The 576716-nt window shown below is 46.6% G+C and overlaps 4 protein-coding genes, 1 long non-coding RNA gene and 3 other non-coding genes across 14 annotated transcripts; 5 read left to right on the plus strand and 3 right to left on the minus strand.

Moving 5' to 3' along the window:
* Positions 1–74487: 74487 nt before the first annotated feature.
* On the plus strand, positions 74488–401504 carry dlg1 (MAGUK family member discs large 1). 5 transcript variants are annotated; one of them, XM_075891144.1, is made up of 24 exons: positions 74488–76816; positions 123699–123761; positions 190972–191007; positions 226295–226351; positions 242435–242491; positions 243071–243195; positions 245950–246052; positions 247288–247524; positions 251129–251306; positions 261502–261580; positions 352539–352695; positions 353737–353839; positions 376699–376798; positions 380085–380261; positions 382541–382613; positions 382756–382855; positions 383181–383201; positions 384142–384189; positions 384822–384872; positions 391126–391227; positions 392277–392449; positions 393908–394017; positions 395997–396088; positions 397771–401504. In XM_075891144.1, the coding sequence occupies exons 1-24, from the start codon at positions 76643–76645 to the stop codon at positions 397875–397877; spliced, it is 2523 nt and encodes an 840-aa protein (XP_075747259.1). In that variant the 5' UTR covers positions 74488–76642; the 3' UTR covers positions 397878–401504. The 5 variants fall into 5 exon arrangements, with proteins under 5 accessions (XP_075747259.1, XP_075747257.1, XP_075747258.1 ...); XM_075891142.1 differs by lacking the exon at positions 74488–76816 and having other exon boundaries at positions 123513–123761; XM_075891143.1 differs by lacking the exon at positions 74488–76816 and having other exon boundaries at positions 123513–123761; positions 242435–242485.
* TRNAT-CGU (transfer RNA threonine (anticodon CGU)) lies at positions 243911–243983 on the plus strand. The gene has a single exon. It is a non-coding gene; the product is annotated as a tRNA-Thr (tRNA).
* On the plus strand, positions 244366–244438 carry TRNAT-CGU (transfer RNA threonine (anticodon CGU)). The gene has a single exon. It is a non-coding gene; the product is annotated as a tRNA-Thr (tRNA).
* Positions 401505–402767: 1263 nt separating the features above from the next.
* LOC142804870 (folate receptor gamma-like) lies at positions 402768–420054 on the minus strand. The gene is made up of 6 exons (XM_075891147.1): positions 419799–420054; positions 419514–419656; positions 407024–407221; positions 406466–406601; positions 405587–405666; positions 402768–403527 (listed from the first exon to the last, which is right to left on the minus strand). Exons 2-6 carry the CDS (start codon positions 419652–419654, stop codon positions 403270–403272), a joined length of 813 nt encoding a protein of 270 aa, XP_075747262.1. The 5' UTR covers positions 419655–419656; positions 419799–420054; the 3' UTR covers positions 402768–403269.
* Positions 420055–420290: 236 nt separating this feature from the next.
* Sec23 (transport protein Sec23) lies at positions 420291–429591 on the plus strand. The gene is made up of 3 exons (XM_075891152.1): positions 420291–422220; positions 423566–423871; positions 428418–429591. Exons 1-3 carry the CDS (start codon positions 420397–420399, stop codon positions 428640–428642), a joined length of 2355 nt encoding a protein of 784 aa, XP_075747267.1. The 5' UTR covers positions 420291–420396; the 3' UTR covers positions 428643–429591.
* Positions 429592–432226: 2635 nt separating this feature from the next.
* On the minus strand, positions 432227–433047 carry LOC142804941 (uncharacterized). The gene is made up of 2 exons (XR_012894627.1): positions 432673–433047; positions 432227–432420 (listed from the first exon to the last, which is right to left on the minus strand). It is a non-coding gene; the product is annotated as an uncharacterized LOC142804941 (long non-coding RNA).
* Positions 433048–438777: 5730 nt separating this feature from the next.
* LOC142804982 (peroxisomal ATPase PEX1-like) lies at positions 438778–531555 on the plus strand. Of its 3 annotated transcripts, none has more exons than XM_075891155.1 (22): positions 438778–438914; positions 441213–441356; positions 443037–443120; positions 450352–450466; positions 453351–454117; positions 454663–454783; positions 458903–459149; positions 461974–462203; positions 463090–463260; positions 465953–466107; positions 467740–467929; positions 475028–475206; positions 476040–476174; positions 477340–477404; positions 479207–479266; positions 481258–481340; positions 481993–482096; positions 513988–514156; positions 515206–515360; positions 518625–518800; positions 519327–519435; positions 529684–531555. In XM_075891155.1, the coding sequence occupies exons 1-21, from the start codon at positions 438906–438908 to the stop codon at positions 519400–519402; spliced, it is 3435 nt and encodes a 1144-aa protein (XP_075747270.1). In that variant the 5' UTR covers positions 438778–438905; the 3' UTR covers positions 519403–519435; positions 529684–531555. The 3 variants fall into 3 exon arrangements, with proteins under 3 accessions (XP_075747270.1, XP_075747268.1, XP_075747269.1); XM_075891153.1 differs by having other exon boundaries at positions 438822–439299; XM_075891154.1 differs by lacking the exons at positions 438778–438914; positions 441213–441356; positions 443037–443120 and adding an exon at positions 446504–447209.
* LOC142771533 (U4 spliceosomal RNA) lies at positions 446811–446951 on the minus strand. The gene has a single exon (XR_012885974.1). It is a non-coding gene; the product is annotated as a U4 spliceosomal RNA (small nuclear RNA).
* Positions 531556–576716: the final 45161 nt, after the last annotated feature.

A 576716-nucleotide genomic window follows, 5' to 3' on the forward strand; every position in this document is an offset into this window, starting at 1 on the left:
TAGCGCCTTTTATTTCTTGACGTGTGTGTCGTCTTTTTCTTTTTCTTTCCTTTTCATGTGTGCTGCGTTAATACAAGCTAAGTTCTGAAGCTTGTTTTTTGAGTGTGCGGGTGCTTTTGGAGAGAGCTTTTTGAACAATTATGTAAGTAGAGTTTATGTTAAAAGACCTGACGAAAAAAATTGTGGTGTCGTAACAACTTTCGTTGTTTCTTCTTGATGTATGCCACTACGAGTGAAGGCCCAGTTAAGGTTCTTCGCTTTTTATTTTTTTGTGCTATGTGTGCAGCCTGCTTCTGGAGACCGCGTCAGAAGTTTAAACGACCCAAGGTAGAGAAAGTTTTGCGTGAGATGATCTTTTAACGCATTTGCTATGGGTACATGAGGGTAAGAGTATACTGTCATCAAATTTTGTGATCGTGGCGTGGAAAGCTTACCGTGCGGTGTAATAACCGCGGTGTGCAATAAGGTGTTCATCTTGGAGGGTTTTCGCGGCTGTAGCCAGCGGAGGCCTAGATTGTTTACATTCCAGTCACTTCATGGCACTTTAAGAACAGCGCAAAGAATACAGGGCAAACAAATGGAGGTTACAAACGGCTGCATCGTTTCTGTTCTGTTTTTTAGGTACGGCGTGTCTTCTTTCTTGGGCTGTTGTTCAAAGTACTATGATTTTAAACCAACTCGCGTAGTCTGTCACCCCCCCCCCTCTTTTTTTTTTTGCATGTGCCTGTTTTTCTGACACCGCCGGATAGCTGAATGTCCGATAGTTTGTACCAAGAAGTTCATAAATGTTTTCATTTTCTACTATCATATGGAAAAAAAGAAAACGCTTTTTTGTTCCTCCATTTTTACTTTAGATTTGGAGGGTAAAGCTTTCGTAATGAAATTCTCTCGCCTATTGACGGTCCTCCCGCGCGGGTTCTCACGCTGTTATGTGCCTCTGTTAGCCTCAGCCATGTAGGGTGTCTTTCACAACAAGTGCGTCTTTCCAACGAGGTTTTGGCAGCGTGCTTTTTGACAGCAGAGCATATCAATTTTCTTATTTTTCTATATCTTTTTTAAAGACGATAGTTTTTAAGGGACCTTCGACGCAAAAATTTCTGTCTGTCTGTCTGTCTGTCTGTCTGTCTGTCTGTCTGTCTGTCTGTCTGTCCGTCCGTCCGTCCATTTGGCTGCTTGTCCGCCCTTAAGCGTACCCTAAAAAGCACCAGACGGTACTCCAAACGGCCGACCCCATCCGCAGCGCCCATCAATATCGCTCAAGATTCAGCGTTCATATTGTGTGATTGTCAAATAAAAGCAATTATTGCGCGTATCTTAGGCACCATAACAACACGTCAATATTCTTCATGTGTGTCTCTAACTAGAAAAGGCATGCATACATAGCTCTAACGACCGTAATAGCGTTCATCACGCTGCGCTGACCATGCAACGCTTGCACGAAAAGGCAAGTGTTTCCAACGCTTTGCTAAGACGACACGGTCAACATAAGTAATTCTAAGGACCGTAATAGCGTTTATCACGCTGCGCTGACCATGCAACGCTTGCACGAAAAGGCAAGTGTTTCCAACGCTTTGCCAAGACGACACGGTGATGGCACCTACCCGTCGCCTTGCCTTTTACACCTTATCGCCTGCGAGACGGGCGCGCACGCCGCGCGCTTCATTTTCGAAAATAACTGCCAGATAGCGCTCATGTCTCACGTGTGATGTGACTTGATGCGCTCGTTCCCTTCCACTGCACTCTCGAGGCACTCAGACACAGCGCCTCCAGAGTACCATTCACCGATTTTCTTGCGCAGAATATGAAATAAACGTTTTGTTCACTCTCTTCGGACGCAAGACTCATTTTTCGACGACATTTGCAGTGTAACATGCAGATACGGGACCAATTTTTTTCTCCTTCTTTTGTCCTTCCGCGAGTGATCCGCATTTACTGGAGTCGCCAAACTATGACTGCAGGAGTTGGAGCGTTCAGAAGCTGGTGTGGTCTTGACGTGTTCAGGAAGCTCCGCTCCTATGGTGGCGCAAAAGACACTTGAAAGCAATTAAGATACAAGGGATTTGAACTTATGCAGCTGCTGGTAAACGCACTTTGAATTAAACAACACACTGCCAGTACGCTGTTACTTGCGCTCCTTCGTAACGTGTTTGGCCGGTTGGGAGGGGGGGGGGAGGGTTAGTGTCTAGCATTTTTTGGTTGTAGCTTTTGAATTACGCTTCTTCAGGAGCACGTTATTTATGTTCACGTAGTACACTTGTTGCGATGTCTTGCGCAATCGATACTCCCTTACTTCTTCCCTCTTTTCTTGTACTTATTTTAATCCTGACAGCTGAGAAGAGTAATTTTCGGCGATGTTGTCCGCTGTTAGGTGTTGTAATGCTAGCAATATGCGCCTGTTGAGAGTATGTGGAATGATGATTGCCAAAAACAGAGTGTCTGTGAACGTGGCACAGTACGCGATTCAATTTGTGTTGAAAAAAAAAAAAACATTGATTGATATGTGGGGTTTAACGTCCCAAAACCACCATATGATTATGAGAGACGCCGTAGTGGAGGGCTCCGGAAATGCTGACCACCTGGGATTCTTTAACGTGCGCCCAAATCTGAGCACACGGGCCTACAACTATTCCGCCTCCATCGGAAATGCAGCCGCCGCAGCCGGGATTTGATCCCGCGACCTGCGGGTCAGCAGCCGAGTACCTTAGCCACCGACCACCGCGACGGGGCGAAAAAAAAAAAAAAGAATCTTTACGTTCAGTGAAAGTGCACTCCATCTTATAGCAATAATAACTGGAATAATCGTAAGCTTAAGGTAATTTGGTCGTTGTTTTTCAAATCCTTCCTTAAACTTCTGTCGGGCTGTGCCCTGAGCTGCTGCGCGTGTATCTCAACTCGGCGTTTCTTTGCAGTAATGAAAATGTTCATTAGGTTGCTAAAACTTAAGTTGCGTGAAACTTGAAAAAAAAAAACGTAAAAACAATGATGCACTAAACACTGCGGCCGTGTTGCGTATAACATTGTTTGTTTGTGTGCACGTCATGTTATATCTCGCGCTTCTCTACTCCGGACGCGTATACGGTGTCCCTAACGATTGATATTTTTTGTACGGTTTAATGAGATTTGGTCAGATTGTGCGTGACAGGCGTGAAGTCTAGCCGTTGATGAGGCATTGACATTCCTGTCCGTGGCGCGCAACCTACCGCTCAATGCGAAAAGCGTGCTTTAGTGCACTCAGCAGTAATTTGAAAGGAACGGCGCTACAGTGAATTCTCGTTCTCCTCCCGTTTCCGCGGATGACCGTTGTCGGCGTTTTCCCGATCCCTTTGTCCTTCCTCTTCGGCGTCTCGGTCCTTTAGGGGTCGCTAATGCGTGCAGCCTCCATTGACGTCACTGGATTAAGGGAGTGCGAAGAATCCATTAAACCGATGCGGAAGTCTTCGATGCGTTCACTGTGTTTGTTATGCTTCTTTGCTCACGATTTTGCGGCTTTCCGTAGGAGGCTTTTAGGTTCCGGCTATCGGTCCGCGTCTCAGTTGATTCCTTTTTTTTTCTCGCCATTTGTTTTCACTTGGCTCTTAATGAGAAGTTGATTTTTCGCTCTTCTCGCGACACCCGTTTTTATATATCTTCTTTCCGTGGTTTTTTTTTCTTGTCCTTTTATCGCAGAGAGGTTATTTCGCGAAGCTGTTCGCACTGAAGTGTAAACAACGTTCGCAGGGCCTTCAGTACAAGTTGAGTGTTTGAATGTTTTTTATGTATTTGTTTAGAACAGAACTTCACATAAGGGAGTTTGAAACGAAAAACGAAACGACGTTAACTGGAATAGCTGGCTATAGCTTTTTGTTTTTTTGCGGCTGTAGACATTTTATGAAAAAAAAAAGGTTATTGAATCATTCAAACAGCGAGGTAATACATACACACAGTCGCTATAGCATTAGATATCAGCATTCAGTGCTCTAAATATATACTTTAAAATTAGGCGTGATATGCAATTGTTTAATCAGTTCATTGAGCTTAATTTTGTGGTATGGTGCGATACCAGTGCGTTATCATGAGCCTGGCGGACAACTACTGACGTCGCTCGAGCACCGCGAGGCAGCCAGTCTGGAATCACTTTTGGTTTATTCGTTCATTTACCCTGTTTCTAACTATGTGATGCTTTGTTCTCCGCTCCAGAGGTTATACATCTGCTTCAAGTGTATTTTCCTTGCGTCAGTGGCCGAAGCACCTTTACGCACTCCGGTTTCCGTGTCAGTCACCGTGGTTGTGTCAGTCGAACAGTCGCACGCATCTTTTGAATTGGTGTATATCGCGTAAGTGCATTTATCTGTCTACATCTCTTTCTTCATAAGTAAACGCGGCAGCGCTTGAAATGTCAAACGATTTTGGAACAAGAGTGCCCGATTTCCGTAATGCGTTAAGGAGAGCGGTCGTTATTACGAGAAAATTTAGCCTTTATATGCCTATACCTTGCACAGCTAACCGATTCGCGTGCAGAGGGAGAGAGTGAAAGAGAGGAAGATAAATAATACGAATCAAGGGGAAATTCGCCTTCTCTTCCGCGCAAGATGGGTGACATTTTCAGTAGACGTAACCAATTTTCAAAACACAGCTTGCAAAGTTCTAGCGTGGTAAGAGAGCCGATAACTATTGAAGACATTAATTATACATTGACAATTCTCACGACAAGCTAAGGTGTAGACTTCAAGCTTGCCTATTAAACGCGTTCAGACCGCGATTTAGGGCGTTCGCATCGAAATTCTCAGTGACAGAGACAGAGAGGGAGAGCACGTGTCTTGACTATTTATACCACTTTCGTACGGGATGCGAGAAAACTCGGAACCGAATCAGACATGCGAGGCGTCAGGCCAGGCTTTGGTGCGTGAACCTTAATGCGCGGCAGCAGCCGTCGGGTTTCCCATGTGAGCTGCGGTTACGGCTAAACGCCACCGCAGGTGGCCAAGTCTCGCCGCCCGAGCTGCACTCTTGGTTTGCCGCATGGTGTGGCCGCGGTGGGCGAGCGTGTGAGAGAGCGTACAGCTGGAAGGGAAGAGGCCGCGGGTTCTTTAATTAGTCCGCGATAAATCGTTGCGCCAGGCGCAGCCGTTCGTCGTCAATGCGCTGCCGGGCGGCCGCCACCGAGTTCGGCTTAACGATGGAGTCCCTGGGACCGCCCATCTTTCAGCAGTGTTTCCCTGCACTGCTGTGTGTGTGTGTGTGTGCTTTTGCGGTATTGTTCCGCAGTGGCCTCCATTTAGTGGCTCTTCCTTTACTTCTTCTTACTAAGCTTCCATGCGTGCAAAGCCACACTTTTGTGCAGCTGCTCCGAGACTCGGATTTCGCGGCTTTTCTAAGACCGCAGTCAAGGGGAGATAGAGGCAGTTGTAACCTTAGTATGGCGCTGAGGTCTAAGAGGTGGTGTGGTCAAGAGCGCGGTGTGCGCTGCTCAGTCACAGGTGACGCGGTTGCACTTTCCTTTGTCCCTGCGTTCCACCTGCCATCCGCAGTAGCTCTGTATACCTCATGTTCATATGTCCACTATAGGGAAGGTGTCGGTGGCGTCCGTTGTTTTCGTTTGGGTGTTCTTGCCAGCTAGCTCGGCGCTTACTTTGTAGGATGGTTTGGTGCCGTGTGGCTAGTTTTTCTCAGCTTTCCCACGAAAGATCGAGACAGGGAGCAACTTTTGCAGCCAGTACAAGTGGATTTTCGAAGTTCTCATTATTTCTTTATGGTGCTTCACGTTTTTGCTTTGGCGCGTCGGTGATTTAGCGCTTCCCGTTCCTTTTGTTTTCGTAGTGGCAGTTTGTTCCGGCTCAGTTAAACGACATAGCTTTTATTTGTGCTGCTATTGTTCGTGTTTCTTTACCATATAGTGTGTCTCGTTCGGGCTTTCTTTTTATCTAGCTTGTTTTGTTTTACATTTGTGCAGAACGGCCATGAGCCTCAAGAGAGGCAGTGGAACAGTCGAAGTTTTCTTGCCTGTACTGAAACAGTTCGCGATTACGTCCAGTTGACTCGAACTGGGAATCTTGACATATTCTCGGTCCTTGGCAATGCAGCACCTGTGCGTTACGCGCAACAAAAGCGCTGTTGACTTTTTTGCCGGGCCACGAGGCTGCATGAATGAAATAGTGTAGTCTACGTCTGTATGGCTGTAGGGGTTATCTGTTTATTGTTTATCATTGTATATATTATAATCACCTCCTAGAACCCCGAAGTAGCATGTTAGGCGAAAGGCCAGGCAGCAACCGTTTCCAGCACTTCTGTAATATATATATATATATATATATATATATATATATATATATATATATATATATATATATATATATATATATATATATATATATATATATATATATATATATATATATATATATATTTCTTACAACGAAACGTATATTTGCGGATATTTGCGATGTTCACACGCGACGACAATGACTGGCACACTCGCGGGCTGGCGCCAGTCTCTAGCCACCTCGTAGTCTTCTTTTCCAGGCAGAGACCCTCTACCGATTTATGCCCAAGACCCACTACTGCCTTGTGGCAATATCATGACACCCGTGTGGTGGCACTGCCACCACTTTCCTCTGGCTAAAACGCTCTCTTTGTTGCACCTTATTTGAAGGTGTATTGCGAGCTTGAACGAGAAGATAATGTCGATGCGCGAGCTTTATTAGCGCTCTCCTTTGCATGTGACGATGAATCTGAGAGACGACGTCATACTAATCTACCCTGCACTGCAATCTTTCAGGCTGTCTGATCCGATTTCCCTGGTATGATTTCAGTCTTTCTTGCTAAACGATTGTCAACGCTTCTGCTCGGGAACCCGTATGCTTCTTCGTCGTTCTGTGGACGACGTACACCCCTCGCGATGTGTATCAGATAAACCTCTTCGTGAACTTTATCCTTCACCATCGCTTAGCCTCATCTTTTCGCGGCTCTATCGCGCGATCACGGTAACACGTCTCGATCGTACTTCGTTCGCGGTCTATTTGAAATTCCGAGTGTATAGCTGTTTCCCAATGGAGAACCGGCCTCACTCTGCCCGTCTCGTGTGTCTCTCTGGAAATTTAAGTGAGTCCCTTTGACGAACGGGGTTCTCGTTTTCGGGGGAGCCGATATTAAGAACCTCATATAAAGCCTGGCTAGGGCCGTTACCGTTAAGGGCTGCTGTCGGTTCCAGGCGCGTGCAGTATAATATACGCGATGCCACTACTGTCATTTCGTTTGCGGTGCCACGCGTGACGCGTTTTTTCGTGGCTCGCTGCGCCGGTCGCGAAATGAAGGTGCGCGCGTGATTTTGTGTCTCGCATTTGGCCCATGTTTCGCTGTTCTTCGTCGTTTGTGACTCGAAAACGTTACTATCAGCTTCAAGAAGTTCCGAGGAACGCCTGGGCACCACTCAAGAGGATTTCTTGCCACTTGGAGGTGCCAAAGGACTTCAGAAAGCTCGTCACCCCTAGGACGCTCACCAAACGCTGACCTGGGGAGCCGCCGGCAGCTGCACCGACGCTGGGGACGCCCGCGTCGGAGCTTCATCCAGCTATGGCTCTCAACGCGGCGACCGACCAACAATACCACCTCCTAGACCAGGATGGTACAGCAGACGACCAAATGGATCAACTCCAGGGCGACCACGATACGGTGAGCCGAGACGCTATCGGCGCTCAATCGCATGCAGAAGAGGACGCTAGCTGGCAGGCAGCGAAATCCACCAAAAAACGCAAGCAAGAGGCACTGGAGCGGAGGCGCGGCAGCGCAGGGCTCCAGGACCAAGTTAAGACAGGCACGCCAACATTCAAGAAATTGCCAAAGCTACCGCCGTTGCCGAAGGACGATTACAAGATCGTCATTCGTCCAAACCAGGGCCTCCCGCTGAGAAACATTCTGACTCCTACGCTTGCGCAAGCAATCATCGAGGCATGCCAAGCTGGCATCAGAGATGACCATTTCATCCTTAGAATCAACCCAGGGTCAAACATAGCGATTCTGTCGACCAAATATGAGGAAGTGGTGGACAAAGTGCGTCTGATACGCGCCCTTGTGCTTAACGGCAGGGCTCACGCTGTCCGTGCCTACGCCGCAAATGGGGACGATACTCTGAGAGGGGTGATTCACGGCGTACCGATGAACACCTCAACCGAAACTCTCATGGCGCACCTACGTGTCAGAACGCACGGTGTGGAGATCATCACTGCCAGAATGATAGGCACAACGAAAAGCGCAGCCATTACATTTTTCGGTCCAACGCTACCTCGTACCGTCTACTATTACGGGGGTGAACTCCGCTGCTACCCCTTCCGACCTACGATTCAAGTCTGCAAGGTCTGCCGAGAAAAAGGACACCGCGCGGACGTTTGCCCGCATCCGGATCGCCCCATTTGCCGGCTGTGCGGACTGACTAATCCAACGGATGGACATCCGTGTTCTATTAGTTGCGCCTCGTGCGGGGAGGCTCACCCCACAGGAGATCCAACTTGCAAAAAAAGACTTAAGCCGCCGAAGCCTAAACAGCCGCAAGTACAAGCAGGCTACAGTGATAAGCTTCAACAGGGCACTAGCAACGACCCGCCGAGGACCAAGAATCTCCGCTGGTTCTCCTCCGAAGAGGAAGAAAACGCCTACAAGTCAGCCGATGACAAGCACAGTTCCCGGTCGCATTCACGGTCCCCGGGCAGAAAGCCGCACTCGCCATCCAAGAAGAGCGCGCCAGCACCGACTCAGCAGAACCTCCACCGCGGTCCTCCAGGAGGGGGAGCCAAAGGCAACGGCGGGGATCAAGGATGCACCCAACAGGCATCATCACTTCCGGTAAGCTGGGCGGAAGCCGTGGCTCCCAAGTCTGCATGTACTCCCCCCATCACACAAAACGTACACTATCAAGCAGTAATCGCTGAAAACAAACAGCTTAAGCAACGCCTTGACAAATACGAGAACAAAATAATGTGGCTCGAAAAACAGCTGGCCCAATTAATGGGAGCCACCCCGAAAACTACAGTCCAGGCCTCTCAAAATCTAACTAGCCACCCAAGCGAAAAGCTACGGGACAATGGGCACATCCAACCGCAATCGACACCACCACGAGATCCTGTAGCCAATATAGGAACAGAACAAACAGCGACAAACCTCACTTTACAACAACAACTGCAGCTAATGCAACAGCACATACTGCAGCAAACAGAAGCCCAAATGAAACAGTTCTTTGTCGAATTTCAAGACCTGAAGCGGTACGTTCATGAAAGCCTCGACAAAGAAACGAAGCGTCGACGTAAGCAGAGCCAACCGCGGTCCCAGGAGTCCGACGCCAAAAGCATGCTTACCTCGGACGCTGAAAGCACACCCACCTCCTCGCATCATGGCAATTAACCGACGCATAGCAAACGAGAATCTCACTATATGGTCCTGGAACTGTCGTTCCCTGCACAACAAGCACGCTACACTCACTCTATACATAAAGGCGGCGCTGGTTCCTCCTGACGTAATCTGCTTGCAAGAGGTGGGAGCCAGGCCTAAAACAGTTTCTGGCTACAAACTGTACATGGATCCAAATACACCTAAGATTGCGACACTCGTCCGGAAAGAATTGGCAGCTACATGCATAACGGCACCGAACGAAGAGACGCAACACCTTATCGTAACGCTCTGGCCAGCGAAGAAAGGACGCCCGAGGCAGGTTATATGTAACATATACAGTCCCCCACAAGACAGAAAAGCAGAATTCAGCAATATCTTCCACTATTTGAACAACAAGCTTCAACCACGCGACCGCTTGATCATCACTGGGGACTTCAACGCTTGGCACACCACATGGGGTTATAGCGCAGACAGACCCAAAGGTACGCGACTTTTAGAAGCGATACAGCGCTACGACTACACACTCCTCACGACACCGGGCATACCGACTCGTATAGGAAACAGTGTCAACAGGGACACCACTCCCGACCTTACCGTAACCAACAATGCCGCGACCATGCGCTGGAGTGTGCTGGACGACAATCTGGGCAGCGATCACAATATTGTGCAAATAACATATGAAACAGCTCGACTGCGACGCCCGCTCGGAAAAGCCAGACTGACTAACTGGACTAAATATAGAGAGCAACAGGAAGTAGACGGGCCCAAGCCAACAACTATAGCCCAATGGACACCGTACATTAAGGGTCTCTATGACAAGAACACCAAGATATATCAAACAACTACCGACGCACCTGCCATTGACACCCACTTGACACATCTTTGGGAAGCTCGTCGAGGCCTCACGAAACGGTGGCGCCGACAAAAGCTAAATAAGAAACTCAGACTCCGTATAGCGAAAATCACAGAGGAAGTAAACGCATACTCAAAGGAACTTTACAACAACAACTGGCGCACCTTCTGCGATTCCTTAAAAGGCACATTAAGCACGAAAAAGACGTGGAACATTCTACGGAGTCTTTTGGATCCCTCTGCAACAAGAACCGAAACAAACGCTACCCTTCAACGGCTAGCTGGGGAATTTCAAGGTGATCCGGATCAGTTAATAGAAGAGCTGAAACAACGCTACACAGGAGAACGCAAGCGAAACGTTAGCCCAACACCCAGTCAAGAATACAATGGAGAACCCAACACTGAGCTCGACGCCCCCATAACCTTTGCTGAGGTTTATGCAGCGGCTCAAAGCTTCAAAAGAAATACAGCGCCCGGATTGGATGGCATTACAAATGCCATGGTACGGAACCTCAGCGATGAAGCATTACAAGCCATCACAGACCACTTTAATCAGGAAGTCTGGACACCGAGTGGAAAGATACCTGCAGAATGGACACTGGCACAGGTTGTACTCATACCTAAACCAGGCAAACGGCGAAGCCTTGATCAGCTACGACCAATTTCTTTAACGTCATGCATTGGCAAGCTCTTCGAAAAAGTTATACTCACTCGCCTTGAGCAATACACAGAAGAACGGGGGCTTCTACCAACATCTATGTACGGATTTAGGCGAGGAGTGTCTACCCAGGATATCTTCTTACTGCTCAAAGAGGAAGTGCTTAACCCAGCGCCAGGTAGTCTCAACAATCTACTCGTTGCACTCGACATCGAAAAAGCATTTGATAATATTGCGCACTCTACCATACTAGACGGTCTTGCAGCCATAGGATGCGGACAACGCATATTCAACTATGCCTCTGATTTTCTTGGAAATCGCAAGGCGCAGATTGGCATAGCTGGTACCAAATCATCACCATACGACCTCCCACTGAAAGGCACACCTCAGGGCTCCATCTTGTCTCCATTTTTATTCAATATCGGCCTCCGGAAACTAGTCCTCCAGCTGGAGACTGTACCAAACCTGGGCTGTGCCTTTTACGCGGACGATATTACGCTATGGGCAACAAAGGGCTCCTATGGAGAACGACAAGATGTACTGCAAACCGCTATAGACATGATTCAAGGCTACCTCACTGCTGCAGGCATGTCGTGCGCACCTAGCAAATCGGAATATTTGCAAATAAGACCCCCACGAACTCGGTCCAACCGTGCACCCGCGCTGCAGCTAGAAATTGCCGGACAGATCATCAACAGGACCCCAGTAGCTCGAATATTAGGCATGCACGTGCAAGAAAACAACAGCGTAAAGACTGCAATAGGCAAACTCAAACACACCGTAAAGAGTATTGCATCCCTTATAGCTAGAATTGCGCGAAGTAATGATGGGATGACAGAGGCCGACACGGTACGCCTTGTACAGGCCTTCGTTCTCAGCCGTGTCACGTTCGCTCTTCCCTTTCAATCAACACGCAAGCCCGAAATAGAGCAGATTGACAGACTCATCAGAATTGCGTACAAAGCAGCATTGCGACTTCCGAACAGCACAAGCACAGAAAAACTCATGGGACTCGGCATGCATAATACGTATGAGGAATTGGCCGCCGCCACGCTAATCGCACAGCGAGAACGACTCACCACTACGCTCCAGGGAAGAACACTGCTACAGAGGCTGGGATACCCTCTCACCCCTCAATACTGTGGCGATGAGACAGTCATTGTAGCCAAGCAAATACGTGATCAAATAATCGTGGAACCAGTTCCAAAAAACATGCACCCGCTCTACAACAAAAAGCGCCGTCAAGCGCGAGCACGAAAACTCCTGCAGAAAAGTAGCGATCCAGACGCTTACTTTACCGACGTCAGTCTTTATCCCGCGCCACCACAAGGCTCCAGAAAACAAGCATATGCATTGGCAGTGACTAACCAAAGCAAAGTCGTGGCCTGCGCGTCCCTACGCACCAGATCAAGTGCCACCGCAGAGGCAGCAGCCATAGCCTTGGCAATCAGAGAAGCCGAAAGAAGGGGGCGCTCAGCGTATATTTTGACAGACTCACAAGCTGCATGTCGCTTATACCTTAGAGGCACACTTCCAAGGTGCGTCGCTGATATTTTGGGGTCCATTTTGATGGAGGCACATGGCATCACTTGGTGCCCAGGGCATGACGGCCTGGGGGGGAACGAGGAGGCAAACTGCGTAGCTCGCGGACTTACTGGCCGAGACGCAGGACTCTCCTCAGGACACCTCATAGGGCATCATGAAGAGCAAAGTGTAACAAGCAGGCAGATATTGGAAAACCAACGCCTTACAAGACGCACGTACGCCCCTCCACATCCGAACTTAAGCAGCCAACAAGCCCGGGATTGGCGCCGCCTCCAAACGAACACATACCCCCACATATCAAAACTACACGCAATTTTTCCACAGATATACACAACAGGGGTATGCCCATGGTGTAGTAACCACACAGCCACACTTACACACATAACCTACCAATGTACCGAGCGGCCAGCCAATGCAGTATCTAGGTTGGTGCGCTCACTACAAACACTCACAACGTGGTCTTGGGAGGCACGGCTTTCCGAGCTGGCACTGGGGAGCCAACTGGTGACCCTAGACCAGGCCCGGCGAGCCGCTGTGGCCAGTGGGGCTCTACAAGAGGGCTCCACCCGGGATTAGTCACGTAATTTTAATTCTTCAATAAAGTTTATTCTCTCTCTCTCTCGTCGTTTGTGGATCGGCGTATACGGAGACGCTCTCGCCTGCGTCGTATTTTCTTACCTCGTTATACTTCTTTTTATACACCGTTCGTGATGCGTTTGATTTGCGTTAGCGTGGCTCCCTGGAACAGCGCGTCGATGCTGGACGCCAGTTCCGGGCCCCTAGCTCCCTCATCTCCCCTTATCGCGACTATCGGGCTGCGTCGGCGTTCTCCGTATTTCCGGGTCTCTTTATGAATACGGTCTGACGTGCGCGGCGGAAGACGTCGATGCGGCCGGCTATACCCGTCTAAATTGGCTTTTGCCAACGCCCTGCCGCTTTATACCTCGTGTAGACCTCCTTCCCGCTGCTCCCTAAGCTCTCGGCACGCATCCTGGCGGCGCGCTGCCGCAATTTCCGTGACGGCGGGAGGGCTGTGCGCGAGCTCGCTCTCGCGTTTGCGTGTGCGTTCTCAGCTGCGCGTTCGGCCCGGGCGAACTCATTATAGCGCACGCGGGGCTTTCCTAACCGTAGTTTGTTCATTACTCGCTCGGTTTGTGGGGCCTTTTCATCCTCCTCCGGTCCCTGTTGTTAGGGGGGGATTCGGTCGTCTCATCGCGTCGCGAGCTTTTCGCCTCGGTCGGCAATTAAGCGCGGTCGGCCTCTGTACGACAGGGCGCGCCTCTACCGACTGTCTGCGTCGTTCGTTTGCGACGAGTCGCTCCGCCCAGTGTTTCGTGCCCCATTCGGTCGGCGAGCGCGGCCGACTCGTCGGCGGCCGCATTTATATCCCCCGTCGCGCGCTCACGTCTTCTTAGCGTTGCGTAGAAACGCGCTTCGTCCGGAAGGCGCCTCTAATGAAACTCTTCACGCTGCAGCCTCGCGCATTCCGAAACAATGAGCGCGGCAGCCGTCGTGGCAGCGCGCCCTCTGCACCCTCCCGCCTCCCTCTCTCATTTGCCAAAGTCGTCCGCCCCAGGTGTCCTCGCGTTCACCTGGCTTCCCTGCGCGGCGCGTGCTTGACTTCGGGCGTGGAGCACGACACGAACGCCGTCTGACTGGCATGCGCGAAATTCCCTCAAGTCTTCGAAGGGCCCGTCTCGCGATGAAGTGTTTAAGCCGGGTTTCGTGGTATAACGCCGCGGGTGCTTAATTCATCGTCCCTTACTCGGAGCCGCTAGTGTCTTCTCGTGTGCCTCTCCCTGCGCACTTTTCGCGTGCACGCATGCGCGTACGTTTGGACGCACGCGTAAGCGAGCATTGTTCTCCGGCTTCTGCGCATTTCTCAAGTTTCCCGCTCGGTCAAATATCTGCTTCTTCTCCTTTGTTTTGTGAATCGGTGACGTCGCTGTTCTTGCATTTTTGGTTGTGGCCCACGTATTTTGATTAATATTTCCCTTTCTGGAAACGTTCTGCAGCGAAGCGAAGTTTGTTTGGCTCCATTGAAAATTATAATAGTGTATACAAGAATAGGAAATGGGACGAACCGAACTGTTCCTTCCCGTGCCATATTTTTTGTGTGCGCTATTAGTAGCTCCTGATATGTAGGGCCAGGCGAGACCAAAATCGCCCTTTTTATGTACTCAACTACTACTTTGTACCACAAATGTTTGGCAAGTCCCGCTGTAGGCCTACTAAAAATGGTTCCTTAGTTCTTGCTTTTGTTCACCTCTTCGTTTTACTCGTAACCACTGTGGGGAATCGGCCAAGAATTGAATGGTCGCATGAAATATTATAGTACTTTTAGAGTAATGGAGGTTATAAACTAAAGACATTACAATTATTCTATGAAATTTTGATTCTCACTCATACGTACAAAACCTTATGCTTTCTAATCAGTAATAGATAACAAATAAAATGGACACCCTATTTAAAAAAGTTAATATAAATGTTATGCATGAATCGACACAGAAGTATAATATTATAGGTTAGTTTGTTACTAGTTTAGTTTCATCCAGCTAGTTCCATATAGCCAAGCAAGCTTTCGCACTTCTGAACCCAGAAATAGAGGCTCCAAGAGGCAAAAGTCTCATTATGCCTCCCTCTTTCTTTCCCGTTTTCGCTGCGAGGAGCTAGAAATCGGCTCTCCAGGCTGGCCTCCTCCTCGTTCCTCTCATGAAACATCTTCTTCTTCATCAAAGTGCGGCGTGAGGGCAAAAATAGTTAACGGGAAAGACACAGAGACGCACCATTGGTTGCGCCGTCAGTGACTTCGTTCTCCGACTAAGAAACACATAGAATTTAATGAACTGTCGGGATTAACCGAGCGATAAATACTGGAGTCGCCCTTTTCAGCGTCGCCGCTTAGTTAACCATTTCTACGAAGTGTTTATGAGGGTGATTTCTTATCCCGAGACTGCCTGAAATGGGGTGCCGTCTTGAGTTATTTTCGTCTAAACTTCCATTGAAGTTCGTCGCTGTATATAGGCTGTTAAGACCGGTGCTTTTTTAGCCTCGTGCTAGCGTTTAATATAAATGGCACAATTCGCTTATAAGTGCCACGTTGGAAGTTTTTAGATTGCTCTGGGATTTCGGATTTGTTCTCAGACACACATATTGAGACGAAAAATTTTCGATTCAATATATAATCTTGGTGTCGATTTGTGGCGCGCCTCCGTATCGTATTTTCATAAAAGAAATATCGATAGGAATTCTTAACATTTTAAGCATATTGCTGCAGGAAAACTGAACAAAACTTTCTCCGTCTTGACTTTTAGCCCCAATAAAAGCTTGAGTGCTAAAATTGTTCGACAGAGCTTTGTTTGCAGAGAGAAACTACCTTGAAAATGGTATTGTTTTCTGCAAACTACCGCGCCTTGAGGCCGAGTTCTCTTTTCAAAAAAAAGTCAATTATATTCTGTGAAAAGCGACGCGCCGACACAGTGCACTGACTTTTTTTTTTTTTTGGGGGGGGGGGGTCCTGACTTGCCATGTATATTACTATATTTTTTTAGAGACACGATAAATGTTTTTGAAGGTCACCATACTCTCGTCGAAAGCCGGGGACTCTATAAGCCCATATGGAAGAGTAGGTGGCCTCTTTTGGCCGAACAAGAGTGTTACTGCTAAACATGACAAGTACAACGTCATTTTCCTACGATTTGCGGTTGTGGCTATTGCACCCTCGCGGCCACTCGTTGCAGCAGCAATACGTCATCACCCATGAAACACTCCGCACGCGTGGCCGCATCAGCAGCGGGGCCTGTTCACTGCTGTCGGCGCTACTCGCTTGGAGCTGTGGTCCGTCTGAAACGTTCGGTGAAACGTATCGCTTTGTATGACACATGCCTTTCTGGCGGTTGGTCTTCGTTTTTGAAGCGTTCGTTGCGGAAGAAGGAAAAAGATCACAGCATATCTGCGAGGTGAATGATGACGAGTGGAGCGAAGCGGACGGACGGATGGACGCATGGAAGGACGCGGGGATGGGCTGACACTCGGACGGATGCATGGATGGACGGATGGATGGATGGACGGATGCATGGATGGACGGATGAACGCTTCGCCCCACTCATCATCACCCACTCCGTGGATACACCGTGACACCGTTTTTATTGACATGCAATGCAATGCAACTGGCTACTACGACGACTGCGATGATACGGAACAATCGGCTCACGGCGGAAGGAGCTTCGCCCCTAAAACCTGACCACTACTGCTCTGAAGCTCTCATAGTAGCATCGTCGGCCGCAACGCACCGCCGCGTGCGTTTCCTACAGCTGACAAGTGGCGTAGATTTTGATACGCACTGCCGCTAAGCCATTAGGCCAAGCCATCTCGACACATCGAAAAGTTTAGTTGATTTTCTATTGCTCAGAACACTTCGTCGTTTCACTTAGATGCTTCTGAAGAAAAGAAAAACAAGAAAAAGCATGGGACGTTTGTGCCATTTAGCTGTGATATGCGCGAACGAGGCTTGCTTGCGAATATTCCGCACTCTCTATCGTGACGAAAACAATCAAATTCGATTGCATCAACTTGTAAAGGCCTTGTGCTATAGGGTGTGACAATAGCTGCCGTATGCAGAGCGCCATATAAAGCGGCTGAGAAATTCCACGCATTCGGTGTCTGATCGTACAAAAACTGAGCAGTGGTCGACGACATATTAAAAGCAACGCGACGGACCACCTTGCCTTGATTAAGCCATAATAACTACCCTTCTGCCTCAGCGAAGCTGATGTAACAACACATTCTGCATCCTCCGCTAAATCAAGCTTATCTCCTGCTGGTACTGCACGTTGGTTCATGTTGCTGGCCCAGTCTCTCTGGCTCGTCCGCGGCCTCCTGCTCTTCTTCCTTTGGCAATGGAGGCTCGTAACCGCAAGCAGTTATATTTCTCGGGAAGTTGAAATGGTCGGCAGCATTACATGTGAATTCATAGCTGGTTGAGTGACCACCACATCAATTCATATTGCGCATCAGTGTGATGGCAAGTGTGCTTCGAATGATGGCGGCTGGCCGGCTCGGCCGGGCTGGCTGTCGAACAGTGGTGTGAGGATGATTTCGCATGGGCCCATGGGCTTGGCGCATGCGCAGAAAATTGTGGAAAATAACACTACCCGCTGAAAAGTTCGATAAGTGACCACCTCTTGTCTATGCCATTGCGCACCGAGAATTCATTTTCAGCAGTTCCGAAAGATTATCACAATTCGCTTCGGTATTCCTTTAGTAAGAGTCATATGTGCGGCGAGTGAGAACATGCCCCCCCCCCCCCCCATCTCCCTCTTTCCCCTCTTCCAAGAATGTGTGGGCAAAGGCTGGCGTCCTGCCTTTGTTGCCACCGCTGCCTGCTCTGTTTTATGTCAGGTTTCATTGCTTATGTTTCTCTCAGTAGCCGAATGCAATTTTCCTTGCAATGGCTCATGAACTACCATGCGAATCGGGGGCAGTAGCCTTACAATCTTGCATTAGGAAGAGCTTCCTAAGTTTATTGTGTTTCGTCGCTAAATTGTGTTCCGTACTAGCTACCTAGTATTTTTTCTTATATGGTCTGTACTTTCCAGTTTACGGTGTTCTCTATTTTGTTCGCCCACGTCCAACCTATCAGTGGTTGATGGTTAAGTTCCGAGCACACTTGTCCCTGAGTTGTAATGTGCGTGTGGTGAAACTCAAAATTTTAACTTTTTCTTTAAATGCAGCTGGTGGCGTTTGTTTGGGTCTAGAAGGGTGATATAGCACAGAGGCATTAGCGTTCAAGTACCTATACTCTATGTATTCTACAAAGCTCAGTCTCGCCTGCGAGAACGCTACTTTCAAGAATGAGTTTCGTGATTTAAATGGGCATTGTTGTGCTATATAGATCTTCTGCACTACATAACTGTCGGTTAATTCGCCTTCAGTTCTCTCGCTCACGATGCCTTCAAGAATGAACAATAACAACCTTGTACGCCATCACTTTTTGCAAAGGAGCCCTTAAATATACTTTCGTTGCCTTTCTTCTACTGTAGAATGGAACTCTTTGCAAATGTGTACTATGGTTGATACTTCTTAGCATTTTCTACTTGAGCAGTGACCCTCTTTTACTTTGGACAATTTAAGATGCCTCTAGCGTGTGTAAATAATCAAAAATTAGTAAGTAACGAAACATGTGGTTTGTATCCGTCATGTGTTGGCGAATAAATGGGTCCTAAACAGGTCGCGTGTTGGATCCCGGCCGCGGTGGTTTCATTTCGGTGGAAGGTAAATGTTAGAGGCCCGTGTACTGTGCAATGTCGGTGCACATTAAAGAACACCGGATGGTCGAAATTTCCGCAGCCCTCCGCTATACGGCGTCTCTCATAACCATATCTTGGTTTTTGGACGTGAAACCCCAATGTTGTTAACATTATTATCATTAGATGGGCCCTGAACAACAAGTTATTTTTTTTTTTGAAATCGTCAGGAATGCTATTTAATTGGCAAAGTTTATCCCTAAATTGTATTATGGAAATACTAACAAAAGAAAGAACCGGTTACATATTACGGATACTGCGATTTTACACTCCAGCTTTTCCTCCGTTCCAAGGAAGAGGGATGATACCAGTAGCAGCTGTCTTTAGGGATCATTGATGCGGTGGCGAATGGTGGCTTAGAGATGCGATTGGGAAAGGGTAGCACGCAATGCAAAAAAAAAAAAAAAAAGGGACACGCATCTGCCTGCTGATGTCAGATGACAACCGATGGCGGCTGCTTCATGTCCTGGTCGTATAGAGAGTGTTTTAGCATTACGGCGCACATGTGAACTCCAAAGGTCGCGAACGGCTACAAAACTTTATTGAATGTCACGACTACACGTTCTGTCCATGGAAGGTTTTTTTTTTTTTCAAATCACGACTAGTGTTTTAGGATTTATTTAATACTTCACCTTGCATATACGTTTTATTTACTTGGGCATGGGAGGGGGGTTCATATATCAAAACCATCATGTCTTTAAGAGAGTCGCCGTAGTGGAGGACTCGAAAAAAATTGGCTATCCGAGGTTCTTTAACATGCCCATAAATCTAAGCACACGTGCCTCAAGCATTTTCGTCTCCATTGAAAATGCGGCTGCCATGCGGGGATTCGATCCCGTGACCTGCGGGTCAGCAGTGAGTCGAGTGCCACCAACAATGTACCACTGCGGGTGGGTCCGACGTTTTCTCATTGTACCGCTGTTTGGTTTGTGTAAAATGTATTCTTTTATGTGCTATAGATATTTGGTTCTTGTTCATCCTGCTATTTCTTCTGATGGCAGTAGTATTCTTTTTTTTTCACGCGAACACAACCGTCGTTTTCGGTGAAACGCAATTTTTATGTTGACGTTCGACGTGAAGTACCACACCGAACGTTTCGCTTTGAAATGCACTGAATGGTGGCGCTCTAATTTTCTGGCGTCACATTTTCGCACGCCGCGTCGTTGCCCCCTCGTGTCGCTGTTGCAAACATAACTTCATTTACAACAGTCACATGTGAGAAAGAGAGAAATAGTGAGAGCCATGCAAGCTGTAGGTGAGGAGATGCTGTGCCGAAGTTGCTCCTCCTATTTCCTCTCGTCGTGGGTAGGTGGCGGAACTATCGAGCGCTCCGTGGTGTTCACCGTTTTTGGTTCGCTGCGATAGATGTCGCGGTCGTCTCGAAGGCGGCCGTCTAAAAAGCAGGCGGTTGCGCATATGTTACGTTGGCTCTACGCTTTTACTTGTTCCGTTTTCGTTTATGTTTTCCTTATCTTGCGTCTCTCTTTGAGGCTCGATCGATGACGGTTGCGTAACTCTTCGAAGGATGGCGCTAGTGTGGCGCGCTCCTTGTATGGTGGGTGTTTCGACGACCTCGTTCAATTTTCCCGCTCTTCGAGTTTCACTGCACTTGCTTATTTACTTCTGCGACAATGGAAAATGAGTTTAAGCATTTACTGAAATTTCTTTCATTGTTATACTTCATTGCGGGCTTACTATCCCCCCCCCCCCCAATGAACGGAATATTTTATCTAGGTTTCTCAAGATTTATGTTTGGCATGTGGTAGAATGAAAAATACTTTTCATCCGCAGCTCGTTAGAAATAGTTCTAAGGCATGTCAACAAACTTTGGAAAACAGAGCCTGTTTAAAGTTAGCTTTTCCGCATTTGTACTGGTGGTGGGGCAGAGTACCCTTTACAGGGAACATAAATAAATTGCGTTTCGCCGCATCGTGTGCTTTCGGGGCGCGTGTGTGTCTTTTTTGGGGTGAAACTCCTCTTAGTCTAACATTGTCATGCGTCACGCGTAACCGAAAGAAGAAGAGACAAGAAAGAAAAGAAGGCAGTATCTCCCGAACACTATAATAGACGGCGCTATCTCATAGCAGTACATGCAAACAACAGTTGAGTGAGAATATTCGAGATGGTGCTGTACCGCTACTCTCCGATTGGCTGCTGCGCGGGCTATGCCTGGGTTTGCGAAGAAGGAGTGCCTCTTTGTCGCCTGGATAGTCGCCGTACGTGACGGATCGTTGGCGGGGCGTAGACAAAGCATAGCGGCGGGCTCGTTGAAGACGCTCGCGCCCGGCTTCCTTGACTCGCGTCTCGTCGGTGTTACCCACGTGCCGTCTGCACGCATTCTCGAACGCGATCGGCGCATGGACGCATGCATGGACGGACAGACACATGGACTGATGGGCGGACGAACGCTTCGCCCTACTCATCTTCATTCACTCCGTGGATATGCTGTGATTTCGCCCGCTCATTTCTTTCTATCCTTACTATCCAATCATTTGGCTGTTAACCTCACTCTTGCATCTTCCTCGGGATGGCACTCCGACATCACTGTTCTCAAAGTCGTCTTCCATGTTTTGTGAAGATGTTGCACAAATAGCCGTTCCTCTTCTGCGTGCTCTCTTTTGCTCTCCTGATCCTTTTTTGATGGCTCTGCGTTCATGAATATTCTACAGATAGGTCCCGCGCATTATCGTAAAACTTGTTTACGTGGCAACGCGTGTCGCCTCTGAGTTGCTTGTGCGTGTCTGTGCACAGTGAGTAGTTTGTAAATGTGCATGCGTTCCGCGCTTTGTGGGTCGAGTCAGTGACTGTGGCCATTTGGTTTGTTTTCTTTAAGCCGTTGAACGATGCTATGTTTTGTTACACACTCTATCGTGTGGCATAGCATGCGCTCTCTCTTTCCACCTTTCGTAACTTGCTTCGCGCTTCACCTTTCTCGTCAGCGTGCAACCGCACTTCCTCCATAGGCGGCTTAGAGCTCCACTTAGCGTTCGTCCTGTCTTTATTTTTTGGCAGAGTTAATGCGCTCTCCCAGTTCGGTCGACGTCGAGAGTTCGACCGCCGTAATACTGTTTGCGTTCCTCCTTTTGTTTTGTCTCATCTTTGCCGTCTTTTGTATATTTTGACGCAGCATCTTACGTAGTGACAGTGCTTTTACGATGCGAGCTAAGCGTAAGGCCGCGGTCACCTTTCTTCTGTTTCGTTTTTTTTTTGTTTGCGCTTTAGGTGGCTTCACCAGTCATTGGGATGTGCGTGGGCCAAACTAGTTGGCGGGTCCGCCATGTATAATAGATGAAGGCGCCGAAGGCGCTCTTTACGCCGTCTCTTCGACAAAGACGAGGTGGATAGACGAACCAGCCCTACTCGAGGCTGCTTCGGCTCGTCACCACCCATGGAGCTCTTTCCGGCGTCTACCGCATCGCGTTCGGTGCTGCGTTGTTGCCCGTTGCCCGCCGGGTGCTGTGGGCGCAACTTCGTAGCGGGTGTGATCTGGTTTAAGCCTCTGTAGCTTGGAGACATTCAATGCCCTCGAGTAGTTTGGTACAGGACTTTGCTTTTGAGTCCAGAAGATGAAAATCTGAAATGCATAGGTATTTTTCTTTTCGCAGTTTGTAGTGCGTACAAATTTAAGTTTCGTGGCGTTAGGTGAACGAGTACCCGAGGCGGTCTTGTTGACCGTTCGCGTTTGTCACGTCCTATAGTATTATTCTGCGTGGCACGCGTGCTGTCATTTTCTGAAGTTTTGCTTCTTTCGGGCTTCTTTTTCGAAAGCGAATGCGGTAGTATTAGCTTTTATTTTGTTAGACGCATTTCTCGAAAATGTCGGGGTTCGAGAAGCTGGACACTTGAAGGAAGCGCCCTATTTCGTAACGCCCGCTTGTATAAAAAATGTGGTCTTCGGAAGCTTTTAAGCGCCCGTTTTATGTTTCGGTATTTTCAGGATGCCTTTGTGTTGCTTGGCAACAGTATTGAAAGCCAAACATGTGTGGGTGGGTCTACATTTTCGTACTCGTAGGCGTTGCGCCTGGACGGACATGTTCAGCCTTGCTGGATCCGATTTGTTTGTTTCACTATATCTTAGATTCATTATTCGCGTGTTCGCATGCGGAATTAAAAAATGCTGACGAGACTGAACACTCATGGGCAGTGGCAAACTTACTTCAGTGTGTCGTTCGTATTGTTACACGACATCGGTAACGAGAGAGCACCAGGTGGATGATAAGCAGGACGAATGTGATCGCGCTCGTGTTGTTCTTGTTCCGCGATCTTGGCTGCAGCTGCTTCTGACTCTCCCTGTATATTTTATAAATATATTTCTTCAATTCAAGCTCTCACCCCGTGACATTCGGTGGTGGGTAAAACACGATATAACGGAGCACCGCAGCGGCCCACGTTTCCATTCTTCGACCATAGCAAGCCAGGGGCCGGTTCCCGCCGAGGTGACCGCTAGAAAAACTGTTGTGCTTCCGCAGGTAAAAGATCCTGGCACGTTCTGTGGGACGGATAATGTCGACACCGAAACATGGTTGCCGTTAAACGAATGTATAAGTAAGAATTACCGCTGGAATGAAACTATTATGTTGGCCAACATCCTGTGCTACTTGAAAGGAACAGCAAAAGTGTGGTTCGGGAGCCACGAAGAAGAAATTGGAAGCTGGGATGCGTGCAAGGAAAAAGAGCGTGCCCATATCGGCAAGATATAAAAGAGGCAGGTGCAGCCAAGATGGCGGATGGCCTGCCTGATGCTCTCTCGTTCCCGATGTCTTGTAACAATAGGAACAATGAGTACTCTTCGCGTGTGTGCACATATGGATATTTTGGAAGGTAAACATATTTGACAGACATGTCTGGCTGAATAAAAATCATGCAAGTAAATCAAGTACTCTAGCCAGCCACTTTTAGTGTGATATTTTATAATAAAATTAAGAATAAATAAAAATGAGAAGGGTCGAAATAAAAACCTTAATTTTAACATTAAATGTCTTAAACTAAATGTGGCTGGAGAGTTTGTTTTATTCGTAGAATTGGATGTTTTGCCACGCTGTTTCTACACGCTCATGCAGTGACTTTTTGGATGGGGTTCTAAAAGGAGAGTCCTCAGACCGCTGTGCATGTTTCCGGCTGCTTGTGACCCCATTTCGAAGTTAGTTTGATGCTCTTGCTCTTTTATGTAGTGCTTTTGCGCGCAGATTATAAAGAACACGAGTTGGTCAAGGATGGTTTGGCGCATCGAATCAAAGCGTCCCTAGAGAGCCGTTTTGCAGATTCAAGACGAACAACAGATACAAAGTCTAATCAGGCTAGGAATGTACTTTCTTCTCGTCTTTTGCTTGACGCTCGCGTAACATATAACACTCCAGGTACAAGTAGTTGTCCCAGAGCTTCCTTGTGGCATTGGGGTAGTATAAGTTAATCACTGTGAAAGCTGACGTTGCTTAATAACGTTAGAGTAGTCTCGTGAAAGCAAAATTACATCGAAAACCTTGCCTGCAACAGTTCGTTATCGTCGTCGGCGTCTTTTGAAATGAGACGCCACAGGGAAGATTCGGCAATCCAACTAGGACGAATGCTTGAAATTCTAATCGTCACTTCGTCACGATCCTAAGCATGAAAAGAAATAAATGTATGAGATATTTGTGTAGTGTTGGTGCTTAATAAAAGCGACCGCTGCTTTTACTTCTTAACAAGTCGCGGTTCTGCGAAAATGAGATAAGTAGCTTTTTATTTTTTAATTTCTTACTTTCTCTTTGTTACACATTTAGGAGCGTCATTGAGAAGCACGAGTAGGAAAAGAAATCACTGTCAGGCCTTGTTGCCTGAGAAAGGAACGGGTACAAAATGGAGGGGTTTGACGGAGGCAAAAAAAAAAATGGCGAAAAATGCATGAAGAGGCGCCTCTCTCGGAGACGCTTCGTGAAATTATGGCAGCTGCTGCGGAGGCGGATATAGTGTTACCTGCTTGCTTTGTCGCGCACGCTGATGCGTGTTGAATTTCGGCCGACGGGCGTTATCAGGGTGCCGCCCCGGCAGCAGACGCGCGCTGCTGCTGCTGCTGCTGCTTTTAGTGGCTGCATCTTCGGTTTCGGTGCGGGCGGATTTACTCTCTAAGCCCTAATTTTCGAGTTTCCTTTCCAAAACTTTTATTGGTGTTTCTTCGGTGCCTTGCCTCCTTTTCAAGAAAGGCGGAATTTCTTCATTCGTTGTAATTTTTTTTCTCCTTCTTCCCTAGTTTCATTCACTATTTCGTTTTATTTTTTTCCCTTCTCCCTGGCTGTGGAAGTGTATTGGAATATCATTAGTGGTGACTGCCATGTTTTCATTGGCAACGCAGGAACAGTTTTTTTGCTGTTCTATTCGCTGGCGACACATTTATGCGACTAGAATATACGCTCTGCTTCACTCGTGGGCTGGTATGGGCCACATCCTTCTGGCGTGAACTTCATATAGCCTTCGCGCCAGGGGGGTCTCCCTTATTCCTGTCCTTTTTTTTTTTGCTTACATATAGTAGCTTTATGGGCAAAACTCGTGGTAGGCGCGCGTAATGCTTCACTCTATCGTCGGGTTATAATCGGTGGCTGCTGTTCCTTCTAGCGCTCTTCTAAAATTTAAAATAGTTTCTTTTCCCTTCGTTCTCATGACCAAAGCTTGGTATGTTTAACCTCTCCTTTTTAATTTGCTGGAGATGTCACTTCTTTTTTCCCTTTTCTATCCTGCTGGGATGGCAAGGAGTGTAGCCGTTGGGAATTCACTCATGATTAGGCTTCATTCTTCTTTCTTCCGCGCTGTCTTTTTGCGTTTTAAAGGGAGAATTTGAAATTAGTTTGGTGTATATTGATTACTTTTCTCTATCTCTGTCTTTGTGATTGCGTGTGTGTGTTTTACATTTTACTGGTGCAAATTAGCGTAGAGAGCGTGCCTCTCCCTTGTTTAAGCGGTAACTGTTCATGACAAGCATGTATGCTTCTAGAAGGTCATATTTTACCTGAAACCCCTGTGTGCGTTGCTGACTGGAAACAAATTGAAAATCAAAGCCCGCTCATTCACTCGCCTCTTTTCTTTCTTTCTTTCTTTCTTTCTTTCTTTCTTTCTTTCTTTCTTTCTTTCTTTCTTTCTTTCTTTTTTTTTCTTTCTTTCTTTCCTTGTCCGCCTTTATTTTCTTTCTCAGGGAAAATAAGCGATAATGGGGCGGTCTAAAAAGCTATTTTTAAGTTTGAAGTTGCAAGTGCACTGTTGGATTTTGCACAAATATTTACGCGCATTTATTACACCGCGTAGTGTTATTACCAGCGGCTGAAGAAACGAATTTTAAAAAAAAAAGGGCGAATCTATTTGGCTATTTATCATTTTGTTATCACCGGGTGTTGTACTATTCGTGTTACAGCTGAAATATTTTCAGCTTACTTTATGACGAGAGAGAGAGAGAGAGAGAGAGAGAGAGAGATGGATGGTATGAAGAAAGGCAGGGAGGTTAACGAAAAAGCAAGTGTCTGGTTTGCTACCTGCACTTGGGAAGGTGAAATGGCAGACAGAAAAGTAAGAAAAAGGAAATGAGACAAAGAGAGTGGGACGGAAGCGAAAACACACAAACACCCTAAAATATGAGGAGAAACGGTTGTGTCACATTGTGGGAGTTTCGTATTATTGCCCAAATTCGCTTTACGTCAGTCGTCTCTGCATTTCCTCTGGTTCAGAGCCGTCGTTCTTCGAAGGCGATACAGGTCAGTTTCAATCATTTCGTCTACTCATACCTTGTGTGTGGTTTGTGAGGCCACACTAACTTTTGACTGCTAATTGCTCGAATGTAATATGCTCTTTAGTGTTCATTTTGTTCTTTTTCTCTCCTTTGCTTGCGGTTACAGTTATCGACTCGTTCAGTGCGGAGTACTCATTTTAAAAACTTGTCTTGTTGTGTCGCGATATGTCTAGCCGTGTGACGTCCCGCTTATAGTTTTGTTTTCTTGCATTGCTTTATCTCTCTCCCCTTTCTCTTTTTTCACGCTGACGACTCGCATATATATCGTACACATTACATGTTAGTTATGACACTACGTACCCATTTAGTGCGTTATCAACTCCTTCATAATGCAATTTTGAATGGAATGGCTGTCTTGCCTAGGCTCAAGGCTATTACAGCCTAGTCCTTCGCCTGACCGTTGATTCGCGTTTGTATAAGCGTTTGTATATGCTTTGCGCAGAATTTATTTTTCGGTTTCTTCTCTTCGCCTTATATTTCGTTCTTTTCTCACTTACCGGGAGCTTACATGTAGAGTCTTCATTAATAAGTGCATGCGGAGAATGCATGTCTTGGCCGGTAATTATCCATCGCAACATGGAAAATAACAGCGTACAGAGCGATAATCATGCACAGGGAAGGAAGTCCTTGGTATCTTGTTTTCTTTCGCTTCATTTTTTTCTGCATAGCTTTTAGTAAAGTTCTGTTATAAATTAACATTATTCTCTTTCCATCCTGCGAAAATGAATATTATTTATTTTCGTTCGAACACAAGGCGTTCCTTCACGTTGAAAGCGGATTAAAACGAAGTCATAACTTCCAGAGGCTGAGATGAAGTGCAAGACGGAGTTGACGTGTCTAAGCCACGCGGAGTGATTGATAGCGTCTCCTCTTTGTCGCTCCCTTTTTTTTTTCTCGTACACTGAAGGGCGGGAGTGCTTGAAAGGACAACGGATACTCCGCGTTAACATCAACGAAAGCGTTGACTAAATGGGGCAGGACGTGATGTTGATCACTTTACTTATCATTCGCGCAGTGCAGTTTCTAATGACAGATGCAAAAGCAAAAGCGACTTTTTGGGGATGTAGCAAAAGCTTCATTGACATGAGTAAGAACTTGGTATGGGCTGGTTGGTTTGTTGATAATAGAACAGATTGTAAAACATCGCGACGTGATCAAGGACTTCCGGATCGAATGTAGCAGTTGAAGTAGCAGCCGTCACAAACCTGTGTCACACGTGGCAACTTCCGTGCACTTTGAACGAGTGTACTTACGCTCACGAAGGGTCATCTTGGCAGTTTGCTGCTACACGAGCAAGTGAAGTGTACTTTGGAAATTATGGCATTGGCAGTTCAAAGATTTGTAGCATAACGTATATTGACTATTTCTGCGCCTGTTTCTAATCGTCGGACCTCGTTGTTTTGATTGATTGATATGTGGGGTTTAACGTCCCAAAACCACCATATGATTATGAGAGACGCCGTAGTGGAGGGCTCCGGAAATTTCGACCACCTGGGGTTCTTTAACGTGCACCCAAATCTGAGCACACGGGCCTACAACATTTCCGCCTCCATCGGAAATGCAGCCGCCGCAGCCGGGATTCGAACCCGCGACCGGCGGGTCAGCAGCCGAGTACCTTAGCCACTAGACCGCCGCGGCGGGGCACCACGTTGTTTTCGTTGAAGTAGCACCTGTGGCACACGTCATCTTGAATGACTAGAAAACAACTTGCCTGCATAAGTGTACCTGAAGGGAAACAACGCGACGGACGCAGCCATTGCACGGCTTACGCTACCGCGTCCCCCTAGGACGCGGCCGTAAACTGCCTGACGGTGAGAGTAGGGGTGTTTTTTCTTTTATTTTCTCACTGGTTTTAATACATATCAGTATTCTTCATAACAAAAAAATGCCCGCAGCTTCCCTCGGGGGAACACTGAGGAGGATGCGGACCATATAATTGGTTAACGGGGTGTTAAAGTGCGACTTACTTGGGTCGATGGCTAAATTGGTTAACGTGGTTGTGAAATGGGGTGTTAAATTGCGACTTACTTGGGTCGATGGCTAAATTGGTTAACGTGGTTGTAGGAGGGGGTGTTAAATGAGTGAACACGTACACACGTATGCGAAAGGGCGGCGCTGGTCGAAGGGACGTCGATCATTGTGTTTGTGGATTCGTTGGAATTCATTTCACCGCGACCTTGGACGTCGACGCGCCGTACAAACCAACCGACGAGCGGCAACTGAGCGAGCGAGCGCCGACCTTGAGTATATATACAGCACGACGGCGCATGCACTGTCAGCTGTTGAATGTTCTCGAAGCGCGACGCCACATGCGCGTTCACTGGAGAATCAGGAGAATTGTAGATGTCGAACGCGGTGTGTAGAGGAGGAAGGGTGCACAGATGGTGGAGGAGTGAAGCGCGCGCGGTGTGTAGAGGAGGAAGGGATGCACAGATGGTGGAAGAGTGGGCGACGGCGCGACGGCGCATGCGCGCGCGTCAGCTGTCGAATGTTCGAGAAGCGGTGCGGACGGCGCACTACAAGACGCGAGTATAAGATGCTCCGCATCTAAAACAATGGTTTAATAATGTTATGAGTGCCGCCTTGAGCAACAGTGTATTTCTGTACAAGCCATTGATACCGAGGCTACACACTTCATCGCAGCCGTCGCAGCGAAGTAGGTTGGCGAATACACTTGGCGGCAATTGTGCTTTGCAGCGAGTTACACTAAACCCTCTCGTGGGATAGTGCGCAAATGTCACTCGCGGCGAAGTGTACTCGCTCAATGTGCACTCAACTTGCGACGTGTGACGGGTACTAATTCGACCTCTGTTGACCATGTCGAAGAGATGTAAACTTTTCGAAAACAAAAAGAAAGAGATTGTGACCGTCTTTAGTAGCTGTGAGTAATGTACGCACGTTTACATTAAAAATCGATCAAAGGCTGGCTGTCTTGCAATGTACCTTCAGTTGGCAGCCAGTGCTTGTTTTGTGGTATTCGTTCCTTTTGCGGGCTTGTTTTTGTCGCGTTCTTTCATCCTCTGCTTCATTGATACTTCGAAGAGGGATTATGGTGGTTTTGAGAGGTCATTGTGGGTAGTAATTAATAAAATAAACTGCACTTGCTTCAATGCCTTGATTACTGTTTGCCATGCTTCAATGCTATGATTATCGTTTGCCTTGATGACACGACTTGTCAGCATCGCACACAGTTTTGGTGCGTCTCTTTCTCTGTCTCTGTGTGCGCGTTTCTTTCGCGGTGTGTGTGTGTGTGTGTGTGTGTGTGTGTGTGTGTGTGTGTGTGTGTGTGTGTGTGTGTGTGTGCGTGCGTGCGTGCGTGCGTGCGCGAGCGCGCGCGTTTCAGAGAGGAAGCGATTATAGACTTTAAATTCAAAGTGTGCAATTTTTGGATGACTCAGCCTATTTTTCGATTTGTGCATAATATCATTGATTTAAACATTACTAATACCATCATGATATCATCAATTATGTGCGAATAGTTATTGTGACCACTCTGTAAATGCACCCAGCGTGTGTCCTGTTTTGTCTGGACGTTTTACTTGATTGAAATAATTACCTTTTCTGCATTTTCTGTGCGTATTGCCTACCTCTGTTGGAATCGATCAGCCTTTTCAACTCATTTTCTAGAATCTTGTTTAGAGGTTGAACGTTCTCTCCTACAAATAGTCTGTCTCTACTTCCTGTGACGACTTCACGGTTCTTTCTCTCTTTCTTTCTTTCTTTCTTTCTTTCTTTATTTATTTATTTATTTATTTATTTCTTTATTTATTTATTTATTTATTTCTTTATTTATTTCTTTCTTTCTTTTCTGGTGCCGTACTTCTTTCTTTGTGAAGTGGTCCAGCGGGAGCACCTATAGCATCGCGTTTCGTGCAGTGAATATTTTAGCAGCACGCTGTTCCCAACTTCTGCTCGAATACCGCCAGCTCTTTGTACACACCGTGGAGCCTTAGCGGTTTCCTGAAGCGATCGAGTCACTTCCGTGCGCATTGTCTCGCGCCGGCCATTCGTTGCGATCGAACGGAAATCTGAACGCTCGCCATAAATACCTCCCTCTCTCCACAAGGCAGAGATACACTAAAGTTTCGTGCATTTTGTTCGCTGCTATTTTACCGCTGCAGTTTTGCGTGAGAGCCGCGCAGCTTTTGATTTTCATTTTAGCTTTGAAGCTCCTTAGGCCGTGGGTCGTTTCCTCCTCCTCTTCCGTAGTAGTAGTATGTAGCCAACTCTAGTTTATGAGTTTCTCAATTGATGGCGTTGTGTGTGTGTCCGTGGGAATAATGTAACCAGATGGCGTTAGTGATTTTCACAGCACATCCGCCGAATAAATCATGATTAGTGAGGTGAAGCGTCCGTCTGTCCTGCCGTCCTTGTGTCCATCCGTCCGCCCATTCGTCCGTGCTTCCGTCCGTCCATTCTTGCGTCCGTGCTCTTGTCCGTGCGTCAGGCCGTGTATGCTTCGTGCGTCTGTCTGTGCTTCCGTTCGTCCGTCCGTGAGTCTGCCTGTCTGTCTGTCCGTCCATCCATGCTTCCGTCCGTCTGTCCGAGCGTCCGCGCTTTATTCGTCCTTCCGTCGAAGCACCAACGGATATACAGACGAGTGAACGGACGGACACGTGGATGGACAGACGCTTCGCCCCACTCATCATCATTTACTCCGTGAATATGTTGCGATGCATCTTGGGTGCCTTCCCGACCCTCGGAATGGCGGTGAGAAGCCTGTTTTTTGAAGAATGGAGATGCCATGTCACAAGTTGGTCATTTATTTATTTATTTATTTATTTATTTATTTATTTATTTATTTATTTATTTATTTATTTATTTATTATTGAGACTCTCAGCCGTACACAGGGCTGCTACAGCAGTGCAAAACAAGAACATAAAGACAAAATCATTCTGGAATCATAACAAAATTAACATGTATAATTGGAACTTAGTAAGGATCAATATGAAGCAGAACTCACGAAGGGCAGACGGATAAAAGTAAACGCTAAAGGTCTTATACAGACAAAATAAAGCTTAGTTAGCTGCAAATGAGAATATGAGTAATGTGTTTCAAGAATGAATCTACGGATGAGCATGAAACGGCATCATTGGTCAAGTAATTCCATTCGTTGATAGCTCTTGGGAAGAAGATGTATTTATAACGACCAGTGAAAACAGCAGGGGCACGAATGAACACTAAATGACGATGTCTAGAAGTTTCCCCACGAAAAAAAATATCAAAATAGTCAGCATACGTTATATGGACATGGTGACTAATAATCAAGTAAAGATATTTAAGTATTTCGTAATTAGTTCAAGCCCGAGTCATCTGCCTCTGCACACAGTTGAGATGCTGAATCCGTCCACCTATATTTATATACTATAAACTGGACTGCTAGACGCTGAATTTTTACAATTTTCGAGATGTTTGTAACAGAAAAAAGATTCCAGACGATTTTAGCGCATTTTGTGATTGATATAAGTGTTTTTCATGCTAAACATTTCGTTTCTTGTGTTGAAAATGGCAAATGGCGCCTAAGACACCAGAGAGGCTCGTTGGCCTTTGCACACACATAATCTATGTACTGATCCTTGCGAGGATCACTAATAAATATCAGGTCAAGGTACTTATGTTGCTCATGTCTGCTAAGTTCATGACTATTAATAAAATACGTAAATTTAAAGCACTGTTTCATTCCAGAGACCATCATTAGTGCTGTTTTTACCGGGTTAGGACCATTTGTAATTCTGCACTTATTTATTTTCTGAAAATTTTTTTGCACTTTTACCTGATCATCCACAGTGTCTATTTTATTGTATATGATGCCATCGTCTGCAAAGAGCCTGACAGAAGCGTCAATTTCGTTCGGAAGGCCATTTATAAATAGCAGGAACAGAAGTGGGCCCAGAATACTACCGTGAGGCGCTCCGGACTTAAAGGGACACTAAAGTCAAATAACGATTTACGCCAGAGTGAAAGCTCAATGTATGACAACATTTAAAACAAGAATGTTATCAACAACAGTGCCCTATTTACCGAGAAATTAAAGTAAATGCACAAGAACACAGGCGCCGCAGAAGGACATCTTCAAAATGATCCCGATAACATCAGATGGACCGCCTACAGTTTATCACCAGTAATCGATCTAACTGCACTAAATAAAGAGCCTTCCGTGCATCAAGAGACGCAAAAAAATGTTGCTTGTTCGTTTCTCTTTGATTCGTGGAAAAAAAAAACGCTGGATGTTACTACGGGGAATGGAGAGAGTGGTTCAAAAATTCAATTTTCGCGTAGTTACGTAGGACAGGTGGTGCCATCTAGTGGGGCGCAGTTGAAACAAAAAAAAAATGTCTGCAATCTCGAAGCCAAAGGCGGGAAATTGATCAATGGCCTTTGTTCCTGCTGTGGCTCCCGCTGCTTTTGGTCTGCTGCTACTAGCGCAGTAAAGCTGAGGAACGTTGTGCATGGCAACAGTGACGTAGGTCGGTCAGGTTAGCCCGCTTCTTGGGGGGGGGGGGGGGGGTATTTGAAGTGCGCTAACCCGATGTGGACCACTAAAACGTGATTTTATTTCAGAATAGGCTCTTCTCTGGCACAAAAGTAACACTACGAGGTTTCTGGACTGCCATTTCAACAATCAACGTTGACTTAATAGATGCCTTTAGTATCCTTTTAAGAGCTGAAAGTGAAGACTTGATGTCACTAATTTGATATGCTGCTAAGAAAATAAGATGAAAACCAGTTTGTAATGGTCGGAGTTTGAAACGTAAGAATAATTTTTTTTTGTAATTTACAGTGAGACACTTTATGAAAAGCTATCGCGAAGTCCATGAAAATCATATCCATCTGTGCACAAGAGTTAATAGTTTTCGAAAGATCGTGGGCTAATTCAATTAGTGGAGATGTTGTAGATAAGCCTTGTTGAAAACCGTGTTGACATTTGGATAACAAACGATGTACATTTATGTAACCTAATAGATGTTTCGAAACTATGTTCAAGTAGCTTAGAACTAGTTCTAGTAATTGAAACAGACCGATAGTTTGAGTCAGTGCGACCACTTTTAGGAGTGGAAATAACTTTAGCTTTTTTCCCCTCCTTGGATAATGAACCATCGAGAAGCGAAGACGTGAAAATAATGCGAGGCATTTTGAATTTCATTCATCGTATTGGTATACAGAAACTCATTTGTTCTGCCATGGGGCCCTGTGCTTTTCTTTGTGTTCATATCTAGCGAAAGGTTCAAGCTACCCAGTTCAGAAATGTTGACGTTAGTCGTAGGCGTTCTGTGTAATGGTGATTCAATGATCGGTAAAATGTTTTCGTTGATGGATTAACGTATCTCCAAAACTTATCGGGGGCCTTCCCTATAATATTGTGTAGAGATGTAGAGATGTACAGGTGTTGAGGTGTGTGGGGGTGTAAATCTGCAGTTACGAGTAGTTACGCTACAATGGGTCGTTGAGGTAAGCATGTGCCAACTTCGACGTCATGTGCCTGCCTCTGTGATTGAATCGCATGAGTCAGAATGGTCTAACACGGAGGCCGTTCGGTATTCAACGACCCTAATAACGACCTCGTTTTAATGATAGTTGTTTTGTCCTGTGAGAGCCCAAGATAGCTGCAATGTACAGGATATACGAAAATTTACCTAACTATCAAATCTCGTGCAGGGTTATGAAACCGCCCTAAGATCTGTTAAGAGTAGCTAATAACATTTTTTTTAGAGGACGTTGTTTAACTTAAACGTCATATCGAGCGAGGTTATTATTTTTACACTTTTACATAATTTATTTTCTCGTACTGACGCTATAACCAGTTAGGGTGTGGATTAATTAGTTTGTGGCTGTGAAGCTCGCAGCCATCATCAACAACAAAAAGCTTTTGTTGCTTTCGCGATTCTCTGCGTCTTGCTTCGGAGTGTTCTCATATACTGGAGTGGCCGCGCTGCGGTCTCCCTGTGTGGTCGGTGCTCAGCTGCTGACCCGAAAAACGCGGGTTCCACCCTGCCGCGGCGAGGTCTCTCTTTTGACGGAGGCGAAGTGCAACACGGACCCGTTTTAAGTGCGATAGCAGTGCGCGTCGAAGAACTCAAGTGAGGAAAAATATATGGAACGCCATCTCCCCTGGCTCTTAGGGATATTAACCCCCATCAAACAAGGGTTTTCTATACTTGAGAGCATATGCAGCTTTTACTGTGTACTTTAGTGTGACGCTAATATGCTTTCTTCAATGCGAGCCGTCGTGGGGCAGTGTAAACATCCTCGAAACATTCCAAGATAAACATCACTTTCCTCTATAATACAAACCTAACTTCACTTGCCTCCCCGCCGCGGTGGTCTATATAGTGGCCAAGGTACTCGGCTGCTGACCCGCAGGTCGCGGGATCGAATCCCGGCTGCACCGGCTGCATTTCCGATGGAGGCGGAAATGTTGTAGGCCCGTGTGCTCAGATTTGGGTGCACGTTAAAGAACCCCAGGTTGTCAAAATTTTCCGAGCCCTCCACTACGGCGTCTCCCATAATCATATCGTGGTTTTGGGACGTTAAACCCCACAAATCAAATCAATCAATTAACATCACTTGCAGATGAACATGAGACGGGCTCTAGTGGACGTCGTGTAAATCTGTGGCGCCTGAGCAAGCAAGGGCGGGAAACATTAGAACGACGTCGTGATATTCCGTTTTTGCGCCGGTTCGGACGAAACACTGACAGGCGCGAACTTTCAACTGAAAACGATGTATACGTATACGCAAGTACGACGAACTAAAACACTAATGTCACAGGTGGGACAACTTGCCTAGATCGAACCCATGGCTCTTAGAACGCATACTTTCGCCCTAAAAATAATGAAAGAATAAGAATAAAAGAAAAATAGGATGGTTAACCATGGCTAGCCGGGAGGGCTGCCCTGCACTAGAGAATGTGGGAGTCGATTGGAAACTTATGCAGTAGGATAGAATAGTCACTACTTCAGAAGAAGTGACAGTTCCACGTTCGATGTCGCTGTCGGTGATCAGTCTGGTAGCCATATGAAAACACAGCAGATCGCAGCTCTTTGCGCTGCAATTTGTATTGTCAATCGGGATCAACCGCAACGATGGCCAATTTTTCGTGACTCCAAAGCAGCCTTACGATCTATGTTATTAGCCCTGTGGCGGGGACCATACGAACAACTGGTATTCGGTATAAGACAGCTCATTCATACGTCATTTGAGAAGGGGCACCAAGTGACATTTCAATGGTAACCAAGTCACTGTGGCGTGATGGGCAACGAACATGTCAATAATACTGCCAGGTTAGCTTTACAAGGGGACAAGGTAGAGGCTGAACCATTTTCAAGGTTTTATGCTGCTCCCGTATCTCAAAGAATCACAAAGAATATTTCGCACTCAGCACTGACTACACTAAGAAGCGAAAACTATCGGCCACACCACCAAAATGCGTTGCGGGGGTTTCAAATGCCAACTGGACTCCGCCGAAGAGAGGCCACTCTGCTATGCTGCTTGTGGCTAAGAGTGGCTTTCACGATGTCCTAGGGATGGCTGGCGACGCTCTTTGCGACGCCTGCGGCACCGAGGAGACCTTGTAGCCTATATTCTGCGACTTTCCTCGCTACGCTGTGCAGAGACGATCCCTGTGATGCGCTCTCGCTCGTCTTCACAACAGAACGATGACACTAGAGGCTGTTCTCCAATGTTATTTCGAAAAGTAATCGAGAATTCAAACGACGAAGGCACTCCTGAAATTCAGAATGACAACAGACTTACACGAGCGGCTGCCGACTCCTGATGCTGCATACCGCACAAGACTGCCGCTCTTTCTTATGTGGTCCTTAAAGAGAAAAGAAGAGAAAAGTGAGCCTCGTAACTGTCTGCATCAGGTGCGACACCTGAACAGTAGCTCACAAGGGATGGAGCTAAGGAAAGATGAAAAGGATAGGATTAAAAGGTATATATATAGTAGAGAGAGAGAGGAAAGAGAGCGAGGCGCAGGGACAGTGGGCGATGGAAGTAAAGAGAAGATAGGAAAGATGAACACGGTCGCAGAAGTCTGAGGACGGGCCACCACTCGACGAGAACTCTTGTCGGCGTCAGGAGATGGCGTAGGGCGAATCCAGTCGGTCAGAGCTGCACTGTCGTCGGAGATCGCGAGGGCACAACCGGTCGGCACGGAATCCAGCCAGCGAGTCGCTCTGCGCGGTGACGTTATGTGTGTGCATGTGTGCTTCCTCCCTCTTTCTCTCCTGTTTCACGCTTCTTTCAGTCTCTCTTCCCCGCTGTGCATTGTAGTAAACCAGTTATGCCAGACTGCTTTACATCCTTGCTTTTCCTCTCTATGGTTTTCCTTCCTTCCTAAATAACTGAACCACCCGAATTTATGTTTTGTCGATAATAATAGTGTAACTAACAAGCTCTGGAGGTTATGTGCGCTCGCCTACGCCGATAGCATCTCGCAGTTAAGCTCGAGAGGAGCAAACCCGCTTGAATGTTGCACGCGTAAGCAGCGTTCACGGTACGCCCGCGCTTGTTTTCGCCCGTGTAAGTGCAGAATACGCCGGCGGCGGGGTTCGGGCGCGTACGTCGCGGAAGTACACCACCAGCGCAGGTCTCACGGGGGGGGGCGCTTGGTTCTCTCGTCGCGGGCTGGGAATGGAGACCCGCGGGGCCTCGCCTTATCGCGAGTGCACAGTCGCTGGGTTTGGGCGCATCGTCGCCCAAGCCTGCCCTGCTCGTCCCCCGGCCGCGCGGGTGAGCCGCTCTTCCCATCCTCCTTGACCGCTGCCGGTTTTGCGGCGCCGCCGCCACCACGTTAGCGCTATACGTGTCAGCGGTCGCTTCCAGGTCACACCTTCCCGCCCTTGCAGCGAAGGTGGCTTCCCGGTTTTACGCCGGAGCGCGAAAGCGTGCGCGCCAGGTTTGGCGGTCCGGTGCGCGATCGGGCGCTCAACGTGCCTGCAGGCCGCAAGCCGAGCCCGGCGAGCCGTTTTTCATAACTTCTAACGTTTCTTAAAGCCACGACGTTAAACGCCCCCGTCGGCGGCGTTTAACGTCGTGGCTTTTCGCGCCTCTCGGGTACTTTCGTGTGTAGCGTGCGCCGGTGCGGCTTATTATTGCTGGCCAATGACTTTTATTGCGTTGCTGGGCAGCTTCCTATTTATGCTCTGAGCATCCGGCAAACCCGTTACGGCTTTGTTCCTGCTTCTCCAAGATGACCCTGTGACGCTGCTGATGGCTTCGCACACCTTACCCTCGTGGGCTATAAACTACTAGCGATGTTCATCTGTGTCTCGTTGGAAAATATTAAGCGGTGGTGGTTATATCATTATCGGGGATCGAAATGACCATCTGCCTACCGTATTTAATCGCTTGTACGCGTGTATCTGGGTTAATTGTGAGGTAGTGTTTTCCCCCATAACCACTACCGTCATCATCATCATCACCATTATCATCAAAGGGTTAGCCCATTTCAGTTTAACTATCATCCAGTTTAATTGTCACAAACCATTGCCCGGCAATGCAGTGATACAACGCTTTGACCGTCGTATACCCGCTGCGTGTACGTCTTCAATGAGGGAACGACTTACGTTACGATCGCTCTACGGGGATTTTGTTGTCTGGGACGGTGGTTACTAATAATTCCATGCCACCCGCTAGTGAATATATGCACTCGCGTTATCTAGGAGGAGAGACGCCCACACTCGGAGCCGCCTCACTGCTTTTTTCCAAGAGGAGCCATTATTTTTGTGTTTCGCATTAAGGGCTTCCTTGGCGCAGTCGTCCGGAAGGAAGCTTGTCGCTAATATTATGCAGGGCAGTCTCGTGCAGAGACTGCTATCGCATACGCGCCGTCGGCGTCGCGCTATTGCAAATGCGTTGGTGCGTATTGACAGCCGCTGCCGTTGGATACAATAAGAAGCCGTCTCTCTCTCTCTCTCTCTCTCTCTCTCTCTCTCTCTATATATATATATATATATATATATATATATATATATATATATATATATATATATATATATATATACACACGCCACGCTCTTGCTCGGATGGTGGTATTCCTTCGTCGTGGCGTGCACAGCGTATCTACACACTCAATATCCTTTTTGATAAGCTCTGTATGCCCGGTCTCATCTCTCTCTCTCTCTCTCTCTTTCAGTCTCCTTTGACAAGCTTGGAGACTGCATGGTTGAGCCATTTCTTATTGGGCTCTAGTGGAGCTGGAACACGAGAAAAAAAGAAAAAAAATTACTCCGGTGCTGAAAGAGTTACTCTGAAACTCCTTGGATATTCGGACTGAATCCTTCCCCTTCCTAGCTTCGTTTCATGTTCCAGAAGCAAACACGAGGCAAACAAAGTAAACTTGGCATACAGATTTCTTTACTTGTCCCCGGCTGTTCTGGTCGGTATAGCGAGAAAGAAAGAAAAAAGTGTCTCGGCGAGTTTTAGCTGCTGCTTGCGCATATCTCCATTTGCATAAGCAGATGCGTTGTAAGGATGCCATAAGCATATTTAATCTCGGTCGCTCTATAGTCGTCCAGTCTGCGAGGGCCGCTGGAATTACACGACGGCAAAAGCGGGCTTTTCGCGTTCGCCGCGGCTTCTTCGCTCGGCCCGCCTCCGTGCGGATGCATACTGTGCGAGTTGAAAATCTTATAGGAAATTCTGGAATCCACCGCTCGCTCACGGCCCACGTGCCGTATATACGTTTCGAAAGCAAGTCAGCTGGCAGCCTGCGACTCCGTTTGTTGAAAAGTGGGTCATTGGGATATTGTAATCTGCTACGGTCTTTCAATGACAAATGGTGGCCGAGCGACCAGATCTACTGGTTTGTGTTTTAGGGGTGAAACTCCTTAGGGCGTGGGTCTGTCGCTCCTCCGTATGTATGTAGTCGTATGTAGCCACCGGTAGCACATACCCTCTCCGGAGCGGGTATGTACCACAGGGGTTGCGAGATTGGAGATGGTGGTACCCGGAGTGTTCACTAGATGGACGCATGGACGGACGTATGGGCGGATAGACAGACAGACTAGCTGATGGACTGACGGACGTGTGGACGTACGGACGAATGGACGGACTCACGGACGGACGCACGGATGGTCGCGTGGATGGTCGCGCGGGTGGATGGAAGCAAGAATGAACGGACGGACGGAAGCACGGACGGGCTGACGGACGCTTCGCCCCACTCATCATTATTCACTGCATGGATATGCTGTCATATATTGAGATTCATTTTTTTAAAGGCCCTTCTACTGCAAACTGTGTTGTGAAAATCATCGAGGAGAACGAGTCATTGATTTGAATCGTACGCGCCCGCCTTTATGGCGCAGTGGTTATGGGCTCGGGTGCGCACCCGAAAGTCGCAGGTTCAATTCCTGGCAGAGGTCCGTGTGAAAAAGTGAGCTTGCCAACACGAACCCAAGGTTTGAAGTCAGGGCACCACCGACACCGCAGTGTCTTCACACTTCTCTCTTCTGTTCGTGTTTGCGCCTGCATGCAGCCTTCTTAACATGAATGCGTATCATCTAGCTTAGTTCTCGTATTATTCTAGGCCCATGTAGTGTGCGATGTGAATGCACGTTTAAGAACCCCAGGTGGTCAAAATTTCTGGAACCCTGTGTTATGGCGTGTCTCATACTTATATGGCTGTTTTCGCCCATAAATGCCCAAATATAAGTGTTGATTGACTTGTACATGGTTCAGAGCTTTTGAAGCATATTATGAGGGGGAAGGAAAGAGTGATTTTAAAGGAGTGTAATGAAGAATATCAGCGCTGTTCTGAAAGGCAGCGGGTACCACTCCCAGGCAGATAGACGACGACGTCCGTTGTTGGTGCAATTTTACCGTGTTTTCCACCATCCACTTATGTAATGGCTGTGTGGTTTCGCATAGGCCTATCATTATGGAAAGCTTTGCAGATACATCACTCACAAACTCCACGTAATATCAGCATTTATTATATCCCTGGCGCCGATAATTTTGTGAAACACGTAAACTGGAAGTCGCAATTACGAGGCTGCGCTGTAGGGTGCCGAAACTAAATTTCTACCAACACAGGTCTGTTCAGGTGCTTCCTCCGATGTGCACTTTCTGTGGAGAGCCAGAAACTATGCATCATTTCTTTTTGACCTGTAGGGGATTTGCTACAGCTTGTAGATCCAAGTTATAAAGTCATTTACGTACTATTGGAATGAATTTATCCATGCCCGGGTTTCTGTCTCTTGGAGCCTCTATTTCTGGGTTTGCCAGTGTGAAAGTTTGCATTACTGTGTGGAATTATCTGAATGAAACCAAAGGCTAACAAACTAATCTATATTGTTATCGTTCTGTGTCGATATATGCATACATTTTCTTTTTTTTTTTAAAGTTGGGTTTTCAATGTAAGTTATCTATTACTAGTAAAAAAGCTTTATAGTTGGTACATTTGTGTCAGCATCACAACTTCGTTTTAAAGTTTGTACCACTTTCATTTTATAACCTGAATTACTCTCAAACATGAATAAGAGTTTATAAGACCACTCATTTATTGGCCAATTGCCCAACAGCGGGCGTGAGCCACAAAAGAAGTTCAACGTGAACAAGAAGAAGTGCATCGCAACGCTTACGCCTGCTCGACTGTTCCTCACCGACCTACTGCGACGAACCATACGGCTTATTGAATGAGTGCAGCGCCGAAACGCCTTATTTTAGGAGGAAAAAAAAATGAAAAGAAATGGGAACCCCGCAACTGTCTGCAGCAACGTGAAACTACTCGCTCGCTGGATTCCGTGCCAAAACCGGTTGTGCCCCCGCGATTTCGGACGACAGCGCAGCTCTGGCCGACTGGGTTGGTCCTACGCCTCCTCTTGACGCCGCTCCCCGACGACGACGACGGCGTAGCTCTCTGGCCGTTTGGATTAGCCCTACGCCATCTCCTGTCGCCGACAAGAGCTCTCGCCAGTGGTGCCCCGTCCTCGGACTCCTGCGACCATCTCCATCTTTCCCGTCTTCTCCCTACTTCCGTCGCTCCCTGTCCCTGTGCCTCGCTCTCTCCTTCCTCTCTCTCTAACTTTCTACATTTTAATCATATCACTTCATTCCCTTCTCTATCCCCATCCCTCGTGAGCTACTGTTGAGGTGTCCTCCCCCTGAGAGACAGTTACGGGGCTCACTTTTCTCTTTTTTTCATTTAAGATTACCCCCTCCCCAGCAGTGGTTCACAGAGAAAGAGATAAGGAAGGACTAACTCTTTCTTTACCGCGCTAGAATGGTTGTTTTTCATACGTCTGGGGAATATCGTTTTTGCCTGTTTGAGAAGTACTGAAGCACGCATTGCAGCACACCAAATATTGCGGAATGAAATGCTATTTCCGAAAAAAAAAAGTTTAGGTTGTAGAGGAACAAAAATATTTTAGAATGAATAACAAGTGTGAAATTTTGGTACACATTGGAAAAAAAAAACTCTATATATGCAAAATTATTAAAACGAAAGAAAATTTCGAATATACATTTTGTAGATAAATGACCCAGGAACAGTTTAAAAATAATTAATGTTTTACAAAATGTTTCTATTCACATAGACAAATAAAATAAGAACCGAGGTGCTGCTTCATTGCTGATGCTATGCAGTGAAACATTGCATGGTTTTTCGTGAGACACGGGAGTACTCGTACACTCTTCTCAGTAAATTCTCCTTGCCTTGCGATAAGATTCTCTAGGTATTCCATTATATATGGATACCGGTGATGTGAATAATCCCTTTATAAATGAGCTGTCCAATGAACTTCGCTATTTCACTTAGCGTCACCTCTTTCCATGAGCCACCTCACTCCGCATAGGTTGGCGTTCCAATATACGCATCCAAGCATATTCCTTTGCATCTTTGTGCGTATCGTAATAAAAAAGAGCAATATCGCGCGCAGTTCTAAAATGTCTCGCACTGCTCTGTTGTCAGGTCCAAGATGTACTCCGGGGGCCTTCTTGCCGTTAGCAGAAGCTCTGCAGCCAGCGCCACCACAACGCGCCCTAGCGAAGCGTGGACTACGCACGTAACCTGAGTAACTGTAGGATTGTGCACAAAGGTCAGAAGCTAGCTATACGCACTTGCGGCGGAGGAGACAACTTGAGGATGTAAACGAAACAAATCCATGAACGGCTACGGATGTCTCAGGCTGACGGAAAACATCGTCCCCATAAAATTTGAAGCTGGGGTGCTGTCATCCACGAAATCTCAGCTAGTTCTCACTCAATTCAGGTGGTGTCGCAAGACAGTTTCAAGCGGCGCGTGTGTTTTGCACCGCTGATGAGCACACATGCGCGCGTCACGACCGTGTCGTAAGAGTGACTAGCGACACTAAATGTGACCCCGTGTCTGATATAACGACACAAGCAAAACCAAAGTGGCTGGAAACTGGCTGTGAGAGCCACCTGCACACTTTATACATGCGGCGGACCTTGTGAAATATCTTTTGTAAAATTAATTTTCCCTGACTTCTAGCAACAGATTTTTATTGATTAGCTGGTATTAATTTCCTACAATTATTACTGTTCAACTCAGTCAAATTGCGAAACTAACTCATCGATTTGATATTTGGCTTGCAGAATTCCTTTTCATTGCAGAACTTCGATGTTATTGTAGCATAACCACGAGGGGCATGCACTTCAGTCAAGTTTGCCAACCTAGTGCATTTTTCCAACTACACACGCCCATTGGTTCGCGCAAGTATCTAAAAAATCGCTATGTTTCCCATGTCAGCAAATTAAAAAAAAAAAGTCTGAAAGATCAGAAGCTGAACTAACTACTAGAAATGGCTGGGTGCATGAGAAATAAATTTAACATGCAAAAATTGATGACTGAAAAGCGTCTATCACCGGTGATCGATTTGAATAGGCGTGGCAGCGAAAGAGTTAAAAGAGATATAGAGAGAAGTAAAGATTGAGAAGAAAATGAACGGTTCGAGAAGTCTGTGGACGGGGCCCCGATCGGTGAACGGTCGTCGAAGAGAGGACATTGAGGACGGGACAATGGTCAGCCACGAAATACACCGAGTGTGTCCTGTATGTTAAGATTGCAGTGGTGAAAACGTTGTGCAGGTATACATATTTCTTTTACGCCGTTCCTTGGAAGATAGGAATGCTAATCTGTAAATGTGCGGGTGTTTTTTGAGCGTAGGTGCAACAACGTGTCGCGCCGAATCGCCAATTAAGTCGTTAAGTACATAGTCAACAGGTTCTTGGGCAACTGTCGTTTTCGGGCCGTTTAATAGCTCTAGATTTACGTGAAAAAGTCCGCGCGAGGCCATTTGTATGCTGCTCGGTTTCCGCTCTTCTGTACACCATGTGGCTATACGAATTACAAAGTTGGCTATATCTTCACGTTTTGCCTTTCGTCACCCCTCGGTGGCTCCACTTTCAGTTGTAGGAAAATGGTTGCGCATATGACTGTGAGCTCAAAAACGTTTATTAGTGTGCCTAACGAGAAAGTTTCTCGCTTATGAATTTAGCCGGGCTAGCTGGTGTTGACCTCGATGAAGGCACAATACTAGCGAACAAACGCTTACGAGCGCACAGAACATCACAGCCCAACGTCGAGTAGACTTCACTCTGCTTTAATTGGCGAGGAATACTCGGAACGTAAATGTGTGCAGTCGAATGTGTTTTTACGTCAGCTAAGGTTCCGTTGAAGTCTGGTGGCTGTCCCTTGTCATTCAGTGTAGCCTTTAGTGTTGATTGGTTCGGTAGTGTTACGCACTCATCGTTGCTCGTTTTGTCATCGGAGTTCCATGCTTTACAGCCACGCTCTGCGCCTAGCACGTTCGGTAGATCGTTGCTTCGCTGATGTGTCTGCCATTAGCTGAGCTTCAGTGGTCGTTCCAGCGCTCTTTCCAGCCCGTATCGAGAGTTGAGCGCGAGGATATGAAGCAGCCGACGCTAATAAGCAGCGTACTACAGCAGCCGCGCGCGCAGGCTCCGTCGTTGGTCGGGAGAAAGCCGCGTGCCTAGGCGGCTCCGACGGAGCTCATCGCGCGGAGCCCAATATCGCCGTGGCAGGTGCCGTCGGCCGCTGTCAACTAACCGAGTCCGCCCGTCTCGGGGGCTGTCACCGCTCCTCAAGGAATGTGTGGTGCCGAGCTTCAGTATGGCTTCTCGGAAGGCCCCGGATGTTTCATAAGTCGCCGAGCTCGTGCCGCTTCGTCTTTTTTTTTTGCTCGTCCGAGATATTGTTTTCCCGCAAATGCCTTCCTTGTAAGTGGTGAAGATGCTCTCTGTACTCCATCCGTTTTTTTTTTCTTCGAAAAGAATGCACTTCTTATCGATTTCGCGACACCAGATTTGCAGATTTATAAAGGTATGGGGGTAGACCTAGTGGTGGTCTGGATGGGAGAGCAGATGCATTAGGCACCAATGAATTGTTCATTCGCAAATATATATAGACACTAAAAAAGAACATTGTCTAACTTCATGCAGTTCCTGTCTACTTCCGGTGACTCGATGAGTGTGACACTGAGACCGCTTTAATGGAAGTTCTTAAAGCCCGCTTGACGCTCTTCGGTATATTCTGAAATACGCTAACGTGATTGTTCATTTACGATAAGAGGATGAGCAACCCTTGCAGCGCTAGACTGGGGTAACAGTTGCGGAGAAGGAGGCAGGAGATCAAATGGGTGTATTAGGAAGGGAAGATCTTCAGAACCTTTTCCTTGGTGTTTTTTTTTTGTGCGTATTCAATTAAATATTGTAACGAATAAAGCATGAAGAAAACAACAACGACAACAATGAAAATACTCATCACAATGTGTGCTATAGTTTCAGTTGTTTGTGAATAGTTGTCTAAACAATAGAAAAACAGCGTGAGGTGCGATTTCCGACTTATTGGTCATTACGCCGATCAATACCGCTTACTATACCAAATGGATAGCTTTTGCGACCTATTTTAGCCGAAGTAACTTGTTTGAGTCACTGCTATCCTTGGGAGATAAAACAACGCTCAAATATTTGATGAACTAAGAAAAAAGATCGTGCTGTAAATTCGTAATTGGTCGATGAATGTTGTCGCGCTTTGAGATCCCGTGTTTAGTTATGATTAGGTCGTCCCCTGATTGTTTTCAAAGCCTATGCACGGTGTTAGAAACTGAGTCACATGCTTTATTATTTTCTTTAACCGCCCACTCTTGCTCCCAAAAGCGTCTTAGCAACGCACGGTGTGCAGGATGGGGTGTGTCGTCTCGTCAATCGCCGTTTAATGAATTTTATTTCAACATGATCGATATGTAGGCATATGACGTAAAAGAGGCATGCGTCGCCGTCGGTGGGCGCCCACCTCGTAATTTTGAACTCATTTTGAACGCAGATAACGGGCGCTTTTCCTTATCCTGTCAGCGGGACTTTATAAAATGTCAGGAATTTTGGGAGCCCCTTGATGGATGGATAGTTGGTGTTCGTACTGTGCTGAATGATAGGCCAACTTTTGTTGCGCTCTCAGAGGACTTGGGTGCTACCTTTTTCTAATTGAGGTACTTCATTCAATGGTAGTGTTTTAAATCTTCGAACTTACCGAAAGTAAGTGGCATACTTTTATACTTCGGTAAGTGACTATGATGAAGGAAGGAGGGTGGGGGAGGGAAGAGGGGTGTAGACAGCATAACGAAGGAAAGTGTACGCAGGGATTCCCAAATTCTCGGCCGCATATGTAGATATGTAAAGTGCTGCGTAATGTTATGTTGTAACGAAACAATGTAGATACGATACAAAAACAGAGGGGGGGGGGGGGCTCGTGAGATCGATAACGAGCACCGTTTAGGGATTTTAATAGTTATTGTTCCATGTAGTGCAACAGAATGTCTGCGGTTGATTTGAGTTTCGGGTCAATCGATTAATGGTGGAGAGCCGGCATCACTCATTTTTACTGTGGAGCTTGCACGCAACCTCCGATTACTGACCTACTTGAACGCGATCTCTTGCGCTGCTGTCTCCGTGAAACGTATTGCGTAACTAGAGTGAAATTCCTGAAATATACCAGCATCAATTGGCAGTCATTGTGCCAGGTAGCACAGTTCCCTCGTAATTGTCGACAAGTGATGTAGCGTTGATGTGTCCAGTGTTCTTTGATTTGTTGCTTGTATCGCTATTGAACGACTGAATAGAGGTGACTGGTTGCGGCTACACATCTGCTAATGGTGTTAATAATAATAATAATAATAATAATAATAATAATAATAATAATAATAATAATAATAATAATAATCAGTGTTTAGCCTCAGAAAAACACCTTATGAATATCACAGACGCCGCAGTGGAAGGCTCCGGAAATTTCGTCCACCTAGGGTTCTTTAACGAGCACCTAAATTTAAGCACACGGGCTTCAAGCATTTTTGGCTCCATCGAAAATGCGGCCGCCGCGGCCGGGATTTGGTCCCGCGACCTGTGGGTCAGCTGCTCATGGTGTTGGGGTAATCTATCTATCTATCTATCTATCTATCTATCTATCTATCTATCTATCTATCTATCTATCTATCTATCTATCTATCTATCTATCTATCTATCTATCTATCTATCTATCTATCTATCTATCTATCTATCTATCTATCTATCTATCTATCTATCTATCTATCTATCTATCTATCTATCTATCTATCTATCTATATTGCTTTATTACTTTCTTGTTCACTTTCACTATTTTTGTGCTTTCTTTCTTTCTTCCAGGTCAGTCGCGACTACGTCATTGCATGATGAATGTACAGTATGGTCCGCTCTTGGAGGGAACGCTGCAACGCGTGGCTGGCGGCCCTCGTGGCGCGAACTGGCGGCGAGATTTGTAAACACTGCGCATGCGCGTAGGCGCGAAAGGGTGGGGCTTGCCGCGTTTCGTGTGCTACTTTCCACTCCGGCGCTTGCAGTGCGCTGGATAGCGCGTTCGCGTTTCTGCGATGCGATTCATGTCCCCTCCACTCTCCCTGCTCCTCCCCGGGTAATCAACGCGTAGAAAAAAGTTCCGTTCGTTTACTGTTGTGCTTTCTCGGCAGCTTTCGTGCGATTCCATTCATGGCCACAACATCCGATTTCAGAATACAGGCGAAATGCAAAAAAAAAAAAACGCTATGTGCATATAGTATTTAGGAAATGGTTAAGAAAACGCGTGTTTGAAAATACTTTAATGTATCCCACTACGGCGGGACACAAAATTACATAATTATTGTGGATCGCAATACCCAGCAAATATTAGTTATAACTCGCGTTACAGTTAGTTTTTTTTTGTTGAAGTTAAAACACTAGAAGCTCCTTCTTTGGAATATGCGATAGCGTTCACTTTTCTGAAAATCATTATGTTTCACCAATACGCGCGCTGAAAAACGGCCTACGTAGAACACTACGGAGTAAAGAAAGAAAAAAATGTATTTCTAAAAACTTTGTGACAGACAGGTCGAGTAAGGTCAGATCTGTAGCCTCGAAACATTTGAATAGTGCAAAGGTAATGAAACAGATGTGTGCCCTGCGAAACACAAAATAAAATGCAGATCTGTGTTAGCAAAATAGGACTACGCGTGAGAGAACTAGGCTCTGCAAAAATTACATTCGTAATGCTGATTATTACGTTCGTAATGAGAAAGTGGCGTTTTTGCGATGGCAGTGACAGAACGCTGGCTCTATTCTTTTGTGTGCAGCTCGACTACACGAAGCCTTTCGTCCTCAGGTACTATAGCCATGCCGCTCCTAAGAACTAGCTCTGCCGAAAATGCGATCAGCGAGTAAATACGCCCCAGGTTGTGGAATTCTGTGAAAGTGATAATAAAGCCCATCACTCGCGTAGCCTGGTGTTTGTGCTAACCAAAAATGTAATTGTAAGCTTTCCAAACGCTGTTCGAATCAGCCAGCCGCTTTTGATAACAGACATCGATAAAGAGAGCAAGAAAGAGAAGTTTATTCACTTCCAACCAAGGATAAAGTACATGACAAAAACATCGAGCTTTACGACCACAAAGGGTGCATGTACAATCAGGAAAACACCACTACCGAGGTACAATGTATGTGGGGGAATGTACCCCTCTACTGTACCGATGGTCACAGCAAGCTTGTCGCTAGCGTGCGCCGAGCCTAAGGCGGGCAAGTAGCAGGTGACGCGGGCAAGTACCGGCTTTGCGATTCAGCGCGCACGCTCCGCATTTCCATATCTCGCCAGCAGTTGGCGCCACACGGACCACCGGCCACGCGCTCGCGTGTTCCCCCTAACAATGGACCGTACTGTACATACACCGCGCCAAGATGCTTGCCGTTTCCAGCCGCTACATGTTTTTCGCTCGATAGCGCTCTGTTTTTCCCGTTGCTCTGGTAGCGCGACTTGTCCTCGTCAACGCAGGCGCTTACTGGTGGTCCCGACGTCTCTCTTTTTTTTCTCTCTTTCTTTTTTTATCTGCGGCTTACGCTAAGCGGAGAGACTAGCGTACAGCACCCGGTACCGCGTTCCACCGCGATTTTCGGTAGCAGGAAAGGCGCTGCTTCTTCTCTAGACCAGCGGCTCGTGTGTCCGTTTTCATGCTATGCTGACCTGCTGCTGCAGGAGCAGCTGCTGCTGTGTCACTCAGCGATCGACCAGCACTCGAGAGTCGACGTGCGTTGACGGCGCGTGTAGTACATACAGCGGATCGACAGCCGTTCTGATATATCGCTGGCTGCATTCTTCGCACGCCTAGCCGAATCGTCAAAAGATTGGTTATCGCAGCGCTGGACACGATTTTTGTTTTTTTGCGTTACCCAGCAGCGGACGCATTCCTTCGTGACTAGTTAGTACGGGTATAAATCTGCCAAGCAAAGAAACACACCCAGCCGAATGTGAAGCCAGCGAGGTGAAGTGGCAATACTTTTCAGGTGGAGCCTCGGATTTTCGCGGGAAAAGAACGTTTCGTTCGATACGCCCAGTTGAAGTTACTGTTGACGAAATTTGTGGAATGAAAACTGTTCGCTTCTTTTGGCGAGTGTGGTGTGTTATGCGCTGCCTTTCTAATGCTTAGGGTGGACGTCCTTTTGTGTTAGTTTCGCCGACATATATTGACGCCGATAGAATCATGAATGGACCGATGGGGTAGTGGGCTCGCCGTTCGTACTGCGAATACTTGGTAAGGAAGCATCTGAGTCGTGCAGAGACAGCATGCCATAATTCAATGTTGTTCACTTTCTTTCTTTTAATGAATATACTGGATACATTTTCTGGATTACATGCTGTCTTGTGTGCTCTTTCTAAGCTCTATAATGCAGCAATACTTCCTTGTAGCCGATCTGGTTCAGTCTAGCTGGCTCTTGACGTGCTGCACACGCAGAATAGCAGAATAAAGGAAATGGAAGACAGTATATATAGCTGGAGTGCCGTTAGCATATTGTAAATCCAAGGAGAGGGGGAGAGGGGTGCGAGTGTGTGCTGGGAGGCGGGGAGCTTGTGCGCTGTTTTTCGATGTGTTTGCTTTTAAGGAGGGGAGGGCGGGGGATTGGCTCCCTTTTTGTGGCGCCCCCTGGATAGAGCTGTAAAAGGAAGACAGGGATAGTGCGCACGCTACCAAAAACAGTTGGTAGCGTATGTCCTATTGATTATTCCTGATTTCCCTTGTCTAAGCGTGTGCAGTACGTTAAGAGCGCTCTATGGTGTTCTGCACAGATGTGTAGTGACGGATGATGTTCTTAGCGCCAAGTCACTGATTTTCTTTTCCATGCATTCTTTTCTTTCTTGCAGGTAAGCACAGTTCGTTCATCTTGGCCGCCTTGTTTGTACTTGTCACTGCGCTGCTCTCTTGGCCAAGTGAAGCTACCGTGTCGTTTCCGAGGTCGCAACTGTGAGTTTGAGTGCACAAGAAGCACTGTTTGCGGGACGCTAGAGTTTTTGGTGTATAGAGAGATTAGCTTCAAAGCAGTTTGGCTCGTATTGTTTCGTGCCGCTTCAAAGAAGCCCGAAGTTTCGCAGATGTCTGGTGTTTCTAGTGCTCTAGCACTGGTCGAACTTGAACGAAGTAACCTTAGAACCTCGAAACGGGACTGTTCTACGGCTGCCCTGTAAATAACTAAGGTTAACTGCCGCATCATCCATCCGCGAGGTCGTTTGCGTGCGATGAGCCAACACAGGCATCTAGTCTGACGACTGCCGCCAGTAACCGGTCGACCGTGCGGGTACGAAAGAGGAAAGCAAAAAGGACGTGCGTCGGCCGTACTTAGCTGCATTCCCTCCTACTCATGCTTGCCTGTCCCTGGGTTGTATGTCTTTCTTTTGTGAATTTTGGCGTTAGGGGCCGTAACGTGTCGTGGGTCTGAACCACGGTGCGAGAATACTTTAGGTGAGCGAACACCGCGAAGCGAGGGCTTGGTGAGGTGGGACCGATTATGGTCCCGTTTGCGGCATGTCGATAGATGGCTCGCTGGACTGAAGGCCGTGGCAGGCTGCCGGCAAATTGATGATGATATGTGGGGTTTAACGTCCCAAAAGCACCATATGATTATGAGAGATGCCGCAGTGGAGGGTTCCGAAAATTTCGACGACCTGGGGTTCTTTAACGTGCACCCAAATCTGAGCACACGGGCCTACAACATTTCCGCCTCCATCGGAAATGCAACCGCCGGAGCCGGGATTCGATCCCGCGACCTGCGGGTCAGCAGCCGAGTACCTTTGCCACTAGACCACCGCGGCGGGGCTGCCGGCTAATTCCTCAAAGCACACCCGACGCGTGGGCGACGGTTTCCAAATCTGAGAAAACCGGTTATCGCGCGAAATCAACCGCGCGAAATCAACCACGCGACACGCGAAGAGCGGCGCCGCGAAGAAGGGGGTGAAAAGGGAGGATGTTGACGGTGCGGGGCGAGAGGGTTGTGGCGACGATAAATGAGCGCTGCTACTTTCCTATACCGAGAGGGGGGGAGGGGGGTAGCCGGGGCATAGAGTTACTGTATATGCTACCTTTAGGTAGATAAAGGTAGCATATACAGTAGCTAAAGGTAGCATAAACAGTAACTCCACCGGGGGGGGGGGGGGGGGCTGCAGCGCCATCTCTCGGGCTCCTTTCGAAGCAGGACATTATCGGGCAGCGGATATTCCCGGCGTTCGCTCACGTAAAGTATTATTGCACCGTGGTCTGAACCGATCCTCCATGCTTTCAACAGCCGCGATTGCCATAAATGTATATCGTAGCGTATTGCCTACGTAGGAACGAGCAAAATTATTAATGCGAGCGTAACAATGGCAAAGATTCTCGCCCAAATACCTCCACTTTTTTCCCCTTACATTCCTAGATGCGTCTTCGCAAACACTTTAACGAGCCCGCATGTAGCGTTTTTTTTTACTGCTGTTGCAGGTAATTACGGTGGTAGTGAGACTAATATGTATGCATATTAAGATCAGACAAAGGTAGCGCCTCGTGTTGTTCCTTGCTCTTTTCTTTTTCTTTCTTCGTGCTTTTGATGTATATTTGATTTCCCTGGTGCGATTTGATGCGGGTATCGAGGGTATGTATACTTCTTTTTGTTTCTGCTCTATAAAGAAAGTGTAAGTAAAATAATTATTCATTTAACGCTGGAAGGGGCGTGAGACAATTAAATACTGGCACCGCTTTTGTTCGCTGGCCCCTCCCTGTTATTGCAACGTTAATAATAATGATAATAATGTGCATGTAGCCAAAGTGGACTCTTATGGCATCTATACTTGTTGCTTGGGCTATTACAGGTTATTCGCAGATGTTTAGGATGGTGTGATTCACTGTTTCTCCACATGTGTGCTTTCTTGCTGTTTTGTTAATGAAAGCATTTTATTGTTTATTTTTTGCCTCTACTAAGCTGCAACCCGCTGGATAGTCGTTGGAATTGTTCTTTCGTTGTTGATTACATCGTGTTTAGAAGGTATCGCGCTTTTATGCAGCTCATATAAGAGAAATTCGGGAGCAGCGAGAAATAATAATGAGAATCAACATTCAAAAAAGTGTATATGATTTTATGGAAAATAATTGTGATTTATATGTGAATAAATAAACGTGGACGGACAGATAACTTGTCCCCGACAGGGAGCGAACCTACGACCTTTCAATAAAGCGTCAGATGTTCTACCACTGAGCTACGGCGGCGTAATCCCGTGGTCCACTGTACTATTCCATAACATTCTCTTTAGTGTTCTTGGCACCATTGTCTGCTAGTAAACATGAAAAAAAGGAAGAAAGCATGGCTGATCTCCCTATAATCTCCCTATATAGGAATCGGTATAACGCGAAAGTGAAACGTGTTTTTACGGGGGTAGTTGAGTGTTTATTTTGCATTCTTTCAGCAACGGAAACTAATGGCCAAGTCACGGTAAGAACGGCAAGCAGGTCGAAACGTGCAGCGCGCTTCTCAAATACAAAGCACGCACAAAATTTGCATACACGGGACGAGTGCGGAGTAAGAATTGTCACAGCTTGACACATAACGCGCTCTGTTTGAACTGAAAGAAAGACGCACGAAACATAGCGCAAAAGTATACTCAGGAAAAGGACGTGAACAACTGTCACAAGTCTTCCTGCGTCGTGTCAGTGTCACAATTATTCCTGTGTCAGCAGCGCGCTTTCTCGTAAATGGGGACGCGCAGCGTGCGAAATGACCTTCGTCCTCGACAGAACTACGAGTCTGATAAGCGCGCGCGCAGGAGAGACCGCGCTCCGTGGAGCCGGCGCTTCGTGGAGGCGACGACAGCGCGCCCGGCGCGAGCCCGTCGCGCCATGTCGGCCCTGATAACGAAAACGTGCCAAAGTTGCGAAGCTCTGTGGACTGCCAAACGGTGTATGGTGTGTATTTCGTCAAACGGTGTATGGTGTATGGCTTGCCGTTAGCCCTCCCGACAACGTACGCTCCGTGGTGTTGTTGTTAGCGCCGCGCTGTGAGAGTTTAAGAGGTTGCTGGTGCGATTGCGCACGACACTTGCTTGCCTTCTGTTTTTTTTTAATATTTCAGTATATATTTTTGAACGTCACTTCTGTGACGGAATTACGTCACCAGAGCCGTGGTGGACCCTGGCATAAAACAATTTTGTGTTATAAAAATTATTCAGTAGTCTCCTACACTTTCCTTCGCGTGTTGGCATTTTATTTTGCGTGAATTTTTGTTAATATTGTGTCTTACGAAGTGAGTGAGCCTTTTACTTTATAGGAGTGAAAAAAAAAGTCGCGTACAAGAGCACCTGTAAGCCTCGTGCAAGTCACTGAATTCGTACTTTACCTTTTCTTATATGCTGTTGCCGTAACATCGCCGTAGAGCCGCGAAGCTCTTGTATTGAATTACGCGGATCTTGCCATGCATTCCAGTCAAGGTCAGAACTCTCGGACATCCCTCTCCCCTCTTTTTTTTTTCTTCTCAAATTCGGCACTTTCACTTTGCTGTAGTTTGTACTCGTGCGAGCGTGTGTTGGCCATCGGTGTATTATCGTTTTCGTTAATACAGGTGAGGTAGCTTCTGCTATATCCCATCAGATTTTATGCGCTTACCGCGCATAGGTTCGCGCACTTCGTGAGATGGCTGTCGTAATTTCGCGCACAAAGTTTGTGACTCGATCGCGCAACTCGACGCGCAGGGGTCGAGCGACGTGCGCCTGTCGTACGTGCGCGCACTTCTGGGTGCCGAAGATCTCGCTGGCGTTGGCTGATGAGCAGGCGGTTTTACGCCTCTGTATAACTCGACGGCTTGATGGGTCGAAACACCACCGACGTTCGTTCTCTTGGATGCATGGTCAAAAAAAAGAGAGAGAGAGAGAGAGATAGGGAGGGAGGGAGGAAGGAAGGGAAGAGGCCTGCTTGCTCGTGTGCTCAGTCTCGGTCTCGCCCTCCTCTCTCGCTTTCTCGCCGTCTGCGATATGTCCGTTTCTACAGCTCTGACGGGCGCTGCTTCCATCGCCGTCGCCGCTGCAGTATAGCGTCGGTACCACTGTAACGACTTAGATCTTGTGTAATGACGACCAGAAGTGACTGTTTTTCTCTCATTCGCTCTATCTGCGTGCGTTTACAGCGCCTTTGGATATGCAGAGAGGCGTCTGCCCCGCAAAAGACGTGACTCAACTTCCAAATGGTCCTCGCTGCTGCGGTTGGTGCGTGTGTGTGTGTTTGACAGAGAGAGAGCACGTTCACATCTCATGGTGCTGGCTTTACTTGGCGAAAGGAGACAGACGATCTGTGGTTGGGGAACGGAATGAGAGCGAGAGAAAGAAAGATGTGACGTCGTCTCGCCGGTTGGCAGACCCGAATTTAGTTTTTTTTTTTTAGTGTGCCTCCGTGAAAGTGTAGAAAATAAGGTATACCGTTGAGCATTACGTGCAGTCCTGCACGTACGTGCAGTACGTGCAGTTATCACTGCTGCCGTGTCTCGATTTCGTTTCATTTAAGTAATAGGTTTCATTTCGTGAAAACAAAAAGTGAAATTGTGACACAAACCTGCGCTTTAGCCGGTACCTAGATTTGAGCTGGGGGATGCAGACAGCTGTGTTGCGCATTATTTCCGAGACTACGCTCTCGTGCTACGCAAACGTATGACCTTTAAATTCTAATAACCGTGACGATGGGGGTATTATTTTCGCTCTTTCACGTGCTCTTGCAATTTTTAAATGACTTTTCTGGTACCCCTTGTATAAGTTATTCGTGGACTTACGATAACCCCTTCGTTTCCTGTTGCGTTTTTTTTTATCGTGACTTGTGGAGATGAAGTAACGACTTTAGCATCAGCAGTAACTAGCCGGAACTTCGATGTCTTCTGTTTGCCCCGCCGCTGTAGTCTGTAGTGTCTAAGGTACTCGGCTGCTGACCTGCAGGTCGCGGTATCGAATTCGGCTGTGCTGGCTGCATTTTCGATGAAGGCGAAAATGCTGTAGGCCCGTGTGCTCGGATTTGGGTGCACCGTATCTTAAAGGATCGCAGGCGGTCGAAATTTTTGGAACGCTCTAGTACGGCGCCTCTCATAATCATATGGTAATTTTGGGACGTTAAACTCCACATATCAATCATGTTTTCTGTTTGCGCGTCGCGGACGCGCATGCCCATTGTGAAATGTGAGAGGTTTCTTGTTTTGAGGTGGTTGACGCTTTTTCAATATTGCAGTGGGTATAGGGAACCGACGCTCAAGTTTGCGGAGCGACGACAACGCCGCGCCTCGCCCTGGCGTCAAGTTCAGGAAATTTTTAGGAGAGACGCGGGAGAGCGGAAACGGGAGCGCGTGTGACACGCGTTCCCGTTTAGGGTAGGAAGGTCTCGATGGCAGGTACGGCGGGTTTCTCTTTAGGGTAGCTGGCTTCCCGCCGTCGTCCGCATAGCCGATCTTCGCCAGTGAGGAGTCGCGTTAAGAGAGGTAGAACGAAACATTTATTTACAATATTGCAAAAAGATAGGAACTCTACAGGGATCGAGAGGATCCCGCATTATGCACAACACACGTTCAGCTCACATGATTAAGCACACATTTACAAAAATGCTTCGGCTTTTATAGCCGGCCGTCACCGCCGTCCGAAGGAGGCGCTGATCACTCTTTCCACAAAGCAGGGGACAAAGTCTTTGTGGTCCACCCATCAGAAAGGGCGCAGATGTTGCACCACTCGGATGGGCGAAACGGTCCAAATGCTAACAGGGACGCACCACACAAACAGCACTTGGACCACGCCTTGAAAGTACCGCAGGGCGAGGAGGTAGAGTCCGGAGAGGGAAAGTTGAGCTCCTCCGGTAAGATGGCCGCTAACTGGACCGACAGAAGCGGTCCACGCTGCTTTCAGCATCAGGCAGTCCAATCGCTCGATTTCGGTGAACGCCTTTCGGGCTGTCGGTGCGCTGAGATGGCCTCGCGTAGATGACAAAAACCGAGTCTTAAGGAGGCCCGCCACAGTGGCGCCATTCCCCCGCTGTACGAGCCCTGTTAGGTTTGGCCTGGAGATTCGTCTCTCAATCCCTTCGGCGCCCAGTCTGCCAGACGCTGTCGAAGATTTGAGCAATTATCCAGACCATGCGACAAGCAAAGGCGAGTTCCCGGCTTTCAAATGCGGACCCGTTTGTCGTCTCTTCGAGCAGAAGCGGTGACTAATGGCCTCGGCGACTCATCGGGTGACGGGGGAAGCTGGCGTGACCAATGCCAGAGCTGACAGGAGAGTGGTGCTCCTTTTAATCCCCAATCAAGTAGATGACCGGCCGGCTGCCTGTGCCCGCCAGGCATTGTCCCTGCTAGCCGGAGGATGAGACGTCGTGTAGCCACGACGAGAGAGGAGAGCAAAGAAAGCGTCTTTCTGGAAAAGACCGCGGCGGCCACCGAAGATCGCCCCGCTAATGGGGCGAGCTGTGCGGCGGACCCTTTGAAGTATGCTGCTAGGATCGTGGGAACTCTCGACTAGCGGCACACACACGACGAGGAAGAGCCCTGCTGGCGCCACCACAGTGCAGTGTTCACGTGGACCGTGCATGCTCGCCCCCCTCACCTGTGTGCGTGTGTGATTGGTGTTCCACTCGGAGAGGAGGAGCCCAACAGGGCTTAAAACGACGCCGCAGAGTGCTGGACGTCGCTCTGAACTATGTGACGTTCAACCACCACGCTCGTGGTTTGGGAAACCACTATCCCTTCTTTTCTGTAAATATGTGTAAATAATGTCATAAACCTTGTTTTGTTTTCGTATCAGCAGCGACCGTCCTTCCTTCCGCAACCTTTGCAACTGGTGGCAGCGGTGGGATGCCATCAGCGACCTCCCTTCAACCATTACAGCCCATTCAACAAAAGGCTTGCATCGCGAAGCTTTCGTTGGGACCCGACTGGTTCCCGGAACGTCTACCAGACAGCGTCTTGCAGACTGGGCGCCGATGGGGTTGAAAGCCTCCCCAGTTGACCGGCTTACGCACAATGGCGTCTGCCAAACGTAACAGCGCGCAACGCGTTATGCAGTCGGCGCGGGGAACTTGCGCCATCTCGTAAGATCGGCGCGCTAGAACGAGACGCTCGCTGGGCGAAGTTGCCTTTCCGCGATGGAAGAAGTGGCCCCACGGGAGCGTCGGGGACGGTCCGGAGTATTGTTGTATTGTGGGCTGCCACAGCAATGCAGTCAACACCAAGGGACGCTCTCCACGTGTAAAGCTGCATCAGTTTCTCAGCAAGTCACAGCCGGTGAACACAGCCGCGTTCGCGAAAGATAGAGCAAGCATAACACGAGAGCTGGAAAAAGAAAAAAAAAAACGAGGCGAGCGTTTAGACTTGACTCGCTGTGGTTAAACTTCAGTTTGCTGCTTCACGGTGACGTCAGCGGGTCATGCGCCCACGACACAGAGGACGTGACTTTGAAACTTCTCGGACATTTTAATGCCACGGCCGTATAACTTCGTGTTTATTTATTTTTCAGCACGCCGCAAACATTTGCACATGACAGTACACGGCTGCTACTTCTAGATACCACATCAAAACAACAATTATATGGTTTCCATAAACGTCAACACAGCACATCGATAGAGTACGCGGCTTGATGTCGGCAGAATGGGACTTAGCTCGAGGCACACGTCGTACATGGTATGATCACGGAGGACTTGAGAAATGCATTTCGCAGTGTCTCGGGCGTCCTCATCATCTGTCGTGTGCTCCACATCATAAACTTGGCTAACGAGCTTTACTACTGTTGTTCGATTCGCTTCTCAGAAGTGCTTGTCCAGCTCAGAGATCTTTGTGAAGGCGCACTGCAAGCGGAACATTCTGAGGTGACTCAAAGGCAGCGCGCGCTCTCTGCACGAGCACGTAAGCGAGCGACAGCGCATCGGAGGGAACTGTAAACGCGCGATATACATCCCCTATTTCTACTTTTCTAGCAAAGATGGCGCTGTCTGTCCAGAGTTGCAAAGTACGAATCCTCAACCTCACTATTTAAAGGAAAAAAAAAGATAAATCTAATAATTAGTTCATAAGTAATACGGCTAGGTGGCGTTAACCGCCGTCCGATCTAAAGGGTACAGCCACATCCATCCATGCAGTGCCACCATGCGTTGCTTTGGCTTCCTATAGGTTGCCTTACTCTTTCGGCAGCGGTTTGATGCGCATCTTCATGCGCACGTGCTGGAAACGTAAAGGCTTCTTGATTGGTGGTTGTCGGAAAGCTGGGAGAGGAAGAGAGCGTGAAACTATTCGCGCCAAAGGGATAGCAAGGTTACGCTTGGAAACGGGAAAAGCTGTGTTGAACCTGCTTTTTTTGTTGTTGTTTTTTTTTTAATTTGCGCGAAGCTACATGCGTGACGGGCGAGGCGTCGCCGCCGTAAAGTGGCTGCGTCCGATCAGGCGCCGTCGGCCGGGACATTTATTAGGACTGATCGGGTGCTTCGCAGTACGGTTTATCGCGTGCGCGCAGGAGGTCCCCGCTCGGCCGGCGAGTTCCGCTCGCCGATAAGTTTTTCCCGCGGGACGAAATTGCGCCACTTTGTGCGTGTCGCGCAGGATGGGGTCGCGAGCGCAGCAGTAAACTCGGCGATGCGCTACGCATCCCAGGGAGTACGTAATAAGAAAAACTTCCCAAGGCCGCCGCCGCCGTACTCGTGTTATTTCGCGCGTGCTCGGCCTATAAATACTCCTCATCGACGCCATCGTGGTCTGTGGCCCGCCGGAAAATGCGAAGGAAGGCCGTCGGAGCGGGGTACACGTAGAGCGGCTCGACTGCTTGCGTACAGATCTTAATCTTGCCCGCAGTGTCTAATTGCCGACCCGTACGGTCTCATGCGAAATCGAGCTGCACTTGCCATTTTGATGCTCTCATTTTCACTATAAATGCGTGCTCGGCTTGGCAAGATGAAGCTGGTCGTGGTTCGACGCCTAAGCGGCTGCTACTTTTCTGGGGTGCTCCTCTTCGGGCTGTTCGCAATTCCGCTTGCGGAAATTCAGAGCACGTGTGCATGTTTCTTTGTGTCTGTTTTTTTTTTACAGTGACCGACGCTGGTAGAACCTTTCAACGAGACCTCCGATTACTTTATGACTGACATCGTCGTCGCTCTTGTTTAACGTGAATGTTATACTGCGGGTATACGGGATATTTACAGATTCATGACGCATTGCCCATCTTGTCACCCGCTCATCTTCTCGCCTTTCTCACCTGTATAGTTGATTGCGGGATACTGGGGCAAGAGGGGGGGGGGGGGGGCACTGGACGGCTGTGACACCGTCAGCGGGTGAGCAACGTGCGCCTAACTGTGCACGTTTTTGTAAAGCGTAGCTCTTGGCCGCGCGTACCAGCGTTGAGCGTCATAACCGATGGAGTGAACCACACCTATTCTTCCTCCTAAACTGGAGGGATGTGGCTCCTCCTTTTAAGCGAGAGCGCTTGCTTGTGTTCGCCCAAGCGTTCGCTTATTGGTGGCCGTGGTTCACGGATGTACATGTCCTCGCGGTGGTGCCTGAATACTCTGCATGCTATGCGATTCCTCGTCGAAAACGCACCCGTCCGGCAGGCCTCACCACGTTATACGTTACGTTGACGAGAGAACCGAGCGTTCTGAACTCGCGCCGTGCATCGTTGCAAGAAGCATGCCTGCGTTGGTCAACTATAATCGCAAAATTAAGGCACTTATAAACAGATTCGCTCAGTACTCGCATCAGGCAGTGGTCGGTGAGTTTTTTTTTGTTCTTTTTGTTGTTTACTTGCTATATTCTTGTTTGCCATATATATATATATATATATATATATATATATATATATATATATATATATATATATATATATATATATATATATATATATATAGCGCCTCGAGAATTGAACCTGCGCATTTTCTCTCTCTATCGGCACATTGCGTTAACCGCTAGGCAGCTCGGCGGAAACGTGAAGTAAGTTTAAAGCTTTATCAATGGAGCTTTTCTCAAAACTTCACCACTGCAAACGTTGATGTAAAGATAACCATATATTTTTGCTATAATCCGCTTAATTTCCTTCCGATATGTGTTCTGTAGAATAGGTATTCATATACTCTCCAAACGAATGAGTCGATTGAAAAGGCCTGCTTCGTGAGATCCGTTTTTCTTCTTCCCTTTCTCTTTTCTGATATAAGAAAGCCATTTGCCTGACGGTGTTACGTTTATTCACGGAGACTCTTGTTAACCCGAGAACGTGAATCCTGTATGCAGGGCAATAAGTCTATGCAGTTGCAGTGGCCAGTCGGGGCTTTTACGTTCAGTGTTCAGGACATACCGAGGAATCAAAACGATCAATTTTGCCTTAATGTTGAGCGCATTTCGGCTGCCGTCCGCCATTTGGCTATATTGATATGCAGTCGTTCAAGTATGTAGATGAAGACCTTCGGTATGTATTCATTACCGTCTACAGGCCTCGATCCCTCGTCTCGCCGCTGCTTTTTAAAAGAACGAATCAAAAGCGACATATTATCATTGTTAAATTGCTCGTAAAAGCGTGGCTGCGATCACCAAGGAACTCTGGCGTAAGTATGCTACATCTTCCGAGAGCGATTGCTCGCAAGCTCGCCCACAGAACTCACGCTCCTCCTCTCTTTATACAAACTGCGTATGCTAAAAATGATATAGCTTGCCAGCGATGATTGTTATGTCGCGGGGTGTGACCTCTCGCCTTCAAAGTTCATTGTCCCGTCGGCGAAGCGCTCGCTTTTTTTTTTCACGCTCTGCCGTAATAACGGGTCGTAATGTGAAATTTTTTAAGACACCGAGGAACTGGGAGCGAGTACTTGGCTGGCTTACATAAGTCGTCAACGTATTAAAACGAGACCCTTAGGCATATTTCTATTTTTTTCTCTCTCTCTCTCTCTCTATCCTTGATTTGTCGGAGAGGAGTAAAATGTTGGACCTTATTGCTAGTGTGCAAATGAGCGCTTCCTGTCTGCCTTTTTTCAAACTTTATTTTTCCTGTTGTCTTTTTTTTTGCCTCTGGCTATATATATCTCTTGCCCTCGAAGTGATGTCGAAATTACTCCCGCTGATGACTCTACACGAGCTGGTCAATGTGTGCTGCTGCGAGGTTATAACCATTATCATTTGTCAATTTAAACTGCTCCTTCTTATAGCTAGTGCTCCGTCCCCAGTAATGTTCTGTGAGACATTCTTAAGTGTAATCTCGCACGTCTTTATCAATTCATATTCCTCCTCCCCTTTTCCCATCCTGTCTGTCTGTGCCGGCCGCGCTCCCACCTATAGCTTGGCGTAGACCACTGACGCTCCCTTGTTGAAGCTCGCAATGAACTCTTTTTTTCTTTCATTCGGACTTCGCCGCGTGAAGCCGTGAAGAAAATGAAAGGAATCTCTCCCTCGTTTCGATTTCAATCGTGTGAATTGAATCGCAGTGGTGAAGCGATTATAGTTGCTTTTCCGACCGTGACTTGACTTAATTTATTGCTTTTGTAAAAGCTTTTTTTTTTGCTCAGAATTTTACTAGCGTATTTGCAAGGACCGTTTTTTGTCGGAGTGCAAATGGATTCATTTATTGTTCTCACCTTCGGTTAAAAAGAAAGGAAGCAAGCCTGTTTGGGATGAAAACCCTGCGTCGAAAATGTAATCAACCCTTTGTTTTTTTGACTAGGGTGAATCATTTGCTGATTCGCCCGGGTACCTGGCCCCTTTGTGTATTCTGGAAATCGTTAGCTCTAACAGAGCGTTTCGTAAGGTTAAGGACAATAATGCTGTTCAGAAACTTTCATAGTTTCGGTTTCTCGTCTGCAAGTTGTCTTTTAATTAGGTTTTGAAGGCTTCGTTGTCGTTCGTCGCCAGGTTTGCTTGCGCTGTGAAACTTGAGGTTTAGTTCTTGTCTTATCCACAACTAAGATATGATATTTGTGCGTCGCGTAGCGCCTGGATGAATCGTCACCGCATGTGGGAATGTATTGACGGGTGCCTAAATCTTATCACACGGGCGGTTTTTCCACTTAGCCCAGGTCCTGTATTGCTGGGAATGGAGCTCGTGCTCTTTTGATGACGAGTGCGACGTCATCGAAGAAGTTAAAACGAAAAAAAATATCTAAAAATTGAAGGTCTCGTCATGACTTGCCAGCAAAAAAAAAAAAGGCAGCATATCTACGGAGCGAAGGATGGGGAGTGGGGCGAAGCATCCGTCCGTCCATTCGTTTATGTAGGGGGAGGCTGGCGTACATAGATTTTTTATTGGTTTGTTATTTTGGTCCCTGATTTGGTCTTATCGTTTGCGCCATGACACTGTTTCATCTGTCAGTATATATTTCATAGTTTTCTGAATAAACTTTCAGTTGGTAGTAAGCGCTTGTCCCTGTCATTCTGTCCGCGTCTATAAGTAGTGTGCTCTCATTTCAAAACAGTGGACATGGAGGCTGGGCCTGGCCGGTGAGCCTTTTAAGCATTTCTTATTCTAGCTAACACATGCGCTACACACCGCATAAAACCACGCAACACAAATGCCAGTTCTTCGTGCTAGCGTGTGTTTCTGCAAACCTTCCTGTATTTCTGTCTTCGTCTTTATTCGTCTTCGTGGTTTAGTCTTGTCTATGGTGGGTGTTCGCAGTAATGTAATGAGCCAGTGACACCTGCATCAGTTAAAAGCATTCGTGATCCTTTATTTGTTTTAGGAGCGAAGTTCCTCTTAGTCTAACCTCTTCCCGCGTCATGCGTAACCGGTATAGTATCTTTTGAACGGTATTATTGGTGGTGCTGTCTCAAAAAAGTACATACAAGGTGTAGTTGAGGGAAGATATTTTAGATGGTGCTGTACCGCTACTTTCCGATTGGCTGCTGCGCGGGCTGTGCTTGAGTGCGCTAAGATTGAGTGCCTCTCTCAGTCTCCCGGATTGTCGCCGTACGAACATACATATGTACAGACAGACGGATGAAAGCATGGACGGATGGACGGACGGACGGAGGCATGGACGAACGCACGAACGAACGGATGCACGGTTGGACGCTTCACTCCACTCATCATCATTTACTCCGTGGATATGCTGTGCATTTTTTCCATTCTCCAGTGGCCTTGCTTAGCTGCCGGCTAGATTGAGCGCATACGCGCCCCGCACCACCATACCACAGAACTAATCTGCAGTGGATGGTAAAATAAACTCAGATGGCTCTTCGGTAGAGGACTTGATCGTCGCTATGTAACCGTTCGTCTGCTGCTAAAGATCGCGTAATTAGATGTTTTGAACGCGCGTTGATTCTTTGCTGCTGATGCTATAATTTCGTGACGTCAGCGTGCAGTATCAGTTCGCGTTCATCGGTTAAGTATTTCTGGAGTTTCCCTGTGCGCGCTAGAGAGCGAACTTGTTAGTTTAATTAATAAAAGTGCGTTTACTGCAATTTGAGAGACTGCTAAAGCTACGAACCTTCTTTCACGTTGCGTTTCAGTGCTTTCTCTATCAGTGCGTCCTCTTTCTCGCGAAGCAACCTTTTTTCCCTCTTGTTGTCTTTTAATTGTATATATGTGGGCCTCCCTGCCGTTCGTTGTTGTGCCAAGTCGGTCGTATCACAGGAAACTTTCTCAAACATTCAGTTGTACGTTATTTTTCATGTTTCTTGTTGTTGTTACTTTTTGACAAGCAGGACATTGCCCTTGTATGTTTTGGCCAGCCTCACGGGTGAAAAAGTGTGTGAGAACTGCATGCGAACGGAGTGGGATAACTATAATAGAACAGGCGCTCTGATTAGGCACATGGTGATCTCCCTCTCTCGACGTGCGGGCCAGACGTTGCGCGGTCCATTGCACGGCGCGCTGCCGTTGTGTGATCCAATTAGCGGAGTGCCCATCCTGCGGGCAGCTTTGCCTCGAACTGCGGTAGGCGCAGTGGCCCACAGAGGTGGAGAAAGGCGTCTGCGTTGAAGGATGCGCTTGGAAGGTGCCTCGCTCGATAATGAGGCTGATCTGGTGATATGAGGGCTCTGGCACACTTCCGTATCGCGTTTTTCGTTCGCTCCGAAACGGTTGCGCTACTAAATTTCCGTTAACTTTTCCAAGTCCCGGGGATATCTTCCCGTCATCGTCCCTTACGCACAAGCGTCCGCGACTTTTGTGCGAAATCATTGGCGTCGCGGAATGTGTCCGCTCAAAGCAGAGCCATCTAGAGTCGAAGAGGAGAATGAGAAAAAGGACAAAGAAGACCAAGTGTCGTGGAGGTCGTGCGTTTGAACCAAAAGTAGCAGCGTGGATTGGCGAAGAAAGCATTTTTGTGGGGAATAAATTAACCATCATTGTATATTATTGCCTAGGAGAACACGAGAATATCTAAAATTTTCCATCACTCTTTGGATAATCTTCGCGCAGGTATGAAATTATGTGGTGAAAGCTGCCGACTCGCACCTTTCCTTCCCCTTACTCGCCACACTGCAATCAGTTACCCGCCTTCATCTTGTACAATCTGCGCTTTTTTCACGGGAGACTTAACCCACATCATAAGGGGGGAAAAGGGGGAGGGGTGGGGCAGCGCTGTCCCCTAAGTGACCTCCTTCCCCTTTTGTTGAAACACCAAATTTTTAGTGAGGAGCACTGGGCGACTGCCTTGCGCAGCTCGAAGTCCGACTTTTGAGACGGCATCCTTGAGGTAGCTTAGAGGTGTAGTGGAGGCTGTTTCAACTTTTCTTTTTCCCCAATATCCATCCAAATGTGTCCTACCTTCCAACGAAGGATAAATAATGTTACTCATTCATTCTCTCCACCAATTCAAGCATTCGCTCTCACAATGCATTGAAAAAAAAACGTAAAAAAAAAGAAAAGAACCATACACCCGTTTTCAGGCTCACTATCAACCAAATTTACCGGGACGTTTCACTTCATGGAATTGGGATGATTTATTAATTGTTTTTGAAAGGAGGGTGTGGTCGTGGCGGTAACAGATATGGTTGCTTCTATTGTTAACGTTGATATAGGACACGGGGTTTCGGCGGCATGGAAGCCTGGATGCCCTGGTGTTATGCGATATATGTATACATGTGTTCTTCTGAGACAGAGTGTTCAGAGGTTCTCGAAATTACGTTGCACGTGGTCTCATCGGTGCACATATGGGACTTATCTACCCCGAGGGTCATCCGGTGTATTTCTTATTTTACCACCGCCGGCTCCGCTCTGCGCCCCCCTGCGCCCATTCCTCTATCGCAGATAAGGTATAGAGGTTCACGCGAAGAAGACGGATTCTTGTAACGGATGAAAAATTCTTGGGACATGGGTTATCGCTGGAGCCTACGTATCGACGTGCGAACGTTTCTTGAAGCATGAATATAGGCTCATACCCACCTGCGACTAGTACCGATAGCGCGAATCTCTTGCGACCGGTGACCAGAAAGCAGCTGAAGGCGATGCTCACACCTTGCATGTGACTGTGACTTAGGCTTTATGCGTCGCCTCTCAGAATTCACATCTGCTGGCATTGCCATTTCCCCGTAAGATAAGCTGACGTTCTGTGTGAGACAGCAGGTGAAAAGGAGCAGTGAGCGACAGAGTTAAAGCGGTCGCTTTGCGACCAAAGCGGCCATATGAGACTAACTTGGCCGCGCGACCAACGTATACAAATGAATGAACCTTAAAGTTCCGCTTGTCGAAACGTTGGCTCGAGGGACATACCGTGCTAAAACGACTCTTCTTCTCTGTCTAGCTGTCTGTTGGGAGGCGCAACTCTCGAATTACTCCGCTTGTGATCAGCCGTAACGAGTTGAAATGAAGCGCACTGGCGCTCAATCGTTTTGTCTCTGTCCTGTGGTTCGTCACCTGAATGACATCACAATCGCGTATCTGGGTTCTCCTCCCTATCGACTGATAGCGGCGCAATGACTCGATCGCGCCTGTGACGTTGCTTTGTGGATGAGCGTTCGAGCTCTTTTTTTGGAGGACGAGGCTGCGAGACATCGCCTTTTCTATCTTTGCCGTCTCCACGGAAAAAGATGACGAAGAAGCTATACAGGCCCGCTTACTACGTATGCTGCGCCGGCGGCGACAAGGACAAGCGCGCGCAGCCTATATGGAAGACCCTCCCGTGTTTCGCTTCAACCGACGTGCAGGCCCCGAGAGGCGGTGAGCGATGATGCGTCTCCGCCAGACGGCGGTGGTATATTCGCCGCGCGGCGACCGCCTCGGGCTGCCCCGACTCCCTCGCGGCCAGCGTGGCGCGCACGCGCTGAGATGGCTCTGTGGATTTTCCTTACACGCTTTTCACGCTTTGATTCGGCTCGATAGTCGCACTTTTTGTTTCTTTCGTCTAGCTAACCAGCGAACCTGTTTTCCGGTCAGTGCTCGCAGATTCCATTCTCTCTACCCGCACTGTAGCGTTGCGGCGATAGCGGTTTTGTATCGCACGGGAGAATAACGGAAGAAACGCGAGAAGTAATTGCGGCTAACTATGCGTGCGCACCGCCGGCGGCTGGCATATAACGAGGAACGAGAATAATGGATTGCAGTCAGAGGGGTATGCGTGGTCCGGAGAGAAGCCTTAATTTTTTTTTTTCTGAACAAGAAAGAAGGGAATTTGGGCGACCCATCATTAATCGCTTTGCGCAATGCATGGAGATCGCCTTGGCATAATTTGCGTTTCCTTCAATATGCCCAACATAACGGTTGATATGTGGATGCCTGTTTGGCAAGTGTTGAATGGGATAGCAAACTTGTCGCGCTCTTAAAGCGCGGAGGTCACGAAGAAGAACTTGACGTCGTTGCCTCGGGATTTTTCAGTAATATGACTTCGCGCTGAACGTAACACGCTTGCAGTGTACTCCCAAACAGTTTTCTAACGTGCAGCGTAATTGAATAGAAGCGTTCAACATAATTTGTGACCATGCCTTCCAGACGATATCATCTCAAGCCCCCCGTCAGGGGGCCTTGTCAGTAACGCTTCAGGATCGATTAAACTTCATTGTTTGTCTGTCTGTCTGTCTGTCTATCTGTCTGTCTGTCTGAAACACGCACACACACACACACACACACACGCACACACACACACACACCAGCGTACTCGTGGGTGTGTTGAAGCGACGTAAACGCACGCCTGCGGCCTCCCAGAACCAATTCCTGCCTCGCTTTACGCGTTCTGAGACTGTTTACACCGCCACCGCCCTTTCCTCGGAAGTTTTGGTTATGCCTATATTCTATAGTTCCCTTGCCTTTGATAAGGACAACATATATAGTACGCCAGGTTTCTTACAACAGGTGACCTCGTTGCGTATGTATATTGCACCGATCTTACAAAATCGCTGCTCGCACCTGTAGCTGTTGGCGTGCAGTCTCGCTCTGTGGAGCCTCCTCTCACCGCATGTCGTCTTCACTGTATAGCAGTTCCGGCATAGTCGCGCACAAATCCTTTCTCTCGAAATATTCGATCGACTCTTCGGTCGAACAGTACGAAAGCTTCGTTATACTTCATTAGTACACCACCACGCGCATGGCGCACGATACATCGCAGCGTATAGGTTAGCGGTGTCTACTCATAATGTGTGACATAGCGGATGACTTATCATAGCTGCAGCAGTGCAGGGCGATACATGGCGGCGCGGTATCGCAGTGCTTTCCGCGCTCAGAAATGTTATCTTTTGGCGGAGAGGAAGGACGCATGGCTTGTCGCTCGGAAAGGAACGCGCAAGCGTTTTCCATACCTTCCGGAATATGTATCGTTAGAGAAGGGGAGAGAAGAAAGAAAGGAGGTGAGAAGAGGGGGCGTTGCTCGCCACTGGGATCGAGGCGCAGGGAATATAGAGGGGTGTATTATAAGTTATAACGAGCCATGTATACCTAACTGTTTGTTGCCAGCTTGTGCGAACGGAGTCCGCTTGCCTGTCCCGTGGGCAGGTCGCGCGCACTCTCTCGGTAATCGTATAGCATAGCTAGGCTGTAATTTGTCATCCAACCCTCCTGGCCATTCGTGCGTGCTCTGTGCGCCAACTCCACACACCGCTCCCTTCTCTTCACTTTTTTGTTTATCCCGCAAGGCAAATAGAAATCGATATGTTGGCGTTTCTGTCTGAGTAATGATTGCGAAAGCTCGCTCTCGCGCGAAATCGAGATGTTTTGTGTTTACGCTATAGGCAGTGTTTGTATGTAATGCTTGACGTTTACGCGTAATGCTTGACGTGTAAATGAAAGCATCGATGTTGAAAGCTGGAGATGTTCGGAGTGGCTGAGTCAATGGAACATTCTTACGTGTTTCATAGTGGCCCTCGAGAATGTATAGGCTGTTACATTCCCAGTTTGGTGTTGCTCATATTGCTTGTGTTCCGAGAATTTCTGTGTAACGCTGCCGGTGTGATTAGCTCTCGTTGGCTTCGTTCCGAGCAGTTGGCACCAGCTGACGCCCTATCGCGGCACGTCAGAAGGTGTGGTTTCAATTGTATTGAATTTGGCCACTACTGCAAGAAAGCGATATTGAGAAAGACTGCGTTGAAAGGAAACGTCAGGAGGCAAAGAGTGTGTACAAAATATGAAGCGAACACGCCAAATCCCAACAGAAATGGGTGGAATAACTTACTGATGGGCTTTCTTATGGAGTGCAAGCTAACACCGCCATCAAGTTTCTCAAGAGTTTCGAGCGCGTCATCATGAGCACGTCGCATAGAAGCAGTCATTTCTGAACGTGCAATTATAGCAATGTGATCGGAGTAAGGTGATTGGAATCTTAATGAGATCGGAACGCGCCCTGCCATAAGATTGCGTGGGATAGTTGCATGCGAACTTTATCCCCCCCCCCCCCCCCCGGGCGTCCCGTGCTTGTATGGTTCTAAATTCAGATAGCGCATGGCTTGCACGGGCATGTTTTCCTGTACGTATTGCGAGATTCCATTGAACTCTTCGTATACTTTAACGCTGCAATGTCTGTATTTCCTACGTTTCTTTTTCACGATGTTGATTTCTTGCCAGAAACTTCTGCGTGTTGCAAAACTTAAGCATCTGCTCGCCTATGCATTTCTCTCACTGTAACGAACGCGCATTCTAAATTTCTCAACCAGTTATACCAAGCTGAGGATCCGTTCTATAGACGTCACGTCAAGCGCATGTGCGCACGCGCTTATATTTTTCGTCTACGATATCCTTCCTGCCTCATCTACCTTCTAATATTTGCTATCTTGATCTCGTCGTTTTCTGTCCGTTTAAATTGTATACTTCTCGTTTGCTGTGTTCGGACCGCTGTTGGTCACTCGCAGAACAGGCTTACATCTGAAAGATGAGGTTGCTCGTTTTCACCTTTTTTTGTTCGTGTTTTAGACCTGTCACGAGGCCTCTTTCACATTCCCAACCGTCCCCCACCTCAACTTCTAATTAGTCTAGGATTACTTGGACAGGCTGTCGCTGAAATAAACGAACTCTACAAAAGCTCCCGGTAATAAAACTCTTCTCTGCTAGGCACACGTACCGCATGGAGCTTCCCGCTCTTATAGACAGCGTGGCAAGCTCTGCAAGAACGAGACGCGGGCGCCGGAATTCTTTTTCCAGAAGAACGTTAAAAAAGATTTGAGGCGTCAATTTATACTGGCTGTACATTAGAGGTCCGCCTCTCTGACGTATGAACGTTTGGCTTGTCGTTTATTGTTATGACTTGTTTTTCTTTTTTGAGAAGTGAGAATGAAATTGGGCACTTACTATCGTGACCGGTACGACCACCGTCGTTACCCCTGGTTTTTCTTCTTCGCCTTTATTTTTTTTTTTGCTCCTCCCATTCTTATTTGGAAGGTTTAAGAACATTCAGAGACTGTCGAGAACGTTGAGTTCTTTTGATGCTCAAGGCAGAAAAAGAGAAAAAAGAAAGACAGAAGGATCGATTGTTAAGTTGGAACCCAACGAGACGGCTGTGTAAGTGATGGAATAAAATCTGCGTTAAACCGGGAGCGGCACTGAACTTGACGGCTAGTCGGTGGCCGGTCGTGTTCTTGGTCGAAAACATGGTCGGAGGAAAAGACAAGACGACGCTATAGCTGCTCGTCGTATTTTTTTTCTTTTTTATTTTCTCTTTTTTATCTGGCACCATGTATCTTAAAGTAAAGGAAGGTAATAGACATTGGCAATATACCCTGCAACGGTGTCTAGGTATGCTTTGAATCATGTTTGTTATACTATAAAAATTTGGTATATATATATATATATATATATATATATATATATATATATATATATATATATATATATATATATATATATATATATATATACAATCATCTTGTTTTCTTGTATACGTATTAAAATACTTGGGAATGTTTTCTTTTCATTAGTTTTTCTACAGCTGGATATTGCGGGTTAGGAGAGAGAGAACGTGCCGCTTTTCTGCCTGTGAATTTCTGTTATCGTTTTGTTGAAGTGGGGAGTAGCTTTTAAAAATCATCGTTAGTTTTCGCGTGCTCTGTATGGAAGCAATGCAGTCGCACCCAGTTCCCTTGACCGTTGACCGTACCTAACGGGACCGGCTACGCTGAATTCGCACGTGCCTGACATGTCTTAGAGGGCTTCTTACAGGCCTTTCCAAGCAGCCGTGGCCAGTTACACGTGATGCAGTGGCCTTGCTCCGGTATTATGGTCTTTGTGCATGTGAGGTCCTTGTCGCCTTATTTCAATTCCTAAAGCTCACATCAGTCATACTGGTCTTATAGATCTGTTTCCGATTTTTCTGTATGCATTTGGAATTTGATTTGGCTTGTAATTTATTTTTCTCGCGTCGCTATCTATTGCTATTAAAAAAATGCTAAAAGCGCCCATCAAATACTGCTACAAGCACGTAATGTTCGGTTGTTGTTTTCCATATATCTCTCTCACAAGCACACTTTCTCGTTGGCGCTCTTTTTCAACTGCAGATGGTAACAGAATGGACGCTACGTAAAGAAGGATCTGTAGCGAGAATGTTCGCATGCACTGACACTAGATTGCGCTTCATCTCACCTACGATATTACCTCGCGTAACATGGGTAGAGAAAATTTTTTCAAGCGATAGATCGTAGCTAGTTTGCCTCGTTCTCTGATCGCCCCACATACTTTTCTTTTTTTTTTTTAGCACTATAAGCGCAGTCCGTGTATTTCAGGCTGCCCTCCACTTTGAGAGCGCGAGGGGGCCAAGGTACGTGTTTCTGCTGCTTTGTATCCGCGGTCTCTCGCTGGAATCAAACGGGGCTTTGGGTGCGGTGCGTCGTCGGCGGCGGCCAAGTGCTCTCTGTAGGGATGGTCTCCGGGCCCAGATCCCGGCTTTCAGGGGAACAGGAAGAGCGGGCATGCACGTCGGCCGTTATACGCGGTCGCCGCCGAAGCAGTCGCCATCGCGCTTCTCCTATCGGTGAAGTCTTGTATATGGCTAGTCATTCTGCCTGTTTGTTTGTTTTTCCCCCACGCTGGCGGCACGGCTCAGCACTTTGGCTTCTTTATACTGAGTGTCGTTGGCTCGCCTTTACGACCGTCTACCGGCGAACCCCGTGGATTTAGGTTGTGCTGGCTCGGTGTTGTCTCCCTAGTGCCTTCCCTTCTTTATGCATCCCTTTCAGCTAACAGGAACGGCGCGGTGACGCATACGGAAAAAGGGCAAATCGCATCTTACTTTAGGCGTCTTGTTCTATTGGGCGTCTCCCTGCCCTTTGCATTCGCGGGTTGCGTTTTTCCGCCCTCGCAACGGCGTACTCAAGGTGGAGGAAACATAGTGGAGTATGATGCAGGAGTATACTATATATAATCAGTTCCGCGCATAGGTCGGCAAAAATAAATTGAATTTAGCCAGACTCCGTCAATAAATATATATTGCGCTTTGGACTCACTCGAATTCAGACTCGCCAAAAATTTTCCTGAGCCGGACTCACTCAGACTCCCACTCAACCAAAATTTTCTTTAAGCGGATTCGGACCCAGACTTAGCAAAATGTTACTCACTCATACTCAGAGTCACGGCTTGTTGTGAGTCTGAATGGGTCCGTGTGAGTGAACTCGGGAGTGAGTTCGCCGAACTATGGATCCACGTCGGGAAAACCGTTGGGTGGCAAAAGCTGCAAGTGTGCGACTGTACGTGAGGACCTACTAACGAACAGTCTCATTTCGAACATCGCCTTCATCGTCATCACCATCATAACTTTGCGTCATAATCACCTCAACCACTTCGCTTTATTGATTCCTTTATTCACTCCACCAGTCTGTTCACGTGACTTGCTTGACAATTGCTTCTTCTAAGAACTACTCATTTTTTATTAAGGCATTCGAAATTGGTCAAGAATTGAATAAACAGCCTCTGTCCTGCATGCACGCTGCGTTGCTGAAGTCATGCGCTCACGTTGTGACGAAAAGTGTACAGGTGCAGTTGAGTAGGCTCATCGCTTGTGCTTGCTTATCCGTTACCGGTAATTGCAGTAACCTGTGAAAATATAGTCAAGAACTTTCACAGAAACGGCGCATGGTCACCCCGGCATCTCGTCCACGGAGATGGAGCACATGCATTGATCTCAGGCCAACGCAAGGTGACGCATAATTTGAAAAGCGTAGCGCAGCGCTATGGCATGAACGTGGTATTTACAGCACCTTGGTAAATATTGCGATTCTGTGCTATGGTAGTGGCTTCCACTCATTTCGTTTGCCATGTTGAACATAGGTCATGGTTGATGATCTATGTTTATGGCCTGAGCCTGCGCAGTGGGTTATGAATTTCCCTTTCTCTTTTGAGTGGATGTACGTGAGATGAACGAGCAGGTGTGCGAATATTCGAATAATACGGCATCTTAAGAATCGCTCTACAGCTCTTGGCACGCGTCTGCTGCATACGGATAGGGAGTGTAACGTAGGTTGCAATGACACGTGGTAACCGCTTATGAAAACCAAAATTTTTTATCGTCACAGGGATCGGTGTTCCTATAGAGCTCTTCGAAGCATTCAAGTATAATGATGTTCAATATAAATATTCTAGATATGCGTTTAAGACGTGTCTTAACCAATTGGCCCGACTTGGTGGCTCACTACTATCACTACTACTACTACTACTACTACTACTACTTCTACTACTACTACTACTACTACTACTACTACCACTACTACTACTACTACTAGTGCTGCAACTTCCACTGCTACTTTTGTATGAATGCTTGTAATAAATTGCCAAAAAGGAACGCGTTACGTGTTCATGCATGCGTTCGCTCGTTCCGTAGTTTCTGAGAGCTATCCGAACCGCGCACGTTTAATATTCTTCATTCTAAGGAGTAATTTGTCATGTTAGTATGCTTATCGTAGGTCTGAATTTACGGTCAGGAGACGCGCCGCGTTCGTGCTTTACAGATCCCGGCTTTCTCTGGAAATACAACTTTCCCTCGCTGTTTCCACAATAGAGCAGGCAAAGAGTTCTTTACCTGAATAGCTTCGCCGTCATTTATCTAAATAAAGACAGGAACACAGTGAGGAGTAAAACAGTGAATATGTATACTTAAGATGGGCGGTAACCGCGGAGCCGAACCAAGAGAGTGAAATAACTAGAAGAATAAGGATATAGTGGAGCACATTTGGCAAGCATTCTAAAATTTTGAATGGTAGCCTACCACTATCCCTCAAGAAGAAGGTATATAACAGCTGAATTATGCCGGTACTTACCAGCGTAGCAGAAACCAGGAGGTTTACAAAGAGAGTTCAGCTTAAAATGGAGGATGAGGCAGCGAGTGATGGAAAGGAAAAATAATAGGTCTAACCTTGAGAGACAACAAGGGAGCAGAATAGGTCGGAGAACAAACCGGGCTTAAAAACTTCATTGTTGAAGTCAAGAAAAATAAATACACACAGCCGGTCACGAAGCATGTAGGCAGTATAACCGCTGGTCATTGAGGGTAACTGCACTGGATTCCAAAAGAAGCCAAACGGATGAAGTGGAGACAGCGTTAGGTGGGCAGATTATATCGAAAACTTTGCAGCTATAACGTGGCAACAAAAAGCACGATACCGGGTTAATTGGCAGAACATGTCACAGGCCATTGCCCTGCAGTGGGCGTATACTCAGGACGATGGAGATGATGAAGAGAGCGCAAACTTTTCTTGTCGTACAAAGCAAACGAAGAACAAACCTGCTCGCCTGCAATGTTTATGTCGTTAAAAATACGTCATTTTGTTATGTATACTTGAATATATTAAGTCATCTCTCTGAGTGATGTATTTCGTCAAGAACTCTAGCTGTACGATATCCAAACATGCGCGCCTCTTTTATGAGTATCTAAGCTCTTTGCGTGGTGAGATGGGAGCCATAGTCAGCTGAGAAACGTCGAAAAGCATCGCGCGTCTAAGCTGCCCATACACGTACTCTGTTGAATGATTGTTGTTCGCTTTTCTCTCTCTGCGCGGCAAACTTTATGGTACGGCTTCGACCGAACACCGTCCGCGCTCCCACTCGGTTTGAGTGTGGGTCCGGGCTCGGGTCTCGCGGTCCGAGCTCCTCCCGGTGCCACCACCCCTGGCGCTGTCGGCGCCGCTGGTGGGCGCGGCGTCACGTGGCTACACGTCGGCCGCTCGTCGGAGAAGCGGCCCTGCCCGTCTGTTGTTCGCGTGCCGTGTCGGGAGTGGGTCGCGCCCAGTGTTGTGTTGAGGATAACTTTTTCCCACTCGCGCACCTTCGAAGTTTTTGCCTGCATTGGTTCGCTTTTCGTGCGCCCGCTTGATACACGCGTTTTCTGCGACTAGACGGGACCTTCTTGGAATCGTCACAGTCTGCGGCGTCGAGCTCGCTTGTGGCTGCCTGTGTTGACGTGTGTTTGTCCACTCGGTTTGGTGATTTCGCTGCCTACGTCTCCATAGTTTCTATAAGTGTTCAAGTACTACTGTGTGCTTCGAAAAGCGCACCTGTCTTCCTACTCTCCCTTCTCATTTCTTTCCTTTCTTAACTGCTGCTTTTTGTCAGGTGATGAACTTACGACTCGGAGCAGAATCGGAGCCTTAAGTGAAGTGTGGGAAGCATCCGTCACTGGTTCGCTCGAGACACTACGTAACAGACCTCGGCCGTTTGACCAGGATTGTTGGTCTGCTTCGCCCTGAAATCGCTGCAAGAGAAGAAGCAATCGGTGATGAGCTGCTCGTGAACCAGCCTTCGGATGCGCCGGCTGTCTCCTCTAAGTCATCTCAGAAGGCTGTTTAGATTCTTACTCAAGGATTCGCGCCGAGCGCGCTGCGACAGCAGAACAGTGGGTGAGAAGTTTGGCTACACCCGTTTCGCGGACAGTTCGCCTGGACGTCATCGCTCTCCCGTGTCGTCGGCTAACCGAGGTGCATCCGGGTACATCTTGCTTCGGGACTGGCGCGGCTGAAGGCAGTTCAAGTGTCGCGCTAGCCTTCCAGGAGAGCGTTCCTTTATTCGTGGCATCGTAGAAATGGTTTAAATTTCTTTCCTTTCCTTTCAGCCGTAAAGTTGAGATCATTTGTGACATTCTGCGGATGCGAAAGTGACAGTTTCAACTCTGCCCCTCTCTGTGTATGTTACTGTAGTCAAACTATTTGTGTATTTTGTGCACTGACACTCACTGTTGCTTGCTGTCGTTCACGCAAACGCCTTTGCAAAACGTGTTTCTTAATTTGTGAGTGATTCGACAAAGAGCGGGAACAGTGTCGGCACGCATCAGAATTCTCGGCACTTTCCTCGACGTAGTCGTACGCGGAGAACCATTCGTCACCGCTCTGATCTGAGAGGGAAAGTCCAAGTACAGTTTCGGAGCATCCAGGCTGTGACAGCACACGGCCTCGTCTCTTCTTCGAAATCTTTCACTAAGGAAGTGGTACATCGAGACACGCGGGCCCTGTATTGTTGCAAGATACAACAGCGGAGATTGCAAGATACAACAGCGGGCGCGTTCGAGGCAAGACCTCTGGCGAGGTACTCTTCGACAGAACTGTCGCGGCACAACGTTGGTCCGTATTGGTGTTGCTTACATTGTAGATATAGCAGTGAACCGCACATGGGTGCATGAGTAACATTTGTAGACAAGGTGGATGCCCTACACCGATGCGCAGTTTCTTGTGCGGTGCCCTGTTCTTCACTAGTTTGATGCGTATGATTTGAACGGAACCTTCGAGCCTCTCGCGAGCAGCAGCGTATCTTCCGGAGCCCCTTACGAACCCGTGTCGTCGCGGCGGCGAAGAGTCGCCAAGTGAAGCGGAGTAGACAAGCCCTGTGCTGCGTCGACAGCCCGAAGATTGGTCTGCGTCGAGGCAGCGTGGTGGGCCGTGCCTCGGCTGCGGCCGGCGGCCGGCACCCGCAGGAGGAGCAGCGCCCGTGCTGCGCCGAGGCCGTCGAGAGCGTCGAGCTTCTCGTGCTGTGGGAGCCGTCTCGCGATGCCTCGGTGGTCGCCCTGAGGCGCACCCGCCATGGGGATCAGGCGATGTGCTCACTCTGCCCGAGGCTTTCTCGCCGCAAGCCGCTCAAGGCGGTGCGCTTCGACTCGTTCGTGGATACCATCTCGTACTGCGACGACCTCGCCGCCGCTGCGGCTGCCGCTGCGGCTGCGGCCACCACCACTGCGGCGTCTGTGTGCGCCGGGGCGCCTGCGCTTAAGGTGAGCGGGCGTCGCTGGCGCTTTGTCCTCTGGGATCGCACGCTGATCCACGTTTCATGACCCCCTACACATATAAACCGTCGCACCTCTGCGCGTGTGGTGGATACAGGGTGCAAATGTTTTTCATGCTGACCCGCAGTGTGGCCTGCTCGCTCAGTGGTTATAGTTCAGAAGTAATTGACGTAGGATGCAGATATCTCGGCTTGTGCGATGGAATTGCTATGCCGAATCGCCCGGTACTTTACTTTCTTTCCTCTTCTGTTTCGTTCGCTTATCGTGAGCGAGCACTGACATCCTGTCGACGGGCACTATTGGACTTACATGACGATGTGTGAAGGAACAAGTTGCGTTAAACTGCTGTATTGTGTTCATTACGTGCTGTCCTTCTGGCTGCTGGATAGGCATACTCATACGCGCTGATGTGCTGAAAGAACAATAGTTTAGTACGAGCAAGAACGAAATATTCACGCATAACTCCCATAAAGCCGAACACCATTGGTCCTGATGTGCTTAGATTTCACCACTGACCGGTGCTTCGAAACGCCGGGCGCGCCGCAGGCACCCAGTAGTTACAGCTGGTAGAATAAGACAACCGTGAACCAGATCCTGGGAATGTGTCGTGCCTTATCACACTTGCGTAATGTTGTCGCTTCCGACGCTCGCTACGGAGCACCTGCTATCGAAGCATATCTCATAAGTGCGACTAACGTCCATCCCTCGAGCGCATAGTGTCATAGAAACATGCCGTGTCAAGCACTGACACTTTTCTGCGGAGGAGGACGGACGCGTTATCAACTTCCCTCACTGTTGACTGGTTATAATGCGCTAACCTCCACTGTTCCTTTCTTGTTTCTTTTTTTTTTCAGTGAAGTCCAGAACAATGGAAAGACGTACTGCTTTTATCTTCAGCGTGCGAATCTGAGCATAGTTTGTGGAGGATACTTTATAAATATTCGCTTGATCTATAATTATGTTCCTCTTGCACTTACTGATTTCATCTGTCGCAGTCGCGTTCCCGCCGAACCAAGAATTGCGACTTAGATCAAATTGAAGGAATCAGATCGAGTTGTCGATATGTGAGACGCCCTGATGTGTTATTTGGTAACTAGTGTATGTGCGAAAATTGTGATAAGTTTTTCCAGTCTACTCCGTTTTTCTTGTTTGTGCAGAAATTATAAATTAAAAATGAGTGATAATGAATGTATTCTACTCACGTAACGGTGCGTGTAACACGAAACTATATTTTCCGCGCTGATAAACTATTCCCGGATCTACCTTGGAGTGTTGTCTCTGCATAAGTTTGCCGCTTATTCATTCACCTCTGCGTTTATGTGCGTTTCTCGTAAATGTGAACCTTAAACGAGGAACGACATGCATACTGTTTAATTTAGAGGTTATTAATGTGCAGGCCAGGCCAGCACGATATTTGTCAATTTAGTAGCTACATTTGTACATCCTTAAAACACACACACACACACACACACACACACACACACACACACACACACACACACACACACACACATTAACGAAAACATTGATTTGGTTGACATATGGGTTTAACGTCCCAAAACACCATGATTGATTGATATGTGGGGTTTAACGTCCCAAAACCACCATACGATTATGAGAGACGCCGTAGTGAAGCGCTCCGGAAATTTCGACCACCTTGGGTTCTTTAACGTGCACCCAAATCTGAGCACACGGGCCTACAACATTTCCGCCTCCATCGGAAATGCAGCCGCTGCAGCCGGGATTCGAGCCCGCGACCTGCGGGTCAGCAGCCGAGTACCTTAGCCTCTAGACCATCGCGGCGGGGCGTTAACGAAAACATTTACTTACATGTACGGTGATAAAACACTCCAAAGTGTGCGATACCTACTATTTATTTATTTATTTATTTATTTATTTATTTATTTATTTATTTATTTATTTATTTATTTATTTATTGATACTGCAATCCACTGGAGGGACTTTAGCAGGTGGATACAAAAGACGTAAATATCAGCATAACACCAGGCAAACAGATGGAACAGCCTATCCCATTTCGCATAGTGTCCATATAACACAAAGCAAACAAATAACTATGACTTGCGTTTTACAACGTAAACTAACGTAACAAAAATTAACCGATGACACATCACTCTCTATTGAAGAAAAGAAAACAAAACTAGCACACACGTAAAATTATTTTCTCTGTTTTTCCAGACTAGCGGCAAAGGATGTTAAAGACTGTGTTGTGACTTCATGGTTATTTAAACTATTTCAATCCTGCACAGTTCTGGGGAAAAAGAATATTTGAAGCAGTTATTGTGGGTACGGAAGGGAGTTATTGTACGATCATGGCGTTGTCTAGTGGCATAACCTGTACAAGATGAAAAATTTTTTCCAATATCTATCTTGTAATGCCCGATAATTATTTGATATAAATATTTTAATCAGGATATGTTTCTCTCTGAAGGTTAAGGTAAGTTAGCTCTTACTAACAGTCCATTTAACGAGGTTCGTCCATAACTGTTATATATGAAGCGAACGGTTCTTCTTGGTTTTTTTAGTTTCGAGTTTATGAATGTTAGTTTGAGTAAATGGATCCCAGATCACCGCAGCCTAATCAAGTATGGGGAGGACTATCGATTTGTAAGCAAGAACACGGACAGATGGAGGGGAAAGTTTCAAAGTCCTTCGTAAAAAGAACAGTTTCTGATTAGCCTTGGAAATCACCATGTCACTGTGTTTTGTCCAGTTAAGATTATTTTTTATCCATAACCCAAGATACTTGTAAAATTAAACCCCAGAAAGAATGGCATTGTTTGTAAAATATTGATAAGTCAATTTGTTTTTCTTATGAGAAATGGACCATAGGCTTAAAGTTCCATTAAGAGCTTCCTTGTTGATGTGCTCTTCCGTGCGTGAGGAATAGAACATCTGTGTGAACAGTGTTTTCCTATATACTCATCCTCATTCTAACGGCCCTGCTCCAAGCGTGATTAATGTATGAAAAGTCCCAGTCGGGGCGCGAGCCCAATTCGGCCAGCTGTGCTACGGTGATTGGGCCAAAAACCCTGCGCTCGTGCGTTTTGATTGCTGCATGCGGGGCAGCCTGCGTAGTGCCGTACCTACATATTTACCGTTCCATCCTGTTTTATTCAGTCGTGTTGATGCACCGGAGCATGTTTCGCTGCTGCTTTGGACAGCGCTTACTCGGCTTGTAGAGGTATAGGTGCCACTGGCGTCGAGCAAGTGTTTGTTACCTTCTTCTCATATTAAACACGCATACCTTAAGAATATGCGTGTTTTCCTGTGATATCTTCCAGGTCCCAATATTGACAGCCGAAGCTGCTTTCGAGTGCTTGCAGAACATATTTCTAGAACCGCTGTTTCTGCGATGCGGCAGCCGCCCGTGTTTGTCTTTCGGCTGGCCCAATGCGCAGCTGAATTTACGAAGCTTCGTTAACGCTATTAACCACTGCCCGGTTGCCTTCGGTTATACCACACGTCTTTATGTGATAGTGGGACAGTTCCCTTGAGAACGATTTTGGCGAAATAGTAGTTTTGTGAATATGGCATTTATATACGATCATCATTGGAAAACATTACAAAAAGGGGTCCGTTGCACAGAACTCTACTCAGCTAAGTAACAAAACGTGGAATAAAATATCAATACATGTCGAAGAAACTTAATCTTAATTGAATCAGAACACAAACATACCCATATTCGTACATCTAGCAAAAAAAAAAAATGTCCATACGACGTTAGCCACACTACTTTCATGATGACTGTTGATTTGCGACGTCGACGAGAGATGTGGGAAGACAATTTCATTTGTTACGCGGAAGATAAAGAGATGCCAACTTTCCGGAGAAGCTCGGTTCTTTCATTTATGTGGTGTTTGGGAAGCGAGATACTTCAAGGCGAGGTTCTAGTTAATTACTGATCGAAACAATATTCAAGACTAATTAGCTGAATAAAATGCGTGGTTTCATTAATACTACAGTAACTCGGTCGTTGTAAATTGACAAGATGATTCAGTGAAACTATTGTCATTGTTGTTGAGTCGGCTCTGCCGAAGTTCGAGGGCGCTGATTCTATAGATTCTCGCGGTCACAGCTGCTGGATCTCGATGGCGGTGAAATGAAACAACACTCATATTTAATTCCATGATATTAAATCTTAATCTAGATAAGAATTAATCTGGTGAGCGACACCAGGTGACACCAGGTGTCACACGATGTAAAATTAACACCAGGCGCCACACAGTATGAACTGTGTAACAAGTGGGCGGTTTAAAGCTAGCGATCCATCAGAAAAGTCTGGGGCATATTTTTCTCATTAACGTCGGCTAAATCATTACTAAAACGCGCAGTTGTAAAAAGGTGCGCATATATAACCTTACAGGCCCGTATTGGATGCCAGGTACTTCGCGAAACAAAGAATTGTGGCGCAGATACTTGCTCCCATGCTTCGCAAAATTATCATGATCATAGCGGGTACTTCGCAACTGCAGTGTACTTGCAGCAGTCGGCCTTGGAGAGTTTGCTTCGAGCTCTAAAAATGCATCTATTCCAGCTGACGTTGAGACTGTGATGCGTGTTCCGCGCCGGCCTATCGTTTTCTGCACTGATGTGGACACGTGATTGACCCGAAAAGAATAAGAACAAAAAAAGGATATTTGCCATTGGGCTTCTCTCGACCTTTTCGCACTTCTGGTGCATGGCTCGGCGTATTTCGGTTGCCGTCGCTGGGGAAACAAGCCAGTATTCGTTGAGGGCTTGCCGGGTAGACTGCCACACCGATTTGCGCGGCTCAGTTCTGGCTCGCAAATTGTGGTGTTCATTTCGTTGTTGATTTACACTTCGTTACTTTTATTCATGTGTTTTTATTTAGTCCTCTTCTCCCCCCTTTTATTTTTTTTGCATGTTGAAGTTTGAAGTTTATTCACGATCGAAAACATGCAACATTCATTTATTAAGGTGTTGAATGAGAAGGTGTCATGAAAATGCAACTGAATGCCTGACAAAGCACCTACCCCTGTCCTGGCCACAATAATGCACAACTCTGAGTAATTACGTATACGTATATGTATAGCATAAATAAGTAAAGTATAAATGCACAAGTACAATATACTGGGAAAATACAATGAACACATCAAATGGAAACATAAATACACAATTTCAATACTGTGGAAATACAATAAGTGTAGTTTTACAGTTAAAGGGGAAAAGAAAAGATCGAGAAGAAATAATTGAACACTCGTAAAAACAGAGACAAAAAACATTCAGAACTAAAAAAAACGCTGCTATGAACTCCAGTGAAACATGTTGGGAGTAATATCTTCACTGCTAATAACTCAGGTGGTCTCTGCTCGTGCGGCTTTGTATTGCAGTCACTTATGAGTCCGGAAGTCTGGGCAGCGAAGCAAGCGATCAACTCTTGAAGCTTTCAACGAAGTATGTATGTTTACTGCCCACATCAACAAACCTCTTTGTGCAATCTCGAGGGGGCGAAAGAAAAGTGAAATTAAGACAAACGGGGGGAGTTTAGCCAGTCCTTCGTATCGGGTTATAAGCTTCGTTTAAGTTGGGGGCGGGGGAACTATAACACATTGAATTGGCACCAACAAAACTATCCTCCAATACATTTCCTATTCTCGGCGTCGTATGCACTTTTCGGTGCTGCTGCGAATTGGTTGCGTTTAATTAAACACTACTTGCAACTTCTGAAGATCATCGCGGTTGCTTTTCGAATCCTCTAACCTCGCCTATTATTGCGCAGCGATTCTATCGAATAATGAATGGCTTTTTTTCTTCTACGTATACGTTACGCGCGGGTCATTATGAATTTAGAGTAAGTGACTGCCGTATATGTACTTCTCAGAAAGGTTTGAATAACTTGACGCAACCCTACTTTTTTTTTCTTTAGTGCAGTGACGTAGCAGGGGCCTGGTGCAGCGTCACAGAGCAATGAATACTTACTTAGTGGGTCATCATACAGCACACACATTTTAGGTTTTTCTTATGCAACGAAGGGAAAGAGTTGCATTTCGCTCCCTTTTTATTTTTGGGTTCGAGCTTTACCGGGTTTGCAATCAAGCATACAGAATCTCAACCTAAACCAATATTATAAATGTACAGGTGTTTGGACTGAAATTGTATTTACTTTGTACTTTTCTGGAGAAAAAAAAGTGAGACCTCGATCTATCGAAAATTATGTTTCTTAGCAGTACTTCATCTAATCTCTAAATTCGAATGTCTTTACGCCTTCACTGCCGTCGACGTGGTTCGTCGAACCTACACGGCCTGTCTTCCTACCAGCTTGCATCGTATGTTTTTTTACCGGTGCAATTTACTCGTTCAAATTTAACCTCGTTCAAAGGGTATAACCAATTCAACCATGGGCGACGCAATCATCTGCAGTGCATAACAGAGCCGAGGATGCCTGCATCTCGTTCGTATAATAGACTCTACTAGCTCATCCAATGTTTGCTCCTCTCCCATCTTTCGCCCCGCATGCTACTGATGATACAAGCGCAGTCCGGCGCCGTGTTTATCGAGAACACAATGGAGGGGTTCAGCTTAAGAACGAGCTGGGCTTTGGAGCGCCGCTGGTCGCATGGAGGCTGAGTGTTTTACCAGGGCAGTGGCTCTGTGCGCCGCATTATACGGAGTGAGGGTGTGTGTATCTGTCGTGTAATTGTTTTTGTTCGTCTTTCGCGTAGTGCGAATGAACAAAGTCGCTCGTGCTTACTCTTTCTCAGCCGCTCCGCGAGTGTAGCTGCAGACTGCTCCGCGCGTTGCGCCCGCTCGAGCGTGCCTTGACGCCCCCGCGCTTGCATTTTGGACGAGGCCGGCCGCCCACGTTCCCCCAAGGAAGGGACGCCAGGAGATTACGGCGGCGCTCTTTTCAAACGCGTCCTCGTGTAAAGGATAGCAAGCACGCGTGCCGGCGCGACAATTACGCGCCTGTTGTCATTTCCTCGCTGCGTCGCCCTTCCTTTTGAGCTGGTCCCGTTCTCCTGTGGGCCTCCGCGCTCTTTTTCATTTTGCTCTCTTCATGTTGGCCCACCCCTTGCTTTATCTTCACTTCGTTTTCTTTTTTTGGCCGTTCTGCCTAAGACTGCAGGCTTTGTCGTCGTTTTGTGTGTTGTCGCATCACCGCCGAGAAGCCTTCTTTTTTTTCCCTTATTGCGTCCCTCTCATCCCGTCCCGCAGACCTAACATTTTGGAGCGACCGAAATATTGCAGTGTTTGCGTTTGCTTTATCTCGCAGCCTCGCCACATCTTTGTGTGGACGGACGTTAATGCGTATGTAATTGCGCCGGCTCACTCGTGCGGCTGGTGCAGACTTCGCTGGCGCTTGTTCTCCTCCCGAGGCAATCTAGAGCGACTGCTTGGATTGCACTTAATAATTGCTCCGCTTTCTTATGCATTAATTGTAACGATTGTTAGTGACGTTATGGTGGCGCAGCTTGCCCATTATACCTTCGTACGTCTAGTTTTTGTGATTTTTCGTTACGCTTGACAAACATCTGGCGAAAGCAGCTCTGATAGATTTTCGTGGAGAAAACGACAAGGATCGTTTGTAGGGAGGGCGTCGAAAGGTAAACCGCATTGAGGAAGGGCGAAGTCGTGCCACCGGAACAATATCACGTATCAGCTTGCTGAAATTCGCTTCGTCTTCGCGTCCCTGATTATCTGCATCGGTGTTCAGTTGTGACGATCGAGGAGGCGCACGTTTGAATTCGGAGCTGCCGAATTTTGCGACATTTCAGTGGACGTGGTAGGCGAAAATTGCCACGTGCTTATTTTAGGCGCGTGTTAAGGAACACTATACGTGGCCTGGATGCAACTGGAGACCCCGACTATGGCCTTCTCGAATTAAACCCACTTCTTGCACGAGGAAAAAAAAAAGCAGGGAAACAAAAACACGTAATCCAAGTGTAATTTTTTAAACCTTCTTGGTGTTTCCCTTTTTCGGTACAAAAGCCAAAGTTTATAATTCTACCAAGGTGATCTTTGCAACGAATAAATTATCGCTAAACATGTGTACTGAATGTCAGGACAGGCTTCCGAAGAGTTCAAACACGAGGGCCTTTGTGAAATACGTTGTTAGGAACTGTCGATTTTTACTGTTCCGAGTTAACCGCTTCGACGCTAAAAACCACTGACATAGCATATGTATACTAGAAGGTTTATTGTAATGTTATTCTCACAGTACGGCCCGCATTGTTCCTAAAATCCAATGCACGTCGTAGCAGATGGCCGAACTCGCCGCATGTGCGTGCGCTTTTTCGAATAATTTATTCTCTCTGTCTCTCACGCATTCTCATCGCAACTTTTGACCCCTGGCGCATCACTTTGATCGTAACCCGGCTGCATCATTACTCGCACTTCTCAGTTCATCGCCAATGCGCAACTGATCCTCACCAGTGATCGAGCGTTATCCAAGCGCCGTTTAGGTCAGTCCGCGTGCGCGCGTTTGTGTGAAGCACATTTGTGTGTGTGTGTGTGTGTGTGTGTGTGTGTGTGTGTGTGTGTGTGTGTGTGTGTGTGTGTGTGTGTGTGTGTGTGTGTGTGTGTGTGTGTGTGTGTGTGTGTGTGTGTGTGTGTGTGTGTGTGTGTGTGTGTGTGTGTGTGTGTGTGTGTGTGTGAAAGAGAGATAGAGAGAGGAAGCGCGACTGACTGACTTGACTGAGGGATAGCGAGAGAAAACGATTGCGCTTGATGCAATACAAGAGCAAAGTCACTGTGGAATCGTGAGTTTGTTATTGCAGTGGCTTTCGTCATTTTTCGCAGATGGCCGCAGAAAACTGTTCATAATGTGACTGTTACAAGCTGCCACTATAGCGTCGCCAGCGCGAAGTCGGCGACGGGAATGACAGCAGGTCGGTTCGTTCCGTACGCAAGCAGAGACAGTGAAGAGATCAGAGACGTGAGAAAACAAAACAACTTTACTCTAGTGATATTGCAGCACACGGGATCTAATACAACACTTCAATACAACTAACAAAATACATCGACACTTGATACAACTAATGAAATATATAACAGAAACAATAAATCAGCTTACGAGAGAGAACTATTACAAACTACACAAACTGACAAGAATAGAACGACGGATGAGAAAGTTCGAAGATATAAACAGGTGATGGCATACGTGTGATGACCGGCAGCGTTGTGTCCCCGACGATCGGATGCGAGAAGTCGAAGAGAGTTCTGGCACGACTGCGATGTCGGCGGTGTTGCAACGCTGGGGGCTCCGGGAGGCTAGTGCTTGCAGGTGACTTCGAGCAGGTTGAGCTAACTCGAGGCGAAGTCCCGATGTCTACGTTGCAGACGTTAATATCGCGTCACAACTAGACGAACGGCTAAGTTAGGTGGCCAGCCGATACAGAGCCACACTAAAAACTTCTAGAAGAGATGCTTGTTGATCTGTTTCTACACCATGTTGGTCAGCGACTAGTCTGCCTAGCAGGGCAAAATCCTGCGCTTAAATCCCCCTCGTGTCTCCTCGCTCTCTTCCTTGGGGACAAGAGACCTCTACCTGGGTCCAATCATGTGCGTTTAATTGAGGGGAAACTCCGCCCCAAAAATATTTTGACCCCACCCCTTTTTAATTAGGAGAGGGCCCGCAACTAGCGAGAGTGACAACCTGTCGGGTTGTTGTCATACGGCTTGGCCACCAGAGCGTTTCCCACGCTTTTCCCCGTGGGAACGGTCAACCACTTAGCTCTCAGCCGGGCGTCTTGTAGTCTAATCCTTGTTCGGGGTATACCGCGGCCTTATACGACCTTGCAGACGTCGCCGCAGTTACAAAAGGATTAACTTTCGGCGGCGACGTTCTAAGGAGAGCACCCCATTTTGCACTTATCGGTTCCCTTTCATGTGCCGCCGTTTCTCACGGTCAGTCGGGGAGTACGGCGCCCGTTAATTGCCGTGACGCGGTGTCGCCGAAAATAGCCGTCCGTGACAGTGACCAAAAACATGATAGAGTTGCAAAGGACGTGTTTAAATCCGCCGCCGTTCGTGATTGCGAAGCCGAATTAATGCATCTGCCGCGAGACCATCAACTAAAATCAGCCTTAAATGACCGAAACGCTCGCCGCCCCGTCTGTAGACGCCCACAATCCCCGAAGAGCTCCTTTTACAACTGCCATCGCGTTTTTCGGGCGTCGTTATAGAGTTACTGTGTCAAGCTGATATATATATATATATATATATATATATATATATATATATATATATATATATATATATATATATATATATATATATATATATATATATATATATATATATATATATATATATATATATATATATATATGAGATCTAACAGATAGTAATGCCAAGAATTGTACAGGGGAAGTTATTAGAACCAATGCAATGTAAATAAGAAGAAAGAAAAGTGGATGAAAAATAACCAGCCGTGAGCAGGAATCGAACCTACGACCGTGTTAAAACACGGAAACACGAGCCCTTAGGTATACACTTCTTTACCATATATATATATATATATATATATATATATATATATATATATATATATATATATATATATATATTTCTATATCGTTGTGGTGGCGCTTCGGTGGGTTCGCGCGGTGCCGAGCTTTCGTCCAAGCCTCCGCGATCAGCGCGGAGCAACTTTTATTCTCCAGATTCGTATACCTTGCGTGTCTGGTTTCAGTTTAGTGCATTTGTGGGCTATTTCGTGCTGCTTTTTCTCTCTTCCCTCTTTATTTCACGTTTTATTAACGTCCTGAACGCACGCGGGCCGGAAAAGAGGGAACTCGCGCACTCTAGAAGAAGAAAAAGCTGAAGTCGTTGAGTGAACATTTTGTTTTTCTGGGTCGCGAGTCAAAACTGTATACACTTTGATTTTTTTTTACGTGTTGCATGGCACGCTGTACCACAGGTACCCAGGAAGGCAGTCTTTTTCCGTTCCCCACGTTCTCCTGCTTTCCTTGCTATTTTATACCCATGATCTCTGCTTCGTTTGTATGTCGTGCCAGTGCAGGCTTCCTCGCTTTCTTTAAGTAGTGTAGAGGATTCCCTCCCTTTTCACTTCAACTCCCGAGTCATGGAAATTGTTCCTTACGATGTAGCTTCCTGCCTCACTCTCCTTTAGAGCGCATCCAACGTCGTCTAGCTGTACGTGTCCCGGTATTTTTAATTTTTTTTCTTTGGAAAACCAGTGCCGAGTAACCTGTACGTACGTGCGGTAACAGAGAGGCATTTTCCCTCTTTTTTTTCTGCCCTGAATTCTCGTAAGGTTCTTTGTTTTTATCCTTTTCTACTGCGTTCGGTATTTTCTGAAATGCTGAGGCATTCCTGCGCGACCAGGGTTGGACAGTATACGTCACGTCATTCTCGTGGCTTATATGTTGTTGTTTTTTTCCCTTCTCTCTAATCGTAAATGGTTCGTGGCCGAGTCTCCGCGTCGCGGGTTTTTCGCCTCCAGGGTCCGACCGCGTTCCGCTGGGACTTTCTGCCCGACTGAGATCCGTGGACTTCTTTCTTTCTTCCTTCTTCGTAGGTACGCGTCGTCCGTAACTTCTCTACCGCGACTGGCATAAAACTTCTTTTCTTCGCACCTTTCTGTATCGATTCGTGCCGAACTCTTTGTCTTCGCTTTTGTCGGCCCCATTTCATTTTCTTTATTTTTCATCAACTGAAGTATTTCATCTTTTTAATAGCAGTGGACGGGACATAATGATCGCGTGCATTTTTGTTTACAATTATATGTGTGTCAGTCGTAAACCTATTGGCCCCGCTGACCATCTGTTCTACTCCTAACAGTACTATATCAGTACTAACTTAATCTTGCCAAACAGCGCCTGCCTGTGCGTGCTCTTTTCCCGTAACAAGTATTTTACTACCTTTTAAGTGCGGAGCGCTTTATATGGGCCTGGGCTGTCATATGCTGCCATTGCTTGGCGTAACGCAGATAAAGCCACGTATAAAAAAACAATAAATATTAGAAATTGAACACAGAGAAAGAAAAGAAAAAAAACGCGAAGAAACAAATAAAACTAAAGATATAAACAAGAACTAAAAATTAAAAAAAAAAAACGCCAGGCCTGCGCGGAAGGCGCAGCACAGTCACAGCGAAAGATAGACGAGCGGCCTTTCAGAGCCTTTTCAAAACACTGATTGGGTGACTGCAAGCACACTTGTTTGATATCAATAAGGGCATTAATAATGAACTTTTGGGTAGTAGGCCGGCATTCGATATGCTATTTTTCGTCATTCTTCTCAGAAGTGTGGTATCCGCTAAACACTTGCAAGGAATTTCGTGCCAATCGTCCATGCAGTGGCTTACGACGATGAGGAATTATGGGTGAAGTGGGTATACCCGCCACAGTTCATATAGGGGAACAAGGACAAGCTTCTGTAATGGGTTGGAGCATTGGACGGCCCACTCGTTACGCTAGTCGCATTGTGCGAATACTGGTTGTTATTTCGGTGTTTTAAAACGCTTTATAAGTCGTATTAACGCGATAGCTTTCCCAAAGTCAAGCCTGCCTAAGGCAAGTTTGCCAACAAGTCACAAGCACAGGCGTAGCTCAGTGATACTGGGCTCACCCAGCACACCCAGGTTTCGAGCCCCACTGTGTCTTTGATGCGAGGTTTTTTTTTAAATTTTATTTAGCACGGTGTGGTTACGGACACCGGTGGTGGCGGCGAACGATTACGCGTGACCTGAGTTGTGATCTCATAACAGCGATCACTGTAAAAATCTCGAAAAGAGAAAACAGAGGAGAAACAAAGAAGACCGTTCCAGCTCCGCGCTTTATTCAGGCTTGGCATGAGTGGTGCCAAGCTGCCTTTATTTTTGTTTCTTTTTATTTGGCTCTTCTTTCTTTGCAAGATGTCTTCGCAATTTTCCTTTCCGTGTTTCACCGCCTTGGATATTACTTTTACGTTATTCTTCTGCGTGATTATCGTACAGCATCTTACCGGGTTCGGGTTCAAATTGTTTTTTTTTTTGGGCCAATTGCTTCTTTTGGCTTGTTTTTCCGCGATAGCGTTCAAGGTCTCGTTTCGGAGAAATTGCGGCGTCGGCGTCGTTAATTGCGAGCGAAAAATCATCGTGTGGTCCGTGACCGAAAAATTGAAAAAGATGCGAGAAAAATAAACAATGAAAATTTTCCGGTTTCGAGTGAGGATGGAATCAATGCCGTCTGCGTGTCAAGCAGGTGTTCTGCCACAAAGCCACAGCATTTCTTGGAACTGCTTTGGGAAAAAAAAAAAACACCATATGTATGCGATGTAGTGGAAGGAGTCTCCTTAGCGTTTCATATATTGTCTGGCAGGAGTGTAGAATATGGCGCAGTCGGCAAAAGATTCGAATATAGCTATGACTGCATGGTTGTTACCCGTTACCAAGCGTGCAGCCATATTCAATCATCGTTAACAGCAGAATCATTGACAAATACAACAGCTTCGCAGTTCGCGTGTCGCCCTACGGACGCGCAGGAGGCCCTCGGCTGATTGGCAAAAGAGGTAATTATGGCGTAGCGGGTATTTTACAGGGGTGCTTGCAATAGGAATTTATTGACAACTGCAATGGCCAATGTTACGTGCCCTATTGTTCGTTTCCTTGCGGCACGGTTGAAGCATGCGGTAGGTGTTCTGTGACCATGCTACGAGAACCGAAGCATGCTAGCACTTGAGAAGGCGATGCGAGCAATGCCCGGTTACGCTGTCGCGATCTTGACGCTCAAGCGTGCTCCAATTTTTCTTATTTTCGTTATTTGCGTGCCTGATTGGTCGGTCATGGGCGATCAAATACACCTAATAAACTTCGTTATATATCTGCGTTAGGTGACTGTACGTGCAGTTTCAGTGAGTGCGATGATATTGGCAACAACGAAAGAGACGCACGAGATTCACAATCGATCGTAATGGCGAAACGCAATTTCGACCTTCCTATAGGTCACAACAGCTTCCGTAGACCAGAAAAAAAAAAGTTTTCCCGCATAAATTTGACTAGCAAAACAAATTTATACGAGTTTTACACACTATACTGGGTAACTTTAACGGTCCGAGTCATATTTCTCTTCTGACGTGGCTGTTTTTACCCCAGCATCAGGCGTCTTTTTGATGGAGGCGCAAATGCTTCAGGCCTCGTGTACTTAGATTTAGGCGCACTTTAGAAAACTTCACGTGATCTAAGTTTCCGGATCTCAGCACTATGGCGCCTCTCATAATCAATTATTATTGTTATTATTATTATTATTATTATTATTATTATTATTATTATTATTATTATTATTATTATTATTATTATTATTATTGAGCGAAGGTGAAAGAAGCGTCATCATGCGGAAGTCTAATATGCGCAGTCGTGTTATATGCGTAACTGCTTGAGTAGTTGCTTTTTTGAATAGTTTTCTAACATATACCTCGTTAGCAAAAGGCGTTCCATGTGAATCGAGTCATGTTGAATATCTCGCCTTCTATATACACTCCTGTAAGAACATCGAACTCACTTGGCGATATGGTCGGTACATTGAAATTACTGTCAGTTATATCTATACGTAGTGATAAATATTTAGGAAAGAGTCTTTTCGGTGATCGTTCCGAAATATTTTTCTTAATGAACGTGCGCGTGTAATAACAGTGCATTCAGTGCGGCTACAGCGGCAACTGCAGCTGGCGTGCCGCGGTGAGATGCGGGAAACGGATACGTCAGGGGTTATTTTTCTCGATCGACCTATTGGGTGGGCTCCCGATTTGGCTTCACAGCATCCGGAGTCCGTAATTCGGCGCCGGCAATTTCCGCGACTGGATTGGAAGCGTGCGGAGGAAGCTGCCACCGGCAGTATACGTACTGCGCATACGCAGGGAGCATTGTCGGGGCGCAACAAGTTTCGCATCCAATTAGAGCGTTCCCTCGACAGAGGGAAACTTCCCGTGTGCACGGGGCCGAGAGCTCGGCGCCCCCTGCCGTCGAGTTCAGGCGCACGTTATCACCCCCCCTCCCGCCCCCCGACTACATCGCGCGGCAAGTTCCGGAGTGCGAACACGGAACGCGCAGCCCACGCGATAGACCTGCTCGCCGATCACGGCTCCGAAGCAGCCGCAGTCTATCGAATCGACACAATGTGGGCTGTGCAGAGGATGGTGCCAGTTTCAATTTGCAAATAATCAACCCAGAAGTTGGGCCGTAGAATGGGGGGACAGAAAAAAAGAAGACTCGTGGTTGTCTTGTAGTAAGAAACGCGAACTTCGTTGTTAACAACTGTTAGATTTGTTCGTGATAACAAGTGAATCAGTACTTCGCCATCTGGTGGCGAGGCATGGTATAGTAGCGCTTGTGGCGTGGCGTTTGTTGTCACTGCTTCAGCGTTACTGCAGAAACCGTGGGAAGTTTGCGTTAAATGTGTCGCCCCCACTTTACTAAGACCTACGCACTGGGGAGAGAAAAGAGATTTACGAGAGCAAAACTGCTAGCCGGCCTAGTTGCAACGAATTCATCTTTTAGCCACTTAGCGCGGGACAAGGGCGAAGTTCTGAATACGTATACGGACGAATGCGCTCGTCTGTGTGTACTGCTTACTTCGTACGACAGAACGCCGTTGTAGTAATCACTGTAGGGAGGCGCCTTGTTGGCTGAGCTTTGGAAACGTGAAAGGGGTATACTGACACAAAAGCTTTGGTAGCGCGTTTTTCTGCTGCATTGCGTTGCCGGGGGGCCTGTTAGTCATGACACGACACGTGGTTTGCTGCAGCACGCGACAGATAAATAATTACAGGCCCCTCATTATCGATCAGTTTCAGTTTGAGAGAGTTCGAAAAACTGGGTGCAACTGTCGCCACCTAGCGCGTGCAACTCTTGACCACGTCAGCACTCAAAACCGTGGCGCACTTCCGCACGGTCCGCATAAAGAATTACTTTGGAATAGGAAACGCGACTGGAATGTCGCCAAACACATAACTTTCTAAGCGTGCGCCACGGCCACGCACTCGCAACCAGCCGCCGAGAAATATAGACTTCGGGAACTAACGTGGCAAATGAAAAATGGCGGCTATGACGTCATCATAACTTGTTTTGTCGACCGCAGCGCGGTGACGTGAAGGAAGTAAGGGGTCACCTCGAGGTCACCTCTGAGGGTGTCTACAGTGCTATGGAGTTGGTCGCTCACGCAAACTTCAAAATTAATTTAAAATACCTTCCAAGTTATATTCGCTGTTGACATCTCGCAGATGATATAGGAATGTTCACGAGAATCGACCTCGCTGGCTATCTCGGCCCCGAAATTTTGTGTCGGTACCCCTTTAACAGAAACATGGCAGAGAGCAAGGCGAAGGAAAAACATTCCGAAACAAGCACTAGGACAACGAAGCTTACGATGGTTGAAATATTGTTAGTTTGTGTCGCGCTATTCTCTTTACCCTTCCGTCATGCGGAAGTCGCTTCGTCTTCGGGATTTCTCGAACGCTCTCGCTATAAGTGCTCCTCTATTGCGCGCAAGTTCAGCCTCGTCTGAAATAGGGAGCTGTCTGTTTCTTTCTCTTTATTTTGCCTGTCCGCGCCCACGTTTTGGAACCTTTTCGCCTTAAGCTCCTTAACTCGTTAATCCGCTTTATGCTCAGGTGGTACAGTTCGTGTCGACAGGAAAAGTAGTGGAAGTAGGGAAGACTGCGTTTTAATTTGTCGAGTACCTCTTCGTGGGGCACGCTACGCAGTGATATGAAAAAAAAAAAAAACTGTGTTAACGCCATAACTTTGTTTTGATTCCCGCTCTTCTTTTTTTCCCTCTTTGAACTCCTGATCGTTTTTTTTTCATAGTTGAGACCCCTATCTCAGAAATGAACGTTTATTTAATTCCTTCATTTAGTGCGAAGGAGGGCGCTTTTATCTTAGCTTCGCCTGTGCGAATTAATGTCAAAATAGTGCGCACGATCGTGCTCAACTGATATCTGAGCAAGCTCGCGCTGATTTTTTGCACTTAATTTTTTTTTCCTGCTACTGAGCACTTACTGCAACTTTCGATATGTAATGCACCTTCTTAAGAAGAAAGGTAAAAGTAGTTTTTGTGTACAAGAAATAAACAACCCAACAAATTTTTTTCTTTTTGTTTTTCGAATTGATATCGTAAAAATTGATGCAACAGAGCTCGGTGCGCAGCACTGCAAGAGTGCGTGTTGGTGGAGACAGCGGCGTCGTGCCAATAAAGCAGTGCCGGGCTAGTTCTTCGGCCTGTCACGACGACACAGCAACTGCGCACGTGGACAGGGAGAGAGTAATAATAGAAGCCAGTGTACAGGGGCGCCGTTCATTTGCTGCCGAGGCAGTCTCGGGGCCTTGTTTTCCGAGAGGCTGCAGGTGTCACGATATCGCTTGTAATTGAGATGGACGCGCCTGCTCGAGCTAGCTTACTTACACCGCATACCGTGCTGTTCCCGGAGCAATAAGGCGCCGCTTCCTCGGCTGTCGCGACTGGTCGGTCAGACGACGTCACCGGGGCAGCGGTATGAGGTGCCGCCGCTCGTCGGCGCTGAAGATTTTATTGACCCGGCCGCTCTTTCGGAGGCTCGTCCCCTGCTTCATCAAAGCGAGCTTTTCTCGCACTTTTGTTTTATCTCTCCTGTGGTTACTCGGTCACTTCCGGGTCTCCTTCGCTACGGATTACAACGTGAAACTTTGAGACCTCTGGCCAATGTCTTCTATACTTGTCGCGTCGCTCGTGCGACCACTTAGGCGTTTGCCTGATTCCACGAACAGCTTGGGCAGTGTTGGGCAGTGTCTGTGTACGCTGGTATTGAGGGTGTGATATACTTCTGAATCGTGGCGTGGCTGAAGGATGTTTTTCATGCAAAGCTTGTCATAAGTTGCAGGTCTCGGCGGAGGCGGCGTCTACGCGAAAAACCCGGCGCGAGTGAGCGCATATGAGGCCTTCGTTGCTGCGCCCGTCTCATGCGTATTCTTGTATGAGTTGCTCTTAAATAACTGACCCTCTCTCGATCGCGGGCTTGTTTGCGATCAGCCGTTTCTGAGGTGACGATCTCATATTTTTTCACGACAGTCTTTTATGCCAGAGTCCACCAAGAGTTCAGTGACGTATTTCCGTCATGGAAATGACGTCGAAAGAATACGCGTGGTCAGAAGATAAAGACACTCCGCCATCGGGGGTTGCACCTATGACCGAAGGGCCCATGACGAGAGATTGCGGGTCTGTTATTCACTGCGCCATTTTTTTAAGGCTAAACAAATACGCCTTTTAAATTTACCACTGTCCTCTCATAGCGTTCTTGGTAAATTGCAGTAACTCATCATGACTGTCACACCCGTGATCAGTTCTTGAACGCGTCGTATCTAAGCGTCCGTCTCATTTGCCACGTTTCCCATAGAAGTGTGAATTTGTCAACGCCTTAACATTTTCCCAGGTGGTGACCTTACCCCAAGCCTCGGCGTCCATCATAGCATCCATTTACTAAAAAAATCTCACAGCATATTCACGAAGGTAATGATGATGAGGGGAATTAAGTGTCCGTCCGTGTGTCCATACGTCTGTGTGTTCGGATGGACAGAGGCACGGACGGACGAAAGCATGGATGTACGGACGCATGAACGGACAGACGGGCGGACAGAAGCATGGACGCACGGATGGACGGACGAACGGGCGGATGGATGGAAGCACGAATAGGCGCACGGATGGGTGATTGGTTTGCTGGCTAAACTCCGCGTTAGCTCGTCCCCGCGAACAGTCGCGGTCGGCAAAAAGCAAAGGCACAATGCGCGTTGCGTTTCCCTCCGGTGACGTCTTGTCGGGCATCGGTGTTCAATGAGTGCAACGTTCCGCGAGCAGGTGACCTTAGCCCGAGGTCGACGTCCAACCAGTCCCGCTCTTCTGGCTTCGGCATCGTTTTCTGTGCTTTCGCTTTCACCGTTACCTACTACAACTGCCAAAAGCATTGATGACCGCAAAGATGTGTTTAATAAATAATGATGGGCGTTAGTCGTCGGGATGAAGATGTATATGGTTAGCGTCAACGTAGATGCAAACAAGAGACATTGCGAAAGCTATTATAATGTACAGGAAACGAACTGCTTCTTTAAGGTCACGTTTTGCTCTCGTGCTTTACCCATTTCTATGGTGGAGGGATCAATCATGTTTTTTTTTCTTTCTATCGAAGGCGCTATAGGCATCTCATCGTTCCATTCTATATGCTTGCCTTGATATGAACCCATGGTCGTTATTGTTTCCTGTAGCGACATAAGCGTTGCACTAATATATGCACATGGATGAAGGTCTGACTGCCGGCTTCGAGGATGGAAATTGGTATGAGGGAGCATCGCGCATTGAGATTGAAATAGATAAATAAATATACTAGACGATGCACGCACCTGCTTAGTTTCGCTTGCCACCATTCTGTTGATACCCCATTAGAGGAAGGGGTTCTAAATTTTTTAATACCTGTGATTATTGAGTATCGATGGTTGCGACACAGTGGGCATGTAGTTCGGACTAAGTATTGCTAATATACGAAGTTTTAGCTAATCATTTGGTGCACCTAAGTTCTTTGTTTGGTTTTTCATTGCGTACCATCCGAATTGGGTAGGCTTGCAAAAAGCTAGGAAGAGCGTGTGCAGTTTAAAGGCACACGTATCCCACTCCGTTTCGGGTAAATAACTGTTTCCGTCAATTCACAACATTTTACAGCACTTAACATGCACATGCACAGCATTCACAGCAGTTCACAACGGTGGTTTCGGTAAATGGCTCTTGCGCTGATTAAAGGTACCGTCGCCAAAGTACCGTTCAACAGAGAAGGTGTATGCCTATAACATGTTAAGTCCTCGTGCTAACATTGCGCAGCTTTTCGCCTTGTTACTATATATGATGATATATTTTTGAATATTTCCGGTGATCGAATGGTATACTGCACTAACGTTTCGCTTCTTCATTCGTTCGATGGCACTCAAAGGCTTGCTGATGCAGCGTAAGCGTGTTAAACTTTATTCGAACCACGAGACAAGTAGTTGGAATCAGGTAAATGCATTATTTTTAACAGCGTTTTTCTCGTTGCGTTTCTATACCGGGGCCGTGCTGCGTATTATTTTCTTCGTTATTTTTCTTACCTCCACCTAATAGTACCGCACCATTTGATCAAGAGTCGTCCGAGTGCTCAAAGTCGACTGCCATTTTTTTCCCGTCATGAAAATAAATATGACCCAAATGAATGAACGGCCGGTCGGAATGCACTAGTAAAGTAAAAAAAAATGCATAAAAGATGGCCATAGCCGGGGTGGATCCCATTTTTCTCCCGGCGTCAGCGATTGCCGCCATTAGTGGCACCTGAAAAAAAAACATTTGCTTTTCAGCGATTGGAGGACGGTGGCGGCGGCCTGGAGCGTGCTTTCGCCGCTTATCACTCGCGCGCCGCTCTTGTTCTTGATATTTGCTTCTTATTGTCCTTCCAAGTTTTGGCTACTGTGTTGCCTCCTCTTCTACAGGCTCTGTGGGCAAGCGGCGCCTGCGATTGCCCTCTCTCAACGCCTCTCTGGTTGCGAGCGTGCGAACGATTGTCGGCCCGGGCCGTTTGGCTTTGCTTTTGTCGGCGCAGGAAGCGGCTCATTCTCATCGTTTCGACTTCGGGAAACGATTTCTTCTCGCAATCGCGTTTTCATTACGAGCGAACGAGCCAGCGAGCGTTCCTCGGCAAACGGCCGCTATGTCTTTCCTCCTCCTCCTCCTCCTCCTCCTCCTCCTCCTCCCCAACTCCTACCCTGTTGTACCCCAGGCTGCTTCTCTCTCTCTCTCTCCTGCTTTCTGTCTTCAACTCCCTCTCTTTCCTGCAATGCTGGTTTCTCTCTCTTTCTCATTCTCTCTTTCTCTAAGTCACTCACAGACACATGCATGTGCACACGTTAGTATCTCAGCAAGAAGCTGTGTTGGAGCCGTTGATTCCGAAGCGGCGTGGATGGAGGACGTGATGACGGAGGAGGAGGAGGAATGATGGCGCAGCGCTCAGCGTTCATACGCGCGCCGTTTCAAATTGAGATGGAGATTAGATAAGCTAATAACGGGACGTGCCAACGGCATTACGATGGCGCCGCCATCCTCTCAGATTCTGCGCTCGCTGAACCCGAGCGGGATCGGCGGGAATAACGCGCGAGAATAGAAGAGCAGCATTGAAAAAAGAATTACTTTCTTTCTATGTGCCAGGAGGCTAAATGAACGCCTAGGGGCATGGAACCCTGGCTCTTGAGTAAACGTCACTCTGGTAGCTACTATTATTTCTACTCGATGTTCACAAATCGTTCACCTTAATATCCAGGCGTTGTTATAAAGACGTTATTTGACGAGCTCTGCCTTGACCCTGTAGCGACATAAGTGCCTTTGGCGTCGTATTTCTTGCCTTCCTCTCTAGAATGAAGTGAGCCTGTTGCGATATATTTACTAAATGGCACCAAACAGTTCACACTTCTACGCAGTTGCAACTGCGCCGCTTGCTACAGTATATACTGCGCACGTATACTATGCGCAGTTTGCGATTGTTCGATAATCTGAAATTCCTCAGGAAAACGCTTGCACTTTTGCATCGCTCATCTTATTCCGCTTTTTTTTTCGTTTTTCGGTGCGATACGAGGACGCAGCCTAGTGTTACCGTCACCGATTACAAGGCCACGGTACTGGCGTCGGCGAATATCCTCGCCAAACGTGCGGACACAGCTGAAGAGGCTGCTACAGCACTTGCCACACAAACGAGTGAAGGCCCCATCGTGGTCTTCACCGACTTCCAAACAGTGGCACGGAACGACTTGAAAAGCAGGGTTTCCATGGTGGCGATTAAGGTACTAAAGCGCCTACACTTGCATCCTGTGCGTTCCGGGTCACGAAGGTCTCGGGGGATATGAAGCGGCACACACCGCGGCCTGCGAATGCGTCAACCGGGCATCCCCGCACGAGGTCAGAGGCACATCCCACTCAACAACACAAGCAGAAGCAAGAGAATCCGTACCGCTAACGTTGCATGCATTATTGAAACATTATCGGCTCGAACGTAGGTCATACCATCCGCCACATTCAAAACTCGCAAGAGACGAAAGCGCAGACTGCAGGCGTCTTCAAATCAACACGTTCACCCGCGGCATACTATTGCACCATATGATGCCAACGTTGTACATCTACATCTTCCCACACTGCAATGTGGTAGACACTCGGGCGCACCTTCTACTACAGCGCAAAGTAAGCTTCCCAAGGCTACTAGCAAAAGCAACAGATGCGCCCCGCCGCAGTGGTCTAGTGGCTAAGGTACTCGGCTGCTGACCCGCAGGGCGCGGGTTCGAATCCCGGCTGCGGCGGCTGCATTTCCGATGGAGGCGGAAATGTTGTAGGCCCGTGTGCTGAGGTTTGGGTGCACGTTAAAGAACCCCAGGTGGTCTAAATTTCCAGAGCCCTCCACTACGGCGTCTCCCATAATCATATAGTGGTTTTGGGACGTTAAACCCCACATATCAATCAATCAATCAATCAAAAGCAACAGATGCGGACCCAAACCACCTAATTTAAGAGTGGGAGGCTGCGATCGCCCAGCCGGACCTGGTATACCAGCGTCAACGAGTTGCTCGAGCCCGGCGGGAAGTTATGGCCAGAGGGTTCCTGAAATAAGGCACTCTCCCACTTTCGCTTAGAAGCTTAGCGCAATAAATGTTTCTTTCTCTCTCCTCACTGCGGGAAAGAACGGGACATAAACGCAACATTAACTGCTACGTCTACAGCTTGTGCAGAGTGTGCACCAATTTGGCGTGACGTAAGCTCTTGCGTTCGATACAATTTGTAGCATTTTTTAGTATTTCAATCTCTACGTATTTCAATGAAGGACTCTGTTATTTCTTGCAACCTGCGTTGTTTCTTTTCTGTCGCTGGTGATGCATACCCTCAATCACTCTTCTTTCGATGCGACAGCAATTTCCGTTGTCCCTGGAGCATTAGGGCACGTAGCCTTTCAGACCGGCCTCCCTACGATTGATGTCGTTTCGCAGAATTGCTATAGACTGGGCCTGTACTCCTTGACACTTTTGAAGTCAAGTATACAAAAAAATAAAAACAAACATGCCACCTGTCCGTGTTTAGTGTGTATGCGATTCATGGTGCCGTGCAGTTTCGATGTTTAGCTTAATTCTTTCCACATTCTCTGCCGGTCACACGTACGTCTTTACAAAACGCCTGCGGTTCAACCGGCGCTTGCGGGGGTTTTTCTTCTTGGTCCGTGACACCGTCCGCCAGAACCCGTGCCCATTGGAGCAATAGTACTAGGTCGGCGAGAAACTCTGTATCCAGCCCGCCGGCTGTGTTTGAGACAGCGCCGGCAGATATTGGGCTGGGAATTGCGACTTCGCGACGTCTTCTTTTTGTCCTTTCGTAAGGAGCACGCAGATAGGAAACAGATGCGCCCTTCTTAGCAAACAAGATTCGTACGTGTGCTACGAAGCTGGTCTGTGAAGTGCGTGTAATGTGCAGCGCGCCATGCGTAAAATTGTTGTTCTGGTTTAGGTCATTGCCAAACGTTGCAGAAAATGACACACGGTCCTATATGCTCTTGCATTATACGACCTGATGGCGGAGGCGATTTTTTTTCCTCATTCGATTGTATTCTATATCTTAATAAGCTCATTTCTATGGTTTTCTGAATGCAAATGTCGAAATCACGCTAAATAATTTGCGTTTGTGTGTGTGTGTGTGTGTGTGTGTGTGTGTGTGTGTGTGTGTGTGTGTGTGTGTGTGTGTGTGTGTGTGAGTGTGTGTGTGTGTCTGTGTGTGTGTGTGTGTGTGTGTGTGTGTGTGTGTGTGAGAGAGAGAGAGAGAGAGAGAGATAGGAGAAAAGGAGCGAGGCATAAAAATTTCGCCCCGTATCTGAAGTCTCACTGCAAATGTCGTCGAAAGACGATAGTCTTGCGTGTGGAGAGAGAGAACAAAATGTTTATTTGATGTTTCGCGCGAGCAAATCGTTGAATTGTATTCTGGAAGCGCTGGAGTCTCGATCCGTGCAGCGAAGGCGAACGAGCGCATCGAGGCACGTTCGACACGAGCGCCATCTGGCAGCTATCTTCGAAAACGAAGGAAGGCGTGAGCACCCGCGGAGAAAGATGCACGGCTGTCTCGGAGGCGATAAGGAGTAGAAGGCAAAGCGACGGGCAGGTGCCACCACCGTGTTGTCTTAGCAAAGCGTTGGAAACAGTTGCCTTTTTGGGCATCGCGTTGCACTGTCAGCGCAGTGTGATAAACGTTACGGTCCTTAGAGTTACTTATGTGTGCCTTCTGTAGTACAAAGCCACACATACAAACTAATGACGTGTGGTTATGGTGTCTCAATAGGCGAAATAATTGCTTTTTAATTGACAATAGCACAAGTATAAACGCTGAAACTTGAGCAACATTGGTGGGCGCTACAGATGGGGTTGGCCGTTCGAGATATCGTTTGGTCACGTTCGGGGTATCGTTAACGCGGACGAACAGACAAATGTGCAGACAGACAGACCAAAATTTTGGCGTCGAAGGCCCCGAAAAAGACTGTTCTTAAAAGAGAGAAAAGGTGGACAGTTCGGTCGCAATAATTTAGTCCGTCTGCCTTCATTCGTAAGTTACTTGCAGAGCTGTTCCCTCCTTTGCTTCTTTTGTTTTTTATTTAAATCCGGCGTTCCAGCTCCTTCCTCAGAGGTTCACTTTTTAAAGTCTGTCCATGTTTGACAGAACCTTTTACAGCGATCGGGAAGGGAGTGGCGGCTAGGAAACGAAATCAGTCCTTTGCATGAGCCAGATGGTGGACTTCCAGAAACAAGCTAATCAAGCTGAGAACAATAAGTTACGCGTCAAGACAATACCTTGCTGTCTTTCACTCGTCGCCCAGCCTAATTTAACATTTTCCTCTATCCTCCGCTCCACTAGATTAAATTTTGTGCGCGTGGACTCGCTGCTTTAGTGATGGCGGGTTTCCGAAACTTACCTAGCGTAAGTTTACCCGTATTACTCGTTTCTTCAGACTTGTACTGCGATTTGCAGTGCCTGAAGGCAACGGCTGCGAACATTGTGAAACCGGAGATTACATCATTGGCGCTGCTTCGTTGATTCTTTCGCTTGAGTGGAGAAGAGAAATCGCTCAAAATTGAGAAATTTCTGGGCCCATGTTCACTTGGGCTGCAAATATGTGACCCGTGTGATTTCTTCGCGCATCAATTTAACCATCTTGCTTCAAGCAGCGTAATTTATCGTTTTCACATATTGTTTTCCCTCTTCTCCACCACTGTCCTGTCGCACTTCCCCCTTTTTAATCACGTTTTTTTTTTTTCTATCTGATGTTGCGCCACGATTGAATGATTGGAAAGTAGGAAAGCATTTATGGGTTTTCGACGCTAAATTGTGTCAATGCTTCTGTACTGAGTGGTCATTTCGAAGATACGTGGCATAAACAGTGCTGAAAAGAGAAAGAAAAAGAAGACTTTAGAAATGGGTATGATGTTTCATTTATTTAGGCATTTCACAAAATCCCAATAAATATAAGAAAAGAGTGTCTGTCTTTCGTCTGACTTCGTGGCGTCGATGTTTCGGCCTCGTTCAATTAAGCGAATTGCATTTTTGTTGTGAATGTGCTACTATAAGGTCGCTGGGAGTAAATTTTAATGCATCTGACACGTTTTATTTAATTTTATTTGTTTCCCTTTTCGCGGATGACAGCAATCGCGAAACAGCTGAATGATCGTCTTTGCATATTTCCATTTGGTCATGGCAGTCTTCGCTAGTCTCTCCCAAGTGTTTAATTGTTTCGGATTTTTTTGAGATAACACCTTACGAAGAAAGAATAAAAAATTTAGAATTTTCACTTTGTTATAAAGCGCCTCAGTTATATATAATGTGCAGGAACGGACCCACAGAACACTAAAAAGCGTTCAAAAGTTCAAAGTTCATTCAATATCGACAATATTGGTGTACAAAAAAGTGTGTGCAAGATTTTTAATACTCAAGGAGCCCCAAAGTTAAAAAACTGTCGGGGGGCTCCCATGCAAGATGTGAACGAAAAAGGATGATTTACATCATTCAGTGGTTACAGTGTCTTCGGCGTCGTACTTGAACGACAAAAATATTGCTCCAGTTGGGGAAGTCTTCTCGCTGCAGCATGCGACTCATATCCCGTGCACGTTTGTTTGACGTAACAATTGCCCATGCATCTCAGAACGGGATGCCTGGTACAGTTGCTGAATGTGTCCGTGTCGCGACTTTCTATCTTGGATGACTTTGCGTATCTGCAAAGCGAGGACTTCGGAGAAAGCAAAAGCAGACCGCAAGCCATGCTTGATCGCGAAAAGATTAACGTGTTGGACGATGAATTGTGCAGTCATGTGTCGTTCCTGGTGAAAGCGACATAAATATCGCTTAATGTACCCACGTATGTGTTTGTAGATCTTGCTGCGCAGCGTCTCGTGTACCATATTCACTACTTAATTTTGTTGTCATTATTTGGAAATTATCCAGTGAAGATACACTTATTATCCCCACGCCTGATGTGGCGTCAGGTGCCTGTGGGAATTGAATTGTGTCCGCCGCATACTTCTACCTAGCTTCCACCAAAATTTTCGGTCTTTTTATATGTGCCGTTGCGGTGTCTCAAACGGCGTAAACAAAATGAAAGGTGCGTTTCGAATAGGCAAAGAATACATGAAATTCCTGAATGCAGCTTTAAAAACACAGTAAGCCTGTTTTGAAAAATGTATTGTCACAAACGTCTATAACATTCTACAGAACATTTCCTTCTTAGGCATACAATAACAATGATGACAGAACAGACGTCATTTACATGAACATGGATAATTAATTGATATGTGGGGTTTAACGTCCCAAAACCACTATATGATTACGAGAGACGCCGTAGTGGAGGGCTCCGGAAATTTCGACCACCTGGGGTTCTTTAACGTGCACCCAAATCTGAGCACACGGGCCTACAACATTTCCGCCTCCATCGGAAATGCAGCCGCCGCAGCCGGGATTCGAACCCGCGCCCTGCGGGTCAGCAGCCGAGTACCTTAGCCACTAGACCGCCGCGGCGGGGCTGAACATGGATATGAGATGACGTTAAAAGAAAATGTACATTCGATGGTTCACACAAACACAGCCACAAAAAATATTTCAAGGTAAACAAGATACACAAATAAAACAAGATTATGTAAACCTTCGCTCGATTTTTTGTTCTGACCGTCGTGTGTATGCAATCAAAAAAGCAATACCTGGGACAGTTAGTATGAGGTGACGCAAACATTTGTCATGTCTGTTTATATCTATAGATTTACAAATCTATAGCTTCAACTCCTGTCGACGGTAGTTTCTTTAGATTTGATTTGAAGTTTGTTCTAGATTTGATCACTCGCATACGTCATTCCCGTGGCGGAAATACGTCAGTGAAGTCTTCGAAGACCCCGGCATAGTACACTTTTGTGTCACAAAAATAAAACAGTCATAGATGTTGTAGCCACGATTTCACCGCATCTGCAGTCGATGTGCTTCCTTATATTTTTAATTATCTTTCTATTTGTAATGACTATACCTTTCGCGATTACTCAGTGAATTCAGCTTGCGTACTCGGCTAAGGTACTCGGCAGCTGACCCGCAGGTCTCAAGATCGAATCCCGGTGGCAGCGGCTGCATTTTCCGTGGAGGTGAAAATGCTGTACGCCCGTGTGCTCAAACTTGGGTGGACGGTAAAGAATCCTAGGTGGTAGAAATTTCCGGAGCCCCCACCACGGCGTCTCTCATAATCATGGTGGTTTCGGAACATTAAAGCCCACATATCGATCAATCAAGGGTACTTGTGTGTTGGAGTCGCCAATTTCACTTTCGTTTCGTTTTTTGCTTTCGGAAAAAAAAACAAGCTTTATTTTGTTTATTTGCTTTTCATCGCTCTAGGGTTTGCTTTTTGTGCGTAATTTGTAAGCTATAGTAAGCTTCTGGCTTGTACTAACTCTTGCCTTATATCACTTTTTTTTCTCTCTCTCTCTTCGCCTTGCCTTGACTGCTTGCTCTGGACTTCACGTGACGGTTACCCCAGTTCAAAGTAAGTACATCTTTATAACATTCGATCCGATGGTTTTTAAGTGCGGTATTATGAAACTTGTATTTTCAGTTGTTTTCGCCGAAAGTTTAATTTGAATGTGTACAACTCTAGTAGATTCGATATCGTAATAGTAATTAAAAAAAAGGTTCAGGTGGCTTCGCTGCCTGTGATGCACTTTGTGCGTTTTAAGGAGCCGTTTAATCTACTCTCTGCATCTGCTTAATAATTAGGAGCAACGAACTTGTGTGGATTTCCTAATTAATGTCGTTTTAAGTTTTCCGTTATCTTTTTCTTATGCACCCACATATGTTGGCTTCATCAGAAAAAAAAATGTCCAGTCAGTGACTTATACATAATTTAGTAAACTTTCGTTGCAAACGAAACACAGGGACCGTCTTCATCGGTTGTGGGAACGAAAATGTGTCTGGTGTATGCAGAAGTGTACCATCTTATACGAACTGTATCTTTCGAGAACTTTGAGGTAAGACCATCCTTTGTACAATGACCAAACTACCCGGTACAGTTGCGAGCAGTGTCAAAGGACACTGAGTTCGCGTTGAAGCAACGATTACTCGTGGAGCGCGCCTATACAAATACGACGTATTAATGCACTGAAGATAACTTTCCGCTTGAACTTTCAGTGTTGTTTTAATGTTTGGCAACTGTGTATTGCTGCCACGAAGTTTCAAATTTTTATAGTGCTCTTCTGTACTTTTCACGACTGCGCACTAGACATATCTATAGTGCAGCTCTCAAGTGAATTATAGCTCGCCCTCACACCAGTTTTGTTTTTGTTTGTTTGCTTCTAACTATAGATCTCCGGAGATGAACGAACACGGTCATGTGTTCAGTTACGCCTTGTCTGGCACGCTGTCTTGACGCGTTAAATTGCGGAACTAGAACCGGAAGGGTAAATTATTTGGTTTGAGCGTGCCTAGCATCTCTTTAGTCCCGATTTAACGAACTCTTGTTAATCCCGTTCCTCTTTGTATCCGCTCGGGTCATCAGAAGGTCGTTTTCCCGAGAGTGACTACATGACGGCTCGCCCCGACGGGCATTCGGTATCGGACGTAGCTCTGTAGGCCGGTCCCCACTCGCTTCCTAGCGTGGCTCGAGTTGTTCGTTCCGGGCGACGCGTTTCCTACTTTGCCTCGCGAAGAACGGGAGTGCCCGGATATATTCGAGCGAGTGACCGAGCGAAGTGTGTACGGCCTTCCCGGAGCATTGATTTCCCGCTTTGCCTTCCGCACCGCGTGTCGCGGGGTCCTTCCTACGATGAGGCCTCCTCTCTGGCGGCTTGCTCGAGTGGCCAGACGGACAGCCACCCCGTAGGACCCGTAATGGGCCACTGATGGTTCGAGAACCCTTGCCGCCTTCGGGGCGTGGTGCTCATTGATTTGCAATTACTATTTCGCGTGCCTACTTCCCTCACTTCCCCCTTCAGCTTCCATGCTCCAGCTCCCTTTTTTTTTCTTTTTTTTTATACCCGTCCTTCGTTTGTGTCTGGTTTTCTCTCTTTCTTATGTATGGTAGAACCGACGTAGTTCTTTTATTTCTTTCTCACTTTAGTTGATTTCTTGTTCAATATCTGGCCTCCTTTCAGCGTACTTTTCCGGTGCGTGTGGATGTTACGCTGACGTGCTTGGTGTACCGGACACCGTTTTTTTTTTCATTTTTTCTTCGTTTTCTTTCTTTTTTTTTTCTTTTTGAAGGGGGCATGGGGTATTTCGCTCTCCACTGTTGCCTCGTTTGAGTATTCTTTATGTTCGGTGCTCGATCCTCTTCTATAAGCTGTCATCGGAGTGACTTAATCACGCGGAAACGTGGGAAGCTTGTCTCCAACTTTCGGTTCGTTTAACGCTTCGCAAGCTCGCTGAATATTCACTTACGCCGTAGCGTTTGCTTAGCGTGCACCATATCTCGTACTATGTTCCCTGCACTATATTTCGTAGCTTTCTCCTTGTTTTTGTTTTTCTTTCTTTCGATCTTCGGCGTCTCGGCATAAAAAGCAAGCGTGTTCTGTGAGCTGTAGAGAGAAAATGTTCAGCTTCGCTTTCGTTCTTCTTGCGCGTCCTAACGTGCTTATGCAGCGTTCTAGAACGACGTCTTAATCGCTGTCCTCATTTAGTATCCTAGCCGTCGAAGTTTCGCACCCTGCGTCAGCGGTGCCCCGGTAACAGAAGTCGTTAGCCTGAGCCGTCTTTTTTACTTTTTAATTACATGATTCTGGTTGTAGATGTATACTCCTCTAACACATTTTTTAAAGCCAGATTATGATTTGAACCCTAAGTGCCTCACGACCAGCCTGTGCGACACTTAATAAGGTGTGGCAAAAGTGTGGCTCAGAAATTTGTAGTGTACTTCGAAGCGGTGTTTGATACGCGACTTTTGTCCGCAACGCCGTTTTATGATTCAGTTCTTTTCAACGCGGCAAGCCTGTTGATCACTGCACGCAGTACAACTTCTTGGGTGAGTTGGCTCGAGCGTAATCAAACCATTTTGGTAGAAATAATAAAAAAACAGAAAAAGGCGGAGAACGATAAGTGAGGAAACAGAGAAGACACCATCGAGGATGTTTTAATAGCAATCAAAATCGGTGCAGCTGTTTCTGTACTCCCCCCCGCCCCCCCCCCCAAAAAAAAATAAAAGAAAGAACAGAAAATGTTTTCCTTGTATATATACTGCGTGTGCGGATGCCTTAAAATAGCCCAAATCCTACAAAAGTTATCTTCCTCATTTACACGATTCGCACTCGGCGCATCTGTCTGTCCCACTTGGTTCGCGAACATCGCCATATCTTCAACAATGACGAACGTGCATTTTTCTCTTTAATTCTTTGTAACGGTCACGTTGAATTTTCTCGTTCCAGTGGCGTGCGAGTTTTGTCAGTTCAAACTGCGCGACGATGAAGCTTCACGGTTTAAAGCCTCACCGAGCAATAGGCGAGCGCTTATCACTTACCGAAGAGCGTGTTTTTTCCGGGTGCCGGCAGGGATGTATAGTACGCTGTCTACTTCGACTAGTCTTGCTTGCCGCTCGGCGATCTTTCGGTGGTCTTTTCTGGTCGCCTTTATGCGTGGAGAGATAGCGGTTAAGAAGAGAATGTTGCGGCTCTTTTTTTCCTTTTCCTGCGTTTTCGTGCAGTTCCGAGTTGCCGTCGTCAGTGAAGAAAACATAGATGCGCTTTGAAAAAGATTTTGTTGCTTCTTTTGGCAACAACCAATAATAATAATAATAATAATAATAATAATAATAATAATAATAATAATAATAATAATAATAATAATAATAATAATAATAATATCAACAAGGGTCCTACGTGCCGAAATCGAGGTGTGGTTAAGAGGCAGGCCTCAATGGAAGGGTACGCGAAATTCCAATTTTAAAGCGTTAAATCTTCATCGAAATGCGACTGCGGCGGGTCGGATCGAACACCCCGACCTACTGGTCAGGAGCCGAGAAATATAAGCGGAGAGACCTATTTATTATTATTATTATTATTATTATTATTATTATTATTATTATTATTATTATTATTATTATTATTATTATTATTATTATTATTATTATTATTATTATTATTATTATTACATGTTTAAACGTATTTCGTGTGAACACTCCAGCCGGACCGAAAAAAGCGTGCCTTGTCTCGTTGCCGCTAGTCACTTCGCATCTTAGTCTATGCACAGCAATTCTTTTGAAACGTAGTGTCCACTTCAGAAGAACCTCGACGCGGCGCTGAACTGGTGAAGTCAAGAAAGAGAGGTTCGAGTCGAGCATCGCTTGAGAGTTTGCTGGCACGTCGAAAGAATGCTGTCGTCTTGCGCGCTCCACGTCTCATGTCGACCTGCGTGCACTTCTCCGGGTCGTAGTACTTAAAACGTCGCGGTTCAGATATGACGTTCAAGTTTCGTCGAACGCTGTCATCTCGTCGACAGCTTTAACTGACAGCCTTAGACTCTTCCTATTCACTTGGCTTCACTCAAATGTCGCAGCGAACTGAAAGACGTATCTATTTATTTATTTTTAATTCCTGTCGAGCTCTTTGTGAGTATCTCGTCCCTTTCGATAATTTTTAGTTTTGTTTGCGCTTTTCTTATCTCTGTTTTTTTTTTTGAGAGTATGGATTTGATTTTATACTAAGAGGAACAATTTATACTAGCTTTTTATTCCTTTCAATTCATTGAAAAATCTTGTCTTTCGTTTTCCCTTTTCATTATTCGCATTACTGCATGAGAATTAGATGTGCGTGTTTGACGGTGTTGCTTTTTTCCCTCTCGCATTCCTCCTCTACCATTTCAAGCAGTTTCAATGCACCAAATCGATTAGTTCTCCACTCCGAATTTCCGCGGCAACGGTACTCCCCGGTTAGATGATGGTGTTCGTTTTGAAATCTCTGGCTTACAATATATATATATATATATATATATATATATATATATATATATATATATATATATATATATATATATATATATATATATATATATATTCGAGTCATTGACGACCAGGTGAAGCCTCACTGCAATATTATCTGCCCTGCCAAACAGTGGTAGCCAGCGCAGTCGGCGTTGCTGCGACTGGCCGATGTCGTGAGTTGTTTCAGTTGGAAGTTCCATGCGCGTTCGCTTGATTGGCCGCTTTTTTGTTTTCTTCTATTAACTGTTAGAAATCCTGCCTTCACTGAGTGAGCGACTGATTTATATTTGTTTGTTTGTTTACGAAACACTTTCCAGTTATTTGCCGAATAAGCGTTGCCAGTATGTTATTATCAATAGTCTTTTAACACATAATAACAACGCAGCACGTTTCATTCTCGGTAATTTCACCCGTGCGACAAGTGTCACGTCCATGAAAAACTTGCTTCAATTACCCACTCTAACTTCGCGCCGCAAACACTCTCGCCTCTGTCTCTTTCACAAAATTTACTACCATAATTCGCCCCTATTCAGTGAGTTAATTACTCCTCCTTCATATATTTCTTCTCGTATGGATCACCGACACAAAGTAGGAACAATACCATGCAACACCAATGCCTTCTTTCAGTCATTTATTCCTCGGACGTCACAAGATTGGAACCGCCTTCCCGGACTGACCGCCGCAATCGAAGACAACCATCAGTTTCATGCAGCACTAGCTAACATTGTATGATTAGGGCTTATGTATGTTTGTACTTATCTGCTTACTACTTTTGTTGCTGCTTTTTAGTTTCTTGTATAACTTTGTAACCCACTCCCCTCTGAAATGCCTGTAGGCCTTGAGGGTACAAATAAATAAATAAAAATAAATAAATAGTAAAGTAAGTATTTAGTAAAACTTTAATAAACAATCAAATATGTGTCGGACAGCAGCATGGTATTAGGCCTGTTTGTGAATAACTTGTTATCGAGGAATTCGCTTTTCCAAAACAAGTACACAAAAAGAGAAATGTCATGGCCACACAGACGGGGAACTAGTGACAGTTTAATGTTAAAAAAAAAGTCTACTCATAAAAAGAAAATCATGATGAGCATGAGCTCTACATATCTTGTGCGGGAGAATGGTGGGTTTATTATTAACGAAGACGCACAATAAAAAACGACTATGCAACTTAAAAAAGCACAACATGTTTGCAGTATGGCAACACTCATGTGACTTGAAAAAAAAAACAGGCAGGTTGATTTGAGGGGTGTAACGTCCCGAAACCACCATATAATTATGGGAGACGCCGTAGTGGAGGGCTCAGGAAATTTCGACCACCTGGAATTCATTAACGTGCACCCAAATCTGAGCACACGGGCCTACAACATTTCCGCCTCCATCGGAAATGCACCCGCCTCAGCTGGGATTCGATCCCGCGACCTGCGGGTCAGCAGCCGAGTACCTTAGCCATTAGACCACCGCGACGGGGTGCGGGATCGTATCCCGGCCGTGGCAGCCGCTTTTTGAATGAAGGCGAAAATGTTGACGCCTGTGTGCTTTGATTTAGAGAATCACGTTAAAGAACTCCTGGTGGCGGAAATTTCCCGAGTCCTTCACTACGGCGTCTCTCATAATCATATGGTGGTTTCTGGACGTTAAACTGCAACAGTTATTAATATATCATGTAGGGCGCATGTGCGTCGAGGCTTTCCTTTCAGAATAGATGCGTTTTCTTTGAACTGTCGCTAGTCCCCATCGGCTGTGGTCGTCATACTTCTCTTTTGTGCTTGTTTTTGAAGGCTGCTTTCCTCGATTCCTTGATATGACGGAGGTTCTGCGAACCAAAAAAAAAAGGGGGGGGGGGGGAGTATTGGCGTTTCACCTGATCTTGGTTGATTCGCAGACGTATCATAGCAGACACGCCTTCTTAATACATTTGTGCATGTGGCCTCGCCGCGGTAGTCTAGTGGCTAAGGTACTCGGCCGCTGACCCGCAGGTCGCGGGATCGAATCCCGGCTGCGGCGGGTGCATTTCCGATGGAGGCGGAAAGGTTGTAGGCCCGTGTGCTCAGATTTGGGTGCACGTTAAAGAACCCCAGGTGGTCGAATTTTTCGGAGCCCTCCACTACGGCGTCTCTCATAATTATATGGTGGTTTCGGGACGTTAAACGCCACATATCAATCAATCAATCAATCAATCAATCAATCAATCAAAAAGGTGTGACATTTTCGATGCGCCTGAAGGAGAAGATACTGTAGTGCGAGTGCTGATGTGGTGACAGGCTCTGTTGTTTACCACTGCTTGCACTCTCAATAGCACTTCTACGAACGCGTGCTTGTTGATGGCTCTGTTTTATAGAGGGATCGGGCAAGGGTACATATTTGACTGAAACTTCCCCTCTTCCACAAGTACGCGGCTTCTAGCGCATAACTCATTTTCTATGTAAAGTGCGGAATACTCTAGTGTGGGGCCCTGCATGTCAATCCATGCATCACATGGGGCCTAATCACGTCCATGGTATGGCGCTCATACAGGCTACAACGAGGATAGCGATGGTCGAAACTGGTTTGGTGGAAACGAACGAGGTCTAAAACAGTATAATTTACATAAATATCCTGAAAGTAATTGCACCAATGTTTTTGAAAACTTTTTAACGTTGCGGAATGCTGTGGCTGACTCCTGAGCGGTACGAGAGAAGGCGGCACTGTCTCACCGAGTGAGTGAATGCCCCGCTTACTACGCTTAGTCGGCGCTGCGTCCCTTCATGGGGGAGACGACCCGCAGAGCTCGCAGCAGACGTCTTGTATTTCAACAAGCAGTGAGAAGTAGCGCACATGTCGCTACTTCGAAAATTTCCGTGCTTACCTCAAACACTGACGTCATCGACCGTTTGGTTAACGGAGCAGTGGGAACTCTGCGAACGGGAGTCGCTAAATGCCCGTGCGACGCACTTCCTCAGGTTCAACAATAGTCGCGCTGTCATACGTTTTTTTTAATGCAATAGTATTAAAGAGCTCGTGTCGCAGAAAAACCGCCGCCGGCGTCGGCCCCTTTAATTGTTAGCGAGAAATCGTCTATTCGTCTGTGATCGAAAACTCAAGTTACCGAGATAGCCGCGGGAGACCGCTACTTCTCCACGCGTGCGCGCGATCACACTGAAGAAGCCGCGCATTCGAAGAAAAGAAAACATGCTCAAGGTCACGAGGCGTGGTAGTTTCTTTGCTCTGCCACCCCTCCCTGCTTAGCTTCCAGCGCTTTCGTCGGGACGAAAGAAGAGATAATGCAATTACAGCATGCGACAAACCTTTGTAACTCCACTTGCACTGGACGGATTCTAAAACTTTTGCGGCGTTGAATTCGTGAGGCAATAAGCTCTTCTAGTGAATTCAATCCATGTTTGCTTGAAAAAGTGTTTCAGGGCCCCTTTAACGCATTTTGTTCGACAGGTGTCAATGACGAATACGAGCCCATTCGGCGATGATAGCGCGCGCTGGTCCAATCTACTGTGTGCGTGTTTGTGTGCGTGCGTGTGTATGTAACAAAACATATGAATAAGTATGCACTTATTGGTCCAAGGGTGAACTAGGGGCCGGATTTTGCCATCGCGTTCAACTCTTAAAGGCGAAGCTTGAGGGTCCCCCAATTTTTTAAAAAAAATTTTTCTCCGGAATTGTTGGACTTTTTGCTTACGTCTGTGGGTACTACACTTTCTTTTTTACTTTTCGATTGAGCCGCCAAGTTCATATGCGAAGAAATTATAAGGCAAATGTAAACTGCCAGGGAACACGTGAGACATTCAGAGGACTTAGAAGTCCTTCAGTCTACTATTTCGGACTTGGAGGAAATAGGGGGGGGGGGGGGGAGAACTCACAGGGTCCGCTGTGTGGTTGCCTCAGACATCACTTCGTTTGTTTTCTGCGTGTTCCTCAAGTACTTTGGCTCGGGCGAAGGTGTGAATAATGTCTCTCCGTCTATGAACCGCCACCTGGCGTCTACAGCAGATTCAGAAAGGGAAACATCTGTGAATAACAGAAAGATAGACAAAACGGTTATCGAAAGTCTGTTAACGCGAACAAACAAAAAAAAAAAGGCCTCGACACCTGGAAAACACAGGCATTTAACGACCCATCGATCAAAGCATATGGCAGAGCAAAAGATGAACAATAGCAAAACAAAATACTGTTAGCCAAAACAAAATAGAATTTCACGATTCATGATCTGATGCACACTACTTCGTTCCATCATCAACATCATTTTCGTATAGGCGTGTAAATTTGTACCTCTTTTTCATTATGGACAAGTGTGTTCGTATCTGCACAAACTGTGCACAAGGCCGACTCCAGCCAAACTGTGGCTTAGTATTGTGTTCACATACTGGTGTGATTAGCCTTATTGAGTCAGAAGTTAATTAACTTCTTTTTGTGTATTTGCTTTTTTCCTTTTGGATGTACAAGTGACCAGCGCATACGAACCGCGGCTTCGCGTGGCACTGCCAAGTGCCGTTTTCATCTTGTGTCGAGCTTGTGTGCCTTGCGGTTTTCTTCGCCGCCCAAAAAGGGCGCTACAACGGTATTGTGTGTAGGGAACCTTCATCTGCGTGCACAACGAAGGCTCCGTATTGGTGTGGCGTTACGTCGTATGATATCCTGCCGCTATCGGTGACGTCATCATTACGACATATGGTGATGTCTTCCCGTGATGATTTTTTCCCCATTACTCATCCAGGACGTGGGACGGTCGGCGCCGTCGCTTCGAATTTCCCTTTTAATGAGTCATTTGAGGCTTTCGTGTTATTATCAGTTTAAACAGTCTATAAATAATGACAAGTATGACCCGAAAAAGCCTTTAGGCATGCTTCCTACATGTCAAGGTCTTGAGGCCCTGAGGCCAAACAAGTGCAATTTGTAGCGCATGTATGCGCGTGCTCGATATACGGCTTTCGTAGAGCGGAGGTTGGTGTAGGCGCATGAAACTCTTTAGGCTCGCTATTGTTATTAATTGCTGAGCTTACCGCAACCGGCTGAACTCCAAAGGCAGAAACGAGAACGTTCTGTCCCCATCCCTTTAGCGTTCGTTCTTTCTTATGAGAAGTTAGTTCGCGGATGCTTTGATATATATATATATATATATATATATATATATATATATATATATATATATATATATATATATATATATATATATATATATATATATATATATATATATATATATATATATATATATATCACGAGACGAGATTTTCGACCCGGGAAGCGCCTCGGGGAGGACTGTGACATTCGGGAACGATCGTAGGCTTTTCTATTATCTTTTTTTTCCAGGATGCTTCGGCTCTCAAGTCTCGCTCAGAGCACGCTTGGCCGCCTTCTTCCCGGGCGCCGTCTTTCTCAGGTGCGCACTGCGCTGCGGCGTGCGCAGGAAGCCGCGAGAGTTTCGGCCGTTGTGTCGCGCGGCTCCCGCCGGTTTCTTATTGCCGCCTCGGTGGAGCGGTCGAATTGATGACCTGCGAGGCGGGATTCTGTGCGAGGGAGTCACCCTGTGTGTGTAGATAGGTGTAAATGCAGCTATGGCGGTTCCATGGCTCCGCCGTCGCCTCTCGTTCATTCGGGATCGCGCCGCGATGACTTCCTTTTCTAAATGGCCGCGTCCGCGAAGATATGTTGTCGCCGCGTGCCGCGGCCTGCTTTCGGCAATTGCGGGCGGCAGTGGCGTTGGTCGTGAAACGCGCCTCGGTTAGTTGCACGCAGTGCCGTGGAAGCTAGGAAAGCTCTAAACACGCTGTTTCCGCTAAATGCGTGCCTAAATAACACACTGGCGTCTGCCGGGGCCTTGTTGATGTGTTAGATCGTCAGAGACAATGAGCTAGATGGTTATTTAAAAACTGCTTTGAGATCTGTTCTCAATCAGCAGAGCCGAAGTAAGAAGAAACAAAGCTTAAATCTGTAGCGACACACTGACGTCCTGCATGCTGCTTGTGTTACGTAACAGATTAAGTTAAGTCAGCCATAATTTTGTTTTTATCTTTAGGTGCTCTGAATTATTGTTGATGTCGCATGATTCTTTAGCGGGATTTAGCGCAATTATTTATTATCAAATGTGGTACCTCGGTCACTCCAGTGCAATGACATACCGGTCAACAGAGCGCGGTGGATGACGTAAGCGCTTGTCTTTAGGGTTCCAGTGGAATGCTTGAATTTCATCAGCAGTGGATGCCACACTGTAAGCTTCGACCCCCCCCCCCCTCTCCTCTATTTAAAGACGACAGTCTCTGGGGTACTTCGACGCAAAAATTTTGCTCTGTTGGTCTGTCTGTACATTTGTCTGTCTGTCCGCCGTAACGCTGCCCCAAAAGGCACCAAGCGATACGCCAAACGTTCAACCCCATCCGCAGCGCCCACCGATGTTGCTCAAGTTTCAGCGTTCATACTTGTGCGATGGTCCATTAAAAAGCAAAATTGCGCACTTCTGAGGCACCATAACAACAAGTCAATATTTTGTTTGTGTGGCTTTATACTATAGAAGACACACATAAGTAATTCTAAGAACCGTAGCGTTTATCACGCTTCGCTGTCAGTGCAACGCAATGCTCAAAAAGGCAAGTATTTCTAACGCTTTTGCTAAGACGGCCGGGGGAGGCACCTGCCCGTCGCTTTGCGTTCTACACCTTACGTCCTCCGAGACAGGTGCGCGTCTTTCTCCGCGGGAGCGCAAGCCTTCCTTTGTTTTCTAAGATAACTGCTAGGTGGCGCTCGTGTCTAACGTGCCTCGATGCGCTCGTTCGCTTTCGCTGCACGGATCTAGACTCTCTAACGCAGCGCTTCCAGAATACAATTTATTAATTTTCTCGTGCACAACATGAAATAAACGTTTTCTTCACTCTTTCCACACGCAAGACTATCGCCTTTCGACGACATTTGCAGTGAAACATGCAGATACGAAACCTTTTTTTTTTCTTTTTATTTGTTAGGTTTGGAACAAAATCGGGAGACATTATAGCCAGCACGGTTACTATTTCGTCCGCTGTCTTCAGACGCACACTTCTCGATGTGGTATTCTATTCTTTGATACGCTACAAGCGCTGAAACCAACGCGTTTCAAGAAGTTACAATGGCTGTCGCTAACGGCTATGTGACTGACGCATTCCCTGTATGCCTGCGTATATCATCCGGTGTGGGCGATCGCTTTCTGTCTTCAGTCTTGGTAAGACGGCAGGAGTTTCCAAACTTGGCACACTTAGTATATGACAGTGCATTTCGCTGAATGGACACATAGTTAGGTTAGACCAACGAATAGGCGTCTTTGGCAGGACGTGCCGCACCATGCTCTGGCGCGCTGCGCAATATTGCGGTCGCACCCTGGGCGGTGCGGCGACGCTAACCAGGCGCCTGGCCCGCCTGAATCAACTCTGCCGACGAGCCGTATCGTCGTGCGCTCGGTTATTAGTTTCGCCGGCTGCGTGGCGTGTTAAGCTGCGTGGGCTGCAACAGTGGCTGTCGACATGGGCGTCCATTCGTTGCCGCCATTTCTCTCTATTTTCTTCTCTGGTACCGGCGCAACTACGTTATTTATTGAGCTCTCTTGGCGATGACACCCGGTAGGTGTGTTAGGAAGGACCTAACGTTCACGCATCTCGTTTTGTAAACACGTTTTTCTTTTACCGACAGTTTAGCTTTCTGTTCTTGTTGCTTTCGAGGAAGGCTTGGAAACTACGGGGAATGGCGTTCACAAGATTGCATGCCTCGTAATGGTTCATCTACTTCTTTTTAACAGGTGAGTTAAGCTGAGTACATGTGCATACATAGAGGCTCTTGGCCACGAAGAGAAAAGTTGTATTAAGGCGAAAGGCTTAGGTGCCTTATCAATCTTGAAATTTGACGGTCGACGTCCCGCGGCGTCGGAAACAAGTGATGCCATAAAACAATCACGAGGTAACGCCACAGATCGCCAGAATTCGTGACGCCATCCGGTCATAGTTTGGTCAAAGGTGGTCCGATCATGGAGGCAACGCAGAGCCAGGTGAGGCGCCTCTGATCATGGAGGCAGTGCATAACCCAGTTAGAGGCAGAAAGCTTACGAAGTGTGTGGCTGGGCAGCGTCAGTACCATCCGCTTCAAATGCAACCCGAACAGCGGCTGCAGCCTTGTCATCATGGACAGGCGCGCATATTTGCGCAAGGTTGCCGAACAGGATGCGTGCGCCTGTCACGTGTGATAACAGGACGGTGTGCGCCATACCATCGCGAAGGCTTGCCGCTATTCGGGTCTCATTTGACGCAGATAGTACATCGGCTGAGAGGACGAAGGATACTTCCACTCGTCTTAAGTGAATGCAGCGGGACCCCGTAACATTCCTCAAGGCTCTGGACTGTTATTGTATTAACGACATTCTTATTAATTACGTTATTGTGTGAAGTTTTTGTAATAATAGGTGTTTGGGTGTTTGCGATATCACTATGATAAACACAGTACACGAGTGCTTCAGAAATTTTGACCATCGGGTATTCTGCGTTTTGCCTCCGTCGAAACGCCGCTACCGGGAGTTGATCTTGTGACCTTCTTTTGGTCAGCAGTCGGGCGCGACAACCATCATATCAGTCGTGACAGGTGATGCTGTTGTTAAAAGCCTTCGTCTAAGAGCCTTTTTAATGCGAAGCATTTCTTGGCAAACTTCGGCGACTTTGAGCGTATCCATCCATCCATCCATCCATCCATCCATCCATCCATCCATCCATCCATCCATCCATCCATCCATCCATCCATCCATCCATCCGTCCGTCCGTCCGTCCATCCGTCCGTCCGTCCGTCCGTTCCGATAATGGTATCGATACCGAACTTGGTATGGCATAACATGGCTGCATGAAGAACATATTTAACTAGTCATAACACGAAAATCATAAATGTCACGAATGACACTATGTGACAACATGAATGTCATGACTTACATTTCATGGTCTTGCAGCTGTTGCGGCGGTTTCATTCACATGGCACGTTGCAAGACTGGTATGGTATGGCACGATTGCATGGCGAACACAAGCGACAGACCCTAACATGAAAATCATGACATGCGTGTCATGTAACAACATGACTACAGGCCATGCTCATGATGCGCTCGCGGCCGTTTTGCTAGCTCCACATATAGCAAATTTGGTGTTACATAGAGTCAATGGATGACGAAATATATGACTGGCGCGAACATGATAATCATGACACGGAAGTCATGTACGGCATCATTTACCTCTACCTCGTAACGTTGTGCTGATTTTAAAGTGACATTTCAACATTTCTGATTCTTGCTTCGCATATAATCGATTCGCACTGTACGTGGGATCTGCCACTTCTTTTCATTTGTGTCACGTGAGCGACTGGGTGCTTAGGAGGGAGTCATACGACCACTTTCCAGAGCATTTTCGCGTTTTGGCGTGAGTGCGCGTAGTCCACCGTGGAAATGGTGCTTGGTTACTGCAACCCGAAAGTCGCGGGCTTGAATTCCGGCCGCGGTGGTCGCGATTTCGATGTAGGCAATGCGGCAGAGGGCCGTGTACTGTGCGATTTCAGTGGGCGTTTATGAACGCCAGATGGTGAAAATATTCAGAGCCCTCCACTGCGGTGTCTCACGCAATCATATCGCGACTCTGCTCTGTAAACCTTTGCTCTGTATTTGTAGGGGGAAAGAATGGTTTTCGGGCACACTATTTCGCAAGGACAAATTTTCCCTCTTTCACTGAGGAGGAGGAAGCAACAAAAGGGAGAAGGGAGGGAGGTTAACCAGAAAAACATCCGGTTGGCTACCCTACACTGGGGGATTAGGGAAGGGCACAAGAAAGACGAGAAAGAGGGAAGAGAGGGAAAAGAAAAAAAAGGTGGGGGAAAGACTGAGAGTCATTTCACTGCAGCGTGTAGAACTCTACCGCACGTCAGAGCCGTTCACACAAGCCTGTCTTTCTCAGGAAACACAGCAGGGATTTCACTGCTTTGTGGGCTGTCGAGGCATGTGGACGTTGCTGTAATAGCACCTGCACAAAAAGAGGCCGATCATCCAGACGCCGCATTGCGTTGGCAAGTACTTGTCTATCTCAGGCAAATTGAGAACAATGGCACAGCAGGTGTTCGATATTTTCGCCGGTGCCGCAAACATTGCACGCCGCACTGTCAGTAATTCTGATTAACGTGGTATAGGCTTTCGTGAAACCAACTCCCAGATTTCTCTTTCATTGAAATACACAAATGAGCCGAGGGGCTGTTCTCGTCATTTATTGGCGTCAACATCTTCGTCTACATTGGTTCCTGCGATTCGCTGCTCCCTGCTGTGCCAAGGCTCGTGTGTGGGAGGAAGCGACGAAGTGCACTAAATGTGGGAAATAAAATTATAAAGCATGTTCAGGGAGCGGTGGCGGCTAGTGCTGGTCAGCTCGGAGGTCCGAGACCAAAAAGGGGCTATCCAGCTGGCCACCGAGGCTGTACGGAGGCAATGTATCACAAACATTGTGATCAGAAAATAAAGTTTGTTCACTCCCCGTTACAATGTAGGACAGTATTTCTTGTGCGGCATTCTGAGTGAAGTAATATGGCTATCATCGTGATGCGAAAGTTTTCGATGCCTCATGGAGCGCGAAAGATGACTGTCGCCGGTGGTATCGGTGTGGACACGACTGCTGCAAAAAAGAAGATCATCATTGCGTTATGAAATGGCTTTTTCTCGTCAGCATATTGTCGCAGGTGGTCAAAACTGTGACGTAATCACCTTACTCGCACAACTGACGTCATCAACTGACTGTGAAGGAAAAAGAGACGACTTTCGGGTTTGAGCCTTCTTTGACAAGCGTTTTTTTAGATGCGGAAGCATCCTATACTCGCGCCTTGTAGTGCGCCGCCCGCGCCGTCCGCGCCGTCCGCACCGCTTCTCGAACATTCGACAGCTGACGCGCGCGCATGCGCCGTCGCGCCGTCGCCCACTCTTCCACCATCTGTGCATCCCTTCCTCCTCTACACACCGCGCGCGCTTCACTCCTCCACCATCTGTGCACCCTTCCTCCTCTACACACCGCGTTCGACATCTACAATTCTCCTGATTCTCCAGTGGACGCGCATGTGGCGTCGCGCTTCGAGAACATTCAACAGCTGACAGTGCATGCGCCGTCGTGCTGTATATATACTCAAGGTCGGCGCTCGCTCGCTCAGTTGCCGCTCGTCGGTTGGTTTGTACGGCGCGTCGACGTCCAAGGTCGCGGTGAAATGAATTCCAACGAATCCACAAACACAATGATCGACGTCCCTTCGACCAGCGCCGCCCTTTCGCATACGTGTGTACGTGTTCACTCATTTAACACCCCCTCCTACAACCACGTTAACCAATTTAGCCATCGACCCAAGTAAGTCGCAATTTAACACCCCATTTCACAACCACGTTAACCAATTTAGCCATCGACCCAAGTAAGTCGCACTTTAACACCCCGTTAACCAATTATATGGTCCGCATCCTCCTCAGTGTTCCCCCGAGGGAAGCTGCGGGCAATTTTTTAATTCCTCTCTCTATCTTTTTTTTTTTCTTTTTGGGGGGATTATTCGCCTGCGTTCTTGTTCACACATAGTGCATTTACACAACGTGCCTGGACGACTGGGCGAAACATGCTTCAAGTAATTGCTTGGGCTGTATGTTAACGGAAGGCTCCTGATATTTTGAGCACCCTGGGTTTCTTTAACGTGGATGTACGTTTAAGCACGCAGTTCTCCAGCATCTTCCGCCCATCGAAATTAACGGCCGCAGACGGGATGGAAGCCACCCCGTCGTCCACCTCACCCGCCAACACCACAAACACCTTCGGGAGCATCCGAGCGACGTAACCCCTGTACTACCGCTCCGGCAGTATGCTTCAGCTGTTTAATATATACAGCGCGGACAACATGCTTAAGCAAGACGCTTCCGTACTTCGCAAAGAAAATTTAGTTAAATCTTTTTTTTTATTTCTCCTCTAAGGAAATATTTAGAACAATACATTTACGGTACAGTTTCGATTTCGCGCTTCTACTGAGTGCGCTACATTCGCTCCGTTTCGTTCTTGCTTTTCGTATATTTGCTAGCTCTTTGACCCATGCTGTGCACTCTATATGCCAATCCAGGAAATTCGTTTTCGTTCGCGTCATCACGTGGTTATTTTATAGAATCATAACCCCTCCTTCTAATCATACCGGTGCCGTTTTCGAAATGTTCCCGAACACTTCCGTTTTATCCGCACCGTTTTGAAGCGCTCGGTGACCGGGAAAAAAATATATATGTATTCGCACTTCTGCACATAAAAGCTTGTTATACTATACGATCGACGGCCCTTTTCAACAAGCCCCTATGCTTCCTTCTTTTTGAATTGTGCCGTGGACATAGGAATAACCACTTTGAAAACTTCGTAGCGCAAAATCGACGTGGACAGCAAGGATAGATAGATAGATAGATAGATAGATAGATAGATAGATAGATAGATAGATAGATAGATAGATAGATAGATAGATAGATAGATAGATAGATAGATAGATAGATAGATAGATAGATAGATAGATAGATAGATAGATAGATAGATAGATAGATAGATAGATAGATAGATAGATAGATAGATAGATAGATAGATAGATAGATAGATAGATAGATAGATAGATAGATAGATAGATAGATAGATAGATAGATAGATAGATAGATAGATAGATAGATAGATAGATAGATATGTGGGGTTTAACGTCCCAAAACCACTATATGATTATGAGAGATGCCGTAGTGGAGGGCTCCGGAAATTTAGCCCACCTGGGGTTCTTTAACGTGCACCCAAATCTGTGGACAGCAAGGAACACAGAAATACAGGACAGAGTGCTAACTCGCAACCTCTCTAAATAAGTACGCAGCCAAGTAGCGCGTGCGCGCGCTACTTAACTGTGTATATATTTAGGGAGACTTCTGAATAAAACTTAGTTGCGAGCTATAGTGTTCTGTCCTGTATTTTTGCGTTCCTTCCTGTCCTCGTCAATTTTATGCTACCAAGCTTTAGGATTATGAACCAACTAGCGATTTCTTGTATAAGAACAACCAGTCGCATTTTCTGTACATTTTCTGCCCACTTTCTCGTTTGCAACTTCGTGTACAGTGATAGTGTCAAAAGTTTAGGGGTCACTACTTTTAACACTTCAAGCTGCTCCGCAATTAGTAACTTTTCCCGGCTGAACGAACTGATCTTTACCTGCGGTTCGCTTGATTTAGAACAAATCGCAAATCTAAATTTAAAATGCGGTTTGCCGAGCCACCGTGACGGGGAGATTCAGCTTTTTCGTGTTCCTCGTGGTCAGCTTTTGAAGATACATGCTGTTGTTTACAACTATGGCGCTTCACCGGCAATCGATTACAGCATAGCGCTAGCTTTCGAATTCGACTGCGTGCAATATGGCGGCAGTGTTCGAATGTGGCTGAATAGGTAGCCCACGGAAAAGGGAATACCAGAAGAAACGAAAAGAGCGGCTCTCGCTTAAATTTAAGTGAGTCATAACGAGCCCTACTGAGACGAGACAAGATCGAAGTCTTCGATACCTTTTTTTTTTCTTTTTTGTGGACCTTGTTAGCGTCATAACCTTTTGTTACTGTCAGGGTTACGTAGAGTGTGGAGCCCTATGGACCCATCGCACATTCAGTGATAAGTCTGCTTCGCTCAGCGTAACGATAAAATTTTGCAGTGCAGACGATATGTGAAACCTTCAAGTTCTATGCTACGCACGGCTATGCAAAAGATAGTGTATAGGTTATAGAATTGTAACGAAATGGACAAAGGTTAGACTACATGATGACGCGGAATCATGCTTAGGTTCAATTACGTGACAATCTAAGTTATTGGGAATTGTTGCCGGTCATTTGGCATCGGCGGGTGTCACTTCGCACAGTGTGTTTTCTGTAGGAAAGTCGGGCGTTAGTAAACATGCTTCACGGGGAAGGGCGGTTTTTGGAAGGTTAAATTTTTGTACATTTAGTTTTATTTTGTGCGAACCCTCCTGATGGAATGCGATAACGCGTGTGATCAAATCTTTTACATTTCTGCTTTACCTACGTCGTGAAATCTAGCTTTTCAGTGTAGCATCGATGTTTACCGCTTCTGAATGAAAACAATACACTTGTTTTAAAGTGTAGTTTGCAGGGAAACTTCGCTAGTTTGTGTTACACGACACTGTTCTTTGTATTTGTCATCGAGCGATTATGCCCGTACACGTCCGATTTGATATGTGCTATGTAATGCTGAGTCTACCGCGCAGATTTTCTTCTTTCCCGTTTTTTTTTCAACCTTGCATCTTGCTTACTAAAACGTTGCTTGTACCAGTGACTAAGCCTCCCGCCTCTCTCATTTCCTTCCTCACTAACCACGCTGCTGTGATTTCTCTCTGTCCACCCTCCCGTCCTAAACAGGGAAGTCGTCGTGGAATTCCTCTGGACTCGGTACTGCTAGCCAAGAAGCTCGAATACTTCGAGGTTGGTTACGCTCGCTGGCACGCCACTGGCGGCCCCCTTTACCCCGTGTCTCGGTGTTTGTTCCGTTGTGACTTATCCGTTGTCTGCCAACCCTCGGAGCTCACTGCAAAGATCCGTGCAGCACAGACAAGGCTGGGGAGTTTGAATAGTCTACAAAGGTGATCGTAATCAGCCGTGCACTTGACCATGGTGGTGACCATTTGACGGCTAGCTTTTGCCCGCAAGGACTTAATCCTTGCGAAAACCTCCTGTGATATTTGAGTACAGTAACGACCCTATAGGTAAACGCTCATGTCATGGGGTTGAGATGGCTGCATTCGCCTGGGCACTCTGCTGCACGGAACTTTCCACGGAATCGTGTACTCGAGAGGCTTGATGCGGTTGGCGACTGCGAGCGCACGTTCCCTGCCACATGCTGGCCGTGCGAGCATTATTAGGCCGTCGTCAGGAATGTGCGTTCAGTTCCGATGTCGTAGCGTGTCGTAGCGTGTCGTCACTTTGTGGTCTGCCCGTCTGTTGTCCGTGCATGCCTGTGCAGTGAGGCTCGGTGATTGGTTCCCGTGTGTTTCGTTCTTTGTGTAGTGTATTTTCGCCCGTGCACGTGTTTGCTTGCGTGCTTGCGTTGCACTCCTGTTCATGTCAATGTGTTCGCCGTGTGTGGCAAGTCGACGCAGAACGCCTGTCTAACATGGATGTGTGCGGAACGCTGGGATAAGCTCGTGCCGTAAAGGCGATGCACACAAACGCTGTTCTGTGTTTTTTTCTCTTTTTTCTGTTTTTGCGTGGTATATCTTCTTTCGCAACTCCACACAATAGCGCGACATGGTTGTTTTTGTGAGTGTGTGGTCGTCCGCGTTTATAAAGGACTGCAACCAAGAATTGTGATGGCCGTACACTGCTTAAGCGGGTAAGTTCATTTTTAGTGCTGGCGTAAATGTGTTCTTTGTAATGTCAGCAGAAATCTTAGAAAACGCTCTTCAAGCTTTCAAGTTTATTGCGCTTGGTGTGTTTTTATGTCAGAGTTCAAGGTATATCTCAGTCGCTGTTACATTTACATTGGCGTACTTATGAACATGGCGCAACATGAGAGAACATGATGCATTTTCCGCGTATTGTTATCGCGTTGTTCCACTGTTCATTTACGTTCTCCGGTAATTTAGCGCCACGCTCTTTTTCGGAGGAAAAAGGGCCCCTGCTGCTGAGTACTGCAAATGTCTCGGAGCGCGAGAATCGTATGACTAGGCTTGATGAAATCACGACAGATTACCAAAGGCGCGTTTATGCTCATCCCCTCACGCTAAGCTAAACAGGACTGAAGTGGTCCGCTGCAGACAAATTCATACAGAAACTCCAGCGAACGTGTGGCGAGATTACCACGCTTAGTCTGCTCAGGGCATAGAGTTTCTCACAGAATTACCTAGAGGGAAATCCGGCGCTAGTGAGCTGCTGGATGTGGAGTTACTGTATATGCTACCTCTAGGTAGCAGAGTTGCGCCAAGGTACGCCATCTTGGGTTCAAATGTCTTGCGGGGAAGCCACTCACCACCCGCGTAGGAGCAGCGCTCGCGCTTCAGAGTACTAGCGTTGCTTCAGTTATTCTTTTCGCTTTCTTTTTTCTCTATTTTTATGAAAGTACGAGAAAAACTCAGTTGCTCTGATCACGCCTGAAAGCCTTGATTTTATGTTTACGTTCTTGGTACGTAATAAGGAAAAAAAAAAACGTGCGTCAGCTTGTTGAACCAGTGATACAGATGTATATTTATAGTAGGCCACACATTAGCTTCGGCTTCTTTTGCGCTGTTTTTCCCATTTACGTGTATAAAATTATTTTTTTGCTCTTGATCGCTATCGAGGGAGTTAAGAATGGAATATTTTCCTTGCGTTGGGCTCATTCGTTAACTGTGTGTGTTAACCAGCTAAAGCTTTGTAGTCTTCAGCTGAATCGAGCTGTATAGCGATCGAGACTGGCCGTGCGACGCCCGCGTTACGTGCAGCGCTCGTGTTACGGTCGTATTACAATCGCGGCTCACGACAATTAATGCGAATCGTTGTTGAACAGCCCTGTTGTGTACGAAATTTTTTTTTCACTTAAGGTTTCAAAACTGCATTCCATTCACGAACAAGCAGCAACACCTTGCCGATTAAATCAGTTCTAGATTAAATTCTCCCTTTATTTTTAGCGTTTTAACCGCCAGGCCAATTTGGCATGCAGCTGACACACGCTGGTCATTTCTGTATGTACAACGTATTCACTGCTGCATCTGTGGTTAACATAAATATTGCAAGTTTTGCGGTGCCGTGGACAGATTTAAAAAAAGCTAAGTGCATAGGCGTCAGCGGAGAAGTGGAAAAGGGGCACTTGCCCCCCTCAAGCCACAACAGCACATGTCCTTACTCAAGCTAGACCGGTGCTCTCGCTCTCCTTAACAGGGGCGGCGCCAGGGGGGCAAGGGTGGGCTGGAGCAGAGCTAGCTTGCCCCCCCGGAGGAACTCACTTTTCGTGGTTGCCCCCCCAGTAAAAACATCCTGGCGCCGCCCCTGCTCCTTAAACCGCGGTGTAACAATGGTTTGCACCCCCCAAGAGAAAAATTCTGCAGACGACAATGACCAAGCATTTATTCCTTTCGACTGAACACTCAGCGTTTAATCGCATGGGCTCTACGTATAGTACAATTCAACGCAGAATGCATTTGCTGCCGCATTTCTCGTGACCAACAGGCAGCATGGCTACTTTGTCGAAGAAACGCGGCGAGAATGACAATAGCTGTGTTCAACTCCGCTTGATCTGCCCGGAATCTGCGTAGCGTTGGCTTCTCCGCAGTGCAAGTGAACCACCTATGACCACGTGATGGCGCTCGGCGAATAGGGGCACTGAACTCTTGTAGGCGGAGCGAGTGGTGTCCGGAAAACAGTGGCACAACTCTGCTTCCTAAAGACAGCATATACAGTAACTCTAGCTGGATGCAAGGGAATGCCGGAATATGTGAGCTTCAAACTTGGGGTGCTATTCTGGACCAACGCCTCCTCTAGAAAGATGCCTGAGGAATGGCTCGCGCTCCCAGCGGAGTTGGCCTGCCCAGTTTTAAACAAACGCCGTGCGGTGGCGCTTCCGACCGACACTATCATCATGACGACGGGCGGTACCAGCTAAGCGTTTTTCATCTGCGGCCCATAGGGGCGCGTCAGTCGAGAGTTGTTCGAGACCTGCAATTGTACACCACTGTTTTGGAGGCTATGCAAAGTGTTGCGTTGTCGCACTGTCCGCCACAGATGACGCTAGTGACCGAGAACATTCTAAAATAAAGGAGGGAAAGGGTGTGGCAGCTGTTTTTCTTCTCATGCGGCAGGCATCTTTCTAGAGGAGGCACTGTCTGGACACTGTCTGATTCCGCCACATTGTCAAATTTTGTAATGACGGCATTTTAAGCCAATAAGAGAGGTCGCAGCAGCTCGCTTGGCCAATCAGCATCGATCAATGGCGGAATGTGACAACATGGTGGAATTCGACAGTGTCCAGAATAGCATCCTTGGATTCGGATTCGTATACCTCCAAGACGCGTCAGAATTCACGTTAAAATGGTTGATTTTTTTTTTTTTTTACTAAAGAAGCACGTCATAAGCTATTCATGTTCTGCCATTGCACAGTCACGTGTTTTATTTAACGCTGGAACCTTCTGCGTCGATGTACAATTTTACGAAGCGTAAAAAATAACCAATGGCCGCTAAACTTGGCGGGCAGACGACAAAGCCAGCGTTCCCGCTCCCATTTTATGTCGTCTGTTTCTTTCTTTCGTCGTTTGTTTGTGCCGCCAAAGGGAGTGGACTTTTATTTTAGAATATAATACGCGTGTACGAGATCAGCTTATAAAAGTTTTGTTTTAGAGGAGTTGTATTTGCGCTGTCGTATCCGCTTTTGAGCCGAAGCTTCGCTCAACACCAGCCAACACAAGCCGATAGCAGACACATGTGCCGTCATTCTCAGCGCTTTAACGAGGCCACTTAAGGAATTCGCAGAGACGGTGGCGCTAGATTTCTTCCCCCTAGGTATTTTTGTGAGAAACTTTGTGGCTGAGAGAGTGTTTCGGCTTAGCAGACAATTTGGACAGTGCAGATTCCCCCCGTCTCTTCTACAAATGGCCACCGCTCGCTTTGGAAGACCGCGCCGCTCAGCTCGAGCTTACTGCGCAACAGTGGAGCGAGCCGAAGAAGCTGCTTCGAGACAAGGTCTCGGAACCGCGTCTGTGGCTGGTGTCCAGGCCCAGTAAAAGGACGTCGTAATCGAATCTTATTGATTCGACTATAAAGTTATTGATTCGACTATAAAGTTCACCGCAGCCGTGGCCTCGTGGTTGAGTGTCCGCTTCGGCTGCGGGAGGTCGTGGGTTCGAATCCACGTGCCGCCGGAGACCCACCGGTTCCAAAATTGGGCACAGGTGACCCCGGCTTGACACTCAGCTACTTTCAGGGGTGGACCACCTGGAAAAGGAAGCCTACGCCGTTCAAATCCCGTCAAAACATGTGGGCACAAAGCGTTCCCCGATAAGGGGAGGTGTGGGTGACTATAGAGTTTTATTTCTTTTTGCGGCTTTATAGGCTTGTGGGCCCGGGTTGCACGCGTGAAACGACTTGAATGGTCCTCAGTAGAATCGCATTAAGTTTTCACGACATGCAGCGCAGCAGATGCGTCCTGTTGGGGGCTTTCCAAAACTTAATCGCGGGAGTACTTAGCTGATAGACTTAGAACAAAAGAGGGAACAGCTGGCTTCTTGAGAACTTGTTATAGGTGGTGAACGGGCGAGTTCTAATTTAGGCGCTGGTAAAATTATGCGCTGAAAGAGGGGATCGAGCCCACGCGCTTTTAATCGGCGATTCTATCGAGGCATCCGCGCTCATTGTCTTCATCAATATTGTATCGAATTGTGTCTCGTTTATGGTGGGTGGCTTTCGTTTACGAGTTGGCGTGGATTCGCGTAATGATTCAATGCTTGTCCCTTCATGTTACCTCCGTATATATTTCCATTTGCTATCGTCCTTTGTAAAATATTGTTTAGCGCTTTAAATCTTAACGAGAGTGAGGTCAAACCGCTCCCCGCGATAATTCGAGTTAGTGTTTGCAAATAATTTGCTCATTTATTCGCATAACATCACTTTATTTTCCTTAAGTACCCCTCAAGGGGGTAACATAAAAGGTTTGCGTTAACATATAATTTTTATTGACAAAATTTTCGTATCGAAAAATCAGAATACAAATGTTCAAACAATCTTGATGTGCATGCCGTAATGACGTGTTTAGATAGGTCTCTTTTTTTTTGCACTTCGTGTAAAGAAGGGTATAGAAAAAGTGGTTACTTTAACCTGTGGCGAGGAACTTCAAGAGAATGACTAACGGTCAGATATGCAGGCCGATGGACAGAACGATGCATGGATGACACACTGCAGCGAGCGGTGGCAAAAAAAAGGGGGGGGGGGAGGGGAGAAGCTTTATGAAAAAGGCAGAGACTGGAAATGTGGCGGCAGATGTGAAGGTTTAAAAGAACCAATCCTTTTTTGAGGGATGATGCACTGGTATTATACGGATACGAAAAGTGAATCAACCAGATGGCACACTTTTGAACTGCCTCGAGTGAATTGACTAAATAAGCTTGGTGTGCGCTCGAGACCAGAGATGTCCATTCCGGTTTAGACCGGATTTGGCCTGCAACTTTTCATTTTTTGGGCGTGCCGAAATTGATGCATCAAGAACCCCAGAGATTTGTTCGTAGGTGATGTAATATAATGATAACAGAAGTCAGAAAAGCCTTGGAAAGCATGCAAAGAGGCGAAGTGGCTGGTGAGGATCAGGTAACATCAGATCTGCTGAAGGATGGAGGACAGATTGTGTTAGAAAATCTGGCGACCCTGTTTAAGAGGTGTCTGTTGAGGGAAAGAGTACCAGAGTCTTGGAAGAATGCTAACATCATCTTAATACATAAGAAAGGAGATGACAAGGACTTGAAGAGTTACAAGCCAATCAGCTTGCTCTCCGTAGTATACAAGCTGTTTACAAATGTAATTGCTAACTGAATTAAGACAACATTAGAATTCAATCATCCAGAAGAACAAGCAGGATTTTGAACAGGCTACTCAACAATCGAGCACATTCATACTATCAATCAGGTACTATAGAAATGACCAGAATATAGCCAACCACTATACATAGCCTTCATAGATTACTAGAAGGTGTTTGATTCAGTTGAAATATCAGCAGTCATGCAGACACTGTGGAATCAGGGCGTCGACGAAGCATATATAAACACCCTGGAAGAAATCTACAGGGGATCAACTGCTACCATAGTGCTTCATAAAGAAAGCAACAGAATGTCAATCAAGAAGGGTGTAAGGCAGTCCATTGGATACATTCTCCCCACTGCTCTTTACCACGTTCTTACAGTAGGTTTTCAGAGGCCTAAAATGGGAACAGTTAGGGATAAGAGTTAATGGAGAGTACCTTAGTAACCTCCGCTTCGCCGATGGCATTGCATTGCTGAGTAACTCAGGAGACGAATTGCAACTCATGATTATAAAGTTAGACAAGGAAAGCAGAAAAGTAGGTCTTAAAATTAATTTGCAGAAAACGAAAGTAATGTACAACAACCTCGGAAGAGAACAGCGCTTCGAGATAAATAATAGTGCACTTGAAGTTGTAAAAGACTATGTCTACTTACGACAGGTAATAACCGTGGAGCCGAACCACGAGACTCAAGTAACTAGAAGAATAAGAATGGGGTGGAACACATTTGACAAGCCCTCTCAAATCATGACAGGTATATTGCCACCGTCCCTCAAGGTGAAGATATATAACAGCTGCATCTTGCCGGTACTTAGCTACGGCGCAGAAACCTGGAGATTAACAAAGAGGGTTCAGCTTAAATTGGGGACGACGCAGCGAGCAATGGAAAGGAAAATGGTAGGTGTAACCTTAAGAGACAAGAAGAGAGCAGAATGGATTAGGGAACAAACCGGGGTTAAAGGTATCATAGTTGAAATCAAGAAGAGGAAATGGACATGGGCCGGGCATATTGCACGTAGATAGGATAATCGCTAGTCATTAAGGGTGACTAACTGGATTCCTAGAGAAGGTAAGCGGGTTAGGGGGAGACAGAAGGTTAGGTGGGCAGATAAGATTAAGGAGTTTGTGGGTATAAATTGGCAGCAGCAAGCAAAGGACTGAGTTGATTGGCGGAACATGGGAGAGGCCTTTGCCTTGCAGTGGACGTAGTCAGGCTGATGATGATTATGACGATGACGATGATGATATAATTGTTATGATTGATATAATACTTTCTAAGTGTCGCTGTTTCGGTGATTACAAGCATACACTGGCAACCACTTTGCACACTGTCACGTGGTCGTGACGTTGAAGAAAGCAGCAATCGGTGGGTTCAATATGAAACTTCTTATTCGGGTGAACTTATGCCCGGACGATGGGAAGACACGGAAGAAGCAATGCACGCTGGGATAGCGGTGAACAGAGTGCCGGCTGTCGGCACATGCGCCGACAGCCGGAGATGGCGGCCACAGTGACGTGAATGCAAACTATAAATGCAAGTTTTCTATCAATAAATACCTCGCAGTGTAGTCAAGACCGTATTCGGGTGGGTTGAATGGCCAAAGGCATCGCGCTGCAGAGCGAGAGGTCGCAGCTTCGAATCCGTGGCTCACTTGAAGCGAACTTATATGTGGTTATTCTTTTACTTGTATCTTCCTAGAATTTTGGCTCTCGAGCAACGCTTTGGAACGTTATTTTCTTGCCGCATCAGTCTCATTAACGCAAGGACATTCACAGAGAACATGGGTGATTGTATCTTCGTAACAACAGTTATCACATGGTGGGCCCTTCCGGTCCGGAATAAGTATAACATCAGTTAGCTAATTAGTTAGCTAGTTAGTTAATTAATTAATTAGTTAGTTAGTTGGTTAGTTAGTTAGTTAGTTAGTTAGTTAGTTAGTTAGTTAGTTAAACTGAATAGGAATCTTACAGCCGTTATTAAGACTAAGTTCGCAGCCCTTAAGTGTGGACTCACAGAAAGCAGGATGCACTCTGCATACGAGTATACGCGTACGTGTTAGTTAGTTAGTTAGTTAAACTGAATAGGAATCTTACAGCCGTTATTAAGACTAAGTTCGCAGCCCTTAAGTGTGGACTCACAGAAAGCAGGATGCACTCTGCATACGAGTATACGCGTACGTGAAGCCCGGTAACGCTGCGCTGCAAGTTAATAACATTTACGCCGGCACGCATGGCTTTCAAGTCTATATAGCTGCGGCGTGCGGAAACCTTCCACCGGGACGCCGCCGGTCTTGGTCTTCAATGTCCGTTGCGTGGCATGCGTATGCGCGTCGTATCTCGGCTTCTGTCTCTTTCCCGCGCTATACTGTATACGCTGCTCTACTTTTTCCCGCGTGTTTTGTGAAGAACGCCCGACGAAAGCCGCGAGAGCAGTTTTCGCCCACTCGCGCACGGTGGCTGTTGCGACGCTCGCGTGGCAGTTTACGCACAAACGCTTGACTCGTCGTCGGTGATGTTCGTCCCTGTTTTCGCCGGCGGCGCTTATCGCTCGCGAATGGGTGCCTCTCGTGTTCCGCCCGTATTGCGGAAGTAAGCGGCCGGGGCTTTCTGTATATAGCTCGCGCAGCGCGTATGTGTGTTTTGTGTGCGCCGCGTGCTCAGTCCGATGCGATGAAAGGCGCGTGGAGGGAGAACGGGGGGTTTGCCTCGAGGCGTCGTCTGTCGGATTGGGCTTGTCTTTTCGTTTCCTGGCGCTATCTGTATACACGCTAACGGCCCTCATTGCAAGGCCTGTTTCGAGTGATAGGGGCATTCGTGCCGTTTACGCGCGATAGCGCCATGATGCGCGCCGACGTGCTTTGCTTTCTCGTGTAAGGTGCTCTGTGGTGTGTTCAGAGTGCTTGTTTGTTTCGTTCGCGCCCTCCCTTTCCAGCTTGGACGTGTTGCTGAGGTGCTCGTCGCGGTTTTCGAATGGCAACAAGCGGAAACTTGGCAACACGGGTGCGTGGTGGAGAGAGGAATTCCGGTGGTTTTGTCGGATCGACGTCCATTGTTATGAAACGATATAGCGTTGTCGCGAGCCACCGCTTCACACCCTTCTAATTGCACCACTTACCCGTCGTGGTTCGTTATCAATCGTTCTTTTGTTATTTTCTTAATTTCTTTCGTTTATTTATTTACTTTTTCATTTTTCAATTGCAGCATAATGATATCTGTCCGCAATACGGAATCACACGTATAAGTTAATCCTTGTCGACTGTCCCACAGAGTTTTCTAAAATAAACTAGAGGGGTCTCTGGCGCTGCGATAGTTCATCGACCATGGGAGTGATGGGTTGTACACGGATTCGTACTTGCGGGCGGATTCGTTCTTGCGGGTAGTACACGGATTCGTACTTGCGGGCGCAAGCCTTCGTACTTGCGGGCGGCGAATCGTACTTGTGGCTTCGTTTATTGCTGTGTTTTGGTTTTGTTTCGAAGCAAAGAACGAACCTTTCTAATGTCTTCTCACCCAACGAATATTGCGCGTTCATTTACTGAGCCTCGGTGTCGGGCAAGCGAAACCAGTAATGAAACAGTTCGCGCTTGACATATGTCTGGTTCACGGGGCTCTGGTGGAACAACTTAACAGCGGCGGCTCGCGCGGTACGCACTTATTCCGCCTGCAACATTCCGGAACTTTCGGCGGGCGAGGACCTCCAAGGAAACGTGTTTTGCCGAGCGAAAAGCAAACTCTGGTCTAGATGTCTTTCCTCGGCCGGCGGCAGCGTCTTCGGTTAGCCGGACTCGCGGATGCAGCTGACAGGCGGCTACACACGCAGCGTTGCACATGCCTTGAGCGGCTGGTGCTCCCGAAGGCGCGGCCGTGCGAGGAACCACGAAGCTGCTTGCGCGTTGAATCTCACTGTTCCCAAGTGGACAATACGGGGGCACATTTTTTTCCCCTCTAAAAGAAGTTTTGGAAGTGACCGAGTGCTTTGACCGGCAAATTTATTGCACGCTCTGTGAGCGCTCTCACTATACCCATTCAAATGAGTGGCTTTCAGCGAGAACGACTCTATTCAATAAGACGTGGCCTATTCAAAGGCAGCCTTAGCGCGAGTTTGACCGCAAAGACGGCGAAGTGTCTTCTTGAAGTGGGCAGCAATCTGGAAGCCTCACGCTAACAGAAATGTGAGTTGTAGGGCTTTCTTGTCTGCTTGCTATTCTATTCAATGCGATTAAATTTTTTCCTTCTTTTTTCCTGGTGATCCTGAAGAGTAGGGGAAGAGGAGGATGAATTCGCTGACCGCTCGTTGGAGTTAAGTATGCTGGCTGTTTTGTTATCGTGCGAGAATTCGATTTCATACAGCATAATTTTATTTTTATTCCATTGCTCTGTTCTTTCCTTCATGAAAACTATATGCCGACATTGTGCATATTGTGCAAGTGGTGGTGGCCTCATTTTCGTCTCTTGGTCTCGCTTTTGTGGACAACAGTGTGACCAACGAGAGAGGACACATTCAACGCGTTGCCTGATTTTTCCATAATCGCGGTGGTGTTAGTCAGGTCCTCTTATAGAATTATCGCATGTTACAGGCTGCCTCGGCTGGCCGGCCGTGTACTTTGGGATTTATAGAACGTTATATTCACGGCCTTTAGCGTAAGTATTGTATATCCTCGGATGCGAAAATGTGCAAACACCGGGGCCACTACTGACAGAATTGTCTCTAATAGCGGGTTCTACATGAACATGTGAAAGTGAGTTGCGTTGTTGAGCTGGCCGGTAGCCTTCAATTTTGATAATATCAGCATTATGATTGGCTGACTTTTTACAGGAGAACTGCAAATAGCACACCTTTTCGATTTCGCCGCGTCCGTCTGCGTGCATCCACCAGCAAGCAGACACGCGTGACCTCCATCGAGCGAGTGGCATGGGCGTCAGCAGGGGGCTGCAAAAGGGCCACTTACCGCCCCACGCTACAACAAGCACTTGCCCCCCCACCCGAGCTACACCCAGCAGTCCCCTCTCCTTTGGTCACAATGCAACACGATGCCCCCCCCCCCTTTCCCACTTGCAAGACAAAATCCTACCGACGTCCATGGCGAACGTTGACGTCATTTAGCGACGCAAGCGCGTAATTTCGTCATGTCCATAAATCACACACACAATGTTTGACGTTGCGATCGTGCGTTCGTGCGTGGCAAGTATTGGTGGACCGCTCATTCTGAGAACGCCCGCGGCGCAGCGAGCTTGTGAAGAACGCTGACGAGAACAGAGTCGAGAGGGCGCCAGCCAGCTCCTCTGGTCGCCCACCTTCATAGTCATAGACTGGTATAGGTACAACTTATTCTTTAGCTTTCTTTCTTTTTTTACAAGAAGTGCAAGTGCAAAATGTTTTCGTGAATACATAGCTGTAGGTCCGAATTCACAAATGATATTATTTGCGACTGTGTTTTGGCAGTGGCAGGAAGCAATCAAAGATGACTGAACATTTTCCTTAAAAAAAAAACAATTCAAGAATCCGTACGTGTGGATCTATAATACTAAATATATCATTAAGCGAGGCGTACAGCCAGTCGGATTAGTATTTGTCTCGGCTTTCTCGAACGGCTGCGTGCATTTAGGAAGCTGGTGATGTGTTAAGCTTCGTGCAAAAGCTGCTTTCTTCTGGCACCGCACCGTGCCATTTTCTACGTTGTCGCATCTCTCTTTCTCTTTACTCTCGCGCTGAAATTGTTTCGCTGGCCAGGAGGGACAATGTGTATAAGCTGTAACTTATCGCACAGCGGCTGAGTTGAGGTAACTGGCATCGCCTACCTGAAAAATCCATTTTCAGTCGTACGTGCCCCCTTGCCTTCTTTTTTTTTTTTTTTTTGAATGACGTTAAGTTTCCCAATTTGTCGCTCCCATTTCCTTTTTCATCTCCTGAACCGGAAAAAAAAAATCTGTTCGAACTTTTTTTTTTTGCTTTCTTGTTGAAGGCCGGCAGGAAGACTTGTAAGAGAAGAACAAGTGCTTGTGCAGAATTTACTTCTGTTGTTACTTTATCCGTGTATTTCTTAACCTTTCCTCTTCCACCAGCTCGTACTCGATGTTTTTATTATCAGCGACATAGAGCTGCTTAAGTGTCAAGCTGTTCGAGAAGTTTCGTGTAATTTGCGCTCTACGCACGGTTTGTTCTAAACACATTCGCTTGTCATATATTTATATTAATCTACTTTTTCTTTCTTGGTTCGGTGTACGCCTCCTTCTGTTTGTTAACTGTCTCAGTGTTATCGTTTAGTGGATGCTAGGAACAAAGAAAAAATAAAAAATAGCTGTAATTGGACTGTTCCTATGGATGTTAATTGTCTCGCGTACATTTTCAGCCCGCTCAGTGTGCGTGTTCCCCATAATCGCAACACGATTCATGATTATTCTTATGATATTTTTTGTTGTTACTGCTGCTGTTTCGTTGTTGATAAGCAACTGAAAAACATGCGCAATTTTTTTAAGGCTGCGCTGATGTTATCTCGGAAGCCACATATATAGGTTGGCAGTTATTCCTCTAATTTGAATACGAGACGAAAGGGAAGTTAGAAAAGCTGGAACTTTACCAGAACAGAAAATCTTGTCTGTTACTCAACTATTGGGATTGAGAAATAAGGCTGGAAAGGCAGAGCACTGATATTCAAAGCCGGTTACAACAAATGCCGAGTACGCTTTCAATACCTAGTCAGGCTTACGTTATGTTTGTTGTCCTTAATAACGGTGCCATTGTCGCCCTCTGTACTGTGGTTGTTCATCTTATCGCAATTCCGAAAGACAGGTTCACGTATGAATGCAAAAGAGTAGGAAGGGAGCAAACTTATATCGCTTAAGCAAGCGGTTCGAAGTTTCGCGCGATGATAAGTGAAATGCTTGTACATCAGTAGTGCTTCCACGAGGATCGCAAGTTAAAAATTTATATATAGTATCAACGTTAGTGCGTACTTTGCTTTATTTTACAGTTGGAAAAATAGCGTGTGTTCTTTTTTCCATTTACGGACCCCCCTCCGTTTTTTTTTCTTCTTTCCGTTCTCGTCGAGATGCAATGCCCCGTTGCGTCGTGTGTCAAGACTTTTGTCACTTGAATGTCCGTTGTTTCCTTTTGTGTCCTTTTCGCATTCGGAAACATCGACTGCGGGCAAAAAGTACTTGCTAGTTTGATGCAAAATACTCACTTCGAAAACACGATACAAAACAATGACTAGACACTCGCACGATCTGGGTTCGAAGTTTTACTGTTCACTCGACGAGCTGCTTTTTTTTTTTTCATTTTACGTGTGACCCGGTATTTGTGTTGGGCGTTCTCGGATCCTTGCCAGCATTAAGTCGCAGCTGCCTGAGCGACGAAAACCGAAATAGCGCGTGGTGCCTCGATCAATGCCCCGAATTCCTAACCACTATATACACTGTGGCGCGTAGTGCTGTGGTTCGATTAGTTCCTCCATCGATGCGTCTGGTGCTTGCGGCTTTATGTCTAGTGGCTGCTGCTGCTTCCGCTCGCCGTGTAATGATCCCCGCCTGTGCTGCTCTCTATCGTGTCAAGCAAGCGCGCCCTGTTTCGTAACGTTTTCGTTTGTGGTTCGCGCTTTGTAGGACTCGCTGCTTGTGAAGCAAGGCGGTGTCAGCAGCGAACCATTATTCGGGCTGAATGACTTGTACTACCGCGCCGGGCGGAGAGCAGTGCGGCACCATGTTTATATACTTGACACTGCAGCCTCGCAGAAACGAGCAGCTGCGCTCTATTGCGCCGTCTCGTCCGTGTTTTTATAGTTCTATCTCGCACTCGGGTTATTTTGATCTTTCGCTCATCAGTATTGGCGTGTTGATAACCGCCCTGTTCTATGCTTCTAACGCCGCTTCGATTGCATCCTAATGAACATTGCGAATTTCTCGTTTCTCGATAAAAAGAGAGAGTGAAAAAAAGTAAACAAAGGTAAGGGCAACTGCTATCAGAAAAAAAAAGGTGTATTGGCCCATTGGAAGTATCGCCTGTTTGTCTTCTTATTTTTTGCTTCTGTCTCATTCTCTATCGACACGATGTTTGTTTGGATATACCGGGACGACCGGGTGAAGCTCTGCGGCTCATTGCATTCGTGCGCCGCACACTGCTCGCGCCGGCGCTCTCACATAACGGTGCCCCGCCTCGTGTGTATGTGGTGCGGCTGCAGTTTTGTGCCCGCTTTCTGAGTGCCCTATCTATCGCCTCGGGGGGAGGGGGGATCGTCCCGCCGCCGCAGAACCGAAATGCAGCAGCTGCTCTTAATCAGGAGTTTCGGGTCGGCGTCTCGTTTCCGATCTCGACGCCCGGTGAACTTTACTTATGTTTTTCGTCTCTCTTCGATATTGCGTTTCTTACTTGCCCTGGTCGGCCACTGCGTGGTTTTCTCTCTCCTCCGCATTGTTTTACCGCGTCTCATCTCGGTGACCTTTCTTTTTCTTGCTGTGTTACGCTTGCGCTGTCTAATATGCCAGTGGCTGTATGTAGTGATGATTTCGTGCGCAGCCCGCGAGAAGTACGACTGCGCTGCGCGCTTTTTCCCGCCTCAGCGTCACCGTCGCTGCCTCCATCAGCGGTCCGTATTCCGGGCATTTTCATCTCGGGGACGCAGGTGCGCCGTTGTTCCTTCGAACATGCAGTTCGGGGCTGGCTCTCCCTTCCCTCCGTCGCCGCAGTACGCAGCCGTTGGAGCGGCCTGCTGAGAGGGAGTTGCAGATGCTAGGCCCGCTCCGGCCGCCTCTGAGCTGTATACGTGCTCGTAACCCATCTCCCGACTACTCTGGTCGCCACCCTCTATACTTCGTATCCACGAGCCGTGTTTCCGATAGTCTCGTATCCACGGGCATCGAAACTGCCGTGACAGCCATGTGCGAAGTTCGCTTCGCTGCCTCAATGGCGGCGTCGCCGCGAAGAAAAGCCAGCCGCTATTCACACAGCTCGCCCACTGGGCAGCTTGAGCCTCCCAAGAGATTTGCCTCCAAGCTGTTAGAGGTTTAAGCTTCGAGTCTGAACAAAAACTTGTAGGCCTTGTAAATTTGTCCCTACTTTTGGGTTGAACTGAGTGTTATGTGCTGTCGGAATGGCTGCACGTGCCGACGGTATTACTCTCTCTCTCTCTCTCTCTCTCTCTCTCTCTCTCTCTCTCTCTCTCTCTCTCTCTTTATCTTCGTATTCCTAATATCTTATTGACAGATATAGGTTGGCTGCTTTTTGTGGAATCTACCGAATGAGATATGTATCTGTACAATACTGGTTTGTCGTCTACTCGCAGAGAAAAAACTTTTACAATAGGAGGGGGTATTCAGGTCTCATAATCATATGGTGGTTTTGGGACGTTAAACCCCACATATCATGGGTATTCAGGTCTTCTTGTTTTGACACTTACGTGCGATAAGAGGAAATCGTCCATGTGCGTGTTTGCTTTTTTTTTTTTTGTAACCATCGCACGAAGATATGCTTAAAGTATCCACTAGCTTTAAGGGTTTGTCGTGACACTCATCCCAGAACAATTGCGCGAAGCTTTAATGTTATTGGTTGTTCCTACGAGTGTTTGTTCGTTCAAGCACGACTGCTCAAACGCCCTTCTTAGCTAGATCGCGCAAGGAAAAGGGAATTGCATTGTAATGTCGAAAGCGCCTTTAGCTTTCATTCGTCGACGTGTTTCGCTAGACATGTCGCCTTTTTTGTGAGAAAATCGAATGACGTTCCTCGCTTGTTTGCTGTGACAACTGCGGGCTCCACAGTGTTTAGGCGTGCTAAGCCATCTTGCGGTTTGGGATGGACATCTCTTATTAACATCTCATTTGTGATGAAATACCCGCTGACACCAATGCTCAAGCCAAATTTAACTTGTTTCGGCACTTGTTACAGGCACCTAGCTTCCGTGCTTTGGTTTAACGAACGTTAGAACACTTTAAAGGAATTTTTCCTGAAAACTGTAATCTTGGTGAACGTGGCTGGGTCCTAAAGTACCACGGCCACTGCGGCTGTCGAAGTACAATGCAGGATATTGAACCAGGGTCAAATGCAATGAAGTTCAGGGCTGCCTAAAAATCGCGGTTGCAGTAGGCATTGACGCAAAGTAACCGACCCGCTGCAAAGACAGGTCTGCAGAGTGAAGATGGCGAAGGGGGCAGTATTGCGCGTGCTCTGGTAACGGGGTCAGCAATGACACCACTCGCGGAGCTTGCTTTGCACTCAGATTGACTAAACACAAGACTAAACACAACGAAAACAACAATGCAGAGAGAAATGGCAGTTATTTCCTGGTTGGAAGGGACGCACGTGCTCATTTTCTTTTAAGCCTCAATAGCAGATAATTAGACAGGCACCGTCACTTTATTTTGATATATATTGTTTATTTTCACGTTAATAATATGCATTTGTTGTATTTTTGATTGCACAAGTTACTTGCAGATCGTGATGATGTTTAGTCCAGGGCACGAGTGTTTGTTTGTTTGTTTGTTTGTTTGTTTTTAAACAAGTTGTACAGAGAAAACCGAATAGCGTCTATTTATCCTGATCTCTACGTTTTCTATAGGAATAAAAAGGAAATAGGTGCATTCGTACGTTCAGCTAAGCTCAGTAGCAGCTGCGTCTTCGGCGAGAATGTTCTGTCTTTTTTTCTATTTTATTTATTCTACTTTTATTTCACACGCTGCGTAGCTTTACGAGTGGTGGACGATAGCGGTGGTTTTCGCGCAGCCGCCGGTTTCGTCGTGTCAGCCCGTACTGTTAACGGTGTTCACCAAACGTACACGTTTCTCTGCGTCCAACAAGAAGCAGTAATAACGTTACACTACCCCGCCGTTTCGCATCTCTTGCACAAAAGTTGTGACACAATCCTGGTTCGGTACATGTTCCAGCACGCTTCAACCTAAAAAAAAAAAAAGGGAGCAGCAAAAGTGGCTACCAGACGTGAAATATTGTGCAATGTCGCATGGTCTGTGGCAAGATGCGCTAATTACTCGCATTCTACGGTGTACCAAATTTAGCCCTTTCATGCCGTCCCTGTTGCGAAGTGTCGCAACAAGCCGTCACTTTACTCGCCAGAGGTGACGCCATTAGTTGCTGTCTCGAGGGTAAGCAGCTTCTAAAATTAATGTTCCGCCTATCACAACCATGGTACCGCGACAGAGCTCGTTCTGGCTCATTTCCGCTTATTTGACTCTCCCTTACTTCGATTGGTCTTTCTATTCTTTTTAACGTACCCGCTTGTATTGGCTCTTCTTTTGTACATTTCCCTCCTTTTTTTTCCTTTTTTTTGCTGTAAAAAAATTAAGTTGTCCTACTTTTGAACCGCTACAAACGTTTCAGTGGCTTCCATTTCTTCTAGTATGGTGTACGTTTATGACTAGCACATTTTGCGTTTTAATGGCACTTAAAGTGAAACTGTTGTGAACCACCGCTAATGGGTTACACTGCCTGAATAAAAAAAGAGGGGGGGGGGGGGCGGTGATGTGTCAAAAGCAGTAGAACTTTGTTGGCGTGAATTCTAGCGTATCTAGTTAATAGTAGCTCCGTGCAGTTTCTGGCTGTAGGGTTGAAAAACTCTATGTACCTGGTGTACACCAAGTGGCATGATAACTGTTGGCTAATTCGCGCATTTGTATTTTCATTGTCGCCTTCAAATTTGTTTCAATGCGCGGAGATGTGTCGTGCGTGCAGTTCTTCCACTGCCGTCTTTTCTCTCTCCTGACTTTTTTTTCAGGCGCATGCTATACCACGCTTGTTTTATTGTTCTTTCTTTCTTTCTTCCTTTCTTTCTCTCTTTCTTTCTTTCTTTCTTTCGTTATCAGCACCAGACAGACCTGCTTCCACTACTGTTAGGGTCCTATCGCGTAATTTTTTTCCTAATTATTACATTCATGTGTGCACAACTGCTCAGTCGTTCATTTATCATGCTACCCCTCATTAACTTACTTCCTCTCTACTCCAGCTTGCTTTGCCTCTTTTCACCTACACTTCTTTATTTATTTATTTTCTCGAATGTTGAAGATGTTACCTCGTCCCGTTTTCTTTCGTCCTTTCTTTTTTTTGTCATTTATATCGATCCCTTCATTTAACTTTCCGCCACCCCCCACCCCCCTCCAATCCCGATCTATTCTTGCTCTACTCTTTTTAGTCGTTGTTAGGCCACATGTAGCGGAAACGCGGGTCATGGGGGTGGCACATAGCTGCGAAATAATAAAAGACACACCGACCATCGGCAGAGTCGAGTGTGAGAGAGACTATCCTTAGGCCGAGCGCGAACAGGCATTATCGCACGGTCGCACGCGACCCCTTACCGCTTGGCTGGTTACCTGTTTGCGTCATCATTTCGACAAAAAAAAGGAAGAAGAAAGAAAGAAAGAAAGTGGCGCCATCTCGCTGCGGTCCCTAGGATGGCCGTTCGTGAAATAAGCGCCTCGCTCTCAGCGGTGCTCTAGTCCAACGGACGCCGTTTTTACCCATGCCATGCCCACTCTCGTTCCCTGGGGTCGCCCTCGTCTGTGTCGCAACTACAGCTAGTCACTCTGTTCACGTATTTTCTCGCTCTACATGCTTGAGCACGCTAGGAGTACGTTTCTGGAGATTAAAAGCGGCCGGAATGCGCCGCTCGCGCAGTTTGGGATGTGCTTGTATCTGCCTACGCGTTTGCCATGACTGAGAGGGTGATGCGGGAATGAAGGAGGGAGGTTCATGCCGCAAGCACCCCGCGTTTCGCGCGCTCAGGGGACCGGTTTATCGCCACTCGGTTTCGGCCTAACTGCGGCGCGAGGCTCCACGCCGTAATGAAAACACCTGCATCCCCGCGACGCGTTAATGGCCGCTTGCGTGTTTTCTATGAAAAGTGCTTAGTCGAGTCGTGTGTTGGCGAAAAAAACAGGGGGGTGGGGGTGGGAGGGAGACTAAATGATCCTGTGAGCATGCTCCACGCGCTGGGCTCGGCGCGCGTTTGTGTGCCTTTCTAGGCTAGCCCGGTTCCAAGAACGTTCTCCTGAAGTTAGGCTTTTTTGCATAAGGGGTATGCGTGTGGCGGTGCATCCTTTACAAGCTATGTATGTGGTGTAGGAATTCAAAGTAGCCCACGCAAGGAAGGCACGAGGAAAGGAGTTTCAAAGATACGATTTGCTAAATTCGAACATCCGACATTTAAAAACTTCCTGGCATCTTCATGGCAGTGACTTTTTGTGCACGTTTTGTTTTTTGTGCCCGTGTCTCTGTGACACCGCTAAATGGAAGTTTTGTGCCTCCAAGCGTTTGCTGTGTTGACACTGATGCTAACCTTCACAAAGGGTGCTATTTTGGTCACGCACATCTCGATAAATGACACAGGACACCTTCAATCCGCAAGAATTTTAATCGCCTCGTTTTATAGGGGAACTGCACGGGAGTTTCATTTGCATACGTCGCTTTGAAAATACCAGTCAGAGCGTTCTTCTGTTTGCATACAGTTACTCACCGCTTTTCATTTACCGTACATATTGATTTTTTTCTTCGAGAAACAGGTTAAACCGTTACAATTATTATATTTTCAAGAAGAAACACCTCTTTCAAGGTCGCCATTCACCAGAGAGAGCCTTATTCCGTCTAGCTTGTGCTTAGGTGTCATACATTTTTATAGTCGCTGGCAGCCTATATAAGAATAAACACGAGCTACGACCCCTGAACTACGATGCGTCTACCATTAATCCATGCAAGATAGTGGCGCTTAGTAATTTCCGTTCAAGGCGTTTGTACATTTTCACTGCTAATATAAATATTACTGGTATTGAACTTAAGAGTTCGTCTTAATTCCTAAAGTATGAAGCTTGTAAAAAATTCGTCCTAATTTTTAAAGTATTACGCTTGGCTAAGCAGTGACGTCAAAATCTTTGCTGCAGTTCGCGATAAGGCACCGGTTTTCGGTGGAGAACCATGGGCCCGTAACTTCTGTTGCATGAATGTGAAGGTCCCCTTTCTCGCTCACGGGAAAGGTGCCTGACGTCATTGGAATGGGCGAACGCATTTGAATTCGGTGTCTATGCAGTTTTTCTTTTTAGGTGGGTCTACAGGAGCTATAAGCGGAGCGCACATTTATAAGAGGGTTTTTTTTTCTTCTTTTATTGTACGCCGGTAACGCAGACGAGTAACACATACCGAATAGCGTGTTCTGTATAGCTGCCACCAAGCCAAGTAGCGCCATCTGAGGGTGATAAAAGACTACAAAGACGCAATCTACGTCCTTCGAAACTTCGGGAGCGCCACCAGCTAGACCTACAGCATGGACCATTTTAGTTCGTTTTTCGAAAATGGTGCTGAGTCGACACAAATACTTTGCTGACGAAGCTTAAGGGCGTTGATGTCAAGCAAATAAAAGTGTCTAATTGTAGTTCGCGAACTACAAATAGACACCTTTATTCGATAGATTCGAGGTGGCCGGCTACCGCTTTTCTCGGCGCGGCCACGTTTCCTGGGCGTGCGCATGCGCTGTTCACACCCGGTATTCTGGTACACTTAAAGTATTTGGCGTATAGCGGTGTGCCAGACAGGCTAAACAGCTATACATTTAGGTTGTGAACGAGTGTAGAGGAGTATTAAACGTGCCTCCCACGTTCAGATAGCTTGTTCGAGGAGCGCCTGGAAAGAGAACGTGAGTGAGCAAACCGGAGCAGCTTGTCCAATTGCACTTGGCAATATACGCATACTCGTGCTCTCATCAGTATTATTTTCTGGTTTGGGTACAAAAAACACACAAAGACGCAGACGAAATACGAATACAAAAGGAATATCTTGTGTTAAAAGCAATCAGCCTTATTAAAAGAAAACTCCGCGGTGCACTGCAGTGTAACTGACTATATTTGATGAGCTTGCGGTCTGAAATGCGGTGAAATAACATTTTCCTTGGCATAAGTTGGTTTCCTTGGTATAGAAAGGCTTCCCTTATTTTTTCTTAGGAATGACAAAAAGGTATTTTCTTCCAAGTGTTGCTTGGCTTTCCGAGTCGTTTTTTTTTTCGTGTTTGTAAGGCCGCGTGCAGAAAGGTTGGAGTTCATTCTTCTTCCGAGCTGTTGAAAAGAAAAACATTACAGAAAGAGCGTGACTGTAAAAACGACCTATAACCAGGAAAAGTAAAGCAATCGCAGAGGCACCAATTCAACCACGAGAATCAACTGACGTGTATCACTCTCCTCAAATATGTACCGATTTAATCGCTGTCACTACGTTAATATACGCATCATTGGGGAATGCGGCCTGATTCAGTATTATCATGCGCCGGAGATGAGAAACGATGCTGCACGACGCTTTTTTATTATTTTTTGCACATTGTATACGTGGAGACCTGGCTAACTTAAATAAGGCGAAAGCCTTATGTACCTTATCGAATGAGGAAAATGACTATCGGCCTTATAGTTCTTCTCGACACTGATGGTCCGAAAAATGCGTATTTTTTATCGTCACAATGATTAAAATGATGGCACCGGGTAGGTTTTACCTTTGTGTCGTCTTAGGCAAACTCAGAAGGGGTCTTGCGGGTTACCGTGCCACGCTCCATTGATGCGTGATGTATACTGCGAAAACGCAACGTAATAGACAGAATTCATTGTGTGCTTACGCTACAAAAAGCAGTGCTTTCATTGCGTGGGCGTTTCTCGACATCATTCAGTGGTAACGAGCTTCGCTTGGCAATGACATTGTTTACACAGATGAACGTTGCGAGAGCAAATATAGCAAATTTATACAGACCACATGAAGAAGTGAATATCGTGGAAATAGACGAAAGCGCTATTGGTACAAGACCTACAAGTCTGTCTGGGCAGTGAACGAAAGCGGGAGCAGTATACGCCATTGTGATCGCTTAAGGGCGAATACGTGTCCTGAGGAACCTGCAATTTGGCGAAATACTACGACTTTTGCTATCTAGAATAACGACTATCTTGGAAACAAGAGTGCGTAATAGGACCTGAATGGAGTACCGACGACACACGTGGCAAAGAAGGAAAACACGGGCGAGTGGCTGACTCGGGCGAGCACTCTCCGCGACCGATCTCGGGTTCCTCGAGCAATCGTCCGCTGGGCTAGCCGCGATGCTGCGTAGACCGGTGCGGGAAAACACGCCAGCCACTCGACTCGCTACACAAGTCATTAGTCAGGACAGCGTCCTCACCGCGGATTCCGCAAAACTAAACGCGCCGTGCAGCGTGTGCAAGTACGCTACGCTCCTCAACGGAGGGACACGACTAGCGAATCCCCACAACTTGGGAAGGTTCGGTGCGTCGCGCCGAGCTCGCCTTCATATATATACCGCGTGCTGGGAAGCAGTGGTCAAAGCTGGAGCGGTAATTGCGAGTAATTTCTGAAACAGCCCATTTACGGGTGTGTGCCGCCATCACGAATTTCGAGGCTCGCAAAAGTGGAAGGGCAAAGTGACGTGCCGGAACGATAGTGCACGTGAGGAGGAGAGGGCGGCGGAGAAGGGTATGGCGCAGCCTTACGCAGTTCCTCCTGCCCGATAGGAATTTGAACGCCGGAAGTGTGACAGGAGAATGAAGGTGATATGGCCGATGGGGTGGCCTACGCAGCGAGGCAATGGCCACATAGCAAAGCATGAAAATAGCACAAGTGGTAGCGACACATGCAAACGCGGCCGAAATAGCGTGGCCCAGCAGCTCGAGGCGGCCGTCCGCGAGCTCCGCTGAAGCAACGACTGGCGCCAGCTTGGCGGCCACTACTGCAGCAGCCACGGCTAGCCCTAAGCGGGGTCGTTCGCGTCGCTCGTTTATTGCGTGACAGGCTGGAAGTGCTCGGTGATCGCTTGCTGGTGGCGCTGCTGCTGCTTCCAGCCACACGTGCAACGAATGAGGGGCCTGCAGGAGCGTTAGATTCAGCGGAAAGGTAGCGCGCGCTCTTTCGTCTTTATGCCAGTAATCCTGCACACTGAACGCTCGCCGAAAAGAATATATCAGTAATGCGAATATTAGCAGGCTCCACGCTTCGTTTGTCTTACCCGAAGGCCCACTAAGCATAGTAGGAAGCACAGAAAGGTCCGGCAAAAGTCATGAGTGCGAGCTTTACACGGATCTTGCTTGGTCTAGCTTCATGCAGTCAAGAATCGGATAGTTAGCGTTAAGTAATGCACACAGGAGAAAATATATGGCGCGGAAAAAGTATCTTCAAGTAGTGTTTCGTAATTTGGGCTTTCGCCAAAGAAAACCTCGTCGCAGCTGTTGATTTTGTAAGAAACATTGCGTTCAAGATAGGTCATGTATCCTCAAACACATGGGCGTGCATGTGGGGGGGGGGGGGGGGGGCAGGAGTAGAAGGGAACGCAAAGCCGGCCTCGTGCATCGACATGATAGAAAGGGGGGCGTGGTGCGATACGCCCTCTCTCCGCCCTCTCCCCCTGAAGGGGAACCCTGCGCACGTTTATGTCCTCAAGTTTTTTTTTTTAACTCTTTCTCAAGAGAGAAGTCAAGAGGTGTCGCATGAAGTAAATTCCGCTCCATTGGTTTACTGTCGGACATTGCTGGAACATGACGCTCATCCAATGTCGTCACTATGAAACTAGCGCAAAGGAGGGGAGAGAGCTCTCTATCGCTACATTTTGAGAGGCTCCCCGTGCGCATTCACGTCGCTGCTCTCACGAGCCGTATGTTAATGCGTTGTAGCGCCTTTTTACATCAGCAGAATAATTCGCAGTATTCGACTAAAAGCCAGGCGCCGAAGCGACAGGCGTCTACTCCGTTTGCGTGCCCCACATATCGCGCAGTATCTAGCGGGGAGGTTAGCAGATGCAAAGGAGGACAAGGGACAATTCAAGGAGGAGCAATAATCATACCACTGGGTCCTGTAGTTCAGCTTCAGGTGATGAGCCGTTATAACCGAGTGCCCCGACGGCGCAGTTTCAGTCAGCAGTGACACGTGAAACGACACGATTTTGTCCTTGCCGGAAATGAAGACATCTCTAGGATGGAAGCTGTCTCGCGCGTCACAAGCTGCGAATGTTCATACCGTAGCTAAGCCTCATAGAATCCGCTCAACATCCCACTGTTCGATAAATTACGTTATATGAAGTATTTGACACGGAAACTACCGGGGCTCTCATGATTACAGATCAACTAGTACTTATACCTAAATAAATTTTGAAATGAGACCTGTTTTCAACTGCCGGGGCCCACCAAGACTTCAGTGACCCATTTCCGTCACCGAATTGACGCAAAAAAAAAATACTCATGATCGGAAGACAAAGAAAAAAAAGTTCCTTCAACGGGAGTCGAACCCATGACCTCGAGGTCCGCGAGCGAAGATGCCAGTCACGTTAACCACTACGTCACGATTTCTTTATTATCGCTGTGCCACGATCGCATACTTCTACACGTCAAAAATACGCCTTTTATACCTACCACGGGCCTCTCAAAGCGTTCTTCGTAAAGGGCAATAATGCATCATGACCGTAGCTCAATCGATTAGTCTCTTTCACGCGCCGTTTGTAGGAGTCTCATTCGGCGCGTTTGCTTAGGCGTGTTTTCAGAAGTGAAATTTCCAACGCCTCAACCCACCCCCAGGTGGCAACCATGCAGGAGCAACGGCGTCGCTCATCGCATCTATCCATACCAAACATAGCTCTGCAACCTCTGGAATGTGCCAGTTTCACCTGGACGTATCTACGCGTTACTCACCTACGCGCAATAATTGCGGCTGGCCAAAGGGAAAACACGCGTGTTGCGTTTCTTTCTGGTCGGGAAGTGGTGTTTAATCTCCAACATGCCCCGAGTAGGCGACCTTATAGCACAGGTTAGGCGTCCAATCAGCCCCGCTCTTTTCTGAATGCCGCATCGCTTTCCATGGTTCCGCTTTCACCGTTTATTGCAGCTACAACAAGCATTTATGGCCTCAAGGGTTTGTTTAATCATTAGACAGTTCTATTGTAGCGCGCGCAACGCCTAAGAAACACAACGCGCGGCTCGTTGGGTACGTAACGGCTGAGGCTGTCGCGCACAGCGTTAGTTTACCGTGTGCAACAACCGAAGCCTGGAGTGCGCTTCGGCGTAAACAGCCTTGAATTTAAGTGCTTCTCTGCGCCATCTATAGGTGAAGAAATTAACTGAAGTAGCTGATGGACAAGACCTTTTTTTTCGCAGCAGCCATGCCGCCGACTCTCGCAGCCGTCGAAATCTCGCAGCCTGTAAGGTACGCAACGGCCGTAGCGGGCGCAACGTAAGCGCCGAGATTTAGCGTGCCCATTTCTTGCCCGCGCAAACGCATGCGTCTCTCCTAGGTTCAGCGCATGCGCAGTGTTGCTGTCGCTCGCCCGTTGCGTGTGCTATACTAAAGCTCTCTATTAACTATGGGCGTTCGTAGTTCGGGATGTAGATCCCGGACTACTGTTTTGTTTGCGTTGACATCTGAAGTCTTCGTGTGATGCTCTGCCACTAAGTTTAAATCGTACGCTTGCTGCATTCAACAAAGCTACTTTTTCATATAAAACGAAAGTAAGGTGCACGTTCAGGTCCACAATCCATTAGAAGTCTCAAGTTTGCTTGCTTGAAATGCGAGTGCGTAATGTAGTCCAGGACAACTAAGACAGGGACTCGCCCAATCAGCCATTTACAATTATGCGTTTCCCTGCACATTATAAGGACTTGTATGACTGCATCACTGAACGCTGTGCTGAGCGGACCTTGTCCGTGAAGTGGCAAGCCGCGATTAGCGAATTTGCGTTGTAGGGTCGTCGTCCCCCACCCCCTCCCTTTTTTGCCAGTATTCTAAACTAGCATATCTTTATCAATACGTGTTTTGAATACTTTACATTTAAAATCTGGTATAGATTCATTGGTGACAGGTTTTCATTATATGATTGCTCGCTCGCTGTCTTCAGTCTGTAAATTTCCAGACGATACCACGTTGCGTTTGATAGGATTTCTCATATGCAGTGCACTTGCGCAATTAATCTCATTCTTAAGTACATGGAAGATAGTCATGATAGGAAAGGATCCGATCATCCTGACAGGCTTTCACAGCACCTGCGTCGTCTGGACGATCTCTTAATTACCGGCGCTCGCGCGGTCCCCCGCGCATATATGGTTCGCAGAACTGGGGGCGTAGATTGGCTGGCGCTGACCAGGCGCATCAAATGACAGGAACGAAAAAAAAAAAAGCAACGAAAACGTATATTTTCCCTTGTCCTGTGGTCCCCTTCCGGTTTCTTAGCTCGCCCTTTTCTTTATATGGACCTATCTCTCCCTTCCTTCCTCCGCCTTTCTAGTCTATTCACGGTGTGCACACGCGCATCTACGCAAATTTAGCTCGGCGTATGTATAAGTAGGCATTATGCGGAAGTAGCACTGCCGTGGTTGGGGTGGCGTTATTGATGAAACGGTGGCCTCGTTTATATAAAACGGAGCGGCGTCCTGCAGCGCGCCATTATGCTACAGTAGCACCGCTGGGTCAGGGGGCCCCGACCCGCTCCCTGGTGGCTCGTGCCCTCTCCGAGGTTGTGGCCCGCGCTGCGCATGCTGTGAACGACTACCCTTACCGTGCAGTCCTTTTTCCCGTCCGTTCCTCTAGACCTCCAGTCGTCGCCTCCGCCTCCCTCCTCACCCCCTTATATATATATATATATATATATATATATATATATATATATATATATATATATATATATATATATATATATATATATATATATATATATATATGGCTCATGACGAGGGGAGAGGACAGAACTAGGGCTTCGGGAAGGCCAAGACAATGCTCTTGGCCCCAAAAGCTGCCAAGAACTTTGAAGAAGGGCATTCGCTAATGAAGTGAGTCTTTCTTTTTTCTCCATTTTGGCAAGTACCAAGTCAAAAGTGACGTCACAAGGAAAAGGCGTGGCCTAATGGTTTTGCGAAACCGGCCGCCCACCCATCCCGCGTCGTTCTTCCCTCGGTTATGGGAGGTTATGGTAAGGTGGGACGGCTGACAGATATTGTCTTAAAGCGCGGGCCGCATCTTTCTACCTCGGCGGGTGGGCCCAGAGTTCTTTAAGTTGGCAGGTCTGCCAAGAAAGAACAACAGCCGCGGCTAGGCAATGGTGAGGAGATGGAAGTTCCGAGAGGGAACGGTAAAGTGCTGATTCAGGAGCGAACTGGAGGAGCTGCCTTTTGGGTATCCTTTTACTGCGGTGGTTCCCTGCCCTTGTTTTGAAGACCGCATCACAAAGTACTTCGTCCGCGTTTGCGTGTGTACTTCGGCTTTTTTTATACTTTGTTTCAATTACTCTTCATTGCTTCTGAGGCGGGGTGCTGTAACCAGCCCCTCTAGTGTGCATTATGATTCTGGCTGCCCTTTTGCGGAGACTCGGAAGCTATCCTGTTTCTTTTTCGAGACAAGGCAATGAATAACTTCTTTCGCAAGTATCGGCGATAATCTTTGTTTGCTCTTTGTAGAGACTGTAATTAACTACTCCTAGATGGCAGAGCTGCGTGTATAGGGCTCTCGGATGGAAAGAAATGTGCTGAGTCGTGCGGATAGAAAGTGTACTCTCTTTTTCCATACGGCGAAAGTCATTAGGCACAAGTGCTCCTCCATACGTTGCTGCTTTGATGTTATTTTGGTATTGCCGCTTGTGGTGTGGAAGATTTGTTGTGCCTTTTTGTTAAACTGGCTCTTTTTGCCCCGCCTATACCAGTAACGCGAATTACGGTGTAAAAGGTTGGCACGTGGCTTAGTTAATTAAGTGTATTTGCTTCGTGCATTGTTTCTTCCTGCTCGCACCGTTGGCGCATTATAATTTTTATAGTAAAAAGTTGGCCCCGAATCTGCATCTTACACTGCAAATTTCGTCGAAAGACGACAGTCTTGCGCCTGGAGAGAGTGCACAAAACGTTTATTTGATGTTCTGCGGAAGAGTATTGGTGAATGGTATTGTAAAGGCGCTGCTGCGTTAGAGTGCCTCGAGCGTGTAGCGGAGGGAAACGAGCGCATCGAGGCACGTTAAACACGAGCGCCATCTGGCAGTTATCTTCGAAAACGAAGATGTGCGCGCCCGCGGAGAAAGATGCGCGCCTGTCTCGGAGGTGATATGATGTAGAACGCAAAGCGACGGGCAGGTGCGACCACCGTGTAGTCGTAGCAAAGCGTTTGAAACACTTGCCGTTTTGAGTATCGCCTTGCACTGTCAGCGCAGTGCGATTAACGCTACAGTCCTTAGAGTTACTTGTGTGCGCCTCTTCTAGTATAAAAGCAGACATACGAAACATCGACGTGTTGTTATGGCGCCTCAGATATGAGCAATAATTGCGTTTTGATTGACAATCGCACAACTCTGAACGCTATATCTTGAACAATATTGTTGGGTGCTGCGGATGGGGTCGGCCGTTTGGTGCCGTTTGAGGTAACGTTAAGAGAGGACAAACAGACAAATATACAGACAGACAAACAGACAGACAGACAGACAGACAGACAGACAGACAGACAGACAGACAGACACAGACAGACGGACGGACAGACAGACAGACGAACGGACGGACAGACAGACAGGCAGACAGACGGGCAGACAACGGACGGACGGACGGACGGACGGACAGACAGACAGACAGACAGACAGACAGACAAAGAGAGAGAGAGGCAGGCAGGCAGGCAGGCCGACCAAAAGTTTTCTGTCGAAGGTCCCCAAGAAAGACTATTGTCTTTAAAAAAAGCTCATACCTTTGATACTTTGCGGCTAGCGGTGTTGGTGTTTTCTTTCTCTTGTTGATGTTATTTTTTCTTTATCCTTTATGTCCTCTCCGTGTGGGTTTCGTCAGCAGAAACGAATTGATGTCATCGGAGTGCCAGGAACGAGCTTCGTAACTTTTGGTAGCTTTTTGCGCCTTTGAATAAGTTGTTCTCGCATCAGGGAAGTCGAGGCGTCAGGCTTTCATAAAGGGCCACTCACCACCCCGTGTTCAAAAACGAGGGGGTCGTTCTCTCCTCTCCATCGCACATGCGTTGCATCCTCCCCGCCCCTTAGTTCTTAAAAGCACGTAGAAAATGTTAGCACTTAAAGCCGGAGCCTATCAGGATTTCGCGCTTCTCGGCTGCTCGCTTTATCGCCGCTTGCGCAGTTGTGAACACACAAAATGTAGGTTGATCGGTTGATAATGCACGATATTCATACGAGAATAGGAAGAACTAATGGGTGGCTGCATGGTAATAAAGCAGTGCAGGAGACAAATCACATTAGATTTTTTGCGTATATAGACCAATTGGGAGCACGCATGCTATAGACGTCACGGGAACTACTGTATACGTCACAGATGGGCGCAAGAAAGACGAGAAATATCAGGATAAAATATTGCGCTTGTTTTTTTGTATTTTGAGAGCCTGGTGGCTGGCGCTTTTAATTGTGACTTTGTCACTTACTGGTGACGAGTTAGGGTGCTCTCGATAAGTCACTTTTAGGTCATAAAAAAGGGCGTGCTCTATATAGCTAACGCGCCCGTTAGCGTGTATCACAAAGCGCCCGTCCAGTATAATGTGGCTGTTGACTGCTTAGCATATCAAAAATTACCGTACATTGAAGACTGAACGTATTTTGCGTCAATGTGCGATGTTTCTCAAAGCATTGGGGAAATTGTTATGTTGGGTGTGGTTTATCTTGTCACGAGCACATGCGTTTATACGTTTCCTGACCGCAAGTAAGCAAGTGGCGGCCTCCTGTGGCGGCACTGGTGACTGTGCTGCTCACGATGCTCAAATAAGCCGGTGGCCATGAAATTGGGTATGGGACACAGCAATTTGTAGAAAGAAGAGGCATCAACATTTAGCTGACTTTCAACACAATTGTAAACTGCACGCCACGTGCTGTACTATGGTTTCTGTCTCGCGCGGTCTCAGATGCCCCGACTACCGATTTACAGCGTTTTTCGGCCGTGCTGAAGAAGTGTCGCCGGGCCCTCTCGACTGACCGGTGGTCATCTTGCGTACGTGTTGCATGCCCTGCCCAAGCCGACTTCTTGGTTTTGTCTAAAATATTTTTAACGCGCGTTGGGCCCTTAAACTACTCCGCTGTTTGTTTTTGTTTTTCTTATAATGCTAACGCACACGTCTACGAGTCCATACGTATAGGAGAGGAGGGAGTGGTTAAGTGGTCTGAGATTCGTGAGAGAGGTAAGCACAGTAAGATAGATCACAACGAGAAATGGAAGGATATATGTGTTTGATCAGTGTCACACAAAACTTCACTCGTAACTTGGAGAGAAGTTGCTCGGGAGTAGTTTTTTTTCCCGCACTTTTTCTGACCCAGCAAGGTGGAAGACAACTCACCGGTTTTTGAAAGAATTTAAGGTTTTATCTAGTTTAATTCCTCGTTTTATTTATTGTATTATTATTATTATTATTATTATTATTATTATTATATTACTTGTGTTGTTGTTGCTGTTGTTGTTGTTGTTGTCCGAACCACAGCAATTTGCGTTCCATCATTCCAACATAGAAGTAAACGAACTGCGCGTTCATGCGTATGAGCAGACGTCATGCTTTTTATACCATGCAGATACCTGTCCAGAAAGGTCCCGCATCCCACTACTCCCGTTAAAGCTTCTCGTTCACCCGTTACCTTGGCGCCTGCGTTAGTGAGCCTTTAATCTATACGTTCTTTCACCCAGCACGCGTGGCTCGAAAATGATCCTCTCCTTGCTCGTATCTTATGGCTTCGCCCTAGACACCTCGTTTATCTGCGCCGTCTTTGCCTTTGTTTTTTTTTTCGTTTTACTTCTTGGTCGTCGACTGCCATTAAGGCTTGCTGCCTCCTGGATATGCGCGAATGGTAATTATGTTTCTGCAGGCCGTTACGTTGCGCTGACAGGTCGAGTAGACGGCAACAAATAGAGAAGCCCAGACTTCTTGGCGCTGCGAATGATTTTTAATTATTATTTGTTTATAATATTCACGCCTAGTAAGCTTCATTTTTCCAAAGAAGTCTTCTGCATGCCGGCTGGCTTTTCCGCTCGACCTACCTTACGCGCATCTGATATATTATGAGGGTGTCCTAGGCATTAGAGTGCGTCTTCCTTTCTTTCTTTCTTTCTTTCTTTCTTTCTTTCTTTCTTTCTTTCTTTCTTTCTTTCTTTCTTTCTTTCTTTCTTTTCTTTCTTTCTTTCTTTCTTTTTTTATTTCTTCGTTTATTTATTTATTTACTAAAAACGCTGTCGACCATCACGGAGTGGTTGCAATATTCGTGAAGATTGACAGTGTTCTTTAAATAAAGAAATCAACAAAGTTCACTTACTCGTTCATTCTTACGCGTGCGTGCACTATGTTTCAAAGGTGGAGCGCTCATCAGTGACTTGCTTCGCGTATGGTCTTTGTCTACTCCACGAAGGGATGCGAATAGCTCAAACTTCGCTCAGCAGTTCGTGGTTCTACACGTGTGGGATTGCCATCCCCCTGTATGAGGCATGCATAACTGCACGTGCACCTTACTCCGTCATATGTCTTTCAGCTTAGTTTGACTTTGTCGCGCGTTAAGTATTCTTGTGGTCCCAATGGCGCAACACTGCAACAGGCAGGCCGTTGATAGAGCGAAGTCTATTTCGCATCTTGCGTCAGAAGCTCTGTGGTAATTACATCGCCAAAGGGCCAGTATAACCACGTTTGTAGTCCAGTGTCGCCGTTTTTACTAATAAAAACGTATTTACTTGTCTTCAATGGTTTTTTACCGTCCGTACCAATATACGAATGCTGAGAAGGCTTCCAAACATGCTCCATTGTTAGCCACCACGCTTTTATTCGTACGACGTCCTGTATAAAACACCATCAGGAGACACAGTGTGTTTGGAAAGATATCGCAGTTTACTAATGTTACTTTACCAGGAACTGTCTGAGACGTGCGCTTTCCTTTCAAACTCCATACTGAACATAATCGGTTATTGGTGCTTCATGCCGTAAACTGTACCTCTTAGGTTTGGTCTGTACGAGATTCTTTCAGAGAGGGCATTTTAAGACAAAACATAAGACAAAACTTCAGCCGATAGTTTTCGCTAATTAAATTTCGGATTTTTTTTTTAAGAACGAAACTCATCGATACCTGGGCTTCTGGCTTTTTTTTTTCTTTTTCTTTCAAGGTTGTGGGGCCTCACAGTCCGCGAGTGATGCTGTTCTGTTCTCTTCCGTGTCATTGCCGCTGTCGTAATGCGACCGCCCCTTTGGTGTTCCGAATGTACGATATACCGTCCGGAGCGCATATACCAGTTCACCGTCATTTTCGTTCTTTCTTCTGTCTCGTTTCCCCATGTTGCGTGGGTCGAGGCTGAATGTGCAATTTGATACAAGTAACATCAACTAAACCGATATCGTACCCAGTATTCATGAGCACACTAAAACAAGCAAGCTGGTAATCAGGCAACGGCTTCTTTCGTACCCCCCCCCCCCCCCGTTTTTTTAACAAAGAAGCTGCTGGCGCTAGCCGTAATTTTTGCGGCCAAGTGGAAAACTATCTCCACCATGAACGGGTATGTGCCACTGGAATTGGGGAAATTGTATTACTCGCCACTGGTACACTAAAAATGAAGAAGGCCACAGTTAGATGGCTGCAAAGCGACGGTGCTGGGCCGAAGACTGAGAGTGCGCACAACCAGAGAACACTAGGGAACGGGAAAGGCAATGGCGGCTATGAGGAGACCCTGAAGTGGTGGAAGGTGTGCACGCCGACGATAACTTTTGCCTGTGGATTCACGTGAGGCGCGAACGCTTGGCTTTCAGCGCGAGTTTCTGTCTTCGGAGTTTGGACGACCGTGTCGTGTCTGTGACTGCCTGCGGTTTGACACGAACTTATCTGCGCTGGGAATCAAAGCAGAAACAGCCTAGCATAATCTAGCTAATGCCTAGCAAAGACCTAGAAGCAATGACCTGCACAACTCGCTTGCTGGATTCCGGGCCGATCGGCCGTGCGCTCGCGCGCTTGCGACCTCCGGCGTCAGCGTGGCCCTGGCCGACTGGGCACGCCCTACGTCACCTCCTGCCGCCGACGACCTTCCACCTTCAACGACAGTGTAGCTCTCACTTACTGGACTTGCTCTACGCCATCTACCGACGCCGAAAGGAGCTCTCGCAGGTGTGCCCCGTCCTCGGACTCCAGTGACCGTGCTCCCATCTTTCCTATCTCTTCTATCCCCTCAGTTTGTCGTCGCTCGCTCTGGCTTACCACCTCACGTCTCTTCCTCTCTTCTCCTTCTTCCGCTTTCCTACATCTTTACTTCTATCCTTTTTATCCCTCCTCACCCCCATCCCTCGTGAGCTACTGTGGCCGTGTCGCTCACTGAAGCAGACAATAACGGGGCTCACTTTTCTCTTCCTTTCTCTTTTTAAGAATCACTTCTCAATGACCTACACCACCCAGCTAGGCCTTAGAAACCACTTATAAGCAATTATATTAGTCCCCTAATAACCGTCCAGTTTCGCTGTCTAACGCCTTGCGTGGCTTAGTCTAAGCTTCGCCCCCCCCCCCCATCTTTGTTTGTTTGTTTGAAGCTATTTCATAGAACTTTGTGGTTCGTAGAAACTCATTCGCTGGGGGTGTGAACTTTTTTGCTTGCGAGAGTTAAGAACTTGCTTTTCTGCGGGCTCTCGTCCGCGGGAGTGGCATGACGCCGACGCTGTATACGGAATCAATTTCGCCAAGACACCTGATTGTTCGTGGTTACCTTTTTCAGCAATCAGTCTATAACCAGCTGTCCTTTTTCGGCTGGAAATGGCTGGAAGGGAGTATGTGTGCCTACGACTTCACTATGTGACTCTTCCTCTCTAGCTAGGTATGCACCGGTGCGCAGCCCTCTTGACATTCCCGCTTTGACTGTTTTCGCTGTTGTTTCTTCCGCAGTGCTATAAGACTTTGAGTTACGAAAACACAGGAGCAGACAAAAGTTTAAAAAAAAGTAATGCCTTAGGTGTGCAGCTTTAGTGGAAGGAGCATGAAAAGTTTGCAGAGCGACTTAAGCCTTCTCGTTGGAAGCAGACGGCGTAAATTGGGTCATTTGTCATCGGCTTTGGTTCTTGACAGGGTGTGCAGGTGGTCTTGACTTTATCGTCGCCCTCTCTCTGTTTTCTTTTCTGTTTCTTTTTTTTTTCAATTTCTATGTTTACTGCCGTGATCCTTAAGGACACATTGACGGTGCTGCTCTCCTTCTTTTCATTCTTCGCCTTCTGAGAACTTTCACAGCTCTTCTCCAACTTCGGCGTTGTGCTGGTATGCTTTCGCTCCTAAAATACTATAATACGGCTCGCCGTAACTCTTTTCGCTATGTGCCGCACTGCCATCCTGTCGTATTATGTGTTTGCCTACGATTCCCGGTGTTCGTGTTTTGAGGTGCGTAATGTCTAGAAAGGTTTTCAGTCCTGCGAAGAGGTGTGCAGAGTCGTACTGATTACTGCGTGCCTTGCGCATGGAGGGTCCGAGTAAGACGGATGTTCAGTGGCAGATGGAGTCAGCCTAAATTTGTGAATGTACAAAATGTACTTACTTCGGCGAAGCAATGATGGTGGCACGAAGAGATCGGGATATTATGTGAAGTAATGCCTGTTATTTTTTCTTTTATTTGCTATAGGGAAAAAATCGCAGCATATCTACGAGGTCAATAATGAAGAGTGTGGCAAAGCGGGCGTATGCATAGACGAATGAACGCACGGAAGCACCGATGGACTGACAGACGCTTTGCCCTATACTCATCGTCATTCACTCCGTGGATATGCTGCGGCACCGTGTTTATTGACATGCAACGCAATGCAGCTGGCTACTACGCCGACTACGACGACTGCGACGACACGGGACATACGACCAACGGCGTAACAAGCGTCGCCCCGCAAAAAAAGCTTTCACATCTCACTCTTATACGCAACGGGGCTGCTACAGCGATCGCAATGATCATCGTGCTGTGTGTGACTTCAACGGAAAATGACGATAGTTACAGCGCGAGAACAGAACGACGACAAAGAGACAAGAAGGACACGAGCGCTCTTTGTCGTCGTTCTGCTCTCGCGCTATAACTATCGTCATGTCACACCGACTAGCCAAAAACTACCGAAATTGAACGGAACCTTCACAACGAGAGTACAATTCCTACAAAGCTGTCAGTCACATTGTGATCATCTCTCAATATGCGAGACGCGGCGCACGAGGGCCCGGGCGACGACTCCTGGTCCATCAAAGTGTATACGTACATCCTTGTGAACCCGTGCAGCCTCTCCGCTCCCCTGCGGCTCCTATCGTCATGCGCATTTCGCACGAGAGACGGCTGGCTCGTATCCCTGCCAGTGGCGTTAGTCGGCATCGGCAGCACATACGACGCGTGTGGCGATGCTAAATTTTTGGACTCTGTGCGGAATATTACGGCGATGGGAAGGATGCGGCTGTAACCCCTTCTAATGCGTATCTATATAAAACGCTCTTGTGGAAGGCATTGGTTTTCCTGAGAAAAGCCCTCGTGTCGAACCGTAGGCAATGTGCGGTGAAATGCTGCGTAGTGTGCATGCTCTTGAAAGTTGGATCGTAGTGTCGAAATCTATGACACTGAAAACTCCACCTCCTATGTGTTGATACTTCGTGCTCGTGAAATCACGTTTTTTCGCTTTATCACATTATATTGATATAATTTTGGTGTTTATATATTTAAATATATATCGCGTTTGGATTACGTGACCTACTAGATTCTATGTTATTTTTTTTCTTTTTTTTTCTTACGTTACAAATAGTTTCCGTCTCTGCGGGTTGAAGGAAATGGCTTGTTCAGCAGGTTCTCGCAACCCATCCCTTGTCGTGTTATAAGCTGAGGCGTGTTTTAAATTTCTTGTTTTCCCGTTTTTTCACCGTCGGGATCGAGGCTCACATGCGACGTGCTTTTCTGCGTGCCTTGCAAGCCGGCCTCGCGAGCCCGCGTTGCCTCTGGACTTAAGCGCGCGTCTGCGGGTTCCACGCAGCGTTTGAGTCCGCGCTTTCTTTTTTATTTCTTTCTTTTCGAGAGGATCTCGTTTCTTCGAGGCCAAGGAAGGCCTATAGCATGCAAGCCATGGGACACCGGGATCTCAGACACTGTGTGCAGAGCCTTGAACGGTGGTCAGCGAGGCCTTTTGTTTTTTTCCCCTCTCACTGCCTCGGGCGTGGCGTGCCGGGATAGGAATTCGGAAGCCCGCTCTCGTACGTGCTACGAAGTTTACCGTCGAAATCGAAAGCAAGCGAAACGAGGTGAAACGCCCTTTTCGAAGCTCGTAGTGTCACCCGCGTGGCCAGCATCCTTAAAATGGTGGCGTGTTTTCTTTTCGAACATTTTGTCATCGTCTTCGATATTGTTATCCTCCTAGCCTCTTTGCCCTTCTGGTTTTTGTTTGTTTTAGTCGTTGCGATTTGTTTCGCTTCGTTCTCATTGCGTATACGCTCGTATCACTCGTTCTCGTAGAGTAGCGTACAGCGCCGAAGGCAAGAAATGATGGGGACAACGAGGCTGGTTTTTTGCGTTTCGCCATCGGCTATACTCACGCTTTTGCGCCGCTTTTGTTTGCGGCCGTCCCCGAGGCTCTTGTGTGCGAGGGCGCTCGGGTTTTTTCGGAGTTTCGAGTTGGAAACGGTAGCCGCTTGGCAAGCGGAGCAAGCATCCGCCCGCTTTAGCAGCCGGTTGCTCGTCGTCGCGTCGCGCCTCTGTTTTTCGCTTCCGTCTCCGTCGTTAGAGCCCGAGCCGCATTCGAGTGAAGCTGCGTGAGCCGAATGCTGGGCGTCGTGTTGACGCACGGCCGAAGAAGGTGATCGTAAAATGCCGGTACACGTGAGCCGCTCCGAAATTGCTGTGGAAACGCATGGGGGAATTCGAGCGTCGCATTGTAGCGCGTGCGGATGATGCGAATGCTTTGATATATTCCGAGGTCAGTTTTGCGATTTCAGCGTGAGTACACGGCGCTCTTCTTTCCTGTCTTTCCTGTGTTTTAGTTCGGCATATCAACGTCGCACGTTTTCTTCTCTAGTTCTTCTTCAATCAAATTGCAGGATTATCTAATGCTGTGCATGTGCGAAAGGGACAAACCTATTTCTCTGTCTCCTTCATCATTATATATGTGTAAATATCTGGGTATATACGTTCCATATCTACGATGTGATAGTGAGGCACGCTGTATATAGTGGAAGGCTCTGAAAGTTTCGACATTCTTTGACATGTACATGTACACGTGGCCCTAGCTTTCTGGCTTCATCGAAATACGAACGGTGTGGCCCGAACCCAGCAAACCCGCAGCCTCATTTGGCAGTGAACGTAGAAGCCTCTTGATTAAGTAAGCAACCTTATACCCTCAGCAAGTATAGCACTTACGAGAGAGAAAGCCGGGACTTGAAGACGCCTCTATATGCTTCGTCTATAGAGTTCGTGTAGTCTCCTGCACTATGAAGTCCACCTCAGTGTGCAGAGTACCTTAGGCGTGTTGTTGTCAATAAGTGGACGATGAAATATGAGGCCGTATGTTCTTTGAAACGAGATGCATCGTATCTGCAGTCTGGAATTCGCACCCAATCTATTAGAGCAGTGCAGAGCTCCCACGCATAGCCATGTTTCTTAATTAGATGTGAGCCCACGTGCGTACTCTATACCATTACTTTAGCTTTGATTAAATTCTGAGGCTCCATTTTCTTTGAAGCTTACCAATAACTGGCACCTCTGACGTCCGCACGTCAGCTACTATAAGCAGGTATTGAACGAGTTCTGGGCTTTCAAGATTTTGGGAAGTCATATGTGTCTTCGCGGAAGTTATGCCAGTAACGAAGCTCTCCACACCGAAGTCTTTGCACAGATTCTCTCAAAACCGCCCGGGTGGAAGCAGCTGTGGTCTTCGTCGTTGTTAGAACAATGCAGATATTTCGGCACTGCGGGGGATATGTTGCTTAGTCGTTACGTGGACTGATCTTGAAGTACCCCTGCTGCCATCCTTAATTTCAATAATGCGCTTACTTCATTAGTCGTAGGGCACTCTGCCCTTTGTATTCTTTGAAGACATCTTCCATGCGCTAACTGCTAATAGATTGGCGGTCTTTTGTAGCTTTACCATCGCGTGGTCGAGTAGAGCGTGCTTATTGCGGAGGGGTGCCAGAGGTGGGAAAGGGGTATATCTCTATAGTGGGTCAATCCACGTCTAACGTCCTAGCCATTTTGGCGACCATCTCAAATGTAGTAAAAAAGAAATACTGTGCTGATTTGCTGCATTGAAAACAGTGAATAGCTAGAATATTTAGAAGATAAAAAAGTTTTTGGTTACGTGGGTGCTTTTCGAACTTTCCAGAATGTCATCTGGCTGTTTATGAAAAATATTGTTTAAAAAAATACGCCTTTTTTTCTATAACAAGTTTGGTCTACATATTGAGTAAAAGTGTTTGTGTAAAGTGTTTGAAGCTGAATAATATAAGCGCAATTTTTCGGCCTCACACGCCTCAAGAATTTGGCCAAAATGTTTTATGTATACGTTTTTTTTTCTAATTTAATGCTGGACTGTATATGAATATCTTAGCAACGAATACTTACTCCGGAGAAGGTATATTTTGCTTCTAAAATATTTTTAAACGAATCAATTTGCTAAACATTACAAGAAGAAATCAGGAGTTGCACAAAATTGTCATTTTGTTTACATTGCTCTGTAATCAAGAGTCCGACGGAATCCCGTCTGGTCGGGGACAAACATAGTGCAAAATAACAAAAACAAAAACGCCGACCAAGGTGAAATACACAAAACTTAAAAATGCGGGAGCCGGAACGTCTTTTTAAGTTTTGTGTATTTCACCTTAGTCGGCGTTTTTGTTTTTGTTATTTTGCCTATTGCTCTGTAATTTTTAATTCTTCCTTAAAACGAAAATTGTACTGATAAAATCTGCTATTAAGAAAACCTGTTAACTTGCTTTCGATTGAAGTACAAAGCTGATTTTTAATTGGACCACCACACGGTGCAAATAGTGCGTCAATGTAAACAAAATGATGATTTTGCGAAATTTGTGATTTTTTCTCATGATGTCAAGCAACTTCAGGAGTCTAAACATGTTTTTATGCAATATATACCTTCTTTGGAGTAAGTATTCATTGCCCAGATATACATAAAAAATGCAGTAAAGCAATATAAAATTGGGAAGAAAACAGTTTGGCTAAATTCCTGGAGGACAATGTGACCGAAAAATTGCGCTAATATTATTGAGCTTCAAACGGCTTACGCAAGCACTTTTACTCAATGTGCAGCCGAAATTTGTGGTAGAAGGAAAGAATGGTACTTTTAAAATAAAGTTCTTTTTTTTTTTCGAAACAACAACTAGACTACATTCTGATAAGTTCGGAAGGCACGCGCGTGACCATAACTTTCTTTCTTTGAAATATTTTAGCAATTCACTGTTTTCAATACAGCAAGTCAGCACGATTTTTTTCTAGTACATTTCACATGGCCGCCTGAATTGCTGGGGCGTCTGGCGTGGAATGACCCAAATGGAAGACGTTTTCTAGATAGCGGAATTTTGTCATACGTACACAAACAAGGACGAGGGGGGGGGGGGGGGTTGATGACGACAGAAGCGGTGCAAACAACGCTAACACATATCCTCTCAGTGTCCTTGACTTTATGCCCTCGACGACGTTCTGCAAAACCAACTCACCCACAATTCGGTGCTCTTAGACTAGGATGTTGGCCAGTTAGCGTACGGGGTCTTTCATACTTTCATAAAGGTGTCTTGTGTACAGGCGTCGTTCTCCCTTTGTTCGATAGTAGCGCCGACTACTCCACTTCTAGTGCTAGTTCTCTAGTTCGGTAGCCATATCAATCGCCTTATACCACGCACGGGTGCGTTGTTGTGTGTGCTCTATCCGTTCCGTCTTCGTTTCTTTGTGCGCGCTTACGTTCACGTTACCAGTTTTCAGTTTGCCCCATTGTCCGACAGCGTGGTAGTAGCGCTCGGGTTCCGACCAATCTGTGTGCGTGACTCTTGCTTTCCGCGCACGTATCTGTCGCGAATGAGGTGCGTATCCCAGCGTGCTATGGGAGCCGTGCTTCCGGGCCGAGTTCGCGCCACTGCCTTACCTGACGCCGTGACGGCACGTCTGCTTTGTCCAGCTTGAGAGACGTGTAACCTTTTCGCTCATGCTCCTCACCTCCCCACTCCAACCGTCTCATTTCCTTTGCTGTTACCAGTATTCGTTTTACTTTGTTTGTTTGCGTTTGTACGCCACCTATATTCACTGTGCTCGCCATTTGGCGCACGTCACCTCCGTTACTGGCGTTGCTTCCCTCTTTCCTTCCTTTAATTTGGAACAAGATCGTGTGCTAAAAAAAAAAAAAAAAACCGGCAAATCCCGCGTACCTGGGCATCGACGTTGTGCGAAGCATGCGCAGGGAAGGTGACCGTGTTGTAAATTTTCTTTTATTTTGAACGACACGTCATGAAATTACGCTAAATATATGTACCATTGTTGCACGCACATACATATGTTGAAGATTTGGAGATGTTTATAAAAACTACTTGTTTGTACTTGCGCGACGATGCCAACTGGAACATGCGTATTAGCAGCACCATAAGCAGATATGAAGCGTTGATGCTCGCGTAGGTGCTGGTCTGAGACACTGCTACATAAATGCACTTCAGCGCACGGCACCTAAACTTAATTGACGTTAACCCGACGTAATGGCTGTATCAAAGGAGTGCATATGTAATATTTATAAAATTGGGTAGGCGGCACTGCAACCTCGATTGACGTTTCACGAAGATTAGCGTCCTTTCGATAAGTAGTTCCGAGACCTGGCGTTGCTCTGTGGTAGAACGCTTGACTGTCACACAGAATGTTTGGGTTCGATTCCTGCTGGAACCAAAAAATTTGAATTCAATTCAATTTTAAAATTTGTTTTATTGTTTTCTTGTACAAGACACAATACAAATTTGTTATTTGCATTCGTCGGGGAGTCAATTCTGCATATGTCTGGTTTTCTTAACACTGACATTTATTCTATGCCTCCGTGGTGGTGGTAGTGGTCAGAAGAGGAAAAAGGCACCTAATTTCGGCAGCCCGGTAGGGAGCACGGCGCAGTGCCTATGCCTTCGTTGGGTCGACGCAACCAATGTCGGGTATTGCTTAACGCTAACGCGTTTAGATTGCCCATGTGTGCTCCCTCCCATGCAAATTTTGGTTTACGCCAAGTTAAGGGGGTGACCACGAGAGCACCCAAACGTAAGCGGCTAGATAGATAGGCTGATAGATTGATACGCTCAAAGTCACCAAAGTTCGCTAAGAAATGCTTTGCATTTAAGGATTGCTTAAGAAGATAGTTTTTTATATATATTTGCGTGGGTATTGTTCTGAGCGTATGGCAGTATGCCCTTAACATTTTCCTTCGAAGCACTGCACGAAAGGCGGCCCGCTACGCTATTTTTAGTCGCAAACACCCCGCGCCCGATTCTTTCGTCGTGCAAAAAGCTGGAGAAATAGCCATGACTCCCTTCTTTGATAATGCCCTTTAGAGTAATTCGTCGGAAACCGCATCCAACTGTTTATTGAGAACACCCGTTCTACTATACTCCACCGTTTCTTCGCCATCGGAGCTGAGTTAGGCGCCCATTCATCCAGTGTTTGGCCAGCCGGACTTCTTTTTTACGTCTTTATACCGACGGTGTTCGGGCTTGTTTGCACGGCGCTCCTCTAGATGGCGGCATTCTCCCGCGGGGAGTGCCTCTTCTGCCGCCGACCTCATTGCTGCTGCTTCCGCAGTCGCCACTGGGATCGGCTCTGCTCCATATTCTCGCTGTCTGTAAACGTAGCGTGCCGACGACTCCGCGCGAGCGGGCTTTGATGATACGGATCGGCACGAAAGCAAACGGCGGGTAGAACAAAGTTGGCCGCTTGCTTGCTTGCCTCGGTTAGTAAGAACGTATACGGCGGCTTGCCGCGCTTTGATCCCGATCTCTCCAAGGGCATGAGGAAAGCCAGCGCGCTGAAAGCTGGCGCGTTCCAGAGCAAAGCGGGTTCTCTCTGAACCAGCCGCCGCCTGGTTGTATAGGTAGTCGTGCGAGCACCCAAAGTGGTGCAGAAGGTAGCAGAAGCCGCTTTGCATTAACCGTGTGGTCCTTTTGCGGAACGAAGGGTTGCCGTGCATCTTTCACTGATTTTTGTTTATCTTCTATTCCTCTCTCTCTCTCGAATAACCAGGGTCTTTGATCACGAACAGAACCACCACGGTCAGTGCGCAGCGAAGGCCCGCGCCGTTTGCGCCCATCTCGAAGACCTTTTCTGAAGGTGTACAGGCCTGCTCACGCAGAAAATAGGTATACCACTCGCGAAAGCAGCCGCGGTGTATGCGCACCAACCTGGTATACGACAGTCGAGGGCAGTTCGCCTTGTTCTGCTTTGCTCCAGTGATTGTTTTGGATATACAGTCGCTTTTCTCCTTTTTTTTCGCTTGTCATTCCAGGAAATGACTTGGAAGGTACACGATAGCCGCTCTCCTTTTATGTACTGTCGCCCCGAGACCCCTCTCCACTTCTCTCTGTGTGCTCGACGACATCGCCTTCATGCCGATTGCACTTCGTTGAGTTGCGTCGATGTCTTGCTAACGCTTCTCTGGCAGCTGTCTTGAGCACTATGGCGCATGCGCGCCACCCGCTGGAGAGAGGCCCCTTGAAACGGGGGGACCCGTAGTTTCATGTCTGGAGAGAGTGGTGCCGCTGTTTGCGCTGTCTGGACTTCCATTTGGCGCGGCCTTTATATGGTTGGCCCTCACTGGCTAGCACGTTGCTAGCTCGCCGATAAACCGTCGCACCGATCGAGTGAAGCCGTCTGTATAGACACTCCTCGCACCACTCCCGTATATCTCATCCGGAATTAGCTCCGCTGCCCTCAACTATATCGGTCGACTGCGCCCTATCGGTGCAGCACTCGCGTCGTCGCGCACGCCGTGCGCTGCGTACCGTTATACTATCGGCCATTTTTGTTGGGTATCTGCGTAGCGTAGCCTGTCACACACGCCGTGCTTGTTGCAGGGGCAAATGCATGAGCAGATACGTTGGCGTGAACTGAAACATTTTTTTCCGGCCGGCGCGTCTCCTCATCTGTGAAGTTTGTGACGTGGTCTCCTTACCGTTCCCTGTTTTCCATTTTGTTCTGTTCATTCTTGTTGTAACTGACAAGGGACTTTAGTCATGATTATTGCCTACATATAGTCTGCTTCATCGTTCACATATGAGGTTCTATATTGTTATTTTTTTTCTCTTCAGGCTGCTTCCCTGTAAGCTCTGCACTTGCTCTGTACTTGCTGTACTATTCAGTTGCCTTCCTTTTACTATTTGGCTTAAAGGTGTTCTTTTCTTTGTCTCCTCTTTCTACTTTCAGGCTTTTCTCCAAGGAGAGTGTTGCAATCTACGCACTTCTTTTGTTTTCACTGTCTTCTACGTTCACGTCCTCCGCCCGCTTCTTTTCTTTTCCTCACTGAGGAGGCTACTTAATCAGCTTAAAAGACCGGGCGTGAATTATCGTGGCGGAAGTGCCTCGCCGTTATACACTGCGCCGACGTCGGGCCGGCATTCCCCTGAGCCATTGACCCGCCGAGCGTGCTTTAGAAGTGTGAACGAAAAGCCGAGAAGAGGACGGGAGAGGCAGCAAAAAGAATAGGCGCTCTCCGGATAGGGCATCTCGGTTGTCGAAGGAAGTCATCTCGCCCTGCCCCGTCTCGTTCCAACTTTCTTCGCTCTAATTGACCGAACCCGCGGATCTAGTTAGCCAAGCTTCGTTACCTCTGAAGATCCTTTCCTTTATTGCATCCCTTCTTTCTCTCCGCATTGCGCTCTCTCCTTCCGTGTGCCGCCCGCGTCTTTAGTGTTACTCTCCGTTCTTCTTCGTCTGTTTCTCGGTCTCTCTGAAGGATCTGTTCCTTTCCCTATCCGTACCCGGCGTTTTACGGGATAAGCAAGAGGAACTGTGCGGAAGTGCCTCTCTGTTCCCTTCGTGTTTTCCGCTTTCACACCTTTCCTTTTCCTTCCCGGACTCTTCCTCACGAGCCTCTCTTTCTCTCTAGCTCGTTCTCTCTCTCTTTCTCTCTCTTGGTGATCTTGAGACGCCTCCGAGAAGTCGCTGTGGCGCCAGAAGGCAGCGCACTTTCTTCTTTGTGTGCCGTCGGTTGTGCGCAGCCTCATTTTCTCTCAATCTCTACCCTCTGCTTTCCAGCCAACGGTTAATGCGCGTGGCGCAGTTGCCGTGGCTGCTGGTCGCTTGATTGTGGTTGTGATTCCCAGGCGGGCTAATTAGCGGCGATGCGAGACACTTCTAGATGGACGGATGTGACGGACCTGCTTCCTCCTCCCTTACTTCGTATAGGCAGAACTACAGTGTGTGGGCTATGTTCTCTTTGATCATTTCTCCGTTACGGTGAGGAGTGAGAGATGAGGTCACCGAGAGATTTCGAAAAGTTACTACTCTCACTTGGCGCTTCTACGCGTAGCTTTTTTTTTTTTTCGTCCGCTGGCGAATCGCTATTTTTCATCCGCGCTAGGCGATCGCCGTTTCTGTCGTTTTAGGGTCGTTCCCTCGCCCTCTCTGCGCGTGTTGGTTTCGATATGCTCGTTAATTTCCGTCATTGCGGTCCGTGGTCATGGCTGCCTTGAAGGATGGGGAAAAAGAAGAAAGAAGATTGTGCAAGAGGAGAGTGGGGAAGACGCACAGTGCCGGCTGTTCACTCAAGATAAAGGACTGTTTAAACGCTTTTCCGCATCGCCGCGCGCCCGACATTCGTGCGCTTATCAACTTTCGCGAGAGGTGCTCGATGTGATGGCCGAGAGACGCGGATGGCGGGAAAGCGGGTCACGGTTAAGTGCCATTCTTATTTACGCCTTTTTTGGGGACTCCATGCATACATTTTACGTTCTTCTCTGATGAACCAGTGCTTCAGCTTATTGAACAGTGGCCCGCTTTTCGTATTGCTCGCAGCAAACTCAAGGCGTATGGTCTTTCTTTACTTCTGACAATAAAAAGTGGAGCCCTTTCTCCGTAAGAATAGAGTCTGATTTTCGGCCCCGTCTTCCCTAAATATAAGGAAAACGGGGCCATGCGAAGCGTGGCGTGTACGTGCATGCCTGACTCAACACCTTTCCATCTTCCTTTTTTATTGTGCGATTCTGCCTCTTAATATTTTTTCCCTTCCTTCATGCCGGGAATGGGACCTTCATCCACGTGCTCAGCAACGCAAGATTACTGTTGCTTCGGGCAACAACGCCGAGTGTACGCTCATATTCAGGCTACCGGGATATGTTGCGATGAAAGGACAAAGTCACCTCGATAAGCTCGAAAAACAATCAGACCCACATAGGTTATTCGCAAGCAGGGAGAAATTGAAGCGTCAGTAATCGAAAAACTGCGTGTATCTACAGGGTGTCCCACTCAACTTCAGCCAGAGTTTAAAAATATGCCAGAACACGCAATCACGACGCGACCAAATGCATGTTGCTCAGCGTTGCCTGGAGTTAGTCAGACTAGTTTTTGTGTTCTCAAGTATTGTTTAATTAGATATGTTTGCTTAACTAACTTTTGAAGAAACAAAGATAGATAAAATTTTATTGAGAAAGTTGTAGATCAGTTTGCAAAACGTCCGAATAGACAGTTTTGAACTTTATATCTGTTAGTTATTAGTTTTTTTTTTTCTGCCAATTCCAAATGGCCGCGAAATACAAAAAGATACCACGTGACAAACCCGCTCGTGCGTCAGTGCGCACGATGATTCTAGTGCTCCCTAAGGTTCCGCGTACGAACAACACGCTTCCCTCGCATCGGTTTATGACAGCGATAAGCAGTCACAGCGGTTATCCTTTTTGTGGCCGATAGCGAAACGTGTTCATCGTAAAGCCACCAGCATCGTTGCGGCCCTGCCGAGACAGCACAGTGGGGCAAATGCTATGGTCGTTCGTACGCGGAACGTAAGGGAGCACTAGAATCATCGTGCGCACTGACGCACGAGCGGGTTTGTCACGTGGTATTTTTTTTTTGTATTTCGCGGGCATTTGTAGTTAACCGAAAAACACTAATACTTGAGAGATCTAAAGTTCAAAACTGTCTAATCGGAGCCCCGCCGCGGTGGTCTAGTGGCTAAGGTACTCGGCTGCTGATCCGGAGGTCGCGGCATCAAATTCCGGCTGCGGCGGCTGCATTTCCGATGGAGGCGGAAATGTTGTAGGCCCGTGTGCTCAGATTTGGGTGCACGTTAAGGAACCCCAGGTGGTCGGAATTTACGGAGCCCTCCACTACGGCGTCTCTCGTAATCATATCGTGGTTTTGGGACGTTAAACCCCACAAATCAATCAATGTCTAATCGGAAGTTTTGCAAACCGATCTACAACTTTCTCATTGAAATTTTTTGTCTATTTTTGTTTCTTGAAAAGTTAGTTAATAAACATATCTAATTAAACAATATTTGAGAACACAAAAGATAGTCTGACAAACTCCAGGCAACTGTGAGCAACATGGTCGCGTCGTGGTTACGTGGGACACCCTGTATAAGCACGTTTGTGACTGGCGCACCTGCGAAGGTTGCATTTCTGTACCTTCGACGGCGTCGGGATTTTCGCAAACGTGCCGTCGTCGCAAAAGTATTTAGCTCATTGCGAGCTTCGCTTTAATAATTACTGAGATATTATGTGTCGATTTCGTGAGACGATCACGAGACACGCCATAGTAGGGAAGATCGGGCTAATTTACGTCTCCTGTGGTTCTTTAACAAACACGTACCTCAATCTTCAGTATGACACCGTGACTCGGCGATCTATCATCTACAGCCGAACGTGATAGGCTCAGGTCCTGCGTCCGAACGCAGGAGTGTATACTTTATGCTCACGTGTACCTTTTCCTGCTCCCTTCTTTCTGTATCTCTATCTTTTCATTCCTCAATCACCTGCCCCTAGCGTGGGATAGCTAACCGGACGCGCGTCTCGTTCACTTTCCGGCCTTTCCTTCCTTTTCCTCTTCCTTCCTTCTTTCCACCGTAATCTAAACATACCGGTGTTTCGTTTTATTTTCCTGTAAAACGACCTTACTGATTCAGTAAACTAACGCCTCATCGGAGTAGTCATCTAAATGGGACTTGGTGTGTTAACTTACAGAAATATGTAATCAGAATTGATTACAAGAAAGAAAGGTCTGGCGTTACCAATGCTTCAGGCTTTCCAATGTGGCTACAGGTGGCTACTGAGGCTTTCCGACTTAACGTGCGCCCGCGTTGCTTCGATAGCCTCAACGTATGGTGCTATGTTCACCAAGACTCAATCGTCCCAGATGTTACCCGTGTAACGTAACCTGGAAAGTGACTCGTTTGACGTTACAAAGGTATGAACGCCGCCAACAAGCTGGATTTGTTGAATACGGTCGGTAGCAAAGGTGATGTGCCCTTTCTCACAGCTGCGTTTTATTTTTTTAAGAACGGTGCTTATGAATACTGCCATAATCAGGCTGTTCATTTTAATACTTATTATTATTATTTGTTACATGGCGAAACTTAATGCGACCTTTTGTGATGGAAAGCGCACTCCGGAGATTACTAAGCGACGAATCTACTTACGAATACTGGAAGCTTTAATTGTTGTCATATTAGGTTCATCGCGGTGGAGAAACGATTCACTAAACCTTAGTAGGCCTACTGTCGTGAAAATATTGATCTCGCACCCTCGAGTATATTTATCTACTTCTTTTCTTGATGTGCGAGCATTGCGGAAAGTTCGGCACCGCCCACGCGTACATAGTTGGGAGTGGCCACGTCCGGTGGTGTTCGGCGACATTCTATTCTTCACTTTTGTCGCTCCTATCACAATGGATCGCGAAACAACCGTACCTGTTTCTTTTTTTTTCTTTTCTTATTTCCTTCTATTTCAGACGTGGTCTTTCCCTTCGCGTGCGTAGCTACCTACATAACGGTGACTATTCTATATCCCAGTTAGGCGTGGCGCCCTCTCAAGTTCTGAAGTGAGACAATGTATAGTTCGGTCTGAAACTCGTAATCGTCTAGAAAAGTGGAAGTTTTTTTCCTCTCTCACTCTCTTTGTAAGAACACTAAGCGCTGTTCCGTCTCAATGCAAACTTCATTGTCTTACTCCCTCTGAGACTTGTTATTTTTGTCGCGTTCTTATATGCTGTTCATTTTCAAGTTGCGAAACTTTAGTCTTTTGTTTGTGTTCTCTATCCTCACTTGACCGTGTGAGATTTTAAATTACGTTAAAGTGGCCCGTCAGCCGCAAACGTAATAATGAGAACACCATCTGTTGAACTTCCCTGGTGTCCCGAACCTTTTCTTTTTTTCTTTTCATCTTCTCACTTTAAGTAATACTTGTTAAGTACATAGCTTACGTTTTACCTAATTTTTGTTTTGTCTTGACCTTTACTGGACCCACCCAGACAGCTCGACCTGTATGCCCTCATGTCTGATTTTGCGCACGCGTTTTTTTTTCATTTATTTATATTTATTTTTGTTCATTTATTGTACGTGTTTCACATGATCTTTTTGTAATGAGCTCTATCTAGGCCAGAGTGTAACACCGTATAGTGTACCGGTGCATTCCCTGCACTAGCGCTTCCTTCGGTGTTATGTCCTTAGACGTTGCGTAAAGCCTTAAGTTTTGTTTGCGCATCCTGTTGCAAACTTCACTAATTAGGGTCTGAGGCTACAAAACGGGGACACTTGCTATTGCTTCGTCTTACAATGCCCGCTTCCTTTTTTGTTTTCTTTTTTTTAACGAAATAGCTTTAGCAGGACGGAAACAGACTTCTGGTTGTCTGAGTCTGGTTGCGATGTCTTTTTTTATATAAGTTTCCTTTTGCGTTGTAGTAATGACGTGGCAACGCTAATAAAAATAATAGTATTTAGGGCAGTGGGATGGTGAAGCCGGAATAGATGAAGCTTGTGTACGAAGTAGTGAAGTAGATGACTCATAGTTTCGTAATATTATTTAACCTCATCTCCGTAATTAAACTTGGGCACATGCGATTTTTAGGGAGGTTGGCTGTAACTGCATGCCATCCGTGTGTTTCATTATTCTGCAACGCAGTATGTGCGTCCGTGCAGTAATGTCTACAGATGGCTTTTGCGCATACATTTGTGTATTTCACGTCTCACCTCTACCATCTGTCAATGAATCATTCAAGGTCGCCTTATCGGTACGAATATTTATGACGAGAACTGTTTCCCGTTGTAGATCACTATCATCATCATGATCAACCTGATTACGCCCTCTGCAGCACATAGGCATCTCGCATATACCGCCAGTCAACTCAGTCCTGTGCTTGCTGCTGCCACTTTATGCCCGCAAACTTGCTAATCTTATCTGCCCTCCTAACTTTCTATTTCCTCCTCACCAGCTTGCCTTCTCTCGGAATTCAGTTGGTTACCCTTAACGACCGACCATTATCCTGCTTACGCGCTGCGTGCCCAGCCCTTCTCCATTTCTTCTTCTTGCCCGGTTTGTTCCCTGACCCACTTCTCCTAAAGTTACACCTGTCATTTTTTTTTCCATTGCTCGCTGCGTCGTCCTCATTTTAAGCTCGATCCTCCAGGTTTCCTCTCTGTAGTTAAGTACCGACAGGAGGCAGCTGTGGTATATCTTCCTTTTGAGGGATAGCGGCGATCTACCAGTCATGACTTGAGAATGCTCGCCGAATGTGCTTCATCCCATTCTTATTCTTCTAGTCACTTGAATCGCGTGGTTCTACTGCGTGGTTGCTATCCGTCTTAAGTAGAAGTACTATCCCGAAGCGCTGTTCCCTTCCAAGTTTGTTGTACATTACTTTCAATTTCTGTAGATTAATTTTAATACCTACCTTTCTGCTCTCCTTGTCTAATTCACTAATCATAAATTGTAATTCGTCTCCTGAGTTACCCAGCAATACATGCCATCGGCGAAGCACAGGTACCATCCAATAATTCTTATCCCTAACTCTTCCCATTCTAGGCCTCTGAAAACCTCCTGTAAGCACGTGGTAAATAGCATTGGGGAGATAGTATCCCCTTGTCTTACACGGTTCTTTATTTGTATTCTGTCGGTTTCTTAATGAAGCACAATAGTGGCAGTTTATCCTATCTACATTTCTTCCGGCATATTTATATACGTTTCGTCGACGTCCTGATTCCGCAGTGTCCGCATGACTGCTGCTATCTCTACTGAGTCGAAAGCCTTCTCGTAATCTATGAAAGCTATGTATAGGGGTTGGTTGTATTCTGAGCATTTCTCTGTCGCATGGTATAAATGTGGTCGACTTTTTAGTAGCCTGTTCGAAGTCGTGCTTGTTCCTTTGGTTGATTGAATTATAATGTTGTCCTAACTAAGTTAGCAATTACCTTTGTAAATAGCTTGTATACGATGGAGAGCAAGCTGATCGGCGTTTATTTCTCTGAGTCCTTGTCTTGCCTTTTTTATGCATTAAGATGATATTAGCATTCTTCTATGATTCTGGTTTCTCCCCGTCAGGCGGCACTCCGTAAATAGGGTGGGTAGTTTTTTCTAACACAATCTGTCTTCGGTCTTTCAGCAGATCTTATCTTACCTGATCATCACCAGTAGCTTTGCCTCTTTGTATTCTCTCCAAGGCTTTCCTGACCTCTTCTGTGATCACTGGTGGGATGTCGTCTGGGTTACTGCTAGTTATTACATTATGGTTGTGGTGGTCCCGGGTACTGTACATATCTCTGTCAATTACTATTTAGATTACTATAGTACGCTGCAACTTTAAAAATTTCTGTAGTCCCAGTCCTAATTGCCGAAGCGCGGTAAGCTGATCACCGCCACGACTCAGGTAGCCCGGTTCATGCCCACGGCAGTATTTTCTGAAGGCGGTATCACAAACTTTCCACTCGTGACGTCAGCCTTGAGTGTGCGCCCACTGGTGCAAGCTTGAGTGAATGGGCCTTTGAAAAGGAAATGCAACATGCTTCTAAAGATGTGCCCGATTATAAGTCATGTGAAAGAGGAGCAGAAAAAAAAAGCTCAACGAAAGGTGCGTCCGGGTTCCCTATGATATGCTTTGAAAATTAAATTGAAGTTTATAAAAGTAGTACATTGCATGTTATACCTATTGAGTGGAGTCATTCACTGATATAGACCGAGTCTAAATCGTTCTTTTTGTCTCCAGTGTAGATGTCAGATGCCTACTACGATTCATTAACTGAGTTCATTAACATCCTCACCTATTTTTCCCACCCTGCACGATGCCCCCATCACATCAGCAGACGCTCTTTCATTCTAGGAGGCTTGGAGCGGCCGCCGCAAAGAGCATTTGCAGCTTCCACTATTTGGTGGGGTGGAAGAGGAAAGAAAAGGAGGGGGTTAAGGGCAAGCTTTTCGGCTGATATCGCAGGCACCTAGTCTAGGAGGCATTGCCCTGTAAAGTGCCAGAGATGTGGAAGCGTACATACTCTCTTATGTCGTGGTAAGGTGGTATAGAGGTGAAATTAAAACGATTGCTTGCAACTTGGTTTTTCAGGAAGTTACCGTTTTACCTTCACTATATGAACATTGGAGCTGTGCGTTTGCTAATTTCGAAATTGTAGTTCTTCGGTGCAGCGCGACGTGCCTGACCTATAGTTGGCGCGCCTATGTTTTTTTTTCTTTGTCGTTGCATTGTGTCTTTTTTTTTACGTGTGGGTGGATATATAGCCACGTGCGGCCGCCACGGCTCATTGGTTCGCCACGTATCACCGTCCCTATAAGACCGAGCAAAATATTACTTCCGTGGTTGCTGTGCGTAGCGTGGTTAATCGCGCGTAACCGACTACCCGTGGGGCCACTCCGTCCGACCCGTGTGAGCTCTGCTGGGAGCAGGGCAAATGCGTGCTTGCTAGTGAATCTCAACTTTCTAATAACCTATTTTATTTTATAACGTATAGATATAATGTCGCTTTTGTCTCTCATTTATATTTAGGCCTACCTTATTTACTTCTATTGTATTTGTCCCAACATCACCAATTATTTGCTGTGGCTTTACGTGAAGGTGAAGGAATATTCTGACAAGAGAACGCCTATACTAACAGAATGAATGAATCAATGATGATGATGATGATGATGATCCTTCGAAAAGGCTTGTTCACACGCGGGCGGATAAGCCAAGAATTCGTCTTATATAAAAATTCAAACATGTAGAGCATTACGTTATGATTACAAGAAAAAGGAAAAGAGGAGCCGTAAAGAAAAAAGTGCGATAACATTTTACCCGTGTATTCAGACCAGCAAGCTACGTGGTTATACCGCCCCGCCGTGGTGGTCTAGTGGCTAAGGTACTCGGCTGCTGACCCGCAGGTCGCGGGATCGAATCCCGGCTGGGTCGGCTGCATTTTTGATGGAGGCGAAATGCTGTAGGCCCGTGTGCTCACATTTGGGTGCACGTTAAAGAACCCCAGGTGGTCAAAATTTGAGGCGTTAAACCCCACATATCTATCTATCTACGTAGTTATCCTGAATAACAATTGGACGAATAAGTGTAACCCCACGTTATCTCCCACAACACTTATACTAGTACAAATTGAAAATCTTGTTCATGTTGTTTCACATTCACTGGCTGCATGGCTGTCTACGTGCAAGCGCTGCCTCGTTCTTTTCGTTTTTCTCCTTGTCGAATATCCGCCAGCACGTTTCATCATTACATTAGTTGAGACAGAGACCTGGTATTTGTGTTCCGACGTGAAAGTTTGCCTGCATTGTGCTAGAGCGTGTGCCGAGGTACCGTAATTCATCTATCCATCGCATTTGAAACTTTGCTCGTTAAAAGAAACAAAGTTTCAAAATTTAAAAGGTTTTGGCAGTCTTTCTTTCTCTTTGCAAGTGTAAGGAGGATGCTGTTCGAAAATCGTGATATAAAACCTCGTCGTGCCCACTCCCTTATCACCTGTCCAGAGCCCGCAGTTTTATTTGCCTCAACTAAAAAAAAATATCGTAAAACATGTGTTGAAGTCGCGATTCGGAATCTGAGATTTTGTTCATATTCACCGCGCCAAGTTCCCCGCAGAGCGCACCCCTATCTTCCGCGTTTCGCTAACAAACCTGCTAAGAAAGTGACCCCGGCTCAGCCGCCTAACAGGTTAAGTGTCGGTCACGTTCAGTGGTGCCCCAAGGGCGCAAAAGACGCCTCTCAAAGGCTACGATACCGCGTCGTACCGGGTGCGTAATGCTGAGATGCGTGCCTTCGCGTGCTTAATTATCCAAACGTAATTAGTCAATTAACCGCGAAGCCCGCATTCTAGCGTCGTCACGTCTTCGCTTCTGCTTTTGTGCAGGCGCTGTTGTAGCACCGGTCGGGGGCAGCAATAAAATCGGCGCTCGTAAAAGCGCCTCGCTGGGAGGGACTTCCTTGCGCTGTCGGACTGGTAGCCGTAACGGCCGTGGCTGTCTCCGAACCGGGGCCACGAGGAATAAAGTTAGCGCGGAGGTCTCCCGGACGTGATTTGCAATGCTGCTGCGGCATGTTTGTCGGCCGTTCTTATTATACGACGGCGGCAGCACAACCGAAGATGTTGGGGCGAGTGTGGTCGGCTTCTGCGTTCCCAGTGCCCGGTAGCTCTCGGCGGGCGACGCCCCCAACAAAAAGTAGCTTACTCTGCAGAAGTTAGGCCTTTCCGCGCGCTTTTGTCGTCGTGCAGTGAAACGCGCTTCGAGGTGGTAGACGGTGTTGTGCTGAGTGAAAACAACGTTAGGAGGTTTTAGAGCCCACTTACAGCTGCGTAGTAGTTCGGAGAATGTGCGCCCGTACCTTGGAAGCACAGACGGGCTTTTGTTCTTTTTTTGCATTTTCAGTTCTTTTTTTTATTATTTTGGAGAAGTGAACTTCGTGGCCGTTTTCGGAGTTTTACGACTGTTTTTCCGGAGCGCTTGTGGGGGAACTTCTTTCGCAGCCGGCAACGCCTCTCCATAGGAGCTAATTGGTTAACGTGCGCACCTTTGTTTTACGTTTGCCGTAATTGCTTAAGCCCCCTTTTCCTCCTCCGAAGTAAGCTCTCCCAAGTCACCTCTTGATTCTTTCGGAAGCTGAACTTGGCACCTTCCGCGGGAATGTTGATGGGCACGCAGAAACTACCGCTTTGGTGCGGCTTGCCTGAGCGAGGAGGATAATTTTATTTTTGTTGGGGCTCGCTTCTTTTCCGTGGTTTCATATTATTCCTGACGAAGTGCGTGGAAGGACATTACCCCGTACAAGTACTTGTAGGATTATGCTTCATGCTGTTTCCCAGGTGATAAACCAAGCTAACGTCGCCGTAAACATGATTACAAGTTGTGTTAGTGCTGTGTTCTAGCTCAGTGATACGGTCGTTTGAGGACATTGTTAGTATTTGGGATAGCCATGGTTTTTTTTGTGTGTGTTTTCTTCACTGTGGAGCGGTGAACCGACTGAAATATAGCATGTTTTATTGTTTTGACAGTATAGTTAATAATGATATTTCGATGTATGTTCGCAGCATGCATGCTTCGGTGCGGATGGGCATCCAAACTACGAGTTGCCTAGGAAACGAGCCGTGCACGTTATTTTTAGCCTGAATGCTCGGACTATTTTATTCCCGACCTTGCTTGTTTCTGTGCGTTTTACTGGACTCATGGCTGTATTGCGATTGACTTTAGATTGTATTATGTTCTCCAAGCTCGGTATATGCTTTCTTTTACTTTTTAAACTGCTATCTACCAACGCTATTTCAGTTCTGCACAACTCTTTCGTTCGCCTACTTGTCGCCACGTCAATTAGGTCACTCCACTTGCCGGCTAATCTGCAAGTTCTATCGTCTTCGGAACTGAAATGTCGTTCGCAGTTTCTCGATCATGTACAGGCTGTCATGACGGGGTGAGGGGGAGTGGGAGAAAGTCGCGCAACCTTGTACGGAACGAAGAGCATGCGTGTTCTTCGATTTTCTGCCCGGGGCTACAGCTGAAAGATCTGACTTGGCAGTTTCGCAACTTCCCGAGTTTCGCCACAAGACCGGCCCTTTTGATGGCCTCAAGCAGCGACGCTTTACTTGTACAGCACCCGCATCGTGTTCGTGAAAAGACCTCAGGAGGTTCTCAAGATCCTTGGTAACTGCGAGACCGCTAGTGTAGCTCCAGGGCTAGCTGGTTGTGCAAGCTCCAGCGGCCCGTGCGGGAGCCCGTGTCGCTAATGAGGCAATAATGAAATAGCCAATAGCGTGGCTCCGTTGATGTGCTGCGCCTAAGTGTGCCCCCTGAGCAGAGTGAGCAAAGCTTTCCCCCTGCCATTCGCACCCTGCAATCTCACTTTCACTGCCTCGTCTGTAGGCCGTCAGATATAGCGAATCGATACATCGATGGCATTCCCCTAGCGTAAGCTGCCGCGAGAGTCAGAAACTCGCAGTGTAAGCGTTCTCTGTGAAATCTACCGTGAATCTGTGCTTGTATAATGTAGCGCATATAAGTGTGTAGTGCTCGAGCTGTACATGCATAACTCGACGCGGTTCGTTTTTGGCTTTCTTAAGGGCCATTTCTTCGTTGAACACGTGTAAGCCGTCGCTATAGTAAACCAGTGTGAGGCTACAGACGAAGCGTTTGGTTTGCCCCTTCAGGGCCACCCTCTTCTTTCGCCCGTGTTTTTTTTTCATTGTTTCTCATTCGAATATTAGCGCGTGTATGCTACCGAAAGCATTGATTCACTTGCTTTTCAGAACAAAAAGAGAAGGTAGAAAGGTTAACCAGGCACGTGCCCGGTTTGCTACCGTACACTGGAGGAATGGGAAGGATGAGTATAAAGATGGCAGAGAGGGGGGGGGGGAATAGAAGAGAAAGAGACAAAAAAAAAAAGGATAGTCAGTCAATGGGCTGACGCATAAGCAGCGGTGGCACTACACAAAAGTTAAACGTGTTCACATAGGCCTGTAGTCCTCAAAAAGCACAAGACGGCTTTGACTGCCTTTTGAGCCGACGAAAGACGAAGACGGTGCTTCAGTGGCATCTGCATAGAGCGTGGCCGATCGTCCAATTGTCGCAATGCCCCAGAAAGCTTCTGTTTTTCAGGGGCAAATCGAGGGCAACGGCATAGCAAATGGTTGATGTCTTCTTCGGTGCCGCGGACGTCGGGGTTGTACATACTTTTGTGAAGACAACCCCCAACCAAAGGCCACAAAGAAGCGATGCTTCACGTCGACGAAGTCCGGATGGAGGTCGAAGTTCCAGCCGAGGGTTCATTTTGTAGAGTTTTGTATGTCTTATACTTGGGGTGTTCCACTCCAGCAGGCACAGACTACGTGCCAGGTGACGAAGTTGCTTTGCAGCGTCTGTCCTTGACAAATGAATCGCAAGGGTGTTCTCTTAGTGGGATGTGCGAGCCGCGTTGTCTGCGGAATCATTGTCACTGCTCCCGCAATGACCAGGTAGCCACTGAAAATTGACCTCGTGGCCTGTTTCTGTGACGTGGTGAAGAAGCTTGACAACCTCGTATGTTAACTGTTCGTGGAAACCTCGTCGAATTACTGACTGCATACTCTGTAAGGCCGGTTTCGAGTCGGAAAACACAGCCCATGTACTCGGTCTCTGTGATTTGATGTACTCCAGGGCGCCTCGCAGAGCCGCATGTTCTGTCGCCTTAGACGTAGTGACGTGAGACAGCTCGATTCGCAGAGGGATTTCTATAGCTGTAATCACCACCGTACCGCCAGAACCAGACGCTGTGGTTGAACCATCGGTGTATATGTGCACTAGGTTATTGTACCTTTCGTGCAAGAGGTGCAAGAGGTTTCCGATGAAAACTCAACGGGACTCTGTGTGTGTGTGTATGTGCCCGTATGTGCGTGGTCATGTTTGTGCGTGTTCGTTGTTTTACAAAGGGTCGGTCTCGAGACGAGGCTGACGAGGTCGGTCTCAAGATCACTTGGTATTCCGGGAACGTATCCCAGAGCCGGGCACCTATAACTGCCCACCAGCGTCAGCGATACGTCGAAATGAAAGGATCACTGGAGTCAGGCGATCTTTTGCGGTCGTTCTTGTACGGGACCGCGAGTGGGCTTTTAGGTTCTGGCGATTAAGCCATCTTTGCACCGATCCATAACCCAATAACTCAAGAAAGCATCGTCCACTCGTTCTGCCTGTACGATCGGGGAAGATAAACGCGCAGAGAATGAGAATAAAGTATACCAAAACGGGCACCTCTTGCTGCGCCAGCGATACGTTTGGGACGAAAGCAGAGGGACTGCGCGGAGGAGGGAACGAAGGCACGCGCGCTGCCCACGTGACCTATCGCATCCCCGAGGTTCGCGCCACGCAGACCGCGAGAAGAGGGAAGCAAGGTTCTAGAAACTGGGCGAGGGAAAAAGGGGTGGGAAGAAACATGCACGGGCGGAGGCCGGCGACGGGGAAGGAGGAAAGCAAAAAAGGGTAAGGGGGAGGGTGGGGCGCGCACCCGGTGCCCAGTTTGTTGCCATCTCGCCCGCGGCGCAGGAGCTCGGCGTTTTTTTCCCCCCGCCCGTCGTCCCATAGCAGCGGCTGGCGTTGCGGGAACTCGGCTTCTCGGTTCTCTTGGTCCCGGCGTCGGCAGCGCGTGCGCCTCTCGTGGTGCCCGTTGTTCGAGCCTACAGTCTCTCTGCGCGCACGCTCACTCCTTCTCTATCTGGTCGGTTCCCCGTTACTTCCCGGCTGATCGCAGCCTATACCCACAACTCTAATCCTTCCTCACCGCTCGTCTCAAAGGGAAGGAAAGGGCCCGAACCAAACGGCATGCGTTTCTTCGCCCGCATTCGCCTCAGGCTGTTGCTGAAGGTGAGCTGAAACTTTCCTCGTTCCTGTCGGTTATACAACTCACCCAGGAGTTTCATCGGAGAACCCTTTACAGACACGACCGCCGATTTTTAACGAGCGGTTTGCTCCCGTTTTCTAGGCTTTCGGAGAGCTCGTTAGAGCGTGCCTGGTGGGCTTGTCTCGCTCGCGAAGGGAGACACGTTGTCTACTCGCGCGTGGCTCAATGTTCCCGCAAGTCTTGTTCTGACTAATTGTTCGATGCGAGTTTCTAAAGGAAACGGCGAAACTGCGTCACATGGTGCAGTATTTGAAGTTTATACTGTCTCGGAGGTGTTTGAAAATGTCGCTACATGTGTGTTCTTTCGCGTTTTCCGCGTTGTGTCATTTGGTGTGAATATGCTGTTAAAAAAAAAGTGTGAATGTGATTACAATCTTTACCTTCCAAAGGAGAGAAGATCCGCGATTCTTGATAGGCTTTAACAACAACTACAACGACAACAAAAAAAAGCTTTATAAAGTGATTATCTCAGGTTTGAAAAAAACGTTCTTCAGTATTATGAGAACGCCTTATAATAGGGCTAGTTAAAAAATATATCTCGGCGGCTTTTGATCACAGAGCGACGTGAAACATTACGTTTGCAACTAACTGGTAGAGGTGGATGGTGAAAATCGGCTGCTAGTGCGTGGCGATTCCTTTTAATGTCTTAACGGGATGTTAGAATTTGACTCGTTCACTTATCACAATCAGCGTAGTCAAATGTATTTCTGGTGGGCATTACTGTGTTGCGATGTGCAGAACGGAAAATCGCGCCATGTTATCAAATTATTCAACTATAGCTGTCGATGCATGGTTTGTAATTGGGTGATCTAAAAAACTAAACGCCTGCTCACTCCAAAGTACTCGCAGTATGTACAGACACGTTAACAGTTTTAAATATATTTCGAGTATGTGCCAAAGCTTATTCTTCTTCGTGAAGAATACATTGTGTACTTTCAGTGTCGCACGTGTTGCAGCGCCTTGCTCTTATTTAGGGACATAGAAGGTGAATATAGTTTGAGTTGTATTGCTAAATTTCCAGATTTTCATACGAAGAAGCCTAGTAGCTGTTCTAACAGCCAGAAAAGGCTTAATGAATACGTTATTGGTTCCATGACTAGAGTTTTTATTTAACATTTAATCAACCAAAGCTTCACGGTCTACTTCCCATTGACAAGGTTTTTTTTTTTTGTGACTTATGCAATAGGCAGTCCGTTGCATAAACTCAGAAAAAAGAAAGCAGCTTAATGACGAAAGATATTCAATTTTAACTGCACGCTATATATAACCTTAGGTTTTGAATGAAGAAACAGCGCTGGAACAGGACGGAGATCAGATTACCCAAGTACGTGTCTTATCGTCATCAACCTGCTCCATCGCTGGCTCTTCATTCAAAATTGGTTTGCACCAACCAGTCTAATTCAAGACGCCAATATAATCCCTAGTAGTCGATATTTCCGGAGCCCTCTACTACGGCTTCTCGAATAATCATATGGTAGTTTTGGGGCGTTAAACATTAAAAATTATTATGATTTTTTGTTGAAAGAACGTAGGAATAAAGGGGGGGGGGGGGGGAGAGGTTATCTGAAGTTCTCTGGCGCACGTGGAAAATAATTTGCTAGCAATAGAGTGCTTGCGGCACCATTTGGATGGTTCCGCACCAGCTCAAACTGAAGTTGTAGATTTTTCAGTAGCGTCTTTCCTCTCCTCTTTATATTCATTTTTTCTGAAGCGGAAGCAAACTCTGTTAAGTCCACAGTATCGTGTTTTCAGAGCCTACACCGCAGGACAACGCCGTGAATACGAAAAAAAATGCTCAAGTTTTATAACGTCACACAGACGTGTCATGACTACGGAGTAGCCGCCCAGTTCTGACGGCTTACGCCTGAGCAATCGGGGTTCACCCTCCTCTCTCTCACACACACACGCACACACAGCCTCCTCGAAATGTTTACATTCTGTATGTGTAGATATACGCGCACACATAAAAACAGGAGCACTAACAGGCATAAGCAGTCGTCCACCCAAAACCAATTTGTGGCTACGCCTCTTTTCTGTGTTCTTACGTATCACCTTTCAGCCAGAAATCAGCCGCAACTTTCTTAGCAATGAAATATCGATGTAAACGGCAAATAATACGTTACTCGAGTAATTGGCATTGCAGTGTTCTTTTAGCGCACCAGGAAAGGGCTTTTTTTTTTTTGTTATGAAAGGATACTTATAGCAAAAATACTACCGGGTTTGTTACGAAAGTTACGTTTATGTGCCTGTCTAAGTGTGTACACGCTGGCGTATGTGTGTGTGCGTGTGTGCTACCATTGGAGCCTATTAATTCATTAGAGTCTCCAAATTCACCAATTCCACTTCTGCAGTTATCCCACAGCGAGCCGTGTAGCCGTACTTAAAGCGAACCCTTCGTTTCTATAGCCATGCTCAGCCTAAAAAGCGTGCCCTGCAAAGACTTCATGCCATCGTTATGCTTTAACGGCTGTTGTGTATACCGCAGCACCCATTTATTTTGCCTCGCGTCTATGCATAAACCATGAAGCTAACGTCGCGACCCGATATCCCGCACTAACGTAGTTCATTCCCCGTCCTATAAAGGGCGACCGCAAAGCGCATTAAGCTTGCGATAACTAAACTGCCGTTACTGCCGGCGTTCTTGTTTCGTGGTTATGACCCTCGGTGCCTGAGCAAGCATTTGCAGCACGCGTTCTTGGGTTGCTGGGCGGAGTATACGCATGATGCGCGAATAATGTTGCAGTGTGCAGTACTTAGAAACTGCTTTCCTGGTGGGTGGGTGTCGCTTTCTGATAATGAGACGAATGGTTTACACCGAAATTGTTTCCCTTCGACAGCTATAGGTGGCTTGCACTGATGTCACGGAAACACCACGTAAAACAGCCACGTTAGGGGCATTCGATTAATTTTACAATTTAAAAAGAGATGAAGAGCAACTATAGGGGAAGCTGGGGCAGTTAGCTATATTAAGTTTGCTATCTCACATATGGACATTGGCATGAGGGAGTAAAAGAGAGAGAGAGAGAGACTTGTACAAAGCACGCACAAGGTGTGGTTTCACAAGTGGTCGCTCAGTGCTGTTTCCTTCAAGTACTGCAGGGTGGCTCGAGTGGCTTTCTGGGCTGATATGCATTGAGTCAGGACTGCCAAGATCGTTTCTAAAGTAAAGGACCGACCACCGAGTCTCCTCAAGGTACACTGGAGAGTTCGCCGATCTTGTCCAAGTTGACGTCAATGGCACGAGAGATGATCGATAGTCCGTGCACAGTTGCACTTGCCGCACTTGGATGGCTCTGTCATAGCAGAACGATAGCTGAATGGGTTGGTAAACGCTACACAGAACCACAACCGACACATCTGGTGACTTCACTTTCCTGGGTGCTCCATTGTTAACTTGGTTTCGCTTGCTAATAAATATGCTTTTTTTAGGAGCGCATCTCTTGGTAAAGCGACGTTTAGGGAGCTTGTACCGTGCATTCGTACAGATTTTTTTCTTGCAGAATGAGTATAGCGCTTGCTGTACTGAGGCGCCCTACGTTGCCTCTTTGTCGTTTTCTATTTGATTAAATCGACTCGGGCGCATAGGCAAACACGATGTCGTGAATTGACGCATTGTTACGTGAGCAGTTGCTTTTACTTCATCCTCGTTTATAAATAGTGCGAACCTAGCTTATTCATCAGTGGTGCTTGTGCGGTTTCGTTTCGAGGCCTTTTGTGTGCCCTTTTGGTCCTTCCCTTCGCTTCGATTTCTATTCCGATACAGCCTTAGACTTTGACTATATGTTTATACAAACACGTGACATAGCAGGGAGGATAACGCCGCATTACTTCATCGTCTGCTTGACTTCAATCATTGCGACTGAAAAGTCCGATGCTTTTTCTACGAATCTGGCGGCGCGTTTTTTTAACAAAAGTTTAATGTGCTGAGCAGATGTAGTTTTGTGCATATTCCTTGATAAGAACCTTCTCATGTTTTTTAACTTATTTTGTCGTCTTGACAGGCTTCGTCATTAGTTTTGAGCATGGAACGCTCAAAGATAATATCTTCGTAAATAGCATCCGACTTCTCTCGGCTGGTGCGTTGGCGGCGCGACTTTTACAGAATACCTACTTTGTGATTTCAATTGTCTAATGTATCTGAACATCTGTCCAATGTTCTGTATACATACATAACTGTATTTCATCGATGCAAGCGCGTTTTTTATACATTTAGCTTCTTCGTCTAACGATATTATATCCTCAAGAATACAGGTGTGCCTTAATGCGCTTCTCTTTAACGCTATTGGTTGTTTAGACATTGCTGAATGTCGAGTTATGCGTATCGTTTTATTATTTTTGTCGTCGCTTTCCTTTAGCTATTTTAAGACCTACGGTCACGAACCAACAAGGCTTAATTCTTACAATCTTCAATAAGTATGAACTCGCTGTTTGCCTCTGCGAGCAATGTTTTGATTTCTTCAAGTATCCCACACTGTACGTGTAAAACCTAGAGTTTTGCTCTCTTTTTGTGCTATTTACTTTGCTCCGCCGGGCATCTTTCACCGTGTCATTTATTCGGGCGGCTAATAGCGTATACGCGTGCGAAAGTTGCGTGCAAATGCGGGAGGTCCCGGAAGTGCAGGTCGCCCGGCTCTGGACCTTATCTGCACCGCGTCTGGCGTATGCGCGTTCGCCGTGGAGCGGCGGACATTATTTCTCCCGACAAGTTCCGCGGGACGCATGAGAAGGGACATTTCCAACGCCACCGTTCGCCTTCAAAGCGCCCGCGCGTGCCTGCACATTGTCATGTCCTCCAGCCTCCCTCTGCGTCCACCTCCATTCCGTTTAGGCCGTGGCGGCAGCACGTGTGATTCATGAGCCCGAGTCCCCTGGGTCAGGTCGCGGCCGATCCGTCTGGGGAATCATTTGGAACCGACGTCCCGGGTCCATGGTGTGCCCTGTGCTGCAGCCGACAGCGCCGCGCCGGTCGGGAACCAAGTTTACTCTGCGAGGACGATAAACGACCGCCTGGCGGGTCGGCCGCGTCCGGTGTTTGCGAGGCGGCCCAGCGCTGCACGGGGCCATTCGAGCGAGCGGTGCAGGTCTTTTACTTGGCGCGATTGGCTGGCTCTGCCGCGAGTCGCCGTAGGCGGCGTGAGACAAACGCCTTGGCCTTTACAACTAAAGTTAACTTTGAAATAAGTTTTGGCACGTTCGCAAGTGGCACTAGATTAAGGCAAATGGGGGATGACAGTTTCGCTAGCTCATCTGTCTTCCTATAGTTCGCACGCAGGTGCCTAGACTGCGAAATAATGAATTGATATCTCCTCATTGACCCCATTAATCCTCTCAAGAGTCAGGGCGAAATGGTAAGGTTCACGGCCGTCTTCTGGTAACTGCAAAGAATCTTTGAGAGACATTTTCTGTCGGTCCTCGGAAAATGGGGAACTATGGTGTCGCCTCGAAAAGATGTCTTACTACTTTTTTTTACTTCTTTAGATTAGTGATACGGTGAGAATGGACACCAATAATTAGTTCAAATGCCGTAAACGAAAGGCGGCTGCATTACACACAGCTAGCGCCTGATCGTACGTATTGCCCTAAAGCCTGTTTACCTATGGTAAACTTGTTTTGGTCCTTTCGCGTTGTCGGTAGTTAGCGAGGGACAAGATTTGCTTACCTATAAGGTGGTAAATCTAAAGCTCCGTTTTTATATTATTCGATGAATTCCGCAGCTCAGTAGTGCCTACCCATCTACGTAAAATGTCTGATTCATTTTGGGCTCCCGGCTGTCTGCAGAACACGAAATAAAGTGTTAGACATCCTGAGGATAGTTGTGCGAAATAATAGCTTCGACTGAATTCATGGCAAATGAAGACGCCACTCATATATGTGAAAAAGTTAATGAATTGGATATATGTAGATATCTTTCGAACCACCTGCGCACGCACGCACGCACGCACACACACACACTTATATATATATATATATATATATATATATATATATATATATATAATTATTCGTAGCTTGTCTGATGTACGTAACACGCTATCGCTTTAAAAGACAACCATGATATAGGTTGCGACACTTCCAAAAGTAAAAAAAGAAACATGGTGACATTAATGCTCGTGGTCCTCTTTAGTATGTGCAGAGCTATGGCTAAGGCGATTAAGCGCGTGTCAGGAATACATGACACCCCTAGTTAGCTTAACGGGACCCATGATTACGGCTTGTTAGCGTCTCTGACTTTATTTTTTGTGTTTTGTCTCTCCAGTTACGCTGAAACACTCCTTCTACTGGTTCGTTAAACAAGTTTCCAACGTTTCCTGATTTCATCTTTTTTTTCTTGTTGGTTTTGTTTGTACAGAGTATCCACAGGCAAAACGAGACCGTGTTGCGTTTGCGACTTCATATTCTAACAGCAGCAAACTTTCTTACAATGTTTTACTGCTTGTACTCCTTGATGCTCCAATAACTGTGTTACTGGAGCGCCAAGTACTTCCCGAATACAAAAACTCGCCTTCATTTATATCATCGCTGAAATGTTTGCGAGAGAAGTTAATAAAGTAAGTAGTCCGTGCGCCGCCGAGCAGATTTTACAGTGTCTACCTTCGCTTGCACACCATCTGCCCAAGTGTTAGTGTTATTCCTATATTTATTTATTTTTTCTTAATAAATGCACAGCGCCTCGCACACCAGCTGTGCAATCTAGTGGTAGCTGCAATTCAATTTTTTTCTTTTTTTTAATCCTAATCTCGCGTCTCATATCTGTCTTTCTGGCATCGAGAACGGCGGGCACTTCTCATTATTATTGCAAAGACTAAGAGCAAGTCGGCGTGTGTGGGGAGGGGGCAGTAAGCAGGCAGCTGACTGTTCTACGATGGGAATAAAGAATGAATACGAGAGGAGAAAAGAACGGCTGGTGGTAAAATATGGAAAGAAGGAGTTCTGTGGATGCAAATCCGTTTCATAATGCACCCGGGATGCTCAGATACAGCTGCAGTTTGGCGGGAATTGCGTTGCCGGCCAGAGAAATAAACAGAGCGCGAGAACGTGCGTGCATCGTGCGCTGCAAGACTCGTCTCGCATATTGCATTTCGAACGAGCTGAAGTTTGGGAAACAAAAGAAGGGGGCCAAAGGGAAAAGGATAGGAGGGATGGGGGTGTTGGCCTTGTGTTTTTACTTTTTTGTGTTTCTGTGTCGTGAAACAGCAACTGCGAGTGGAAACAAACTTTTATACATTCTCCGTAAGTTTGTGGTACCTTCAGTAGCTACCGCTGTTGCAATTTCCTGTGTTGAGCGAAGGTTTTGAAGACATTTTGACACTTCGAGAAACAAACATGGTAAAGGGAATGAAAGGGGCGCAATTTCATTGCATGCTTGTTGTTGTTTTTTTCTGAAAAAGTTTCACTTATCTCTCATCATGTGCCGCGCCGTGGCCGTGTGTGCCCGAGTCTGGGAACTGCGGCTTCGTGCCAGCCTTTGGCGAATGGTAGAATAAAAATGGTAAATAAAAAACCGTTAGGCGCCGCTTGTGTCTCCGCGTTTCAATCTCTTGTATCACGTTGTCAAAATGGTTGACGCTTCTTGCTTTGAGTTACGCTTGTGTACCGTTATCTTTTCCTCTGCGTGGAAGAGGTACAGCATATGGGTGGAGGAGGAATTCTGGGACAGGTAAGGGATTTTATATTGCGCTCTCGCTAAAACTTTTATTCATATTTCAAGCGCCTTGCACAGATCTTTGTGCTGCGCCGCCGATGTTATCGTTCAAGGCGCAGCATTTAATGTGTGTTATTTGCATATTCTGACGCCGACGTTCGTACATTAGAGCCGCCGTAGTACGTGGAGTGTCATTTTGTTCGTCTTCACGTTCTTCGCTGACGTTCAAATAGTATGGACGATCTCTACTCCTGTCTTCTCACGCAGGCTTGATTTATGTTCTGTAATTCTGGCACATGCCTTCAAGATGAAACAGCCTGGGAAATACCATCTCCGCATGTACTGGCATCTCGTCAGGCAACACGAGCGATGTTTATTTAATGCACGAGTTATTTCTCGTTGGTCTGCCTGATATATTTCTGTTTGTTTGGCACTCGTATGTTTAACGTTTCGTGTCGCTCCTGTTTTCTGTTGCGTACTTTGTAGGCGTGCCCAGCCTTCGAAGGAAAATGAAGAAACGAACCATCTGTTGGGCGTAATTTTCCAGCACATTCGGTCATTTCTCGCTGTTTCTGATTTACTTGCGGTTCTTTTTTTTTGTACGTTCCATGACGAATCATATCTCATATCAATTTATGTAAATTTTATCGCGGTGAAGGTAAAGCATGAAGGCGAGCAGGAAAACGTAATGGGGAGGACTTCAGATGACTTTCAGCCCTACCTCGACAATACTTCATTTGGGAATCGCCCTACTTTTTTCTTGCCGTCGGGAACTGACCTGCCGTCTGCTCAGAGTCTCGGGAGCTCTACAATTTCCTAGAGTCTTCGAAACAAGACTGGTTATCATGAATTCAGGGTAAATAGACTCGATTACACGTAAGCCTCCCTAAAGCTCGTTTTTCCGCATTGGGATCCTTTATGCGGGGAAGCCCACTTGTGCGCCGTTTGTTTTAATGCTGTAACCGTTGGGAACGCAACGTCTAGGTTATGCTTACATGTAATTGAGAACGCTGACATAATGGCAGTAAAGTTATTGTTTTGTACATGTGATCTGTGCTATATTAATGTTATTGATGACATAAGCGTTGATTAGCGGAATAATGGAATACGAATGAAAGAAATCGAATGCGTGTACTGGGAGGCGAATGAAAAGCTTTTAAGCGACACCTGGGGAATTCTTGACAGATTCCAGTGTTCTTTGATCTTATCCTATTATAAAAAAAACTTTTCGCCGGTGAAAGTGATATTCTCGAAATTTCCGTACTACATATTTCTTGAAAGGCACACGGAGATTTCAGAAGGGGGTTATTGCGCATCAGCTCGTGATGTCGACGATAGGTGACTATAAGAAGATGTGCGCTTTCGTTTTAATATTGATCGGGACCTATACGTTGTTGCATTTCTAAATATTAAGCACGTCCTGGAAAACCTTTCTTGTGTGGCGTGAATTACTACAGGGCGTGGATTAGTTTTATTCTATATTCTTAGTTCCGCGCGAAACAAACTTCCACAAGTTTCATGAAGTGCGTTGGGCGCTGTTCGTCTGCTTGATGCTTTCCTTTTTCTCGCATTTGAGTAAGGAGTAGCTTATTTTGTCTTGTGTCACAATTTATGTCGCTTTCTTTTCTTTTTATTTTTCAAGGCGTTGCAAAAACAGAAGGTGCGAGCGTCATCGTGAGCTTTGTGTTCGATGAAAAATGAGCATCTACAACGACGTCCACTTTTTTAATTATTATTATTTTTGTCTACTCGTTGTGCGTTTGAGAGATGCTACAGCGCTGTTTGTTTCTTCTCTTTTGCAGAGCAATGACAGCTGGCAGGCTCCGGACAGCGATCAGGTAAGAAATAAGCTCCTTGGTCTCCTGACTAGCACTGTGTTTAACTTGCGCACTTACTAGAAGTGCGCAGCCATGCTGGAATTAAAAGACAGAGAGGAGGCAGTTGTACATCCTACGTGACTTAAAGGGGAGCGTGATCACTTCCCGTCGTCTATGAAAAACGAGGAATGCAGGTGGCCTTATTCTAGAATTAAATGACAGGTAGCGGCGCTAGCACCTCGGTGTTTCTGCGCCTTGAATATATTCCTTGGTAGACTTCGCGTTTCGTCGTACTCCCGAGGTGCATCTCAGAGGCCGCGTGGATAGAGATGCGTGGCTGAGATCTTCTCTGCCAGGTGCCGCAGCAATCTGAGCTGCCCACAAGAATGTCGCCTGCTTTTTAACGAACTCGTCCAATTCATTTTCGCCAATTAACCAAACAGTCATTTCGCTCCTCATTTAAATAAACTTGCTGTCTGACGTCATGTGTATCTAACGTAACTTTTAGCTTGAAGAAGAATCGTCTAATTTGCACCGGGCATTTTTTTAGAAGAGGTTCTTTTTGTTTAATCATCGGCAAACTTGAAGTGCTTGGAAGAGAAGCAAGTTCTTCACTCGTTGATCGTACCACAGAAAAGGCGGAATGCGATGAGCAAAAGCATTTCTCGATTCTGCTGTTCTGTACTCGTTTGACTTGTTACATGCTTGGCTGTCTTTAGAGAAACAACTCATAGCGTGGCTGGCCTGACACTGTTTACCCTTGTCTATTCCTTGTGCGCAGCTCTGTTCACTTGCCGTTAATCTTGGCACTTAGCTCTCTTTTTTTTCTTCATCGCGTTCGTTTCCGGACATGCCAGTTCTTAAAAAACTGGCCTGCAGCTAAACGTCATTTGCAGCAACTAACCGTGCAACTGCGCAATAGCCGACGCCCTCCGTTGAACGCGCGCAAATGCGCGTATGCCGCACAGCAGTGCTCCGAGCGCGCTTTCACGGAGAAGCGTCTCTCCGTCTAACGCTAAAGACGCTAAGGTCCGATAGACCCTTTGCTCTCACTCTTTCTCTAGAACCGGTAATGCCGTTTCCGCTAGCAAAGACGTTCTTGAGGTGTGCGGGAAGAGGCAGGCGCTCACGCGTTCTGTTCTGCATCCGCTCTCGCTCCTCCCGCTTCTTTTTTTTTCTTGTTTTGGTTTTTCGCGTGCATACCCTCTCTTCTGGCTGCAGGAAGCTTCGAAAACGTCAGCGAAAATCGCAACGCTGGCATTTTCCTTCTCCCCTCCGCATATTGATTCTTTAGTCGATTTCGACTATTCATTCGGGGGCAAACTTTCTTTTTTGTTCTTTTTTTTGTTGTTTTGTACTACTTTTTTTTTGATACCGTAGTTGTGGACTTACACTGGTCGTTTTGTTATTTTTGTTTTTTTTTTCCTGGTCGTTATGAACTAGAGCACACTGACTGGCAAAAAAAAAAAGAAACAAAGGAAAATTCTATCGGCGAGTAAGGGTGCAATAGAGCCTATAGGGCCTCCTTTCTTGGTTGTTAGGGAAAGGAAAAGAAACGGTTATGTAGCGCTCCAGCTCCGGCATGAACTGCGATAAGTGGCCGGCGCGGCGTCGCCCCTTTTGTGTTTGCGGAGAGCTACACTCAGCGACACACAGGCGACTAATGAAGCCCCGGAGTCGGCGCTGCTGGGCGCTTTACGCAAACTAATCACTCGTGCTAGCTCAGCAGCCGTGGTTGGCAGCATAAAAAAGAGAACGAGAAAAGGGGGAAAAAAAAGAGGCATCACATCGCTCCCTCTCCCCAAGCGCCCGCAGATTTTTCGCCCCTTTGAGCATAGACTTGCCGACGTTCGAATTTGAGAGACCTGGGGATGGAACAGGAAAGAAAAAGTAATGCAAGCAAGAATCCTAGGGCCCAAGCTGCTCGACTATACATAATGCGCTCGTTGCCCGTTCATTCCGCACTGAGAGAAGGAGGAAATAGGGGTCAAGCCGTATACGGCATGACCCCTATTTTCTCCTCCTCTCAGTTTCGCTCTGTAATCTGTTTTTTCTTGCAGTTTGATATATTGATCGGACTTGAGTGGCTGGCGATCGACCATTTCCGTAAAGCGTCTAAGCAATCAGCTTAAGCTCTGCTCTATCGAGCCGTGTGTACTCTGCTTGCTCGGTGCGAGACCGGCCGCTCCGTCACACTCCGTTCTTAACTCTGCATGCATGGGGTATTCGACAGCTGTATCGGATTTCGTTTCTTTCTTTTTTTTTCTTTTTTTTTCTAGCGAGCCACGCTTTTCTACAATGGGCTTATAGCTCAAACTGCTGGGCCACAGCTGGGCTCCTTCTTTTTCCTTGCTCTGCAGCCTTCTTTTGGGTTTTCGTTTACCTCCTTGTAGATTCCGCCTACTTACTACATACCTTATGCACTGGCCCGATCGCTGGTCGATCTGCCATTCGCTAACTGGGCAGAAACTTCCTATTTATCGAGTCGGCACTTTCCCGATTGCTTCCAATTGACCTTATCGGCTTCGAGGCGGTCTGTCTTCGGGGCTGAATTCGCTCCAGCGACCCTCTTCCGCTTCTATGGGCTTCTCTTCCCGCATATCCGATAGGTTTCTATGAATAAGCGTTCTTTTTCGTTCTCTTCATGCTACAACCACTGCGTTTTGAGTGTTTTGTTTTGCTAGCCTCGTTACTGCTAATATCATATTTCCTTCGCTTAAACCAATATCGGCCTATATATAGTCTATCTAGCGTGTTCTTTCTTTTTGGGCTCGCGTAACAGTGTTTTTTTTTTTTTTTTGAGAAGGCACTTTTCAGACGGGTTGTCCATAATCCAAGGTCGCTTTTTTTTTTTCCGGTCAGTAATTTTTTGAAGGGATTGACGAAGCGAGCCAAAGGCACTTTTCGGTAAACCACCTGGCTCTTGTCATGATATTCGATATCAAAGTCATCGGGTTTTTGTAGTACATTAAGCTTTCTTCCTGCCCAATTTGCCATCTGGCTGTGGTCATATATTTTTACATATATTTTAAACTGACTATCCTCTTAACTTTTCTTAGATTATATGCTATCCTACATAAATGCGGAATAGTGGATAATAATAATAATAATAATAATAATAATAATAATAATAATAATAATAATAATCAGCCTGACTACGTCCACTGGAGGACAAAGGCCTCTCCTATGTTCCGCCAGTCAACTCGGTCCTGTGCTTGCTGCTGGCAATTTATACCCACAAACTTCTTAATTTCATCTACCCCCCTAACCTTCTGTCTCCCCCTAATGCGCTTGCCATCTCTGGGAATCAGTTAGTTAGGATAAAAAGAATACGTTAGACCGAAATGAAGTTTTCATCATCATCATCATCATGCTTTCGTTCGCATGGACTAAGCTTCATTGAAGGATTATGTTCTCCAGTGTTGTTCAGACTGGTTATGTTCACCGGCCATCTGTCTGGCCAGCAAAAGTGGTATTGCATAAGCTTGAAAAGGTAGCGCATAAAACGTGGATGCAAAAAAAAAATAAAAAAAACGTCGACCGCTCAAGTGCTACCCAGTCGAAGCGCTTGTACAATCTACGTCTTTATTTTTTGTGTCCGTGTCTTACGCGCTGCCCAGACTGGGAGAAGCGCGAAACTGGAAAAGCACGAAATGGGTATTTAAAGGAAAATGAAAAAAAAAATAAGAGAATACAGTTCTAAAACGTTCGCTCTTGCAAAAGGTCATGTTTTAGGTGTCTCCTGATTTGGGACAACTTATTTTTTCGGGGGCTGGGGAGGGGGGTTACGTTTATGTGTTACAGGCTTAACGCAGTGTGCGCGGGTAACCGAGAACGACAGCTACAGTCCTTTTGCGTCACGGACTTCTATCCCAGCCTGCAGACATTAAAATGGTATCGTAAAAAAAAAAAATCTAGAGAGTTTACAAAAAGCCGTCGTCTTTTCTTTTTAACTTTCATCGTTTGTTTCGGAAAGCGGGAAATAACAACGAACGAGTCACGCTGTTTACGCTCGTGTTTCCTTTTTCTTCTACTCGGGCTTCGATAGCCCCTTCATCTCCTTCTCCCGTTTTACTCAAGTGTCGTAATATGTAAGGAAAGCTCCATTCTGTTTAGCTATCCATCCATCGAAGCAGCTCTTACGCACGCCACATGTACTACTCCAGGAGTTTCCCATAGCGAACTCTGTGCTCTTGGCTTTGTACTCGCTCTTCTTTTCCTTCTGTCCGTTTTGATTCTGTCTCGGCTCTTCTGGGTTCGATATGGCACTGGGGACCGCTAAAGCAGCCAAAGTACCCGCCGCTTTTTTTCTTGTTGGACGCTTCTCTTGTGGCAGCACAAAAGGCAGGACGCGTGCATGCGTGGCCCTTTGCGACCGAACGGCCGCTATCGACGTGCGGGCTGCCTTCGGCAAAGCGAGGACGTATGCCGCGAATAAAGATAAAAAAAAATGAGCGAAACAAGTCATTTGTTGTCCCGAGTCTGGGCTCTCGCCAGGAATGGAAGCAACGTGTCCGAGCGGGCCCTCAAGTTTCGTGCTCGCGCGTCGTCTTTCCCTGCTGAGTCGCTCGTCGTGCCCCTCTGTGGAGTGTACTCGCGGTGTTTGTTCGGTAGCGGGTTGGCTTTTCGCCGTCCCTTCAGGGTCCTTTGTTACGTGCCTGTTTCGCTCCCTTTCGTTTGACGACCTAGCGGTGCGCCTGCGGCCCTGCGTATAGATCCGGACTTTATGGACGCTTTGAAGATGTTTCCCCGGTGCGGAGACCAGTACCTAGCGTATGTCTGTACGACAGTCGCTGAGCAATCGTCATTATCGGACACATGGTTAGGAAATTTCTGGAGATATTGTTTCCCCCCTCCCCTTTCTTTTTTCGTTATTCTTTGTCGTAACCTCGTCGCCTCTGTCGGTCCTAGGTAGTGGTAGTGACGTAAGTAATGGTGATTTTGCGTCTTCGTCTCTTCTTACCGTGATGCTGGATCTGTACATGGGCTCTCGGTGTATCGCTGTGTCACCAATTGTAGGTTTGTTGCGTCGATTCTGCTTCGCCGGCTGGCCGCTACGATATCTTCCCCTTTTTCCTCATTTTCGCTTACACTCTCTCTCTCTCTCTCTCTTCGCGTTAGCTTGATGCGCTCTTTCTGGGACATTTATTGTGTAATGGGTGCTTCTACAACAACTTCGGGTTCTCTAACCTAAGCTAAGTAGACGGACATTCTTTTCCATTTTGCTGGCATGGAAGTGCGTGCGCCGTGGCTGGTATTTTAACCCCTGCCATCGCGCTGAGCAGCGAGCGGGTAATAATTATGTTTTTTTGGCAATGGTGTGGTTAGCATTGGAGTTGTACACTGTATTAATACACGTGTATGCGGGCATGAAATATGTGGCAAATGGAATAACTGTCGTAGATTCAAATCTCAGATCGGCGTTTGCGTCCACCACAGTTCAGAACGTTCAAGATGGCTCCGGAGTCCCGCTCTAACAAGCTCTCGCTTTCAGGAGCGAAAACTTGTAGATGTAACTGATCTACGAAAACCGAAGTCTGGCAGTAAAGACGCTCAACCGTTCACGCTCTTACGAAAGCTCTTAGTGCGACTGGTGCAAATCTAGTATTCTTTTTGTAATGAGGATGCGGACAATTCAGCAGCGGTGTCTGCCTTCTTGCTATATTTTCGGGCACGAAGTACAGTATTCGTAAGCTAGATACCTTAAGAGAAGAAGGAGGAAATAAGGCTGTGGGTTGCAAACGGATCTGGCCTTGCGAGGTACTACGGAGCCAATTACTTCGTCCGGTTCGCTCCTACCAAAACATGAACGCTGTTGCCCACTTCGTACTTCGGTGTACAATATCCTTTGTCTTTTTCCCCCTTGTTTTGCGTGTGTATGAGTGTCGCGTGAGGAGAACCTCTAGGATAGCGTGGCAATATCCGGTTCCGGTTTTGTCTGGCTGGATCTGGCTGCGACAAATACAAAACAACCGTCGTTTCCGGTGTCGCTGCTCGTTCGTGGACGTCCTCCGTGATATCGCACTCTCGGTGTGTCCGAGCACGAAATTGCGCAATCGGCACGCTGTTGTTCCGCTCTGAAGACGCAACATTGGTAGAGCTTCTTTCCGGCTGCTCTGAGAGCCTTCCTGCGTTCCCGGAAGCCTTGTTGGGGTGTTTGTTTCTCGTTTTCGGAGGAGAGCGAACAATTTTCACCCCGTCGCTAGCGTTGCCAGACCAACCCAATCTGCGTAGTGGCTCGAGTAGTACTAGGACTTTCTTGACGAGTTTTTCACCCTATATTTGTTTGTTAGCGTACTCATGTGCATAAACGTAAGCAGCCAGTCGTTAACTGCTAGGCTGTACGAGTGGGTCAAAGAGAGAGAGAGAGAGAAAGAAAGCGAAGACGTCTACAAGTTGACGCATCTGCCATTGTTGCTGCATCACCGTTTGTAGCTTACACGGGCCCGTATTTTACGAAATGTTTTATCATTTGATATGCCTATTCAAATGCACAAAACACAGATTAAGTCATATTTGCAAGATGTTTCAGCGCGCGAGCCCCGCCGCGGTGGTATAGTGGCTAAGGTACTCGGCTGCTGACCTGCAGAGCGCGGGTTCGAATCCCGGCTGCGGCGGCTGCATTTCCGATGGAGGCGGAAATGTTGTAGGCCCGTGTGCTCAGATTTGGGTGCACGTTAAAGAACCCCAGGTTGTCTAAATTTCCGGAGCCCTCCACTACAGCGTCTCTTATAATTATATAGTGGTTTGGGGACGTTAAACCCCACATATCAATCAATCAATGTTTCAGCGCGCGAACAAAGCAAAAAGGACAGGGTAGACAGAAAGAGCGCTGACTTCCAACTAACTTTATTTCACAGAGTGGCAAGAATATATACGTCTAAAAAAGGAAGATTACAGATTACAGATTAAGTAGGGGGTAAGCAGGCTGACGGCTGCCATCTAGAGGGGCCAGCGCCTGTCTGCTCTTTCTGGATTAGGTAAGAAATAGAAGGAAGGAAGACAGGAGGAAAGACAGCGTAAAGAGATATGAGAGTAAATGAGAAATCGGCGTAGGCTTAGGCATAAATAACTAGAAACACAAATGCCTATGTAAGGCAAAAGCTATAAAAGTAACTCTCTTGATATAATTGTTTGTGAGACCAAAATACAGCCGATCGTGAAGTTGGGCGTATTAGCGAGGGCGAGGAATAAATGATAAAAAGCGGTTTCTACTGAAAGTACCTGTGAACTCGGATTCTGGTGTTTTGAGTATTTCGTCAGTGGTCACCTGGCGTTTCAACATCTGCTGCGTCGAGAACATTGCGGTGCCCAAAAACTTGCTGCGTGTATGTGAAGTATGCGTATTTTGTCGATGTCTGTGTGTGCGCCCATTGATTGTGCTCTATGGAATGCGACAAATAAGAACTGCCGACAGCAGGCATCGTTGAGAAATTTCGAAGGCATATCATATAGGGACACATTCACTGCCGCAGAAAGCAACAGTTTCCTGGTGTTGTGTTGGCGTGACACTATATTCCGTCAGTATGGCCGTGACAACTTAAAATGACGAGCACTTCGCGGCATTTTATTCATTGCTCGAAGATTGTCCCGTTAGCATGACTGTAATCTGTGCATTTAGCAATACTATGGCATGTTCGCAACTGTCTTCGCTGAAACAATACTCTCTCGCTTTTTCGTTTTAATCTCTAGCCGCGTTTCTCCTGGGCTGATTTCCTTTATTTGACACTTTCGCCGAAAATCAGCACTGTCGCGTAGACTCATAAGCTTTAAAACCCCAAATAAAGAGTGAGAAAAAAAAAGGGAACGCTAATGAAAGCTGTCCTCATCATCCTACGTTTGACGTCGCGTCAGCGCGGAAAAAAAGACTGTCGCTTTTCAGCATTGTGTAACGTCTACTCTTCTACCAAAGATTGGTCGGGGTATTTATCTCGGTCGACCACAGGAGCTGAGCAATCATTAAAACCAGCGTGAGTGGTGTAAGCACGCAATTACCTCCCCCTCTCCCTCTCTCTCTCTCTCTCTCTGGCTTAGTATACACCGTTCACGAGAGTGTGGTCGCTGGAGCAACGTATTCTCGTCATTGTTCGCTTCTTGCCTGCTAGCTCGGTGCGTAGTTTGCTTTGCGGAATATGCATGTTTCAGCATTCTCCTATTCCCTTGTTTTTGTTATCAACCACTCTGCAGGAGTTTCACAGTTTCACCGTTTTGTCTCCCCGTGTCTCGTGTCTGTATACAAGAAAGCAGAGGATAGGGGATAATGTGACGTTCAACATAAACCGGTGAAGCTCTTTAGGCGCTGTGAGTTCAAAGCAATCGTGCCTGAAAGCTTTGTTTGCGGGAACGGCTTGCCAATTTTTCAAGTGTGTTTTGGTGCGAGGGCGTCCGGGTGTATCTGGTTTCTCTTGCGAACGTCTTGCCAGGATGCGCGCGTGCTATCGCTTTCAGCTGGCTGCTCCAATTTTCTCCAAAACTGAGTGCTAAAGGGTATACACATTCATTTTGTTGAGTCGGACGAAAGAAACTTGAGCCCGTCTCACGGAAAGTGAAAAAGTAAAGAGTGGCTGTGGTGCTGTTTCCATGCGAGCTACTCGTAGCATTTTTTTTTGTTTATGCGTGGATATACGGATTACTAGAGCTAGCATATAGACAATGCGTGTATATACCTCCATCTCAATCTCTAGTACCTCTGAAAAAAGACGTAATTCGATGCACTTTATTGGACTTTTCTTTTTATCTCATAAACCTAAGTTCCCGAAATACTACCGCTCAGAGCAGACATTTATATAAAAAGCAGACGCGTTTTTTGTTCTCGTGAAAGAACAGTATAGGGCGTCGCTGTCTGTAGCAACTGTAGGGAAGCTCTGTGTACACCGTTTATGGACTCTTATACCTTGCCTCCTGGGTGAATCATTTAATACCGAACTGGTGTTGAAGAATGAGAATAGAAAGCCCAGAGTTTTGTTCGTCCCGTTATAGACGCCTGTACTGGTTTTTTTAACTCAGGCTTCTGCATCCCGATGGGAGCGAAATGCATCCTCGCTCGTGCGAATAGTGTGCTCGTTGAGCCCCTGTGAGTACTAGAATAAATTCTAAAGCTTCCACCGTGGCGTCTATCAAAACCACTGTATCTGATTGGTTGGCTAATTTTTTTAACATATTGAGTGAATATAATCGCTTGAAGATGCTATCTTCGCTTTAATTAAGCTTGTTTCTGGCAATGGCTTGCAAAGGATGCTTTTCCGCCTAAAGATCGTATTTGAGGAAAAGCCAGCTCTAAAGGGGCACTATAAGTGCTGTGGCAGAAACAACCCTTTCCTTGTGTCGGGGATGTTTGTCGTTACGCTTGCGTTAAAGTCTACTCTTTGAATGGCGTCTTCTTCTACTACTCTTCTACAACGCATTTATTCGGCAAGCGCATGTGACGCTCCCCCCCCCCGGCTGGAGCATTAACGGCTACCGCACGTAACGTTACTTGGATATCGTCACTTTTCGATCGAAAAAAAAAAAAAAAGTCTCCCTGCATCGAGTGGTTTTTCATCATTTGATGTGAACCGAAGCTGCAATTTTTGTGTAACACGCAACCCGAATGTTTTCCTTGTCTGCACGAGCGTCTTGGTCATCAGCCGCGGTATGTGTGGCTTCCGCCTAGTGCTGTAGTTTATCCAGCGTTATCCGCCAAGAGGAGAGAACAAACGCGAAGGTCCGGACCTATGGAACTTTCCTTAATTGCTTTCTCCTCACTTCCGCATTAGCGTAGGGAGTGAGTTTGCCCGTGTACGTCAAGCGGGCTCATCTCCCACACGTGTATCCGGCCGCCAGCCCTTCCACGTCGTCGTCGTCGTCGTCGTCGTCGTCATCATCACCGCCGTAATGGCTTCTAGATCCTCGGAAGATGGCCACCCGCCTCCCGAGCGCTTTTGCCGAACGCTCTTCCCGAACCCAGGCTTCCTTCCTCGGCTCACTTCGTCATCCTCGTCGGGAAATGGATGCCCGGGACCTAGGGCACGTCGCGCGCGCCCGCGGTATCCTCCGAGATACACGTAATTCCTCCGTATACACCCCGATGTACACACGTTTCACGCACGTATATATTATACTCTTCCAGGAGGGTGCTTCATGGGACTGCTTCGTGCATGTGCTTTCAACGCAAGTATAATAAATACGCGCGTGGCGGACGGTGACATGCCGCCGAGACAGGCAACTTCGATGCGCCCGGTTTGTCCGCGTATGTGTGCGTGTGCTCGTGTGTGTGGTCAGCAGGAAGATCCGATTAGCGTGTTCTCATCGGAGGCGTCCAGGCCCGCAGCTGGTGGAAGTGCTTGTGAAGAATGGACGCTAGTGGGGAGCTCATTTCTCAGCGTCCCCCGCTCTTCTTGTGCTCTCAGCTCGCTTCTGTTTTTTTTTTTTTTCGATAGGTAAAAGGACTGGCACGGCCATGTACGCTCGAGGCGAGCGGGACCTATTCATCACTCGGCCTGAGCCGTGCCCGTGTGGCTTTTCCGTTGCGCCTATGTCGCGCAGCTGACCTGCCGCTTCTGTATATAAACCTTCTTGCGGCTCGCTTCTATGCCAGCGCGTCTGGTATTATGCTGCTTTGCGTTACTGATGGTTGCCGTGGCGCGGCTATATTACCTTGGCAAGTTTTCCGCTCTTCTACACAGTGTTGCTGCCGCTGACATATCATTCCTCGTATTTGTGTAAAACGACCGTATTTCAGCTTATATAGGCCTCATGTAACTCTATTCCATAGCCCTATGGTTGATTCTGTTATGGAGAGTAAACAGCTTGTGTGTGATTTAAGGCGTGCCGCTTTCGTGACTTGAAGCGCGTATATTCGCCGAAACAAGTTCATTCTCCTTCCTCAAGCTGGTAGTATCATATAATGGTTCTTCAACCCTAATAAACGCTAGTAATTCGTGGGTTGTAAGAAAATAAAGACCCTCATTGAGGCTACTATCTACTGCGTAACATTTGCAGTCTGAGTTTGCAGGGTCACGTCTGTGTGGAATAAGCTTCGTTGCACATCTGGCGGGCACAGGTTAAAGCACATTTTGAACATAATATCGGTGAGGGCCTTATTGAACTTTTTGCGTGGGGTGCTAAGACTATTGAATAGGCTTTAAGCACCCAGCTCACTTTTTTTTCGCGTGTCTGTTTCGTTCTTCGCTTTATTTCCCGTATTTTTTTCTCTATTCTCCCTTCCCTTAGTGCAGGGTAGCAAACCGGATGCTCCGATTTTTGGTTAAGCTCCCTGCCTTTCCCTTATTATATTCTCTTTCTTGGTCGTGAAATTACGATAGAGCCATGATTCGTATTACGGATGTCACTCCTAGTTGTGGACTTCGTTTCGTGCCTTTTCGTCAACTTCTGTGCTGAAGCAAGGCGGCTGCAATATTTTACGTTCGTCATGCACCCCGTCCTCTTCCACGCGTATTTTTTTATCTTAGGGCGAAAGTCTTAGATGCTTAATCAAACGCGGAAACTCACCGTCGGCGGCGTCAACGCGAAGTGATGCGGAAAATTCACGCATCTCCGCGAAGTGAAATGTGACGAGTGGGTGAGGCGCCGCTGGAAGTTATTTTCATAAATCACCAGTGACATTGCCGCCTCGTGGATGCAAATGAGTGACAACGTGTGTGTATAGCATGTACAACGTCTTTTTGCCGTTGAACCGCCGCTTCCCGCGCCCTCAACTCCGGGATAGAAGCTTGTTGTCGGCGGCTTAGTGAGTTTCCGCCTCCGGGGTAGCTTGTTGGCTGCGTCGGCGTGGCCTTTGGCGATCGAAGGCGCGTTCATGTTCGTGTTCATTCATGGCAGAAATAGAATGTGTGCTTTGGTATGCGGCTATCCTTCATTGTCATGACCGTCAACGTCACCGTGAACACGGACAACGCACAACAATGGAGAAGTGTAGACTCTAAGGTGCTGCGTCCCTAAAAATTGACATCATGTTATATCCGCCGTATGGTGTCATCGTTAGGTCACATATTGCCGTGAATTGTGGCGTCACGTGTTGGCGTCGTTACGCGACACCATCCCAAAGTCGGGCAGATCGCGGAGGTGGAGCCGAACCGCAACAAGCTTGCAATACATTCTCTGGCCCTGGACGCAGTGCGTAACTACGTCAGGTGCGGAAAGCGAAAGATGTCGGAGTGGGGGCTGGGGGAGGATCATTACATCGACTGAGAAGATGACTGTTGCCTTGCAGTCGTCTTATGCGAATGCGTGAGGGCCTCTGTGAGTTTTCGTTGCTGAAATGACGCAATGACACCGGGGAACGTGGATCGATGTGCAGCCAAGAGGGAATGGGGCGCCATATAAGGTATAGGCACACATTTAAAAGGCGGAGGAGAGAGGGTGGCGTCGCACTGGTCGTGACGTGTGACACGGGTTTATTTTCACCCCGGCTACCCCGGCCGTTGCCGGGGTAACCCTAGCCGGGCTGAGCGGAGAACCCGCCAAGACGACACTGAAATGCAAACGCGCGATATGTATGGCATCTACGGCGGCGCCTTCGGTATACTGCAATCGAAACGCGTTTTGCGAGAGTTCTATAACTCCCTCGTAAATGCCAGCTCTCTTCTTGTGCGCCTACCTTCCAAAATGGGTCAAGTGAGTATCCGAAGAGAATTAGCTTGTCAAAAGCCCTTTTGGCTCGGATATATTGACTGTAGAGAAAAAAAAAAAGGGGGGGGGGGGGAGTGCCTCATTTTCGGAAGTTTGCTTGTTTTGCCGCGTGTACGCGGCCGTCGGCTGACATGCACATCGATGTGTAGCAACTGCTCTCAACGTGTGGGATGTTCGACACATACATGGCGCCTTGCCTTCCGCAGGGTTGCTAAAGTCTCTTGTTTCTTTCTTATCGTAGCCGGGCCTGTCCCTCAATTTTCTAGGGTGCGGATATTGAGTGGCTGAGATTGAAATGCCGTGCATAACATATATCATAAGGGGGGGGGGGGGGGAGAAAACAAGAAAAGAATACAATAAACACTCGTATGTATTCACGCGCGCAGATGGGAACAAAACGACTTTGGAAGCAAGTGCCTTGCGTCGCCCTCCTGTATATGCTGTACGCCGCTTCAGGCGTACGACGAACTTATGAATCCGCAGCGCACGCATACGGTTGCACGGCGAACTGTAGGCGCCGCGTGAGATATAGCCTTGCGTCGTGACTGCGCGTCAACATGCCATATCCTGCCTCGCTTTCCGTTCAGCAAAAGTTTGTTGTGTGGTATTGACCAACAGTTCGCGCTTTGGCGATTTCGAATACGGGTGGGCCGCCCAGCACATAGTATATGCTGCCGTATATACACAGCGGCACTCTTTTGCCTAAAACAACGGGGTGGCATGTTTGCCTGTGGCTGTGCTTGTTTCTGTGCACCTGCACAAACCTCTGGCTTGCAACTCGCACGCATTTTTTCGTTTTACTACCTTTAAAACTCAACGAAAGGGAGGGAGACCCTGAGGAAACTGAAGGCGTTAGCATGAGTTAAACATCTCCCATGGCGCTAACATTGGCGTCCGCCGGGGGCAACAGTAGTGATGGGCAGGAGCAGGGTTGGGAGGTTGTTGCTTATACTCTCTGTATTTCTTTCAATGCTTCCCTTTCAGCACCTTATCGGCAGCATATCGGGTGACGCCTTTGAAAAATATGTTTCGTCAGAGAAGTTAAGTGAAAAACATGGAACCACTTTTTTTCCTGCCCTCGTCACTTTACAAACGTGCGCGAGGCTCACGTCTTGTCGCTTTTCTTTCTTTTTCGCGGTCGTCTCCTACAAAAGCCACCTTCAAACATTGTCTGAGAATTATGCGATATCTTCAGCGGTATTCAGAAGACAGGAAAACGAGACGTTCGGGGACTCGTCCGTCCTGCGCGGTCACGGCGTTTTGTTATTGGGACCACGGAATGTCGTAGATTTCAACCATTTAATCACGTTTTAAATGCGAAGCATTTCTTAGCGAACTCGGGCGACTTTGAGCGTATCTATCTATCTATCTATCTATCTATCTATCTATCTATCTATCTATCTATCTATCTATCTATCTATCTATCTATCTATCTATCTATCTATCTATCTATCTATCTATCTATCCGCTTACGTCACATATACCAAATTCGGTATTACGGCACGTGATTGGATGACGAAGATAGGTGACTGGTGCAACATGATTATCATTAGATGGGTGTCATGTAACAGCATGACTACATGCCACGCTCATGATGCGCTGGCGGCCGTTTCGCTAACTTTACTTATACCAAATTTCGTATTATGGGACGTGAATGGGTGACAAAGATATGATAATGGTGCAAACATAATAAACATGAGATGCATGTCATGTAACAACATGATTACATGCTACGCTCATGATGCGCTCGCAGCCTGTTCGCTAGCTTCACATGTACAAGCTTGGTATTACGCGGCGCGAATGGATGACTTTGGTAAATGACACATCCAAACATGATAATCACGACATGTGTGTCATCTAACATGACTACATGCCACACTCATGATGTGCTCGTGGCTGTCTCGCTAGCTTCACATATGCCAATTTGGTATTACGTGACGTCAATGGATGACGAATGTGTGTGACTGGTGAAAACATGATATCATGAGATGCGTGCCATGTGAGAACATGACTACATGCAACAGTCAAAACGCCAATACATTTCGACGTGATGCCGTGCGCGTGCTCACCGGCGTTCATTTCGTCGGGTCACGCCGGCGTTGCCACGCCAGGCACCGGTTCTGCCATATACTCGCAGGCGCAAGCCGCGGTGCGTTGCTTTGACGCATGCGCGTTTCAGCGCGTCCGGCATCCATACGTCACGAAAATAGGGAGACGCAGTGTTGTCTGGGTAACGCATCGGCGCAGATAGAGAGTTTTAGTACTGCGCACGCTGCGTACGTGGCGGCGTTGCGTACGTAAGGACGCCACGTTCTGCGTAGTGCGCATGCGCAGACTGCAACGCGCACGTATCGCGTTACGTACGCAGCCGCTACGTACGCACGCATGAGATGCGTGCGTGCGTACGTATGAGCTGATCGCGCCGCTCTCGAACAAGTTCGCGACAGCGCGAGACTTCGTTTTGCAAAATGGCGGCATCGTAGGCAAGCACCGACCGGCTCTGTGGCTTAAAATATGGCCATAATTTGGCTATAACACTTGGATTGGCTCACATTGGCTGTGAACAACACGTGCTTCTATTTTGATCTACCAGATGGCGCAACACGCTTCACGCTGGTTACGTACGCGGGTACTACGGCGTACTAAAAGCCGATTAGTGGCAAACGACGCCACGTAACGCAAGGCGCTTGCGTGATGCGTACGTAGCACCATTCCGCAGTACTAAAACTCTCTGTTGTCGTATACCTTTCCGTCGGACTGAAACACAGATGTTACGTATACCGTACAGAGAATGCTAATAGCGCGCATATGCTATAAAAATAGACCGTACTTCGTCCGTTCATGCGTTCGTCTGTATATCTGTCCGTCCGTCCATTCGTCCGCCCATCTGTCCTTCATTTATACTAGTCGGCGACTTCGACGTACACATTATGCACCCTATAGGACCTATAACTTCGCTCCATCATCAGCATTCGCATCGTGGATCGGCTGCCAATTTTTTTTTATTTATTTTTGTTGTCCTCTTGGGCGCTTTATAGCGCTCTTACTTATCGGGTTTTCTCTTGGCTACGTAGTTTCAAACCGTATGATGCTGTTCTTTCTTTGCTTCTCTCTCTGCTTCTCGGCGGTGCATTACTGCGCCGCACTTGCAGCTCTCTCCTTCCTCCTCAGCTCCACCTGACGTGAGTTACGCGCCAGACCACCCTGACGCGTTGCTGGATGGCGTCTGGCTTGCAGCGCGCGCTCTTCACGACGAAACTGATACGCCGCGCAGCCGTGTATTCCTCGCTCTGCGTCACGTATCGCCTATATGCACGTACACCGCGAATGCGGCCCGCGCGTATGCCTTGCGAGATCCTCTTCCCCGTTCGCGTCACTGGCGTCTCGGCGCCTGCTCTTCGTTATTGATATAGCTAGCTGGAGCTTGGCACAGGAACGAATCTCTGCTGGGTACGTTAAGAGAGATGCTCCCATCGCTTCAGAGGAGGGGACGCCTGAGGGTGGGAACGGCGTGGAATGGATAAGGATGGAGCAGAATGGCCGACTCCTATCGCCTGTCTCTGAAAGAGAGACAGAACTACCGGTAGCTGTATAGCGATGACTCCGCGAGTTTACCACGTTTTTGTGTACACTTTTTGGTTAAGACGCTATTTCTTCTTTATTTTTTATCGGCTCCGTACTCTTCTCTGCCGCGGTGATCTGCAGAAAATTGAAATAAAACACTTTGCCCCGACGGTGGCGTAGCGCTCGGCGCGAGGTTTTGGATTTTGCACGGCCGCTCTTTTAGGGGAGCGATGTCACGTTTTCACGTTTTCTCGTTATGGTCACGTTTTCTCGTTATGGTGGTGGCGTTAAAAAACGAGGACTCTATCCGGAGTGCACGCCAATTTTTTCTCTTCCTATTCCATTGTTGTTGTTTTTTTACATTTCAACTGTATTTATCGACTTTCAGCTCCTGTTTCCCAGTTTTAACTATTCTAGGAGGCGTTACTTGGAGCTGTCATGTTACTTCCACAGTCAATCGTGGCATCGGTTAACAAATATCAATGCTCATTGTTGTCTATACTGAACTAGTTGCGAATGCAGAGGCTAACTAAGGTGGATGGTAGTGGAGTTACTTTCAACCAGCGTGAAGCTGCTTTTCTTTCTTGCTTTTGTTTGTTTGTTATTGATACAGTTTTCCGGGAAAGACTCGTGTATAGTAATGCACTTATCTTCCTTGTCGATGAACTTCTGTCTTAGTCAGCATTCGGCGCGTTGTGTTGCCGCGTTTTCTTGGTAATCAGCCCCTGTGCGTCAATATTGCTGTAACTGTGCTGACTCGGCACCTTTTTTTTTTAATTTTTCGCCCGCACTGCCAGAGTTTCTCCTTAGACCAAAGAAGCTTTCCATCCTCTGCGGCAAAGAAACTAAGGTTCTCTGTGCTATTGACGTTGCTGACGAGGTCCACCTTTGTTGCAGGCCGGCGCTTCGTGGCTAAAACACTTGTTCAGAAGTCTCGCCACTCTTTGCTTGTTTTTGTGTACCGCCGCGTAAGGCGGACTTTGTATTGTTTATTATCGACGGTATAGGATTAGAACGGGAAAAAGTTCATGAAAGTGACGTCTCCACTGACGTGGTAAACGAAGTGTGAACTCTTTCGCATACTCGGTGGTTTCTGCAGCTATATAGTATACAACAAGTCATCGTAGTAACGCACGAGGCATTGATTGTCCGATGATCGTGCGAGGAAAAGAATAAACAGCGTGGATAACGTGCCTAAAATTTTAATTGATCAGCTATTCTTTAGGTCTACCCGCTTCGACAGAAACGGCAGAAGTTGCGCTAGATACTGCCCATCATGTCGCTGCAAGAAGAGTCTGTGCTTTGTAAAAGCGACACCCACTGACGAGTGAGTTCATCACCGTTGTATGTCAGTCAAACCCTTACGCTTCGTCTTCTGATCTTCGCATGTAAACGTTATGTACGCTCCGGCAACATATGCCGCCGCTGGAGTCACGTCGGCTCCCTTGAGCCGAACCTTACGAGACACTAAAGGGCCAGTAAACAACCTCGCGGTCCAAAATTTCCGACGGAGAAGTACATGCGCACTTGTACGTTGTGAACATGCTGCCGCAAGAACTTTGCGAATAAGTGCTGCAATAAGAAAGTCTTCCCAATAAGAAAGGCTTCCCCCATGTGTTGCTCGTGTCATAGCGGAACGGGGAGAAAGGGCGGGGCGAGGGGTGGTACGAGTAGGGTCCAGGTATGACGTATGAATCCTACCCCTAGCGGAAAAGTTGTGAGACATCTCCTCATTTGGAATATTTTCGTTTTGGCAATAACGTTTGTCCAGGTACTCTCGGAGCTCTACCAAAATAGCAAGAATAGCACAGGAAAATGATAATGCAGACTGCGCAGTCAAAACGGTCAAAACTGCATCATGGTAAGTCCAAGACGCCGTTTCGTAGTGCAAAGGGACAATCCACCAGGTCAGTGTTGCGTAGTGTTGCCCATGGGCAAGATTAGTTTCGTCACTTCACGTACGAGGAGGACTTGACAGGCGCAAGCGAGGGGTGCTGGGGTGGTTTTTCTGAATGGAGTATAGCTGCGCAGCGCTGTCATATTCGCAAAATGTGATAGCCGAAACATGCATGAATTAGCGCGCTTGCTTGGCTGTTGTAAGAAAAGAAAATTCGGAGCTTGTCTGCTGGCTCTTTAATGTATCTCAGAGACTCGTGCAAGTGATCTGTAGAAGGCTTTACCGCACGTACTCTGCGCGGAACACACCAGTCGTCAGATGGAACAGTAATTACCTGTATTAGGCAGGTAACCGACACTTCATGCCGTGACGTTTATAATTCATATTTCTCTATAATTCCTGCTCTCTTAGTCATGTGTGCTGGCATAATTATCTTCTCAGTTGAAAAGATTCCGCTGTAATACTTGTGAAACCTAACACCAGTGTTAATTTCTTTCCACTCGGTTCTTTGCTAGGGTCATCTATCTGCACTGTCTTGATTGATTGATATGTGGGGTTTAACGTCCCAAAACCACCATTTGAATATAAGAGACGCCGTAGTGGAGGGCTCCGGAAATTTTGACCACCTGGGGTTCTTTAACGTGCACCCAAATCTGAAAACACGGTCCTACAACATTTCCGCCTCCATCGGAAATGCAGCCGCCACAGCCGGGATTCGAACCCGCGACCTGCGGGTCAGCAGCCGAGTACCTTAGCCACTAGACCACCGTGGCGGGGCATCCATCTGCACTGTCTAACGATCGCGTTCAGCCTGACTTTTTTCCCCCTTCATCTCAGTTTTATTTTGCTGCGTCCAAGTGGACAACTCGATAATGTTCTTGCTGACAGCGGCACTAATTGAGTTGCGAGACATGGCGATAGTCGATAAGGGAAACAACGATTGAGTCGAAACTCAGTTTCCACAAAAAACAAAACAAAAGAAGGCCGAGACAAAACAAACCAAGAACGTAATGTTCGCGAGCATTTGTCGTAGCGTAGTAAGATGCAGCCACGGCTTCCTAATTTTGTCCGGTCGTTGCCGAGGCGTGGGGCCGCTGTCGCAACGCACAAAGGAAGGCTCACGTCGATTTATAGACCGCCGTGTCGGGAACCTTATGGCGACGCTTTCCGGTGCCATTCTGTGTTCAGCACTGTATACCTTGGAATTCCATTGTTGTTTTCTCTCAGCTGTTCGTTTCTCTCTTCCTTCCGCGAGAAGTTGTGTTTCCAACAGCTCGGGCGCTGTGTTTGCGTAAGTTATACGTTTGCGGAAGCGAGGTCCGACACCTTCTCTCTTTGTATCGTACTGACCAATAAGTAAACGAAGCAAGGAAGGAAGACTAATAATAATAGAGCAAAGGACAAGGAGACCGAAAAAGGGAGCTAGGCGGAATGAAAACCGGTTGATTAATCGGCATTTTTTTTTTCTATTGTGAGGGCGACATCTGGTGGGAGGAACAGGTCGCGAGACATGTTTCTTTCCACACCGGACTTATTTTTAATTAAGGTATATTTATGACCTAACGTTCCTCTCGTATAACTTGATTGCGCGTATACGTTACGATGATAGCTTTAGGCGCTGCAAATTTCATTCTTTGCTGTTCTTGTTGTTCTTGTTGTTGGTGTTCGTCGCCTTCGTCGTCATTGTCGTCGTTGTTCTCACACTCGCTTCGATAGTTGTTAAACAACAGCAAGAAACTTCTCTGTGAACATCATTAAGAGTGCAGGGGGATATGCTTCTGAAAGGTAAACCTGCTCCCCCTTTACGGTGCGAAATCTCGGGGTTTCAAACGCTTCTCAAATAAAAAAATAAAATGAAAAGAAAAGCCATAAATTTGTAACCGGGACAAAAATCTTCTCTGACCCGGCTCTTTTAACGAGGTAGGGAAGCTCTAAGATGAAGAAGCGTTATCTTCTGTCATAGGCATGTCGTTTTGCACGCTAAAGATGCCTTCGGACGCAAATAAGAAAGATAAATAAAAGAGGGAGAGAGAAAAGCACATCCGAAGCATATCCAAAGACCCGCATAGCTAGCGGGCTGCAGGATCGCGATACTTATAGCACGTTGCAGTGCGAAAACATAAATTTATCCGAACGGCTTCGAGACTGAAGAAGAAAGAAAAAAAGAAGAAATTTATATAGCGTGCCATATGGTGGAAGCGAGTGCCAAAAGCTGGGCGACACCCGGCACAGAAGTCCTGTATACCGTATTTACCCGGGAGAAGGCGAGGACGCTGAGCAGCTCCGAAGTGCAGTTGTAATGTCGCGACGGAACGTTCTTCGCACGCACACGACCGAGCGCCATCGCGACGACGACGACGTGCTTGTCGTGTTCTCGCATAACATTTGTCACACGTTGTAATATGCGCTCCCCAACAGTTGCGAATATACAGGCACTCACATGTGTCGAGGCGTTCCTTGAAGTGCGCTCTCTCTATCTATACCCTCCCTCACTTTCCATCGCGAGGGGACGCACGTTCAATCCGAAGTCGTTTTTTTTTGTGTGTGTTCTTGTTCTCCTATTCTGAGAAATGAGACCACGAAGGCATTAGGAACCGGCAGCTAATACGGCCGTGGGCCTGCTAGTTTTTATTTATTTTTCCTCTCTAATATTCGTCTCAGCACGGCTGGTTCGAGAAGGGTTGAATAACTAAAAAATAAAGACAAAAAATCGGGAATGAGATGTGGAATAAAGCTTGAGATTGACTCCGAAGACGAATAAGGGGGCGTGTTTCGCGAAATGAAAGAGCTCCACATATCCCTTTGCATGGTGTAGCTTTAAGGTGACATCGCCGGCTGCGCCACGGTGACCCCATTTCGCCTCTTTTTACCTTGCCCGTCCATAAGTCCCGCCGCCCACCGTCTCTCTATAATGTGACTCCGGTGCCCGCCATCAAGGACCCATCAGGAGGGCGCTGGGTCGTCGGAGGCTGTTATAAGAGGCCGCCGTGAGCACGGTTGTACCGCTCCCTGCACGTGCTGCTCGAACCTCTCCACCCCCCACCACCCATCTCGTCGCCGGCCGTGGTTATCAAAATCTCATTTGGGTGCCTCGCACAAATCACACTGCTGCCCTGTGCACGAAGATGAGTTCGCGGCGGCCGATCGCGTCTCCCTCTCGGCGGTGTATCGCTGGCCGACGTTGAGAATATGCGCGCTCCTGAGTGTGATGGTTTCTTGCTTTTGATTTAGCTGAAAGGTTAGATTACTATCTATCTATCTATCTATCTATCTATCTATCTATCTATCTATCTATCTATCTATCTATCTATCTATCTAATCTTCTTCTTGAATTTCTTTTACGGGCTTTCTCTCTCTCGTGTGTGTGTGTGTGTGTGTGTGTGTGTGTGTGTGTGTGTGTGTGTGTGTGTGTGTGTGTGTGTGTGTGTGTGTGTGTGTGTGTGTGTGTGTGTGTGTGTGTGTGTGTGTGTGTGTGTGTGTGTGTGTGTGTGTGTGTGTGTGTGTGTGTGTGTGTGTGTGTGTGTGTGTGTGTGTGTGTGTGTGTGTGTGTGTGTGTGTGTGTGTGTGTTTCACACTGCGATGTTACAAAAATAGTGATCTCATCATTGGCAATTCCATGTTCAGGACTATTTCACTCTTGAAGCACCACGATGTGACGGAAGGGGGTATACAATAGCTGATTGCGCCTCGTGCCAAGTCGCGCCGATCTTACGAACGCAATGTGTCGATAAAGAGCACCAACTAATTTTCACTGCACATGATCATAAGCTGTGTACAACGTTGTAAGCGCTGTTTCTATGAGCCGTTCGTTGATTGTTGCTATGGTCACTTACTTCGTTCTGCGCACTCTCGAAGAAAAGATAAATATGTGTACATCACTCCAGGGAAACATTGTACGCGCACTTGATGCAGGCAGTGTCCTGCTGCCCCTGTTTTCTTTCTGTGGCGCTGGTGCGGACCAATTACGCCGCTGCTGGTGAAGGCGGCGGTGCGAGAGAAAAGTGGCCATTTTCTCGGCCGGTGCCTCCTCTGCTGTTCGTGTTTATGACAGAGGCTTTTAATCAGTCTCGCCTCGAACAAAGCTGCCTGCCTAGCGAAGCATGCCGACGTCCGCGTGTTTGGGTCTCTGTCGTAAATCTCGCCTCTCCTCTTGCTTTTGCGCAATCTTCTTTATCTTCTTCTGGAGCGACCTATAGGACGAAACAAAGTAATCGTGCAAATGCTCAAAAGACGTCAAGAATGTTTCATATGTTCTCTGTCTCTCTATATCTTGTTATTATTTTCTTGAGTGTAGTGTTTTATCATCTTTTATGGCAGCAATGCGTATTTTTTAAAACTGCCTTACGTTTCTCCTCTTTCGAGGCTGCTCGTTGCAGATGAAAAAAAGAGAGAGAGAAGATGATAAGCCAGTTTTATCTCGAAGATTCGGGAGTGCTTGGCGGTTATTGGTTTGCATCAACTCGTGATTATTATTATTATTATTATTATTATTATTATTATTATTATTATTATTATTATTATTATTATTATTATTATTATTATTATTATTATTATTATTGCGCGCATGCACTCGCGCACTTTCTCTTGTGTCACTACATGACGTTCGAATTTTTTATCATCACTTCCTAGTTCGCACTCTCGAAACAAAGAGAGATAGAGAGAGAGATAAATTATCTGGAAGAAACCATTGCATGATGAGTGCCGATAATCTAATTTTGAGTTTCGAAGTGCTATAGCCATCCTGTGATTATGAAGCATACTTTATTGAAGGACTTCAAAATGATTTTAACATTTTGGCTTCCTCAAATTGGAGACTTAAAAATGTAAATACACGTACACTTCAATTTTACATTTCGCGTCCATTGCGGTCGATAGTCAAACCCTTTTCCTCGATCGGGCATACCAACCGAGCACATCATTTCCCGAGTTAGCATGGCAAATGAAAATGATGGATCTTCGACATTATAATGTGATCAGCGTTGTCGCGTCACGCTGCATCGGCACTGCCGAAATGCGTCGTTTAGCTGCAGCCGGGTTCCCGTTACGACAAGAGTGGCGATGTGGGCTTGTTGGTGAAACATATGAAAGAAGTTTATGTAGCACGAGGCGACAAAACGAACACAGGAAAGAATAGACTAAGAGGACAGAGCGCTACTATAGCAACAACATGTTTATTTTCGACCTCCAAGCCGTTTTTAAGCCATACTCGTCCGTCGAGCAAGCAGATAAGCACGTGTATTCAGATAAATGCACGACAATGTCATCTACCAACAAGAAAAAACGATAAATAGGACAACAAAAAAACCACACAGATAAAATCACGTATCACTGCTTACGCAGGAACGCCAGTTCCTTGGTGCTTTGTCGCCTCGCGCTACATAAATTTCTTCCCGTTACGATTCGATAGATGGATGCTATGAACGTCCCCTTTATAACAGGGCGTCCACATTTGTGCCACCAGGCTTGCAAGAAAAAAAAAAGAAAACTTTCTTTTTGTGTTGGCCTAATATCTTATATATTTCGATCAAATCGATCTTATTATTACAAAGAATAGTGATTTATTCATTGACTTGTGGGGTTTAACGTCCCAAAACCACTATATGATTATGAGAGACGCCGTAGTGGAGGGCTCCGGAAATTTAGACCACCTGGGGTTCTTTAACGTGCACCCAAATCTGAGTACACGGGCCTACAACATTTCCGCCTCCATCGGAAATGCAGCCGCCACAGCCGGGATTTGATCCCGCAACCTGTGGGTCAGCAGCCGAGTACCTTAGCCGCTGGACTACCGTGGCGGGGCGCAAAGAATAATGTAAATTTATGTTTCATTTCTCTGCCTCTTCAAGTAGAATGCCCTCATTTTCACTATGCGCCATCTAGCGGTGCCGCTGGGAAATCTATAGGTGCGTGTAGACTGTGCTTTGAAATGTGGACATTTGTCATCTCTTTCTCCCTATTTCATTGGTCTTTTATCTCGAAATGGTTAAGCCTTCTCATTGAACGTTTTTTAATTTTTCTTAAGATTTTGCCGCACTGTTGTATTGATCACCCTATACCAGTTCTCATGAGCTCATGAAGTGGCTACAGGCTCACTGATTGGCCTAGAACGCCGACAACCAGAAATTTGACAGAATTCAGAATAACAACATGGAGTATTCTGCGTGCGCGTGAAGCCACGCTGATGATAATTGGACGTCGACGCTTCCCTTGGCTTCCTCGCTTGCGTGCTTTACAGAGACACTTATAGGCCGCGCGTTTCTGCGCTGGCCAGTGACATCTGTTGCAACGTTTGACCACGAATTACTCGTATATTATGCGGCTGTTGTGCTTGGGGTGAAGCCTTCTTTTGTTTTCAGGTGCTTTCAGTACGCAAGTTTCAATAATGCAACTGGTTTCCTATTCTTATCTGTTCATCGTAATATGCTTCTTTGGCTGCATTCATCTGTTAATCGGACCAAATAAGCACTTCTGGACTTATGACGGTGACGCAATGCCGCTGCCCCAATTGCTCTGGAAAGCTTATATTTGTTGACTACTCTAGTACTTACCTCTAATAGCCGACTGAAGTATGTCGTCTCTCACTTCGCTTGGTAGGGGTGCCCTTCATTTTAATTAAAATGTTACTCAACTTACTTGGAATCACATGAAAGTTTCTGTAATAACTGGGATGATGAAGCGGTTGATTGCTACTGGTATTCTCATACGCGCTAATATCCTGGCTTTGCATCACCGCGGAGCTTTAATGTACGTGTCCATCCGTTTTCCTCCACGAAGGTGGCTCGGCCGGTGCTGCTCCTGTCTTCGAGCAACATCATCCTTTTCAGCTCGTGCTTCACATCGTTTGTTTACTTTTACTCCGTTGCGAAAATTGTGGTAGTGAAAAAATAAGAGAGAGTGAGAGGGAAAGAAAAGCGGTTTATGCTCAGCACTTTTTAGCTCCCGGGGAGAAATTCATTAACTCGAGAGGACGAACACTTGCACAGAACGGCCACTATACGTCGTGGGTAAACTCCTTGCTTGCGACACCGCCGCTATCCTGAAATGATGAAGCGTCATTTCCGCGCTCGCGGGACTAACTTGCATGCACTGGAACGGGCGCCGAGCGAAAACGGTGTTTGTCCCAGGGCCCGTAAGGCTTGTACGTCTTGCGCCGTGTGTTCGTTTTAATGACTTCTTGTTTTTATGTTGTGTTTCTTTTTTTAACCTCTATTTTCAACAATGTCTGCCTGTGCTTACGCTGTGTGTGTTTTCTGTCTCGCTCCGTCGTTGTTTTCCTTCAAGTTTTTTTTTTGTTTCTTGTTCTTAATCTTATGTTCGCTCGCTCCACGCCTGTGTCCATCGTAGGAGTGTGCCAGCGTTACCCTGTTTGCCCTCCGCGTAACAGCAGCGCCCTCTGCGTAGACCCTAGAGGGCGTGGCGACATTTCTCAGCACCTGCTTGTGTCGCGGCTATACATCTTTTCACGTTTTGCGCTTTTTTTTGTTTCTTTTGCATTACACCGCAGCAACCGTGTTCTGACAGGCGGCTTAATAACCGTGGCTGAATCTGTTTAATTATGCGTCTCTTCGCATGCGTGTGCGCACGTTGTTGGCGAGAACTGAAGGGTGGAGCAAGATCGCTCACGCGCGGGAGATTACGGCCCACTCGGCCGTGCAGCAGCTTAATGTCGCCCGTATCCATACCGTCCTCATCCTGCCAGTGTCGTGAGCACTGGACATACTAGACAGTGTTCTCACGCGTATCTTGCTGCGTTAAGCAATTATGCTTAAAGCAGAATTCTAGCCCAGTTCCTTTCTTCCTACGGTGAGGGTCTGAGATATTGAACCTATGAAGGATTTTCTAGCAAGCCTCAGAGACCTTTAAGTATAATTTAATATAATAGCTCTCCTGCCTACACTCAGTTTCTGTTTCGTTTCTCAGCTGGGCTCTGTCCTTCGCCGCCATTATATTGATGTTGTTCACGTGGGAGCATGCCATTGCGGTAACTGCGCCCTTACACCGGCTCGTTCGGTCACGTACTATTGCGAGAAGTGTGGTGGCTTGAGGCGCGAGGTTCTCGAGCCACCACTCTTATCAGGCGTGCGCGGAGAGGAACACCTCTGCAAAAGGGGTGGAGGGCAAGCTGACTGCGCGTGAGCTTGAAGTTCAGGTCGTAGATGAGCGCGTTGGTCCGAATGGGTTTGCGCCTCGATAAGGTCCCTGGCAAAAAAAAAAAAAAGGAACAGTGTGCGTCTCTCAAGGCCTGACCACACGTGTCCGTCGTAGCACGTGGCTTTGTGACGTAGTGCCGTGCCCTCTCCCTCCGTAGAGAAAGGGCGCGTATAGAGAGACGGAACGCCACGCGCTGACGCGCTGTAACGCGCACATGTGGGTAGGGCTTAAACGCTCTTTATTTATTTTATTTTAAATGCGAAGCATTTCTTAGCGAACTTCAGCGACTTTGAGTCTATAAATATATATATATATATATATATATATATATATATATATATATATATATATATATATATATATATATATATATATATATATTTATATATATATATATATATATATATATATATATATATACTATTCTGTAAGCATGAACGAAGGGGCGCTGACGTATTTTGCGCGTCATCGTAAACATCTCGTACATATGAGACAAGGATTGGGTATTGTGCTTTCCTTCTCCAATGAAAGAAGTAGCCTTGACGAAGTTCTTTATATATAGCATAGAGTGATCGTATGCTTTTTTTTATGGTTTTTCAAATAGCAGTCATTAGGTTTTATTCTGTGCGAATGACTGCAGGCTACTCAACACAAGTAAATCTCATTCTGATTTTCGGTATTTCTAGGAAATTGTAATCGCTTGATTGTTGTCTTTTTTTTTTATCTTGTTTTGGTAATCAGTCACCCTCCGTACTAACCGGCTATTTTATCGTGCCTGTTTTCGATTCACATTTGCGATATCTATCGCAGCGAGCTTTTTAGTGCTCCCTATAAATAACTTTCCTCTTGGCGTTATCTATATTGCATCTCTATATTATCACGGTAAGTTTTCGCACGCACATACCTCTCTTCATCCACGTTCATCACTCATTATTCACCGACGCAACGTTAGAAAGACCCCTAGGTCCCTCACTCGCTGCAGCCGAAGCAATGGTCGACGGGCTGGAGGGCAGAACGGTGCGTCGGCGACGAAGATACGCCCGGTGCCGCCAGGAGCGTCGTCTACGTGCGCTCTGTAAGGTCCCTAGATGAAACTTTCATCTAGGGACCTTAGCGCTCTGCCGCCGGGGCCGCCTACTGGTGCGTCTCTGGGCTTCTTTAGTGTATGTGTAGCAATATAACACCGCGGTGCCATTTTGGATCCATTGTTGCTATTCGCGGCGAGATCGGTCTATAGGTGGCAGCACTGGCCCGCGAAAGTGTGGATAGGCGGTCGGCGGCGGGTATACAAATTACACGCAGCGGCGCTTCGTTACGTGCGGTTGGAGCCAATTGTCGGCAGATAAAATGCGTTGACTACATTTTACTGTTAATATCTACGCTCTTCTCTACTCAATCGGTGCACGACTCCTACGCAACCTTAACATTACCACCGTGTTAAGCGCATTCTGCCTTTCATAGGGATGCTCTCCCTGGGTGACTCTCTTCATGCTTTCGCACTAAATCACGCCTTTGCTGTGTTGTGTTTACGCGGTTAGCTTCTGTTCCGCCTGCTGCGCACTTCTGTAGCGTGACTGAACTACTTATTTATATTTTTGTCATCTGCATACTACGAAAAAGAGAGAAAGAAAGACTGTAGAAAGACCGCATATTTGTGCGAGTCGTTCAGTACCAACACTCGCACCTTATACACCTTTGATTTTTTTTTTCGCCATAAAATGTGGGATGGTCAATAAGTCTAATCAGGAAAGTTTAGTGGCTGACGGTGCTTCGCGCGACACTGCGTTTACCACGTGTACGCATATGTTCTTGCACCAATAAAAATCTTATGTAAGAGTTCAGCAGAAAGCTTTCATCGATAGATTACGCGCATGACAGTGCTACAACAAAGGCCTGGTTAATGAGACAAGCATGCTTTTTTGTTTTTTTATACAAAAATTACCACTGCTTTTCGTTGGTCACTAACAATGCCACACAAACGCTGAAAACAATATAAAAAAGATGAAATTTTCAATGAAATTCTACGACATTATGTATAGGGCATGCCGTCTGAATTGATTTTCAACGTCTGGGCTCTTTAAAGCATTCCTAAATCTAAGCACACGGTTGCGCATGGTAACGCTGTCTTAATTACAGTGTAAATACCGAAGCCTCACAGTTTATGTGATAGTAATGTTTCTATGTAGTGGTGCAACATATATATATATATATATATATATATATATATATATATATATATGTGTGTGTGTGTGTGTGTGTGTGTGTGTGTGTGTGTGTGTGTGTGTGTGTGTGTGTGTGTGTGTGTGTGTGTGTGTGTGTGTGTGTGTGTGTGTGTGTGTGTGTGTGTGTGTGTGTGTGTGTGTGTGTGTGTGTGTGTGTGTGTGTGTGTGTGTGTGTGTGTGTGTGTGTGTGTGTGTGTGTGTGTGTGTGTGTGTGTGTGTGTGTGTGTGTGTGTGTGTGTGTGTGTGTGTGTGTGTGTGTGTGTGTGTGTGTGTGTGTGTGTGTGTGTGTGTGTGTGTGTGTGTGTGTGTGTGTGTGTCCCCCGCATACCCGCACGCATATGCATGCATGCGGGTCGCTCTTTCTTCGGCACGCTCGAAAAGCCGCTGACTCGAACTGCCATGGTGCAGCTTTAGCTACAAGTTTTTATTGATTTTCGTCCTATATCGTAACGTCCTTGCCGTCAGTGTTCGGGCATTAGGTCCATTTCGAATTGTTTGATCTTTCTTTTCTTTTTCTTTATTTTTTCCAGGCGTCTTTACAGATAACTTCTTTTCGTTCTAGTCGGCATTTCGTTTTACTCTTTCTAAGTATTTTAGCTACGAGTGCATCTGGGCTGAGCGAAAATATAAAGATAGAAGACGAAGTAGGAGCTATATTGAGAAAGAAAGACTCGAGCGTGGTGTAATATACGGTGTCGTTACAAGCGCCCTTGTTGGGCGTCCCGGGCCGATATCTATCAGCCGAAAAGGGATGGCGACCCCTTTGCAGCGGCCCTATCTGTCCGAGTCGTGGAACGGCATCCCAGCACAGCGCCGGAAGCGAGATATTTTCGCGCTGCCGGTTCCAGAAGAACACGAATGGGCGCTTGTGGAAGATGAAGAGAGCGGAATCGAGCCTCTGCGTGTTATAGGTCGGCGTCGCGTGTTGGTCGTTCGTCGCTTTCTCCGTTGCTATTTTCAAGCGTCTTTTTTTTTTTTTGGCATTTGTTATCCGTTCGTTTTTATACCGGGTATGTGTGTACTATATGTGTGCGTGAGTCTCAGGAATCTTTGGTGTGTCATAAATCTATCGCGATATGCTGGGTTGCAGTTTCTGTTTGGGCGTTCCATGGTTTTCGTAGGGCCCATTCTATTTATCTCAAATATTCACTCAGTTATATCGCCGTCGATTCCTCGTATTTTGTTATCGCAGCTTTGTTCTGTCTTTTATTTATCTGTTATTTTTTTTGTAGCTGACAAACTTCTGCTCTCGCTCGATCTCACATCGGTGAAAGTTTCGACGTAAGAAGATTGTTTGGCTTTGAAGTTGTGGTGCCCAAGTTGCTTTTTTGTGATTATTTTATATTGCCTATGTGACAGAAACCTGTAACTGGAGGCCAACAGGACGTCAGCCTGGTCGGATCACTGGCAAAGCGTGCTCATCGCTCTTTTTCGCGAACTAATTTTCATCGTCTTTCCCATGGTGGCACATAAAATTCTGCCCGTAACTATGCCGCGTAATACAAGCTATTAGTCTTGCGGCACTATGTCGAGAAACGTGAGGGGGCCGGGGTGACTGGCTACGTTGCCATGGCCATGACGGGAACAGTTAAACGGGCGATATTACAGCGAAAGCTTTTATGACGTCACAACTCAGGTCACGTGTAGTTGTTCGCCGCCGCCGCCGGTGTCTGTAACCACATCGCGCGAAATTAGCACCAATGACACAGTGGAGCTCGAATCCGAGTCCCCTGGGTGCCAGCCCAGTATTCAACTATGGAACTACGCCAGTGCATAGAACTTTTTGGCGAAATTGCCTTAGGCAGGCTCGATGTCGGGAAAGCAATCGTGTTAATACGTTCTATAAAGCGTTTTAAAACAACGAAAAAACAAGCAGTCGTCGCACGATGCGAATAGCGTAACGAGTGGGTCGTCCAATGCTCGAATTCATTACAAACGTTTGTTTTTGTTGAGCTATTAACTGGGGCGCAAGCCCACTTCAGCCATAATTCCTCATCGTCGTCAGCCACTGCATGAACAATGGGCACAAAATTCCTCGCAATAGTTTTCCGGATACCATGCTTTTCAGAAGAATGACGAAAAATAGCATAGCGAATACCGGCCTACTACCCTAAATTTTGTATTATTAATGCCGTAGTGGGCATCGAGCAAGTGTGCTTGCAACAGTCAGTCAGTGAGTGTTCAGAAAAGGGTATGAAAGGCCGCTCTTCTAGCTTTCGATGTGACTGTGCTGCGCCTTCCGCGCAGGCCTGGCGCTTTTATTAAATTCACGAATGCTCCTATACCCAAGTTTAGCTGCACGTTAAGAAGCACCATTGGTTCAAAATTATTCCGGACTCCCTTATTGCAACGTGCCTCATAATCACATCGTGGATTTGACACGCACAAAACTCCAAAACGTATTGTCAATATAAAACGTGGTACTTGCACGACATTGTGGGTCATTACAATAAAACGAAGACTGTGCGTATACGGCGCATCGAATAAAGTTACACGGCATTTCATTGGAGTTCGACACGTTATATATTCGGACACTTCTACCGGGGGATGAGTCTTTGTTCTTCCTCATTGTTCTTTTTTGTTTGTCTTCAAGCAGGCCTGGTTATTCTCATCACATTGTTTTGTGTTTTCTGTGTTTTTGTAAGTCAGTGCTCTTGATGCAGCTAGGTAACGTACTCAATTGTAGATAAGCTACTGCTGTTTTCTCTACGCTGGTTTACGACCACGTGGTCTACCGGTGATCGGGAATGCTATACGTGTCGTCCACCGCGCGTTATTAGAGGCTGTTAATTCGCTTTTGTGGCACATCGATTAATTCCGATCGAAAAGTGGTCGATTGTTCGGTTGATCTGGCATCCGATTTTTTGGGACTCGAGTTCGATCGGAGCGATGCTAACGGACGACGCGAAGACTGAACTTTCAGTCTTCTTTACTTGACTCACATAACTGGCGTAAATCAAGGGGGAGTAAGGAAAGTTCTGATTCCCCCCCCCCCCCTTTGTGTTCAGACTGGCGGGGATATGCCTTGAAAGTGCCCCCACTCTCCCCTTGTGGTTTAGCTTTAGAATGTCATATTTGAGCTCCGTGAAACGGTAACTCTGAAATCTGAGATTCCTCACAAAAAGACCAGAATGTACAAAAGCTAAAGCAGCTTTTTGTTTTTAGTGAACTTTCTGAAAGGTTACTTGTTACTTCATCATCATCATAATCATAACCAGGCTGACTGCGCTCACTAAAGGGCAAAGGCTCCTTCCACGTCCCGCCAATCAACTCCGTCTTGTGCTTTCTGCTGCCACGTTATATACCCGCAAACTTCTCGTCTCATCTGCCCACCTAATTTTCTGTCTCCCTCTCACGTGTTTGTCTTCTCTTGGAAGGCACTCACTTACCGTTAATGACCAGATATTACACTGCCTATGCGCTACGTGGCCGGTCCATGTGTGCTTAATGGGCAACAGTCTCAGCAGAGAACAGCGCTTTGCGATAGGTGTCGAAACCACGGAGTAAGAAAAATATTCTTGCTCCGTGCAAGAACTCCAAGGCGAAACTCGGCAAAGTTGGACTAACTACAGCTGTTAAACCAACGGACGAACTACTCGTCCGACCGGGACCAAATGCGTGACAGCGCGTGTCGTGCGTAAACGCCCGGCAATGGAGGGACCAACGGGAAGAGTAACTGCGCCATGATCGCCTTCTGTCGATGCTGTACTGCAATGCTCGGCCCGGTCGGCTATCACGAAAACGAGTTACTATGAAACGAATAGAAGATGTTATGAGAGGCAAGTACAACACGCAGTCAGTGCACACAGCAAGCGCCCTCGCGTTTCCACCGTGCCGGCACGGGCGGGCCGACCCGCACAGCCAGTGGCCACAACTTCAAAGCGATATATTAAAAAAGTAGCCTTCCTACATCATCGGTATCAAGCTGGCTGCCGGTGTGAGTGCATTGCCGGCACAGGCGAAGGAAGCGTCGCATACAATTTCTTTCACAGAAAATGAGGTCTTGTGTATTAAAGCTCGGCTAAGCTTATGTCTTTTTCAACTTCCGACAATCGGTGTCAAACATCAAGCGTGAAGGCGATCGCGGATTGTGCGGCCGGCGGTGCACAGCGAGCGACTTACCAGCACGATTATTAAAGAACCGTGCCTGCGAACGGTCTCGTCGCTTTAAGTACTATACAGATATCTACATCACTCAGTAAGACACTGTGAACAGTGGACACCTACCTATTGTTCATTTTTTACTATAAAATAACGACGACGAAAATTGCACACGAGCCGCATATGTTGCGATCGCTGGTGGTCGTTTAGCCGTATTCCTCGTAAGCCCAGCGACGCCGTTGGCCAGCAGACACGGTATGGCATCGGCGCCGCCGATGCCGCTCTACCGTGTCCAGATATATATATATATATATATATATATATATATATATATATATATATATATATATATATATATATATATATATATATATATATATATATATATATATATAAAGGGAAAGAAGTGTATACCTAAGGGCTCGTTTTTTCGTGTTTTGACACAATATTAATAAGATCTAACAGACAGTAATGCCAAGGAATGCACAGGGGAAGTTATTAAAACCAATGGAATGTAAATAAGAAGAAATAAGAAGATTCCATTAGAGAATGGAATCACTTATCAAATGAACAAGTGTGCTGTATTAATTAAGATGTGTTTTTCTCGACATTGTAACCCCCCTGCTGCAGCGCCTTCGGGCTAAGCGGGGTAATCATTGAATAAAGAATAAAATAAAATAAAGTGGGTGAAAAAATAACCAACCGTTGGTCGGTTCATGGTTGGTCATTTTTTCACCCACTTTTCTTTCTTCTTATTTACATTCCATTGGTTCTATATATATATATATATATATATATATATATATATATATATATATATATATATATTGATTAAACTGGAATAAACATAAAATGTACTCCACAAGTGCAGGGTCACCATTTTATTTTTTGCCATTCGTCCAGACGGTTCAACTGTTAGTCCTACTGGAGCATTCTACGAGGACCAACATTTAAATCAAGGGGAGTAAGTGCTAGGGGGTAACAGTTGAGCCCTTGCAGTTGCTCCCACAGTTAGTCCGAAATTCCTGTAAAGTCCTGTAAAAACCAATAGCGTACCCCATTTTAGTCCTTTTCGACTTAGAGTCCTTTTCGGATTTACAACTTCCATGGAAGTTGTAAAGGAATATGGTAGTAACCGTGGAGCCGAACCATGAGAGTGAAATAGCTAGGTGGGGTGGAACACATTCGCTAAGCATTATCAAACAATGAACAGCAGTTTACCACTGTGCCTCATGAGGGAGGTATATAACAACTGTACACATCTTACCGGTGCTACTTACCGACGGAGCATAAACTTGGAGGCTTACAAAGGGGGTTCAACTTCCATTGGGGATGACGTAGCGATCGCGATCGATAGGAAGGAAAATGATAGATGTAACCTTAAGAGACATTTAGGAAGAGAGCAGAGTGGGTCAGGGAACAAACGTGAGTTTAGGATATCATATATTCGTATATTAATTATGACATAAATGAAAGTTGGTGAGAAATCAACTTGCCGCAGCCATGATCCGAACCTTCCGAGTTCGGATAACGCATCCGACAATCTACCAAATCAGTTTCAGCAGCGGTCGCTTTCCCGTCCACTTTACAGGTTATATTTTATTATTTTATGTTTTAATCGTGGAAGCCTTAGCCAATACCGCTCACAGCCGTGACGCCGAGTGTTGAACACTTTTGTTTCCAGCTGGCGTCAGGTAGCACTAGGTCTTATTACGAGTTGGAAGCTGACCAATAAACCCACGCATACTATACGGCATCAAGCCTGCCGAACAAGACCCCCGCGATGAATGAATGAATCCCCTCTCTTTCGTTCCATCCGATGTAATTGGCTTTTTTAACCTCTCCACACAGAAAGAGACCTCGACCAATGCGAACCTTTTTCGTGCTTCTAAATGGCTTGCATTACGGCCTGACTGCACGCCATGAAGCTGTAGCATAGAGAGCCACGCTTTGTTTGACTCCGGTCGTGAACCTTGGCACTTGCTCAGCACGAACTCGGACCACTCTTACGTTTCATTCGGGCGTGTCTGGCTGCCCAGCTTCAAACCGCAACTAATGCGCAGATGGTTTGCACTCGCTTCTTTAGCTGCCCGCAATAATGTGGCAGCTGTCGTATAATTGTTGCTTCACTGTATGTGGTAGAAGTTGCTATCGCCCTGGGCAAGTCAACCGCTCCAGACAATGATGTCGCTCAGCACAAATGTCCATCGGTCAATGTGTTGCACAATTGGTTGTAGTAGGCATCATCACGGAATTCGCAGCTTTGGTATACATTCAGCGTACAGCGGCTGCAACAAGATATTTTATCTAGAATTTAATGACGAAGCACAAAAAAAAAGAACGCTTGTAACCTATGCTATTATAAGCGGCCTGTTTCGAGTGGTGTAAAAGAGGTCGAACATCTCAAGCGAGAGAGACTCCATGGAACCCCTACTGAAAGCGGATGAAGACGCACCGATTTGCGTATACCTTCCTCACCTTTCCCCAAATTGCGGCAGAGAGCCGCCCTGTTTTTTGAAATAAATGTTCAATTCAATCATTCATCCCTGATTGTGATGGAAGAGGATGTGAAAATTGCCCCCCCCCTACCTCCCCCCTCCCCCCGCTTTCGTTTTTTACGGCTCCGCCCTTGGCCGTGTGAACGGAACCTCAAACTTTGAAATGTCCCAATGGCTGAACGTGTTCGTGTTCGCCTATAGTAACAGTGATTCGTGTGCTAACCAGCGGTGCTTTCTCTTCGCAGGCACAAACCCCACTATTGGGCGGCGGTGGCGGCGGCGGCGTTGGCGGTGACCGATATGTAAGTGACGCCACGAAAGTACAGTTCCCCGCCATTTTGTGACTTTGTTTGTTACTTCTGTGCTTGTTAGGTTAAAACATGTCACTGTTGACCTCGCTTGAAGTGCGCTGTGTGAAATGATGAGTAGAGTTGGGGATTTTTATATCCTGTATGGAAATGTCTTAATAATTTGCTGAAGTGTCGAAGTAAATTGAACAAAACAATAATAAGCAAAACCTAATCTTGCATTCGTAAAAGTGGAGTGTAGTAGGCGTTTTACTTACAGTATAAGTGCGCGTTTCTCAACTCCTGATATTCCAGTAAATATGTTATCATCCTACTGTATGTATGTCTAAAGCGTGTTCTGCGTTGTACATTATGTACCTATAAGTGCCTTTAGGTGAGACTTTCTCGCTCATTAATTGTTGTGTGTGCTCAGTTATCTGCAGTGGTCCCACTTTGCGTGCTTAATTGCATCTTCCTGGCTTGACGTGGAAGAACTTAAGCGACGGATCCGTAAAACGAGTGGTACTCAAAATAGGTCATTGTTTCGTTCTGTAGATTCATATCCTGCTTCCTCTGTCGTTCTCAAAATATCGAAAAGCAGTTAGTAAGAAAAACAAAGTGAGAATATACTATAGCTGGCACCGCGCTCATACAAAAAACAAAACAAAAACAACGCCAGGCTTGCGCGGAAAGCGCAGCACAGCCACAGCAAAAGCTAGAACGGAGGCCTTTCAGAACCTTTTCTAAACACTTATTGGGTAACTGTTGCAAGCATATAGTTGCTGCGTACCCACTACGCCATTGATAATAATCGTGAGCGTGCACATGATATCTTCCGGTGCCGTACTCAGCGTATGGTTATTTGATTTCATCGAGTGTAGTACGTACTGTAATGAAAATTTAAAGATGCATTATGATTCTGCACTTCTTGGTTATTTGTTGGTTGCTTGTGATAACGTACATGTGCTGTTAAACCGCGTACATGTTTCTTACCGCCTGTATTTGTACGCAAGAATTAGTACTGAAATTCTAAAAAAAAAACAAAGTCACAGCAACACTACTGGAACCCTCACGAACGCTACTTTCGTGACATAAATTTGGTGTCAGTGGCCGACCGACGAACTTGAGCAAGCAACGGGCAACGAAAACAACTGCACCGCTGTTGTGCCACAGACATGTTCCTCGTTCGGGAGCGCGTCTCGCAGGATCGAGCCCTGTTTCGACGAACTGTCTCCCCCCCTCCCAGCGCCGCCTTCCGTGCAGAAGAACCGTGCAGTCCGGGGATAACGTCGTTTCCTCCGCCGGACCACTTTGCAGTTCCGGGTATGGCTACGTCTCCCCCCCTCCGAGCCCGAGAACTGGTCTTAGAGAATGGACCAAAGACGCTATTTAAGGCCGAGCCGGCCCCATGTTAAGAAGATTTTGCCCCAGCCGACGTTGTCGTGCTGGCCGGCTCTGTAAAACGACAACCTGCTACAGTAAACGCTACTTTTGTTGCTGTTTTCCAAACGGATTGTCTCCCTGTTTCACCTTCGGGCTAAGGCTTCAGCGAAGCCCGCTCGACTGCTCACCGCTCTTCGCCACCGCTACCATCGCGACAGAGCAAATTCATAACAGTGGTTGGCAGCTACGGGATACGCTACCCCTGTCCTCAACGTTTTGCTGCTCTGGGACCCGCTACCCCGATCTCAACGGCTGAAAAGTTGGATCGGATCTCTGAGCACGAGGACGACCGCCGTGATAGCGTTTGGCTACGCTGCGATACGCTACCCTGTTCTCACCGTTCGTCAAGCTGGGACAAGCAACCCCGGATCTCAACATTGGCAAGTTGGACCGGATCCCTGAAGGCCTGATACTGTTCGACGGCAGCCACGAGTTGGACCATCGTCGGCTACTTTGGTTGGGTGAGTGCCCAACGTTTACTGTTCATTTCGCCAGACCTCTCTAGCACAGGCAGATGTTAGGAGAGTGTTTTGTGTTTTTTATTGGTTATAATTCAATATTCACGTGCTCTAGACCATGAGATTAGCTTTAGAGTACGGTGAATATCAATAGTAGAGCATCACGAGGGACGAGATCGCGATGGAGCAGTACCTGGTGCAGGACCTCCTTGAAATTTGTGGAGCCATGGGGATTTCCGCCGGGTCCGCTGAAACAAAGGAAGCGATTCTTGAGGTGATGCGGGCAGAGGTTGTGACGGCCGAGGAAGCTGACGAGTTTTGGGAGCTTATTTGTGAGCAAAAGCAGAAGGCCGAAGAAGCTCAAAGGCACGAACAATGTGACATGTCGCCTTAGAAGACGACATTAACGAAGTGCGCGCGGGGCACTGGCGCTGTGGCACGAGCGCGAGCCTGGCGTCGAACGCTGGCCAGGAGTGACTCCAACGCCTGGGCTACGCTTTTGAACTTGTTCACGTTTCCTGTCCTTTAATAAATCGTCTACAGTCACAAGCGGCTGTACAGACGTAACAGTTGGCGACGAGGAAGACTGGATCGACTCATCGGCACTCCACCGACGTCAAGGAAATAACATGGCGACGCCCGACTTCGGTCGGCTACCCGAATTCAGCGGCAGCCCCAGCTCCTGGAGATCCTGGTATGGGAGGCTACAGTTCTTCTTCGAGGCTAACGAGATTACGGACGCATCGAAGAAACGTGCTCATCTGCTAACGCTGTGCGGGGAACAGACTTATGACATCGTCTGCGCCCTCGTTCAACCCAAGCAGCCCAACCAAGTGAGCTACGAGGACATAGTCAAGATGCTCAAGGCTCACTTCGATCCACAACCGTCTGAGGTCTTCTGCAGGGCACGATTCCAGCGACGTGACCAAAAGCACGACGAAACGGTCAGTGATTACGTCACGGCGCTCAAGAAGCTAGCAGCAGATTGCAATTTCGGGACAAGCGCAGACACTGCAGCGAATCCGACAATGCTGCCTATGGACGTCATGCTGCGTGATCGTTTCGTTTGCGGTCTTCGGAACGAGCAGGTCCAGCAACGGCTCTTCGCAGAAAAGGACTTGACGTTCAAGAAAGCTTTCGACCTTGCACTGCGAGCCGAAAACGCCATCGAAGACCAGAAACGCGTGAAAACCGAATTTAAAGAGTTTCACGAATCCTGCATAAGCACATGCAAGATAGACAACCAAGGTCACTCTAGTGCCTCTGCCCAAAAGAAGAAACAACGCTGTTGGCGTTGTAACGCGCTACATAATCCGGACACTTGCAAGTTCCAGACAGTCTCCTGCAACTACTGCAAGAAACGCGGACACATTGAAAAAGCCTGTCTGAAAAAGCGGAAAGAAGCAAAAACGAGCAACAGCATCGAATATCCCCAACAAGGAACTTCGACAGCTGCCTCAGCACCAGTGTCGACTCAGCAGGACTCATCAGACGTGGCCCTTTACGAGCTCAACACCGTAACCAACGCGTTCAGCACACAGAAGGTCATGACTCGGCTACGCGTACATGGCAAGTTCTTGGATTTTGAAGTCGACTCGGGTGCAGCCTGCACACTCATCAGTGAGGTCACGTTCAAAGCTACGTGGACAGATGATCGACCACGGCTTCAGACCGACAACATGCTCCTACGCACATGGTCAGGACAGTCTCTTCGAGTTCTCGGATGTGCAACGGTGATTGTTACGCACGGAAACAAAACCATGACACTACCACTTGTTGTCATCAAGGGAGCAGGTTGTAACCTCCTTGGACGAAACTGGTTTCCTCACCTGGGTATACAGATCACGGGCATCAATGATGTATCCGGCGATGAACTTGTTTCGAAGCTTCTCGACAAGTACCAATCTGTATTCGACGAGGACATATCAGGACACATCGGTCCAGCGGTACAACTAGACCTCGTGGAAGGAGCGAAACCAAAGTTCCTAAAAGCACGGCCGGTTCCTTTCGCGCTCCGGTCAGCTGTAGAAGCAGAATTGGATCGACTGCAAAGTCAAGGCATAATCGAGCCAGCACAGCATTCGGATTGGGCAACGCCTCTCGTACTGGTTCGAAAGAAGAATGGCTCGTTGCGAATATGCGGCGACTACCGTTGCACAGTGAACCAGGTATCAAAGAAGGCAGACTACCCACTTCCCTCAACTGATGAAGTGCTCAGCCACTTGAGGGGAGGCAAGGTCTTCAGCACCCTGGATTTAGCACAAGCGTACCAGCAACTTCACGTGACGCCAGAGACAGCAGAGATATTGACCCTGAACACGCTGAAGGGACTATACAGGGTCAAGAGATTGCCTTTCGTCAAGTGGCTGAGCACTTCATCAGTTGAGGGAAGTGGGTAGTCTGCCTTCTCTGTCCAATCCTGCAGACAAGTCCATACAGTGCCGACTTGCAAGATTTCTGTATCGGCAGCACACGACAATACACACTACCACAGGTATGATCACTCGGGATCCAAGTGTGATGCACTCGCGCTGAAGGGACTATACAGGGTCAAGAGATTGCCTTTCGTCAAGTGTGATGCACTCACGCTGAAGGGACTATACAGGGTCAAGAGATTGCCTTTCGTCAAGTGGCTGAGCACTTCATCAGTTGAGGGAAGTGGGTAGTCTGCCTTCTCTGTCCCATCCTGCAGACAAGTCCATACAGTGCCGACTTGCAAGATTTCTGTATCGGCAGCACACGACAATACACACTACCACAGGTATGATCACTCGGGATCCAAGTGTGATGCACTCGCGCTGTAGTGCTAGTGCGGTCGCTCGTCGTCGGTAAGGAGCAAACTCATCTCCAGTGAGTTTCTCCACTGTACCATCCTGCACTGCCTTGTACAACCTCTGCATGATGCTGTCTTGTTGTGTCAGGCGTGCTATCTCGGCAGCAGTCAACGGAGGTCTCGATAACGCTTCGAACAATAGTACGTCACCTGGAGGCCAGGGTTCATCGAGACGTTCTTGTAATGGCAAACGGCTCAACGCATCCGCGTTTTGATGGTTCTTGCCACGCCTGTAGATTATGCTGTAGTCATACGCCGATAACTTGATGCACCATCTGGTCATCCGTGGAGAAAGGACTTGAGCCGTTGGCTTTTGTGGACCCAGTATGCCATAATCGAGCCAGCACAGCTCCTAAAAGCACGGCCGGTTCCTTTCGCGCTCCGGTCAGCTGTAGAAGCAGAATTGGATCGACTGCAAAGTCAAGGCATAATCGAGCCAGCACAGCATTCGGATTGGGCAACGCCTCTCGTACTGGTTCGAAAGAAGAATGGCTCGTTGCGAATATGCGGCGACTACCGTTGCACAGTGAACCAGGTATAATCGAGCCAGCACAGCATTCGGATTGGGCAACGCCTCTCGTACTGGTTCGAAAGAAGAATGGCTCGTTGCGAATATGCGGCGACTACCGTTGCACAGTGAACCAGGTATCAAAGAAGGCAGACTACCCACTTCCCTCAACTGATGAAGTGCTCAGCCACTTGAGGGGAGGCAAGGTCTTCAGCACCCTGGATTTAGCACAAGCGTACCAGCAACTTCACGTGACGCCAGAGACAGCAGAGATATTGACCCTGAACACGCTGAAGGGACTATACAGGGTCAAGAGATTGCCTTTCGGAATTTCTGCAGCCCCAGCCATTTTTCAACGTTTTATGGAGACAATGCTGTCAGGCATCACAGGCGTGTGCGCATACCTAGATGACGTGATCATCAGTGGGAAAGACGCCACGGAACACGCCGAGAGACTGGAAGAAGTGCTGAAGAGGCTACGAAACTACAATCTGCGCCTCGGAAAAAACAAGTGCTGCTTTGCGGTGCGACAAGTTTTCTTTCTGGGACACCGAATCGACGAGACAGGCGTCCACACAAACGAAGAGAAAGTTCGAGCCATAACGGACGCTCCAGCACCAAACTGCAAACAAGCGCTTCAATCATTTCTCGGAATGCTGGCTTTCTACGACAGATTCTTGAAGAACAGGGCAACAGTTGCCAGCTGCCTATACCAGCTTCTTCAGAGGGACGCCACGTGGAGATGGGAGACAAAGCATCAAGAAGCCTTTGACAAGCTTAAGGCATTGCTGCTCAGTCAGACCGTACTGGCACACTACGACGAACAGAAGGAGCTTCTTGTCTCTTGTGATGCTTCACCATATGGCATAGGAGCTGTTCTGTCTCAACGTGATGACCAGAATAGAGAGGCGCCAATCGCTTTTGCATCTCGGACGCTAGGGCCGGCAGAACGCAAATATGCTCAATTGGACAGAGAAGGCCTTGCTGTGGTGTTTGCAGCCCACAAGTTCCACAAGTATATTGCGGGAAGAAAGGTGACTTTCGTCACTGACCACCAACCACTGCTCGGCATACTGGGTCCACAAAAGCCAACGGCTCAAGTCCTTTCTCCACGGATGACCAGATGGTGCATCAAGTTATCGGCGTATGACTACAGCATAATCTACAGGCGTGGCAAGAACCATCAAAACGCGGATGCGTTGAGCCGTTTGCCATTACAAGAACGTCTCGATGAACCCTGGCCTCCAGGTGACGTACTATTGTTCGAAGCGTTATCGAGACCTCCGTTGACTGCTGCCGAGATAGCACGCCTGACACAACAAGACAGCATCATGCAGAGGTTGTACAAGGCAGTGCAGGATGGTACAGTGGAGAAACTCACTGGAGATGAGTTTGCTCCTTACCGACGACGAGCGACCGCACTAGCACTACAGCGCGAGTGCATCACACTTGGATCCCGAGTGATCATACCGAGCTCAGCACGATCCCGTGTTCTGGCACTTCTGCATGCGGGTCACAGAGGCATGGTAGCCATGAAGAAGTGCGCAAGGAGCTACGTATGGTGGCCCGGAATGGACAAGGTGATCGAGGAAACGGTGCGACAGTGCCGTGAATGCCAAGCAACGCAAAAGAGCCCACCCAAAGCTCCTATTCCTACGTGGGACCGTCCCCAGACAGCATGGAACACGGTGCACGTTGACTTCGCGGGGCCACTACTCGGACGCACCTACTTAGTTGTTGTGGACGCATACACAAAGTGGGTGGAAGTCCGGCACGTGACACAAGCAACATCCGCGGCTGTAATCGACGTGCTCCGAAGCCTCTTTGCAACGTTCGGCATTCCCCGAAAGGTCATCTCCGACAACGGAAAAGCATTCATCTCCAACGAGATCAAGCAGTTCTATGCGTCGAACGGCATACAGGCTGCAACCTCACCAGCATATCATCCGGCAACAAACGGCCAGGCAGAACGCTATGTGGCGGAGCTGAAAAGAGCGCTGTTGAAAGATGCAGACAAGTCCATACAGTGCCGACTTGCAAGATTTCTGTATCGGCAGCACACGACAATACACACTACCACAGGTATGACACCGGCGAGAGCGATGTTCGGACGAGAATTGCTCTGCCCTCTCGATCTTCTTAAGCGGGAGACGGATAAGCGAAGTCCTGAGAGCCAGGAGGCATTGCAAAAATCACGCCGCTTCGCTATAGGGGATAGAGTGCTTATCCGGCAGTTTTTGAAAAAGCCAGATTGGATTGAAGGCGAAATACTGCGCCGCGTCGGACCACGATCCTGGCTTGTAAAAAGCGACCAAGGAAAGGTTCGGCGTCACCTCAATCACATGAGGAAAACGAGTCAGACCAGACAAACAACCCAATCGCGGACAGATTGGAGCGCAGCTGACGATCTCTTGGACGCAACGCCAGAAGAGACGCCATCGAGCTCAGCTGCTCAACCGCCTGAATCGCCCGAGATGCAAGAGCACACTCCCTCGCAACCGTCGACGTCACAGGCAGTGGCCACTCGGCAACTGCGACCACCAGAGGTTAGGCGACCTCCAGACCGCTATGGAGACTTCGTCTAAGGGAGGAAGAGTGACATGTCGCCTTAGAAGACGACATTAACGAAGTGCGCGCGGGGCACTGGCGCTGTGGCACGAGCGCGAGCCTGGCGTCGAACGCTGGCCAGGAGTGACTCCAACGCCTGGGCTACGCTTTTGAACTTGTTCACGTTTCCTGTCCTTTAATAAATCGTCTACAGTCACAAGCGGCTGTACAGACGTAACACAATGGAAGGCCGAAGAAGCTCAAAGGCACGAACAATGGAAGGCCGAAGAGAGTCGCAAAAGGAGAGAGCGTGCTCTCAGAATGAAAGAGCTTGATCGTCAAATTGAAGCGATTAATTGGCAACGAGCACAATACCGACTTGAACTCTTCAGAATGGACGAGAACATTGTGTCTTTTCTCGTTAGTTTTGAAAGGGTCTGCGACGATGTTGGTGTTGGGCGAGACTTATGGTCCGAAAAGCTTGCCACGTTGCTTCCGTGCAAAGTCGCAGGCGTTTTGGAGTGCTTATCCACCGAGGAAGCGCATGACTTTGATAGGGTTAAATACGCTTTGTTCCGCCACTTTGCTTCTATGAGTGCTACCGACTGCGAAAGTGGAGCGTACAAGTACAGCGCTGAAGCGCGCAGCAAAGCGCTAGAAATTGAGGCCCATCGCAAAGCGCAGGACGCCGATGTGCGTCAGAGAGAGCGAGATGAGGCTCGGCGTAAGGTGATCGAGGTGGAAGCGCGCGAAAATGAGGCTCGCCGAAGAGCGCTAGAAGTAGAAGCGCGTCAAAAAGCGCGTAAAGAAAAGGCATGCCGAAAAGCTATAGAAACTGAGGCCCGTCGCGAAGTGCAAGCCGCTGAAGGGCGTCAGAGAGAGCCGGACACTGAGGACCATCGGAAACCTCAGGATGCGCGACATAAAGCGCTACAGAACAAAGCTCGTGAAAGAGCGGAAAAGGCCGACTTCGAAGGCCAGAGAAAAAGGGCTATCCCCGACAGCGATAGACCCCCACCGATAGATAGCTCTGTAAGCGTGTTGGTTAGCTTCAAAGCCATCGGGACTCCCGTTCTGTCACAGGCAGAGACAGCTAGCAACGGGCCCGAGGGAACGCTAGCTAACAAATCGGGAGCTTCAACTCCACACCAAGAAGGCAGCACACTTGTGAGTAAGTGTGCCGAGACTGCTAGTATTGGGAGAAGTTCCGACAGAAAGAGGCGCCGGCATAAGCATAGCGCGGTAAAGACGACTGACGCCAAGCACACTAAAGCCGCCGTTAAATGCTGTGACTTCTTCATTCGAGGCGCCCGGTTTAGTAGTAGGCGTAGGATCTCGAAAACGCTCTGTGGGAAATGTTTGAATCTCAGACCATCACTGAGATTGAGATCAGGCGGGAAGTCCGTCAAGAAAAACCGAGTTTCAGTGAAATTTGGACGCCGAGATCATCGCCTGGTCTCATCTTTTTCGCTGCCGCGTAGAGGCAATCACGTGGAGAAGCATCGCGTACGCCTGAGTGGTAACAAAGGCTGTTATTCCCCACCGTGGCGAAAGGGTCACTGGTCAAACCGGAGGGGTAAACGACGCACTGCAGATGCCCTTTTCTTAGAGTCCAGCGGCTGCGGGTCAAAAGTCGCTACTACTGAGTTCGGCGATCAAGCTCTTTCGTCGTCCTTTTGTCCAGACCGCAGCCCACGAAAGCTATGGAGTGGGCGACTTCCCAGAGTTCGTCTGAGAGTGCCACCTTGCTGTTACCAAGAGTGTATTTTTTTTGTATTTAAATTTCAGAATAACTTTTCTAGTTTTGTCGTCTGCTGATGAGCAAGGAATGGTTCTAAATTTTTGTAAGTTTTACTTGCCTTGTCATCGCAGAAGCTCACATTAATTTGTTGGTTGGATTAAATTTGTTTTCATAATTTTTCAAAGGTAACAGCTGGTGTGCTTTATTTTAACAGAGGAGGCATAGTAAAAGCCCCTGTTTAAGATACCTTCTGCGTTTAGCATTGCGTGTTATTTTGCACGTCGGTGTAGGTTAACTTTTAACTTTGTTCTGTCGAATGCGCGCAAGTTTGATTTTCATTGTTATTTACTTACTTTTTCAAGCGCGTTTTATTTTGTTGGGATGCTCATTGGCTGAGCAACTTGAGTTAGGGCTTATTGAATGACTTTGTTTTGTTTAGCGGTCTGACGCTTGCAAGCGACGCCAATGTGCGTGATTCATAATTGCTTGGTATTCTAAATTGTAGTTTCGGGGCCAAATTGATTTAAACTCAGCAGCTTCGATCGTCCCTAATCTGCCCGGGTCACAATCGAGAATCGCTCACGAAAAAAAAATTCTGTTTGGTTTAGCAGTGTCATGCACTGTAAAGGAGTGTCCACATTATGTATTGCTCCTCAGATACATTGCTCGTGATGCTATTTTTTTTTAGCTCAGTTAAATCTCGAGGAAATATTTTCGTTTCTGCTGGTCTGGCGATTTGATCAGCATTTGGAGGGTGCTTGCTTTGGCCGGAGTGGTTCGCCTTTGTGTTCGACTCCGTCGTTCCAGTGAACATCTGCAGGCCTTTGGAAGTCTCAACGGGCGGAGAGAGCGGAACGGCTACCGACGGTCAACCAGCATCCCTCCTTCCGAGCCGCGCTGACGGCTCAAAACTCCGGATGCATTGTCTGGCGGCGGGGGTGCTGTTGTGCCACAGACATGTTCCTCGTTCGGGAGCGCGTCTCGCAGGATCGAGCCCTGTTTCGACGAACTGTCTCCCCCCCTCCCAGCGCCGCCTTCCGTGCAGAAGAACCGTGCAGTCCGGGGATAACGTCGTTTCCTCCGCCGGACCACTTTGCAGTTCCGGGTATGGCTACGTCTCCCCCCCTCCGAGCCCGAGAACTGGTCTTAGAGAATGGACCAAAGACGCTATTTAAGGCCGAGCCGGCCCCATGTTAAGAAGATTTTGCCCCAGCCGACGTTGTCGTGCTGGCCGGCTCTGTAAAACGACAACCTGCTACAGTAAACGCTACTTTTGTTGCTGTTTTCCAAACGGATTGTCTCCCTGTTTCACCTTCGGGCTAAGGCTTCAGCGAAGCCCGCTCGACTGCTCACCGCTCTTCGCCACCGCTACCATCGCGACAGAGCAAATTCATAACACCGCCCTCGCCGCGCACACATACGCACACAACAGATATACCTCCGTGTGTCTATTTGCGTGGCAGCTGTTACGGAACGCGTTCTTGTTACGACATGTCCTCCTAAACGAGCCTCGCGGAAGTGACTCATTTATCTGTCTCCGTGTAATCAGTCCCGTTTTTTTTTTTTTTTTCTATGAAGGCCTGCGCACTACATGGCTTTCTCATATCAGCTGCCTGTCGGCTGTTCGTGGTTTCTGTTATCGACCGGGGATGCGTGGGTGAAATTTCGATCGTCTCTCAGATAACAATGCGACCTCTTTCTCAATCACGCATGGTTGAGGTGTATATCGATATCTCATATGGAAGCGTTCGCAATGTTACTGTAACCGTCTGTAATATTCTAGCTGCTTCGTTAAAGTTACTCTGCCGCGATCTAAAAACGATAGAACGAATTTGCATGCTCTTCTGCAGTTTATTAAAACTGAAAGGTTTTTGTTATTACAGACTCATTTCAAGTTTCGTCTTCCGCTGTGCATTCGTCCGAGCCACAAAGGCAACGATTGCGATGAAAGCACGCGTTGACAAGTCACGGAAAAGAAATTCCTCCGTCCACGCGCCATCAGCAGCCCGCCCAGATTGCATGGCTGCGTATAACGCAAGCAAACATCACGTACGTTTGCCGTTAAGACGCAGTCCTTCGTGCGGTTCTGTAACACGCGCCCTTTGGAGCTTCGAGGCATACGCCGTGCGAGGTGTTTGCGGCGGCTTCCTGCTAGCGAGCCATCGGCGTGTGCGAACAATTGTGCTTACGCTCGAAGTGCCATCTATTCTCAGCATAAGCGTACGCACGGGTCAGTGGCGTACGTAATCCAGGGGGTGGCACACTACGGGCTTGTGCCTTCCCCCTTTCTTTGTCATGACATACGGCACCAAGAGACTCAACTACATCTGCCTGCCTGGCCCCCACTTCAGGTCGAAGTGCCCCCCTCCACCCGAAAAAAAAAATTCTGCCCATGCCCGTGGAGGCGGTGAGTGAGAAGCGAAGTTCGTCCCATACGGTGACTTAATAGGAAAGGGGGATGTTGCAACGAACCTTCCCACCCTCCCCCTTCTGAAGGGAAACTGCGCGCGCCTGTGATTCTCAGTTATTCAAACGACACAATGACTCCAAAGGCACAAGCTTGGGCCGCGTTTCGATCGCCTTGGACGGACGCTTTCGCAACGTTTCGTGTGTTCCGAGGCAGTCTCGCCTGGCGATGAGCTGTATACCTTATCTGACCACATACCAAGCTCTCGGCACGCCGTGATAAGGGTCCCGTGTGTATTGCAGGAGTTCGCCCCGCGCGCACGCCCACGTCTTTATGCGAGGGCTCCTCCGGCCGTAAGAGGGGGGAGAGAGGCGCTGGCGCAAAGTACGGATAGAAAGTCCGCCGCGATAGCTGGCCGTCGTTCGAGTGGAGCTCGCTGCGCTATCTTATGTTGTCATGGAGATTGTTGCATGACCGTTGCACGTTTTTTAGCGACGTGGCGAAGGTGCGATCGTCGACGGCTCGCATGCGGAACTGTTGATGCACGATACGGCGCGCGTGCTGCGTACTCGCACGGCGCGTAGGTCGCCATGAGCTTCTTCGACGTTAGGAAGTGGTACAGTTTCGTCAGCCTGCAGCCGCCGCCACCGCCGCACGCATACGATAGACGCCGACATCCTAGCGGCGGAGGCAGTAGCGGACCCGGCGCACTTCGCGACAATTTCCGTGCACCGCGGGGATACGTGGACATCGCGCCGACATGCGACTCGCGCTGGGAATGGGACCGAAGCCTTCGCGAGAGACCCCGGACGTCGTCGCGGCAGCAGCAGCAGCTGCGAGGCGCCTTTTCTGAGGAAGCCCTGACTGATGACGCCTCGTCGCAGCCGGCCACGCCCAGGAGCTACCTGAGAAAGGCTGCAGGCCAGCGCGCTGCGCCCGCAAGCGCGACGGAGGAGAGCCCCGCTGGCACAGACGTGCTCTCATCTAGCTGGGAAGCCGGCACGCCCGGGTCAGAGAGAAGCCGGAAGGACTACATCGCGCCCCGCGTCTCTGTGGACGACAGTGTTCTGTACGAGCGCATATCGAGAGTTATCAGTGCAGAAGACATAGAAGATGTCTCAGGACAAAAGAATTCGGGAGCAGTCTCTCCTCTTCGATGCGATGCCCACCGACAGACAACTGAGTGCCAAGAGACACTGGAACAGTGTTCTGCAGATAGAAGTGGCGAGGAGGCAGTGGACGTTATTCACGAATCGTTGCCTGATCGGAGAAGTACCGCCCGGACTTCGGGGAAGTGGAGTGCCAAACTGTTCGGGCACTCGGCAAGCAAGCCTGTGGTTTACCAAACTGTACAGAAAGGGAAAAAAGGGGCACTTGTGAGCTTGAACGAGGGAGAACTGTCAGCAACACCATCATGTCTTGAACAGCATAAGGATGAGGCTCCTTCTGATGACCTTGGACCTCCAGTGCCCGCGAAAAGTTGGGACGTGAGGAGTGCTTTAAGAACTGATGAGCAGGGAAGTTCAAGGAAAGTCCGAGATCCACATGCCATAGTGTATCAACAGGAGCTGTCTGCATTTCATAGTGACGATCAATCAAGGCAATCCACATTGACTCACGTGCCCCCACAATCAACAGAGGAAAGTTCCGCAAAGCAGCAGTTCCCATCCCAATTTGAAAAAGCTCCACGGTCATCCGGAAAATGGGGTCGCAAGCTCTTTGGCCTACCAAAAACCAAGGTACAGAATGAAAGTCACGAGGAAAAAAAAGAAAAACATTATTCACGTGACAACAAAAGCTATAATACAGAAAATTTTGTAAAGCCCGAGCCTTCTAACAAGGAGGTTCTCAGGGACACAGGAGCACCTGACAGTATGCTTGTAGGGGAAAGTGATGTGGCCCTAAAGAGGGATAAAGGAATAGAAATAGGCTATCAGGCTCAACAAGGGGAAAACTCGAATACCGTCGAGTGTTCTTCACATTCAGTTCCTGCTGTACCTGTCAGGTATGAGTCACTGGAACAAACAAACCCTTCATCCACCCGTCAGTCAGACAGCCCTGAAAGTGTTAGTAGTGTTGCCCACACAGATGCTCATCAGACAAATGAAGTTCTTTTGTTGGGACACGAGCATAGCAGAGGGCTTGCAGGGCCTGAAGAAACAACTCTTTCTCCAGAAGCCAACCTTGAAATTATTGACTATCCTACGTCACCTAGCAAGAGTCCAGGCAGAAAGAAGGGATTCTTTAAATTCCCTTCTTTCATAAAGAAGAAGAAGCTCTCAGCCTCCAGTATTGAAGAGCCTGTACCACCTATCAGCGCTGTGCCTGTAGCAACAGAACCTGTGCTTCCACCAGCCAAGTTTGTGGCAGCAGAGTGTGCAGCAGCAGAACCTGTGGCAGAAGAGCCTGAAAAATCCTTTGATGAAATATTAGCAGAACTTAGAAAGCAACAAGAAATACAGCAAGCTCCAACTCTCATCGAGCCTAAGTCTCCACTGCGCGGCCAACTTAAGAAAGTTCCACCCCCTGTGCTTCCTAAATCATGGAAAACAACCGCAAACCTGAACCTCTCAATGGGGTATCAAGAGAGCAGTCTGCTTGTTAAGGAAACGGAATTGGTAGGCCATGCCCAATTATCGCCTTTGGCCTCTGAGAAAAATGGTCTTCCGGCAAGTGTACCTATACCCACTGAAAGCACTCCTCTTGTAAGCAGTTCCCTTGCCAAGGAAAGTGGAGGTCATGGAAGTATGGATGAAAACTTGCAACTGCCTGTGAAATCATATTTTGACCAGGAACATGAAGTTACAGTGTTGGAAGCACAAAGCAAGGATGTGTTTTCTTCATCACCTACTGCTTGGACTTACTCAACTTTTCTTCGTGGCTGCAGTGAGGACTTTGTGGACAGTTCTCCTAGGCGGCGCCACAACCTACGTCTTTTGGCTGATGTATCTGTCAGCAGTGATGCATTGCCGGCAATAACAGAGGCCAGAAATCTTCATGTGTCGGAGAACGCTAGGAGGGAGCAAAGCCCAGATCTCCCAGGTAACTCTACTACTCTCAGGCCTGTTGACAAGCCACAGCCAGTTGAGCATGTCTCAGCTCCTGATCAGCAAGAGTATTTTCTTTACAAACCCAGTGGTGAGTCCAAGACCACACCACAAATGAAGTTCTTCAGCTTAAAGTCTAAGAAGAAAGTGGAGGTTGAAGATTCATACCGAGAGGTAGTTGCTGCAGCCTGTGAACGGTACGAACAAGTTACAGACCTGGGCCACAATAATGAAGATACAAACGTTTCTCAACTGTCGACTGAGCAAAGCCAAGAAGTGCAGGTTGAAAACAACTCAACTTCTAATGCCAATGAAGTTTTTCAAGAGCCAGAAGAACCCTGCAGAGACAAGGAACAACGCTTCAGTCTCAAGCTGAGTTCATTGAGAAAAAAGAAAGTCGACAAGCCGACAAAAAAGCCAGACTCTTTTGAGCAGCCAAAAATACTGGCAGCGCTGCGGCATGAAAGCAAGCCAAGGCTTCCAGTTGACAAGGGCAGTATGATGGATGCCTACCTTCGCTCATTGGAGATGCAGCCAAAGTCACAGCCACGTAATCAAAGTGATGATAGCCTGGACTTGTCATTTGTAAGCTAAAGGTTCAGTGTTCTACACTTAGCTTGTGTCTTTATGATTTCTACCTAATATGTGTACCATTACATCCATAGAAAAGCATTTTTATATTTGCATTAACCTATGGCAAGGCTGTGTAGCATTCAGGAATAAAGATTAAGAAAACTGCCAAAAGTTGTGTGATATACTTTATCTCTTGCCTGCTAATGGCACTTCCATAGTATCTATTCAAAAGACCATTCACAAACACACACACACACACACAACAAAAAACATTCCAGTAGTTCTCTGAGTGAAATAGTTCCAATGTAAATATATAAGTTAGTAAAATTGTACCCAGTTTACTGAATAAATCCAGCTTTTGGAGGTTGCTTTGTTCTTAATCATGGAACTATACTATTTTGTTAATGTAATTTCATTTCTTTGTTCTTTAATAATTATATTAAGAATGTGCATTTGAAGCACAGGAAAGATCTATGAAAGATATTTTTTACAACAGCCATGTCATGCTCCTCTCTGTTGCTTTTGTGTTCTCGTTTTACAGCAAACAAATGGGGAGGATGGTTGGGAGTTTGAAGAAATCACGCTGGAAAGGGTGAGGGTAATTGTCTCCTTTCATTTTCTCTTTCTATATATTGAGTGGAGATGCACTTTGTTATGTGTAGGCTCATTGGTTCTGCTATATGTGTTGAGTGCCGCATGCTTATTATTTGAACACTTGCTCCTTTATCATCATTTGAGCCTGTGGATGTCACAGTTCTCAATTGACCTTAGCTGTCTGCAAGCTGCATGGATTATTGTAATGTCCAAGCTCATTGGCTTTTCAGAATAAGTTGCACTATCATAATTGTCTTTTGATCCATTCTATAAGCAGGCGGATCGTGCAGGAGAAAAGATAACACATAACAGTTGAGCTAGGCCGATTATGCAGAAGAAAACATAACACATAACAGTTAAGCTAAATTGTCTCTGGCCAAGCCATTGTTGAGGCGTCCATGGAAAAAGAATTATCCTTGCCTGCATGTCCGATTGCACTAATGGTAGTCTAGAGCATTGCACAATATTTTTTGTCTTCTTCATGGTTGAAAAACGAGCAGTCAAAATCGAAAGCTGAGGTAGGCATCATGGACATCAGCTGCTCGATAACAAACAGTTCTGACTTCACTTTCTCTCTATTCAGGGTGGAGCTGGCCTGGGTTTCAGCATTGCTGGAGGCACAGACAACCCTCACATAGGCGAAGATCCCAGCATCTACATAACCAAGCTCATATCTGGCGGTGCTGCTGCAGCTGACGGAAGGCTACAGTGAGTCTACCTATTATTGCTTATTGCTGTTCAAATCGTACCATGCTAAAGAAAATAATACCTGTCGTGCACTTCTTCATTTTCTTTGTCTTCTTCTTGAAGATTGATTGATTGATTGATATGGGACATTTAACATCCTAAAACCACCATATGATTATGATAGGTGCCGTAGTGGAGGGCTCCGGAAATTTCGGCCACCTGGGGTTCTTTAACGTGCACCCAGATCTGAGCACACGGGCCTACAACATTTCCGCATCCATTGAAAATGCAGCCGCCGCAGACGGTATTCGATCCCGTGACCTGCGGGTCAGCAGCAGAGTACCTTAGCCACTATACCACAGCAGCGTGGCAAACAGAAAACATTGTAGTTCCGGCCAGCTACTGCCGATGCTAAAGTCATTACTTCATTCTTCATGAAGACTGCCATATGATTTTCGTGTTCACATATGTCCGTGCAGCACAGTGTGCATTGCATCTAACGTTTGAATGAATTTGAGTTGTGCACACTGCGTTGTTTTAAGTGCAGTGAGCACACTGACAATGAGACATGCAGTTGAAATGAGCAATGCACTGCATGGATTTGGAAATTATAGTTTTGAAGTAGGCAAATATAAGAGCCCAGCTTTGTAATCAACTGTGACAATGTTTCTTGAAGTAAGTCTTATTTTGTCGTATTGCATTGAGTTATGTTGAGTCAGCGCCAGGAGGGAGGGCCGCTGTGATAGCTCAGTGGTTAGAGCATCGAACGCGTAATTCGAAGGTCGTAGGTTCGATTCCTGCTCACAGTTGGTAATTTTTTCATCCACTTTTCTTTCTTCTTATTTACATTCCATTGATTTTAATAACTTCCCCTGTACATTCCTTGGCATTACTGTCTGTTATATCTCATTAATATTGTGTTAAAACACGAAAAAACGAGCCCTTAGGTATACACTTCTTTCCCTTATTTCATTGAACGAGGGTCTCGTACTGGCAGACTTGGTGTGTTTAGGTTGTATAAGAGGGACAATTAATCAGCTGCCCGCTCATAATAAGTTCACGTGCTACGTGACACCAAACATGCGCATAAGACTGTTTTCACACTCGTTGTTTGGCTTATAGATGGCGCTGACTGTCGCTCCTACTTCTAAATTCACAGATAAACCCAAAAAAGTGGATGGAGGGAGGGCCGCTGTGATAGCTCAGTGGTTAGAGCATCGAACGCGTAATTCGAAGGTCGTAGGTTCGATTCCTGCTCACAGTTGGTAATTTTTTCATCCACTTTTCTTTCTTCTTATTTACATTCCATTGGTTTTAATAACTTCCCCTGTACATTCCTTGGCATTACTGTCTGTTATATCTCATATATATATATATATATATATATATATATATATATATATATATATATATATATATATATATATATATATATATATATTATAAGACCTTACAAGGAAAATAATCACAGCGGCAATTTTGGCGAAATTTCACTATGTTGTAGCACAGCCTTGTAGCAATTTCATTCTCCCGTTAGAACATAATTGAGCAATTACTGTTGTGATGGAAAACCACGCCTTGCTTGTTGGTTTCCCCAGCGTGCAGCCGAGAGTGACTACTGTCGGTGGGGCGCTGCCCCCTCAGCTTTTCTCGGGGAGGAGGGGGGGCTCATATTTCTCTGTCTGCCTCCCCCCCCCCCCCTGGCTTATACGCCCATGGTTGTATAGCTATTTAGTAGGTATAGTGCTATCATTTTCAAAAATGAAATGGTGTGTTTTAAAAGAAGTGTTCTGCTTAATGAGTACAGCTTTTTGAAAAACTAGTGCCACAACCTTTTTAATTTGTCACTCACAGTTTCTTGCTTAGTTGACAGGTATCAAGCTTCCATGGGTTGATCGAGTTTTCAAAGAATGAATTAATCAATCAATCAATAAAGAGAATTTCATTTTTTGTGAAAAGAATAGAAATACAAAAAATATTTGAACCGATATACTTAAGGGGCTAGAGACCTGTGTAATACAATGTGCATAAAACATGTACAGCTCAGCTTTGAAGGTAAAAGAGAGCAGAAATGATTTACATAAATACAAGCAATAGATGTATACATTTTCTCTTGCAAACATTCGAACTTACTAGGTCAACAAGGTTACTGTACCTGGCACTCATTAAAAAAAACAAGAACATAGTGAAAATCAAGTCAAACAGACATACACACAGAATTACATATCTCGATAAAAAAAAAGAAGTTGCATGCCAGGTCGAAATTATATGTAGTTTCAAATGCAATGGGAATCGCGTTCCATATTTTTGTTTGATCAAGTTCAATCAGTATTTCTGCAGATATTATAACATATAGGCAGATTGAAATTGTCATTAGAATAATGTCACATATTGCGTGTAGGAACTGAGAAAATATTGGTAGACAAAAGGTGAATTTATTAATTGTTAGTGATTAAAACAGCAATTTTGTAGTCGCACAACAATGCGGCTGAGAAAATGCCTTGTGATTGTGAAATGTTACCTACTGGTTCTCCTTAGATTAATTTTCTGTTATCAAAATTTGCTTTGGTAGGCATGTCAACATATGGTAAACATATCATTTATTCAGCTAAAAAGTCTCAATTAAGGAGCTTGTATCAGTGCTGTTGGAAAGGAAGTTTTAAAATAAGGTTGGTTAAATTCAACACTGATTATTTTTGCAGTAATTATCATGATGATGGAAATCTTGTGGAATACGTCTGTGCAACTTTAAAATATGTTCATTTGTCTTTGCAGAGTCAACGACATCATCCTTAGAGTCAATGATGTTGACCTCATAGACGTCCCACATTCCATAGCTGTTGAAGCTCTCAAACGAGCAGGGAACTCTGTTCATTTGGTGAGTCCTGGGTATATTCTGATGACTGCTTCGAACTATTATATAGTATGAAGCCAGATGTAATTTCATTTTTGTTGTTTCTTTTACATGAACGCATGGTGTGTGGTAATATTGTGGTCCTATTTTAGTTCCGGATGTTTCTATCTTTTGTAATAACACTGCAGTAATAATATTGATAGCCTTTTGATAACATTCAATTCTTCAATATTTAACTGGTAGTTTCGGGTCATAGCATTTGCGTGATGGTCATAAATCTTGCTAAGCTTACGATGGTGTATAGTTCCTAAATATAGTTTTTATTTTCCATTGATTTTTTCATTCCTTTTTTAAAGTAAGTAGTAGACTATGACAGATGCTTTCACTTTAGCGATGTACTTAGAAGCTCTCTTGAACACCAACAGAAAATTTCTATTTGAGAGGAGAATTGAACAGATTTTTGAAAAAAAAAGATATGAAAACATATTCTTTCAGCATCAAAGTACCACCAGGAATAGTACTTGCAGCATTGTTTGTTTCAATGAAATATCCAACATTTCTTGTGTTGATTTGCATAGTGCACAAGTTTTATAGTTTGAAGCTGTCCAACATTTTTATTGCTTTGGTAAGGGAAAGTCTACGAAAGTAGACTGAAAGTAAAGACTTCATTTTAGACAGGTAGATATGACATATTGGCCACATAAAAAAGTTGTATACTTGTATACTGTAATTCATACCTGTCATGATAGCAGGTTATTAATAGCTTATGAAAGTAAAAACTTTAAAATAGTTATGACAGCCCTCTACAAAATTTTTCGTCACAGATTATGCTCTCTGAGGCAGATTTTAACTTTTCCTCTAATGTAAGAATCGTGAAGTGCTGCTTCAACCCACAACACTCACGACAAAAAGTGCATGCACTCTTCAGATGTTAATGCAATGCTATTTTCGTCTTTGCAACTCCTCATCTTACTACAAAAATTTTTAAATGTTGACTCTAACATTTGGTTGTTTAGTTCAGCAAAAGAATTTCCAGCAGATCCCAAGTTACACTGGAATGAAGAGAAATGTAGAAGTACACATAATGACTGCTGTGTCACTCCTGACTTTGTGTTATTGGCATACAAACAAACGATTGATTCATCAGCAACTATAGATTTTTGCTTTTTACCTACTCTATCAAAAGTGTCTCTTGTGTGAACAGGATTAGTCTGGTCATTTTCAGTCTCGTGTTTCTGATGGTGCCATTTTTTGCACAGCTGGTGAAGCGCCAGCGGTATCCGGGACCCCAGGGTGCCAGCCAGCAGCAGCACACGCCACCGCAAGTGGTCGAGATCGAATTGATCAAAGGCAACAAGGGCCTGGGCTTCAGCATTGCCGGTGGCATCGGCAACCAGCACGTGCCGGGTGACAATGGAATATACGTCACCAAGGTCATGGAGGGCGGTGCTGCACACCTCGATCGGCGGCTCGAAGTCGGCGACAAACTGGTTGCTGTGAGCTCTGTTCTCTCTTCTTCTCTTATGGGAAATAACATAACCCATACTGCAGCCTCTCGTTAACTTCTTCCAGTACAGTCAGACTCCTTTTGGAAAAGGCACTGATAGGACAGACGGTTCAGTGTAAGAGGCAGCATTGTGCCTACATCTGATCAGGAAGTGACTGCGTGGTATCCTGCTTATAAGAGGCGTGTAATATGAGAGACAAAAACAGCTTCTCGGCTGGTGTTTCAAAGACAGGGGTTCAACTGTGGAGCCGGACACAACTAAACCTTAACTACGCAGGTGCGTTCAGCTGGCAAGTGACAAAGCAAATCAGCTTATTTTAAGAGATATAGGTGTATATGCAGTATGTGTGTCAGACTTTTCACTTTGAAATTCTTTAAGTTTCGCCTGACATCATGTTACGGTTGTCAACATTTATTCCACTTGAATATACAACAAAAAAATAAGAACAACAAATGTGGTGGCACATGAAACAGGCAATTATGCAACTTGGTTGCTGGATGGAACCATGGATGTTCGCAATTCAATTGGTGGTGTTGGCTGTCCGTGGCCGATTCTAGCTTTTCCGCAAAGATGATCCCCACAAATATGCATAGCCTTTTAGCCTGTATGCATCCCACAATAAACTTGCAACGTTCGGGCACATTCAGTTCAATAAAAAATTGTATTTGGATATTTTATCTCACAATCAAAGGGTACAACGTTGCAAAAACCGTGACTGGTAATAAAAATAACTATCACTTCCTAAAAACAACTCTATCAAGTATCAAGTAATTTATCTTGAAGGTCAGGCTTGTGCACTCTGTAAAAACATAAAGTAGTATTTACAAGAGAAAGTGCTGTTGAGTCTTCTTCTGTGTCTTTGGTCTTTTGCACTAGTTCAAATTCAGTTATGACAGCCCTCGAGTCATGGCTGCTATGAAGCATGGCTTATTTTCACAGCCAGAAGTTTGCTGGACAGTTTCATTGCACAAAAAAGGAATTGTGGATACAGTTAAACAAAGTCATTGATTGTTCTCTGCCATTGTAGCCGAAGCGAGTTAATATGTCAGGTGTAGTACGACACTGTTTCGAAGAAGACAAGAGATTGGTGGCTCCTTATTCGCTGAAATTACACAGTGCCTGCCAAAACACCAGCAATTTTCACTGGAATGAACTGATCGCCAACATGTTCAGATTGAAACTTCAAAGTCAAACGGTGCGGTGGGAGCCGGATTCTTTGTATGAATAACCATATTGGGCCTTCTGTTCTATGTTATACTGATACACTTGGATTGGTAGGATGACCATGTCATATAGGAGATACCGCGACACTGAAAAATTGGAGGACCCCTAAGCGTTGAATGCGATATATCTGCATCCACGCACACACACATGCGACCTACCTACAGTACAAATGAAGGTTTTCTTTATTGGCACTTTTTTGACAACAGTGTTTTGTGTGTCCAAAGTACAAGTGAGTATTGTGTGCTGGTGCACTGTGGGGCAATTCAGAGGCAGTGACCTGTGTAGAGGTCGCCACCCTTCAGTCATTTAGTTCGGCTGCCACTAGCATGTGGCGCCCCTGAGATTGTATATATTCTGCCCCGAATAAAGCGGGGGGGGCCCCTTTTTCGTTAGCTGAGCAGCTGTCGTGCGTATCGTCTCTCTCCGCTCGTGCTCCGGCACGCTCGCGCAGCACCAGTCACAAGACATGGTGTCAGAAGTGGGGTACCTCTTTTCGTTAGTACACATTGAGTTCACTCACTGTACTTATGCACACACACTGCACTGACACATTCAGTCACTGCAGTCCAAGTCGCTACGAATGCACAGCATCCATCACAAAAGTTTTAATAGCCTGGGTCCATGAGGGTTTGTCTACGCGCGTGACATTTTTTCCATAGTATTGATGAACCCTCTACGTGTGTGTAAGAGTGTGCACCCAATTGTGTGTGCTTTGTTATGCGTTGCTGGCGATGCACCTAACACGTGTTTGTAAGGGAACGTCTGCACGGTGTGGTCATTACAGCTCTCAGAAACGGCGGTAAACCAGTGCTGCACCATCACAATGCCTCCAAGAGATGGTGTGACCACACTGTGCACCCAAGCGCGCCCATCTTTCTTAGAGCAGGGGCAACTAGAGGAAACGCTATAACATATTTGAGCCGCTTTCATATAGGTAGCTTTCTCAATAGATAAGTACCTTTGCTTCACAGTGTAGATGTAAACCGTACTTCAAGAAGAGCCAATGTGTGGATGCTCTCTGGCTCATATCTTCATTTGCATCTACCTCGAATACTCACTCGCAGCTAATGCTGCTTTTTCATTCACAACCAAAGATGCCACTGACACCGACACAGGAATTTCTGCAAAACAAACTTTTTCACGCTATTGTGTTAGATGAGAACAAGCAAGTTGCCATGGCTCTTTCAATTTACTGCATCGCTGGCCTGTCTCTCAGCAAGATGAAGGTCGGCTAACTAGCTCCTGGTTAATTGTTTTTATGCACAAATAGGATATTCAGAAGAGTATGTTATTCGTATATGAATTGGAATAGTCAGTCTAGTGAAGCACAGCAACCGAATTCGGGGCTGACGGAGCATGTAGAGTGGAAAACAGACTGGCTGTGCACTAGTATGAGCATAAAGAGTCGATTTGTCACCGTTCTAGTCAAAATAATAAACGTATTTATCCATGGCTCATTCCATCACTGTCTGCAATAAAATGCAGCTGGTATATGAGGGCTGCCAAACAATATGAAGAGGAAAAGTGTAAAATTCACCCTCTCCTACCGCCCCCATAACACATATTGGATGGCCGTTGCAGTACCTTGAAGTGGGCATCCTGATTTTGGCTCACCAGTATAAACTAAGTTCTTCCCTTACTTACAGTCACTTTTCTAAATTGTGGTGGCATCATTTCTTTTTCTTTCTATATAAAAACTCCAGCTACGATACATGTTAAATTGTGCAAACAAACAAGGCTTTAAGCATGATTACATGTTCATTTACCTCAATGTTGTTCTCTATACTTCTTTTACGCCTGTTTGTTGATGCACTAATGCAAATCAAAGCAACTTTGAATATGTGAGTATTCGTTCTAATATTTGAAGTCTTTCAATATTTGCACAAGCCGAGTATTTACTCGTGATCACATCATGTAGTGAATGTGTGTGTGGAAAAGCTCCAACTAGTACAAGCTCGGACTTCATTTGCTGTTTTAGTTGTTTCAGTCAATCACACAATTATGTTATCAGGTGATTGCTAATTAGTGATTTTCTATGTGTCCTTTTACTGTTACTAGTACAAGCTCGGACTTCATTTTCTGTTTTAGTTGTTTCAGTCGATCACACAATTTCGTTATTAGGTGATTGCTAATTAGTGATTTTCTATGTGTCCTTTTACTGTTGTTCTGTGTGCGTCACGTGCATATACATGTTTACTTCAGTAAAAATATAAATGTGTTTAGGGTAGTTGTCATTGACTCATTTTCTGCCTGGAGCTCCGCAGCTCACTTTTGTTTGCACTTGATGGCACACTTGAAGTTGTCATTAGATTTGATCTTCCAGCACCTAACATGTTCCTCCTCCTTGTTTGCAATGGAACCTGCACAGGTGGGGGACGTCAACCTAGAAAACGTCACCCACGAGGAAGCGGTGGCGACGCTGAAGAACACAGGCGACCACGTCATCCTGACCGTGGTCAAAAGCCAGCCCTTTTCGTTCGTCAACCACTCTTTGCCCCCACCTCCCCCACCTCCAGTGCAGGAGACGCGCCTTGGAACACCCCCCCGTGAGTTGTCATCACCTTTATATAACCACTTGGTAGCTCGCGTTTCACTTACAGCCCATGCAGAGTTACCCCCAGAAATTCTGAGGAGTGAAGGGCAAGGGAAGAGAGGTACTTAGTTTAAAAACTTCAAGCTATGATACGACCAATTTTCAACGCGTATCCACATTTCATTTCTGGTTGTGTATTTCTGGCATGTATGACACTCGTAGAAAACACATAGAAACATACAAGCAAGGGTGCTTGTACCCTTGCACTCAATGGGTGTTGCACTCATTCCGCATTCATTGGGTGCTGTGCAAGAACACTGAAGAAAGCAATGGGTACTGCTAGTAGCTAAAGTAAATTGTTTAAAATGACATCGATAAAAATTTGGAATATAAAAAGACTCAGTTATGCAAGTGCCAAAAACAAGATGATTAACAACAGAACTGCTGACAACAATGCAGTTGACATGCCTTGCAAACTGTTAATAATTAAATAGTGCAACTGACAATCAGTGGACACAATTATCTGAGTTCTCATAAGCATCATGTGCTTCTCTAACTCATTGCCGTGTTTTATTTTCATGCCGAAAAAAGAAGCCGATGAAACGCTTGCACAAAAAAAAGCTATCATGTACATGTGTATCATGTATCATGTAAAAGCTATATAACTTGAGCATGCTTCGTTTACCCATTAGATTTGTACACTCCGTCCCTGACCTAGAACAGTGGCCACAAAGAAGGGGAATGAGTCAGTTGCCCGATACATTACCCGTAGAACTGTGTTGTTACATTGCTCAGAAAAAAAATACAGGAAAAAAATGTCTGGATCCTTGAATCCTAAATGCATGCATATACAGTCGACTCGATCCCAATAACTTGAAGTCGCTTAATGAAAATATTTGTTTAATTAGTAGTTAACAAGTGGTCCCATCAATTTGGCATGCAGGCCTATGCGAAAAGATGCTCGTAAATTTGAAGTTAAAAGCCCGTAATGTTGGTTAAAAATAATAAGTTACTTTTCAGTAGAGAGCCTCGAGGCGACCCAAAAAATTGGGGATTTTTCTTGTACCGATACCGTCAAGATAGCTGTCGGACCACGCTGTTGTCGCCATGGGCACTGCCCGTTGCACCACGTTTAGTCAACGCCGGGGCATCACACTGATCGCATGAACTAACTAGGTCTTTCATTGTGATGTGTCGAGTGCCTCAGCCACGCGCTGGGTTGAAGTCTGGTTGAAGTCTGGTTGAAGTTAGAACAGCGTGACTGGGTGCTGGTGGAAAAGAATGCTCAAACACACACACAGCTCTGTGCATGTGTTCGCGTGTTCTGCTCTGTCAACGCCCAGTTGCTCTGTTCAAACATAGCGTGATAAACCAACTAACCTGCCAACGCACTGGGGATTGATTCCTCATCTGCTTTCTCAGCTGATATTGAGTGTTGTGGTGGCGATGTTTGATAATGGCAACTTGCGGCCCCTACTGAATGCTTGGCGTGGCGTCGAAAGTCTTGAAATAAGTTGACCAGGGAGACACTGTCAAGCAAGATATCGCACGAAAGTACAGCGTTAAGTCTAACTCACTCTCGAATTTCATCAAGTGCAAACAGGTGAACATGACGACGGTAGTTTTGGGGCCTTTTTTAGTGACATATATTTTGAAAAATTTATTGCCGGGGACAGAATTGATGCATGCGGTCCACCAACGAGCAGAAAAATTGTGCTGATGGTTCAGCTAGTGGATGATGAAATAGAAACTAACCGTCATTGAGGACTACCAATGTTGCTTCGGGTCTTGGTGTGCTGCAGTTTTTATGTTTTGTTGAAAAAGACAATGATAAAGAAGCTTTTCGACCTGTGCAGAGCTTAAAAACTTGCTAGCCACAGCCAGGTTCGACAAGAGTAGATGACAGAATATTTTCTGATTGAACTGTCAGGTTTGAAGCAATGAAAGTGCAGTTTCTTGTGCATTTTGCTTAATTGAAAGTTCGTTTAATTTCATGTTTTTGTGGCTCTTGTGAACTTTGCGTTAACGGAAGTTGACTGTACATGCTTCTTAACCTGCACTAACCCAGGTGAAAATATTCAAACTGAGAACAACTGGGACCAGCTTAAGTGGTTTATTGTCGAATTCCCAATGGGGACCAGTTGCCAGTGGGTTCCAGCTGGGACTCGTTGGCATCTGGTCCCCACTGGGAATTTGACCATAAACCACTTGAACTGGTCCCAATTGTTTCCAGTTGCCAGTGGACCCCTGCAGTGCATATAGACAAAGAAGTTTGGCATTGAAACTAGACTTCATTTATTAAAGGCTTTGCAGATTCAGTGTGCAGGGGCTGTGAAGCATCTTGATTACTTCCTTTGAAAGACGGCAGACACTCGTAATTTCATAGATCTTGTTCGACGGATCCATATTAAAGAAATAGTCACACTGTTAGCAAAACTGTAATGACTACTTTAGACATTCAATACTACCAAAAAGTAAACTCCAACAAATTTTTAATGATGAAGTTCATTAACATCCAACAGGTTTTCCTTTATTTGAAAATTGTGCAGTGTGACGTATCGGTATAGTCTGATTTTTAAGCCGTCAAGCTTATCTCGGTGGCAAAAAAAAAAAAAAAGACATTGGACAGTAAAGCCGAAGCTCACACACAGACAACAGGTTTGGGGATATTTAATTGCCGAGCAAATGCAGGCCCTTTTTTAGTACTTCGGATAGAGCTACAAGTTTGCACGAGTATACTTCATAGTTATTAGCATGCTGTTCAACCGAGTATTGCGTGATCGACACTCATATGTTTACTCATTTTTTATGGCGGCTCAAAACAAATGGCAGTGTATCTGCAGTGCCTAAAGCATTGTTTACAATGCAATGTTCCGTCATCTCCACTATCAAAACACTGTGTTGCATTACATTATATCTACATCTTCAATTACTAGACGCAGAAGGGATTAATTACCTCCAAAAGGCTGCATTGCAGACAAAGCAGGTAGCACAGCATTCCGAACACGATGAATCCACATATCCATTTTGTCTCAGACAAAAACACTCACCCAACGATCGTGAGAAGTCTTCCAGAGATGGAACTGTTGACCACTAATCAAAATACCTAAACTATGCACGCCAGGACTCTACATTTCTCAACAAGAACAGCTCGACAGTGCAGCGCTTCCTTGCCTGTCCGCGGCACGGCAGCTACCCACATGTGCTGTACGAAACTGCTCGTCGCTGTGTTAAAAAATTTTCTGCCTGTGGGCTGCTTTCATTGAACATTGCGGAATCTGCAGCACTTAATAAATCATTTAGGTCTATTTTATATTTATGTTCGATAATACTTCACTATTTTGTTCTGTATTTGAGCGTAAGATTATATATGCAACTACAGTGATGGCTGCCGGCAATTCATGTAGAACGTGAGAGAGGAAGCGGAAGAGAGTGGTATATGTTTGTGGTGGTGAACGATGCCCGTTTGCATTGGAACTTTCTCTATCGTGGTAGCTACAGGCTCGGTACCGTGTTATTATTATTTTTTTGTTGTTGTTGTTTTGAACCAATATTTGTGCAGCATGCAAGGGTGTCAAGCAGGCATGCTCCCAGTGAGAAAATTCGGCAGTGTTACAGGTTGACATCAACCGAAACCACTTCGCCTGCATATTGTCACCGCGATGGACATAAAAATATTGGCAACAGCTTCATGCAGTTGAATTTACTAAAGCTAAAACAAGTGTACGTCTGAATGCAATGTGTTTGCTCACTTGTGCAACTCAATATTCCATGATAATATTTTAACGAATTCAATGACAAAATAATGCATAGAGAATGAGGAAAAAATAAGATAATAGATTTGTAAATTGTGAGACTTCTTTATTGTCCTATATGTCTTACTATATAGGCTGGTGGTCTGGTACACTTTCGTGTGTATAAACAATTAGAAAAAAAAAACCTTTGATAAAGCTCGTTTGTTGAGGTGCAACAATACTACGTCATACGCAATCGAGTTCAACTTTTTTCATCTTTCACTCCGAAGAAGTGTACAACCAGAACATATCGCGCTTAAAGAAAGTTAGAACATAACTCTGACCTGCAATTTACAGTTAAACTAGGGATGGTCCCCGATGGCAGCCAATTCCGCTGTAACTGGGTCCAGCTACTAATTGAAACCACTTGCAACTGAAACCAACAGTTGATTCCCAGCTGAAACTAGTTGAGCTGTAACTGGGACCAATTGATCTGAGGTAATGTCAGTTCAAACCATTTGGATTTCCAGTTACACATTTTCACCTATCTAACTGCCTGTAAGGTTCTACAGGCAGTATTGCTGTTTTTTGCAATGATAGCACCACACTGCAAGGGGCCCTTTTCATTCACATCATTTTGTTCACGGGGCAGGGCTTGCTTTTTCAACCTGCAGACCACATGCTCCACTTGTGTGTTTGTACCTGGTGGTAGGGCATATTGAGTGTTCTAAATCCGTGCATGAAGACGTAATCTTTTTCTGGGTCACACTACTCTAGTGAAACATCAGTTGCTCGTCCACATGATATTTATACATCTTTGTTGCACAAGGTCAGCAAAATAAACAGGCAGAAGCTGCAGCAGCAGAGCGTCTTGAACTGTTGCGGAGAAAACTGCAAAGGGAGAAAACTGCCCATGATGGGAGACTCAGTGTTCAACTTGTCTTGTGCAGTTTTTTACTTTTGTCTCTTGGGGAGCAAATTGCTCCCTAGGGCCAATGGGGCACTGTAAGGGTGGTGACAGGTGATGGTTGTAGCAGCGTGTTCAGATGGCATCACTTTTTTTCACTGTTGAGAGAGATTTTGGCTAAGCTACAGGAAAGGACACACTTCCTGTGGAAAGTAAAAGCTGTTCCGAGTTCCACAAGAAAAATAAAAAGTGTGGGACAACATAATTTTGCTCCAGCATCACAGCAAGCCGCAAAAAAAGCTAGGAGCTGCTTTGAGTGTCTTTTCACATTACTTCCCTGCAACGACATGCATACCGTAAAAGCCCACGTATATAGCTATGGGTTTTTTTCTTGATTTTAGGGTACGAAATTTCGGCCCCGTATATATGCGGGTTCCAAAAATTTTCGGCTGAAATTCACTTTTGGTTTTGGCATTAGCGCAGTGCTATCATCATCATCAGGTGTTTGTGCGCTTCTGCGCTAGGTGCTAGGTAGTGTTGGCGGCAGTAGCAGAAGTTAGTCTTACGCACCCACGCGTGCAACAGTGGTCAGTGGCCTTTACTTCAACTTGGTGCTCATAATAACAGCGACGATTTTGCACCTGTGATTTTATGGCATGTCAGCACCGTGGAGACAGTACTCGGCTGCTTTGAAAAGGAGAGTTATCGCTGCTGCCGAAACCATTGGCAACTGTGTCGTGGAGCGGCAGTTCGGAGTGAACGAGCGGAGTATTCGCGGTTAGCGGAAGCAGAAGGATGCCCTCTTTGCTTTCAGAGACCAGCGAAAAAGTTTCCGGGGACCGAAATTTGGAGCATTTGCTGACGTGGAATGAGAAGTCGCAGAATCGTTGCGGGAGCAACGAGCTGTACATTGAGCTGCTACACTCGAAGGCAAGGATGATCGCCCGAGACAAAGGCATTATGCTGGAGGATTTCAAAGCGAGCAAGCATTGGGTGTCTCTATTCATGCACCGTGCTGGTTTCTCCGTACGTCAACCTAAGTCAATCTCGCAGAAGCTACCAAAGAGCTACGAAGAGAACCTTATTAAGTTTCAAAAGTATGTAATTGTGTTGAGAGTATGTAAAAAAATGTAAAAATATTTAATTGACGTCCTTTTCAGCTGAGCCAGATCAGCAATGAGGATCAAACGCTGGTCTACCTGCATATGCCCTTGTCGCTGACGGTGCATCAGAAAAGCTCCAAGCAAGTTATCATGCGATCTACTGGGAACGAAAAAAACTCGGGTGACTGTAACGTTGTTTTGCACTGCAGACGGTCACAAGCTACCACCCTACGTGGTGTTCAAATGAAAGATACTGCCGAATTGGGAGAAGTTCCCGAAAAATGTGGTCGTCCGCTGCCAGGACGAAGGGTGGATGGACGAATCGCTAGTGGTTGACTGGATAAAGTCCGTGTGGTGTCGGCGGCCCGGAGCACTGCTGGGGCTCCCTTGGATGCTAGGGCTCGATGGGTTTCGATGTCACCTGACCGACTCTATAAAGTGACTGCTGCGCGACTCCCACACCGAGCTCATCGTCATCCCAAAAGAGATGACATCACAACTGCAGCCGCTTGATGTGTGCCCTAACAGCCCACTTAAGGACCATGTAAAGTGCCTGTACGCATAGTGGATGAGGTCCTGAGAACCAGGAGTGACCCCTGCCGGATGGTTGAAACGGGCCTCACCAACGCGATGCTGTGCTTGTGGATAGTTGAGGCTTGGGCCTACATTCTCGAGGTGCTGATTTGCCGCGCGTTCAAAAAGTGCTCCATCTCGAACACACTGGGTGGCATGGAGGATGATGTGCTGTGGGAGAACATTTCCGACAAAGGAGCTTCGGAAGAGAGTGCATTCGGCGACGACAATGAATGAAGTGTGTCAATAAATGCATTTTTCTGTTTTGCTTGGGCTATATTCGGGTGAAAACTATTTTTCTCCTGTTTGCAACCCCCAAGTTACACCCCGGGCTATATGCGGCGTTTTACGGTAATATTTAGCTCACATGTACCCAGGAGCCTGGACTACAGAGTGGCCGCATTTACTGTCCATGCAAAATAAATGTTGCTGGGCCTTTTTCACACCACTGCCGCATGGGCCTCACGCTGCTCACAAGCTTTCTAATATGGGAATGGCATGTGTTATTGCTTTTCTCAATACAAAATGAAATGAAAATCTTTTTCTTTCGAACAATTATTACAGGTAGAATGCAATCAAATCACTTTCATTGTAGCTCCTTGTGGAACCCTAGATGCTTCACTGAGCCTTCCGTGCATGCTCCTGCCTTAAATCTTTCCAAGTTGTGAACAAAGATTGTGTTCTGAAAAAAATATTTGACTGCATTAGGTAATGCAGTTTATTCTTCTTAGCAATGGCAGTGATTGCTGCCAGTACTGTAATTGGTCGTTATAGTTTGAGTTGTTTATACTGACTCCAGTTAATTTTATCTCTATCAAAGGTCCTACACGGCATATTTAGATTTTTGTGTGAACAAACTTTGATTATTCTGATCTAGCTGTTCTTCTGATCCTACTTCTTAAATTACTCTTTGCCATGGTATTCGAACTCGGCTGGTCATGTTACGCACCTCGAACTTCTCAAGTGACATTAGCGGTGGTTTCTGTAGTAAGATCATCTTCATCAGCATGTAGATTATGGTTATTGCAATGAAGACTGACTGCATGATAACACCGATTTTTCACCTCTCCCAGGCAGATCTGATTGCACCAAGCATCTCACCATGTGACTTGAATAACAATACAGTCGTTTAAAGCTTCCAATTCATTACCTAGTATTCAGCCATCATCATCCTTTTCACTCGCAACCTTTCTTGGAGCAAACATATTGAAAAAATATGCAGTAGGTTGTTAAAAATGCTCGACTATCTTTAACGGACTCTTTATGTGGTTCCCCCAGATTCTAATCTAAAAAGCTTTTAAATTGTAATGCAGGCAATTCTTGAATACATCTCAATGATATGGAGTCCTTTTTAGAAGAATGATATACATAAGGTGTAGTCTGCACAGCCTAAAGTCGCTCCATATGCTCTTAATATGACATTTTTTGCCTTCCTCTAACTTCCTAGTCTATACCTCACCCCTTACTGAGCACATCACTACACTCAATCTGCTTATTATGTGTACTGAACATATTGTTGCAGCTTAAAATGATGGGTCACAATGATTAGGCTTATGCATGCGTGTTGAAGTTTGAATATGTCATGCTTCTAGGCATTTCTTGGCGGCCTTAGTTTTGGCAACATTGCATACTGCACTGTCTCTAGAAATAGTAAGTACAGACTGCTGTGACACGGTCTACTGGAACAGCATGCCAATCAGATTGAGCTGACTCTAGAAGCAGTGCGATTCTGAAGTGCGCTTCATCGACGAGACTCACCAAGCAGATACAAGGAACAAGGAATCTTATGCAAGGGGTGTACTCTTTAGTAAAATTACCTTTCTCTTAATTATGTATATTGTTTAATGAAGATATGCAGGTACAGTTTGGTTTACTGTGTATGGTTGTGCGCAGAGAGAGTCAGCAACTGGCACATCTATAAGGATTGCTTAGATGGGCATACAGACTTACTGCACCATTGACGCACGTTGTTTAGTTGGGGCATAAGGTACATTGCCGCATATTTCCTGGACTGCTAGGTCTATAACCAGCATTTCTTATAAATCCAAAATGAACATTGCAGTTCTGTGCCTAGTCAACATAGTGACAATGTTGCATGGAAATCATGTCTGGAAAGTTGGGAGTAGACGCTTGAGATAAAACTTGAAATTATAACAATTCTAATCGAACTTTCTACAGGTTTATACGTGCATAGCTAGGGCATGCACGTATACTTTGATTTACTTTGAAGAAAAACCACATGCCTAGTTTACCAGTAAGCTGTCTCATTCTGGGTGTCGCTGAAATTTTGTCCAAGTGTGCACCATACAATCGTTTTCACACATATTACCTGAAATTTCCTCAAGAAGGTGCTACTTTAACTGATGTTCAAAGAGGCTTTCTTTGCCAACTCTGCTAGACGTTCTAGGTTATCAGGCTGGTACTCACCATCTTGCTGAATAGCATGCACTATGAAATAATTATGAAATCAATTAGCTTATTGATCTCATAACTACTTCTTTCCTTTCTACAAAAATATTTCAGTCCTCTTCCCCATCCCTATACAGAGTAGTATGCCAGCGATATATAGACGCTGGCAAAAATCTCAGTTTTTCCTAATAAAAAGTTTCTCTCTCTCTTTCTCTCTCAACCAGCTGATATGTAGCACCCTCTTAACTATTTCTAGAGATGTTCTTGGTTACCAACTGCATTTAGTGCATAATTACACAGTAAGATCAGAATCAATTTCATTGCAATTGATACTAATAAGATACAGAAAAACGTTCCAAAGTCAAATAATGCAGCTGGACCTCCTTTTCAAAATAAGTAAGACAATATGTTGCACCATAAAAAAACATATTATGCATTATAAAAGGTGTAAACGTAAGTGATTGACGTTCAACATAAATGGCAAATAACACCTCATTTCTGTCAGTGCAACAGATGAAGTCTTGGAGAGCACATTTTCTTCATTAAAGCAAGACAGCTTATGCTGACTTTCCAGGATTTTGATAATATGGTGTCTCTCCTTGATCAGTTCCTCACCACTAAAGTGCTGGTTAGTGTACTGCTTCATCCCAAGGTTATGCCCACTGTAGTTGACAAGCTGACCCTGCAGGAGACACTATACTATCAAAGTGGGCTTATTCCAGAAACAATACAATGTGCGGTGGTGTTGATCATCCGGGTTATGTAAAGTGCTGTCTTGCCTGGCTCACACACTATCATGCACGGATTCAAAATGACAGTACTTCAATTATATCGCCAAGCGCCTCGCATTTCCCCAATTGCTGCCTATACAAAAGCCTGTGAAGTGTAACTGGGAACTTCAGGGTCATGAACCGCATCACTATTTTGTTGGAGGCTTCACTTTCATGTTATGACCGACTCTTTACCAACCCGACACCAATAAGGCCATTTTCGTTGTCTAAATTGGCAACAAGAACGTTTTGCTTTGGGGCCCAGAAAAGTATTGCTCCTCTGAAGGACATTCGCACTGCTAGTTATTAACCAGACCATACACAAAAGCTCCTTGCAACATGCTATAATTTAACTGCAGCAACTAAAAACCTCAGAGAAGTGAATGTTGCCTTTTGAGTAGCCCAAGATTTTGTATAATTTTAAGCTTTTTCTTATGTTGTACTGCTATTGTTCATTGTGTAACAGTGGCTGTAACTTAATTTTTATATATGCATAGTTTGCAAAGGAGGCCACATTGCAGTCTTTGACCTTGTAAGCTCCTTGTGCATGTTAACATCGTGTAATAGTTTTAATCATCACAATAAACTAATTCAAATGGTGATGTTGAACTCATTTACAGTATAATTATTAATTTAGCAGTGTGGAGTCTACATTGTTTGTAATGCATTGCATTAAATGTGTTTGAAAATTTGATTTCACCATTCATTTCAGTGAACCTGTCCCTAGGGGAATACCATAGTGATACGAACTTGAGCACCTCCAAAGCACCCAGTGATGAAGACATCCCAAGGTAAGCGCATGCCACTGTTCTTGGCATTTCACTTGTGGAACAGGAGCAAAACAGCAGCAACAGCAGCGTGTGATGGCTTCAAGGAATACTGGTCGTGCACATCATGAAAGCACAGCTTGAGCATTTCTCTTACGTCAGCGTTACCTACACTTCCCAGGTGAATTGCAGCTGCAGCAGCCTTTCCAAATGCAAATGCATTCCGCAAAGCCCTACAGTGTGACGATTTTTTCCATCAACAGAGTTGTTTAGGCTTTTCGTTTCAACTGTTCGTGCAATCAGCAGAAGGCGGGTATGTGCCTAGCAGCTCCTAGCAATTTTTTGTACAAGAATAGTTTTTATTAAGTGTGGTTTACACTTTTTTTCTCCCGACGATGTAGCTCTCCCATGGTTCTTGAATTTCCTAAAAAATATTTTGATAGCTACTGAATTTGCAGCAACTCAAGCAAGAATGGTTATGCAGCTATGTTAAAAGCAGGTTTACTGGCATAGGTGTATGCCTCATGTCAGGCATATTCATTGAGCCTGTGCCCAGCTCTGCATAGAGACTGGCTAATGTGGAAGCTGTACTTGACTTCAAAAGGGGGCTGATGTGGTCCAAAGTATTTTGATCACTTGAGCAACCATATACAATGTGCAATTTCTGATTTTCTTTCAACTATGAAAGAAATTGTATGGAGATCACCTTTTAAACCAGGTCCTCTGAGTAGGTGTTTTTATATATAGTTCCTAAATTTCTAGCAGCACACAAAAATAGTTGGTACCTTTTGCATCAGTTGATTATAAAAAAAGAGAGGTCGATTTGATAGCAACACCGACTCATAGGCTTTTTCATGCCCCCTGGCGTAAACAAATGAAAGCTGCAACAAAACTTTACTTTAGTCCCATCTAAATAGCTCTCGTGGCACATGCGTGGGAAATTCATGAATGTCAATCATCTCTGAAAAGTCGTAAAGTAGACAAAATTTGATGCACGACTTGACTATACGAGAGCTGGAGGTGTGCACGGATACGCGCACAAGGTAGCTCGAGCAGTGCTTCCATAGTAGAGGTTTCAAGCTCATCTCAGCCAGCGGACTGTACCGTAATTACTCGAATCTAACGCGCACCTTTTTTCCGGTTAAGCGAGTTCATAAATCGCATGCGCGTTAGAATCGAGTACGAACAGAAAAATTACGGTCAATCTATTGCCATCGGCAGATCCAAAATGGCCGCCCCCTACGTGCGTCGGCATGGCGCGTAGGCCATTTCTGCCTAAGTGTTTCCCATGTGCGGCACTTCGTACGTGTGCTGAGGAGTTCGTCATCTAGTAGTGCATTAGAATCGACGGCGTTGAAGGGCCGACTCCCAAAACTCGAGTGCACCACGATGCCGTTTTTAAAAGAAAAGTCATCGCGTGTGCAGAAACGGACAGAAATCGGGCCGCATCGCGGTCGTTCGGAGTTCCCGAAACGTGCGAGCGGGACCGGCGGAAACAAAAGCAGAAGATTGTCGACAGCAAAACTTCACGCAAAGGCTTCTGTAAGCTACAGCAGGGTCGGTTTTTCGGAAAATAAAGAGCTGCTCGGCGAGTATGTGCTTGAGCAGCGAGCCGCACAGCGGCCCGTGACGACAGAACTGCTCCAAGTGCGGGCTATGCAATTAGTCTTAGAAAAAGGTCTAATGCGGAGCCAGTTTAAAGCGAGCAGGTGCTGGCTAACTAACTTTATGAAGAGGAAAGGCTTTTCCCTCGAAGGGGAACATGCATATGCGAAAAGTTTTGTGGAGGAGTACGATGAAAAGCTTCACAGTTTTCAGAGGTTCGTCCTAAACTTGCGGCGCAACAACGGCTACCTGCTTCGGCAAATCAGAATGCCGATCAGACGCCTCTTTACTTCGACATGCCTGGCACCACAACCGTTGAGAAGAAGGGGGCGAAGCAAGTTCGCGTGCTGACATCGGTCCACGGTAAAACTACAGTGACGGCAATGCTCTGTTACACGTCAGATGGGCACAAGCTTCGCCCGTACCTCATATTTAAATGGAAGACGCTCCCGAAAGGAGTCATTTTTTCGAGTGGTGTGATCGTGCGGGCCAGCGAGAGAAATGGGTGCGCGTTGCAATCGATGTCTTTTTTTTTTTTTTTCGCAGAGGAAATCGGGTGCGCGTTACAATCGAGGGCGCGGTAGAATCGAGTAAATACGGTAATATCTACATGCTGGCCCGCAAGGGCCAGGGATAAGAAAAATGTGGAAGGAAGGGGTCGTGCACAAGATGTCCACTAACGGTGCCATTTGAAACTAATCCTTTTTTCATATCATATATATAGGTAATTTCTGAAAGGGAATTGGAGTAGGGAATACAGAAACATTGATACTGACCTGCAGCATAACTGAAATCTGGACACCAATCCTGAAATTCGTAGCTTTTGTTCCACAGTTATGTGCCAACATGCCGTGACTGCATGAGTGTCCCCAAGAAAAGAATCTTCGTGACCAGTCATGTTTGTGTTGCTCAAGCATACTTATCAAGGAAATAAAAAGCATGGTATGAAGACATTCATGAGTGGGGCCAGCTGCTAGCGAAAAGTTCACAGGCCCTATTCGGGACCCCTAATAGGGAGAGTTACCAAGGAGCACTGAGAAAAGGAAGAAGAAAAAAAAAAGCTGTAGTAAATCGTATGCAACTTCACCATGTAGCTAAAATATTAAGAACATTTTTTTATAAATCAGTTTCTCACTCTCCTACTTACCACACTAGAACAGATAGCTTTTTTTTCACATTGTTTCTGATGTCTCAAGCAAGAACCTTTTCTTTATAATTTTTTTATGTCTTGTGACATTCCTTGAAGAGAATCTTGTCTTATTGTTCTCTCTTTCACTCTGTTTCTTTCTTAAAGCTAAAACTTTATATGTATAGAGTTGGACCTTCGCATTATCTTACTAGGAGGAGGAAGAAATACCTTTTATTTAAAAGGGCAAGATCGGGAAGTTTGCGCTTCCTTCTCTAAGTGGCAGCCATTAGTGCTCATTCTCTGGTGGCATCCTTAACTTGCCAAAACACTTTTAGCTCCACCTCAGGGCCTGGGATTAGCAGTGAGGTCTCCCACTGTTCTTTGTTAACTTATTTTCTATTATGTCCTTTGACTCTCTCACAAGCCCACAGTATATGATTTAGGTCCACCCTTTGCTGACAAAATATACAGATACTTGGGTATAACTCCTAGTTGCAAAATATACAGATACTTGAGTATAACTCCTAGTTGTAAAATACACAGATACTTGAGTATAACTCCTAGTTGTAGTAATTTTAAGCGACTGGATTCAGGAACGTGTTTGTCTGTAAGAGGCACTACATTGTCCCCTGCTGCTTGCTTATCGAGGCGTGTGTGCCAGGAGAAAGTGGGCCCTTCGTAGTCTGTATTGTTTTGTAATTCCTTCATTACTAACCATGTGGTCTGTGATCTCCAGGATTCGCATTGTGCCTGTTCGGCCGGCCAATTCTCAAGCCAGGTTGTGCGCGATTTCATTCCCTGGGAAGGAGGAATGAGCAGGCACCCATATAATATGCATTGCCCTCTTGTCGCAAAAGTTAGCTATAATTCTTAGCACTTCTGGCGAGATTCTGCCTTTAGCGGAATTATTAATAGCGGCTTTAAGGTCACTGATTATAACTTCGGCTTTTGTGGAGGCTAGACTAGTATTATAACCATCTCCTCTGCCGCTTCGGCCTTTCCTGTACATACAGTTCCACTGACCACAGAGTTCCTTTCAATATTTCTTGCTCCTATCACAATACTTTGGCCATTTTCGTATTCCGCTGCATCTACATAGACCACGTCCCTAGCGTTGGTTAACTTATTATATTTTGTTCACCCCTTCTATCCTTTTATCTCGATGATACTTGGGGTGCATATTTTTTAGGGATCTGTGAATATTCTAAAGTTTCGAATATTCGGCGGATATTGCATTTGTAATATTCGTATTTGATTCGATAACCACATAGTCGAAAATTTCGAATACTTGAACTCGTATATTCCTCGAATATTCGATGTTTGCGAATATTCGTTCGCAGACTAGTGCGATATTACAAATGCTTCGATTATTAAAATGAGTATTAAGGTATTCTAATTCACTTCAGGTCGAATTTAAATTATATAAAATTTCTAAGTTTCGCAACGAACGAATGAATGCATCCTAATCCGAATGTACGGATTGTAAAGGTGGCTTCACTGCAGTGTAGAGGTGCTGGATCTGCTCTGCCACGAAGCCCCTTTTCAAATTTAAAGGGGCCCTACAACTTTTTTTGAGCATTGTGAGAAAACGCTGTTGATCGGCAGGCGATGCTACCGAGGACACGCAAATTATAGCGCAGCACGCAGCGTGCAATTCACAATAAATTCACAATAAATTCTCAAAGTCGGCTAAAAATTGCTCTCTTCTCTCGGCAAATGACTCCACAAGCTCAGAAACCACATGTGACATATTTTCTTTTCCCGTGCCATCCCTCCCTGCTCAGCTTTCAGTGCGTTTGTTAGGATGAGAAGAGAGAATGCACTAGCACCGCACCCCGCCGCGGTGGTCTGGTGGCTAAGGTACTCTGCTGCTGACCCGCAGGTCGCGGGATCGAATTCCGGCTGCGGCGGCTGCATTTCCGATGGAGGCGGAAATGTCGTAGGCCCGTGTGCTCAGATTTTGATGCACGTTAAAGAACCCCAGGTGGCCGAAATTTCTGGAGCCCTCCATTACGGCGTCTCTCATAATCATAGCGTGGTTTTTGGACGTTAAACCCCACAAATCAATCAAATCAGCACTTGCACCGTGCAAGAAATATTTGCAACTCTTTGCATACTGAACGAATGAGAAAAATATTTGCGGCGGCGAGTTCATGAGGCAATAAATAACCTTTTTTAGTGAATGCATTCCATGGCTACTTGCAAAAATGTCATACGGCCGCTTTAAGTAACAATATTACTCTTAAATTAACTCATTTACTGAAGCTCAAAAGCTATTTATGACGACTTGTATGCTCTAAGTATAACGAATTTTAAAATGTTACGTATTTTAAGGGTTATGACTCGCATCCTGCTGAAAGTAAAATCCTGCTACTAAAAGTTCTTTTGACTTCTTTTGATCGAAAAAAAGGGGGGAATTCGCATGAAGGCCTATTTCGTTTTTTTTTTTTTCAATACTATTGTGCAGGTTAGTAAGGTCATAATAAATAAGCCCATTTTTTTTATATGTCATATACATTATTTGAATTCAATACGAAATTATTTGACCAAAATCACTATTTGTTTCAAACCTAAAATTCACTGTTCGCACAAGGCTACCGTATTTACTCGATTCTACTGCGCCCTTGATTGTAACGCGCACCCGATTTCCACCGCGAAAAAAAAAAACGTAAGACATCAATTGCAACGCGCACCCATTTCTCTCGCTAGCCCGCACGATCACACCACTCGAAAAAACGACTCCTTTCGGGAGCGTCTTCCATTTAAATATGAGGTACGGGCGAAGCTTGTGCCCATCTGACGTGTAACAGACCATTGCCGTCACTGTAGTTTTACCGTGGACCGATGTCAGCACGCGAACTTGCTTCGCTTCCTTCTTCTCGACGGTTGTGGTGCCAGGCATGTCGAAGTAAAGAGACGTCTGATCGGCATTCCCGATTTGCCCAAGCAGGTAGCCGTTGTTGCGCCGCAAGTTTAGGACGAACCTCTGAAAACTGTGAAGCTTTTCATCGTACTCCTCCGCAAAACTTTTCGCATATGCATGTTCCCCTTCGGAGGAAAAAGCCTTTCCTCTTCATAAAGTTAGTTAGCCAGCACCTGCTCGCTTTAAACTGGCTCCGCATTAGACCTTTTTCTAAGACTAATTGCATAGCCCGCACTTGGAGCAGTTCTGTCGTCACGGGCCGCTGTGCGACTCGCTGCTGAAGCACATACTCGCCGAGCAGCTCTTTAATTTGCGGAAACCGACCCTGCTGTGGTCCACAGAAGCCTTTGCGTGAAGTTTTGCTGTCGACGATCTTGTGCTTTTGTTTCCGCCGGTCCCGCACGCACGTTTCAGGAACTGCGAACGACCGCGATGCGGCCCGATTTTCGTCCGTTTCTGCACACGCGATGACTTTTCTTTTAAAAGCGGCATCGTGGTGCACTCGAGTTTTGGGAGTCGGCCCATCCACGCCGTCGATTCAAATGCACTACTAGATGACGAACTCCTCAGCACACGTACGAAGTTCCGCACATGGGAAACACATAGGCAGAAATGGCCGACGCGCTATGCCGACGCACGTAGGGGGCGGCCGTTTTGGATTTTCCGATGGCAATAGATTGACCGTAATTTTTTTGTTCGTACTCGATTCTAACGCGCATGTGATTTATGAACTCGCTTAACCGGAAAAAAGGTGCGCGTTAGATTCGAGTAATTACGGTATTTGTTCGGATATGTCGCTGTGAAGAACTTACAATTTTGTCCATTTGTCATGAGAGCCTCAGTAAATCACGCAGTGATTACCATGACTTCAGCACAAGCGCAGTGATCATGCTTGCACGGAAATTCTCATGATCGGGATCCTGGCTACCAACGAATGCAGCGGCAAATCATCGCGGCAAATCGCCAATGATAAATATCTCAATCAATCTAAATTATGTGCCTCCTGCACAGCAGTACGTGTTGCTTGGCGGTTTAGCGCTGTTACGGTTCCAGTAAGCGTACCGACCACGCTGTGCGCTGCCGCGCCCTTGTGCGCATGACCGCAAATGTGCACCACTCGTGTAAATGAAGGCAACTCGCCGCCGCTGCATGGGCTCGACAAAATAGTCTTCAGACCTTTGCTTGGTCCCGTGCTGAGCGAGCACAAAGAAAAACTCTCTACGCAAGGGAAAATGCCCGTATATACGTTAAAGGGGGCAGTGCTGATGAAGTGAGCTTAGTAGGTGATACACTGCAAGCATCGCCTACTTAGGGCGCGCTCAGTTTGACGTACAATGGTAGTGCATTTCAAGTATAGCCACGTCAGTTTTCGCCAATGGATCACCGTAGAAAGGTACGCGCACATGTTGAATCCTGGCAAGTCGTCTATCAAATGTGCCACAAAATGATTAATGATAGCAAATATGGTAATGTGAATGAGCTGAAGTGTTTTTCCATGCAAGGGCAAACATAAAAAAGGCCATGCACTTTCGGTAATGTTATAATGGTGTCATCACATATAGTTTTCCGTTGCTAATGGGGACGCACGTAAGGTGACAAACGAATTACTGCGTTGTTTCGCTGTGTTCCAAAAAGCGCCTTTGAAAATCCGTCGCACGCACATTGTGCTCGCACAGCAACATCTCCTGCAATTAACCCTCCTTTACACCGTTGCTATGATCTTGCTGTTTTGCCAACGTCAGTTTACTGCCGTCTGTAGCGAGTGTGCCGAAAGGGGTCGCGATGTGGCAAAATAGTGCCCTCGCAACTGGGAGTTGTGGCCCTGTCAACAAAAAGGCGTATTTGGGGCATCTCGTTATCACACATCAGTAATCATCTATATCGGGCGCGGTACACCTCAGTCAGGACCGTGCAGCTATCAGCGCAACACAGCACTCTTGATCACGAAATGGCGAGCACGGTCTTCAAGAAGGGCTACGGAATCAAGCGAGATAACGAGTATTGCTGTGTAATTGAAAAACGCCACAAGTACTCCTATTTTCCTTGGTGGCTTGACAGGTGAGAACAGGGAAGAAAATTAGAAAGAACACTATAAAATCTGAGTCTTCCGAGCCAAAACTGATAGTCTGGGAACCTGGATGAATTGTGACAATCTAGGTTGCTTTAATAATCACCTAGATTTAAGTACACTAATGTTAACTGTTGCCACAATAAAACCAGGGGACTCATGCTCACTAATCATCATGGAAGGTATGAAAGCTTTCTTTTTTTGTTTTGTAATAAAGTCCTACCACATAAAAAAATGCAAAATGTTTGTTCAACATGTGGATTGAACCCAAGACATCAGTCACAAGCTCAACTATTAAAGTCTTATTTTTTCTGGAAAGTACAGATGGTGACATTTTTTTTTAAATTTTTGTGTGCAATAACTGACTGTAATAACAACTGTACTGTTTCCAACATAAATATATGATTGAGTAAAAGATTACTGGTGGAAAAAATTGCACACCTTCATTATTTGTATTCGATTTGTATTCAAAACTTTTGATATTCGCACACCCCTATTATTTCTAGATAATGGTGGTACTAGGATATGTTCCCTCATTTTCGAAGGAATGTCTTTTTTGACTCCACGTTGTATGTCGTAAGCGACGTCTGGTGTGTCCATTATATGTATACTTGTCGGACTCTGAGTTAACTGGTTATACTGTGCCATCATCTGGGCCTGTATAAGATCTCCCAGCGTGTTATGCAATCCTAGCGCAGAGAACTTGTCATTCGATGTATTAATTGATAGACCCAATTCTTGTTTATATGCTTTCCTAATGAGACACTCTAGTTTGCTCTGCTCGGCTGCTTGTAGTTTAAGATGTGGGGCAACATACATGATGCAACTGATGACAATGGCTTGAATTAAACAATGTTGTGATCTTTGCAAATAGTTTTTGTTAGCTATTCTCTTTATTGGCCTGATTGTTTGGTAAGTGCTTATCTCTGATATTATTATTGTTTCTCTGTTGCAAACGTTGTCACATATACGTAGCCCTGGAACTCATAAATTCGCTACAGTGGGTATTTTATTTCCCCCAGCAAATATCGCAGTGTCTCGCCTTTTCTGTAGGATTTCTCAGCCCCTACATGGGGGTCTGTAAATGAGCAATTCCGACTTTTGAGGAGAGCATTTCAGCCCTTTACCTTCAACATATCTCTCTGCCGTGTTAACGGCCTCCTGTAATATCTCTTTAATTTTGCCGTCGCTCCCACCTGTCACGCAGAGGGTGATGTCATCTGCGTACACGCTATGCTTGAAGCCCTCTATCGTGTGGAGTTCTGTGGGTATGCCGAATATTGCCATAATAAATATAAAGGGAGACGGCACCGAACCCTGTGGTGTCCCTCTACTTCCAAGTACAGTGACACCACGGACCATGCCTCTACTATTGGAATTCTAGTGGTGCGGTTGGATAGGAAATCTTGCACATACAGGTAGGTGCGCTTTCCTACCCCCATTCTATGTGTAATGGGTATCGCAGGACATGGTCAGATCAAGGCCAAGGATAACTTTAGAGTCTAGAGATTGCGTCCCTTGTCTAGCATCTGATGCTGAAGCTGTAACATTATGTTCTATGTTGGCAAATTTGGTCCAAAGCCAATCATAGTGTGTGGGAAGAGTCTGTTTTCCTTCACGTGGCGAGTGAGACGTGTAAGGATGACATGCATCAGGAGTTTACCTATGCATGAAGTAAGTGAAATTGGCTTAAGGTTATCCAACTGTGGTTTCTTTCCCTGCTTCAGAATCATAATAACCTGGGCGGTTTTCCATTTACTTGGAATGGTACTCCCCAACACCTTTCATATACTCAGTTAGGGCCTTAATAGACTCCTTGTCCAAGTTCCTGAGCGTCTTGTTCCTAATTTTATAGGGACCCTGAGCAGACCTGGGGTTCTGTCGAGCGGCCTATAATCTAATCCGGCCTCTGTTATAGTAGCATCGAGTTTAACGTTGTCGTGTCCTTTGTACTCCGAAAGTGGTTCTTTGGTTGTGTCTGCAAACTACTTTTGCCGGAGTTCATGGAAGAGCTCTTCTTGTTGCATATTATGCCTCTGGGCAGTCCTTGTGCTTTGCGGGTCTAGGAAACTTAGGAGAATGTTTCAAGTTTTGGACATCCTCATTTCGCTCTTTATCAAGCTAGACGTGGCTTCCCGAGGATGTTGGGTCAGCCAATTTGCGTGTACTTCTATTTTCTTGTCTAATGCAGCTACTCTCTTTCTTAAGTTACGATTGTGCTTTTGACTCTTTCATTGCTTTTGAGCACTATTCTTTGCTTCCCACATATGCAATAATTTGCTGACCACCTCCACCAGAATGATTATGGTGGGTCTCGACACTCTGTCTGAGTTTTTTCACCCATTCCTCGATATCCAGTATGGCCTCCTCCGCATCCTCCACTCTGATTTTGCGGAAAGTGTCCCAATCTACGAGCGCCATTTTTCTTCCCTTATTTTTCTGGGGGACTGCATGCACCCTTGTAACTATGATGTAATGATCGCCGCCAAAATTCTGTAGTGTGTTGGCCATCGCGAGTCAGGTATATTTTTCGTATATGTTAGGTCCGATCTCATACCGTTACTTACGCTGTTTCATATTCAACTTGGCGACTCAGAATCTGTTATCAGTGTATGGCCCTTGTGTTGGGCATATATCTATAGATTTCGAACCTTTATATTTAGGATGTAATGATCGCTGCCAAAATTCTGCAGCATGCTAAGCCATCGTGAGTCAGCTACGTTCTTTGTAAATGTTAGGTCTGGTCTTTTGTCATTACTTACGCTGTTTCCTATTCAGCTGGTTGCCTCAGAATTCATTATCAGCATATGGCCTTCGTGTTGAGCATCTATTCATAAGTTTTGACTCTTACGTTTTCCATAGTGTATTCCCAAGGATACGCTATGGAGAATATGTGTGGCTCGTGAAAGTTGCCAACAATTATGAGAGCCTGTCTCTCCACTATGGTCAATGTTTTGCGACAAGTGTACCAAATTTCGGCTTGTGTCCGGGTGGACAGTAAATGTTGAGCTCAAATAGGCTTCCCTCTGTCTTATGATTATTTCTATCAGGACGTGGTCTATGCTGTGCTGCCCGGTGACGTGCGCCACTGTCGCGAGGTTTCTATGTACTAGAGTCATGAAAGTCCCTTTCTAGCCAGAAGTACCATATGATTTGTACCCTGATAATATGGTCGCCCCCCGGTCTCTTGCAGGGCAAGGAGACTTGGGGTCTCTATGTTGATTACGCATTGCTGCAGATCTCCCCGTTTTCTGTGCTCAGTTTATTCCACACAATAGGAGAAAGGTTGCACATTTAGCAGCACTTCTGGGTAATTTGTCCGCTTGAGCATGCCACCTAACAGCTACTGGCAGCAACCTCACACTGAAAAAAATGGTGTTTATTTAACTTGGCACTTTTCGTGTGAACTCAACAGACGACCCCGGTCAGAAAGGCGATGTGATGTTCGTTCCAGGGAAGGAGGAGGCCAGCGCGTCCTTCCTCATATATATATGTGTGTGCGTGCATGTGTGTGCGAGGCGGCGGTGGCGACGATGGTAAAAACCAGCCGAGACTGTCCATTTAACTGCTATTTCAATACAAAGAAATGTGTTTCCTAATTGTCTTTTGCTATTCATTCTTCTTTATATACTACATTTCATGTTTTGAGCCTCGCATGAACCAAATTTTACATCCTTACAGCTGATGTTTTGGCAGCTCTCATATTTTTTATTTAGTTATGTCATTGAAATTGAGTGGGACCAACCAGAGTTTGTATTTACAGTCGAATCTCGATAATACGAACTCTAAGGGACCCAAAAATTTGTTCGAAATAATGAACGCTAAATAAACGGAGGCCTCCCCATGCAGTGGCGCATGTGCATTGAGCTAACACTTGAGGGGGAAGTTTCAGAAGGCTTACATTTATTCACAAATCACAGGACATCTGTTAATAATTGAAGTAATTGGTGATGCACGTCTGCACATGTTTGCCTTATAGTGAGTCAATCAATTTCGCACGCAGCTTGCAAAGCATTTTTACTTTGGCTTCAGCATTCTCCTGGCAAGAGAAGTTATAACCATGCTTACTACATTTGGGTGTGGATGTGAATATGCTTAATATCCACATGGTTATGTTGCGCTGTGGTTTATCTAACCATCTCAGCCTTTCTGGCACACGAATTCTGTCGAAAACCTAAGGCGTTCTTAAAAACACTTGCTCCATAGCATGGTGTGCTCCACAGGCACCTAGTGCAAAAAAAATGATATGCTCAACCACATTGCTTGGCAGAGTACACCTGCAACATGTATCATTGCTTTTCTGCCACTCATTTGTACTTGTGGGGAAGATCAAAGTCTGCACAGTTATCCCAAAGGCCATTTCATAGTGAAGGCTGCCAATATATCATGATCATTTTTTTTTTGTGGGTGTCTTTTTCTGTCTGAATTTACTTATTTGCATGGGGTTTCACCTTCTGGAACGCCATCTGGTGAGCATTACCACTATCTGGTGTTACTTCTCATTTATTCTAAATGAGCTTCATAATTTTTTACATTCTTAAACCATGATGAGTGTAGAGGTGGCATATAGGTGTAAAGGTGTTGGACATATGTGCATGTATATGTAAAATTAATGTCTCTTACCACAAGCCCTGCCATATACTTTCTACACCTTTGCCATTTTGACAATAACTTGAATACAACATTAGCATTCGAGCTCTCTGTGATCTTCAGTTTCCATTAGAGCCTCACACTGTGTCTCTATATCTTTTGCACAACATTTGTAAAGTAGTTTGGTTCAAAATGTGCTCAAACTTCTACAAACAAGTCTACTCACCATGTCTCGGAGTTCAAACTACATTTGAAGTATGTGACACTTCCGTTGTTCGGATTCAGGTTGCGTGAAGGAGTTGTGGTGAATCAGAATCGTAGACATTATGGCATCTCTACACTTTTGTGGATTTTAGTATGCCCACAGCTCAAACATTTTAGGCGCGTTCACGGACGCTAGAGAGTGCTGTCATGAGATGTTAATATATGAGAGGCATGCGTCGTCACTACATATACTGTATTGTTCACAGTATGTTGACTGACGTTACGACTGTAGTATTTGATGGAAGACGTTCGTCATTTGAAATGAACTACAGGTTTTCCCGCTCACTTTAATCGAAGTGGCAGCTTAGATAATCTCCAGGCCATTGAAATAATCTGAGTGCCAACGTCTAAATCCATGGGCCAAACATATAATCCAAGCCTCAACATATTTAATCCAAGTGCTAACTCAATCAGGCCGCGTGCCAGGGATTTTAATCCAAGTGCCACCGTGTTTGATCCAATTGCCAATGGCTTTAATTCAGGTACCAGTCAGTTTAATCCAATTACAAAAAGCACAATACAAGGCATAAAAATGGCAGTGCACTTGAAATGCAGTTTCCACAATATAAAATACTATAGTCGAAAGGTAGACTAAATCATTATTATTAGTATTCGCCGCTAGTATTCGTGAAAACAAAAATTACTGCCGCAGTTCGCTTGAGCCGTGTTTGGAGTGCTTATACTGTGCTATGTACAAGTTTGTAGGTGAGTACTTGGCCCGAGTAAAGTCATTTTAGTAGCAACGAAAGAAAAAAGCAAGAATATTTTGTCTTTGTCAACAAATCTCATAATCGGATTTGTATAGCATTACATCTCCGGGCCAGGTTATGTAATGCGGCAGACATAACATTGTTATTGGAGCGTCGGGATGCATAACAAGATATGGAGAACTTGACTGTGGGTGGTGATAAGTCAAAACAGGTACATGCTCAATAAATTAGGGGACCATCACAGGGCAGAGCAAATTAGAAATAATTCGAAGAGGCTTTCATCCTGCAGTGCACATAAGACGTAAACTCGTGATCCTGATATGGAAAACGGAAGTCATATTTTATATTCATATTAGTTGTTATCTTTTTATTCAAACAAAATTATGTGTATTCGATAAAGGCATGTTTCAAGCAAACACGCTTCAGGAACACTAGCGTCGTCTTTTACATGAAAACAGGAGTATCTTCTTTGATGCTTTTATAAAAAACTTAATCCACATGAACCCAAACAAATGCAACTTGAGTTTTAAATGGTTGTTTATGATTTCAAGAACGAATTAATATCAAATCAAAATTTATTTATTTATTAGACAAAAACTGGAAGTTCGCCAAGGCTAAAAGCCGCGAGAACGGCTTGACAAAGGACCTGGTGACCATCTGTCGATCGCCGTTGTTATCACCGGGCTAAGCAGACGACTGCGAATGCCTCAGCGAATAAGTAGCCAAAAGCCGTCTGCTTAGCAGACGACACGAATATCTGCATATGCGATGGTGTACTTGGTTAGGCGGAATAATGCAGTAGCGACGAATCATAGACTAACTTGGACTCTATGAGCAAATACTTTTAGTACCCGTAAATGCAATTAACACGCACTATTTTTTTTATTTTGAAGCTATGACACCAAAACGTTAGGAGGAAATAGCACTGCGCACTTCATTTCATAAGCGCGAGCATGTATAAGCGAGGGAAAAGTTCTTCCTGTGACTTCATGTTTACATTATTCTGACATTTATACTCTATAAAGCGGCAAACTTGTGTTTCTTGTGCATGGATTAAACTGAAAGTCATTGGCAATTGAATTAAACTCACTGGCATGTGGCCTCATTGAGTTGGCGCTTGGAATAAATGTTTGGCACTTGGATTAAATAGCTCGGCACTCAAATTATTTCAATGGCGTGCAGATTATTCAAGTTGGCACTTGGATTAAAGTGAGCGGGAAAACCTGTAGTTCATCATAAGGGTGTTACCAAGGCGTCTCAGCTGTAGCTACTTTGTATGCCTTGTGAACGAAATTCTATCCTTACTTTTGCTCCATTCACTTGTTTGCCTTGTTCCTAGAATGGCTCAACCCACCACGGAGGTTGTGAATCGTGCCGCAGCAGAATTTCGTGTGATAGTTACGCCACTCCACGACATGTGCCTCTCTTTCTCGAACCTCTTATCGTTCCTCATGCGGCGGCTTTCTAGCTCCATCCATTTTATTTTGTTAAGGCTTCATGGTCTGTTTTTGTTCGCCCACCGCGCTGTCTCTCGGGCGTGCACGGCCACTGTTTATGGAGTGGCGCCAAACAAATACGGAGTTTGTTGTTCCTTTTTTTTCGCCGCGCCCATGCGGACAAACCGTGAAGCCGGGTCTCCCGAATGACGTCAGTACAGACGCTTTTTTGTCCGGCGCAGCAGCTACCGCATGATGCCTGCTTATTTATGCTTCTACATATAGATGGACCCGAACCGCTGGTCCGCGGCGTCGAAGCGAATCGCGCTCCAAGGACTTGGTAGCCGGCGCAGACCGTGTGCGTATACGATCGTCATATCGAATTCCGCGTGTATGTGGCGCACAGTGATTCCTGCGGAACAACAATGCATCGCGGAACACCACAGGGGAGAAAAAAAATGCCCGCACCTCCCCGAAGGTAATCGTGAGTAAAGGCAAAGGCATTTCTTGCGCCGAGACAGAGTACCGAGGGTACCCTTGCCGTCAGACATTCGCCTTCACCGACTTCTGCCATGAGAGTCGCCCACCAGCGAAAGGTCGAGAATGGGGAGCGAGCTGACGGAAGAGTGGGGCGCCAGAGTTCTCGGCTCAGCGTTGACGTTTCACAGCGGCGTCTCGAGCACACCATCTTCATGTTCTTGAGAGGCTTTCAGCCAGAGAGCCGTCGAGAGTGATCGAGGCGCGAGCGGACGGGAGAGTGGGGCGCCGGCAGGAAAGAGAGAGAACGGCGAGAGAAAGAGCGGGGGTGAAGCTCTGCGCTCACCCTCTCCTACACTCTTGCACCATGTTCTCCTGTTGCTAGGGGTGAGGATGAGCGCGCGCGCCCGGAGCTGTTGCTATGGTACAGAGAGTGAGAGCGGAGGTATAACATTTGCCGGCGCGCTGACAACGCCGGATGCCTGACGTAGCCCGACTAAAAAATGGATTGGCATTTTAAAAAAAAGGAGGGCGTTACCGGAAATTTCGTTTTAGGGACGTGTTCTCAGCATCTGTATACATTAATCACTTTTTCCGTGCTCTGCTCTGTTCAGCGACGGCGTGTTCTGGTTTTTGACGGTGTGATTTCGCTAAAGTTGGAGTATGAAATAAACTTTGGTATCTATTTTCGCGAACATGCATATAGCATCTACAGAATCTCAACAGCGAATATAGTTAGGAAGGTAATTTAATTTATATAACTTTTGAAGTTCGCGTGCATTATCTAGCACCACGTACTGCCATTCGCGACTTTGAAATCACCTAAGGTGGCTTTGTGGAGAAAGGAAAGCTAAGGATATTCGTTGGGCACGCCGGTGTCTCGTGTCGTCTGCGTCAACGTTTGTATGACCGCGTTGTTGATAGCCGGCTGCAGCTGATCAAATGTTCATTTTTATGCAGCTGTTGCACTTCAAAGACGATGCACTGTGGTAGAAGCCCACAGTGAGCGTTGGTCTTTTTGGTTGCGAGTTGGGGGGGGGGGGGGGGGTGATTCCTAATTGAAGAGAAAAGTGAGTCCCGTAACTGTCTCCCAGGGGGAGGACTCTTCAACAGTAGCTCACGAGGGGTGGGGGCAGTGGCGTAACTAGGGGGGGGCAAGGGGGTACAAGTGCCCCGGGCGCCACTAGGGAGGGGGCGCCAAGCCGAGTCCTCGGGTTGGCGCCCCCTGGAAAGGTTGTCAATGTTTTTTTCCGTAAAACCGCCTGGAAGGGGGGAGGGGCGAGGTTGTAATGTACGACTGGAAGTGGGGATGGTGGTGAAGGAAAGGGTTGCCGCAATGGCTTTTGCATCGGGAAAAGGATCCTCTATTTTCATTTTGCTGCGCTACCTCCGTGCCTTCCCATGACCCTCGGCTAAGCTTTGTTTTGTGCTCCGCAGCACTGGGTTAGATGAGTTTCAGCGAACCCCACCAGCCTCCCAAACCACTTACTGAAAGCTTCCCTGAAACCAACCACGTACGTAAACAAAATAAAATAAAAAAGTTCGAATGCACCTTTTTTGAGTAAGAACAGAAAACTCCAACGAAATAGCCGATCGTCCAACGACTAATCGTCCACGCAGCGGCGGAAGGAAGGGCGAATATAATCCGTGACCTCGGCACCAAAGGCTAAACAAAGGCGTTTATTCGCAGAGTTCTCTGGAGGAAAGACGGAGAAAGCGTGACACGACGGCGACGTTTGTTGATTCCCTGCATCGCGGGCGCCAGCAAAGCAATAGAAGGGCGGGGGTCAACGTTTCCCACATGCCATCCACCGCCATGGGCAGGTTCATCCTTTGGCCCAAAGAACACGCACCTGCGAAAAAAGCGCAGAGCGTAGTGTACCCGACAGCATGTGCCGACTGCCCCGCTTCGTACGTTGGAGAAACCAAGAACTTCCCTGAAAGAATGCGGCCGCACAAGGATGACCTCCATCAATGGAACAGCGAACGGAGCGAAACGGCAGAACACTCCGACCAGTTTAACCCCCATACCAGACCCGAGGGCGCGGTGTCTAGCTGGTTGCTTTGTTTTGTACTCACCCTGCATTCCTTGGGATGCACAAATAGCGCGAAAGCTTAGGTACGAGAAACTTGGGCCTGGGAAGCGCCCGTGCCGTCAAGATTTTTGCAGTGTGGACTGGAAGAGAACAATGACGGGTAAGGGACTTCCGGAAGTTTGAATAAAAAAAGAAAAATACTATACAAAAACGCGGGCGTAGCTCATCGAAATCAGAACTGGTGGCCCTTGGCCTCCGAAATGGCCCGCCGCGCGCCAGTAGGCAATCGCGGAAGCCTACATTAGCGCTTTTAATGGGGGGGGGGGCTGTAGTAATAATTATTATTAATAATAATATTATTATTATTAATAATAATAATATTATTATTAATAGGAGCTGTAGTAATAATTATTATTAATAATAATATTATTATTATTAATAATAATAATAATAATATTATTATTATTATTATTAATAATAATAATAATAATAATAACAAACATTATCACGGGCATAATGAGGGGCGCGGAAATATATTTGCCCTGGGCGCCGTCCTATCTAGTTACGCCACTGGGTGGGGGGGTGAGTAGGGATTAAAATGGTAGGATTAAAAGGTATAGATAGATAGAGAGAGGAGAAGGAGAGAGCGTGGCGCAAGGGAGCGACTTTCGGAAGTAAGGAGAAGATAGGAAAGATGGACCTGGTCGCACGAGTCCGAGGACGGGGCACCACTCGGCGAGAGCTCTTGTCAGCGTCAGGAGATGGCGTAGGGCGAGCCCAGTCGGCCAGAGCTGCGCTGTCGTCGGAGATCGCGGGGGCACAACCGGTCGGCACGAAATCCAGAGAGCGAGATTTAAGTTTACATGGCTTGAGGTCGAAATCGGACTTTTTCGAAGCTAGCGACCACTTCTCCAGAAATTATTCGTCTTTTTGCTGTTGCGTGTTTGAGCGAAGGAAGCCTAGAATTCCTAGACGAGAAGGACAGCGTCTAGGTGGCCGTGAGGCGGCGGTCACAACTATCGGAAAGCAGTACGTGGCCTGTTCTCGTGCCTGACACAGTAAGGTGTTTATTGTTTGAATTATCGCTTCTTGTCCATGTTTTGCGCGCGATAACTTCACCATTGGCCATGTTGTTTTTTTTTTTTTTTCGATATGGTCTCAGTCGGCCGACCTGCGCTGCTGCGAACGATACTCGTGCGCGCCTATCGTGACACACGTGGCAAAGAATGATTCGGAAGTGATTCATCTGGCTGAATAGCACGATGAACGTGCAGCATATCAAATCATAATAACGCAACACGAAAATTTCTTAGTACATACCCCTTTAGATTACTGGGGTGCGCCTACTGCTTGCACAGATTCATCGATGAATTGTAAGGCTGTATATGCTTCTGTGTTTGATAAATCCTGGTACTTCTTATACCAAAAGTGATCTTATTTGCGTCAGGCTTACATTTGTAATAACATCATCTACACTAGTAAGGCGACCCATGTCTACACATAAGTACGTGCGACTTACGTTAATTTTGTGTATAAATTACTTTATTTCGCGCCAAATGTGGCTGGTATTTTTTATGCGGGATATTACATAAACTTTCATAAGCATTTGTAGTAACTATAGTTTCTTTTTTTTATTTAAGTGTTGGTCTCGCATACAGTGTTCATGTATTTTGTTTCAGACGTTTCAATGCAAAACACTCGCGATCCGAAACCGAAACTGCGCCGCTCGTCCAGTATCGCATCGCCAGAAGTGGCGGCCAATACGCGCAAGTTGGCAACCGGTTGTGTGGGCCGCGCCATCTGTGGTCTGTTTGCGAAAACTGAACACGTGGCGGGCAGAGTGGCGGGGATTGTTTTTGTTCATTTCGTTTCCCGGTTCTAGTTCCGGTTTTCTTTTTAAAACATTTTTTTTCCAAGTTGCCTCTCCGCGTCGTCTAAAAAAGTACGTTAGACGCTGCAGCAGGCAGTGCCTGGGATTTTCCCTTCGGAGTGTATCGCATCCACCGCCGCCGGCTGTTTACGCAACGTCGGCGCGAAATATTTGACCGGTCGTCGGCCGTCCCGTCGCTGACTGGCAGCGGGGCTATTTTACCGTGGTGCTTACTTCGTTGCTGCCTGTGTACCTCTAGTGTTTCTTTCCGCGAGAACGGCAGTAATTAATCGTTGTTAGTGACCGGCGACCGTCCCTGGACTGTGTACGTGCCGTTTGTCCTCCGTGGTGTAAGCAAGAATTGCACCGGGAGGGGCAGCCAGAAGAGCGTCGCAGGCGTTCGGATCCGTGAATCTGCATTCAGCGGCTGTCTCTTTCTTTATTTTTGTTATTGTGGAGGGGCCGTGACACTCCGGAATCTGGGAGTTGCGACCTCCGCTCACGCATCGGCAACTGAAGCGTTTGCCCAGCTGCCTGCTGTGGTTGTATACCGGCGAGCGAGCGCCAGCCTTTTGACACGCAGCCCGCAGCAACGTCGCCTCGCGTACGGACTACCTTCCCGTGCCTGCCGAGTCGATCCAACCAGTCTCGACGAACGACGTTTTGTCTTCGCGTCGCCTACCGTGTTTTCTTTTTTTCATTGCCGTGCCGTTACATTTTCTTCGGCTCCTCCGTGCCCCGTAAATCGGTCACGTTGCCCGGCTGCATCCCTCGCTGCGCTTGGCCCCGAATGCGATCGGCTGCTTCGCTCGGCGCACTAGTGGATGCACTACCCCGGTTTTGCTGCTACCCAACACGCGTGTCCTGAGAGGTTGCCGGCACTTTTTTCCTCAGTGAGTGAGTTTCTGTGCTTGTGAGTGCACGCGATGCCCCCGTCGCTGGATTGACATCACCGCTAAAGGACGAGGAAACGAGGGCGACGAAGAGTTGTGTGCCGTAGCCGCTTCCGGCTTCATCGCTGTTTGTGTGTGTGCGTGCGCGTGTGTGAGCCGTAATGGCACGACAGCATCACGAGACGAGCAACGGGAGAGCGAAAAAGTATTCCTCCACACGCTCACGATCGAAGGAAAGACAGGGAGTGCTTTCACGGTGAGTTATGGGCGTTGACTTCATTGGGAGTCGCCGTAGTGTTGGGCCATGTTATTCCGCGTTGGTTTTGCACCGTTGACGGACGCTTCCGATCGCGAACTCCGACGTCTCGTACAAACGTTTCGTTAGCTTCGATAACGTGTGATGCTTGCACGACATTCGTGCGAGCTATGTGGAGAAAGCATTCACGATTCCGTGCCGGTTGCGAGGGTGGAGGTGTGCCTCGTTTTGCGGTGCTGCTCACACTTCTGGAATGCAGCCAGTTCGGAATCGTTTTCCACGACGTTCAGCTAAGGCTAGGTTGCTCGGAGCTCGTGTTTAGCAGCGCGTCTGCATCAATGCTGCCGGACGGTGTCCTACAGCTGCAATGTCTACTTGGTGCGAAAAAAATAGTAATAATGAAAAAAAACCAATAGGATGTTTATTTGGGCCGGTTGGTTCATGCTAGTCGAAAGCGAGAAACAGCTCGAACCATGGGACAGAGGCTGAACAAGTGCTGTTAAAAAAAAAATGATGGAGAATACATCAGTGACAAGGTATCTGCTTTCGAATATGTATAATGAGCTGTAAAAAAAATGGAATGCCATCATTCACGCAAAAGATTTATAAGTTCCGTGGTGAATGAAGAGTGCTATCGAAGGCACACTCGGCGCATAACACCATATTTGTCGACGCTAGAGGCCTCATACATTTCACGTGATTCGTTGGTCCCGTAGCGCCTTTGTATTTTGCATTGATGAAATATAGCATGACAACCAGTGAACCAGATATGGAGCTGCGCTCGACTAGTTTGGCCTCCAACAGCGTTTAAGTCCGTATCTGCCCTGTGCTGCAGATTGGGCGAGTTAAGCTTTATAATAACTCTGTAGCGCAGCTCAGTTTGGACACGAAAAGATGCTCCAAGGGAAAGCACACACAACAGGATCAGTGCTGTTGCCTCGTGCGTTTCACGGGGTTGCACATTTATTTCACGGGCTCTGTGGTTCGCGCTGTCTGTCGTTTTCGACGAAAAATTGTCGTCGAAAGTTTCTTTTTTTTAATTTTAAGGCTCATTAGCCGTGTAGTGTGCTCTTAACCTTGCACCGCCCATCACAGCGGGCGTAGGCACCACTACGCCGTCCGGAGTTCATCACACCTTCAAGGTCTTCGCGGTTCAAGGCAACAGGTGCCCGGACGAAACGGTTCACATTCGGGCGGGGACATCGCTTCTCGGCGTGGCGCATGAGGCCTCACGTCGCCCTCGCTTCAGTCTGGCTCGTCTGTCATGCGAGAGCGAACACCTGTCGAGATTCACCGGAGCTATGTGGCACTGAAACGCGCCTCCCTTCTCGGCTTCAATAAGAAGCTACGCGACATTTTTGCGTTCATGTACAACAACGCATACTTTATGAGGCGGATGCGAACATTCACTTGCCATCAGCCAACACTTGCGGTGTTCTTTTTTTTATCACTGCTTTTTCTACTTCGGTTCAGTTGCTAACACGGTGTAAGAATCAAAGTGTTTTTGTATCTTACACCGTGGTTGCGGGTGACCTGGTGTCTGGAGTTTCTTTTTCTTTCTAGTTTGTTGTCGTGTTATAAAGCTTGTTTATGATTTTACGCCCCGAGCCTCGCCGCTACGTGACGCCGACCTTATGCAGGAATTTTGTCCTTCTAAACCTAAACATGGTCGATGACAAGTTGGGCTCGATCACCCATCCCACCAGCACAGAATAGCATCAACCCGCTTGAAGTATTTGCTAAGGGTTGATTTCATTCGTGTCAACTTTAATTTTAAAGCGCTGCGGCACTGTGAATGGAGTGCGATGTCATGCATGGGGGACACGTGCTATACTTGTTCTGCAGCTTTCCCTCATCCGCTCAAAAATTTCCGCCTCCGCTCGGCGAACGCGGCCGAGCGCGACGTGCTGCTTGTAAAGGCTAAACAGCCAAGCAGGTGGCGCGTAGGCGAGTTCTCCCATCCGCTGCCATAGAATATCTATTGTTCCACCTGTAGCGAGTGGATCGGTGCGCAACAGATATAAGGGCGGATGTGGGTGATAAACCGTCCCGCCTTTCACCGCCCTTCGAGGCACAGCCCCTTAATATTAATCAAGTATTGCTAGACTCTCATTTGAGAGGGAGAGCATCTTAGAGCTCTGCTCTGCTATGGGCGCTGCGGGCTAGGGTATCAGGGCAATCTTATAAACTAAGTCTCACTTGGCAAGTAGAATATATATGAGCGTTTTCTTGCACCCTTCTGACGAAAGGTGCAAGAAAGTGAAAGTCCCCCTTTTCGGGAGGGACTTTCTCATATTCATTTATTTGCTTTATAAATACCTGCTTGTGTCATCTTTCCAGCATGGCATACTCACGCAATTTGGGGTGGGGCCTTTCGGGCAGTCCTTGCAGAATTGTTGCAGCACGTTTCCAGGCACAGCCTGGTGAAGCAGCTTTACATGTAATTGACACACTTTTTAAGGTGGGAACAACTTGAGGGATAGATTTTCGGTGTGTCACATGCATCTTCTACAAAATATGAATTGCTAATTGCCATAGATTCTACTGCAAATCAATTTTAAAGTGCGTGCTGGGCAACTGCATGCGAAACTCACTACCTGATGACATCGACACCAACTTGCATCTCTAGGTTTTGTTGGTTGCCATGCTACTTGTGAGCACCCTCTCCTGGAACTTTTTCAACGGCAAGAGGGTGCGCCTCCTTTGTGGACTTGCACGGAGTGCTGAAGTGGTGGTAGTGGTTAGAACAAGGTGCCCGATTTCTGCAGCCAGGTAGGGAGCACGGCGCAGCGCCTAAGTAGACGTGCTGGCCTAGGCGGTTATTATTTTTTTTTTTTTGTAGGGGGTACGCATGTAATCATCTTCGAGGCACCGAGGGAGTCCTCGTCAAAAAGGGTTGAAAATGTGGTTACCATGGTTTACCGTGACCATGTGCACGCGGTTTGGCGTGCTCACGTAGCCAGGTATGCTTACTTGAAAACTTCGCCGGTTCCCGCCTCCATCGGTGCTCTCTAGGAACGAAACTGCGACTGGGGGTTGTGAAACCGCTTCCGAATAATTAACCGTCGCCTGCTTCAGCCAACGAAGCTGCAAATGTGATAGGTGTGCCGTTAGCTACTTATGAGAACAGAGAAAAAAAGAAAACCTGTGAAATTTTGCGTCAGTGTTCCTTCAGGCTACGCGATAACTGCACGTCTCGTAAAAGCTGTTCCACCTCTAATTGGCCGTTCGTTTCTCTCGCAGTATTCTCATCTCCACATTCCATGCAGCTTGGTCTATCAGTGTATACTGCTGCGGCCGTCCTCCGATTAAGTGGCTCATACATATCATACACACTTCAGGTGTTCAGCTATCGCAGATCGTCCTTTCTCTTCTCTGTTATCTCTCTCTTTGCGCACCCGCGACTGTGTGGGGCTGCGACGTTTTCTTTTAAAGGGGCCCTGAAACGCTTTTTCAAGTTACCACGGAATGAATTCACTAAAAAAGCTTATTGCCTCACGAATTCAACGCCGCGAAAATTTTAAGAATCCGTCCAGTGCGAGTGGAGTTACAAAGGTTTATCGAATGGTGCAATTACATTCTCTCTTCTCTCGTCCCGATGAAAGCACTGGAAGCTAAGCAGGGAGGGAAGACAGGGCCTTATAAAAACGTCACGTGTGCTTCGAGACCTTGAGCACATTTTTTTTTTTTTTCTTCGAATGCGCGGCTTTTTTCTGTGTGATCGCGCGCGCGTGTAGACAAGTAGCGGCCTCTCGCGGCGATCTCTGTAACGAGCGAGTGCGCCATGTTAAAATCAGCCAATGGCTAATGGATGGGTAATGCACGTGTAATTTTTGGGCATATTCCGTGATTTGTCGAGAGAAGAGAAAGCAATTTTTAGCTGACTTTGATAATTTATTGTGAATTCCGGGCCACGTTCTGTGCTATAATATTTGGCTTACGTGTTGTCGGGAGCCTCTACTACCTATCGACAGCGTTTTCTGGCCATGCTCAAAAAGTGTTGCAGAGCCCCTCTAAGCAACTAGGGGAAGCAGCTATGTGTATACACCATTTAGCGCTGTCTTGCTGTCAATGAAAAGAAATGTTATTGAATCATGCATGTGCTTTCTTTAAACAAGCGCTGTCAATGAAAAGAAATGTTATTGAACCATGCATGTGCTTTCTTTAAACAAGCCATACATGATTTCCCTAAACATGTTCGATGGCTTGATCAATGGTGGAGGGGGTTCACTAAAGCACGTACAGTTGAATGAAAGGGGCATTCCAAGACGTCTCTGGCTCCACTTTTATTCGGAAACAACAGGAAAAATTGCTGGCATCGCGTCCAGGACTATTTATGGCAGCGTGATCTGCTGCGGCCAAGCTGTACATTGTTATGGTATTTCCACAAGACTTCCACCATCATGTGGGCTCCGGCTCATGCGGGTCTTGAGGGAAATGAGGCAGCCGACGCTGCCGCTCGCGTGCTTATAATACTCGCCGGGCATCGCCTCCTCCGCAGCCAGCTTCGGAACCCGATTTCAATCCGACTATCGCCTTTAGAGAAATCACCTCTCTTTATCAATGCTCTAATAGTGTGTATCCCCCCTCTGTAAAGGCCTCGCTAGGGTGGAGAAGCGCTGGCTTATCCGCCTCTCTACCAATACTGTACTGAGCCCGGCAGCACTGAAGCATTTCAATTCGGCCTTCACGGGCGCGTGCCCGCACTGTGTGGAGCAGTTTTGTGACACCTATCACGTGGTGTGGGCATGTGCTTCAAGCCTACCCGCCCCCACAGCACACGAGATGACTGGGAAGCTGTCCTGCTCAGCTGCTCTGACCTCGCCGCGGCAGCTGCAGGGATACCGGGCTAGGGATTCCTCCTAGTGTTAGTGAAAGGCGGGCCCTTCAGACTCGCCTTATCCACACCTCTTGCTCTAAATATATTGATAAGTGTTTTTCACCGCCACCAGAAATTTCCACCTCCTGGTGTTCTTTAACGTCGCACAGTAGACGGGCGTCTGGCGTTGTTTCGCCTCCATCGAAATGCGGCCGGGATATCGACCCCGCGAACTTCGGGTCCGAGCGCCGTAAGGATTTTGCTGTACCTTGGTGGAAAAGATCAAGCATTTAGCGGTATAGTTGCGCTTAAGGTCCATATATTTTTTTTTGCTTTTGCCTTTTTCTTTTTGAAGTTCGACCATTGATGGCTAGTGTTCGGCAATATGCATCCTTGTATTCTAATGAGTGCCTCTGGGCGATGAACTAATTAAACTCCTAGCTATCCGTCGAGGTCGCGAGCTGCCTGCAGGAAGCAGCTGTCCCGCCCTTTTTCCTTGCCGCGAAATCGATGTTCGCGCGTCATGCAGACGTGTTGCGCCCGCCAAGGGCTCGACAGGCTTTGCGAAAACACGGCGCGTGCCTTGTTGGGCAGCCGACACGCTGTGCGGGGAAGGAGACGGTGCTGTCCGCCGAAAGGATCGTCTGTAGTACGCCAGCTCCTCCCTTCCGCGTTGCGTGGGTTATTTGTTGTTGTCCTTTTTCTTTTCGTCGTCACTGTCATTCGCTCTTACAATGCGGCAGACAGTCTCTTGTTGCGCTTGCTGGCCCAAAGGTCGGGGGATGAAATTCCGGCCGGGGCGGCCGCATTTCGATGGTGACTATATATTAAAGAGTACCGTGTACTTAAATGTCCGTCGGTGCTAAGCATTTAAATAACTTCGCGTGATCGATATTTTCGGACATAACGGCGTCCTGCATAACCATGTCTTGGTGTTGGGGTTTGAAGGACCGAACAATTATTATTATTATTATTATTATTAATATTATTAATACTACAATTGTAGTGAATAAGAAAGACGTTGATACCATCAGGTCAGCTATCATCAGCACAAGAAGAAGGCACGAGATCGGCGATCAAGCACCGTCATCTGGGTTCGCCTGCGTTCCTTTAGAGCTACCACCCGCTTGCTCAGTCCTTCAATAAACCCCCTTTACATTTGGTGGAGGTGCTGGGTAACTGCATCACCTACACCCTGGAACTCCGATCCCGCACGCTGCCGTCGACCATGCAAGTTGACGCTGCCCAACAGACAGCACCTCTCGCGGCTCCTACTTGCCCCGGCCCGGTTCACCAGCGAGACCCCCCGATCTTTTCGGGCGCCGAAGACCAGGACGTCGAGGACTGGCTGTCGTCCTACGAAAAAGTCAGTGGACCAAACAGGTGGGATGACGCTGCTAAATTGAGCACCGTCAACTTTTACTTGGCTAATGTGGCGAAACTGTGGTATACAAACCACGAATCCGAGTTTGAGAACTGGGTCACTTTCAAGCAGGCAATATCCTCGGTTTTCGGTCGCCCTGCCGTGCGGAAGTTGCGCGCCGAACAACGCCTGCGCTCACGAGCACAACAACCTGGCGAAACGTTTACCGCCTATATCGAAGATATACTCGATCTCTGCAAGCGCGTCGATGCCGCAATGAGCGAAAGTGCCAAGATCCAGCACATTATGAAAGGTGTTGATGACGACGTCTTTCAAATGCTCCTGGCGAAGTCTCCTGGCACGGTGTCTGAAGTGGTAACTCTGTGCCAGAACTACGACGAATTGCGACGGCAACGAGCTCTCACCCGTCGTCCATTTCAGCCTAACCAACCACTCGCTGCATTGGACGTCGTACCTGACCACTCCCGCCTTCTAGCACAAATGAAAGACTTTGTGCGTGAGGAGGTCGCACGTCAGCTTTCCCTCCTGCCGTTTTGTCAGCGCCAAGAGCTCCCGCAGCAGCAGCAAGAGCAACCACCGACACCGTTAGCTCCCATGCTCCGACATGCACTTCAGGACCAGATTGCCGAGGCTATGCCAGTGCCCTTTCAGCAGCAAGTCGTCGCCGCGCCTCTTACTTATGCTGACGCAGTAAAGAGGCAGCAGCCACACCAGCCCTCGCCGTTCAATGGACTGCCGCATGTCACCGCTCCTACTCAGTCTTCCGTCGCATGGGCTCCTCCCCTCGCTACCACAGCCTCGACTCAGCCGTATGCCGCGTGGGCGGCGCCCCTTGCTACAAATGCCTGGCGAACGCGCGATAACCGGCCGATTTGTTTAGCGTGCGGCGGACCTGGCCATATCTCCCGATACTGCCGTCGTCGCGTGCCCGCCTACACAGACGTCCGACCACGAAGCAATTACATGGACCGACCACCTTTTGGTTATGAAAGTTCGGATCGTCAGTCAAACACGTCTTCCCGTGACTATCCAGCAACTTCGTCTCGTCGCTCACCTTCACCCAATCGACGCTCCTTGTCACCCATGCGTCCACGACCAGCCCCTCAAAATGAGGGAAACTAGCCGTCGCAGTTCAAGGGGCAAGAACTGCGCTATCGAAATGTTCAAGTCCTCGCACCTTGCCGTCAAATATCGTCGAAGTTTTTGTAGACGGCGCCCATGCATACGCTCTTGTGGATACCGGTGCCGCTGTGTCTGTTATAGACGCCAAACTTTGCCGCAAGCTCCGAAAGGTGACCACGCCGCTTGATATGTTCTTACGTGCAGCAAATGGAGAACCTGTTCGACCTATAGCCGCCTGCACTGCCCGACTCAAAATTGCGGAGGACCACTACATTGTTGAGTTTATCGTCCTTTCCTCGTGCTCTCATGACGTCATCCTTGGCTGGGATTTCCTATCCCGTAATCGTGCCGTTATAGATTGTGCCCGTTCCGAACTTGAACTGCTTCCGTTCTTCGAGCAGCCCTACGACCACACTAATCAAGCCGCGCACAAGCTAGTTGTCCAAGAAGACACTGACATTCCACCGACAACAGCTGTTTTGCTCCCTGTGGTCTCCGACGGCATGCGTGATGAAGTAGCATTTTTCGAGCCATCACGCCTCTTTCTAAGTCGGAAACCACTTCTGCTCCCTTATTCAGCCCTCTCAATTTCTGATGGAGCCAGTGCTCTCTGCCTTACCAATCCCTTTCCGCATACCATCAAACTGTTTAAAGGCGAGTCTCTTGGATGCGCACAGCCCATTGATAACGGACAAATTTTTACAGTGCCGCAAGAATCATCCCAAAGTGACCTCGCCACCGTCAGTGCTCTTAACCACTCTCATCTACAGGCTTCAAAAGTGTTCGATTCGGCGATCGCAGACGGACTGTCACCATCTGAACGATCTGAACTCCTCCAACTGCTGTACCAGTACCGCGAATCTTTCGATGTTGTTCAACCTTCACTTGGCCGCACTTCTACCACTCTACATTACATCGATACCGGCTCCCATGCGCCACTACGACAGCGACCATATCGTGTTTCTGTGACGGAACGCCAAGTTATTACCGAACAGGTGAACGATATGCTGCAACGTGGCGTCATTCAACCTTCACAAAGTCCATGGGCATCACCTGTAGTGCTCGTTAAAAAAAAGGATGGTTCCGTTCGCTTCTGCGTGGATTACCGGCGCCTAAATAAGATCACTCGAAAAGACGTGTATCCTTTACCCAGGATTGACGATGTCCTTGATACTTTACAAGGTGCCGAGTTTTTTTCATCATTAGATTTGCGCTCAGGGTACTGGCAGGTCCCCCTTGCCGATGCCGATCGACCAAAAACAGCCTTTATTTATTTATTTATTTATTTATTTATTTATTTATTTATTACAATTTGTTCCCTAGATACCCTTGCTTGCCCTTTTTTATTTTTCATTCGAGAACGTTGTATCTGCCGTATCTCTCTCTCTCTTTCTCTCTAGCTCAGCGCGTTGAATATCGGACATGCCGAGCATTCCTCGCTCGCCGTGCGTCGCTATGCGGCCAAACAACCGTTCCTTAATTGGGCAACGCCCCAAAATAATACCACGCCACTTCGGAGGGTGTGCTTGTGCCGCCGTCCGTTCGCCGTATTGCAGGAAAGCCACCGCGTTGCTCGGCAGGGGTGCGAGAAGCGGAAGGTTGCGAGGCGGTCGAGCTTACGGCAATTTCCGAGTGATACCGCCGACGCAGCTGGAGGGCTGTAGGGACTCGCGCAAGCGCGCGTTTACCGGTTGCGTCACACTGGACCGGACGACGCAGAAGGAAAACATGGCAGCCCCCTCTCAAGGTCTTCCCGTTCGCAGCCGCGGGGTCGCTATGTGCGCCAGATATCTTGAAACAGCAACAGCCCTCCCTGCTCCTGCTGTTATTTTTTTTTTTAAGATGGTCTGGGATTGCGTTTTGCTGGGAAGATCGGCAGCGAGATGGCGGCCATTCGAACCGATTGGTTCGCGTTCACTGTTTCCTAGAAGTTATCGATGAAAATGGCAAACACGAAAGTTATGACAGCGGTTGTTCGGTTTTTATTTTTGTCGTTTTCCTTTCTATTTTTATCGGATATCTGTCTATGTATGTCTATCTTTCCATCTCATAACGCACGCGTGCGCGCGTATGATAATAAAATGTTTCGTTCAATTACCAAAACCAATAATAATATATAAACTATTTGTCGTGACACAGCGTCCCTTTGCCCATAAGGTTTTATCTAGGGACCTTAGGTGCCCAAAGTTTGAAGCGCCCTCTAGGTAACACAGAATATTTTTGCGAAATATAACGCCTCAAGAACTACTTTGCTTGGAGGCTTGTGCTAGAGGACGGGTTGAGACTGGGAGTCCTTCCCCATGTTGACCTGTGTTGATCAGGTGTCCGCGTCAAGCTGGGCGTCGATATGGTGACCCCGGGGGAACCTGGTGGTGACCAGGTCGCCTAAGGAGGAGCGAACTGGCCCAGGGCGGAAGAACTACTTCTATTCACACTCACAAATATGCACTTTTTTTTTCAGAAAAGCACGATCGCCGATGGTCGAAAATTGACCACCGGCTACACACTTGATATGGGATGACTTCCCCATATATATATATATATATATATATATATATATATATATATATATATATATATATATATATATATATATGAGATATAACAGACAGTAATGCCAAGGAATGTACAGGGGAAGTTATTAACATTAATGGAATGTAAATAAGAAGAAAGAAAAGTGGATGAAAAAATTACCAACTGTAAGCAGGAATCGAACCTACGACCTTCGAATTACGCGTTCGATCGACTGTCGCTCCTTCTTCTAAAATTCACAGATAAACCCAAAAAAGTGGATGGAGGGAGGGCCGCTGTAATAGCTCAGTGGTTAGAGCATCGAATGCGTAATTCGAAGGTCGTAGGTTCGATTCCTGCTTACAGTTGGTAATTTTTTCATCCACTTTTCTTTCTTCTTATTTACATTCCATTAATGTTAATAACTTCCCCTGTACATTCCTTGGCATTACTGTCTGTTATATCTCATTATTATTGCGTTAAAAACACGGAAAAACGAGCCCTTAGGTATACACTTCTTTCCCTTATTTCATTGAACGAGGGTCTCGTACTGGCAGACTTGGTGTGTTTAGGTTGTATAAGAGGGACAATTAATCAGCTGCCCGCTCATAATAAGTTCACGTGCTACGTGACGCCAAACATGCGCATAAGAGTGTTTTCACACTCGTTGTTTGGCTTATAGATGGCGCTGACTGTCGCTCCTACTTCTAAATTCACAGATAAACCCAAAAAAGTGGATGGAGGGAGGGCCGCTGTAATAGCTCAGTGGTTAGAGCATCGAACGCGTAATTCGAAGGTCGTAGGTTCGATTCCTGCTTACAGTTGGTAATTTTTTCATCCACTTTTCTTTCTTCTTATTTACATTCCATTAATGTTAATAACTTCCCCTGTACATTCCTTGGCATTACTGTCTGTTATATCTCATTATTATTGTGTTAAAAACACGGAAAAACGAGCCCTTAGGTATACACTTCTTTCCCTTATATATATATATATATATATATATATATATATATATATATATATATATATATATATATATATATATATATATATATATATATAACTGCGCGTGCGCTTTCATAGGTGTTCCTGCTGCAGAGTTCTTTAAGCAGACAGACAAAATGGTCTATTTGTCTAGCGCGTTACGTGAGGGCGCTAGTTGTTGTTGTTCCTTCGTACAGATCGTTTATACAGAATTTGTTTAAGAGTTCTTAAATGCACAAAAAATTTACTTGAGTCCTAGATGTTCTTTGAGCTCGCCGAGCGATTGTACGTTACGAAGGCAATGAAAATGAATGCTGATTTCAAGGGGAGAGGGGTAAAAGAAGGAGCAATATTTATTTATGAAGGCCGTCGTTTGAATTTTATAAAACTATCAAAACATTCATAATAATATCTGGGGTGTTGCGCCCCCAAACCGCCAGATGATTATGAGAGACGCAAAAGTGGAAGGACTCCGAAAATTCGGACCACCTGTTGCTCTGACATCGCGCATTGACATCTCACGGGCCTCTACCACTCCGGCTCCATCGAAATGTGACCGCCGTGGCCGGGTTCAAATCCGCGGCCTTCGGGTCAGCAGCCGAGACCACTGCTCCACTGCGGCGGACTATCCAAAACATTCACAATGTTGCTTTCGCGACTGTTCGCGGCGTGTGTTCGAAGGTTGTATGTGTTGTATAGGTAGTGCTGACCGAGAGCGTGATCATAGATTCGCTAGCTGCCTCAAGTTGTCCGAGAGTAACATCTGCTTGTCGCCGTTTAATTTTACATTTTCTAAAAAGTAGGGCACTTTTTCTCTCGTGTTAAAATTGATCAAAAATAAGATAGCAGAGTGCGTAGAAATAGAGTGTGTAGCCTGTAGGAATGTTGGATGTTATGCCACAGCAGATTGGTCAAATACATAACAGACCAGTCTTGACCAACCAGAGAACCCCAGGTGGTCAAAATTTCCAGAGCCCTCCACTACGGCGTCTCCCATAATCATATGGTGGTTGGGACGTTAAGCCCCATATATCAATCAATCCTGACCAACCGGAGTTAATTATCGTGCATCTGGTTCTAACTGCACAGTTCTCGCCTTCAACTCTCATGGAAATGCAGCCGCCTTGGCCTGGAGGCGAATTGTGACCTTTCTGCAATGGTAATGATGATAACGCTGTACATTATCATGAGCGTAGGCCAGAGATTCTTCTCGTGTGCTTCGGGGGTAATGGTTTAATCCTCATGTGTGTGTCAGTCTGTTCGCATGTATCTGTAGGCATGCATACCTTGAATATTTTGGGCAGGCCCCCCTTCCTACGCCAGTGGTCGTAACGGAAAATGGGCCCACGTTCAGTCTGATTTCTCGTTCAACGCGACTTGTCGTGGCGTCCACGCTGCACCGCGCCTCTCTTCCTTCCGTCTATTCATTCACCTCAGTTTCGTATTTGGTTTGCACGTTATAATGTCTGCAGACTAGGCAGGTGAAGGCTCGCGTGCGTCGGACACACGCTGGTCCTTCGACGAGGCGCCGCAGTGCGGGGAATCGCCTATTGTAGCGCACTGTCGGGCCCTGTCGGCAGTTTTCTTGCTGTTGTTTCATTCGTGTGTGTTTTCTTCCGAAACGTCTCCGTCGGAACCTCCTGGGGTGACTGCGAAAGGCGATTTACCTTTTCGCCGGGGGGAGTCGGTTGGAAGATTTCCTCTGACGCACAGTCGCTTCAATCTTCCTATTCAGCGTCGGACGTCAGAGTGCAGCGCGACGGGCATTGTGTCGAAAATGCCGCGCGACGTACTGGTTGTCACAACAAGAATAAGCATGCTATCTCTTCTCTCTCTCTCTCTCTCTCTCTCTCTCTCTCTCTCTCACACACACACACACACACACACACACACACACACACACACACACAAACACACACACACACACACACACACACATATATATATATATATATACAGCTGCGCCGCAGCTCTATGCGTCGCATTTGCCCCTCTCGACACCTTTCCCGCCAGCATCCATCATCTGTGGTGATGTCGCTGTTTCTGACAGAAATGTCGGAGACCGTGTCGCACAGATATAATGTGTTCACGTATGCAGTCCGCGCCATGTTGCGACATTTCGTTACCGCTGCTCTGCGCTGTTAAAATGCGCGGTCGAAGTCAGGTCGCTGTCGAAGTGAAGAAGGGCATCGTAAGAGATGACGACCTTGGGCTCGTTCGCGCATTGTTTTCGAGGGCACACGCTGAGCGACCATTGTCTTGGCTTGCGCGCCTGTATCTCGACCTGCTGGGAGCATCGGCGATGGGTGAAGAGGCGCAGCGCGCTTGCTCGATTTCCGCGTGCAGTCGACGTAACAGGTCTGAAACAATACTGGGCGTTCCCTAGCAAGCCTGTTCAGAAGTGTGCGCGATTGTTCATGTTCGATGGCCCGCGAACCTCTGTTTCAATTTCGTATTAGCTCAGTTATACGTTTCTACGAATACTTCCGACCACCAAGGTCACGAAGGAGCCGTCGTTCTGACCGCTTCCCGAGACGCTGACACCAGCGACACCTTCGTGTTCAATGATACTTCATTTCTTTAGGCCTACGGCGTCTCCGTAACTTCTGCTCGTACGTTTTTTTGTCACCCAGATGTCCTGAATTTACAGGCAGGTCCCAGTATTTTCGGTTGTTGTCTTTTTGTGTGAAAGGGGGGGGGGGGGGGGTCCTGACGGATGAAAAAGCTGGTGTATCGATGGCGGCATTGAAAGAAGGAACGTAATGCCTCTAACTGCTAAAATACAGAAAGGTGACGCTTATATTGTAAGCGAGGAAATTTTATTACGAGGCGTATATACCGTCTCATCCGGGCCACATGATTCGCATTTGCTCGGTGCCCTCACTTAGTATACTCAGAAACCAAGGAAAGTCGGGCGCAGCAAACAAAGGCAAACAGCAAAATTGTTCTACGCACTGACAAATGACAACGGATGTGCTAGGCCCCCGTGACATTTCTTTCGCCGAACACTTGTTCATGTACGTGGTGGTGTTGGAGTTCCCGAGATCCTCGGTGATATAATAATATCTGGGGTTTGAAATCCCAAAACCACTAAATGGTTATGAGCGCCGCTGTAGTGGAGGGCTCGGCCACCTAATGTTCTTTATCGTGCACTGACACGGCACAGTACTCGGGCATTTAGCACGTCGAAATGTGACCGCTGCGGCCGGGATCAAAACCCCGTGGCCTTCGGGTGAGCAGCTGAGCACCGTAACCGCCACACTACCGCGGCGTACACAACTATGTACATATAAGTGGCCCCAAAAGAGAGAGAGGTTTATTCGCAGAAAGGCAGAGAGGTCGGCCTGGGCGATAGTATACGCTCTAGCCTGCTACTCTACGCCGGTGGAGGGGAAGAGTAATGGATGACGGTGGAGTGGTGAGTGTGCACAGTCCCGTGAGGCTGGCCCCTGGAAGGTATCTTCTCATGACGTAGGAGGTTAGTGCCGGCTCGGGAAACAATAAGCTCCAGAGTCTGGGTGGAAAACAGCGGAGTGTATACGCCTGCAGCCGGCTGTGCGCTGTAATATACAAATAAACCGAGCTGAGCTGACTCAGGTCTCCGCTTCTACGTCCGAGGGCGCTACTACCGGAAGTCCCGGTGACGTTACCGCGCGCCGAATAGGCGCGTAAGGATTCTTCTTTTCTGCGCGTTTACTACGCGCATGCGTGAGGTTGCGGACAAGGTCATTCACGAATCTGGCTGACTCATCAACGCCCGCTTATGAGTCGCGGCGGAGCCCCGTCTTGTAGTTTTTGTTTTGTCTCGCCCTATCGCCGGGAAAACACGGTCAGCTACTATAGCTCTGCCGTACACTCTAAATAAAGACTTATTCGACTCTTTCGGCTGTATACGTCTGACTTTCACGCGTATACTCTTCTTGGAAAGACACGTTGACTATCTTCAGGGAATCGTGGGTTGTATGATTATATTATATTAGCATAGGTTGGTGCTAACTCACTCAAGTTAAATCACGCGGACTCACTCAGAATCATATCGGGCTCTGATTCTGAACATCAGTGAGTCTCTGGGTGAGTAACACTTCGGTGAGTTTGTGTGCGAGTGAGTCGGAAACATTTTGGTGAATCTTAGTCCAAGTGAACCCTAAGCGGAAAATATATTTCATGTGCGAGTCTGAGTGAGTTCCACAATATTTGCCGACCAATGCCTTAAAAGAGAGACGCTCCTTTTTGGAAATCCGTGCGTGTCTCTCTGAAAAGCGTTATACTTGTGAAGGTAACGTATAAAAGAGTCAAATGTCTTTTTTTTTTAGAATGTACGTGTATAGTACTAGAAGCGAGGCGTTTGTTTTGGTGTTTTCGTCTTTCTCCTAGTGACTGACATTTCTACGTCGGCGATGGAAAAGGGCGTGTATCGTTTGCTCTCTGAAGACGAGTGCGCAGAGAGGGTATGACGGGAAAGCCGGCTTTCTCGGGCTGCGAGCGAGGAAGAGATAAGAGCGAGAGAAGTGGGAGGGGCTGTACGCCTTCCGGCGATAGGCACGGCGCCAAGACCTTCCTCGGCTTTTGGCCGGCATTTGGAATTCCAGTCGACATTCCGCCGGAGTGAAGAAGCGGCACTTGCGAAGCCGCGCAGCGGAGACCCATCTTTCCTTGTGCGCTGCTTTGGTTTCTCGCGCACGTTTTCCTCGGTTGGTGCGCCAGTTTTTTGTTCTTCTTTTGTTTTCGTGCTCGCCCCGACGTCGTTTTGTCTTCGCCTGTTCTTCGCGTTGAGAGACAACACAGGAGCAAAACGTGAACGTAAGTGCACACGATGTCACGTTTGTCTTGCTTTTTTTTTCCCCATTCTCTGGCATTTTTCTCCCGTTACGCCGCAGCGGTTGCGTTGTCGGGCTTCCTTAGGTGCGTCATCTGCTTGCGTATTTCTTACTTCTTTTTTAAAAGCTGCGCGGACTCTTAGGTTCCTAACCACCGGCCCTTGGACTGGAATCTATCTCGTTTATAAAATTGGTTTTAGTGTTATTGGGGAGTTTTCGAATAGCGCACCGCAAAATTTCGCGTTGCGGTCGCTGCCACTGCGCATGCGTCATAACGCATAGCGCTGTTGGCGTTTGCGGTACGCCCGCAAGAAATCTGGAATAGCGTGCAGCCCGTAAGGTGGTGACTCAAGCGTGCGTCAGCGTTTGCTGGCGACAAACGCTATTCGTAAACTGACATGGTTCCCGTATACGTAATCGCAACACCCACTGACTTAGCATCCGCTATTCCTAAACTCCCAATTATTTTGATAGAATCAGAAAGCGCATTAGAGGGCGGCACAGAAGAAGCTTGATAAAGGCTAACGCTGTTTTGTAGGCGACAAAAGAAAACCTTCCCACATGACCAGCCTCCGCTGAGCGCTGCCAACAAGCCCAAAAGACAAATCATAAACGTTTATTTAGAAACAGTGTTCCGAACGAGGCCCTGTGGCAAGGTGGCTTCGGCAAGTCCAAACTTTCTTATATTACGATTACATCTCGGTGTGCTCGCTCGTAAAGTGGGTTGTTTAATGCAATTGTATCTGTCCGCCTCGGTGGTCAGTGAATATACGGTGCTTATATAAAGCTGCCAACAGCCCTGTGAATACCCGCCGCGTTGGTGTGCTTACGGTGCTCGACTGCTCAACCGCCAGCACCCGAATCCTGGACATGGCGGTCGTATTTGTATTGGGGCAAAGTGCTAGAGGCCCGTGTACTTAGATTTAGTTGCACGTGAAAGAACCCTGGGTGGTCGAAATGTTCTGTTACCCTCCTCTACGACTACCCTCATAATTATATCGTGGGTCTGGTACTAACACTCTCTAGGTAGTTATATCAGAATGAAAAAAAAAAAGTGCCGACCCGTAACTGTCTCTCCTTAGGAGGGCACATGAATGGGGAATAATAGATATCGGAAGGATAAGATTGGAGAAGAGAAAGGTGGGGGTCAGTCGATCTGCTTCCCGCAAAGGACTGAACAAGTATTACTAAACGGGCAGAAGTGTGTGTTCCGAGACCTGGCATATACGCAACGCTCATTGGCTGAAGGAACCGCCACGGATAGTCTCGGTCGTGTGAAGCGCCTTACTTAGATATATTGTTAGATGGACGAGGCGTGGAGGAGCCGTGTTTTCTATGCAGGCTTCATGAACGGGTTTGCTTAAGCCGCTTTAGTCGTATGCACCGAGCGTATTTGTGTTTCGCCTCATTATGTCTTTGTTTTATCTTTCAGCTATCGTGAGAACAGACATAACCGTTTGCAGGATTCGAAAGAATAGCCCTGATAGGTCGAATTCCTGAGATAAGGCCTTGTTGGGGGGGGGGGGGGGGCTGAAGCGCGATCTTGCGACACGAGTCTGGCATCATCTCGCCTTATCTATCGAAATAAATGTGACTGAAGGGCGGCCATGAAAAAAAAAAAAGGACTGTTTAGTGTAGTTCTCCTTCTCTGGAAGTCGCCGAACTGCCACTTCCATGTTCCAGAAAACGCGTTATTTTCTGGTTACCTATATCGCTTAGCTTATTTGTTTCTCTCGCTCGCTGCCTCCAGCGCGTTGACCGCAAAACCTTTTATGTTACTAAGCCGGCCAGCCAAACCAGCCTCGCAGTCTGCCTGAGCACGTTTAGGTCTCGTTTTTCTCCTTTTTTTTCTTATTGATGTTATGTGAACTTATGACATTACTTTTGAAGCGACATTCTATCTTGAACTACGTTAGATTAGTGCTGGTTTTTCAAAGACGCTTCTCTTTTTTTCTCTTCCGCCCCCACTATTCTCCGCGTAAACTTAGTTATCCTTCGTCGTATTTTCGTCTCGTCTATATACCCGTCCTGTTTGCTTCCATAGATAATGGAGTACTCATGCCGCGCAGGCCCGGTTCAGTCCAGCCAGGCACGCCGCTGCTCGTTTCTTCACGTCCACAACATCCTTCCCGTACCTGCTGCCGCTCCCCCCCCCCCCCCCCCCACTCACTAAGCCTGTTGCAAACACTTCTGCTTCCTCGGCTGTTGATATTCTGCATGTGCTCGGCGACCTCGTTCTCGCGGCCGCGTCTGTCCCTCTTGCTTCGCACCGTCCGCAGATGCCGTTTGTGCTTGTCACTCGGCCTCTCTCTATCTGCGTGGTAGAGACCCTTGCTCTGCGTCTCTTAAAAATAGCCACGCGTTTCCCACGCTCTCTCTACCACACGCGCTCTATAGCGAGGAAGCTATAGCCACCGAAAGTCGTTGTTGTCACTGTCATCTGGTTCCTCTGAGGCGGCCGACGGACGGTGGTCTCATCCGCGACTTGCGGTACGCCCCGTCGTTGTCGGCGCCGGAGGGTCGCGAGTGACGCACGGGGACGCGGCGGGACTTCATGCGTGGCCTGCCGCTCGCGCGCTGCGAATCCCGATAGCCCCGCGTGTGTTTTTTATTTTTTCTGTAAACAGCTTTGTTGTTTCCGTTCGTCACTCTTCTAAGCGTCGCTAGTACCTTTTTTACGCCCAAGTGCGTTCCCGCCGCCGCGCCCATCCGTGCTTCGGGTGTGGCGCTGCTTCCAAGTCCCTTCCCTCTGTGCTCGAAGGGACGAAAGTGCTAGGCTGAAAGAAGCACTTCTATACGCGAAAGCTGCGCATCTAGCGAAGGGGAAAAAAACAAAACAAGCTAATGCGTCTGTTGGTGTCTGCGCGGTAGGTGTTCGTTATAAGTGCCTGTTAATAAGTCGTCGTACGACACGTCTTGAGGGACCACGTTATACTGTATTGTAGACCAGAACCGAAAACGTAAAATCGTTGTCGCTCCCGCAGAAACTTTGCATAAACGCCATCCAGTAGTGCTTTCTCATTTTCGTGATGTCGAGGACTTCCTGTGTGCAGCGTGTATAGTTGAATTTATCATACCTTCGTGTCGCCGCTTTCTTTATGTCGACAACCTGAACGTTCTGGTAAACTTCGTCAGGCATTATGACGTCACTACTCATGAAGCAGAATATTTCATGTATAGTAACGAGGAACTTTTACATCTCAATATGTGCAGCAATGTTTACACTAACGCAATATATATATATATATATATATATATATATATATATATATATATATATATATATATACACGGTGGTTTGACCAGAAAGTAGCAATTGTGACCGTTTTCTCAGGCGAAAAGCAGGTGCGCCGTGGTCCTGTAGAGTTTTTTTTTTTTTTAGGGTGTTACGGAGTGTTTGAATGAAAAATAAAAAATGCCGACGAAATGATGGACTTCAACAGGTTTCGCGACGCGAGCGCGAAGGGCGAAAGGCACAACAGTTGAAAATCAACGAGAAAATACTAATATTCTCGAGCACACATTCTCCCTATTCCCGTGCTTTCGCTTTTGATTTCTACTGCGCTGCTAGTTTAACTGATCGGTGCTTAGGTTTTTGTTGTAACTCGTTACTTCGCAAAAAAGTAATATTTACTTTCGTTATTCTTGGTTTCCAATCTTCCATCTTTGTTATGTATCGCATCTCTTCTCTGAACGCAAGACGTATCTGTTGTTTGGCTCTTGGTAAGTTTTTCTTTCCCATTTCATCAGTTGTCTCTGCTCTGCGCATCGGTGCCTCCAAACAAAAGAACAGTTTGGCAGTGTGTCTCGTATAAAACATCGCAGAAAGTTAGGGTGCTAAGTCTTCTGGAACCAATCAACCACTCCAGGGAACAAGTCGATCGATCTGTCGTCACCGTTAGCTTGGGGGGACGTCTGGATTTTCCCTTCGGACGTCTCCTTTTATTTATTTTCCTTTTTTTTTCGACGGCTTTTCGTACAAACGTGATTGAAGTGTCGTTTCGTGCACGAAATCGGGGGATAAGAGGTGGGTGGTACGGCACCGGACTGCTTGTCAGGGAAGACAAGGAGGAGGGCTACTCCACATAGAACCGTTCGCACGAAGGAAGAAGCCTACTGTGCTAACCTAATCTTCTTTTTAGTTTTCTGCCGTGCTTATTCTTTCGGATGATGTAAGAAAGTTCGTTCCTTACTTCGCAATGGTTGCTTCGGGTTTTTCATTTGGCTAGCGGCAGTGTCTAAGGAAAACCACAAGATGATTGAAGGTCCTAAATCGTCTCGTCAATACCGCCGTCCGAAACCGTAATCTGGAAAGTTGTACGTCTTCGTCGAGTAGTTGTAAGGGCTGGCGTATATAAAGAATTATAGCAATAATAGACGAGGAAATGTGCTGACAGAGCGTTTCTTCTTTTTATTACTTCACTGTATTTCGTGCAAGTTTAAACCGTCAGCTTTATGTGTGCTTTGCCCATTTTAAAACTAGCGATTGGCGAGGATCGTAGAGGATACCATAGGGAAGGAATCTCTCGAAAATGTTGCCCCCGATGCGTCCGGCCTGGTTTCTAAATTGTGGTTCTTTTTACGGCAAAGCCTTGTATGCCGCGGAGAAGGAAAAAAAGGGGTGATCCGTGAGTGCTCAAAGAAGCATGCATAGATATCTTTTCGACGTAGCATACGCTACCTCGAATAGTATCTGCACTTGCACTATAGTTTCTCTTCAGGTTTTGTCACCGTTTTCAGCTTGATGCCCACCGCAGCTTGAAGCGCTGCTCGGGAAATCCTTTAAGTGTCCTTGGTATCCTTCAAGTTAACCTTTACCAAACGCAAAGTTTGGAGCACACTCCTCAGAAAGGTGGTGATTAAGAAATAAAAAGATAAAACGTAAGACATTTCTGCATATATAAGTTTTCCATAAATGCAGGGCCCAACGTTTCAGCAGTTGTGCGTGGTTAGCCATCTGTACGCAGTGCTTGGTGGGTATTTATGTGTTTCTTTTTTTTCTGCAGCGAATTTTTTTCCGTGAATGTCACTTATGTTGCTAAACCTGTGTATTGACGTAATACGATCTCGTTATTGCAATTTCACCAAGAGGGTGATATATATATATATATATATATATATATATATATATATATATATATATATATGTGTGTGTGTGTGTGTGTGTGTGTGTGTGTGTGTGTGTGTGTGTGTGTGTGTGTGTGTGTGTGTAACTTTCTTACCGACATCGGCCGGCAGCATTTTCCTCTATAGCGTCCCGTGCGCAAAAAGTTTCATTCGCGTCGTGCCAGTGTGCACAGATATATATAGTCGTCTCATTACAGCGCATTTGGCGATTTGCTCACGCGTGCATTTCGCCTTGCACGCGTCGTTTTACTTACGCCTCGCACGAATAGCTTCTTTATACAAAACCAAATAGAATGTGCAGAAGCTCGCGAATGGCAAGGACGAAACGGCGCTGTCAATTTAGGAGAGAGCGCAAGCGCGCAATTTGATCAGCGCAAATGGCCAAGGCGCCGGCCTGCGCGGTTTTCCTGCCTCCTCAGCATGCAGGTTTCTAGGATAGAGACAAAAAAATGCTTTTTTTTTCTTCACATCGTTTCTTTCGTTTCGTAGTGTGCGTGTACGCCGTGAACGTTTTTTGTTATCCTTTTTCTGTTTCATTGCGTTCAAGTTTCTAGTTGCGTTAAGGCGTCTTTTTCGAATTGAACTATAGAAGAAAAAGAAGACATTAGTATAAAGGACGAAGCGCGATTGCTTCGAGTTCTATCGCTCCGTGGAACTGGCCTGGTACGATTTTTCTCAACGTTTCGTGTTCGCGAAAGCTTTGTCGCTTTGCTTTTGCATATTTCACACTTAAGACGCGAAGCGTGTGGTTAAAAAGTATGTAGAGTAGCCTTCTATGTATGGGCTTTTCTTTCGTCTCGGGTAAGAACACTATATGCAAAAATTTTGTCCGTTTTTCTACTTTTTTTTTACTTCCTCTGTACTTTTAAAGGGGCCTGCGCAACTGGCCATTCGTGCGATTAGATCGTAGTATAGAACTGGAAAGAGCATGAAATATAGTGACATATTCCAGCTTAATTTCGGCGTTGCGACTAGGATTTATATTTTTAAATCACGCTTAAAATTTACCAAGAACCGTTTCGTTGCGCAGCCTGTATAGCGGAGAAGTCTTGAAGCTGGATTGTAGAATACGGAGTCGATCACTTTGCTGACAGTCTTCAAAATTATTTTATGTATGTATATTATTATCCAGCCCCGCTGCATTGTGTGCGTGCTTGCGGCGTAAAAGCACGGTGAAAAGCGGCGCTACCGTCGCGGCCACCAGTCGACCAAGTCGAGCCGTGGCGCATGCGCGCTCTTCGCGCGCATGCGCTGTTAACCACCGCGTTCAAACGCGAACCGCCCGCGCGCTCACTGTTTGCAGCATGTGAGCATAGCAGTGCATATTCGCTGGAGATACAAAAACTCTGATTACCGATATTTCGCGGGGGTTTACGCGTTTCCATTCCAGAATCAGACTCCCTGACGGGTAACGTTTCCTTCGCATTATGAAAAATAGTCATCATAAAAAAAATGCTTGTTGGTCCCTTTATTCATTACTTGTCTCCCCCACTCTCTCTTTCTTTCCTTCTTTCTCGTGTGTTGGCTAAAAAGAAACAGCCTTTCTTTTTCTTCTTTTTTTTAAACGCGATAGCGTTAGAGAGCTCGTGTCGCCGAAATTCCGCCGTCCGCGTTTGGCCCGCTGGTTGTGAGCGAAAAATCGTCCGTGAGCGACAAAGCTCGTTACAGAGATTACCGCGGGAGGCTGCTACTTGTCCACGCATGAGCGCGCGATTACACTAAAAAAGTCGCGCATTTGAAAAAAAAAGTGTGTGCTCAAGGTCACGAGGCACGAGTGATGTAGTTTCTTTGCCCCTGCTACCCTTCCCCGATCGTGTTGTCTGTACAGTTGCTGAAAAAATTACGTGAAAACACTCGCCGTTGTCGGCGAGCTGTTACTCGCTGTTAACACTCGGACGAAATGATTTCGCCGAAGGTGTCGCGCTGTCCCAGAGTATTGTGCCCCGTTCCATTGGTTTCGGATCGTCACGACACGCGGGCTGGGCAGCCCACGTGCTTTCCGAGAGGGATGGAGAGTAGCGCCTTCTGCTTTACATTCGGATGTAAACAAGAGAGGAGAATTTGCCCAGTCAATATGGCCGACTTAGGGCTTCACAACGAGTGACGTCAGGGCCTCTCCTAAGATGTTTCCTTCCTCCATGTTTAGCAGGCTGCAGGTGGCCGCTGCTCAAGACTTCTAGTACACTCTAGCTCGAGCGGAGTGGAAACGCGCCAATCGGCTCTGTCGGGCGAAGTACCATGAAGGGGTGCAAGTGGGGGGAGGAGTGGCGCCGGACACCAACTCCGTACTTCGCTCAAAAGTGCGCTGGCGTGCGTGCTCTTTCGATAGGGGTCGGTAGACGACTCTTACCAGCGCTCGTGCTGTGCTCTGCCAGTTTACTTTGCATTTGAAGCGACACACAGCATGAAAACCGCCTCGCTCCAGAAGCGTCCATATTCGCTCACGTCAGCGTTTTGCAGAATGAAGCAAGATCAGATGCTGAAGAAGTTAGCTGCTATAGCTTTACTTTGAATAACAATTCGATTTGTTTTACATACTATCGCATTTATTGTTTCACCCTGGCGGCGAAACTGTGATTTTAGCTGTTATATGTACCGTTCTAATGATGTGTGGACATATGGAAGCGCCAAACATGCGCTTTGATACTATTGTCAGGCAAAATTTTTTGTTGCACTCTACGTATACTATACATCAGATTCACCGATGCAAACTGAATACGCTTTAGCAGTGCTTTGAGGTGTTTGTTTTTGAAGGGAATACGACTGTGCACATCTTTGACAGAAACAGCTGCGTAGCAGCTGCAAGATATTCCTCCTCTTTTCTCGAGTGTCTGTTATCCGAACTGGTTTTGTTTGTTTCATATTAACCGGAAAATTTCAGCGCATCCATCCAGCGAAACGATTGGTCGTACCCTCACGCTCATGTTAGTTGACCGCTGCGGCTACAAAGGGGTTTCGTTTTATCTGTTGGCTTAAGCGGTCGAATGGACCATCGGAAGATAAAAATAACATTACCGAAAATAAGTATTCCTTCAAGCAGGAGCTCGTAAATCTGAGCCCATATACGTCGTGCTTCTTGCGCTGTGTTTATTTATTTTTTTTTTTTGCGGGCTCCGTGGGTTTTGCGGGCGATCAATAAAGCAGCCGAGAGCGATTAACAAAGGGCGCCTTCATTTAGTAATTTTTTTCCATTTTGTTCAGGATTGTCTTCCCTCTACTTTTGGAAGCCGGGTTCGTAAAGATTAAGAACGAATCTCACTCTCTCTCTCGACAGCCGCAACAACTCGATGCCTCCTCTTTGCATGCAGATGTGATCATCTATTAGAGCGAAAAGCCATGCAACTCTGCCATTCGCTGCGAAGCTAGCACCCAAATGCAGAGTGGGCCAATTTTCTTTTCTTTCGTTGTACGTTTCCCGCGACTCGTTGATTCGGTATGCTATCACGTCATTACGTGAAAGAACATCAGTACCGGCAAAAGTGTAGCTATTTATAGGAGAAAGAGCGGCCCGAGGGTATGTTTCCACGAGAACGAACATGCTTACTGTGCCTATTTTAAGAATCAGGCTAAAGTGTCTGGGCACTGTATGAGTTTACATTCGAGTAACTTTCTGTCGTCCAAGCGCCATGTATACAGGCTCAGCATTCTGCTCCTGGGTTTTTTTTTTTTTTTCTGATACGCCGCAGTGGTTTGTTGTCCGAATGTTGTCCGAACGACGGGCCACTCGTCAAGATGATTCGTTTTAGTATATAGTTATAAGATCCATTCTCTCATGTGGTTGTTAGTAGCGGTTGCGTAGCCAAGATGTGCTTTGGGGGGAAGGGGGTGTTCAACCCCTTTCCCTCTTCTCAAAAAATATTTCTGGCTACACACCCGGGTAAACTTGCATATGTATACCTATTGATTTTCATTTGTAAAAAAAAAAAAAGATTGTCAGGACGGACGTTTCGGTTTTTTACCAAACTTGAGTGACACGAACCTATGTTTGTCTGACATGATGAGCTGTCTTATGCGTGAGTTATGGCATGGGTTCACGAAAATTAGATAAATTAATTAGTTGTATTATCTGTCACTGAACAAGTCGCGTTTTAGGATATCATAGTTGAAATCAAGAACAAGAAACGGACATGGGCCGGGCAAGTAGTGCTTAGACAGCATGACCGCTGGTCCTTAAGGCTAACTAACTAGATTACCAGGGAAGGCAAACGCACGAGGGAGGGGGGGGGGAGACTGAAAGTTAGATGGGCCGATAAGATTAAAATTTTCAAAGGTATACAACGGGGCAGCAGAAAGCACAAGACCGGGCTGATTAGCGGATCATGGGAGAGGCCTTTGCCCTGCAGTGGGCGTAGTCAGGCTGGTGATGACGATTATTATCTACGCAAGATCTCTTTAGGAGGGACGGCTGTGGTTGCATGCGGAGCTCGTATTCATAGTACCACGTAGCGCAAAGAAAAGCGGAACACAGGTAGTAAAACGCGTGCATGTACAGGGCGCCGGAGTAATGAGAGAGTTGTGTAGTCCTGTCTTCTGTGTGTTAAGTTTTCGTCGCTCTACGTCTCACTGTAAACCAATATCAGCCCGTTCAGTACACAAGGTTACTTGAGCTTGTATAACTGTTATACCTGAGCTTTTGTAACTGTTTTTATAGGTAAATAAAATACTTCTGCGTCTGTAAATAGCGCCTTCAAACCGTGTCTGTATTGCGTTTATTGCGCATGTCCAGCTTTAGCGTTTCGTTTCGTCGTTACGTGGTTTCCCCGTTTCTCAAATCGTATCGCTTTATTTGGCGAGTGGAAATCGTGTACGTAATGATTCGCGTATACCCGTTGGTTCCGTATTATCCGAGTATCTTAATGCTGCTCGCGTTTCCTGTCGCCCTTGGAAGCAGCGCCCGTGAACCGCCTTCGCGTAGCTCGCAGAAACCGCAGACTAGCGGCTTTCGCGCGTCGTGAGAGAGGTCTAACTTGTTTTCATTCCCCCGATAGCTACGCAGCTGTCTATATAGGGACCGCCCTGTTGCTCTCGTTCTCCGCAAGCGTTTCTTCGGCCCACGCCGCTCGGACCAAGAGTCGTCGTTGCAAGACTGCGCGGCGCGTGTGGTTTCTATAGTACACTGTGGGTACTGTATTGATTGTGCCACGCGCAGGACTCGGTGTGCGGAGGGTTTCCGTGACTTGATCGATGTCGTCGGGGGTCCGCTACGCTGCGAGCCCCTTTTTGGTCGTTTGTATGTATATTTGTGTCCACATCGATGATCGTTCATTCCGTATAGTGGTGTGTGGTCTATATATACGACTGGCCTTCACATCGGTACTACCCGCCTGTGCTGGTGTCATTGAGAAAGAGGGAGAAAGAGAGGGAACATTCGCTTTTGCGTTGACTAAGCGAACGATTGGGGAGCTTTTGGTGAGCAAACAAGATTAGACAAGGATCAGATACGGGACCCGCAGATAGCTGAACTGACGAGCCGAAGCCCTGTGGTCCTTTCGCGTCTCCGCAGGGGCGTGCTCGTATACAGTGTTCCCCGACGGGCACAATGAGGAGATATGGGACCTATACGGCACGCTGGAACGGGACCCGGGCTTTGCTGGCCGAGATCGGTGTGCGTGGAATGCGTGGTTTGCTTGTTCGACCGCGCCCGTGGATTAATGGTCCTCGCGCCGCGCCGCTGCCGTATTTGTGCGCGGCGTGTTCTACGACAGCGTTCATTACGTTCAGCGAAGGTCGCCGTTGCGATGCGGTGAAGTGCCGTTCCTTGTTGAGCTCCGCTGTCCTCATTTCATATTTTTGTTGTATCTTAAATCGAAACCAATTTCAAGTTTTATCCAATTCTGTATATTAATAACGCAGAATCAGATGAATAGTTTGTTATGACGGGCTTGTTAGACCCTGCGCGTTCAATATGGAAATGCTATTGGTGTCGTCCTCTTACAAGTATTGAACCGTCCGTTATCCTATACAAGTGTCGCTTGTCTGCGCTTTTGCGCTCGCTTTCGCCGGGCTCACGTGATACTTTCTAAACACGCGTACCACCGTCACAGTGTCCTTTTGTTCTACGAGCTAAATTATAGGGCACGCTGTCGAGACTGGAATCGCATATCTGAAATAAAAACAACAAGGAAGTAACGGGCCATGGCCTTTTTCAGGAAGACCAATGCGTCTACTAAATCACGGTGTACCGGGTCACGCGCATCTAATAACTAAAGACCTCGTTAATCATAAGATCCTATGTTTAATACCCAATTTGGAAATTAATGTTTTGTCTATGAACACCATGGTTAGACATCATGCAATAGCGATTTCCATCGTGAGCCGTTCTACGTAGTTTCACCCTGCTTGAATGTTCATGCACCTCAGATCTGGTCGTCGAGCCTGTGCGTCGCCAGCACGTGACATTTTTCGGTGACAGCCGCTATCGACGGATCACGTCGTACTACTTGGAATTGGAATTGTTGCGTTTATTTCACCGCAACTCGTTAATTACTCAACCCTTCTTTCTCGCGATTCTGAAATTTGCATTTTGCCATCCCGCGTGTCTGACAGAAAGTAAGCGTAGCCTTTTCTGCCTCGGTGGAACGATGGCTATAGGTGCTGATCCAAAGGTCGCGGGTTCGATTCCGACCGCGACGGTCGCGTTTCCATGGAGACCAAATGGTAAAGGCCTGTGTGATGTCAGCGCACGTTAAAGAACACCAGGTCGTCAAAATGTCTGGACACCCTACACTTCGGCGTCTCTCATAATCATATGGTGGATTTTGGACGTAAAACTCGAGATATTATTACTAATTAGCGTAGCCTTGCGTATTATTGAAGTAAATATTAGCATTGGCTTTATGAACGTGAAAAAAAATTAACTAAATGATTAAACCCGTCTCTTGACAGGTGATTAAGCCTAGCTACATGTGGCAAAATTTAAGTACAACCTTTCACCTTCTCCGCCTTTCTTATCCGTTTCTTGCCTTGTACAATATGCACCTTCTTCACTGTTTGCATGATTACCTCGATTGGTCATCACCAGAACTTGCCGCTGAATTTTAAATGGTGGGCGCTAAGAGTCGAGCCGCATTGCGCACCGCTCTCGACGTGAAGGTTAACGCATAACGAACTTTCTTTTTGCAGGCGCCTCGGCCGGAGGCGATCGTGTGGTTACGTAGTTAAACATTCCTTTTGCCCCGTCCCCCGACCCGTGATGAATTAATCTTCGTGATGCATCATAGTGACAGGCGGTATTTATTGAGGAAGGGTTTGCACCTCGTCGTACAACGAATGTGTGCATAATTAATGGAAGGTACAGTCGGGCTAACGAGAGCTATAGCAGCTACGGTGTTACCATCGCGAAAACTTTTCGTGTACGAGTTGGCTTATTTATCCTCGGCCTTGTCAGTACATCTGTATAACGGTTGGGCATCCATATGCCGATATACACCGGGAACCTTGATTAATTTTAGAACGGAAGGATGCATGTTGATGACGCCGTGTCGTGTGTTGGAAATTCATACTATAAGACGAGTCGCCTTTCCTGCTTGAAAGTGGCGGAACCCCGTATAGTTTTGACTGGAAATTAACTATTTGTCTGCTACTAGTTACGACGAGCAATTACGTAAAACTGCTTATCCTATCAGCCCGCTCTCCATCGCACCCATGTCTTCGTGTCCATGCAAGCGTGGTGGCATGGTCATTTATGCATACACCAAGAATAAGAATGTTCTGCCTCGATTTAGCGATTAGTGCAAAAGGAATCCATTCTTGCCGTACGTCTGACTGCGTTCACCTACATTAACAGTTAACTGAAACCTCCGAAAGTCTACGTTAGCCAACGATATAGCCAGCATCTGCTAAAGAACATATTTAGGTAATAACGAATGGTGTTTACTATTGTGTTAGTCACTGTTAGATGTTCAACAGTGATCTTGATATGAGTCAACGTGGTAGGCTGTGCCCACAAACTATTAGTCGGCTTAACGCAAACGTCTTTTCCTTTTTTTCACTTTGTCTGTGTTAATAATTATAAGTTTATTAATGCTAGCGCATTAAAAACTTTTTCTGAACTATAGATAATTAGCTGGATGTATGGGAATATTGGGGCGGGTCAAATTACTCCGGAGTCTTCTACAGAGTACAGCAGCTTCCTTGTAGTCCCCGAGTCGCTTCGACTACATGAACCATACCCTTGCGGGGCTGTGGGGTTAATTAAATCTCATAACACATATATAGTGTACGCACGAAAGGGAGGTCGAAGACGTGTGCCACATTCAACGTACCTAAACATAATTCGAAGATGCACTCAGCGCCGCCTTTTTAACGCAGTGCGGAATGATTGGAAAGAGCCATGCTCAACCTCTTAGTGCATGATGGAGGGGCGATGAAAGGAAAGCAGAATCTTTCACGTTGAGGGCACGTATAGGCTTGTGGTTCTCTGGCCTTGCGCGGCGAGCCACTCATTGTTCGTGCCCGCGCGCCTTCCCCGGCTTTGCGCGGCGGGACGTGCTTCGTTAAGCGCTTCGCAAATAATGTGCCGCGAATCGAGTCTCGAGTGGACGGTTCCGTTTGTCGCGGATGCGATTAATTGTTGCCGAAGGAGAGCGACGAAAAAACGAAAGCGCCATTGAGACGGATACTGGCTTTGTGCGCTCAGGCGGCCCCATTACCATTCAGATAATTTAATCGTATTCAGCCGAGGCCGATGAGGCACAAAGAACATTGTGCTATAGCGTCATTACGCTGACGAGTGCACTCACACTACTCCAGTTTTAGCTTCGTGATTCAATAAAGAAGACCGAAATCTATGCATTTTTTTTAAAGCGTGAGCAAGCTTTCGAGGTGGAAGCTTTTGAATGAATGAAAAAATGCATTAACGCGGAGTGTCCGCCGACAGGCGCAGTTGCACTCTTGAGGAGGACGAGTCCGTTGGTCGAAACGGGGGCTTTGCTCTAGGCTCGCATTTGCTGTAAAGGGAAATAAACGAAATCTTGTGTATATAGTGTGCTGCGTTATGGACACTTCAGATGAATCGCTTTTTAGTGCATCGCCATGGTAGCGGTTCTAATTAACGGCTCGTTCATAGTCAGTCTTGCTGCATTTTACAAAGCTCTTTCTCTCACTATCTATATATATGCGTGGGTGCGAGGCAGCTCTTATGAGTGGCGAAACAAACTATATGCCTCGACAAAATTTTTCCAACGCTATCCCGCTCGCCGCTCGCGAGATAAAAGAACGCAAAACGAGTCTTTGTGTTTTCAGTGCCTGGACAGCGTAGATAGCGGCCCGCCGCTTCCGGTGTTACGCTCCTGTGCCACGACCCTGACACGGTCGTTGGCGGAGAGAATTGACGCGAAATCGAAACGGGGGTGCCGTGCTGATAACCTCGTGAACGCTGTGCCTGCGCGTTCTTGATACGTTCACGCGTATACCATAGCAGTAAACGCAACCTATAGTGAACGGCGTTCTGGCTTACTTTCCCTAAACCTCTTGTGCGTGCGCCATGCAAGGGCCTCGTTGACGGAAAAGTCGTGACGGGCACTCGGTTAGCCTTTTCTTCGCCCATGTGATCCCATAAATGTTTATGAGAGAGCGAGAGCGCGCCGGACCGCATAGTCACAAGTTTGGCTTCGACCGTATAGACCTATTCCGTGTTTGTGAACAGCGGTACAGGCGCCGTCGACATAATGAGGCGCTTGTATACCGACGTCGCGGTGCGTGTGTGTATATAGCGCTACACGGTGAAAGCTCGCGACCGCTGTCTCTGTGATCACGTAATAGGCACAGCAAATGCAAAGCTGCCTCCTAGCGCAGTGCGTTGGATAGCCTCTCTCTCATATATATATATATATATATATATATATATATATATATATATATATATATATATATATATAATAGGGCGTATGCAGTACTCCTCGGTGTCACAGCTGACGCCTCGTGTGCGCCGTTCTTGCCGCTGTTGGGTGCATTTTTCATAAACGCCCGCACGCCCCCATTTGCAGTTCTGGGCGATAGCACTGCCTTCTTCACCGCAACTCCCGTACGTTGAGATGTAACTTAAAGGTGCAGAAATCGATCGATCAATCCGGCCTGTGCATACATGTATAACCGAATTGCTGCAGTTCTTTTTTTTTTCTTTTTTTTATTTCATTCCGTCGCTTCCTCCCCCCCTCCCCCCGATCTGCGTTAGCGCAACGTGCGTCGCGGGTTCCCGTGTTGTTGTTACGCTATGATTCGCCTGGGCGGTGTGATGGATCGCTGTATACGCCAGGTGACGTCCGCTAACCGGGGTGACGGTCGCGGAGAGCGTTCCATCCTCGCGTCTAGCGGTGCTCTTCCGGCCTGAGTCGCTGCCGCCGCTGTTCCGTCTTCCTGGCTGGCGAAGCTGTTTCCTCTCGCTTCCTGTGCTCCCTGCATGCACGCGCCGATGGTATATACTTTCAATTCTGTTCGTGCCTTGCGTGCTTGTAGAACTTATAGTACAGATTTAGTTTGTTTGTTTTCTGTATGTGCTGTACATGAATCACACATCGTGAATTCATTTTCTTCGGTTCGTTGCGTTACATTAGGCTTTATAAAGCCTATATATACTATACTATACGTCCACTGTTCGCCACGCTGTCGCTGCTAAATCTACGTGGTATACGTGTTCACGCACCTCATGAATCGGGCAAAGGTTGCAAATAAATTGTCTGGATTTGTGATGAAATCGCAAATTGCAAAGCGTTTCCTCAATATGCGTTCGTTATCATTCGCGTCACTTCGTTACAATTAAAATAATAATGAAACGCCACCATCGTGCTGTTCCAGTCGTGGTTGCGCATAGCATAAGCCGATCCACTTTAAGACTAGCAGGTACGTAATGCCTTTTTTTGCTGTTTTCGGGCTCCGCGTACATCGTCGACGTGCACTTACAGTGCTAAATATAATGATTTGTGTGTGCAGCATGTGTTGACCATTGACCCGGTGAATATAAGTGAGATTGTCCTTACAAAACAGCAATTTTCGCTCATTTGATTGAACAATTCATTTCTAGGTTTCGAAAATGGTGGTGCTTAAATAAGTGGATCGTATGCCATATATGTTGGGGGGGTCAATGCCGTATGTGCTGTAGGGAAGCTGAGAGATTTAATGTGTACCAGCCAGGTTTTTTTTTTTTTCTTCACTAGTTCGGAAGGACTGTCTTCAGCAGGCGAATCGCAGCGTCTACCGTTTCACTTAGCCCTCCTGGCCATTAAAAAAACAAACATGTTTTGTCCCTCTCGGGCTTCTGCGCTCGTTGCGTAACCTGTTTATCTGAATGTGTCGTGTTATATTTATGCATGTTTTATTTCGCATCATGCCGTTACTTCCAAGCTGACACGGTATCGGAGTCGTTCTCCGATTCTTCTTCTTTTTTTTTACTTCGTGAAGAACCATTCGAAAGAGATTCGGGCTAGGAGAAGCCCTGAGCGGTTCCTTTGATATGCGCAGCTATACGACCGTTGTGGCGAGTGCTTCCGTGTCGGAACAAAAGAACGTGAGTGGAGGCCCACTTACTAACGCTTTTCGCAACGCGGATTCTGGTTTCTGAGCGAGAAAAAATTGGTGGGCTCGTGTCTTGGTCGCTGCTCCGTTCCAGTTGCTCTTCATTCTCTCCACTGAGACACACTCATGTCCTTTGACTGCCGAAGCGTATATACGTTAGCGTGCGCCGAAGACGAAGAAGAGCAGCGCCCCCCCCCCCCCCCCTTTTCACCGTTCCCGCAAGGCATCCCCGAGACGAAAGGCCGGGCTTCCATCTATCACGAATTATTCGAGAACCGAGGAGTCACGTTGTTCGGCGGCGGCGTAACGCTGGGAGCCGAGATGAAGTCGACGGCGTCTCGGTGGCATTGTTGTGTGCATCCCCTACAGGTTTCGCACTGCCGCTCCAGTATATAATATTCTCTTGCTCGTGCCTCATTGTAGGGGCGAAGCTCCTTATAGCGGCACCCGTTCGTCCCTCGTGGTCGTAGTAGTAGTAGTGTGTAACCAGTCTTTACATGTTGACCTCCAAGGTGGTGCCGGTGAGAGATTCTTTCTGTGCGTTGTTGAGCAATAAAAAATTCGCAGCGTGCGCGTTAACTAAAAGCCGAATTCTCCTGTCTCTCATTCCCACTTAGCAGCCATTGGAATGTACGTTGAGCACAAGCTGACAAGAAAGGGTTGCTACGTTATACTCGCTGGGCATAACCTCCTTGGTTTTAGAAAAATTTAACGAGCGTTGGGCCGCAGCGCCATGAATACAGTGAACTAGTATGTACCATGAACTCGAGGTGGTTAAAGGTGGGAAGTAGACACGAAGCGCAAGCCGTAAGAAAGTGTGTGTGTGCCACCTCTCGTTTGGTCCTTGGAATGTCCGCTGGATGGCGGTGCATATGCGGAATATATGATGAAAAGAGGGGAGATTGTGGTACTTGGAGTGTTTAATAGGCGAACGAACGGACACACAGACAGGTGCATGGAAGGACTCACGGATGGCTGCACCGACGGATGGGCGCAGGGGCAGATGCATGGACGGACGCAGGGACGGACGGAAGCAAGAACGAATGAACGGACGGATGCTTCGCCCCACTATCCATCATTCACTCCGTGGATATGCTGCCATTTTTTTTTCTTCAAGATACTTTATTAACGCAATCATGGAGGGACGTGTGTGTTTGTAAGTGCACAGTAGAAAAAAAGTCGAAGCAGGAGCGACAGAAGGGTTCGTACTGCAGTGGCAGTGCGAGATGTTTCTTGTGCTGCCAAAAAAAAAAAAAAACTGTACTACACGTAGGCGAACTAAGCTGAGCAGGATACATATATTGGGAAGTAGCTGGGCTCTTCGCGGTTGTGTCGCGAAAAGCAGAGACGACGCTCTTCTCCCACGTCCAATAACTTAGAAGAGCAAACCGTGTTCTCGAAATTTCAAACTTGGAGTACCTACCTGTTCGTACGTGCGGCCGGCTTCTATTATATAACGGCGCTCAATGCTCAATGAAGCGCAGTTTCGCCTTCAAGCGGCATGCGTGTTTTCTGTCCATTTTCTCGTTTACCATCCGTTCGAACTGTCTAGCGAGCTTTCCATACTTGCTGTTTGAGCGTGTTTTCTTTTTTTTTTTTTTTGTAGTCTTCGGTGTTTTTGTACCTCCCACGTAGCGTGTGATTTGACCCTTCTTCGTGTGTCGTTGCGGCTGGGGAAGAGTTAATAACTTGAGATCAGAGAGATTTATTAAAATGGGGCTTCGTCGAAGAAATGTACGTACGCGCAGTGCAAAGAAAAACGAAACGATGCAAAATGTGTGCTCCTGCACGCATGGCGCGCGGGGCTGAAAGGGGTCGGAATCGACGCCGCAGATATCGATTCGCGCACTGACGGCTGTAATTTGGCGGCTCCTCTGACATCCGATTCGTTTTTATACGCTGCAGGTTTTCGCAGGAAGCCGACAAAGCGTATAGGCTGCCCCGCTTTTTTCTTCTTTTTTTTTTGGTCTTTCTGTCTGCACTTCCCGTCATTCTTCGCATTTCGCTGCGTGCTCCACGAGCTGTCGAGACGCTGGCACTGTCGTTTAACAAACACGAGGCATGAGCGCTCACTGCCCCATCCCCTCCCCTCCTCGCCTTCTTTTCCCTACCGACTCGTAAGTATATGGCCACGGCGTCTTCGTTCCTCCTCTGGTTTGCGTTCCTCGCATTTCATCTCGTGCCTCGAAGACGGTATGTGCTGCTGACGCTGCTGCTTCGGGATGCGGAAACGTGCGCTTCTGTGTTTTCCCGTGTGTTCTTTTCTTCATTTTTTTCGTTTTGTCACAATGCAGAAGAAAAGAGAAAGGAGTTAAAGGGACCCTGAAATGAATTTTACGATTTTGTAAAAAAACAAAAAACACACTGGGGCCGGTAGACCAAGTCCCAAGTGTAATCTAGAGACAAATTTGAGCTCTCTGCGTAAACTGTGTAATTTATTACAACGCCAATCGCAGCACATCGCTGCGATTCGGCCAAGCTTGTTTTCAACCGCCCATTCACAAAGCGGAAACCTCTGCCCACTTAACGTCACCGTGGTTATTGATCTGATTGGCTGTGGAACGCGCGGCACAGGCCCCGCGAAAGCGGAGCTTATACCCCTGTCACATGGGCACCCGCGAAGACCGTTTAACTCCCTGGTACTTACGATAACAAAGATGCGGTCCGTGTCACACGGCCACCCTTACGCAAACGAAGGTAAACGGAGCACTTCGCAAAGGACGTTCAACGATTTCCCTTCGCAGCGAAACGAGGTACTCTCGTCCCCAGCAGTCTAGAGGTCAGAAAAAAATTTCGAGCACTACGTGGCCGCAGTGAAAGAATACATTTTGGCAATATTAAACGTTCTTTCGTTGTAGTACTCATTCACAACGCCTGCTTGTTTACATATATTTACGCCCGCCAGAGTTCGCTTACTCTCAACACCGATGCCCTACACACCGTGCCTCACGAGTCGGGCCGGCCGGCGCCAGCCGATAAACGTCATTGCCCGCGCAATATGGTACCACTTCCTGACGTCGTCCGCTGTGTCACTCATGGCTGAAGAATTCACAAAATGTGCGCTCACGGGGCAAGGAAGCATAAGAATTTTCGTACCGAGCATGTATACCGGCGAGAAAACAAGTAAAAGCACAATGTGGCCAGCGTCACTAGCAGCATTGCTACATTTAGCAAATGCGTTTTTATTTGAAATTATTTTTAATGGTTTGTTAGTCGCATACTTACCTAATAGTGCTTTTTTGCAAAAACCGCATAACAAGGATTCACAAGAAATCAAAAGAGATGAGATTATTTTCCGAAAATCAAACAGCGCCCGCTGAGCCCCCTCGCGGCAACTGTTGCAACCTTGTCATTGCCGTGTGACACTGCCACAACTCCTTCTCCGTCGAACCCCCTAGGGGAGATTTACGTTGACGGTGTTCAACGGAGTTTGGTGGTGGCCGTGTGACAGGGGTATTAGCCGCGAGCACTCGAAGGAATAGTTGAGGTAGTTGAGGGTGAAAGACGAAGTGGGAGTGGACGGTACGTGTTCAATACTCGTGGCGCCGTTAATAGAGGGTGTTCCGATGGAACTATGGTGCCAATGATTTGCTCTAATCAAAAACGCAATGTGGAAAAATCGTTTCAGGGACCTTTTAACGAGACCTGACGTGGGTAGAGGAAGATGCAATCTTGGTTTCGAAACCGGCCATCTTACACGACCCTCCCCCTCTCTCTCTCTCTTTCTCTCTGTGTGCGTTCGTGTACGTGCGTGCGCTGTGCTGCTCAGTACTCTTGTTTGTTTTTTCGCTACCTCATAAATTGGTACGTCCTGGCTTCCTGTGCTTTTCGCCTTATTTATGGATCAATCTGCTCACAACTGCGGCGTTGTACTGCTACAGCTTTCTATAAGCCTCTATCTTCTTGTTCCGCTTCCATCTCGTCTCGGGCGGGTGCGCAATTCGCTTTCCACGGCTGTGTACACACGTCGAGCCGATGGCTGTGGCGCGGCGTGCTTCTGGGCCGCATCTGAATTGAATTTGCGAGTTCTCTCTGATTCAAATAGGCGCGTGCGTGCCGCCACTTCTCTATTTGTACTCGTACAGTGCTTTTTCACCCACGAACGGTTTCCCGCATGCCCGACTCTTTCTGCTACGTAGTTCTTTATTCCGTCTTGTTCCAATTGAGCGCGAGTGTGAAATTCAATTGCGCGCCAATGGCTTCCGCCGAAGGCTTTGCGTGCGTGCAGCTGTGACTAAATCGGGAAACGGTGCACTATATAGCTCCGATTCAACTTTTTGAGAGAACTGGCGTGGCTGCTGCTTCTTTGTGCTTACATGTCAGGGCATATTATTATTATTACTATTATTTTGTTTTTGTTCGTGTTTAGGACTGTGCCTAGTTATAGACCGAGTACTCTACGATTGAAGACTCGTGTTAAAAAAAAAACAAACTGTAATAACGTGAGCAGCAGACAGCATACCAAGAAGCAACTGATAAGTTTATTAGAAGACGCACCATATATAGGCGCAGAACCACGTGATCGGTCGCACAGGAATGCGCGCACTGGGTGCGCAGTGATAAGTGACGTCACGCTACAACACTCCTTCCCCTTCAGATTACTTCCGAAAGTCACTGGACTGGTATCTGTTCGGGGCATGTCGTACACGTGCACTACGACGCAGAGTTGGAAGTTCGGCTGCAGGTGGCGCGTCGTCGGCACTGGGCTGGTCCGGCGAGCCGGAGGCAGCTGCTCCGGCCGTGGGCGATGCAGTTGCCGGAAGGAGAGACGTCGCAGAGTCGGTTGCGTGTGGATTTACGAGAGGCGACCCGGCGACTGGCCCACACGCCATCGGAACCGTCGGTGGAGTCGTGTCTACGGATGCCGTTGGAGCAGGTTGTGCCTGCGGATAACTTGAAGAATCCTGGCTTCCGTGGCGGGCTCTGATGTGGTCCGAATGCGTAAATCGCACCGCCTGCGACACTTTCACCAGATAGGTTACGGGACTGATAACCTGTGTCACGACACCATCTTCCCACGACACTGTTTCACCTCGCACAGTCTTCACCCACACAGCGTCCCCCACAGCAAAACATCGCGGAACCCCCCTAGACATGTCCTTTTGCACTTTGGTACGTTGCTGCTGCTCCCGCATGGAGAGCTCGAAATCTGGTTTTAGCAATGACAGCTTTACCCGTGGCTGTCTTTTCAAGAATAATTCTGCCGGGGTCTGGCGAGTGGTACTGTGCGGAGTAGTCCTGTAACTCATTAGATAGCTGTCCAAGCGTTCCCGAAATGAATGTTTGTGGTGGCTAGCTTTGTCCTGCAAGACATGCTTTGACAGTGCTTGTTTGGTAGTCTGCACTAAACGCTCGGCCGCTCCGTTAGAAGCCGCGTGATAAGGAGGTGTCTTGACATGCCTTACACCGTTTACACTCAAGAAGGCCGCGAACTCTTCGGAAATGAACTGCGGTCCATTATCACTCACCAGTACCTCTGGCAGACCATACGCGGCAAACATACTACGTAGCTTCTCCATGGTTTTGTTAGCAGTAGTGGATGACATAGGCGAGACCTCGATCCATTTAGAGAACGCGTCGACGAGAACCAAGAACGCCTGAGAGCCCTTTACCGCATAATCGACGTGCACGCGTTGCCAGGGCCTTGTGGGATAATTCCATGGTTGCAAAGGAACCGGTGAAGCAGCTTTTTGGACGGCCTGACAAACCTGACATTGTCGAACGTAGCTCTCAACCGAAAGGTCGAGGCCAGGCCACCACACAAAGCTTCTTGCTAACGCTTTCATGCGACTAGATCCCGGGTGGTCCTCATGCAATAGCTGCAAGACCTGTAGCTGGAGCTTATCAGGTATGATCACCCTTGATCCCCACGTTATGCATTCTTGCTCTACTGATAGCTCGTCGCGCCGGGAATAAAATGGTCTAAATGCTTCAGAGCACTCTGAAGGCCAACCATTTAAGATGAAGTGCGTCACGCGAGACAAGGTGGGATCACGTCGTGTGGCTCGCGCTACGTCATCCGCTTTGAGGGGCATGCTGTCAAATAGCAAGAGACACTCGGAAGGTTCATCGGCCGCTACAATAGGCCGTGGAAGCCGAGACAGAGCGTCAGCCACTTCAACATTGGGGGACGTTTCTTCAACAGCACTGTGACCTCTTCAAAGGACTTGTCCCCAGGAACAGCGGGTACTACCAAACTTTTGAGCACCTCGTACGTTCGTGGTCCTATCACACTCAAGAATACTGCCAGCTTCTTTTCCTCTCTGATGTCATTTGCGGTGACGAAGTGCTCAAAACGCTCCAGATAGGATTCAAAATTCTGATCCTTCTCGTCGAACTCGTCTAGCTTGCCTAGTCGCGCCATTGTTCAGTAAAAGTGCAGTATACTTATCGGGTTGCTTTCCCCGACGACTGCGTTGCCTCTTGCCGAAGGTAGTGCCGCCGAGTTCAACCGTCCCAGGCCATGGCTGCCGTTGTTTTCTGGTCCATGGCTGTCGACCGCCGATCGCCCGCAATACTGCTTCGTACTGAGCTAGTACAAGGGGGCGGATCCCATCCTCGTCGCCAGTGTAATAACGTGAGCAGCAGACAGCATACCAAGAAGCAACTGATAAGTTTATTAGAAGACGCACCATATATAGGCGCAGAACCACGTGATCGGTCGCACAGGAATGCGCGCACTGGGTGCGCAGTGATAAGTGACGTCACGCTACAACACAAACTCTGCTGAGTATCGCATTATTGTCAAATACGGTGATTAAACCCTCCCGTATTTATTAATACTTTTTGTAGAGAGATTATTGCTTGCATATCTAATTGCTATTAAGTAATCGCACTTGGGGTGAGCGTTTGATTAACTATGCTTTTGGGCATAATTCAGCGACGAAATGAGGCTCATTCATTGCCCGACGTGGCGCTGTGTGGCTGTCTTCGCACCTGTTATTTACCGATGCCTGTTGTCAAGGAGGTTTGAAAAATAATTCTGAAGTGGAAGCTTTCACTATGTCCTGGCAGCGCATGTGAAGCCACCATTTGCCAGGAGTCTGCCTCAAAACGTGGCTCTCTCGCGTGATAGTGAATCCGAGATAGGGTGCTTTTGTTCTGCTAACGTGAATGCTAGCCTAGACATATATCATAAGATGTCGTTGCTCGTGACTAAAGTAATAAATATGGATTAGTACAGGTACCTTGCTCTGTATAATATTTGCCAAGACTTCGAGGCTTCTTAAGGGAGCCATGGAACATTAGGACACATGTTGAGCATTATCTGCAGTGTATACGAGAAAATTACTGCTATTGAATTTGTACTGCGTTTGATCACAAGGCTGACGTTCTTGTGCTGTTTGTTAACGCCTTATTATGCCTGGAGTAAGATGGCGGTGGTCTGGCTTCACTTGCCACGCCAGGATTTTTTTTTTATTAACCTCCTTGCGTGTAACTGACTTTACTTTTGCAGCATTCAGAAAACAACAGCATATGTGTATATACTCCAATGTTATTTCTCGTCTAGACTTGGTCTGTGCGACAGCATGTAGAATTGTTGTGGTCCTCGGAGTGTGTGCTTTGTTTTCTGTCTTTATATCTGTGTTCACTCCGTTATCCGTTAGGCCAGCGCAGGGTAACCAATCCGAGGTTCATCTCCTCAAACTCACATTTTTTATCTATCTATCTATCTATCTATCTATCTATCTATCTATCTATCTATCTATCTATCTATCTATCTATCTATATATCTATCTATCTATCTATCTGTGTCTGTCTGTCTGTCTGTCTGCCTGTATAACCGTCTCTTTTTGTGTGTGTGTGTGGGGGGGGGCGCAGTATTCTCTCATTTATTATATTTGGAGTCCGCCTGCGCTGTGGTTGTGCAGCGCAATTACGGTGCTCGTCTGCTGACCCGAAGGTCGCGGTTTCGATCCCGGGCCGCAGCGGCCGCGTTTCGATGGAAAGAGGCGCGTGTCCTGTGTGATTTCGCTACACGTCGAAATGCACCAGGTGGTCGAAATTTCCGAAGCCGTTCACCTCGGCGTCTCTCATAATTTTACCCTGGTTTCGGCACACAATCCCCCCCCCCCCCCCACCTCAATCACATTTGGGCTTAGTGTCACCTGGCGTTCATTCCATATAAGCTCTCTTTCGCAACGCGTTGCCCTCAAAACTACGCAAGAGTACACTAACTTCATTTCGTTTGCTTACTTGATTTTTTTTTATGATCGCGGTTGTAATTTGAAACGTTTGCCAAGAGCGTGCCGTCATTTCCAGCCTCGTGTACCAACCTTTTGCTGGGCGCTCTGGTGTTAGTATTCCCATTCACTGCTAAAATGTGGTCCGGATACGCTCAGGACCACTCCGTTACTGCCATGGTCCCATCGTTCTCGGTAATGCCGTTGTGGTGAGGTCGCGGACCGTGCTCGTGTGTCTTCGGAAAGCAGAGATTGAACGCTTTAGTGTGCTGCGCGCCACAATTTCGTATTATTCGAGTGGTTCGATGGAGGGCATAACAATTCCTTCCCATCTTTCTGGAAAAGAATTGATGTTCACCCAGCTTTCGAAGGAATCGCCCGGGGGCCAAGGGCCGACACCGCGGGACGTTATTCGCTTCTGAACGGTGCGTGCGCTCCAACTATTTGTCTACGCAGGCTTTTCTTCGTCCGTCCGCTTGAAAGACGTTCTCCTTCCGGGTATAACGCGTAGACCCCGCACAGTCCGAGGGCGCAGACGATGCCGCTAACACCATTTGAAAAACGGTGTCGACGGGACGTCGTGCTCGGGTCATTTGTCCTCTCCCCTGGCCGCTTTTTAAATGCGTTTTTTTATTGTTTGGTTCACGTGAAACAATAGAGGGCTGTGCAGGCCGTGTAGTCTTTGCCTCTGCTCCTTTGTCTTGCCTCGACGAGTCTTTGCTCTCTTCTTTTTTTTTTCCTATTTAATCTTTGTCTCCGCTTTCTGTCGCCAGCATGGAAGCCGATTCAGCAACTTCGGCTTCCGTCATTCCCGTGATTTTCCGCCTGCTTTCTTGGCATTCCATTGCCACATTTTTTACCCCTTTTGTTCTATTCTCTCTCCCGTTGCGGCGGTCGAGGTATACGACCCTTTGTTGCATTCTTTTCAAAAGGTGTACACATGCATAGCGTATTTGGAACGCGCAACCTGCTAGTCTGGTCGCCTTGTCTGGCGCCACCCTTTTGTCTTCTGTTTTTGCTTTTTTTTTTTGGCCACATAGGACGGCCAAGCATTGTCTGCTTACACCTGCATGGCTTACCTGCGTCTGCTCGCTCGCATGACGCCGGAATTCGGTGCTCGGCGGCGACCGACGAATGCGCATCTCATTGCATCGCGTGCATGCGCTGTAGTGCAACACCGCTTTCCGGTCGTTCACCGAGCTCGCTGTGGGCTCTGCGCTCGTTACCTATACGCGGATGCCGCTACACCGGAGGCTATAGAGTTACGCGAAGCGGTGTCTTCGAACGACCGCGAGGTTTCGGAGATAACGTACGCGTTGTCTTTGCAGCGCGAATGCAGATCGGTGATGGGGCGAATTGCCGTTTCTGTGATTCCGAAGTCGCCCCGCCGCGGTGGTCAATAGTGGCTAAGGTACTCGGCTGCTGACTCGTAGGTCGCGGGATCGAATCCCGCCTGCGGCGACTCCAATTCCGATGGAGGCGGAAATGTTGTAGGCCCGTGTGCTCAGATTTGGGTGCACGTTAAAGAACCCCAGGTGGTCGAAATTTCCGGAGCCCCCCTCTACGGCGTCTCTCGTAATCGTATGGTGGTTTTGGGACGTTAAACACCACATATCAATCAATGATTCCGAAGTAAGCCGTACATGCTGTGTTGTCCCCTGGGCCTCACGTATGTGTTGAGATTCATACGTTGGAAACGAAACTGATGCGGCGCTGGGCCCTTTTTTCCTATTCAGCGTGTCTATAGCGCGTGTGTCCGCGATATCGGCAAGTATTTCTCGTCCCTCGGGCCTCCTTCCGAAATCTTTCCTCCTCGAACGGGCATGATCCGAATACCACGTATACGCGTGCGCGATATACCGCGGCTGGCCACACCCTCGCCAATGTATACGGCCGGCTGGGAATTCCCGATGCGCCGCCGATGCTGGCGCCTCGTGGTCTGACGTTCTCGGATAGGCGGCGGCATGGTTTCTTCCACGAGCTCCGAATGCCGCATAGGCTTGACGTGCATGCCACTGCCGCCGCCCTCCGTCAGACTAGGTCTTTTATTTTGATTATTTCGTTCTTACTGGGCGGTCGTGTCAGGTCGTTCGCTTATATCGAACGCGTTCGCCGAGGAAAGCTCGCGCCACGCTATATTTCATCTGGGCTGCCGTGTGCGCCAGCGCTGGGCGTGGGCCCTATGGTCGGAGACTGTATATATATATATATATATATATATATATATATATATATATATATATATATATATATATATATATAGGCTTGCGTGTATGGCCTAGGAGTTCCAGACGGTGTTCCTTTTGTGCTCTGTGTTCGTAGGTGCGTATAAATATCCCCGCGTCTTTCTCTGTGTGGTCTTTGTGGCCGTCGCCACATTGTCCACACGTCCGAGCGGTGAAACGCCGTTTATCAAGCGCAAAGTGGAGCTGCCGTTCGGAGAGCAGCCCCCTCCTTTTCCCCGCTCAATGCCTCTGCGGCTGCGGGCTGAAGTCGCCGACGCCCGTGCCGTCGACGGATGCGCTTCGCCGAGCGCTTGTATTATTTTTGTATTACTTGTTTTCGCGTTCACTTCGCGCGGCCATTACCGGAGAAATTGTGATTTATAAGCCCGGTGCCGTAAGTGCTGTCTTTGCGCCTAACGGTGCGACGAAATGTGTCCCTGTCGTCGTATATTGCTTTCCGCACCGCCCCTTTTTTCTTGCGAGCGTGGACGTCATAGCGGTGTGGCGACCGCACTAAAAAGGGCCGCACAAGTGGCGTCGGTCCATTTCTCTGTGTACATTAAACTGACACTTGTTGCGTAAACAATGTGTAAGGGCCGCCTGGTTTTCGTTTGTAGTTACGAAGCGAAACGTATAAAAAAACGAAACGGCCTCACTTACCGTATCTGTCGTCCGTTGCTGTCGCGCTCCCAACCTGCAGTGTCGCGTCGAACATGTACCGTTTGCAGCTTCCATTCGCGGTTCTTGTTTCTTGACTGTCAGCATGCATGATCCGAGTTTCTGTGCATATTCAAGCTGCCCTGTTTGAAAGCCTTTATACGGCTTTTTGCGGTGGTTACGCGAATTTCACAGCCAGCTCTGCTCAGAAAATCATTAGGGCTCGCTTTGTGTAGTATATATATATATATATATATATATATATATATATATATATATATATATATATATACGAAAACGAGATTCGTGTGTAGTTCAGAAGAAAGTAGTTAGAACAGCATAAAAGTATTGAACTGGCTAAAAGTTGTAACTATATACAATGACTTTAATGCGTATACGTGTGAAAATGGCCTCCATCATTAATGTAGTTAGTCATCGTAGGGAAAAAAAGACAGCGATGGCTTTGAACGAAATTAAATTACCCCAAAAGAAGAGAGAGAAATGACAGCAGTATTTGGTGATACAAACTTCTTGTGCTCTTGGTCCCCGCCCGGAAGTTGCTTTAATTTCTTCCTTGTTAGCCGTACGTTGGTGCTGCACGAGCGAGAAGGGAGGAAGTAAAGGCAGCTGGCTTCATTAAAGGCGGTTGCTTAAATCCTTGCTGGCATTAAGGTGTGGCGGCCGTCGGCGTGCAGGAGCCGGACAACGAGGGATCACCTCTTTTCGCTCCTGGCCGTTCGAGGCATGGCTGCCTTCACTCCGCCTTGTTTGGCGTGTACCGTCGTGTCCTTAATGCTCCGGCTTCGTCGCGCCAAAACAGTGAACCGTGGCCGAAGGTGGCGCCTCCGTCGACTCATCAGGGCCCTGCGATTTTAGACAGCTGTGTCTAGTGCGCACGAACACGTCATTGCTGTATTTCAACTTTCCGTTTGCGTATAGTGTGCCACTTCGCAATTGAGTCCATGTAGCAAGATATATAGGATGCTGTATGCACAAATAAAGCATTCCTTCGGACCAGTTGCTATATGATGTATGTATGTGTAGCGGTATATTGCGCTGTATGGACGTAAGGGGAGGACACGCTCTTGTTCTGGTTGTGTCTTTTTCTGTGCCTCCGTTAGCCTGATGAGCTTTGCGTGAATTAGGGCTACTTTGCTCGGTTGAGCTTGAAAGTCAAGATGGTTTTGTTTCTTTTTTGTACAGGCTAGATCTTGCAGAGTTTACTTCTCGTAGTGTACTTTGCTGTAAGCCCTTTTTTTCACATTGTTGGCGAAGTATTAGGTGGGTTAATTAGCAAAGTCGAGTCGAGCTTCGAACATGTTCGACTTATTTCTTGTGAAATTATAACCTTGCTAATATATTGTCCGTTTATATGAACAATATATACAAGAAAAAAAATTGTATCATGTGTGCTGCCGATTGTGGTGAACGCGCTGCAGGCGCAGGTTAGAATAAGAAGCCGCCAGCGTATGTCGATTGATTGATTCATTCAAGGAATGTACAGTTAAACCGGGATAATGTAACATATATAGTGACAGGTAGGTAGGATCTAGTCGGACGCGTGTAACTGTCTCTCAGATCGATGATGGCCTTCCGTTGCCCGCACTGTTTTGCCGTGCACTCTATCAAAGGAAAAAAGAAGAGGGGTATCGAGGTTGCTCCTTTAGAGGAGTAACTAACCTGCCTCACCCATTTTGGGAGTAATTATTGCACCGTTCTGGGAGTAACCTTGAAGGAGTAACCGCGCTCTCGCAGTTACTCTTTAACAGTTGTTTGCGCAAAGAAAAAAAAATCAGGTTTTGCTTGACACAGCGACTCCTTCGAAGTGGGTGCAGGCATTTTATTACATGTACAATCGATGTGCAAGCATCACATTCAGAAATAAATTTTGGAACATTTCCAGCGAACACACGGGATTCGAAATCACGACCACTCAGTTAGCATGCGCGTACACTATCCACTACACCACATGTGCACCACGCTGCGGCACCGTCTGAAATGGAACAGGCTTGTGTAGGCACCGATGGGTCGTTCGCACCCTGCGGGAACATTCCTGCAGTTACTCCAAAAAAACGGGCGCTTTACTCTGCAAGGAGGAAAGTGCCCCTCCTTGCCGCGCCGCGTGGAATCTTTTGCGCGCATTTCAACTTTTGGAGCTGTCAGGAGCCCTTTTTGGGTATAGTGCGCAGCTACGCGGGAAACTTAGTAGAGCGTGGCGGGGATTCAAGTATGAGCAGCTCGGGCCGGGGCTCAAGAAGTGGGCGTGCCCCGGGGGCCGCTCGCGAGTTTGCTGACGCAAAAACAAAACAAAAACAAAAAACGGAGAACTGAAAGACGCTCACCGCGTTTTCCTACGCTCGTTTATCGACCGCGCTCTATTCATTACGGGGCACGCATACTGGCGTGGCTGCTAATTACAGTCGTCGTAACGGATGAAGCGCCCCCGGTTGTTGTTTTTTTTCTTCTCCTTGTTCTTCACCAGAGACCTCGCCGCCTCCTTCTTCGTCCCTCTCTCGCTCTCTCTTACTTGTCCGTTAACCAGCAGACCTCCTTTACTCGAATGGACGGCCCGGGTTTATAGAATAGGTATGCATGATGCTCTAGGTGCAAGCAAAGAGGGTAAATATGCCGCCCGCATCTTCCCACGAAGGGAACGCGAGTAAATACGTCGCTGAGTGGTACGCGTGTTGCGTGAATGTTCCGTAATTTGGTATGGTTTGGGAATGCTTAATTGTTATTTCGTCTTTGTCATTCTTATTTATTGAATGATACGTCACCTTCAACGTCAAGCGAAAGCCAAGTAAAGACGCCTTTGACTGAATTCCTAACGCGCGATCCAGTGCCTACATATACGGGGTGGCCAGTGATCGGTTGTGCAGCGCGAGCAGTTGTTTTTTAAATGTTGAAGTCTTGTGATGTGTGTTTAGAAAAAGTTTTTGACCATTTTGAGTACGAGGTACTCTACTATGGAAGAGCATATAGCCGTCCCTATGAATGTATGGCCGTCAGTTATCTACGTCACGTCAGGCCGTCGACGCAAAAAATATGGGTCTGGCTAGCTAGCTGGCTGGCTTTTGTTTATAAAATCCAACCACACCAATAGAGACCACCAGTGTTGCTTTGGTTTGTGCGTTCGTACATGTGCGTAATATCGATTAAAAGAGCAAAGTTGCGCTATCTGAGGCACAGTAGCAGCATTTCAACATACTGCGACCTGTTTCTTTATACTATAAAAAGCTTACAAAAGTCACATACAGTAAGAGATCGCTGCTCTTGACAAAAGCAATAAATATGGATTAGCAGATGCAGCTTGCTCTCGACTAATATTTTCCAACACTTCGAGTATTCTCAAGAAAACCAGTAACACAAGTACACAAGTTGAGCAGTATCTATCCAAGGAAATGACTGCTAATCATTTTTTACTGCGTGTGAGCCGAACGCTAACGTTCTTGTGCTCTTTCCTAACGTCTTATTCTGCCTGGAGTAAGATGGTGGTGGTTAGCTTCACTTTCTGAACATAATTTCCAATTCAGCAGTTTTTTCTAAACCTCGTTGGGTGCAATGAGTAGACAAGTTCCACTTTTCCCGGAGAAAATATTTACTTCGCTTTTTCATTTCTTTTTATTTTCTGAATAAGGCAGAGAACCGTGTATCATTTAGCTTTTACGAACGTAATTTTGCGTGGGTGTAGAAAACTCTGGAAACTGTGCGGACGTATCAGGGCGCCGTAAGTCCCCAAGCACATGCTAAATATATATATATATATATATATATATATATATATATATATATATATATATATATATATATATATATATATATATATATATACTATTTGTGAGGATCCTTACACTTTAGGTTGACCGAGCCCGTAAAAATTTTCTTCGACTGTACACACGAGCTTTTATCTTACCGTGCTTTCTGACCTCCCCTTTCACCTTACTATAGGGTGGAGGAAGTTGTGCATGGGAATGTGGAACCCGCTAACTACTGGGTGTCCATACCTTTGCAAGTTTCCGCTGATGCATGGGGGCATACGCGTACCACACAAGCATGTCCAGGTTTGCAATCTGAACGCTCCCGTCTCCGACAGCAAGCCGGCCTCTGTAGCAGCGTCGCGACCTGATATGACCGCTGCAGGCATGCTTACAGATTCCACGAGACACTGATTCGTCTTATACAGAAGTCGGGTCTCACAGGACACATCTGATACACCCATATACGCATAAAGGATTTTGTCTGAAGGGCAATTGTTTATCGCAAAAACTCGCAGGGTCCCGTATGTATTCGCTTTAGACCGTAGAGTTTCCTAAAACTGCTCTGCCGTTGGCGGGTGGGAGCAAAGAACTACACCCGCCGCTGGTGGTACCTGTCGCCCAGGTTGACGACATCGCCCTAATTCGAAGAGTCTAGGCACGGAAAACTTTCCGCTCTATTCGAGTAATTAATTAATTAACTAGATGGGACTCAGCCGCTGCGATCGCTCAGTGACCTTCGGACTGGTGGGTCGCACACGGATTTGCCTAGTCTTCGCACTTGCGGGTGGCGAGTTGTACTTGTGGCTTCGTGTATTGATGTGTTTCGGTTTTGTTTCGAATGAAAGAACAAACCGTTTTGAACATTGGGACCCAATGGGAATTGGTGAGCCTAAAGGGTTGCGGTGGTGAAGCGTAACTGCCGAAAATTTCGTCGATTGTTGTTTCGTGACAAAGCAACTTCAAGCCACGCGAAGACAAACGGAGCATAAAGTACGAAAATTAGGCAAATCCATGTACTACCCATCATGCCCATGCTCGCTTAAGCACTGTGCGTGTCAGCTCCCCTCTATAGTGCCAGAGTTCCCTCTAGTGTATTTATAAAAAACTGTGCCTTAGGCGACTCGTCAGCGGCTGGTTAATATTTTCTCTGTCGATGCATTGATCTCTGACACCCTCCGAAAGCTTTCTGGGCCCTAACGCAGTTTTGCATTGCCTCCGATATCGGAGGCATTCGCAAGCTTTTTGTGTCTCGCCTGGTTTCGCACTGCCTCCGTGATCGGCTTACGTTTGACAAAGTAATGATGTCGTGTGGCGACGTCATGGTGACGTCACAAAATTTTCTGTGGCGTCATGACGGTGTCACGTGGTAACATCATGTCGTGATAATTTGTTTTGCATCATTCGTATAGACGCCGCCGACTCGGGACGCCGATGGATAATTTTCGCATTTTACTGGGCCTTCGCCTTGATGCAGAAATTGCGGTGCGCGTGTAATTAGAGTTTTAGTACTGCGTACGCTGCGTACGTGGTGGCGTTGCGCACGTAAGGACGCCACGTTCTGCGTAGTGCGCATGCGCAGACCGCAACGCGCACGTATCGCGTTACGTACGCAGCCGCTACGTACGCACGCAAGAGATGCGTGCGTGCGTACGTATGAGGTGATCGCGCCGCTCTCGAACAAGTTCGCGAAAGCGCGAGACTTCGTTTTGCAAAATGGCGGCTCTGTGGCTTAAAATATGGCCATAATCTGGCTTTAACACTTGGATTGGCTCACATTGGCTGTCAACAACACGTGCTTCCATTTTGATCAACCAGATGGCGCAACACGCTTCACGCTCGTTACGTACGCGGGTACTACGGCGTACTAAAAGGCGATTAGTGGCAAACGACGCCACGTAACGCAAGGTGCTTGCGTGATGCGTACGTAGCACCATTCCGCAGTACTAAAACTCTCTATTATGTACCGTCAGGAATGCGTCCGTGTTCGGTGTTATGGAGGTATATAGAATTTCCATACATAAGCGCGTGGGAACTGCGAGCGGGTCGCCAATGCTCCGGCGATATCGCTAAAAACAAACGGCCAGCCAGCCGTGCAGTAGACGGAACGTCGTGATCGCCCTCTTGCGGAGCAAGAGAAATAAATCACGGGCGCCTGCAGTTTCGCCGCGTAGGCCATTTCTCAAGCGCGCGCGCTGTCCTATGATCGCATGCCTTGTTTTCTTTTGTGCATCTGCATCAATGTTTTTTTTTTTTATCGCTATGTCGCAGCGGCAGTGGTATACGAGGTGCGAGAACTCATTTTTTTTTTTTTCGCAGCAATAGTGGTAGCGAGAAATATATTATTGCAGCTCTTCAGGTTCAGCTTCGGGAAGATTTCTTCTTCTTTCCCTCCTCATTAAACAAATCTTACTCATGTACTTTCCCTCCAAGTTCTGTGCGCTTCGATCCGACTCACGTGAAATGTTGAAAGAGTGTCCCCTCTGCTACATAAGTTCGGGGGATTTGCCTGCTTAATATAGCAGGGCGCCTGCATTCGAATATGTTTTGGTCGTTGAAGTGTCTATATTTTTTTTTCATTCTAAGGCGTGACGTTTTCGCTTGATCTTTCGCATATATAATGTGATTTCGTTTTTTTTTTATATTCCTCGAGATCTGATTCGTTCACATCGCTAATTTGCACAAACGGGGATCAATTCGTGGTGGAACTTGCTACATTAAGCTAGGCTTCTTTGCCCCTGCAGTTTTTCGTTCTTCGGAAATCACTCGGCTGCGTCCAGATATTTCGGGATGAGTAAGCTGCTTAGGCTTTTTTTTTTTTTTTGAGGTGGTTTTCGTAGCACGTCTGCGCTCTCTCGCTTCTTCCGCGTCACTTCGTTTCGTTCTCCGGCTTCCTGGCTGTCGCATGCGATAGAAGCCTCTTAAAAGTGGCTTTTATATAGGTATATATGGCGCGCGATTCGTAAACAAGTCCAGTCTCAGTCAAGTTCTGAAACCACGCCGTGTTCGGTAGATATGTCGTGTGTTTGGTTACGTACGAAACATTCATTGCCGAAAAGCTTCGAAAATATGTAGAATCACGGCAGTCCGCCAAACGTGCGTCAAGATTTTCTACCCTCAACTGAGAGGAGGGCACAGATGCATGAAAAAGTAGGATAAAAGAGTGCGCCTCCACCGTGTTGAAATGTTCATGAAATAGAAGCATTGTTCTCCCTCTGTCCTGGTTTTGTTCTGGGCTGCTTTATTATTTTGTTGTGCGCTGTTGGCAGATGTATTCGTCGGATTTATAACACACTTCTATAGCGCGTTACCGGTATAGACATTCACCGCCACTTTTTTGGGGGTGAAGCTCCTCAACCGTGAGACTTGCCCGTTGTCGATATTTTGCGCCGTAGCCGTCGCCGCCGTTGACGATGCATGGTCCTCATGAAGATGAAGAACAGGTGCGTTCCGCACCACACGTTCTCATCCTGCAACCGCGGCACAGCGCATGCAAGGTGCCCAGTGTAGGGCATGACTATGACGCTGATGACGATGAAAGTAGTGTGTGCGCTCTTGTTGTGCGAGACGGAATTACTGCACTGTTATGACTTTCGTCCCCTCCGTCTATTCCTTTCCCTTTTACGAATAGTGGATCGTATTGCTTACTCAAGGCGCGATGATGATTCATCGTGAGACCCCTGAGCGAATACGATTCATTGCGGAACATCACTCTCGAGACCTCATAGTATCGGCCAACAGGGAACAAACGGATGCGCGCGAACACATATTGCGCGGAATTTCTTTGTTCATTCTCTTGTTAGTTTCGTAATTCATACTGGCTGGCTTTTTTTTTTTCTTTTACGCACCTCGAAGACGGCTGCACTTGACCTGCGATAGAAAAACCGTTCGAAGTGAGGTCACATGCGTGTAGCATCACCGCCGACCTGTCTCGCGATATGTGTTCATGCTGGAATGTATTCATGCTGGAGAGTACGGCTGCAGCTGTCGCGTCAAAGAACGCTCATGAACGAAATGCGCGGGAGCGAGTGCGCTGGATACCGTTCGGCCTAATAGAACGTCCGAGGCAGGCATGCGACTGTTAAAGGTGTCCCCGCGTTGGCGGCCTCTTTCAATGCGCGGGCTACGCGTGGCGACCTTGTCTCATCACGCACGGCTGCTTGCCGCCGCTGTTGGCGTCCGTGGTCGCAATGGAAGCGTCTGCCGCTTGTCCCACCGCCGCGCCGAGGTACGACTCTGTGGTCAGTCAATCGGTCGTCATCGCCCGCCCGCCCGCCTGCCGCGAAGCACGCTATGCGCACGTCCTATATTTAGCCACCTGCGGTCATCGAAGAGATGGCGTGTGCGTTCGCCGACAGATTTGGCCGCGCTACACAGTGCGCGCGAGTCGAACTATCTGGCTTTGTGCGCTACACGCCTCAATGACTTTATAGACTCCTTCGAGCGCGTTTGCGCGTGCGCGCCTTTGTGAAATTTTCCCGCGCACAAACGAAACGGTTGTGCTTTAAAGGAAGGCGTATACCCCCTCCGTATGCGTCCTGCGTTAAAAAAAGAAACACTTGTGGCGGTGGCGCGCAGGGAACTCGTTCGCCAGGTTACGGTGTGGTCACGCGATCTTCTGAACGGCTACTACGTTGTGTTCGTTTCTGAGCTAGTACTATTTTTGCTCAATTCATCGTTGTCCGCATCGTGGAGATGGGCGTGAGATTTCGGTTAATAATAATTAAAAAAAGCGGGCCTGTGGACGAACGTCAACGCCAACAAAGAGCGGTCGCTCACAAGCACGTCAGCGGCACGTGAAATTGGTTCAGCCTCAACAGTTGTCATTTGGGAACGTCCGTGTGGTGAGTTCGATTGGTTTTTCCTCAAAAGCTTGGAGTTCGAGTCATTGTGGAAAGCAGTCGCCTACCGGAGTCGCGTTATCGCTTGAATGCATGCTACCGAATCTACGGAGCAAACTTGTTTGGTAAAGGCGCATGTGCTTTTCAACATCTCAATTGAAGAAGCAGGAATTCAACAATCGACCTGACTGACGTGGCTTTAAAAATCTCAGTGCTTTCGAAGTGGGTGCACATGATTTCAGCATATGCCGTCGAACTAACTCACGAGTCGACCCACTCGGACACACTCATATTTGGATCGAGTCATGAGTCTGAGTGAATACGGGCGAGCAATATTTTGGCGAGTCGTAGTGCGAAGAGTCCCGTTGGTTTTTTTTTTTTTTTTTTTTTTTTTTGTGAGCGTGATTCCGAGTGAGTCCAAACAAAGCGCTAGATATATTTCTTGAATGAGTCGGAGTGAGTTGCACTATCTTTTGTCAATCTATGGTCTTATCTATTCATCTTCATCTTCAGCATTACTATGAGCTTTACTTGGATTAGCGTTCATACTCCCGTCCATTCGCACGTATTCCAAAGCAGTGTCGTTCATACACCGTTTCAATATTTATTCGTCAGATGTGTGAATTACGTAGGGGGGTGCATTGACACTCCCACCCCCACGCTAACTCTTCTAGGGAAGTTGTTGATGAGTCTGTGTTATGTAGTCATCTCTTTGAAGAAGAGTAACTTGACTGGTTTGCGAGCTCTCATAACTTGTATTCGAAGGTACTAGTATATCAAACGGCGCCAAGAAAAGCACCGATTGCGGGATATATTGGGGCTTAAACAGCTTTGACACCTTGTTTGACAAGAGAGAGAGAAAAATAGAGAGGAAAGGCAGGGAGCTTAAGCAAGCTTGCCTCGGTTGGCTGCCCTACACTTGGGGTGGAGGAAAGAGGGGAAATAGATAGAGTGAAAAGAACAAGAGTAAGAAAGAGATGGGTGGATATCGAGACTACACAGCACGTTCTCACGCTGTTCTTTCAGAAGCGCTCGTGAAGTCCGGTGGTCCTTAAAAAGCAAAGTTTGACAAAGTTAATTCTAGACTAACGGACCCGTGAGTCGACTCACTCGCACTCACTCAGACCGAGTCTCGAGCCTGAGTGAGTCCGGCTGAGCAATATTTTGATGAGTTTGAGTGCGAGTGATTTTGGCTGAAGAAAGCTTTCGGGAGCGTAAGTCCGAGTAAGTCTGGCTCTGAAAAATTCATGAGAGTCGAGTCCGAGTGATTTGAAAGTGCGAAATGTATTTCATGAGTGAGCCGCACTGGTTTTGCGGACCGATGTATTTTACACTACTTTATTCTTTTACATATTCCTTGTACCGTGTAGTTCCAACGCGAAAAAACCAGGTGACACATTGTGACTTCAAGCAAAAATACCTTTTAAAGAAATGTAAAGTTCTGATAGCGCTTAATCCCTTTGCCCTTTTCTCGCCTTCCTTATACCAAACCGAAATGTCATTCTACGCGCGTTATCAGTCTTCCTTATACCTCTCTTAAAAGCATTAGCGATTCTTTTGTCGTGCTGCATCAAATTAAATTTATGTTCCCCCCATACCCAGCGTGTGTCTGCCCCCTGCGTGCCGGGGTTTGCTATCGATGAGTTCGGTGCCTGTCAAGTGGCTGCCGCTCTCCACTCGCTCCGAGATAAGCGCCCGGTTTGCCTGGACATTGCGCCAGCGGCTTTTCTCGGAATTCTCCGTCCGCACCGGCGCCCGAGTCTACGCTTCGGCGACTCTCTATAGCGCGGGGATGCGTGCAGGCGTGTACGTGGCTCGATAACCGTCCAGCGTGTGTGTCTGTACATCGCTCTTCCCAAGGCCCGCGCATGTTCCCGACGCGGCGCTGCGATAACCTCCGTTTCCGACAGCCCGCGCGTTTGTGGAGCAGTGCTGCACCCCCTTATATGGCTTTTAGTTACCACGGCTCGAGAGGCCTTCGCACTGCAGTGCGCGAACGAGTCATATCGGTATCCACTGGCCACTCGACCTTTGCCTGAAGATCTGCACGGTGCCCCCTCCTCAGTGGAGTCGGCAGATGGCGCGCATACCTCGGCCTCCCTGTTGATGCATGCTTCCCGAGTGTTGGGAAACTTTCCATATTTGAGTGGTGTAGCCGTCTGTCGTCGACCTTCGTGCCCGTTCAGTCCTTCGCGAAGTCGTCCCGTTAGTTTCCTATAGGCTCCCCCGCGGACAACCGCACAATGCACCGTGATAATCGCATATTGTCAGCATTTCTCTTCGTGAGTACGTGAATATGCGAAGCCTCGGTTTTATTTTCATTATTTTTGGTCGACTGGTAGCGTCTTGGTGGTAGAAAGTGCACGTAGAAGCACTGAAAACGGTCGTGGCCTCCGTCAGCTCGGTACACAACCTACTGAGTGTCACTGCTCTAACGAGACAGTGTCTATAGACCTACCGCACTCACTCGATGGCGCCACCGCTCTTAGAGTGCGCAGCACCAGGGTGGCAACGTCGTGTATTTTGTTTCTGGGTGATTCCACATAAAATCGTACAAAGAATGGCTGGGTGACCTCTTGAATTTTTTTTCAAATTTTTATTGTTTCCTGGTGACTCTGTGGTGAGTGGGAAGAAATCCGCATCTGGTCTTGCTGTAAAAATTTTTTTTTCGGAGAAGAGTCAATCAATAGCAATAATGACATCACGGATGTACCCACTGACTCGTGCTACAGCTTTCGGCCACACCATTTGAGAACACCAAAAATAAGAACGAATTACGGGAAACACTTACAAATTTACCAAGCTCCTTCCAATAGAATTCACTACCCAATAGAATACACGAATTTCACGATGAATTTATGGAAGAGTCAAATGAATCGTTTAAAACATTGCTCATTTCACACAATATTGAATTGGTCTGACAAATCTGCTGTGTGTATTTTCAACTTCCGTGTCTTAATTGCAAATTTTAGTTATTGACTGAGGAAAAGACCTATCAGTGTATTATGGAGCATTTTTTTTTTTTGTTTCTTAGCAGACATAACGTTTTTTTTTCTCGCTTTTCTACTTTTTGTACACATGTTCGTGTTTTTTTTCGTGACTATTCATTTGAATATGTATGTACAGTATATTTTGTATTGACTTGTGTTACGTACGGCCTGCGTGCCGAACTGTCGTAGGAGCAGAAGCCCTTGTCAGGCCACATGGCCTTTTAGCTTGTGCTCCATTTCTGTTGTAAACAGAAGAAATAAAGTCAATTCAATTCAATAATGACGAACAGGTGAAGTGCTACACTTACCTGCTCTTTTATTTTTATTTTTTTCAAATTCAGCGATGAAATACACAAAATACAGTTACCTACCTCAACTTTCAACTTTGTCCAGCTAAATATTTGTGCTTACGTTCAGTTATTTTTTGCTTCTATGGTTAGTTCGAATACTTTTATGAAAAATCTATTTTCTTGTTTTCGAACAGGAGGTTTACTTTCAGTGTGATTGCTAGCGGGCATGTGACGGCCTCCAGCGACGGTCGCAGTAACTAGGTAGCTCACAAGGCTGAGGTCAGCCAATGGCCAGAAGTTTGGGTATTCGGTGCAATCATTGAAGTGTGTGGCATCATTTGTAGGAAGAATATGGAACGATTTCCAGTGTAATTGGATAATGAAATGTAAATTCCAGGCAGCGTGCTCGGCTGTAATGTTTGGCTTGCCTGTTCTGAAAATGCCGACCGGCAGCGTTTTCTGGTCATGCTAAGAAAGCGTAGTGGGGCTGCGTTAAAAAGGTATCAAGTTTACGATGACTTACGTAAAAAGCTTTCACACTTCGCGCCGTTGTTGAAATAACGCAATGCCAAGGAATGAAATATTACTTTTGCAATTCTCCTTGCTGCATTATTTCCGTTGCTGAAGAGACAGCGCTTCATGAACCATTCCGGGATACGTTAGGGGATCGTAAACATTAGATGTGACGCTTACTGAGTGGCCCGAATGTAGTCGAGAAGCTTTTAAGTGACTAATGACTCGTCTTATGGAGGTACCCGTTCCTCTGGAGGTGCCGTGGACTCCTTTTTGCTTGCGTTTTATGTTTAACATTCAACGTCCTCTTTTTTTTCTTAAGTTTCCTCGTGCATATTATCGCCATTTACGTGTACGACAGGAGTTTCCAAGGGCCAAAGATTTTCTTTTTCGCATCTTGCACCCTTCAATCGACGTAAAACCGTGTTGCCATCGCGGCGTTTTGCTTCTGCTCGCGCGCGCTGTTCTAGCGTTTTAATGGCACGCAGTGTCCTTCCCCGCACACTCAAACCATCCCCTCGAGATAAGGCCCTCCCGAGCTGTACGTGTGACCGTACTCATTTGGGGACGCGCCGTCGAGCCCACTTAAGCTGGCACGAGATGAAGAGAATGAAGGAGGGTTGTGGGACTCTCTGCACTTTCTCACGGCGTTGATGTCAATCCCCCCATCCCTCCGCCGCCCAACTTCTTCCGGCCCACCGTTCTCCTCGAGGCGAGGGCGAACCTAGCTCGAGCGTGGTGTGCTGCGCCCCGAAGAGCAGCCTTGCAAACGCCGAGGTGCGGGGACGATGGGCAGCCCCTCCTCCCTATCCTCTTTGGTTCGTTGCACGGAAGGCTGCGACGACGTGGCGTGCGCCTTCGCGAGGACAACTACTGTCCGGCGCTAATGAGGAATGACCGCGCTCCGAGGAAAGGGGCCTGGGGACGCACGCGAACGCCCGGCCAAGACTGTACGAGTTGCAAAAGACAGAGAGAAGACGAGGATGCGTGCGCCAGCGTTGTTTCTCGTCATCCCTTGGTGATGTCGAGCCCGAAGCCTTCACGAAGTTCCTTCGTCTCCGAGGAATCCCCCCTACCTCTTCGTCGCTGTAACGTCGCCCGAGGTTGCGTGCAGCCCTTGCTCTGACTGCAGCCTGTAACTCGGTGGTTCGGAGAAGGAAGGGACTGCTTCGTCTGAAGCCACTCGGCTCGCGCCTTTCCGGCTGGCCAGTCAAGTTTCCGGAACGGAGGCTGTGAACGAGAAAGACGGGAGACAAGGAATTCGTCGTGACCGTGCATGCTGTTGTATTTTGTGTTCCTGCGTGCATCGCGCGTATCGTTCCTTGTCGGCCTTTGAAGAAGAGCCTCCTCCTCGCGTTCTTCAATCTCGTGTTTTAATTACGTTACTCTAGTCGACGTGATCGCAGTCCGATGCTTTTGTAGAGAAGCTGTAGCGAGAGCGACACGACGACAGCGTTCTCGTGTCCTCCCCTCGCCTTTGTTTTAATTGCGGCTGTGTGGCAGGCTCGACCAAAGCGAGTGCCGGTGCCTTGTCGATACCTCTTCTTCACCTTTCGTAGGTACAATACGGAATATATAACAAGCTAAGCTGCTCACGCAGCGTATAAACGAGTCGGTGCAAATTTACCTCAACCATGGCCATTCTAAAATGGACTTCGCATGAAGTAATCCCACAGCTTTGTAACCGCCCCTGGTCGAACGATAGGAATGTAGAGATATTCGCACTTTTTGTTTTTTCTTGTCAAAATGAAAAAAAAAAGTGCGGAAGTTGCAGTTGGGTGAACAGGCTGCCTCCGCAGGTTGTCATTTCTTCCAAGTGCCCGAGCAACGAGTGACACGCCGAGCACTTTCAGTCGATCACTTACTTCCGGTTTCTGAATATTCAGAAAATGTATTTCATTAAAAAGTAAGGATGCTCCGAAATCGATGCTTTACTCAAGATCCAATTAACTGTCAGGCTAATGTTAATTGAATCAGTTGATTGTAAGAACAGACGCTTTTCTTTCGAGCAGTCGGGATCGTTGCGGCATCTGAAGGAGCAGACCTTCGTTTCTCTCTCAAGACAAACCACATCTTTCGAATCGAAACTTCGTCTAGGTGCAAGCCTAGACGAAGACTCGATACCACATTTTTCGGAACGTGATTTTCTCTGAGTCGGTCGCCTTTACCACGGCTGGTCTACAGGCGGGCGCTTGCTGCAGACCAGTCGTCCTTTACGAATAATACTGCAGAAGAACCTGTACATTTTTCTCGGTTGGTGAGCAGGGCAGCCAAAATTTCCGACGGACTTCACAAAATTTAGGTGAGGTCCTCGGCTTCGCTTTCTACCAATTTTCTATCCCTTTGTTAAACTTCAAATCTTCATTTGTGTGCTTTAGGGATTGTTTTCTCTTCTTTTTTTAAATGTGATGCATTCCTTGGAGTACTGGAAGCACTTTTGGAATCTATCTATCTATCTATCTATCTATCTATCTATCTATCTATCTATCTATCTATCTATCTATCTATCTATCTAATTTTATATAGCCGCCTACGACTGGCTGCTCTCATGATCATCGCCTGAACTTGGGGTACACCAAAATTAGTGTGGGAGGGTAAGATGGTTTGACGAATACGACGCGGTGATCACGACATGAATAATGCTACAACCTCGTCGTGTACGTCGTCAGACACTTGCCAAAAAAACAGTGGCACATACCCAAGGGCGGGTTTGTGACACTAGTATGCGGGTATGTGCCACAGGTGATATACATTTTATATCTACCTAGGAACGGCGACATGACGCATAGGTAATTTTAACGCTTGAGAGTTTACTTAATAAAACGGTGGAATCGGCAGCGTTGAGTTGACGAATGCAAAGAATAAATGTCAGTGTCCCTAAGAATCGAACCCTATAGCATTCTGCGTGGCAATCAAACATTCTACCACAAAGCCACGCCAGGTCTCGGAAATATTATAGCACATAGACCCTAATGTTAGCAAAACTTCAGTTCTGGCTGCAGTATACTGGCTATGATATTTTATAAACATTACATATGTACTCTTGTGATGCGGCCGTCATGTCGGATTAACGTCAAATGTAGTTAGACGCCATCTGCTGAGGTTCATTTGTGTAGCAGTGTTGAGGGCTACCATCCTTTCGAGCCCCAGTGCAAATTCACATTGGGGGCATATTCATATTGATTCATCTTAACGCGTGTCATCTGTTCGCATGCGCATGCAAACGCCCATTTGGCTACCGTCGTATTTCAAATTATCCCCTCGTGTGAAGCAGGTCCCCGTTACCAACACTGTTTTCTCCCTGCAATCCTTCTTTTTCTGTAAAGTGTTTGTCGTGCGAATCGGTTTTTCGTGGATACAGCTCTGCGAAACAAGTTACTCCGCTATAAATTGCTCGATTTTCATTCGCGTTTTCTTTCTCGTCAATCGCATGCACTCTCCTAACCGGAACAATTTCGGAAAGCTTTTCGCGACGAAGTGCATTGGGTGCTCTCGAGGTTCCACCATTCGCAGCCTTCGCTAATTTGCCGTGTCACAGTGCGAGTAATAAAGGGGCAATAAGAGAAAGAACACTTCCGAATTGACTGACCCGTATGTGTACGTGCTGTTTGCATGTCGCGTTCCTGTTAAACACGAATTTGATTAAAGCCGAAGCGTGTCGGGCACACAACTCGCCTCTGCGTGTCTTTCGAAACAGTGTGCCCTCACGCTGTTAACCCAGCGCGCGTTGTTCGCTAACATCCTATTTCGGTCGTCTGCCGTACGCCTCCCCCCCCCCCCCCCCATCCATTCCTCGCTTAGCTAACGAATTTCGCGCGTTTGAAGGTAAATTGCGTAGCCTGTAATTAGGTGTGTGCCCCTGATTTTTTTTCTTTGCGGAATGAAAGGGTCAACCACACGCGCTTTTCGTTCGCTATATATTTATTCGGGGCTGGCAGACGCCGGTGCTCTTCTGTCCGCGGCTTTAATTGATCTCTTTGCTCGGTCGTCGCGGATTCGTCGCTCGACACTGGATAGACGACAATGAGGGAGGTAGGAAGCGCCGAGAACTATGGTACATACTGCCGCTTGCGGCTTTTACACAGCGGCGTTCCTTGCTACATTAAAATATATATATATGTGTATATTAAATGTTTGAAGCTAATGAGCAGAGAAGTGGCGCGGTGACCAAGGTTCGCTGGTAATAGCTGCACGTGTGATATACGCATACTTAGGTAGTCGCAATGTCACGCGTTATTTTCGCAGCCGTGCGAAAATGTGGCTGGCGGGTCACCGCGTCTGGTAATGTAAAAAGACGAGTTTAGTTCAGGTTATGGGGGGGGGCGTATATAAAGTGATCTCGGCTTCTCTGTGTACAGAGCCGAGGGCGCGGCAATTGTCGTCGTGGTGGGCACTTGTCGTCATACTCCTCCCTTTCTCCATGCGTGGTCGGCGCTCCATAAGCCGCGGTTGTAATCCGGCCACTCGCTGGTTCGCGCGTTCTCTGCCCATCTGAATGCTAATGGCCTCTGGCCAGCAGCTCGTCCGGGCCTTTGCGGTTCTAAGCCCCGCCAATCTGTCTCGTCCACTGCCTTATGCGATCACATATGAGTTGAGGTCCTCTCTATAGACAACCTCTTTGTGTACTTGAAAAGGAAACAAAAAAAAAAACGCGTGGTATTGAATTTGCATAACAAAGAAAAAGCGGGCCGTGGAGGTCGTTGAAGTCGGAGGTCATAATGGGATTTGAGAACGGGATTCTTCACCGATCCTTTTCGTTTTCGTACGACGTGTTCGGCATATGCGTGGTCCGCCGTCGATTTAGCTTTGGTCAATCTCCCTCATTTTTTTTTTTTTCAGGATGTACAAATATAGCAGGCTCGCGCGACTTAGCGTGTATACGGTGTGGAAGCCCAGCTATGTATGTATGTGGCCTGGCACTCGTCTCGTATACGTTTAGTGCAGTTTACTCTGTGTTTACTGGGTGTTATTGGCCCCTCCGTTGTGGTCTATAGTGGCTATAAGGCATACTCGACTGCTGCAGGTCGTGGAATACCGGTTGCGGCGGCTGCATTTTCGGTGGAGGCGAAAATGCTGTAGACCCGTGTGCTCAGATTTGCGTGCGCGTTAAAGAACACCAGGTGGTAGAAATTTGCGGAGCCCTCCACCACGGCATCTCTCATAATCATACGGTGGTTTTGGGACGTTAAACTATAAATATCAATCTATTACCGCCTGTTGTTGAGCGTCGCCGTGTACCTGGCTATACATGTTGTGCGCCGTTATAACTCCTACCCCTCCCCGCCCTCCTGGCCTTACGTATACAGGTTCTTTCAAGTCTGTATACGTGCGTGTGTTCGCCCGCCTATACGCGGCCCTTTCGTCGCGGCCACCTTTATGTAGCGTATACGCCTGTGTGATCTAAATTAATAGCCGCAGCCGCGGTGGCCCGGACGCAGGACAGAGCCTCATTTGTCAATGGATTCGCGATATATGGGCTTGCTCCTTGTGGATTCTGGCTGTTGCTCAAACAATGAGCAACAGTATAGGCTCGCTGCGTGCGTGTGGGGGCGGGTAGTACAGTTGCTGGTATATCACAGTTTTTTTTTTTTTCATATCTCGCGCCTAGGGTTTCATGTCACTGATATTATCGATAGCGGTTCTGGAGCATGGCTCACGGTGCTGTTTTCATTGATTTCGCCGTCGTGAATGAAAAGGCGCCGGGTGTTTTGAGTGTTCGTATCAGGTTCGGGGCCATTTCTCAGCCTGTTCCTCTCGTTGCGAACATATCGTTTCTCGCAAACGATTCTGCTCGGGGCTTATCGTAAAATTATTATGCGCCGTGGAAACTCGGTAACGCGTCCGTCTTCTATATGCATGGCTTCGTGAATATGGACAGAGGCTTAAATACGCAAGGCCAACCGCAGTGCGGTACATTCAAACGGACGGGAAAAAGTTTGGCTATTCACTCTGACTTCTTTTTTTCTTGCCTGGTCGTTTTCTCTCATTAAAAGTACCTAAGTTGCACACGGTAAAGTTATTAAGTATATCACCGAGGCTGCATTTTATTGATTATGCATTTTATTGCGCACTTTCTGACAGGCAATGACGTTTCAACGACCACACGATACCGCGAGAAGTTTTTGGTAGATAAACTCTGTTCTAATCGCTGTCTTTCTTCTCTCTTTCTTTTTCATGCAACGAATAGCTCAGTGCTTCTATAGCTGATTCGGCTACAGCCTCTTATGATCCACGTGACGGAGGGTGGCGATGGAAAAATGATCTCTGTGCCTTTATGTGCGAGAGGCGTCGTCTGGCGCTGTTATAGTCGTGAAGATAGAACTGCACGCAATTCTGTGCTATTTCGAAACGACTTATAGCCCGGCGGGTGTGTATACTCACGCGTGTATATTATATTGCGAAAAATTATCTCCTCTCGCGACTCCATCGAAGTCGCTTTAGTTATGGGGCCCCGCTCCTCCGTTTTCTCGCACCGATGGCACACGTCGATCGGGTGCTCGTCAAGAGACCTCTTTTTACGGGGAGAGCGGCGTAAATGGCTGCGTGGTTTGTTCAAGGAGATTATGGGGCTCGTCGTGGTTCGCGCAGTACGTGCGACGAGGATAGCAGGTAAAAGTGGAGACGCAACGCGCCGTTTTGGTCGCTTCGTCGTGGTATCGACCCCGCGGAAAAGTACTGGGAGAGAGGCTCTAACCACCGCCTAAAACGCAGTGTAGGAGTATGAAAATAAATATATAAATAAATAAATAAATAACAGGAGAAAAGCACCCACCTGCACTCCTGCACGGAACATGCAGGACAGTGTTAACGTATACAAGGTGGTGGAGTGGCCTTCGTATAACCCGTTCTAAACTATTTGAGGACGTTTAATTACTGAACGTGGGGGAAGAGACTGTAGCGGTTTGACGTGTACACATTTATCGAAATACTGTCGGCTGTGCTTTGTGATTGCATAAGCGTGTGTACGAAGCGCCCACTGCGCTTCCGTGTATTGCATCTTTTGCCTACGTATAGCTGCACACATATTGACTCCCATCTCGACATGGCGCGCTTCTATGTGGTCTTCTTCTAGACCTGTTTAAAGGCGCTGGCCTGGCTGGACATATGTGCTGAAATAGTTGACTCCCACGGAGAGTATACCATGGTTCGAACCCCGCAGTAACCCGAGCAGTCTATCATTATAAGCAGTATACGTGTGAACGACATTTCCACCGAACCTCTCCGTTGATACTTAGAAGCCCTATAGTAGATACGGACGCACGGACGAAAGCGCTTCCGTCCGTGTGCCTTTCTTATGACGAATTCCATTGAGAGAACAGGAGTAGAAGGGCAGAACAGTAAGGAGTGAGGTGCTGAGCACTGCAGAGCAGGGCCACTTAACCTGCCACTGGAATGCGGTGCGCTCCCGGAGGGCAGGTAAAGGGGGTGATTAGTGAGAAGACCGTGTGATCGAAACATTCCAAGCCCCGGCATATTCTCTGTGGGGCAGCTACAGAATATGCGTGAAATCGGTCAGCCGCATGTTCTTCACTATCCTCAGTACCCATAGTATGTTTGTGGAACGACGCATCCGGCAGACGTCCAGCTGTCATCGTAGCTATCCGTGCAAAACAGTGGTGTCAAATTAAACGTGTTTGCTACCGTTGCCGCCGCACTCGCCGGCTGAAAAAAAAAAAAAAAATCGGAGACTGTGACGTTCAAGGACCACGTGACTCGTGGTACACCGCTTTTCAGGCGAGAACACTGTAAACTGCTACTGGCTGCTCTCGGCGCTACAAAACTATACTCTCGCTCTGCCAATGGATGACAGTGCTCCTGGACCTGTTCGACCACTGAAACACGCCGGCTCTGAAGAGAGCACTTTCAACGTGCTTTTGAGTGCTCCTGCTATCCCAATAGAATTCGCCATTAGTCCGTGTAACTATTCTTACACCGTGGTCCGCGTCCACTAGCGCTACCCTTCCCAGTATGGATTTCAAACTCGCCCGAGAAACGGCACTCTCTTTGAGGGTGAGCCCATAACAGCCCGCTCTTTAAAAGGCAAGGAAATTGCATGCAACAAGAAGGAAAGTCGAACGGGATAGATATCGTGTACTGTGTTAACATATTACGTATACTTCTTTTTCTATCTTGATTTTATATCCGCACAGTGAATGCATACGCAGTGGAAACTAGCACGTGGTGCGCATTTTTTTTCTTATACGAAGAAAAGGGGAAAGAGTAGATTACGGAGGAAAATAGGTAAAACAGAAAGAAAATGATGCTCCTTTTGCGTAACTTCGTGCTCGACCAAACAAAACTGTCTTCTTCTAAGAAAAAAAAAGAAAAAAAAGTGCTATGTCTGTCATGCGGCATATATACTGCGGTTCTTTACGTATACGTGGATTGCGGAGGCGGCCTGAAATTTACACGACGGAGAAGCGCGAAGACCATATGGCTCCGCGGCAGTGCTTTTCTTCGCTCCTTTTAAAAATACGACCTCGGCGCGGTCGGGTTCGGGACCTCCCGTTTATATATTTCCTTCATTTCACCGTTGTGTTTCCTTTTTACCGCGATGTAATCTACATATTTATTTTACTTTTCTTCCGTTTGAAGCGCTGTAACTGTTAGAAAAGATCGTTGTGAGAAAAAAAAAGAAAAGAAAAAGGAAGAACGACGTCGTTTGGAGGTTGAAGTGGGGGAGGCTAATAGGGCTGATATACGAGAGCGTGTGGAAATGAGATCGTCTTGCGCCATATTTTTGTGTCGGTGTATGTTACGGCGTCCAAACGTTCCAGCCATGCCTTTTTTTCTTTATGTGCTGTTTCGTCTGCTTGTATGGAAGTTACTTTAGTGCCTAGTCGTGAATTTCGCATGCCTCCGCCCCGTATGGGCCGTATGCGTGTGCCTTTGTTGTGTTTTTTTGTTATTCGCGACGGCTACCCACGCTCGTTCTTTTGGATCTTGGAGTCGCGTTATGGTTATAGATACCACCCGAGCTAGGCTCTCGAGCGAGATTTCGAGATTATCTCCAGTGGGCGACACGTTTAGCTTAATGAGTTTTCGCGTATTGCGTTGGTGCTCCCGTAAAACAGGCCGCCTGAAACTCCTCGTGCGTTAGATTGCGCACTGGATTCAAAAAGTCTAACTGTTAGTTCGAAAATGGTTATTTGAAATGCGAAATGAGAACTAGCAGACAGTTATGCCAAGTACGAGGAATGTTATTCGTATTAACCGTAAAGTAAAATTGAAGAAAGAAAAGTGGGCGTCTCTCAATCGTATGGTGGTTTTGGGACGTTAAACCCCACGTATCAATCAAAGAACAAAAGTGGCTGGCTGAGACCGAACTGTCGACCTTAGAATAGCGCGTCCCAACTTAGCTACAGTGGCTGCCATTCTCCTCTCCATTCTCTCCCGTTCACTTCATCATCATCATCATCAGCCTGACTACGTCCACTGCAGGACAAAGGCCTCTTCCGTGTTCCGCTAGTAAACTCGGTACTGTGCTTGCTGCTGCCATTTTATACACGCAAACTTCTTAATCTCATCTGCCCACCTAACCTTCTGTCTCCCTCTAACCCGCTTGCCTTCTCTGGGAATCGGGCTAGTTACCCTTAATGACCAGCGGTTATCCTGTCTTCGCGCTAAATGCCCGGCTCATGTCCATTACTGCTTCTTTATTTCAACTATGATATCCTTAACCCCAGTTTGTTCCCTGATCCACTCTGCTCTCTTCTTGACTGTTAATGTTACACCTACCATTTTCCTTTTCATTGCTCGCTGCGTCGTCCTCAATTTAAGCTGAAGATTCTTTGTAAGTCCCCAGCTTTCTGCTCCGTAGCTAAGTACCGGCAAGATGCAGCTGTTATATACCTTCCTTTTGAGGGATAGTGGCAATCTACCTGTCATGATTTCAGAGGGCTTGTCAAATGTGCTCCAACCCATTTTTATTTTTCTAGTTGCCTCAATCTCGTGGTTTGGCTCCGCGGTTATTACCTGTCCTAAGTAGACATAGCCTTTTACAACTTCAAGTGCACTATTACCTATAACTTTATAAGTGCTTTTAAATCCGTGATTGTCAGTCAACGCCGCTAGTGGCCACGATGGCGAGAGTGGAACACTATTTTTAGATCCCGTTAGTTTCATTATACTGTGTCTAAGAAAAAAAACTAGCCCCTAATAAGTTGCCGTTTCTTTTCTTTACAAAATATGAAACACACATTCTTATACGGTACTGAGCAATGGTTTTAAATGTGTATAACTGTTCGGCTCATTATACAGTAAATTTTCATTCGAATTGTTACCATATAAGAACAGCGTTGCACGGAGCCAGCCGGAGATTATTTGCTGTCGGGATCGGCGAACATATATAGAGGCACACAGAAAATACGGAGTAGCTTGAAAGAGGTGCAATGTAAGGCGGTACGGTTTGTACTCAACAATTATAGTAGAACGTTAAGCGTGACGGAAAGCAATCGTAAATGATCGTGGCAGGCTTTGCAAGATCGGTGGCAAAACGGCAGACTGAAATTTTGCATGATGTTAACCATTCTAAAACCGGAATTGAGTGAAACAGGTGTAGCAAGTTACCACGTATGTGTCGTTGATACTCGATCGTGCAATGTGCTCCGCGAATTCGCTCTCAGAGCTGACGTCTTCAGGTATTTTTTTCCCGGTATTCTGTTTTTTTTTCCTCTGAGCCATGAGAGAATGGAATGCTCTATCGCCTGATATTGTGAACATTTAGGACTATGACGTGCTTTACCGTGCTTTGTGAGTGTGATTATTTTGTATCTTTAACTGCGACCCCTTGCTGTTTACTGCCCACTGGGGTGATGCAGGTATGATACGAATAAATTAATTGGAGAACCCGCCGCCCACTGCCCGTCATGACGCCACTTTCTGATAGCTTTCTTCTCAACAGTGCAGTATATAGGAAGCCTATATACGCCTCTGGATTACTTGGACACAACCTATACTTATGCCTGCTCGTGCAATAATGATTCGGCAACAGCTTGTCTTTATTTTCCTTCCTTGCTCACTTTTCACTTGTGACGTGCCCCACGATTCGCGCGCCCTTTGCGCACGCGTGCCACCACATGCAGCGCGCACGGTAGGACAGTTCGTACCTCTGCTTTCGAACCCTGGCGCTCGCGTTCGCGTGACCCACGCGATTTCCGTTCGTCGACGGATCGCCCGTCGCGTGATATCCGCGCCTATATATATAGGCGGTGCCCGCCTCCGTGAATGACGCTGCGGCGCCACGAGCATGCACATGCTGTGCGCGGCATACCCCGTCATCTTGGGTAATTGTTTCTTGTTTCTCTTGACTGGGTGTGTGGAGGACGGAAGAGTGCGACTGCGGCGGGTTCGTTACGCGAGAACACCACGAATCGTGCTATATATAGCGTTAGATTGGTAATCTCGTTACTTAACAGGCATAGGGGGCGTCTTTACCGCGAATCCTCGGCCTTACCGTATGGTGTGGTGCACGTGTACGGTAAGAACGTGCGTGTTATTTCGTTTATTTTTTATAGCAGCTTGATAGAAGCGCGTGCGTGTCGTCTTTTCTCTCTCTTTCTTTCTTTCTCTCTCTCTCTCTGTGGGGGGAGGGGGGTTCAGAGTGGTTAAATCTCGGTGCAGAAGTGATTGGGTAACCGAAAACTGAAGTTAGCAACCTGTTAGAACATTTGCTTTCTTTACTGACCGCAATTACGGACCACATATCTATATTGGAAAAAAAATATATCTTCGGAACGTGTACTTATATTTTATTTTTAAATAATATTTGCTATTTTGTTTCTCACGTCTCTCTCTTACTTCATTTTCCTGCCATGCTTTCATGTGAGGTCAGTGATTTCTATACTGCGGCTAAATTATCTGCTTCTCAGTAAAGGGCTCCCTCTATATAAATAAATCTGTTACGGCGTGTCGAGTGAAAAATTGCGGCAGTTTTCCCCCGCTGACATCTATGCAGTCATACGTCGTTTCGACGTATACACGACTGCATTGATGTCGGTGAAAAAAAAAAGTATTCATTTTTTTTTAAATTTTAGTAATTAAGCTTTTCCATCGAACTTCACGTGAGCGTTCTCGTCAAGAAAAAAACAACAAGAAAACGTCATTCCAAAGCAGTTATCTTGTTGCATTATTCCCGTATAAGTTGTGTAATACGGGAATAAGCATAGCAACCCTCGCGAAACGCGGTCCGCACTGACTGTTCTCCGTGGCTCGAACGCATTCAACATCTGTTGAACGCCCTCGTTCGTGCTTGCTCGTCTTCTCCGGCGCGTGCTCGCGGCGCGCACGCGCCAATACCATCTTCCCTACGGGGTTTTCTTCTCCTCGAGGCAGGAGTCTCCCCCCCCCCCTTCCCCCCCCCCCCTCCCCGGAGACTATCGAGGCCGTTCCGCCGGACGCGCCTGGCGGCGGCGTTGCGCGCGCGCATTTTCCGTCGTTCACGTGTTTCGTCTTCCTTGTTCGATCAGTTCCCCTACTCGCGAGCGTGTCCCTTTCGTTGCGTTTTAGCCCACCCCATTTCTGCAGCGCAACGTGTCGGGACCAAGTATACGTGCGGCCCGGTGTGAGCGCAGGAGCTGCTGCTGCTGCTAGCAATCGATTTTTTCCGCGTTTCCGGTAAAAACGCGCGCCTTTCCATCTCGCTGGCACGTTCCGGCCTCCCTTTCCTTTCGGAGTAAGATGCAACGCCACAACTCTCCGTGGGCATGCCTCAGCTTCGAGATTCCGGCTTATGTATGATGTCGGTGAATCCAGGCCTCCGTGGGAACCTGGTTTTGCGATAGTCGAAGCGAAATTCCGTGTATGAGGTCTTGGCGAAACTCATGACGGCATTTGAAAGCGTTCTCTTAGAAGAAAACTGGCCTTACCGGAATGAGCCGCGTGGTTTGTCGCCGTGGTTGGATCAATGTAGCGAGTATAACGGACTGCAGATGTCGTATTTCATGCGAAACGGCAAGTTGCAGCATGATGGAGGCGGCTTCTTTGCGACTTGTTTAGAAGCAGCGTGGCGCTGATAGTGAAAATTGTAACGTTTTCACTTGTTATCTTGGTTTCATAAGTCAACATTTTATTTAGGTGTCCGAAATGCGCGAGGATAAAATATTGCTGGGAAGCTTCTTTGTAACAAATATTTAGCTCGCATTGTGTTTGGTCTGTATAGCGCTGTAAATCAAAAAAGCGCATACTGAGCATCACCTTGCCATCTTACTTAACTGGTGGTTCACTATGTTCATCGAGCTGTACAGATGCACTGCCATGGTCGTCGCCTTCGCACACTGGCGCGCTCAGATGCATATTGCCCTGTCTAGCATTGCTCAACGCACAGTTCTTCGCAAGCAAAACTTCCAGCCAGCTCTTTCTGTGCGGAGCACGGCGCGCCCATGCGCGTTGTTGTGCGTATACATTACTTTAAATATATGTAGCGACGTTCTCGAATTTATGTGCGGCCAAGGGAGAACCCAGAACAAGTGTACACACTCTCTCGCATCCTGCGTCCTACCTCGCTCAAATCTGCGCTCGTCACCCCTTTTAAGCATATTTGAAACGAAGTCACGAATCGCCTCCGAATTCCCGTAGATGCTCGTGAAATGCGCTGCACGTAACTCTTTGCTTCCGAAACCCTTGCGTTGCGCCGCTCCGTGTATGTATACGTCCGCACGCAGCCATCGCTCGTTGCGTCGGTCACGAATCCGCGTCTCTCCTCGGCTTCCTGGATTTTTTTCATTTTGCGGCTGTTCCCGCGGGAACTTTATACGCCGGACGACACGGGAGTAGCTAGTGTTTTTTCTTGTTTTTGTTGTTTTCTGCGCTTGTTCGGCTAGCGAAGCATTTATGCTCTTTGGGAATTTGATGGAGGAGAGCGGCCGTGTGTGCTGCGCCGTGATCGCTCGCTTGGTGCTTTGGTCGGCGCTGCGGCCTGTTCACTGTTGTAACGGTTTACCGTTTCGCGTGTATGTACTCGGAAAGTTAATGAGACGCGCAGGACGAAGGAGAGAAGCAGGTCTTTTGGGGATCGCGAACTGCCCGACAGCTGCATGATAAACGATCACTTCAGGAGTTTTTTTTTTTTTTTCGTCGCTACATGTGTCCATTCAACCGTGTTACTGCTTGTTTTCTTCGGCGAAAACCTCCATTCGAGAGTCGCTTGCGATATCGCTCTCGATGTAACCGCGGCGGCTCCATATTGCTCGGCAATGCGACGTTGCAATATTCGTTTCTATTTCATATGCGCACCAGAATTCGAGTGTAAGAATCAAACGTCACGACGTTTATCCGGGCTGTTTTAATTTCATGTTGCTGACTGCTTTGGTTGTATCGGCTGACTCGCGGAAAATTGTACTTTGCTCGTTATCCTTCGCGATATTCACCGTTTGCCAGGAAAAACTGTGTGGGCTTTCAATTAATGTTACATAAAAAGCACCCCGAATGAAGGAACTGGTAGAGGATGGTAAATACCTTGAATTCCGGATCAGCTGTCAATTTTGCACTCAACGACTCGTTGATGTGTGAAAACGTTCAACACACGCGATAGAAGTGAATCACTTGAAATGTTTTCTATGTTTTATACAAGGTCCTAGGTGTTTTCATTCACGGTTCGCAACCGCCATCTACTAAAAAGTAAATCAAAATTTAAAGAGAACACGAACTTCAACTCCAGCTTTGAACGCGCCTGCGCAACACGTTTCAGCCGCTAATGGGCTTTTCCATCGGGTTCTGTGTCGCCACTGAAAGTTACATGAGTACGCCCGATGAATGTAAGTGGCCCGGCCTATTACCGTTTTGCTAAGCCACCATCGCTGCTGCTGCTGCTGCTGCCGTTCTCGGTAGTTTTTGTGCACGTCTGAACGCTTCTTTCACGTGTGACGAGTGAATTAGTGTACTGTTTGTGCGTTTTGCGCTTTCTTGCGAGTGTTTTCTGTACACGCTTTGCTTATGCGGTCCGTAGTAAGCCTCAACGACTTCTCTCTCTCTCTCTCTCGCTCTCTCTGTATTAGGGAACCCCGCAAGGTAGTTCTGGCCAAGGGCCCCACGGGGCTGGGCTTCAACATCGTCGGCGGCGAGGATGGCGAGGGCATCTTCATCTCCTTCATCCTGGCTGGAGCACCCGCCGACGCAAGCGGGGAGCTGCGGCGCGGAGACCAGATACTCTCCGTAAGTACCTCTCTCTTTTTTTGATATTCTCCATAACTTCTCTTTCCGTGGATGCACCCAGGCCTTTTCTTCTTACTTTTTAAAAATATTTTTGCTCTTTCGTCTGCTGCCGTGGTGGAAATCGTAAGCGCAGCCTCAGGCAACGCGCAGCAGCGTTACCGCAGTGAATAGCTCTTCAGTGATGAAAGAAAGTGGGTACTCGCATCCGTTCGTATCAGGCGTAAAACGTACTCGTTGCATAGTTGTCGCTGCGGTATAGCACCAAAAAGCGTATATGTACGTTTCTTTTTTGTATTTTCGCATTCTTTCTCTATCCCTCTCTGTCTTTTTTTTAAATTTTTTTTTTGTCAGATGAAAAAACTAAACCGAGCTAGGCGCCGGAGTTTTTCACGGCTATAAATTAAGTCCGCAGCGTTCTCTTCACTGCACGTGCGCGACGGTTCGGTGGCACCTGCGTCGTTTTTTCTTATGAAATATCCCTCGGTGCGCGAGCATTATGTGGGGTGCGATGGCTGCAGAGGCGAGTGCATTCGCCTTCGCAGCTCCTTATCTCGTACTCCGTGCTCAGCCGGCTGGGTATGGGCTTCGAAGCACATATAGGGAAGCCCAAGGCCTTTCAGCCGCTTTCTTTGTTTCGCAAATTCGTCGGTCCGTGGTGTTCTTGCACGCGGACCAGCATACTCGTCGTTGTGGCGTGTACACACGCTCCCACTCTTTACCGGATTGCTCTCATTTTCTCCGCAACTGACTTAGCCGTGAAACGGCGTTATGTTGGTGCCTGCCTTGACAAAGTTTAAGAGTGTGTATGCTAATAGAGCTGCAAGGGGGGGGGGGGGGGGGTTAGTCGGTACGACCGTGTGAGAAACGTTAAAACCCCGTAAACTGGAAATAGATACTAATAACGCTGCGATGGCTGCTAGTTGGTTCGACTTCGTTCTGCTGGTTCCGCATGCAACTACTGATCGCGATACGTGTCTGTCGGACCTCGCATGGACTATAGCGCCTACGTCGTGGCTGATGATTCTCTCCCCTCCACCGCAGGTGAACGGCGTAGACCTTCGGCACGCGACGCACGAGCAGGCGGCGGCTGCCCTCAAGGGGGCCGGTCACACGGTCACCATGGTGGTTCAGTACAGGCCCGATGGTGAGTACTCGCTCCACAGCTCTTCTGGTCTCGCCCTTTCAGCCCCGGTAACTACACTGACCGCTCCCGGACATTCCTGCCGTGTCGTCAAGTGCCGTATTCTTTCCATAGTTTCGCTGCCCGTATAGTCTTCTGTATACGCGTCACTTTGTAGCATTCTCTATAGGCCATGCGCTTAATTAATTAGCGTGAGACACTGCGCAAACCTTTGCTGAGCGTGGTTGCCAGTCCATCGCGTCTGGACGACCACGTTATCTTCGTCGACGTATACACAACGTGTCTTTTTTTCTTTCTTATATGGTGCGAATTCATTTGATCATCTATGTTTCTTGTAGCGCAGGGACTTCTTTGTATTACTTAATTTTTTACCTGTAATACTCAACTACGCAGCCCGTGTATGCTCTGATTTAATTGAAATTATAAGGGAAAACTGCGCGGCACGATGTCTTCTGAGTGTTTCGAGCAATTATCGCGCACAACTCTGGCCTTATTATTGTTTGTTTAGCCTTAAATTAAAACCGTGAAGGTTCTCGGCCTTATTTTTACATACTAAAATTTCGCATGATCTTCGGTTCATGTCAGTGCGAAGACGGTGCCAAGAAAAAAAAAATGCGAACGTAACAAACCCTGATATAGTTATGCGCTTAACACAAGTATTCTATTCACTCGTTATGCGTCGTAAGGTTTTGATCGTATTAGCGTGCGACGTAAGTGCGCTGATATCTGGCTGGACAGAGAAACGGAATTTGCATCCATTTCTCTTTTTCGTAATGACTTTCATTTTTTTCTGTGGTGAACAGAATGATGACCACATGTTGCCGTTGCGTACTTCGTTAGGCCTTCTTGTATTGGCGGACCACTCGACGCTCTCTTAGTTTCGACGGGAAATAGACAGCCGTCTGGGAATGCTGAGCCGGAGCAACGACTTCAATTTGTATACACGAGTAATACTGGCCAGAGCCCTCTAAGACAGAAGCCCTAGCAAAATCGGAATCTCCGCTTGAATAACTATCCAATTTTCCTCGGCCCGCCGCGTGGCAATTTTACGCGCTGTGAAGGGTGAATCGCTGATTGTCGTGGCGACGACAATGTCCGACGAGGCGTGGCCGCTGGCAAGGCAGCAGCCTCGTTATCTGCATCTGACAGGCCCGCGCATCAATGCAACGATCGCCACGGACAGCATCACCCCCTTTTCCTTACCCGTATCTGTTTACTGTATCGCACGCTGCATGACATTTCGTGTTTATATCTTTCATCTTTCTCTCTTTCTCTCCATCAATTTGTTTGTTTCGTAAGCATTCGCAGTCTCCTTGTAAAGGTTGTCGTTACAGGGGGCGAGGTAGAGAGCTGAGTCTTCGAGGAGAAATTGAGCGCTCCTTTTCTTTTTACGCGACTCTTGCGAAAGTAGTCGCTCCTCAGTGCACCGAAGCAGTGCGAAAAAGCCCGTCTTTCTTTCGCGCGTTCGCCGAGGGAAGGAAGGCGCGCTTTCGTTGTCTTCTTGCCTATTGATGGCCGGTGACCATTTGGCGACGGCCCGCTGACGGACGCTGCGGCAACACCTTTTCAGGTCTCATCGCCTCGTCGCCATTTCCTTTCTCGCTGTTCCTTTCGCTCCTGACGACTACGCCCTGCGCCCCAGACATCTTTCAGGAGGAGCGCCTCTCTCTCTCTCTCTCTCTTTCTCTCATGTGTCCTCCTTTCCACTGCCGCATCACGGTAATAGCGCTGCGCCAGCGAACCGCCACACCTGCTGGTGCTGGTGCCGCACAGACGATAGTGCCGGCGATGCTGAAAGTTTCATCGCCAGTGCCTGTTTTCATTGGCACCACGGCAGGCCTCGTGCATTGTTTTGCTAAGTGCGAGATGAAGATAACAGCGATTCGTCGTCGTGGGCCTATTTTTAATGTATTGGGCCAAATGGGGCGCAGGGGGAGCTGACCGCAAGGAATACATGCATATATTATGGACGAGGGTAGTCATATTTGCTAATTTATTATTTTTTTATTTTATTTCGCATACATCTTGAGCGGTAGCGTTTAACGAAATGGCGTTATAGTCGGTCCTTCCCAGGCGCCGGCATTCGAGAAAGCGAGGATGGTTAGTGAAGTACGATAATTCGCTATGTTGAGCAAATGAAAAGACTGCTCAATATTCCTGGCATTTTTTGTTTTTATTTTTATTTTACGCTGGTATGGCAGCGCTACTCTTAATGAACGCAGAAAAAAAGAAAAGCGGTCTCGGCGTCATTGCAGTACGCCTCAGCGGCATCGTCATCTGCATGATCTCGTGGTTGCTGCGCTTGGCCATAGAGTTTCCTAATATACGCTAGAGGGAACTCTGGCGCTAGCGTTTATGGGAACTGCAACACACGGGCGCTTCAGTGAGCATGGGAATGATGGGTAGTACACACATCTGTCTAATCTTCGTACTTCTGGCCTGCTTTTGGCTTCGTGTGTGTTCGTGTGGCTTAGAGCTGTTTTCTCACGAAACAAAAATTAGCAAATGTTCAGCGGTTGCGCTTCATGCCTTATTCTTTTACACTAACCTTTCCAAATCGGGTCACAAAGTTCAAAAAAGTTTCAATCTTTCCAAACAACACCGAAACAATGCAATAAACGAAGCCGCAAGTATGATTCGCCACCCGCAAGTACGAAGATTGACCAAAATGTGTGTACTACCCATCATTCCCGTGGTCGCTGACCGATCACAGCGACAGAGTCCCCTTTAATTAATTTTAGGAAACTCTATGCGCTTGGCTACAGTGTATACGCTGTAGCTTGGCCGAACGCTACTGACCGCCGTCCGTTTTCTCGAGTTCTCCGCCAATGAACCTCAATAAAGAAAAAAAGAAATAAGTTGGGGAGGGTGGGGGGTGCTCATATCAGCGCAAACCACTAAAGGATAATTTTCAAAGCGTAACGATAGCATCCGAGGGGGCTTGCTTTGCTAACTTTGCTGTCCGGGGCACTTTATTTCTTAGCGCTGTCGCTTAATACCTCGATGCGATGTGGAGCTTTGCGTGAGGTCTGCTATGCCACGTTTTTGGACTAGGCCTGTGTTCCAAAGCATATATTACAAGCTTGGTTAAAACTGTCGGCTGGTTCGGTCCAGCTTTCTCGGACATGTCTAGCCATTCACGCGCACTTTGATGCGAAGAACCCAACAGAGGCTTACTTAATCTCTCGTTCATTGTGTCTTCAATAGTGTAGAATTGCCATTCACCTTGGTGTTTTGCTCAGTTCTGTATTTTGTTAGATTTTATTAGCTCTCTAGACAAGCACTTTTTGAATTGCAGTCGCGCAATTCCGACGAAAGGATGGTCCCTGTTTCTTTTTCTCTTCTCGTGTTTTTTCTTTAGTTTTATTTCTACAGGGGGAATTTAATTCAGTAGTCAGTGAATATTATCTATTTACGCTCAGAATCGTATGTGCGCCTCATTGTATGCGCGCCTTGACTTGTCTGGCGATACGTCAAAACTTTTTTCTTTTTTTTTTTTTGAGCAATGGAAGATGAAGAAGCTTGGCTGCATTTCAAGTAACTGCTGAGAGGAAGCGACCAGCGGGGCCATTGTCGAGAGTCCCTTTCGCCGGCAAACTGTTTTGCATTTCTGAAGGAAGTGATTACTTCCTGTTAAATATTAACGGTGTGCACCGCAGCCGTGGTCTAACGGTTAGGGCGTCCGACTCGGCTGCGGGAGGTGGCACGTTCGAAACCCACCGCCGGACACCCACCGGTAAAATTGGGTACAAGCGCACGCCCGGCCAGGCGCCCGGCTTTTTTCAGGGTGTTGCGCTTGGGGGAAGCCTCGCAAACCCCGCTAAGCCCTTAGGGGCGAAAACGCAGTTTCGAACGCAAACCTAGCCTGCAAAGGTGGTTCTTGACGTGGTCTCCACGTGGATGACCTTCGGGTCGGTTAAAACTACGAGTTCACCAGGTCACGCATCCGTGCGTCATGGCAAACACAGAGAGAATTGTTTCTCAAACTCGCGAAAGCGTACAAAGCGTTCCTACCACAGAACCAGTGAAGTGTGATTCTGTTATTCCGTCAGAGTGGCCGCGGGGCTATACAAACGTCGAGCTTTACCTTTAAGTCATTTCTGTTTTATTCAACGTTCCGTATAGTTCTTCGTTATGTAAATCGAGGTAGCATATATTTCGCTTATCACTATAGAATTCGACTCTTGCATTCTCCGAATATTTGTATTCCTATCTTACTACTGTTGCGCACAATCCAAATGGCGTAAGAATAACTGTTCATTTGGGCTAACTTGTGCCCGAAAATTAATGGAAAATGTAGCGGCGCTTCTAACAGGCGATCAGCAAAAGGAATCAATCTCCGAGCAGCCCTCGAGCGGTGCACCACTTCTTTTTCGTCGAAATCCCACGCTGAGGAGGCGCGCGCCGTCACGGCCTTTTCTTGTTTCATCATCGGGCCGCTCGTCTCTTGGGGGGCGGGCGCACGAACTAGCGCGCGTAGTTTAAATACTGCGTTTGTCTTGCGTCACTATTATCTAATTGCAAGAAAGGTGGTGACCGCTTGGATGGAACAGCGGTTGCGTTGCGTACGTGGTTTTACGGGATCCGCAGGTTGCGAGTTCGATCCTGGTGGGGGCGGTCGCACTTCGGTGAAGGCGAAATGGTAGAGGACCGTGTTTACTGGGCGACGTCGGTGCGCGTTAAAGAACTCCAGATGGTCCAGCCGTCCACTACGGCGTCTCTCATCATAATTTCGCGGTTTTGTAACGTATAAGACCTCAGACTTATTATTATTATTATTATTATTATTATTATTATTATTATTATTATTATTATTATTATTATTATTATTATTATTATTATTATTATTATTATTATTATTATGAAAGTTCGTTTAAAAGACCGTTACAAACACGCGAAGATCATTGCTCGCAGTGTTCCAGGGCCCAGCTTTGTGCCGTAAACTGCGTTCCGCTTCATGATATATGCTGCTCGAAACAGTGTATGTAGTCGATGGAGCGTCCAAAGGCCTTTGAAGAGAAGGGATATTGCACGAATGCGGTTTCCATAACGACTGATCGCAGGCCGCCTGAAAAGGGCACGTCAGCTGCGTGTATAGCCTTCAATCTCTCAACAACAGAACAAAGTCGTTTGCCGCACGTGCCTACCATGGTTATTTCGTGCCCGCCGATCCGATTGAAAGCGCAGCAGGAACGATTTTTTTCAATTTTTTTTCTCTCTCTCTTCTTTTATTCAAGGCACGCGCCAGGCATCCAGCACCCGCACGACACGCCTTCGTGACTTTAGCAGCGACTTGTGTGCATGCCGCGCACGATAAAAGCAGTCGATACTGGCTGTGCTGTCAGCTCACGCGCTCTGAATAGAAAGGAAGGAGAGGGTACTCTGTTTTGGGAGTCAGGAGACTCCCTTGACTCTGTTCAAAAGAAGTCTGCGTATATTACTCTCTTTAAAGAGCGCCTGAACTCTCTTCGGTGATCGTTGTACTCTCGTCGGAGACTCGTGGGACCCTGAAGAAAGTTAACTGCATCTCTTTAAACGGACTCATATTACGTAGCAAGGCAGGACTCACAAGGAGAAATAACTCTTTTTTCTCTCTTTTTTTCCCCTAGAGAGAGTACGGACGTACGTACCCCCACTTTCGTTATATGGCCGCAGTCGGCCGAATAATCGGCGTTTGCGGAGAGCCTTGCAGCCAACGTGCTTCGGGGTTTAAGCCGACGGCATTTGGGATTGGTAGGTATGCCGCGGAACGAGCTCTCGCTTCGCGCCCTCTTTGCTTATGGCATACGCCGAAATAAAACCTATTCGACTACGTTTGCGGTTTTCTTTCGTGCTTCCTCGGAAAGATCGCGCCGTGCACAGTGCATAAACTCGCACATTACGCGCCTGCTCGACTCTGGAAGTGCTTTCAGACGATGCAGTTGAGGAAGACCGCGAGCGTCGCGACGGTCATCGTGTATGAGGGCAGGCACGCTGCGGTGTTGCGCTTCCCGTACGATATCCTTTTGCGCTGTCGTAAAGACGGCTTATTACACGGCGCTGGCCACCCTTGCGGGAGGACCTTGCATTTCCTGCAGACGGCCGCGCCTCGGATGCTTTTTATAACTCGCGCACGCGTTCTCTGGTGGTTGGTATACATGAGAGTTTGTTTGTCCTGTCCTCGTCTAAGCCCGTGGGCGTGGAACGGTATATCGTATGACGAGCTATTCGTAACGTCATCTTGCGAGGTTTTTTTTTTTTTCTCTTTTTTTTTTCAAGAGCTCGTCCGTGTTCGCTGTATGTTGTAACTGCGTCAGAGTGCGCGCTTGCGTTCTGCATAGAATGATTTAGCAATTGTAGAGCCACAAGAATACGAAAAGCGCGCTAAGGCAACGGCGAGTAATGCGATAGGGTGGATTCGCTGTCTACGAGGCCATTATTATTGATCGAAGATAAATGACAGCTTCGCGTGATTTCTTGGCGTGCTCGCGCACATTCAACTCCATCGTAGTATTTTTCTTTCTCGCAAAGGCTAGTTTTTTTAAAATAAGGCTGATATATTTGTTTCGCTTTTATCTTATGCTTCAACGTTCATTGGCGTATGTGCAGTACTGAGCGCAAGCTGTTTGAGTGCGAGAAACACACCCGCAACAGGCGATGCAACGACGAAAGGTCACGTCGCTTACGTAGGGCGATTCTAAGGCATATATTGGAAATATTTGTGCCGAACAGTACGTTAAGAGCGACTTCGCGACCAGAATCCAGGGAACGTGACTAATACCGTAAGCGTCACCTATCTATCTATCTATCTATCTATCTATCTATCTATCTATCTATCTATCTATCTATCTATCTATCTGTCTGTCTATCTGTCGATCTATCTATCTATCTATCTATCTATCTATCTATCTATCTAGCTATCGATCTGTTGATCTATCTATCTATCTATCTATCTATCTATCTATCTATCTATCTATCTATCTATCTATCTATCTATCTATCTATCTATCTATCTATCTTATCATGATATTCCGTGTCTTCCTGTCACTATCAGTGAATCGTCACCAGCCGAAAAATGAAAACGTTTTGTGTATGTCTTCTTCTATGACGCCGGGGGGGCCAAGGCGTTGCCGCTGAGGTCCGTGCGCGTGACAGCTGCCGCCGATTGCCCGTGCCGCCGCCCTTGATCAGAGGGCGTTCGTTGTTCCGACCATATGGCTGCCGCCGACGCATTCCACACTCGATTTGCCGCCCCATTTTATAGCTCCGTTTCTTTCTCGCCGTGTTTAATTTTTTTATCTCCCGAACGCGTCCTCGCACCATTCGTTACCGTGTCCGCCACACTGCCACATCTCTGCTTCGCATCTTCCTGAACGAGCGCACAATGCGCTGATGAAGCGCACGCGCCTGCAGACCCTATTTAGGGGAGTTGCTCATGCAGCGTGCCGAGTCCCTTTCTTCTCGCCTCGCTTCCTTTGTCTGTCCGCCCCTTCTGAAGAGGGATCGTTGTTTCCCGGGGACGCGCTCTTTTATTTATCGTCCTCCTCGTAACGTGTGGCATTTACAAGAGCCACTGTATGAGTGATCTTTTTTTTTTTTCATTTCGGGGTGTCCTAGTGAGCATGTCGCCGTGGTATATTCTCGCGCCTCATTTCAAAGGACTGTTATTAGGCGTTGCCAGGAAATTGAAAGAGCAAAAAATAGTGATGGAGAGAGAAGAGGGGTGGAGGAAGACAATGAGATTAACTAGACTACGCCTGGTTCGCTACCTTAAATATGATGAGGGGATTAAGAGACCAAGAGAGAGAGAGAAAGAAAGAAACCATCAGTGTTCATATTTCACCACACACATAAACACAGTGAACACCTGGGCATTAGCGAGTCTCCGGAAGACATATACTGAGCTTGCTGAGTTGTCCTCGCATGCGAAAAATGTGCTGCAGGTCCACGTACGAGAGTGCTGTAGTAGCTCAGGCACGCGCATTATTCGTGGGCCGGGGCTCTCTCTCTCTGTCTCTCTCTCTCTTCTTTCTAGCACTTTAACGAGTCGTGATGTCTGCGTAGTGAGCCGTGCAACTAGGTATATTTGGTGTAATGTTAAGAAATATAAAACGGTGCTGTGTATTAACGAGTGAACGGTTTCAACAAAAAGAAAATTAAGTCGGGTAGATCGCGTATAATGCTTACCAATAACTGGCTGTGTGTTGAAGTCGTGTGGCTATAACGATTGAGAAGCCAGAAAAAAAAAAATATTTTGCTCACTGTGTGGACACAATCCAAAATCTCTTAAAGGGCGGCCCGCAAAACTTCACATCGAATCGGCATAGGTCGAAGAATTTGCTCATAAACAAGATGCTTTAGTATTTACCGCATTATAAACAACTCCGCTTACGCCCATGGCCTTAGTTTATTCAAGACTGTATGGTGTGTTTTCTCGCTTTGTACCTTATATATGTTTACGTGGACAGCTTAGTGGTGTATGTGACACTGGTTTTGGACGTCGCGGAAAAGAAGTGTTTGCTTCGCAATGTACGAAAGAAACGTTTTACACTGCAGGCGAGCTTCGAAAACGACGACGTGTTCCTATAGGGCTCTCGCCAGTCAGGAAGAAAGTTCATTGACATTTCTGTGAGACGTGGCATTCGACATCTAGTGACGCACTTTTGATGAGAGTGCATGCGATTATCAGGAGGAACAGTAGCCAGAAGCTCGTATATACTAAGCTAACGCCCTGTTAAGGCGTTTATTAGCCGGCCCACAGCGAGCAAGCACAATGGCGACAGTAACGGCCAAGCACGGGCTCTCAGCGCGAGCGGCGTCCTTGTTGGGTAGCCCCACTAGAAGGTACTCAAGAGTTCGACCCATTTCATAGTTCGGAGGCTTCGCTACAATTACCCCGGAGTCGAAGAGGGAGCCGCCTGGCGACCTAACAGCTTGTTATTATGAGCGGGTCATAATAAGCCTTCAGGCGCACCACGTTGACGATGTCTCGCCCACGGCGGCGCATGTCCGAAGATTGTTCAACGGGTTCGATCAGATAGTTGATCCCGCCCCCCGTCCCTCCTCACTCAGGACTATGTAGAATATATTCTGCACGCGTGATAAAATCGGGAAACTCGCAGTCATGTAGAATGGTGTCATCTGGCGCTTCAGGGTGGGGTTAATTAAAAACCGATGAGCGAGGCGGTTCATCCTGCGGTGGACCCGAAATACGACGATGGCGATGATTATTGTAACGTTGAAATGCATAGCAGAAAGTACGATGTTTTAAAACTTCTGGCGCAACTTGATGAAGCATTCCGACGAGCTGTCTATAGATTTACGATTCTGAACATGCGCAGTAGGTTCAGCCTGCGCTGTAAATAGCGTTTCGTCACCGCCAGATGCGCAGTCACTCGATCGTCCGAGTTACCCAGCGGGATCGTATCGGTTTACTAATTAATGCAGCTCCGTGCTCAATGGCTTCCGACTTCCGTCCGGCTTCAGACCGCCCGCTTTCCTCTTTTCCTGTTGCGGACGTCCGTAGCTGAAATTCGGCGAACTTTATCCTCCTGTTTATGGCTTCGCTCCACTAAAGCCTCGCTCCACTGCACCACTAGTTCAAACTATAGCATTTAGTTAACCACACTGCCCAGTTCCCCTCCCCCTGCTCTCTCTCTCTCTTTCGTCCTGCGCACTACTCGGCCCCACTTCCGGCATGATGCGTGCCGTGTCTCTTTGTTAAATGAACGATGCACCTCCATTTGCTTGCGTTTGTATGCCGTCAGTTTAGCGCTCGGGAACAGTAAACTGGGCTACTGTGGCCGGTAACAACTTAAGGAAGAAAAATATCTAGGCACTGCCCAGCGTCACCGCTGTCTCTGCAAAACATATATAAAGAGTTGATGAAGGCTGGTAGGTTAGCCAGAAGGCATCCGTTATTGCACTATGCGGTAGGGAAATGGGCGACTGGAAAGAAAATAGAGCAAGAAAGAAAGATAGTTTGGGTATAATTTACCCATCCAATTACGTTCGCTAATTGCACAGCTTTGACAGTATTTCGCGTTCATTTTTCGTACGGATATACGATTGCGCTTCTTGGTTTAAATGGAATCCCTGGCAAACTTTGTCAGGGATTATGTCATCGTTTGTGAGGCAGAAGTAATATTTCCGTCAGAAACGATGAACGTATGTTGTGCCTGCAGAGTTTTCATTAGCGAAGAGAAGGTACTTAACGCTTCGAATGATAATCAACAAGCTGGCACGGCTATGTTACAGCGTGGATGGGCAGGGGCACTGCAGTTCTGTGCGTGAAGCTTGTTATTTTTCCTGCATGTTCTATAGACGATAATAATATCTGCGTTTTACGTTTCAAAACCACGATATTATTATGAAATATACCGTTTTAAAGGGCTCTGGAAATTTTGATCTTCTGAGGTTTTTTAACGCGCGATGACATTGCACAGTGTGCGGGCGTAGGTTGTAAATGACTGTTGTAGTACACGCGTCTCTTTATCCATTATCCAGCCGCCCGCGCGTCATCCACTGTGGACTGTGGATTTGTCAACACACTTCAGTCAAGATTGGTTACATTCCCAAATCAGCAAAGCTTATTTTCTTAGCTTTTCGTTGCCCCCTCCGCTCGCATTTCGATTGATTGATTGATTGATTGATTGATTGATTGATATGTGGAGTTTAACGTCCCAAAATCACGATATGATTATGAACGATGCCTTATTGTGGAGGGTTCCGAAAAATTCGACCACCTGGTTATCTTTGATGTGCACCCAAATCTGCTCGCATTTCGAGTGTAAAATTTTCCAGTGAAACTAGGCTTTTATATTAATTTTGCTTGATGCTAGACTTTTTCGAGCGTTCGAAATTTCAGGTCAAAAACTGGTTACGTCCTTCCGCCGAACGTGCGCTCGACATGCGGCACCCGTGAGAGAGAGGGAGAGAGAGAAATAACTTTATTGGGTTGAAAAAGAAGGAATTTAGGAGCTAGATGGTTGGGGCCCCATGTCCAAGGCTCCACTGGCTTGCGCCGCCTGCCGGACGTGGTCCAGGAGTGCCAGTTGCGTCTCCGGGTCCGAGCTAGCGAGGAGTGCCTCCCATTGCTCCAAAGAGTTTTCCATTCTATACTTACGCTGTAAGCGATCAAGTTCATTTGGCCGTTTAGCACAACTCCACGAGATATGGTAAAGGGTCGGTGGCGAGTCACGACAGCACGGATTATCGCGCCCATACAAAGTTGGATGAATTTTGTGCGGTCGTAATAAACTTGGATAAACTTCCGTTTGAATTTTACGGAGGTCTATGGCGTCTTCCCCTTTAAGAGATTTGTGGGGGGCGCCATATTTCTGGCGCGTGCATGTGAGGTTCTTCGAATGGCAAGTTTTGGAAGCTGAATATTTCGTCTCGCCGCCTCTCGCTCGTTTTAGCGGAAGGTCAAACATGACACTCCATATGCGTTCCTCGTTGTTTCGTGAGAAATCAGAGTGAGCTTGTCTATAGCTTCCTTTTTTTCGTCATTATTATCTGTGTGTGTGTGTGTGTGTGTGTGTGTGTGTGTAATGCGTAAGTTAACGCTTGTAGCACGTGTGGAAGAAGACGCTTGCAGCGCCGTTTCGGCAGTTATTTGCGGTCGCTATTCCCAAGATGGCCGATTGACGTGGGTGGCAGATTCCGAGAAGTGCGTAACTAAGCCTTCCGTACATGGTGATTGCTTTAGGTGGTAGTTATTTTAGTCGCTTCCCGCGCATCGCTCGAATGCGCAAGGAACGGTCGTGTCGTATCCGAGAGCAAAGCGTTTAGTGCCATTCTATGCGCACGCTCAGAATCCAATCGCCGATCGACCGCGTGCCGAGAAGTTGCAAAATGCCCCTTTTGGTAAGAACACATGCGGTGCCCGAACCGCGTTCGGTTGCTCGTATGGTGTCCTCGGTCAACATCAACGCGTAATATTTGGCATACCATCGGTCTCTCTCAATCACACGCACGCCACACAGCTATCAATGGCCGTTTTCTTTTGCGAGTTTTTTAATGCTTGCTTCATAACTTCAATACTCATTAAAAAGTAATTTTTTATCAGAACCTGGACGTGATTGTTCCGCGAGTGGATATATACATTACCAGGTGGCATTGACTCATTTCCGCTGTTTCCGAGCTCTTGTACTCCAATGCCGGTTGACGTACCGGGGCACCAGTCGCTATGCTCCTTGAGCTGAAGAAGCAGCAAAATGCTCCGCGCTGTGTATATACGGGGTGTGCTTGTGGACAGTGCAATTGGTGTCTCCGTGTTTGGAATGGGTCGAGCGAGCGCCGGCCCAATCATTCAGTCGGTTGCCTCCCAACGCGGTCGCCCGAGCATGAGGGGGCCACCTCTCCGTTCGCTTCGTCCTGTTCGCCGCCGCTCGATGCCCGCGGAAGGAAAGGAGATGCACCTTTTGCGAGGTGCGCGTCTAACGCGAAAAACCAGTGTCGCGAAAAAAAGGAAGCGGTGGAATCGATGCTCACTCCCGGCTCTCCCTATTCAATCGAGCGGCCCAATAGCGGGCGAAATCGAGCCGCTATATCGGACCGCGATGCGACGTGTTTCTCCGCTAATTGACTCTGACGCCTAGCTGGGCGCGCTTTTATTCGCTCGTTATGCTTAACGGCGATGTCTCGGAGTCGTATAGTTGCACCCTTGAATCTTGCATATGCATCGCGTGTTACCGAGTATATACACGCTTCCTCCTTCACGAGCCCCGCCGTGCCGTCGGTGCACAAGAGACAGTGCCCGGGGCGCCTATTAGCTCGTCCTCGCATGAATCTTTGAACGAGCCGGCTTGACGCCAGAAGGCAGCGGGCGGCAGGCAAGTTACACCGGCGGCGGCGCGCGCGTATACGGCGGGGGAACCTAGCGCGCGGCGTCCGCCCCTACCGCCGACAACGCATGCGCCCGATCGATCCGAGCGGACTCGGGCGCCTCTCCTCCCCTCCGGGTCGAGTCCCGGCGACGCTTCAGACACGCGGCACAGCCCATCAAGCCGGCCGGCCGGCTACCGGTGACTTCGACGAGCGTGCTTTTTTCGTGTCGAAAAGTTCTGGACGCCGGCGGTGGAGTTCGTACGGCGTCGCGTTCGCACGCTCGCTTAGCGTGGGCGTGCGTGCGTGTGTGTGTGTGTGCTTGCGTGTGCGTGCAGTTCCTTGGCGTGCGCTGCCACGTTCAGTTGTGTCGTTTCCGACTGAGGACCCCGCGGTTATGCCGAAGGGGAGCTTCTTGCACTGGACCAGTAGCATTCGTCGACCGTCGTCTTCGCCCACGTCCTGCCGTCGCTGTCTTCGGGGAGGAGGCAGCGCCTGTTCATCCGTCGTCGTCGTCGTCGCCTACGTTGCATGTCGCCGCGTATAGACGCCTAGTCCTGGAAACCCGGCGAGCGTCGTCGTCCCGTGGTCGCGCGTGAGGCTCAAATGCCCGCGCCACGCACCCTGTGCGGTGAGCCCCGGATTGTCACCACCACCCTTCTTCTTCTTCTCCCGCGTCGTTTGCATTCTCCTCCCGCGGCGCCACGCTGAGTCAGACATAAAGCCACGCGTCGCTGACAGCGAGCGCACAGACCCGTGGCCTTCGGAGTCGCGTGTGGAAACCCTCGGTGCGGCTCCCTTTGTCGCGCGCGGGAATCGGGAGCACCGTGCCTGCCAGGCGCGCTGCCGGTGGGGAACCGTCTGCTGCACTAAGAGGGAAGCTTCGCCTAGCAAATTGTGCGTAAGGGGAGTGCTTTCGCATGCGGTTCACTGGCAGGATTCTCTTTTTCTTTCTTTCGCCAGTGCTTCTAAGCTGGAAGCCGTGGCTTCTTGGGTCAGTGCGCACTTTGTGCCCGCACTTCTTCCCAATCGAAAGTATAGATTTGGCTATCCAATGTTTGGGCGGGGAAATCGGGCCCTTGCAGATGAGTGCAAGGATTTTGAAGGGACGGGGTACGCAAATATTCTATTGTTTATCCAAAGGCGCCATACGAGACGCTTTCTAATAGACGACATTCAGGCGCTCAAGGATCGAGAAGTCGCTATTAAGCCGTCGCGATGTCCCAAGTCGTGGTACGGTGCTGGATTGCTTACCTGAAAAAGGTGCGTTCGATCCCGGCGGCGTTCGCAGTACGATGGAGGTGAAGCGCTACGGGCCCCTGTAATGTGGGACGTCAGTGCACGTTTAAGAACCGCAGCTGATCGGTATTATTCACTACGGTGTACTATATACCCTGAGTCGGTTTTTAGTTTAAACCCCATAAACCATCAAACCTATACCAAAGAACTTCGAACGTTTTATTGCGATAGCAATTATATGGACACTCTTGGCTGGATTTTTCCGTCGGCGTCATTCACCGTATACCTATACGTGTCTATAATATGGAAACGCAGGAAAGAAAAATAATTTAGAAAAAGACTCCGGCGTGCGGAATCGAACCTCCGACCTCCGAATTGTTAGTGCGAGGTGTTAGCCAATGAGCTACGATCTCCTTCAACGGTCGAACGGCAAGCTATTCATATCTATACCACTTACCGCTGGCTATGGGCGTCGCTTAGGAACTACTGTCGTGTTTTCATCACTACCAGCGAGATGGCGCAATGAGCGCGCGTCGCCAGATCGTCACGACGCGGTGGCGCGCGCTCTCATCCCACGCGTTACTTTACCCCGTGGAGAGGCGACGCTCTCGCGGTGGGGACAATCGTAAACCTTGGGCTTTCATCGGAACGATTTTGTTGTAGTTGCCGGGCGCAAAATGGTCACCGCACTCGTAGGACAGTCTCCGTTTGCAAAAAGGGGCGCGCTTTTCAGACACTGTGAAGTAACAACTGAGATGCTTTTTCGCGTTAATGTGTACCTGTGAGTACGCCTCGTGCGTTATTTGTGCGTGAGAAACGCGGGGCATGTTTCGATCTGCTTGCTATTTTTCGCGTGACCTTTCAATTTGTTGCTATCGCGTTCATTGATTCGCCTTGATTGATATGTGGGGTTTAACGTCCCAAAACCATCATATAATTATGAGAGATGCCGTAGTGGAGGGCTCCGGAAATTTCGATCACCTGGGGTTCTTTAACGTAAGCCCAAATTTGAGCACGCGGACCTACAACATTTCCGCCTCCATCGGAAATGCAGCCGGGATTCGATCTCGCGACATTGCTTCGCCTTTGCGGCAAATCTGTGACTTTTTGCTGCTACCACGGGTACATTTGCGAGATAGTCCTGCGTGCTGCTTTTAGTATACGACGCCATCCTGCGTTTAAACTTGTGCTTTTGTTAATGCTCAATTTCCTTTGCTAACTTTTAAATGAATACACTACTCCCCTTTAGGTGGGCTAGCGAACGCTGCCTGTAAGACAGACAGAATGGCACAGCAACCTTTCAGTCGAGTTGTAAACTGTAAAAGACGAGCACGTCGCGCACTCCTGGACACTTTGTGCGAATGGTCACGCCTTTTTTTTTTTTTTGCCCCCCCCCCCCCAAAAAAAAAAAATGTAACCCGGAGCCTACGGTCAACACGCAGAACACTTATTCGCAAAAAGCCGCATACGTATACCTCACAAAACACCTGCTTTTGAACAAACTCATTTTCTTTATTTATTTTTTTTTCGCATTTGTTACTCGCCTCGAAGCGCTAGTTTCGCGCTTCTGAGTTCCGGCCTTATCTTTGTACTATACGTTTTACCTTCGCTACGGTAACGAGTTTTCAACGAGCAAATGTCGTCCATTAGCTTGCCGTTGCTTTCCCTTGTCATTTTTCTCTCAGTACCGTATCGCGTGCTGCATGCAACAACAACAAAAATCGTTTGTCATCAGGAAGACGCAGGTCGCTAAAATTAATCGTCTGTGCGTAATACCCCGTTTTTCATAATCAGTTAAAGTACGTTGCACGATTTAATATTAATTAGACATCAAACTTCCTCGTAGAATGTTTCGCGAAGTACCGCATCCAATCCTGGCTCTGTGGAAGTTTCGTCTGCGTTTTCGCTGACATCGGTGCAGCGTAACTTGAATTAAATCACGACATGGTGATTTCATAATTCTTGGGATTTCTTTCGGTCCAAATCAACGATGTGGATACTGATAAAAGCCGTATAAAGGAGGGCCTGGACTATTTTTAACGCGCGCCTGAATCTAAGCACGCGGGCCCCCGGCGTTTTGCGTCCATCGAAATGCGGTTGCCGCGGCCGGGATTCGATCCCGGGACCTTCGGATCAGCAGTGCAACACCACAACCACTAGACCCCCGTAGCGGGTGACTTGTTGACGCTCGCGCCTGAAGTAATCGTCGGACAGCTATAAACTCTTTAGAGAACGTATATACGCTGTTTCACTAGATATAAGGTATACGTTATCGTTAAGTTATCTCACGGTACCGTTTTCTCCCTCGTTAGTGTTCTCTTCGCAGGACACTTTCCTGATCTTACCATGGCGTCCGCGTCCTTGATTAACCACTCGTTTGTTACAGTGAATGCTGATAAAGTCGGGCGTTAGAAGGCAACGCCAGCTACGTTAAGGTTCCTTACTGGTTTAAATATCGCAATTGATAATATGTGAAACGTCGTTCATTGTAGTCAGAACCAGTTCGATCTACCATTGTAAGGACGCTCTGTATAGCATAGAAAGCTTTGCTTTATCGATACCTTGATGGAGTCGCTTTTATGCGGAGTGGATTCTTTCAAAATTATTTAGTCTCCTTTATCGGGAATATAAAGGAAAGTAGATAGGGAGGTCTTCGACGGCGGCGAGTTAATGGAGTTTTCGACTCATTAAGTTAGCTTTGGTTTGGAACGTGTTTTGTTAGCGAGTACCGTCGGTGAAAAATGGTGCAACGACTTGTGCTTGATTCCGAACAGCGCAGGCGCGCGACCATGCCAGAGTCAACGCGTGCGTGAACTGGACTTTTAGAGATTTAAATACATTTAGGTCATTGTATAGGAGGCGTAGATATATTTTATACTGCAACCTAAAGTTTAGTTTTAATTAACAAAGGCAGTGACAACCGAATACGTATAGTGTGAAGTTTAGTGTTTCTTATCCTTCGATAGTTTTAAAACGTGGCACTCCAATAAAACAAATGTTTCTGCGCTTTTTCCGGTTTACTTGCATGGGTCTTTAAAGATTATGTACATTTGATGCAGGGACAGCGTATACGGTGAAAACCTCTCATTTATATATATATATATATATATATATATATATATATATATATATATATATATATATATATATATATATATATATATGTATATATATACACAAGTAGATCCTCCGTGAGCGGTCACAACGTGGTTTATTTCGACGTTTCGGCCTAGAGTCTGCCCTTCATCAGGATGAAGGCCATCAGGATGAAGGCCAGACTCTAGGCCGAAACGTCGAAATAAACCACGTGACCGCTCATGGAGGATCTACTTGACTACTTGCAACGCTACATGACTTCTAGACCACCATGCATATATATATATATATATATATAAATATATATATATATATATATATATATATATATATATATATATATATATATATATATATATATATATATATATATATATATATATATATATATATATATATATATATATATACTGCGCCCACAACAAGCTATAGCTTGTTGTGGGCGCAGTTGACGTATTTATAGGGCCCAAACAGCTGTTTCTTTTTCTCGAGAAGTTCGATAGCTGCCGTATCCGTGAAAGCTACATTACATACGTAGCTCTCATAATCTAATTGTGTAGGCAGGAAATGAAAGTGTCAGGCTGCGAGTGTATACGCATGATAGGCGCCGGAAAGACGGCAGAGCAATGGACATTGTGGTGACGCCACGCCGTATTTTCTGCACTAACCAGCCATGACTTCACTAATTTTGGCGGCGCTCGCATGGCGAGACTTCCTTGTTCATTAAAAAAAATACATGATACTACGAAAAAAAAAACAGGCGAAAGAAAATATTTACTTTTGTCAGTTTTGAGAAAGCTTTCGTGGCTTCAGTTTGGACGTAACGCGGCAGGATAACAAAGTGGAATCCGTGACGTCTTGCGTCAAAATCGTTGCGAAATGTAGTAGACAGAGGACAGTCTTTTATGTTTTCTGGTGCTTATAGTTAACCCTTTATCGACCGATATTTTTTTTATATATAAATAGACCCAATATCAGAACTCCGTTGGACATAAAACGTTCTAGGGAGGCACATTCTCGCTTCGTCTGGGAACATAACCTCCAAATAAATGTTTCAGTCTGTAGCCGGTATTTCAACATACACATTAACCGGCCAGATTAGAGGCATTGCGTGCCAATAGAGAAGAAATTCGCGTTTATTGTGGAGCCAACTTTCCGAAACTTTTGCTGTTGGGAGTACATTACTATATAGTATATACCGTTAACTTGGCTTAGGAGAGTGTTCATGATTAGGATGGGTAACCGCAAAAACACACGAGAAATTTCAAGTGCTGTATCTTTTTGTGTCGCGTGTGTTCTTGCGTGTACTTTTCTTAGGCGTCAACTTGGCCTATAGAGTTCCTCCTTGGTGTCCTTTCTAACTGGAATCAACAGCAGCGTATACATTCCTGCCGCTCTTAGCGCTTACGGGCTTCGCATCGTCCTTTATTTTTGTTGACTGCCCATAGCTGTTGTCGCGGTCATAGTCGTGCCCGCTGTTCGCGCCTTGCCTCTCGTTTTGGCGTCGTTAGTGCATGCTTCTCAGCCTTAATGGCGCGTTCAATTTTTTCATAACAAACCGTCTCCTAGCGACGGCTGTCATTGCAACGGCAGGCAGCTCGCCGCGCTCTTTCTATATATACACTCTTTCTGACACGAACACCTGTTGTGTGTTTGGATCATTTCATGGCGCATTGCAAACGCCTCCATGTTAGACTTTATTGGCAAAACCGTGCACATCTGTTTCCACGCACCGTTCTGAACGAAACATCCGAGTGATTTGAGCGTTCTGTTTCTTCCGTCACTATTGCGGCCGTAGCTCTGTTGTGCCGATAACGATAGTTATAGCGCGAGAACAAAACGACGACACAGAGACAAGAAGGACACGAAAGACACTTGTCTCTGTGTCGTCGTTTTGTTCTCGCGCTATTACTATCCTCATGCCATACCAACTACTAGCCCAAGCTGCTACACTTCTGTTGTGCCGCTGAGCACGAGGGCCCGGGTTCAACTAACGGTCGCGAAGGAGACAGTTCAAAAACGATCGTTCACTGTTCTTTCGCGTCACGTCAAGTCTCTTTGGGGGTCACACGACTCTACGAAGAGAGTGTATAGTGTTACGTGGCTAGCCAATATGCACAAGAAAGGGCGTTTTTTTTTTTTTCCTGCGGCGTCGTTCATAACGTGCCACTATGCAATTTCAGGACGGGAATCCTCATAATTTAAATTTTAGCCGATCGATCGTGAACTCTTGATGTGAAGGACTGCACTGCGACTGTGTGCCCAAGAAAGTATGTCAGTAGTGCTGTGTATACTGGTGGTGCTGTGTATACTGCCCGCGGGCACTGTGGTTAGCTCATTTTGCTTACGTAGTTGACTGCGTTCTTTTGTATAAACATTCCCGACGTCCGCCGTAGCTTAGGTTCTTCATGCATAAACGTCGACGTACAGTTGACAGCGTACTTGTATACAATACCGCCAGAAAATAACGTGTTCTACAGGATCATTTTTGGCTGCAGGGCACGTTAATTAGGGATCCGGCGTTCCCTTCGTCGTGCTCGCCCTCATTTGTCAAGCGTTGTTCGGGGGGGGGGGGGGGGTATACAATAGGTGTCTGTGTACATGTGTATCAGATGCTTGCCCCTATACCACGTTACGAAACGCGCCAGCCTATACTGGAAGCCGCGGCTGCCGTTAGCACTATAGGATCTCCCCTTTTATTTCTCCCTGACAAATGACGGTCAAATTAGCCACGCCGGATCGTTATCTACAGTTTGCCGATAAGTTGTGTTGTCTGCAGCCACATTCGATCTGTTTGTAGTTATGTTTGCTTTTCAAATATGGGAGCTTACAAAAAGCATGCTCACGTGCATATGTAATAGAAAACTGCAACAAAGCTTCATTGTCACTCATGGAAAAGAAAAAATGTCAGCAGCGCCGCAATGCGAATGAAGCTTATCAAAAACAAAAGGGGCCGTTAAAAAACGCTGTTTTTTGTTTTGTTTTTTCGAGGATGGTTTTCGCTGACGCCCAAAAATGGCTTTGCGGACTCCCTGGAGTCCCTGGGTGAACCGCCATTTCACAGCCTCTGCCTTAGATGATCGCAGCCACCGCGAGCCGGAGGAAAGTTTAAGCGGAAGCACAGGGAGGTTAGCCCGTTCTTAGACCGGCTGGCTATCCTGTGCTGGGGAAAGGGGAAAGCGAATAACAGATGATAAAAAGAAATGTTGCGAAGGGAAAGAGAGAGAAATTACGAAAAAATTGCGACAGAGGAAAGGCAACATTAAAGAGTATAAGACACTAAAGTGTGTCTCTAAGGCCAGTTGTCCGCAAAAAGCGCAGTAAAGCTTTCAAAGCCTTCTGGGATGAGGATGCACTCGGCCAATGACCCAGAATCTTTTGTTTCGACAAAGGCCGATCATCCAGGCTATCCAGAACTGCAGTCAGTTCTTGTCTTGGCGCGTTGAAATGGGTGCACTCACATAGAGGGTGTGCGATGGTTTCTTCGCAGCTGCAGTAAGTACATGTAGAAGAGCTGGCCATTCCAATGAGATAGGAGTGTGCGTTCGCGAAGGCCACTCCAAGCCACAGGCGGCATAGAAGTGTTTCCTCAGCTCCAGATATCCCTGAAGGAAGATAAAAAAGATGAAGTTGCGACATTTTGTGTGTTCTTTATGAGCTGCATGGTGGAGGCCTTAGTTATTTATTTTTTTGCGCCAGCGTGGTTCCTCTCTGTGTGCCTGAATTTTTTTTTAATTTTATCACAGCTCCTATTATGTGCTGTACATTCTTTCTCGGCTGCACTTGCCTTCCCGTAATTTGGTACCCACCGTGTAGCAGACAACCGCAGTTATCTGCGCCACGCGTTGCATGTGCTTCTCAGCTCCATTTTTGTAATTGGTTTGTTTATTTTCCGCTGAGTGAGCTACCGCTAATGAGGAAGTACAACACGCGCGCAATAATATCTCGGGAATCCTGCACGACAGCAGACCGCGAGTATACATTAAGGCTTGCTCTTGTGGTACCAATCCCGAAGCGTGGTTCAAGTTTGACAAAATGAGAGCCTAACTATGGCCGCCCTAAAACTAGAACTTGTTCTCTTCTCCGTGTGTGTTCCTGTAATAACCGGAATATTGTTCTTGAATCACTTTAGTCGCGCTATATATGCCGAGAGTAATGTATTCATTCTGCATGCCCCTTATGCACGAGATTTAGTTGGAACCGTTTCGCAATCTTCAGCTGATTATTTGCGCATACCTTTTTTCTCCGCGCGCAGGGGCGGTTTGTCCAGCTGTTGGGGTTCCAATATGAATATGGTATAGGGCGCCTAATCAACGGTTACTGAATTGAAGCAAGAGTTAAAAAGTTATTTCCATGTATTTACTAGACCGATCCGTAGTGTGTTGGGCTGACTTATACAGGGTGTGCCAGGTAGCTTTATCCAGAGTTTAAAAATATGCCGGCACACGCAATTACGGCGCGACAAAAAGCATGTTGCTCACTGTTGCCTGGAGTTAGACTATTTTTTGTGTTTTCAAATATTGTTTATTTAGATCTGTTTAATTCACTAACGTTTCAAGGAACGAACATGGATAAAAAATTTTCAATGAAAGAGTTGTAGGTCGGTTTGCAACCGTCCGTCCGTTCGCGCGACCATCCGTGCGTCCATTCATGCGTCCGTCCGCCTGTCCGTGCATCGGTCCGTGACTGTTCGTCCTTGCGTCCTTCAAGTGGACACTCCAAGTACCGCCATCTCGCATCCTCTGTGGCACATACCCGCTCCGCACGTCCGTCCATCTGTCTGCCTGTCTGTCTGTACGTTCGTCCGCGCGTCTATCTAGTGAACATTCAAAATACCGCCATCTCGCATCCCCTGTGGCACATACCCGCTCTAGAGCGGGTATGTGCCACCGGTGGCTACATGCACCAACGGAGGATGGACCATAAGAGCTTCGCCCCTAAAAGCAAACGCGGAAGTGCGTAACTTCTTTACACACGCATTTCCCATCTGATCAAATCGTGGTTGCGGTGGCTGGCATCGCAGCGCACGCTAAGCAAATGTCGGGCAATGATCATTATTCGCCGACTTCAACCGCCCGTCATAACTCTCGAACTGCAGAGTGGAAAGTATACCCTCTGTTTAACACTATTTTTTTCCAACAGGCGTCGGTTCGGTGATCATTTGTTGTGAAAGTTGCGGCAAATATCTCGATTAAAATTGCTCGTGTTATGCTTCTAATTCGGAGCAAGTCACGACTGGCTCGTACGACGCGAAAAAGGATTCCTCGTCGCGAGCATTCTCGGGATTATAAGATAACGCTTTTGTTCCGGCTGCCTCGCACGCCCTTCTTTTTTATTTTATTTTTTTTAGTAAGAGAACACTTGCCTCGATTTTCGAAATCGGGTGGTAAGATACTAATAAATATAATGACGGATCTGCTCGTGAACTTTTTTATCCCGCATTATAATGCGTCAGCGGGTTTGCCTTGGGGCCCAGCCTCCTCCCCCGGAATTCTCATAGGGGAGGGTGTTTCGCCGTAAAAAAAAATACTGAAAAAATGTGTTTTTTTAAAACAGTAAAGGTTTTCAGCTAGTGCCCCCTCCCCGAAAAAAAGTCGCTGGGTACGGGCCTACCATGCCTTACGTCCGTCGTTTGAAACGTGCAGTATCGATTTTTTTTTTAATGCTATACTTTAACTGTCCTAATCCGGTTGTTTCTTCTTTGTTTTTTTTTTCTGCAGAGTACAACAGATTTGAAGCCAAAATCCACGACCTGAGGGAGCAGATGCTGAACACAACGGGCAGCCTAAGGACTTCTCAGAAGCGGTCGCTTTACGTCAGGTACATTTCACGCGCACTTGCCGTAGTAGTTTGGATGCTGGCGTGGCGCTGCCAAGTGGTAAGACGCGGGTTCGACTCCCGGCCACAGCAGCAGCCCATCCATGGAGGCGAAATGCAAACATACCGCCGCCTAAGCCACAGGCCCGACCCCTGTGGCTTAGGCGGTGGCACGCGCCCTGGATACGAGGGCTTTTTGACCCTCCAAGGCCGAGCGGCCGAGCAGGACAGCCTCCCAGCTCTCTCGGGTAGGGGGTGAAGGGGAAGTGATTGGGGGGACCGCCGGGTTAGATGGGCATGCCCACACCATGTGGAAAGTATCCGCAAGCGGATGATCACACTGTGGGCATTCCTCTGAGAAAGCCGGATTGAAATGCCGAAGTATTGCCCGTCGCAATACTGTGTTGGTGTAAAGGCCTAACAGCCAGTGCTCGTCCGCCATATTTAGGCCCGTCGCCGGGGGTGGAAATCGGAGCCTGTTCGAGCTAAAGCCACCCCTTTAACTACATTTTAAACAGGTGTATTTTTTTTTTCATGCCTTGAGTGGGGACTAGTCGAACGTGTCATAGTTAACCTGCTTGTCTGTTGCACATTGACTTATGTCGCAGTAAGATGGCGCCTTCGGACCATGCGCTCACCCGGCAAAACAAAAGTAGTTACACACATCACCACTGATTTAAAGAAATTCGCGCAGATTTTCTACGTTTGTCAGGGTTGGCCCCGCTGTTATGCGCGATGTGTCGGGCTCGGCGTTCACCGTATAAGCTCGTTGGGCGGAGAGCGCGGCTCTCTCGCTCTGCACATGAGTGTACGGCACTGTACTTGGATTACGGAATGCAAATTAAAGAACAGCCGGTTCTCAAATTCAATCTGCTTACGCCCGCTATCATATCGTGGCTGTGGCACATAGATCCCCGGAGTTTAATTTACTCTTACGCGTGGTTTGCTCTTGCAAGGAGCGCACATAATCGTTTTTTTATCGTACGTGAAGCAAGCCACCTTGGGCTGTAGAACGAATGTTTCCTCATTTTTGTATGTCGCGACACGACTAAATAAGGTCACTAAACGTCAAAGGCACCAACCTAAACGTTTGTTATAAGTATGCGTACGCCGTAGCACTGTTCTTTTAGTTGTGAAATGTAGAAAAATGGCGAGGCTGCAGTCCGTTGTAGCCAATTAGAACAGTCTATAATCAGGAATTGATGTCGTGGCCCCTTTGGGTGCACATACAGGCTACAGGGTGTCAGTTAAGCGCACGTCGCCGCGTAACCCTCCGCGAAACCCTCCGCGAAACCCCCTTGCGTAACCCTCACATAAGCGGTCTATGCGCCGCATCTGGGAAACTTCTTAAGATTACGCTGAGGCTATTACTACAGTGTAACAGAATTACTGCATGCTTCAACGGTGTTATCGATTGCGTTTTTTTTTTCCTTCGCGAACGCCGGAAGGTTTTCGTGGACGTAATCATATCTTTGACTTAACGCTCGCCTTCGCCTACCCTACAGGAAGCTGTCACCGCTGCTTCGCATAGTGTGAAGGAGCTACTCGTTACCGTGCGCCTCGGGTCACTGCTTGCTGTTCCTCGTCGCCGGACATTGGCGCTTACTCACTGCATTCGCATATACGAGCGCGCAGCATCTGTTCCGCTACAAAGACGACTTAGTTAGGCGTGCAAGGAAAGTTCTGGGAAACTATCCTAACTTAATTATCTCGCGCTACTCCGAAATCACGTGGAGGCAGGTCTGAAGTTCAAGTCCATTTTAAGCGCCAGGGATCCCGCGCCGCGCCGGCGTTGTCGTGTTTACAGCTTTGCGTCGGGCGTTGCAAAATTTTCGGATGTAATTTCTCCTCTGCGAGTAGCGGGCGCGCGTTTGGTAACTTAACAGAGGGGAGCTTTTCTGCAGCACTTTGATGGCGCTAATCTGTCTCGGTGGTTGCAGGTAAGCGCACCTGCGCCGTCGTCTAAACGGCGGGGTATGTGGGGGGGGGGGGGGGGGGAAGGGAGGGGGCACTCGCTCGCTCTCACAGCCACATGAAAAAATCTAAATGGCGCGTTTTCTGTGGTGTGAGTTTCAGTGTTGTGAGGAGTAGGTGCTGTATCAGTATGCACTGATGGAACTTTGTTAGTATTCTCTGTAGGCCTGGTCACGTAGTTTAAAAGTTTAAAAGCTTATTACGAATAATCGATACGCGAAATGTTGCGGTATAGCCTTGTTTCCTCACGCATGCTTGGCCGTGCCCCGGTTAGTGTAGCACTGTTGAAGCCTCGGAGCACGTCTCGTAAGTAACCGTCGAAAAGTTCCGTCATACGAGATTAAATCCGACGATATTCGCGGAAAAGCGCACTTACGGATTCCAGCATGACGAGTATCGCCCAATCGCCTCACCGTAGCTTTGTAACTCAGCTAACCTGAAAGAAATTATTCAGCTACTCTCACCTCAGCATTCGCGCTATACGTGAGATAATCTGCCAGGGCGTGCTAATACGCAACTCACTCGTGCGGGAAGAAGCTTTCTGATAATTTGGACTATGAATGCGCCGTATTTTTTTTTTTAGGGGCGAAGCTCCTTAGGGCGTGGGCTGTGCGTCCCCTGTAGCCTCTATGTAGCCACCTCTAGTTTAGTTCTTGCAGTGTTCACTAGATGGCGGTACCGTCCCCTGCATGTAGCCACCTCTAGTTTAGTTCTTGCAGTGTTCACTAGATGGCGGTACCGTCTCCTGTATGTAGCCACCTCTCGTTTAGTTCTTGTAGTGTTTACTAGATGGTGGTACTTGTAGCTGATGATGAAAAGATGCAAGATGTTATAAACTAGAAAGCGGTACTTGTAGTTGATTAAAGACGCGAGATCTTATAAAATAGGAATGATGTCACATATGGCGCGTGTCATTGGTTGAAGGCAATCGTTCGATTTAGTGCGGCGACGTACGCTAGGGGGAGCGATGTAATAAAATCGAGTGGGCAAAATATACAGAGGATTCATGGTTTACCAGGTTTACCTCCGGAGCTTCGCCCACTCATCATCATTCACTTCGTGGATATGGCGGAATTTTTTTTCTTGTAATTCGCCCCTGCTCTCCCTGCTACGAGTCACGGAAAAAATACCAAGTCCCCGCCTGTTGGCATTACGCTGTCTTCCTTGCATTGCCGTAATGCAATGCCGTGAAGCCAATTTGTGGTACAACTTTTACTTGGTCTCGAATTTCTCGCATATTTTGTGCGGTTTGTACGCGGGAAAAAACGCTTATCTCTTCACTTACTATCGTGCTTTCATGCTATTTGATACACAGAGCCCTCTTCGACTACGAGCCATCTCGCGACAGTGGGCTCCCCAGCCGAGGTCTGCCGTTCCGTTTCGGTGACATCTTGCACGTCATCAACGCAAGCGACGACGAGTGGTGGCAAGCGCGCAAGATTCTTCCCGATGGCCATGAAGACTTCATCGGCATCATTCCCAGCAAGCGCAGGTGCGGCACGGGAAACTTTCTATTCCATATTTGTTTCATTAACAAAAAGTCACAGTTTCGCCAAAAGAGCGAAGCAATGAATGCAATAGCAACATTTGCGAATGTTTTACGAAGCAAGGCTAGCATTTTTAGGAGCAATATTAATTGTAGTAAGCATGCACTTGTGGCACGGGAAACTTTCTATTCCATATTTGTTTCATTAACAAAAAGTCACAGTTTCGCCAAAAGAGCGAAGCAATGAATGCAATAGCAACATTTGCGAATGTTTTACGAAGCAAGGCTAGCATTTTTAGGAGCAATATTAATTGTAGTAAGCATGCACTTGTAAGTGACCGAGTTTTCTGCGACGCGGCCACAGTAGATCACCACAACAAGGCTCGTGTGTAGTGACGGGGTTGATATACGAAGTGAAGCTGGGCGTCAACTCATTTAGATCCGATCTCGGGTAACTCTACAAAACGCTGGTGTAAAAGAGGACACGGCTGCTCTAGGTAAACTTTTGGCACGGTTTTTTTTTTTTTTTTTCCTGTTGAGAGCGCAGCCCGTAGAAGTCTCCCGCCTGCTGTGGAGGCAGCAGGCGGGCGCTGATCGTTCCCGCGATAGCGCGGCAGCTACAAGAGCCCCTAACCCCCTCACCCCCTTGTTCGCTGGCAAGGCCAGTGCGCGCGCAGAGAGGAGCCCCGGCTGTAAAGGCGAAAGGCGATGTTCGCTCCCCAGAAAGAGGGGGCTAGGGCATCCTTGCTCCTCTATGTTACATATACATCTAAGTGAATAACGGTGGCGGCGACGGGGGGGAGGGGGGGGCAAAAACCAGCCGTGACTGTTCATATAATTGCTGTCGCAATAAAATAGTTCCGGTTTATTTCTGAGAAGGTCACGCTGACCTACTAGAAAAAGCGAGAAAGACAGAGAGAGCGGTCAATTCTTATGGCTCTTATTTTTTGCTTGAAGAGAACATATAACCATGTTGTTGTAAACTTGTTGCACTGCTGGGAGCATAAATTCGGTAAACGTGGTTCTGCAGCGCTAATTACGTTCACTCATAATAGATTTAGGTAGTACTTATTTTGCCGATTACAGAGTAACTGCTGAATGTATACTCAGCGTATAACCCAAGTTTTAATACTGCAGCAGTGGACTGACATGCTTTATACTGAAGTGTCCTAAATTAGTCTTCGCCACAAGATTAGCTTGTTGTGGGGCGAAGCCAAATTGATGTGCAGTGAAGCTTACTAAGAGTGGAAGGGGCGGCCCTGTGGCCTTCGTCGATTATGCCCGCGCTCATGGGCATAATTCACAGGGTAACAAGGAAAGGTCGACTAGATGCGCTGCTTTCTTGGGAAATTTCGATATTAAGGCCTAGTTCTTTTTCTGGAGAAGTGTGCTCTATTTAGCTGTTCGGTTTAATGAGATGGGTGAAAGCATCAGAAATGTGTTTGCCAGCCCATTTTTGAAAAGCGCACTATAGTGTGTAAATACAATCATAAGCCCACACGACCGAATGCTGCAGGGTTTCAGACACAATGGAGTGGTGATGCCTGCATGAACTACCCTTTCCCATCATTCTCTTTGAAAGTCACAAAAGGAGGGTGGGATTAAGGTGGATTTTTCCTCCCCCAAAGTCTTTACACTTACGTGTCTGGGCGCATCTGTGTGTGCACATTCAGAGACATCCACAAACATACATAAAGTAGAGATGACCCCCCTCCCTCTCCCCCCCTTCCCGATTCAAAAACGAATTTCTGGCTAGTTCACTCTCTGCACTTCATGAACATATTGCTGCAGCTGTTAGAGCACTGTACAATATTCATTGTTGCAGCTCTCACAGGATTTTACAACTTTTTTTTTTCTTTCACTCTTAAAGGGAGGTGTTTTGCTGAGCAACCAACCTACAGACATGTTAAGGAAGATTACGCTGAGGCAACAACTGTCAATTCTCCAGTATTAGCTAACTTTCATGTAAATATACTTCTTTGTAGAAATTACAAGTGAAACAGCTGTAAAATGGTAGCAGAATTGTCAGAGTTTGCACCAAGTTAAGTAAAAAAAGATGCCTGTCGTACTAAAACATGTGATGTCGATACTTCATAAGCCTGCTTAATAGATGTCTTGTCATGAATGGAACAAGCTGTTTTGTTACAGATGTATTTGTCATGATATTAGTACACTTGCCACTCTTTTGTTTAATAAGCACGCATTTTTACGGTGTGGCTACCTTTCACATGCGACATCTTACATATAATTCATGTATATGTATTTGTTTATTTTTCTATTTCCAGAGTGGAGAGGAGAGAGCGTGCGAGGCTTAAATCGGTCAAGTTTCAAGGAAAGAGCAGCTATAGTGACGGCAAGGCAAGTATTCGAATGCCGTCCTCAAATGGGTTTTTCGAAGGAAGCTTGTGAGACGTGTTTTAAATTTCATGCGAACTAAAGGCATCATGTTTTTCCTGCAAAGAGAAAAGAAGAAAGGTAATGCTTTTTTTACATTTTGCAGGGCACGCTAGAAAGGAAAAAGAAGAATTTCTCGTTTTCAAGAAAGTTCCCCTTCATGAAGAGCAAAGACAATAGCACAGAAGATGGAAGTGATGTTGAAAGTAAGCTCTTTCTTCCTTTGTTTCTTTATACATTAGGTTGCACATTATTAAGATTTAGCGAACCTTAGTACAATATACTCTCGGTAAATGGAACCTGAAGGGAACGGGAAAATATGTTCCATTTAACAGGAGTTCCATTTACTGAGAGGTGAACATGGGTGCAGAATACAAGCCCAAAAACCAAGTATTGCAGAGGCAATAGTTCCGTTTAAGCAGTAGTTCCATTTAACAGATTTTTGTTGAGAGTCTACTGCATTTGCCTATAATATGGCCATTGCTCCATATTTCACACAATACATTTCTTTTGTTTAACCTTTCTTTGTAGGGGACGGGTCTCCAACCAAAGGTAAGGGCACTGGGAAAATTTCATTTGCTTGTTTGCACTACTAGCTCTTTAATGCTTTGTTGTTGTGTCAACATTCTACTTGTACATTTAACTTTTTTTAACTGTATGTATAACCTCATTGTAGCATTTTGTGGTTAGCTGTAGGGAACTAGTAACATAGCCTGCTTTTCTCATTAATGCAGTGCACTGCTTAACACGATCAGTTGTATGATGCTGTTTTGTGTGCGTAGGACTGATTTTATTTTTTTATGGTATTTAATGTCCCTCGGTATGCAAACTTTTTAAGGTCCGCTGGACTGAAGCAAAATTTTAACACGTTTCTTATTTTCCATGAAGTGATTGGTTTCTCTTTTTCTTGTTTGAATGCACAGTTAGACATCTACATTACGACCACGGTAAAATCGATACTTCACTTTTATATCAAAACTTTGTTAAATTGAAATTCAATCTTTTATGTTACCTATAGTGGCCAAAGGAATGATTCTTACATTGGAAGTTTTAGAACATTTGACAAATACGGTAGCACACAAAAAAATCCTACTAACTTCAATTATATAACAATTTTTTGAAACCTGAGATTCGGGACCTTGATGTAACGCCGCGCCGGTGAAGCCTTCACAGCGATTATACAGCACGCGTGGAGCATGACTTCTGGCTGCAGTGAAGAGGATTTTTTGATAAGTTTAAAGAGCTTTTGCTTAAGCAAGTGAGGCCTTTTCGATTCCTTTCGCTGGCAACTTGTTTTTATATTTACAAAGTCTTCCTACCAGATAATAGCTACTTTTAAATTCGAGATCACTGTTGTTTACGCACTATTGTCTTATGTTCAGATAATGTCACAAATTATTCTCTCACATGGACTAACCACTATATTCACTTGGCTTTTTATTAAATGTTGTGCATGTGTGTTATGCTCAAACTGCTGTGTTTCAACTCACAGACACAGCAAACACATCCTACGCAAGTGATAGCGAAGCGAGCAGCACAAGTAAGTACCACACATTTCTGCATGCACAGTGTCGGGCTCCTTGTTACTTAAGCGCATCGTGATTGCATGTGTTACCTTTTCATTATAAGTGTTGCTGTACACTTTTGCTGAATGCTTGTGGCTCCTAGTTTGTATGCATCACATTTTTCTGCAGTGTGGTTTTGCTATTGTAGTTCATAACATTCGTTGACTTGCAAAACATAGAGAGGATTCTGGTGATGCAAGTACAAACCATGCAATAGATCACTTTTGTTTGTGCATTGGGAAGGAAAAGTCCAAAACACTGCTTTTTCGTCCTCTTGTTAGCCAATTAATAAATCTTGCAATGGGAGAACTGAAAATGAATCAAACACTTCACTTACATGTGCCCTGTAATGTGCCCTTCACTTACATTTACCTGTAATACAAATCATACTCCTTGATTTTATATTTTCAGCTTTGGTAAGCATCACAGTAAGCACATTGCCTTTTATCTGTGCGCATACCCTTGAATAAGTTTGTTATGACTTGGTGCATTTAATGCGGTACAACAAACACATTAAATGCACTTGTGCGATTTAATCCTCTCTGCAAGAAAACCGATTATTTCAAAATGTGCTTTTTCTTTCTGTTATTTCCTAACCCATCTACAGGAGGAATCGATGAGCCTGTTCTTTCTTATGAGGCAGTGGTGCAACAAGAAAGTGAGTATGACAGTGCCTTTTATTCTCATCCAACTGAGCAACTAGCCACCCAACGGGCCTTGGCCACTTTCATTCTGCTATCCTTGCTTGGCAGAACATAGCATCCGCAAGGTTAATTCATTGCTGTGGCTTTTAGCTTAGCTTGTGCGAACATTCGAGTGCTTCGAATATTCGAATGATTATTACTCTATGCGAATTCGCTTGGATTTGAGTTTGAATTGTTGAAAATTTCGAAGTATTCAAAATAAACAAATAGATGTTGGTTAGGTCTCATGTAACCCTTGTGAATGTGGTTTCACAGCAGTAAATAGGTACTAATCCGTAAAACCACCTATCTAGATGTATATTAGTTCATATGTAACCTTTTGTAAAGGCGTTCGCTGCAGTAAAGAATCGCTAAGCCATGAACACACCTGTTCAAAGGAAATACACACTGCTACGAAGTTTCACTTCATGGTTAAACATGGTTAATTTAACATATTGCTCTCGCATCAATTCATCATTTTTTAAGCTTAAAAGCTTGTTATACCAGCTTATATGCTCTAAGTACAGTAAATTTTAAAACTCACATATTTTACAGGTTGTCACTTGCATTCTACCAAAAGTCAAGTCCTGCTACTATTCAATTTCCACTTACTTTGAACCAAAAAGAATGGCATTTCCACAGGCTTTGTTTCAATTTAAATATATATATATTGTAATGAATTAATGAATCTGAATAACGGACGCTCTGCTGGCAATGAAGAAGACCACGATGATCGGTGGCTGCAGTAGTAGCTCGCGCACGCCGTTCGCCATTAGCCAGACCTGCCTGTTAAAGCTCATTTTTGCCAAGCTGCGTCTGAACCTTTCTCGACGTACAACACCTCTATTTTAAGTGGTGGAGGTGCTGGGTAGCGTCCGATTGCGAAGTTCCAGGTTGATGGGAACCCCGGCTCCAGAGCGCAGATCTAAAGAAGAGAAAAATTCGGCTCCCTGTAGGCAGTCCAAGGCATCGTCAATGCGTGGCAGCGGATAGACATCCTTGCGCGTGATTCGGTTGAGACGCCGGTAGTCCACGCAAAACCTGATGGATCCGCCCTTCTTCTTCACCAACACAACTGGAGAGGCCCAGGGACTGCTTGACGGTTCGATTATGCCACGTGTCAGCATGTCGTCAACCTGTTCATTGATGGCACGGCGTTCGGTAGTCGACACACGATATGGACGCTGCCGTATTGGCGTCTCTTGACCGGTATCTATACAGTGAACAACAGATGACGCTCGACCTAAGGAAGGCTGATTGTCGTCAAACGAGGCTCGAAAACGCTGTAGGAGCTTGATCAGCTGTTCCTGCTGCCCAGGGGTGAGGTTACAATCAATGGACTTGCGGAATACATCTATAGGTTCATTAGCGTCCGTTGCGGGTGTAATGGCACAAGTCGGTAAAAATGGCTTGTCTGGATAGATCGGGTCTTCGAAAATACAATTTAAGGTCTCAAGGCTTCCCAGACACTCGCCGCGTAGCAGGATGTACGGACATGCAGAAACGTTGCACGCATAAAGTACCTCCGAACCATTGGAAAAGTTGATGACGGCAAACGGGAGGACGATGGTTCGGTGTTGCACACTAGCTATAGTTGGCTGGAACAGGAGCGTCGAGTTAGTGGCAGCAGGAGAAAACACAGGCACTAGGACGGCGGACAACGGCGCGATGCGGACGTCAGCTGCGGCAAACACTTTGGAGGGACTGTGGTGGTCGATATCAAGGCACGGATTCGTCAACATGAGTTCAGCACGAGCGCAGTCGACGAGGGCCTGATGGGTAGAAAGGAAATCCCATCCTAGTATGACGTCGTAAGATGAACGTGGGAGAACAACAAAGTTGACGGCGTACCAAACATCTTGAATAAAAACGCGTGCTGTGCACTGAGCTGTCGGCGCGATGAAATGGGAGGTGGCTGTACGCAGAGCAAGATTCGTAAGCGGCGTTGTAACTTTTCTCAAATCGCGACACAGTTTTTCACTAATTACAGAAACGACGGCGCCTGTGTCGACAAGTGCACGTACAGCAACACCTTCTACTAGCACATCAATTTCGTTGGTCGGACAAAGAGGAGGTCTTGGAAAGTTCGACCACGACGCAGTTCTTGCCTCCGGAACTGCGGCTGTCAGTTTTCCTCTCGAGCGGGGCTCGTGCGCCGAAGCATCGGGGAGACCGATCGGCGACGGGGCGGTAATGACCGGCGAGAATCGACAGGGCGTCGTGGGGACAATGAGTCGGTGATAGGAGAAGATGGTCGCCGGGGATTCTGGGCAGCCTGGTAATTTGCAGAATTCCCGTGGTCTGGAGGCTGGAAGTTACGACGGCGACAGTAGCGTGCTATATGTCCCACGAAACCGCATGCGAAACATATGGGCCGATTATCCAAGGTGCGCCATGGGTTAACGACAGAAGGTGCAGGGGGCGAAACGGGATGGGGTGCCGTGTATGTAGGCAGCGTCGTAGGGTAGGAGGACCCGGTGCCCCTGTATGCGCCAGAGACAGGTGGGGCTGGGGGTCTAGCAACGACGGCAGCGTAGGTCAGCGGCGTAGGGACAGATGGCGATGGAGGCAGTGCCTGCGTGACCTGTGTCTCAATGACCTGGCGTAGACGTGGGTCTAACGATGTCACTGGCGCGGATGCTTCAACCACAAGAGAAAGCTGACGCGCAACTTCTTCACGAATGAACTGTTTGATGTGGGGCAGTAAGACGGTGTGATCAGCAGCGACATCGTGCACGAGAGCGGAAACTTCAGCCGTTTCAGCGTTTCCCAAACCGACCACCATGAAAGAGCTCCGAAGCTTCATAGGCCTTTGCTCTTACTTCCGGCGCTTCGTCCGCAATTTTGCGACGATCATCGCTCCTTTGACCAAGCTCCTCGCCGGCTCTAGAGACCTTTCCGCCTGGTCTGCCACCTGTGACGATTCTTTCAATGAACTGCGCCGCCTTCTCACGTCGCCGCCTATTCTGCGACACTACGACCCATCGGCACCCACAGAGATCCACACCGACGCTAGTGGTGTCGGGCTAGGCGCTATTCTTGCACAGAAGAAAGACGGCTTCCAAGAGTACATGGTTGCCTGCGCAAGCCGAACTCTTAGCAAAGCCGAAACCAACTATTCAGTCACTGAAAAGGAATGTCTCGCCATTATTTGGGCGATAGAGAAATTTCGACCTTACGTGTACGGGCGCCCTTTTGACGTCGTGACTGACCACCACCCCCTCTGCTGGTTGTCGTCACTGAAGGATCCAAGCGGTCGCCTCGCCCGATGGGCATTACGCCTCCAAGAATATAATATTCGCGTGGTCTATCGCTCCGGCCGGAAACATTCGGACGCAGACGCCCTATCTTGTTCGCCGCTACCCCCTGACCCGGACTGCTGCGAAAGTCTAACCTGTGATGCCACTGCCGTCACCATCGCCGAGATGCCATCTGAGCAACGCAAGGACCCATGGGTTGCTTCGGTTCTAGACATCCTGGCTGGGCGGACGGCTTCCCCCCCTTCTCGCACGTTGCGTCGGCAAGTCGAGCACTTCACCACTCGCGACGACGTGCTGTACCGACGCAACTACGCACCCGGTGGCGACGCAACTACGCACCCGGTGGACGTCAGTGGCTACTCGTGATTCCACGTCATCTGCGATCCGAAATTTGTTCCACGTTTCATGACGACCCCCAATGTGGCCACGCAGGTTTCTTGAAGACTTATTCTCGCATACGTCTCCGATATTACTGGCGTGGCATGTACCGTTTTATACGACAATACGTTCGGGCCTGCTCGACGTGCCAGAGACGAAAAACTCCCCCTTGTCACGCCAGCGGTACCTTGCTATCCTTACCATGCCCGTCCCGACCATTCGACCGCGTCGGCATCGATATCTACGGTCCCCTTCCCAACACCGCTGACGGTAACCGCTGGATCATAGTTGCCGTCGACCATCTCACGCGGTATGCCGAAACTTCCTTCCTTCCCTCGTCTACAGCAAAGGACGTTGCGACTTTCGTTCTTCACAACATCGTATTACGGCATGGAGCACCTCGGGAGTTACTGAGTGATCGTGGTCGCGTATTCTTGTCAGACGTCATCACAGCATTGCTGCGTGAGTGCCACGTCGTTCACCGCACTACAAGCGCCTATCATCCCCAGACCAATGGAATGACAGAGCGCTTCAACCGCACCCTTGGTGACATGCTGTCTATGTATATCTCGTCAGACCACTCAAATTGGGACCGAGTGCTCCCGTTTATCACGTTCGCTTATAATACCGCCCTTCAAAGCACTACTGGGTTCTCTCCTTTTTTCCTCCTTTACGGACGCGAACCTTCTTGCACTATGGACACCATCCTTTCGTACAAACCTGACTCCTCAGAGTCCACGACTTTGTCTCAAGCCGCTACATACGCTGAAGAATGCCGCCAACTGGCAAGATCATTCACAACTCAAGACCAAGGACGCCGAAAACACCACCATGACGCATCAAATAACACTACTTCCTACGATCCAGGTTCACTCGTCTGGCTGCATGTCCCTTCGGCTACACCTGGCCTTTCTACCAAGTTGGTCCCCAAGTATAACGGCCCATATCGTGTGCTACAAAAAACGTCACCGGTGAATTATCTCATCGAGCCACTGGAACCATCTTCTGACCAACGTCGTAGTGGCCAGGAAATTGTCCACGTCTCGAGACTTAAGCCCTGCTACGACTCTCCCGTGTTTACTTGTCCATAGGTCGCCAGGATGGCTCCTTATTTCGCGGGGAGTAATTGTAATGAATTAATGAATCTGAATAACGGACGCTCTGCTGGAAATGAAGAAGACGACGATGATCGGTGGCTGCAGTAGTAGCTCGCGCACGCCGTTCGCCATTAGCCAGACCTGCCTGTTAAAGCTCATTTTTGCCAAGCTGCGTCTGAACCTTTCTCGACGTACAACACCTCTATTTTAATATATATTGTGCAAGTTAGTAGGGTCATGACAAGTGTGCCCATCTTTATTTATATCATATGATATATACTATTCGAACTTGAATTGAGGGCGCAAATGTTTAAACGGGCGAACAAGACATGGAAAAACATCTTACATGTCTTCTTTGGCCCTGTTTAGAGATTTAAAATATGATTCGAATTTGATTAAAGATTATTCGACCGAAATCACTGTTCGCTTAGAATTCACTTGGAACCTAAAGTTCACTATTCGCACAAGCCTACTTTAAGGAGGTAAGGCACAGTAACAAAGCAGCCTAGTTAGTACTCATTCACGTTAGGGTGTGCAGAGTGCAGCTTTATAGTGAAGAGCGCGAAACCAAATGTTCACAAGAACGAGAGGCACAGAACGGCCACTAAATGTGTGCATTTTTTCACCAACTCACTGAATTTCAAGTTTTGTTAATCTATGGCTAAGCTTTTCCAATAAATCTGCTGGCATCGTTTCAAGCTGTTCTCATTCAAATTACGAGACATTGTGCTTGGTAGTCACACCCTAGTGATTTTATCAAAATCAACTTTAATCCTTCCATGCCTGAATTATGAAAGAGCCTAACAAAGTAAAAGTTGTTTCTTTTTGCCAACTTTAAATAGCAACCTTTAATTAATTTTGCAGTTAAATGATCTTAAATGCAACATCAATGCATACCTTTAGATACTGTTGCAAGTTCTTCATATGTCAAAGAAGCGATGACCTTGGAACAAAAAGCGTACTTCAGAACTACTTAACACGTTGTGTGGCGCACCTAGGGTGGATACGCACCAAATAAACAAAACTACTATTGAAGATGGAACTTACGTTACCCAGGCGAAAAAAAAAAAAAAACGAAGTGAGAGTTGTTGCATGTGCTTCGCACTTTCTGTCATCAGCTGCAAAACAGTTGGTTCTAGCATAGATTACTGTACACGAGACGGGGTTAGATTTTTCATTCTGAAAGCTATGTTCCGCATGAGTACTTGACAGCCAGCATTAAAGGCAGCACACATTTCTAGACTTGCTTGCTCAAATTTTTTTGGTATTTCACGAATTCGTGACACTCGGCTGTAAAGGGTTAAACATACTACTTTATCATGGCCTCAGTAATCCTTTAATATTGCTGCTATTCAAGATATTGATTGTATTTTTCTTTGATTTACGCATTTTATCTGTGGTGTCCTTTTCACTCAATTTGTTGTTCTTTCCTTATTACTCTATTTTTTCTTGATTTTGTGAACACTAAAGAAGGTCAATTTCTTGCTTTTCAGTTACATACACGCGACCCATAATAATCCTGGGACCTCTAAAAGACAGAATAAACGATGACTTGATATCGGAGTACCCTGAAAAATTTGGCTCCTGTGTTCCACGTAAGTACATCTCTATTCAAGTTCAAACAAAGCAGTACAAGCTTTATTTGATATAAAAGCTCATCATAGTTTCCGAGTAAAAGTGTGAGGCTCCTCATTTGCCATTGTATTTCTGTGCTGTTCTTTTACTACTCTCTATTTACACAATACATCCAAAACTCATGCTGTATCACTTTTCTGTACTGTTGGAAAAGCTGGACTAAAATTATTAGGTAATGGCCCCGCCACGGCGGTCTAGTGGCTAAGGTACTCGGCTGCTGATTCGCAGGTCGCGGGATCAAATCTCGGCTGTGCCGGCTGCATTTCCGATGGTGGCGGAAATGTTTTAGGCCCGCGTGCTCAGATTTGAGTGCACGTTAAAGAACCCCAGGTGGTCGAAATTGCCGGAGCCCTCCACTACGGCGTCTCTCATAATCATATAGTGGTTTTGGGACGTTAAACCCCACAAATCAATCAATTATTAGGTAATGATGGTTTTTAATGTGTTAAGCAGTAGCTTGCTGCTAATCAGCTGAGATTAGGTTTTGGGAATGCAAAATTGTAAGCTATATTGGTTAATGCTATGAGGCTTCTGAGCACTATGAGCATTCATAGCCTCCATGACTGGCCCATGTGGCAATCTACCTTAAAGCTCATGTGGGGACACATGCTGTATTGACATGAGCAGTAGCTGCAAAGTCACCATCTTGGATTGCACAGTCTTCGGGATTCGCTGGGGACAAAAAATCTATACTTACTGTAGGGAGGAGCCAAAGAAGGCTTAACTATGCACTCGTTGCTTCACAGTGCATAATACTATCTGAATTCACTTTCATTAGCACCTGACCGATGCCAAGTTCAGGAAATAACTAGCCATCTTGTGAGCAAATTTGTAGCCAACAACCATAATTGTGTGTTTGCACTTACAGTTTCCAATTCTGTTAGGCTCTTGCGGTTTCATGTTTCATACCTTCTGCGGCACTCTCGTGTACACCTTGACTTTTAGCCTATTTTCTATCTGTGTTGTTAGCAGATTTACAGATGTGTTTTTGTATATGCCGTGTTTGCAGACACAACCCGACCAAAGCGAGACTATGAAGTGGATGGACGGGATTACCACTTTGTGGCCTCAAGGGAACAGATGGAACGGGATATTCAGAACCACCTCTTTATCGAGGCTGGCCAATACAATGACAACCTCTATGGCACCAGCGTTGCCTCTGTTCGAGAAGTGTCCGAGAAGGTGTGCAAGCTGTTCATCCATCTACTCCCAAGACCAAGCTCTGCCTAAATATTGCTGAAGACAAACTATTTGTCAAGCAGTAGTTCTCATTTCATTTAGCAAATTTTTTCTGGCTTTCAGATGTCTTATTATCTGGTTGGACAGACATATGTTTGCAGTTTACTTAAAGCTTACTTTTGTTTTAGGAGGAACGTGGCAGTGAAAATTATTTTTGTAGATGCAGTGATGAAATTGTGCACGCAGATGTGATTTATTGTGCTGATATTGCAACAGAAATCGGTTTTGAGCCATGTATTGTAGTTTATGAGCTACTACAACACTTGATGGGCTCTCGTTGTCATTCCTAAATTAATTAACAAATTGTGAATTAGTTAGTTAAGATATTTGCATTGCATATTCAAAGGGGTCAATTTTATGCCATAAAGCTATTTTTTAATTTTTTAATATTCAATAATCACACAACAAATTTTTTATGTCATATTCTTATTGTCTTACTAAAAACATGTACAAAAAGTCTATTATAGATATAAGTATGACATGCAGACAAATATGGGCATCCTTACGGCACTCGCCAATGTCTCATAATCTAAGTGGAGAAAACATAATGGTTATATCTTTACTTGTTGAGGAATGGCACAGGGACGACTGACTGTAGCAGCTCAAAAAATGAAAGCTGAAAAAATGATACTCATAGAAAAAGGAGCTAGAAAGGTACGCAAATGGAACTCAGAAGGAAGTTGATTTTACTTTTCGTTGGAGATAGGTAGCTTCAAGCTCCGGTCTTTCCTCTTTACGATGATGCTGATATGGTGTCACTGTGCCAAGAGAAAGGTGCAGATTTGCATTTTCTAAAGCCCAATTTCCTCATAATTTTTGATGACAAAACACTAATAAAATGTTTTTTTCTCAACTTCTACTGCTTATTTGGGTCAATATGACATAAAACATCGTCTCAGGGTTGTAATAAAAAAATTTGAAAAAAATCAACATTTTGACCAAATTTACCACTCCCATTACCATTCCTATTACTTTAAAGGAAAACCTTGTTTTGAGAACAAGCTTTCCTATAGCATGCATAAGTATTTTTTTAATTGATATATATTAAAAGGAGAAGTATGATGTAATAAAAATAACGAGCTTTATGTGCACTTCCTCTAACTTGAAAGTTTATGGTACCAGATTGCATGAAACATCACCTAAAAACATCTGCAAATTGTGTAATTATTGTCCACAAGTGTTTTTTTTAGTCTTATGTTTGTTTTTCTTTTGTTGATGCTCATTTCCTGGTCCATGCACACATTCTTTGCTTTGTTTTGCATTATTTGCCTTCTACAGCTTTTTGGCGAAGCAGCCAACTTTATAAGGATATTTCGTTTGATTTTATGCTTATGTTACGAGTTACGTTGTCTAATAAGAGTTCTGGCTTCACTTTTTTTTTTCTTTTCTTTGTTCACATAGGGAAAACATTGCATTCTAGACGTAAGTGGCAATGCAATCAAAAGGCTTCAAGTGGCTGGCCTCGAACCCATCGCCATCTTCATCAAGCCAAAGTCAGTCGAGTCAATAATGTAAGTTTGCTGTCCTGAATATGGAAAACAAAATCCCCTAGCTATTTCTTCATACCTGCTTCACTGTGCAAACATTACGACTGCTCCACGACCTACTTTGTGGCCAAATCATGTGTAATGGCGCTCGGAAATGTTTGCCATCACGTTTCGTCTCCAATGCGTATCGGGCCATTCAAATATGCGATATGATTTAAGATTCTGCCAAGACATTGCCCATGGCATAAGTCTTGTTGATGAGATTGCTTCTCAGTGTTCAAAGTGCTGTGTAGCTATACATTCATTTATATAATGCCAATGAAAAAAATCTTTGGTTAGTTCTAGCAGTGTGTTCATTGCAATCTAGATGAAATTTTCCACCATTCAGCAGCATTTTCACCAGTGGGAAACCCTCATGGCAAAACCTCCGCTACTATTTCATACCACTGTTTGTACCATCAGAATGTATGTGCAAAACCATAATTTAGGTCGGTGAACTTTTAACAAATAACTATTGTGAGCAAACAAGTTATTTGCTTGCTTTAAATTATAAATTCATATGTGTGCAAAAAGCTGCAACCTGAATTCGCCTAACATGGCCTAAATTGCCATCATAAAACGGTCACGTCACATGCAAAGGGATGTAAGACTAGGTGAGCTGGTTAATTTTCATAGTTCGAGGCAGCAAAAAAAAAAACTGTACCCTCCTTTGCACGTCTTTAAACATATGAACCCACGTGACACCTTCACTTAACAGCATTTTGGTTAGTATATGCTATGTTTGACTACACAGTTTACATGAATAAACTAGAAGATGCCTCGAGAACCGTGGTTATCAGAAACATACAGGGAGTCATTATTTCCCCAAGCTAACAACAGTGTGGATGGTGGACTATTCTATTCCTCAAATAAAGAACACTGACAGTGACCATATAACTTATTTATTAGGTCACTTTTTGTAGCTATGGTGCCACATTAATTTGTTTTTAAGTGGTACTTAAATTAACAATAAAGGTATATGCCTTTAGTAAATTGCTCAGCAGTGGTAAAAAAACGTCAAGTCTCTTGCAAGGCACTGAGCGCAAGTTTACTGTGGTAAATTTGCAGCATTGGAACTATCAATCATTGCACTCATAAGGGGGTGTAAGGTCATGTCAAAATCAGTTTACTGCATTATGTTAGTTATAGTGATTGCAAGACAGAAATGCGCTTTGCAATTGCATCACGAACATTTGGAGTGCAGTCGGAACATACTGTTTTGGCACAAGTGTAGGATTTCTCATTAGTCTGGGCAATGTACACATTCATATCTGAATGCATGTGAGTTGCACTTAGAAGTGAGAAGAAAGAATGTTTTATATTTGTTATTTATTTGCAGGTACAAATAATAGCACAGTCCATCACCAGCTTCATGTGCTAGTTTAATTGGCAAGTCATTAAGCTTTCAGATGAATTGTGAAAAGACACTAAAAGAGAAACATCAAGTTGGTTTAGGTGGATATATTATTCTTTGAGAACTCGCTTGTCATTCATTTTTGCCGTGATAGGATCATGATTAGTAAAGGCAATGAGGATGTGAGCTTGTTTTTAATTTTGTTCCAAAACTTCAGCACATAAGTATCAGTGTGGCACAAAGAATTTCAAACAAGTCTTTTTTCGTGTGTTTCTCACAATGGCCATAGTATTTATGTAGGCCCTACTAGATGACATCAAAATCTGTGACGTTACAGCAATCTGGCACAGGAACTTCAAGGTGGTGTCGCTAGCTGTAATTTTTTCTTTTGCTTTGTAGTGCTTACGAAATGTCTTCTTGCTGTTAAGAGTTATCTTTTCGGAATCGTGAAATGACAATTTACTCCTACAAGAAAAATAATTTTTCTCTTTAGTGTCCCTTTAGCCTACTCTGATGCCTAGCAGTCGAAAAAAAAGAATGTTTCTTTTGAATTTAATTTGACAGCAATATTAACAAAAGCATTGGTTGACTTTGTGATATCTTCTTCCAGGGAAATGAACAAAAGGATAACAGATGAACAGGCACGAAAAACTTTTGAGCGAGCAGCAAAGCTTGAGCAGGAATTTGCTGAATATTTCACAGGTATGTTTGTTGTTGCACTATTATTTTGCTTAATGGTCCAGCCATAGCAACCACATTTTGATGGATATAAAGAAATGCAAAAAGAAAAAAAACAATGTGTTTTAGAAACATTTTTATGTCAAAGGGACCCTGAAACGTTTTTTGAAGTTTTGTCAGTGTTTAGACTAGAGCATCATGAAACCATTCGCACCGCAAACTTAGTGACACGACGTGTACCAAGGTCACTACGGACAATTATATCATACCCTTCTTCTCGCCCCTGCCTGGCCTCCTCAACTCATGAGGCCCGCAGGCACCGCTTGCAATCGCAGAGCTCTCATGAGTGCGCTCGACGATTTGAGCACTTACCAGTTGAGACCTTCGAGATAGCACACTAACAGGTTGCGCGCGCAGTCTCGGAGGCCATCACGTAGTGCGCCCGGCAGCGCGCACGACATCTGGCAACAGAAACAAAGATCGCAGAGTGGTTCATATCTGCTCAGACAGGTGCCACCACCATATCGTCCGATCTTACCTCCACACTTTCTATAGCCCATGACAGCCAATCGGATCAGCAGCCCCGGTGATGTGGCTGCTGACGTGCTCTGGCCTCGTCAAGTGGCCTGAGAATGTCGCACTGTGAATGGGCAGTTAAAAATGCTTTTGGCCGAGTCGGAACAATCTGCACTGATCTGCAGCGATTCGCAATTTTAAAGCATTGTCATAAATTACACAGTTTACGGAGAGAGCTCAAATCGGTCTCTGAATAATTCTTGGGACAAAACGCTAAAACTTTTACGAGTGTCTTTAAAGGACTCCGGGTGGTCAAAATTAAAAGGGAAGCCCCAATTATGGGGTGTCCCTTAATTGTACTTTGGTATTGATGTATAAAACACCACAATTTAAATTGTTTATCCTAAATATTTGTTTTACAGGCATGTTCCTTATCAGTACCCTCAAGATTTTAATGAATTACAAAGGGTACTGCCAGAAATCAGAAAGACAGTAACAACAAAAAAAGTTTTTTTTAAATGTTAGCTTACATGAACAATGTTTTGCATGGGACTGATTGATGCACAATCATGTATGTGCAAGCTTGGATAATTCTGTTATATTGGTGATATAGTTATAGCAAAACATACTTGTGCATATGGTACAGTGTGATGTAAAGGTAAAAAACAGCATTTCTTGTAAACCTTTCATTACTGGTTTAAGCACCTGTTATCCACTTTCCTATTAACTTTTATGTTGTTTGGACCTGGTTTTGTTACTCATGTTGGTAATACAGCTGTACCGCTAGGGGCTATCTTAAATGGCTCTATTTTTTTCGCTTTGTATCAGTTATGGGCAGTCTACCGGGCCCGCGACACAGCAGAGAGACTTGGTCTTTCTGTTCCGACAAGGGAGCAGCCCGCAACGTGCTAAAGCACGATCCGAAGAACCAGATATAGTTCATCCATCCATCTATCCATCTATATCTGTATTATGTTGCTACTGTCGGGGCTTCTGAACAGCAAATGTGAGCAGTTCTAAGGCTGGTGTATGAGGTTGTTTGTTGCAGTTTATGTCTTTAAAATATTCACCGCCGTATCTTGTCGCTGTGTGCTTTCACAGACACATACCTCCCCAACTGTCTTGTGCTTAGCCACTTGCATAATTTGCACATGCAAGCAACAGTTCACATTTTTCGCCGCCTCTTTCAGCTATAATCCAAGGAGACACGCCGGAGGAGATTTACAAGAAGGTCAAGCACGTGATCGACATTAATGGCGGATCGTCAGCATGGGTAACGGCGAAAGAGAAGCTGTGAGAACGTGGCAACCTTCTTGAGACGATGCTCTAAACACGGGCGAAGGGGAACCTCTTTTATTTTCCCATTAATTTTTCTTGTTCGTGGAAAAAGTGGTTTTCATGAGGGAAGAGAAGAAAAAAAAAAGTTCAGCCCGTGGATTCTCCATCGCAGAATGTGGAGAAAAGGGAGGTTTTATGCACGTGAGCCAGATGCAGGAGGCATTTTTCTTTTTCCAATCGATCGACAGCGTTCACCGTGAATGACTGAGGTGTGTGAATGTGCGCGCGTGTGCAGCAAGAACACTGACGCTGGGTGAGGGCGGTGTTGCGCAACACATCGAGTGAGCCATCACCTGCTACAAAGTCACCGTGGCACCGAGAGCCATGACTGCATCCTTGAGTCTCCACGTTTCTTTTTTTTACTTTTTGGTGCATCCTTTTGTATTATATTGTCACTCTTGTCTGTCAGACACTAGCTTCCCTCTTGTCTGTAACCTGCGTCTTGCTTTGCCTGCTTTCTTTTCTATGCCCACTTCTTGCAAAACAGCAACAGGGCCTGAACAGCCTGTGTGTACTGTTGCTCGTTTCTTGCCCACATAGCCAACAGTGCAAAAAGACAATGCAACACAGCAGAATTGTCGTGTTTCTGGGTGAAGGTTAGGCGCATATTTTTACATTTTCAGTTACAGTGCTAGACACTGTGTGAATATTGACAAATTATGAACGTAATAGCTCTTTGTGCTTGGCATGGTGTGGGAGGAAGCTAGCTTGCAAATTGCAAAAATGACATGTAGACTAAACATGCTCAGGTACGTCCTTATTTAGGCGGAAACTGCTGAAGAAAACATAGAGGTTGTTATAAAACAATACGAGCTTACAAAACCGCAGGTCCTCTCGGCATGAAAGAGATTACTGTCATGTCTTTCCTTGTGGCTGGTAGCGACATTCTGAAAGATGTTGATAATTTTTGCATTCTATTTTTATTGAGTGCTTTTGGCAGCTGGATTGTCGGGTGCACAGTTTCTTTACCTAGAGGAAAGCCATGACAGTGGTGTAGTGTTTCTCGAATTTTTATTGTCATATCTGGCAGATTGCCTCAAAGGAACTTAGTAAACGCCTATACGTGTATGTCTGTAGCAGAAGAGGGCAGGCAGTACCCTTAAGTTCTTTTTTTATTGTTCTTGTTGTTGTTTCCACATTGATTTCTTTTTAGTGTGTTCTCTCTAGTGCTGCTACTGAAAACAAGCATGCTTTTCACAGTTGTTTCACTTTCATGTTTCACACATCCCAACTCCCTGTTACTTTGCTCCATTTTTAGTTCATCGTGCACGGTCTGGAAGAAGGCGTGTTGCGCTGACGGCGCAGAGATGTCACGCAAAGCATTGCTTTAAGCACTGCACAGGTCGCAAAACAATGTACATAAACTTTACGAATGGATGCGTAAAGTATACAAACACCTGCCCCACACCCTTGAATGCAAGAAGAAGGCGTTTGCTGACATGACTTGCCAAAGGAGGGGGTTACTGCATCGTTGTGCCATTTGATTGCTGCATTTGGCTTGTTTTAGCTTTCCAAATTGTTCTTTTCTTGTAAGCCTCTTATACAGCGCTTTGCTTTCGAAGGGACCATTCAAAGGGTATGGTAGGAGACCTCCGTACATTTTGGCAAGCACAGAAAATGATAAAGTGTTCATTGCTCACTCTTGTAGAAAAAAAGCTTCCTTAATGCTGAGGCTGTCAAATCGGGCTCATTTCCAGCTACCCTTTACGTCTCAAGTTTGGAGAACTAGTTTGTGTAAAAAGTACAAATGTTGCATATCAGAGGTTGTCAAGGAAAACAGGCTGAATATTTCAATTTTCTCCAATTTCCCTATTATGGTCAAAGGCCAGTATAATGTGAACGAGCCCAAGCTTGAAGCTTGGTGGGATGTTTTGTATTGCACGTTGCATATTTTTGTTAGACCAGACTGACATTGACTAATTGAACAGCTAACCTTTCTGTTGTGAAATTCTTTTTAGCTCGGCAATTTTACCACAGCGAGCTTGTACTCCCAAGCACATTGTCACCTGCTTTTGTGTACAACTCCGAGGATTTGCCTATCGGAATGTACTGAAGTTTTAAAAGTGCACAAACTTATTTTTTTTTAACCACCAGGCCATGTTTGGCTTGCCTACTTTTTGAATGGTCCTTGAGGAAATGTAAGTGCAAAAAAAAAAAAAACAGGCTGCCAGAACTCATTATGTACTTCAAGGCGCTCTGTTAAACCATGTGCGTCGTGGTAGTTCCTTAGGCCACTGCTGCCAAAAGTAATCCGCAAACGAACTTGCATAGCAGTAGTCAATACTGTACTTTGCAAACTGCGGTTTCGTTAGTGCAGCTTCTATAGCAAGTGTAAACTGCGTGTCATGACAAGACTGATTCTTTACTGTTGCTGTTATCACCCTTGTCTGCCTTGAACGTCTGGAGTAGAGGAAGCATTCTTTGTTTCACCGAGCTTCTTGACACGACTTGTTCGGTTTCAAGCTGTGAATGTGCAAAAAAAAGCGGTAACTGTGCGCTTAGCTCAAACAAAGAACCCATGTACAGAGAGAGGGGGGCCCGAAACATTTTGACCTCACTGTAGCAGAAATCTCGTCACCCCCTCCTTTCCTCTCATTCCCCAGAGTAAATTTTTTGCATAACTCACGTTCTGTTGCACGAGTTTGTGCATCTCTAGGCTGTGCATTCTTTGCTTTTATTCTTTACAATTTCTAGCAACTATGCTAATGCTTGATGTGCCTACACCACTTGATTACATGCTGAAAGAAGAAGAAGGAGAGAAAAAAAAAAAACTTCCCAAAGACAGCCGCGTACTTGCTTCTGCAATTGTTACTTGAAAGCTCGCGTTGTTTCTTGTGGGGCAAGCATTCTAACATCTTGCATGCTGTTGATCATGGTACGAATGCATAGTCTGGATGCTGTAACATACAGTACAAGGAGTATCACACACTTGCGGATAGATGCACCTTCGAATTCCTTTTCTTTAGTATGAGCAATGGCGATGCACATGAAACTTGTAGTAATGTACACACACACCACACACATCTGTGCATGTTTCATGCGCGATAAAAGAAGTACTAATGTCTTGACTTGTGTTCTTAAGGTGCTAGTTTGTTTTGTGCTCTACTATGTGGCATCACCGCCAAAATGTTTTTTCATTGTTGCCTCTACGTTCCCTCCCTCTCCTCTGTTGGCGAGGTGTTGACAAGTTCTCAGCTGTAGACTAAATTCCCAGCGAGGACTTTGTGATATATATAGCGTTTTGTGTTTATTCATCACTGGCTTACCCATTCCCATTGTGTATTACTAACGAGCACATTCGCTTTGCTGCTAGACAAGGTTGTTTTTATCATCAATGCACTGTGAATTGTGATTGTATGTTAATTATGCAAACATCCTTTTACATTTTATTGAGGAGGGTTACACCTGCAGTATTACATCATTGCTCCTTTGTTTTACTTTTGGCAATATGTTGAAGTCTTGCAGAACCCCCAAATGCGAAAAAAAAAATGAAATTGAGATCTGACTGAGGATTATACAGACAGATATATATATTGTATGTACATGTATACAGGTATACATACAAATAAATTTATGAAGAAAAGGCTTGGAGTGCTTGTTGCAGTTGTCACTCGGAAGAAAAGAAACAGACGGCGCTCTAAAGAGTCCTTGTCTACTACTAGTATTCACGTTTTCTATGTTTAGATGCAATATGTGTCTGACTTGTGGTTGTGTTTGGCACCAAGTCATGGTCATTCTTGTAAACCGAGGGAAGCCAAAGACTCGCTATGTTGCATGCTCCCCTGCACTGTATACATCGATTTCTTTTTTAGTATATGCAGAAACTAGTTCTTTATTCTTAACAAAAGTGGCAGATTATTCCTACTCCAAGTACTTTAAATAGGACTAGTTATGCCAATTTTGCCAATGAAACATTTTATAATAATGGGGCTTTTGAAGGTAAACATTGGAAAGAGTCTTTAGGCATGGTTAGCGAATTTCGAATTTAGAAGTACGTCATTAGTGACAACAAAACGCATAGACATGACATCACACCCTCATTTGCTACCGGTCGACCACCATAATGGAGTACTGAAACCAATTCGCATGGCTTTTCGAGGACTTTATCTGCTTTCGGTCAGCTTTGCTTTTGCAAAGCATTGCATCAGAAGTAATGGAGACGGCCAAGTGAGAGTAACTTTGTCTATTTTCTTTCACGTTTAACAAGTGTTTCCTGCGCAAACATGCTGCGAGGCGAGATTGAAGGTACGTGTGACCACCTGGTGTTTTGACCACCTGGCCACCTAAGTCTGAGTAGCGTTATGGCATTTGGTTCCCATCTAAATGTATGTGGTCACTGTAGCCTGGAATCAAACCTGCGTCCTCGATTTTAGCATGCTAAGCTTTCCCGGCACGAGAAGGTGAGCAGGCCATCTCGTGGATGATGCATGTAATTTATTACATACTGTAAAGCATCCCGCTCACACGGGCGTTCTTGTGTTCTTCCGAGTTCTTGGTGCATTTCCTTTTCCATGCAAGGGAATAAGTCTAAATTTAAGGGCTCACTTTTCTTGACACAATATCCATATGAGCTAAATGACAACGACGCCAAGACAAGCTGGCCAAGCTAACTAGCTCTAGGTATGCGCCTGTACTTACTTGCACATAGCTAAATATATTAGGAGGGTTGCACACTAGGGTTGCACACTCTACCTCCCCCAGCTGCGGGCCTGTGGTGGCAGTGCTGTACTTGTACGACTTGAGTATGTCTGTGCAGTTGACAAAAAATGTGTCGTAAGGTTATGCAAGCGTTCATGAACAGCTACCAGGGGGAGTGGAGGGCTTCATAACGCACCAGTGAAGGCATCAGTAGCTGTTTGAAAGCTTTATTTATTGTAAAATTAGCTGCCTTCGCCGAAGTAGCTATTTAGACATGTGCGGACAAACAAACCATAGGTCTCTAAACATACAAAATACAGAATAGGTGATAAGGAACAATTCTAGCAGCACAGGCGCATAGCCAGGACATCATTTCGCAAAAAGCTATGGTGAGTTCACCTCAATGAGTGTGTGTATAATGTGTGTGCAACGTATCCTGCATCCTGGCCAGGCAAAAAAAAAAACGAATTTGTACTTCTACTGTGCATTCTGCGTAGTTGACTTGTGTAACTGCGTACCAAAGGGAGGCTTTCGTGTTTCCGGCCACGCGCTTATCGCATCGCTCGCCAATACTCTGTATTGGATGCAGAGTACGGGCTCTCGATCCCGGATCTATGATGTCTCACAGGCATGTTGTGGAATGATTTCGCGTTTATAATTATGACCCAGCTCCCACACATGTACCAATACGATGATAGATCCGGTGAATCGGCTCAACAACAATGAAACACGTCGATCCATGCGAACATTGCAGCCGTCGAAGTTGCCAGCAACAAGACGAGCTGAGCGGTCACTGCGGATGCGACGTGGTCGGCAGCGTTGGGCAATTCAGCGGAGCCCTGTCCTCGCTTTCCTCGTTGGTAGTAGAACTCAGCAATGGCCCTGTTTGGGTTCCCACCACTGGTGTTGTTGAACCACATGTGCATGCAGGGCACGCGGTCTGGCACCACTTTCCAGGAGTGGTCCCACACCTGCGAAGGCATGATCAAATTTTAGCTTGGGTATATACGATTTCATTTTCGCCCTCTCAATGAAGACTAAACGTGTATGTTGGCGTACGTTTATTTTTCAGATCTGGTATAAATTATATATATATATATAATGTAAATGCTTGTCTCGCATAGTCGACTACTGAGTAAGAAATGTGCAATACAGTAGTGAAAAAGAGATGTCTCTGCAGCAGCCAACTTTTCTCTTTGAAGGTACAAGCAGATCCAAGTGACCACTTCATTGTCATAATCTTGTGTGTCTTAATTTAACAATGTAAAAAAATCATTTACTTGTGAAGCAAGCCATCACATTTGCATATGCGTGCAACACTTTTTTTAACGGCAGTAGTTTCATAATTTCTGACGAATTGAGTCATGTTTCCGCAATGGCAAAAAAAAAACCAGCTCTTCTGAAGCCTCCGCGGAAAAAAAAACAAGGAAGTGTTCTTAATTGGCGGAATCTACATTCCTTAGAATCTATGCATCACCTCAGCGGAGGGCACAGTATGTGTTCATTAACCAGCAGACCTCATTCTTCAACCACCAATGGCCTAAATTAAGGTATCCTCAAGTAATATTTACTCAGAAACTTTTGGAGCCCTTATAAGTTAACCTTTGGGAAACACTTGTGCTCAACACTGTAGATGCAATTAGGATAGAATTTGACGATATATATCCCAAGAATGCAAAAAATTTACCATATCAGTATATAAATGGCATTTTGGAAGATCATTTGGCCAATCTAGAAACATCCATTGTGATAGCGGCTGACGCTTCAGTTTATGAAGAGAAGGCTGGCGTAGGAATCGTATCATCCTCTCTACATTGGGCTTTTTCAATTCGATTACCCGACTTTACACCTATTTACCAAGCTGAACTACTGGCAATAGTCCTTGCATTGCGTAAAGTGCCGCAAGATCTATCAGCGGTTATTGTTCTAACAGACTGTCTCTCGGTCTGTACTGCCTTAAGCTCACCAAATTTTTCGCGTACCTTAGAAACTTTCTACTCGCTCATTCCTACACATGTGCGACTCGTCCAACTAGTTTGGGTACCAGGCCATAGAGGTTTAGCTCTGAATGAGCATGGAGATGCACTAGCTGTATCTTCCGTTGATTGTCCTGTTTTACCTATTTTGCCTACTTCGGAATATATCACAGCAGCACGCTTTGAAAAACGCACAACGGCCAATAACTTTGAAAAATCCCCTTTGTTTGTATCAGACTTTCCACAGCTAAAGTTCCCTTGGAAGAACAAGTGGTGTTAATCAAGAAAGGAAGAAATAGTGATTACCAGGCTGCGTTGTCGAGTCTCCTCATTGAACTTTTACCTTCACAGGTCGGGTCTGGCATAGTTGCCTTTGTGCCTTTATTATAATGAGAGGGAATCTTAGGAGCACTTCTTTTTGTCATGCCGAAAATTCAAAACTCAAAGGAAAAATCTACTAGAAGAACCCCTACGAAAGTTGGGCTTAAACTTGACACTTCCGGTGATTCTTTCATTTGGCGCAGTCGCATTTGGATTCAGCCACAGGAGCGTTTTTACCGCTGTTACAAATTTCTTACGAGAATCTAAAAAAATGGAATGCTAATAATAAGTAACTTCAGTTGTTTTATGTATAATTTTTTGTATGTTTATATGTTTTCTTTTCAAGGTTTTTTTTAGAAATTTAACACCTTTTTATTATTACCTATATTACCTAAGTAATCCAACCCTCTCTTTCAAGAAGTGAAATAATTTGAAAAGCAAGGCACCGTCCCATTCATGACCTATCCCCCTAGGTGGGTTGCGCCAAGGTGTTGAGGAACCAACCAACCAATCCCCCAGCGTGGGTGTGCGCCACATCATCAAGGATCTTGACTATACCAGAAGTAAAGTGTGCTTGCCAAGCATTCTCTCTCAAGTTCGCGTGTTGTGTATGTGCGCTTTTTGTTTCCTGGCACGCAGCGCCATTTCACCTGTCGCTGCGTGCACATATTCGCCGATGCGTTTGTGTTATCACGTACTGCTGCGACCGGCGGAACTACGGCGGTGTACCTACCTTGCTGCAAAAGTCCGTCGGGCCCTTGTACATCTCCTCGAAGGTAACGCACCTTGCGCCCTTGGGGCAATGGTTTTTGCCTGCGCAAAGAAAACAAGTGGGATCCGCCGTGCAGGTTGCATGCACCAAGCTATAACCGGCACATTCCGTGCCGGTTATAGCTCGGTGGGTTAGTTTTTATTACGTTCCATCACGAGAGGGTTCTTTTTTAGGAGCAAAGCTCCTTAGGCTCTCGCGATGTCCGTAGTCGCCGTCGTAGCTCGATCCCCCGTCGGACCAAAACACGGGTGTTACATATACCGTACACAAAGCATTCGTAGCGTGCATATGGTTTGAAAATAGACCGTGTCCTGTCCGTCCGTTATACTAGTCGGCGACATCAACGTAGGCATTATATATGGACCTTAGGACCTGGCTTCGCTCCATCTTGGCATTCACTTCGTAGATCTGCAGCCATTTTCTTTTTCTACTTTAGCTCGGGAAGCGGTCTTTTTGACGTCGACTGAAAAATCGCGGTTGAAGGAAATCCCGGCGTACATCGTTTAAATCGATTTCTTTTAAAAGGAGGTGAGAAAGAAACGGTGGTGCTTGTGCCGCTTCCAGGAAAGCCTACAATCTTTGTAGCAGCTCGACAAAACCGGTACAGATCTCGCCGCCTGTCGTGTCATCCTTGCTCGGCACACTGAAGGGGTGTGGTACTGAAGAAGTTCGTACGCCATTGCTTTTCGCCGTTTTGGTAGTTATTCAGCGCGCGCGGTCAAGGCTTAAGTGTGCACCGTGGAGTAGCAAGGTGGGATTATGTAGGTCTCTATACATAACAGAGTAGATAACAGCGTTTGACAACGCAACTGAACTCCCGGAACACGTCAGTTCACTTACCTCCGTAAAACTTGAACCCCCTCGGCCAGTTGGGGGTGCAGGCGTAATCGTACTTGCAGTCTTCCCACCACGCGACACAGTCGCTGTAGCACAGCGGGACCTCGAAGAAGCGCTCGTTTCCTATCTTGCGCTCCACCTGCTCCGTGGGCATGGTTCAGAATGGAGCACGTATATATGTTACAAGCGTGTTTATGTATGAAATATACCGAGAAAGATACCTGTTATGTAGCGATAAGGCTGTGAAGCACGCCGGAATATTTTTAACCACCATGTGTGTTCTCTGACGTGCATCTATAGATCCGAGAAAATGAGTGTTTATACGGCCCCCGCGGCCGGAATACGTATCTTTCGGCTCACTATAGTCTATGCACCGTAGCTAGTAAGCCATGTCGGCGCCTGGATGAAACCATGTTCTCTGCAACCGCGCACGATTCAACTATAGGTACTAATACATTCCGGATGCACGTCAAGAGGCCTACATAGCTTGTTTTCAAGTGGATTTTTTTAAATGACTAATCTATATAGGCACTACCCCACAACTTTTCAACCGCCACTCGCCTTGACGATCCAGGGTCCGATGTTGGGCTCGCACTCGTAGAAGCAGAGGTCCTTGCGGAAGTGCTCCCGGCAGGCGCTGGACATCTTCACGTTGGTCTGCTCCTCGCAGAAGTCCAACGACATGCTATACATGTCCTTGTGATGCACGTCGTGCGTGGTCTGGTCTGTGCAACACGCGTGGTCCTTCCATGGCGTGCACTGCGCGTGCAAAGAATTCGTGCCGCGCTTTACATACGTGGACACGGATAGCAAGAATCCTTGCTACGAAAAACGTTCACCACAGGCACACCAGAAAGTTACCCTGCACGGAGACGCGCGCACATGAAGGCTCCCTATTAGCCTGAACAGCACTCGCCGGTCCTCGCGGAGCGGGGAGGCTCATAAGTACAATCTCGAACCATCACACGAATTCTAATTATATAATCGCTGTGCGCTAGAGTAACATTGCCTGCTTGAACAAATTGAGAGGATCCGTACCACACACACCCGTAAAATGAGCGCGCCAGGGCTGTATGGTGTCCGATTGTGATGTGTGGTGCGCGTTCAAAGTGCGCGCCTTCGAAAAGTGCGCGTCACGGAAAAAAAAAAAACAAAAGGAGAAATACCAGAGTGCACGTGCGGGGCTGCTTAAACAAGAATGACGACGTTAAAGAGCGTCGAGCACGAGGATGCGTGGCAGGACGTGAAGTAAACAAAAGGTAAAACATCCAATGGGCAGCGAACACGGAGATTTCAAGGCCCAATGGCTTGACACCACGAGACAGCAGTATCTCCAATGAGAACGAGACAAGTGGGCCAGAGCTGAAGCAGGAGCCTGAGCAGACCAGAGCAAGGGGAATTCGAGGCAGGCAGTGCAAGCGGAAGGTCGTCACCGGACCGGGCGCTGAAGATGGGCCGTTGGGTTCCGGACCCGAGCCTACAGGACTTCCACCGGCCGGGGCCTCCTGCTGTCGGGTTCCCGCTCCAAAGGACCGTGGCCATCCGGTCCTGAACTCCTTTCCAGAGCCTGCGGACTTCGGTTCCGGCAGGCGAGCTACAGCCGTCGGGCTCCGGGCCCGAGCTGTGCGCCCAGCTGCTTGACTAGGTCGACCCTAGTTCCCGGACGCGTCGCCACCAGCCTGCGTTCTCCCGTCTCCGACGTGTCCACGCTCCTCAAGCCGAAACCATCACGATTTGGTAGGGCTTTTCGACGTGTCGCCAGCAGCCAGCGTTCCCTCGTCCTCGTCCAGCCCACGCACTGACGCAGGAGTCACGGCGTTCCGGTTTCTCATCACCGCCGAAAACCAACTTGTGGGTGAGACTGCACCGATACTCTTGCGCTACTCCCATCACTCAGCCCCTTTCGAACGTTAGGTTTAGTTACTGACTTTGAACGTTCTTGTTGGGTGTTTACAGATGTGTTTCGTCATGTCCAGTCAACTGTTTATTAAGTGTTTTGTTTTGTGAGGAATCTTTGCCTTTTTACTTTTCAATTAAACTTTTTGTGTGTTTCTTGGAAACCGAACGGCTTTGTCCTTATTAACAAAACTCTCTGAGGCTCAGCCCGGGAGAAAAACAAATCAGCAACAAGAAACCTGCATCACAAATTGGCGTCCGCGACAGGACAAAGTCGTTTGTTTTTCCAGTAGATTTTTTTGACGCGGTTAACACGATGACGAACACGTGGGAGTTAATTGAGTTGGCGGATAAAATGGGACTGACGGGAGCGGAGTTTAGAGTATGGTACGCGGAGCGGATGGAGAGGGAGCGTGAGGAACGGGCTGCGATATGTGACGCTAAAAAGCAGCAGATTGCATTGCAAACACACGCTAAGAGAGAGGAGTTCGAGCGAGAAACACGGGCTAGGAGAGAGAAGCTCGAGCGAGAGACACGCGCTAAGAAGGAGCAGCTTGAGCTAGAAATGCGTGAAAAGAAAAGGCTGCTCGAGATAGAGATGCGCGAAAAGAAGAGACTGTTGGAACTAGAATATGAGGATTTGCAGCAGTGGCTTGAGAGGGAAAACGCTGAATATACGTGGTCTGAGAGCCAGAGTAGTCAACCAGTGGATGAGGTGTGCTCTGAAAGCAGTTACATCGGGAGCGATTTGAATTTACGTGAGACTGACCCTGTACCTCGTCATGACCTTTCGCTAGAGAAAGAAACTCTGAAAGAGTATGACAGGGAGGTAAACAGTCAAAAGACTAGGAGACTCGATAAGCTTAGTGAAGCGCAGGAATGCTTCGTGAGCATGGAACAAGAACGTTCCATTCAGAGTAAAGGGTATTTTGAAACCTGTGAGAGGTCAAGCGCACTTTATTCAGAGGTAGGATTGCCTCTGAATAGCTCCGCTGAAGGAGCAATAAAAGGTCTCCTAGGTAATGCCGGCGAATGCCATAATGAAAGCTCTGATGTAGCAGCTACCTATTGTTTTGGGCCACTGGAGATAGCAACAGACGCTACGGACATGGTTTTTCACCATGATTATAACTTGCCCATACAGAGAGATGGCTTGTGTTCTCGGGAAATTGTAGATGATGCTTTTAGAAGAATATTGGAGCAAAATGCAAAAGCACTTGTTGAAGAACAGAGAGTAGAGTTGCAATGTAGGTCAGCTATATGTGACAATGAGGGTAATCACGATGACCCAGGCAGAAGGGTTGAAAGTATTGATGAACAAGCAATACAGAAAGCTGAAGGGATGGAAAGTGAACCAGAAGGCAGTAATGGTCCAGCAGGTTATTGTACGAGGAAGGACGCCGACTGGTGCTCTTTGGCATCTTCGGTTGAAGAGGTCGCTTCTGTTAAGATGTCTCAACGATTAGCGGCTTACGAGCTCAAGCAAGGCGTTCGTGGGAAGGATGAAATGATTCAGGCGTGGTTGTACTGGTGCGCCTGGAGGCAACGCCTCCGACTGGCATACAGACATTCCAGCGTGTATGCTTGTGATTTCGAGGTTGGGAACCTGGTGATACACAGCTTTAGGTTCATACGAGCTTACGGTCGAGAATTCTTCCACTGGCTTCCGATTCCTTACTCTTGTCAAATGGTTAGAGCAGTTAAACGTCTTGTATGGGACGCTATAACTTAAGCGTCAAATTCGATTTCCCGCTGGTTTCTTTTGGATCTTGCTTGCGGACCATGGAAGGGTGTTGCTTGTAAATATTTGAAGAAGTTACATGCAATGTAACATTAACATGATGTATAGTTTTTGAGATGATAGGGTATATATGATAAAAAAAAAAGGGGTGGTGTACTACTAATTTGGGGATTTTCACAATCCGCTAGATGTGTCCATACTTTTTCTCACTTCTTGCGTATTTTGAGGTTAGTGAATGTGGACCTTTGGGCAATGCAGTGAACTGTGTGGCGGACATATGTGGGTAAATTGTGGTGCAGTGCGAAACGTGCACTCAACGGCAGTTTTTTTTTCTTCTCGAAAAAAAAAAAACTTTTCTTATTGTTGTTGGTTGAATGTTACGTTCTGTGGACTCGGTGTTTCGACGTGAGACATGTCAACGAAGAAGCAGTGTGGTGCCATCGGTGTGATGTGTTGAACTGCGTGGTGCAAATATGTGGTGTAATTGTGACGTAGTGCAGAACGCGCACTCATCGGCAGTTTTTTTTTCTAAAAAAAAAAACTTGAATGAAAGGGGGGCGTATGTGATGTGTGGTGCGCGTTCAAAGTGCGCGCCTTCGAAAAGTGCGCGTCACGGAAAAAAAAAAACAAAAGGAGAAATACCAGAGTGCACGTGCGGGGCTGCTTAAACAAGAATGACGACGTTAAAGAGCGTCGAGCACGAGGATGCGTGGCAGGACGTGAAGTAAACAAAAGGTAAAACATCCAATGGGCAGCGAACACGGAGATTTCAAGGCCCAATGGCTTGACACCACGAGACAGCAGTATCTCCAATGAGAACGAGACAAGTGGGCCAGAGCTGAAGCAGGAGCCTGAGCAGACCAGAGCAAGGGGAATTCGAGGCAGGCAGTGCAAGCGGAAGGTCGTCACCGGACCGGGCGCTGAAGATGGGCCGTTGGGTTCCGGACCCGAGCCTACAGGACTTCCACCGGCCGGGGCCTCCTGCTGTCGGGTTCCCGCTCCAAAGGACCGTGGCCATCCGGTCCTGAACTCCTTTCCAGAGCCTGCGGACTTCGGTTCCGGCAGGCGAGCTACAGCCGTCGGGCTCCGGGCCCGAGCTGTGCGCCCAGCTGCTTGACTAGGTCGACCCTAGTTCCCGGACGCGTCGCCACCAGCCTGCGTTCTCCCGTCTCCGACGTGTCCACGCTCCTCAAGCCGAAACCATCACGATTTGGTAGGGCTTTTCGACGTGTCGCCAGCAGCCAGCGTTCCCTCGTCCTCGTCCAGCCCACGCACTGACGCAGGAGTCACGGCGTTCCGGTTTCTCATCACCGCCGAAAACCAACTTGTGGGTGAGACTGCACCGATACTCTTGCGCTACTCCCATCACTCAGCCCCTTTCGAACGTTAGGTTTAGTTACTGACTTTGAACGTTCTTGTTGGGTGTTTACAGATGTGTTTCGTCATGTCCAGTCAACTGTTTATTAAGTGTTTTGTTTTGTGAGGAATCTTTGCCTTTTTACTTTTCAATTAAACTTTTTGTGTGTTTCTTGGAAACCGAACGGCTTTGTCCTTATTAACAAAACTCTCTGAGGCTCAGCCCGGGAGAAAAACAAATCAGCAACAAGAAACCTGCATCACACCGATAGAAGAGAGCGTCATGCAAAGCGTGGCGATGCATCGGCATATCGCAGAAGCTCCAGACGCGCAGAAGTGTTTTCTGCGTATTTCAGTGAATCAATTTTAATTTTTCATTTCGTGCGCATAGTGGCAATTCCTTAAATGATTTAGGTCAAGAGAAAACTGTGTTGCGAGCTCGCGGTGATGTTTAACACTTTAAAAATGCGCCTTAAACCCTAGGTTGACAAAACAAAAAAAAAACGTCGAATCACTCAGTCTCACTCAAGATATATATGTTGCGCATTGGACTCACTCGGACTCAGATTCGCCAAAATTATCCTGACCTGGACTCACGCGGACAACCGCTGACGAAAAGTTTCTTCGACCGGACTCACTCGCGGCTCGATCTGAGGTCGAGTGAGTAGATTCATGAGCGAGTTCGCCGACCTATGCCTTCAACACGGCTCAGCAGTTCTGGGCATGTGCTCTTCATTCGTTAATCTATAGACAATTTTCCATAAGACATCTGGGCGACGCCATCTTGGGCTATTAACCGATGTTCGAATTCCTGTTTTTGTATATCGCGACGTAAATTAATAAGGCCATGAAACATTGAACGCAACAACGCAACCGTTTTATTTCGTATGCGTATGCCGTAACACTGTCCGTTTATCTTCTAAAGGTGCAAAACACAAAGGACATTCAAACCCATCCGTAGACACGAAACGCCTGCAGGGAAACATGATCGAGCCATGGCGGCGGCTCGATCGAGTTTCTCACGCCAAGATTCACGCGGTACATGCTCCGGCATATCGTCCAGCGCTGCGTATACAACCAGACATGTTGGTTAGTCTGCGAATCAGTGAGCACTGTTCTGTGTGCTGCTCTAGCCAGGGAATGCAGCGAGTTAAGGCGAAAGCTCTTGCCCATGCATGGCAGCCATTATCTATGCATCGATGACGTCATGTGGACAGGTGGCGTGGTGTAAGGTTTCCTTCGATTCCACGCAAACGGCGGTGACTGTCTGGTATATTTGAAGCGCCGTGACGTATACACGAAAGTATCGACATGCCAACCCCTTTCTCACAGCCTCGTATACGCCCACTTGTTGACCCTTCTGACGAACGCTATGCGCGCCGATCGAGCAATTCATGCAGTTAAGGCCAAATAGTATGTCCATCGTTCATGTATGCGAGCGCACCGACATATGAACACTCGTCGGCTTTCAAAACGAGAGGACGTTTTTTTTCTGTGCCCTCGTCGGACTTTTTTTTTTTTCGCCACTACTTCGCGCCTCCGTGTGCGCAGCCCTTTTAAGAGCTACCTATGGAGGTCTCCCAGGCCTTGGAGAAGCTCGACGCAGAGCTCAGTACCATGAAGTACGATTCTGAGGACGCCCACCGCACTCGTAAGCGGATCTTTACAATCCTGTTAGGCGAACGTCGGAGGCAGAAAGTCGAGGCGCTCCCTCAAGAACAGCACAAAGGTAAAGCAACTGCAACTTCACCGCGCACTCGTGCGCAACACGAAAAGGCGGCACAAGAGGCCCAACAGGAGCACGCATCTGCATCGGCCGCTCACGCCGAACAGCAGGAGCTGACGACCGCGGCAGCATCTTCCAAGCTGAAAAAGACTGAGCGCAAGGAGGAAAGACGGTACACGAGAGCCCCCTCGAAGCTCACGGGAGTCAACACCCGAGCTGACTCAACTGGAATCGACACGGATACTTCGCCAGTTTCAAGCTTCTCCTGGGAGCACTACACACCGGTCTCGTCTCCTGCAACAACGGAAACGAGTGACCCGAAAGAAGAAGACGTTCTGCCCCTCTTCGCCCTCTCACCGACTACATCTCCCCTGCTGACCGCCGAAGTCTACAGGACCTTGGTGCCCGAGCCAACAGACCCTGCCTCCCACACAATCGTGAAGAAAGGCGGCGGCACTATGATCTACAGACCGGTAGCGAAGAAAACAAACTTCCTCGCCGCGTCTCGGGATGCCATAACGGCGTTTCTGTCTGGATTCGCCGCCACCCGTCTGCGTGAACGCAACCTTGTTGCCGTGGTTGTCACCCCTGAGGCAGACCCTTCGCAGCTTCATGGAGTACAGAAGGCTTGCTCCATCAACGTCCAAGCTTATCGAGTACGACACCTGTAGGGCATCGTCTACGGAGTCGATAAGGACTTGGACGCCGCCGACATCGCGGCCAACATCGATTCGGCCGTTCTGGTTGTCTCGTGTTTACGCGGTGGCAGGTGTACCACCATCACCTTTGAGGGGATCACCGTACCACCGGAGGTTTTCCTTCTCAAGCTGCGCAGGCCGGTCCATCCGCGCCTGGGGCGGCCCCTACAGTGCGTCCGTTGCGGCCGCTTCGGCCACGCCACGGCGACCTGCTCGCGTGACCAACGCTGCCTCCGCTGCGGCGGTAGCCACGCGAAAGCACCATGCCCTGCGGAGCGCCCTCGCTGCATGAACTGCAGCGGCACCCATCCGGCTAACGAGCCGTGCTGCCCTTCATGGCAGATTCCGTGCAAGGCCGCCGTCATCATCGCCTCTTCAGATGGCCCCGTGATAAGCCGCCAAGCGCTGGAGAAGGCCAGGACCGCCGTCAACAACATCGACAAGCGTGGCAGCACGGCTGTCCTGGAGGGCCGCTCTTTATGAGACGCTGTCGCCGGTGGTGACCGATCGGCGTTGGCATCCGCCCCTCGCCCTGCTACCAGTGCGCCTCCTGCCTCTACGACAGCCAACACCCCATCATCCTTTCCTCTGGATATCGCGGTTCCCGACGTCGACTCGAAGGACGCGGTGATTAACGCACTTGTGGCGGCAATTCGAGCAGTGATTGTGTTCCTGCCGGCGGTTTCTGCGGTCCGTGTGCCGTGGCTCTCGCTGCGCACGAGGACATCGTCCCTGAGAATCAAGGCGACAGGATTACCACATCAAGTCCAAATCCATCGGGACTTTTACCTGCAAGTTCAACTGAACTTTTCTTTAGTTGAACTGAACCTTTTTTCCCCTTCCCGTGCTTGGGCTACGTGCCCAGGGGAGTGTTTAGTGCACTCCCGTCCTTTGATGCGCCTTATCGGCTCATCATCTTCTTTTTCGGCGGATATATTTTCCCCGGTATTCTCGGCGGTTTTTCCGGTCGTTTGCGGGTTCTCGCGGCTCTTCGGGCGTGCGCTGTGTGAGGCCGATCGAATGCGACTTTTTTTTTTTTTTTTCAGGCGCGAAGATCCTTAAAGCGGCACCCGTTCGTTTCTCGTAGTAGTGCGTAACATGTCTTACGCTTTGACCTGCAAGGTGGTGCCGGTGGGAGATTATTCGTGTGCGTTGTTGAACAATAAAAAATTCGTAGCACGCGCGTTAACTAAAAGCCGAATTCTCCTGTCTCTCATTCCCCATTAGCAGCCATTGGCATGTACATTGAGCACTATCTGACAAGAAAGGGTTGCTACGTTATACGCGCTGGGCGTAGCCTCCTTGGTTTTAGAAAGGTTTAGCGAGCGTTGGGCCGCAGTGCTATGAATACAGTGAACTAGTATATACCATGAACTAGAGGTGGTTAAGGTGGGGAGCAGACACAAAGCGCAAGCCGTAAGAAAGTGTGCGTGTGCCACCTCTCGTTTAGTCCTAAGGATGGAATGTCCGCTGGATGGCGGTGCATATGCGGAATACATGATGAAAAGATGCGAGATGGTGGTACTTGGAGTGTTGAATAGACGGACGAATGGACACACAGACAGATGCATGGACGGACGCGCGGATGGCTACACGGACGGATGAACGCAGGGGCGGATGCGTGGACGGACGCACGAACAGATGCATGGACGGACGCACGAACAGATGCACGCACGGACAGGCAGATGGACGCACGGACGGTCACACAGACGGACGCATGGACGGAAGCACGAACGAATGGACGGACGGATGCTTCGCCCCACTCTCCATCATTCACCCCGTGGATATACTGCCATTTTTGTTCCTCTTCTTCTTTTGCTTTTTCCTTGCCTATCCCTTCCGTTCCCACTACCCCATCCCCTGTGCCGACCTGTTGAGGTGTCATCTAATTGAAAGCAGTTACGGGCGGCACTTTTCTCTACTTTTCCTTATCATAATCACTTAGAGAGAAAGACATATGAAACTTGAAAGAATAACAAGTTCCTGATGTATCTGACTTTATTGACGAATCGTAAAAGAAGCACCGAGAAGCCCTATCATCCCCGGTGTTTCTGCGGATACTGTTCCGGCACCCTCATCCAAGCATGCAGCGTTCGCCATCGTCTCCGCGACACTGCCAAAACCCGCCGCCGCGGTCCAGCAGTCCGTGTCGCCCACCAGGGGATGCCTAATTCTGGCAGATCCCGAAAGCAAGTCGCAGCGTGCTCGTCACCGACCGGCTTTCAAGAGCCAAGGCCGCACTCCAAAGGAAATTTCGGCAGCCGTCGCAGTCATGGCCGTGTGTAATGGTGTAGAGAGGGACAACGGAGCATATGGGCCCTCGCGCTTGGCCGGCGTATAAGACGAAGGTCGGAGAATAGTCATGCCTAGCCTGCTTATTTGTGTATAATTATTGGGATTTCACGGCTCAAAACCGCGATACGATCATTAAGGACGCCTTAGTGGAGGGCTTCGAAAATTTCGGCCATCTGACGCTCTTTAAAGGGACACTAAAGGCAACTATTAGGTCGACGTTGATTGTTGAAATAGCGGTCCAGAAACCTTGTAGCGTTACTTTTGTGCCAAGAAAGGGCCTATTTTGAAATAAAAACTTGTTTTGGTGGTCCGCATCGAGTTAGCGCACTTCAAATAACCCGCCTCAAGAAGCGGACCGACCAGACCAACTGACGTCACTGTTGCGGTGCCCAACGTTGTCCGGCTTTACTGCGCTAGTAGCAGCAGACCGAAAGCAGCGAAAGCCACAGCAGCAACAACGGCTATTGGTCAATTTCCCGCCATTGGCTTCGAGATTGCAGACGTTTCTTTGTTGTTTTTTTCAACGGCGCCTCGCTAGATGGCATTACCTGTCCAGTGTAACCACGCAAAAATTGAATTTTTGAATAACTTGCGCCATTCCCCATAGTAACATCTGGCGGTTCTTTTTTTGCACGAGTCAAACAAACGAACAAGCAGCATTTTATTGCGTCTCTTGATGCACGGAAGGCTCTTTATTTAGTGCAGTTGATCGATTACTAGTGATTATTTGTAGGCTGTCCGTCTGATGTCATCGGGATCATTTTGAACATGTCCTGCTGCGGCGATTGTGTTCTTGTGCACTAAGTATGGCACTGTTGTTGATAATATTGGCGTTTTAGATATCATGCATTAAGCTTTCAATCTGACGTAAATTGTTATTTGACTTTAGAGTTCTTTTAATTTGCGCCTAAACCTAAGTGCACAGACCTCTGCCGTTTCGCTGCCATCGAAAGACGGCCGTCGCGGCCGGGATTCGACCCTGCGACATTAGGGTCGGCAATTAAGCCCCTTAACCTCTAGACAATTGTAGCGGGCTATGCATGTATTACCGGTATCTAAATTCATGACAGGTGCAAAATTAAGAAGGAAAGTGTTGTTGGACGAATTTCTCACGCCGCCATTAACAAACACGTTACAGTTTCAGCACTTGAATCGCCATTGAAATTGCAAAATATGTCTAACACCAGCAATCGAAGTCGTAATCTCGAGATTGCGTCGTCAAACTCCACAACTTATTCTTTATTTGAACAGAGTTGGTATCGCAGCTTCCCTTAATTGTATTTGTGGAGGTGATGAGTCAACGTGTCAATTAATTTAAAATATCTTTCCCGCAAAATTACTGTACATGTCATCTTCCAACTCCACTTCATTATTTTTATCGGTATTTGCTTACTTGCCTATTCTTAATATTTTTGCAATTTTTGTTTAATCTGGTTTTCTTTCATCTTTATGGTACACAAATTAGAATTTATATTTTAGAAATTTCCTTTTAAATCCGCACGGTTCCTGGCCGGCAAAATGATTATTTTTTTCCGTCACAACCGACGACGCCCACGCTGACGCCGGAATTTTTGGGAAACGAAAAATGTTGGCATACACCTATACGGCCGACTTGAGAAGAACGCCGTTATTCCGTGCCTATGTGCCGCTGTTTTTTCACAGCACATATAGCCGTCTTTATGACATGCAAAAGTAATACCAACATTTCAAATCTATTTTTAAGGCGTGCGATGGCTATAGCTTGATGCCACTGCTCCGATATGTTTTGTTAACTAGCGCTGACGCTGGTATATAAAGGGTTAGTAACGTTAAAAGCTTTGTGAAAATCATTGTACTGCCACGCTCTCGAATGAGAGTATACCGGTAATGTAAGTAAATAAATAAACATCTTTATTTTTTAGTCCCTCGCTCTCCCAACGACTGGAAGCATTTTCCCTCCGACGTCGTTTCCATTTCAGATCATAGCTTGTTTTGTTCCAGCTTGCACAAATATCAAATATTTGATTGACAATTGATTTGACTGTACAGATTTTATTACTTTTGTACACAGGTCGGCAAAACTCGTGGAGCTCCCTCAGACTCTCATGAAAAACATCTTTGACTCACGAAAATCTTCCTGAGCCGGGTTCACACTCACAAAAATTTTCTCCAACTGGACTCGCTCGGTCTCAAACTCGCCAAAACACTATACTCACCCCGACGCGCACAGACCACAGTTAAATTTGAGTCTGGGTGAGTAGACTCGTGAGTCCGTTAGCCTAGATTTAGCTTTTTCGACCATGGTGTCAATGCTCTTTAACCCTTATACAACGTTCGCCCTTGGGTAATCGGTGCTTCTTTGCCACCGTTTGACACAGTACTTCCGAATGCGAGCTATGAGTGCTCGCAAACCATTAAGGTCATTTTTCTGGTAATATGACAATATCAGACACCTTTATCAAGAACTTCCTTGCAATAGTTAGCAGGGGGTGTTAAGGCACACCTACGTGATTCGCGCCTCTGATCAAATAAATAATGAAATGGTGCATGAATGACCCCGATTTTGAATGCGTGTGAGTAGACGCGAGTATAGTAGTGAATCCAGGTAAGACTGATAGTAACGCTGAAGATGGCCTGATATCGTATAGGTCGACAAAAAGAGTGCAACGCAAGAAATATATTTAGCGCTTTGGACTGACGACCGGGGCTGAACTCACTTGCACACACACCGGCGAAAGTTTTCTTCACTGGACTCCCTCGGACTCAGACTCGCAAAAATAGCACTCATACTCACGGCTCGATCTGAGTTTGTCGATTCATTAGTGAGTACGGCGACTTAAGTATTTTGTATGCCAAGATATAACTCATTCAAATTCAGGTACGATGAACACCTATGAGTAGTATCAGCCTAATATCGTATCTTCATACGCATTTTGTGATTAATTCGCTGTTTCTTGCGTGTTCCCATTCGTTTGTTATTTTATATTATATGCACCCACTACCTGCAAAATAAATGAAGCCAAAGTACTGATACAATGTTTTGGTTCACATATTACTTGAATAATCGCACCGCTAAGCAGCAGGACGTCCAGGTGCGGCGATGATTGAATGAAATGATGCGCATTTTTTTGCTTCCTTTCCAATACATGCTGAGTTTACTAAGAACCACACATGCGCAGCTGAGCTCTTACTACAGTGTCCTCTTACTATTGTAATGCGATCAACCAGTCCCTCGCTGCGTTTCAAACGCGCGCTTTCGTCGGTCTTGCGCGCGCGCTTTGCAGCATACACGTGACTCGAAGCGCCGTTTGCGCGCTCGATTGAGATCGAAGCGCTTACACTCCTAAGCGGCGAACTTACATGACCGTAGAGGTTGGATTCCGGACCAGGCTCGCTCTTGTGGTTCCGAGCGTCCAAGCAGGTCGAGACGTCTGCACTAGCCACCAAGCAGCGGTCCAACAGGGCGATGACCAGCACGCTCGAAATGATGCGAACACCCATCGCTGCGTGCATGAACGTCGCAATCACGCGCGGTAGTTTTAGCAGAGCGAGCCCGAAAACGAGTTTGACTGCTGCTGCCCGCAAGAGAACGGCAGAAACCGGGCCGGTCTCGTTTGCCGCTGGGATGGCTCTACGCGAACTCACCTGCGTAAAGGCTTCCGAGGGAAATTGAATGCCGTGTTTTCTTATTTGGGTTCCGGGCGAGTGTGGTCGTGAAGAGCAGAGCAGCGACGAGATCTTGTTACACTTGGCTGTGCGTGAGATTCACGGCTAAATGGATTGCGTAATGTGGCTGCAGGCACCCGATAAGTGTACGCTGAGCGTGCCTCTCAACATAGTGACTAGCACAAAATCTTCACGGGGCAGATAGCGTGTTTTTTTGATCAGACGACACCGGTTGACCCGTGACCTAGGGCACGTGCTGCCATCGTGCGTCCACTGTTAAAGTTTCAAAGATAATAAATAAACATGTTTTAACTTAAAGTAACTACAAAAATATTACGATTACTTTTTTAAAGCCTTAATTTTGTATTATTTGATATTAATAACGTATATTATTTTGGCCGACTGACTCACGTTTATTGGCGAAAGTTGTAGATGGTCTGGCCACGCTAGCGGTCGTGTTTTCGGTTCCCAGGGGGCAGCACCCGAATATTTGCGTGACACTTCTCTTCCTCGAGAAATCGCGATCCGTGTGCCTTCCAATTACGTGGCACACCGCGGTGTCGGAAAAATTGCCGACATGGCGACCTACCAGACCTATCAGGACTTTATACAGAAGAACGAAGACCGGGACGGAATAAGGTTCAGCTGGAACGTGTGGCCGTCGAGCCGGCTGGAGGCGACCCGGCTGGTGATTCCCCTTGGCTGCCTGTTCACGCCGCTCAAAGAGCGGCCGGACCTTCCGCCGATCCAATATGATCCCGTTCAGTGCACCCGGCAAACGTGCCGTGCCATCCTCAACCCTCTGTGTCAGGTGGACTACCGCGCAAAACTGTGGGTGTGCAACTTTTGTTTCCAGAGGAACCCGTTTCCTCCCCAGTACGCATCCATCTCGGAGCAGCACCAGCCGGCCGAGCTGATCCCGCAGTTTTCGACCATCGAGTACACCATCATGCGGGCTGCCTGCGTGCCGCCAATATTCCTGTTCGTTGTAGACACCTGCATCGATGATGACGAGCTGACGGCGCTCAAGGAGTCGCTGCAAATGTCCCTGTCACTTCTTCCGGCCAACGCACTCATCGGGCTAATTACTTTCGGCAAGATGGTTCAAGTGCACGAACTCGGAAGCGGCGGGTGCGCGAAGAGCTACGTGTTCCGCGGAACCAAGGACCTGACGGCCAAGCAGATCCAGGACATGCTGGGCGTAGGCAAGTTCAACCAGCAAGCGCAGGGCGTTGCGCCGCAGCAGCCTCGCATGCCTCAGCACCCTCAACAGCCGCAGCACCCACAGCCCATACCGCCTGCGAGCCGCTTCCTGCAGCCGGTGCACAAGTGCGACATGAACATGTCCGACCTCTTGGACAGCCTGCAGCGCGATCCTTGGCCCGTGTCGCAGGGCAAGCGTCCGCTTCGGTCTACGGGTGTGGCACTCTCCATAGCCGTCGGGCTGCTAGAGTGCAGTTACCCGAACACGGGCGCGCGTATCATGCTCTTCACTGGCGGTCCGTGCACCCAAGGGCCCGGGATGATCGTCGGCGACGAGCTCAAGATTACCATCCGCTCGCACCACGACATCTCGAAAGACAACTGCAAGCACATGCGCCGTGCCATCAAGCATTACGAAGCCCTGGCTCAAAGGGCGTCTATAAACGGACACGCTGTCGACATCTACTCCTGTGCACTTGACCAGACTGGCCTGCACGAAATGAAGTTCTGCCCCAACATGACGGGGGGCCACATTGTTATGGGGGACTCTTTCAACTCGTCTCTCTTCAAGCAGACCTTCCAGCGGGTGTTCTCGAAAGACTCGCGTGGAGAATTTCGCATGGGCTTTAATGCACTGCTCGAGGTTAAGGCGTCGAGGGAGTTGAAGATAAGTGGAGCCATTGGGCCATGTATCTCGACGAACGTCAAGAGCTCCAGCGTCTCGGACACAGAAACTGGTCTCGGTGGCACATGTCAGTGGAAGATGTGCACACTCTGCCCCAGCACAACTCTGGGCGTATTCCTCGAGGTAGCGAACCAGCACAATGCACCGATTCCTCAGGGTGGCAGGGGATGCCTCCAGTTCATCACGCAGTATCAACATCCAAGCGGTCAGAAGAGGGTCAGAGTAACGACCGTAGCGAGAAACTGGGCAGATGCGTCGGCCAACCTGCACCACATTTCTGCTGGCTTTGATCAAGAGGCTGCGGCAGTTCTTATGGGACGTCTAGCATGCTTCAGAGCACAAGGAGAGGACGATGGAGCTGATGTATTGCGCTTTATTGACCGGACTCTCATCAAGCTGTGCCAAAAGTTTGGCGAGTATGCAAAGGATGACCCAAGTTCTTTCCGTTATGCAGAAAACTTCTCCCTGTACCCGCAGTTTATGTTTCACCTTCGTAGATCGCAGTTCATACAGGTAAGAAACCATGTCAATGTATTTTTACTACATGTAACGGTAGTAACAAGTTGCCTCTATGCTCGGCATTCATGAAAATTGTGGGATTTTAAAGGGCACCCTACTGGATTTAGCGATGAAAATTCGCAGCGGAGGTACTGTAATGAAAGTCATAAAAGATTTTTATTTCTTTTTTCAAATTACTTGCATTGCTGCCAAACTTGTACCCAACAAATAGTTTTTGTAATGCTTGCTCAAATTAACTTCATTTTTTATGTAATCAGATGCTTCATTAGATGGACAAACTGTAATAAGAGCTGCAGCGTTTGAGCACTTTGAATTATATAGAAACTGTAGTGAATTCCACATAGGGCCATACTTATAAAAATATAATACTGTTTGGTTTCACATCTTGATTGCAGGTCACACTGCTTGTGTTGTCATTGCTGTATTCAGCGTTTCATAATTTAATCACACTCTTTGGAAACTGTAATCAATTACATTGCTCAATGTTATCCCTGGAAGTCTACTTCACATTTTTTTGCTGTATATTTGAAATCCTGAGCACCTCCTAATGGTACGGTTGCATCTTTATTTTTGAGACTGCTCCTCAATATCAGTAAATGCAAGGACATTTTGAAAAAATTTTTCACTGTAATGCAGTAAAGTTTGAAAGTGGTGCTGCCCAGTAATTTAAAGCGTAAAATAGGAAGTACATATGAATAAAATGGGCACACAATGATGCTATTTTGCAACTTGTAATTATTTGCACAGTTAGGTAACTGGGCATCAATTTTTAACACTAATGGTAGGGTTGCATGGGGGCGGGGCTACCTTGATAATGCCAGTGTCAGAACGGTAGTGTGTTCATCTTGGTGGTCTCCATGTAGGCACTCAACCGAATTCCATCTGTGCACACTGCAATGTCATGCACACTGTCACGCACACAGCCTCTCATTGCTCGCCGTTTTAGCAGTACTGATAAAGCTCCACACCAAGAAACATCTGCGCTGCCATGGACCACAGAGATGGCAGTGGACACCACTGGCGCCCCAAGCAGATGACGTCACTTTCAATCCCCATATTAAAACATAATTTCGAAACATTATAATTGGAAATGTTACATTTAATGGAAAATACTCTCAGAACGCCTTCTTTATCGAGGTTGAAGTGTGGTGTAGTGCCTCATGCAATGAAGCTACATTGCTGTACTCCTACATTGCTTTTGTGAATGTTGTATCTGGGCTCTCGGGATGACACGGAGAGGTATTTTTCAAAAGAAAGTCTTTCTTCACCTTGAAGACTGCTTGCATATATTAATGCCAGTCATTTGTACTAAGCATTTATTTTGATGTGTTCATTGCAGGTATTCAACAACAGCCCTGACGAAACTTCATACTACCGACATATGCTAAACCGTGAGGACATGACCCAGTCACTGATCATGATCCAGCCCATTTTGTACGCGTACTCCTTCAATGGACCACCTGAGCCTGTGCTGCTTGACACGAGCAGCATCCAGCCCGACAGGATCCTGCTCATGGACACCTTCTTCCACATTGTCATCTTCCATGGTGAAACCATTGCCCAGTGGCGCAAGGCTGGCTACCAGAACTCTCCTGAACATGAAAACTTCCGGCAGCTGCTTCAGGCACCCGAAGATGATGCACAGGTCTGGCTACTGCACCATATCACTCTGTTGCTGTCTTGTATTATTCGCTACTACTGCAAATTTCAAAACTGCATTTCATGCATTGCATTTAATGCATCACTAATTGCACATTAACATTGAGCATGACACTGTCATGTTATAAATACAATGTAATTATAATCCTTCTCCGTTAGAGGCCTTTAGGCTGCTATTAAACGAGTTCATTGAAGACATTGCAGATTAGGGCATATTTACAATCAAATTGATGCAAAGAGCCATCTTTGTGACGAGTCACTTCACACTGCTTGCACTAGTAACAAGTGTACAGTACATGACATAGTAGAATGGCCAAACCGTGAATAATTTGTGAATGAACATCAGGTTTATCGCATGAGTTGCAATGCTCATAAATTGTTTTGTGTAAAGTACAAGTGCAATAAAAAGGGTCTCAGGTAGAATAACTTCACTGTGAAATTCACAGACATGCTTTTGTCCGTACATAGTAGCTTGTCGATACATTGTTTGTACATAGCAGTATTGCAGATGGGCTGCAGAGCTTCCTCGCATACTGTGCATCTTGGGAAATCTATGAGTAAGCTGAAGTTTGCTGAGTGCTAGTTTAGGTATTTTGTGGCCAATTGTATTGTGAATCATATAACAACTGAGCCAACAGTTGCGACGGGGATAAATTTTTAGCAGAAGTAGCAGGACGTTGCAAATTTGTTAAAAGCACGCTTGGACCTCAGACAGTCAACAGGGAAGTGGTGACGTAAATGACAAGCACTTGAAGTGCTTTTCATGCCCTTACATATGCTGATCTGTCACTGTATTTAGCATCATACTAGGTATGGCAAGGTCAAAAGCTATGGTGACCAAGTGTTGGAGAGAGTAGCCAATCCGTATCACTAAGCAGTTTGGCTATCAACCTACGAGGTAGCTGCTCTCAAGTTTGTTAAAGTGGTTGCCCCTCGCTTTCAACACTGCTGCTTGTCACTATGTATCCCAAGAACCTGTGAGCTTTCCTAAAAAAGAGTTGCAGCAATGCTACACAGCCCTTCAGCACTGCAGTGCAATAATTATTTTTTTTTGTACTATACATCAGTCTATGCCAGCACACATTCTAGCATTCACTGAGTATTTCAAGTGCAACAAAAATAATTTAGACAGTGGACTGCAAAGGTCAATACAGTCACTTTAAGAAAGGACAAACAAGAAAGTTAAATTGAAAAGTTATGTGGCCTGGGAATTGAATCAGGGTTTTTCACACTGTATCTTCAGGCAAAAACTTGGGTGATGCTTATGCTTCACATTTTAAGAGCCCCTAAACCACCTCCAATATTTTTCAAACATATCAAGTAAACACACATGTCGTGCATAGAATGTTGATGCCATCAGCGATTCCGATAAGCCGCCGACATGCCACAAATTTCAAGTCCCCCATCCTCTACCGGGCCTTTCGGGCTTTCACATGACATCAAAATGTTGAATCTCTGACGTGCACCATTAATGCTGTGATTGGTTGAGCAAGAGCCTACAGCTTCCAGCTAGTCTGCTAGCAGCTGTTTGTGCTGCTTGTTGTTCGTGTTGCCCGCATGTGTGTGCTCGCTTGCGAATCATCTACTTCAACCCACAGTACAAGGTCCACACCGGCACGATTCGTATCAGCACAGGCCGGCATGGCAGCAGCGATTCGCCAACAAGCACGGAGTTGACAGAGGGATGGAGTCGGGGCAACTGAAAGCAGACGGTGTTTCAAGCAGTGTGTCGGTGATAACGTATGCAGCGCGGGATTGGGAGGGGGACTCAGCGAGAGAGCAAAACGTCTTTGGGAGAGGATACCACCGGAGGGTAGTGAAAGCAAGAGTGAATGGAGTGATCACTACGTTTCCATAATCAAGCACATTGAACTTCAGTATTACGGCCCTGTTCGAAAAGTTCTCACGCCTCTGTGGTTTACTTGTGGACAACTTCCCTACCACAACTGAATTTTCACCTCTGGATGGTTTAGGAGCCTTTTAAGAGTGGAGCTCTAAGAATGGAGTAATGTACCACGAGCTCGGAAGATAACAGCACTTGCAGATAGATAGCAGTGCACCTGAAGTAGTAAAAGAGTATGTCTACTTAGGACAGGTAGTAACCCTGTGCAGAACCTTGAGATTGAAATAACTGAAAAAGTATGAATGAGATGAAGCACATTCGGCAATCATTTTCAAATGATGACTGGCAGATTGCCACTATACTTCAAGAGGAAGGTATATAACAACTGCATCTGGCCAGTACGGAGCAGAAACCTGGACGCTTACAAAAAGGGTTCACCTTAAATTTGCGACAATGCAGCGAGCTATGGAAAGGAAAATGATAGGTGTAACCTTAAGAGACTAGAAGAGAGCATAGTCGGCCAGGGAACAGACCGGGGTTAAAGGAACATTAAAGTCAAATAACAATTTACGTCAGATTGAGAGCTCAATGTATGACAACATTTAAAATACCAATATTATGTACAGCAGTGCCTTGCTTACCCAAAAATTAAGGGAAATGTACAATAATACATGCACCGCAGTAGGACATTCTCAAAATGGTCCCGATGACATCAGACGAACAGTCTACACATAATCACTAGTAATTGATCTAGCTGCACTATATAAAGAACCTTCCATCTGTCAAGAAACGCAATGAAATGCTGCTTCTTTGTTTCTGTTTGATTCATGGGAGAAAAAGAAACGCCAGCCATTACTGTTGAGAATGGCGCAAGTGGTTTAAAAATTCAATTTTCACGTCGTTAACCTGGACAGGTCCTGCCATCTAGCAAGGCCCAGTTGAACTAAAACATGTCTGCTATCTTGGAGCCAATGGTAGGAAATTGATTTATGGCCCTTGTTGCTGCTGTAGCTGCCGCTGCTTTCGTTCTGCTGCTACTAGTGTCGGCGGCCGCGAAGTAAAGCCGGGCAACATTGTGCACAGCAACAGTGACGTGAAACGGTCCGCTTCTTGAGGTGGGTAAATTGAAGTGCGCTAACCCGATGTGGACCACTAAAACCTCATTTTATTTCAAACTAAGCCCTTCATTGACACAAAAGTAACACTACGCAGTTTCTGGATCACTATTTCAACAATCAACGTTGTCCAAATAGTTGCCTATAGTGTCCCTTTCAGGATATCATAGTTGAAAATCGGGAAGAGAAAGTGGACTTGGGCCGGGCACGTAACACGTAGGCAGGATAACCGCTGGTTGGTAAGGGTAACTGACTGGATTCCCAGAGAAGGCAAGTGGGTGAAGGGGAGACAGAAAGTTAGGTGGGCAGATGAGATTAGGAAGTTTGGGGATATAAATTGGCAGCAGTAAGCACAGGACCGAGTTGACAGGCGGAACATGAGAGAGGCCTTTATCCTGCAGTGGGCGTAGTCAGGCTGATGGTGATTATGAAGAATCGAGCGAAAAGCGTTGTTGGGCTTCATTTGCATCGCCTTCTCATTTGCCTGCCACTTCTCGCTTCTCAGTGATGCCTCAACTGTGCCGTGAAAGAAACGTCTGAGCGGTCGTAAATTCTCCTAGACTGCCTACAGCATGTACAGTTACAGTGCTCACTAAGCCATAATTAAGCACATTGCTAAGTAGCGAGGAGGCGCCCCGCCGCGGTGGTCTAGTGGCTAAGGTACTCGGCTGCTGACTCGCAGGTCGCGGGTTCAAATCCCGGCTGCAGCGGCTGCATTTCCGATGGAGGCGGAAATGTCGTAGGCCCGTGTGCTCAGATTTGGGTGCACGTTAAAGAACCCCAGGTGGTCAAAATTTCCGAAGCCCTCCACTACGGCGTCTCTCATAATCATATAGTGGTTTTGGGACGTTAAACCACACATGTCAATCAAAGTAGCGAGGTACCCACTACGTGTCCAAGGCATTAGATACACCTACACAGCTGCACACTTTGTTTACACTGTGGTTAATGACAATTATGATAAACTATGGCTCAGCCATGTGTAATAAGTGGGCAACTTTAAAGCACCCACTCGTTGCGAAATTCACATGGTGTTGCACATGGTGGGATTTTATGCTATCTTCTGTAATAATACATCTGCGAATGTGACACCTCTGTGAAAATGTCGTCTGTATAGGGTCTTTTTTCAAAGCCATTTCGAGCACTTGTGTAGCTCTGTTCTAGAGCACTTTACTAACACGCAGATTGTCTCCGTTTGATTCTAGCTTGAACCCTGATTTTTCTTCTTTGCATCCATTGGACTTTCGCTCACGAATAGCACTGCCGATGCCACGTATTTTGCAACACGAGCTCCTTAATGCTGCTGCATTAGTGCATTAACTACAATGTGACTGTTACCACTATCAAAGCATATTTTCCAGTTGCAAATGCGGTACTATAGCTTCTTCGAAGCCATCATGGTCTGAAAGTTTTTTACCAGTAATGTGTTCGTCTTTTAAGTGATCCTGTATACTTAACATATCAATGGTGGCAGTATGCATATGACATACCTGTGAATTGTTAGCATTAAAAAAAAATTGAACATTTGTGAAAGAATCTGTTCGTATGTTTTTGTTCATTGCCTGGCTTTGCAGGAGATCCTGCAGACACGGTTCCCGATGCCCAGATACATTGTGTGCGACCAAGGTGGCTCGCAAGCCCGGTTCCTGCTTTCCAAGGTCAATCCGTCAGTGACACATAACAACGCCTACAACTGGGGTCAACAGGAAGCCGGTGGCTCTCCTGTGCTCACAGACGATGTCAGCTTGCAGGTGTTTATGGAGCACCTCAAGAAGTTGGCGGTTTCCAGCTCTGCCTGAGTGTCGTATCAGAAAGCTCCTGTCTTCATCAGATGCCTTTCAGCATTGTTCACATATTTTGAGAATATATCAAAGACTGTTTACCACTTTATCTTTGTTCTCCTGCGAAACCCAATCCAGCCTCAATAGTTCTCATACTGTTTTCTTTCTTTGTTTCCAGTGAAGTCACTGGCCAGTTAAATTTGATGCCAGTTCAGATCTGTAGAGCTGACTTAGGTTGCAGTAACACTCCTTAATGTGGTGACAGTCAAGCAAGTGTCCTCCAGTGAACTGCAAAGAAAACTATTGAGGGCACAAAGCCGGTGCAACAAACATACCATTTTGGCAGCGACAAAGTGAGACGTTCTTTAGGTGTCCGTGAAGTGAGCCCGTGAAACTGCTGGGATTGAATGGCTGAGGGTAAAGATGCATTGCTTGCTTTGACGTGCAATTCAGTGTTTTGCCACTATCACCTGGTGATTTGCTTCATTCTTCTAGAAGCTATATGTGGCCTTGGTTAAAGTAGAGTGCACAGTGTATATGGTTAATGATGGTCTGGCACATTGTGGGGCATTAAGAGTCCCAGATTGTGAAATGGCCACTTGTTAAAACAACTTGTTTACGGGCATATATATTCTCCACAATTGTCCCTCTTTTACAGTTTCTCTTTCATAACTCAATAATTGTGGCACACATGAAGAAACATGCTTTCATCATGTAGCTCACAAATGAACTTTGCGAAGAGATATTGGCAACTGCTTACATAAGAGTGAACCCAAAAAGAAAAGTTGTCGTCTTCATTGCTTTCTTTTTTTCCCTGCATTTTCTTTTATGCCCTTCCTCATGCTCTCCAATGTTAAAGTGCTGTTACGATTTTGGTTGGTTTAATTTACTTCTTTTCTTGTGCATTCCTGGAATTGTATAATTTGTAAAAAAAAAGAGTGGGAATAAATTTAACTTTCGCTGAAAACCCCGCATCTGTTCATTAGAATGGCTTATTGTCTTAGTTGCTTAAGTATTGGCATGGTAGAGTGCCAACAAACTGGAAGGACACTACAAAAAAGTGCAATCGGAACAAAGTGACAAGAAGGAATAGAACTCATGTCTTCTGAGCCAACAGCCAAGCATCATAACCACTGAGCCACTGCGGCAGCTTAAGAAGGGTGCTCTAGGTTCTCTTTGTTTTCTTCCGATTCGCTGGCATTCTACAACGCAATTCATGTCTGTGCCAGTAGTGTCAGTTCTTTGTAGTCCCTCAGGTATTATTAACATTTGAGAAGCATTATAGGCACTGTGGTCTGTTGATTTCACAAAGTGGCTATCAATACACATTCAGAAGAGACTGCATTATTTGGGACTTACCTCACTCCTATTAATTGCCTATTTTTTTTGTTTCTCCTATGGTGCCTGTCTTTCCTGCTCAAAAACAGCATGCACATCGTCAATGAGACATTGCATTCTTGGTGTAGGAGAGAGGGGGAGCAATGAAGTGAGTGCAAGGTTTTCGAAGTAGCTTGTACAAGGCAGATTACTATTGTTCAAAGGGCCTCTCACGAATTTGTAGCGTTGCAAAAAAACAAGCGCAGCATGTAGACTGTCCAGTGGTGCTCTTACCTGCAAAATAAAGCATGCTCGTGCTGTGAAAAAAATAATTGGAATTTAACATCGATGTGCTGGAAGAGAGACTCGACAGTGCCTTTAAACTTGAATAAAAGAACTGGGAATCAGCCATAGATGAAAGGAGTTGACACGATTTTGAGAAATTGTGAAAGGGACATTTTTCGATTCGTTGGTATGAAATGTTAACGCACTCCACACTGTGTCTGACAGCAAGTATGAAATATTTTACTTTCATTTTGAATTTCATCTCTGAGCATCAGCAAGCCAGCCCCAACGCAATGTAGATTATACCGACGAGTCGACACAGGTCCACGGAGATTGCGAACTCGGCGTCGTGCATGAAGCCTAAATAGCAAAAATCACCAACAGTCACTGTACAATAATTTCCTCATTGAGGTGCCCCATGAGCAGCGACGAATCTGCTGCTAGTACGTCGCGATTTAAGGTCTCCCGGTGACGTCATACTGCAATGACACATCATGGAGAAGCCAGACTCGATATCTAAGATCGAAGGTATTTTTGTGGGCTAGCATTATTATTGATATATTTAATGCATTTGCAGCCATCATAATATTCTTTTTAGACGTTCTTGACACAGGAGTTTTTATTTAGTCTGGCATTTTAAAAAATTATGTCTGTACTCTACTGACATGAAAAGTACAGGTCATACAGCCAGCACTATTCTATTAGTTTTCCATAGAACATCGACCTACTTGGGAAAATGGTTTATCAACATGTGTCAAATGCTCACATTGTCCTTTTTCAGCAAGGAAAATTATTTCATTTGTTCTAACTTCTCTTTCACTATTAACCCTTGTGTATTTCTATTCATGTAGCCTCTGCCAACATAAGCAAAACCACAAGGTACATGATAGTTACTTATTATATTGTTACAAACTCAAACTGTCACTAAAGGGAAGCAGTGTGGAATGAGTGCTCTGAATCTGCAAGGATACAACAGAAAGCCCAGGTTCGTATTTCTCTATCAGTTTAGCATTATGTATTTAATTGACTGATTTATGCTGCATATAAATTTGGTTGTTTCAAATTTGTCTGCCAGTAGCCTGGTCGACGATTTGGCTAGTTAGGGTATGGTCCCATATTACATTGAAGGAGCTCACGCAGATAAAAGAAAGTTTGAAGCACATAATCAATGCTTACCACTAAGAGGCTTATTAGAAGAGTGCAAAAGAAAAGCAAACTCAAACCTCGCCAGTTGCCACGACATAATCTTGACAGCTAGCGAATATAGGAAATAATATTGGCTAAGCAATGTTAACATTTTCCTGCAGTGCGAAAAAATAGTACATAATAGTGACAGCATGTAATCAGAAAAAGCACTCAAAGATGCTACAACCTTGCATATAGCTAGCCCACCTCCAAAGAACTAATCTTGCTTTGCGACATGGCCACTGCAGGAGAGCTGACGCAGGCATCACCAGCATTCTTAATGGAGAGCGCTTCGGTTATGTCGTGTGCCATGCTGTTTTTCTGCCTGTCCTGTGAAATATTGACACAATTGCAAACCTTGCTATGTGCAGCCAAGTGTGAGCCATTATCAGCAGTTAAATTGCTTTTGTGCTCCCTTAGTGTGTGGTTTAAGAATTGTGCTATCTGCCCAATGTAAATGAGCCCACAAGTCAGAGGAATTTGATATATCATGCCGGTAAAGCACTGAATGAATTGATTTTGATGTCCTGTGCAAAAATTGGGTCTTGTGAACAGCCCCTCAAATGCTACAAAGATTACCTGGCACATTGAAAACCATCTGAGCGCCGCAGCAGGAACTGACAATTGTTTAGACCATGGGAAAGCTTGTGAGCACACCACCCAATAGCTCGGCAGAGCACAAGCTGATGGCAGCTATATCAACCAACCCTTACCCAAACCCTGGCAAATCACTGTTTCTGCCCTGAGATCTTTCACAACAGTACCTCCAAAAGTTTAGGTGCAGAGACTGCCACACTAAAACACATGCCCTGGGAGAGAAAGAAAGAAATAAACCTTTATTTGAAAACAGTGTACTGAGCGATGCCAAGTATCACCCTAAAGTAGGAGGGCTCTCTAGTCCAAGAACTGTCTGGCTTCGACTGCCCTCTGTGTCCTGGCGACGAGTTGTCGCTGGCTTTCCAGGCCCTCGAGGACAAGCTTGGCCTCCCACGTTTCGATTAGATGGTCCCTGTGAATGCGAAGAAAACAATGAAGGCACTAATTCTGACGTTTCCTCGGCAAAGTGTTGTGATGCATGCCCTGTGTTGTTCATAGCTCGCCAACCAAATGTGGGCCATTCGGCAATGTGTTCAAAGTTCACTAAGACACTAGAAAAACACTATTTAGAATAATGTTCTGATTTATTGATGACCAGTCATGTTTAGTGTGATGGATGTCTTAATTTTAGTATGTAAGTAAAAGCCTTTCATATTTTTCTGACCTGTCTTGTAAGAGTTTACATTTTTGCTCTCTGTGTGGGTATCTCATGTACTGTTCTGCTTCTTTCCAGATTCTTTTTTAGATAATATATAACTTTCTGGTCTCTTTTTAGACCTAGACTAGACTATGGCGATGGGTCCACACAGTGTATGCAAGCTTTCTGACTTTCTGAAACAATCGTGAGCAACAAAATTCTATTCCAATTCAAGTGTCTAACTCGCAGTTGTGTGTGCTGACGTGTCGAGCATTGCACTCGCTAGGTGGCGACGGCACGCATCGTGTGTGGTCACGGAGGAAGGAAAAGGTAAGGAGAGGCCCTGACGTCACTTGTTGTGAAGCCGCAATGAAGCCGGAAGTCGGCCATATTGACTAGGCAAATTCTCCTCTCTTGTTTGCATACGAATGCGAAGCAGAAGGCACGACTCCCTCTCCGGCTCGGAAAGCACGTGGGCTGCGCAGCGTGTGTGTCGTGACGATCCGAAACTAATGGAACTGGGCTCATCACTCTGAGCCAGCGGGACACCTTCAGCGAAATCTCTTCGTCCGAGTAATAACAGGGAGTAACAGCTCGCCGACAACGAAGCAACTACGAGAGAACGCGCGCTAGATGCACTGACAAGGGCGAGTGCTTTCACGTCATTAATTCAGCAACTGTACAGACAACACGATCGGTCATGCGCCTTCTACGGTTGCATTCCGCCACGCGGCCGATGCACCGTCCTGCCACTGTGTCCGTGTTCCGCGTGAAACTCACCGGCGTCAGCATTCTGCGACCGTGGTAACATTGAGCACGGTGTTAGTGACAGTTAGCGTGGTTGCTGTTACGTTGAGATTACATGCAATGCTGGTGGAGAGTGTACCAAGCGGAACAGAAAAGGTCTTTTAATACGCACATGCAAGTTGTTACTGTACACACACAACACGAAACTACGTATGTGCACATGGTCCTCACGGCGTCTTGCTGGGCTCAACAGCGTCGTCCGTTGTCACAAGCAGGAGCACTGCTCAACCGTCACTGACCTGCAAGGCGTTCGTCATCATTCAGCTTCGTCATGGTGCCCAACGCCATTTCGCTGAACACTAACTGCTTCATCCGCGTCATCCGCCGCACGACACATGGATATGCACTTGTTCTACGCACTGTTGAAACCCCGTGATGGACAAAGAGATTTGTAAACGTTGCTAACAGTAATGTAACAGCCAGACGAACACTGCGTAACCAATAACGCGGCGCAGAGCACAGATATTGTCCGCCACGGCTCAGAACGAGACCTGGGGAGGCACACATTCCGCCGCCAGCCGCGGCTGCTCACTGCTAGACCAGCTTCACTGCGCAACACGTAACCATAACAACGCCGCCATTGTGCCTATTGACTATGGCCGCCATGATGTCATTTCCGCCACATTTTTTACGCCCTGCGCCGGCTGGGCATGCCCTCTCCTTACCTTTTTCCTTCCTCCGTGTGTGTGGTGCTTTCAGAAACCGAAACTGAGACTGATTACTGGTAGGTGTTCTGCGTTGGTACTAAGAAGCCTGTAATTAATTACTTGTCATGTGCTGCAGCAAACAATGTGCCGTGTTGTGACTAACTATAACAGTGCAATTTTTGTTATTGTTTTTCTGGCAACTTGCATAACTACTGTGTAGGGTGGCTAGAATGGGGAGGTGTGATGACCGGCCTCCGGAGGCTGGCCCAAAAGCGCGTTCCTGCCGCGCGGTGGCGCTGTCGGTGGGGGCGCTAAAAAAAGATAGAAAGGCAGCTGCGAAATTTTGGAACCATCTAAACTCCCTAAGAAATGAGACGAGCCTAGAGCAGAGATTTATAACTACAGCCCAAGGTGCTAGGCTAGAAGGGGACGAAGCTATTGAATATATAAGAACAAAAGTGACAGAAAAATTTCGACAAAGAAGTACTTTATGCACCACAATAGACAAGGACGAATCAAGTGGTGCAATGGCTCCATTTTCACAACAAGAGTGGGTAAGGGCTGAGAAAAGGGTTCCTAGTAGTACATCAACAGGCCCAGATGGCATTCCAATTAGGCTGATAAAGACATTAGGTCCGAAGTCTAAGCAGGCTTTGAGAGAGGCAGTGAGCACAATAATAATCGATGGTGAAGTTCCCGATGGATGGAAACTTAGCAGGATGAGCATGATCTATAAAGGAAAGGGGGACAAAGCTGACATAAACAACTACCGTCCTATAACAGTGACATCAGTGGTCTACAGGCTGGCGATGCAGATTATAAAGGAAAGACTGCAGGCGTGGATAGAAGATGAGGGGGTGCTGGGGGAACTGCAGAATGGATTTCGGAAACACAGGAGGTTGGAAGACAATCTGTTCTCACTGACGCAGTGCATCGAAATAGCAGAAAAGGAACACAGGCCCCTGTGGCTAGCATTTTTGGATATCAAGGGAGCGTACGATAGCGTGGTTCAAGAGGAATTGTGGGGAATACTGGACACACTAGGCGTGGAACATGTAGTCACTAATCTTTTAGAGGGTATCTATAAAGGTAACAAGGTAGTTATAAAGTGGGAAAAACAGGTATCGAAGCCTGCAGAGGTAAAACGGGGGCTTAGGCAGGGGTGCCCCCTGTCACCCTTATTATTCATGATGTACCTACAAGGATTAGAGGCAAAATTAGAGGGAAGTGGACTGGGCTTCAACCTCTCTTTAGTCAAACAAGGAAAACTTATTGATCAGGCACTACCAGCATTAATGTACGCAGATGATATAGTGCTAATGGCCAACAACAAGGAAGATTTGCAGAGATTGATGGACATCTGCGGTAATGAGGGAGATAGGTTAGATTTCAGCTTCAGTAAGGAAAAATCAGCAGTCATGATTTTCAATGACAACGAAGGTAGTGAGCTTAGAATACAGGAGGTCACGCTAGAGATAACAGATAAATACAAATATCTGGGCGTATGGATAAGCAATGGGACCGAGTATCTGAGGGAACACGAAATATACGTGACGACTAAAGGTAACAGGAATGCAGCAGTCATGAAAAATAGGGCACTGTGGAATTACAATTGGTATGATGTTGTGAGAGGAATATGGAAAGGGGGCATGGTTCCTGGGCTGACGTTCGGCAATGCGGTCTTGTGCATGAGATCAGAAGTTCAAGCAAGATTAGAAATTAAGCAACGTGGAATAGGTAGGCTTGCTTTAGGAGCTCACGGGAATACACCAAATCAGGGAGTACAAGGTGATATGGGATGGACATCATTTGAGGGCAGGGAAGCTAGCAGCAAGATAAAATTTGAGAAGCGATTGAGAGAAATGGGGGAAGAGCGTTGGGCTAGGAAGGTTTTCAGCTACTTGTACATGAAGAATGTCGATACAAAATGGAGGAAGCGAACCAGGAAGTTGACTGGTAAATACTTAGAAAACAGCAGGTGGTCAAACCAAAAAGAACTATCGGTTAAGAAGAAAGTGAAGGAAACGGAGACTGACATGTGGATAATGGGCATAATTAAGAAGTCCGCACTAGAGGTCTATCGAACGTTTAAGCAGGAAATTGCCAAGGAAATGATCTATGATAATACTCGGGGTAGTTCTCTACTGTTTGAGGCCAGAACGGGAGTACTCCGAACCAAGACATATCGGGCCAAATACGAAGGGGTAGACACAGTATGCAGTGCGTGTGGAGAGGAAGAAGAAACTGCCGAACACTTGATAATGTTCTGTAAAGGGCTTCACCCTATAGTTCAGGATGATGGCGCAGAGTTTTTCAAAGCACTGGGGTTTAGGGACCGGGAGGGCAAAATAAACTTTAAGCGGGTAGACTTCACTAGAAGGAGGTTGTCTGATTAGTGGCTAAAGTCAAGGCGCGAGTGAAAATTAAACTCTTCACTGCAAAGTATGAATCCTCAAACTCTTTTTTAAGGAAAAAAAATAAATATAGTTTTTGGTTCATTATATATTACGGCTTGGTGGCGCTAGCCACCGCCCGATCTAAAGAGTACAGCCATATCCATCCATCCATCCTGTGCTTTTCTCGCGTCGTATACTTGCCTCTGGGCGGGTAAATGATTCGACCGCGCTCAGTTTTACCGCTGTAGTCTTTTCAATTATGTTGTTGACGCCGAGAAACTTGCACGTGTAATCTACAAGCGCAAACCACGCAGCCGATACAGAGCGTGGGTTTCGCGGCCACTTCTTGCGAGGTGGGCGCGCTTGTTCTTGCGAGGTGGGCGCGCCAAAAATAGTTCAGAGGAATCTCTCCCGCAGACCAGCAGGTGGCAACAACCCTGCGTGTGTCGCTCGCAGATTTGTTATACATTTTCGATTGCATTAGTACTTTAAAGAGTGGAAGTCAATGCAGTGCGGCAGAAGAATGCAATAAAGTACAAGACTACAAGACTGGTGGCTTGATACAAGTATATTGGAAACAGTACATTAAAACATTACATAACACAGGGCTTCACCTTCTTGTCTTTGTTCTGCACAGCATGCTGGTTTAGCCCTGCTGGTTTCAGCAGAAAATGGACACGCGTAATGCTGTAGAACCTGACAACCGATGTTGTTAAAGAAGCTGAATGCTCACTGCAGCCAATTTGTGGCACATTGGCTGCTACGCGCAAAAAAATCCTTCACTACTTTGGTGTGCAAGCGCGTGGTGCTAAATGCACGAGTTAGTCTATCCTCAAGGGTTTTGGTTAGACTATATAGACGGACAGAGGGGTAAAGAAGGCCCCCCATGTCCCACTTTTTACACGCTTCTGCTGGCAATTGGTCCGTCACGTGTCACGAGGCAGGCATCCTTGCAAGCTTCGCATTGGGTTGAGAAGATCCGCTTCCTGGCTCCATATCCTGCAATATAATAGGTGAGGCGGTCATCACTGCGTTCTTCAACGCAGTCAGCGTGGTCAATCGCAACCTCTGCTGCTTCGACAGGTAGTGTAACGTCGTCACAAGCTGGTGCTTCATTTTCAGACAGCAGATGGTCCTCGGACAGCAGGGCCTCCAAAAGTCCAGGAGATACGTTTGCTCCCTTGGGGATTTTCGCCAATCTATAAAAGCTTATGCACCTGCATATATACATGTAAATTATAAAAATTGATACTTTGGATTATATGCTTTGTATTTCAATGTACAGGACTGAAAATGCACAAGCATACTTGATTATGGTAATGAACTGCGCAGGAGTTGGGTGATCGTTAGCTCCACTGGCCTGTCTGACAATACCAAAGGAACGCTCCAAACAGGCTTGACTGAGACGGGAGGTCATCAAAAACCTAAACCCAACCATTTCAGTGAGGTACTTCAGTAGGTCCTTCGCAGAGTGGATCGTCACACGTAGACCTTCTGCCGTGCTCTTGCTTAAGAAGCCGAGCCCTCCTGCATGGGCCTCCCACTGGTCGAGAAACTCCAGCATGTTGTCAAGTGCGTTAGGTGACACACATCTAGCCGCGGGTCGATGGAGGCAGAACGCAAAACGCGCCCACGTGGAGCAACATGCCAATGTAAGTACAAGAACAACCGATCATCTGCATTAGTCTGGCTCTTTCCACTGCCCATCTGCTGCTCATGACCCGTGTGTCACACCGGGTCAGTGTGTTAACTTGTAGAAACCTCAACTTTTCTACATGCTTAAACATGTACGAATTCCATACGTACCTTGGGTCAAAATGTGTTTCGCAAACTGCAGAATTCTCTTGCAGTGGCTTGTCGGCCCTTGGTATGGCACGTGCCCACTTTACAAATTCATCCTCATGGGCAGGTGCACGAAAGAGAGACAGTCCTTCACCGCAGGACTTGTAGCCGGCGTCGCAACTTGGCACAATTCACCACCTCTGCGTTTTTTTTTTTTTCCGTCGACGGCATTCTTCAGAGCGGTTCAAAAATCGACAACCGCTGACATCATCTCCTTCAAGAAATCGGGAAGCGATAGAAAAAGCAGGCCGTACTTCGCGAACAGCGACAGCTAACTTGCGCTGCTCCGTCACCTACGAGACACGAGCAACACATGCTCACAGTCGGCACATGCCAACAGCGCCCCAGACTGACGCGCCAAATTTCCCCCCAGCGGCGAGAACGCGCAAAGGGGCTTCGCTAGGCAAGAGGCCGCCGCCGCAGTCATCACACCTCCCCATTCTAGCCACCCTACTACTGTGTTTTCGCAAGACGTGGTGCGTCGCTGTCGCCATGTCTTGCTTCAAGGAATGCCGTTTCAAACTTCTGATCGTACATCTATTTGAGACCATTGTTTACATGTGGTAGCATGCAGCATGTGAGTCGTAGCGAACTGCTGCAGAGAGCGCGAACTTTCTACCTTGGATGAGTTCTGAATCACCACGATGAATTGAGAAAATTTATTGTAGTTTATTGTAGTAATCCTGTTGTCTCAGGAGACAACGGTCTGGCAAGCATTAATGTGCGCCTGGATGAGCAGTGAGCGCGAAGTTTAGGTAGAGTTACTTCCTCGTATCCAGTGTAAAGTTCAGATAGCTGAACTGTGACATCGATTTTGTTACCTTGATTAGTGGTTTGAATAAGTAATATTCAAAGCTTAAAATATGGAGGCACTACTGGTGTCATCCCTTAGGTTTTCTCGCTTCTCTTCGTGCTTTATTCGCATTCCAAATGAGTGGGTTCGACAAGCGACGTCCTCCAATGTAAGTCATTTCACAAGCGTTGTGTTAATGTCGCATTTCGTTGTTGCCTCTGGCGTTTAATTTGCATTAAAATTTTGGAGAGCCTTAGAAACGAATCACAGCTGTTCAACGGTGTCTGAGACGCACCTCGACAAACACGACTCGACGATTATCTCGTGACGGCATGGCACTCGGTTATTGCTTTTTCTTAACACAGACTGTATAAAGCGTTACGTTTTAATAGCATTTATTCGAGTTTGAAAGGACAGTTATAATATCTTCTAGAAGTGAATTGACTATTGCTTTTAATTGAAAGCGACGAGGGTCCATCACGAGCCGATACGGTAAACTCAGTTTCATCAATCAGCTGCGGTAAGGATGTTAGAAATACAGCCCACGGTGGTTACAAAGGACCAGAACGGCAGAGTAATAACACAATTAGATGAATGACGAGTGTACCACTGTCATCACTTAACACCATGACATGAACGCACGACTTGTAGAACCAGTATGACATTCCGTGTCAGACATACGTTATCGTACTCACTCGTGCTCATCACTGAGTTAGGCGTACGCCCGTCTTCTTGCGCACTGTCACAAAAGCCGTGAATTGAATGTTTAGAGGAATGTTTATTAGCAATGAGAACCTTCCCCTTAATTTTGGCCATTAAGAGGTTTTCGCGTGCTTGTTGGGCTTCAGTATTCTTAACCTATATTCCTTACAACTTGCATGCCTTCTAATCCGCAACTGAGGAGTGCATTGGGAAAAAACAGGTTGCTGTGTAGTGCTGCTAGGCTATTGCATGTTGGTCAGGTACATGCTATTGTTTAAACCTCGTGGAAATTACTTTGAAGCAATTAACCAAAAATGTCCCTTTTATATATATTGAAATCTTTTCGTATTTATTATACTTTTACTTTTAGTGGCGAACATTTGCGGAGTCCCCTAAAAATTTCAGAAAATGATTTAACATTTGTTTCATTTCATAAAACTGTATTTTGCAATATGTCTGGGGCACTGTGTATTTTTTTCTTGCATCAACAAAAACATATGTGCTACCCAAGTTGGGCGAACACTAGTTAAAATGGTGCTTAAAACACCAAGCGCATGCCACAAGCCATACAACATATGTCACAAAACAGAGAATGGAGCTGAAAGAAAAAGTATAGTTCTGTCCAGGTCAATAACTTTAAAGGAGCATACACTGAGTCAAAAGGGGCTTTCTGGACCTCAAACTTAATTTTGGGGTGTGTAATTTGCTATGGTTCAAAACTATGTGTCACTTTTTCGTCGTAAGTCAAAGAGCTTTGCCGGTCATCCACCTTCACAGAGCGGAACATCTTTATGTTTTAGAAAAATTTTCAGCAAATTGCTATGAGTAAACAGCAATTGATAAAGGGTGTGGCATATACATTATCTTGTTTTGCCAATAAATGAAAAAAGTAGGTTGTTGGAATCGTGAGTATGTTGACCGATTTCTTTGTTGCTCACATTGTACAACCACAGTTGTGTAGGTCTATCATGCCATAGTTCGTTTCACCAACAATTTACTGTGTAATAAAGGCTTTCGGTTACGTCATAAAACCAGAAGAAATAATTTGGAATTTGCTTTAGACAAACTAGAAGCACTCGTTTATTCAGTTCTAATGACACTTTAGTGGTCTTCTCTTTCTCCAGTATTGCACTGTTTATTATTATTATTTTTTTCAAGCTAAAGATCAATTTATTATTGAAGAGTATAATTTTTCATGGTAGTCTGCTTTCGTGCATAGCATAAGAAAGTGATTTATGTTTGTATATGTATACAAAAGGTCATTGTAAAGAAAGTGCATTATGATGGGTTAGAAAACCTGTTATGTGCTGGAGTATTTGAACTTGCATTACTCAAAAAATTCATTGTGTAAGGGGGCTCATACTTTGAATTTGTTTTCAGGATGAAGTTGTCATCTATGAGTTGAATTCTGTTGAAACAGCATGCAAGGCCTTTGTTTCCTGGAACCACGAAACAACGCAGGGTGACTACATAGAAATAAATTCCCAGTTTGCTCAACTCTGTGGTTTTCGTGAAGGTGAAGAGGTGAGAACAGGGCAACGCTGCTGTTGATTGAAGATGTGATGCCCTTTTTTCAGTCCATATAAAGTTAGAACTGAAATTGCTGTTCAAAAAAATTTTTTTATCAGACAATAACATCATATTTTTTGTTTGCTCTTCTTTTCCATATTTTTCTTTATTTTATCAATAGGTCAGTCCCTTGAGCTTAGGTGTTGCTGTTGCTCCTGTGTGTTGTAACTAGGCTATCATTGCCATAGGCATGTGCGCGCGGGGGGGGGGGGGGGGGGGGGGTTGCAATGCTAACCCCACACATTGACAGGAGAGGGAGAAGATGCACTGTAAAGTTTGCCCCCCCCCCCCCCCCCCCTTGAAGGGGAACCCTGCGTTCGCTAATGACTATTGTTATTGTTGCGAGCCATAGTCTCACTGATGCGTCCTCGCTGACGTGTGTTGCCGAAACATCAAGGTTATGAAAATGATGCTGACAAGTTGAGAAATAAAAACAAACAAACAAACAGGTTTACTGGCACTATTTACAGCATAAGAGGTTAGGAGTTTTGAAAACCATGAGCGTGCTGGATGGACCGTTAAATCATGGTTCAGGGCAACGTCAAGCATTTTGCAGCGTCGTTGTAAGCCCTGTCGGGCTCCTCCTTTTTGATCAAAACACCGATCACACACACGACGCCACCCATTTTGGGACCAGCCTATAACACACGGTCTCTGAAAAGTCATCGAATCTCTTGACGCAATGCTCCTCCGGTCAGTTTTATTGAAAAGAGGGGAAGTGGGGTCCTTCACAAACAAGTTGGTGATTGGGTTGCTGCTGCTGTCTTTCCCTGAAAGGACAGCAAGTGAGTAGACACTTTAATCGCTTAGACTTGACCTGCGCGGTCGGTCTGCTTCGCCGACTCGCCAAACAAGCTATCAGGAGAAAATGCCCATAGGGCTCACGGACAGTTGAAGTTGTTACATTCTAATCCCTTTGTTGCTTCCCGCCGCTTGACGCTCATTTCGAGAGAAGGGCACTGAGGTTTCAAAACGTGGGAATGCCGCCTGGCTATGCTTCTCTTGGCCAGCATGGCACCCACGGACGAGAGTCACAACACTATCGATTGGCATACCATTTCGTTTTGTTTTGCATGCCATGTCTTTAGTGGCACTACCCATATATTACGTGCATGCAAGTCTTGCGCAGCATTATCTTATAAGGTGCCTGGGACATAATTTATTCTGCTCTCATCCTGCCGTATATCAATGCAGAATTTCAACAGGCCTTTCATTTTAAGTAGCAAAAAAAAAAGCAATACATTCATAGCATCAAGAAAATATTCAAAGCATATGTGGGGCTTTTATGTTTATATGCTTGCTTAACATAATGTATGCTAAAATGAGCTTTTTCTGTTTCATTGAAGCTAAGGATACATGAATTAATTGGGACATTATCTTCATTTGAGGTTACACAGCTATTGACCAACCCGTTAACTTTTGTAGAGGTGATGTTCATTCTAGAAGTTTAGTTCAAAGAGATCCTGTTTTAAAAATTTGCTTGTCATAGTTGTGTGCTGTTTTGTTACGAAATTTACAATAAGCTGAAAGGAAGTCCTTTGAAAAATCGACGGTAAATAATTCATAATAACGTATTATAGTGTAGAAAAACAGTTACACTTGAACCGACCTCTGCTCTTCTCTTCATTTGTACAGGTTACAGCTGAGAGAAGATGCAATGTTCATCCTGCAGAACAAGTGGCAATGCAAACATCGAGTCTTAGCGACTACGAAAAGCTTGTAAGCACAACTTTCTTGCTCTTTAACGCCAAAAACCTTTGTGTTTATAAAGCTCTTGGAAAAATAGATGTCATGAGAGCTGAACGAAGCTTAGTTCAACTTGCAGCTGAAATAAGTTATGCTGTAAAATTACTTGTGTTCTAGTGAAAACATATACTGTTGTTTTCTGTTTTCCTTTCTCTTGCACTGGCATGCTTGACCCTGCACAATATTGCTTGCTCTAATCCTGATATTGATAATTGTTTTTATTCTAATTATAATACTTACTTTTCAAGTAGTGTTCTGGGTCTTATTGAAAATCTGGCCACCAAAAAATTTGTCCAGCAGAAATGATAGATGAATTGGAGAACATAAATGAAAGCGTAATTTTCGGATAAAAAATTCTTGAATGTGAACAAGTCTAAAAAAGTGTGACAGAGTCTAAAGGATTTTATCTGTGAACCTAGAAAAATCATAGGCCAGTCCGTTTTTGTAACAACGTTATCGGTTACACCTATTGTTACATTGCTTACAGTCATTTGCACAATCCTCATTTTTGTAATGTTGCAACGTATCCTTTTGGAAAAGACAAGCCTTTTGTTATAGTTAGTACTCGCTCTGTATTGTTGTTTTTTATTCCAATCCTTGTATTTTTTATGTCGCACTGTTGCAATAGCCTTATGGGGTTGCAACAAGTAGAAATAAATAAAGTAATTGAGAAGCAGGAAACATTCTTGCTGAGTTTGGAAAATAGCCAGTTGCAGCTGGGCAATCTCTGAGTGAGTTGCAATCGAAAGGTTATCATATTAGAGGTTATGACCACTGTGTTTACCAAAATATGAGCTTTGCCTAAACACAATAGTGGCAGAGATCACATGGGTGGTGTATGTGCCCCATGTTCTTGATATAGATTCGTATTAATCTAATTATGGACACTAGTGTTTCTCTGGAACAAGCAGCTTACAGGTCATGGCAGTTTACCTTATGCATGGATTGAGTAGTAATAACAGTTAAAGGGACACTAAAGGCAAATATCAAGTTGACATTGATTGTTGTAATAGTGGTCCAGAAACCTCATAGAGGTAGTTTTGTGCCAAGAAAGTGCTTAATTTGAAATGAAATTATGTTTTAATGGTCCGCACCGTGCTAGCACACTTCAAACCACCCACGCTTGAAAATGGTTTTTCAGATGTCACTGTTAACGTGCCCAACGTTGCCCTCCTTTACTACAAGGCCGCCGACATCAGTAACAGCCGTGCGAAAGTAGCAGCAGCCACTGTAGCAACAACAATGGTGGTTCAACAATTTTCTGCAATCTCTGAGGCCATGATTCTATTTGCTGGTTCCACTGGGCCCAGCTAGATAGCACCACCTGTTCAGCCTAACCAGGCAAAAGCGGAACTTTTGAACCACTTGCACTATTCCCCATAGTAACGCCACGGGGTTCTTTCTTTTATAAATAAAACAGAAACCGACAAGCAGCTTTTTATTTGGTCTCTTGATGCATTAAAAGTTTTTTTAATATTAGCTAGTTTGATTACTAGTGATTAATTGCAGGAAAAAACTCTCATGTCATCGGGATCATTTTCAAAATGTCCCACTTGTGGCGTACATCATGTGATGCATTTAGCGCAATTTCTTGGTAAGTAAGGCGCTGCTGCTGATGATATTGCCGTTTTAGGCGTCATAAATTGAGCTTTTATTGGGACATAAATTGTCCTTTGCATTTAGTGTTCCTATAATGGGAGCTTTACGTCATTGGTCCATTGTTGCATTAGTGGAAGTCTATGTTAGTTTGGCTACTTGGTGCTCCTTAATGTCAGTGGAATGATGTGACAGTGTAGACAGTGGAGTGACAGAGGTGCATCAGGGTTGAATGAATCAGGTTTTAAACTCTAGTCCAAGTACTGGAGCTTGGAAAGAAAAGCAGAAATTGAGTTATATCGGGATGAAGTTAGTTGTCGGCCATTAAAGCATATGGTACTGCTTATGTCTATATGTCGTTCATGTAAGCATGATATATTTAAGGGGGCACACTGGTCTTAGACATTTTTTTGTTTATTTCTTCAGTGATCTTGATCAAACTGCACAGGACTATGCAGTTTTTTCTGCTGAATTCAAATATTTAATTAGTTTTCATGTAACTCATCTTGTTCCTGAGATAACCTATGTTCATCCTCTATTGTTTAAGGTCACCATACAAAAAAAATGCTAAATTAAAAGTGATATTTAGGATATGCCTACATATACAAACGACGATAGATTGAAAGTATGCAAGAGTTTTTTTGTTTTTAGGCCTTGGTTATTTTACAGCAAAATGAACTATCCATTTTCAAAAGCACTTGGAATTGTGTTACAATTTTGATGAGTAATTAATTAAAAAGGCTTTGGCTCTCAATTCTGCTCCCATACTTGCATTCTACACACACACAGGTTTCTATTGCAAAAAAGAATTATTGTTGTACCAGCCCCCTAGCTGCAGAGATATTAAGGCCTCTAAATTGAACTGTCAGAAATTTACTTTTTTTGAGAAAAATGAAAAAAAAAAGAAACTGAAAATACACAGCTTCTTCAAAAAGCAAGAATCATGGTGCGCATGTATTGCAATCTTCATAAAAGTGCTTATAAATTCGTAGCAGAGCTTCTAACACAGGTGCCGGCAAATTATTAAGAAGCTTCAAAGTCGGTTCCCCATTTTTCTTGCAGGTTTTGCGTGTTAACAACACCAAGAATCTGAACAGTAGAATGACATCACAAAAAATTACCACTTCCTGGTGTGTGAAAATTGGCAAAGAGATAATAAAGGCTTGCAGAAACCAAACATGTCAATTTTAAAAAATAAATTTTTTTGTCACTTTTTGGTCACAAAGACCAGTCTGCCCTCTTAAAGTAATTGATAATCGCATATAAAGTACTGATTGCCGTGTGTTCTACACGTTGGCCATGCACTTGGGGGCGACTTTTGCACATTGAATTAGGGACAATGTTACAGTGAATTAGGGACAACTGTTACAGTGACCAAGAGAAAGAAAGAAGAACGATGCATGCATACTTAGTGGTATCACTGGGGTAATGTCTTGGATCATGACTTCATTGGGATGCTGCTGTCATGGTCAAGAATTGAATCTGGAATGCTCACATTAGGAAATAAAAGAAAGCTAGAGATTTTTAGCTTCTCGACATGTACTGCCGACTGAGCGAGTTGGTGTGCAAGTAGCCTTATCTGAAAAAGAGCTTAATTTTTTGGCGCGTGTGCTGTGAAGTGCTGATATAGGATTGGTAATTTGATATCAGCTTAAAACTAGATTTTTTGTTAACTTGTGCAATGTCACACGTTTACCGTTTTGTCATGTGTGCGGCGTCACATGTGCAGCAAGGTGAGCTATATAACATGCTGTAGGGTCACATAATAAACAGAAGTTTGAAGTTAGTGCTCTTACTGTCGTCTGCTTTGCTTTCCTTCTTGAGCGTATAGTCTTTTCTTCACGCTCAAACTGAGCTGCGCTAAAGAAATACCATTTTATAGCTTCTCTTCCTTTCACTTCTTTACGCCTGAGGGCAAAAGACAAATTTGATGCCCGGTTTTCGTTCAGCACGTTACCACTTATAAGGGAACTTTCCATTATTTTCAAAAATTGCACTTCAGTTTGTGTTCCAGCTGTGTTCAAACGTGTTCTTTCGAAACCTTCTAAGTGTTTTGTTCATTCGTGCACTAGGTATAAAGTGTAGGTTATAATAGATTCTACCATATTGTTAAATGACTGCCAAATGTAATCTTTTTCTCTTTCAACTAGCAATAGTCGCCCCTCAGTTCACACTTCATTGGGTACAACACCGCCTCCTATCAAGGCTTACATGGAGGACGTGGTGGTGGACATGCTTAGAGGCGGGGGTAGACCTGCCATTGCAAGGAAGCGGCTCAGCTCTTCAGTGACATTAACAGCTGCCGATTCCGAGTCTGATGCCCCGTTAGATGACTCCGGTGCATTTATACCTACTGAGCATCGACGGCTAAAACGGAAGTCGGTGGCATCGTCCTCAAGGGAAGAGACCGTAATATACAACAGCACTGTGACTATAACCGTTGCTTATGTGCCCGTCAACGTCATGGTAAGCTTGAACGCTAGCTCCAAACAGAAGCTTCATGACTTTTTTTTCAAACTTGCCCCTGGTCTGATTCACGAAGTTCGAGTGAATCCCAGGAAAAATATCATTGCTGTAGACAACAAATGAGAAGATGGTACAAACCCTGCTCGATCTATTTCAGCTATGCAACATCAACGTGCAGGCTTTTGTTCCACAGTGCGCTAATGTAACATCTGGGTTTATATCGGATATAGACCTAAAACTGTCAGATGATGTTTTTAAAAGTATGATAGCTTGCACGCCACCGTACAGAGTCATCAACGCTCGAAGGCTTGGCTCTTCGAAGTGTGTAAAGATTCTTTTCGGGTGCGAAAAGCTACCTAGTCACATACAGGCCGGACTAGTTCGGTACCCGGTCCGACCTCTCATACCAAAGCCTCTACAATGCCGCAAACGTCTCAAGCTTGGACATGTACAGGGTTTCTGCACAAATGTTGTGGTCTGTGCAAAATGTGGCGCAAATCACAACAAAAAATTTTTTGACAATGTGACATCTTGCTGCCCTAACTGTGTTGGGGAACACTTGGCAACGGACAAAGAATGTCCCAAGCTAAAGAAAAAAATGGAAGGTCTTGAAAGAGAAAGCTAAAAAGATAGCATCACGAGAAAAGGCGCCTAGCCATAGCACCTGTCAAGTAGCTGGCAACGGCACAACTGAAGATGCACCTGTACGTCCGAAGAATGGAAGGTATGGTGCTGTTTCGTCTGGACGCCAGATTACAGGAGCTCACTTTCTTCCCTGATGTCATGAGTGGATTTCGTCGCCACCGTTCAGCTTTCGACAGCATGGCAGATCTTGTATCATCGCTTGAATCTGCTCGAGCAAACATACATTCAGTGTATGTTCTATTTCTTGACATACAGCAAGTGTTCGACTCGGTGCCACATAAGGCGATTATTTGGGCACTAATGAATGGAGGAATTTCAAGTCGTCTGTTACACTTTCTCCATGATTTTCTATCCGAGCGCAAAATGAAAGTGCGCATTGGAGAAGTAGAGAGTCAACCTCGCACTGTTAAATGTGGCGTCCTGCAAGGCAGCATTTTGTCACCGCTTCTCTTTAACAGCATACTTGCTAGACCTCCAGGCCAATTACTACAAGAATGTGACTTTCCTATAGGCATAGCGATTTATGCTGATGACATCACACTCTGGATTAGTGGTTCGTCACACCATGGTCCACTTCTTCGTGGTATGTTGCAGCAAGCTCTGAATGCAACTTCAGAATACTTGGTGGAAGTTGGCCTGCAGGTTTCACCTGCGAAGTCAGCTGCCATCGCTTATCATTCAAGGCAACGCGCTCGTCGAAGCCTTAGCAGGCTTTACCTCGGAGACACACCGATACAGTGGGTACACCAATCATCCATGATCGCCTTTCTTGACACCCTGCTGTTAAAACTGTAAGACAAAAATCGCTGTCCCTGTTCAAGTATGTAGCCGCCTTGACTGCTAGGGGTGATGGCATTGATCAGAAGACGGCACTGCAGGTTTATCAATCAGCTGTATTCTCTTGCGTGAAGTATGCCTTGCCAGTCTTGAATGTACCGCCTGCTTTAATGTCTCAGCTGGAACGGGATCATCGTGTTGCCCTTCGTGTTCTGTTTGGCTTACCTAATGAAGCACAATCCATCCCACCACTGACTGAAGCACACCAGTTGCCGCTAAAGCTGCAAGCTGATCAGAGCTACATCGTATTGAGCATACGAACAGAGCCCCAGATGGCAAGACACTCCTTAACAGGCTGGTATAGTGTCCACTTTCTTGGATGGGTAAAGTGGCGTCTTTGTTCAATGACATTACTGGCGATTCCGGTGATACTATAAAGTTGCCAGCAACGACAGAGCACAGCCCATGTGCATTCCCTACCCATCTGTCAATTTCAGGGATACGCAAAAAGTGTGACCAACGTGTTTCGGAACTATACCAATTAGCCCATTCACACTTATTTGAATACTTCGAAGACTATGCAAAAGTATTTACGGACGCCTCTGTACGCAGCGATGGCCTGAGCGCTTCTGCAGCGTTCTTCTGCCCTTCAACCAATATCAGACGGTTGTTTAAAATACCACACGCCTCATTGTCGGGGACGGCCGGGCTAGCGGTGATTGATGTCGTCCTTAAGTACGTCCAAGAAGGGTTACCAGCATCAAACGTTGTCATCTTCAGCGACTCCCGTGGTGCCCTTAGCATACTCACCAGCAAGGAGACCGACAGCCCTATTATAAGCAGCATCATGGAATCCATCAACAATATTCTGTCACGTGGGGTATGCCTAGCTGCACAGTTGGTATCTTCACACGTGGGCATTGCGGGCAATGAAGAAGCGGATCGCCTTGCTTCATCATGCAACCATGATGGCTGTGACTGTCTGGCAATTTCATGTACGATGGACAACGCTCGTCTGCTTATACGCCGACACTTCCTAAAGCAGCACCCAGACGAGCGTGTGGCGAATGGATTGTTCTCTGCCCATGTTCGTGGCCGTGGCTTGCCTCGTCGTTCCTGAGCGCTGTTGTACAAACTAAGAGTGGGTCTGTGCTGGTGCGTGAACGATTACAACATCAAGGGCGTGTGGACAGTCCATTGTGCGCAGCTTGTGGCTCTTGTGAAACACTTGGGCATCTCGTAGTGCGCTGTCCTACATTTGCTACGCAGTGGTCTTTGCTGATTAATAAGGAATAAAAATTCCTAGGACTTAAATGCGCGATCCTAGACGACTACCTCTTTTTGAGCGGTTGTGCTTCCCAACGGGACCACGCCCACCGAGCTCTCCTTACATTTATGAACCAAACGAACCTGGCCACCTGTTTATATAAGTCTTTTCTTATTTCTTATTTATTTATTTCACTCATACTTGTTGAACTCTTCGTCATTTTTTTCCTTCCTCATCTTCTTTCCTCTTCTTCCCTCTAAACTTTGTTTCCTCTGTTTCTTCCCTCCTCCCGAAAGAGTGAGCAGGCGTTGTGCCCCTCTAGGTGCCAGTTGCCAGCTTGCTCTCTTTCTTTTTTCTCTGTGTCCTTGTGTGTCTGTGTATGCAAACCAAATAAATAAATAAATAGATAAATAAATATTTCTCTTTCTCGCCTTACCTTCTTTTGCCATTCAGGTCGAATGCAGTAGTTTTCTTGAAAGTCATCTGATGAATCAAGTTCGAGCAATCTGGCCTGGCATGAAATTTCTTATGTGGACAACACCTTTATCCCCAATAGTACTTGATGTTGGTAAGCTGGTACTTTATTTTACCTCTTATTCAAATTGCATAGAGTTGCTTTACAAAAATGCACTGTAAAAAATTATCGACTGGAAACACTCTTTCAGCCATATGTTCAACCAGATTGATTAAGAAAAGCTTGAAATTGAACTAACAGACACACACACACGCACACTCGCATGCGCACACACACATACACACACATATATATATTGTTTACCTATATCGAGATGTGTTGATGAACATGTTGATACTATGGCACAAACCTGCAAAGCCATGAAGGTTTTCAATTATTTTGAGATTTCGAATACAAGTTGAACACGTTAGCACTGATAGGACCATTTTACCCCTTATTGTCTTACGGGGAATAATCAGTCGGGCCAAAGAAGGGAAAGAAAGCCTGCTTGCATTATTTGCTGAGTTATAAAACAGAGGCATTTGGGTGTTTGGAAAGCTTATCCTGCATAAACAGGCTGTGATAATCCTCTTCTAAGGGGAAACCACCATTTTGCTATTAGTAATGGACAAATATTGCTCTAAAACTACAGGTAGTACAGAACAAATGAGTGAGAAGGGAAGCTGCTTGTTTGGCAGCCTAGTGAACACAGTATTCATGAAATTTTTTAAATTAACATGTGTTAATTCACAACTCCTCTGCGAGTAAGGGGCCCTGCCTTTATAACAAAACTGATGTACATATCTTCTTGTGAATATTAAATGAATTGTATTGTTATGATCTCACATACGTGTTCTATATGATATGAAACAGGGACAGACAGTGTGGCCCAACTAAATATATCAGTGCCAATTGTGAGGCCAAATTATGAGTGTCTCAAGTAATGAGTCGATCTGTTACTGTGGGGATGTTGGCTACCACGTTTAAGCAATGCGGTATTTAATTGTAGGCTTGTGCAAATATTTTAAGGCTTCGAATATTCAAATGAATAGTACAGTATTTGAATTAATTTCGATTCGAATTTAAAATATTGAAAATTTTGAAGTATTTGCGATGAATGAATAGGTGTGCATTAGTTCGCATTCATACACTGCAGTGAAACCACCTGTAAAGGTGGTTTTGCTGCAGTGTAGGAATGCTAAACCGTGAAAGCACCTACCTAGGGAAATTCCGGTCTGCCATGAAGTCCCACTACAAATTTAAAGGGGCGTTGCAACACTTGTTGAGCCTGATCAGAAAACACTGACAATCAGTAGTCGAGGCTAACGAGATCACGTGAGCCAAATATTATAGCACAGCACACGGCCTGGAATCGACAGTAAAGTCTCAAAGTCAGCTAAAAATTGCTTTCTCTTCTCTCAACAAATGACGGATGAAGCTCGAAAATCAGTCAACACAAGCCATTGTATCAGCCATTGGCAGATTTCAGCACGGCACACTCGGTCGTTACTGGGGCCACCGCGGGAGGCCGCGACTTGTCCACGCGTATGTGCGCGATCGCACTGAAAATCCGCTTGTTTGAAGAAAAAAAATAAGAGAGAAAAAGCTTCAAAGGTCATGAGGCACGGGTGATGTATTTTCTTTTTCTATGCCATTCTTCCCTGCTTAGATTTCAGCGCTTTCGTTGGGACATGACAAGAGAAAATGGAATTGAAGCGTGCAACAAATCTTTGCAACTCTGCTCGTACTTGACATATAGTAAAAATTTTTGTGGTGGCGCGTTCGTGAGTCAATAAGCTTCTTTCGTGAAGAAATTTCGTGGTTACTTGAAAAAGTATTGCAGGGCCCAGGTATCTGAATATATTACGTTCAAATTGATTAATCATTTTTTAAACCTAAAAGCTTATTATGACAGCTTATATTCTAAGTATAATAAATTTTTAAGTGTTATGTATTTTACAGGTTATCACTTGCATCCTACTAAAAGTCAAATCCTCCTACTACTCAAAGTTGTTTTCGACTTCCTCTGAATGAAAAAAAAAAAAGGCATTTGCATAGAGGCCTTATTTCAATTTAAAAAAATATATTGTGCAGGTTAGTTAGGTTATGATAAATTTGCCAATTTTCTTTATATTTTATATATAGTATTCATATTCGATTAGAAATTATTCAACCAAAATTACTATTTGCTTCGAATTTTCTTCGAACCTAAATTTCATTGTTTGCACAAGCCTATCTTATTGTTTCAAGCACCCTTAAATCATTTCTGATAATATTGCAACTTTTTAAGTACGCGCACGCATCGAGTTCAGAATGGTGCCATGATCAACAGTACCAAATGAAGCAGTGCTACGAGCCGCAGGCTCGTAACAAATTCTTCAAAACAATTCCTTATCCCCTCCAGGCTTTTCAACATACCCAGCAGTGGCTGGAACGTCACCATTTGGGTCCAGTTATGTGATTCATGAAAAGAACCCATCTGTCTTCTCGTAGGTACGAGCGCTCGCTGATATTTATCCTCGCGTGGCAAAGGAGGAGCACTCATCCAGGAGGAGAGAAAAGTCAGTGAACATAGCATCTAGAAGGAAGGAGTGAAATGAGCCAAGGTCGTTTTTAGATCAGCAAATGCATGTAGCTCCGCTTTTACAGCGCCATATTGAATAGTCCATTTGGCTATGAGCACAACTTCAACACTGCGATTAAATTTCGACCTTTGGGCAGTTTAGGGGCCCTTCAAAACAGACACTGAATTCTTGTTTTTTTTTTTTTTGCTAGGATGTGTAACTGCTGTGTTTACAATTGTTTTCTATGGCTGAGGATTGAGAATTCAATCATGTGACTGTCTTTTACGGTTTTCATCTATGGAAAAAATTTTTTGTGTGTCCAGCTCCTTCAAAAAATTTTATTGATCTTTTCCTGCATAATTACTGGTATGTGTAACTTTGTTCGTTTGGCTTTACTATAACAAACATAATAAAATTCTACCCTTCTTTTTCAGTATCTGCTGTGCCGGATTGTAAACCTGTTCTCCTCGTCAGAAACACAGTTGTGTCCGTAGTCCCAAGCTCCGAATCTCAAACAGGGCTTCCAAGTGAATCTTCGACACCTAGAGCTATGATCGAAAACAACAGCCTGCGCTCCTTAGCATCCGTAGTTGGCTCTTTCCCCTCGTGGGTCTGGTCTTCGGTTTTGTCGAACCCAGCAGCAAGACGTTTGCATTCACCTCTGCCTCCAGAACAATCCGTCGAATCTACACTCACCTGGCACGTCGACGTGTGCTTCACTGCTAGGGTGATCCCGCGCAAGTTCTTCAAGATAGAGCCGCTACCGGCGCACAACGTTGAAAAGCTGTTGCGCGAACATCCTACCACGATTTTTGTGTCAAGATCGCAGCTTCACCCGTGTGATCTGGGCAGCGATGCCCAGCTGGCCTTGACTTTCATTGCCGACATTTCGAAGATCGCCTCGCCTCAGGAGAAGCTGGCTAAAGCCTCTTTGGACTCAAAGGGTGAATCAAGTGCTTCACAACAGACAACTCAAGTCATGTTGCCCGACCGTGAAACTTGCGTTGTGAGAGTGTTCGCAGTTCCTACTGTGTGGACGGATTTTAACTTGTTACATGGCTCTGACATGGCCCTTGTTCCTGACGCCCTGCGACGGCAGCTGGGTCTTGACTATGCTAGTAAATTGAAGATCAGGTCACTCTCTGCCTCTGAACAACAGGTTGCATTGAGGTCAATCACTCTCCACCCATTAGGCAATACGGTAAGTGAGATCCCCTCTGTTTTCGTAGCTGGTGTGCTTATTTCATTCCGGTGTTCTCTTTTTTTTTGTTATTGGTATGTGGTAGTTACGAACCAGTGTATTGCTTTGAAGCCCCATAGGTGCACTGCTATCTAGTTTTGTTCATTAACATTGTGCTGCACATTGCCATGGTAGTGGATTTTGAATCTGTTTGTCACTGTGCTGCTTTCTGCCAATTCTGTGCTGATTCTCAAATGAGTGTGAAACAATATTTCATTATTTGAACAACTTGCTTCCACTTCAGTGGTAACTTACAATTTTTTCGTAGATATATTTTCTTGATTTAATTCGTTGTTTTACGTATGCATCTGGAACATTGTTAGTTGTCATACATTGGTGAGAGAACTTTGAGCATGAGGGCCAAATGTTTGCTATGTGCAGAGCATGTCTTGTGCTTAGTGCTTCTCAAAATTATTTTAATGGACGAGATAAAAAGTATCATCATTATTAGCAGTGAGTTACCTTGTTTCACTAGGTGGAGCACTTTATTTTTGCTTTTTTTTTAGACATTTACGGAACGAAATATTGCCAGTACCTTCCACTCATGGTGTAGAGGCATTTCAGCTTCTGGATATCCAGTAGTGCTTTCATCCGGCGGTCTTTTGAAGCTGAAATCTGGTGAATCTGGTGAGTGTTAATAGCAGACATGAAGTTGGGGGGGTGATATCTGTACCTGTCTGGGTGTTCAAAATGGACAACAATATTGGAGAATTTCACTATAGTATATGGAGTTAATGCATAACAGACATTGCTAGTGGGTAGTGGCTGTGTAAAATTGCAATATTGTTAACATGAGTCTTTTAGTATTGTATAAGAAATCCCTTTTGGTAAATCTGTTCCAACCAGCACGGACAACCATCATGGACAAAAATAGGTATGCTTCTTGATCACCAGCTTTATTTCCAGTGACGACATTAAGTGTTGGACATAATGTGAAAAAGACTTGTGGATAAAAACATCCCTGTTCATCTACACTGTCACTTCTAATGCTGTTAAACAGCTCAGTGGTAGAGCATCGGACAAGCTATTGAAAGGTCGCAGGTTCGGATTCTGCCAGTAGCAAGTTATCTTTTCGTCCACTTTTCTTTTTTCACATTTACGTTACAATTACTTCTATTAGTATCCCCTATACAGCTCTTGGCATCATTGTCTGTTAGTTGTCATTAATATTGTGTCTAACAAAAAAAAACGAGCCCTTAAGTGTACACTTCTTTCCTTCATCCATAGTAAGGGTCTCAATCTGGCAGATTTTGATGCCTTCAGGTAGTATGCCACGGTTTATTGGTCAGCTGTCGGCTCAAATTAGGACCACGGGCTATGTGATGCCATCAAGCGAAAAGAGTGTTCCCCACTCGCTACAATGGTAACAGGGGGCACTTACTGGCGCCCCCACGTTTAATCATAGATACTCTATAAAGTTGGCTGAAGAATAGCCTCTATGGTAGCTCATTTGGTGAGCATCGGACACGTTATTCGAAGGTCGCGAGCTCGGTTCATGCCCACAGCAAGTTTTCTTTTTTCACATTTACATTACATTTGCTTTTAATAACATCTCCTATACTTCTCTTGGTATTATTGTCTGTTATTTCTCATTAATATTATGTCCAACAAAGAAAACAAGCCCTTAAATGCACACTTCTTTTCTTCTAATAGTGTCAGGCATTTATCGGTGAATTCCTATGCAATGTTCAAGTTAATATTTTTTAATTTGCCTCTGACATATGCAGGACTTGAACAATTTTGAGCAGGGATCAGTTTTTCTTTTTCGCAAACCAGTAGATGTAGACAAGAGGGAGCAGATTGCTTTTTATCGCGGAATTTGTACCGTAAGCTGTCTTAATATGTAAAAGCTTGCAGTCGAATGCAAGTGTTGACAGTAATAAATGGGCCTTGCCACACCGTTTCAACTTCTGAATGTTGCATCGCAACAACTTCCTTGTGTTGTCCCCATGTGAACGCACAAAGAGAGTGAAAAATTGGAGGGTGCTTGAGATTCTCTTTCAAGTGTAGGTCGCGGTAGCCTAATTGCAACTTGTGCGCATCGCTTTCTGAACTGCTAGCCTGCTTCAGTTCTCGGTGTGTCTCTGAACTGTGCCGCAAAGAAGAAAACGACTGTGCGTGTAACATTCACCATTTCAAGTATAGTTGAATGCCTATTGGAAGCGCAGTTGTTAAGTGTCCACTTCGCTATGATTCCGTTTGTGATGCAGCAAAGGGCCCACTCTGCGTCCGTAGGGCAACACGCAAACCCACGCAGCTGTTCACTTTGTTGGTGGTTTAACTGCTGATGATGATTAAATATGTCAGCACATTGTAATGGGTGGGCCTTTAAACCCACTCATTTCTCAATTCACATGATTTTCCAGTTGGCACGACTCTCCGGTTCTGCCACGCAATATACGATTTGTTAAGGAGACTCCTTCTAATATGTGACATTCATATAGTGTTTTTTGTCAAAGCAGTTTTCGCTAATCTCTGTAATAGAACACCTGCTTGCCTCGTAGATGGCCTGGGTGTGATCTTTGAACTTGAACTCAGAAACTGGCATTATCTATTTTATTTGCATCTTTATTGAGTTTTCTGTCACAGACGAGATGATTTTTCGCTCCCAACCAACGACACTCACGCTGACGCTGGATTTCCGTGAAATGAGCTCTTTAATGCTATCTTGTTAAATTGATTAATGCAAGCGAGAAGTGTTCAACTTGCAAATTCGAATGACGTAGGCAGGAAAAGAAAAAGAGAAAAAGGAGGAAGCTGCATTCTTTCATATTTCACTCACCCTGTGAGGACTTCGCAGGAGACTCAAAAATCATGCAGAAAAGCTAGATTGATATGCATTCATTCAAATTACAATTGAAATGTCATGTGCAGTCAGGTATGCTGTAAGTGCTTATCAATAGTTAACTAACGGTGCTCAATGCAAACACAGGTTCATAACTTGCTAAAACTTGTTGTTGGGCTAGTTAGTAACTTATCATATTGTAGGTAATTTAGCGCAATTTGGTAATCTCTCGAGACCCATTTGCACACGCTTCTACTCTAGAAACGCACACCACACACAGCACTTGATGCACAGTGGTGTGTGTGGTGTGTGTTTCTTGAATGGAAGTGCATGTAATGCAGGAGTGTTTCGAGTGAAGCGGTGTGTATGGTGCGTGTTTCTTGAGTAGAAGTGTGTGTGAATGTGTGAGTCTTTTTAAGGATTACCAAGTTGCCCTAAATTACTTTCAGTAAGACAGGTTCATAATGCAGAGTGCGCTAAGTGTTGAGGGGGCCTGCTACACTTTTTTCAGTTATGGTCAGAAATTGCTGCCTGTTGGTAGTGCCTGGGAACATGTTAGCCAAACGTTATAGCACAGCACGGGGCCTATAATTTATGATTATCGAAATTGCCTTGAAATAATTTTTTCATCTCTTGACAAATGATGATATCGATTAAAAGTCTATGGCCATAGTTTGATTTCGATCATTGCGAGCTTTGTAATTACCATGGCCCTTTTGTGGTGCTTGCAATCACACTGAAAAGAGGCTAGTAAAAGTCACAGCTTTGCCGCAAATGCGAAGCAATGAATGTGATAGCAACAAATTGGGAGGTCACGCCAAGAATGGCAAGCAGATCGAAACGTGCCTCGCGTTTCTCACGCACAAGTGACGACCGAGGCGTACTCACAGGTACAGATGAATAAGAATTAACATCTCAGTTGTTACTTCGCTGTGTCTGAAAAGCGTGACCTTTTTGCAAAAGGAGACTGTGCAACGAGTGCAGCGACCTTTGTGCACCCGGTAACTACAACAGAATCGTTCCGGTGAGATCCCAAGACGTACGATCCTCCCCGCCTCGAGATAAGAGTGCGCGTGAGCCTCCACCTCCTTCTCTCCACGGTGCAAAGTACATGTGGGAGATTAGAGAGCGTGCAGTCACGTCATGATGATCTAGCGATGCGCTCTCATTGCGCCATCTCGCTGGTAGGGCTGAAAACACGACAGTTCCCCTGAGATGGCTATCGGCAGCGGTAAGTGGTAGATATAAATAGCTTGCCGTTTGAACATGGAAGGAGCTGCTCCTTCATGGCTCAGTGGCTAACGCCTCGCACTCATAATTCAGAGGTCGGAGGTTCGATCCCGCGCGCCGGAGTCTTTTTCTAGATTATTTTTCTTTCTTGTGTTTTCATATATATATATAGATACATATACAGATACGGTGAGTGACGGTGACGCCGGTGGCAAAATCTTGCCGAAAGTGTCCATATAATTGCTGTCGCAGTAAAAAAGGAAAAAAAGAAAAGAAAAAGTGCTCAAGGTCATATTGCGTGCTGATGAATTAACATAGCTTCTTCCCCTTGTCTCCTCCCTCATTGTGCATATCTTTCAGAGCCCTTGCTGGCACAAAAGGAGAGAGAAAGGAATTACAGCATGTGGCAAAGACCTGTTACTCCACTAGAGATTGATGGGTTCTAAAAATTGTTGCAGCAGTCAACTTGTGAGGCAGTAAACTCCTTTGATTGAACTATTTGCTGATTACTTGGAAATGTGTTGCAGGGCTGCTTTATGCCATAGAGTATTACATGGCTCAGGGGCACTGAACTAATGCACTGTTAACCGACTGTAACAAGGAATTGAGTGCAGGGACACAAGCAAAACCTGTCGATTTGTGAATTATGATGTTGAAGTGCCTAAAGCACTGTGCTCGGGCAAAGCTGTGTATGTGTGACTTTTGCTGTTTGTTCTTTTTTTTTTTTGCAGGGGCACACACAGACTTTCTGATAAAGCTTTCTCATCAAAACAGTGAGGCGCAAGATGCGGCAAATGGTAATCAAAGTAGTGATAGTGATATGAAATACTGCTTACTTAGAGATTCAGCATTGGTGAATGTTCACCTTGGGAAGGCTGTCAGAGCCCAACGCTCTAAAAAGTGCACATTGGAGCTCCCTGTGTCAAATACCAGCCTTCTCAATCCGGACCTTCAGGCTCCTAGGCTTGAAGAACTCGGGTGAGTAAACTCCCACTGGAATGTGGGCTCTACTAAACTAACTCCATAAACTGGTTAATTTAACGTGCTGAACATTCCCGTGCAAGTGCTTAATGCTTAGTTATACTTGCGGTTGTAGGGGAACTAAGCAGGCTTCCAAGTTCTAAAAACCGACATTGCTTTTGAAGTGCCCATTTTGAAATTCCGGTGACCAAAATTTGTCACCTCATTATGATACAGTAGACTCCTGTGAAGGACCAGGAAGATATATTTAGTTTAACAGGAGTTTTGTTTATTGAGAGATAAACAGGGGTACAAAATTCAAGTACAAAACCAATCATATTAGAGGCAGCTGTTCTATTTAAGCAGCAGTTGTGTTTAAAAGAGCTTTGTTTAATTAGAATTTACTGTACTAGCATCACTGAAATTGAGAATCAAAATCACATCTATGCGCTGCCCATTTGGACTTGCAGAGTCAGCCAGCGAAGATGGTGGAAGGAGGAAGCTAGAGCTAAGAGAAACAGTGAAAATACGGGGCTTCTGTGTGGCCGTGCTGGCGTTTCCTGCTAGTTTTGGTCTTTAGTTACATTGCATTCATGGTAATTTAAAGCGTACGCTTATAAGAACTGTTGCTGCATAGATAATTCCTTTTGAAGGATTTGTTAGTGTTAGCATGTCACCCTTTTGCGTTGTTTACCGCTGTACAAGCATCAGCAGTTGTGATGTCGTTCTCTTTTAAAACTTTCCTTAGCAGAAAGAGCTGAACCCATATCTGGACTGTTGCAATGCAAAGAAGCAATTCAAGTCTTAGAGAATAACTTATTTTTTCCTGAAAGTTTTCAGGATTGGCTGCATCAGAACTGGGAATCCTATGAAAAATTTGTGTAACTGTGTATGACAACACGGATGTGCAACAAAACACCGCGAAGGATTGACCCCATAAATGCTAATGCTTTAAATGTTTACAATACCATATTGGCTCATTTTCTTATGGCATGAAAGGTTTCAGTATTTTGTCTTAAATGCAACATTGACAGTGAAAAAAGTATATCAAGTCATAATTGTACATCAGTTAATATAAATGTTAATTCATTGGCATCCACGGCCGGCATTTCGCGGGCCTGGTTGGTGAGGCCAAAAGCGCATTGTCTGGCAAATCGCCGGCCGCCTAGAAAATCTTTATTTTTGACATTGTTTCATAGATGGCAGCACAGTATTTTGTGTTTCCCTTTCCTTTGTTTATTATCCGCTCAATGAAGATGCTTGTCTATGTATTTCGAGTTCTTTGTTTAGCAGCTAAGGGTGGACTCTCCCGGCTTTTTCAAAACATATCGTGGCAGAATAAACAAGGTAGAAACCCGCCTGTCATTGCCTCACCAATGCGCCTACATTTTTCATGGCAAGAAAAATGAGCCAAATGGGCCCCTTATTCTTTCCACATGCTGCCGAACAAAGTCGAGTAGAATCCATCAAGACTGCTTAGTTTTTAAGGCACAGGGCTAAAAGTTCGAGAGCTCATAGGAGTGTGGAAAATGATAAATTGCTCACCACATGACTTTGTGTTGTAATCGTTTAAACGATACTGAAGCACCTGATACAGTGAAGCATTGTTAAGCAAAAAACACAAAATTTTTATTCTATGATGTTTGTCGGAGATTTTATTGTGGCTTAGGTGCACTGACCCATGCCACTGGTGAAGGCGAAAATTTTCTGGTGGAAGTTACCTGAAATTCAAACGTCAAAACACTTGCGCACTTTGCCCAGACTTTGTCAGCTTAGATCATATGCTCTGGCGGCGCCCTGCGTTATGGGTTGAAAACGTTACATCGTCAAAGTGGGATGCTGCGCTGTGCAGTACGGAATCAAAGGCGCAGCTATGGGCATTCCAACCGACCCACGACGTGGCGGACAGGTTAGGCCTATTTGTACTGACGTGGGAGCAGCCCACTACGTGCTAGTTCACGCCTCGATAGACCTAAATAAAGTTTTTTTTTCATACCATACCATACCAGGCTGGAACAGCCGCAAAAAGTGTAGAAGCCAATGGGTTAATATTTATAGTAGTATATGCACATATGTTGACATAAGATATGAAAAATTACCCTAATCTCTGCTTGTCAAAAGTATCCGTGACAAGGTGAGCTTTTCCTCAATCGGTTTTTTCTTTTGTTCAGTACATGATGAAGGTCTTCAAAGATCTCTAGTTTACCCATTCTTTTGTGAGCCGGCTCTATTTTTTTTCTGCAAGCCCCTTCATAATTTTGCCAGTCCACCTAGCTCTCTGCTGCCCTCGGCCGAGTTTCCCATTCCTTGGCTTCTGTGACCCCCAGTTGTCTGTCCAGTGTACTGTGTGGAATGCCCACATTCATATTTTTTCACTTAGTGTTATCTAGAACATAAACTTCCTGTGTCATGAGGTTACACCTACCATTTTTTTTTCGTTCCATTGTACACAGCATTCTCCTTAACTTTTTCGTAGACTATGTAAGGATTCAAGCTACTAGCTATTGTAAAACCCACGGCTATTAACTTTTCTGAAAGAGGTCAATGCAGACGTGGCTTCTAGAGTTTTTCTCCAGTTTCTTTGTTATGCTCCATGTTTCGTCCTTGTATGCTCGATCTGGTAATATGTAATAGTTTTATACTTTCTGCTTTAGGAGAGGGAACAGTGTCTTTTTGGCTATGATTTGGGAATATCTGCTGTATATCTGTCGTAAGTGCCTATGATGAGATGTACTCATCATAAGCCAGAAGATGACCAGTGTGTGTCTTGAGCTGTGATAATCAGGAACATTCAATTTTTAGAGTGCCCGTCACTCTTTTCATTTTTTTTTACCTTTGACAGTGGTGTGAAGGAGCTCTGTGAGAAGGGCTTGGCCTGGCTGAAGTTGCTGACGGCAGCACAACCCACTGCAGTACAATTGTGTGGCCAACAGCAACTAGTGGGAGATGTGCTGCTAATTACAGGCCAGCGCGGAAGTGGCAAGACAACACTTGCTAAGTCACTTGCCCTGTGTATGCTTCAGTCCTCTCCATTCGCCCACGTTGAAATCATCGAATGCAGTTCACTGAGAGGTAAGCACTTATAGAGGATTTCAGATCTTAACAATTTCTGTCATTGGATCTGTAGCACTTAAATATTTTTTATGCCTGTGTCCGTGGTTGTCGGCAGGATTTTTCCTTGGGGAGGGGGGTTGCAAAACAGTGGTGCATCGCGGGGTTCGGGAAGGGGAAGAGCACTTGTGTAGCTTCGAGGAGGGCAAGTGCCCCTTTTGCACCCCCCTGTCATTGCTACACAGACCACACAGGTGTGTCACACAGGCTCTTATGAAAGGCCATCCAGTCAACCGCCATCAGAACACCACAACTCGACCGACTCAAGGGAGTTCTCACACTTCTACACTCAGATTTAATGCGTTTTTTGGTCTTGGTTGGCCTAATTGTCAGCAAAATTCAGTTTGAGCAATTTGGCCATGCAATGAGTGATAGACTCTGCAGCAGTAATGAATGACAGCTCGGCAATGTAATGTGCTTTTCACTCCGTGTAGGTGACTGTTTCTCCTGCTTTGTAAAATGTATCTGCCTTAGTTTTTGTATCCTTTTCACCTTGGTAGATACCCTTGGTTTCAGTGAAATACTTCCAATTACCAACTGATGTCACCTTATATCGGTACACCCAAACATAGATATAACGAATTTGGTTATAAAGAATTATTGGTTATAACAAAGTAAGTTACTAAAAGCTTTGCCATAGATACAGTGTTACATATTGTTTATAATAAATTTTTGGATATAACGAAGTATTTTTCTGGCTGATGCGACTTTGGTATAGTGAGGTTTGAATGTGTTCACCAAACCGCCGAAAAAACCCAATCTTAGTGAGTGTTCGGTAGTGAACGTGGTACGGTTGGCTACTTGACTGGATGTAGGCACAAATTTTGGTCCCTCTGTTCTTGTGCAGGAAAGCGTCCTGAAAAGATTGCCAAGACATGGGAGCACCTGGTATCAGAGTGCTGCTTCAGAGAACCTGCGGTGCTGGTTTTTGATGACTTGGATACGCTAGCTGGTGCTGTAGCCGGACCCGAACAAGAGAAGAGCCCTGATGCCCTTTACTTCAACAAGATAGCTGATGGTGAGTCTTTCACATATGCATGGACACCTGATGCACAAATTCTCTGAAAGATGAACAAAACCTCAGGAATATAAAAGCAATTTTTAATTTTATAGAGCTTGCATGTGAAAACTTATATACAGTCAAATCCCGCTACAACAAAATTGATGGTACGCTCGAAAAAATTTGTTGTCGCAGATTTTCGTTGTGGTGAAGTTTCATGCATACACCACGAAAGTTGGAAAGAACTGATCATCATGAATCGTTCATTGGTCCCGGCAAGTGCATGCATTATCTTTTACATCGAACTTCTCCGCACACTGAATGAGTGTATTTTTTCACGTATAACATACACAAAATGTGCAGTAAATTTGGAGCTTAAATTGTGGTGTAAATCATATGCGAATATCAGTACACAAGTTGGCTTCACGGCATGGCATTATGGTAATGCAAAAAGGCAGCTTAGCATCAATACATGAGGCTCCTAAAGTTTTTTTGGCAAAACGTCGCGAAAATGGACCAGCCGAGTGATTGAATGGCAGGAGTCAGGCAAAAATCTGGTAGAGAAGTCGACGGGTCTACAAACAAACATACCACTTCCAATGATTGGCGGTGTTGATGCCATTTGAAGCAAGAAGAGGCCATGAAGTAGACTGTTCGTGCTAACCGTGCCGACGGCTGTACGCTTTTTCACATCACACCGGACTACAGCAGCGAAAAAGACTTAAGGAGCGCTTTGCATGCGATAGATGAAGGCCTGAAAATTTTAGAACCGCTGTTTTTGTTGTTATTTTCATATTAGTCAGATGGTGGGGGTATTTTTCGGGAAAGTTACGGTTGTGCACACAATCCAAAAGTTGGCAGCTGTGCGGGTGCACGAAAATCGTGGATGTTGACGTTGTCAGACCTAGCTCCTTGCCCAAGACCGTCAGTTTCCTCGCTCAGGCCTCATCAACCTTTGATAGGATCCCTGATGGGCGAAGTCATGGCTTGGATCACTGTGTAAACACAGCAGCACAACGAATGCAGCACGCCTCAATACATTAGAAAAAAAATGCATATGTAACACATTTTTGTGGAGGTCCTGCCGATCTAACAGCAATGTGCGGCAGACTCGCAGGCTTCCACTGTACGCTTCAGCCTGCGACACCTTCGTACATTTCAATTTTTTTGTAGGCCGGTCGACCTGTGCGGGATTGCACGTGTAGTGATGTTTGAGTCTGACCGGCGTGCTCATTTAAACAAGCATTTAAATAAAGCAAGGGCAATGCCAAGAGCTAACAAAAAACACCAAGAGGAAACAAAAAAAATGCGAAATGAAAAAGAACACTAGAACAAAACAAATTATGCTCTAAAAGAACACTACAAGTAAACACAACATAGAATGTTAATAAAATAACGACATGATGGAAACTAAAATAAGCACAAAGAAGAGTTTCAAAAAGATCGTGCTCACACTTCGGAGTTTCAACATGCGACGCAGTGCACACTAAAACAATATTTAAAGTTGGGTATAATAAAATAACGGTTACAAAAAAAAAACAATAAAAAGTTTCATACAGATCAGGCCAGCTCATGTTGCACGTAGGGGAGTCGACGGGGTGCTGCTGAATGTCTCGCCAGCTTTGGTAGACGAAGAGGGTGCCTGGTGTTGCAGCCGACTCAATGTGTTCGCGGGACACTCCATACCCGCCACCTACACAAGACTCGTGGCACCATGGCAGCCTTTTTTACTGGTTCAACGTTAACTGCTGAAGCAGTCAAATTCCCTTCGAGGTGTACGCATGCCGATTGAGGTCATTCTCCCCGAACACATGCGTGCCCCTTTGGGTACATGTGTAGGGAAGACACGCAGGCACCGTTCCCGAGTAGACTGTTGCTGAAAGCTTCTTTCCCAATACAAAGGCGCCCTCCCTTTAACAAAGTGGCATGCCGTCGAGAATTCCAAACATTTGGGACTAGTGCCATGTGTAATCTCGATGCACACAAAGGCAAATTAGAGCTTCCAAAATTTGTGTGCAAAAATCTTGGAGGCTACAACGTGTGGCGGCTCCGTGCGCATGCTTGTGATTGGGTTCCTGCACCCGCGTGTGCTTGTCACATCGTCCATGGCAGTGCACGCAGCACCTGTATTTACATGGCACCATACGTTCATATTAAACGTTGCGAGGTGAAAATTGGTTAGCAACAGCCGTATACGCTTTATTGCATTGCAGGGCAGTAGGCCTTGGCCGAGACCAGAAAAAAATTCGTATTGCCTTGAAGTTTGTATGAGTTGTGATCGTATCACTGAGGTTTTACTGTATGCAGTATGGCAACAGCTGTGGAAGCATCCATTTGCATCACTTTGAATAGACTGTTTAAGACGCTGCAGGTTTGAGTTTTGCAGTACACAATCAGGCATTGCTTTTTGTATCACATTAACAGCATGCTTTCGTGAACATAGGAGCTGAGCCTGCCCGAGACCATTGTCTTACGTCATAGCTGTAAGTTGTTGCATTGTCCAGACAGTACTGTGTCACATGTTTGTGACAAAGTTACACTTGAACCTCATTGTAACAAAATCACAGCTGTCACGAGAATACTTCGTTATATCCGAAAAATTTGTTATAAACAATTGTTTGTAACACTGCATCCACAAAGATATTGGTCACTTACTTCATTATATCAAGGTATGAGTGTATTAGCGTATGGATACATCCTCTGCTTACAGCATTCCTCAGCACGCTTGCTGCTCTGAGGGACTCATGCACCAGAGTGGCTGTCATCGTCACGGGCCGCTCGAGAGAGGCCTTTAACACCCGTCTCACTGCCAGCCATGGACAGCATGTCTTTTACACAGTGCTTGCCATCCCACCTCCAAACAAGGTGTGCATATAGATCAGTGTTGACAATTCTGGAAAGCAAATGAAATATGCCAGCCTTTGAATGTTACCTTGTACAAATTTGTCAAACAGGATTAAGAAAGTGCCAGCTTTGGAATATTACCCTATACAAAATTTATCAAACCGGATTAAGAAAGCAAGTTTTTTCAAAGTAGTGTGTGCAAGCACACTAAAGGTCCCCGAAAGTGCATATTCTGTGTAATGGCCTGGCAGATGCTACAATCGAGGTAATGATAAACGCCATAAGTCTGTAAAGTTCCTAATGTTTATGAAGATCTTGAAGATTTCTCATTATGAAGATGCACATTCTTGTCTGCAGCTTACTTACAGTTGCATTTTAAATTGTGGTCTTGAAGAAAATAATTGGGTGACTAATTTGCCTTGTAATACCGATTTTACCGATAAAACCATCCTTATAACACCGAATCACGGCATATTTTATATAATGTACTTTATCCGAAGCAACCTTAAAATTCGTATCATCACAAAATTTGCATCAACCTTAATTGGCTAATCGAGATTCTGCTGCTGTATGAAATCTTTAACACTCATAGTGATTGTATTTATGGATTACAAATAGTGTGTGTGTGTGTGTATTTATATATGTGTGTGTGTGTGCGTGTGTTATCCTGTATCTCATATTTCCAATCTTTGAATCATATTTTATATATCTACCCCCCCCCCCCCAATATATATAGGGTGGGGGGGAGGAAATAGCCCCGCCGCGGTGGTCTAGTGGCTAAGGTACTCGACTACTGACTCGCAGGTCGCGGGATCGAATCCCGGCTGCGACGGCTGCAATTCCGATGGAGGTGGAAATGCTGTAGGCCCGTGTGCTCAGATTTGTGCGCACGTTAAAGAATCCGAGGTGGTCAAAATTTCCGGAGCCCTTCACTACGGCATCTCTCATAACGATATGGTGGTTTTGGGACGTTAAACCTCTCATATCAATAATGGGTGGGGGAAATATAAGATGCAGGATAAGATAACAGAAGACAAGATCATCACATGTATACAACAGCAATTAGGCCAGCAAGAGTGTTCAGGTTAACTGTATTTAACTGTAGTGCACTAATTGGTACATCACTTGTAGTGAATTGAAGTGCATTTGTAGCATAATCGTCTATTAAGTTTATTTTGTCGTGTCTAACATGTAAATGAGGAGTCCCCCGGAAACAAAAAATTTTCGCCTTCTTAAAGTCCTAACATGTGATATTGCGATCGTTCACCATCTGGAGTACTACTGCTGATTGAAACACCAGATCTTCCATCAATGACCAACACTCTATATATGGTACGTGCGGCTCATATGGGAGTATATATAATTTATAAAACAGTCTCTGTTGCAATCGGTAGAAGTGCTTCTGATGTACTGTGATTCAATAAAAGTTGAGGAAGAAAAAATTCTAAATTAGTGCGTGTAATAATTTTATGCTATTGGTAGAACTGCAAATCAAATGTAATGTTGTAACGACACTGTACAATTCATGATTGTTCATTTGTTTTTGCTAATACTGTTGGTGGCTCTTCTAGTTTCAATTGTAATTCGACCTAAACCCTTTTAATTTCAAGTTTGAATTAAATCTTCAGTTGTAACTTGGCATAAATTTTGCAGGCAGAGCGTGAGGAGATTCTGAGGTGTCTTGTGAAATTGAGACCCCACCTCAGCAACAGTCAGTTTGACTACGGCAAGGTGGCCCACCAAACAGAAGGCTGCTATGCTAAAGACCTTGCTGCCATACTGAACAGAGCGACCCATGCCTTTTATGCAGACACAGCAGGTCACTCCACGACAACCTTGAATGGTGAGCAACCTTTTTCGGATGTCAGCACTGAGCATGTTTCTCACTTTATACAAAGCTATAAAATATACTGACAAAACTTGATCTAATGAAGTAATTGAACATTCTCACTAATTAAATTGCTAAGTTTGTAAAACAGAGAAAGGAATTTATTTTCTTTGAAATCTAACATTATAATGTTGCGGCAACAAAAAGGTATAAGGTCATTGTTCTCGCCACCAATGTAGGTATTTCTGCACTTGTAAAAAGTGTGCAGGGGTGGCCTGAGGGCAATTCTGACATGGAGCCTCCCATGTCGCTTAAGCATAGGGGGCATCATGTCCAAGCAATGCAGGCCAGAAAGATGGTTGGTATATAAAACAATGACGGGCAAATGATATGCAGAGACACAGAGAATGAATGGTAGTGCAAGCAGGCCGAGCCACAAAGTTGCAAAGAGACAATTAGTGTAACGAATTCACGAAACCAACCATCGCCGCTCATATCACCATCCAGTACATAAGAATGCTACTGACTGCTGGGCTCATTGCTTCATGCATAGGCACAGCGTGCGGCCTTGTCAAACTAAAGCTGGGGCCATGAGTAGGGTGCCTAGGTGATAATTGGATAGTGTTAGAGCGCACGCTCAAGGAAAAATCTTTCTCTGCGAAATTGGAGAAATATCACTCCTTGTATTTCCAGAACAACTTCATGGAATCATGTTTGGTGGCGAAGCTAGTTTGTTCGTACTGTGGTAACCTCAATACTTACCATTGTTGTAACCCCGATACTCACTCGATACTCATTAGGGGTTCGGGCTTAGCAAGCCACAGGGATGCATATACCGTTGCCTGCTCACATGTAGCGCACCGCTCCGCCCGTGCTCGGCTATTGAAGGCGCTGAGCATCATCCAACAAAAACAGAGTGTTTGAACTAAGAATACACACAAATACTTTATTTGCCTTTGGCGGCACCCCAAACACAGCACTACGTCCGCTTCCAGGATGCGGGAGGCAAAGGGCTTTCGCACACGGAATGTACACCAAAAGGGGGAACTGTGAGCACGTTGCAGCTAGAAATAGGCAAGCTTTGGCACGCTGTCCGAGAAAAGATCCTGCGCGGCTATGCTGCGCACTCTTATGATGACCACTGGGCCTGGTCACGAGAGCTTGGGCAAATCCCCGTACGAGGGCCTCCAGCAAGTGCTGGCGTAATACGACCACACAGGAGCACTAGGCATCACTCTTCTGCTCATTTTACGAAACTGTACCAAACACACACGTAAACATGCCCGCTGAGGATGCCAACGCACCCAGGTCGACTACAGTCCATCGATTCGCAAAGGCGACGTCAGCCAAGAAGCAAAATTTGTGCTTAACGTGTGCGGCCCGAGGGAAGAGAAAGCCCCCGCGCGCGTGACTTGGTCACGCTGAATCTTGTAGCTCAAACCAAGCGTAGTGTCACCAGGAGAACTGGCGCATAGTGCTATCTTTTGCCACATGCTGTCAGGATGGCAGAGGAAGGGACCGGCAGAATGGCGAAATGCCCGGGCAGTGGCTTCGGGCGCACCTCAGATCCCCACAAGGCTGATAAGACTCAGCCCTATAGGTATTTGGTGAGGAATCGGAATTGTTTTTGTTAGATAAGGAACTTTGTGTTCATTTGATTAAGCTTAAATTGTCGAATGCCGTATTAGTTGAGTGTCAGTGCCGATGCAACTAAGCTATTGACAAAAACTAACATAAACACAAGACGGCCATAGCATGTTTCAACTTTTTCAAACACTATTGCGGAGGCTTCAGTAAGTGATGGTCAATGCTAGAAGGATGATGATCATGGTAGTGGTGACTACTAGTACATTGTACCTCTTGTGCATAAATGGGCAGTTGACCCTTCGTGGTTAGCCACAGTGACGTATTGTTAAAGTTATTTGTGGTTGACTTTGTGAAATAACAAGCCTTTTGGTAGTGCATAAAGTTTCATCGAGCCGGGTTGAATCAGTCTGCTGACCAACATGTGTTTGGGCTTGTTTGTTCATTGTTAGTGAGAAACAAATGAGTGCTGAGAAAGGGGGACCTAAAAGGTATACTTAAGAGAAAAAAGATTTTTCGCGTATTAGTAAAGTATGGTTAGTAAAGTATAGCCAGTGTTGGGGGACTGGCGGTTAGCGCCTGCAATTTTTTTGTCGAGACGGCACCCTCCTGGGACGCATGCGAGGGTCAAAACGTACTTGGGTGGCTTTGAAGTTTCTCGTGGCAACCTACTGAGGGCGTGTACGTTGTGGAATTGAGGCTGGCCCGCTGCCTTTGCGCGGGCTTTGCCGCCTTTTCTGCCGTTCCCATGTCCCGACATGTCTCCCCTCCTTTGCTGTCTGCCGCACTGGGGGAGCGGAGTGACGTTTAACCCCCTCACCCGGTAGCGGATGTTGACTGTGGCGCCGCGCGCAGAGTCTCCCGAGAGGTTTTCGCGCGCTGTGTCGTGAGCGGACAGATACTCTCCGGGACTGCAAACAGTGAGCCACGCAATCTTTTCCGTCCGTCCACTCCCGTCGCTCGGGGCTCGTCGAACTTCGCTGACGGCGCCTCGCGCCCGAGGCGAACGCTCACCTTTTGTTGCCCCACTGCGTTCGCACGGCCGAAGGGCGGTACGGTGTCCTAGTGCGTGGCCTAGCTACGCCGACCCGTCTCCCTCCGAAGCCAACGCAAGCGCCTTTGCCCTTGCTCGAGCGACCGGGCCTTGGTCCCGGTGTCTCCGTGGATCACCTTTATCGCGGAGACGTGCTCGTGGCACCCTGGGTAGTACTTTTATGCCCGTGGCGTGGATAAGCCTATTTGCTTTCCCGTCGCGCCTTTGCAACGGGCTGTACTGCGTTTGGTGTTGCCACAATAAAGTGTTGCGACTTTGAGCAGTATCGTGTTCTCGCCACGGCGACGGTTAATGCGTGCCCTGCGGCTCGCTAAGACCGGACCCACGCTGGTGGCCGTACTCCTTCGGGATACGTGCACACCACAACGTTCAGGAGCTGCTTGCCTGGAGAGTATTGCAGCTTGTAGCTGAATCCACCCAAATACAGCGCCCAGCACTGTATATGAGCAGCTGCAAGTGGTGCAGCTGGCTGATTCGGTCTCAGAAAGCCCAGCAGTGGCTGGTAGTCTGTTATGAGGATGAACTCTGGGCCTAGAAAATACTCACGAATCTTCATTACTCGAAATACCAGGGCTTGCGCTTCTCATTCAAGTTGAGAATAATTTTGTTCTGCTTTCGACGTTTTTGAGCAAAAGTTAATAGGCTCATTCCTGTTCCCTTTCGTGTGAAAAGTATCATAGCGCACTAACAGCCATGCTTGTAGCAAACACTGTATTGCTCTTGTAAACTTATGTTTTTGTTTTTAGGTCCAGTCCCAACCTGTATTTTTTTTCCAGTAGTCGATATAATAAAACGAGCAGAGACGATATGTTTGGCAAAAACTTTGGATAGAAACAGGTCATCCCTAGAAAGGAACGAAGCTCGGTAATATTTTTAGCGCTGAGAGCTTCCACGATTGCTTCAATGTTTTATTCTATCGGGTGTAGCCCCTGCTGATCAATTCGAGATATGTAACAGATGCCTGCCGAAATTTGCATATGTCGAGGCATAGTTTAACACCACTCTCGCAGAAACGCTGCGGAATGGCTTTTAGCACGTCGTCCTTTCCTGCCTTTTCAGACAGCAAGACTTCGTCCAGATAAAGTTGCGCGCCTTATAAGCTTTGTAGAACACTTTCCATCCTAAGTTGAAAAATGGCTGGCGCAGAGGCAATGCTGAAAGGTAATTGGTTGTAGCCAGAAGATCTTGTGCACATCTGGCTCGATTCATCATCCATCGGAAATAGATTATATGCATCCCTTAAATATATAGTAATATTGAAATACTTGCTGCGTTTAAGAATGCCAGCTTGTCATTGATTACTAGCAACAAATAGTGCTTCAGCTAACATGCCACATTTAAGGTGACCTTGAAGTCGCCACAAATCCTAACGGTGCTGTCCTTCTCAAGCACTGCTACAATGTGCGCAGCCACTTGGAACGTGGCACCAGTGACAAAAATGCCTAGTGCCTCTAGCCTGTCAAGTTCTTCAGACACCTTGTCGCGTAGTGCAAAAGGAAAAGATCGGGCCTTCCAGAACTTGGGTATGGCTCCCTCCTTCAGATTCAGGTGCACCACAGGTCTTTTCATGAGGCCTAGTTCCGAGCTGAAGACATCTAGAAACTTGGAGATTACATCTTAAAGTGCTTGCGTGGCGGTAGATGGCTGTGCAGTCGGTGGCTCAGCTGAGAGGCTGAGAACAGGGGAGCTTGCATTTCTCGGAAAAAAAATTAGTATGTTTTGGCGACATAAACTTGCACTCGAGTAATCTAGCACTACCAATGGACATTTTACGGTTGCATCGCCGTACGACACCGTCAAGAGGATTTCTCCAACAACTAGCAATTTTTACAAATAGCGAGACAGCTTCATGGATGATGACTTCAGTGGAGCCCAAGGGCACTTGAGCTGCTCAAAAAGATGACAGGGCACGACGCAGACAGGTGAACCAGTGTCAATAAGCAGTGATACGTCAACACTTTCCCATGTGAAGTTGCATCATATCAGAGGCTTCACAGTTTCCTCCCATGTCGATCGCAGCGTCCATGTGTGCAGGCTATCATCTGTTTCCCCTTCATTAACAGCCAGGACTTGGCTGCGTATTCCCGAGGGGACTTCTTGAGTTCGAGACCTCGCGGCTTCATCATTCTGTCATTTTCGGGCTAAATGACCACGTACACTGCAACGAACACACGCGTTATTCCATCAGAAGTGTTGCAACTCCAAGTTCAGTGGATCTCATATTCGGTAGTGGGCCCCTCTCGTAGGATCCATCGTCCAAGAAGTCAGATAAGTGATCAAGTAAATAAGAGCTGGTTGAAGAAATGAAATTATACAAAATTTCTTTCGCGAATGCCAACTCAAGGTGTTAGTCCGCGTCTTCAGCCATTACGACGCTTGATGGTCTCGCCGCTCCACCCATGAAGGCAGGGAAAGACACCACACAATGCACGTGAAAAGGGCACAGTCTAAAAGATGCCCAAGTATGGTCACGAACACTCAATACCCAGGTTTTGCACACGGCACCAAGATTTCGCACCCGTCCGAGGACCTAGCTGATCTAGGTCCCAAGAACCCTCCCGGCGAGAGGATGAAGCTCAAAATGAAAGGTAGGGAAGAGGTCACCAACCTTGGAAAGACTGGCACCCTTGGACACATGCCAAGCTTGTCTGCTCGTGTTCGGGTAGAGCAATGTGGCTGCCTCACAGGTTTATCTTCAAACATGCCACCCCATGCAGCCGGTGCTATGGAGAAAGGGGGAAAGAGGACTGGTCGACTAATCTCTCGTCGTTTGCTAGGAGTTACTCTTTAACACCTGCGAATTTCCGTGAATTCGCTCTCTTTGAAGGTGCAGTGACAACCGAATTAGTCTTAGCTGCCGCCTCAAATAGTAAATACTATGGTGACTGCGACGATGGCACTGTGGCCTCGTTGCTTTCCTGAAATGCTTCTCGTAGTTCGTATGGAGTCAAGGTCACGATGGCTTTTTTTTCTCGTTGGTTTTCTTCATGCCGAACCGGTCCATTGACACCCTTGTTCATGCTTGGCAGAGAGGTTATCAACCCGTCCTAATTGCACACCCTTGCTTAGAATGCGTCGAGACCTCTTTGTCGGGATCACAGCTGCCGGAAGAATTCTAATGTTGATGACGTTCGTAACAGCAGGCATTACTGTAGTGTCTGACACTGCCGCAACGCCCACATTCATTGAGTATCGTTTTGCTTGTGGGCGGCTGCGCCTTTATTTTAAGCACAGCTTATGCTTCTCCGGCCATTTTACGGGCGTCGTTATCTGCCGCTTCAGCGGAGTGGCAGATATGCCATTGTTTCTGCGTCCTCTAACGTGAAATTTTTTCGTCTGCATCTTCTTTTGCATGGCAATCGATCTGATGCCGCAAACTGTTCTATCACATAGCTTTCGGACGAGCATGGTACCAAAATTGTAGTTGTCTGCGATTTGATGAATCTCAATAATGAATTCTTGCACAGACTCACCGTCCAGCTGGCAGTGGTTGAAAAAGTGCAAAATTTCTGTAATCTCACGATGCTTGGGATCAAAGAACTCATCCAAGGCTTTCGAAACCACCTCGTACTTCAAAGAATTGAGCTTCTTGGGTGTTACTCTTTTGTATAATGTCTCAACAGTGCAAGTACTTAAGCCTGCCACCAACGACGCCCTTTTCTTGGCTGGCTCTGTCACTCCTGTTGCCTCAAATATGCTTCTGATGTCCAGTTGTCTTCCTCATCGCCGAAGTTGGGCAGTTTCTAGTGAGCCATTGTCGATTTGTAGCCCCGTGACGTCACTCAGGTGCCGTTCTGCTTGGGTCCAGGGGTTTTCTTTGTTTCTTGTGCCACTGTCACATCACTAGTGGATCACCGGGCATTAGCGCAAGCGAAGTAGACACAAGCTGACAAGCTGATAGAATGGGCGTTTATTTTCGGTGTATGTTGCTATCTGAAAACAGTAAAGAAAGAGGGAAGGGGAAACAAGGCAAGCGAAAGTAGAAGCTCTTTAGCTATAGCCGAGCCAAGAACTGATAAAGGCTAGACTTTAGTTACAACGGATACATATGTAGGTGAAGGCTGTTTTCTTGCCATGCCTGGAGTTCATTGCCACTGTTTTGTTCTGAATGTTCCATGTTGTATAGGTTGTGATGCTGCAGGTTTCGACAAGATAATGCCATATACATCATACTGAATTTCTTTTGTTATTGTGTCGCATGCGCTGTTTTTGTAATGAGACCATCTGTATTCAATAAAAACTGATACAATCAGGTTATTTTTCATCTCAACTGCTACACATTTTTTAGGTATCTTGGTAATGTCTGCAATGATTATAAAGTTTGGTCACACAACCTTAAGAGTCTAGTCATAGCCCACAAAATAGTTTGATAATCCTGTAGCAATGCTTCATGATGTGTCTGTCGCTGAACTGTGTGTTGAGCATGTTTGCCTAAGTGGCCACATGTGCCTGCTTCTCTCTCTTTAATAAAAAAGGTCTGGAAAGAGAAGTCATTCTTTTAGATGACCACTTTGAGTGCGTCTTGGAAGAGTACTGTCCAACGTCCCTCAGGGGCTTGAACCTGAGGGCAGAGCACACCTTACGCTGGCGAGATGCTGGTGGCTTGGACAATGTAAAGCAAACGTTGCAGGAAGTCTTCCTGTGGCCTACAAAGGTGAGCCAGTTTTCTTAAAGTATGCTAAACAACTGATTTTTATTGAGTGGCGAGGATTAGGCTCTGCAGTACCTTCATCAGCCAATTTCTTTTATCTCTTTATATCATACCCTTTCAAAGCATCACAATGACTTTTCTGTCATTATGAAATACATATGTATTGTCAACATTACTGAAAGTCAGAACTGAGTTTTGCTGTGCTGCTTTCTTTTAAAAGAGCGGGCTTTTAGCAATTTTTTTTGTGTGTCTGCATTTATTATACTAATGTGAATAAGAATTTTAGTAGTTCGAAGAGCATACTGATGATCCTGCAAAACAAGTCTAGCTAAACGACGCTATCTTTATGGCTGCCATTTTTAACAATGCCTGCAATGTACATGTGTGGAACGCCAAGAAAGACACACTGTCCAAGAGGTAACTGTATTCAGCTATTCCCGAAGGCGTACGCGTTGGCTTTTTTTTCATATCTGTTGGAACTTGCAATAAGGGTTGTGCATAGTAAACCTTTATAAATTGGAATGCGTGTAAGATATTCAAGTTTTTCTTTGAGGTGTAGCTTCACGACAGTGCCATTCCTACTTGATAGAAGGTTTTGTTTTGCTGCAGCATACGCAGCCATGAAAACAACTTTTTTGAAGGTTAATACACAGGGAGGTTTGTATACATATTCATCAGTTTCAAATACTTTGGATGCTAAAATTAGAGCCATAGCTGTTATTAAAAATTATAATTTTTAGTTGATTATAGTAAAACTTTATAAGTACTCACTCATGCATAACATATGGCATTTTGATTGTCTAAATTTTGTATTGTGCTTGACATTGTTACTGCAGTACCCTGAGCTGTTTGCCAACAGTCCAATTCGTCCATTGTCTGGTCTGCTGTTGTATGGGGCTCCTGGGACAGGGAAGACTCTTCTTGCTGGCATAGTGGCCTCAGAATGTGCTGTCAACTTCATCAGCATAAAGGCAAGTAATTACAGTGTCTTGCACATAAGCTGCTGTTTTTGACTGGGAAGGCAAGTGTTCACACCCCAGAGCTTTGATGAAATTTTGATATGTCAATGACTTCATAGCCTGGAGCCTTGATAAAGTTTTGCTATGAAAATGCTGACTTTGTCTGCATGGTTCTCTAATTTAAATGGTGGCATTGGTATCCTTAGCGAAAGGCGACTCGCCTACTATAATAGTTATGTGCTCTTGCCAGCAGTTCTTGTGCTATCGAGATTGTCCCACGACGTCTGTGCCACTCTGTCGCGGAGAGCCATAGCATTACGATCAAATACAGACAGGCTGGTTGTCTATGTTGAGGTAACTGCAGATGAACAATCAAGGGGTTACTAGTGAAGGGTAGACAAGAGTACTTTTGTCTGCTTCCGGTCATTTGTCCTTCAGAAGTTTCGGCGCTGAATTCACTTGAAAACATTTGGAATGCTCTCTTTCTTCTACCAAGTAGTTCTTCGTCAAGACCAGCTTCTGCTGCCATAAATTTCTTTTCCTTGCGAGCATCTGCTAGATGGAAATATTTTTCTTTCTTTATAGACAGAGTGTCCTTTGTAACTGTATAGTTGGTGAGGGTGAAAGGGCAGAAATGTTACGTGAGGAGACGAGAGTTCACGCAAGATGTCACAGATACATAGGAAGCACAATAGCCGGAGCTGCTCATACGCTATCATCAGTTCTCTTTGTTTCATGAAACAGTAAATGGCCTTCTTTTTTTTGTGTGGCTGATATGTGCAAAGTCATGTTCCTAGGATTTTTCTCCTAGGAAAAGTTAGGGATAGCTAAAATAATTATGCATTTTAGTATACCTGTAAACAGCACTCGTTTGATATTTTGATATGGATATGTAGGGTACTGTAGAAGAGCTTGCATGATTTCTTAAAAACCATGCCATCACAATCTGCGTTTTTGAAAAATTCTAGTCAATGATGAGTAAACATTAGATAAGTTAATGCCAGTGAGCATGGGGCTTGGCAGAGTTAAATGCCCTCTCACTTATAATTTTCCAGATTGCATGTAACGTGATTGTGGGGCTGTTATAGCTTTAATGATCTACGACGTGTCAGTAGGTGTTGTTTTGGTTTGGAACAAGTCATGTAGGTATAGCATATTTTTTTGCCATCTTTTGTAGGGGCCAGAGCTGTTGTCAAAGTACATTGGTGCGAGTGAGCAGGCTGTTAGGAATGTTTTCCAGAGGTGAGTGCCTTCAGAAAGGAACTTCCTAATTCCTATCCTATATTAGCTCATATTTCGTTGTCAAGTTCTGTTGCAGAAAGTATAAGCACTTATGCTCCGACATTAATGCTTTTAAGTAGGGCTTTAGAAAAAAAGAACAACCTACAGTAAGATCTCATCAATTCAAACTCTGTTTTTCTAAATCTCGCTAAATTCAAAATATTGCCGTGTATAACTTGAAGCGGTGGTCATCACTAATTGGGTTAATTCAAAAACATTGGGTGCCATGTGTCCATTTCTGATCCAAATTTTGTCACAAATCCATGGTAATGATGGCCCTTAGAAACCACAATACAATGAAGCATATTGATGCTAATGAGTAGTAATGAGTAACAGCTTAAGCACCCCTGTCCCGCTACTTCCAGCTCAAAAAAGAAACAAATGAAATAAAAAAACGGACTCTGGGTAACTGATATATGCACCTGCAAAGAACAAGACAAGCTTTACTGCAACACAGCGGTGACGTGCGGATGACTTAATGCATATTTCTCGCAATGTCGGCACATCATGATTTACCCTTTCTTTCTGGGATTGTAAAGAAATTAATAAAAGAGAGTCTGGCAGAATTCTCTATGTATGCCAACCTCTGATTGCTGGTTGCTTCAGCAACTTGTGCACTTATACTACTGGTGGAGTTCTTGCCTGCAATGCCTACTTGAAGTTCGAAAGCTTTAAGGAGCATGTTTTCCAGACAAGACATATTCCGAATTCCGCCACACTGGCCATTATTAAATTTTTTATCTCACCAGAAAGAATGAGCGAATAGTCGCAGCATAACGTGCTGACGCAGTGAAGAGCATGTGACATGCTGTCCGCACGTCACTATTGTGTTGTAGTTAAGAGGTCTTGTTTACTGCATGGCGGGCATTCCAGTTGATCACGACAGCGTTTTCTTTTTCGTTCTTTTTTTTCGGTGGCAGCAGCGAGGCTCACCGTTCCTCTGTGTTAGCGGCAAAATTAAGAGAAGGTATTGCAAGAAAACATAACCCTTGTAGCTGCAAACTAGTCGGCACAGCAAATGATCTCCCCTGATTACTTCAATTTTCAAGTTCTTTGTATACCACTTTTTGTATGTACTGTTAATTCGAAAACCCACTTAATTTGAAGATTTCTCATGGTCTTATTAACTTCGAAATAACGAGGTTTTATTGTACTGTTTCTGCAAGGTATAAATTAGTCAGGTGTACTTACAGGCTTCCTGTTCACTCTTTTATGTTCCAAAAGCTGTTATTTGAGGTTCAAGTTATATTCACTCGTGGATTAAAGGCACAGAAGTGATATCACCGCAGTTACAATTCTTTTCAGCGCTGTCATGTGTCCTCTCCCTTTTTGTGTAGTTGACTTGCCAATTAACAAGAGAGCACGGTAGCACCATGCTTATGTGGAACATTTATTTTGTTTGCTTTTTCTTACTCCAGTGCTAACACTTTACTGTTCTTTATTGTTCCATTCTTTGTTCGGCCAACAGTGGCACTTTTTCTTATATATATATAGATGTCACACCCAATAACCGTAAAGGATGGTGTGTGCAGTTCCCTTCATCTAATGCAGCACAAGTTAAAACACGAGCTGGCAGGAGAAATCACTTGAAGAAAAGGAGGAAGTTGAAATGTGTAGTAGCTATATCTATTGAATGGGCATTTGCGGGGCTCAAAATAAAGCCCCAGTTTTTCTTAACTGTGCCTGGTGATCCACATCCACAAAGTCAGCTAACCAGTTAAACAAAACAAAATAACTTACGTTTTTTTTACTTTTTTTTGTAGAGCTCATAGTGCAAAGCCCTGCATCATCTTTTTTGACGAATTTGACTCCATTGCGCCAAGGTGAGTTACCATCATGATAGTTACTCTAGGCTTCTATGCTATGATAAATGATGTACAATAAGATGTTTTTGACTTCAACTTAGTCATAGTGCAAAAATTTTTCAAATGAGGGTCTTAAAATTGATGGAGCATAAAAAAACACATGCAGAGAACTTTGGTTTGCAGTAACTAGCGCGCCTCAAACGTGACCGCTAGTCTGTGGAAACTTGTCATGTTTTTTAGGAAAACCCCATCCAAATCACTCTTCAAACCTGGGGAAACTATTGTCTTGATTGTCTTATGGAGCCACAAGGCAATGCTGCATAACAATGTTGATGTTCACTGGTGAATCACCCCAGCCTTGTCACTGCCAGTACAAAAGGAAAAATCAATGGGGGCAGCTACCCACTAGTGATTCGAAGACACTTCCTTTTCCTCCTCCTCGCCCTGACTTTCTTTCTCAACCATTTACTAAGCCCTGTCTTAGAAGGCTATGCTACGCTCTACTCTGGCCCCGCCGCGGTGGTCTAGTGGCTAAGGTACTCGGCTGCTGACCCGCAGGGCGCGGGTTCGAATCCCGGCTGCGGCGGCTGCATTTCCGATGGAGGCGGAAATGTTGTAGGCCCGTGTGCTCAGATTTGGGTGCACGTTAAAGAACCCCAGGTGGTCTAAATATCCGGAGCCCTCCACTACGGCGTCTCTCATAATCATATAGTGGTTTTGGGATGTTAAACCCCACATATCAATCAATACGCTCTACTCTGTAACATTCTCCATATTTCTATACATGGCGACGCTTGCTCTCTCTTATTTTGTATCTGTTTCTTTCTCCTTCTCTCTTTGTGTTTTTCAATGTCTTTCTTGCTTTATTCTCTCTTAGCTACCTTTATCTCTCTTTCTAGTTCTCTCACCTTCTATCTTGTTAACCTCGCAGCATCGGTGTGTTGTGGTGTGATGATCCGCGCATTCTCTCCAGAAAAAAAAAAAAGTAAAAGAGGCGGGTCTGACGAAGTTTGTGATGTATGCCGTCTGAAAATAATGATCCCTGGAGTTTTTGAAACTATGCTTTTGAAGCAGGCGTAGTAGGCTAACACTTTGCCAGCAGCTATTGTGAAGAACTTTTCAAGCAAATGCTGCTCATCGGCTTGCACTGGCCTTTATTACATTACTATGTAGCATTGCCCTCAAGGGGTCTTGAAACACTTTTTTGAGTAACCATGAAATCAATTCACTGGGAAAGCGTATTGACTCAAAAAGTTCACGCCGCCAAGATTTTAAGAGTGCGTCCGGTACGAGTGGAGTTACAAAGATTTGTCAAACGCTTCAACCGCATTCTCCCTTCTCTCGTCCAGACGAAAGCACTGGAAGTTAAACAGAGAGGGATGGGAGGGGCAAACAAACAACGTCATGTGCGCCTCGTGACCGAGAGCACTATTTTTTTTCTTCAAATACGCAATTTTTTCAGTGCAATTGCACGTGCACGCGTAAACAAGTGACGGCCTCTCTTAGTGATCTCTGTAACAACCGAGCGCACCATGTTCAAATCGGCTAATGGCTGATATATGGGTAAGCTACGTGTGATGTTTCAGCATCTTTCGTCATTTGTTGAGGAAAGAGGAAGCAATTTTTAACTGACTTTGATAATGTATTGTGAATTCCAGGCCGCATGCTTCTATAACATTTGACTCGCGCGTTCTCGGGAGCCTCTACTTTTCTGACCGTGCTCAAAAAGTGTTTCAGGGCACCTTTAACACTTCAAAGGCCCATCATATTCTTGTATTTGCAACCAGTTCAACGAAGGTTGCTCCCTCAATTTATTCAGTCAAATTTCTGTTACGAAGTAATGTCTGTAGAGATTCTACAAGTTAAGCAGAATTTTAAAATAGCAGTGTTCGAATTTTCTGTAGTTAAAACTTTTGCAGTGTGTATTGTAGTTTATTTTATTACCTTGCTTGTTATTTAGGAAAGGGGTGTGTGTAATCTCAATGGAGAATTTTTTTTTTTTTTTGCAGGAGAGGTCATGACAGTACAGGGGTTACCGATCGTGTTGTTAATCAGCTGCTTACGTTGCTTGATGGTGTGGAAACGAGCACTGGTACGAATTTCAATCTTTTGATGCTAATTTGTTTTTTATTTTAGTTGTTGGCTTTTTTGTACATTATCATTTCATAGAATGATGAAAGTTGCTCCCTGGTAGAAGCAGTACCGAAGTCCTGCAGCTGGTAACAAGAATCAGATTTGTCTGGACGTCAGCTGAGGTTGCTTTCCACTTATGCTATATGTATTTTGATGTAAAGATGTATTGCTCCCTATACCATAGATAATTGTAACCATAGTGTTCTGAATTGATGTTTTCACAGTGCTGACTTACTCAAAATATGCTGTTGTCTCTGGAAACTGTTTCACGGTGCGCTTTAAGAATAAGAAGCTTGACAACAACTAAGTTTGAGGAATCATTTGTTCATCAGTTAATCTATGTAGGTTCTTGTAAAACCAATAATGAAGTAAGCATTATTGAAGCTAAGTGACGTTACTTGGCACTAATGAAAACAGATTGAATTTTTGTGCTCAGATATGCAACAACGGAATAAATGTATAAACTAAGAATTCACATTGACGTATTTGGAAAGATGCTGCATTGATCACAGCTGCCATATCTGCAGGGAGCAAATGTAATGAAAGATAGTGGTTACTTATGTACTTAGGCATGTGAGTATGATAATATGCGATGTGTTACATTTTTTTAGGTGTGTATGTGCTGGCTGCAACCAGCCGGCCTGACCTCATTGATCCAGCACTGCTTCGACCTGGTCGTTTGGACAAGTGCCTTCACTGCCCTCTGCCAAACACGGTATGAACCCTACACCTTGCCCCGGCCGCGGTTGTCTAGTGGCTAAGGCACTCGACTGCTGACCTGCAGGTTGCGAGTTCGAATCCCGGCTGCGGTGGCTGCATTTGGGATGGAGGCGGATATGTTGTAGGCCCGTGTGCTCAGATTTGGGTGCACGTTAAAGAACCCCAGGTGGTCGAAATTTCCGGAGCCCTTTACTACGGTGTCTCTCATAATCATATGGTGGTTTTGGGATGTTAAACCCCACATATCAATCATCAACCCTACACCTGATTTTACCTCATACACTTAGCTCTAGTATTCTGGGAAAAATAATTCTGCCCAAATTCATGCGAGTTGCTTTTTTTCTTTATGTCTGTTTAGCAATCACACTGACAAATGCTTCTTTTTTGGGGGCGGGATATATATATATATATATATATATATATATATATATATATATATATATATATATATATATATATATATATATATATATATTTCTGGATAATGGATTCAATAAACAGAAATTGTTGTAAGCAAAGTCCGTTCAGGTAAGTTTGGAAAAGTACAGTAATAAAATAGTCATGCAAAAATCACAGTTACTTTTTTTGAAGCTCAAGTCAGTGTGCTAGGCACATCAAGTGCTCTTGGAATTGAGAGATCTGTATTTAATGGCATGAGATTTTACTTTTAAAGATTGGTTTGGTGACAGTTGTTGACATCTTGCAGTTTTCTAGAAAGATTACATTGATGTTACCATCAGCTCGAATCTTCGATGGTCTACTTACTTCCATCTTTTTCGTCTGAAATATTGCTTTCCATAAAATAGCTGGAAGAACTGTAGTATCGATTGCAAGAATCTGTTTGCAATGATTGGCTTTTTTTTTTAGGGCAAATGTACTCTGTTCATGACATCACTACTGTTTACTTCTGAAAGTAAAATTAACAAAAGTGCAACCACTGCACCAATTTGATACAGTTTGTTTTCTTTCTGCCAAGCTGTGGTTAAACTAAAACTTGTTGAAGTTGCTTCATGCTGTACCAAAATCACCGACCAGACTCAACATTTGCTCAGGTGCACTAATACAGTCGAACCCCGCTACAACGAAACTGACAGGGCGTGAAAAAAATTTTGTTGAAACGAAAGTTTCATCGTAGTGAAGTCGAAAAAATATAGCTGATCTGAGCTAGCAAAACAAAAGAATGTTTATTCTCAAAATTTAAAAAGTGTCTGCTAATTCCCATTCTTCCCAGCAGGGTCACGACGCGATTCTCACCCATGCCTAGCGAGGCCATTGTGAAAAGCACTCTGAAACAAGGCCTACAACCGTTTTCATGAACGAACCAAGCAGCTGCATTAACACGTTAACACCAGCAGCTGTTTGCCATCTAAGGGTGTCCGACAACGCCAAGATTGAAGCAGGGTATCGTGGAGCGGGGACATTAGCCTTATTCTATGCCATTGTTATCATCCACCACTCAAGGCTAGCTGATTTTGTTGATAATGCAGACGAACAGCTGCTCTGATTAGTTACCACAATGGCCAAGCACAAACGAAACAATACGCATTGGCTTCAAAAAAAGCATCGTTACGCACAGCTGCATGACAGAAAACCATGAACTGAGCTACTGAGCTTCAGCTTCGGATCATATGCGGCTCAAAAGCAAGCCAATGGCAAAAGCAGAGCAGTCTCATTGCCATCGCTATCGAGCAATCACAGCGCCCATGCTTGCTGAGCAGCGACGGTTTCTGGTGGTGCCAACGCGTGTTTTAGACTTTGTTGACGTATTTTCAAGTTCTTAAAATGCGTCGAAATGTTGAAGACTGTGTTTACTGTATCGCAATAAATATCTGAGCCTGGAATTGCATCGTGAAATTTTGTTAAAGCGGAATGACAGAAGAAAAAGTTTGTTGTGGCGACAATATTTATGCATTGACTCCTAAGGACTGCCGACGAGGAACCGTGAATTTTTCATTGTAGCCAAAATTTCGTTAAAGCAGCGTTCATTGTAGTGAAGTTCGACTGTATTAGCGAAAAATAGTGGCCATGTTGGCCACTTGTGGTTAGGGCTATTGTAATTTAATGCACTTCAAAGATGCAGAAAAGTCATAGGCGTGCTTTATATTAGGGGCCTGACTACTTTTTTCATGCTTGTTGCAATGTTTTTCTTGATGGACATTCGAAAATTTATAAAATTTAAGCAAAAGCTTCGCATAGAAAATGTTGACAACGTGCCACCTGTGTACTCAATAGTATCACCCGTGTATTCAACAGAAGCAATGGAAGTAGCATATATCGGTGGGTAACTTCGTAAAAGCAGCCACCTACAAGGAGAATAATGAATGCTCTGTTTCGTGTGAAAGTGCAACACCCCTGTGTGTGCCTGCACATGTGTATATGTGTGTGTATATAGAGTTGCCAACCATTTAGTTAGCCATGCCGGGAACTGTCTGAATTATTGATGGTCCAAAAACAAATTCAGTTGAAATATGTCTGCATTTATTATCACAATGGCTGGAAAACTTCTCAATCTTCAACTCTATATGCGTACACCTAGATATGAGCAGCTCAGCTGCTATGTTGGGCACTGTTTACTCATTGGTATAGGGGACTGTGCTTATGATTCATTGGTACTACCATCTGGGGCTTTTACAAGAATCATTTATCAGTTTTATATGTTGTGACATCAAATAGTAAAATAGCTCGCAAAATTCTAAGAGGATGTGTACGATCGTTCTCATGCACGCCAGTCTACTGTACGACCCTGATGATACCACTGAAATTCATGAAGTTAAGCAAGACACAGTAACACATGAAAGTTCAGACTTCCACCTTGTGAAAGTGAAGGACCAGCAGAGCTGATCAGTGTGCCTGTGCTTTCATTGGTGTTTTTTGTAAGTGCATGGCTCCTCCGGCATTCTTTAAATGAGTGGTGTACCCATCCATGCGCAACTGCACTAATGCGACTCTTAGACTTGACTGGATACGACAGCCATCCACTTAACCACCTTCAATATGAAACTTCCTGGCAATATGAAAGACGTAGCACTCCATTAAAATTTTCTGCACGGCCTCTGATATTATATCTACAGGGGCATTGACTCTGTTGCCTCTGGAATATACACACTTTTGACTTATCAACGGTGTCATTTGATGATGTCATCATGTGGGTAAAAATTTTGGGGACCTGTGACGTCCACATTAGTGCCACTACGTTGCGTCATCACTTCGTCGGAGGTGGCCATGTGGTGTTAGGGGCAAAGCTCCTTGAGCCGTAGGCAAGTCTCGCACTCTTATAGCCAACTCCAGTTCTCTGAGCGCTCACCAGATGGTGGTGGCACTGTGGCGCTCACGCATCTAGTACTTGGATTGCTCACTAGATAGTGTTGCAGGTCTCGCTCCGCTGGGACGCGTGCTCTCGTGTGATAAGAGACCGTATTTGCTCTTGCGTTAAAATGTGTTTGCTCTTGGTACGTTTCCTCTTCGACCGGCAGTCTGTGTGCTTCGAGTATGAGCGACTAAGACAGGGTGGCAGAGTGGAGGGCTTGGAAAACTGCCGTAGCGTGTGCTCACTATCTTTACATAATGATCGACGGGGCAAGATTTACGAAGATTGATAGTTTACTGATGTACCTGCAGAGCTCTGTTCGCTCATCATCATTCACTCCACCAATATGCTGCGATTTTTTTTTAATGAATGGATCCAGACAGGCATGCCAGAACACCGCAAAGCAAGCATGTGTTTTATTTGCTGCTTCGCTGTAAAAATGAAACTTGCATTGACTCATTGGGCAGGGTTAGTCCCTATAATAACACTTCTCGCAATAGCTACTTTCATATGTCCGAAGCAGAAAATTAAGATAAAAGTAACATAGGAGCCCCTAGACTATGTAAGAATCAAATGGAATGCCTCATTCTTCAATAATAAAAATATAGCATATCTCCCAAGTCTGGAAAATAAAAAAATGTGATGCCAGCTGCCATCACAGAATAAAACTTTTTTTTTCCTTGATGTTCATCTTCAATTCCTCATCACTCTTGGGTTGTGCTTTATCACTACGAAATACGAGTATGTCATCCTCCTTATTGTCAATGTGCATTTGATGTTTGGCATTTATCAAATGACTATGAACTTAACAGGGCTGTCCTGTGATGCATGGTTTTATCCAGAGAGCTGAGAGCACAGAATGTGACTTATTACCACTAAATGGCAAGTAAAATAACTTGTCGCACTTGAAATTGTACTGCAAGTGCTTTGTCATTGTTGTCATGGTGTGGGCTGAACACGCCATCCATAGTTGCCATCTTATGATGACAAAGGCAGTAATGCTGGCGAGGCTTGGCAATGACAGATTCTTGCAAGTGTAGTTGTGTTTTTCGTGCTCTGCACCACCCGAGGAAAATTCTCCTTGATTTTCTCTAAAAAGAGTCTTTGTTAGTATTAAAAATATATTTTGTGTGATGGAACTGATTCCGAGCTTTTGCTTTCATGTTGAAAATTTTCATAGGACAGGTTAAAAAAATCAGATTTTGACAATAGACAATACAAGTCTGCCATATTTACTGTATCAGATTTTGACAACAGACAACGCAAGTCTGCCATATTTACTGTCCCACAATGCCTGATTGAGATTTATCACTATGGTCACCGCTGAAGTAAGGGCGTGTGTAGTTTAGTTTGACCATGCATATTCGGATGCATTTCCGATGGAGGCGGAAATGTCGAGGCCCGTGTTCTCAGATTTGGGTGCACGTTAAAGAACCCCAGGTGGTCAAAATTTCCGGAGCCCTCCACTACGGCGTCTCTCATAATCATATGGTGGTTTTGGGACGTTAAACTCCACAAATCAATCAATCAATCAATGCATATTCGGTTAACTACAATATCAAAACAACGAAAGTTCGATCTCGTGAAAATGTGTGGGTACTTGCCGAGACCTTCTGTAATGATGGAAATGACTGAAAAATGAGAATAACTGAAGAGAAGTAAATGAAATTTCACTGCACTGCCATTATTCAGTTGTCATCCTATATATATCTGTGGTTGCTGGCCGTGATGTTTCATCGAGGTTGATTTAATTAAAAAAATCACAGCATATCCACGACATGAATGATAATGAGTGGGGCGAAGCATCTGTCTGTCCGTCCGTACTTCCGTACGTACATCCGCAAGCATGGACAGACGAATGGATGCACAAAAGGACTGACAGAAGCACGGATGGACGGAAGCACAAACGGGCGAATGGACGAATGCACGGACAGATGGACACATGGACGAATGCTTCACCCCACTCATCATAATTAACTCATAAACTAGAGGTGGCTATATACTACTACTACTACTACTACTACTACTACTACTACTACTACTACTACTACTACGACTACTACCACTACTACTACTACCACCACCACCACCACCACCACCACCACCACCACCACCACCACCACCACCGCCGCCGCCGCCGCCGCCGCCGCCGCCGCTCCAGCCAATACGGCTCTCAATGGTCTAGGTGCTCCACCCACGAATGCAGGGAAAGACACCACACAATGCACGTGGAGAGGGCATAGTTTACACGATGCCCAAATATGGTCACAAATGCACTGCGCCGACGTTTCGCACACGTCACCAAGATTTTGCGCACGTCCAATGATCTTAGATGACTTTGGTTTCCAAGAACTCTTCTGAAAGTTGGGTGAGGTTCGAAAAACCGGCTCCCGGTACACGTGCCAAACTTGCCTGACTGCGTTCGGGTAGGACAATGTAGTGGCCCGCTAGCCTGTCGTCAAAACATGCCACTCCATTCTGCCGATTCTATGGAGAAAGGGGGAAGGAGGAGTGGTCGACTAATCTCTCATCGCCCAGGCGCTGAGGCAGGCTATAGCAAGGGCTGCAGCAGATAGTGCCTTTTTCCTTTCCTTCAACCACACATTCAATCTCTTGTTGCTTGCTAGAAGGTGTGGCTTAGCTGCGAATTTCCGGGGCTTCGCTTCTCCTCACAAGGTGCAGCTACAACCGTTTTGGGTTTTAGTTTTCAGCCCAAATTGCAAATAGCTGGTTTCAGTCTCTCCAGGTCCATGGTGACCTCAAAAATGGCCCAGCTGCCTCCTTGTTTGCCTCAAAAGCCTTGCATAAAGTCGAGCTCACAATGGCCTTTCTTGACTCATGCGTTTTCTTTGCACGAACCGGTCCTGGACCCCTTGTTTACGTTTTGCTGACAGGAAATCAACCCGTCTTGACGGCATATTCTTGCTTGGAATCCGTCGAAATGTTTTCGTGCAGTTCACAAAGACCGAAAGACTTCAATAGTGATGACGATCGTAACAACATAAATGCCATGTAGAAAAAAAAGTCTTCTCAACGCATTTTGTTTGACTGGTGTCACGACGAAAACGAGCCCATTTGCCGATTTGCAGGCACATTTGGGAGGCCATTAAACTGTGTCGAAAAAGGCCAGGATAGTGCAGCCATTGCCGCTAAAACTACACAAGAATTTTCAAGCAGCTCTAGAAATGGACAACTATGTATATCTAGCGGAATACATATCATGCCTTTCCAGAGGTGTTGATCAAGCAAACAGCAAACGCTAGATAATGTGCTGCCATCTGTGAGGCATTGTGAGACTCTTTACGACCCCTTAAATGGCAAGCGTGAGGCGTGTATTTTGGAGGCCATGCGATTCTTGTTTTAGATCAAAAACCTGTATGTACCACCCGCGCGCGCACGTGTGTGAGTGTGTGTGTGTGTGTGTAATCTGTGAGACATTGTGAAAAACGTGTCTCGACTACAGCAGAGCGCCGTTCTAGCAGAGGGAAGTGGCCACACTGCACAGCCGCTGCATTATTGTAGATACGTCGCGCTTGCGCATACACGTCTGTGTGCGTGTGTGTGTGCGTCTCTGTGTGTAAGAAAAATATTAATAACAGGGGTGGAAGTGCTGCGCCATGATGCGCCAATCTGACGTGCTGCGCCAAGGCAAGCCTCAATGGCCATTTGAGTGTGCAACACCAAATTTAGTCGACAGCTTTATCATCGACCAAGCAATACGCATGGGCTGCACAAAGGACGCAATCGCGTCCATATAAAATTCCGCCTGCATGGCGGTGGCGGTGGTAGAAACATTTTATTACAGAAAGTGTACCAGAGAGTTGCGGCATATTGCACAATTGAGTGGCAAGACCCTTTTCCGGGATGCCAATGGAGTCCCTTAGCATCCCAGACGCCAGACGCATCCAGTCCTTAGCATCCCAGGCGCGCTCAAGCAGCGGCCAATGGCCGCTGCTTGAGCGCGCCTCACCAAGGAGCGTTGAGCATCCAAGGTCGAGCAGCCGAGCAGGTACTCCTCCCAAGCCTCTCTAGTTGGGATTGGGGAAAGGGGGTGAAAAAGGAAGGGGGTTAGTAGGGCACGAAGCAACGACGTGGTAGGTGTCGGCCAGGACCTGGCAGGCCGAGGAGGTGCCACTGATTTCCGGCAAAAAATGCCATGTGACCGCCGGACTGAGATAGGTGTTCGTCTGGAGGCGGCGTAGTATTCGCTCGTACGCTTTCTCCAGACCACTTGTGGGGTCCGAGTACAGACGGTGCGAAGCACGGTAATAGGCAAGCATTTCGCAAAAGCGCGTCAGATTCGTATTGCCAGATTCCGACTCGGTACATGGAGGTGCAATGGCTCGGATGAGAGAAGCGCAGGCAGCAGCGTTCGCCGCCTCATTGCCGTGCAGGCCCGAGTGGCCTGGGGTCCATACTATACGAATGGGGTGAGGATTAAAGCCCCAAGAGGTTGCCCGAAGTAGGTGAGCTGCCAGCAGGAGAAACCTTGCCTCTAAAGGAGAAACCATGAACATGTTTTCCCTCTGTGATCACGGCGGCCGTGAAGTGACCTGAGGGGGAGGGGCCCGAGACGTCTACGTAGAAAACGCCTGGGCGGTCGGAGTGTCGCGCCTGATGGGCCGCGGAACGTGCTAGTCCTCGGCCGGGATGTAGCTCGGAATTCATGTTGCGGGGTAGTGGTTCCACCCATAGTTTTTGCCGTCAAAGTTCCGGTATGGGCGTTGGAGTGTCTTGATCGGAGATCACATGGACGCCAAGCCTGTGTAGTAGACGTTACCCTGAGGGCGTCTGCGACAGACGATTAATTTGGCTAACACGATGAGCTTCCCGCAGTTCTGCAAAGGAGTTAAGTACCCCCAGTGCCGCGAATCGGCTGTTGGAGGTGGCGATTGGAAGGTCGAGTGCACGTTTGTATACTGAACGAAGGAGGACGTCCAGCTAGTGCTCGTGATAATGACGCAGGCGAAGTTAAGGTGAGGCGTACAGGATGCGACTGGTCACAAACGCATGGGCCAACCGCATGGACTGGGTTCCACGGAGGCCGCCGCGCTTGGTAGATACCCGCCGTATCATACGGCTCACCTGTTCGCTGGTGCGTTGGAGGCTTGCTATTGTGTCCTTGGGATCCAAAGATGAAGTGATGTGGAGCCCATGAACTCGAATTTTCTCGACTGATGGAACGGGACCAGACGGAAGCAGAACCTGGGGTGGCGGTAAGTCGGATATCGAGACAATAGCCGGTTTAGCCGGAGAGCACTCTAGGCCACACGAAGCAGCTTGGGCGGTCACCAGAAGGGCAGCCTTTTGTAGGCGCTCTTCGATTTGTGCTGGGGAGCCGGTGTTTGTCCGAATTGTAATATCGTCGGCATATATTGCGGGGTGTATTACCTCGACCTTGCGCAGAAGGGAGGGGAGGTTCTTCATGGCCAGGTTAAAGAGTAGGGGTGACAGGACAGCACCTTGGGGTGTACCCCGTGTGCCTCATAGGTACGGGCCATGTTGTATAGAATCGAGGCAGATGAAAGCGGCGCGATGAAACAGAAAGGCTCGAATGTAATTTAAAGTCTTCTGGTCGCAGTTTGTGATAGAGAGGCTAGAAAGAATACTACTGTGTTTGACGTTATCAAACGCTTCTCTAAGATCGAGTGTGAGCACAGCTTTATCGTTACAGCACATAGTGGTCAATTCTATGATGTCGTGTTGAAGCTGGAGCAGGATGTCCTGCGCCGACAGATGTGGGCAAAAGCCAAACATCGTGTCAGCAAAGGTCCTCCTGGCCTCCAGGTAGACAGAAAGGCATTCGCAAACCATGGTTTCCATGAGCTTTCCGGCGCAGGAGGTTAGTGAGATTGCTCTCAGTGCCTTGATGCTGGCCGGTCTGCCCGATTTGGGTATGGATGTGATGAGTGATGTCGTTCATTCCGATGGGAGCGGGGAGCCATCCCATATTAAGTTTTTTAGGTGGAGTAGCGAGCGGTGTGCCTCATCGGGAAGGTTAGCCAGCAGCGACACTGTGATGCCATCCCGCCCAGGGGCCGTGCCCCGTCGCATTTTCGCCAGTGCAGCCCATAAATCTAAAAGCGTGTATGGCGGATCGAGCTCGGCGTTAGGGGTGCCGAAATACGTATATTCTGGGCCTATGGAGTCAGTTGTGCGGCGGATGTATCGGTCGCAGAATTCCCATGCGAGTTGATCTGTAGTGCTCTGATAGGCATGCAGAGCACAGCGGAGCTGGTGTTGCCTTTCTGCCCGAGTGCTGGAGGGATCCAGAAGGCAACGAAATAGCCACCAAGTGCCCTTAGAGCTCATCTGGTTCGCCGCCTTCGTGCAGGTGTCAGCCCAATTTGAATCTGCAAGCTGCGAACGGTATGCCGCAGTCTCTGCAGTGAGTGCCTCACTGTTTGTGAGAAGTTTTCGATTGAGTTTGTTACGTTTCCAGCGCTTTATAAGCCCGCGGCGAGCGTTCCAGATATGTAAGAGGTGTGGGTCGATTGCAGGAGTCAAATTGGTGGTTTTGAGGGTGCGAGTGTTTGCCCGCTGCATATGAAGGACGTAGGACGCCTACGCCGCGTATTCGCCCGAGCTGGGCATCATAGGAAATGACTGCATTTTAAATTTAGTCCAGTCTGTGAGACAGGCCAGGCCCCAGTAATGCCGCATTTTCTGCCGCAGTGTCAAGGAAATGCGAAGCAAAAAAATTGGCCCGAATCTACATGTTACACTGTAAATGTCGTTGAAAGACGATAGTCTTGCGTCTGAAGAGAGTGAACAAAATGTTTATTTGATGTTGTGCACAAGAAAATCGGTGAATGGTATTCTGAAGGCGCTGCGTTAGAGTGCTTCGAGCGTGTAACGAAGGCGGACAAGTGCATCTAGGCACGTTAGTCACGAGCGCCATCTGGCAGTTATCTTCGAAAACGAAGGTGTGCGCGACCGCGGGGAAAGATGCACACCAGTCTCGGAGGTGATAAGGTGGAGAATGCAAAGCGACGGGCAGGGGCCACCACCTTGTCGTCGTAGCAAAGCGTTGAAAACACCTTCTTGAGCATCGCGTTGCACTGTCAGCGCCGTGCAATAAACGCTGCAGTCCTTAGAGTCACTTGTGTGTGCCTCTTCTAGTATTAAGGCAGACATGCAAAACATAAACGTGTTGTTATGGCGCCTCAGATATGCGCAATATTTGCTTTTTTAATTGACAATTGCACAACTATGAACGCTAAACCTTGAGCAATATTGGAGGGTGCTGCGGATGGGGTTGGCCGTTTGGTGCCGTTTGAGGTATCGTTAGGGCGGACAAACAGACAAATGTACAGAGCCCAAGTTTTCCCATGTAGCATCGCGAATGTTACGAGTCAGGGAGAGGACGGGGCATGTGTCACGTGCGACCGAATTGCCGGAACGCGTGGGCTGTGCTGGATCGGTAAGCAGCGTGAGGCTAAGCGAGGAGATGAGCTCCTTGACTTCTCTGCTCCGGACTTTCTCATAGTGGTAACCCCAGTGAGGGCTGGGGGCGTTGAAGTACCCGACAATCACCACAGGTTGATGGTCTGCTGTGCGCAGTGCCCTATGAAATAGATTCATAAAGGAGGCCCTCGCAAGACTTGGGGGCAATACACGTTTAATATGTGAATTAATGGGTGGCCTCTCCGTTGAGACAGCACTGAAATCATACAATAGTCGTATGGGAGATCCAGGTCGAGGTCTACCTGTATCGCTGTGTACGCCTTATGCACAAGAAGGCATGCAGTGGTGCCTCCCACATAGGAGCAATATCCAGGAAGAGTTGGTGTCGCGCCACATTCTTGAAGTGCCAACACGGCCGGCTGACAGCCAAGTGAGTGGAGGAAGAAGGAAAGGTGTGAGCACTTTCGCCTGTTCCCGAACTCTCTAGAGTTCCACTGTATGATCTCGAATTTTGATGACAAAGTGGAAAGAGATGTATGGTTGGTAGCCATTATGAATATCCTAGGTTTTATATTTCACCCTCACTGTCTTGCTCAGAGCCTTGAAAGGCAGGGAGGGGTGTGGAGGCTGGATTGCCTGATGGCGAGGTGGTCGTAGCCACCTTACGAGGACGTCGGGGAGCTGAGCCCGCACTGCAAACCGAACAGGAGCGTGAACGCGATTCTTTGGGTTGAAACTGAGTGATTGCCCAGGCATGAATGGCCTGAGTGAACTCAACTACCATGCGTTGGACAGAGAAGTTATCAATGAGCTGACTGATGGACGCTTCGACGCGCGTAAGGCGATCCTCCATGCGAGTGACGCGTTTTCACTGGGATGATTGGGTTAGTCGGCAAGGGATTCTGAAGTGCTGTAGTAACTACCGGAGCTTCCGAAGTAGGTGCGTCGGCTACTGGAGCCGAAGGGTTATTCGGAGTGCGCATAACGTGAGGACTAGGCTTGGGGGTGGCCGGCGTAGCCGCTTGGACAGGAGCGGCAGTACCGAAAGCTTTCCAGAGCCTTGTTGTTGGAAAGCAAGTTGGTTAGTTAAGAGTGCGAGCTTTTTTTAGGAATTCATTTTGCTTTTGAAGCTGCAGAACCTGCTGGCGAAGGGTCACAAGTTCAGGTAAAGGAGGATTGACAGCGGAGGGACAAAGAGGTTTGGAAGCAGCAACCCCTGCCCAACTGCTCACCTGAAATGCCGCCGCCGGTTCGTAGAGTGGTGGGAATGTTTGAGTGTTGATGGGTTCTGAAGGAGCAGTCTGCTTCAGACGGGTGCCTTCGTTTTGTTTTGACGAAGATGAGGTGGGCCCTCAATGCGATGATGTTCAGTGAGGCCTTCGGGGGCAAGGGTGCCACACTTGGTACATTGTGTCGGAGTGAGATGAGGGCACTCTGGCGGCCGATGGCCGATAGTGCACACCTAGTGCAGGCCGGAGCGGTTTTCTTGTAATGGCGGATAAACGTAGCCACGCAGTGATAGAAGAGGAAGCGTGGCAAATTCGTGCCCTCAAAAATCACTATCGCCGCTGCGGAGTCTCCAAGTTTTTGGACCGCGAGGATGGTTCTCCGAGGCCAATACAGTTCTGATTTTATCTTTTCTGTGGTTTCAGTTGGGTTGATGGTGATGACACCCCTGCACGTATCCCCTGACGCCTTCGCGTGGCCTCGGACAGGCAGCTGTCAATCCCCCACTTGCAGCTGGAAGTCATCGAGGAGTTTCTTTGCCATAGCCAGCATGGATGTACAGCAGACCAAGACGTTTTGCTGCCAGATCGGCCACACTGGAACTAGTGTGGTGGTCCGGTCACCTAGGCATATAGCTTCGGATTGCGTCGCCAGCGCGATCAGCCGGGACATGTGCGGAACTCGATGGGAACATGTGGTTTTATGACCACGATGTAGTCACCCCGAGGAAGACAAGACTTCTGGCGTGGACGCCACTTGCGTTGCTTCATCGGCAGTGATGAGGGAGCAGAGGATAGACGCATCACCAGTGGGTCGAAGCACCGGCGTTTCTTGCACAGCTGGGGAATGACGGCCAGCTGCGGCGTCTCGCTGTTGCTGGGACCCAGACTTGGATTGCGCTTGCTTGCGTTTCCACATTCGCACCATGTCCTCGAGGTATTCGTCTTCTAACCTTGTCCAGGGGAAGAAATGTCCATGGACATTGCTTGCGTTGAGACAGGGTCATAGCCCATAACCACATTGGCAGCCACCATCATTGGAAAAGGCGCCGCCACAAGGGGCTACCCTATCGAGGCGGCGTAGACGCCGGAGTGAAAATTCTCTCAATGTGCCAAAGCTGGGCCCACCTGGACATCAGTGGTGTCTAAGTCAAGCGTAAGACTTGTTGGTGACGAGAAACCCAGAATTTTAGGGTGTAGAGGTGGTGATCCGCAGAAATTGAAGAAAGTCCACGGAGCCGATGTGGAGTGCGTCTGTGACCATTTAGTGCTCACAGCGCCCCCCGCCTGCATATGAAACATTGTATTTCGGATCACGCAAGAAACTTCCGCCTCGTGAACACAATTCATGGTTCTTGTTAAGTTGGAGTTTGTGCGCATATCTTATTATGTGACTCTTATGTACGGAGCTGTTCGGGAAACTATAAAGACGGTACTGCTGTTGCAAAAAAACAAAAAAAGAATTCGCAGATCCCATGTACAGTGGGAATCGATGATATGTGAAGCACGAATGAGGAAGGTTGATATGTCACTTTCAAATCACCACAACGTTACGAGGTGGAGGTAAATTATGCCGTACACGACATTCGTGCCATGATTGTCATGTTTGGACGTGTCGTTTAGCTTTGTCATATATTCACGTCAAGCCATGCCAAATTTAGTATATATGGAGCTAGCGAAACGGCCGCGAACATGCTATGAGCGTGGTATGTTGTCATGTTCTTACATGACATGCGTCTCATGATTGTCATGTTTGTACCAGTCATATACCTTCGTCATCCATTGACGTCTCCACATATACCAAACACCAAGTTTGGTATATGTGAAGCTGGCAAAACGGCCTCGAGTGCATCATGAAGGGCCCAATATACTCCAATGTAACGTTTATGAGCGCGCACACTGAGAACAGCGGCGCTACGTTAACAAAACGCGAGCACTCTATAGTCTGACGCCAGGAGTGACCAGCGCAACCAGCGTGCGTCGGCGCGGCCCAATGGCAACCGTCGCGAAATGCGACATGCTGCGTTTGGCGGGCGCCGATGCGTTACCATGACAGCACTGCGTCTGCCTCTTTTTCGAGGCGGAGGGACGCTAGACGCACTGAAACGCGCATGCGTCAAAGCAATGCAGCGCGGCACGTGCTTGCGAGTATATGGCAGGACCGGCGCCTGGCGTGGCAACGTAGGTGTGACGGGACGAAACGAATGCCGGTGCGCACGTGCGCCGGGTCACGTCCAAGTGTATGGGCATCTTGACTGTGGCATGTAGCCATGTTCTCACATGGCACGCATCTTATGATTATCATGTTTCACCAGTCACATACCTTCGTCATCCATTGGCAACACGTTGTACCGAATTTGGCATGTCTGAAGCTAGCGAAACAGCCGCCAGCGCATCATGAGCCCTGATTTTTCTTACACCATGCTCAAAGCGTATGCGGGTGTGCATGCCTGAATTCGCGTCCGCATGCCAACATGCGTATACGCGTGCGCATGCAAAAGTGCGTACGCGCGAGCGTTTCTGGCGAACAGGGTACCCAGCGCGCGCCAATGAATTTCAGCGCACTGGAAGGCGCATCAACTCCTAATATTGTGGGGTCTCGACGAGGCGAGCGCCTTGCCATGATCTTGGAGTGAGCGGACACAGCAAACGCGTTCGGTACAAACCAACAACATACATTTATTTAACTAATTTATAAGGACGATATCATCCACCGAATGATACATCAATCGTAATTAACACGCTAGGACATCCTTACACAATAACACGACAAACAAACACAATAACATGATAAACACACTAACACACCCAAGGCGGCGGCGCCAACGCTTGACCTACCACGTGGGCCCCCCGGCGCGCAGGCCCGCGGTGCCACGCGCCGAGGACCCACGCTAGAGACAACCGTTCGCGGCAACCGCCACGCGCAGAAGAGACTCGCTCAACTCTCACCTGCCACCAAGGCCTGCCTTCCGCCAGGGGTCACTAATGGCACCACTACTGTCACAGCTATGACGATGATGACAGTGGTAATCAACGCCACCTACCACCCGGTAGCTGTAACCCGAAATGCGGCCCGTGGGCGAGACACGTGTGCCACACGGCACAAACAACCCCACAGGGGGTGTAGCACCCCAACAATAGCCACTTTTCTAGCTTCGGATTTGTGTAGTGAAATAAGCGAATACCATATCATTCAATCGGTCACAATCAAAACTAAACGCAAGCGCCTATGAAATTCTCCTTAAATTACTATTCATGTTTTTTGCTACGACCATCACACACGGGCTGTGGTGCCGTAAGCCTAACGTACGTTGCGGCTACGGTGAAGTATTAGGGTTTTAGCCGGAAAAGGCGAACAAGAATGACCGAAAATATGTCCAAACGAGTGAAAAAAAAAAAGTTGTTTAGTGTACACTTCATAAGTGCAATGTTTCATATGCAGAAATGACTAACCACTGAGCCAGTCTGTGCAAATCACGTTCGTATAATTGATTGCGCTAATATTAGTTTTTCCGCTGTAAAAAAAAAAGTGTGATGTAGAAGTTCTGATCTCGCGAAGCACCAAACAAACACAGTAAACAGACCAGATTCAGTCTTACTGGTATTGAGAAGCGCGGAGACGCTCAAATCTATGCGGTTAAACAAGAAAATGCAGACATGTCACCCACGTTACTTATGACATTAAGAAATAAATGCCCTTTAACCGTCTGTCAGTGTGGTGTAGAGGTCAGCGTGGCGAGCTAGCCATCTGTAGTGCGTCTAGAGTTTTCACATTTAGTTACGTTTTTATTTGTGTCGTAGTGTTCGTATTTCGCTATCCTTACAATCCGCGCGCGCGGAGATCCGTCAAAAACAATTAAAATGCCTAATTTCGGCTCAAGTTCTGCTATTTTTCTTGTGAGGTGTACTGTTACTCTCTTCGGTGGGGTCATGCTACTCTGCTTCGAGCAGCGTTATGTTAGTTTGTTGAGGGGGAGTGCTTTAACCCGTTCGGGGGAACCAGTGTACTCTGCCTCAACAAGAGGTGATTTTCTGGAAAAGAGAGTTAAATATGGAACAAGAAAGTACTCTCCCAAAAAGAGTGCCCAGCACTCTCTTAGTTTTTGCAGTGCAGCCGCATTAGCTGAGCTACACACAACATGCTGCTAATAGTTGTTTTATACTAACTCTTCCCCCCTCAAGTGTGTTACTGGATACTCAGTCTTGTAACGCGAAAAATAAAAATAAAAAAATGCTAAAAAATAAACTCACTCTCGCAGTGCGCCCATGCGTGAACTGATTTTCACTTCAATCTGAACACAAGAACTTTCGTGTTCTACTGCAAAATAGACACAGTAACACACACATATTACTCAAATGGTCCTCCGAAAGAAAACACTCTCGCAATGCATAATTAAGACGCACTCTAAATGAAATTCACAGCACCAGCAAGTTCGCATTAGCTTGAAACAGAGCACACGCACGGTGCATAGTCCTTCGGCATATTTTCTTTTAAAAACCCCACACCACATGGTCATTGTCCAAACACCTGAGGCCCACTCCATGCGCCCTCCAGGCCCCGCATAACACACTCAAAGGGGGCGACGGGTCCAGCGCTATGCATATCTGAGTCTCAACGGACCGCACCAAGCACACAAGACAAAATAAATGAACCCATTTCACAAACGCTGTCTTCTTTCATCTACAAAACTATACCTACAGACACATCTAATACTCCTAAAAACAATTCTTTCACTTAAGGGCAAATTCGTATTGCAACAATCACAACACTAACAGAAAAAAAAGCGCCGATAAAGCAAACGAGACCATTTAACATCATGCAGGAACTATTAGTCTCATCAAACCACTGACCATCACACAACACTTCAACGTGAGATGCAAAATTGCACGGTCATTCAAACCACAGCAACTACTTGAGGGGCTAGATAGAAACAATACAACAACAAAAAAGTGCAACCTAATGAGGTACCCAAAACACCCTATTGCTACTACTCAGTCACAATCACTGAATCCAATGATCATCTGAGACGCGAAAGAGCATCGGCAGCCTCGTTCAGTGCGCCTTAAATACGAACAATTTTTGTTTCATATTGTCACGGGGTCGTGAGATGGCCGAAGACAGGAGACTTTGCGTTATAATTTAACTGTTTATTTGGGCGAACCTGTGCCCGGTAAACGGAAAGTCCGATTACAGTAGCAGTCTTGGACTGAAACGGCGAACGGAGCGTCGGCCGTCCATCAACTACTGACAAGCGGCGAAGCGCGTCGGCATTTATACTCTTGCCGTCGAATGTTCTTGCGTTATCGCTGGCGGTGGCGTAGGTTCCAGAATAATCTGTACAGTTCGCAGAGTAGGCGTGATCTTATCGAAATGATCTACTACAGTCCGGAAGCTTTTCGAAAACTGCAGGCGCGGTTTGCGCTGAGAATTGTGTTGTGCTTTGGGACGATAACAAAACTTGGGAAATGGAACGTGGCATTGCCCCCTCTGAAAAATGCATCGTCCCGATGCTTTAACTAAAGATGAAGGTACAACAATAATGCAAGAAAGTACAATGAATAAATTATGATACAATAATAATACAAAGAAAACACTGTTTCTGTTTGTTAATGCGCATGAAACGGCTTGAGGCCCTGCTCCTGCAATACGAAGATTGCTTTTCGTCGTCATCTGAAATTCGGCAGACCCCAATCACGAAACATCGCATAATAGCCGAAGAAAATGCCATACCACTCCGTCAGAGTCCGTACAGGGTTTCGACGCGAAATTGTGAGGCCATGAAGAGACAAGTTGACGAAATGCTGCGGGATGACATTATCCAGCCGTCCAAGAGTCCATGGGCATCTCCCGTGGTGTTAGTGAAGAAAAAGGATAGGACCCTACGTTTCTGTGTGAATTATCGTCGCCTGAACAAAATCACAAGAAAGGACGGGTCTCCTCTCCCACGAATAGACGATGCACTTGATCGGCTCCATAACGCCAAGTACTTTTCGTCAATGGACATCAAGACTGGCTATTGGCAAATCGAAGTAGATGAAAGAGACCGAGAAAAGACGGCGTTTATAACACCGGATGGCCTCTTCGAGTTTAAGGTGATGCCCTTCGGTTTCACCCAGCACCTCCACCAGATGTCATGGGGTCGTGACGTGGCCGAAGACAGGAAACTTCGTGTTGGGATTTAACTGTTTATTTGGGCGAACCTGTGCCCGGTAAACGGAAAGTCCGATTACAGTAGTAGTCTTGGACTGATAGTGGCGAACGGAGCGTCGGCCGTCGATCAACCACTGACAAGCGGCGAAGCGCGTTGGCATTTATACTCTTGCCGTCGAATGTTCTAGCGTTATCGCTGGTGGTGGTGTAGGTTCCAAAATAATCTGTACAGTTCGCACAGTAGGCGTGATCTTATCGAAATGATCTACTACAGCCCGGAAGCTTCTCGAAAACTGCAGGCGCGGTTTGCGCTGAGAATTGTGTAGTGTTTTGGGACGATAACAAAACTTGGGAAATGGAACTTGGCAATATTCGCCTAATTCAATCATGGACGCTTCCCGCTGCGAGTGGCTCAACCTCTAGCTCTTACTAAAAACTGCAACTGATCGTTCACATTCATCCATCCTTTGGAAGCGGCCACCTCGAATTGCCGTCTCTGATACGTCCGGGGCCAAACAAAAAGCTTTGCTGGGGTTGGTTGCCGTCAACTCTGAAAACAACACGAAGGCCTCTAACTTAACCCAACTCCACCTATGCCGCTACTTTTTGCGGCAGTGTGTTCGACACTCTCGAGCCGCCATTGCCAATAGATAACTGACTTTCCACTAAAAGCCTTTGTCAATGTCACCACCCGTCGGTAACACGCTATGCATGCCTAAACACTAAAAAAAAAACGAAAAAAGTAGTTACAAAAATAACTTCTCGCCGTGGTGATCACGTAAAACAACTGTTTCAGAACGTAAGATAAACAACTAAGAAGAAAATTACCTTCAACGAATTGGGTGGTTAGATTGCCCAAAGACCTTACGGCTCCACTTTACACTTAAGTCACAGGCGATGGTCCTGTCCTGAGGACATCTCTTGGAACAGGGAATAAGTTAGACGTACAACCCACTCTTTTCACCACCGAACCCCAATGCCAGCCTCTTTATCGCAGAGTGTGCTGTAACGCGCTTCATCATTTTCTTCCTGCGGAGCTACCACTAGAAGGGCTCTCGTGCGCTATAACACTTTGGTTCGGGGCGACTTTGGCCCCGCCGCGGTGGTCAAGTGGCTAACGTACTCGGCTGCTGGCCCGCAGGTCGCAGGATCGAATCCCGGCTGCGGCAGCTGCATTTCCGATGGAGGCGGAAATGTTGTAGGCCCGCTTGCTCAGATTTGGGTGCACGTTAAAGAACCCCAGGTGGTCGAAATTTCCGGACCCTTCACTACGGCGTCTCTCATAACCATATGGTGGCTTTGGGACGTTAAACCCCACATATCAATCAATCAATATTATTGTGACTGATTCCTTTGCTTCTGGTCGAACTGCCCCCTACCAGTTACCTTGACGTGTGACCCTTTTTCACCTGACGCCCCACATCAGCCTGTGACTTACCTCTTTTCTGCTCTCTGGCTCAGGCGTCCTGTTTACCCTTTCCCGTGCATTCACATTGCTTCCTGCACGCGGGGTGATCTTATCGCATCCACCCTCAGTGTAAAGGAGATAGGCAGGTTCTTCTTATTTATGCTTTAGATGCTTTAGGCGCTTTCGTCGCTCCCGCTCGCGTGCTTTTACCCGCGTATAAAATACGATGCGACCGCTGGGGGAGACTTAACATGACGGCCAGTGGTGTAGGCAGGGTGGGGGGTGGGGGATGACCCATCGTGAACATGTCATCTTCCTCCCCACTTATGATCTTTTTTTTTCTTCGGCACGACATACATGGCGCAAAATGACCTTTTGCGCCCCCCCCCCCTTCTTCAGATCAAGGTGCAGCCTCCTCTCTTCCAAATTGAAAAAAAAAAATTGGCTACACCCCTGGGAACAGCAAAAACGAGTCGAGAATGCCCATATTATTGCAATTCTATTAAAAACAAAATGAATCTTTCCTTCAAGTTGTCTTGGGTGTATGCAGGAGGTACTCTGCGAGATTTCTTTTTATGCAGTGCTTTCTAAAGGACACGGTAGGGTTTTTTTGGAGTATAGACAGAACGCCCTAGCCACATTAAATATTGCGGCAAAATGAAAATTAAGTTTGGTAAATTGTGTAGTTTCAGCACAGAGATTAATGCCGGAGGCGGTTGGCTGCCCTGAGACTAGCTGAATGACGTCATATTACGCCCAGCAGTCTAACCAGTTGTGAAGAACAAGAACCTTTTCATTTTATTTTTGATGTCTTCTTAAGGAAATGCACTTGGGACTGTGTGAGTCTCTAGCGTTGTTCGTCACAGCGTTTGTCTACCATATCTGCTGATAACCACATAGGTGTTCTTATAAAGTTATTACATGAAGTAAGATTTTATTCAACCCGTATTTTGTTTATTTGATACAGAAATAATCACTGAACAATTTTTTTGCAGAATGTTCAACAGCATGGCGCCATTGTTTTCGCATCTTCAACTGAAATAGGGTGTGCTTCTAAGATGATCGGCTCCATGATATTTGGGATGAATCTAAATATTTCTAGCTCTTCAATCGAGCCTCAGAATAGTTTTCCATCTCCTTAAATGTAAATGCAACTTGCTTCTTCTCCTCCAGTATTTCAAGTTAGATGTTCCAGATTGCTTCGAAATGGAAATGTTTGATGCTCCAAAGTGCCCCAAAACGAAAATTTTGCTGCCCCAAAAAGTGTTTGAGATTGGAAGGCCTCGGTGGAATTAATCTTTTTTCCATTCGTTTGAGGTATAGTAGCTGTCCAAAGTGCCGCTTATGTTTTTTTAGTTGCTGCGCTTTCATCTTTGATGTTGTAAGGTTTAATATAAATGACTCGGGCAAGTGTGGTCGCTTGATAAGCATTGCATGCCTAGTAAAAACCACTAAAAATGTTTTGATTTACCAGAAAGTAAAAATTCTAACCAACAGTTAAGTGAAACCCTATAAATCTGCTCCAGAACTGAATTTCGATGCTCCATAACACACCTTTTGTTGTTCCAGATCTTCTCTAAAATTTCCTTCTTACTGCTGAAAAGCTGCTCCAAGACCGCATTATTCCTGCTCCCGAATCTGCTCGGACAGACTGAATCCCGCTTCTACCCCTGTAATTAGTACGCACTTAGCGGTTGAAGGGCGCACTAGGGGCCGGATTTTGCTATCGCGTTCTACTCTTAAAGGGGAAGCTTAAAGGTCCCCCAATTTTTTATAGCCCGAGAGGGCGGCACCGAAACACAAAACTACCGCAGGTTTCAGCGGCTAAAGATTTATATTATTAATTTTGTTGTTTTTGTCCGTATAACGAGCCAGAAGTTGTTGGCGAGCGCAAAACAGATATGTGCTTCGCATGTGATGTGACCAATGAACGCGATCGCGGGCTTTTTTTTTTCCCCATGGCTTCACCGTGTGACACCGCAGTCAGCTGTAGAGTACCCTCTACAGGGGCACATTGCACTGCCAGCGTTGATGCGGTCACCTCCACTGTGATATGACTGCGATGATGCGGCCATATTACTACGGTCTTTATATTGCGTCGTCGTTTAAGTAAGGTCATGAAGTCCGGCAGACATGGCCTTACCTTTGGAAGAAATGAAAGGAAGGCAGCTTCCACTAGAGGTGTCGGGCCTGTGGGACGTGCGGAGCTGGGCAGCCTTCTTTATGTCGCTTAGACTTTCTCTTTCATCTATCCTCTAGTTATTTCTGTTACACTTTTCCACTTTTTTCTGCGTTTTTCATCTTTATTTCTATTCGTTTCTATGATCATCAATGCGCTCGAAGAACAAGAGAAAGAAGAATTCTCTGTGGCGTTCGCTCGCGCTCAAATAGCTATGCTATATGTGGCTTTGCCTGCGCTATGCCAGGCTACTAAAGCATGCGATAGCTAGGCTCCCTAAAGTGCTCTCTACTTAAAAAATAATAAATGCTTTGGTTGGCCATGTTGCCATTGTTCCGTTAAGCTGATGGGTTAGTCTTTGACTCGCAGGAGCAATGTCCTAACATAACTTGACCTAACTTAACCTAACCTAAACAGGGGTGGGTGCCTGCTCTGCTGTTGTATGTTGTTTCGTTCACGTTTTGGTCCGAAAACGGTAAGCGTAGCTAACGAAAGTTACGGTTACCCCTCGACCGTTTTCGGTGTTTCTTTGGCCAACTTTCGCTTTCTGTGCCGTCGACGTCACTTACCGGGGCTGAGTGAAATTCTATTTCGCGTATCTGCACAAGTTCATTCGCGTGTGTGCCGAGCAGTGCGACTTCAACAATCACATTTATGCAAAAAGGCCCTAAGTGGTAATGGCAGTTGGGACATATAATTCCGCAACCTTCCTATCATCGTTATTTTCACCTTGCTGCATTCGCGAGAGTGTTGACAGAGTGCCTGTAAAAACAAAGTGTTGCGACGATGAAGTTGTTGCGCCTGACGCTACGTCACGCGTACGCTGCGTATGATTTCGAAATTTCTGTCATAACCGCTAATTGGTAAGTTTAATCCTGCGAAGAGTGTAGTTCGGGAGCTTGTCGTTCCTTATTTCAAACCTCTCTCCATCGATTTTCTTGTTCGCATTGCTTGTACGAGCAAAGCTTCCGTATCCCGTGTGTATTGGCACTCTTCCACTTCTCTCTGCTGGTATATACCTATTCTATGTTTGTAAACAGGGATGAGTGCCATCGACACACTGAGGCGCTTGCAGCGACGTGGTGGCGTGTATGCTCCGCCCAGCCCAAAGCTAGCCACCGCCCTCCATGATTACGGTACAACTGACACAGCAGCTTCAAAGCTGATTCCGAGCACAGCGCATCGGGAAGTCTCTCGCGTGATTGTCACGTGATCATAGAGGGTGGTAAAGAGTTTTGGACGGGGTTTTGGCCTACGCGCCGCGAAGTCGCTACAAGCGCCTAAGTATGCCGTGTTGTGCCTCGCTCAAATGCCATGGAGCCTTCGTCCTTCGGACGGCGACGGATACGGAAAATTGTGTGTTATACCACGTTGCATGTTTCTTTTGTCACGAAGTTGTTTTTGGCCAAGCCCTTCTCAGCAGCCGAAAGCAACATTCTGAAGTGGCGCCAACACGACAGCCGTACTGCGAATTCTTCAGCGCTGGTGGCTCACCTCAGCAAAGCCTCTTTGGACATGCTCGACCGTCTGATGGCTTAGGAATGCTATTTGCAGCTATACCACGTTGCCGGCTCCTTTTTTCACGAAGTGTAGTTAGTATGAGGTAACCTTTAGCGGCGTGTTGTGTGTAGCGCAGTTAATGTGGCTGATGCAGAGCGCGGAGCCAGTTCCCGAGCCGTCAACTAACGAAGCTGATCGGTTCCGCGAAGGCGAACGCGGGAGACCTGCGCACGGGAAGTAAAAGAGACTCCTTCGTTCACACGGTTCACGAGCTGAGTCGTCAAGGTCGCTCCCGTTTGTGACTAGAAGGAGAAGGCTTAGTCGGAAGAGCGTCTGGAAAGGAGCAGGCCAGGCGCCGGCGTCTGAGTTAGTCATTGTTGGCATGCACGCGGGCCGTTGAGAATGTCGCGGGGACGTGACCACAGGGCTAACGGAGACATAGTGGCGGCACGGACACAGGGTTATGCTCCCCCGCTATACGTCATTACCGAATGTTGTAAGGATGGCGGGGCGCCTCGTTGTCGCATGCACACCTGGTAAGCGCACAGATCCCAACGGGTACTCACCGCTCTTAAGGAGACTTCTACGAAGCAACATTTAATGAGAGAGCTGACGGGGCTCGAGCGTGAGAATGGCTACCGACGGAGGTCGGCTTGGTACGGGAGAGAGTGTGACATGGGCAGAACCTATCCCCTCTCGTGTTGTATTTCGTAACGTGATTTTTACCTATGCAGTGCTTGTTGTGAAAGTGTTTTTGCGATTGGGTGTGGCGATGCGAGCCCACACATGTGATTGGCTTGTGTGGAGACCCTTTGTTCAAACGAGGATTGAAAAGAGGACGTTTGAATCTGAAATAGGGAGAGCGGAGGTTCGGGCTTGGACTCGGGAGATGGCTGAGGCTGCAATAAAGCGTCTCTTTACCGGACCACGGCTCTTCCTTCGCGCTGCCACCGTGCACTCGAGGGGACCCATTCCGAACCTCAAACATCTTCCCTCTTTAGCTAGTGTAGAAGCTAGTCGAGGAGGAGGAACCTGACTGTTGTCGTTGGCCAAGCACTTCTCATCTGCTGAAAGCAACATTCTGAAGCGGCGCCAACACGACAGTCGTACTGCGAATTCTTCACGGCTGGTGGCTCACCTCGGCAAAGCCTCTTTGGACATGCTCGACCGTCTGATGGCTTAGGAAGGCCATTTGTAGCTATACCACGTTTCCGGCTCCTTTTGTCACGAAGTTGTCGTTGGCCAAGCCCTTCTCAGCAGCCGAAAGCAACATCCCGAAGCGGCGCCAACACGACAGTCGTACTGCGATTTCTTCAGGGCTGGTGGCACACCTCGGCAAAGCCTCTTTGGACATTCTCGACCGTCTGATGGCTTAGGAAAGCTATTTGTAGCTAGAGCTGCTTGGTAAAAGGTGGTAACCTCTTCGCTGTTTTGTTCAGCAGGGTGCACCTGACAATGAGCCGAGCGCCTGGAAGCAGTGCGTTCGTGGGGCCTTCAAGTCTTTATTTTCCGCACACCGCGGCTTGCACGACATCGGAACCGCATCTATGAGTCAACTCTGCACGTGTGAGATATCGTCATTTTCCTGTGGTGTGGTGTGCGTACTATCGCATTGTGCATTGTGTAGTGCTTCTCTCTCGCCGTGCGACAAACTGGCCGTGTCGCTTCCTTCTTCTCGGGTTAGAAAGGAGGAAATGCTTTATTTTCCTTTTTTGGGGGTGGAGACGAAGACTACATCATCATTGGACTGTTCTGTACCGCATTGTTTTCCCTTGCAGGAAATTTTGCGAATACCCAGGCTATAAAACGCGAGAGTCGAGACGCTCGAGGATGCTACCATCATTCATATAGTATGGCGCTACCTCCATCATGTAAATTACTGTAAATAAACGTGACCGTTATTCAGTTCCGGCTCCTCTTCTTCCTGAGACTTGGATGGCTGCGGTCCGGACCACGCTAGGCAAAGTCGCAACAGTGATGGACGTGGTGACATCTTGTGACACCCGATTCGCAACAGCCTACGGCGCCTATACCCCCTGTTTACAGTTCCCATTGGTGGAACAGTGGCTATGGTGCTCTGCTGCTGAACCAAAGGTTGCAGGTTCGATGCCAGCCGCGGCGGTCGGATTTCGATGGAGGCGGGAAGGTAGAGGCCCGTGTACTGTGCGATGTCAGTCAATGTTAAAGAACACGAGATGGTCAAACTTTCCTGAGCCCTCAACTATGGCGTCTCTCATAATCACATAATGGAACATGGAATAAGTCTGAAAGTCCACTGGCACTGATTAAGCGGGACTCGGGTGGGAAATACTGTCGTACTGCCTCTCCGTATGTCACAGTGCAAGCATTTTTTTGCCTCTCTCGATTCGAGAATAAAGGAAGGAATCCATATTTCGCCTCGTCTCATTATTATTTCTGTCTTCTTCTAGCCGGCTCGCAAACCACACGAGCGTCTGTCAGTTCGTCACGGGAGCTAGCGGCGGAATGAATACGAAAATGGATCCGTTGCGGGAGAAAGGAATAATGTAAGGTCTTCTCCCTAATCTCCTTCGGGAGATGACGTTTTCGTCCATCCAGTATTTATTCTGCGGCGTCTCCAAACCGAACACTAGAAAGCAGCGTTGCGGTGCACATGCCCCCTCGATTCATCCCATAGCTTCAAAGCAAAAAAAAAAAAATAATGACGAAGAAACGAGAACGCGCCAAGGTGGCACGAGAAATTGCGTATTGTATGCGAGAGGCGCTGTGTGCCAAGCGGCAGCCTCCATATTCCATTCTCCTTTTCTTCGGGAAGTGGTGGTGGCACTTTGTGGAAAACTGCCGGAAAAAAAAAATTATATGGTACTTGTAACTCGGAAAAAAGCGAGAGGGCCAAGGTGTGTCCTTTCGTTCCTCGCGGTAAGAAAAAACCGTCGCGCCCTTCGTTCGGGGTGTTTGTCTCCATTTTTCCGGCTCTAATATCGAGGAAAAGCAACAATAATAGAGCATAAGGAATAACTGAAAAAAAAGGGAAGCTGCTGTACCCTATTTCTTGTTTTTAAGGAAAGGAGACAGAGGACTGCCTAGCACAAAAAGTGCCATCATCCGCTGTGAATGTGCCGCTCTACTTTGCCGAGGTTTCTTTGGCGACCGCCGACCAAGGTGTGTGTGTATGGAGTGTGCCAGTCTGGAGGAGATAGGCTTGGAGAATCGGCTTATGGCGCGCTATGCAAAAAGGTCCATCCACGTGCGCGCTTCTGGCAAAGAGCAGGAGACTGCCTATCATGCTCACTTTCTTTTCTATATATTTTGTTCGTTATACAAAGGGAGTAAGGGACACAACGAAGAAACGTCTCGCGGTGGTATTGGCTGCGTGACTTCGCAGGATTAGGGTTATTCGTGTCGTTTAATTTGTTTTTCTTTCCACGTTCGTTTTTTTTAATTTCGATTCATTGTCTATGTGTATCGTCTTTCGCTCTTTTTTTTAGGAGGAAGAGGTCAGGTGAGCGTTGTGCGGAAGGAAGTGAGAGTTTGAAAGCGGATTTCATTCTTCGGCGGCGTATCCCACAAAGCAGGTCTTTGCGCGCATATTCGCTTTCCTATCCCCTGCGCTACACAGCACAGATGATTGGCACCGAAAAAAAGAGAAAGGAAATGGGGCCAGGAGGGTAGCGTAGATGTAGCTTTTTAAAACTGCGGTGGACCGATTGGCTTCTGCTCAGAGTCATTATTTCAGTGTGTGTCTATGTATATGTAGTCATCATCTCGCATTTCCACCACTGCAGTCTCTGTTCAGTTTCTGACACACTCGACATTTGACCCCCCCCTCCCCCCCCCCCCCGCCTTTTGTTCGTTTCAATGCGGTCTCTATATCCGCTCGGCTTTGCGTTGCCGTTAATGAGTTTGTTCTCTGCCGCTGCCGTCGCTCTCTTCGTGACCCGTTCTTTCTGAGATTGCGCGTACGGCACAAAGTTGAATTTCGCGTTTCCGCGTTGGATACTGTCGTGTTTGTCTGTACCGTCTTTTTTTTTTTTTTGGTGTGGCTCCCACGTTCGTTCGTGTGGTTTCGACATTTTCCGTTTGTTAGCGTTCAGCCGTGGCGAATAATTGCGCCGGTGCGCCTATACGTGGAGTATTTATTTTCCGCAATTATTACTTGCTTTCGCGATTCGCGCTGTGTCATTCTCAGTTTTCGTGGGTCATTATTTTTTCCCCGGAGAAGGTGCAACCATCCTACTTACTATTCGTGCGGTGCTAATGAGCCGGCCGGCTTAATGTCCACCTATACCTTCGAATTGCTATACCTACTCTATTCTTCTCTTTCCTGTCTGTCTTTAACTTCTCTTATCATTATACCTAACTTAAACTTCTATCAGGTTTCTTTATACGCCTTTGTTGCTTTTTTGAGCATTTTTTATGGATATTAAGGTAGGCTTAGTGATTATCTGCAATGTTTGACTAACAAGACGTATTTTGATTATACTCTATAGAGTTCTCGTTAGCGTTATAGATCTACGTGATTGTAAGCCAGGGTATGTTGGGACATCTTAAACTTGTCTACATTTGGCCTCTCTGCCGCTTTATGTGAAGTCATCGGTTCGGCTGCCGGTCGCAGCGGTGCGATATGAAGAGCTAGAATGAAAAAAAGTTAGTGTGCATCATGGAAACCGAGTTGTAGAAGGATGGATGAAATAACATTATTAAGGTCCAATAGTCCGTGCTAGTGTGTGAAAAATTAATTCTGTGCTACATCTTCTACGCAGCTTTTGCAACCTATACTGTCAATCGATACTGTTTATAAAGGCGCTGATAGTCCTTGTACTGTTCTTTTATTTCTTTTTTTTTTTGTGTCACCGGAGAACACCCCGTTTCAAGCGTCTCAAATGTCAAGCTTCGAACTATGGTCTTATGAAGACTTTCCATCTGTACTCCAGGGTTGCATTATTTTTCTTTGCCTTTGACGCGCGCCATTCCTCTGCTGGGAACTTGTTGGTAGGGGATGATGTTTTAAATAGTTTTTTTTGTTGTGTGTGTGTGTGTGATGCTGGTACGTAAAAGAAAATGAGACGCAACGTACCGAAGCTCTCCACTTCACACTCCAGCACACACAGAAGACGAAACGTTTACTCACGCGTGCTAAATTGAAAAAAAAAAAAGAAAAGCTGTTTGCTTTTCCCGAACTAAGCCCGGCATTCGAGTCAAAGGTCGCGACCGCGTCGGTTTCTTCACAAATGTGCATTTCGGTTCGAAACTCCTCGTTCGGTTTTTTCATCTTCCTGTGACCGTGTCTGTGTGCATAGCTCGACGAGAGGTGCGCGCGCTTTGGAGAACTCGCGGTGTGATCCGCAGTTGGGCGCGCCCGAAGCGCGCTATGCGCTGGCCACAAAATCCGCGTTTACGCTGCGGCCTCGCGCATAATCCGCGAGTACATGGTGCACATACGACGTGCGGTGTTCGCAAGGCTTCTCTAGCGTGTGTTCTGGGATTGGAGGCAACCAAAGCCACGTTCTCCTGCCATATCCCTGCATCCTTTCCCACTCCTTTAAACAGATCTGCGCCCATAAGCCACCCGTCTATGCACTCGTGCGCAATGTGACATCGCGCGCTGGGCCTTTTTCTAGTTTCAGTCCTACCGGATTCGATTGCTTGCTGTCTCTGTTTATATATATATATATATATATATATATATATATATATATATATATATATATATATATATATATATATATATATATATGGTCACTGCTTTATATCCCCCCTTTTTTTTCGTTTATCGCTAACAGGTGCATCTCACACGTATAAGCCGCCTGTGTGCGGGGCACCGGTGTTTTATTGTTACTACTTCTTATTTCTTCATCTGCATATTTATTTGATTTTCTCATTCTCTACAAAGCTGTTGCATTTGTCTCGACCTCTTTCTATTTATTCTTCGCGCACCATTGCCTTTTTAGCATGCTCGTATCTCCGCGGAGTTCTTTTTTTTTGTATTGCGAGTGGAGGGGATATTGTTGGGGCTTTAATACCTTTATCGGTGTTATGCACCGGTGCTCATTTAATCCCATGGTCGCCTCCGTATTTTGGGGTAGACAGCTGAAAAAAAAAAAAAAAGGTGGACAGAGCAGCAGCCTGAGGAGCCGTCCAGAAGTGGGCTTATTTTTCCGATTCTTGCATTCTAAATACGCAGAAATGCATTGTTCGCACGGTTACAGTCTACTGGGGTCCGCGAACTTGCCGTAACCAGTGCCGTCACTGTACCTGTGTGTCAGCCAATCAATTTCTTCGCACCCTTAGGCCGCTTCCCTCCAGTTACACCATGTCCCGAATGTAGGCTGTACGCTGGTGTCGTGAACCAGCTTGCTCAGTTGAAACCTGTGGACGCATCGCTCGCTTTTGTTTTGGGGCTAACATCGTGTTTACTAAATACCGCGTACAGCAGCTTGCTTTAAATTTCGAGCCTGGTCACACCGGCAAAGGGGTTTGTTTCTTCAACATCGCTGCCGCGTGCTCAATGGTCTACACTTCGTGTGGCTTCTCTGCGCGACACCTTAGTCAATTGTGAAGTACCCTTTACAGGAGCACACGTCACGTTACTCGCTTTGACAAGCCGGCCCGGCCGGCCGCGTGTTTCCGTATCATATCCCAGGAGATGTATGGGGAAAATGCGGCGCCGCTATTGGCTGAAAGCAATCAGGTGATCTAAACGCAATTCCGGTCTGTTTTTTTGTTTTTGTTTCTTTTTATGCAAGATGGCGGCGTGCATAGGCGTTAGCGTAACGCTAGTTTTGCAATACGCTGGTGAAGCTTGTTGAAGCGATACGCCGTAAAAATTACGCCGAAACGTGTGCGCTTTTTGCTGACAGTGTCGCCGAAACGAGTTGTGTTCATACGGAGCTCGTGTTCTCTGGTTTTTTATTTATTACGCGTTCGTTTGGGCTCCCGGTCGGCGATGAAGTTGCGCCACTTGAACTACTCTGGATGTCAGCTGTTTTAAGGTAAGTGCGTTGTATCTGCGGGCGCCGCCACCTTGCTTGAAAGCAAACGAAAATAAACAAAAAAGAGTGGAAGCTCGTTTATATCACGTGACCGCCTTCAGCCAATAGCGCCCCGCATTTTCATCATATGTCTCTTTGGATGTGATACGGAGACAGACACGTGGCCCGGCCATTCTGCATTTGCCTGGTCACTACTAAGTGAATCGGGTTGGCTAGTGGCTTTCTGCCCTTCACGCGCGCTTGGTGTCGGAGGTCTCGTTATTTCAGAGATATAGGGGGAAACGCTTTGTGGAGCATTAGGCAACGCGACGCGTCTGTTGCCATTTGTGCTGTTCATCAGGCCATTGCTGCGACAACGGGCGTTTGTAGTCAACGAGCAAGATTGTTTCATGTTTGTGAGTGTGCGTATGACATCATGATAGTAAATTTAATTAACGATCGAACGTTGACAGCAGCGTACACAGGCGATAAACCTGCAACCTTACTTCGTGTAGCTGCCTAATGAGTGAATGTCGCATTTCAGGCAAAACGGTGTATTTTTTTATAGTTATACAGATAATTGCTTACTTGAACCTTCCAAGAAAGCACATGTACTTTGTCTGCCTTAACCACGCCGTCCCTTCTTTCGTACTTTACCCTCGTTAATCACAAAACGAACCAACGAATAAAATGCGAAAGAAGGAAATGGTGCGGGTTATCACTAAAGTCTGTAGTTGACTTATGACTAAAAGAGACCATGTCTCATTAACATGTGACAGGACAGCGAGGGACTTCAAACTGACTAAAGCCACTGCAGACGCAATGTATAAGTTGCTATTGGTGAAATAATTTTACATCCACCCTTAACGGATGCACGTTAGAGAACCCCAGGTGGTCGAAATTTCCGCAGCCCTCCACCACGGCGTCTCTCATAATCATATGATGGTTTTGTGACGTTGAACTCCACATATCAATCATAAAACCCTTCACGGATGCTCACATGACACTCAAGAACCTTGGCGTATCCCGCAGGTAGGAGGGTTTAACCTCCCCCTTTCCGATGATTTTCAATTATTTGTGTGCACGTATGAACTATCAACGCATGCACGAGCATACGCAAAGTATAGTTGAACTCTGCAGTTGAAATTCCGGCTATGCCTCTGCTCAAAAAGATCGATAGTGAAGAAGAAGACGATGATGGCCACCATAAATTATGAGAGACGCCGTGGTGGAGGGCTCCTGTAATTTCGACCAACTGGGGTTCCTAAACGTGCACCCAAATCTGAGCACGCAGGCGCGCAGCATTTTCGCCACCATTGAAAATGCAGTCGCTGCAGCCAGGATTTGATCCCGTGACCTACGGGTCAGCAGCCGAGTAGCTTACTCACTAGACCACCGCGGCGGGGCGATCGCGAAGATGTGCAGTGCGAAATACAGAAGGGCGGAAATACGAATAGCTATTTTTGTGGACATCGCTATTTTGATTTAGTTCATTTCTTCTTCTCAGGGCTGTTACGTTGTGTTCAAATCTTCTTCACAGGGCTCGTGTTCGACATTCTTTTGTTTTCTCGGCTCTCCTTTAGCTGCATTTCCGCTTCACGCTGCTCCATGTAACCGTTAACATGAGGCAACTTGCCCACATCTCTATTCATGTATGAGAAGATTAAGAAACCAGTGCTGACACTAAGCTTAACTTGCAATTGCAAGGAAACGAGTTTTGTTTTACGAATCGTTTCTCCGCTTTCTGAACACCGCTAGGCTGAGCGTGCCAGCATCCTGTCGGCGCTGAGCCGCAAGCTTCTCCTGGCCGACGACGTGGACCTGGAGTCCGTGGCGGCGCGCACCGAGTACTTCTCCGGCGCCGACTTGCAGGCGCTGCTGTACACGGCGCAGCTGGAAGTCGTCCACGAGGTCTTCCCCGAGGATGGTGGGTCTTTGTTTTCTGCGTATGTAAACCTTTAGCGACACAAGGAAATGTTGGACGCATTTCACTGCTCCTGCTAAAATTTTCCCCAGTACATTGAGTTGCTGCTCTGCAGAGTCGTCAGGTGGAGCGAACTTGTACCGGAACCAGCGACGTGGGTGTATTGTGCCTTTTGTCCGATAAAAAAAAAATGTGAGTGTTTTTTTTATGTGTTCGCTTACGACAACTCAAAGGCAAAAATCATCCTTGCCATCCCTGTGCATTTATTGGTGCTGCTTTGCCACTATCCGAAAGTTTTTTGTCCCTAACGTGGTTATGCGCTGCCTTCAAGATCGGAGACGCCTTTCCTGGTTTTGCATTGTCTCTAAGATCGGACCATCTTTGACCTACCACTTTCTTTCAAACCCCGATTCCCCAAACCCAGTGCCGGGTGGCATACCGGATCTTGGCATCTCGTTGACCTCCCTGCCTTTTCTTTTTTTTCTCATATAATGTTCTGTGACGTCATATGGTAACGCCGTCACGTGATGAGGATTTTTCGCATCACTCGTCCCCGACGCCGCGGGACGCTGACGCCACCAAAGATCAATGTTCACGTTCGATTCAGCATCTAAGGCTTCCGCCATAAGAAATGCAACAATATGACGAAAAAAACTGTTTATACAACAGGATCGCTTTTTTTATATCCTCCTCTTGTAAGGTTTATTGTGAAAAAATAAAAAAAAACGTGATTGATTGATTGCTCTTGATGGGAATGAACCAGCATTTCATTCCTACGCAGTTTGTAAGGGGCAGGAACAAGAAAAACGCGCTGTTCCGTAGACCAAACATCCGCGCACACACACACACACACACACACACACACACACTCTATATATATATATATATATATATATATATATATATATATATATATATATATATGGGGAGGTCGTCGATTCTAAGCCGCGCACTTGCCGGCAGTATCGTGCGCACTACATTGCCACCATTCTCTCTGGGTGCTCCTTAGAGAAGCTCCGTTTCTCTCTCTCCCTGTGTGTGACGTTCCGCAGAGCTCCACGGAGACAGCCCGGGCCGGCGCTTCGACTGTTCGTGGTCGTCGGACGATTCACCGCTCCTGGGAGAGTCCGAGTTCTTCTACGCACCTTCGGTCAGCCAGGGCCCCACGGAGCCCGTGCCCGACAAGGCTCGCCAGCTGCAGCAGGAGGTCCGTATGAGGCACTCATTCGCCTGCGCGTTCTCGTGACGATGGCCGAAATAAAAGTGCACTGCCGAATTCGTTGAAGGAGCGTCGACTGCGTGCACTCCGCGCTCACAGTGAAATTTCACGTGGACATTAAGTGAAGCAAGGGCTCTTGCTCGAAGTATCGTTTATCTCTCTTTGTCGCACTTACAGTTCGTACGTTTACCATGAAAGCCTCGCTTCGCGTGCCGTTTCCCTTGTATTTGTTTTACATCTGTAGAGCCAGTAGTGCTAAGCAAGAACACGGGATGACATATTCAAACGGGAGCTTTGCGTGTTTTGTATGCGTGCATTTACGCACACACATGTAAATGAACACTGCGAATAAGGCATGCCAAATTCTGCACCGTATGGGGTCAACGGCTCGCTGCCCAGTACGACCTATCACCGCAATAGTTATATAGTTCGCAGGATGGATGCAATTCGGATGTGAATAAATGTTTGAATTCACTTTTCTTGTTCAAGACTATTATACGTTCTCGCGCCGACGCATCGCTTTATAGACGTAGTACGTGACGGTCATTCGCATGGAAGGTACAATCGGACTGGAGTTATGGAAGATCAATAATCAGACAGCATGGCGTGAGCTCCGTGTTCATTACGACCAAGCAGCGTGAACTGCCGCTGCCGCACATTTGACAGGACAGATAAAAACACTTTGTACTGTCACTTCTTTGATTGATTTGTGAGGTTTAACGTCCCAAAACCACCATTTGATTATGAGAGACGCCGTAGTGGAGGGCTCCAGAAATTTTGACCACCTGGGGTTCTTTAACGTGCACCCAAATCTGAGTACACGGGCCTACAACATTTCCGCCTCTATCGGAAATGCAGCCGCCGTACTGTCACTTCTTTCGTCTGTCCTGTGTATAGCTTTCGCTGATTCATCATAGTGTGCCGTCTACGTCAAAACATCACTATGTTTCGGGAAAATTTGAATTTCCCAGTTAGTCGTGACTTTTTTTTTTTTTGATCGAACTACATTCTACACGCTGTTAGCACGGTTTACAACAGGGTGAATATCAATGTTCGAAGCTGGCTGCCATGCAGCCGGAATATTCAGCTCTTTCTTGAGCCTCGTGGTTTCTGTACCTTCAAAACTGACTATACGTAAGCTAGCTTGCCCAGCCGAAAACGTCTGTTAAATATTGACATTAAAGCATGTGTTTGGTATGTATTTCATATATTAGAGGCACGTACCGCGACCTTGTTCGTTTAACGAATACCAACAAAAGTTAAATATTGAATGAGCGGCCGTGATGAATCTTTGCGGGTTTCGTTTAATGCCCCAGGAGTCGTCAAACGAGGTCTGCTTGGCATTGGCCGCTGGTTGACGGGATCGCCATCAGAGGACGCCACCGGCACCGCCGCAGCAGCGTTCTGCCGGGAATAGCGGTCTCGTATCGGACAGGTGTTCGCCGCTAACTGCTGATTGACGGCTGATGTAGCTGTCGCAACGCCACTGCGTCTCTTCTTTCGCTCTTGTTCGGTTAGCGTCCGGTGCATTTTAACCAAGCAGTGTTCGTTTTGTTTTATCTTTTGCCACCGTGTCCGAAAATCTGGGGCTCCCCACGTCAAACTTATTGTTCGAAAATCTTGCGTAACTTCCATGATGCGTTACACACCGTGATGCAGCCACTAACCCTTGTGCGCCTTCAGCGGCAACTATACGGTACATAACGATTCTTTGTTTTGTTGGAAAGGGGGGGGGGGGGCTCAAGGAGGCTGGTCATAGTGATCAGAAGTATAAGGAAAGGTGGTACCTCTAAGCGATTACAAATCGTTGCAGGAACTGCGCTGCAGTTTCTGCGTATTTCTTATCACCAGCAGTCAAGTTGCCGTAGCGCATCTCTGCAAATAAATAAACGAAGTGCAGAAAAAGGAAAATAGAGCGGGGAGAATGCTGAGAATTTCGCAAAGCAAGCCGGACGAGGTTGTCTCTCTGTATGTGGCACAGCCTCCGCGGCTCTCTCTCTCTCTCTCTCTCTCTCTCTCTCTCTCTCTCTCTCTGTTCTTCCCCCTCCTCCTTCTGCTGACCCGCAGGTCGCGGGTTCGAATCCTGGCTGCGGCGGCTGCATTTCCGATGGAGGCGGAAATGTTGTAGGCTCGTGTGCTCAGATTTGGGTGCACGTTAAAGAACCCTAGGTGGTCGAAATTTCCGGAGCCCTCCACTATGGCGTCCCTCATAATCATATGGTGGTTTTGGGACGTTAAAACCCACAAATAAATCATCAATCAATTCCCCCTCCTCCTTTGTAATACACCAGAGATGTGAAAAAAACTAACGGCATCTTCCCAAAGAGAACCCTGGTGGTATGTGAAGCAGCAGCGTGGCGAACGGACGCGATCGGCGTTTCTGACTCGTGCGGCGCGCCTCGTCGGTGTCGTTGGTTTTCTGCTGCCGACGCTTGCGTTCGGCTTCCCTGGCTCGCGCCTCGTCGCCATTCGAGAGCGCGATCGGCTCTGCTAACCCTCACAACGCCGGCGATGACCGGGTTTGGCCGAATTGCTTCTGCGCATGTTTCGGTGGGCGAAAGAGCTTCGTTTTCCGGCGTCCTTTCCATCGCAGATAAACGAGCTGGAAAATGTTCACTCGGTGTGCGCTAGAACGTTGCGAGTGGTGGCGAGTGTGAAGTGAGAAAAACGTGACTCGCGGCGAGCGCTTGGTTGGCGAGGGAGAGAGTGACTTCACCGCGCACTGTGGGGGAAGGTGTGACCTACTTGGCACCGCCCCAACACCTGCGGCGAGAGAAGCGTGGTGCGGAGCGTTGGCATGGAGACATGGACGGACAGCATTACACAGGTTAGTCAAAGAGCTACTTCGCATCTAAAACCTTCGGGACAGGGGATGCTGCTGGAGCCAGCGTTTCAAGAAGCGAACTTGTCTTCTTCCAAGGCTGCAACTCTGAGTGGCAGCCTTGGAAGAAGACAAGTCCGTTTATTGAAGCATAGGCTCCAGCAGCATCTATTGTTCCCAGGATTTTAAATGCGAAGTAGCTCTTTGACTATCGTGTGTAATGCTGTACGTCCGTGTCACCTTCGGCTTTGATGTGATACATGGTTTGATACTCACCCCGCTGCGGTATTGTATCATGCAAATGCCTGAACTTTCGCGGTATTTTATTTTCTCTGCTTACGCTCGTAGGACTGCGTGGGTGTGCATAGTCCGAATCCGAACTACTGTTCATCCCGCATGCCACGAGTTGATATGCAGCGTTGATCTCGCAGGTAAGTGCTCTCTCCGAGAATTTGCTGGGCCAGGGCCCGAGACGGCAGCAGCACCGCCGATCTCGGAGGGACAGCACTGCCCTGGCGCTGAGCATCCACCAGCGGCACCTGGAGCAGGCGCTCTCCAACACGTCCGCCTCCATCTCAGCCGTCGAGAGGAGCAAGTTCGACGCCATGTAAGACGCGTTGTTTGCAGTAAACAGTGAGCTGCATGACAATCCCAACAGCCGGAGATTTCAAGTTTGGAATAGTGCAAATCATTCGTGGGCAAAGCGTAGTTCGTTGGTAGTGATGCAATATTTGTTTCTTGATCATTTGTTAGCTTGTTTAGCGACAGCCTTTGCAGTCCTGCGTTATTTGTGTCAGTGTGCCTCTATAGGCACTCGCGGACGAAAAGCCGACACTCTACAACTGCATAGCTTTCACGCAACTGATCGAGGAACTTTGTGAAACGCCATGTTAAATTTATGCGTACGTTGCGTTTCTGCTAACAAGACACTGTGGCCGTGCTTCTGTTGTAGCAGCTTTAGAACTGTTGCGGAGATGTATGGCAATGATATATCGTTCTGTCGAAATAACGTGTGTTGCGTTTTTGTACTTCCTCTTGAACACTTGGCGGTGCAAAAAGGAAGACAGAGAAGTGCTGTGAAAACTAATTGCCTGCTCGCGTTTTCTTTCTTTCGTTCCGTTGACTCTCCTTAGATACTCTCTCTTCCGGTCGGGTTCGTCACTCGCCGAGCTTCGCATGGCAGCCGGACAGCGCGTCACGCTGGCCTGAACGTCCGCCGGAGCCATCTTCTGATCTCGTTTGGTGAGTTGAGTCTTCCATAGTCGCAGCTTTCTACGAGTGTGTATGATGCGTTCAGTTTGTTTTTCAAAGTGCCAAGTCAGCCTTGCGTTATTGGAATAAGCATGAAAGCGTAGAGGAATTGCATGCAAGTTGCCTTTACTGGTGGAGCGAGCTAATAATTTGCCACCTCGTAAATGCCGCGCGGGCTGGAATCCGTCGCGACGACGACGTTGCCGATTTCACCGCGGCTAGTGGTACTCGTCTCCTCATGCGTATAACGGATAAGCAGATAATTATTGATCGGCATTTCGTTTTAGTGCAGTACTGATTGGCGGCTGTGCAGTTCCATTTTGAAAGTGCAAGTGCAGTTAAGAACTATCATTAGTCTGTCGATGTGTGTGTGATACCCGATAAAAAGAAAAAAAAAGAATTGTTTCACATGGGGCACTTCACAAATGTTATTGCGATATGCAGCGAGTACATTGGCTGAATATTTTGTGACCATCAAGTTTGGAACACCTGAACGTTTGGTAGAGCAACAAGTTTAAAACCGACGAGGCTTCGAAAAAGCTACATATTGAGCACTCCATCATCCGTTTGGCATTAGTTGCTTTTAATCATGTACTTGGTATGATTCGGTTTACACGTTACACGGTTTACACGGTTTTGACGCATATTTAGACAGATTTCAGTAAATGCTGCAAGCTTTGGAATTACACTGTAGCATTAACGTATGGCCTGTTCCCGTAAGTGCCCGCTTGAAATCCAGTCGCCGTAGCAGGGGCTCAGACTGACAGCCGTCAGCGGTGGCGTGGTAGATACGGGTGGCACTACGAAGTGTGGCATCCATAATCACTCCGGTTGTCTAGCAAACGAACATGTCTCCGGCAAGGTCACGTGGTATGAAGCGGGGCACAACCGTGAATGGCTCAGTGTGGCCCTGCATCCTGTGTCCATATTGAATCTCTCGTTCGTGTTCTGCGGCTGAACGTTTATTGAATTGGTCATTCGATCGCTATTGCGCAGTTGCCGTTTATATTCAGCGTATATTGTTCTTTAAATTTGTCTAGCCCGGACCCTGTACGCTACAGATGTCGTGAAATTCGTATGGTGATTGTTTGACCATAGTTGTCTGTTAAGATAGTAATATTTTTTTATTTTAATAATGATTGAGAGAATGAGTGAAGTGAATAAGGATGAAAAGCGAAGCACAGCGCGCCTGTCGGGTGTCAACCGACGCGCCAGTTACAAAATCTGCGAACTATAGCGCGTTTACTCGGGAAGATTAGTTTTCCGATGATCCGACAGCGGGCTAACGATTTACCTTATCTTTTCGAGGCTTTCGCAAATATTTACGCTTCAGAACGCACTTGCGGTCATTGCGGTCACTCGCGAGCGTGACAGGGCAAGGAGATCTTGGGTAGCCGACACGAGAGAAAGCGAGTCTTCCGGGCACGCGCCGCCGCTTTTTGCGGTACCAGGAAGCGACACTCTTGTTTGCCGTCGTCTGCCCATTTGCTGCGGGGGCAAACATACCAAATTGGCCGGCCGGCCAGTAGCGTGACACGCGCACACAGAAGGAAGGAATCGTAAACGCGGCGCGGCGTGGTAACAAGGGACCCCTTGTTAAGGAAGCGATAAGAAGATAACTGGGCCCGCAGGGTATGCGAAGATGGGGAAGGAGAAGTAATGCGGCTGTAAACGCAACATTAAGCAACCTCTTCCGCGGCCCCCACGCCGTGTAGCGACAAAAAAACGGCGCGGCAATCCGCGTTTGTCCGAGGTGGTGGCGGTCGAGGGTGAAAAGAGTGGGGGGTGAGCTTCGCGAGATCCGAGGCGCATCGTCAGAGGCGTTTGGTCAACCGAGCGTGCGATCATCCGATTTCCTCGCGCGGTTCCCTTCGGCGGGTCGACCTGCCATCCCGTTCGCCCGACTGCTCGCTCGCGCTATACCCCGGGACGCGCTGCTTCGGTGCATCGCGCAGGTGTGTGTGTTTGTGTACTGGCGGCCGATCGGTAATGAGCGGTATACGACGCCCCTTCTACATTGACACAGCCTGGCGCCTGCCCCCGTTTGCCCTTCTTCGACGTCTTGCCGAAAGGCGGGAAGATTAAAAGAAAGAAGGGACGCAAGGAGGCGGAAATAAAATAATCATGACTGCATCTTCCCTTACTCCCTGCGTCGGCGCTTTCTCTCTTCTTTTGTGGTATAGCGCCAAAGAGGGCGACGCTCCGATGTCGTGTAAATCCTGTTCTCGTCGTGTTGGTGTTTGTTGTATAGTGCGTGCGGTCGGCTTTATATTAGTGTGTACTAAGCGGCGCCGTAAACGCTTTCACCCTCCCCATCCTCTTACTTCGCCCGTATATACCGTCCTATACTCGTCGCCCAGAGAAATACAGCGGTGCCCTTCGGGCTTTTGTCGCTCTTCGGAGCACTCGACGACGTCGACTCGTCAGGGAAGGAATAATCAGCGCACGCGGACTTTTATTACTCCCTTTCCTTCCTCTTTCTTTTTTCTTTTCCCTGCTCTGTTCTTTTCATTCTTCCCTCGTACTAGAAGCCTGTCTCGTTCCGGGTGTTTGCTTAATGCCGCACTCCTTGGGTGTCTTTCTTCTGCGTGCTCTTCGTGTACGCTGGTGTTTGTGCGTATTGGCCTTGCGAAGTGCCCCCCGCCTGGGAGGATGGGATTCTTCTCTTGCTTCTCTTCATCCGCCACGATGATTGCTGCTTATCGGCTTGCTCTTCTTCTGCTTCCGTTGTCGTCCCAGGGCGTTTTCGCGCAAAATTGAGTTTCGCATTCGCTCCGGCAGCCCGCCGCTGGCGACAGCGAGAGTTTGCTTTCGCTTTCCCCGACCTCCACCGATTCGCTCGGCGACTCCTCGCTTGCCTGCTCCTTCGCTACGCTCGACGCACTTCGGGTCGCCACATCTTGTTCGCCGGCGCGATTTCTTCTTCTTCACTCGCTATTTTCGCTCTTTGCCGCTTTTTTTTTCCTCCCCATTTTTGTTCCTTCTTTCACGGCAATGTGTGCGCGGAATGACTTTCGTCACTCTTTTATCGGCGACAACGCCTTTGGGGGGGACTCTCTCCTTAGAGGACCGATCACACGTTTGACTGCTTGATGAGTGGGAATTACCTACGGATCGGTGACTTTTAAGGGTGTTTGGCAAGGCATGATCGACAGTTTCGTGCTGTGTCGCCTTTTTCTTTCGTGCTTCTCTTTCCCCACCCGTTTTCTTCGGATCCCTCTTGTTTATTCTTCTTGTTAGTCACGTGGTTCTCGCCCGACCAATGGCGTTAGCCTTTCTTTCGGTCGAAGGTGCTCGAAGAACAAATCGGCGCCCTCTGACTTTTGGCGCCCTCCTCCGCCTTGTCCTTCGCGCGTTTGCACTCTGGTCGTGTTTTTTTTTTGCGTTTGTTTGCACCCCTGAGTGTAAGAGGCTTTTGTGTCAGCCCTCCGAGCGTTACCGATCTGTTCAACGAATCTTGTAGTTTTCACGACGGCACTCATTAGATGTTTGCTTTTTGCTGCGTTAAAGAGAAACCTATTTACGGAATTGCTCTTTGTGCACAGCAGTAGCATGCAGCCGTTGTAGTAACCGTTGCTCACTCAGCTTTGTCAGCGAAAACAGTGTTCAAACACAGTTCGAATGAGAAGTTTCAGCTCGAAGAAAGCTTGAGTGATGCAGCATTCGAAGAAAGTAGGCTAATGACCGGAGCGAACGAAGGGCGACCGGTGTGCGGCTCCCACTTGGACCGCTTTAGACTCCCGATTCTGCCACAATATTAGTTATCGATGCTGGTGTTCGACTCCAAGTCAAATTGCGATACACGCACTTGCTGAGCAAGTATGGGCTAGATACGAACCTTTACCGCTAACGGCACCGTCTTAGTTATACGTGTCACGCACCGTACCCCGTGCTTGTCTAGGAAACACATCGTGCGGAGAGCAGACGCTGCTATGAACATCTGAGCTGCGTCATGTAGTCATGCGCGGCAAAGTGTTTCGAAGCAGAACGCGAGATTGTCATTTCTTTTTTCAGTCGTCCTCGGTGCATACAGCGGATATCGCGCTCTCTTCTGAGCTGCCGGCGCCTTCTGTTTGACGTTGACAACAGCGGATGGCATTCTATTGGCCGATAGCCGGCGTAAGTCAAGAGTGGCGTTTGGATCGAGTGCGCATCCCTACCGTCGTGCCATCCCTACCTGCTAAGCCTCCAGCGCGCTCTTCGGGGCTAGGGGAGGGAGAAAGCCCTTAGAGCGTGCGGCGAAAGCCCGTAACTCAGCTCGTTCTTCAGGGACTCCAGAAATTTTTGCGATGATCGATTCGTGAGGCTATAAACTCGGACTCCCATAGCGAAGTCATTCGATAATTACTTAGGAAAGTGGTTGGTTAATCCTTTAATTGCTCGCAGTCGTAAAATAATGTGACGTCTTGCACGCAAGCCTGCTGACCCCGCCCGCCGACCAGCAGTTGTTATCGTTGGCGGCATTCTGGCTGCGTTTGACTTGAGCTGCAATGCAATCGGACGCGTGTTGATGGCCTGAGGAGAATGGAACCGGCAAGCGTGTCTGTGACATATATATGTTATAAAGTAAATCCTAATTTCGACTTAGCTTGAGGTTGTTTGGCAAAACGCGTCAGCGTGTCGCCACCTTTGGCTCAGCAAAAGGACGCTTTTGCACGTGCTGCTTCCATTAAAGTGCTTAAGTTTAACCTTCTGTCATTGCAATATTGGCTGTTTCACAGGCTTTCGTGAGGTCCGCCACTAACTAGCTTGCCGAGGCTGAGTTTGTTCAGGAGTGCGAAAAGATACCAACACGAAGGTTGTCTGCTTTAATAGGCTAATCGCCCTCTTCAGTTTTCCTAATTTCGTCCCTACGAGCCTTTGACGACGATCGTACAGCGCAGCAGGCACAAAGGCGTCAGTGCACTTATGGCTTATTTCCTTTTTCCCTTTCTGTTACCCTTGCCCATTCCGCAAAGGAAGGTATAACCAACCGCACGTGCGGCAGTTGTATACCTTCCCGCCTTTCCTTGCTTCTTTCTATCTTTCTCCCTGCCTTCTACCTCAGATTACCCGCCATGGTGGTCTAGCGGTTACGGTGCACTCGACTGCGGACCAAAGGTCGCGGGATCGAATACCGTGCGTTACTGCCGCGTTTTCGATGAGAACGAAGGTTCCTGAGACCCGTGTACCTATATTTAGGGGCACGTTACAACACACCGGATGATCTAAATTTGGCGGAGCTTTTCACTGCGGTATCCTAATCATATCGTAGTTCTTGGACGTAAAACGCGAACAGTTACTAGACTCCATCTTGTTTTTTTTTATTTTCTTGTTAGTCGTGTATATGAATCTCACCTGTGTTATAGTAAAGTGACGTGATATTAACTCTCGAGGAGAAGTATTTTCTAATGCCAAATCGGATGCTTCTTTTTCAGGCAATAATGTTTAGGCTATAAGAAGGTAAAGAGTCGTCAGCACCGATGTGGGCTTTGTGGCAGTTTCGCATTGAGGCGGACACAAAACCCGCCGGTGGGACGCGTCGTTACTTCCGGTCTTGTGAATCGAACTCGCCCTGGGGCACGGGCGCTGCGAAGCTCAGACTAGCTCGTGCAAAAACAAGAAAACAAAAAGAAAACAAAAACTGAGGCGCGCGCAAATTGACTGAAGGCGGCGAATGACTGTAGGGGCGTGCTGCATGTACGTACGGACGCACGCGCCTAACGGCAAAAAAAGGGCAGCAGCAGCAGTGCTCGAAGTGTGCGCGTTGAGTGCAAACAAAGTTTGCATAGTCGAGATTGGAAACGAATTAAAGAAGCGAAGGAAAAGCTCGGTGGGCTGTAAGGACCCCTGCGACTGCTTTTGGTCTGGCTGGTCGCGTTTCACGCGCCAGTAGTCATGTTCGTTCCTCCCCGCGGGGCGCAGTCCGCGGTGGTGCTGTCTTTATTATTGAATGCGGTGCGTGTGAACAACTTTTTGTGGGCTCCGGGCTTCGGGAAAAGCAGGAAAAAAGAGAAAAAAGGCAAACTTTATTTCGTCCCTTTCGCTGTCTCTCTCAGACCCCCCCTCTCTCTTTTCTATTGTCGTCTATTCTTTCTTTTTACCTTCAACAACGCGCTTTCCGGTTTCTTACTGTAAAGCTTCAACAAACGCGTGATGCGGTGAAGCGTACGCAGTGCGTTGTGGTGAGCGCAAGAGAGAATTCGCGCCAGTGCCTTGTGTAAACACCATGTCGTCACTTAGCGAAACTTGCTTGCACCTTCGAAACCCCCCAAGAAGCTGTGGGGACACCGAATCTATAAATCGCACATGTCTGTGAGATAGGTGATTAACGGAACTTTCTGGGAAAGTTGGAAGGAATGGAAATGAAGTCGTACTTGTGGTAGAAAGTATGAGTATCACAATTTGCAATACTCGGACCTTAAAAAATTGGCGTAGCCAGCAATTTTTTTAAGAAGGAAGGAGGGGGGTGGGAGGGAACCAGGTTTGGTCAGCTTTTATGCATGTTCGTGCTTGCATTTGTATGTGCGTGTATATATACACATGCAAAGTGTAAAAACTCCGCGAAGGAGTTCGCGAAAATGTGCGCAACTTCTTCCAGTATAGTTCTGCACCTCGATAGCCCCAATTAATGGCCCTGTTCCCTGATATGTGTCCATGTGGCCCTCGTAGCTTCCAAAAAAGAATTTGCAGACATAAGGGAGTTTTAGAATAGCGCACCGCGATTCTTTGCGGTCGCTGCCACTGCGCATGCTTCGTAACGCGAGTCGCCGTTCGCGTTCGAGGCCCGCCCGCAGAAAATCCGAAATAGCGGGCGGCGTGGGCGGCCCGCATGCTGCCCGCAATCGTCGGTGTCGACGCTATGTTTAGTTTTCGTGCATTTGAGTTTGCGGGGCAGCTAAAGTTCCTAGAACATTCCCCAGGAGGGCCAGACGCTATTCTAAAAGTCGTATGGTGCCCGCTATGCCCGCAGCGCCTGCAAACGTTATTCTAAAACTCCCAATTTATTCTTTGGGAAGTGGGTGCGCGTTGAGACTTGTTTACGTCTCTAAATGAATAATAATCGAGGAAAGCACGGTTAATATCGTACAGCGGTGTAATGCGTGGCGTCGAAACGAATGGCAACATTTTTTACAGCTCACGTAATGACAGCACCAGGCGGGTGCTTGCGGTATACGGAGAGTTATGGCGGCTGGCTACCCCAGCACAGGGTAGCCAGCCGGTCTAAGAACTGGCTAACCTCCCTGTCTTTCCGCTTAAACTTTCTCCTCTCCTCTTATGATGTGAGTTTGACAGGTTCACTAAGGGATACCTGCTTCTCATTTCTACTGGCATTCAGATGAATCGTGCAGAGTGCGTAGTCTACGTCGGGCGAAACGTTCGGCATATAAAGGGCTCATTTCCCGTTACGAGAGCTCCGTCCACTCGGGCGCACTGAGCGGGTTTCGTTGCGCCACCTAAGTTTGTTCACCTATTTCGCTCCTCAGGAGATTTCACGAATAGTTTTTTCTTTCTTCTGCTTTTTCTTTGTTTTCTTTCTCTTATATTCCTCCTTCGCTCTCTTTCGGGGCATCGTTTGACGTCGCCCAAAGCAGGGGCGACGATCGCGATTCATTGTGTCTGCGGAACAGCTCTCCACGCGTGCTGTAGGTGCTGTTCCTTTTTTTTTTTTCTTCCGCGTCGGCGTCACGCGGATAATAGAGCATCGCAGCAGCAGCCCGCGCAAACGGTGCCGCCATCTCGCGCCCTCTGTGTACACACAGAGAACGCGCACGTTTACGTCGCGCTGACAGCGCGCACATGTGCCATAACGGTTCCCCGCGGTCCACGCGTCGCCGGACGAGAGAAGAGATAGACCGGGAGAGGAGGGGTGCGACGCCGAATTACTTTTTCAAAAGCGGCCGGTGGCACCTTGGTGTCATCGCGCTTGTCTGGCCGCCACTGCTGTCGCATTGGCTCCCGACAATGGGACAGGACGCGAGCGGTTTCGAGATAACGTGTATTCGGGGAGGGAGACCTGGCGCGGGGCCGCGTTTCAATTCTCGGTTTCTTCCATTTGCGGTGGGCGCGAGCTTGTCTACAGTGGTGGGGTCTCCCGTGTGTGTGTGCTTCACTTTTAATCGTTCGCGCGTATTACCGTATACACCGCTTTGCGTTTCTTTTTTTCTTTCCTTCTATGGTTCGTTCGCTAAGCTGTCAGTCAGACATACTCCTGAGCTCGCGTCATTGCCGCTGCATCTTTGTTTTGTTCGGTTTTCTGCCCCCAACTCTATAGGCGCTTCCTGGTCGCTGATGGCGCGCTTTATCGTTGACGTCATCTGGGCGCTCGAGGACTTTGAGGCGCGCGCGCGTCGGCGCCGCGTGTGTCGCGTGTGGCCGCCTTTTACGGGGTCCTCCCTTCCGGGCGCCCGGCTGAATGCGATGGCTCCCGCTGTCTATTGCCCGCTTGTAGTTCTACGGTGCGCTCCCCGGTGTGGATATTTTTACTTGGCTGAACAAGTCGAGAGGATAAAAGCTTTGTTGGGCGGCGGGGCTACGAACAGAAGAAGATATAGACCGCGGTCTGGCTTTTGGGGAAACTTGTGAAAATTTACCTCGATATATATATATATATATGGACGAAGTGGTGTGTGGGTGTGAGGTTCGCGCTATAGTTCTTTTATCTGCTTGAACGCATCCGTACTGGCACGCTCGAACAAGAGAAAAGCGGCGTAAAAAAGACAAAAAAAAACAACAACAGAAGGTTGATAATAGAAAGGTCTGAAAAATTTGGTGGCGAATACGTAGAATAGGCAGAAAAACGTGTGGCTGTGGTATGCAGAGCGGAAAGATTCGTTTTTCGCTTCAGAGCTCGCTTTCTACGGTCGCGGTAAATGTGAAAAGGATCGAGGAATGCGGCAGGCGGGAAGAAGAAAAGCTTTATTAATGGCGTTAATACGCGGGGATCTGAGTGAATAGAGGGTAAACCGCATCGTCGCGTTCTGAATCCTGCTGACGCACTCTATAATGTCTCGAGACTGCGGCGATCAGAGGCGTGCATGGTCAAACGTGCATACGGTGCTGTCCTTGTGCGTCTTCCGTTGTCCTGTCTTGCGTGCTGAAGAGGGGTGACCATGGGTAAACTACAATAGTTTGGACATCCCATCACGAGCTACTGCAGCGCAATTGCACATGGATGAAAAAAAAAGACATCCTTGCAAGGATGATCGCTTAACTCGCAACAAGTTTTATTGGGAAAGTTGCCTGTATATGATATATATGCTGTCGGACATGTTGGTCGCCGACTGCACATGCACAAATACACCATATCTTCATCTGAAAGTTGTATGAATGGCACGCTTACGCACCCATCCCCCCGAGATGGGAAGTGCGTCTTCAACGAGTTCTCGTGTGGTGCGCGTTTTGTTCTTCCTAAGAACGAAGGTTCATGTTTTCTTTTAAGATTGGGTGAGCAATACTGACAGGCTATGCAATGACTAGCCAGAAAACCTCCGAAACCTTTCACTTCACGTTCATTTATGTAGTTGTTAGCGTGCTTTTGAACATATGTCGTTCACTCGTCCCGTTCCCGTTAATGTTGGCTGAGATCCCTTTTTCATTCGTGGCTCCATGAAACCCTTAAGTAGCACTCTAAATGAGGTAATGACTTTATTTCTGGACCAGGTTGCTTAGACGCCTTCGAGCGGACAGCCGTGAGCATACCCCTCTTCACCAGCAGTAGCTGGTCCAGGGTACTTGAGCTTGTCAACCAGCTTTCCCGTATTCTACCGTGTGTAACTGCTCCTGTTTCTTTCCTTGAACATATTGAAGCAACATACACTATGATTTCTGAAAAAAAAATATAGCAAAAGCAAATTAGGCCGGGAAGTACGCACTGTATATGGTTTGACATCTATCTGACGCTGCTGTAGGTTTCACTTATAGAACGAAATGTCGTAGTGTTCATTGTGGCCACAAGCAAAAGTGAGAAACTGTGCTGATACTTCACGTGCAAACGGCCGTGAGTCCTACGGAGAAATGGTGATTCGCAGCGCTGGAACGTGTGCACCGCCTTTGCGCATGTCCGATGTTTTTTTTTTTTTGTTTTCACAAAGCCTCCCTGTTCTGTTTACCACGTGCATATCGCGCTGTCACTGTGTTGTTATCTCCATGTTCCTGCAATACTTCTTTTGTATTGAAAACGTATTGACAGACCATGGTATCTCTATTCACTGCACGTGTGTGTCTCACCACCACCTGCATTGCGACGTCTCTTTGCAGGTTGTATCGCCCCGAACGCGAAAGAAAACGAGCGTTACCGACGAGAAGACGCGTTTGGTGCACGGCGTGGATCAAGACACACCTATAGCGTGCCTTCCGACTTTTTCTATTTGTGATACCGTTGCACTCGATGTGGAAGCAATGCTGTTCTTGGTCTAAATTTGGCATCTACATATCGTGTGGAGGCTCACTTCGCCCAATACTTTTGGGTTTTTAGAGGTAGAGTTAATTTGAAAGTGGAGGGACAGTTGTAGGGCCGTGAAGGAGAGAATAGTTCGCGTCTTCCTAGTTAAGTCAAATTCACTTTGACAATATCTGCGCGTACACGTAGAGACGAAGAAGAGCAATGCAAGGACAAGCACTTGTGCTGCGCTCGTGCTGGTGTTGCCGTTATTTGTCCCTGTGTTTTCGCGCGAACATTGTCGTGTTTAAAAAAGAGAAACGAGTAAGACGAAGTAGTGCTCGCTGGGCGTAATGCCTTGGTTTTAGCAAGAGACGGTGCACGGCTCTCCCATAATTGAGTACGAAGTACTCGAAATCGTTAAACACTTTTTCTAAATAGATAAAGCCGTGGCTCTTTAGTGTATCTTGTGTGGTTCGAAGGTGTATTGTTTTCGTGCTTGTGAAGGCGTAAAACAACACGACAGTGTTCCAGTGTGCGTTCCGCATTTTGTGTCCAAGCGTCCGAAGCCCATGTGGGTAGAAGCCGTTCGATTTGTCACTTGACTATGGTCGGAGCAATATGAAGCTGAGGAAGCCTCCAAATGTCAGATTGTCATTTTTTTCTGGCTCATTCGAATGATTTAGTATGTTTCATACGTGTTCAACATTTTATTCATTACCAGCCAGCAAACTCGTCTACACTGCAACTTGTTCGGGTGCAACGAACTCACGCGATCGCTGTGTTGCAACTGAAAGTGTCCTTGATGTTGCGATGTTGTTGATCGTGTTTTGAGCGCTACCAACGGAAAATGTTCGAAAGGTGCCTTCTTGAAAAATGTTCACACTGATAGCGAATGGGTCGGTGGACGTGTGTCGAAGCTATTAGACAGAAGCTGTCTTTTGCATACTTGCTGTTTACGAATTCCCGACCCACTGCAACCGTGTATTGCAGCTGCTACAAACGCGATATTGTGTGACACTATGTCGAGTTGCATTGTGTTTAACAAGTAGTGTTGTTTTGTGAGTGTTATTTCTGAAGAAAAATGTAAGAGGCCTGAGGTGTTAGCCGATATATCGCATTTAACGTTTCGCATGAGTAGTTGTGCGACAGGGTACAACTGCATTAAAGCTTGTGTGGACTCTCCGGTTAAGCTATTCTTGTCAGAGGGCTGTGTTACCAGAGTTGTATACCTGTCATCCAGATATAACGTACCTGTAGTTCGGTGTTCTACAATTACTCGCTGACAAGCTCAATCGTTTTATGCAGTTCATCGCGAATCGGCGACACCGGTAGGAAGCCGCCGATAATTTCTCGTGGCCTAACCGCGGCAGAAAATAAAGCCCCCGTGAGCATTAAAATATATGAATACTTGCCTGCATTCTTGCCCAATCAGACAGGCCGCTTGTATGGTGACTACCAATTCTGGTGCATTTCGCGATGTGTTGTTTTGCGGTAATTTTGCTGTGTTTTATTGCGTGTGCTTTTATTTTAAATCTTATTTTGTTTTGATTGTGAGTGCATATTGTTTAGACTGCAGCCAACTAACTGTGTGCTTCTAATGCTAATTTTGGTACATCGCGTGTTCTAAATGTAACTTTTGCTTTATTTTGTCATCGATACAGTGAAAGTACTGGCAAATACTGTCTGATGTCTGAATATTTCATCACGTCGAGTGCAGGTCATTAAAACGAACGTTTATTATATCACAAGCCTCTTCGTTTTTTGTATTTTTATTGTTTGTCTACTTTCTGCGTGGTACAAATTGACTGCTTTTTGTTTTTTTATAATGCGTTGATATCGTTTGGTAGCACTGTTCACTTAAAAGGGCCCTGAAACACTTTTTCAAGTAACCATGGAATGAATTCACTGGAATAGTTTATTGCCTCACTAATTGAACGTCGCAAAGATTTTAAAAATCCGTCCAGTGCGAGTTGAGTTACGAAAATTTGTCGCATGCTGCAATTGTATTCTCTTTTCTAGTCCCGATAAAAGCGTTGGAAGCTAGGCAGGGAGGGATGGCAGGGCCACAGAAAAACGTCTCGCGTGCTTCGCGACCTTTAGCACATTTTTTCTTTTTTTCTTCGAATGCGCGACTTTGTCAGTGTGATCGCGCGCGCACGCGTGGTCAAGTAGCGGCCTTACGCGGTGATCTCTGTAAAGAGCAAGCGCGCAATGTTCAGATCAGCCAATGGCTGATAGATGGGTCGTTGACGTGTGATTTTTGGGCATATAACGTGATTTGTTGAAAGAAGAGAAAGCAAATTTTAGCCGAATTTGATAATTTATTGTGAATTCCAAATCGCGTGTTGTGCTATAAAATTTGGCTCGCGTGTAGTCGGGCCCCTTTAGAGTATACTATAATGGGGGGGGGGGGGGAGTGCTCAGAACAAGCTTCTTAAGATGAAGCCAGCGTCAATCCGCTTGTGGCGCTGCGATCGGTAACGTGCAGTGTGTTGCACGCGCAGCTCCGACAGTGTGGTGCAATCAATGGTTGAATAGCCGGTTGCCGCGGGAAAGGCATGGGGCCCTGCAACACTTTTCCAAGTAGTCATCGAATGTATTCACCAAGGGAGCTTATTGTCTCATGAACTCTCCGCCGCAAAAGTTTTTAGAATCCGTCCAGCACGAGTGGTGGTAGTGGTTAGAAGAGGAAGAAGGCGCCTAATCTCTGCAGGCCGGTATGAAGCATGGTACACCGCTTGAGTGTGGAGTAACAAAGGCTTGCCGCACGCTGCAATTGCATTCTCTCATCTTTCGTCTCGACGAAAGCGTTGGAAACTAAGCAGAGAGAGAGAGAGAGATGGCACGGGGAAAGAAAATACGTCACGTCACGCGCGCCTCGTGACCTTGACCGCTCTCTGTTTTATTTTATTTATTTTTTTTGCTCCGTATACGCGGCTTTTCAGTGCGACCGCTTGCGCGCTCGCGTGGACAAGTTCCGGCCTCCAACGGCGACTCCAGTAACGACCAAGTGCGCCAAGCTGAAATAAGCGAATGTCTGTGACAAGGAGTTAAAAAAAAAAATGATAGAGTGGAAGCTCCCGCAATGCTTTGCCAGCAGTAGTGAAGCCAGGTTGTGCTCTCCAAAGATCTGAGAAACGTGCTATTCTCTGGTGGTGCACACTTGGACACCAAGTGACTTTGATTTGTTAGTGTGAAGGCTACGTACTAGTTCAACAGCGAGCATAGCTTGGAAGGTACACCGCCCCCTCAAATGTGACCCACAGTGGCCCTCATACTTTCCTCATGCCACCACACAGTCAATACAAGTTATGATGATGTCAGAACCGCTTTTCTTTTCGCCGTGTTTGCTTCAGCAGGTTACTACTCGGCGGCTGCTCGCGAGTCCGTGGCCGCGGCACACGCGCTGAAAGTTTTGTGTTTGGCGACACTGCTGTCCCGCTTCCTGTTCGAATGGACTTCTTGATGCGTACCGTGCAGAAGCGCGCCACAGTTCTGTGTGCAGACGTTGTCGTGCGTTGCACTCGCTAGGTCGCAATAGTTGCACCCGGCGGCTTGTCGCTTTTGGAACTCTCTCAAACCGAAACTGAGACTGTGTGGTAGTCAGGAGCTTGCAATTCATTATTTGTCGCGCGCGACAGCAAACGCCATGCCGTGTTTTGACTTAACAGGCCCTCAGCAACACATTGCAGCAAAAAAAAAAAAACGTGGGGTCAAAATTGTTTTGTTAGTGCCCCTTTAAACGCCAACAAATTGCAAGCTACCGATAGCAGCGCCAGAAGCGGCTTGACCCTGTTTCGGGCTTCACCGTTAGTGCGTTGGTGTGGTAGTGGTTCAGTACATTCTGCCAACATTCACATGATGGCTTAGCGACCGTGCCGCTGCACCACCCTCTAATAGATAGATATTCGAAGCAACCGTAGTGCAGCCCCTGGTCAAAGATGCTAGCTCTTGAACGCGATCTTAATTCTGGTGTGACACGGCTGTTGTCGATGCGCGAAGTGATGCTTACCCATGACAGCAGCTGAAGCCGGTGGTGTGACAGCAAAGGCCAGGAACTGTCGCCTTTCATTGACAAACTCAGCGTGATTTCGACCCTGACGGGCAGTAAAAACACGAGGACGTACGAGCCAAATACGGATGGGTGCCACTAGGAATACGAGCATGGTGAGTTGGGTGACCTTGCAGTGTCTGATCAGCGACTGAAAGGGTATTTAGAATGGGCACGCTCATAATTTTCTCGCCATGCACAACCACATCACGGGCTGTGTACACCCGTGGTTCAGTTCTACAACAGCATATTGCGTTTTGAAAAATCGAAATGTCTTACAGTATCGACTATACCATGTGGAAGGAATATGCTGTACTACCATACAAGATTGTGAAGAATGAAGTACACTGACTGTTGAACTAATGACACGGAAGTATAGGACTGCTGTAGCAACTATGTGTAGTACTCGCATAATAAAAAGGGAAAATTTAGCGTCAAGCAGCACACGTACTTTCCTTTCCGAAGGCTTTCGCTCGCTTAGCGATTGTAATATATATATATATATATATATATATATATATATATATATATATATATATATATATATATATATATATATATATATATATATATATATATATATATATATATATATATATTCGCCAAGCTTGTGATGTTTGGATGATCGCTTACTTTCATCGCCTCATCCGTGACACGCTGCTTTGATAAACAATCGGGCAGCATGATACACACGTGAACTTGCACGCCGAACTGAATTTGCCTCGGGCACCCTTGACATGGAAGACCAACAGCTTTTAGATAACAAGATGCCGAAGTTTGAAGAGTGAATTCGCGTGCCCGGCATAAAGCGAGAGTCCAGGACCGAGCCGGTGTGCTGGATCTTAAGTTATGGTTTGTAGGGGCTTGTTTCCTGTACGAACCCCGGGCCTTCATTCCCGACCGTTGTACGAGTAATGAGAGTCTTCATGGCGTTGCAGGACGCGAGCAGATTGGCAGTTGAGTTGGACCATGCTGCGTCGCTGCGTGGCTCTCGGGATACGCCCATAATACGCGAATCTTGTCCGATAACCCACGACAGTGTGCCCAGATGAGAAAGCCAATTGTGCGAGATTCAGTCTTGCACAAAGATTTCTCTTAAATATTGCTCGACCTTGCCGAATGTGTATCGCTGGATGTGAGGATATCACGCGCCAATGATTGAGCTTTGTGTCGGGTCATGGTGAAAACTTGAAAGAGTGCGAACTTAATATGTTGATACTGGGTTTTTTCAGAGTCGCAGTTGGTATCCAGCTTGTCGCGTAGTGGTTATTCTTCCAGGTCCTTGCGAATCTGTGAAGGCTAAAGAGAGAACAGAAAAGACGAAAATAGGTGGTTTGCTTCGTGCGTGCCTCGTCCAACTTGTCTCCGTGCGTTTCCTTTACTGTTTTTTTTAATGACTATAGGCATTCAGGAGTTGCGTGGTTTGCAAGTCCTTATGTGGCTTTAGACAGCTTGAGAGTAAACTTGAAGCACTACTCGGCGGTGACAAATGCGCCCGTGTCTCCAAAGGCGTGTTCTACAAACACTGACGGCTGTGAGTCACCAAAGCACTATACTTGTGGCGTGAGAGACCATGGATACAAAGAGGATGCTTTAATTTTTTTTTCTCAGGCGATTTTTTTTTTGTCCTTGGGAAATTGCTTCTATTCACAGCGACTCTATCACAGCCGCGGGTGGAAGGTTTTTTGTGCGCGAGAGATTACCTGCGCCTGCTGTCCTTTGTTATTTCTTTTTTTTCGGGGGTATTCCTGCGTTTGCCTTGGAGCTAAGTGAATAAGCTATGAAAGGACGAATTACGTGGACAATGGTGAAACAAAATGAGGTGTCAGGGTAAACGCTGACGAAAAAAAAAAAGAGGAAGAAAAGAAAAAGAATTCAGTGTGGTGTTTAGACTCGCTCGCGCAGCTACTCCACAACCCTCCTTCGCACCTCCTTTCCCGTTCTCACCTTCCTCGTGTTTCCCTTATTCGTTACATTGTCCTGCCCCGAACTTTGGGGGCGCGCGCGGTCCATTGTGAGGGTCCTAATCGACTTCGGGGAACGGCCACGGTCCGTGATCGCTGCCTGCTTAGTTTGTGATGCTGTTTTACTTTCCTTTAGCGTCCGGCTTGGTGGTTGCGCTCGCGCACAGCGCCGCCGCTAGCGCGCTTACGCGAATGCGAAAAGTGCATTCTCGAGGTTCTTAGCGGTGCGGAAAGCATACCAGCGTGAAGTTATAACATTTTTATCAATGATATGCGATGCTGTATTTATAAGCTATTCTGTGACGGTTCGGTATACCCTATATGCTAAATGTGCCGGGCGTGTGGCGGTCGCCGAATTTTCATTTCTGAAGCGCTATTTATTATGATCAACAGTCGGAGTATCTACGGAGGTAGTGGCGGTCGGAGGCGCTAGTCGGCGGCGGGGAGGTTACCCATAGAGCGTCCGCACCCTTATGACCGTGGAAGTACGCTTTTGACGAAGGTGGTGGTGGTAAAAAACGTTATCCGCGTGAACGCCAGAATGTGAAATAATATTCTAAATAAAGAAAATAAGAAAGCAGCGTTGTGGGCGGCCTTCAGGCTGCCAGTTGTGGCGTCCAGGCAGTGCCTAGCCAGGACATACTCCGCCCACCACCAGCCAAAGTCGCAGGTTTGGCCTGGAGCTGGACAAAGCAGCCTCCCGCTGCCTCGGACTTCTGAGGTGCCAAAAGGCAGGGGGCAAGTGTGCCGGACAGGAGTAAAATATGTGTTCATAGTTGGTGATGGAGCTGCACGCGGCACGCCGGCGAGTACGTTCCGGTGTGGAAGAGGGCAAGACGTGCGGGAGTGAGGAGGGTGTGGGCCTGAAGTTGGGTGGTGTTGGTACTGATGTAGTGCCTAGAATATAATCTAGGCACTATAGCGTTGGCAAAGGTACTGGTGTTGTGGTGCTAAAGTAAGGTGAGAGAGGCGGTGGTGCAATGTGATGCCTTCGTACGTGAGAAGGGGGTCGCGCATATCCAGTTCTGGCGGGAGGGGGAGGGGAACTCGTGCCGTTGCGTATCTCAGTGCTACCTATGGCGTTACCTTTACTGCGACAGAAGGTATTCTCGGATGCCTACAGGCATTAATCACGACAGTAATTATGAAAATTAAAATAAACATTTTACCAGTGAAAATGAGCCGTCGGGTCAAATGAGCGAATTCATGCCCTTGCTGCGAATATTTTATAGCCGCTTTAGAATCCCTTAAAGGTGACCGCCAGTAATTACTGTGGGGCAATGAAATCTGCCTCATTTAGTAAGCTAAACCAACGCACTAAACAGCGCATCTACCATTCACTTCGAAAACGCCCTCAATGACGCAGTGTCCTTCGCATTAGGGGAGGAAGATAAGCTAGCGCCGATAAGCGGTCATGTGACGGGAAAGCGTTCTTACGAAACGAAGTATGTCGTTTGAAGGTTCATAATGGCGAGGTAAACTGTCATCATTGATAGCGTTTTCGAAGTGAATTATAGATGCACTGGTGACTGTTCGGTGGGTCAGTTTCTCTTTCATCTGCTGAGTTAGGTAGATTTAGTCTCCCCGCGGTGATTACCAGTGGACGCCTATTATAAATTTCAAAGTGGCTACAGATTATTCACTGGAAGATCTCGCTTATTCGCTTATTTGACTCGACTGCTTATTTCTATTGGTAAAAAATTGAATTGTGTTAGTTGCTGTAATCACTGCCGTAATTAACGTTTGTGCGCATCTGAAGATGCGTTCTGCTACGGTAAAGGGAACGCCACAGGTAGCACTCAGATAGCCTTGCACGTTTTGACTGTGTGCAGCTGCCACACCGAGCAGGCACGCCGGCATATTATGCGTACACGCATGAACACCGAATGGTGACATTATTCTCAAATTACAGCTGTACAATCTCGCAGCGTAATAACTCGATAAAAGAAGGCTTGATGGGCACTATATGCTTTTCTCATATCGGCTTTGTTGCTGGTTTTTATATGTGCATACTTTTTCACCAGAGTTCGTGTCTTCTCATCTTGCTCTGTCGTGCGCTCAGCGGCTTTCATTCAGCGCCTGATTTGCTCATTGTTCGGTGCAAAATTGAAACTCGCTTTCCATGAAAGGCAGCCGGAAACAAAGAGAGGGGGACCCGCCAAAAAAGGCGCCTCGGAGAACGGCAGTGAATGCGTATATAGGCAGCCTATATAAAGGGCCGCATATAATAAGGTTCTGGTCATGTTAGGAGAGTTTGAACATCGGTGCTTCCCTTTGCAGCTTTCGTTTCCGGGTGTATTCGTATTTTTTCATCGGTATATGCTCTTATTGCTCTTTTGCGCCTCTCTCATACTTGCTGTTTTCTTCGTACCATTGCTTCAATAAAAGATAGCGTGTGAGGAAGTATAGCATGCAGTGATCTTCTGTGTAACGCCTTTTTTTGACATGTCATGTTTCTACATATCTTTTTTATCGCTCTATCGCGTCTGTGATTGAAATGGTTTCCTTTTACAAGGTTGCAGTACAAAAGGAAAAAAAAGAAAAATTGGAAGGATAAACGTGCAGTGCTTTATTAGAAACCCTTAGTGGAAAAAGGAAACGGGTAAGCAACCAAATTAAAAGGAGTTACGAGAAGCATTGAAAGTGATAGGCGTCCACGCACATCAGAGTTCATGACACAATTACACGAACCTGAAGAGACCAACCGACCCTATTCTTCACCACGAATCACATTCGAGCTCTAGGTTCATGGTCAAGGCTAGATAACAGAATCTAACCTTAGGAAAGCAGCTCTGCACTGTGAGAAGCTAAATGCTCAAAAATTCTACAACATAATAAAGTCTCTTCTCCCTCTCTCTCTCTTTATGAACCGAACGACGTTCTCTAAAAAAATCGCAGCATATTCACGGAATCGATGATGAGTGGGGTGAAGCTTCCGTTCATCCTTCTGCGTGTCGTAAATGAAAGGGAAATTCACGCATTTCCTCCGAGAACGCAGCTTGTTGTCGTCGTTGCGTTTAAGCCACTGCTTCCTGAGCTCGCAACTCCCTCGTCTGTGTAGAACGCGCATTGGGTTGTCGGCAGACGCGCCATTGTCAGCACTCAAGTAGCTGCAACGCGCGATGACTGGGGCGGGGTCGACCATGCATTTCGAACGCGCGTCTCTTCCTTGCTCGCTGCTCATAGCGACGCGCAGTCATCGTAGTCTTCGACCACTGCGTGGAGCCAGTATGGAGCCTCGCCAGCTGCGCTCAGGTGCGAGGGTCGCCTGAGCGGTGGCGCGCCATCTAGTGAGCGCTCTTGAAACGAAGAGCGCGGCTGCGCCTCTAGCGGGAGCAATGAGCACTAGCGTACACATCAGCGCAATGACGAGAGACAACCCCCCAGCTAAAGGAGCAAGCCTCTAAAATAAACTTTACTTTGTGATTGTTCTCGTTATAGCGCAGAACAATTATGGCACCTTGTAGCAACCGTGCCGTTATGTCAAAGAAAGCAGATCCTATACAGGACTGGACGTCTATCGGGCGACGTCACTGTCAGTTCAACTTGCAGCTGGCATAAATGTTAAGTCTATCCTCCCGTTCCTGCCCGACGATCGGAACGTTTCACGTCATTCGCGGAGAAGGTGCGTGTGTGAGTAAATAGCTTGCTTCCTGTAAGAGCGGCCTTTTCATCTCATGATACATGCAAAATTTTTGTTAGACGGCATCGTCCACAAGAATCTCGCCCTTCGTGCAATACTTCTCGATCAGGGGCCTTTGAGGTATTCAGAACGAATATTAAAGTATAATTGTGATAGTGAAGGTACGTCCCAAAATCATATGATTCTGAGGGATGGCGTAGTGGAGGGCCCCAGAAATTTGGACCACCTGTGGTCAATTCGTTAACGTGCACTCAAGTCGAACCACAAGAGCCTCTGGTATTGAAATGCGTTCTCCGTGACGGGCATGGGCGTAGCCAAGGGGAGGGGGTGTTAAACACGCCCGTCCGAATTTTTTTATTTTGTTTGCGTATATATACGCGCACACGTACAAAGGCACGCACGAACATACATAAAGTATGGTTAAAGCTCCCCTCCCCCAGAACAAAGTTTCCGATTACGCCTCTGGGGAGGGGTATTTGATCTTGAGATCTTTGGGTCAGCTGTCGAGCAACGCAATCAGTACGCTGAGAACGTTAAGGGAATACAGCGGCCCCGCTCAAACAATGTGTACCATTGCTTCCGAGATAGGGGATTTCTTCGAAGCTGCAGAATGTTTCTAAGACGCGGTGTCAAACACGAGCATCTTAAGCAAGGCCAGCGACCGATAAGTTCTTTTATTTTTCCTTTGGAGGACCCTCAGCGGTGCTGTATACTTTTGAACAACCGCTCTTGAGAGTCGCTGTACTCGGAAAAAAGAAAAAAAAAGTTGGCAGATCCCCCCGTACTGTGGGAATCGATGATATGCGAAGCACGAATGAGGAAGGTCGATAAGTCACTTTAAAATGACAAAAACAACTTTACGAGGTGAACGTAAATTATGCCGTACATGACTTCTATACCATTATTACTATGTTTTTGATGTGTCATTTACCTTCGTCGTCTGCTCACGTCAGGTGATACGAAATTTTGTATATGTGGAGCTAGTGAAACGGCCGCGAGCACGCTATGAGCGTAGCACGTAATCATGTTTCCAAAAGACACGCATATGAAGGTTATCATGTTTAGATGTGTCATTAACCTTCGTCGTCTATTTACGTCACGCGACAGCAAATTTCGTATATGTGGAGCTAGCGAAACGACCGCGAACACATAGTGATCGTAGCATGTAATCATGTTTCACATGACATGCATATCAACATTATGTTTGGACGAGTCGCTTACCTTCGTCGTCCATTCACGTCACGTAATATGAAATTTGGTATATGTGGAGCTGGTGAAACGGCTGCGAGAACGCTATCAGCGTAACGTGTAGTCATGTTATCATGACATGCCGTGATTATGATGTTTGCACCAGTCATATACATTTGTCATCTATTGACGTCACGTAACACCAAATTTGGTATATATGAAGCTAGCGAAACGGCCGCCAGCGTATCATGAGCGTGGCATGTAGTCATGTTCTTACATGACACGCACGTCATTATTATCATGTTCGCACCAGTCATGTGCCTTCGTTATCTTTTCACGGTCCGTAATACCGAATTCGGTATATGTGACGCTAGCGAAACGACCGGGAGCGCACCATAAGCTTGATGTGTAGTCATGGTTAGACATAACATGAAAAACATGACATGCATGTCTTGATTTTCTCATTAGAATCTATCACTTATGTTCGCTATCCAGTCACGTCATACCATACCAGTTTTGAAAAATGTCATGTGAACGAAACCACCGCAAAAAGCACTAAGACCGTCATATGTAACTCATAATAATAATGCCATAGATTTCATGATTTTCATGTTATGACTAGTCAGTTATGCTCCACATACAGTCATGTTATGTCATACCAATTTTGGTATCGATACCATTATCGAGACGGCTATAGGAGAGCTAAAAGTCGTTGGCGGCTAAATAGATAGACAGATAGATAGATAGATAGATAGATATATAGATAGATAGATAGATAGATAGATAGATAGATAGATAGATAGATAGATAGATAGATAGATAGATAGATAGATAGATAGATAGATAGATAGATAGATAGATAGATAGATAGATAGATAGATAGATAGATAGATAGATACGCTCAAAGTCGCCGAAGTTCGCTAAGAAATGCTTCGCATTTAAAAGGCATCTGGCACTCGCATAAGATGACACGCTCAGCCGCGTACACAGGGCAAGACGTTAAAGTTGTGCTGTTTGTGGTGCGTCCGGCCTTTTAGAACATCACTGGGGTTGTTCAACATGGGCACTTGAACGATGAAATCGGTCAACGAAGCTTCAGTGGTTTCCGTGTGGTTACGGCAAGAACTCTGTCCCGGTGTTCCGCTGCTGAACACGGGGTTGTCGGTCCAATTCATTGGACCGACATTGGGGTAGAGCGTAATGTAAGAACGTGTAGCGAGAGAGAAAGACGGGACGGCGGCCAACGTGGTCGTGTCTTCTCTAGCCACTTTATTCCACGCCTCAAACGGAGCCGCGGTGGCTGTCCACGTCCGATACGCCAAGTGCGCTAGATTGTTCTCATCCTCGCGCAACTCGAGCTAGCATTAGCTGCGCGATAGGCGCGGCGCAGTGATTGAGAAAATGATGATGGTGATGGTGGCACTACAGGGCTCCCCCTCTAGCGCTTTGCGCGATTTGAAGGCATATGAAAAAAAGAAAGAGAGCGATAAATGCTATATACATGAACGACAATCCAAAAAGTGTTCATTTGGCAAGTCCAAGTTGTCAACGTTGATAGGCCATTGGTGAGCAGTGTGTCTCCGGTGGGCGACTCTAGGAGAAGCGCAAGGGACGAAGAAGGAAGTGCCGGGTCGCTGTGGTTGCCGACAAGCGGGTCTCAGGATGACCTGGTCGGACAGGCCGAGAGTGGACAGTGTGTCGCGAGGTCATGCTGTTAACGTCGGCATAAAGTCGGCAGTGCGGGTTTTGACGTTGGGGTAGACGCAACACAGACCTCAAAGTTGAGCGGCGTCTGACGTGCCGGTATAGATAGACGTGCCAACGCACGCAGGAACGTGTCCTAACAATGCCGCCAAGTGTACGGTGGGTAGTCGGGTACAGGACTAGTGGTGGGACCTTGCGTCGGATAGGCCGAATAGGCGCTTGCGCCGTCTTCAGGGCTGTGACAGCAACTCGTGGCTGCGTAGCAGGGCGGCTCAAAAGTTGCCGCAATGTGTGACGCCCAGCACGTTGTCGTCGCCGACGTATGGTAATGGGTGGTAGACACGTATGAGGTATGAGCGTCGTCGCGGTTGTGACACACGAGCTGGCCTTGTGGACACACGTCTGGTTGTTGCCGTCCGGAGGCAAATGCTCCGGGGAATGGTGGTGGTGGAACCCAGTTAGCGTGGGCTCGCCCGGAGTATTGGACGGGACACGTGTGCTCGTGTAATGACCTCCGGTAGTCCGCGCACGAGGGTTGGCATGCAGGTCTGCATAATTGATGGCTGCTTCCAGCCAACACCCCTTAGGTTGCTCTACCGCAGGCGTTGTATGCCTGGTGAGCCCTGTCTGAAGCGGACCGGGCACGTCGTCCTCAAGCGCGTCAGTCATAGTCGCAGCGTCTTGGAAGCTTGGCCGTGGTTGATAGCTCGTGGCTTTAACTTCAGCTGCGGGAAACTGCGAGGAGGATGGTGATCGTTGCTGGCAGGACGTGCAGAACATTGAGGCTGGTCGACAGTCGCCTTTGGACATCGGGGAGGGTGAAGGTTCCGCAACCGGGAGGTGAATAGCGGGCGTGACAATGCCAATCGTCGTGGTAGCCACCAGGGCGTTCGGTGAAGTTGCCGTCGTAGAACCTGACGTGTCAGCCGTGTTGTGAGCCATGGAGGTCGGCCGAGACGAGCCAGTGGTAAGCATGCCTGCAGCGTCGTCGGCCGAGGACGATGAAAACACAAACCTCGTGGCTGACTGGTTGCATTCAGCCCAAATGTCGGGAACCTTGGTGGATGGGCAGTCGGGCGCAGGACACGCGTCGCTAGTGGCCAGACGAGAGGTTAAGTCTCGTTTATCGGACGTTGTTGAAGGCGAAAGCTTCGAGGTCGGGAAGTCAATAACGGGCGAAAGGTCACCTGTGTCAGACTCCGATGCGGGCGGCAAGGTGGTCGTCATGGAGTCTGGTGGGGCCACGGTGTCGCGTGCCATCGCTTTCGTGGAAAACATGGAGGTAGCAAGCATGCCAGAAGGACCATCGGCCGAGGACTTCGAAAAAACGCACTTCGTGGTGGACAGGTTGTCGGCAGCAGGAACGACTTCAAGAACCTCGTCGGATCTGCGACCGGGTGCGAGACCCACTGCGCTAGTGGCCGGACCCAAGGTGGAGGGAGACGTTGTCGGGGAAGTTAGGTTGCGGTCAGATGAGAGCTGCGGGCCGGAGGGTCCAGCACGCTGCGACGCAGGGAAAACCTGAAAGTGGCGGGTAAACGGCAGCGGGTGGTAGGTGAGGCCAGAGCTGGCAAGCACCGCAGAGCAGAGGTCATCGTAAGGCTTCTGGCTGGAGGTTGAAGTGGCAGAGAGATGACGCAACTCTACCGGAAGGACGTCATGAAGAATGGCATGCATCAGCGGCTGGTCCGTGACGCCATTCAGCGCAAGAACGGCATCGAGCTGTATGAACCATACCTTGGGGTAGGTCGATTGGAACGGCGGCACTGGCGGGCAGAGTTGCGGGAACATGGCAGCGGGCCGCTCGGCGAAGGGCGTGTTCTCCGGGTCACCAATGTAGCAAGAGAGGAAGACGGTATGGCGGACAACGTGGTCGTGTCGTTCTCTCGCTACAAACTCTTTGCCATGATTCGCCAGCTGGCAAACCGTACGCGTTTTCCAGGCCTTCTGCCGTAGAAGTCCACTGGGACAATCTCCTCGAAACTTTGGAACGGCTGCGAGTGGGAATCACGGGTTATACCCCCGGAGCTTCGCCGACTCATCATCATACACTCCGTGGATATATGCTGTGATTTTTTTGCCACCTTGCTGATTTCAGGCGTGTAAAGCATTTGTGTACTTTAGAGTCTTTAGCATAATTCAAATGAAGTTCACTCATAGGTCTGTGCAAACCTATAACATTAAAATGGTCCCGAATCTACATGTTTCAGCAAATGTCGTCGAAAAACGATAGTCTTGCGTGTGGAGAGAGCGAACAAGACATTTATTTGATGTTCTGCGCAAGGAAATTGGCGAGTGGTATTATGCAGGCGCTGTGTTTGAGTGCCTCGAGCGTGCAGCGGAGACAAACAAGCGCATCGTCACGTCACACGTGGGACATGAGCGTCATCTGGCAGTTTTCTTAGAAAACAAAGCGCGTGGCTCTGAGACGGGTCTGCGCGCCCGTCTCAGAAATGATAAGGTGTAGAACGCAAGGCGACGGGTAGGTGCCACCAGCGTCTCGTCTTAGCTAAAAATTGGAACCACTCGCCTTTTTGTGCAAGCGTTGCATGGTCAGCGCTGCGTGATAAGCGCTACGGTCCTTAAGATTACCTATGTATGCCTTTTCTAGTAAAATACGCACATGCAGAATAAGTATGTGTTGTTATGGTGCCTCAGACATGCGCAATAATTGATTTTCGATTGTCAATCGCACAAGTATGAACACCAAACCTTGAGCAACATTGGTGGGCGCTGCGGATGGGGTCGGCCGTTTCGAATACCTGGTGCAGTTAAGAGTGAACAGACAGACAGACAGACAGACAGACAGACAGACAGACAGACAGACAGACAGACAGACAGACAGACAGACAGACAGACAGACAAACAGACAGACAGACAGACAGACAGACCAAAATTTTTGCGTCGGAGGTCCCGAAGAAAGTATCCTAACAAAGCACGAGTAAACGGAAGCATGGTGAAGGTAGGATGTGTGTGTGTGCTTCGTGTATACTCCTATATGAATGCACGCGCATACATTTACACCTCAATTGACTTATTCAGTGTAAAAAGAATATCGCGTAACGAGAATTTCTACTGGCGTCTTTTATTTTTTATTTATAGAAAAGGCCTACCCTTAGACATAACAGTTGGTGGTATCGAAATTACACCCGCAAATTAGCTTCGTGTATGAAGTCTAATAGTGAACTGTGGTAAGGTACACGGATCCAGCGGTCGAGGTCGGGTGGTCGGGTAGTCGGCCAGGCCTCAGGCCCGTTGCTAGGAGATGACGAAGGCGGCTTCACTGCAGACCCGTGCAGGTGCACAACAAGTATGTGGACTTGCACGTCAAACTATGGATTGGTGTGCCGCAAAATACCAACTCTTTGGAGAATATAGCGTATTGCACATCTGGACAAAAGCTGACTGATGCAGGGTAAGATAAAAAGCTGATAGGCAGTAACGTCACCCAGCTGTGGGCTTTCGAGCTATCTTGGCGCAGTAGCTCCGACGTGCGAATCTCCGCAGCTGCGCATGTTTCGAGAGCGGCGCCTTCACCTGATCGGGGTCATGAGCTGACACGTTTCCATATACATAGCAATAAATGCGCGAGAACACGCTTAGGCACACGTGCCTTAAATGATAACACTACGGCGAAAGATTAGATAGTAGAATTTTTGTACCCACCGTGATATCTTATAAGGTGTCGCGCTGCTAAGCCCAAAGACACGGGCTTGGTTTGCGACCGCGGTGGCCGGCATTTGATGGGGGCCAAATGCAAGGACACACGTGCACTCAGATTTAGGTGCACGTTAAAGATCTCAGGTGGTCGGAATTAATCCTAAGTGTCTCCGCTACAGCGAGCCTCTAAGCACGTTGAGGTTCTGACGCCTAAAATGTAATTACATTTATTACAACGATCTTGTGTGTGTATTATTATACATTGGTGCGTTTATCCTGCGCGCGCATCTTCTACTACGTTGGTTCAGGAAAATAAACAAAGCAAAAAATAGCTCAGCCTTGGCACATCAATTATCTTCCGTCACTTATTTTGACCACTTCGAAGTTATTCCACTCTTTTTGACGCGAATGCGTTATGAAACTCGTTTCGCAGAAATTCTGACGTCGGCGTTGGTGTCGGCGTTAGTGACGGCGTCGTTGGTCGTTGGTTATGACAGAAAAAAAAGATGAAAAAAATGCCATAACATAAATAATAAAAATCTTTGGGTTCGAGTGACAATCGAAGTTAGCACGGTCAACGTAGCAAGCAGATGTTCTACCACTGAGCCTTTCTGTTTCTTTAAAGTGCTTAAAAAATCTTTATATATATGGTAAACGAGCGGCTCACCACACATCTCGAAGACAATGGTCACTACCCGAACACCATGTTCAAATGCTCAGCACACAAGACGTCCTCTTGCAGATAAAGGAAGATATTCTTCTCCGCTTGAGAAAGCACAGTAAGTCATCTGTTCTAGCTTTGGACGCGTAAAGGGCGCATTTGACAATGTGAGCCACGAAGCCATTCTGCGTAGCCTGAAAGATGTCGGCTGTGGTGCCAAGACACACGCCTATATGCTGGCTTTCCTCACCAACCGCACTGCCACTGTAGGGATTGCCAATAACAGGAGCGAGCTTTTTCAACTCCCTAACAAAGGCATGCCGCAGGGCTCAGTGATATCACCAGTGCTTTTCAACTTGGCCCTCCTTAAGCTCCCACGTCTCTTGGACGCTGTCCCTGGGATACATCACGCGTTATACGCCGATGATATCACTATGTGGTCAAGAGGTTCAAGCACGGGTGAACAGGAGGACCGACTTCAAGAGGCGGTTAACATCACTGAAGGATATCTCAAGACCTGCGGCCTCCAATGTGCTCCGGAAAAGTCGGAACTGTTAGTACTTGCGGCACGCACCCGGGGTAGACCATCAAGCTAGGACACTCCTGACCCACTAGTCTTTCTACAGTGAGTCCAAATACCACAAGTTGACACGCTTCGTGACCTTGGACTACATAAAGATGGGTCTGGCTCCGCTGCCCTACCCCGGCTGCAGAACACTGTGACACAGCTCACCCACCTAATCCGAAGGGTGGCTAACCGCCGCAGTGGCTTCAAAGAGCACGACACCCTAAAAATGGTACAAGCTCTCCTTTACAGCCGCAAAACGTACGGAACTCCCTACCTCAACCTGAAAACAGCGGAGAAACAAAAACTTAATCTGCTGATACGAAAGGCTACAAAGCTTGCCCTAGGACTGCCGCCAGCCGCCTCCACTGACCGACTACTTCGCATGGGAGTTCATAATACGTGGGAAGAACTCACCGAAGCACACCTCATCAACCAGGTCGATAGACTCAAGCTGTCACTCACAGGGCAAGCCGTCCTTCGACGCACAGGATACCAGACCATAGAACCCAACGAAGAACGCAAAGGCAAAATACCGTCACAGCTGCGAGAAAGTCTTCAAATTCAGCAGATCCCTCGAAACATGCATCCTCAACATCACCGAGAAAGGCGGCTTGCCAGGGTTAACATGATCCGGAAAAAGCACGGCAATGACCTGCAGGCGCGATACGTGGACGCAGCCAAATATCCGGGACGTAATGCCTTCGCGATTACCGTCGCAAATTACAAGGGCGCGGTACTGGCATCGGTGACTATTCTCGCCAAACGTGCGGAAACAGCTGAAGAGGCTGCTATAGCACTCACCACCCAGAGGAGTGAGGATCCCATCGTGGTCTTTACCGACTCACAAACAGCGGCACGGAACTACCTGAAAGGCAGGGCCTCCACGGTGGCGATTAGGCTGCTAAAGCGCATGGACAATCCTCCTCCCTACACATGCATCGTGTGGATTCCGGGTCATGAAGGTCTCGAGGGCAATGAAGCGGCACACACCGCAGCCCGCCAATGCTTCAACCGGGCATTCCCATACGAGATACGAGGCACCTCCCACTCAACAACAGAATCAGACGCAAGAGAAGCCATACCACTACCGTACCATGCATTACTGCAACATTATCGGCTCGAACGCAGGTTATACCCTCCGCCACATCCAAAACTCACAAGAGACGAAGGGACTGACTATAGGCGTCTTCAAAACGACACGTTCACCCACGGCGTACTATTGCACCATATGAGGCCAACGTTGCACAGCTACATCTGCCATCACTGCAATGTGGCAGACACTATGACGCACCTTTTACTGCAGTGCAAAGTAAGCGTACCAAGACTACGAGCAGCAGCAACAGATGCGGACCTCCTCAGTGAAGCGTGGGAGGCTGCGATCTCCCAGCCGGACCTGGTCGCGCAGCGTCAACTCGTCGCTCGAGCTCGGCGGGCTGTCCAAGCCAGAGGGTTCCTGGAATAAGGGACCCTCCCACCTTCACTCACAAGCTTCTTTCAATAAATGTTTTCTCTCTCTCTCTCTCTTTTATGGGCCGCCTTTACGCATGTATTATTGCGTGGCACAGGCGTAGAATCGCGCCAGGTGTTGAAGCACATGAATTGCGGATTGACTAGGTGTTTTGAAAGGCCCACCTACTTCTCAGCACTCTGCAGGCATAGTTAATCATCATTATCAGCAGCAGCATCAAAGAAGTGAGCAGCTTCGCGTCTTTTTCGTTTAGCGTAAGTTTGCGTGTTGCCTTACGGACACATAGTGGGCCCTTCGCTGATTAGTCAACGAAATAATTATGGCGTAGTGGGCACTTAAGAACTTTACGCGCAATAGGCATTCTAGAATAGTTTGAAACGACTGATGTTATGCGCACAGTCGTTCGTTTTCTTATGGCACGGTCTTATGGCATGGTTCAGGCATGCACCGAAAACCGAAGCAAGCTAGCAGCTCAGAAGGCGATGTGCACTTTGCGCGTAATGGCGAAGTTCAGCAGTCCTCCAAGTTTTGATTCGAGGAATCGGTTCATACACGTACTCGCATAATGCGAATGGTATTTATTACAAATGCCCTAAGCGTCAGTGAATGTCCGCACGCTCGGTCAAGTATACCCCGCCTCAACTCAAGATGACCCATTCACATTTTATAGCGCGCCGGAATTGCTGTCGGTGTAATGCCATTCGCTTTCTGTATATGTTGCGGTCGTCTTCATTAGTTATAAAATGAGCAAGACAACGAACCACCTGAATGGTTATTCTTGGCGTAGTAGTCTTTCTGATGCCCCGCCGCGGTGGTCTAGTGGCTAACGTACTCGGCTGTTGACCCGCAGGTCGCGGGATCGAATTCCGGCTGCGGCGGCTGCATTTCCGATGGAGGCGAACTGCTGTAGGCCCGTGTGCTCAAATTTGGTTGCTCGTTAAACAACCCCAGATGGTCGAAATTTCTGGAGCCCTCCACTACGGCGTCTCTCATAATCATATGGTAGTTTTGGGACTTTAAACCACACATATCAATCAATAGTCTTTCTGATGGTCTTCATTTTGACATACTTCATGCTTCACTGCATGAACATATTCAGCGTAATCAGACGACAGAGATGGTGGTTTTTCTAAACATCGTTTTCTCACGACCTATTAAAAACTTCGCTGCTATACCGATAACCGCTAACAAAACGTACTGAAATAAACGTGGGTGGTTGTTTACATTGCGTCAAATGCAGTTAACCGGTTGACAATACGTACTGCCACTTGGTAAGAGTGCTCAAATTTCGAATAGGCTATGTTATGCGTTATTTGTTACTTTTATATTCCCCTCTCCTGATCTCCCAGTGGGGTAGCCAACCGGAAATTTTTCTGGTTAACCTTCCTCCGTTCTCCCTTTATGTGTCCTTTCTTTCTTAATTGGTTCTGCAAATGTAGAATTTCAAGAAATATACCGGGCCTTATGTCACAGACTTGCGTAGTGCCAATTGACTGCGTTTAAACGCAACTGTGTATCGCTAGCCTTTATTCGAACGAAGAAACGCGATATCACTGTTTATTCTAAACACAATAAATATGTAATATATTGCCCATCTGTGTAATGTCTTATTTACTTATTTGTTGCATCATTATTTGGGGCCATATGATTTTTGAAGGGTTGTGATGATTTCGCTCCGGTGCAGCTTGTTAATTTAGACCCACTACTAAAAGAGCACAAGTAAGAAAGTAACGATCTTTCTCATGTTAGTAAATTGCCTTTCCACATTTTCATTTCCAGTTGGATACCCTACACTGGGGTATCTTATCACTAGATAACGTATCACACGACCACCACGCATTCCGTGAGAAGACGCTTCATAAGAGAGAAAACGCGCAAAAAAAAAAAATTGCGGGTGGCAACACCACCTTGAAGTGCCCGCACCGAACGCCGTGACGCAACAAACCTTGACGGCGTCTACTAATTATAACGTAGTTTTTGATCTGTATAAATGATATGACATAGTCCTATGAGGGGTCCGTTGACTTAACATAGAAAATTTCAGATAGTTTGCTTTAGCCAATGTTGTGAAAATATGAAAAATAAGCCTTCACATTAGTGACTCACGCCCACATATTTTGGCGTGAATTGTAAAATTGAAGCTTTGATCCCAATTTGTTCCTCTACTGTGGGGACGGCGTTAACGATAGTGGAGCTCTCAGACTACAATTTATCAGTATAAATCAATTCTTTGTTTCACTTCAGTATCTATTTGAGGTAAACCTATATAACTCTCGTATCTTTTTGTCGTTTGAGTGTATTGTATTTACCCCTCTCAGTTTTACTTATTTGCCTAAATAGATCTGTATTACCGAGAAGCTCTTTATGGAATAAAGTGGAGCGCCATGTTTCAAATTCCGGTCCATCTTTACAACGAAGCAGCCCACGCAGTTTCATTAATGCCGCCAAACACTGAGTCTACACTACAGTCAAACCTTGTTTTGACCTTTCATGTGTAGATAGAAAAAAAGTTTGCCTGAGAGGCTTATCTCATTCTGAGAATAAGTGCGCTTCGCCACCCGTGAACCACTTGCCCGCTATATAATACAAAGCTCATGCAAAATAGAAAAAAGCGCACCAGTGAGCGATGAAGCCGTGTTGGTGGACAGAAAGTTTGGAGGAGTGTTTTTTCACGCGGTATAGCGAGTTATATTTTGCTCCGGACCGTACGGCACTTGTTAGAAAAACAAACCGGTAAATAAAAAAAGTCTACTACTTCGTGGCTTAATCCAGCCCTAGAAGACAAAACGTGGACGAGAAAAAGTAATCATTGAAAAAGTTCTTTGTAGCTATATGAATAGGGGTCCTCTCAAAGAGTAGAACTGTGCACATTGTGTCAGAAAAGTTGTTAGATTCACGATGGATCTATAGGCGTAGGCAGTCTATTTAGCAATCGCGAACGAACTGTTATACTTTCCTATTGGAACAAGAACAGAACGAGGAGTGAAAAGTTCATGAATCTGAAAACAATGCAACTTCGGTGCGTTTATCGTGTTAGTAAGTCCCGACGAACTGTTTCCACCAAACGGTTTACGAAAAAAATAATAAAAAGTAATAATGTAAAACAAGATACGTTAGCTAACAGCAAACTAACGATTGGCCTGTGTAAAACGATGAGAATTACGAGTTGATGACGGTTCCTGTTTTTGTTTTACCTGGTAGAACATCACGCTGTGACACGGCTGGCAAGTTAGTCTACGAGGCTGTTCCGTCGTTTTCGCTTCGTTGTACATCTATATTGTCGTATCACCACTGTTTTGTTTCTGAATACAGGCCATGGTTTCGTATAGTCGAACTAGGTCTAACAGCTCTGGCCCTTTGTTAGCGTCTCGTTTTGAATCGTTCTGAATTCGAGTGGCTTACCCTTCTCCAAGTAAAACAAACGACTCACTTCATTTCTGCCTCACGCCAATTCATCTCGCTTTTAAAGCAAGGCCGTATTTTTTTTTCTCCCGCTAAATCTTCATTATTTCCCCGCTCGGCGCTGTAGCCTCTACGGGGATTTATATACAAATCCGCACTCTCTGAGAGATACCACAAAAAAAAAAAAACGATGTCGCGTATCATTTTTTAGTAGTTTTTTTTTTTCGCGCGCCTTGTTTTTAGAATCGCGCGAATGGACGCACGGAGCGCGAGCTTAAGGGAGGCTTTGATGAGCGGATCGCCGCTGCCCGAATGCGTATATGGGGAGCGACAGACGCGTCATTATTGTTTTTCAGCGCACAAAGGCGGAGTGCAACGAAAGATAAAAGGAAATGGGAGGACAAAGCCCGGTTTTGATAGACATGCAAATCAGCCATTCAGTATCGCACAAAGCGCCGCTGGAATACGAGCTTCCGCGACACACTGCTGTGTGTGCAACGTTTCTTTATTTTATCTCCCCTCCTCTTCTCCATTCCGGCTCGCGTGCGAAAGCATGGTTTTGTGTTGCCTGCTGCTGCACGCTTCTTCTTTCCCTTTCGCTCCTCACCGTCGCACCTCCCCAGCTTCTTGTTCTTTTTTTTGAATTTAACGTTGTCGTGTCTGTGTCAATCTGAGCTGTTTCTTTCTTTTTTTTCTTTTTTTTTGTTGCTATAACTTTTCTTCAACCCACTCACTCGCACGAGCAACGTGCATCAATGTGTGGAGGAGGAATTTGTCTCCTGGACTTTCTTTTGTGGCTCGACCGTTGTATTATAACGAGGCCTTTGTGGGACATTTGATGAACGTCACGCGATTCAGAGCTTTACATATATATATATATATATATATATATATATATATATATATATATATATATATATATATATATATATATATATATATATATATATATATATATATATATATATATATATATATATATACATATATATATATATATATATATATATTCAGAAGAGCGCATTCATAGTAACGAACCACAAGGAATTGATTTCGATTACTTGTAATCGGTCATATTTTTTCGCCATTCAATACCATTCTCTTTTGTCACAAAACGAAGTTGTAGTTGTAACTATAGTCTTATCTAGAGACGCCCCGTCTTTTCCGCCGCGGCATGGCGGTTGCGGTTGTTGCTGCACGTCCTGTTGCGCGTAGCATCTATATAGGAGATAGGCTTGTTGTCGGCGTCACCAGTCGTCAAGGCACGTCGTGCAGTCACGGTGCGTCGTGAAAACGGGTATGTGCCACGAATATTCGATAAGTCCCACTACTCACCACCAGTCTGCTAAAAATGAGCAGGGCAGCAGTTAGCCCAACCAAGGCGGCATGAACCAAGCGATACGCAGACACCGAAGCCAGTCTCAATGAACGTGCTGTCGCCGTGCATGCGCGCCAGCTACGGGCGAGAGATCAGCGCGCGTGACGAAGCAAAAAAGCGAGGTTAGAGACCGGTGGCTCGTGGTAATAACGGATTCCGCGTTCTCGCTCTTTCGTCCTCGTTCGCTCTATTGGTTACGCCGCCGCCGACGACGACGCTCAGTGCAGGAATGGTTGCAAAGAACTGCGCTTTAAAATTACTCAGCTTTCGTTCGTTTGCGACCATCCCGATGCTGCGCAATTACTCTCGATTCAATTATAACGTGCTAGTATAGCAACTAATTAAGTTAGCTTATTTAAAATACGTCAGAAACCCCAATGAAGGACTTTTACATGAGAGGTTACAACGTGCAGAATGCCGGATCGCTGCTTTGAAATTGATGATACTGCGACTGGTGCACGACGCGAGGAGGAAGGACATTCGAATCTTGTGCTGTCTTCACAAAAAGGGATGAAAGGTGGTCAGTGACGTGTGCATTGCATGGGCTAAAGGCCTTCTTGTGGGTATTGTAGTTTGAAGGACGATGGGTTGGCGTGATGGCGGGAGCACCAGGTGAAGCATTTTATCGTGCTTTTACGATGGGTAAAATATTTTGCCACTTCTATTGGAAACTTTCTGGTTCTTTTTCCATAAGAGGAGGAAAAAAATAAAAGAGAGAGAAAAGTAACTACTGGCCAAGGAATGTGAGAGTGACGAGGAAGGAAAAGAGGAGGATAAAGAGTAAAGCACATCGTAGGCGGTGAGGACGTACAGTGGCGCCGTCTGACGTGTAAAATGCGCAAAGTGTTTGACATGTCCAGTTATTGAGGCTGTTCTGCCACGGCTTTTCTCGCTTTCCAAGCGTTGAATGGGTTTTGTACTAGTTGCGAAACAACCTTGAGTGTTTGCCAACAAAGGTTCTCAGGGAGCCAACGTGCACTGTCATCGTCGCGTATTGCATCCTCCAACGGAGTGCGCGGCGCCGTGCAAGCCGAACGGAAAGAGACAGCCTGGTAAAAGGTGAGATTGTTATGACATCCACTTAGTAATTCGTAACTCGAAGCATTCTCTCAACTAGCGTGCGTTCGTGTTTACTGAGGCAAGCGTGACTGTGCACATCCGATGTCTCTTGCTTTTGTGCGGAAGATGCGTGACCGAGAGGTAACGGTCAGATCTGCGTGGACTCACGCGTGCGATTCACGGCAAAACCTGGCCGTAGTTTTCAGCCCGCAATCAAATGGATGAGTTCGAACGACGCCATTGCAAGATCACGTGACCTTTCATAAAGGTGGACACAAACTCTTCTGTCGCAATAACAGTGCTGTTCACTACAGCCGTTGTTTGTGAGGCTCTCCACTCAGCAGACCTAATGTTGGTAGAGGAGGAGGAGGAGGAGGAGGAGGAGGAGGAGGAGGAAAGTTTAAGCGGAAGGACAGGTAGGTTAGCCAGTTCTTGGACTGGCTGGCTACCCTGGGCTGGGGAAAGGGGTGAGGGGAATAAAAGACAATAAAAATAAAAGTTGCGAATAAAGAGAGAGAGAGAGAAATTACAAAAAAATAGCGGTAGAGATGATATATAACTAATCTATAATTTAATAAGTAGAGCTTTAGCCACGTATATTTTTCTCTCTTTAATTGACGCTTCCGCCACATGTGCTTCTCTACCCGGAGTGCACTAACTAATGTGACATCACGCAAGCACATTGAAATCTGCGTGCATCGCTTGCTCGACTATTAATTACAATTACCGTACAACAATTTCAGCGATTCAGCCGGTCTCTGGCATCTCCAAATTCGTGAAACAGCAACTCGGCACACCACAGCTGCGTACAGAAGGCGAGGCAGTGTATGAGGCCGACCACGTTCGAACATGCAACGCAAAAGAAGAGCATCAGAACAAAATCCCTCTCGCCGGCCTTGTGCCGCAAACAGCCGGAATAAGCCTTGAAGTCTCGCTGAATAAGCGTCGTAAATTACTGTGTGTGCACTCCTGAAAAGTCTTCCATCGTCCTCAGCGATCGTCTTACCTCCAACGTAGCACATGAAATCTTTGCAAAAGTACTTGCTACACACGCCATAATGGATGTACTGGGTTACTTCCCCATTCACAGCTTTATCAACCATGCTTCTCGCTGCTTCTTGGTTTTTGGGTATGCATGGAAACTCACACCAAGCTCGGTCGAATACGTTAGGCATGCAGTGTGGCACTGAGCAAAAAACCATACCGAGGCAAAAAAAAGATAGAAAAACGAGAACTTAAGCATCGGGGATGTCATGCAGTGAGCAGCTTTGACGTGTCTTTCGGTGGCTGAAGCGACTCACGTGATGTTTAAGACAACGTTGCCGTAGCAACGCCGGTTTCTCATATGGAGGCCCTCGAGGTTAGTAGTGTATCACAGGAAGGGGAGGAAAAAGGAGCGAGGCTGAGGAGGAAGGGGAGATGCGAAAACATATATAGTCATGTACAGTCATCATCAACATCACGACTACGCCCACTGCAGGACGAATGCCTCTCTCAATTTCAGCAAGCCAACTCGGTCCTGTGCTTGCTGTGCCGCTGCCACTTTATACCCGCAAACTTCCTAATCCCATCTGCCCACCTAGCTTTCTGTCTCCCCTGCACCCGCTTACCTTCTGTTGTAATCCAGTCTCTGATCCTTCCCGACCGGCAGTTGTATTGCCTTCGCGCTACGTGTCCTGTCCATGACCATTTCTTCTTCTTGATTTCGACTATGATTTGACTAATACCCGTTTGTTCAATGATACACTCTGCTCTCCTCTTGTCTCTTAGGGTTAAACCTATCATTTTTTTTTTCCACTGCTCGCTGCGTTTTCCTCAACTTCAGTTGAACCCTCTTTTTAAACCTCCAGGTTTCTGCTCCTAAGTAAGTACCGGTAACATGCGGCATTTATATACGTTCCTCTTGAGGGGTACAGGCAATCCACCACTCATTATTTGAAAATGCTTGCCGATTGTGCTTCACCCCATTGTTATTCTTCTTGTTACTTCAATCTCGTGCGGCTCCACGGTTACTTGTCCTAAATAGACGTAGTAATTTACAACTTACCTATCTCGAAGTGCTCTTCTCTTCCGGGGTTCTTGTACATTACTTTCATTTTCTGCAGATTAATTTTAACACCTACCTTTTTGATCTTTCTGTCTAATTCAGTAATCATGTATTACAATTCGTCCCCTGAGTTACTCAGCAATAAAATGTCATCGGTGAAGCGCAGCTTACCAAGATATTCTCCATTAGCTCGTATCCCGAACTCTTCTCATTCTAGGCCTCTGAAAACCTGCTATAAGCACGCGGTAAATAGCAGTGGGGAGATCGTATCCTCTTGTCTTACACCCTTCTTTATTGGTATTTTGTCGCTTTCTTTATGGAGCACCATATGATGGCAGTCGATCCGCAGTAGATTTATTCCAGGATGTTTATATATGCTTCGTCGATGCCCCGATTCCGCAGTGTCTGTATGACTGCTGATATCTCTATACTGAGTCAAATGTCTTCTCGTAATCTATGAGGCTATAGAGCGAACTAGCTCAAGCCGACCTCTCTGCCTTATAATAAATTCTCACTCACTCACTTCTATGAGGGCTATATGTATAGCGGGTGGGTGTATTGTCAGCATTTCTCTATCACCTGATTGATTGTACGAATATGTTGAGTAGCTTGTACGAAATACTGCTCGATCCTGATTGAATTCCAATGCTGTCCTAATTCTGTTAGCAATTACCTTTGAAAATAGCTCGTATATGATGGAGAGCGATCTGACGGGCCTGTCATTGTTCAAGTCCTTGTCATCACCTTTCTTATGAATTAACATGATATCATTATTTTTTTAAGATTATGGTACCCTACCTGGCAGGAGACAGCTCGTAAACAGGGTGACCAGTTTTTCTCACACAATCTTTCCTCCGTCTTTCAACAGATCCTTGTTACCTGATCCTCACCAGCAGCTTTGCATCTTTGCAGTCCATCCAAGGCTTTCCTGATTTCTGTCGTTACTGGTTGGATGTCATCTGGGTTACTGCTGGTTCTCACATTATGGTCATGGTTGTCCCGGCTATCTGTAAAATTTCTCCGCTTGACTAACTATCCTATCCATATTGGTAGTTACCTGGAATTTCTTGTCCCTTAGTGAATACATCTAATTTTTGCTAATTCTACGCTTCCTCTTCACCACTCTGACGCTTCCTTCGTTATTACAAGTAACTTGAATTTTCTCCATGTTATAATTTCTTACATCGGTACCTTACACCTATCAATCAACTTCGAAAGCTCTGCCAGTTATATTTTGTCTGCTGTGTTTGACGCTTTCAATTTTGCTACGTTTAATAATGGCATTTCCTCGTCTTCTGGGACAGCTTGCTAGTGTCCTGTCTCACGGCCTTACCCCCACCTTCCACTGCAGACTCCGTAATGATACTCATCAGATTATCATTCATTACGTCAACGCTCGTTTCTTCGATAAGAGCCGAGTATCTGTTCTGAAGCGAAACTTTGAATTCCTCTACTTTCCCTCAGTGCGAACTCATTGATTGGCTTTTTGAGTATCAGTTCCTGTCGTTATTTCTTCAAGTCTAGGCGAATTAATGACCTTACCGTTTTATGGTCACTGCTTCGTAACTTGCGAAGCACTTCAACATGCTGCACGATGCCTGGGGAGCACTCAGATTAAAGTCTATCTCGCTCCTACTTTCACCTTTAGGGCTGCCCCACGTCCACACACGGTTCACTCGTTTTCGGTATAAGATATTCAAGATTCCTAAATTATTGCGTTCTGAGAATTCTACTAATGACTCCCTTCTGGTATTTCTAGTGCAGATTCTATAATACCCTACTGTATGGTCTCCATCCTGCTTCTTTCCTACCTTTGCATTGAAGTCTCTCATCAGTATAGTATACTGTGATTTTACCTTACTCATGACCGATTCCACGTCTTCATAGAAGCTTTCAACTAATACGTCATCATGGCTGGATGTAGGCGCGTAGGCCTGCACTATGCACCTTCATCTTGTATCTCTTATTAAAATTAATTATAATACCTGCCACCCTTTCATTAGTGCTATATGTTGAATCTCGTCCAGGGACTGACAAGGCCAAGGGTCCAACGGGCAAACAACAGCGTTTATTGCCGAAGCGTACGACTGGGGTTACATCACGGGAATGGAGGACAGTGCTTTGAGCGTTACCATTTAAGCACTAGTGGGCGCATGCGCACTAACGACAGTTCGGTTATCAGGTGTGCTATCGCGAACACCACACTTCCTCTGCTTTTATTCGGAAGCTAATAGTTCACGTTCCCTCTCAGAACCAATCAGGCGGTCGGCGATTTCGTAGCGGGTAGCGCCGATCCAGGTCGCCTCGAGAAGTGTCTGTCAGCAACGTCGGTGGTGAAGGCGAAACCCTAGCTGCAGGCAATGAAGGTGCTGGCTCCGGTTCGGTGTCACTCTGTGGCCACACGGAGAAACCGTCGTCTTGCGCGACGTCTTCGGCAAGCCCTGCCGTGCCTTGAAGTAGCTGGTTCTTGTGGCGCCGCCACTCGAAGCATCCTGAAGATGTCGACGCTCGTACCCTGAAAGACACTGGTCCACTTTGAGCCATCACCACAGCTGGTACCCATTTGGGCTGTCCCCTGTAATTTCGTGCAAGTACATGATCACCAACACTCACGTCACGCACACGACACTGTCGGTTCACCGTCTGTCTGAACTGATTGTAAGCCACCCTTTCCCCCACGGCGGGTTTGAGTACATCGAGGCGGGTGCGCAAACGTCGCCCCAACAACAAGTTGGCTGGTGCCTCGTGTGTCGTAGCGTGGGGCGTGTTGCGATAAGCGAGCAGAAACTTGTTGAGCTTTACCTTCATAGGTTGATGCACGTCATCCTTTTTTAGCGCGTTCTTCAGGGTCTGTACGAAACGCTCCGCAAGTCCATTGGTGCTGGGATTGTAGGGGGCTGTTTGCACGTGTCGGCAACCCATCTCCCTTACAAACTGCTTGAACTCCTCTGACGTGAACTGTGGGCCGTTATCCGACACGATTGTCTCAGGGAACCCAAAACGAGCGAAAACATCTCGTAAGCACTCAATTGTTGCATCTGCAGTAGTTGAACGCATCATAAAAACTTCGGGCCACTTCGAGTGAGCATCGACCACTATAAGAAACATTGACTGTTGAAATGGTCCTGCAAAATCTATATGTATGCGCTGCCACGGCGCTGAGGGCCAGGCCCAAGGGTGCAACGGAGCTTTGCAAGGGGCACTGCGCTGTTCTTGGCAATCTGTACATGACTGCACCATACGCTCAAGGTCCCCCTCGATGGACGGCCACCAGACGTAACTACGCGCAAGCGCCTTGCTGCGAACTATACCTGGGTGACCCTCGTGTAATTCGGCCAGAACTGCTCTCTGCAGCTTTGCGGGAATGACTACCCGCGTTCCCAGCAAAATGCATCCTCCATGCAATGTCAGTTGATTGCGTCTGGCGAAGTATTGTTTCAGTCTATGGTCATTGACAAATATTGGCCAGCCTGTGCTTATGCACTCTTTTACTTTCGCCAGATCGTTATCCTGCTCTGTGGCATGGGCAATTCCTTTGCTCGACACTGGTAGGGAGGCCAGCCGCAATGAATAGAAAGTCTCTTCCGACTCCTGCGTTTCGTCTTTCACACATGGTAGCGGCAAACGGGAGCAAAAATCGGCTTCTGCGTTATCGGCTGATTTTCTAAAAAGAAGGTCGTATCTGTATGCCGACAACGTCACAGCCCACCGCTGTAGGCGCGCAGCCGCGATAGGCGGAATACCTGTTGTTGGCCCCAAAATTTGCTGTAAGGGTTTATGATCAGTGATTAAAGTGAATGCGCGGCCATAAATATAGCAGTGAAACTTTTTTATGCCAAAGATTATGGCCAGCGCCTCTTTTTCAAGCTGGCTATATTTCTTCTCTGCCTCGGAAAGCGTGCGCGAAGCAAAAGCAACTGGCCTAGACTTCCCGTCCTCAAAAACATGGGAGAGCACTGCACCTACCCCATACTGCGATGCGTCACAGGCCAGCTTTAATGGCCTATCCGGGTCGTAGTGGGCCAGCACCTGCGGCGATGACAGCATTCTTTTAACTTCGTTGAACGCGTCTCGGCAGCAGTCGTCCCAACACCAAGGAGCGTCTTTCCGTAAAAGCTGGTAAAAAGGCACAGCCATTGTTGAAAGATTAGGCACAAACTTTCCATAATAATTAACGACACCCAGGAAAGACTGCAGTTGCTGCTTGTTTGTCGGTGCGGCAGCGTTTATGACTGCTTCAATTTTCTCTGGTGACGCAGATATTCCTGCTGCAGTAATTTTGTGCCCCAGGTAACAGAGCTCATTTTGAAAGAACGCGCATTTTTCTTTCTTTATTTTGACGCCTCGCTCCAGCAACCGTTTCAAGAGTGCGTCTAGGTTTACCAGGTGTTCTTCAGCGTTTCTTCCTGTGACTAAGATGTCATCGAGATAACAACAAACTCCGTTTAGGCCCTTCAGCATTGTGTCCATTATTTTCTGAAAAATACCTGGTGCTGACGCTATTCCGAAAGGTAGCCTGTTGACTGCAAACAGCCCTTTCCGCGTGTTCAAAGTCAAGTACTTCTTCGACTCTTCCGACATGAGTACTTGTTGGTATGCCCTGTTAAGGTCGATCTTACTAAAGTGCATTCCCCCGGCCAACGCAGCTAATAGGTCATCAATTTTAGGTAGCGGGTAGTGTGTGATGTCCAGAGAGGGGTTTATCGTTGTCTTATAATCCCCACAGAGACGTATGCTTCCATCTTTTTTTATCACTGGCACGGCGGGCGTGGCATATTCTGATGTATTCACGGGTGTGAGTATTCCCAGCTGCACCAATTTTTCTATCTCTGCTTCTACTGCTGACTGCAGTGCGAATGGCACATTGCGTGCCTTCAGGAACCTCGGCCGGTGATCGGCTTTGAAGAACAGCTCGGCCCTTTCGTCTGTGATAGCGCCTAGCTCATCCTTAAACAGCATTTTGTATTTTTCGAGCAACGATTCTAGCCTTTCCTTCGTTCGCGAGGACAAGTCGAACACTGACCTTGAGACGTGGTTGAGGCCCCAAATCTGGTTCCAGTTTAGCCGTACTGTGCGCAGCCATTCACGCCCTAGCAGTGGTGGTCCTGCTTGATCGACGAGGTAGAGTGGTAGTTTCGCCGTCTGTTCCCCGTGCTGCACCTTGACGACCGCCACGCCGCAAGGTTGGACGAGTGCTCCGGTATAGGTGCGCAGGACGATGTCTGTTGGTCCGCATCTGGCTGAAGGGAACTGCTGCTTGAACTGCTTGTAAGGCATGATAGACACCGCGGCTCCCGTGTCAAGTTCCATTTCCACCAGTGCTCCATCTATTTTCAGTCCAACAAAAATAGGAGTGCGGCCGGACGCCACTTGTTCCGAAACGCCTATGGGTGGCACCTGCGTGACCACTTTCAGCGTTTTCACTCTCCGTTTCTGCTGATACCCGCCACAATATTGCCCGTTGCTGCGACAGGCCCTTTGAATATGCCCTTTCTTTCCACACTTATAGCACGTATTATTAACGTGAGGGCATACTGAATGAGTGTGGCTCGGAGAACCGCAGCGATAACAAGCCAGTCGCTGCTTACCGGAAATCGCTTGCGCCTCGTACAAATCAGCAGGGTCATAATTGCATTCTCCCTCCATTTTGTGCAGCTGTGTGGCCACTGACTCTACGACTCTAGTCTCGGCAACATTCTTCCGGGCCGCTTCCATGGCCAGGGCGCGCTCGACTGCTTTCGGGAACGTCAGTTTGTCGTCCTCGGTAAAGAGTACTCGCTGCACGTCCTCTCGCAGTAGTCCACAGACAAAACGATCCCGCAGCGCTTCGTCCAAATTTGCTCCAAACTGACAACTCTGGGACAACTTCCGAAGTTCAGCAACATATTCGGGCAGAGACTCGCCTTCGTGCTGTGCTCTGCGGTAAAACTTTGCTCGTTCCCCGATTATGGACGGCTTTGGGGCAAGATGTGCATCCAAGAGGCTCTTCAGTTGCTCGAAACTTTTTCCCGATGGTAGGTCCGGTGCAGCCAACGACTTCAGCAACCCATACGTACGCGGTCCGATGATGCTGAGGAATGCGTGTACCTTGTCGCTGTCGGGAACCTTGTTGACAATCAGAAAAGAGGTCAACCTCTCCTTGTATGCCGTCCAGTCGCTTGCAGTAACGTCGAATGACTCCATCTGGCCCAGCTGCCCACCAGACCGCATTGTCGCTTCTTCACCACACTGCTCGCTACTCTTCATTTTTCATCCCATCCTCGTCGCCAGTGTTGAATCTCGTCCAGGGACTGACAAGGCCAAGGGTCCAACGGGCAAACAACAGCGTTTATTGCCGAAGCGTACGACTGGGGTTACATCACGGGAATGGAGGACAGTGCTTTGAGCGTTACTATTTAAGCACTAGTGGGCGCATGCGCACTAACGACAGTTCGGTTATCAGGTGTGCTATCGCGAACACCACACTATAGTATTCCTCTATGTTAGCAGCTATATTTCTGTACATAAAAAAAACCCAGCCCAGGTTTTCTTCTGTGAGCCAACCCATGATAGGAAAGGACATGCCCATTCTATAGCACTGTATAGGCCTGATCTGTATAGCACTGTATAGGCCTCGTAACCTCACTGAGCCCTATTACATCCCATTTAACACCCTCTGATTCCTGGAACAGCACAGCTAGACTTGCCTAACTAGGTAAAGTTCTGGAGTTAAACGTTGCCAAGGCCAAGTTCTAACAGTGGCCTGTCGCACCCAGAGATTTTTAGCACCGGTCCTCTGCTGCGTCGCAGATCTGACCCCCGCCGTGGTCACTTGCCTCGCAGCCGCTGGGGACTAAGGGGCCGCGAGGGCCGAGGGTCAATTGGAGTATCTATATTTTATTTATTTATTCATTTAAAATAAATATGGAATGTATGGAATGTATCGGTTAGATACTGCACCAGGGTGACCAATCGTTCTGTAATGAGGGAGTGCGTTACCGGCGGTGGTCAACGGTGAGGATGCACCCCAGGCCTCTCAACGTAATTTCATCGCCACGCGACAAAAAAAAAAGTCTTGTATAGCATGGGATAATATATTATAATACGGCAAGAAAAGCGAAGCGAGGCTGAGGAGTAAGAAAAGGACGAGGTGGTGGTAGTGGTTAGAAGAAGGAGTCTAATTTCTGCAGGCCGGTATACGGCGCAGCGGCTGAGGAGTGGTAAATGGTGAAGCATAGTCATGTATAGTATAGTAAGGCGTGGGAAAGGAAAACGAAAGAATGGAGGGGTAGATTGTCAAGCATAGTCGTGTGTAGTATAGTATAGCAATATGTGGGAAAGGGAACTGAGTGTAACGAGGAGAGAAATGCGACCAGCCCTGCTGTTTTCTCTAGTATTCGCAACACTATAGCGCGCTGCTACCCCCCTCTTTATTTTGCTGGCTCATGAAACTATCACAAAACAAAAAAGAAGGTTCAGCGCGGGTGGGGCTGCCTGGGTCACGCTCACCCTTGCGAAGATCCGGGCGCGCTCGTCAAATGACAGGGTGTGCTGGAGAAAAACAAGAAAAGAGAGCGAAAAACTAAGTCCGACAAGGTACAGTGAGACGCGCGTGCATTGAAAAGGAGAAACAAACAGTTCATTTTGGCCTCGCACCGTTCGGGTGAAGCAAGCGGCGCAACGAAGCCGCTTGTTATGCCAGCGGAACTGCCGGCCGTATTCAAGTGCAAATTTCGATTCTGTCGCTGCTCGCGAGCTGACTGCTGTAGCGGCTCGCGAGTTCTCCGTCGTCGCCCGGTGCCCGTCTAGAGATGCGACAAACCAGTGTACACCCCTAGCCATTCACTGAGGCTTTCCTCCCATCTGAGGGACGCGCTGCTGTTGCCCTTCAGAGAGAATTGCACTTGGCCACACTCCACAGCTCCCGGTCTCCCACTTCTATTTTCTACCTTTCTTCTTTTTCGATTGGCGTGGTTATTGGATTGTTGCTTCTGTTTTGCCCATATCGACGCCGTTGTTTCTTTTTATAGGCCTTTATATTGCTCGCGTGCGTTTCCCACGCTTCACCGCCCCCTGCATTACCAAACATTCTACGCCTTCTCTTTCTCCGTCATAGCCCCCCCCCCTCCTTTTTTTTTAAGAGCCCACCCACAACTGGCTCGCTCAACTGCACTGTACGCACAATAGCGTCCCACTGAGCACCCCGGCTGATTCTTGTATGAGGGCTCTGTACCGATCTGCCATGCGTGAGCGTTTGTTTGCACAAATCCGGCGCAGCCGATGATGATTCGCGCTTTATATATTTCGAGTGGGTCTCTCGAACAAGGTTGTGGAGGATCGCTGCAGCCTGCTACGCCGACGTGCCGCGACTGGAACATGAATGAAGGATAGGGGGGGGGGGGGGGGTGTAGAAAAAAGCAAAATGCGCCTGGTTTGCAGAGATGCCTAACGCTTATGGTGTAAGCTCTCCAACCCCTGTTCTCGTTGTCAACAGAGTAGCAGTCATAGATTACTTTTACTATCTTGGTGAGTGTGACAATGTTTAACTACTGGTGGTGACAGATAGGAGAGAGGTATAGGCCGAAAAAATGGTTATAAATGTGGGGTTTTATGGGCTAGAACCACGACGTTATTTTGAGGCACGCTGCAGTGCACGGCTGCAGGAGTTTGATCATTCTGTGTTCTGTCAAGTGCGCTGACTTTGCGCAGCACGTGGGACTTTTCGCCTCTATCGAAATGCGACCGTCGTGGTGGATATCGTACTCGCGACTTTCGAGTCAATATCCGGACAGCGTAACCAGTGCTCCACCGCGGCGGGCCGGGAATGTGGTATAAGCGTCAGCGCCTCTACATGTTAACTGTATACTGAAAATGTCACGACACCATGGTGACATCAGCTAAACAAAAGTATGAATCGAAAAGATGATACTTGTTTTTTTTTGTGGGGGGAGGGGGGCTATTAGTGGTGTGAAGGTAATGCTATATAGATGCTGAACGCACGCTTGAATGCATCTGTATTTCATCGAATAACTTCTTTCTCTCAGTTTTTCTGCAATGAATCGTTGACAGTGTCAGATGTAATCTCTATCGTCTGCACTATTGCAGGCCGTACGGAAGGTAATATTGTAAGTTTGAAATTCAATTGGTGTCCAATGAATGAAGAAGGGGAAGAGATGCCATGCCGATAAACAGCTACAAAATTTAGCTTAATTGAGAGGTGCACGGCCGAAGAACGGTAAAAATGACGATTAGCAACTGGGGAATGAAACACAAGGTTGATTTATTTATTGATCGAAACAACTTTGTTGAGGTCTTGCGGGGCACACCCTAATCCACAGCAGGCGCCCATATAACATTACTGAAATAAATTGAACTGCCTACACTGGCAAATCCATGTTAATCCACGCTACCAATGGGGTACCGCAAACTATACACTGCAACATTTATAGCATTATACTGACCAGATAAAAAAGACGGTGCTCACGACTAACACGGAGCCTGTGAATGTAGCTTTTGTCCCGATTATGCACTGTATGCCTTCACGTTGTTCACGCGTTGAAATCCACTGGTAGTGGCCATTGTGGCCAGTTGTCTCCTCTGCATGAAGTGGTTCGTTCTTTCGCTCACCAATTGCACTTTTTTTATCTCTTGGATAGAGATTAGCCCATTATAATCTGATATTGAAGTTCTTGATCTCAATACAAGAAGTTCAATCAGTGATTTCCGCGTTATAACCACGAAGGTGTCTCATAAGCATTCATTTAGGACTCTCTATAACTGGACGTCTGATCTTCCGATAACGGAAGATCAGATGTCCACTTTGTATGCTACAACTCTTACTACATACTACAACGTCTCTGTAAAAAAACTTGTTGTGTGGCTAGTTGGTATAACATTTCAAAAAATAATTTTTAAACACGCTGTGCGTCTTTGATGTCTGGGTATGCGTGAATGTAAATATCAATCAATCAATTATTTAATTCATCAATCAATCCATATGTTTATTAGCGTTAGAAATGTAAATTGTGAGTAAGTATGCAGGATGAGGTCCCAAGGTAGTAAAGCGCAGGCGGGACTTCATATATTAATACAAAGAAAAAGCTAAAATACGAATAACGAAAGAGCAAGTCACAAAAACATTTCGAATTTTTTTTCAAACAAAGCAAGGTATCGAAAATTAACTAAATGTAGCAGTTACACGTTTAATAGACACTTTTTCAATTTTGTCTTAAAATATGAATGCGCATTAAATCTTTCATATCATGTGATAAAAATCCCATAATAAAATTGATGAAAAACAATGCTAATTTTTCCATAATTAGTGCGAACTTTAGGTAATAACAGGTCCATGGCGACCGCGAATCTAGTTTTATTGCAATTATTCAACAAGGTAATAGGAAATATGTCAATAGTGAGGGTGCGGTGGAAAATTTTGAAAAACAAAACACACACATTATAAACGTACATTTGGGAGATTGGTAATGCGTCAAGCTGGCAAAAAATCGCATGTGATGGCGTTTGACGTGAAGCGAAAGTTATGAGTCGCAGTGCTTGTTTTTGCAATACCTTTAACGACCAAATGTGCACTGAATATGAATTACCCCATGAAGTAATGCAATAACTGAGATGACTGTGTATGAATGCATTAGAATGCCTTCAGAGTTTCGATGTTAAAACACATTCGTGACTTGACCGATGCCCTGATACCGTATGGAATCTTTTTACAAACAGAATTGATATGTTGCTGAAGTTTCAGATGTGTGTCCATTATAACTCCTAAAAATGACGTATGATCACTTGAAGGAATACCTATACTGAGTTCACAAAAAGATGAGGAATGAATGATAGTATTTTGTTTGGTGAATGAAAAAGCATAAAGCAGGTTTTGGAAGAATTAATAAATAATCTATTACAGTTGGACCAGTAAACAAGAAAATTAAGGTCAGCTTGAAGTCTGCACACGAGAGTCGAGAAATCCAAGTGATTGATTGATTGATATTTGGGGTTTAACGTCCCAAAACCACTTTATGATTATGACAGACGCCGTAGTGGAGTGTTCCGGAAATTTCGACCACCCCGGGTTCTTTAACATGCACCCAAATCTGAGCACACGGGCCTACAGCATTTCCGCCTCCATCAGAAATGCAGCCGCCGCAGCCGGGATTTGCTCCCGCGACCTGCGGGTCAGCAGCCGAGTACCTTAGCCACTAGAGCACCGCGGCGGGGGAAATCTAAGGGATGAGAAACGAGAGTCGTGTCATCAGCGTAAGGTAAACGATAAGAATAATTAAGGCAACATGGTAAATCATTTATGAATATTAAAATAATAATGGACCCAAAATTTAACCTTGCTGTAGTGTTGTAGTGTATTTGCCCTCAAATTAAATTTTTGAAATACATCTATTTTGAGTGAATTCAGGCGATGGTTAGGCTGTCATTAAGAAGTTTTCACTGACTTGGTGTGCGACTTACTGACGCATAGGGACGAATAGAGAGATATTAACATTGGCGCAACGCTTTTGCGTGTGACTGACAGGGTATGGCAGCCGAAAATCGCACCGGCACGGTAAAAGTATCCGCTGTTATCCAATTACCCCCATTTCACCCGATGACATGTTATCAAGCCACGTGGTTTTGAAGTGCCGCCGGAATCAGTCCCTTTTAACCTGATGGCATGTTGTCACGTCATATATTTTTGAAGTACCTCCCTGATTGACCCCTTTGACCCATGTTATCATGACTCACGATGACGTGTAGCATGTCATCGGGTGAAAGGGGGTCGATACCGGAGACATTTCAAAACCACGTGACGTAATAATATGTCATCGGTCAAAGGAGGCTGATCCACGAGGCATTCCGAAATCACGTGACGTGATATTATGTCATCGGGTCAGAGGGGGTCAATACTGGAGACACTTCAAAACCACGTGACGTAAAACCATGCCATCGGGCCAAAAAAAGCTGATTCCGTAGGCAGTCCAAAATCACGTGACGTGATAACATGTCATCCGGTCAAAGGGGGTCAATACCGGAGGCATTTAAAAACCACGGTGGGTGCTGGAAATTTAAGGGGAAGAGAGAGGGACAGCACAATTATACGAGAAAAAAGAAATGAATTTCGCCTTCGAGTCATCTTTGGCAGATCCCAAAAATATATGCGACGTTTTATAGGTTGAAAACTGTAGGCAATGGAGCTATATAGTTGATTGTACTTCTGGGCTCTTTCATCACCGAAGCTGCGTTCAAGCTATTTTTTGTTGATATCTCAGTAATGCTTGTTTTCACATTCTTTCTTAGAATTATGCCATTGCGCAGAATAATGAAGCCCATGAACGTGACTACTGGTGTTTCAGCTCGATAGAAGCGGAAAGTTTCCAAACTCTGCGAATTGGTTGCAACATGCTCCCTGCGCCAAGGCCTCGTTTAACGTCCAAGTGGAAACCTTGAATATTTTCCACTGCCGTCAGTCTTTTGAAAGTCTTCTAGAAAACTGTTGAATACATTTTCGCACAAGAAATTTGATTGATATGTGGGGTTTAACGTCCCAAAACCACCATATGATTATGAGAGACGCCGTAGTGGAGGGCTCCGGAAATTTCGACCACCTGGGGTTCTTTAACGTGCACGCAAATCTGAGCACACGGGCCTACAACATTTCCGCCTCCATCGGAAATGCAGCCGCCGCAGCCGGGATTTGAACCCGCGACCTGCGGGTCAGCAGCCAAGATTTTCGCACAAGAAAGGGAAGGCCATTGCAAGCTGTAGGATAATGTTTTACTCATACTCTTTTTTTATTGAAATAGAAAATAAACGAAGGAGTTTTTGTCACTGTTACTTGGCGACGGCTACCCCTTTCCACTTGATTATTACAAATAAAGAAAAACAAAAAGAAAATAGCATATATATATATATATATATATATATATATATATTTATATATATATATATATATATATATATATATGTATATATATATATATATATTTATATATATATATATAGGGAGAGAGAGAGAGAGAGATCCCTACATAGCTGAGAAAAAAGTTCTCCTATGGTCTGAACAAACACGCGAACATTTGAGAGCATTGACATTAACTTGCACATACAACTGTTTCACCTCATACGATTGAAAAACAAGGTACAAAATTCATGAACACCGAATGATCAATTATACGAAAATCTAGGATGTGTGCATCAGAATGAGAATTCACAAACAATTACGTAAGTCCACTTGCTGCTTCTACAAATAAATGTGGCTTTTGCTACATTTGCCACAGACAAGACAGGAGCATTTACACTTTGCCCGCATACGTGGAAATGGCGATCGTAACATGTAGCCACGTTATGTTTATGCAACATGACTTTTCTTAAAATTCCTAAGACAGGTATATCCCGGAGTTGTTTACAGCTCTCAGGAGAATAGGAATCAAAATAATTTGGTCGAACTGATATGACATGGCAGTACTCTGGACGTTCCCTACGTTAGAAAATATATTAGCTCTATAATATGAGTAGTAATAATGCTAAGAAGCCCTGTCAGGAGTGTGTCAGGAGGCAGTTACAGCGATCAGACTTCGCATACTACTGGCCCAAGAATTGTTTCGAAGGCTTGTCTAGAAGCAACTGAAATGGCTATGTTGCGTTTGTGGGCAAAGGCGTTTTTTAAAGCCGGATCATGTGATTTTTGAATGTATTATTATTATTATTATTATTATTATTATTATTATTATTATTATTATTATTTCTTATGAGTGAGGTATATATTTGTACAATGTTAAAGAAGGAACAAGAGAACGAAAGCGGAGGAAATACACGCACACGCTACAGCGTGCGAAACATGTTGTATTGAAACAGTGGTACCGCTCTTCGCCGGCAGCTAGAGGAACCAATCCTATCGATCATCACCTTTATAAAATTTCTTCGTTCTCAAAGAAGGCTCCTACCGCCCCTTCTTGTGCCACGTCTTTATGAGCATGGCCAGTGATCATGGTTAGAAATGACAATATATAGTGGCATGGATGCCAAGAAGTCGTCAACAAAAGAGAACACATCCAAGTAGCGAGATTCAAAGTGGCGAAGATGTGATGGGGACTGTGATGAGACGGCTGTAGCGGAACGCTCTGGACCTGTTTTGACAACCTGAGATCGTTAAAAGCTGGGGTCGCATGGTCGATTAATTCAGCGCTTGCGCAGGACGCAACGCACGACGCAGTGGTATCGCATGCTGCAGCACTTCACATTGGTGATGCTTCCTAAAACAAGCCAGACGACCGACATTTTTTGCTGTTACTTTTGCTATCTTCGTTTTCCTTGTTGAGACACCATGTTATGTCACTTCACCGTTTTTAAATTTATCATGTTTTCTCATTTGAGTTGTCATGATATTAGGAGATAATTTCTGGAATCAACATTGGCAAATTCTTGACAAGTGCGCTCAAGGTATTTTCTGAGGCCAGTGGTTGAATTACCACATGGCCTGCTCAAACAGACGCTATTCTCGTGTGTAATTTGCCATACCCCTGAATGCGTCGATATACTTCCTCATTTCAACAAAGTGGCAGAAAATATGACAGCATTCAGAGTCCATAGTTTGAACTTGAACCGCCAAGACCGAATATAGAAACCACAGCTGGTAGTTGAATTGCCAGAGTGTCTTTTGTGCGTACATTGGCAGCTTTGCTTACAGAAATGGTAGTAATGAATCTATGTGGCATACCCCTTGTATACTTGGGGACACCTTTCTGTGGCAATGAAGGGAAAGCTACAGAGACGGAGCTACAGCAGATGTAGTCAGTCCTCCGCGAAGTAGTCCAGCACGACTAGCTTTCCGAATACCCACAGTGTTCGAATAATACCACTGCACATAATTTGCTGCGTCAGCTTACACAGCTATTTGTGAGGGAAATTCTACACAAGCTCCTTCGGCGAGTCGTCCTAATGGCGGGGGGGGGGGGGGGGGCGATGAGCGCTCACCTAAAACCGATGACGCCATTTTGACTGTGAGGTACACCTCAAATATGCGACGTTTTCAGACGTGCAAAAACGTGAAATGAGACTTCATGAAGCAAAACAAACTTTAATATATCTTTGGTTCGTGCAGCGTCTTTTTATAAATAGCATCACGTAGGAAGTATGCTTTTTTTATTATCTTCACGCGGAAAACACGGACCCATTTGTGGGACTATATTCATCAGCGGTGGCACACGCCCACTTTGGTTCCGTAGCCTTTCCTTCATTGTCACATGCCCCGCCGCAGTGGTTTAGTGGCTGAGGTACTCGGCTGCTGGCCTGCAGGTCGTGGGATCAAATCCCGGCTGCTGTGGCTGCACTCTCGATGGAGGCGAAAATGCTGCAGGCCCGTGTGCTCAGATTTGGGTGCAGGTTAAAGAACCCCAGCTGGTCGAAATTTCCGGAGTCCTCCACTATCTCTCATAATCATATGGCGGTTTTGGGACGTTAAACCCCAGATCTCAATCAGTCAATCCTTTCATTGCCACAGAAAGCTGTCCCCTTGTATAGTACATGCAGCGGTGGTGTTACTGGCCTACCATCGTTTCTGCGGCGGGGCTGCTCGACGAGAACACACGACAAACAAGCGGGAGGCGCCGGTGATAGGTCGTTTTTAATCTCATTTCCCTCCCCGAGTGTTGCTCGGCGTGCTTGTGTTGTCACAGCTGCCGCCCTCTCGACGTCCACTCCAGTCGCGTACCGGCTTTTCCGAGTAAAAGAGATTTCACGCGCCGACAATGGGACTCTGCGGCTTCTCTTCACTCTTAGTGTTCGCCGATGGAAAAGGGGGGGAGGGGGGGAGGTCCGTTTCACAATGGGATCAGCCCAACGACCATAGTCTGAACCACAGACCGTTGAATGTGTGAGGTTCGAGTAGGGGGGCATTTATTAAATCAGTTTTATTCACCGTGAAGCTTATTAAGTGGCTGTTTTCAAGGATGAAGCCGATAGAATGAGAATAAAAAGCAGGGATGGGAATGAGACGGATGTCCGGTTTGCTACCCTGCACTGGGGAAAGGATAAAGGAGTAGATAAAGATAGATAGATAGATAGATAGATAGATAGATAGATAGATAGATAGATAGATAGATAGATAGATAGATAGATAGATAGATAGATAGATAGATAGCAATGTCATCATTGCCATGCACGCCATAGACACGCACGACCGTATTCCGATACTGATATATACTCACAGGCCTTTCTAGTATTTTAATGTTTCGTTCTTTTTCCGCAAGGGTTCGTCTTTCTGTTGCCCGTACGGACGAATGAGGAGCCGGCGAACACATCCTAAGTACATTTGACAATAATTAAAAAAAGGAAGTGTGTAAGTTGTAACCATGCTTAATTTGACCTGTGATGCGACGAATGAACATTAAACTTTTTTTTCATGAAAACTGGAGATTGAGTGATATATCATGCTGCTAGAGTTCCCGATTATGTTTGTGCGGTGTTTGCGAGATATACAGCGGTAGGGATGGGAAACACGTTATTGCAATCCAATTTTCTCTCGTGTAGTTCCTCTGTGTAGTTTTCTCTTGTGTAGTCTAAATGAGTACTCTTTGTTGGTTTAACTTTCTTTCTTTTCAATATCTGTCCCACTTTCTGTCTTCCTTGGCGCTGCAGGAGTCGCGCCTTTCTGGTGTATGCGTGAGTGCTTTCTGACGCACGAAGCTGCAAAGAGTGAATAGAAAGAGTAAAACAAATGAACGGGAAGGATTGATGAATATGAGCATGGTGGTGAGAATTAGTGGCGTTTTTCTTTTACAAAACGTTTGTCGGCGCAAATACGGTTTGTCTATAAGCTATTTTTGCTGTAAGCTTAAGTTTGTTGTGTTTGTGCGGGCGCACAAGAGTGTCAGAGCGATGTCTGCAGTTTCTGGGCCATCCTGTTCACGCCCTAAATGTGTATTCAGCCACATGATCGATGTTTGACGGGCAATGTGGACTGTAAACATCTCACGCGGAGCTTGCGAGCTTTCTGGTTTATAGTGTCACGTGGTGAATCCTACAACCTTGTCACAAGCGACTACAATTTTCGAATCGTCCGCGGGCCCCATCTTCCAAGAAAGGGCGCTTTTGTGTTGGGAGGACGACATCCGGCTACTAACGACCCAGCGTGGCGCCGCCTCGTCTTCCCTGCACCTGTACCGAAAGGGGCACGTGCGGTCTGAAAAAAGGAAATTACCTTCCTATGGGACGGGAGCACGTGTACGCCCCTGAAAAAGTTTGGACTGCATCGGAATAGGCAGTTGACGTACAGCCAGCAAGAAGTGCGGTCGTCGGTGTCGCGAGTCTCGCGTAGGCGGCGAGCATGGAGTGACCCGTGCAACGTATTGAGACGGCTGCAATTCCGGGCACCCTCGTCGTCTACCAAGCCGGCGAGATCATCAGCGGCACCCGTCAACTCCCCTACGTGTACCGAGAGCTGGCCTGGTCCGTATTGAACTTTTTATTGTGACTTTTTTTAAACTGTTAATTTATTTTAACCAGCCTTTTTTTTAAATATTCGTAGTTGTGTGCGCTGCATCGCACTTAGAAATTCAAAAGCGCCACCATGATCATTCAGTAATTACTTCCTTGAATCCCTCTTTTCTGATTTCCATCTTGTCGTTATTTTATTAACATTCCGCGTATTTGTCTTTGTTTGTACCTCTTGTGGTGTTCTTTTAGAGCATAGTTTGTTTTCATCGCGTATCAGTTTTCTTCCTCTGTTATGTTTGTTAACACCTGCGTTTGCCCTTGTTTTATTAAATACTTGTTTGTGTGTAATCAAATCTCCGTGTCAGCTCTATGAGTGCGTCGGTCAGGCCCACATATCACTACACGTGCAACCCCGCACGGGTCGACCGACCTGCAAATAAATATGAAATGTACCACTTCGAGGCCTTTCAGGCGTCGCAGGCCGAAGCGTAAAGTGGAAGCCTGCGAGTCTGCCGCACGTCGATGTTGGATCGGCGGGCCCTCACCCGAAGTGTGTGACAAACCTTTATATGTCTTTTCAACCTGCCTACAACGTTTTTGCGCTACAGTTTATAGAATTTTCAACGCTCTAGTACCCTCTATTTCCTTCTTGAAAGAGTGTAGTCCTCCAATTTTAGGTACATCCTGTCACTACAGCACTCTCCCATTAACTTCGTGCAGTACCTATAGTTTATAATATATCCATGGTACTTGCGATTATGAGTGTGAAGGTCGTGCTGTAAATACTTAAGGTCACACTAAGGAAGAGAGTGACGTCAAAATAAGTTTGGAGAAATATTTCAGATTGAAAGACCTTATTGCAAATAAGGCGTTACTTAAATATAGGGAATGAAATTTAGTATTCCTTCATTCATCTTTGCGTGCCGAAGCGGCGCCAGCGTGTCGGTGTGTATCGACAATAACATTTGTGGTCAGGTAGTTAGTAATGCATGGTTTAGATCTATACCATCATAAAGGCAACAAGAAACCAAGATGGCGAAGTGTCGTCTGCTCTATGTCACCTTGATTTCAAGGCTGAAGCACCCCGCTGGTCGGCGTGTCATGTCGTCGTCATTGTCTTGACTTGTCGTCGGCATGCTCAATGTCAATTCATAAATGAGTACGCACCACAAAAATGACGTAAGTCCCACTACTCTTCACCAGACCAGGTATACTCGTCGTTGCTGCGCTGAACCATTATGCTTGGCTTAGCAGGGGTGTCAGAATCCCCGACTAAATTTACCAAGGCGCCTAGGTTTCTCTTCTAAAACCAGAGACACAGAAGTGCAACACTATGGTTGGGTCATCTATCTGAGACAACGCTTCCTATAAGTTGTTAGTGGACCGGTGGCGATTAAACGCGTGAAGAGTAAATATTTCGCTGTGGGAAACGTTGGCGCACACTGCATACTTAGGCCTTCCCCAGGCTTCAAGTTAGCAGAGCTGAAACACCCTTCGCTGTATGCCCCTTCGCCAGAAATGTTTACGCTTGCACTGACGTACTTATGGACTACGAAGAGACAGCTTTTCATTTGGCTGCATTATCGTGTACTTGGTCTGTGGTGTTTGCAGTCTTGCGAAGTACTTGTTCGTAACGGTTCACATATCTTTCACTGATGAGGGCGTCCTCGGTTGTAGTGAAGCCGCAGATAGCCGCACTGTCACTTGAGCGCTGTTAACGTTCATGCAAATAGGAACACGCTTCCGGCACGTCGAGGACGTGCAAAAGCAAACGCGGCCTTTCATGCAGTACTAAGAAATGACACTTAACACTTAGTTCCTCAATACTTGAAGATAACCCTGTGATAAGCTCGACGCCAATGCAACTGCATGGTTAACTTCCCTGCCATCTCCCTTTTTTCTGCTAGCTTCCTTTCTTGCTTAACGTTCATAAAACTTGACCAATTTAAAGTAAGGTGTTTACGGCAGAGCTGCTAGGCTACAGGTTTGCCGTGTGTTGTAGATCGGAATTCGTCGACATAGTTGGTTGGTTGGTTGGTTGGCAGGATGGTTGATTGGACCCAAGAGGAGTGCCTCCACCCTCCACGAGGAATCGGCCGTGCGCGCGTCGGGGGGGGGGGGGTCGAAAAAAATAGGGGGGGGGATGCCTACTTTTTTACGTAAACAAAAAAGATTAGTTGTGCTAAAAGCCTATTATGAATCGTTAAAGAGAAAAAAATTAATGAAAAAAAAAGATTGCCTGATCCCACGTACCTGGGGATCGACGTTATGCGAAGCATGTGGAGGGAAGAGGACCGTGTTGCAATTATTTCGTTGAGCGACACGTCATGAAATGACGCCTAATACATGTACAAATGTTGCACGAACAGACATATGTTGAAAAGTTGCAGATGTTTTATATAACCAATTGTTTGCACTTGCAACGATGTCAACTGGAGTATGCGTAATAGCAACGCCAAAAGCTGATATGAAGCGCTGATGCTCGCGAAGATGCTGGCCCTGGACACTGCTACATAAATCAACTTCAGCGCATGGGACCTAACCACAAAGGACGTTAACCCGACGTGACGGCTGTATCAAAGGAGTACATATAACATGTTAATAAAATTGGGTAGGCAGCACTGCAACCATTATTGGCATTTCACGAAGATTAGCGTCTGTTTAAAAAGTAGTTCCGAGGCCTGGCGTAGCTCTGTGGTAGAAT

The sequence above is a fragment of the Rhipicephalus microplus genome, chromosome 1, assembly GCF_043290135.1.
Source record: "Rhipicephalus microplus isolate Deutch F79 chromosome 1, USDA_Rmic, whole genome shotgun sequence".
Classification (NCBI taxonomy): domain Eukaryota; kingdom Metazoa; phylum Arthropoda; class Arachnida; order Ixodida; family Ixodidae; genus Rhipicephalus; species Rhipicephalus microplus.

What these genes read in the sequence shown, in the direction of transcription:
- dlg1 (XM_075891142.1), top strand. Translation starts at nt 123,516, where the DNA reads ATGTGCTATGTAATGCTGAGTCTACCGCGCAGATTTTCTTCTTTCCCG. An exon ending in GCAGCTGACGGAAGGCTACA is followed by an intron (nt 243,196 to 245,949) that starts GTGAGTCTACCT and finishes TTGTCTTTGCAG; the next exon opens with AGTCAACGACATCATCCTTA. An exon ending in ATCATTCCCAGCAAGCGCAG is followed by an intron (nt 380,262 to 382,540) that starts GTGCGGCACGGG and finishes TTCTATTTCCAG; the next exon opens with AGTGGAGAGGAGAGAGCGTG.
- LOC142804870 (XM_075891147.1), bottom strand. Translation starts at nt 419,654, where the DNA reads ATGGGTGTTCGCATCATTTCGAGCGTGCTGGTCATCGCCCTGTTGGAC. An exon ending in TCGGACCCTGGATCGTCAAG is followed by an intron (nt 406,602 to 407,023) that starts GCGAGTGGCGGT and finishes CCCACGGAGCAG; the next exon opens with GTGGAGCGCAAGATAGGAAA. An exon ending in GGGGTTCAAGTTTTACGGAG is followed by an intron (nt 405,667 to 406,465) that starts GTAAGTGAACTG and finishes TTCTTTGCGCAG; the next exon opens with GCAAAAACCATTGCCCCAAG.
- Sec23 (XM_075891152.1), top strand. Translation starts at nt 420,397, where the DNA reads ATGGCGACCTACCAGACCTATCAGGACTTTATACAGAAGAACGAAGAC. An exon ending in GTAGATCGCAGTTCATACAG is followed by an intron (nt 422,221 to 423,565) that starts GTAAGAAACCAT and finishes TGTTCATTGCAG; the next exon opens with GTATTCAACAACAGCCCTGA. An exon ending in CACCCGAAGATGATGCACAG is followed by an intron (nt 423,872 to 428,417) that starts GTCTGGCTACTG and finishes CTGGCTTTGCAG; the next exon opens with GAGATCCTGCAGACACGGTT.
- LOC142804982 (XM_075891153.1), top strand. Translation starts at nt 439,201, where the DNA reads ATGGAGGCACTACTGGTGTCATCCCTTAGGTTTTCTCGCTTCTCTTCG. An exon ending in GACAAGCGACGTCCTCCAAT is followed by an intron (nt 439,300 to 441,212) that starts GTAAGTCATTTC and finishes ATTTGTTTTCAG; the next exon opens with GATGAAGTTGTCATCTATGA. An exon ending in ACTGCCCTCTGCCAAACACG is followed by an intron (nt 482,097 to 513,987) that starts GTATGAACCCTA and finishes GAACACCGCTAG; the next exon opens with GCTGAGCGTGCCAGCATCCT.